This window comes from Felis catus, chromosome E3 (genome assembly GCF_018350175.1).
Source record: "Felis catus isolate Fca126 chromosome E3, F.catus_Fca126_mat1.0, whole genome shotgun sequence".
Lineage (NCBI taxonomy): Eukaryota > Metazoa > Chordata > Mammalia > Carnivora > Felidae > Felis > Felis catus.
In genome coordinates, this window is record NC_058383.1 from 4,145,810 (window position 1) to 4,638,271 (window position 492,462).

General features: G+C 52.4%; 8 protein-coding genes, 3 long non-coding RNA genes and 1 other non-coding gene across 50 annotated transcripts; 5 read left to right on the forward strand and 7 right to left on the reverse strand.

The window, feature by feature from the left end:
- Positions 1–391: 391 nt before the first annotated feature.
- On the reverse strand, positions 392–89,050 carry TNRC18 (trinucleotide repeat containing 18). 7 transcript variants are annotated; one of them, XM_045047420.1, is made up of 30 exons: positions 87,067–87,463; positions 84,677–85,109; positions 64,454–64,609; positions 62,230–62,355; positions 60,052–61,773; positions 54,039–54,141; positions 53,553–53,758; positions 52,986–53,132; positions 52,279–52,469; positions 50,561–50,987; positions 48,336–49,334; positions 43,355–43,530; positions 42,688–42,824; positions 42,323–42,451; positions 40,493–40,664; positions 38,738–39,098; positions 35,314–35,589; positions 30,166–30,414; positions 17,599–18,029; positions 13,252–13,407; positions 12,580–12,721; positions 10,658–10,775; positions 10,131–10,206; positions 9,932–10,040; positions 7,453–7,569; positions 6,593–6,757; positions 4,785–6,115; positions 1,270–1,506; positions 1,057–1,131; positions 392–747 (listed from the first exon to the last, which is right to left on the reverse strand). In XM_045047420.1, the coding sequence occupies exons 2-30, from the start codon at positions 84,861–84,863 to the stop codon at positions 541–543; spliced, it is 8,928 nt and encodes a 2,975-aa protein (XP_044903355.1). In that variant the 5' UTR covers positions 84,864–85,109; positions 87,067–87,463; the 3' UTR covers positions 392–540. The 7 variants fall into 7 exon arrangements, with proteins under 7 accessions (XP_044903355.1, XP_023102585.2, XP_044903360.1 ...); XM_023246817.2 differs by having other exon boundaries at positions 50,561–50,990; XM_045047425.1 differs by lacking the exons at positions 84,677–85,109; positions 87,067–87,463 and adding an exon at positions 88,920–89,050 and having other exon boundaries at positions 50,561–50,990.
- Positions 89,051–89,082: 32 nt separating this feature from the next.
- On the reverse strand, positions 89,083–175,328 carry FBXL18 (F-box and leucine rich repeat protein 18). 5 transcript variants are annotated; one of them, XR_006590944.1, is made up of 6 exons: positions 175,160–175,324; positions 169,394–169,609; positions 164,537–166,080; positions 151,254–151,472; positions 97,846–98,013; positions 89,083–94,657 (listed from the first exon to the last, which is right to left on the reverse strand). XR_006590944.1 is itself a non-coding variant. In XM_045047426.1 (5 exons), exons 1-5 carry the CDS (start codon positions 175,175–175,177, stop codon positions 126,137–126,139), a joined length of 2,040 nt encoding a protein of 679 aa, XP_044903361.1. In that variant the 5' UTR covers positions 175,178–175,323; the 3' UTR covers positions 125,441–126,136. The 5 variants fall into 5 exon arrangements, 4 of the variants coding, with proteins under 4 accessions (XP_044903361.1, XP_011288733.2, XP_019675951.2 ...); XM_045047426.1 differs by lacking the exons at positions 89,083–94,657; positions 97,846–98,013 and adding an exon at positions 125,441–126,179 and having other exon boundaries at positions 175,160–175,323; XM_011290431.4 differs by lacking the exons at positions 89,083–94,657; positions 97,846–98,013 and adding an exon at positions 130,688–135,335 and having other exon boundaries at positions 175,160–175,320.
- On the forward strand, positions 89,968–93,295 carry LOC123382663. The gene is made up of 4 exons (XM_045048272.1): positions 89,968–89,975; positions 90,181–90,400; positions 91,033–92,114; positions 92,730–93,295. Exons 1-4 carry the CDS (start codon positions 89,968–89,970, stop codon positions 93,007–93,009), a joined length of 1,590 nt encoding a protein of 529 aa, XP_044904207.1. The 3' UTR covers positions 93,010–93,295.
- A 6,506-nt stretch (positions 175,329–181,834) lies between the features above and the next one.
- On the reverse strand, positions 181,835–185,367 carry ACTB (actin beta). The gene is made up of 6 exons (XM_006941899.4): positions 185,210–185,367; positions 184,364–184,492; positions 183,937–184,176; positions 183,054–183,492; positions 182,783–182,964; positions 181,835–182,662 (listed from the first exon to the last, which is right to left on the reverse strand). The coding sequence occupies exons 2-6, from the start codon at positions 184,484–184,486 to the stop codon at positions 182,519–182,521; spliced, it is 1,128 nt and encodes a 375-aa protein (XP_006941961.2). The 5' UTR covers positions 184,487–184,492; positions 185,210–185,367; the 3' UTR covers positions 181,835–182,518.
- Positions 185,368–204,197: 18,830 nt separating this feature from the next.
- Positions 204,198–211,776, reverse strand: LOC109495036. Its single transcript, XR_002738919.2, has 3 exons — positions 211,521–211,776; positions 206,473–206,608; positions 204,198–205,941 (listed from the first exon to the last, which is right to left on the reverse strand). It is a non-coding gene; the product is annotated as an uncharacterized LOC109495036 (long non-coding RNA).
- An 18,195-nt stretch (positions 211,777–229,971) lies between these two features.
- FSCN1 (fascin actin-bundling protein 1) lies at positions 229,972–239,606 on the forward strand. The gene is made up of 5 exons (XM_023246455.2): positions 229,972–230,922; positions 237,059–237,215; positions 237,321–237,442; positions 237,696–237,863; positions 238,219–239,606. Exons 1-5 carry the CDS (start codon positions 230,091–230,093, stop codon positions 238,419–238,421), a joined length of 1,482 nt encoding a protein of 493 aa, XP_023102223.1. The 5' UTR covers positions 229,972–230,090; the 3' UTR covers positions 238,422–239,606.
- Positions 239,607–252,099: 12,493 nt separating this feature from the next.
- Positions 252,100–398,480, reverse strand: RNF216 (ring finger protein 216). Of its 6 annotated transcripts, none has more exons than XM_045048239.1 (17): positions 398,323–398,480; positions 385,383–385,514; positions 379,877–380,010; positions 371,110–371,793; positions 369,880–369,956; positions 361,861–361,963; positions 360,077–360,241; positions 352,771–352,885; positions 348,923–349,062; positions 345,403–345,453; positions 344,354–344,491; positions 342,834–342,982; positions 342,249–342,327; positions 278,639–278,736; positions 270,785–271,007; positions 255,641–255,710; positions 252,100–254,998 (listed from the first exon to the last, which is right to left on the reverse strand). In XM_045048239.1, exons 2-17 carry the CDS (start codon positions 385,447–385,449, stop codon positions 254,679–254,681), a joined length of 2,613 nt encoding a protein of 870 aa, XP_044904174.1. In that variant the 5' UTR covers positions 385,450–385,514; positions 398,323–398,480; the 3' UTR covers positions 252,100–254,678. The 6 variants fall into 6 exon arrangements, with proteins under 6 accessions (XP_044904174.1, XP_044904173.1, XP_044904172.1 ...); XM_045048238.1 differs by having other exon boundaries at positions 255,603–255,710; XM_045048237.1 differs by having other exon boundaries at positions 371,110–371,964.
- On the forward strand, positions 263,538–263,610 carry TRNAR-CCU. Its single transcript has one exon. It is a non-coding gene; the product is annotated as a tRNA-Arg (tRNA).
- On the forward strand, positions 319,682–326,546 carry LOC109495097. The gene is made up of 3 exons (XR_002150302.3): positions 319,682–319,780; positions 324,793–324,891; positions 325,133–326,546. It is a non-coding gene; the product is annotated as an uncharacterized LOC109495097 (long non-coding RNA).
- On the forward strand, positions 397,578–466,539 carry LOC105261300 (zinc finger protein 239-like). Of its 23 annotated transcripts, none has more exons than XM_045048253.1 (11): positions 444,770–444,940; positions 445,119–445,191; positions 445,272–445,410; positions 449,354–449,451; positions 450,645–450,769; positions 451,329–451,567; positions 453,531–453,841; positions 454,927–454,968; positions 462,250–462,376; positions 462,625–462,720; positions 465,087–466,539. In XM_045048253.1, the coding sequence occupies exons 7-11, from the start codon at positions 453,728–453,730 to the stop codon at positions 465,977–465,979; spliced, it is 1,272 nt and encodes a 423-aa protein (XP_044904188.1). In that variant the 5' UTR covers positions 444,770–444,940; positions 445,119–445,191; positions 445,272–445,410; positions 449,354–449,451; positions 450,645–450,769; positions 451,329–451,567; positions 453,531–453,727; the 3' UTR covers positions 465,980–466,539. The 23 variants fall into 23 exon arrangements, with proteins under 23 accessions (XP_044904198.1, XP_044904193.1, XP_044904192.1 ...); XM_045048251.1 differs by having other exon boundaries at positions 445,289–445,410; XM_045048250.1 differs by having other exon boundaries at positions 444,770–445,191; positions 445,289–445,410.
- Positions 466,540–472,102: 5,563 nt separating this feature from the next.
- LOC101099262 (olfactory receptor 10AC1-like) lies at positions 472,103–477,396 on the reverse strand. Of its 2 annotated transcripts, XM_045048268.1 has the most exons (3): positions 476,418–477,396; positions 476,208–476,267; positions 472,103–473,420 (listed from the first exon to the last, which is right to left on the reverse strand). In XM_045048268.1, the coding sequence occupies exon 3, from the start codon at positions 473,410–473,412 to the stop codon at positions 472,435–472,437; it is 978 nt and encodes a 325-aa protein (XP_044904203.1). In that variant the 5' UTR covers positions 473,413–473,420; positions 476,208–476,267; positions 476,418–477,396; the 3' UTR covers positions 472,103–472,434. The 2 variants fall into 2 exon arrangements, with proteins under 2 accessions (XP_044904203.1, XP_003998487.1); XM_003998438.4 differs by having other exon boundaries at positions 476,208–477,396.
- Positions 477,397–489,725: 12,329 nt separating this feature from the next.
- Positions 489,726–490,783, reverse strand: LOC111558212. Its single transcript, XR_002738792.2, has 2 exons — positions 490,583–490,783; positions 489,726–490,105 (listed from the first exon to the last, which is right to left on the reverse strand). It is a non-coding gene; the product is annotated as an uncharacterized LOC111558212 (long non-coding RNA).
- Between the last annotated feature and the right edge of the window lie 1,679 nt (positions 490,784–492,462).

A 492,462-nucleotide genomic window follows, 5' to 3' on the forward strand; every position in this document is an offset into this window, starting at 1 on the left:
CAGGCCTGGCCTGATTGTGAGGCTGGCGGGCATCGAGCCCCCCGCCCCCCGTCTCACGGCGGGAGGCTCGGAGTGGGCTCCGTGCCGAGGGAGGGGTCTGGCACGAGGAGCCAGACCCACGAGCAGCGGGAACCCCAGAACGCATGTCAGTTCGGTTCCCTGGAAACCCCCTCCCCGCCGAATCCCCGCTGGGCCTCGGACGAAGGCGCCTGGGGGTGGGGGGAGGGGGCTGGCCTGGCCAAGTGCTTACAAGGTGCTGGAGGGGAGCCCCTGAGGGGGGCCCGGCAGAGCCATACCCTGATAGCTGAGAGGAACCCCGTCTTGGGGGGCACCGAGGGGGTCGTGAAGGGGGCCGGAGACGTGTGCACATGTGCGCACACACGTGCATGCATACGGGCACACACATGTACACACTCACGCACGCCAGGGCATCCCAGGGCACACTTGCATGCACGCAGCCCCCGAGACGTGGCAGTGATGGCGAGGGGCCCCCGACGGGCCGGCCCTCGGGGCCCGAGGCAGCGGGCAGGGCGCGGGCGCTCAGCAGAGCACAGGCACGCCGTCGGTGGAGAAGATCATGCCGGTGGTGGGCTCGTAAGTGCCCGCGAGGTAGTACAGGCCCTCGCTGTCCTGGTACTTCTTGGTCTTGAGCATCTGCTCGTACTGCTCCAGGCCCACCACCAGGCACTTGTGCGACACGGTCTGCACGTCGTTCTCGTCCACGTGCGAGGACTGGTACAGGGCGCGCTGCGGGCGTGGCAGGCGGGCTCAGGGCAGGTGGCCCGGGAAGACAGGGAAGACGCCCTCCCCCCATCCAGGACCCACAGGATCAGGGAAAGCACAGAGGGCCGAGACAGAGAAAGACGCCCCCCCAGGGAGGCGGAGAGACAGAGGCTGGGATTCCGAGACCAAGAGGGAGCCCTGAAGGATTAGGGCCCAGAAGCGACGGGGGAGACCAAGCGCGGCAAACATGGGGTTCAGGGTCGGAGGCCCAGCCCCCACCGGGCTGCGTGCAGAGGGTTTGAGGCGGCCCGCCCTCCAGCCCACACCCCCTACCTCCATGAAGTCCTTCCTCTGGCTGGAGGCCCGCAGCGCCGCGGGGAGGCCGCGGCCGGACTTCTGGTCCCAGTGCTGTGTGTGTGACAGACACGGGGCGGCGGTGAGCCGAGCACCCCGGGCCCCAGGCCCCAGAGCCGAGCACCCCGGCCTCAGCCTCGGGGCCGGTGGGGCCACTGCTCCCCAGCGTGACGCGCACGGCCCCGGCCTCACCTGGCCCTCGTGGAGGCGCTTGCCCGGGCTGGTCTCCTCGGGGTGGTAGAACCACTTGACGCGGACCACCATGTTGCTGCCCCAGGACTCCCACATGCTCTGGATGCGACCGATGTAGGGCAGGTTGGGGCGGCCGGCCGACAGGAACACAGCGCAGTCCCCGATGCGGATCATTTCCTTGCCGCGCACGATGGCCTTGTAGAACAGCTTGCGGGCCTTGCCCTTCATGCCGCGGCGCTGTGGGACACGCGTGTCAGGGAGGCCCGGGCCGGTCCCCAAACCCTGGGGCTCTGCAGAGGGTGGGGTGGGAGGGAGGAGGCCCCTTGCTTGCTCTAACTGGGGGGGACCCCTTCCCCTCTCGGTGCTGGGTGTCCAAGAGGGGCTTTACCGACAGCAAGGACCTCAGCTAAGAGGAACCTCCAGGACCGTCTGGGTGGCTCAGTCAGTTAAGCTCAAGTCACGATCTCCCCCCCCATTAATGGGTTCGAGCCCCGCATCGGGCTCTGTGCTGAGAGCTCAGAACCTGGAGCCTGCTTCGGATTCTGTGACTGTCTCTCTGCCAGCCCCCTCCCTCAAAAAGAAAAGCATTAAAAAAACAAAAAAACTTCGGGACCTGCACCTCCCCGGCCTGGGGTAGTGCGGGCACACGCCTGGCAGACCCGCACCTGCGGTCCACGGGGCTCGCGGTGGCCGTGCCCTGGGCCCAGCAGCCCCCTGTGGACTGGCGGTTTCCAGACAGTGCCGGTGGGGGACAGGACAGGGAAGCCCAGGGGCTCGCAGCTTGGCCTCTGGACAGAGGGCATGGCTCCACCCCCCCACAGCCGGCACACGCCATTCGGGCCCCGGGGCCACAGGGCACTTGCTGCATAGCCTCGTTCTACGTCCCCACAGGCAGCGTGGGGCTGGGAGTCGGCCACCTAAGTGGTCTGAACCAGGGGCGACGGAGTAGGGGACGTGGGCTGAGGGCCGTCACGGGGACGGTGCCAGACCCCAGGGGAAGCCCCTGAAGTCCGTCCGGGGCCCGCAGGAGCCAGCGCCAGACTCGCATCTGCCAGGCCCATCGCGTGCCGGGCTTTTCTTAGTCACTCGACAAACATTTCCTGAAGCCTGCTCAGTGCCCCGGCCTGGGCCAGCATGGGGACAGACACGCGGGTTCCGAGGAGGGAAGAGACCTGCCTGTCATCAGGACCCCAAACCCATCAGGGCCCCGGGCAGCTCTGGGGCCTGTCACTGTCCCTAGGGCCAAACCTCCAGGATCCAGGCCTCTGCAAAGCTCTGCCCTCTGGTGACCCGGCGCATCCTCTCTTCAAACCAAGATCTAAAATCACTTTGCCATTTTCGCATCGGCTGCCAGATGACTCAAAGCCAGTTTGCCCCAACAGGAGAAAACTACGTGCCAATTTCGAACTTTCTCCAACAGGCGCTTTTTCTACTTTTAATTCATTGGATCCCTGGTGGTGATGGATTTTCTGAGGTCCTTGTCACTGATTTCTGCTACGTCCTGTGAACCGCTCAAATGCTTTTCACTTTTCAGCTCAAGGCTGAAAATAAATTTGAGGTGAGGAGGACGGCTAAGGTTTCCACACCAACTCCTCTTCGGCCGCCGTGACGTGCCCGGCACCCGCCGGCTACTCCCTTCTCACAGAGCCGCCTCACCCCATGCGGTCCCCCCGGGGGGCTGATCCCGCCCTTGCAGTGAGCACCGGACTCGGTGTGGACACCCCGAACGCCCCGCCCTCCCGCTGGTATTATGACTGGCTCAGAAGCGGGCTCGGCACACGAGCCAAGAGCGTTCTATCAGCTTTCGCTTGAGCCCTCTGCAAAAAGACACTTCCTCTCTAGTGCCACTTCCGAGCCGGGAGCCACTGAGGCTGCCTGCTGCCAGGAGGGAAGGGCTGTCTGAGCAGGAGACCGGCGCAAAGGCAGGAAGGGGAAACGGAAGGCTGGACTGTGGACCCACAGGGAGGCCTGAAGACGGCCCTTCAGACCCCTGGGCTCCAGCTGTACCTGAGCCTGGAATTTTCTGCTCAAGTGGCCACTAAGCTCCGCCCTGTGCTCCGTCCGCTGCAGCAGTAAGAACCTCGGCATTACTAGTAAATCTGCAAGCGGCAGATGCTAAAATATGGAACGAGTCGGTCACGGTGAAGGCGAGACGGCAAGGATGTGCCGCCTTCAGCTCAGAAGCTGTCACTCCTCAATACATCCCAATAAAGCACCTGCTGGGATCAGAGCTGCAGGGGGCCTGGTCAGGAGAGTCAGGGAAGGTTCTGCCGACCCGGCGGTGGCCCTGCTGAGAGAGGAGCTCTCATCCGGGGCCAGCAATCCAGGTGGGCTTAACGTCAGACGACCTATGCCCCGCAGCGTCAGAGACGCAGGCTGTCTGCCCCAGGTTCAAGTTAGTGCCTCAAAAGCAGGGACGCCCTCAGGAGAGTGGGTGCCGACTGCTTCCAGATGCCCTGCTCTGCACCCCCATTCTGAGGAGCCCTCTGGGGGACTCTTAACTGCCCCTGGTGTCACTGGCACAGGGGGCCCCAAGAAACACGAAGATGGAAACCCCCGAGCTGGGGTCTTCAGAGCTCCCCCCAATTTTTCCGGCCTCGTTGAACCCAGGGAGCTAACACAACACGAATACACCAGCAGCTTCCCGAGGTCCCGAGAGGTGCACGGTCAGACGTCCCCCCCCCCGCCAAGCTCATCACTGTCGACCCCCAATTCCCCACACCTGCCCTGGCGGGAAGCAGCTCTGGAGGGGGAACAGACCCGGGGGCATCACGCCAAGCCCACCTCAGATGTGGCCTCAGGGGCTCTGGGCCAGGGAGACAGGCACCGCAGGCGAACCTGTGAGCCGTACCCGTGGACAAGGGGCACGGGGTGGACAGGTGACCACGGGGCTATTCCCCACCTGCACGCGGGAGCCTCACAGTGCCTGTGTGCGTGCACAGGTACGTGTGTGGTGTGCGGCCGCGGGTGCACACGGGTGAGCTGGCAGGGCTCCTTTTGGAGAACCGTCCTGTCTACAGAGGTGGCCACGGGACCCAACCAGAACCTTCTCCCTTTGGCTAGCTTGTGGGTGAGGGGACACCCGAGCCAGCCAGGCAGGGAGACCGCCCCAGCCCTCCGCTGCCATCAGAGAGGAGCAAGTGCCTCTTGCCGGGGTCGCCACACGGTCAGCCCGAGGCCTGGAGCCCTTGTGCCGCTACACACGACACCCCCACCGAGACAGGCTGTGGGGCCACGGGGTTGAGACCCCCTGCAGGGCGACCGGGCGCCTGCTGGAGGGGACGGCATCCGTCCCCGCGTGTTCTCTCGCTGGGCCTGAGACCGAGGGCAGCGCTGCTCTGCGGAGGAGCCGGCAGAGGGGGCGTGCTCGGGCGCCCCGAGACTCGGGGGACCCGGGTATGAGACGGGGTCCCCCGCCTCACCCCAACCCGCCCTGTGGGGGGCCCAAAGGGGGGGCACATGGGGGGGCCGGCCCGCCGGAGAACACCACGTCCGGACCCTCCGCCCTCCGCTACCTGGGTGGGCTTGCCGAACCACTTCCAGAGCTGCCGCGCGGGCAGGAAGGCGGCGATCTTGGGCCGGTTCTCCACGGACGGCAGGCGCTGCCGCTTGGCCAGCTCCTTGGTGGTGGGGAGGTGGACGCCCTCCCTCTTCTTGGGTCGGCTCTTGGCCGCGGCCTGAGCCTTGGGCTGCAGAGGCTGCGCGGGCTGCGGCGGGGGCGCCTGGGGCGGGGGCGCCGGGGCCTTCTTGCCCGGAGAGGGGGCAGAGGAGCGAGCCTTGCCCGCCTGCTTGGGCGCCTTGCCGGGCAGGGCCGGCGGCGCCGAGGGGCCGGCCGTGGCGGGAGGCGCCGCCTCGTCGTCTGAGCTGCAGGAAGAATCGTCCGTGGTGGAGGAGGAGGAGGACGAGGACGAGGAGGATGAGGAAGACGAGGAGGAGGAGGAGGACGAGGAGGAGGAGGAGGACGAGGAGGAGGAGGAGGACGAGGAGGAGGACGACGAGGACGAGGAGGAGGACGAGGAGGAAGAGGACGAGGACGAGGAGGAGGACGAGGAGGACGAGGAGGAGGAGGACGCCCTGGAGCTGGAGGCGCTACAGTTCCGGCCGCCGCCGCCGCCCTGGCCCTCCTCCTCCCCCTCGGTCTCTGAGCTGCTGCTGCTGCTGCCACTGTCGCTGCTGCTACCGCCGCTCTCCGACTCCTCGGCCCCGTCCTGCTCCGCCTGGCCCTTGTCCGGGCTCTTGGGCTCACCCGAGTCCTCGAACTCGAGCCCGGCCCCGGGCTCCTGGGTCAGGTCGCCGTCCCCGGACTTGGGCCGGGCGGCCTTGGGCTCGCCACTGCCTGTGGCCGGTGGGTAGCCGCCCAGGCCCAGGAGGCCCTTGGGCTCCTGCCAGCCCCCGGCTCCGGGGTCATCCCGTAGAAGCAGGGCCTCTTTGGCCTTCTTGCTTTTGGGCGACGTCACACCCTCGTGGTCCAGCTTGACGAGCGGCTCGGCCTCCTCCCCGGGCCTCCGGGCGCCCTTGGCGGCCGCCTCTTCCGCGGCCCGGGCCTTCTTGGGCTTGGGGCGGGTGGCGGGCATGGCGATGGGCATGGCGACGAGGGGGGTGGGGGCCAGGACCGCAGCGGGGGCCGGCAGCTCCCCAAAGGGCTCAGGAGCCGGGCAGCTGGTGAAGGTGGACGGGGCGGGGCTGGCCTGCGGGGCTGCCGGGCGAGCCTTGGGGGCTTTGGCTCGCTTGTCCGCGGGTTCTGGGGGGCTCTTCTTGGAGCCTGGGGTGCTGATGGGCTCCAGGGCCAACGGGGTACTGGGGACCTCCTCTGTCGGGCCCCCCTCTTCCAGGACGGCGGCTCTGTCTAGAAGAGAGAAGGAACAAGCTTACGTGAGGTCAGGGCTGCAAGGGGCTTCCCGAGCCCAAAAGCCTGGTTTCTGCGCTGGCCCTGCTGCTTCCTCTGCGGTGACCAGGTACTGCGCCTGGACGCTGCCTGCTCTGGGCCCAGGATGAGCGACTCTCACATCGCTGTCATCCCACGTGTGGTGACCCCCAAGCGGTCCGTGGCAGCCTCGGCTCTTAGCACCTGTCTCTGGATTCTGGCGTGAACAACTCGGCTGCCCAGGAGTTAGCTCTGCCCGAGGCAGATGAACGCTGACTCCCTGAGCCTCAGTGTCCCACTCTATCAAAGGGTCCGAGCGGCCCTGCAGCTGAGTTCCCACAGAGGGGGGGGCGCAGTCTCTGCGCACAGACCCCACGGCATCCCGCGTCCGCAGCAAGTCCCCCCCATGCCTGCACCTGCCCCTGTGCCTCGGCCGAGGCAGAGCTGGGGCTAACGTACCACTCTTGGCTTTGGCGCTGGGTTTCCGCCCACGCCCTCGTGCCTTGGTGCCCGGCTCCTCGGACCCTGGCGTGCCCCCGTCTTTGCTGTCCCCGGTGTCTTTGCTGGTCTTCCGGCTGCGGCGCTTGGCACTTGGCACCAGGAGGGCCGGGGACGGCTCCGCACCTGCGGGAGAGGGACACGGTGGCTCAGGCCTGGGTCTCTGCTCTCCCAGCCACCAGAGCATCGGGGGACAGGGACCGGAAGGCCCTGCGGCTGAATCCGCTCGGCCTGCCTGGAGGGGCTGTGCAGCTGGAGAGGGGGAACTCTCTCTGCAGGGACGCAGCTCAGGGGTCTGCAGGCACAAAAAGCTCCACAGGGGTCCCCGAATGAACGGACTGGGTGGGAGTGAGCAAAGTTCCACTCTCGTGGGTTCTATAACCCACTTGGAGGATGCTCAAAACCACAGACCCCCGGAGGTCCAAGTCCTGGCTCTGCCTCTAACTAGATGTAGGACCCCAGGAAGAGTCATTTCCCTTCCTGACGCTGAGCTTCGTATTGGTCAGTCACGGGGAATGGGATCTCTGGATGCGCGGGACGAAGCCAGGAACTCCGTGCTCTCGTGGACACGTGAAGCCTGGAACCATCGGGAACGGTGCCTGACCAGCCTCGACGGCCTGGACTGCTCGGGGACGCAGACCTGGGGAGCCCGGGAGCCCCTCCCCCAAGCCCACTGTGGGAGCCCCACCCGTGGCTCCTGCCATTTCCATTTCACGGGTGCAAACGGTCGGAACGGTGGCCAGAGCCCAGGGCTGGGCCCGCAGGGGAGCCGGTGTGGACGTGGGGGTCACCCCTGCCAGGGCAACAGGACCGCCACTCACACTGGATCTTATAGTCGGGAGGCAGAAGGCGGATGTGGGAGAGGGGGATCCTCCCCGTGTCCCCGTCATCGAACTCCACTGTGATCAGGTCCCCGTCGTCCTCGAGGCCTAGCAAGCCTGTTGGCAGAGGGGCAGGGTCAAGGACGCCAGCGGATCCCCGCTCTCCGGTGCCCACAAGGGCAAAAGGGGAGCCGAAACCAGCCGGTGAGCAGCTCTGGGCCTGCGATGTGTAGCGGCACGTATCCAGTGGTACAGAATGTGAGTCTTAGAGTCTTGTGGTCCAGCAGGAGCACTGGCACCTGCCATTCCACCGAGCGTGTGTCCTGACTCGCTCCCAAGACCCTCCCGAGAGCACAGGGAAGCAAGAGCAGGGGCGGGAAGCCTGCAGGCCGGACCTGGTGGGTCAGTGGCCGACTGCGGGAGCGGGGCATTTCCCAGACCACCACCTGCACGGTGAAGGGCTTCCCCTGCTGCTGGGGGCCTGGGAGGGGGCCTGCTTCACAAGGGAGCCCTGCCAGGCTCGGGCCCAAGCGCCTCTGTAGGCAGGGGTCAGGGGACCCCAACACCGGACAGGCTGAGGGTTTACGCCTGGGGCACAGGAGAGTTAGGTGGGTCCCCAAACCCCAAGGACTGTCTGCCGGCCGGTGGCAGGAAGCCATGGGTAATGGGGACCAGGGGTCGCCACAAAACGTGCCTGTCGATGCACAGGCCTTCCCATCTGCTTAGTACAGACCACCTGACCCGAGAGGCCAGCCTCTCAACGAGACAGACACGGACCAGAGAGGTCAGGGGGCTGAAGAGCACAGAACCCCCGAAGAGATGGCAAGGGCAAGTCAGGAGAAAAGGGAGCTGCAGAAACCCAAACGTGGAAACAGTCCTTTCTCCGCGAAGTTTATGAAAAGAGAACACGGATACCAGCAAATGTGGTAAGAAACAAAATCAGATAAAAACAAGAAGACGGGACACAAAAAGTTGGGGGGGAAGAAAAACATGCAGAGAATAAGAAAAAAGTCTAGGAATTTCTTACACGACAGCAGGAATTTCAAAACTTCAGTAGATGGAAGGGCCAGAAGGTCGGGGTTAGTTGAGGAAATCTCCCGAGAGGTTGAACAAAAAGGTGAAGAAACAGACGATAGGAATAAAGATAACAGGCACCACAGGCCAGCACGCGGTCCCAGGGAGTGCTGCAGGGGACAGGGAGTGGCTCCTGGAGAGCCACACACGGAGTTTCCAGAACAAAGGAAATTTGCTTCACAAAGCCCTCAGGCCCCAAACGCCCAGCAACACACACACAGAGACACTCAGAGACACATACACAGACACACACACACACACACACACACACACACACACACACACATAGACACACACAGCCGTGCATAGAGACATGCACAAAAACAGATATACACAAAGACAGACACACACAAACCCACATGAAATTCCAGATCTAGGAATAATGAGAACACCCTCAAAGTTTCCAGAGAGAAAGCAGGGCTCCTACAAAGATGTAGTTTTAACAATGACCTCAAATTTAGACGTCGACAGCCAGATAAAAATGGAAGGCACGGTGACTTTGAAAATTATTTCCAACCTTGACTTTATCCCCAGCTCAACTATCTTTTAAGAACATGCCAAAATAAAGCCATCTCAAGCATGCGTGTACTAGAGGGATTGACCTCCTAGGATCCTCTCTCAGAAAGCTACAGAAAGATTCTCCACGGAAACGAGGGAACGGAACAAGGAAGAGAAAGACGCGGATGAAACACAGGAGCTGGAGAAAGGGAATTCTGAGTGATCCCCAGGGGATGGACCAAGAGTGACCCTGCCATGGTCTCTCTGGGGCAGGGGGGCGGGGGAGACTTCCTGCCCGGCATCCGTGTTCCACCTCCTGGATGGGTGTGGATGTCGGGCCACAGCGGGTACGCTGTATCTGCCATCTGGCTGTTGGTCTGAAGAACGAACATCCGGAGCTCAGCTCCTGGAAACGTCAGTTTTGCGCCGTGTGAGGATCTGTGGTTTCTGTCCAACGCCTGCAGCTTCTGGGGCACCTGTTATTTATGTCAGCCTTGCTTCCCATCTCTTACTCGGCTAACAACACCCCGGTTTTCCCGGGGTGGCCACCGTCTCCTCTCCCGGGTCACAAGTGGAATCAGAAAGCCAACCTCACTTGCTGGTGTCGGGAACGAGCACGCGACCCAGGCTCGAGGACGAGACTCACAGCGGCCGAAGAAATCCACGTGAGCCGAGCCAGTTTCGGGGGCCCCGTTCTACGTGTCCCCATATGGGAAATGAGAGCAATTCCCCCGACGGCAGGATCTGTTAACCTGGTGCGACACCGTCCCCGAGGAGCTGGGTGTGAAGCCGGCGCAGCCGAGAGCGGACCGAGGGCCGGGCCGGCCCTGCTGGAAGCCACGCGAGGAAATGGGGGGATGAGGGGGAGGATCTGGGTGGGGGTGGGGGGGTGCCGAGGATGCCTCACCTCGGACCACGGTGCCCGGGTAGAGGCAGCGGTACTGCTGGCTCCAGTAGGCCGCGATCCTGGTCCCTTGTGGCAAGAAGCGCGTGGAGGCCGGCCTCACGTCGTTGATCTGCGAGGGCGAAGGATTGAGTGCCAGGGGTGACCGGGAACAGCCCGGCCCCCAACCGCCCGGCGGCCCCGCCTCCCCTGCCCCCCTCACCGCCTCCTGCAGCAGCTGCTCCAGACAGTAGATGTGGGGCCGGTTCCCACGCTCGCCCTCCACCACCACACGGTATCTGCAAGGCCACGGCAGGCGCGGTGTGAGGTGACGGAGACGGCGGCCCCTCCCGGAGGAACCCTGCACCTCAACCACCGGCCCCAGCGGCGCCAGCTCTGCCTCCCAGACCGCTCGGATGGCACGTCAGAGCCTGGGGAGCTGCTGGCGTGCGGTCTGAACCTGGGGCGAGGCTCTCCCCTTCTGCGCCTCGGTTTCCTCATCTGTACAGCTAGGGGGTTCAGATCCAAGAGAGGCCAGCACAGACTGGCTGGCCACGCCCACTGGGGCCTCCCTCAGCGGGCACCGCCCTCCCGGGCACCGTTCACCTGGTTCTAGGGAGAAGCAGTCGCAGCTCAGAGAAGCAAAGCAACCCGCCCATAGAGGCCCAGCAAGGCCCCCTGGACCCTGGACTGGGGGAGGGTCCGCAGGCTCTGAGGCCGGTGCCGCCCCCCGCCCAGGCCCCCACTCACATGTCTGGTGAGTGCACCGTCTGCACGTGCCCGGCATACAGCAGCTTATCATCCATGGGGATAAGCACACGTAAGCCGTCTTTCAGCTCGTCCTTGTCGATGACGCAGGAGCGCGGGGCTGCAGGGGGACACGCAGGGAGGCAGGGCTGGAGCCAGGGGGCAGCCGAGAGACCCTCCTTCCGCGCCTAGTGCCTCCCTTCCCCCAGGCCTGCCGGGTGGCAGGGATGCCCCCCTGCAGGGACATGTGGGGGGGGCCCGTGCGCAGCCCCTCCCCTCCTGGCCCAGGCCCCTGCAGAGATCCCGGGCAGGTGTGAACCAAGTGTGATCACCTACACAAGCCACCCTTCCTCCACCCAAAGACCACCACCCTTGGGGCCTGGGCGTGAGGCCCCAGGTCGTCAGCCCGTCCACCGCTGCCTCTCCCACCAGACCTCCAGGACTTTCCACTGGTGTTTTCTCTTCCTGGAATGCTATGTGTCGTGGTGGAAACCAATCCCCGCCTTGGCCAAACTTCCAGGCCAGGCTTTCCACGTTCCTCACCTGTCCTCAGCTGAAAGCTGCCTCTTCCCCCCCCCCCCCCCCCCGGCTTAGAGGCCACCCCCTCTGGAACCCCCACACCAGATGTTCCCCATTTTCCTTTTCCACACTGACCACACTGCTCTGGATTCCAGGGCTCCCTCCTCCTGCCTTGTGAGACCTTGAATCCGGCCCCACCTTGTCATGACCCACACGGCTCGCTGGCCGGCCCGCTTGTTTCTTCATTCCTGCCTGCACGCACACCCCTGCCACAGCCTCACCATGGGCAGAGTGGACACCCACCCCTTGTCGCTGAGTATGGCCGTGAGACTTCCTCCGGCCAATGGCACAAGGGTGGGAGTGATCAAATACTGATTCTGAATCTGGGCCTCCAGAGGTCTGGTCAGCTCCCACTTGCCCTCGTGAGCCTCTGGCAGTACGGCCCCAGGAAGAGCACGCCCCGGCTCACCCACAGGCCCAGGGGGTGAACGGCCCCGGAGTGGAGCTGACCCTGCGTCTGTGGACCTCCAGCTGTCCTGCTGTTGTGGCAACAAGCCCAGGCGAGGTCAGCCCGGCTGCCTTACAGACCACTGAGACCCATAATGGATACCTACTACCAGCTACCACTGGGTAACTCTTTGTTACACGGCAACAGCTGACTGATACACTCCCAATCAGGTGATTAAGTTCCCCAGCCCTGCACATCCTCTTGTTCCACACCCGCCCTACCCAATTCACATCCTCAGTCTCTCCTCAGAGCTCCACACCCCTGGGTCCAGGTGCCAAGTATATGTCATTTACCCGGATGTTCTCCAGGCACCCCAGACTCCAGCCAGCAAAGTGTGGCATGTGATCTCTCCCTGCTCCCCCTACACGCCCACCCCACCACCACCCACACTCACTCGTTCTGGTCTGCTCACACAGCCCCTCTCCCTCTCGCGACGTGCTCAAACCCACCCCATATCCCTCCGTGCTGCCCCTGCCACCATCGCTCACCGGATCCCCGCAAGGGCCTCCCTACCTGGACTCCTGTCCCCCTCAGGGCCACCCCCAAGTCATTCTATATAAAGCAGTCAGCACTTTCCCAAACCAGTCCGACTGTCCTCATCTACTTCCAGCCGCGGACAGCTTCTTATTTTCATTAGGGCAAACTGTGACCACGGCCCAGAGATGGGGCCGTCTGCCTCTCCCTCCTCCCCCACCCAGCTTACTAAACCAGAGCCAAGCCGGCCTCTCTGGGTTTACCACAGACACCATGCCCCCACCCAACCTCAGGGCCCCTGCACATGCCCACTCCCTGGGGTAGCTCAGCCCCTGCCCACTGCTTCCCCAGGGGGACCTCCAGCCACCCCCACCCCCACCCCCACGCTCTGGGCCTGAGCCGACAGGGCATCGAGGGCACTTACCTGGAGTCAGTGGCCGCTCCGCAGCCCCACCACGTGGCAGGTGCTCATCCTCAGAGAAGCTCGAGTCCTGATTGGGCTCAAAGTCCTCCTCTGCAGCCATGCTCTCCATCAGCTTGCTCACGGCTCCCCCCTTCCCCCGGTTCTGGGGACAGAGCACAGCAGACCCACGGCTCGGGGCACGCCGTGCAAGTCCCGCTGCTTAGGACCCTCCCTGGAAACCCCGGAGTCTCTGTCAGGCCGCAGGGGCATCTGCCACGTGAGTGGTGGGGCCGAGGGGGTGGTGTCCGTGAAATCGGCAAGCAACCCGAGTGGCCAGGGCCTGCCTGCGTGGGCTGAGACAGCACTTCCGGACACACATGGGGGGGGGGGGGCGGAGCCTGGGGTCTCAGTCACTTGCATGTCCAACTTCGCCTTAGGTCATGATCATGGCTTGTGGTTTCTAATCCCGCATGGGGCTCTGTGCTCACAGCTCAGAGCCTGGAGCCTGCTTCAGATGGTCTCCCCTCTCTCTGCCCCTCCCCCTCTCATGCTCTGTTTCTCTCTCTCAAAAATAAACATTAAAAAAAAACCAGCCTGCTGGGGACAAGGTGGTGTGGGGGGTGGGCACGCCCAGCATGCCCCATCTGGGAGGGACCTATGAGGACCTGGCTCCTGGGGCACCGCGAGCCTCACCTCCTTTTTCACCTCCTTCCCTTTGGCCTTGGCCTTGCTCCTCTTGGCAGTGGCCGGAGAGCTGGTGTGGGGCGCCCGGGCCTCTGGGGGCAGGGCGGGAACACGGGGCGGGGGCAGCGCCGCCCCTCCTGAACTGGCCTCCTTCCCCTTCTTCTTCTGGGGGAGGAAGCAACAGAGGTGCCATCACAGGCCGTCCTCGCCATCCCGGGAAAGGAACGAAACCCCTTCCCTCCCCTCCCCCAAATACGTTTGTTTTTCATCTTTTCTTCATTTTAACTGCTTCATTATTACTATATGTTGCTTATTGTAAAAAAAAAAAAAAATCACCAAAGTGCATATAGGTGCAACTTCCTCTCCAATGAATCCTGTCAAGTGCCCAGCGCTAACTAGAGTCACTAGTGGCTGTGTGGTGTACCCTTCCGGAGCTTTCCAAAAGCACATACAACGGAGTAAATACACAGGCTATGAAGATACATTTGTGCGCAAACGGTATTTTTTTTTTTTAACACAAATGGGAATTTGCCAAATGTCCTGCTTTGCAACTTTCCCTCCCAAGTACGTCTGATATAGAGACTGCTTAGCTTTGTTTTTAACAGCTGCTCAATGTGCAGCTGTGGGAGGGGGCGCCATTCATTCAACCGCCCTCCCACAACCCGGTGATGGATGCATCGGCTGCCTCCATTTTAACACGCTTCCAAATGAAGCCACAAAAAACCAGGATGGTGCCGGGTGGTCCCACAGGCACGTTCCTGGAAGAAGGACGAAGACCCTTTCGGCTGCGGCGGGTCACTTGGGGCGTGCCTGAGTAACTCTGAGCTCAGCCACGCCCACCCCAGCTCCAAGCCCCGCCCCCAGGTGGTAAGGGGCGAGGGGCCGCTCGCTGCGTATGGGTCCGCATTCAGCCACGCCCACCCCAGCCTCGCTGCTCCCTGCCCCCACCACAGGGCCGGGTGGAGGCTCCGCGGATTCTCTGCACTCAGCCCCGCCCCCCATGGTGGGGTGAAGGGGCCGCTCCTCGTCCGCAGCCTCGAAACCAGTCCAACCCCACGGGCATGGCTTCGTTGATCAGAGCAAAGCACTGGAAACAACCTGTCTGTCCTGCGGCCTGTCAGGGAAACACTGGGGCATCTACAGATACAGTTACAAGCTTTTGCTACAGCGTCTGAGAGTCCTCCAGGAAGAGGCAGGGGGCGCCGTGGCCAGGACAACAAAGTGGGGATACTTGGCGCCAGAAGGAAGCTCAGACTATAATCTCCGTGACCCAGGGGAGGTGGGCGGCAGGGGGCAAGAGGTAACTTTATGCTTTTTAAAAGACACATTCCTGAAACAAAACAACCAAGTCAAAGGACTGGAGGATGTGGGAAATTAAGAAATATAAAAAAAAACACTGGACAAATGTTACCAAGACCACAGCGGAAGTCACAACTTCCTATCAGACAAGTGACATTCGCAGCAAACAGCATTATAAGGGTCAAAACAGACAGTGTTACAGGGATAGGAGGTATTCAGTCTGGATCCCCATTTGGGAGAGGGAAATACATATACGATTATATTTTCTTGTTTCTGATGCATCATGCCTTAATCCTGTTCACATTTCTGAAATCGAAGGCATCCAGGGGGTCGAAGGAACCACCTTTCTCCACAAACACCTGCTGAAAACGGACAGCTCACTGGATGGCCTCTACCTTCGCAGCTGTGCACATGGGGCCAGCAGAGGACAGCAAGCAAAGCTCTGAGTGGACTTGTATTTGCTTCCTTTTCTGTATCTCCAAGGCAGTGTTATCATCAGGTATCACTGAGACCTCTTTCTTTCCCACTGATGAGAGAGCCCTTTTCTGGGAACCTTATTATTATTATTCGAGTAAGGAAAGAACTCCAACAAGGTCTGTACCCAGAACAGACATGGTCACTGCCATGGTCATTACGGCAGGAAAATACCATCCTCAACCCAATCACCGCATGGTTGATGGCAGCAGAGAATGAAAACCAAGGGGTGGGTGCAGATGGAGGGATGTTATTCAGCCATTTAGAAATATTGATTTAAAAAAAAAAAGTAAAATAAGGCTGATGGCAAGTGAGAATATCCAAGTCTAAAAAAGCGGGATACAAAAGCGGGTCTCAAAACACTATGAACAGTGGTTGCTCCTGTGGTGACTTCACTGGCATCTGATTTCTTTTGTTGACAATTAGTCTCTCCTGTTCTAGTCTCTTACTGTGTCATCAGAAGGCTGGGATTGGGTGAGCCCCCGATCTTCTCCCCAGCAGAAGGTACCATATCTTGGCAAAGGGCCCAGGGGGCAGCATGGCCCGGGGCGGGTGTTCAAAGCTTAGCTGGGACGCTCAGTAGCTGCCGTGACCTTGGGCAAGTTACAAGGCCACCTGTGCAGTTAACATGAGTAACCTACCTCGCAGGGTTTTGTGAGCACTCTGTTGGGACACAGTAAGAAATACCTACTTGGTCTCTGCCCCTGGTTCCTGACAAAGAGCTCCTGAACCCCTTGGAATTTCCTGGATCACAGGAGAGTCTTTTGTCCTAATGAGGCGACTGTGGGTAAGTCCCTAGCTGGCCTCGAAACGGGGGCGGCTCACGAGAAACACCAAGCCAGGAGAAGCCAGGAACTCTGAGTTCCAATGCCCCCCATCCTCCGGGGCAGGGAGAGGGTCCAGAGATGGAGTTAATAACCGATCCTGCCAACGTGATGAAGCCTCCATAAAACCCTGAATGACGGGGTTTGGGGAGCTTCCAGGTCGGTGACGGTGCTGGAGAGGCGGCGCACCGGGAAAGGGCACGGACGCCCACACCCTTGCCCCATCCCTTGCCCTGGGCATGTCTTCTATCCAGCTGTTGCTGAACCGTATCCTTTCTAGTAAACAGTAATATTAAGTGAAGTGCCTCCCAGGGGTTCTGGGAGGCCCCCTGGCGAGTCACAGACCCTGAGAAGCGGGTCCTGGGAACCCCCAGTACACAGCTGGTGTGTCCGCCAGAAGCACAGGTGACACCCTGAACTTGGAACTGGCGCGCAGAGTGGGGGCCGGGCCCTCTGCCTGTGGGGTCTGTGACAAGCCTGGGGAGTCGGGGCCAGAAGTGTCCTGAGTGGAGAAAAGGAGTTGTCCTTCACCAGTCGAAGTAGCAGAGGTGCTCAAGGGGTGGGACCTGGCCTGGGCCCTGCCTCAGACCATCTGGTGTGATCACCATGAGCTGTACATACTATTCCAGCACCTTCCCTCCGAGGCCCGGAGAAACCTGAGAGGGCTTCAGCTGTGGGCAGACAGGTGGGCGCCAATCACCGTGGACGACACCGGAAGACAGCCACTTCCTCACTAGCCCCGTCACCGGGAAATCAGTGCCAACCCTCATCCCTCTTCTCGACTTCCTACATAGAACATCACCGGTATTTGAGAGATCGTCCTCCATCGGGGACGGGGATGGGGAGGTCTGAATGCAACCAACCAAAGGGGGTGGCTTCCTAGCAGCCAGTGCAAGAAGGGTCTGACTGTCCTACGGTTCTTAGAAAGCAAGCATTTTAGGGGCGCCTGGGTGGCTCAGTCGGTTAAGTATCCAACTAAGGCTCAGGTCATGATCTCATGGATCATGGGATTAAGCTCCGTATCAGGGTCCATGCTGATAGCACGGAGCCTGCTTGGGATTCTTTCTCCTCTCTCTACCCCTCCCCAACCTGTGCGCACGCTCTCTCTCAAAACTGAATAGGGGCGCCTGGGTGGCTCGGTCGGTTGAGCGTCCAGCTTTGGCTCAGGTCACGATCTCATGGTTCGTGAGTTCGAGCCTTGCGTCAGGCTCTGTGCTGACTCAGAGCTTGTTTCCTATTCTGTGTCTCCTTCTCTCCTGCCCCTCCTCTGCTCCCACTCTGTCTCTCTCTCTCTCAAAAATAAATAAACATTTAAAAATTTAAGGGGCGCCTGGTTGGCTCAGTCAGTTGAGTGGCCGACTTTGGCTTGGTCATGATCTCAAGGTTCATGGGTTCGAGCCCTGCATCAGGCTCGCTGAGGTCAGCCTGTAAGCGCAGAGCCAGCTTCAGATCCTCCGTTCCTGTCTCTCTGCCCCTCCCCTGCTTGTCACTTGTGTCCTCCCAAAAAATAAACGTTAAAAAAAAAAAGAAACAAATGGAGGTGTCCAGTGTTTTGATAACTGCACTCAGAGGTCCCTGCACCTCACTCGCGCGTGAGGACTGCGCCTGAGACAGGAACTAAGAGCTGCTCTGAGGCCGGGTCTGAACGCGCGCTGCCGGCAGGGCTCCAGGGGCCAGTGGCTGGGAGGAGTCAGGCCCGCCTTCGGGGCCCCCTCCCGCTGCTCCCACCGCCCCCCCCCCCCCGCACTGAGGGCCCTACCTTTCTGGGGTCCTTCCTGTCCTTGGCGCGGCCGGCGTCCTTCCGAGGGCTCAGCGGGCCACCCTTGCTGCAGCGGCTGGGCTTGGTGGCCGCGGGGGCTGCGCTGCTGGGTGCCGGAGCCGCGGCCGAGGCGTCATGCAGGAAGATGCGCTCGCTGCGCCGCCTTGTCCACAGGTCGTCATCGCTGGCCTCGGGCCCCGCCTCGAAGCCAGGCTCCTTGGCGCCCCGTAGCCTGCGGGCCTTGCGCCCTTTCTCTGCCGCCAGCTTGGCCTTGTCGGGGCCAGCGGGGCCGGGGCCCCGGGCGCTGGGTGCGGGCGCGGCCAGGGAGGGGCCCGGCTCCCCCAGTCCCTTCTTGGGCCGCAGCAGCCCGGCAGGCGACCGCTTCCGCACCTTGACCTCACTCTCCGAGTCCGTGTACTCAAACTCCGTGCCTGGATGCGGACAAGGGCAGGGGCTGTGGACGGGGGCTCCTGGGACCCTTGCTTCCCACCCACCCAGATGCCCTGGCCACCAGCAGAAGGCCACCGTCCCACCCTTCCTCCAGGGCACCTCGCTGCCCACGGGAGGCTTCTTGTATCCAGGAGAGGAACAGGGGCCCAGAGGAGGAAGACTCACCTGCCACACACCTGTGAGTGGCAGGTCCTGCTGGCCCTGCTGCTGTCCCAAACCCCCCTCGGCTGCCCAGACTCAACTCCCTGGGAATGTGACAATCCCTGCCCGGGGCCCCCATGAGCTTCCCCACTGCCTCCTCCATGCCCGGTGGGAATCCCAGAAGCCAGGGCAGGCTGGGGAGGGCCCGAGGCCCCGCAGGGGCAGCAGGTCCACGGGAGGCATGCGGAAAGCCCGTGTGAAATCCCCAAGCCGGGTGGGGCCTCTCCTCTACTTCCTGGTGCCTCTTCTCAAGAGCTGGAAGGTCCCTGGCACCCGCTCCTCTTCTAGAGGGCAGCCCTCACCAAACTCAAAGCCCTGGGGCCCAGCTGCCTCCTGTCAGCCGAGGCTCTCCCTTCCGGCAGACACGAGGCCAGCCTTGATCCCAACCCTCGAGCCCCTGGGCTCCCTGAACACAGACCCTCTCCCCAACACCCTGCTGTGCTCTGTCCCTTCCAACCTCCGGGCCTTTGCTGCTGCTGGTCCCTCTACCTGGGGCACCATTTCTCCCCTGACCTCGACCTGGAAATCCACGGCCTCCTAGCGGAGAAGACACACTGAGCACCCGGGAAGATCCTCTGTCCACACCTCCATCACCGCAGGCACACACCCCACCGGAGGGGGCTCCCATCCATGTCTGTCTATCCGGTCCCGCCCTGTGCCCCGGAAGCAGATCCCCAGTTTTACTACTGCAGGCCTGATGACCCCTGGGAAGCCGACAGCCTGCCCACAAGGCCTCCTCGAGGAGGCCGGGTCCCATCGCCCAACAGATGCAGCCAGGCTGGGAGGGGGCACACTCCCTGGGAGGGACCCACTTGCAAAGCTTAATGATCCCATTAATTAAGCTTTTGTTAACGGACTTCCCACCGCACAGGGAGGCAGCTGGGGGCTCTCATGGCTGATCAGGGTGCAGGCCATAAAAGGCTGGGGTTCTGCTGCCGGGTTTGACCCACCTGATAACAGCCCCCTGCAGAAAGCCGGAAGGAAACCCCCAGGCAGCGAAACGCTGCAGGTGAGCCGCGTAGGGAGCAGGGCCAGAGAACGGACAGAGCAGCGACGGGCAGCGGACACTTGCAAGTGTGGAGTAAGGTCGGCCCGGGGGACAAATACTTATGAAGCCAGTGGGGCAGCATGAATGGTGCCTGGGACACAGGAAACGGGCTCTGTGAGGGGACAGGCCTGTCCTCGAGTGGTGACACGCAGGAAGCCCAGAGAGAGGGGAGGACGTGCCGAGCCCTCACCGCCCACAGGGCCACGGCAGGGAGCAGAGTCCGTGTCTGTGATGCCCACCCAGTGTCCTGTGCTCCTGCCTCCGCCCCCAAGAAATACGGTAACAAAGGAGGAACAGACAACAAAAAGCACAAAAAAAATAAAACAGAAGGGTGAGACCCAAAGAGATTGCAAGTCAAAGGATGGAAAAGATAACCCATCCAAACACTAACCAAAAAGAGCTGAATAAGCATAAATATAAACATCAGACAAAACTGACCTTCCTTAAGACAAAACTTGTTACTAGAAACAAAGGATATATTTACATAATAAATGGCCAACTCACTAGGAAGATACAACAATTCACAAACATACATGAGCATAATCCAGAAATAGGTAAAAAAAGATTATACACTATGACCAAGGGGGATTTATTCCAGAATACAAGGTTGGTTCGACGTGTAAGAAAATTAACGTGAGGGTGCCTGGGTGGCTCAGTCAGTTGAGCATTTGACGCTTGGTTACGGCTCACGTCATGCTCTCACGGTTCACAGGTTCAAGCCCCGTGACCAGCTCTGTGCTGACAGTGTGAAGCCTGCTTGGGAATCTGTCTCTCCCTCTATCCCTCTGTCCCCTCCCCTGCTCACTCACCCTCTCGCTCTCTCAAAAATAAATATTTTCAAAAAATCAGTGTAATATACCGTAATAAAGGACAAAAACCACAGGAATACCTCCATAGACGCAGAAGAAGTAACTGACCAAACCTAACACCCTTTCGTGATAAAATCACTCCAACTGGGAAAAGGAGGAAATTCCTTCCACCTGACAAAGACAGCCATAAAAAAGCCACCAGTAACATCATACCTAATGGTGGCAGAATGAATATTATCAACCCCTGTGATCAGAAGACAAAGATCCCCGTTCTCGCCACTTCCGTTCAACATTGTCCAGAATATTGTAGCCAAGGCAATTAGGCTACAAAAAGAAAGAAAAGGTATACCCATCCGCCGCTCTATTTGCAGATGACATGATCTTGTATTATAGAAAACACTAAGGAATCTACTAAAACCCTATTAGAACGAACAAATGAGTTCAGCGAGGTCACAGGATACAAAATCAATATACAAAAACCACTTGCATTTCTATACACTGGCAGTGAACACTCCAAAAATGAAAAGAATCCATTTACAATAGCATCAGAAAAACAAATACTTAAAACTAAGTTTAACAAAAGGAGTCCTAGAGTTGTACAGTGAAAATTATGAAATGTTGTTGACAAAAATTAAAGACACAAGTGGAAAGACATCCCATGTTCCTGGATTAAAAAACTTCCATTGTCAAGATGCCAACACTCCCCGATTTAGCACCATTCCTAATCAGAATCCCAGGTGGCTTTTTTGCAGCAATTCACAAGCTAATCCCCAAATCCCTATGGAATGCAAACGACTCTGAGGCACCAAGGCAATCCTGAAAAAGGAGAACAAATATGGAGGACTCCTACTTCCCAATTTCAAAGCTTCCTACAATAATTCCTCCAGTAATGAAGACAGGATGCTACTGGGCTAAGAACAGACATAGAGATCAATGGACTAGAACTGAGGGTCCAGAAATAATCCTTCATATTTAGGTTCCGCTGATCTTTCACAAGGGCACCAAGAGTGTGCAATGGGAAAAGAACGGACTTCTCAACACATAGGATACTGGGTCAAATGGATCTTCACGTGCAAAGGCCCCTCCATCACTCCATACACAAAAAATCAACTCAAAATGGATCACAGACCTAACTGTAAGTCACAAACCATAAAACTCTTCAGTGAAAACAGGACTAAATCTCTGTGACCTTGGGTTAGGCAATACTTGTTTGCATAAACGCCCGAAGTGCAAGTGATCTCTCTGGACTTCATGTAAATTGGAAACCGTTATTTCAAACAACCCAAGAGAATAAACAGACAACTTACAGAATGGGAGAAAACACTCGCGAAGCACAGTCAGAGTTACAGGCAGAATGTACAAAGAGCTCGTAACAACAAAATGACAACCCAATTAAGAAATAGGGATTTAAATAGGCACCTCTCCAGACATACAGACGGCCGAGCAACATGAAAGGCTGCTCACCATCATCGGGAGAAATACATATCAAAACCACAAAACAACGTAACGACAAGAAGGGGGATGTGAAGAAACTGGAACTCCCACAGGCTGTTGGTGGGAATATAAAATGGTGAGACCACTTTCGAAAACGGTTTGGCAGGTCCTCAAAAGGTTAAACGTTAAGTTACCAAATAACCCAGTGATTTTACCCTTAGATTTGTAGCCAGAACAGGGGCGCCTGGGTGGCTCAGTTGGTTACGCATCCGACTTCAGCTCGGGTCATGATCTCACGGTGTGTGAGTTCGAGCCCCAGGGCGGGCTCTGTGCTGACACCTCGGAGCCTGGAGCCTGCTTCGGGTTCTGTGTCCCCTCTCTCTCTGACCCTCCCTCTCCCCCCCTCTCAGAAATGAATAAACATTGAAAAACAATGCAGCCAGAACTGAAAACATGTCCACACAAAAACGTGTACATAAATATTCAGAGCTGCATTATTCACGATAGCCCCCAAACAGAAACAAAAACAAAAGAGTAGATAAACAAAATGTGGTATACTCATAAAATGGAGTATTATATAGACATAAAAAGGTTTGAAGTCACATAAGAAGAAACAGGTCTTTATGAAGGGTCTTTATCTATTAAAGGAGTTGGATCAACAGTTAATGACCTTCTAAAACAGGAAATGCCAAGCCCGAATGTGGTCACTGTTGAATTCAACTTAACATTTAAGGAAGAAATTATACCAATTCTCTACCATCTCTTCCAGAGGACAGAGGCAGAAGGAATACTTCCTAACTCATTCCACGAGGCCAGAATTATCCTAATACCAAAGCCAGACAAAGAAAACTACACATCAATATCTCCCATAAACGTAAATGCGAAATATCAACAAAATATTAGCAAATCAAATCCAGCAATGTATGAAAAAAATTATACGCCACCATCAAGTGAGATGTATCCCAGGTATGCAGGGCTTGTTCAACGTTCAGAAATCAAAAACAATTAATGGAGTCCATCACATCCACAGGCTAAAGAAAAGTCTCATGATATTAACAGATGCGAGAAAAGCACGCGACAAAATTCAACATGCAGTCATCATAAAAACTCTCAGTAAAGTAAGCACAGAGAACTTCCTCAACATCTACAAAAACCTTACAGCTAGCATCATATTTACGGGTAAGAAACTATAGAGGCTTTTCCACTACGATCAGGAACAAGGCAAGGTTGTCCCCTCTCACCACTCCTTTTCAAGATCATAGAAGTCCTCGTTAATGCAATAAAAAAAAAAAAAAAAAGGTATATTGATTGGCAAAGAAGAAATAGAACTATCTTTGTTCACAGATGCCATGAGTGAGTATCTATGTAGAAAATCTGAAAGAATAAACCCAAAAAATCTCCTGGAATTAATAAGCAATCATAGCAAGGCTGCATTTTACAACCTTCACATACCAAAGTCCATCACTTTCCTACATGCTAGCAAAGAACAAGTGGAACCTGAAATTTAAAACACAATACTGTCTACATTAGCACTCCCCAAAATGAAATACCTAGGTTAAATCTAACAAAAGATGTACAAGAGCTATGGGATGCAAACTACAAAACTCTTATGAAAGAAATCAAAGAAGACTTTCCGTGTTCATGGATAGGAAGACTTGATATTGTCAAGATGCCAGTTCTTCCCATTTTGATCTATAGATTCGATACAATCCCCCCCAGAAGTGGACATCAACATACTAATGCCAAAGTCTATATGGAGAGGCAAGAAACCCAGAATGACCAACTCAATATGGAAGAAGGACAAAGTATGAAGACTGACAGTACATGACTGCGAGACCTAGTATAAAGCCACAGTAATCCTGGGGCGCCTGGGTGGCGCAGTCGGTTAAGCGTCTGACTTCAGCCAGGTCACGATCTCGCGGTCCATGAGTTCGAGCCCCGCGTCAGGCTCTGGGCTGATGGCTCGGAGCCTGGAGCCTGTTTCCGATTCTGTGTCTCCCTCTCTCTCTGCCCCTCCCCCGTTCATGCTCTGTCTCTCTCTGTCCCAAAAATAAATAAACGTTAAAAAAAAAATTAAAAAAAATAAATAAATAAAGCCACAGTAATCCAACGAGATACTGACAAAAGAACAAACAGATCAATGGCACAGAATAGAACCCCAAAACAGACTCCCATAAATTTAATCACCTAATCTTTGACACGGAGTAAAGGCAATACAATGGAGAAAGGAGATGTTCTTTCAACAAATGGTATGGGAACCACTGGAGATCCACACGCAAAAAAGTGAACCTCGACACAGAACTAACATCTTTACAAAAATTAACCCAAAATGGATCACAGGACTAAATGTAAAATGCAAAACTCAAAAGCCCCTAAAACAAAAGGTAAGAGAAATCCAGATGACCCTGGGTTTGGCAGTGAGTTTTCAGACGCGACACCCAAAGGACAATCCACGAAAGCTGGGCTTCCCTAAAAGTAGAAATTTCTGGTTTGTGAAAGACACCATAAAGAGAATGAAAAGACAAGCCAGAGGCTAGGAGAAAATATCTGCCAAAGACACACCGGGTAAAAGTCCGTTCTCCAAAACAGATAAAGAACTCTTAAAATTCAACATTAAGAAAAGACCCCGATTGAAAAAATGGGTCAAAAATTGGAATAGACATGTCACCAAAGATACAGAGATGGCAAAGAAGCATTCGAAAAGATGTTCCGCCTCATGTCACTAGGAATGCAAATTAAAACAACAAAACACCACTACACACCTATTAGAATGTCCAAAATCCAAAACACTAACGCTAAATGCTGGCAAGGGTTGACAAATCCTGTTCACCGCTGCTGGGAAGGCAAAACGGCATAGCCACTTTGCAAGACATTCTGGCAATGTCTTACAAAACCGAACGTGTTCCTGCCATACGATCCAGCAATCACGCTCCTTGGTGTTTACCCAAAGGGGTTAAAAACTTGCGTCCACACACACAAAACTACACACAGATGATTACAGCAGCTTTAGTCAAAAGCGCCAAACCCTGGAGGCCACCAAGATGTCCTTGAACAGGTGAATGAATAAATAAACGGTGGCCCGTCCAGACAATGGAATATTATTCAAAGGTAAAAGCTAAAGAGAAACAAGCTGTCAAGTCATGAAAAGACACGGAGACACCTTTAAGTGCACAGTATGTGACATTCTAGAGAAGGCAAAACTGTGCAGACATTAAGAGTGTCAGGGATTGCGAGGGTGCGAGGGGAGGAGAGGGACGAATCCCGAGGATTTTTAGGCAGTGAAACTACTCTGTATGACACTCTAATGGTGTTTTTACACCATTACACATTTGCCCAAACCCACAGAATGTACAACACCAGGAGTGAATCCTAATGTAAACTATGAATTCTGGGTGACAGTGATGGGTCAGTGTAGGTTCATCAATGGTAACAAATGCACCACTTTGGTGGGGAATGCCGATGACGGGAGGGGGGAGGCTGTGCGTGGGGCGGGGCCACGTGGGGGGGGTGCATAGCACGTATAGAGGATATCTCTGTACCTTCCTCTCAATTTTGCTACAAACTTAAAACTGCTCTAAAAAAAAAAAAAAAAGGGAGTAAATACTGACATATACCATGGATGAACCTTCAGACAATTACAACAACTGAAAGCAGCCAGATACGAAAAGCCACATGTGGTAGGATTTCATTTATATGAAATGTCCAGGATAGAGAAATCCATAGAAGACAGAGAATAGTGGTTCAGGGAATAGGGGGAGTGATATGAACAGGTATGGGGTTTCTTGTCGGGGACGGGGGGATAAAAATGTTCTGAAATTAAACAGTGATAATGGTTGCACTGCTCTGTGAATACAAAAAAAACCATCAAATCGTACACTTTAAAGGATGAATTTTAGGGGCGCCTGGGTGGCTCAGTCGGTTGAGCGTCCGACTTCGGCTCAGGTCATGATCTCGCGGTCCGTGAGTTCGAGCCCCACATCGGGCTCTGTGCTGACAGCTCAGAGCCTGGAGCCTGTTTCAGATTCTGTGTCTCCCTCTCTCTCTGACCCTCCCCGTTCATGCTCTGTCTCTCTCTGTCTCAAAAATAAATAAACGTTAAAAAAAATTATAAAAAAAAAATAAAGGATGAATTTTATGTGATGTGAATTATAGCTCCACAAAGTTGTGATTTAAGGGTAGATTCAAACCTGAGAATGTCAATAATTACATGAGATGTTAAAAAATTAAGCTCTCCAATGAAAAGACAGAGATTACAAAACAGATTGAAAAGGACCCAACTATAAGCTGTCTAAAAGAGACTTTACATATTAAGACAAAGGTAAAATCACTACATGAGTGGAAAAAGACATACCACGCAAAGAAGAAGCATTAACAAAGGGGGAGTGTGGGGCGCCTGGGTGGCTCAGTAGGTTAAGCATCTGACTCTTGATTTCAGCTCAGGTCTTGATCTCATGGTCATGAGATAGAACCAAGCCCCACCCACATCTGGGTCCACGATGGGCGTGCAGCCTGCTTAAGATTCTCCCTCTTTCTCTCCCTCTTCCTCTGCCCTCCCATCGTCTGCACACACTCATGGGTGTGCTCTCTCTCTCTCTCAAAATAAAAAAAAAAAAAAAGGGTAGTGACAGTTTAATATCAGATAAGAGGGATTTCAAAACAAAATATATTAAGAGATAGAACACTTGGTAATAATAAAAGGATCACTTTAAGAGGAAAACAGGAACTCATAAACGTACATGTGCACCCAATAACAGAGCTTCAAATACATGAAGCAAACGTCCAGAGTTAAATTATAAGGAGAAAGAAAATCCTGCAATCCATAGCCGGAGGTTTTATATGTATCTGTAAGCAACTGATAAAACTAGACAACTAGTAAAGACACACAAGATCTTAATACTTTCAATCACATTGACTTGCCTGATAGAACGGAATGACTTACAGAACACTGTGTATAATGACGCCAGAATCACATTCTTTAAGTGCACACAGTACATTTACTAGGAAATACCATATATCCTCAAATTTTAAAAGATTGAAATTATAGGGGCGCCTGGGTGGCTCAGTTGCTTGGGCCTCTGACTTTGGCTCAAGTCATGATCTCACAGTTTGTGAGTTCAAGCCCTGCATCGGGCTCTGTGCTGACAGCTCAGAGCCTGGAGCCTGCTTCGGATTCTGTGTCTCCCTCTCTCTCTGCCCCTCCCCTGCTCGTGCTCACGCACACGCACGTGCGCGCGCGCGCTCTCTCTCTCTCTCAAAAGATAAATAAATAAACAATAAAGATTGAAATTATATAGAGTACTCTTTCTGACCAAGATGGAATTATGTGAGAAACCAGTAACAAGTAAATAACAAGGTAATGCCCACCATATTTGGAAAATAAATAATACTTGTAAATAATCATCGGATAAAAGTAGAAATCACAAGATAAATTAAGAAAAGTGTTGAACTTGGCACAAAAACAGACACTGAGACCAGTGGAACAGAATAGAGAACCCAGAAATGGACCCACAAACGTATGGCCAACTGGTCTTTGACAAAGCAGGAAGGAATATCCAATGGAAGAAAGACAGTCTCTTCAGCAAGTGGTGCTGGGAAAACTGGACAGCGACATGCAGAAGAATGAGCCTGGGCCACTTTCTTACATCAGACACAAAAAATAAACTCAAAATGGGTGAAAGACCTCAATGTAAGACAGGAAGCCATCAGAACCCTCGAGGAGAAAGCAGGCAAAAACCTCTATGACCTTGGCCGCAGCAGCTTCTTACTCAACACGTCTCCGGAGGCAAGGGAAACAAAAGCAAAAATAAACTATTGGGACCTCATCAAAATAAAAAGCTTCTGCACAGCTGAAGAAACAATCAGCAAAACTAAAAGGAGAAGATGTTTGCAAACGACATACCAGATAAAGGGTTAGTATCCAAAATCTATAAAGAACTTACCAAGCTCAACACCCAAAAAACAAATAATCCAGTGAAGAAATGGGCAAAAGACATGAATAGACACTCCTCCAAGGAAGACATCCAGATGGCCAACCGACACGTGAAAAACTGCTCAACATCACTCATCATCAGGGAAATACAAGCCAAAACCACAATGAGATACCACCTCACACCTGTCAGAATGGCTAACATGAACAACTCAGGCAACAACAGACGTTGGTGAGGATATGGAGAGAGAGGATCTCTTTTGACTGCTGGTGGGAATGCAACCTGGAAAAACAGCATGGAGGTTCCTCAAAAGGACTGAAAACAGAACTACCCTATGACCCAGCAATCGTACTACTTGGTGTTTATCCAAGGGATACAGGTGTGCTGTTTCAAAAGGGCACATGCACCCCAGTGTTTATGGCAGCACTATCGACAATAGCCAAAGGATGGAAAGAGCCCAAATGTCCATCGATGGATGAACGGATAAAGAAGATGTGGCATATATATACAGTGGAGTATTACTCGGCCATCAAAAAGAATGAAATCTTGCCATCTGCAACTATGTAGATGGAACCAGAGGGTATTGTTATGCTAAGTGAAATCAGTCAGTCAGAGAAAGACAAAAATCATATGACTTCACTCATATGAAGACTTTAAGACACAGAACAGATGAACATACGGGCAGGGAAGCAAAAATAATATAAAACCAGGGAGGGGACAAAACAGAAGAGACTCATAAATATGGAGAACAAACTGAGGGTTACTGAAGGGGCTGTGGGAGTGGGGATGGGCCAACTGGGTAAGGGGCTTTAAGGAATCTACTCCTGAAATCATTGTTGCGCTCAATGCCAACTAATTTGCATGTAAATTTAAAAAAATAAAATTAACAAAAAAAGAAATGTGTTGAACTGAGTCGTACTAAAAAAAGGACAACATAAAATGCATGAGATGCAGCTAAAACAGTGTTGAGAGAGAGCTTTACAAGTCTCCCCCCCCAAAAAAAAAAGAAGGTCCCAAGTTGATAACCTAAGCTTGCACCTTAAAAAATAGGAAGTGGTTGGCAATTATACCAAGAGTGAACAGGAAGGAAAGAAAGAAAGAGCAGAAATTAACAAAATCGATAACTTCTGGCCACACTGACCAAGAAATAGAGCAGAAATAAGTTATTTGTATCAGCAATGAAGAAGAAAACATCACTACAGACCCCTCAGAGTTTAAAAAAAAAAAAAAAATGGGGTGGGGGCAGCGGGTGGATGATGCGAACTCTGCCAATACATTTGACAACCTGGCTGAAATGCAGAAGCCTGCAGGTTCCAGGATGGCTGGTGCATCTGGGGGTGAGGCTGGGGGCTGTGGACAGGATGATGGGTGTCTGAGCGGCCACAGCCTGAGGGTGGGGGAGCAGATAGGTAGAATGTGACCAGAGGGCAATGGGGGACCAGTGAGAGGTTCTCAGCAGAGGAGTGGTCTGGTCAAGTGCGACCTGTGAGGAAAAGCCCTCCAGCTGCTTCCCCATAAAGAAAACCTGAGCAAGGCAAGCCGGATGGGAGGCCAGCGCCACTGTCCGGGGGGAACCAGGCCCTAAGTTCCCAGGGAACAACGGCAGGACGTGAGGCGAGAGGGAGTGAGGAGGAGGAGGAAGGAGACTGCGAGGCTGGCCCAGAGATGGGGTCCCAGGGGGCAGTACAGGCCGCAGGAACGGGCCTTCGTCCTGGAGCCTGCAAGAAATGAAGCCAGGGGCAGCTGGGGGAGACCTGGGGGGAGAGCAGGGTGGCAGTACTGTGCCCGTGTTCCCTGTCCCGGCCCCTGCCAGGAGGGACTCCCGTGGACCTCCGAGACCCAGGGAGGGGCCGGGAGAGCGGGCTAGGCCCAGGTCAGCGCACACACGTGGGACCATCTCAGTCTCCAACGCCCCGGATGCAGGTAAGCCAGGTCCGTGTGGGGACACTTGGCCTAGTGAGAATGGAGGTGGGCCCAGGAGAAGGTCCCCTGTTTGTCCCAAGACGGCACGGCCACAACCAGACAGGCAGAGAGGAAGAAGGGGGCCCAGGACGAGGCCTCGTCTCCCGCCGGAGCTCCCGGCCGTCTCCATTTGCCCATCTGGGCAGCTGGACGGTGAGCCCGGCTAACAGGCACACGGCGCCCGGCAACCCCCTAGGGATGACCTCCTCCGGGCCCCCACCCCAGGCTGCATGGCCATCTCGCCGACTGAACCGCCTCTAACGCCCAGACAGAAGGGGCCTCCTCTTCCTCCAAACCTCTGCGTGGCCGGCCTGTGCCTCTACCTGTACCTGTGTTTCTCCTATGACACTTAGCCTAGCGCCTCCTCTCTGTCGTGCTTCAGCCTGGGTGTCACCTACCTGGAGTAGCCTCCCCTGGGCTGCTCCGGCCCCCCAGGGCGCAGATCTGAGGCCTCTGAGCTTCCCGGAACGGCCCGTCCCCGGACGCCTGAAGCGCACGGGGCCAGGCTACATACATCCGTCAGGTGCACATACAGTGAAGGTCACCTGCAGAGCTCTGGCGACCCCTCCTGGGGCGGGCCGGGCCCACATCACCAGGACCACTCGCTCAGGATGGGGGCCCACGAGGCAGGGCTCCACTGGCCCCCCAGCTCTGCTTCTAGCCTCCTCCGAGCCTTGGTTTCCTGTCCGAAGGATGGGGCAGCAGCGTCCCTGCAAGTCCACCTGCCAGTACTTACCCATCAGGTTCTGCCGCTCTTCCTTCTTCCGGGCCTTCTGCTTGGCCTCCAGCTGCACCACCGAGAGGGACGGCCCCACTGTGGGGCTGGGGAGGGCACTGGCTGCAAAGCGGGCCAGCAGGCCCAGCCCGCTCTCCTCCAGGCCTGGCGACAGGGCCCGTTCCCGGGGCCCCAGCCTATAGCCGCCGGCAGCCTCGTCCTCCTCCTCCTCCAGCTCATCCTCCTCGTCCTCCTCCTCGGAGCTCTCATCTGGTGCAGAAAACAGGGGGCGAGTCAGAGCCTTGGCCCGGGTGGGTACCACCCCCCACCGCCCCTGCTCAGCCGGGGCACCAGCGAGGGATGCCACAGCTCCAGCCTAGCTCCTCACTCCTCACCGGCCGGGGGTGGTCCAATACCAGCCCACAAGTCCCCCCGATGGCCCAGTGACCCCATCACAGCAAGCCCAAGACATGGGCATCCTGGACAGCCCAGAGGTGGGCAGCGGCCTTGGGAATCAGAGGGTTTCTGTACGGGGAACACCACATGCACCTGTGCTGTGGGGAGGGGGACAGACACACGGACAAGGACTGGAGACAGCTCTCTCCACCGTCTCACGCACGCGCACGCACGCACGCACACACACACACACACACACACGCCCCGACATACAACATGGAGGCTGAGGAAGGAGGCAGGAGAGAAGGAAAGAGGAGGCCAGGGAGGGACAGAAAGGAGGCGGGAGAGGGCCCCGGGGACTCAGGCGCCTGGGGGTCTGGGGCTGGTGGTGAGAACGTGGAGTTTGATCTCCTCTTGGGGGAGTGGAAACTCCCTGGGTTGTAGCCCTGAGCAGACGCTGGGATCCAAACTTGACTTCCAAGGATCCCCCTGAGCCAAGAAGCCTGGAGCAAATCTCAGCCCTCCGTGAGCACCTATTGTCTCATCTGTGGCAAGGGATGGTCTCCCCAGCGGCCCCCCTCCCCAAGGTAAGGGGAGGCTCCCAATATGTAGGAGAAAGCACTTCGCAGGTTCAACAAGCATCAAACAAACAGGACAAGCCTGTTGAGCAGAAAGAAGCCACTGTCCCCAAGGCCAAGGGAGCCACAAGCTGGCTATGCCTCACGACCCATGGGGAGCCGGGAAGGGAGAAGCACCCAGGTCAGCCCACTCTACACCAGGAGACGGAGACTCGGTGTGGCCAAGTGCTCAGGCAGGACTCAAACCCAGGGCTGCCTGGCTGTCTTGCCACCCAGAATCTCCTGGAAAGAACCTAAAGGAGCTTCAGCCTTTGTTTCCAGCTGGTGAACAGAGATGTACTTCTCCATGGGAACCGGCCTCCCGCCTGGGAACCTGCAGCCCTGAGCCCAGCTCGGGCCACGGGAACAAAGGCAGGGCAGGTGGCAGGCTGGCAGGCAGGGCAGGAAAGGCAGTGCTCCCTGCACATGAACCAAGCCCTCCAAGACACTGTAGGCAAGTAACGAGCTTGCTTCCGACCTTCCCCAAGAGACAGCCTAACACCACAAGGGCAGGCAGGCACGAGAGCATCAGAAGCCAACTGCCCACGAGATGCCCAAGGGACATCTGCCCAAGGGCGGGGTCTGCCCAGACTGCTGGGAGTATGAAGGTGGCCCTGGGGGCTGCTGACCAAGGGCAGGGCCAGGCGAGGCCGGAGGTGCCCCTCTGCAGCAGGAAGGGGGAAGGGAAATACGGAGGTGACCCAGATCCCCCCTACTCTACCTTGGGAAGCACCTGGGCTCAGGGGACGGAGAGGGACAGAGACAGCTGGCCAAGTCCACGTTCTCGCACCACGCCCCAAGCCACCTGCCTGCTTGCGTGCAACTAACAGCCCAAAGTGGCGGCCCTGGGTGTGCCAATGGAGGCAGGGGTTCTGTCTAACCCTTTACCGAGGGAGCCTCGGTCTGTGCCGAGCGGACCCCTCAGTGAGGAAGGTGGAGATGAGCTCAAGGAATCCCTGAAGGGAGTTGAGAAAGGCAGGAGGCAGAGACAGAGGTTTGTTAGGAGGAGGAGGAGGAGGAGGGGGAGGAGGGAGAAAGGAGGAGGAGGGGGAGGAGGAGGAGAGGGAGGAGGAGGAGCAGGAGGAGGAGACCCGCCCCCCCGGAGCAATGGATGAAGCAGGATGGAGGCCAGCGGGGCAAGCAGGCAGGCAGTGCGCACTTGCGGTCCATTCACATTGCAGACATCACATGGTTCTGTCTCCGCCCCAGCGGGCCACAGCGGCAAAGCAGGCTAAGTGTAGGCAGACTTTCGACAGCGCCTGGGTCCCCCACAGCGGGCCTCCCTGGGGTGGGCCAATTTGAGCAGGGTGGCGGGCGGGGGGCTGGCTGGGGTGGGGGCGCGGGGTCAGACGTGTGGCCGGTTTTCCCTTGTAGAGAAGGCCTCCCCTGGCGGCTCAGGTGTGGAGACTCCAGAACTCTCTCCCATCCAGGAGTCCCCATCGGCAACGTCCGGTGGGGGAGGGCTGGCTCTGGATTTCCGGATGCCCGGGATGTCTATGTTGGACACCAGTCAGCCAGCAGCAGCCCAATCCCAGCACCCTGAGACGGGAGAGTGCTTGGAAGGGAAAAGTCAAAACCAGGGCGTGCTTCCCCCAAAGCGGAGACACAGATGATCTTGGTCTCCCGAGACGCTCCCCACCTCCGGCTGCTGGGAGCGTGACAAGCCCCCAGTGGCTGTTTCCCATGGTGGCCGGTCTACTCAGGCTGGGGTCTGCGGGGCAGGGGGAGTAGAGGGGGTCTCCGGACCAAGAAAGCCTTTCTAGAGCTGTCCACACCTGAGGTCACAGGGCTTGCCAAGGGCAGAGGGTAGAAAAAGTCCCAACAAAGAAGCCCAAGGAAATAGAGAAAAACTTTTTTTTATAAAAAGAAACAAAAAACACCACCAACAAAAATCTCTTGGCTCAGTACAGTGGGGTTGTCTGTTGTTAACTTGGTTCGGTTTCCAAAACCCGATTGATAAATGCCAAAGCAATCCGCTGCTGCCATAGCCGATGGGGGCAAACCCCGAGGAGGGGGGGTGCAGAGGGGACACAAAGAAAAGGGTTTTGCCTACCTACGGAGCAACGAGCCAGGCTCGCACCCAAGCTCAGTGACCCGCTGCGCCGTCTGCCCTACTCCCAGCCTTCGCTTTGCGTCCAGAGTGCAGCGTGAGAGCAAATGCAAGAGACCAAAACAGACATTCAAAGCATCATGGGTAGGGATCAAGGGTGAAGGTATGGTCAAGCTGCTGGGAGGAGAGAGCAGACACTAGAAAGCCAAGCAGTCAGGTGTTTTAGTACCGGATGTCAGAAGTCCCTATTACCCAAATATCCCTGTCAAGACCTCACCAGCTGGTGTGCGCAGCAAGGCCGCTCCCCTCCCCCTATCTGGGCTCTCTCCACGGCTGCTTCCGGCCTGGTCTGAGGGCCCCTGGCTCCCTCTGCCCACTCTGGGCCAATGGCCCCTTGCGAAGAGATCGGATCGGGAGGGGCTGCCTGCTTCTCTACAGGATCTGAGCTGGGGCAGGAGAGCTTAAAAACATGGAAGCTGGAACTTTGGCTTTAAAGGGGAGGAGCCCGGGGAGGAAAGGAAGGGGTCAGGGAAGGAGGGAGAATGATGAACCAGCCAGACTGGTCTGCAGAGGCCAGGGCTGAGGGAGGCCCTGCAAAGGAGGCAAAGGAGGCCGGCTGATCGGTTAGTGGCCTCCCCCCGAGGCCCAGACTGAGGGCAGCAGCACAGCAGAGTCCCAAGGGCACCTGGCCCCCTGCTGTGCCGTCTCCTGGTCACCCAAAATGGATGTGGGCCAATCAGGACGAGGGGCGTGGGCAGGGAGAAGGCGGACCAGGAAGGAAATCAGGGTAGAGTCCAGCCCCAGGGCCCAAGCCAGTTCCCGTCCAGGTTGGCCTCTACGTGTCTGGGCCTCACTCAGGGAGCGTGGGGTCCGGGCTCTGGGAATCCCTGAAGGGGGGGTCCACCCTGAAGCAAATGCTAAAGTAGGGTGAGGAAACACTTAGGGATCCTCTGGCTCCCCCGCCGCCCCCGGGACGCACCTAACCCGGGCAAAGTCAGAGCCAGGGTGTTCGCAGGGGTCACTGAACCCCACCCTCTCTTCACAAGTGAGGCGAATGAGGTTCCCCGGGCTGGGCCGGGGTGCCAGCAGACCAGGCCTGTGGGCTCCTAGGCCAGTGCTCTCGCCGAAGCCTGTGCCCCGCCGCTCAACACGGCAACGAGGCCCACGCTTTCACATCTCACAACAAAACTCGGGGCAGCAAATGGTCTTGACCCTGCACTGCCTACATGCCCTTTAAAACAGAAATATGTGTTAGCAAACGAGTGCTCGTATTTTTAAACCGCTGTTACGCAGGAACAGAGCTTTAAGAAAATAAAAAAACAAACGAGCAGCTAAAAAAAAAAATAAAATAAAAAAAAGGAAGAAAGATGAAGCTGGAGGTGAACGCAGCTGACTTTCGATCTGAAGAATGAAACGCATGCCAAGAGCTACCGGGGACATCTGAACAATAGAAAAGAGCGGCAGACTGCACACCCCAGCTCTGCCCCTTGGTGGGGGGGGAGGGGCGGGGGGGAGGGGAAGGAGGGACAAAATGGGGGGAGCAGCAACCTAACGGTCTAGTAAGGACACAGCAAGAGAGACAAGGCACACGGGTTTAGTTAAAAATGAACTCGGTATGTTTAATAAAGCTTGGTATTACCAAAATCGCGGTACAAACATCAAGTCACACGCCCACACGACAGAATTCCATTTACAAAATGTCCCTCGGAGGCCTCCTCCGGGTCCGCGCCCGAGAGCGCCCAACCCAGGCCTGCGGTCTAGGGGGCAGAGGAGGCGAGGAGGAGGGCAGAGGGGGAGAATGGACAGGGGTGGAGACTAAAAACAGTCCATATAAGAGCTCAAAAAGAGCCAGGCCGTGGCGTTATCACAATGATACAGGTACAGGTAAGAACAAAAATAAAGACTCAGGCGGATACAGCAGGCTACGCTGCCAAGAACCAAGACGGCCGCCCTTCCCGAGGCGTCCCAGACGGGCCACCTCTGCCCGCCATCTCCTGCCATCTCCTGCGTGCTCGCTCGCTCGCTCGCGCTCGCTCTCTCGCGCTCTCTCTCACTCACTCTCTCGCTAGGAAACACGGAAGGTATTTTGTGTTTGGAGCTAGTAACCTTGGTCAAACGAGTCCTCCGAGGAATCGCTGAAGGAGGATCGGGCCTCGACCTCTCGAAGCAGCAAACAAAAGGGCTGCTTCCTGCCGGCGGCCGGCTTGGGTTTGAGAGTCCGGGCGGCCGCCAGGCCCCGCTCGCTCAGCTTGGGGCCCCCGGCCGGCTTGCCGTTCTTTGCCACCATGCCACACAGGATGGAGGACGTCAGTTTGGAGCTGGACGGGCCTTGGGCAGACCACTCGTCCTTCAGGAATCCTTCGTCTTCCTCTGAGTCCGTATCTGCAGTCAAAGTAGTTTTTGACACAGTAAGTCATGGGGTGCTGGGCGGGGAAGGGCTGGCGTCTCTCGCTACTAGCGGTTTCGAGAAGGCCCTGGCGCGTGCTAGGGCAGAGAGGTCCAAATGCCCACTGGCTGCGGAACAAGCCGTGCCCCACCGCCTGGACCTCTCGCCTCTCGCCCGGGAGGCCTCCAAGCCGCAGGCATCACAGAGCTTGTCCTGTCCGGGCTGGCCGCTGCCGGCCCCGCCCACCAGACAGCCACTTCTGCCAAGGCCTTTCCGGGCCCTGGGGGGGAGGCAGGAGCCCCACACTCGTGAGGGTCTCGCCCGTGGTCATGGAGGTCACTGCACCCAGCTCGTGGGGGCGTGGGGAGGGACAAGGCCCAAGAAAGGAAGGGCCCCGGTAAAGCTCTTCTCCCCCAGAATACCCGTTTGCCCCGGCACAGGGTGGCACAGGCAGGCTCACGACGACAATCACGCACGCGCACCCCAACTCCCCGCCCAGCAGCATCCCAAAGGCGCGTCGAGATGGGCCATCGTGAAAGCGGTTACGCCAAGGAAACTGGCAAATGACGGGACAACTCAAGGCTTCCCCCCAACTTTTTCCTATCGAAGGGCCGGGCTGCCAGCACACTGCTGCTGGCTTCCCTGTCTCCGGCCTCACCGTGCAGGTGAGGTCAGGGTTTCCAAGCTCTCCCGGGAGAGGATCCCCCAGCTTTGGGGAGGGGGGGTGCCACGGTCAAGCAGGCACAGCTCTGGCCCCTTCGAAGCCCATCCCAAGCAAGAATTCGTTGGAAGAAAGGGCTCTGCAGCCAGAAACTATAACCTCTTGATCTGATAAAATCCACCTGGAACAAGAGGAACACTAACAGAGACACAGCTCTGGCAGCACCTGCCGCCTGCAAGTCCACGGGAAAACTATACGCGTCGGGCGCAGGAGGCGAGGGGGACGCAGCGTCCGCTGGCTGCCTCCTCCTCTACCTGGGCTTTCCACGTCAAGACCCCGACGGCAGGATGGCCTCCAAACTCCAGGCAGAGCTAGGACAAAGACAAGCCCCACCAGGCCCCTGCCCATCGTTCCCAAGGCCGCATCCCAGGCCAGAGCCACTCGTGGGTGATGACAACCGAATCGGCTTCCCACCAGGCACGTCCCCGACCCCTACAACCCAAGAGTTGTAAGACCCCAAAGCGAAAAAGAGAAGGACGTTCTGTTCTCTCCTCCCACCTCCTGCCAGCCATCCCTGTGCTAGAAAACACTCTTGTCCTCTTTGTGACCGTGTACTCTCGCTTACCTAGAACCGCGGAAAAGCCAACATAAAAAATACAAACGAGGGCCCTCTCCAGATCCAGCCGCGTATCAGAGCCAGCATCTAGTTGGAGTCAGACCTTTAGACCTGTATGTTGCAACGTTTACTCACTTCTCACCTGGACGATGGAATTTAGGCACAGACCCAACAGCTAGACTAGCAATCCGAACGTCGCTTTGGGCACGCGCACACGTGCGCACAGCAGACTCACTGGCTCAGAGCACGCCAAACATCTCAGCGGCTGAACCGATCTCCGGTCTCTAAATGTACCCCAACCACCTAGAAGTGGGAAGGTACAGGATTCTTACCTGGCAACCAGCCAGGCGACACCCAGCGGCCACTCACCCTTGAAACATAAGAGCCGCAGCAAAGCTCCCCACTCCCTCCGTCGTTCTAAAACCAGCAGAGATACAAACAGCAGAGGAAAACCCTTCTTCCCTCTTCCTCCAGAGCTAGGAGTTTCTGGTATGAGCTCATGGTGGCCATGGGCCTGGGCACTCTTGCTCGGATCATACCCATTACGACCGGAGGGCCATCAAAGCTATCGCAATCAAGCATGTCCTGGGCACATAAGCCACAAAGGCGCTGATTACTTCACACACACGTCTCTGCATCAGCCCTAGAAACCCTTCAGTCCACAGCAACCAAAACCGCGAACATTAAAACATACACACGCACGTATGCACACGCATGCGCGCGCATCAAGCTCTTCACCGACGTGAACCCGCTTAAAGTTCAGGACAGCCGTGGGAAGCAGACGATGATAACCCCATGCCCACAAAACTTTATTTCCTTTCCTTAAGAAAACAAACTTTCTAATAACATTGCAAGTGTCCGCTTTCTTGCACGTGACGTTCAACCGCTGCCCTCCGACGCCTCATGAACCACGCAGAGTCAATCAAGAGCCTAGACGCACACAGCCAGGCAGTCGTCAAGGGGAAAAGCCGCCCACCCCAGTCGGAGCCTGGGGACTCCCAAAACAAACCCCACGGACAACTGCCAGGAGCCACGAAGCCCCGCCTGGCTCTCCTGCGGCGGCCACACGCTTGGTGCGCATCGGTCCTGGGCACTAGGGGCTCGGCCCACCCACGCACCACGCAGCGGCCCCGGGGCCCCTGGAGAGCCGGGCGGGCGGGCCCAAGGCCCAAGGCCCAAGGCCCACCGCCCAGGTAAGGAACTCCGATGCGGCAGGCTCCGGGCCAGTGCGAGACCGCTCAGCCCCTCCGCGGCTGCGCTCCCAGGCTCCACAGCTCCCGTCCTGGGAGCCGAGCCATCCGGGCCCCGCCAACTCCCCACCCCTGGCGGTCAACCTCGCCCGGCCTCGGCCTCCACCCTCGGGAACAACGCGGGGCAGCCACCTGGAGGACTGTCTTTGTCGAAAACAAAGCGAAACACGGCCCGCACGGCCCTCGGTGCGCCGACCAGCACGGCGCCCGCTCCACGGACACCGGACACCGTTCCTCTGAACTTCCGGCCCCAGGACAGAAAGCCGCCTGTGGGCAGGGGAGACGGACTCCTCTCTATGGTCGTCGCGAGCGACCGCTCTAGGCCCGGCGGCCGCCAACTCGGTGGCGCAAAGCCTCCCACACTGACGGCTTCCCCGCGAACAAGCGGAGGGCCGGTACACGAGGGCAGGCGGACTTCCGCTCCCACCCGCCAATCACGGGCGCCCGCCAATCACAGGCACTTCTGCTTTAGGCACCCACCCCCACCCTACGCACGCACTTCCGGCCTGGAGCCCGCGCAAAAGCAGGAGTCGTTCGAGCGCCCACGCCCGCGAGATGCAGAGAGAGGAGACTGAGGAGAGGAAATGCCCCGAGGCGGCGCGGCGTCCGCTACTTACTGTAGGAGTAGCTGCTCACTTCCGAGGCGAACGGGGAGTGGGCCGACTTGGGCTGGCCTCTGGCCTTGAAGCCCACCTCCATCTTCCTGGCTTTGGCGGCCCTTTTGTGTTTACCTTCTCTGGAGGCTTTGAGAGACAGGCTGAGGCCTTTGGCCAGCGCCTTCCGGTCCTTGCCCAGCAGGCTGTCATAGGGCGTCAAGTACCTGCCGCAGCCCCCGCTCGCTTTGGACTTCCCTCCGGAACTGTCCGAGAACTTGAAGGGCGACTTCAACTTGTCCTGCTTCGTGAGGGAGAGGGCCTTGTCCAGCTTGCTTGCCAGCTGCTCCTGGTCACTGGCCATCTTCTTCTTTTTAATCTTTAGCTGGAGAGGGAAGTTGGGGAGTCACGGGTTAAGACGTTTGGCAAAACAGGATCGTGTGTTTCGGTGCCCAGGCTGTTCCGAAGCTGGGCTCCGGTCCTTTCCTCCTGCCCCTGTGGCTTCTAGCAAGCTGCTCACCTCCTCTTAGCCTCAATTCTTCTGCTCTGTAAATCGGCGATAATTATGTATGGGCATCTTGGGGGTTTTTCTGAAGATGAACAAGATCAGGCCCACAAAGCTTTTATCACAGAGCTGTTACTGCGGTTACGGTTCTCATGAACACTGGCATTTCCACTGGCTTTGCCTGGCGCTGTCTGGTGCCTCCTAGGGAAGCCCTTCAAGCAGGCAGCACAGCCCATGAGCAGAAGGCAGCTGGATTAGGTCAGAGGCATGGAACCGAGATGGAAAACCCAGGTCATACCATGGATTCCCACCTAAAGCAGCCCATCCAACTAAATGGGCCTAGCCGACAAGAGAACGCCCTACGAGCGTGCCCCGGATGCCTGAAGCAGAAAGCGCGACTCAAGATTTCACAGATTAAATTCCTGGTTCCAAGTCTGCTGTAGTCACTCATTGTCAAAGGGAAATGTGCAGTTTCAAAGCCGTTAATACCCCTCATTTGAACGTTTTGTCTCTTTTTCTTGAATCAGGTAATCTATTGTAAGGCGGGGGATAGTTGGGATAGGGCCATTTAAACAACAAAAGTATCCTTCACAATTTGTGAGTAAAGGATGCTGATCTACAAACTGGCTCTATTCCCTCCTCCTGGATGCAATCCCCCTTATGTGTGTTATTTCGCTCTGATGGCCGAATCAACATACAGCCCCTTGCGTGGGGCCTTATGGGGAAAGACGACAAGGTACATTAGTATTTAGAGACAAGGGCCTTAAGTGGCCGATTTCAACGCTCTGCAGAAATCAGAAAAATCAAGGAGCTGGCTCTCACCCCATTACCTCTGGAGAGTTCACAAGGAAATTACGATGGGATCGAGCCCTTGCTTCTGAGAACTACAGGATGGTGAAGCTGCTCATTGAACAATTACACTGTTGAACAACAGTAACTGTGTTATCTGGTTAAGAACTTGCAATCTCTCTTCCTGGCTTCAGCAAAGGGTCACGGAGCACGCATGGGGGGTGGGGGGGAGTGGCTTTCCGTCTCCGCTCTACCTGAGGCTGCGCTACTCTGGTTAAGTCTCTGACCTCCTCTGGGCCTGGATTTTCTCCTCTGTGCAATAAGGAAGACTAGAGGACAGCCCTTCTGGCACTAAGACAATCATTTCTACAGTGTCTGTGCAGCAGGTGGGGCCAACAGACCTGCAAAGGGAGCGTGAACTCTGGCACACCCTGCAGACCTTCCACTCTAAGATGGCAGCATCTCTGGAACGCAGGGTTACTGACCTGACTCATGAAGTCCGACGAGGCTTCGTGCTCGTCCCAAGGCTGGTTCCTGCCCCTAGCTTTCCCTGTTCCAACCAGGGCATCGTGTTCCTCCTCAGGTCCCTTGTGTCTCTTCCTCATCCCTGCTCCAAGCTCGTACTCATCCGACGTCAGCAGGGGCTTGCTGCTCAGCCTGAAACCCAGATGCACTGCTGGTCAGCACGCTGGCCAGGAAAGACTCAAGGGTTGGGGGTCCGCCCTCACAGCCCTGAAGGGTGGGCTCTGGATGTCGAAGCACAGACAGTGATGGCAGAGTGACGAATCTGGGGAGACGGATCCTGTAAAACTATGGTGCTGGGATTCTATTTGTGAGTGGGGCAGAATGAGAGTTTAACCGGAAAGAAGAAACACTTCTCCAAGGCAGTATCCTCTGCTGGCCTCTTTCTTGTGCTTCTTCACACATACACTCACACACACACCTTATCAAAACATGCCAAGAGTGAAGATCAGAAATGTCCAAGAAATCCCCCAGGATTGGAAGGGGAGTAAGAGCCACTGGCTGGTCTCCTGCACCCCTGGGATTAAGACAGTCGGGACACGGTCCTAGGTTAAAGGCTTCTCTTGCCTGCTTTACGCTAAACCCTCACAAGTAATAAAAGCAGCTAATTTTTACTTGGTGCTTACTACGTGTTCTGTTCCGGGTTAGTGTTTGATACTTTAGCCACAAAACAACGTTCCACATCCTGTTTTTACACGTGGGGAAACTGAGGCTCCAAAAAGCTAACACCCAGCCCAAGGTCACAACAAACACTGGATGGAGCTGGGACTCACAAGTAGGAACAGACGCCCACCTCCAGAGGCTGTGCTCCTAACCAGTGGCTGTGTGCTGGCGGCCCAGCCCCTGTGGTTTCGGGAACTGCTTCCCTACCCTCCTTTGGCTGGTTTTAGGGGATTTCTTCCTCTTTCCATCCTCTCCTCAAACAGGAACATCCAAAGAGGACAAATCCAAGTCGTGGGGACGCTTGGGGTGATCTGACAAGCCCTGTGGCCGATCCATTGCCTCTCCTGCGCCTTTTAGGGGCACCCTGTGGCCCCTCTGCTTCCTCAAGCCAAGCACCAGGCCACCTACTGTCTGCCCTGCTCCGATGTCCCAGGCTGGGGCACACTCCAACCCCGCTCTTTTGATGGGCCTCATTCAGCTCCTGCTACTCCATGACACCCAGGGAAGACCGCAGCATCATTCCTACCCACGCTCAGCCTGGGGGAAGAGCTCTCATCCCAGCCACCATTCAAGAAAACCTCCAGAGACGCCACGCGTCGCTCCTGCTGCCGCTCAAGGAGTGTGCAAAGGAGCGGCCCCGGGTCACAGGCTCGGGCACGACAAGCCAACAGGTCAGGCCAGGAGGACAAGAGTGACGCTGTCAGTCACGGAGGGAAGTAAGTGACAGCACAAGTCAGAACCCGTCCCAGGGGGCTGGAAGCTCAGCGGATCCCTCTGCAGGGAGGAGGTGTACGGAGAAGAGCAGGAATTCATCCCTAACCGTGGAGAAAGCAGGTGTGGCGGGAAGACGGGCGAGGCACTTAGCTCATGGCACAGAAACCTCTCTCACTGGGGTCACCTGCCCACTCAGTGCCGGGTGGATGAGTCTGCCTGTCCGTTCCGCCACTCGCCCGGCTCGCCCTCCTGGCCCGGGCGGCGCGCACCGTGCTCCCTGAGAGCTACCAAACCAGGTGGGTCGGAGCCCGAGGGACTCGAGGTCCCCGGTGCCCAGACGCAGGCCCTGCGTGGGCCTGTGCTCCTCCCCTCCGAGCTCTGTGCCAGTTCCCGACCCACCGAGGGGCCAGCCTTACTTTCCGCTACTGTTGCGGCTCTTCCCTCTCTTGCGGGGGGGCGACAGGGTGCTCAGGGCGTGGGTCCGTTTCCTCGGCCTGCCAGGGCCTCTGCGTGCCAAGCTTCTATGGGGTTCCTCGCGCCTGTCCCTTAAAAAGAATCACACGCTCGGCTGTGAACCTGGGGGGTGGGGGGGCGCGGAGAAGGACATACGATGCACACACGTCACTCGGGTCCACACACGCCTCTAATGGCCTACCACAGCCAACCTACTGAGCGCCAGCGCCTACGAGAGCCCAACCAGGGCGCCGCCTGCCGCGGCCTTGTCGCCCGGCCGGCCGGGGCCGCGGGGTATGGCTGGGGTGCGGCCGGGGTGCACACTCACTCGGAGTCGCGGCGTCTCTGCAGCTTCACCAGCTCTCGCTGCTTCTCCTTGTACCGCCGCTGGACCTCAGCCAGCCGCATCCGGAAGTCCAGCTCCATGGCATCCATGCTTTCCAAGGAGGACTTCATGGCATACATCTGCGGGGAGAGCGGGATAAGGATGCCAACGCCCACCGGCTCCCACCACCCGGCCAGGCATCCGCTCAGATGGGAGCGGCGAGGCCTGATGGTGACCGGGGCCCAGCTCACGCCTCACCTGCCCCTTCGCTAGCCCTGGCCGTGGGCAGAACGCGGGACGGGGACCAAAACTCAACTCTGCAGGGCCGCGTCAAGGCCGAAGCGGCCCGAGACAGCCGCTCCCAACAGTGTGGGCCATCGTGTTATCCATCGCTTACAGAGACCCACAAGCACCAAGGGGCACAGCCAGGCCTGCTCTTCCTGACCCTCCAGGCAGTCGCCCGTTAACACGTGGATAAACTGAGACCCAGAAAGGGGATACGGCTTGCCCAGGACCGCGCGGCAAGTCAGCGGTGGAACCTGGACTCAGATCAGGCCCTTTCAACTCCAAAGCCAGCCATGTCCCCAGCAAGATGGAGTCTCTGGGGGACCCATCTCTGCTCCCACCCCACGGGCCACAGGCAGGCAAAGACAGGCCCGGGACACCTCACCCGCTCCTCCTTCTTCTGCATCCAGCTATACTTCTTGTTGGGGTTCAGCTCCCGCGGAAGCCGCAAGTTCTTGAGCGGGTCCACGAAGGGACTGTCCAGCACCTCCTTCAGCATGTGGCTGCTGGCTGCCAGCAGGCTCTCCAGCGAGGGCCGCACCACCGGGCCCCGCTCCGCACCTGCACATAGGAGGCAGGTGAGCCCACGCCTCTGTGCCCGCCCCGCCGTGCTCCCTGGGGGCAGCCCACCCCACTCAAACCCCAAACAGGGAGAAGAACGAGCCCAGGACCAGCTCAGGGCTTGCCCGAGGCCACATGGCCCCCACGATGCTGACGGGACCCCGGCCTTGCCGAGAGCCAAGAAATGGTGCTAAGTGAAGAGAACAGGCAGAAGCCGGGGCACACGGCACGGCTCTGTTCCAAACGTCCACTGCCGCACAGAGAAAATGGCCACGAGCGGCCAAGCGCCCACGGAGGTGTGTTCTGGGCTGTGCCTCTTTCTGCTCATCTGTCCTTTAAACTTGCCACAGGGAATATGCATGGTTTTCATATTCAGGAAGAAAAGGGCCCAAATTAAGTTTCATAAACTGCAAAAGCAGTAGGAGAACACAAAAAAGACAAACCGAGCAGAAAGGTGCGAAGAAACGAAAACCTTCCCCGCCCCAGCACAAAGCTGGCCCCGCCACCAGAGGCACCACTCTCGACATTCTGGTAGAGGGCTCCAAAAATACCGACCCCCACTCGAACACACGCAACGTCCGTGGGCATCCTTCGTAAATATGGGAACGGCATCAACGCATACATACGGTATCACACCTTTTTCCACCTACCCTCTTTTCACGGTAGCGCATGACAGCAATCTACCACGTGTCGTTAGCTTGGACCTTATGAGTTATAACTGCCATTTCTACAGGTCAGCAACTTTTATGTGGCCAAACCCAGTAACAACTGCCTAGAGTTCTCTTGTATTGCTCAGTTTTAATTAATCTAAATAATCCCCCATTAAACGGCATTTCTTTTTTTTCTTTTTGTTTTGTGGGGGAGGGGGGGTGGGTAGTGGAGGCATAGGCACACAGCAAGGACACGTGTTTCAGGAAAATTCCTCTCTGTGATTAACACGATTAAGGTATGTGCATTTATCTAATAAATATTCCCACTACCCTTCAGAAAGGGCACGCCACCCATCTCCCCTCCAATCTCTCCCAGAGTAACAGTTTTTTTTTAATTGGCGTTGTCTTTGTGATCTAATATGTGATCAGTTTTTATGAATGTTCCACACATGCCTGAGAAAAAAAAGTATTAAAAAAAAATTTTTTTTTAGTGTTCATTAATTTTCGAGAGAGAAGGATGGAGCATGAACAGGGGGGTGCGTAGAGAAAAGGGACACAGGATCCGAAGCAGGCTTCCGGCTCCGAGATGTCAGCAAAGGGCCCGATGCGGGGCTCGAACTCCCAAACCTCGAGATCATGATCTGAGCTGAAGTCGGATGCTTAACCGACAGAGCCACCCAGGCGCCCTCAAAGCATATTCTTTACTACCGACGCGTGCAGTTCCATAAAACAGACATCACTGATGGTCTCGCATAGATCAGGGCTTCTCGACCTTGGCGCTATTCACGTTTTGGTCAGCTCATCCTCTGCAATGGGGGCAGCCACCCTGGGCATGCGCTGTAGGAGGTTCAACAGCATCCCCTGCCTTTCCCCACTAGATGTCAGCAGTACTCCCCCCAAGCTGTGACAACCAAACGGGTCACTGCCAGTTGAGAAACAGCGGTTTTGCTCTTACGGGCACGGAGGCTGCACAGCAGTGAACCCCATCAGCTCACGAGGGCCCACCCCGAGGTGACGCCTCTGCACCAGACCACCCCTCAAGGTCGTCCGAACCGGGAGATTCTCAGTGGTTGGGTAAGGCAGGAGAGCACCGCTCCATCACAGAGGAGGGGACCGAGGTGCAGCTTCTGTCACCTCCTTCACCTTCGAAACCAGTCTGGCTGAGGCTCTCACAACTGAGGCCAGGGAGCCTGGTGACTCTAGGCCACCTGCTACGGGATGTATCATGTGTCCCCCCCCCACCCCCCACCCCCACCATCCACACGTTTAAGTCCTGACCCTGGTATTTCAGAAAGTGATCTTATTTGCAGTCTCTACAGAGGACACCAAGTTCAAGTGACCAGATAAGCCCTAATCCAGTAGGACTATTTCTCTATAGAAAGGGGAAAGCTGGAGACAAGCACAGAGGCAACCGGGCGAGGACACGGGGAGAAGACGGCGTCCACGCGCCAGGAAAGAGGCCTCAGCAGGACCCAGCCCTGCCCACACATCGGTCTAGAACATCCAGACGCCCCCCAGTCTGTGGTACTTGCGACAGAAGGCCTGGCTGACACACAGCCTCATGGCTGTACCAATGCAGGGGTGACCTGTGGGCCGTGGGAAGCTCGCCGGGCGACCAGGGGCCTCTTCAGCGTTCCATCGGCAGCTGCCTGCTGGGTAGAGAAGAGGGCCGCCAGCCTCTCCCTCACCCTTGCTACGTACACACCCCTGCACACCGGCACCTCCAAGTGTGCTTTCCAGCCCAGGGTCACAGATCCAGCCGCGGGCCACACCTCCAATGCAGAAACCAGCTGTGGGTCCCAAAACCTCCTCCCGCTGCTTCCTGCAAAGTCTGCCCTTCCAGCGGCTCAGGCTAGAAACCTCGGAGTCGCTCTTACACCAGCTGGGAGCTGGCAAAGCCCTCTGGGTGCTCCACCTTAACTTCTACCCAGAATCCTCTTGCTCCTCACCTCTACCCACCACCCCAGGGCCTGGGCTTTCCTGCATCCCCCTTGCCTCTGCGTCAAGTGTCTACACAGCCCCCCAAAATGACACTAAGTCCAATCCTATCACTGTAACTCCAAGCCCTCCTCCAGGGGGTGCCCAGGGCCCCATGCCGGCCCCCTCCCACCAACCCCCCTGGCGGCCACCACTCTCCTCCCCCCACTCCACCCCAGCCCCAGCCTCCTTGCTCTGGTTCCAACGTGCTACACATACTGTTGACCTCAGGCCCTTTGCAGGTGCTGTTCCATCAGCAAATCCTCCAGAAGAGTTCCTCCCTGGCCTTCCTTGGGTCACTTCACCCAGAAGCGCCTCCCTCCGTAAGAGACCACCCTTCCGTCCTCCATCCTGTCCCCCTCCCAGTGTCTCCACCTACCACCTATCACCACCTGACAGGGCCAAGGGCTATGCTCTGTGGCCCTCACGGAAAACCCACCAACTGTTGGTAGGATCAAGAGGGGGTTTGTCTCTTTCCAAAAAGTAATTTTTTGTGCCAAACTATTTAGATGAATGAAAAGAAGTAATGAACCGGAGAACAAGAACCAAACAACAGACAGCTATGGGGTGTGGGGGAGTGGGCATCACTTGTCCAAGCTTCCGGGGGACCATGTGACCATGGCGATGAAAAAGCCTTGAAAATGTGATTTTGTTCGGTCCCAGCAATTCCACCCCTGAGAATATACCCCCAGGAAAATCAGCGGTGGGGACAAAGATCCGTCACATTAGTTACAACAATAAAACAAAACCAAAGGCAAACTCAAATGCCTAACAACCTAGGGCCAGCTAAGGCATTGAAGGCTGGGGCCTCCACTAGGTGGAAAACTCGACTGTCCCCTAAGAAAATGTTTAAAGACCCAGAGCTTTGGGGTGCCTAGGTGGCTCAGTGGTCAAGCATCCAACTTGGGCTCAGGTCATCATCTTGAAGTTTGTGAGTCCGAGCCCCACGATGGGCAGCACAGAGCCTGCTTGGGATTCTCTCTCTCCCCGTGTCTGTCTCTCCTCCCCTGCTCATGCACCGTCTCTCTCAAAACAAACTTAAAAAAAAAGAAGAAAATAAAGACACATAGCTGTAGAAAATATTTAATAAAAAATATGCTAAGTGAAGAGAGCAGCTTACACGGCATTGTTTACAAAATGATCTTAATTTTAGAAGCGTATGTGTGTAGAAAAAGTTCTAGAAAAAATGCACCAAAACACTGGCAACGCTATTATTATCTCTCTGACAGCTGTCGCCTGGGCCCCTCCCTCCTCTGTGCTGATTCTGGGCCGAGCGTGGGGTGGTGAGGCTTGCCTGGCCCACGGCTCCTCCTGTACACATTTCTTGGAGCGCCCTGAGTTTCTGTGTTGAACACCCGTGTTTTTTGTGCCCAGCCCAGAATTCGCTGCCCTTCTGCTGAAAGCACCCATTCCCTGCAGCCCGGTGGTGACGGCCCCATGGTGGGGGGAGGGGAGGGGGGAGTTGGGGAGGATGCACAATCAGCCCGTTGCAACCCATCTCCCAGCCCAGAGAGTTTGCTTCTGCACAAAGCATGAACCCCCAGGGAGCTAACGAGAATGAATCGAATACCTTTGCCGGAGCCACCAGGAAAGAGGTGGCCTCTTTTGGGAGTCTGCTGAATTGGGCAGGCCCGTGGGCCTGCGAGAAGTATTGGGTGACCCCCAAGAGGACAGTGGGCCTGCCGTGAATGAGGACAACAGACAGAAAAGTGGAGCAGGCGGAGAGGGAGAGACGGGGAAGGGGTACACAGGACAAGAAACTCCCGATGACGGAGTGCCCAGATCCAGCCATACCTGAAACTTACTACCTAGTTACCGCTGTACCTGGCTGCCGAGAGCCCATCGATTTCCCTCCCCTTTTTCTAAGCCAGTTCAAATGAGCCTTTCTGTCCCCCGCAACCCCAAGAATCATGCTGATACAAAACGCGGCACTGACAGAACAAGGAGAAACTTCACAGAGAAGCCCGCAGACCGAGCGCGCAGCAACACAAACGCACGTGAACGCTACTAACCTGTCAACGGCAGAGACGACAAATCCTGCCCCGTGTATTTCTGCCTCAACTTTTCAAAAATGGGTACGGGTAAACCCCATCCTGGGGATTTTCAAACTGTTTAAATCCTTAGGAAAATTAAAACCACCAAAAATGCCATAGAAACCGACCGCCCGTGGCGACTCACCTCCCACGTCCTGGCTCCTCTTCTCTAGCTCCAGCCCAGCGATCTCGCTCAGCAGGGTGATGCCGTGCAGGAAACTCTGCTCCAGGACCAGGCTCTGCGCCGCCTCCAGCTTCTCCAGGGCCTGGGCTCCGGCGCCCGGGGAGGGCAGAGGCCTGGCCTGGGGCAGCTCAGCAGCCGCCGCCAGGGCATTCATGCCAGCCAGCGGGTCCTCCGGGCCAGGCAGAAACTGGTCGGAGCCTTCCTCCTCCAGGAAGCAGGTGCCGCCGGGCACAGGCGCGGCCTCCCGGGCCTCCAGACTCAGGTGCTCTCCGTCCCCGGGGGGCACGTCACAGTCTGCCAACTCCAGGCCGGGCCGGGGCTCGCTCGGGGGCGCCTGGGCTAGGCCTTCCTCGGGCACCGCCTCTACCACGGGCACAGCCATGGGCACGTCGACGGGCACCTCCACCGGCTCCTCCTTGGCCTCCACCAGCGTCTCCGGCGTCAGTCGCGCCCCCAGGTCCGGGGCGGCCGCGCACGATTCCGTCCGGCCGGGTGAGTCGACGCGCGCTTCGGCCCCCTCCGCGAAGTCCGGGCACCCGGGGGCCTCCGCGACCCCCTGCCCGCCGGCGCTCAGGGCCTGGGCCTCCAGCAGGCCGCCTCCACAGCCGGCCGCAGGGCTCGGGGCCGCCAGCGCTTCCTCGGGGGGCAGCGCCAGAGGCGACTCCAGCGAGGGCAGCTCGGCAGGACCCTCGTCCATGTCCTCCACCTCCGCCTTCACCTCCCGCTCTGCCAGCGCCTCTCCGTCCGGGCCCTCCCGCAGCGGCTCCGGGATCTTGGAGGGGGACAGGCGGATGGGCTTGTCTTCAGGCGAGAGCGCCAGGCGCTCGGGCCCGTCGGCCGGGAGCGGCACGTCGGGGGCCAGGCCGTCGGCGTCGGCCGCCGCCGTGGGCTGTAGCAGGAACGGGTAGGGCCTCCCGTAGTGCGGCGGCAGGGCCTGAAACGGGTACCTGGGCGGGAGATCTGCCAAAGACACGGACAGTCAGCGGAGGCCCCTTCACCCGTCGCGTCTGACATCCCCCGCGTCCCCCGTCAACACCCACCCACCAGCCGGGACGGAGCCCCGTGGCCACCCTCTGCACCCGGCGGCGGTCCTACACCAGGCGGCATCGGAGGACCCCTGCTGCCTTTCCGCACGTCCAGGCCACAGAGACCCAAGTCAGCCGCCACCCCGTCCCGAGGGGGCCTCAGGACTCAAAGGCAGAAACCACGGTCGGCTCTTTCTTTCTCTGGCCCCCAACGCCTCTGCGCCCGGCACGAGGCTGGCCCAGAAGCAAATGCTCCGTAGGCCACCAACGGTCTTGACCCGGCGGGGCCTCCTTTGGCCTCCGTTGCCGCCTCACCCCATTCAAGTGGAGTCGGGGCGGCCCAACTGTTCAAAAACAACGGCAACACGGTGCTGCCCTCCACGTTTCTACTCTGAACCCCCGCCCCCGAGTGTAGCCGCCCAAGAGCAGGGTGGCGCGTGGCCAGATGTTTGCGGTGCTTCTGCGCAAGCTCCAGGTGCTCCACGGGAGCCAGACCAGGGGGAAGACGGGGGCCTGGAGCAGCCCCCGGGGCCAGGCTTAGTGCCGGCCTTTAGCACGGCATCGAATCTCCCCGGAGAGGAGCAGTCACTTGCCCCAAGATTCTGGTGGTAGCAGAACCTGAATCGGAACTCAAATCCTCCCGAGGACGCCCTCACACTCTTAGCAGCCGCCGGGGCAGAGGGACGCCGTTAAGGCCACCTGCTGCACGTCCTCACTGGCGCAGGGCAGGGGATGAGCACCTGTGCCCGAAGCACACGGCAGAGGGTGGGGTCAGGGTCCAGAAAGGGCGTGATCATCGTGACAACCCTGCGCGTGCCATGTGCCAGGAGCGCTTCCTTTACCGTTCTCGACTCGGTTTGGTTAACCCTCAGAACGAGTCCTTCTGAAGGAGATTCTAACGTCACGCCCATTTCCCTGACTTTACTACCGAGGCGGGGCTGGAGAGAGGCCGTGGCCAACCCACGCACTCATGCGTTCACTCAGAGCCTGGCGGCAGGCCCAGTAACGCAGCCGGTGCCCCGCAGAGACGGAGGAAGGAAGGGCTGGAGAACCGGACGGTCAACGAACTGGCGGCGACCGGTTCGACCAGAGCCAGACCCGACTCCGGTCTGGGCGACACGTGCCCCCGCCCCCACCCCAGGGTCTCAGCCACACTCCTACCCGAGAACAAGGCCTGGAAGGGGCTGGGGGCTTCCTTCTCCAACTCCAAGTCCTTCTTCTCGACGACATTCTCGGGCGCCTCCTCCTTGCGGGTGACACCGGGAGTGGGCGGCGGGGAGGCGGGCGGCGGGCTGCTGGGGTGGGAGCTGGGCGTGGCGGGGTAGGCGTAGGTGGGCGCCTTGGACACATCCTCCAGCTTCTGGATGACCTTGGCCTTCAGGGCAGCCACAGGGGAAGCGCGGGGAGATGGCGGCGGGCTCACGGCCTTGCCGTAGGTGCCCGTGGGGCCGGCGGCCAGGCCGGGGGGCTTCCGGGGCAGCAGCCCAGGGCCCGGGGCGGCCAGGCCGGCCTTGCCTGCAGCCTCCAGGCTCCGCTTGCTCACCTTCTCCTCCATCTCCACCCGATGCTCCTGGGCCTTCAGCCGCTCCTGCTGGGGAGGGGGCCGGCAGGCAGGGTGAGCACAGCACGAGCCATCGCCGGGCACCTGCCCAGGCCCTGGGGTCGCCTCAGGCAGGGCCCAGCATGCAGGCTGCCCGCCCTCCCAGCCTGCTACGGACATTCCGTCGTGGCTCACGTGTAACAAGCACAGCATTCCTTGTGGAACCCCAGACGGGGCTGGGCGGGGTGGGGGGGGGCTGTCTGGGGGGCCACCGGGGCTGGCGGGGGCCTCCAGTCCAGACTCCGGCCCCACCGGGAGCCTCAGTTGGCACAAGGGGGACAGGGCAGAGGCATGAGGCTCCTGACGACGAAGGAGGCGCCCCACTCCCCACACTCATATGGCTTTAGGATAGCTATCTTCACGGAGAGCTCATTACCCGCTGCGTGCTGTCCTAACACCTTTGGGTCTCAAGATGCCTGGGGTGGGGGTGGGGGTGGGGGTGGGGGTGGGGGTCTCTTCCTACATTTCATGGCTTTCGAGGAAATGGCAGGGAGCTGCTCGAGAAGAGCCAGTGCTCGCTGGGGGGCAGGGAGCCAGGGGGACAGGCGGTCAGCACATAGAACACGCTGGCACCAGCTACTCCCACGATTATCGAATCTCACTGAATGGGATCACCGGCATCGCCACTTTCCCAAGGAGGAGATCTGAGGCCCAGAGACGTGAAGTCACTGGCCCAAGGGCACAGAGCCAGGCACGCCAGAGCTAAGGGTCAAACCCAGGCCCCGTCTGCCGCACAAGCCACCACCGTGGCCTCTGCGGTGGCCGCCGCACGAAGGGAAAGCAGCGAGGCCGAGAGGACAGACGTCCCGGAGCACCTGCAAGTAGGCAGGAGCGCCGTTGGCTCCAGGGAGCCCACCCACACGGGGAACCAGCCCCTCGTGGCTCCTCCCGCACGGGACGAGTTAACGTGGGTGTTAGAGGCCAGCCCTGGCCCAGCCCAGCTGCTCGAGGAGGTCAGGCCCGGCTTAGGAATCCGCAGGAGGCCCCGGGGCCTCCTCAGCAGCCAACGCAAACTTGCCCAGTCCAGCAGGCTGCCTCTCCTGCCTCGGTTTCCCCGTTGCTCCCTGCACCCTGCCCCCGCACGGCTCCGCACACCTCTGGGCCTTGCCCGCGGTCAACTCCTCCAGGTCTGGGGGCAGACGCCCGCTCCCCGCTCCGGGCGGCCCTCCCTGACCACCAGCCCCCGCCATCCTTCGTCTCTGCCTGCGGACCCGTCTGCCTCTCCCTCTGCGGGGGGCTCGGAGGGTCATCCCTCGTCCCCCGCCCACCAGCAACTCACCACCAGCTGGGCGCTCCTCTGCAGCTCCAGGGCCTGGGCGGCCTGCTGCTGTAGGTACAGGAGCTCGTGCTGCCGCAGGAGGCGCTGCTGGGAGAAGAGCTGTAGCTGCTGGGCGTGGTGCAGGGCGCCGCGGCCCGGCGGGTACAGGGCGGCCCAGAGGGGGGGCGCCGCGGCCCGCTCCATCAGCTCCGCTGGGGACAGGGCGGACAGTGAGGCCGTGCCCGCCGCCCCCCTCTACACAGGGGGAGGCTGAGGCCCCCAGCAGCGGAGCCTCTGTACCCCCTTCCCTGTCCCCAGCCCAGGGGACACGAGCCCCGTCCCCAGCCCAGGGGACACGGGCCCCGTCCCCAGCCCAGGGGGGACCGCGCCCACACGCGGGGACCCCAAGCTCTTCCTCCCACCGCACCCGATGGTCTACCAAGTGGACTCCCATGGAATGGGAGGCGCCAGGGCAGGGGGGCCAGGCCCCAGCTGGGGGCAGCCTGCTTTGGTTCTGAGTAGGAGCCCATCAAAACAGGGACCACCATAGCGTTATTACCCGGGGAAGCCCCAGACATCAGAACATCCCCTAGGAGCCCTGGTCTAACTCCCACCCCGTTGTTCTGGGCCGACGCCTGTCCCCCAAAAAGGCCCTTGGCATCTGGGTCAGGCTCTCCAGGCAAAGCTACCACAGCCACTGCCCCCCCCACCACAAGGCCACCACTTACCAAAGTGAGGCAGGTGATCGCTGGGAATGACCACGAGCTGGCCTGACTGGGGGTCCCTGACGAACTGGTAGGCCGATGGCAGGGAGCCCCCCAGGCCAGGCGGGAAGGCAGGTGCCATGCCCTGGTGCAGAGGTGGGGGGCCCAAACCTAGGAGAGACCCAGGCCCGAGTCAATGCTAGGGGCTGGGGGCCCAGGACGACCCCAATTCTGTCCAATCCCGAGACGCCCCCTTCCTGGGGTCTCCGTGCAGGAAGCTGAGGGGTGACAGGCCGCAAGCCAACCACCCCTGGGTACCACCTCCAAATGGGCTCAACAGAGGGACCCCCATGAGGCCGGTGTCCTAGCAACTGTCCTCTTCAGACACGTGAGGGAGCCGAAGCGTCTGCAGAGGGGCAAGGCCCGGGCCCCAGCAACAGGAAGACAGGAGCCAGCTCGGGGCGTGGGTCCCACACGAGACTCCCCTCCACCCACAGTCCTGCCCCAGCCCCCTGTTCCAGTAAGAACCACGTCAGGCCCGCTCCGTCCTCAACCGCCAGACAAGGGGGAAGTCGCCCGCCCCACACCTACCGTAGGGGTGTCCGGCGAGCCACATGGACGCGCTGCCCGAGCGGGGCAACCAGGGGGGAGTGGCCAGGTGGGCTGCGGGGTCGGCGGACCAGCGCCCCGAGCCTGCCAGCGACGGGCCCCCGGTCACCATGAGGTTGGGGTTCAGGCCATTAGCGGCACAGCTGGTGGGGTGCAAGCGAGCCAGGTCGGCCAGCTCCTTACTTTCTCTGGAAGGAGAACAGAGGCATTGGCAACCGCCCAGCTGGCCAGGGGGACGTGGGAGAGATGGGGTGTCGCCCCAAGTACCCAGGGGACACCCAGCGTAAAGAGGGGCGGGCTCAGCCTCAGAACAGAAGGGCCCCCGGGGCTTTCCCCCAGGAAGGGGACCCACACTGACTGTACAGAGCGGCTGTGGGGCCATCTGGCCTAGGATCAGGGGCCAGGGCAGCTCAGGCTCTCAGGACAGGGGGCCCCACCCACCTAAGGTCGCCCCCCCCAAGCCCTCACCTAAGCAGCTTCTCCTGGTCTCGGTCCAGCCGCGCCCCCAGCAGCCGCTCCTCCCGGTGCCTGGCCCTTTCGTCCCCACAGTCGTCATCGGCTCGACCGTGTCCTGAGGGGAGCAGGCAGGCAGTGAGCCCCCAGCAAGCACCCCCTGCCGGCGCACCTGCACCCGCCCCCCCCTCCCGCCCCTGAGTGCCGGTGTGGACCTCGCCCTGGCAAGTGCGGGTGCCGCTTCACCACTGCTGTGCCTCGAAGGCGGGTTCTGGGGGCGGGGCGGGGCAGGGCGGGTCAAGACGGAGGGGGAGCCACAGCCCAAGAAAGCAGCACAGCCAGACCCAGGTCCCAGGGAAGCACCTGCCGCGCTCAAGCCCCGCTGCGGTCCCGTCGTGGTCCTGGCCGTTGCAGACACGTGGCCAAGCCTTCCCAAATCAGGACAGTCAAGTAAAACTCGAGAACACGCCCCACGTCAGGGGGGAGGGGGGAGGACGGGAAAACGTGTGAGCTGCCCCTTCGGCCCTACCTTCCATGAGCTGCCCGACCCCCAGAGAGCCCTCAGAGCAGAGAAGGCGGGTCCCCAAGTCCGGCCCGGCACACAGCCGTCCGGTCCGTCCCTCCTCCCCCTGCCGCCTTCCACCAGCTCCAGCTCCTGCCCCGGGCGCTCTCTCGAGGTGTCTTCCGCACAAGCCAGAACCCGGTGCACACGTGGCAGCCCCGGGTAGGCTAGGGCACGGTCGCTGGCCGCAGTGGCCTCACAGAAAGCAGCTGAGACGCTGCTCAAGAGAGGAACGCACTGGGGCTGGCGCCCACCCCGGTGCATCTCGAGAGACCCGGCGGACCTGGGCGGGGCGCGCAGGGAGGAGGCCTCGCCTCGCCGAGGCGCCAGCACAGGTGCTCCGCGCCAGACCAGGGGTCCGGCAGCGGCCCCCGCACTCAGGGAAATGCTGCCATCAGCCATCTCCCCTTCATGTCTCCCCTCTGCCCACCCAAAACGGGGAGCGAGCAAAGAACAGAGCCCCCAGGAGAGGCTCGGCAGGGTGCGCGGTGTTTCCCCCCCAAGCCTTCAGGAAGGCGGGAGCCCGACAGCCCCAGGACAAAGGACAGGAGCCCGGAGAGAGGCACATGCCCGTGGACCAAGCACACGAGGAGACAGACAGCAGTGCTGGGGACGGGCGCACCCCAGAGGCAGGAGGGGACACTGGGCCGGGAGACCACCTGGGAGGACAGCCTGGAAGTCCCAGAGGCGGGCCAGGATGACAGGGAAGTGCAGTGAGCATCTAAGCTGAGACAGGCCAACAACGGGGGCATCCAGAGGCCAGGCAGGAGTGAGGGCGGGCGAGGGAGCACGTGTCTTCACAACCTGGCCCCTGTGGGACACCGAGGTGCCTCCCTGCCACGTCGGCTATCCACGCGGGCTGCAGTCGGCAAAGTCGCTGAGCCAACTTCACTTACACCGGCTCAGAGTTGCTGTGGTCTCGCCCGGCCCGGCCCGGGGCAAGCGGGGGAGGGGCCCTCAGTGGGAGAGCAGTGCCACAGCCAGCCTGGGGGGAGTGTCAGTGTGGTTCCCGTAACCACAGGGATCCTGAGACCACCCACCTGCTACATGACGGAGTAGAGGGTCCCTTTAGGGAATCCCCCGGGGTGGTCAGGTCCGGAAGGGCAGCCCAGGCTTCAGACAAGGCCGAGGTGTGGAGGACCCCCCAGAGTCCCAGGGCCGGGCTGGGAAATTAGAGCATGTGCCCCAGCTCCCTTCTCCAGGCGGAGATGGCCTCCCAAGCCCGTAGAAACCCCAAGGGCCCTCCTGCCCAGCGGCCCACCCTGCATTCGGGGACAGGACTTAGCAGTGACTCCTGGAGTCCCCAAAAGGGACAAGTGCCTAGAAGGTCACCTAGCCCCGAGCCCCCTTGTCCGATGTCTGTTGCCCTGTCACCATTCAGGGTGCCAGTGGCTTCCCATCCCCTGTACACGCCTGTCCCTCCTGCAGAACCCCAGCCCCACAGAACCATGCCCCGGTCACCATAGCTCTCTGTATTCACCACACTCAGGGCCACACACGCTGTTCCCGACACCCAGAGTGCCCTTCCCCTAGACTACTCAGCCTTTCCTGTCGGAGTTTAGCTGAAATGCCACCTCCCCCACGAAGCCCTCCCTGACCACCTCTCCATCAAGCTCTCGTTTCTCTCCCTCCCCGCACTGATCGCAACGGATTGCTGTTCTGCTCGCTGGCTGTTCGCCACCTGTCTTCTCCATCAGATTATGTACTGCTCTGGTTTAAGGAGTCCCACTCCCGCCTGTGTGCCTCCTTCCCTACCCAATACCTGGCCAAAGGGAAGCAACTCGATAAACACGCGAGAACGAATTAACGGATAAATGAACCGACAGAGTCACAAGAAGATATCCAGGAAGAATGAGATAAGCAAAAGCAAGGGCAAAGGCCCTCAGACAGAAGTCTGCCAAAGAACATCAGGGAGGCCATGGGGGCCAGACAGAACAAAAAGAAGGACGCAGGAGGGGAGACCACAGAAGGGGTGAGTATAGGCTGTAGGGCCTTGTAGGCTGTGGAAGGGAATGTGGTTCAGGTTTTGTTCAAAGTGAGAAGGGAAACCACAGGGCCCATCACCTCTCCGTGCTGAGTTCCAGGGTGGTGGGAGGCCAGCTCCTGCACGAGGCAGACGTGCGGGGCAGGCACGGGGCCCCCTCCAATGTCCCAGAGGCACAAGACCCCATCCCGGCCCTCCAGACGTGAGTTGTGGAAACAACCCACACCTCAAGGCCACTTCTACGCGCAGGAGGCCCCCGGATCTTCTCCGGGCATTCACTCCTTCGGGAGTCCTCAACCCAGGAGGTAAGCCCCAGCCGTCTTCCCGCTCTAGGTTAGGGAACTGAGGCACAAGAAGACAGAACCGCCTGCCCAGGTCACAGCACCGACTGACAAGGAGGCCTCCTGGCTGGGATCGGAGTCTGAGCGGGTCTTCCAGATCAGGGAGCCTCCTGCGCTTCCCACGGAGAGCGGGCACGGGATGGGTGCCAGGGAAATGGCAGCCTTGCTCCCGGGGCCCACCGCCATGCGGCGACAGCCTCTCCAAGCGGGGCTGAGGCTGGGACCGAGGCCTGGTGCCCTGGCCTCCGTGAACCTGTCGGCAGATGTGGCTGCCACCGGCTCCGGGGTCTGGGGCCATGGCCGGGGCTTAGGGGCTTACACTCAGGCGACCCCGGCTCTGCCTGGAGCGATGCGGGCGCGTCCTCACGACCCCTCCCCCCAGATCTACCCCTAACGTGACTCCATCACAGAGCTGATGCCAACAGGCGAGACGAAGAGGGAGGAGACGCAGGCCTGGGCCGAGGGTTCAAGCTCAGTCTGCCTCTTCGAGCCCGAGGCCTGGGGCCCTGGCCAAGCCACTTTGCCTCCTCACCCGCTCTCCCCAGGGGTGAAGCTGGGAGGGTACCAGAGCCTGGGCTGGTTCTACCTAACGACCGAGTTCTCCCACGGCTGTGCCGCGCTTCGGGGCAGAGGCCACGGATCGCTGGGACTCACAGGCGTAGGTCACGCCCCTCCTTGGTCCATCTCAGGGCCCCTGAGGGCCCACGGGGACGTTACTCCGGGAGGATCTAGGACTCACAGGCACTGTCAGAAGCTCCCAGACCCCAACACGCTAAATGCAAACCAAGAAAAGGCAGGCCTGTTCGTGAAGCACCTACTATGTGTCCGGCAGCCACGTGGTACACGTGGACACTGGGGCCCAGAAGGCTCAGGCCTCTTGTTCAAGGTCACGGAGCTGACGGACAGACGGGACATGAACCCACCGACAGGCAGAAGGCTCACTCTGAAACTCTGAGATGACAGGGAAGATGGAATGAGACCGGGAGACCTGAGCTGACGGCCACCCACTTGGCCGGGGGCGCCCCCCACTCCTGCCCTCCCACAAGGGCGCCCAGCACTGGGGAAAAGCCACCACGTCCTATGGGAACGGTTTTAAGGAGAAGAACCCGCTGCCTACTTTTCGACGGGCGACGGCACCAGACCAAGCCTGCTCCAGACCGATCCCCGAACATCTCACCCCAAACCCGCCAGGCCCTCCCTCCTCCCCACGTTCTGTCGCAGTGTCACACACACGTGCTCTCACACACGTGCACGTGCATTCCCTCACAGACCTTCTCTCACACACGTATGTTTTCTCTCACGCGTTCTCTCTCTCTCGCTCTCCTAGGACCCCATGGACACAGGGCCCTCGGGCATGAGCAGGTACTCTGCGCTCCGACACGAGCTCAGGGAACTGGGAGCCCCCGAGAGGGGTGCCGTGCCATGTCACGTGAGCATCCTCTCGGGCAAGGACCCAAAGAGCTCTGACCTCGCAGGGGGGTCCCTGGGGGCAAACCTCTGTCCCAGCAAGAGGACCCGTCCAGCACCGAACCAGCCACCCCCTGGCCGAGGGTTGCTGCCCAATCCCCCTCCAATCCCAGAATAAGGCAGGGCCTGGGGCCAGCTCCCCGGGTCGGAGGACGGGCCTTCCTGGCTCAGGGAGGAGGGGGCGAGGGAGGCTCCACAAAGAACCACGGGCTCATTCAACAAACATCCAGGAAGCGTCACTCACTCTGAGTCACTTAAGCCGGATAAAGACCCTCGGCCGCTAGCCTGCATGCCAACGGGTGGGGCGAGGACCGGCAGGAGTCCCAGGGCGGCCCGTGCCTTGCGGGCTTCATCCAGCGCATCCAGGAGAGCAGGGCTGAGCCGTCTAGAGGCATCTGGGACAGGAGAGTGGCCACGGATGGAGGATAAAGCCCAGAAGTCAGCACGGGTGGGCCAGACAAAGGAAGTGATGGGGACCCAGGAGTCAGACACCCAAGACACCCAGGTGGCCTATGGGGTAAAGTCTGAGAGGTGCAGGGAAGGGGGCCATGTGGGTGCCACAGACAGGGGCCCACAATGTGACCAAAGCCTAAGCTCACAGCTGGGATGTACGGGAAGCTGGCTGGACACTGGGGACAGAGACGCAGGGAAAAAAATCCAGACCGACCATTGAGAAGTCACAAGACCAAGGCCAGTGGGAGAAGAGATTCCCGGGCTGTTACCCCAGTCCAACAACCCCACACCACAACACACTTCACACCGTCCAGGCAGAGGGTACGGCCTAGTACCCAACTGTCGAAGGGTCCTTGGCCCAACGATGGGCAGACCAAGGCCAGAGTTCTGATAAAAATGCCGCAAATACCAACCCTCCCCAATCCCATGAAGGATTCCAACGGCACGATATGCAAGGGACACAAAAAACACCATCAACCAAGTTCTGGGAAAATATTCAACTTCACCAATAAGTGAAAGAAACGGACCGTTCTTCCCTACCGAAATCAGCAAGCATTTTTCAGGCACTAAGGCACCGGCTGTCCCACGAGACCACTAGGACCCAGTTTCTGTCCACTGCACTCGGTCATTCATTCATTCATCAAACACCTACTCTAGCACCAGGTCCCACACTAAGCACTGGGATGATGAACGAGGCAAGGCAGTCACCCCCCTCAAGGACTTAGAATTGAAGGCCTCCAGCTGGCCTGTTCCTAGGAACCTATCTTAGGAAATGACTCAAAATATCAGGAAAACGCAATGCACAAAAATATTCAATGCAACATTCTAAACACGAACACATCAGAGAAGGGAAAACGAGAATGCCCGTGAGAGGAACGGTCAGCTGAGCTATGCTGTGTGCTCTAGACACAATAACAAGAGCCATTAAAAGATTACACACAGAGGCGCACCTGAGTGGCTCAGTAGGTTAAGCATCCGACCTGGGCTCAGGTCGTGATCTCACGGTTCGTGGGTTCGAGCCCCGAGTCGGGCTCTGTGCTGACAGCTCAGAACCCAGAGCCTGCTTCACCTTCTGTGTCTCCCTCTCTCTGCCCCTCCCCCACTCTAGCTCCGTCTCTCTCAAAAATTAATAACGTTTACAAAATTTTAATCATACAAAGATCTCACAATCACAATACCAGGAAGGCAGGGAGAAGGTGACAGGTGGGACCCAAGACCCACCTTTAACGTTGCTCAGTGACAGGGAGCGCTCCTGGTCGGCTAGCCCAGGCCCCAGCCGGCCACTGCCGCCACTGTCCTTCTGCCGGGCCACGGCCACCGCAATGCCCACGGGTGGGTGTCGCACTTCTGCCTCCCCCTGGGCACCAGTGCCCTCGCGCCCGAAGGCCTTGGCGCTCTCGGGCCTCTCCGGGTCCCGCTTCAGCTGCCGGCCTCCCCCGGCCGCAGGGCCCGCGGGGTGTGGCAGGCGGGCCTGGGCACGAGGGGCGCCCGTGGAGGTGGGGGCAGGCTCGGGTTTCATGGTGCCCAGGCCTCCGAAGGGGCTCTTCTTGCCGCAGCCTCCGGGGCGCACGGCCACGGCCTCACGCGCAAAGCTGCCGCTGTACTTGATGAGGCTCTGCATGGCCGAGGCCTCCCCGGGCCCGTGGGCCGCGGCGTGCACGTCAGTGCCCGGCCTGGCGCAGGCGGCCGCCGCGCGTGGCAGCGCGCCCCCGGGGTCCAGGTAGGCCTTCTTGGAGGCGGCCGCGGCCTCCTCCTCGGCGCGGCTGGCGTGATGATGCTGCGCGGCCAGCACGGCCATCTGCGTGGTGGCGAAGTTGCCCAGCTCGAAAGGCTTCCACTTGGGCTCAGGGCCGGCGGGCGGGGGCGGCCGCGCGGGCTCCAGGCCGAAGAGCTTGGCGGCCTGCTGGGGGGCGGCGGCCGGCCCGCGGGACGCGCGCTCGCAGGCCCGCGGCTCGGCCTCGGGCTTGAGCAGCTCCTTGGCGGGGAGGTAAGCCCGGGCATCCGGGGAGGCGCGCGCGGCCCGCGTCGGCGGGGCTTCGGCGGGCGGAGGCCGCTTGAGCGAGCGGATGACCGAGTTCTTCTCGCGCAGCGCTTCGGGCCGGTCGGGGGGCGGCCGTGGAGACCCGGGCGGCGCCTGCAGGACGCCGGGCCTGCCCGCCTCGCGCTCCCGGGCCCGGGCGTCGCGCGCCTGCGATGCGATCTGGATGGGCCCCGGGCGCTCGTCGAAGGCCTCCACGGAAGGCACGAAGGTGGGCGCCACCACGCGGTGCTCGCGGCCCGACTCGCGCGCCGCCGCCGCGGCCGCGGCCGCCGCGGCCGCCGCGGGGAAGATGGTGTAGACGCCGGCGGGCGCCGGCTGCGGCGCGGCGAAGGCCCCGGCCGGGGCGGCGGGGGGCGGGGGCGGGCCCTTGGGCGGCGGCGGCGGGAGGGGCGACGGGCAGGGGCAGGGCCCGGGCAGCAGGGCCTCTGCGCGCCGCAGCCGCGCGCTCTCGTCCTGGCGCGCCGCCTCCTTGGCCACCAGCGCGGGGAGCCCCGCGTCGCCCGCGCCGTTGCAGAGGCTCAGCGCCGGCGGCGGGGGTGGGTTCTTGCCCTTGCACTCGGCGGCGGCGGCGCCCGGCGCGCGCGGCGGCCCCAGTTCGGCCAGGAAGGGCGACAGGCGCTCGGCGAGGCGCGGGGGTCCGCGGTCCTGGCGGCCCTCCGCCCGCGCCTCCTGGGTCAGGTCCACCACGCCGCGTGGCCCCGCAGCCTCCTCGCGGGCCCTCGGGTCCTTCTTGCCGAACAGCGGGGGCGGCTCCCCGCCGCGGCCCGCCCGCTCCTTGGCCGCACCTTCCCGCGAAGAGCCTTTGGCCGGGGCGCTGGAGGAGTGGCCTCCCGGGGTCCTGGAGGAGGGCGCGTGAGAGTGCAGGGCGCCCGGAGCCCCTGGGGCGGGCAGGTAGAAGCCGTCTGCGGAGAAGAGAGAGAGTGCAGGCGTGAGCGAGTGCCCCCTCACCCCGCCGACGCAGAAGCCGAGGGCCCCTCAGGGGCGCCCTGCAACCCCAGGGTTAGGAAGGACGGTCTGCACAGCGCAGCCCTTGGAGGGCAGGCTCCGGAAATGGAGGGTCTGGAGGTCATAATCTCGCCTTGGCCACTGACTAACCTCTCTGGGCCTCAGTTTCCTCATCTGGGAAAGGGGTAGAGGCCAGGGTTGTCTTTCGAGCCTACAGAGAGAGAGTCAGGCGAGTACAGCACAACTAGAAGGCACCAGAAGGCTGGGGGGTGGAGGGCTGGGGAGGCCCTCAGGAGCAGGGGTCTTGGAAAACAGAGGGAGTGCTGCCTGGCATACTGGGCAGTGGTGGGGACCCCCCGAGAAGCCCCTCAGAAGGTACCCTCCAACCCATCTCCCCACTCCCACCCCGATACCTTTCTGGGTATCGAAAATGCTGGGCTGGCCCAGCTGGCTGAGGAGGGGGCTCCCGCTGCTGGGGGGCTCCAGGTGGTTCAGGTGGAGGTAGGATGGGTACAGCCCGCTGGGCAGATGGGAGAAGCCTGCAAGAGAGAAAAAGTCGGATTGGCCCAAGGCATGGCCTCCCAACAGGAACTTCCTTCCATCCCGCTCTTTTTCTTGAAAATAAAATCTTTTAGCTGTGGAGGGAGCCCCTGGTTCCGGGAGCCCTGAGATGTACGACCAGTTCCGTAGAGCAGGCTTGCCTCCCTCTAGGCCCAGCCAGCCCCCAGCCGCTTAAGCCCTCAAATCCCCACCGGAAGAGGATCCGAATGGCTCCAACTAAGCAGCGGATGATGATGATGATGATGATGATGGGGGCTCTAATCACAGGCCAAGCGCTGCCAACTGTTTTGCCTTTGTTATTCTCATTTAAACTTCAGCAGCACAAAACTCTGCGAGGCAGATACTCTTATCCTCACTTTACAGATGAGAAAACAGGCTCAGGGAGGACCACTGGCCCAAAGTCACACAGCAGAGGAGCCCGACTGTGAACGGAGGTCACTGGGACAGTTAACCTCAGCCCCACACAGACCACGTCGGGTGGTTTACTGATTTAACGAGTCCCTTCTGCTGTGTGACCCAGAGCAGGTCGATCACCTCTGAACTCAAGCCTGCCCAGCATCTCCAACTGTCAGGTCTCCCAGGAAGGTGCCGCCGGGAAAGAATTCCTCCTGGTGAGGATCCTTCCGGTGAGGTCTTCCCACCAGGGATGCCCAGAATTGGGGCTTTGTGGGACAGAGAAGACAGGAGAGGGTAGCCACAGAGAAACGAAAGGAAACATCTGAGAGGGCACACAACGGAGGCCCAAGAGCCCCTGAGCAGGGCCCAGAAAGCCAGGCCAACTGGCGAGCAGGCGGGTTGCCGAGCACCGGGGGAGGGTCCTGATGCTCTGCCTGGGCTGGGGGGGGGGGGGGGGTCCTACGGGACCAAAGGCCAATCGGAGACACCTGAGACTCGGGTCCCACGTGCTCCCAGTTGTTCCCTCCGAGGCCAGAGATGCAGGACCTGTCCCTGGCCACACCGGACCCACGTTTCTCCCACGGCGGCCACCTGCTAAAGATATTAACTACAACCCCAGAAAAATCAAGAGCACCTGATACACATGATCTCTTTCAAGCACTGAAACATCGCATCGGATCCCTCTGCTTTCTCGGCTGTAGAGTGGACCCGGCGGTCCTTACCTCACAGCTTGCTGGGCGTATAAGATGAGTTCAGATGTGCAACGCAATGTACATAGTAATAAGCACCCTACGTGCTTGGAGCCGTTACTGCGTATGCGTTACTGCATAGCACTTGTGACACGGAAGAAAAGGGAGTCAGGAGGGGCAGAGGAGCAGGCTGGTGGCACGCAGGCACCAGAGGCACAGTCTTAGCTCTTCAGGTCCCTCCAGCCCCACCCTGGCTGACTGAAGAGGGAGGCTCAGGTGGGACCCCAGCCCCAAAAGACTGCCCACCTTCCCAGGCCTAGAGAGGCAGGACCACCCCCTCCTAGTGAGCCCCTGGCACCGAGGAGAAAGTGGGGAGACAGTGCGCTGCGAAAGACCCCAGAAAGCCCTCGGGTCTGCAGTGGACGCTCCCAGAACCCAGCATCCAAAATCCGCCAGAGGGGGGGGAAAGAGCTCAGGGTCCCTCAGGCCCATCCCTTCCCCGGCAGAGGGGACCGTGGCCCTCACTCCAGAACTGCAACAGGAGAACCCGATGACCCTGGTCCCACTGCTCCAACGCTGCTTATCGAGGGTCCCCAGGGAGACCTCGGTGACCGGAACTAGGCCCTGCCCTCAGAGCTCACTCTGGTGGGAAAACAGATGTCTCACAAATAAACAGATAAACCTGTCCTTCGGGTGAGAGGTGGGCCAGGGCAGGGGGGTGGGGATGCGGGTAGCTGAGCCCTAAGGGATGAACAGTGGGTGAGGGCCCACAGCGGCGGGAACAGCTTGTGCAAAGGCCCCGTGACAGAGACCAGAGGAAGCACTGGGTATCTGAGGAACAGCAGGGCAGCTGGATGACCAGGCCTTGTCCCCCCACCCCCCAGCCACGGCAGGAGAGAGGCCCGGAGGTGGAAGGGAGTGGGCAGGATGGAGAGGTGCCAAGGACAGTGGCCCACAGCCCTCAGCCCCGCCCACCTGGCACACTCCTTACCTTCATGGGCATGAGCGGCCCACAGCTGCACCATAGGCAGGTTGCTGGGGGTAGGGGAGCGGAAGGAGAGGTCAGAGGGCAGGGGCACGGGGCTCCCATGGGACGAGGCTGAGGGCCCCATCCCGCTGGCCACAAAGCTGCCCAAGAAGGCCTCGCCTGCAGAGAGAAGGGGGGGTACTGTCAGGCACCCACCAGGCCCCCACTGCCCGGCCCAGCACCCCGGAATCCCCATGTCTCCCCCACTTCTTGGAGCTACCACTGGCAGGGACACCAGAGAAGCCTTTCCGCCCCACCCTTGACCCTCCGGCTCAGGATGGGTCTGGCCACCTCGACCAGATCCCCTGGGACTTGAAAAGGCTGCAAGTGTGGCCCCAGAGGAGCAGCCAGAAGGACGCCCGCCACCAAAGACCCTCACCTCCGGGGCACCCGGCAATTAGCAAGAGGGCTCTCCCAACCCCAGACCCAAGCGGGACGGTCTCCCCACCTGCAGATAAGACCTGAGGTGCGGCAGGGGACAGGGCCGTCCCGAGGCCACAGAGCGAGGGGGTAGGGGGTGGGGGGCCCGTGGCCTAAACCCCTGCTCACGTGGAGCTCCTGGATCAGGGGGGACCCCACGAGTCGGATAGTGACCCCAAGGCAGCCCTGGTCAGACCTGAGGCATTATCGGCCAGCCCGGTGCTGGAAGAACCATGTGCCCATTTAAGGCACCAGGAAGCTGCTGTTCGGAGGTGGTCAGTGCCCGGTCGCACAGCCAAGGAGCCCTTGGAATACAAGGAGCCCAAGGAGCCCTTGCGGAATACACACCCTGCAAGCACCCCACAACTACAGCGGATTAGCGACAGGAAGCAGCGAAAGACCGAGAGCAATGGGCCATCCTTCCAGAGAGCAGAGCATCCCACCCAAGGTCCCTCGGATGGGGATGTGCTGGCCAACTGCTACTTGGTAGAGCGGCGTGCCGGGGCCTGGCTGGACGTCGCCTACCCCAGCCACGCCTCACCTGGCCAGGCCCACGCCAGAAGGGATGCCCCCTCGCTGCCACCAGCCAGGGGCGCTGGCCCTCAGGATCCATACACCCCACCCTTCAGGGGAAGATCCCGGCAGGCCTCCGGGTCACAGGCCAGGGGGAGGCCTGGGAGACTTGGGCGGGGGGGGGGGGGGGCTGCCCTTCCCTGGCCTCAGGTCGCTCATCAGCAAAATGGGAATACTAACGCCTCCCTTAAGAACCACAGTGAAGAGGAAAGCACGCACCGCAGGAGAATAGTAACAACAAACGGCAGCCTCGCCCAGTCACTGACGAGCACCAGTCTGGGGACTGAATCCTCCCGCCAACGCCCCCAGGAGGAGGGGCGGAGGCCTGCACACAGAACCGAGCATGGCGGGGATGGCCAAGCAGCCAGCAGGAGCCAGCTCTGGCCAGCCCGAGCTAAGGGCTGCCCGTGTGCCCCCTCGGGTAACCTCCCCACGTCCCTGTGAGGCGGGCACTGTCTGCAATGACCCAGACGAGACACCATCGGCGGCCCCAGCCCATGGGGGGGGCTCCCAGAGCCCCGTCCCACCTCAGGGTCCCCAGCAGTGCCGTATGCAGTCTGTATACGACAGGTGCTCGCTTACTACCTCCCGGGGGCACAGGATGCCACAAAGTCCACCCGGTCCCTTTGGGGGCACATGCAGGGAAACGGCAGGAGGACACCTTCTGGTCACATGTGCCATCACCAGACCCCGTGTCTGCGGAGTCCCCGTCCTCCAGCCCGGCCTCACCCAGCCCCCTCACCAGACTCCAGCGCCAAGCCTTCGGGACCCAGGGCCATGGCGGCCGGTCAGGACACCCATGTGGCCCGAGCCCGGGCAGCAGGGCCTCTGGGCCCCGCCAGGCCCCAGGCTTCCTCCTTGGCAGGCAGGCGGGTAGAAGGCTCCGGAAGCCAGCAGCCAGAGGTTTGCGCAAGGGCTTACATCAGCCACCAGCTCTTCCTGCCTCGGGCCGCGCGGAAGCCCGGTGGCCCAGGCCTGCCCCTGCCCAGGCTTGTGAAACCCGCCCAGCAGCACCCAAGGCCCGGTGGGGCGTTGGTGCCCGGATGCCACCAACGGCTCCCACCCGCCACAGGGGCTCAACGGCGCCCAAACTCCCTTCCCCCGGTCCGGCGGGAATTCTGGTGCCCTGGCAAGACCACGCGGGCCAACGTGTGCCCCTCCCAGACCAGAGGTGTGCGACTCCGTGGAACGGGCACACCGTCGCCACCCCACCGCCAGTCACAAGGACGGTTACACACGACAGGGGCGTTCATTTGCACGTATACCCTGCCCCCCCCGCTCTCCCAGAACTATTCTCCTGAAGCCGCTGAGCGATGGATCTCGGATGCAAACCAAACACGCTTCCGAATGCCGGTGGCTGCCTCCGTTCCACCCAGCCGCTCGGGCACCAGCCCCCAGGTGTCCTTGTCGACCCCCCCAGACCCAGCCCGTTTCCCCCTTAGGTGGGGCCTTCCCGGCGCCTCACCGAAGCCCCTCTGGCCACTGCATCCAAGCCCCTGCCAAACACACTTGGTAATGCGGATCCCTCCCCACAAGCGGGTCCCCTCCCTGCAGGCGAGAACCGCCAGCCTCACTTCCTGCCACCCAGGACCCGGCACACAGCAGGTGTCAACTCGTGGACTGGCTACGCGAGCGCCATTTCTAATCCTCCGATGGCAAAAGCAGATAGACCCGCGTCAGGATTAGGAGACAGGGTAGTGCTCCCTTCGGCAGCGCAGATACTAAGGGCAGGGGCGGCCCCTGACCCCTGAGGACACCCACCAAGCGCCATCCCAGGCCATCCTGCCGGGTCTCCCTGGCGTGGAGGACAGGCAGCTGACCCCCGCCCCGCATCGCCAGAGCCTCCAGGCTGCCGTCCGAGGCCCCGGCCCGTGCTCCAGCATCCCTGGGGCTCCTCTCAAAGTCTAGGTACACACCCCTGCTCCTCGCACCCACCCCTGGGGACCCGGTGACGGCCTCCTAGCTCCCCAGATTTGGGTCTCAGGGCTCCGGGGGACAGCGACAGTCAGGCCAGAGCCCAATGGTCTCTCCCTAGACTTTGCTAGAAATCCTCCCGCAGGGCCCGAGGTGGGAGGGGCTCTCCCTGCCACCCACCGCAGGCTGAGCGCGAGGCCCGGCCCCCACCCTGGTCCCAGGCTGCCCCCTGGTGGCAAGAGGTGCCGCCTGCTCACTGGCCGCCTTGGAAGCCAACGCCAATGACCTAAAACACACGTGTAACCACAACAAATTACCGTCATCCAGAATAATAACGGCGAACGCTAAACAAACAGGCTGGGCCACCTGGCACCACTCATGCTGAAACCACTTCAGGTTCACACGTGGTCATTTGTGGACTCTTCTCGCCGGCATGAGGACAAGCAACGATCGCAAGTCACAGGGCGCTGGGCAGGGCGCGGAGCTGGGGCTGACCCCAGAGCCCAGCAATCGGCTCTGCAGCCCTGCGGGGCAGTCACCCATAGAAGAGTGTTCCCGCTGCCCCGCTTGCCGTTCCGAGCAGGCCAGGTGAATAAATGACACTTACGGCCCCGTAACCAACGGCGTTGGACACATGCTCTGTATCTGTGCTGAGGCTACCTACAGCAGCCACTTGTGGCTACTGAGCACGTAAATGTGGCCGGTGAGTTAACACACCTTTAATTTTCTGAAATTTTCATGAGTCTAGGGGCACCTGGGTGGCTTAGTTCAGCGTCCAACTCTTGATTTCAGCTCAGGTCACGATCTCGCGGTCCGTGAGTTCGAGCCCCGCGTCGGGCTCTGGGCTGCCCGCTCGGAGCCTGGAGCCTGCTTCCGATTCTGTGTCTCCCTCTCTCTCTGCCCCTCCCCCTGCTCGTGCTCTGTCTCTCTGTCTCAAAAATAAATAAGAACATTAAAAAAAATTTTTTTTTACCGTGTTTTAATTTTAAATTAGTTTATACTTAATTTAGCTTCAGTCTGTGAGGGCCTCTCCTTGCTGGAAACTAGACTGGGGCCAGGGACGAGACCTCTGACAAGCCCGTCCTCCACCACAGGAAGGGAGGTAACAGAAGGGTCCCCAGGGACGACAAAGAGACAAGACCCTGGCTCCAAGGCCCACTTGACTCTGGGCAAGTTTCTCAGTGTCCCCAGGCTGTGTGAAGTGGTCACATGGTAAAACATAACGTGCAAAACGCTTTCGTGAAGTGCCACGGGACGTCAGGTGCCATTTTTACTGTCATTCTCGTGATTTTTCGGTACAAACCCTGGGGCTCGGAGAAGCAGAGCACCTGCTCAAAGTCGGGGTGTGGAAGGGACCCTCTACCCAAATTCCCTCTGTCCTTCCTTAAAACTTTAATTCTGCAAGCAGAGGGCTAGTGATGGCCCCCTACGAAGGCACTAAATACTACTGAATCACATACTTCCGAACGGTTAATTTGAAATTCACTGTATGAATTTCACCTTGAACTGGAAGACAACAACAACAAATGATAAGCTCTCCTCTCTGCTGGCTGGTAGACCAGCCTCTCTGCCCAGAGCGCCCTGATGCCCGGCGCAAGGCAGGCGGTCCCTGGGCTGGCAGCTCCCCATCCTGACTCACCCTCCCACAGGCCTGGGAGCGCAGGAACTTGGTTCTCCTCTTTTTACAGACAAAGAAACTGAGGCTCAGAGCTTGCCTGGGGGGACCAAGTTGCTGGGACACTGCTATAGACACACTGTCACACCAAGCCCTCAGCTTGGGAAGCCCACCATGGCGGACCCCTACCTCTAGTCCAGTCCTGGGCCCTGAGAGAGGGAAAGCGAGGGAAAGTGAAGGAAGCCCCTCCCCCACCCCTCTCCCCCACCGCCACCCTAGGAGGTGCTTGGAAAGTGGTCTTCTCCTTCTCTGGTCCTCAGTGCCCAGGGAGAGGGCAAGGATGCCCCAGGGGGGCCGAGGAAGGAGGCACTGAGGCCCAGCTCTCCGGGGGAAAGATTCAGGGTCCCTCCAGGAGCATAAGCAACAGAGAGCTGGGTAAGGTCGGCCTTAGCTCCCCACTCTGTGCCCCCTCACGCACTGAGTTAACAGGCCTTCCCCGAGCTGGGACCACCACCATCCCAGCCCCTCCCACCCCACACACTGCCAGCCATGGACAAGCACCCCAGGATCACAGCAGTGAGCTATGGATTTGGGGACACTGGCCAGCCTGTTTTCAGCCATCACCACCCCCCTCACCCACACCTGGAACACAGGAAGAGCTTCCGAGGTTTGCCTACTCTGAGGCTGGCCAAGGTCACCAGAAGGCAGACCTTGAATCCAGACAAGGTCCGTGCTTCCGTCTGTCCATCCATCCATCCCTCCTTTCTTCCTTCCCTCCCTCCCTCAGTGCTTATGTCGGCCTACTGTGTGTCAGGAGTTGGGGACTAAGCCCATCCAGATACACTCTGTAATGTGCTACGCTATGCCCATCTGCTGCCAGACACCCCCCGTCCCCCGGCCAGAGTAACAGTCAGGCCACCTCAGCTGGCCAGTGGAATCCTGCCTCTGTAACAGATGGAAGTCACTGGGGACCCTTCTAGTCCTGCTCTGCTGGGAGCAGGGAGGGGTACTCGGCGAGATCATGGCGGGTACAAAGGTTTAGTAAACGATGAAGGATTTTATCACTCCAAATGGGCTGGGCCGGAACATGGAACAGCACAGCCTCACAGGCTGCACCCCAGGGCCTTTGCACCTCAGCCTGGAATCCCTTCCTCCCTCCAGATACGCCAAATGGTCTGGAAACTCCCATCTGTATAGACCTCCCTCCCTTCTCTTATACCCCAAGTGACGCTTGATGAATACGGCCTTCCCTAGCCATGCTATTTTATTTATTTTGCTAACCACGCTATTTTGGACTGCGACCCACCCCACCCTACACCCTTTCCTGAACTATTTTTCTCCATAGCGCTTATCACCATTTATCATACCAAGCACACATTAGTTCCTTCTTTATTGTAGCTCCTTGTTTATTGTCCTTCTCCACCCACTGGAACAGGAGTCGGCAAGCTTTTTCTTGAAAGGGCCAGATAATAAATCATTTAGGCACTGTGGGCCTATCTTGCCTGCTGCAGGGAAAGCAGCCACAGACAACACACAAACTGTTGGGCTCTGTGCCAATAAAACTTTATTTACAAAAAACCGGAGGTACACCTAATTTGGCTAGGGTCCGCACCCTGACGTTACAGTGTGGGTTTGTGCCACCCCAAGTGCCCCCTACGCTGCACACAGAAGGCGCTCAATTATGGAGGAGAGGGATGGGCGAGGTTATGATCAGCCAGAGCCTTTCCTGAGACCCTGCTTCACAGCCAGCATTCGGCGTTCAAGAGGCTTTGCTTCATTCTGTCTCCCCACCCCCCTCAACCCTGGGAGGGGAGGATTCTTAACTCTTCTGCAGATGAAGACATTGAGGCTCTGACTCCAAATTCTACACTTTTCCACTCAGCCACACCACCCAGACGCTAGACCCTATTTGCCTGGTTTCACTCCCAGCAAAGCCTCTCCCTAACCAAAACAGAACAAATCTATCGTCCCTTTCTATTTAAAACGTTCCGGCCTCAAAAGGAGCTGTATCCCTTAAAGTGTCACCAAAGGCTATCGGAGCATCTCATCAGCATGATCAAATCAGGGTTATCACCCAGAAAAGAGCTCATGCCAGCCCAGAGCACCGACATGTGACTCAGGCGTTTCTATGACAGCAGCTGAAAATAGGGTGAGGACCCTCCAGATAAAATGACCTTCACTCCCACTGATCCCGAGACGCACAGACCTCTGTAATATCTAAGCCAGAGAGCGGGTTAATGCCCTCGCCGTATAAAAAAGAGTCTGATCATTCAGTAAGAATCCCAAGCAAATCACCGACAACAGCAAATGGCTGAATCCAGGAAGAAATTTCTCGTTAGGATTTACAAAGAAGTATCAAAAGGGGATGACGCCATTTTCGTCTTTCCAACGAGCACATTTGGGGTTTGGCTGCGGGGAGGGCGGAGGCGGGGTGGGAAGCCACCCAGGGAGGGTGAGTAGAGAGCCAGCCCATCCCCAGCTTTCAGAAAGCAAATCAGCAGAACTCTTCAAGGCCTGGAAAAGGCATGCAGACCCACTTTGGGGGTCCCTCCCAAGGAAATCACCAGATGTACCTCCTAGGATGCTCACATTTGGTCAGACTGAGCCAGAGATTCAATGCAATAATCCCCATCCAAATCCTGGCAGTTGTGTGTGCGTGTTCAGTCTCTAAATGTTACCCCCAAAGAGGAAGCAGACTCCCGAGGAGGTATCTGCACACCCGTATTCGGAGAGGCATCATTTGCGATTATTCCCACCAGCCGAAGGTAGGAGCTACCCAAGGCCCGGGTGGATAACCAGAACTCGGTCCATCCATAAAATGGAACATGATTCAGCCTTAAAAGGAGAGGAGGGGCCCCTGGCTGGTGGCTCAGCCAGTTAAGCATCCGACTCTTGGGTTTCGGCTCAGGCCACGATCTCACGGTCCATGAGTTCAAGCCCGGCATCGGGCTCTGTGTTGGCAGTGTGGAGCCTGCTTGGGATTCTCTCTCTCCCTCTCTCTCTCTGCCCCTCCCCTGCTTGGGTTCTCTCTCTCTCTCTCTCTCTCTCTCTCTCTCTCTCTCTCTCTCTCTCAAAATAAACAAATAAATAGTTTATTTAAAAAAAAAAAAAAAAGGAAACTCTGACGTGCTCCAACATGGATGAATCTTGAGGACATTATGCTCAGGGAGATCAGCCAGACACAGAAAGACAAATGCAGAGATCAAAGTAGGATCCCTCTTTTAGGAAGGTCCCTGGAGTCGCCAAGTTCATAGAGACCGAAAGTAGAAGGGTGGGTGGCAGGGGCTGCGGGGGGAGGGGCAGGGAACAGGGAATTGTTGTTTAATGGGGACAAGGTTTCGAAAATCAATTCCAGGTGGACTGTGGATCTCCACGTGAAAGGCAAAACAGGAAAGCTTCTAGAAGAACATGCCGAAAAAATACCTTCACAGCCCGAGGGCAAACAAAGGTTTCTCAAAGCCCATTTTATAAACGGCACGAACCAAAGAGATAAGAATGATGTACCGGAATTTACGTTCAAATGAGAAATGTCCATTCATCCCAGGACACCATTAGGAGGGAGAAAAGGGAAGCTACCGCATGGAAAAAGATCTGTGCCCTACGTCACCAGGGAAGGGTCTGTATCCGGAATATATAAAGAACTCCTGCAATTCAATGAGAGAAAGTCAGACAAGAGAAGGTAGAAATGGGCACCCGGAGGGTCACAGATAAGATATCCAAATGGCCAGTAAACTGATGACAAGGCACTTATTCTCTTTTCTTTCTTTTTAAGCTTTTTTTTTTTTTTAAAGTATTCTCTACACCCAACGTGGGGCTCGAACTCACAACCCTGAGATGAAGAGCTGCACACTCCTCCGTCTGAGCCAGCCAGACGCCCGGGTACTCAGCCTCTAAAACCAGGGAGGGAACGTGAATTTAAACTACCACATACGGGCCCGCCAGAGGGGCTCATGTCAACAAGGAAAGATGGACAGGATTAAATATTAATACGCGGCTGGAGGAAGCGTAAATTGGTACAACCACTCTCGAGACCGGTTGGGCACAATCTGCCAACCTCTGTGACCCAGCCGTGCCCTCGCAGGTATACATCCGAGGGCAAGGTGTGGAAACGCGCACAGCAAGTCGGCATTTCTACGCCTTCCGCGCGCAGAGTCTAACCACGATAGGAGTCAAAATCGGAAAACGACCCAAATGTACATCAACAGCCGGATAAACAAATCGTGACCTGGCCGCACCACGAACATCTCCAGCGAGGAGAAACTGCCACCACCCAGACCGGGGCCGTGGTGAATCTCACCACCTCACCCAAAAGGCAACACAGCACGTGCTTCCTTGTACTACCTGCGCGGACAGGCGACTCAAGCGACTCCAATCTCGGGTGGTTTGAGAAGGTCACCTCTTGGGAGGGGGAAGAGAGCAGGGGGACCGTTACGCAGTGGGTTCAGTTTGTGAAAAAATAATACAACTGTACGTCTATGATCTATGCCCATTTCTCCGTGCATCTTAAACCCCAATAAAAAATATCCATATGGGGCACCTGGGTGGCTCAGTGGGTGAAGTGTCCAACTCTTGATTTCGGCTCAGGTCATGTTCTCATAGTTGTGGGATGAAGGCCCATATCAGGCTCTGTGCTGAGTGTGGAGCCTGCTTGGGATTCTCTCTCTGCTCTTCCTCCGCCCCTCTCCTGCTTGTGTGTGTGTGTGTGTGTGTGTGTGTGTGTGTGTGTTCGCTTCTCTCTCTCTCTCTCTCTCTCTCTCTCTCTCTCTCTCTCTCTCTCCCAAAAAAAAAAAAAAAATCTGTAGGAAAGGAAAGGTCAGTGGGGGTGGAGAGAGGCCAATCTGAACACTAACATGATAAGTATTACATTTTAAGTAATCTTTATGAGTAATTTTTACAAACTCTCACCTTGACAAAATTTGCAAAAACTGAAGCAAATGAATAAATTAAAATGAGCCAAGAGAGGAAAAAAGGAAAGAGAAGGAAAAATTCCTACCAATGACCAAGCTCTCCCCAGCCCCTGGCTTTCTGGCAGATAGCTCAGGCCTTGCTTCTAGAGGCCCTCACTTCCCAGCTGTGTGGCCTTGGGGAGGTAACACCACCTCTCTGTGCCTTACTTTCCTCTAAAGTAAAGTGAAGGCAGCAGGAAAGGAACGAAGCCGTGACCACAGCACTCCCCTATGCTAGGGGGAAGTCCCACACGACAGATGAGCAAGGCTGAGGGACAGAGCTCCAGGCTGGGTTGGGGGGCGGGGGGGGGGGCATTCTTGGTGCTCTGCACATTCTTGGTGCTCTGGCCGGGCCACGGGACCTGTGGCCACTGCCACTGTCCCCAAGCTCCCATCAGGGCGGCAGAGACAGCGGTGAGTCGAGCTGCAGGGGTTCCTCCAAGGCAAGCAGAGAGGAGCCACCAGGCCAGATCGACCAGCTGCTGCCCTGCCCTGCCCTGCCCAGCCAGGAGGGGAGGAGACCCGCTGGGCGGCCCCAGCCTCCCCTCCCCATCCCGCCTCTCCAGCTACGGCCGCTGGGTTTTGTTCCTCCAGCTCCGCAACTCAGCCTTGTGCTAGCTACCAGGCCTCTCCCCTCCCGCTAGGAGGCAACCCTGGCTCCCCCCAGGGGGTCAGATCCCAAAGCACATCTTTTAGCTGACCCCACCCCCACCACAGAAGGACAATGGGGCTTTAACCCCCGTCCTACTCCCAGCCCCGAATACGGGACCCCTGTGGGCTGGGACTTTGCCTGGCCCCAACCAGGTGCCCAGCACACAAAGTAGGTGCTCAAGTCCAAATAAAGGGAATCCCGCAGCAGCTCGGAGGGTCAAGGCCTCAACCCTGCCAAAGACATGCAAATGCATCCACTCCAGCCTTGCCCCAGGGCTCCAGACGTTCTCAATTCTAAAGCAATTAGAGGACTTGCCCGTGGATTTTCTTTCCTCCCTAACCTAGGTCTAGGTCTAGAGGAGGAAGTAGAGAGGGAGGGAGGAGGGCCTTCTAGAACCCCTGGGCCGAAAGCTAGAAAGCCCATGAGTGGGACAGGCAGGGACCCAGGAACCAGGCCTCCCCTCCCAGGCGCAGGGGCCAGGGGAAGGAGAGTGGGCTGGATCCCAGAAGTGGTGCATAGAATCCGTCCTGCCGAATCTTTTCCCAAACGCCAGAACCCCACGACAACAACAGCAATGCAGCTTAACAGGGAGAGAAACAACAAAATACAGGAATGGAAAGGAAACAACACTCACAACATTCTGGAAGCAGGAAGCAGGGACCAAAGAAGCAGGGTGGGGAGCTGAGAGAATTGCAACTGAACCTCGGAGGTTACCGAGAAACAAGCAATTCCTGAGAGGTGCAGAACCTGGACCCAGCACCTGCAAAGGCCATGGTGCAGAGAGGAGCAGGGGAAGAATGAAGAGCTCCCCACAAGCCCTCTGTTTACTTACTAGGGGCCGATGGAGCCACTGAGGGTCTTTGGCTACATCCTCAGGGCTGGGGTGGGACCGAAATGAAAAATGGATCTCAGTAGAAACCTTCTTCCACTGTTCCAGCTGTTGGAAGGGGAACAGCCAGGCTTTAGCTCCCCTGTGGGCAGGAGACTGGAACTCCTGCCTGGGAGTCTGGCAAACTCAAAAGGGAAAGATCTATAGAGACATTCAGGAGAGTTCCACAAGGGTCAATGGGTCCCCCTAGCTTTGTTGTGCCTCCCATCTTAAATATGAAGAGACACCAGGGGCGCCTGGGTGGCGCAGTTGGTTGGGTGTCCGACTTCAGCCAGGTCACGATCTCGCGGTCCGTGAGTTCGAGCCCCGCGTCGGGCTCTGGGCTGATGGCTCGGAGCCTGGAGCCTGTTTCCGATTCTGTGTCCCCCTCTTTCTCTGCCCCTCCCCCGTTCATGCTCTGTCTCTCTGTCCCAAAAATAAATAAATGTTGAAAAAAAAAAAAGAGAGAGACACCAGAGAATCAACCACCAGACACCCATGGAAGTCTCCAATGTGAAAGACAAGCGAGAAAAAAATATACATATAGATATATATATATATACACATATACACACATTCTCCAAGTAATGAGAATTAATGTATCCATGAAACAAGAACAGGGTGGCTCAGTCACTTACGTGTCCGACTCTTTGATTTGGGTCATGATATCACGGGTTTGTGAGTTTGAGCTCCCCATCAGGCTCTGTGCAGACAGCACAGAGCCTGCTTGGGATTCTCTTCTCTCCCTCTCTGCCCCTCCCCTGCTCATGCACGCACACATGCCCACTCTCTCTCTCTCTCAAAATAAATAAGTAAACCTAAAAATAAAAAAAAGGAAGAATATCGAATTATAAGAGCTCCTAGAAATTACAAACATTACACTGAAAGGTTAGAAGACCGTTAAGAACATGTCCTAGAAAGCTGAATAAAGAGAGATGGAAAATAAAAAATAAAGTATAAAAAAAAGTAGATGATCAGTCTGGGAGATCCAGTATCTAATGAATAGGAGTACTAGAGGGAAGGGGATTACAAAATACTAATAAAATTAATATTAATTCAAAAAAATACTAATAATTCAGCCCGAAGGACCTCAGTTTCCAGATTACTATGGCCTATGGAGCACCCAACACAGGAAATGCAAAAGAATCCACAGGAAGACACATCAGATATGAAATTTCAGACCACAAGTGATGAAAAGAATAGTAACAGTATTAATAGCCATGAGGCTTACTTTGTGCCACACAATGTCCTGGGCATTTATGTACATAAGCTCATTTAGTCTTCATAGAAATGGTAAAAGGTAGGCACTATTATTCAATTCACAAAAAAGAAAGCTGAAGCATGTCCGAGACCACAGGGCTAGAGAGTGGTGAAGCATGTTTGTGCGTGAATTGTGGAGCCAACGCTCTTGATGTAGTTCTAAAACATGTTAAGCATTTGGAAAAGGATAAAAAAAAAAAAAAAAAAAAAAAGGTTCACACATGAAGATCAAGAAACAAAAGAGCATCACACTACTCAAAAGTAACACTGGAATTTGGAAGGTGATGCTACAATTCCTTCAAACACCAGGGGTAAATTATTTCCAAAATGCCTGTCAAGTATCACAGTAGAACAGAGGCATTTTCAGGCACACCAGGCCTCAAAAAAACTTGCCTTCCATGGACGCTTTCACAGAAAACTGCAGCAGGATGTGCTCTACCAAAACAAGGAAGTAAAGCACAAAAAAAAAAAGGAAAGCAAGGGAGTGAGAAAACAGGAAATCCAACACAGCAGAGAGATAAAGGGAGTCTGAAGGATTATGGCTCTAAAACGGGGCCAAGCACCAGGCAAACCAGACTAGACCAGAAAGATGGAACACTCTAGGAAAGAAATATGCAAGAAAAGAGGCAGCTAATCCAGTAGATATGACCAAATAAACAGTAGTCCAAGAGACTGGAAGACAGAGATTGTAAGAAATTCCAGCAGATTAAAGGGGGAAAAAAAGGCAATGAATAACTCCAGGAAATAAAGAAGTGAATTTTATTATACTACTTGGCTCAAATGTAGGCAATATTTACAAAGCCAAACACAAAATAATAAACCTGGCTTAAACAAGACTTTACTTCACATATATTGGGAGGATAGAGGAAAGAAACACGATGGGGGCATGATATAACAACAATAATAAATACTTACTAGAGCTTATTATATTCCAGATGCTGTTCTAAGTGTTTTACATGTATTAACTATTTAATCCTCACAATAATCTCCTGAAGCAGTCGCTATTATTTTCCCCTGTTTTATAGATGACAAACATTTTCAAGGCACAGAGAAAAGTAAAGAAACTTGCCCACGGTCTCACACTAAGAAGTAGCAGAGTCACGATTCAGACCCAGACAGTCCACACAAAATGCTCATCTTCCACAGAAGTCAACAGAGAATCGCAAAGCAGGTTATTACATAGAAATATGGATGAAAAGGCTTCAAGAAATAGCCAAAAGAGTTAACTAAAGGAATCAAGACTAGGGAGACAGGAGGCAGGGGATGGCTGGTTTTCTTCATAGTTCTTCTTCTAACACTAACTGACTTTTAAAATGATGTGTAACTTTTACTCTAACGTTTATATTTAGCATTAAGCAGAACCGCACACTCTTAGAGGGTGAACTTCACAGTGGGCAGAGTATTCCTCAATAAAACTTAAAAAAAAAAAATAAACGAGGGAAAGGATTTTAAGACGCACACACAATTAGATACTAACGCACACTCACCTGCATGAGTAGAATTTAAGGAAACTGACAGTATTCATAGGAATGGCGAAGACGCGGAAGAGGTGGAATGATATTGCCAGGAGGGTACAATGGAACATCCACTGGAGAACGCACAACTGTTGAAGCTTGAACCTCCACATACCCTGTGAGCAAACAGTCTGCTCCTAGGCACTATATCCAAACAACTGTGTACGTATGTATACCAAAAGCCATGTTCCTAACGCCACTATCCATAGCAAACCCTCAGCGTCCGTCGACAGGAGGGGATAAAGTAGTACTATTTTTCTGTATAATACTACACAGCACCAAGAAATAAATTACCGCCTCACACCGCAATACGGATAAATCTCACGTACATACGACTGAGTGAAAGCAAGCAGAAAGAAAAGAGGGCACGCCGTATGATTCCACTTATATATAGAAAGTTCAAAAATAGGCACAACGATTCTAAGGTACCAGAAATAAGAAATGATGTTGGAGGTGGGGTAGAGGGTGGTTGGGAGAGAACAAGATGGCACCCTCTGGACGCTGGCAATGCCCTGATCTCGAGCTGGTTGGTAGTTAGACGGGTGTGTTCGTGTTGTAAATATGCCATGTTCTAAACACTCAGGATTGAAGCATTTTACGGTATATCTGTTACACCAAATTAATTTTAAAAAAATTAAATTAAAAAAAAAATTTTTTTTAATTTTTTTAAATTTAAAAAAAAAAAAGAGAGATTCAACTGACGGGTTCAGGGTGGGACCCTGGAGTCCCAGAAGCCCATGGGCCATTCAGAGGGGCCTAATACACAATTCCAGAAGTCCCCTGGAGAGGACGGGACTAGAACAAGAGATTAGCTTGTTAACTTGATGACTTGTTGAGTCATCGGTTAATGATGACTATAATTCCAGCAATCACTTTTACTCGAACTTTTGCGAGGGCCATCCCTATGCTAGGCATCTGGCTGGCACTTACTTGCTCATTCGAACTTCACAACAGCCGGATGAATTCAGTGTCACTAATGGACTCATTTTATAGATGAGAAAATCAAGGCTTAGAGAAACATCCCACACCCAGTAAGTGGAGGAGCAAGATCCAAAACTCCAGCAGTCTAACCTCAGCTCCGAGGCCAACCTGCCTCCAGATAAAGCAGTTCTTTATCCGGAGATCAAAGGGTAGAATCTTCAGCTGGCTCGTGAAGGCCCAGAACGTGCAAGATTGGGAGAGCGCATGGAGAGGGTTTTTTTGTTCGCTTTCGTTAGCTCACGAAGGAAACTCGGATGCAGGTGATGGCTGCATCTGTGGGCCTGCAAAGGTGGCACAGAGCTTTGGTGTTTCCCACCTAATAGCCTGACCTCCTCCGGAGTCAGATGCCAGGCCTCCGTGGGCAGCTAGTGTGGTCAGGACCCTGACCTTGGGGGCCAAGACTGACTGCTGGCCAGGGCTCCCAGGAGCCCCTGGGGAGCCCCAAGACCTATCCGGACACCAGCTCCCATGGGTCCCCTCAAAAGCTGGGCTGGGACGTAAAGGAGGACAGGGTGGTCACAGTGACGGGGCTGGAGTCTGGGTGGAGGCCAGGGCTGACGATGACCGGGAGGGAGATAAGTCAGCTCAGACCATACTGGTCCACGCTGGAACAAAAGCACCCCAAGCTGCTCCCATCCAAATCAAGAATGCCCAATCACCGCACTCTCCCCAATCTGTTCCTCCCCATTCCTCCACAAGCAGCACCTCCCAAAAATCCAGCCAGCTTCGTCCTCCTTCTCTTCCCCTCCATGCGTCTTCCTTGTAGCCTGACCTCCACCAAAGCCCCAAACCCTGGCCGCCTCCAGCCTCCCTCCCTGGTCACTATCACCTCCCTAACAGCCTCCTTGCCACGGACTACCCACCACACAGTCTCCAGCTGGCAGCCCAGACCAATTTTGCTAAATGCTTATTTTGAAATCATTTCAAACTCGGGGGAAAGTTTGAAATAGTACAATGACCTGCCATACGACCTTCCCCAGGTCCAGCCATTGTGAACTTTCTCACCCTGTATGTAACTCGGGCTCAGCGATTTATGGGTGTCTCCCATACGTCTATAAATTTGTCTCTTCCTGAGCCATTCCTGAGAGTAAGTTGTGGCCATCATGTCCCCTGTCCCTAGATATTTCAGTGTTCTTACTTCCAAAGCACAAGGGCATTCTCTTACATAACCACGGTCCAGTTATCAGCTTCATGAAACCTAATATTGATTTGACACTATCAGCTAATCTACAGCCCATATTCCAATTTCATCAATTGCACCCATGATGTACTTTAGAGCAATTTCTTCCCCAATCCAAGATCCAATCGCGGGCCATACATCGCCTTCTGCGGTCACATTTTTTTAGTCTTTTAATCAGGAACTGTTCTCGGCCTTCCTCTGTCTTGGCACGCCATTGACATTTTTTAAGAGTCCACACCAGTTCCGGGACACCTGGGTGGCTCAGTCCTTTAAGCCTCTGACTTGGGCTCAGGTCATGATCTCGAAGCTCAAGCTCATGAGTTCGAGCCCTGCCTGGAGCTCTGTGCTGACAGCTCAGACCCTGGGGCCTGCTTCAGACTCTGTGTCTCCCTCTGTCTCTGCACCCCCCCCCCCAACTTGTTCTCATTTTCTGTGTCTGTCTCTCTCTCAAAAACAAATAAAAACATTTAAAAGAAGAAAGAAAGAAAAAGAGAGTCCAGACCAGTTCTGTAAAACGTCCCTCACTTTGAATCACCCTCTCCGTTTAAAACCTTCCACTGCCTTCTCATTCCTCAGTGTGAAATTCCAAGACCTCATTACTGGCCTTCAGGGACCTGCAGGGTCCCCCTCTCCCCTCCCCGCAGCTGCAGTCACTCTCCCCTCTCCTAGTCCCTCACTCCTGGGAGCCCCTCACTCCAGCCCAAACAGACCCTGGGCATTCTCTTTCCTTCGCAGCCTGTATCTCTATTTGAAACGATTTCCTTCGACGATCTGTGTGTGTGCGACTACTGCCTGGCCCCCACACTACAATGGGACTCCGATGAGGGCAAAGATTTGCGTCTGGCCATCGCTGGATTCCCAGAGCCAGAGCAGTGCCTGGCGCGCAAGAGACGCTTGGAAATGGCTTGCCGAGTAAATGAACAAGTGAAGAAAGGAAGTGTTTGGGTTGACAGCTAAGGAACCAGTAGGCTCGGAGAGTCAGGGAGCCCAGGAGCCCCCTGCCGCCCCCCATCCAGAGTCCAGAACCTGCCCCAGGCCTCAGAGAGGAGGAAGCACCCAGCAAATCTCCTTTATCTTTGGATCGTATCACTCCACCGGCCAGTCCCACTGATTAATCTCTTTAAATCAATCCCAGTAGGCCGACGGGCTGGATTCCAGAGATAGAGCTGATGGACCCTGGAGAAGGCCCGTGGCCCCCTATTGTCCACTGGCCAGTCCAAAGTGCATGGCCTCCTGGTCCTGATCCTTGGGTTCCACCCCCCATTCATGTATCCTGCGGGGCCCAGCCAGCCCAGGGAGTGGGGGCAGGGAGAATAAACATCCAAGTACAAAATCCTGCTAATAGGTCTTTAATTGCAGCCCGAGGAGGGCTGGGTCCAGGGCTCCCAGCCCCAGAACTGAAGAGGGGAGCCTACCAGATGCTTGTCACTTACTTGTCCATTTCACTGACTGCTGAGAACATTTAAGAGCTCACTCTGTATAACAATACTCAAGGTTACCCGCAAGGTAATGGCCAACCAAACCCCATTTTTTCTTTATTTGCCTCTTTTTCTGCACAGGAAAGAGCCAAAGCCCTCAGCCTAGACCAAGGATGCAGAAAGGCATCCCCCCCACCCCCACCCCGGGGATCCTCACTCACCACAGTGCCCTGTCAACACCTGCCTTGATGGGGTGGCCACAGCCCAGCCCTAGCCAGGGTCCCCCTCCGGCCAGGAGTTCTCCCAGAGTCTCCCAGAGGAGCAGCTCTGGTAGATTCACAGGCTCCCCTACCCACTCTGGAGAGCAGACTAGGAAGGGGTCGGAGGTAATCCGGTCTCACACTGCCTCGCTGTGTGACCCAGGGCAAATGGCTCAGCCTCTCCTGGCTTCCCAGAACAAAAACAAACAAATAAAGATAGGGCTGATAACGCTGGCCAGACCTAAGAAGCTGACAGCCAAGTAGGAGAAGCGCCTGAAAGAGAAAACTTAGCACCTGCACCCAGCAAAGAAAGAGGGGGAGGGGGGCTGGGTTGAGGAATCTGTAATCCACCCCACCCGAGCAGTGAATGGGAAACAGCTCTCTACCTCCTGGCTAATAGGATTAGCACTGGGTTGGGCTCTGGGCGTTGGCCTAGGGTCCAGGGTCTCCCTGAGGCCACTCAAGGTGGAGGCAGCGAGGGACAGCGCCAGCTTGCCCCCCACCGCAACCCTTCCTTCCCAGGTGAGCATGGCCACAGCAGCACTTTCCAAGCCTGCTTCCTATTTCCTCCATGACCTCAGCTACCAAGCATGCAGGAGGCAGACGGCTTCGAAAGCAGGAGGCTCAGAAGACAGGCCTCTGCGGCCACCTCCAGCTGGACTTCCTTGTCCTGCCGGCCGCTGTGAAGGTTCTTCGCCTATCCAGCCTCAGCCTCCCCATCTAGCTAATGGGCGTTAGTCTGCCCGCTGGGCCCTGGCACACTGCAGGCTGCCAGAGGCACCCCCTTGAGTAGTAGCTGTTTTCACTGCTTCTCATTAGGGCACATGGCTCTGTCAGGCAGGAACCAGGCTGGAGATGGGACGCCTTCTCCCTGGCTGGGGGGGGGGGGGGGGGGGACACAGAGACCAGGGAAGGCACCCCCAGCCAGGAAGACCCAGGGTCTGACTCCCAGACCGAGGGATGCCGCCACGACCCTGGGGCGAACTAAGTGAAGGGATGAATTCAAAAGAGAGGCAAACACAAAAATTACCCTGGCCTCAGGGCGGGCAAAAGGTGATGGCCACGCTGCCCTTTGTACCGCGGGCAGCCCCTAACCCCTCCCTGGGATCCTGGCACCACGGTAGAGAAAACCATAGCCCTGGTCACGGCCCCCTGGGCAGAATGCGGCCTCAGCTCCAGGGGGGACATGGGCACGAGCCCCCAAGCCAAGACCCAGTCCTCGCACCCCGGCGGGCAGGGATGCCCGGGTTCGCGGCCCCCGCGTGTGCCCCTCCCCTGCCCGGCGCCTCACAAAGGCCCTTTGTCCCTCTGAGCCCCGGGACTCCGGTTCCTGAAAAGTTCCGTAAAAAAAATCAAAGACACAGGCAAAACCGGCCAGCGCGGCCTCGGTCGAGCGGGCAGGGTCGGTGGGACAGGGCCAAGGCGGCCACTGCGGCCGGAGGAGTCCCTTCCAAGGCCGAGGGGAGAGTGGCGGCTCCCCGAGAAATCGCAAGAGTCCCAGACTACACTCCGGAGTGGGAGAGGTGGCCTTTTTTCAAGTGAAGCGTAGGACGCCAAGCAAAGCAGCTGGAGGCAGCCGGGGAGGAGGGAGCGGGTGTCCTTCGGCGGCCGGCGGCAGGTCTGGAGGTGCCCCTCGCCTCCCTTCCCACCCGGCTGGACTGCAGCGGCCGCGGCCGGCCCAGGACGAGCTTCTCCCGCCCGGGGGCCGTCCCCACCGAGCCTCAGCGGCCCCTCTCGGGAAACGGCAGAGGCCTCCGGGGCCCTCTCGGCCACCTTCTCCCGAGGTTCGATGTCAGGCCCAAGGTTTTCCCTCCGCCGCTCGTGCCCGGCCAGATCCGCTCGCACGCCGCTTCCTTCCCCGAGCTTCGGGATGGCGGCGGCCCAGTCTCTGCGCCCCACCGCGCCGCGCGCCCGCCTTCCCGCCGGAGAACAAGGGGCTCCTGGGGCCGCAGTCGCTGCCCTCCTACCGGGGTGTGAGTCCCGGGGCCGCCGCTCTCCTCCCGGGGGCCGAGAGGTGGCGAGACGGTCCCCGCCGGCCCGAGGCCGTGGTCTCCGTTCTCCCCGCAGCCTCCGACGCCGGGGCGGGACGGAAACCCCGCACGCTGCGAGTGGAGGGACTAGAACGGCCCACGGGCGCCGGGCAAGGGCGTTTGCCAAGAAAAGGATTCGAGCTCGGGGAACGGACGTCTCAAAGGGTGTGGAGCGGGCTTGTTCTTTTCTCGCCCAGGTTTTGAAAACCCCAGGCTGGCCCGGAGCAGCAGGGGCCCGGGAGTCGGAATCGCCCCCGGAGGCTCCGGTTTCGGCAGACGCATATGCTTCGGGAGGGCATGGCTCACGGGGGAAAGCAGCCGAGCCGCGCACCCTCTCCGCCGGGGCCTCGGGAATGGCCTCCGTCCCGGGCCCGGGGGTCTCCCTGCCCTGGGAGCTGAGCCTGCCCGCACCCCCGTGGACCCGCCCAGGGAAAGAGACGTGCCGCGTCCCAAGAACGCCAAGAAACAGGCCGAACAGTTTTCCCGGGCCTCCCTCCCCAAGATCCCGGGGTGGGGGGGGGGGCAGGAGGGGGCAGCCACGGCGCAAGGCACTTACCCGGGTGCGGGTGGAGATTGAGGCCAGCCATGTACTTCCCGGGCGGCAACGGGCCGGGCAAGCCAGAAGCGGGCAGGCGTCCGGCCGCAGTAGTGCCCACGCGGTGGCTGTCCATAGCCAGGCCGGACAGCAGCGGCGGCGGGGGGCCGTGCACGGACCGCGGGGGCCCGAAGTCTCGGCCATCCATCCTCCGCGGGAGTGCCGCAGCCAGCCCCCCACCCGGCCCGCGGGCCTCGCTCAGTGGGACCTAAAAGTTCGGCCTCGGCGTAGTCCCAGAGTCCTCGGGCGGCGGGGGCTCCGCGGCGTGCATGGCGGCGGCGGCCAGCGGGGTTTGCGCTCGGCTGCGGGCCCGCGGCCCGGGGCGCACGGGCGGCCGGCGGTGGGGCCCCTCCGGGCGGCCAGGCGGAGCTGCGCGAGGCGGCGCACACGGCGTCTTGGCGGGGAAAGGACACGGGCCGCGGAAGAAACAGAAGGGGGAAAAAGGAAAAGGGAAGGGGGGGAAAAGACAACAAAGTTTCAGAAAGTCGTCTTGCCGTTCGGGGTCGGGGAATGCGGATCTGGTGGCCAGAAATAAAATCGGGGGTAACCCGTCCTCCATAAAAAGTAAAAATCCACGCTCCCTGCTCCGGCGGCCGCGGTTCCCGGGGACCCGGCTCGGAAAGTGGCCGGTGGCGCGCTGCGCCCCAGCCTAAACTGGCTTGGCGGCTTACGGGTCCTCCCGAAACCGGGGAAGGCCCCTCGGCCGCGCCCGGGCGGCATAAATACAAACCTCCCGAGTGGGACTGATTCCTGGGCGTCACATGCTCCGGGGTTTCAAACCGTGAAACCTTTCCATGAGCAGTTCGAAATGTCTCCCTAAACACTGGGTCACTATCTGATCCGGAAAGTTTAATATTTAACCTTTTTGGCCCCTGGCCTGCCTTTTTGAGTCTGATTTCCCTAAATTCGCCCTGAGCCGCGAATTAGTGTTGTCTTTTGTTTTTTCGGGTTTTTTCGTTTTTTTTTCCAGGAGAGAAGATGCAAAGCTGGTTTATTATTTTTAAAGAGGCTCGTGCCTCCTCCCGCCGCCCCCCTCGGGCGACTGTGAGTCGCAGAGTCTGAGTCTGAGGACCCGAGACGTGGCATTCTCGCCCGAGCACTGGAAAGAATCCTTCAAAACAAGCTTTGGTTTCATTTTCCAGCGCCTTGGCCTGGGAATCCTGCGGCCCTAGGACGTGGCCTGGCGCGGGGGATTTGGGGGGAGGGGGGCGGTCAGAGGGTAAGCAGGGGGCTGAAGGGTCTTGCTCCTACCCTAGCTCCCCCCCCAACCCAAAAATAACCTACAAAGAAAACCTTTGCAGCGCGGGCCGACCAAGGGGCGCCTCCCCCAGCGTTGGGTAAATCCCCCTGTAGTTCCAGTTTAAAGCTGTTTGTTTAAAAGATTTGTCGTTTGCCGATTCCCATGGGGGCGGGAGGGGGTCTTGGAGCCAACCCTGCCCTCGCTCTCCGTCTGCCCGCAGCAGCTCAGATTCCTGATTCCGAGAGGCCCGGGCGTTTCCTAGAGCCACCGATCCACGCCAAAGCCACCGGCTCCCGGGTGCCCGCCCTGCGACCGGCGCCCAGCCCCCCGAACTGCAGACCCCCTCAGCCGCTGACCTCCCGGCCTCCTTCTCCAGCCTCCCTCCCCAACTTTGCTAAGGGTGCTTATTTTAACCCGGTTTTGGTTACAAACACCCTCTTCCCTCCCTCCCTCGCTCACTCCCATCAGGCTCTGGTTACCAGATCCGCGTTTACTTTGGAAAAATCTAAGATCGCCACATCCGAGGATACATGTCTTAAGGAGGCGATGAGCTTTCCGTGATTTTTTTTTAAATGCTCTTTGTGCAGCTTTCTTTTAAAAGCTAGAGCTTCGGAGCATGCCCCAACGCCCCACTTCGGGGAAGTCGAGGTGAAGGCCCCTGGAACACCCTCGCTCTGGTAAAGAAGCTGGCTCGGCCATCTGTGGGCTCCGCTGCGTTCTCTCTACTTTTCTCCCCCACTTAAATGCAGTTAAAATGGCTGAATTCCGGCTTTTAATTAAAAACAGCCTATAATCGAAAACGTCTCGGCGTCCCTGGCTCCCCCGCCGCCTGCCGGGAACCGAGAAGGGAACCGACGCCCCTCAGCCCGGCTGGGCGGGCTGGAACGGGGCTGAGGGCTCAGGTGGGCGCCCGAGGCACAGCGACCCGCCCCCACCCATCCCAGGGCGCCCCCACCTCGCCGATGCGGGTCCCCGATCCCGTAATCGGGGACCGCAGAGCTGCGGGGATCCTCCCGAGCACCCCGAGGGTGAGGCGGGGTGGGGGGTCAGATGAAGAAGTTTGGAGACCTTTGCGCCCGGCCAGGGACGGACGGGCGGCCCGGCAGCGTACCTGGCGCGGCGGGGCTCCCGGCTCTGGGCTCCGGCGACGGCGACTCCGGTGGTGGCCCCGGCTCCCGGCGCGGCTAGGCGCCCGTGCTGCCCGCCATCCCGCGGCTGCTGCTCCCCTTCGCCACCCGCAGCCGCCTCACACTTTTTGCCCGCCTTTCCTTTTTTTGGTAGAAAACCGCTCCCCGGGCCGAGCGCTCGGCGCGCCAACTCCTCCGCCCTCCCGCGGCCCGGCTCCCGCAGCCCCCGGAAAAGCCAGCTTTCCTCCCGCCGAGCTCCCCGCTTTTTAATAAAATCCAGGTAGCGCCGGTTTAAAGAATCCCAAATCTCCATATACAGCCCGGGATTGGAAAAGGTACATTACACAACCCCCCTTTCAAGTTCCTCTCGCTGGATCTAAAAAAAAAAAAAAAAAAAAAAAAAAAAGCCAGAGGGAGGGGGGAGGGGGGAGGGGGCAGCTGGGGGAGGGGAGTACTCTCCAGCGAAGAAACACGCATTGTTCCCGGGCGCCCGCCTCCCCCCCCCAGGCCAGCCCCCGGCCGCCATCCATTGGCCGCGCGTACCGCCAATCACACGCATGTAAACACCTTGGCCCTCAGCCATTCCTATAAAACCAATTACGGACCTAGGGGCTCCAGCAGTTTCCAGGCTCCCCACGGCGGGGCTGAATGATCAAAACTGGTGGTGAGAATTTTTCCCGGCCGTTTCTAGGCAGCCCTCCCCCTCCACCAGCTCGAACCCCCCCCTTCCTCCCTCTCCTCCCTCTTCCTACCCCCTCCCCCGGCGTCTAGGCTGAGTGATCAAAATAGAGGAAGATGGTTGTCGCCGCAATCCAGGGCTTTGCAAGGCGCGGTTTAATGGGCCGCCTGTCAGCTTCCTGCTCGCAGGAGGAGGTGACAAGCCGAGCGAGCCGGGAAGGGTCTGGGGCCCGGCGGGCAGCACCCCGCGCCCGGGCCCCGGCCCCCTACCTCCCCTGGGGCGCGCCTTCTAGAATGCGCGGTGGAGACGCCAAAACAGACAAGGGCTGCTTTTTCCCTTTTTTACTCCCCCTTTTAAAACAAAGCAGCGATTCATTCCTTTTCCCCCAGCAGCGCGGTTGGGTGGGATGGGCAGGCGTGAAGGCCGTTTTCCTAGCCCCGGCCTGCGGGTCCCTCCCTGAAACCCTGTGTCAGATGGTTACTGATTAATATTTTGGAGAGGCCGCGGCGGCGGGTAGCGGGTGAGTCTCTAATCTTCTAAAAGGGGTTCCTATAGAAACGCGGGCCAGGGCGCACCCCCCGCTCGGCCCCGGCCGGGGCTGTGGCGCTTTGCACCGCGCGCCCTTCCCCAAAGCCTTTCTTTGCGTGGGCTCTCCCCACCCCTCCCCCCCAAAAAAAAAATCAGAGCAGAAAAAAGGATTAGATCGGCTGAGCGCGAACTGACTCCCTCTCGATTCTGACATTTCAGCCTATTAGCATTTCTCCACGGGGCCTTCTGAAACCTATTAAAGTGTAATATTAAAAACCTCTTGGCTGGGGGCCTCTCTCGCCTTCCATCCGCCGCGCCCCCTCCAGGGAGGGCGAGACCGGGAAAAAAAAAATCTGTTGAGCTCAGAGGAAGCAGAAGCCAAGCCCAAAAAGTGCTTGGCTGGCCGCGGCGGCCGAAGGGGGAGGGGAGCACCAATCCCCCAGACTTTGTACTTTTATTTTGCGCTTTCAGCAAAATCCTTTCTGAGTGGAGTCGCCGGGAGCTGCCCGCGGCAACCTACTTGGCTGCGGGCGCAAGGACTGCGGACGCGGTCGGAGGGGCCGCTCTGGGGGCCCCGCACCCTCTCTCTGCAGCCCCGCAGGGACCCATGCCCGGCTGGGCATTACGTACCCTCAAATGGAAGCTTGGAGGGGCAGAAATCCTTGCCGATCCTGCCTCGGAGAGCAACCGCGGTGATTAGATTTTAATTAAAACAAGAGAAGCCCGCTCTTTCGCCCTGCGCTGCGGACTCAGCGTTTTCGCATCGCTGGTGTTTTTTTTTTTTTTTTTTTTAAATCCATTTTTAAGCAACTTTTCTGGAGGGGGGAAAATGAGCTAGTTGGCGCCCGTCCGTTCTATTTTCTTTTCTCCACTTTTAGAAGAAAACGGACGGGGAGGGGTAGGCTTGGAGAAAGCGAACTGGGGGTGTCTAATTTAATTCCAGTATAAATTTGAGGAAAAAAGTTCAGCCTCTTGAGGGCAGTTTCAAGTTGCCCTGCAGGAGCCTCTGCGCTGGTTTCGAGGCTGCCCTCTTTTGGAAGCTGGAGCTCCGCAGGGGGAGGAGGGAGGAGTGAGAAGTAAAGAAAGGAACGAAAATAGCCGGAGCCGAGGGGAACAGCGGCGGTGTCCGCGCGAAGGTCTCAGTGGCGGCCGGGGCGGCGGGAGGTTGCCGGTGCGGCCCCGGAACGGCCAGGAGCAAAGACGGAGAGGAGAGGGGGGTTAGAGAAAGGAGGTATTGTGTCTTGTGTGCCTTGGGGGAGGGGGTTGACTGCAGAAATAAATGCAGTTGAGCTGCGCGGGGCTGCTAGAAGCCAAGGCAGGGGGAAGGGGCTGTGCGTGGGGGCGCAGCCCGGGTAGGCGCCTAGCATCCTTGAACCTTATCCGAAAGCCTTTGTGGGTCCCTAATAAGCCCTCCCACGCCTGAGCCCCCATCGTTTCCCCACCCCCCTGGTTGCCCTCCAATATTCGGAGCCCAGACCTTGATCCCCCACCCCATTATCCCCGCCCTTGATCTGGAATGTTTTGTTTTGTTTTAATCTTCGTATAGCTCAAGCAAAATATATCTTGAGAAAGTTGAGGTGGGGAATACAAAGGACTTGAGGGGCGGAAAAAAACAAAGCCGATTTTTATAAATGTTTAATGTTTTCACCCCTGGATGCTCCAAGACGCCGTAATTGTGATGGCGGGGTATGTGTGCCATAAATCATTTAGTTGCTAATAAAAATTCTGCCTGTTTGCCCTGCATTTGCCAATGGCGTTTGCATTTTCCAAGTATGTGCCTTTCTCTGCGTGGCGATCCGAGCCTGCATTTCATTAGGGTCGAGGTTCGGGGCAGGCGAGACCTCCCCCCCCCTCCGCCTGCCCCCTCCTCCTGGGCCTTTGTGGGCCCCAGCCCCCTCGTCGCGCCGCCCTCCCGGCACACACTCACACCCGCGGCCGCGCGGGTCGCCTCCGGAGCCCGGCCGGGCGCCGGGCCTAGGGACACGGAGGCAGCTGCTCCCGGGTCCTGGCCGCGGGGTGCGCAGGACGGCCTGCCAGCGCCGGCTCTCCGAGCGCGGCGTTCGTGGGGGCGCAGCGGGCCCCGCCGAGGAGCCGCCCGCCCCGGCCGATCGGTGCGCGCCCTAGTCCTTGCCGCCCCCTCGCCCCCTCGCCCCCGCCCGCCGGGCCCCGCGCCCCGGCGCCCCCGCAGTCGCTGGGTAAACAGCGGCCGGGAGCCATCTTGGGGCGGGGGGGGGGGTGGGGACGGATCCCAGGCCGAGTGGTGGGCGCAGCCGGGCTCCTTCGCAGACCCCCGCCGCCGGTCGTCGGGCACCTCTGGGGAATCCCTTGCCAAGCTTCGGGGTCTGCGGAAGCACCCTGCCCTCTCCGGCGGACCACACTGAGACGTCAAAGCCCGGCCGGGCGCCCTGCGCGGGGCGGGTAGGAGGCGCCCGGTCCGCGGTCCGCCAGGGTCTGGCCGCCATCTTCCGCCTCCCCCTTCTCCCCCCCCCCCCCCCCCCCGCCACATACTTGTGTTTACCCGGCGGGATCCTTGGCCAAAAAGTGTGTTGACGCAGTGTGTGTGTGTGTGTGTGTGTGTGTGTGTGTGTGTGTGTGTGTGTTTTGTACTGACTGGGCGGAAAATCGGCTGGAGGGGGGACCTCCTCGCAACTTGAACCTCAGTTCCCGGAGAGCCTGCCCAGGCCCGCGCTCTTGTCCACGGCCAGCCTGGGCCGCCGGAGCCGAGGCCTTTTGTGTGTTCTAGGCCTCCGGCTCCGTGCACGAGGCCCCACTGACAAAATTATTCCCCTTTGTTTTAAAACCAAAGGACAGGCCAACTTTGAGTCCGGTTCTCCTCGGCCGCGCCTTTGTCGTGGAGGCACAGCCCCGCGCCTTGGTCAACTCTGTTCTTTTCAAGGCTGAACCCGACTCTTTCTGGAACCCTGGTGTTGCTGGCCGCCTGAATACATTCTCCCCTTACCCTTCCCGGGAAGAAAATGGGCATCCTTTCGTAGGCGAAGACATACGAGCCACCACCACCCGTCTCCCCCAAACCGCCTTCCCGGTGGGGACCTCAGTTCCCTCGCTGTGCCAGCTTCTTGGTGAAAGGGACCTCGAGCGTTCGCCGGCCTCTGCCACCGGCTCGGGAAGCCCTGGCCGGATCTGGGGCTTAAAAGCGCCAGTTTTCCAGGTCCCGGGTCTGGCAACCAGGGAGCTCCCGGGCCCGGGCACCGCGAAAACCCGGAGAGGCTGCGCCCGGGACATCCATTCTCGCCATCCCTCTGGTGCTGCGACTGGCTCAGCCACGATTCGGCGCCGAGCCGAGGTTCAGCCAGCCCAGCCAAGAGGGGTCCCGACCCTCCAGGAAGACCAAGGACGCGGCGCCCAAGCCCGAACGCGGCAGGGACAAGAGCTCTGGGTGGGCAGAGCCAGGGCTGAAGCAGCAGGCTCGGCTCGGAGGATCCCGGCGCGTCTCGGCTCCGCCTCCGGCCCTGGCCGCTTTCCCCGGCCGGGTCGGGTCTTCCATTCCACTGTTTGTCTCGGAGAGGTCGGAGACGTGCTCGGTGCACAGGGGGCCGGATACGGCCATAAATCTTCATGCGAGACCTCCTTCCCGTCGCTCACACGCCGGTGCTCCTGGCCGCCCTGGCGTCCCGGGCTGCATTGGGTGCCCTGCTTTCCCCGCCATGGCCTGGGGTTCCCTGGAGCGGCGCGGGGAGTCAAGGCCGGAGCGTCCCCATTCGCCAAAGAGAGGGAACAGCCTCGCCCCGTTCTGTGCCACCGCCTTCCATCCCCGCGGTTGCTGGACCCTGAGGCTGCCCGGGCCTCACTGGATCTCCGCCTGGGGTAGGGGTACCCGGGGCCAGGCACTTACTCCTAGGAAGGTTCGTTGAGGCTGGAATGGGCACACGGCCACCTGCTTGAGCCCAACTCCCGCACCGTTAAGGGGTGATGCCAGGGTTAGGATCAGAGTGCCTTTTCAGATCTCAGCCAGCTGCTCCTCTCCGAAGACCCTGCTTTAATCCCACGCCATCGTTCTGCCCTCAAGAGTCCTCTGCAGGCGCACGATATAGGGGAGGTGGGCTTGTGTGTGTGTGTGTGTGTGTGTGTGTGTGTGTGTGTGTGTGCATGCGGGATGAGGACCAAGCAGGGTGTCTGCGGTAGCCGGGCCCGGAGAGGGGCTCATGTACCTCCCCACCCCGCGCCAGCCCATTTCTCCCTTTATGCCAGGGATACCCTGGACTTTTTGCCTCCCAGTCAGCACCCCTATCCGCCACCAGCTTTGGCGTTTATAGCCGAACCATCGGGAAAGCAGGAATTGGTGGAGCGCTGGTGGCAGCCTGGTAGGGGTGGTGGTCTTTCTACCTGAGCAGTCACGGAGCACCCGGAGGGCAGACCCAGAGAAGGTGAATTTACGATAATAAGTCTTAATGTCACCAGCATTGTTTGTCTCTTTGCCAGGGAGGCGGGGAACAAGCCTTCTGGCGGGTACCTCGCATCAGCCGAGCAGAGCAGGCCGCGCGCCAGGTCGGGGACAATCACCTCCAAACGGTCTTTGCTCTTTGCTCGGGACTTCGGTGGGGACAGCCGAGAAAGGGGGAGGCCTTCACCCCCTCGTAGGCACCTCCCCCTCACCGTGCCAGTGACACAACTGCAACGGCCCGGGGCAGATGCCGGAGGTGGAAGGTTTGGAAACCTCGGCCCGAAACGATCTTACTGTGGGAGCTTCGCTCCTTCCTAGAATTTCTAGAAGCACATTCGGAAGGATCGCGAGGACTTCGGCAGGGCCCAGAGGAATGCGAGCGCTCGCCCCGCCGCCCGGGAGCGGATGAGGCTGCCCAGCCGCATTCCGGCCGTGCCTCCCCGCCTCGGCCCCGGCCCCCGCTGCGGCGCCCCAGGAAGCGTCTCCGAAAACAAAGCTCTGCGGTTTCAGCCCAAGGTTAAAGTCCACCACGAGCGTGTTTTTTCCCCCCCTCCGGAATCTGAGAGCGATAGCGTTTCTCCAAATAAACCGCCAATAAATCAGCTCCCGGGGCCGCCTGCTGAAGAGCTCTGCTGACCTTGGGGAGTGGTTTTCCTGCTCAGACCCCTCCGAGGACAGCGGTGGGGAGAGGGCCGCGGGGCCAGCCGCGCACCCCCCCCCCTCCAGAGAGAGGCGGAAGAGGGATGGCCAAGGGCATTTGTGGGCGGTTATTGTGGTACTTGTGTGCTCAGAGGGTAGGGGGAAGGTTTGGATTGGGGGGCGGTGGTTATCTGGGGGGGCTGGAAGCGCCTAGTTGGCAGGGGTTATTGTGGGTGCTGGTTGCTTTGGGGGAGGCTGACCGCCTGCCCATTAATTGCGTGGGCGCCCACACTGTTTTAGGCACTGTTCTAGGATGAACAAGGCATCTTTGGGGGCCTCCTTTGTCTGGGTGTGCCTGGGTGTAGTCTGCAGGCAAGTTTGTGCGGGTGTGACTAATGGATTTATGTATGTCAGTGCCAGGGTGACTAATGGAGGGCTTGGCAGCGCGTGTGGAGGGGAGTCAGAGCCCTGGGGGGGGGGGCTGCCTTCTGCCTGGTCTTTAGGGGTTCACTTAGGTTGCCAGTCTCCAGCTGTGTTGGGGCCTCTGAAGCCCGCCCCCGGACACCTCCCCGGCGGGCCTGTGTGCGTCCAGATCTCAGGAGCAAATTTCCACCGCAGCCCTGACCCCAGAGGTACCTCTGTCCCCTCCTGCCACCCTGACCCGCTCTGCCCCTGCAGACCCAGGCCCGCCCATCCCCTTCCGTGGCAGAAAACTCCCAGTTTGCTTCTTTTCCAGTTTGGAGATTTCTTTTGATGCAAACTGGCCCCTGCGTCATGCCAGCTTTGACAGCCCCTCTGACTTTGGTACCGTAGTGCCCATTTAACAGATGAGAACCCCAAGGAGAAGGGACGACTCCCACGGCTAAGAAGTGGCAGCCATCTAAGCCAGGCAAGGAGATGGGATACAAATGGGGGGCCCCAGGCCTGACTGACCAGCTACGAGAACAGAGAACCAAGGGAACCACGCTAAGCCACCCTGCCGCCCCCTTTACAGCCCTTCCTCATCAATCCCCCAGGGGCGGGCGACAGAGGTCAGAGGTCGGTGGGAGTCCTTTTGACCTGGGGTAGGGAGCACATTCCACATTCCAGGGTTGGAGGGGGCCGGGTGGGGAGTTCAGGAGAGCCGGCCTTGGGTGCCCCATACCTGCTGTAGATTCTGGCTCAGGACGCACCTGGAGAATCATTCCCATCTCCCTCAGAGTCTGCTGGTTTCTGACACACCCCCCAATCTCTGAGTGCTCCAATAGGTGTTCTTGCTGCTGCTTGCACACGCCATCTGTCCTCTGCGTCTGTGCCCGGGTCAGAGACACACTAGTCCAAAGGGTCCCTGCAACCCAGAGATATGGGGTGATCTTCCTAAGGTCACACAGTCTGGGTAGCAACAAGCAAGCCAAACAGGTTTCTGCCCAGCTCTCAGCCTTCCGTGCTCCTCACTGGTGCTCCATGACCCTTGGTGGCATCTCCAGGGAGGGGACAGCAGCACCTTCTTCCCAGGTCTCCTGGGAGTGGCTCCCAGGACCTCTATCTCTGTCTCTTTTTTACACGCACTTGCGTGCACACACACACACACACACACACACACACACACACACACTGGGTCTCTCTTCACCTCCCTCCTCCCTTTTTTTTTTTTTTTTATTCTTCTTTGGCATTTTCTTTCAAGCAGAAAATAAAAACATTTCCCATGGCTACAGCTTTGAAAGCTTCCCTCTCCTCTCTGCCTTTCTCTCGCCCCCACCCCCATGTGGATCCATTTCTAGAGTCAGCATAAAGTCGAAAACAAACCCTGAAGATCAAACTTGACAGGCGCCCCCTTCCTGCCTCTCTCCACTTTCTCCGCGTGTGTTGGCCTGTCTCCACCCTGGAGATGAGTGGGAGGCAGCACCCAACACACACGCGTGCACTCCCACACCTTCTGTGGCCACAGGGAGTCTCTTAAGAATCTTCTAGAGCCACCCCTGCCAGAAAGGCGTGCTCACTCAGTTCCTTCTGCCGGAAGTTCCTGGTGCTCCCTCACACTCCCCTTTCCAACCCTGCTCACCTGGCCCGGCTCCATCCAGCCCTCCTGTTGGGGGCCATCTGCTGTGGGTTGATTACCCCCCAAATTCCTATGTTCGGGTCCTAGCCCCAGTACCTCAAAGCGTGACCTTGTTTGGAAACAGTGTCCTTGCAGATATAAGTGGTTAAGGTGAGGTCATCCTAGAGTAGGGTGGGCCCCTAATCCAGTATTCCCCGGGCCCTTATATAAGGAGTCACAGACAGATACAGAGGGAAGGCTAAAAAGACTAGAGACGGCCGGCCATCCGTGAGACAAAGGGAGAGGCCTGAACCAGACGCCCTCACAGTCCCTAAAGGAAGCCACTCTGCCCACACCTTGACCTTGGGCTTCTGGCCTCCAGGACTGAGAGACCGTGAATTTCGGTTGTTTCAGCCACCCACGTTGTGGTCCTTTGTCGCGGCGGCCCCAGCGCACTTATACACCATCCCACGTTTAAGTGCCCACAGGAGTCAGGCACGAAAGAAAGGAGCAAAAGTCAGAAAGCATCTAGAGAGGGCAATTTGTCACAGTCCCGGCCAGTGGTCCCCAAGGGTACCAGATCTTCCGCGGTGCGGGGCAAGCCGGTGTGTCCGTTAGAACGAGGTAGGTTATCCCGCAGTGACAAAAATCCCCACCATCTCAAAGGCTGAGCGCAACGCATACAAATCTATTCTCCCTGACGGGTTGTTTGCTCTGAGCCTAGGCGATGCTCCAGGGCAGCTGACCTCCATGTGGCCCCCAAGCACTTAGATTCAATTCACCTCGATCTGAGACAATCACAGGGAAGGGAGGGTCACCGCACTGGGGTTTTATTGCCAGAGCCCAGAAATGTTACACGCTGCTGCCCACCCACGTGACCACACCCAACTCAATGGTGCTGGAAGGTGGCCGCCCCCACCGTCCCCCGTGCCCAGGAAGGAGAGGAAAACCAAAGACAGGTGAGCACAGGTGATGTCCACCACAGCTGGAACAGGACATCTCCCTATCTGTTAACTTTTTTTTTTAAGATTTTATTTGGGGGGCGCCTGGGTGGCTCCGTTGGTTAGGCGTCCAACTTTGGCTCAGGTCATGATCTCGCAGTCCGTGAGTTCGAGCCCCGCGTCGGGCTCTGTGCTGACAGCTCAGAGCCTGGAGCCTGCTTTGGAGTCTGCATCTCCCTCTCCCTCTGCCCCCTCACTCCTACTCTGTCTCTCTCAAACTAATAAATACACAAAACTTGTGGTAAAATATACATGGCATGAAGTTTGCCACCTTAACGATTTATGAGCGCAGAGCTCGGTGGCATTAAGTCCATTCCCCTTCTCTGCAGCCGCCGCCACCATCCACCGCCGCAACTTTTTCATCTCAAGCCGAAACTCCATCCCCATGAATGAAGCAGTTCCCACCCCCTCCCCCAGCCCCCCTGGCACCCACCCTCCGGCTTTGTGTCTCTGTGAACTTGACTCCCCTGAATGCCCCACGTAAGCGGAATCCTGTGCGTCTGGCTTATTTCACTTAGTATAATGTCTTCGAGGTTCGTCCGTGTTGAAGCAGGTGCCAGAACTGCCTTCCTTTTTAAGGAATAATATCCCCACTGTACGGCTAGGACCACATTTTGTGTATCCGTTCATCTGCGGATGGACACGTGGGTTCCACCTTTTGGCTCCTGCGAGCAGTGCCGCTGCAAACAAATTTCCCTTCGAGTCCCCGCTTCTAGTTCTTTGGGGTGTAAACCCAGAAAAGGAATTACGGATCATGTGGTATGTTTATGTTTGCTATTTGGAGGAACCTCCGTAGCGTTTTCCATAGCGAACGCGCCGTCTTACGTTCCCACCGACAACGCACAGGGTTCCGAGTTCTTCGCGTCCTCTCCAACGCTTGTCGTCGTATATGCAGGTTGTGTTTTTGGTTTTTAACTCGCCATCCTAACGGGTGTGCAGTGGTATCTCACTGTGGTTTGGATTTGCATTTCCCTAATGATTACGGGTGGTGAGCATCGTTTTGTGCGCTCATTAGCCATTTGTAGATCTTCAGAGGAATGTCCGTGCAAGTTTGCCTGTTTTTAATGATTTTTTCTTTTTTAAGTTTATTAATTTCGAGAAAGAGCACGAGCGGGGGAGGAGCGGGGGGGGGGGGAGAGAATCCCAAGCAGGCTCCATGCTGTCAGCACAGAGCCCGACGCAGGGTTCGAACTCAGGAACCTCGAGATCCTGACCTGAGGGGAAGTCATATGCTCAACCGACTGAGCCACCCAGGCGCCACCCCCGCCCCCACCCCCGTTTCAAATGTTTTTAATCGTTGTTTGCTTTGTTTCTGTCCTTGGCACTATTTTTAACACTGTGCTGACCAAAATGAAACACTCTGGTAGGCCGCCCGCTGGTCCCTGGTTTGCCAGCCTCAAGGAGATTGTGCTCTGATTGTCCCAGGCGGTCCCTGCACTTCTAGTGGTTAATGTTTTCCTGGGGCCACACACTCCAGTTTGTTTAACAAGTACTCACCCGGTCAAGTGGGAAACAGGGTGGCCCAGAGTCCTGCCCGCAGGGAGCTCACAGTCCAGGGAGTGGGACAGTTGGTCAGCAAAGAACCGTTAAGTGTGGCGAGCACAGGACAAGGAGGAACAGGGGGCCCCGGAGCAGCACAGGGGCCAGACCAGATAGGGTCTCGGTCTAGAGGAGGAAACAGATGTAAGTACTTGGTACCCAACCTTTTTTTTTTTTTTTTGATGTTTATTTATTTTTGAGAGAGGGAGAGAGACAGAGTGTGAGTGGGGAAAGGGGCAGAGAGAGAGGGAGACACAGAATCCGAAGCAGGCTCCAGGCTCTGAGCTGTCAGCACAGAACCCGACGCGGGGCTCGAACTCACGGACCGTGAGATCATGACCTGAGCCCAAGCCAGACAGATGCTTAACAACTGAACCCCCAGGTGCCCAGTATCCGACCATGTTAAATAAAATACTAGGGTCCACAGCTTGAAAGGCCAGAAATAGAACAGCGGCAGGCACGGATGGACCAGGCGCCCCCCTTTCTCCCTCCCTACCTCTCCCCTCACTCTCCCCCAACGCCTCCATTTTCCTTCCCTTGCCATTGGCCTTACTCTCTCCTTGGAGCACCGGCTTTGTCTGTGGGGTGGGATATGGCCAACCTCAGATCTGCAGCAAGAAAGAGGCAGTTCCCCAAAGGGATGTGGTGAGAGTTGATAGAAACAGGACTAGAGCCGGGCAGAACGCAGACTGTAGTGCGCCCTCTACCCAACGAGCTCTCCTCCAGGGGCAAGGACGAATCAGACCTGAGGGATGGCCGATGCACAGATTTATCCCGAGGCAGAACGTCACCGAAGGTCACCCCAGCGTCCCAACGGCCACCGACCTTGTGCTCCTTCTCCTCCCCTTCCCCTCCCCCTCTCCTGGGTTCTGCCGACTCTGCCGCCTACTTGAGGAGTGACATTTGCAAAGTCACTTCCCTGTCTCAGCCTCAGTTTGCCCGTTGACCCCTCCCCCGCTTTCTCTGTGGCGCCCGACACCCTGCCCGCACCAGCACACCCGGGCCACCGTTCCAGTCCCGGATGATCAAATACCACACTATGGGACACGGGGCCCGGCCTTCCCGAGTGGCCGTTCTGACACGCTATAACCCCTGACAATGGCCACACAGAGTCTTCCTGCTCCAGCGCGACCGTGACATTCCTCCCATTCCAGGTGCGTGGTCCTCTAACAAGATGCGCGCAAGTGACGCCACGTGGCTTCCGAGCGAGGTCAGAAGAGGAGACACCAGGCTCACGTGGAACCCTGAGCCAGCAGGTGAGAAGCTGGACTGCCCGAGGCCACCACGCACTTAGGAAGCTCCACCCACATGCTGAGGCCCCCAGTAGTCTCTCCAGGGGACAGAAGGCTCTGCTCAGGGCACGCCCACAGCCAGCATCCACTGCCGACACGTGTGAGCAGAAAGGAGCCTCCTCAGAGCTATGTGAGCGAGGCCTGGGAGCTCCGTGACGGCCCAGGTCACGCGCGGGGGTGCTGAGCTGGGACTGGAACTCAGTTCTATTCACCCCCCCACCCAGCCGCCCGGCCGCCCTCCTTGGTGGGTGCTTGAATGACCACAGAAGAAAACGGTCTGGACTGTGGAGCCAGCCACCCATTTGCGATGTTGGCAAAGCCGCTTCCCTCTCTGAGCCTCAGTTTGCCTGTCTGTGAAATGGGGCTAATGTACTCCTTTCCCGGGATCAGAGGGGAGGGCGGGTGCATGCCTATGCTGAGTGTGCAGATGGTGACCGATGCCCTCATCTTTCTGAACACCGGCAGGTGTTCTGATAGCCAAGGGGGCCTGGGAGCCCATGCGGCAGGGTGACCGCCACCTCACTCCCTCCGGAGGCTGGTGATGGCGGGGTACCGGGCAGGTGCTCAGGAAAGGATGGCTTCACAGCTGGGCTGTGGCCAGCCCAGTCCCCAAGCCACTGCCCCGACGCTTCTTGAGCAGGACAGGACCGAAGCCAGCTGCACGGCTCTCCTGTCGTTGTCACGACCAATAGCTACTCACTGGGTGGCTTTAGACACCAGACGCTTATTCTCTTACGGTTCAGGAGTTCAAAATCAAGGTGTCAACAAGGTTGATTCTTTCTTGCGGGCTGTGGTGGACAGTCTGCCCCAAGCCTCTCTCCCGCGTCTGGGGGAGACCGGCGCCCCTCGGCCCTCCTGGGCGTGAGTCCGGGTCCCCCCAGCCACTGCTGCCACGGTCACACGGCTGCCTTCCCTCTGGGTCTGTCTTCACGTGGCGTTCTCCTCTTATAAGGACACCAGTCATATTTGATTAAAGGCCTGCCGTGCTCCAGTGGGACCGCATCTAACTGATTACACCTGCAATGACCCTATTTCCAAATAAGGCCACATCCTGAGCTGCCAGAGGTCAGCACTTCCAGATGTCTTCACGGGGCACACGATTCAGCCCGCAGCACCGACCTTGGGCCCTTGGCCCCCTGCCCCATCCCATCACCAGGACACAAGGGGGGCCGCTCCCTCAGAAGGAGCGGGGTCCTCCAGCGCTCCAGGAGGCAGAGGGGGAGACTGGGGCTCGTGCTGGAGGGGCGGCGCTGGCAAACCACCCCATCCCCTCGGCACACATTCCCTTCCGGGTGCCCTGACCTGAGGGGTTGCAACCCAGAGCCGCCGTGACTCCAGGGGCCCCCCCGAGCGAGGCACGGGGGGCCCAGGCAACCCTCAGCCAGGAGGAGCAACCCTCCTCCTGAGTGTCCCACACTCTGCAAGGGCCCTGGCAGAGCAGAGCTGGGCCCCCGTTGCCCACAAGATAGCTGGGCAACTAGACCGGGAGGGTCTCGTCGTGACGCAGACACGGAGGCCCAGGAGGGAGAGGTGACTTGTCCGAGGTTATGTGGCGAAACAGTGATGAGAAGGGTCTTTTTTTTTTTTTTTTAATGTTTATTTATTTTTGAGAGAGAGAGACAGAGCGTAAGTGGGGAGGGGCAAAGAGAGAGGGAGGCACAGAATCCGAAGCAGGCTCCAGGGTCTGAGCTGTCAGCACAGAGCCCGATGCGGGGCTCAAAGCCACGAACCCTGAGATCATGACCTGAGCCGAAGTTGGACGCTCAACCGACTGAGCCACCCAGGCGCCCCGAACCCGGATCCTTCTGACCGTGCTGTTTCCTCCCAAGGACCCCTTCCCCCCTCTTACAACTGTCTCCTACTCGTCAGTCACCCCTTGGAGCCTAGAGGCCCGTGTCAGTCTGCTCGGGCTGCTGTGACAAAAGCCGGGCACTCAAGCAACCAGGCATGTATCTCTCACAGCTCTGGAGGCTGAAAGTCCAAGATCAAGGCCTCAGCAGACTAAGTGTTTGGGGAGAATCAGCTTCATGGTTCACAGACGGCTGTTTTCTCACTGTGTGGTCACACGGCCGAAGGGACAAGAGGCCTCTCTGGGGCCTCTTTTTTGAGGACACTAATCCCACTCCTGAGGGCTCTGCCTTCAGGAATAACACCTCCCCAAAGCCTCCCCTCCCGATATCATCACATTGGGGGTTAGGATCCCAACAGATGAACTTCGGGGGACACATTCAGTCCACAACACAGCCCACACCGGAGGCCCCCTGCCTTGTTATCATTCTCTCCCCCACGTTCAACCCAGCAGAGCTCAGCGAACGTCCACCCAATGAACACATGAAGTGACGCAATGTGGGTAGGGTTTTCAAGGATGAATAGAAGTTCGCTAGGCGGAGAAGGCAGAGACAGACATCCCAGGCCCAAAGAATAGCCTGTGTTGAGGTCTAGAGACTTCTCAGCAGGGCCTGCCTGGCTCCCAGGTGTCGTGCTGGGCCCGGGGGAGGGGGAGAGCCAGGCAAGGTCCCCCCATCCCGGGTGACTGGCCTCCCACTCATGAGCCAAGACCCATCAGCCTCCACAAGGAGCAAGGCCCCAGCACCTCCGCCCACAGGAGCCCAGCCTGGATGAGTTTAGGTATCTCTTTTCCCCTTCACGCCTGGGTAGGTTGAGTAGTACTTATTCAAACTTGTATTTTATTGGTGTTTTTGTTGAAAGCACAGGAATTATTCATGGCTGGTTTCGGTTCTCTTCTGGCAATGACCGCATCTTTGTACACGAGGTACAAATTATGTGTCAGTTCGATTCACCGTCAATGGGAGGCCGCCCCCAAGCATCAGGCAACGGAGGCTCCGGTGTCTAGAAGCCACGCCTGGATGCAGGCAGCAGGGGCCTGAATGGCTCATAGTCCCCAAAGTCACTAAGGACTGGGGATGGGGATACAAGCGGATGACCATGGAAAAAATCCCACCTCCGTCCCTTTCCCCCGGGAACATATCGGCCTCAGTCTTCCCACTTGAAAATGGGTATTGATGTGAGTGTTTGGCACACGGAACCATCCATGTCGCTTTCCACATGTGTTGTCACCCTCGCCTGGCCGATGTGACACGCCAGGGCCCTCTTTGAGGCCTAAGGAAGGGGCAGGGGTGCCGAAGGAAATGAGAAATGGAAACAGAAGCGCCAGCTTCAGCTCCTCTGGCCTCCTGGGGGTGGTGATGTGAGAACATGTCCCTGAGAACCTTTGACACCCTCCTGTTGAAAGGCGGGGTTTCCAGGGCGCCTGGGTGGCTCAGTCTGTTGAGTGTCCGACTTCGGCTCAGGTCATGACCTCACGGTTCATGAGTTCGAGCCCTGCATCGGTCTCTGTGCTGATGACTCAGCCTGGAGCCTGCTTCGGATTCTGTGTCTTCCTCTCTCTCTCTCTGCCCCTCCCCGTCTTGTGCTCTGTCTCTCTTTCTCTCTCTCAAAAATAAACATAAAAAAAAAAAAAAAAAAACCAAGGATGTTCAGCAGCCCTCTTAAAGAGAAAAGAAAGGTGGGGTACCCACCCCTCCCCTCCATGACTGCTCGACAGAATGGGACAGAATCACCAAAGGTCTGAGCCAGACCTTTCCGAACTGGCGTCTTCTGGTTTTGGTCTCTCGGGGTCTTGGGGTGATGCTCCTGGAAGCTAGCTGCCATGCCGTGGAGGAGCCCGTGTGGATGGGGACCCCCAGCCGCGAGCCCACATCTACACGCATGATCGGCCTGCACACGAGCCCCCCGGCGGATGCCACGCGGAGCAGGTGAGGGGTCCTTGCCGAGATCCGCTCAGGTTGCAGATTCACAAGCAAAATAAATGACTGTCATTGTCCTGAGCCACCAGTACCGGGGTGGTTTTTTATGTAGCAACAGAAAAGTGAAACATGGGATGCAGCTGGAAAGAATTTCTTTTTCTTTTTTTTTTTTTTTAGTGTTTATTTTTGAGAGAGAGACAAGGAAGGAAGGAAGGGAGGAAGGGAGGGGGAAAATCCTACAGTTGGGAACCAGATGGGTCGTCTTCCTGGGACCACGAGGCGGAGAGCAACTCAGATCCCTCCTGGGTTGAGTAGTGTCTCCCCAAAATTCACGCCTGCGGAACCTCAGAGTAGGACCTTACTTGGAAATAGGGTCTTTGTAGATGCCATTAAGACGATTCGAACTAAAATGTAGTTCCAACGCGGTCACACTGGGTTTCTCTCCTATTCGATTCTATTCTACTCTACGTTATTCTGTTTTTCCCCCACTGGATTTTTAGAGTGGGCCCTAATCCAGCGACTGCTACTCGTATCAGAACTGGGAGCTTTGGACACAGCTGCCCACACCGAGGAAGGAGGCTGTGTGACCACAGAGACAGACATCAGGGTGGCAGTGCCTGCCAAGGAACGTGGAGACAAGGCACGGGAGGGTTTCTCCCCCGGGGCCTCCAGAGGGAGCATGTCATCGAGGACTTCTGGCTTCCGGAATTAAGAGAAAATAGATTTCTGTGCCCCTCACTGTGTGGTGATGTGTAGGGCACCCCTAGGGAGCTAATGCAGCACCCCGTTCCGGCTGGACCAGCTTCTGCGACCTGTCAGTGTTCTTCCTGGCTTACACATTCCCCCGCTGTTCCTCTTCAGCCACTGGACCATCCACCGGGAGGAGCTTAGAGCCTGGCCGGGAAGGTAAGCAGGGACCAAGCCAATCGAAGAACGTGAGGCCAGTGTAGACGGCCAGTGGACAGTTCTTTCCGGCCACTGACAGCTCCCAAACACGCCTGCACCTTCTCTGCACGTCCCCATCAAGAAGGGCACTCTAGGGGCACCTGGGTGGCTCAGTCGGTTAAGCGTCCGACTTGGGCTCAGGTCATGATCTCAGGGTTCGTGGGTTCGAGCCCCGCGTCGGGCTCTGTGCTGACAGCTCAGGACCTGCAGCCGGCTTCAGGTTCTGTGTCTCCCGCGCTCTCTGCCGCCACCCCCACTCACACTCTTTCTCTCTCTGCCCCTCAAAAATAGAGAAACGTTTAAAAAACATTTTTTACGGACTTCAAGTGGTACTACAAAGCTGTAGTCATCAAGACAGTATGGTACTGGCACAAAAACAGACACTGAGATCAATGGAACAGAATAGAGAGCCCAGGAATGGACCCACAAACGTATGGCCAACTCATCCTGACAAAGCAGGAAAGAATATCCAGTGGAAGAAAGACAGTCTCTGCAGCAAGTGGTGCTGGGAAAACTGGACAGCGACACGCAGAAGAATGAACCTGAACCACTTTCTTACAGCAGACACAAAAATAAACTCAAAATGGATGAAAGACCTCAATGTAAGACAGGAAGCCATCAGAACCCTCGAGGAGAAAGCAGGCAAAAACCTCTATGACCTTGGCCGCAGCAGCTTCTTACTCAACACGTCTCCGGAGGCAAGGGAAACAAAAGCAAAAATAAACTATTAGGACCTCATCAAAATAAAAAGCTTCTGCACAGCGAAGGAAACAATCAGCAAAACTAAACCAATGGAGTGAGAGAAGATATTTGCAAACGACAGAGCCGATAAAGGGTTAGTATCCAAAATCTATAAAGAGCCTCTCAAACTCAACACCCAAATAACAAATAATCCAGTGAAGAAATGGGCAAAAGACATGAATAGACACTTCTCCAAAGAAGACATCCAGATGGCCAACCGACACGTGAAAAACTGCTCAACATCACTCATCATCAGGGAAATACAAATCAAGACCACAAGGAGATACCACCTCACACCTGTCAGAATGGCTAAAGTGAACAACTCCGGCAACAACAGATGTTGGTGAGGATGCGGGGAGAGAGGATCTCTTTTGCACTGCTGGTGGGAATGCAAGCTGGTGCAGCCACTCTGGAGAACAGTATGGAGGTTCCTCAAAAAAACTAAGAATAGAACTACCCTACGACCCAGCAGTGGCACTGCTAGGCATTTATCCACGGGATACAGGTGTGCTGTTTCGAAGGGACACATGCACCCCCATGTTGATAGCAGCACTATCGACAATAGCCAAAGGATGGAAAGACCCCAGATGTCCATCGATGGATGAACGGATAAAGAAGATGTGGCATATATATACAGTGGAGTATTACTCGGCCATCAAAAAGAATGAAATCTTGCCATCTGCGACTATGTGGATGGAACCAGAGGGTATTATTATGCTAAGTGAAATCAGTCAGTCAGAGAAAGACAAAAATCATATGACTTCACTCATATGAGGGCTTTAAGACACAGAACAGATGAACATAAGGGAAGGGAAACAAAAATAATAAAAAACTAGGGAGGGGGACAAAACAGAAGAGACTCTTAAATATGGAGAACAAACTGAGGGTTACAGGAGGGGTTGTGGGAGGGGGGATGGGCTAAATGGGGAAGGGGCACTAAGGAATCTACCCCTGAAATCATTGTTGCACCAGATGCTAACTAACTTGGATGTAAATTTAAAAAATTAAAAATGTCAAAAAAAAAAGAAAGAAGAAAAAATATTTTTCATAAGTAGACATTAAAAGAAAGAGGGGCGCCCTGAGTCCCCTCCCTCCAAACCCAGGCAGGCTTGTGACCACTTTGACCAAAAGCCTAGGGCTGAACGACTGCATACGATATCGGGGCTTGGTTGTGGAAGGCCACACAGCCCAACTTCCAGCCAGTTCCTGGCACCCTCGGGGACAGGCCACCAAGCGAGGAATCCAAGTAGCCTAGGGCCACCGCGTGCAAGGAAGCCCGGGCCACACAAGCAGGCCACACACGGAGGTGCCCCAGCCCACAGCCCTGGCTGAGCGTCCCCACCCCGGAGCGTCACCTGCCGGCCCCACCAGCCTCCCCGCACCCAGGCCCGCCGTGCTCCCAGATGACCGCAGAGTCTGGGGTCATCTGTTCCCACGTAAGGACCGCAGGTGGGAACCGTGCTGGGCATCTTCCTGATTTCCCCACCTGCAAAATCCCGAGCTACACTAAGCTGGTTCTAAGCGGCTACGTCTTGTACCCATTTGTTACACGGCAACGGGCAGCCAGAACAGCTACGGGGGCCCCGTGTGGGATGACGCTGGAAACGGGGGGACGGTCGCCAGTACGGGCCGCACCGGACCCCGTGTACCCACCCCCTGGCTGGGGGAATTCTCTCCGGGCTGACCTGCCAAGGCGTGGAGAGAAAGCCAGCCACAGCGCTGACAACCCTCGAGGGTCTCTCCACCTCGCGGGGGCTGCTGCCCCTGGGAGAGAGAGCCCCCGGCAGGGCCCCGGGGGGAGCCGGGGGCCCTGTGTGCAAGTTGCCCACCTCTGGGCCTGCTCTGGCCTTGGCCTTTATTTCATCTGCTGTGGAGCCAGGCCCACCTGCTCCTCTCAGCCTGCCTCCACGTGGAGCCTCCAGCTCCAGGGCATGCTGGAGGATGCCTCCTCCTCCTCCCCCCTCCTCCTCCTCCTCCCCTCCCCCTCCTCCCCCTCCTCCTCCTCTTCCTCCCCCTCCTCCTCCTCTCCTCCCCCTCCTCCTCCTCTTCCTCCCCCTCCTCCTCCTCTCCTCCCCCTCCTCCTCCTCCTCCTCCTCTTCCTCCCCCTAAAAATGCCTTTCAGCTGCCCTCTTGTGCCTGAAATTCCACCCTCAGCTCCACCCTGGGGCCCAAGGCTCTGTGTGTAAAGAGCGGGGTGTGCAGAGGCCACGGCCACAGAGGCCTTGCGTGGATGGGCTGTGGTAGGTTCATCTCGGGGCCTCAGTGTCCCCTGTAAGTGAAGACAAGAAGGGGACAGCCTGGGGGTAAAGGACATTCTGGGGTCAGTCCCACACTCAGCAAACACGTCAAGCGCCTATTGTGACCCGGGGTGGGGGTGGGGCAGCGGTGGGTACGAGCCACGTGCCCAGGGCTGTGGGCTACAGGAAAGAGCCGCAGGACACAGTCACGGGGCAGGTGTCTATGGAAGTGTGGCCCCTTGCCCCCTGCCCGGAGGGCTTGCCACAAGCCACCCACTGCCCAGGAAGGGGGCAGAGCCTTCCCCCGGAGCAGGCTGGGCTTGAGGAAGAGGTCGTGTCCTTTTCCAAATGAGGCCCAGGGAGGGGAGGCCACTCGAGGTCACAAGGCAGGTGGGCAGCCCCTAGTCCCTGACCTCATGTCCACTCAGGCACCCTCAGGCTCACTGGCCGGTCTCTGGGACTATTTGGCCTTCCGAGTCCCCCTGGCCTGTCACCTGGGGGTCGGTGCTCAGAAGTCCGAGCTGGCCGGGGGTGCAGCGGAAGCCACGGAGGGTTTGAGAGGGATGGTTTCATCTACTCTGTGCTGGGACTTGGCATGCATCACTAAGGGACCGTCCCCGGGGTACTGGCGAGGGGACAGTGGGAGAAACCAAGCTGGGGTGAGCCAGCTGCCCTGAGGCTGGGGGCTGGGGGGGTGCTCTCCAGGGATCTGGCCACACCCACAAAGCAGCCCGGGTGACCCAAGGGCAGGACTCTGAGAAAGGCGGAGGTGTCAAAAGGACTCAGAGTCAGAAAGCCGGATGCAGGTTACCCGGAGCTGAGGGAGGGCGTAGGAAGTGGGGGACAGAGTCTCAGAGCGGGAACATGGAAAGTTCTGGAGTCGGACGGTGGTGACGGCTGCATAGAGGTGCGCACGTGCTCAATGCTCCTGAACTGACCATTTAAAATGGCTGGAACAGTAAATTTTACATGGTGCCTATCTCACCAGAATGTTGTAAAACGTAAAAAGATAAAAATAGGAGAGGTGGTCTCTAAGGGGATCTAGGTGGGCACCGACAATGTCCAGCATTTTGCCTGCCCGCGTCAACAACGGCGCGCCGCCTGGACACCCCAACAGCACCGTAACACCCCCTGCCAAGTACCATCAGCACCCCGGGCCGCCGGCAGGCCATCCGCCGACCCCGTCGACGTCTGTCACCGGGTCTGTCGCCCGCCCCTGCCGGGCGGGATCGGCTGCTCCGTGGGCCCCACGAGGGTGGGGACGGGGGCAGGTTCGGCTCCTGCGGGGATCCAGCCGCCTGGAAAGGGCACCGTGCGGAGCTTAATTTGGTTCTTTTTCCTCCCAGAACCGGGTTGTCCCTGGAGACCTAATCCCTTCTGGGGATTTAAAAGCATCCAACTTGCCAAGGAAGAGGCCAGCTCCTGGCCCGGGGCGATGCCAGCTTCCCATTTTAATTGGAGCATTTTTAGCCCTGAGCAATGGTTCCCAAAGTCCTGAGCATTCCCCGCTGTGCCCACGGGAACAAGGGACATGTGCCCGCTCTGTTCCCTGGGGCTCCCCACCCCCCACCTCCGAGCCCCTACGGCCCCGTTGGCTGCCCGTTCACGTGAGGTGCGGGGTGCCCTCAACCCCGGCAGGTGAGTGGCCACAGCCGGTCCCCCGCGAGGGCTGCCGGGCTGGGCAGGCAGGGGCCCCTCCTCGTGCCTGGGGCCCAGCCCTTTACCCCTGGAGTGGTGCCCCCTACCTACTGTACGAAATCTCACATCCCGACCTCCACTCCGTGCCAGTGTGAGGGAGCATCCAATTGGCCCAAGACTGTCCCACGTTTCTCACTAAATGTCCTGTGTCCAGGCAGCCTCTCGGCCCGGCCAGCTGGTCACCTGCCATCACAAGCAGGTGGTAAATAGAGTGGGTTAAGTGGCGTCCCCCCGCAAAAGACAGGTTCCCCTGGAGCCCTAGGATGCGACCTTATTTGGAAATCATCTCTGTAGATACAGTTAAGGTAAGGATGTCAAGTAAAGACCATCCTGGATGAGGATGGGCCTAAATTCAATGACGAGTGTCCTTATAAGAGACAGAAAAGACACACACAAGGGGCGCGTGTAGGTGGAGGCACCGGAATCTGGAAGGGGCCTGGAGCGCACTCCCCGTCGGAGCCTCCGGAAGGAAGTGTCCCTGCCCCACCTGGATGGCAGACTTGGGGCCCCGCGGGGAGAGGGAACACAGTGCTCTTGTTTTGGGTGACTCTGCTCTGCCGGCCCTGGCGGACCCCCCCCCCCGGACCCCGGGGTGGATGCGGGGAAGGGGCCTCGCTGCCCCTACCCCAGCCCCAGCCCGAAGCCTCCCGAGGGCTAAGCACAGGACCTGTTTTCCATAAACACTCTTTTGAACTGAATTTCATCTTTCTCACCCAAGGAAAGCGTCTGGAAGGGAATGCCCAGACTCCTGTGGAGACTAAAGGGGGAGGAGCATGTTCTGAGTTTTGTGGAGGGTTTTTCCTTTTTTTTCTGGCATTCTCTGCCCTCCCTGATTTTTCTCTAATGCACATGGAGGCCATGGCTTCTGAGGGTGGGTTCCTGTTTCCCAGGGGGGCTCTGAGAGCAGGGAGTGAGTCAGGGCAGGAGAGCAAAGGTGGTGGTGGGGGTGGGGGGTGTTAGCAGCTGCCCTAGGGTGGACAGGATTCAGTGACAGGCTCCTGCCCTGCTCCCGGGACACAGGGTGGGAGGGAGGGGCGCCCCAGGCAGAAAAATCTGGAAGCCTGTGACCCCCAGGCTCTCAGCCATCCCCGTGGGGCCAGGGAGGGGAGGACATCCTCTATCCTCCTCCAAGGCTCCGGCTTGGGATCTACAAGTTGATCGACACAGGCTGGGGCCTCCCACCCCAGAATGGGGGGGGGGGGTTGGCCCATGTGGTCCCCAGAGGCCACAGAGCCCACCAGGCCAGAGGCATCCATGCCGGACAGGTGCAGGGACTCAGCGGCAGCAGCCCCCCCACCCCCACCCAACCTCGGTCCCTTCGCAGCATCTTTAATTTGCTGGTGTCGAAAATACGCTAATGGAGGCAGCGGGGACTTTGTTTAAAAAAGAGCAGGCCTCAGCGTTTCCGGCGGCGCTGGCAGCATGCCTGGGAGGGGGAGGGGAGAGCGAGGGGCGTGTGGATTCATCTCATTCCTGCGTGGAATCGCTCCCTCCATCACCCGCCAGAGGCCCAGCCCGCCTCCCCCGTTCCCGTCCGACCTAGTAGTCACGTGGCCTGGGTCCTGCGGCCTGGCTGAAGGCCCAAGGGCCCCCTCCCCCTCCCCCTCCCCTGCCCCTGCCCCTCCCCCTCCCCAGAGAGCTGGGCCAGTCACCCGCCCGAAGCTCAGAGTGGGGGACAGCAAAGCCGGCACCGCCCAAGGCTCCTGCCTCCCTGGGCCCCACTGACCATCGTGTACAACGGGGTTAGGGGGTCACCGACCGCTGAAGCGAGAGGCGGACTTGTCCACAGGCAGGTGGGAAGGGGTATGTGTGCCCTGCGTGCGAGTCCTGGGACGAGGTGGCTTCTGACGCAGAGAAGCTTCCAGGTTTGAGGGGTGGGCAAGACAAGGTCCAAGCTCCTAAAGGGCCTGCTCCGGCCGGCTGGCCGCGGCCCAGTCCTACAGAAGGGGAAGCCAGGTCGGGGACAGCCGCGCCTGGCCCAAGCGCCCGCCGGGTCGGGCCTATTGAGGGCAGAGCTCCTCCTGGGCACCCCCAACCCAGGCCCGTCGTCCCTGGCCTGCGCCCCACAGGGAAGGCAGGACAGCTGCCCAAGGCTGCTGGCAGAGGTGGCCGTGAGGGCCCCCTGGGGCCTGGTGGGGTTGGGGGGGGGGTCCCTCCTGGGGTGGCCGGAGGAAGCCCCAGGGGAGGGGCGACAGGCGCCCCCCCCCACGCGTCCACGCCCCCTCCTCCAGATTCTGTAGGCTCTGCTGACACCTGCTGGCCATCACCATAGCAACCCTGGCCGTGCCTCCCACACCCCCAGCAGGGGTGAAGGGAGAGGGTAGGCCCAGGGCACACGGGGGTGGACGGGGCCCACCGGGATCGGATGCCAATTCTAGGGGCACCTTCCCACTGTTCCCAGAGTGCTGCGCCCCTGCCCTGCCCGGCCTTGTCTCTCCTCCCCACCCCCACCCCTGCGCTCCCGCCCTCTGCTGCCTGCCGCTCCCCAGAGCCCAGCGTCTGCGCCCAGCCCTCAGTGGGCTCGGATCCTCCTCTCCTCGCAGGCTTCAGGGGTCCTGTCTCTGGCACCCTGACCCCTCCAGCCCCACTTGGACTGACAGAAGGCAGGAGGCGGCGGGGGGGGGGGTGGGGGTGGGGGGAAGGGGGTGCTCCCACTGCTTGTGCTCCCGGGGGTTTCCCTCCTCCGCACTGCTGGCCTGTTCACCTTCCCCCATCTTCTCCACGGCTGGGCTGGGCCCACCACCCCTCATCTGGGCACCTGTCACCCCTCATCTGGACGGTTGTTGCCCTTCACCTGGACGGTTGTCACCCCTCGCATGGGCGACTATCACTGTCCAGCCCCAGGCCCTTGCTCTTCTGCGGCCCCCAAAGCCACATGTGTGTGTGCCCCACAGGGAAAGTCCCAGACCCTCCCTCAGGCCAGCCACTCTGCCTGGTGCTCCCGTCTGGGGGCTCTGAGTGTACTATTCCCGTCCCCAGAATGTTTTTCCCAGTTTCCTTTGTCTCTATTCAGCAAAGCCTTCTGGGACATTCCACCGCCTGTGACCTCTCCAGGTCCTACCATTACCTGGGGACCGTCCCTCCCCTTGCCATGGTGTCCCAGTGGCTCCACCATGATTGTGGGGGCCCCACTGTGCATGGGCTGAGCCCAGGACCAGCACTGGGAAGCATTTGCTGACCTGGTGCCCTCCCAGCCTTTCCCTCTTCACCCCCCTGCCACCTTGCCTGGCCTCTGCTTCCCTTGCCGGCTCTGCCCTATGGGATGACAGGGAGACTCAAGCCAGTCCTGACACAAGCCTGACCCCACAGCCCAGCACAGTCCCGACCAGGGCTCACAGTCCTGGCCTCGGGGCCCTGCACTGGATTTTCATTCACAGACCCTTCTGGAGGCCGCCTGAGATGGCTCCTCAGTGGCGGCGGCTGGGGATAGACATTGGGCCACCTTCTCTATTGGTCCCTCAGGATGGGCTGGTGGGCCAGAAAGACTAAGAGAAAGGGCAGTACTCAGGAGCAGAAGCCTTGGTTTTGCCCCCACGGTGTCCCAGGCTCTTGGGCTGGTCCCCACCTCCAGGGCCTCAGTCTCCCCATCTGTACTTGACAGATCGGGCCCATCTGATCCCGACAACTTGGTGGTGCCTGGGCAGACCCTGGTGGTCGAGGGGAGACCAGCCCTTCCTCTGGTGCACCCCACAGCCCGGTACCCCCGCACCAGTGCCCGGAAATTCCCTGAAAGCCCTGAGCCTTGGCCGGCCCCGAAGGGGAAGCTGGCTCCTCCTCTCTCATCTCCCTCCACTGCGCACTGACGACCACTCAGATGGCAGCACTGAGCGCCTCCCGGTGCTCCTGGCCTTCAGGATGCTCCAGGGCGTCTTGGCCAAGTCTGACCACAGCCATGGGCATGTAACCAGAAGCCACATGTCAGGCCGGGAGAGCTCCGTGCACAGGTCAGCAGCCCAACCTAGCCCCCAGGCACCACTTCTCACCTCTTTCTCTGTTGGCCTCTCTTCTTCCTCTCTCCACCCCTTGTTTTATTTTAAGCTTTTGTTTTTAAGTAATCTCCACACTCAGTGTGGGGCTTGAACTTACAACCCAAAGATCAAGAGCGGCATGCTGTACCAACGGAGCCAGCCCCTGGCCCCTGCTAATCTGTTAATCTGATTTCTCTCTGTTTCTCTGTCTCTGGCACTCCAGGCAGAGGGACAGACTGTGCAAAGGCCTTGTGGTTTACCAAGCACAGAGCAATAGAGGACTTGAAGGGAGACAGGCATGGCAGAGAGTAGAGTATACAGAGGCAAGGCCGTGAGATGGGAAAGGGACAGCACTGGATGCTGAGACTCAGAACAGGGTCATCCCCTTTAAGAACACACAGACTTGCAGGTTGACAGAGAACAACTCGGATCAGATCAGCTCAGCTCAGATCCACAATAGTCATCACACATGTATATCAGAAAAGGTTTTAGCGGATGCCGTGTGTTCCGCAAAATCCCATCTGCCCCACCCCCATTCAGTAGTAGCCCCAAAGTTTGGGTAGACCCTGCCGGTCTAGGCAGATCAGGGTGTTCTCATCTCCCAGGTTAGAGATGAGATGATAGAAATTGGTTCAGGGGTAAGAATAAACAAGGCATCATACAGCTCCGCTGGCCAGTAACCATCCTTAACTGAGTCCTTAGAGACACTACTTAGCTGCTGGATCAATCCTGACCTGAAGTCTACCATACCATTCCTTTATTGAAATTTGTATTCATAATAAATAAAAATTATAATAATAATCTTTATCATTAAGTCATTTTGCACTAGGTTTTCTATTCTTTTGTAGTATTTGCTATCAAACACATCCTGGGAATGTGTTCTCCCAGAGACTCAATGTAGCAATGAGGCCACCTCAGAAGCCAGACAGAACAGTTTCCAGATGGCAATAAAGCCAGGAATGCCTCTCCAGTGTCAGGGAGGGTCAGGCTGTAGTTTAAAAAGCAACAGAAGGTCTGGGAAGTGTAACCCTTGGAGAGCAAAAGCCTGCAAATGCCTCAAGTGGGTGAGGAGATGGAGTCTAGGCCCCCTTGCTCCCCAGGTCTCCAAGTCGTGTCCCAGCGAAATGCCACCCCAGCCACCGCGCCTGGTTGGCCTGTGCCCACAGCCCGTCATCCGATTCTCCCAGCAAGCGTGCCACCAGCTTCCGCAACACCCGAGCCACGCTGGAAAATTGCCCACGAGTTAAAAGAGATTTCTTTCCAGCAGACATCGCTCAGGCGGATCCCAGCCTTATCTTCCCCTTCCAGAATGAGTGTTGTTCATTTCACTTCCTAAAATAAAATAAAAAAACCTAAACCGCAAACTGAAAAACAGGTGGGGCCGTTTCAGGATTTGGCTGGAGCTTGTCTGGGAGCTGATAAGGAGTACCCGGTTGCCGGGCAACTCAGCAGAGAGCTGAAGGGGAGAAGTGCCTGGCGTTTCCTGGGCACCCCTACCGCCCCCCAAAAAGATAGCTGGGCGTGAGCGGGCCCAGAGCTCTGCGAGGCCTTTCTCATTCTAGAGAGGTTTCATCCCTAAGTATTGGGGAGCCCAGAGGGACGGGAAGCAGGAGAGAGGAGGCTCCCTGTGCAGAAACGCTGAAACAATGTATTAATGAAGCACAAGGCCGGGGTCAGGGTCCAGCACTTTGAAAGCAGTCAGTCCTGGGCAAATGCAAGTCTGACTTAGGAACCCAGAAGGGGGGAGCAGGATTTTCCTAGGGCTGCTGACCGACCTCCTGGAGACAGGTCTGCAGAGGGAGGCTATAGGGCTCTGCCTTGGCCCGCCTTTGGTCTGCTAATCCATCAATGATTGGCACAAGGTGTAAAAATCACCTGATGAAATGGACACCTGATCGAAAAAGCCAAGAGAGACAAAAAATAAGATGTATATTTAGTTTTACCACCACCCCCCAAACCACCACCATGAGACCTACAAGGGTGCTCAATGTCGGGGGGGTTGCTCGTAGTTGTGAGCCCAGTGGGCTATGTTACTGAGAAAGCTGGTTGTCCCGCTGGGTAGGAGGGGGGAAGTAATGCCTTCCACCTGATGGTTGTGGGGCTGTATTAAATGAGATCACAGAGGGCTTAAAACGGCACCTGACACAGAGCGCGTAACCCATAAATATAACCTACCACTGCTGTACTTATGATACAAGCTACGTGCATTTGGTATGATCATAAAAGCGCTAAGATGAAAAAGGCCAAGAGCTGTAGACACAGGGGATGACATCTGCCACCACCATGCCTCCCTCCTCCCCTCTCCGTCCCCTCCCACACGCACCCCTCCTCCCACCCCTCCTGCCGATCTTAGCTGTTAGTGCAGTAGTGATGTCTCCTGTCATGAAGCCTGTCCTGACTCCTGCGTGGGGAAAACACCACTCCTCTACCCCATAAGGACTTACCTGTCCGTCTCCAGTGGCCTTCATCACCCCCTACCTGGGGATGGTTATGTCTACAGACACCTGCACGAGTCATTTGTGGCTGCACAATAAATTTAGCACCTTCACACAGGAAACATTTATAGGCGTGTGCTGTTTTGACGGGGGGAGGCATCTAGGAGCCCCTTGACCTTGCGGTTCTGACTCAGGCTCTCTCACAAGATTGCAGGGGGCTGTTGCCTGAGGCTTCTGCTCATCAGAAGGCTCAACTAGACCGGAGGCTCCTCTTCTGAGAGGGGTCCCTCATACAGCAGGGAGTCGGCCAGAGGCCTCAGTTTCTCACTTCTCAGTTTCTGCACGGCTGCGTGAGAACCCTCACAATACGGGAGGGAAGCCCAGGCTGTAATGTCTTTTTTGACCTAGCCTCCCCTGCTCCTGCAATATCCTGCTAATGGCACAGGTCGGGCCCATCTGGGAGGGGAGGGGCCCCCGGGGAGGGAATCCCAGGAGGCAGGGATCATCAGGGGCCCTCCTGGAGGCTGGCTGACACAGCATCCTTTTCTTCCCTCTGGAACGTAAGTTCTAGCCCACAATTAATACCTCAACTCCAGGAGCGCCTGGGTGGCTGTCAGTTGCACGTCGGACTTTGGCTCAGGTCATGATCACATGGTTCGTGAGTTCAAGCCCCTCGTGTGGCCCTCTGCTGTCAGTGTGGAGCCCGTTTGGGATCCTCTGTCTCTCTCTCTCTGCCCCTCTCTCTCTGCCCCTCCCCTGCTCGTGCTCTCTCAAAAATAAACATTAAAACAAAACCAAAAAATAATCTCAACTCCATACCTTACACCTAGTTCATGTTAAATAAACGTGTTGGCTGAAAACAAAATGTAGGTGGAGGACATACTCAATGGCTGACACTACTTTGTTCAGTCAAAGCCCATCTGGCCTCCTTGGGCCCGTAAGGCGAGGTCACCCAGGCCTGCATGAACCAGGGGGAGGGGAGAGGATGATTCCCTGGGAGAGCAAAGCAACTTGGGGAGTGCGGCAGCCTCAGGAGGAAGGAGGGAGGGACCCTGGCGGTGAGGGGCAAGCTCATCAGTGTGGAAGACAGTATGGCGGTTCCTCAAAAATTCAACACGGAGGGGAGCCTGGCTGGCTCAGTCGGTATAGCATGTGACTCTTGATCTCAGGGCTGTGAGTTCAAGCCCCACGTTGGGTATGGAGCATACTTTAAAAAAAATTCAGGGGGGCGCCTGGTGGCTCAGTCGGTTAGGCGACCAACTTTGGCTCAGGTCATGATCTCACAGTCCATGAGTTCGAGTCCTGTGTTGGGCTCTGTGCTAACAGCAGGGAGCCTACTTTGGATCCTCTGTTTTCTCTCTCTGCTCCTCCCCAGCTTGTGCATGCTCGCTCGCTCTCTCTCTCTCTCTCTCTCTCTCTCTCTCAAAAATAAACAAACATTAAAAAAAATTCAGGGGGTGCCTGGGTGGCTCCATTGGTTAAGCATCCAACTTCAGCTCAGGTCATGATCCCACGGTTCACGACTTCAAGTCCCACATAGGGCTCTGTGCTGTCAGCTCAGAGCCTGGATCCTGCTTCAAATACTGTGTCTCCCTCTCTCTCTGCCCTTTCCCCGCTTGTTCTCTGTCTCTCACTCTCTCTCTCTCTTTCTCTCAAAAATAAATAAACCTGAAAAAAAATTGGGGACACCTAGGTGGCTCAATCTGACTGAGCATCTGACTTTTGATTTCGGATCAGGTCATGATCCCAGGGTCATGGGATCAAGCCCCATGCTGGGCTCCACACTAAGCGTGGAGGCTGCTTAAGATTCTCTTCCCATTTAGGGGCGCCTGGGTGGCGCAGTCGGTTAAGCGTCCGACTTCGGCCAGGTCACGATCTCGCGGTTGGTGAGTTCGAGCCCCGCATCGGGCTCTGGGCTGATGGCTCAGAGCCTGGAGCCTGTTTCCGCTTCTGTGTCTCCCTCTCTCTCTGCTCCTCCCCCGTTCATGCTCTGTCTCTCTCTGTCCCGAAAATAAATAAAAAACGTTGAAAAAAAAAATTAAAAAAAAAAAAAGATTCTCTCACCTCCCCACACCCACCCCCACCTCTTTCCCCCACTTGTGTTCTCACTCTAAAAAAAAAAAACAAATAAATAAGAGGGAAAAAACATTCGATATAGAATTACCATATGATCCAGCAAAGAAGATGCCCAGAAGAATTGAAGGAAGGGGCTCAAAGAGATACCTGTGCACCCATTTTCATAGCAGCATAAACAGCAACAGTCAAAAGTTGGAAGCAACGTAAGCGTCCGTGGGCAGAAGAATGGATAAACAACATGATACACACACACACACACACACACACACACACACACACACACACACACACACTAGAATATTACTCAGCCTTTAAAAGGGAAGAAATTCGGGCGGCTCCTGGGGGGCTCATTCGGTTGAGTGTCTGACTCTTGATTTCAGCTCAGGTCAAGATCCCAGGGTTGTGGGATTGAGCCCCACATCAGACTCCAAGCTCAGCATGGAGTCTACTTAGGATGTCTCTCTCTCACTCTCTCTCTCTCTCTCTCTTTCTCTCTCTCTCCCTCCCTGCACCTCTCCCTGGCTCACACCCTCTCACTCTCTAAAATTAAAAAAAGGTGGGGGGGTAGGGTAGGAAATCCCAACACCTCCTACGACATGGATGAACCTGGAGGGCGTCATGCAGAGTGAAAGAAGCCGGACGCAGAAGGGCAAATACTGTGTAATTTCACTTGCACGAGGAGGTATCCAGAGGGGTCAAGTGCACAGAGACAGAAGACACAAGGGGGGGTGCCAGGCTGGGGAGGAGAGAAAGCACTGGGGAGGGAGCGCTGGATGGGGACCAGCTTCAGTTTGAGAAGATGTCAACGTTCTGGAGACAACGGTGGTGTGGGCTGCACAGCACTGTGAATGTGCTTAAAAAGAACGGCGTCTGACTTCAGCCAGGTCACGATCTCGCGGTCCGGGAGTTCGAGCCCCGCGTCAGGCTCTGGGCTGATGGCTCGGAGCCTGGAGCCTGTTTCCGATTCTGTGTCTCCCTCTCTCTCTGCCCCTCCCCCGTTCATGCTCTGTCTCTCTCTGTCCCAAAAATAAATTAAAAAAAACGTTGAAAAAAAAATTTAAAAAGAACAGATCGCAGGCCGAAATGTAGGCACTGAAACGACACAGTTTCCTGAAGGAAAAATAAGGGGGAGAAAAATCTTGGTGACACTGGGTGTGGGAAAGATTTCTGAAAAGCAACACAAAAAGCACAAATTATATAAAAAAAAAAAATCAGCAAATTGAACTTCATCAAAACATTTTTTAAGTTTGCTCTTCAAAAAATGTACCTTGAAAAACCCCAAAAAGGTGGGGCGTCTGGCTGGCTCAGTCAGAAGAGCAAGCGAATCTTGATCTTGGGGTTGTGAGTTCGAGCCCCACGTTGGGTGTAGAGATGACTTAAAAATCAAATCTTAGGGGGCGCTTGGGTGGCTCAGTCGGTTAAGTGTTCGACTTCGGCTCAGGGCACGATCTCACGGTTCACGAGTTCAAGCCCCACATCGGGCTCTGTGCTGACAGCTCAGAGCCTGCAACCTGCTTCGGCTTCTGTGCCTCCCTCTCTCTGCCCCCTCCCCCACTCACGCGCGCACGTGTGCACTCTCTCTCTCGCTCTTTCTCTCCTCTCTCTCTCGAAAATAAGTAAAGACGTTAAAAACTTAAAAAAAAAAAACAAAAAAAGAAAACAAAACCCCAAAACACTCTTACAATTCAATATAGGACAAATGATCCGATTAGAAAAAAAATTAGCAAAAGATTTGAACGGACATTTCGCCAAAGGTGACACTCTGCTCCACCAGGTGACAAGATGTTCCATGTCAACAGTCTCTAGGGAAACAGGATTTTTTTTTTTTTCAACGTTTTTTATTTATTTTTGGGACAGAGAGAGACAGAGCATGAACGGGGGAGGGGCAGAGAGACAGGGAGACACAGAATCGGAAACAGGCTCCAGGCTCCGAGCCATCAGCCCAGAGCCTGACGCGGGGCTCGAACTCCCGGACCGCGAGATCGTGACCTGGCTGAAGTTGGATGCTCAACCGACTGCGCCACCCAGGCGCCCCCCAGGGAAACGGGATTTAAAACCACAGTGAGACATACATACCCCGCCACGGCTAAAAGGAAGGACCGACCATACCAAGTGTTGTCAAGGATGTAGAACACTCTTACTTTACCCCACACGCCACCCAGGAGCCTGAGGACCGGCCACCAACTTTCCCATCAGGGGGTCAGAGGCTATACCGCACCCCCAGAGGCATTTCGAAATGTTTGGGGGCTTTGGTTTTCCCGGTAAAGGGGGAATCCCTGGGACTCAGCAGGAGGGAGCCGGGGAAGCTGACCTCCCACGGCCATAAGACGTTGCCCCACACAGTAAACCATCCTTCCCAAATGCCAAGGTGGAAAATTCACCAGAAAGCTCCATCCAACTAAAGTTCAGCTTTTTTTTTTTTAATTTTTTTTTTAATGTTTATTTATTTTTGAGACAGAGAGAGACAGAGCATGAACAGGGGAGGGGCAGAGAGAGAGGGAGACACAGAATCGGAAACAGGCTCCAGGCTCCGAGCCATCAGCCCAGAGCCTGACGCGGGGCTCGAACTCACGAACCGCGAGATCGTGACCTGAGCCGAAGTCGGACGCTTAACCGACTGAGCCACTCAGGCGCCCCAAAGTTCAGCTTTTTAATTAAAGAGAAAATAATAGAGAGGTGCCTGGGTGGCTCAGTCGGTTAAGTGTCCTACTTCGGCTCAGGTCACGATCTCGCCGTTCCGGAATTCGAGCCCCACGGCGGGCTCTGTGCTGACGGCTCACAGCCTGGAGCCTACTTCGGATTCGGTGTCTCCTTGGTGCCCTGTGCCCCTCCCCCACTCACGCTCTGTCTCTCTGTCTCAAAAACAAATAAACATTTAAAAAAGAGAGAGGGAAAGTAACAGAATGAGGGAATACAAGATAAAAACTCAGCGTGCGTCCCTCGCGCTCAGGACGAGTACTGCCTCCTGACGTTCTAGTTCCGGTTACTATGTCTGTGTTCTCTGTACTGGGTTACGACGTAAAATACAGCCTTCCTGGGGGTCCAGGAAAAAAAAAAAAGGTGACAGACACGAGGTGCCGTCACGGACTCCTGAGCGGGGGAGACACCCACAGTGCTGTCCCCCACGACCCCCACGGCGTTGAGTGAGGCCTGAGGGGACACCCCGGGGACGCCTGGGTGACCGGGAGCTTGGCTGAGGGGCGCACAAGAGCACACATGGGGCCGTGGGGCCTGCGAGCCCCTCATGCGGTGGGCCAGGCAGGCGCTGGCCTGGGACTCGCTGTGGGAACCCGCCCAACCGGAGCAGGGCCTCTCGTGGGCAGCCTAGGGTGGGGGAGACCCTCCCCAGTGTGGGGGACCCGGGGCATGATCCGTGAGGGGGGGCTCGAGGGCCAACAGCCCCCTTCAGCCAGAGCGACGTCCCTCCCCTGCGTGGTCCGGAGGGGGGTGGAGGGGGGGGCAAAGGACTATCTTTGCTACACTGACACGGCTTCTGGGAAGTTTAGGACCCAAGCTGCGGGGCCCCGAGGGCCTGAGTCCACCCCCCCCCCCCCGCAGCTGACGCTCTCTGCCACTTCTCCTCCCTGAGCCTCACCCCAGAGTAGGGGTCATGGGGTAGTCCCGTGAGCCCGCCTCCGGGCAGGTGGTGAAGGCGTGTGGCCCTGCACGGTGAGTCCCGGGTGCCCACGTCTGCCCAGCTGCAAAGGAGACCCCCAAGCTGGGACTTGAAGGATACACCTTCAAAGGGAAGGTGCCATTGAGCTCAGTGGGAGCAGAGTCCCCAGTAGGCTCTCCCAGAGTCCCCCTGCCTGCCTGGAGGAGAGGGCCGTGGGCAGGCAGAGGAGCTAAGGCCCGGGAAATATCAAGGCTGACCAGCAAGATGGCTGAGCCCCAGCGACGGACCCCAGGGAGCTTGCCTGGCAGGCCCGGCGGGCCCCGTCTGCGACGGACGGTGGGCACACGTGGCCGGAGGCGTCCTCTGAGCAGGCAGAGGTCGGGGCCAGGACCCTCAGAGCCTCTGCCCCGGGCTTGCTCTGAGCCCCCTGCCGTCCATCAGACCCCAGGGACCACAAAAAGAAGGCACCTGAGAAGGGAGCCCAGACCCACCCGTGTCTCCTCCTCCCTGGCCCACCACACCCAGCCCAGCATCACCGAGGGCCACTCCCAGGAACCTGTTCCCGGAACGGAGGACGGAGAGCGGGGCAAACTCGAGCCCCTTCACGCTGGTGGCTGTCCTCACGTGCCAGGCACCACGGCCAGCTCAGGGGACACAGCAGACCCCGCCTGCTGTCGCAGAGGGACACATGGGACCGACGGGGGCTGTAGCCCCTGAGAGGCGCCCGGGGTGGGGTTGGGGGGGAGGGGACGGTGCCTGGATGGTGAGTGTGGCCGGCTGGGCACACAGGGCATGTCTGGGGCTCACAGGGGCCTGTGGCACCAAAGCTGACAGGTCAGGGAGGTGACGGGAGGCAGGACCTAGAGGCCACACAAGCACGAGAGGAGGTGGGCTTTTACTCCTGTAGGTGTGACTTCGGACAGCCGTGGACAGAACTGTGTGTGTGTGTGTGTGTGTGTGTGTGTGTGTGTGTAATAGGTTTTTTTGTTGGGGTGTGTGTCTGTTCTTACCTCAGAACAGCCTGTTTAGCCAAGTTGGCAATCGGTGCCCGGGCCCTGGTCCCTGTCAGCAGAAGTGTCTGCAAGGAGTCTGAAGTCCTTGCAGCGGGGCCTGGCCCATCTAATGGTGGAGGCACGGGCCCTGGCCTCCCGTCCCACACCCGCCCTGCCTCTGCCCTCTGCCCTCTGCCCCCACTCCACACAGCCCCCAGCCCAGGGCAACTGTTCGGCTGCCTAAAGCCTGTTTCTTCTCTTTCGCTGTATTTTTTTTTTCTCCTTTCTTTTTTGGAAGCAGCACTGCTCTGAGATAATGGTGCTTCTGGGAAACAGAGCTGAGGGTCCTGTTTGTGCAAAGAAACTGTTTTTACTCCAGACGCAAGTGCCGTGTTTATGTCATAAATCGCCCCCTTCCGCGGCTGTCCTCCGCCCTCCCCTCTCCTGTCCCAGCCAGAGTCTGGCCCCTACAGGGGAAGTGGGGAAGCCGGGCTGGGCTGGGGGTGGCTCCGAGTGCTCACCCGGGCTGCCGAGAGCCCCAGGGACTGGACGCGTGGCCCCACGCCCCCCAGGCTTGGTCTAGGCCTTGGTTTTCCCCAGCTCGAAGGGGGGTTGCAGACTTGGCCGGGGAGTCCTTCCGGGGAGACCACACACGTATGGTTCAGCCCCAACCTCACACCATCACTGATGACGCGCCGAGGGCTGGGCCCTGGGAGCCATAAAAGGGGCTCAGACTGCTTCAGGAGTCACAGGCAAGCAGAGGAGAGGGGTCCAGGTCGGGGGGCTCAGGTCACCATGAGGGTGGGCGCCTGGAGAGCCTGCTGTCCAGCCCTGTGACCACACCTGGCCCTGTACCAGTCCTGCCCTTGCTGGGGGGGATCAGCAGCGCTGGGACTGGCCGCCTTCTTTTCTTGGCCACCCTAGGGGGTCTGTCACTCACAGCTGACCTGGATTTCTCTGCCCAGGATGACCCACAACCGTGTAAAGACAGGCTGCTGTGCATAAGGACAACTACATCCCTGTGTCTGGTGTTTGCTGCTGTTGTTGGCCGTTGGTTTAACACTCAGGACTTTATATACGCATTTGAGGGACAAAAGCCCTGAGCATCAGATTTCTTCTTTTCCCAGACACAAGTGTTCCAAGGAGCCTGACTTGAGCCAAACCAGAGTGAAGAGTCCCCACCTTCTCTCCCTCTTGACCGAATGCACGTCCCCACACATGCAACAACAGCTGGTCCAACCCTGGGCACAGGGTTGGGCGCTTGGACAGAAAACACTGGCGTGGAGGGGACACACGAGCCACAGGACAGGAAGCCATAGTTCGATTCACCACTGGGGGGATGGTGCCTGTTCTCTCTGGGGTGTACTGACACCTCAAATTCTAAACACCTTTGGACCCTGGAATTTTCTTTCTAGGAATGCTTTCTGTTCTAAAGAAAAAAATATGCACACATAATTCTGCTTACAAGAACACTCACTGCAGCTCTGATTATCAAAGCAAAAAACTACGGGAGCCTGGGTAGCTCAGTCGGCTGAGCATCTGACTTCGGTTCAGGTCATGATCTCACCGTTCGTGAGTTCGAGCCTCGCATCGGGCTCACTGCGGTCAGCAAAGAGCCCGCTTCAGATCCTCCGTCCCTCTCTTTCTGCAGCCCCCTCAAAAATATATAAAAATTTAAAATAGGGGCACCTGGGTGGCTCAGTCGGTTAAGCATCAGACTTCAGCTTAGGTCATGATCTCACGGTCCGTGAGTTCGAGCCCCGCGTCGGGCTCCGTGTTGACAGCTTTGAGCCTGGAGCCTGCTTCGGATTCTGTGTCTCCCTCTCTCTCTGCCCCTCCCCCACTCACACTCTGTCTCTCTCTCTCTCTCCCCCTCTCAAAAGTAAACATTAAAATAAATAAATAAGTAAATAAATAAATGCAAAAAACTAGGAGCAACCTAAATGCCCAATCATGAGGGATCAGTTGAATAACTCAGGTAAATACAGCTGTCATAAGTCATGGTGTAGAAGATTATGGGGGGCAGAAACGTGCACCACATACACAAAAAGCAAAAAGAGAGGTGGGCAAAGTCGTCTGTGGAATACAATCCCGTCTGAGTCTTTTCTGATACATACATACACATATAAGTCCAAAGACAAAGGCTGGAAAGATGTACTCTGAAATATTAATGTTGGGATTACATTATTTTTCCTTTGTGTATACAGGCCGTTTTTCAAATGAGCTTTATTTTATTAGGGAAGAAAGACTGGTTGAAAAACTGAATTCGGGAGGATAATGGCAATTAACAGGGAAGTCTGCCCAAGGCACAGACGTAGCGCAGGAAAATGAGGGGTTTGCTCTGTTGGGAAGGGCCAGGACGGGGGGTGGGGGGTAGAACTCCCCTGGAGGCTCACGGCAGAGGCGGCTGGGTTTGGAGAAACACCGCGGACTCTGCCGAAGCCACAGGAAGAGCTGGGTAACTACAGCAGAGGGAGAAGCATATGCGACGAACAGAAGACACCTGCTGTGTCCCTGAGGCTGGCTCGTCAGCCAGCCGAGGCCAAGGAGGACCCAGCACCCCGGACTTGCCCCCGGGGGGTGGGAGCAGCTCACGGCCTCTGCTTCAACGGTCTCCAGGTCCTCTGAGAGCAAGACGTGGGCAGAGCACACACTTAAGGACATAAAAATAAAGGCCCTTGTCTCCCTAATAGATAGAGCGTCTATAAACCAATAAGAAAAACATACCAGAGAAAGAAACGCTCGATGGCCTTTAAAATACATAAAAAGATGCTCCACTTTGCTCATAAAAGAAACGCTCAGTGAAATCACACTTAGATACTATTTTTCACCCACCCGATCGGCAAAATTCAAAAGTTAGAGAACACCCTCTATTGGCAAGACCGTGGGAAGCTCAGATTCTTGTACATTGTTTGTGGGAATGTAAATTGGTTCAACCCACCCCCGTGGAGGCCAATTTGGGCAGTATCTGTCTAATTACAAATGCATACACTCTCTAAGCCATTCCACTCCCAGCAATTTATGTTACAGACACTGGCACACACGTAAAATGATATTCAAGATTCAAGTGATGGTATTAATTTGCAGCATTGTATGTAAGCATAGAAGACTGAATAAACCATCTTAAAAAATGTTTTAATACTTACTTTTGGGAGAGAGAGAGAGAGACAGAGTGTGAGTGGGGGAGGGGCAGAGAGAGAGGGAGACACAGAATCCGAAGCAGGCTCCAGGCTCCTGCCATCAGCACAGAGCCCGACTCCGGGCTCGAACTCATGAACTGTGAGATCACGGCCTGAGCCAAAGCCACGAGTCAGACGCTTAACCAACTGAGCCACCCAGGTGCCCCTTTGGTTGAACATTTAGATGCGTCTCAGTCTTGGGGTGCCTGGGTGGCTCAGTCGGTTAAGCATCTGACTCTTGACTTTGGCTCAGATCATGATCTCACAGTTCGTGGGATTGAGCCCCACATCAGGCTCTGCACTGGGATAGTGCTTGGGATTCTCTCTCTCCTCTCTGCCCCCTCCCTCTCTCAAAATAAATAAACTGTAAGAAAAGGAATTTAAAAAAATGTTCAACCACAGGGGATGGGTTGAATAAGTTGTAATTGCCACCCGGTGGAATATTACCCAGCTGTCAAAAGTGATGCACGAGGGGACAGGAGCGACAGTGGCCACATAGGAGCCTTTGAAAACTCACGCCTTCGTAGAAGCAATGGAAAAAAAAAGGGCAAAAAACGATCAGAATCAATTTTTTCAGAACTCTGGATATTAATCAGAGGCCTGCAGCAACCTGGGGAAATGTTTATTCCAGAAAAATGAAGGACTCTCGGTAGGGACAGCATCCCATGGGGTCTTACCCGCCCCATCCCGTGTCTCACTCTGCAGCGAAGCACCTGCCGAAGGCCCCACCCCCTTACACCCTCACGGTGGGGGTCAGGGCTTCAACACATGAATTTGGGGGTGGACACAAGCATTCAGACCATGGCACTGTATGGTTCCACTTCTAGGAGGTCCCAGGAGTAGTCAAATTACAGAGACGAAGAGTAGAAAACCTGGCTGGGTGTCTCTTAAGGAGTTCCTTGAAGCCCACCAAGGCTTTGTGAACTGTTCCCCACCACCCAGACCCGGCAGGGGGCGGGGGGGGGGGGCTCCTGTCCACTCCGGGTTTGTCTAAACTGCCCACGCTGCCTCTGGCCGGCTCCAGGGACCCTGGATCCGACCTCACATTGGGTAGCCCACTCCCCACCAAGACCCCTCCACTGATGGCCGGTGTGTACTTGGGTTTTGCTCTGCACAAATCTACCCTGATCATTTTATCACAGCTCGTGTAGTATCCGGCAATCTGCCCTTGGGTCCATATACCGTGAACAACCTTCTGTTTTATCGCACAGAGACGCGATCTGTTCTCGTTAAGGGCTCCGTACTACGTTTTTAACAAAATTGTGTCTGTTTGCTTTGTTCTCCTGTGTGTGTTTGGTTTTGTTTACATCTCAGAATTGAGTTCATCCATGACCATTAAAGAAAATCTGGAAAAGGACGGAAAAGAATTAAAAGGAAAAAATAAAGTCACCAGATAATCCTTCCCTTTGGCGGACACGGGGGCGGCGGTTCCTCTCTGCCTTGGCCGGCGGCCCTGCGCGCCAAAGGATGGGTGGGAGGGAGACAGGCGGTGGGGGGGAGGTCCTTGCCGGCTGCTAACACTGTGGTCAAGGCCCACAAACTTAAGGGCTCCCTCAGTCTGACCCAAACCTCACTGGCTAAAATCCAGATGTTGCCAGGGGCTGGCTCCTCCCCGAGGCCCTAGGGGTGAATCCGTGTCCTTGGCTTTCCAGCGTGTGGAGGCCACACGGTTCCCGGTCCCTTCCTCCAGCCACAAGGAAAGTTCTCCCTCCTCTGCTTGCTAGGACCCTTGTGATTATGCGGGGCTAGTCTGTCCGTGTAACCAGTCCGCTGATTTGGGTGAACTTACCTGCCCTTTGCCACGTAACCTAACATGGTCGCGGGACCTGGGGGTGCGGGCATGGACATCTTTGGGGGGGGGGGTGTTAGGCCACCTCTACAGATGGCCTGGCGGGACGCACAGCCAGGCCCCAGGTCCAGGCCTGTGTAGGCGGTCAGTGGGAGAGAGGGACCTGGGGCTCTGGCCGCTCCCCTGGACGCAAAAACAAATTTGGGGGGTGTGGGGAGTCACCATTCGGTAGGATTTACATCATCTGACACCTATCAATTTTTCTTTATCTGCGTTTGCTCCCTTATATGCCTTAATCATCGACATCCTGAGTAACTAGTACATTTGGAATCAGGACACTTGGCAACTGGGAGGTGACCTCCGAGTTCTGAAGCCACGGACTGACATGCGGGCCGGATCGTTCTGTGGAAAGTTGCTCAGCCCAAGCCCGAAATACAGCTCTGCTTCTACAACCCCCTAAGGCTCCTCCCAGCCTTAAAAAATTCATATGTAGACCCAGAAATTTCACTAACGAGAGTCTCTCCTAAGGAAAGAATTCTAAATATAGAAGAACGCTCTAGCACAAGGGTATCAGAGCAGCATTCCCTGGAAAAGTGGCTAATTAGAGACAACCTAATTGTCCAACGACGGGGGACCAGCAGCGTCCACGTGATGGCAAACCGTACCGTTAGACGGATGGGTCTGGAAGGACAGAAGACGCTTTTATCGTCGCAGGTATAAAGCAAAACCCTACATTGGACGATCACAGTCTGAGAACGTTTTTTAAAAGCACAGGACGAGGACTCCAAGGACATGAACTAAAATATCAACAGAGGTTCTCTCTGGCTCCTAAGAATATGGGTCATTTCTTTTCCCCTTCTGCTTCTCTGAATTTTCCGAATCTTCTGGGCTCGATAGACACAAGAGGAAAGTTGAACTGAACTGGTCGTGCTAAGTAATTGGGGTGTGAAACGGATCCGGCCCTCGAGCAGGTGTGTGAGTGTGCGTCCCCGTTACAGTAGGGCGAGGGTGTGAACAGGAGTGTGTAAGAGTGTGGGTGCCGGCATGCACACCATGAAATTCGGCGTGGAGGTGGGAGCGACCGTGGGCGAGCGAGCCGGCGCGAGGTGTGTCGGCGCGGGTGTGTGAGCGGAGGGGTGGACTGGCGCGGGCGCCCGTGTGAACACTTGGGTGTGTGACGGCTGGGGGGTTGTGAAGGCAGGTACGCGAGGCAACGTGTGTGGGAACACGCGTGCGCGCGTGTCAGCGGCTGGGTGTGAGCTACGACGTAGGAGGGTATTTGCGTGTGAGTGGCCACGTGTGGGTGTGAGGGTGGATCCGCGCTCGCGCTTGTAAGGGGGTGTGAAAGGGTGAGAGAGGGTGGGGCCGGGGTGTGTGCGGCGCGAGTGTGAGCGAGGGCAGCAATCCGCGGGTCCGGGGGTTCCAAGCCTGCACCCCTCTTGCGGGCCTTCCACCTCCTTCCTCACCGGGGTGGGTGGTCGTCAGGGCTTCGCCCAGGCCCCGCTCCTGGCTTTGGCCGACTTCCCCAGGCGGTGCTGCGTGTGGCCCCTGCAGCCGGGGGGACGAGGGGCAAAACTCACGATGCGGCAACTTCCCGCGGCTCGGGCCCCAGAGCGGGCGGGCAAGGTCTGAGGGAAAGCACCCTTTCCCTTCCGGTGTGGGCTCCGGGCAGGCCACACGAACTCCCAGAAGACCCTCGGCTCTGGAAGGTCAGGGCTCCGCGACGCCTTCTCCCCCCGCCGGGAGAGGCAAACAGGGCAACCAACAAATCCTGTGCAAAACTCTGGGTAGCAACCAAAGCTTATCATTCTTTTTTTTTTTTTTTAAGGCTTTTATTTATTTATTTGAGAAATAGAGGGAGTAGGGGAGGGGGAGAGAGAGAGAGAGAGAGAGAGAGAGAGAGAGAGAACATCCCAAGCAGGCTCTACGCCATCAGCACGGAGCCCAACACGGGACTCGATCCCACGAACTGTGAGATCGTGACCTGAGCGGAAATCAAGAGTCAGACGCTTCAACGACTGAGCCCCCCGGCCGCCCCCAAAGCTTGTCATTCTCGCCATCCCTCCCTCCTCCAGCCTCGACTCCTGACGCTTCCAGTGCAAACCCCGTTCGCTCACGGCCGTCGGGCTCTTCCATCTCCGCCACAAGAACAGCTTCACTTGAGGTCGTTTGGATGGGTTTTTTCGCGGCTCAGCCTGCGGACAGAGGCCAGGCCGCTTCACACCCCGTCAAGCCCGGGCGCGCCCTGGCCTTTCCGGGCCGTGCAGACCTCTTCACGTCTCACTGCCTCCAGCGGCACAGTGCTCCCCACAAACCAGGGGTATCTGCTGAGGAGGCCCCCGGGAAGCAGGCGTCCTCCCAGGCTCGGCGGGTCCCTCCTCCTCCACGGCAACCCGCGAGACCGGGTGAGGTCGGCCGGGGAAGCCAACGGCCCGGGGGGACAACGGCCCCGCATGCAGGCACCCTCCCCTGACCACGAGGCACTTGCTAAAAACGCCACACTGGGCTCCCGTTCCACACGCTCTGCGAGTGACACCTCCCTCAGCGTGACTCCCACCGGGGGCTGCGACGGCGCGTCCCCTTCCCTTGGATCTGGCGGACCCGTGACCGTCGCAGTGAACGGAGTGTGTGGAGGTGACGCTACGGGATGTCCAAGGCTAAGGCACAGCGTCTGGGTTTCCTGGGGACCCGGCCGCTGTGCTGTGAGGAAACCCAAGCAGCCCACGTGGAGAGACCACATGGAGAGGCCACACGCAGGCAATCCTGCCACAGGCCCAGCTGAGGTCCCGGTCGACAGCCTGCATCAACCACCGTCACCTAAGAGGACTCTGGCAGATTCCAGCCGCCGGAAGAGGCTCCGGGCACCAGGGAACTGGGGCAAGGCACCACGCCACGCCCTGTCCAAACACCTGCCCCACGGAAGCCACGAGCATCCCCCAACTGCTCATCTACACCCAGGGCGTGGTTTCCCGCCCTGGCTCCTCCCTCCACCACTCACCTGTCACCCTAACCACCGGGTCACACGCGTGTCTGAAGCACAGGGCGCTGGATTTCTCGCTCCTACGCCCACCCGCCCTGGCCTCTCCGCCTCGGCTGGCACCTTCCACCCTGTCCACGCTGCAGCCACAGCCCCTTCCCACAGCCCTGGTCTGCTGCCGGATATTTCGGCCTGAAACATGCTGCAAATAAGCCCGTCCCAGAAGCACGAATCCAGTCACTCCTCTGCGGTCCCCAGCGTCCTCAGACTCCCAGAGACGGGGACTGGGGGACACAGTCTCAGTGTGGGAAGATGGAAAGTTCTGGAGCGGGATGGTGGTGACAGCTGCACAGAAGTGTGCATGTGCTCAGTGCCCCTGAACTGGACACTTAGAAATGGTTAAGGTAGTGATTTTGTTATATATATTTTACCACAATTAAAAATACATATACAGGGGTACTTGGGTGGCTCAGTCGGTTAAGCCTCTGACTTCCGCTCTGGTCATGATCTTACCGTTTGTAAGTCTGAGCCCCGCATCAGGCTCTGTGCTGACGGCTCGGAGCCGGGAGCCTGCTTCGGATTCTGTGTCTCCCTACTCTCTCTGCCCCTCCCTCGATCATGCTCTCTCTCTCTCAAAAATAAACACTAAAAAAGCTTTTTAAAAAAGATAAGGAAACGCATTTTTAAAACTTAAAACATACACACACACACACATATATATAATATAAACAAAATGGACACGGTCCCCACGGCCCCTGGGTAACACCTATGGCAGACAGTCACCAGGCACTGCCAGAGCTCAAGCTGCCACTGGGGAGCAGAGAGCGGCTTCAGGCCACGCCGTGTCCCTGCGTCCTGCCTGCCCGGCCACCTCCCTCCCCGGCACACGTGAACTGACCCAGCAGCTTCCTCCGGGGAGCCCCGGACAGCCTCCGGATCCTCCGCCGGGTCTCACGTGTCCGTCCCGGTCACCCCAACGTCAGAACAGCCGTGGGTGATTGGTGCCCCCCGCCCCCCCGGGGGTGGGGAAGGTCGCAGGGGAAAGGTCAGGGAGGGTCCCTCCCGGAAGGACTGCGTGGCCACCTGTCTTTCGAAATCAAGTCCACTTTATTTGAAACTTTTCACATGCCACAAGTTTACATGAAAATACCCATTCAAAATGTCATTTGGACACAAAATTCAGGAGTGGGCATCACCAGACAGATAAGGAGGTCTGTGTGGAAAGGCAGGTGACACATATTTGGTCACTTAGCACCTGGTCACCACATACCGTGAGACCCCCTGCCAGCTCCCCCCACACCCCCTCGGAAACGTGCCGAGCTCAACGGCTCCGGGTCGGCCGCGCGGGGACAGGCAGTGGTCGGCCGGCAGAGGGGCGGCTGGTGGCAGCGCTGGAGACCCCACCTGCGCCACGGTGTCACGTGGCCTCCCCCCACCCGCCCCAGTGAGCAGAGCAGACACGCCTCCAGTTCACACTGTCAGGACTCCACGGGAAACTATTCCCTCGTCGGGTCTGGCAGCTTCTGGCGCAGACTGAGCCTCCCAGGTGGTGAGTTTGGCTCCCTGACCTCACAGCGACAGGCAGCCCCGGGGCCCCCACGTTCCCCATCTGGCTGGCCCGGAGAGGACCCTGTGACGTCAACGCCACGCCCCACACTCCCGTGGTTTCTGGAAGAGTTCCAGAAAGCAGACATTCAGGTGACACCACCCGGCCTGTATCCGAGACCTTAGACATTTACGTGCCCCGTGAGAATTCTGCGCCCCCGACGCGGAGAAGACAGGCGAGCACCGCACGGGCACCGAGCCCCTGCCACGTGATCCCGTCCCCTCCTGCCCAAGCAGGGGAGGAGGTTCAGGGCCAAGGCCACGAGAACTTCGGGCGCCCGTCCTCCTTCCACATCTCCATTGCCTCAGGTTTTCTGGCCGAAACCGCCGAAATCTCCCACCGTTGGCCTCACCGATTTCTCACGTCATAGTATTTCTTCTTACAAAGTCTCAGCAATACTCAAACCTCCAAGGAGCAAATAACAAGGGCAAGAGGAAGCAGGAGGCTGCCCGCTGCCCCAGGGCCACTCAGAGGTCGTGAGGGTGGGTCCACAGGGCAGGGTCCCCGTCCTGCAAGGTGGGGACAGGTCGCGGGGTCACTGCCTTCTTGGCGCAGGATCCGAGAGGGCCGCTGGCATGATCAGGATGGCACGTGCTGGTTTCAGACCCTCGTGGGCCCATAGACATCCGGGTCCTCCGGCTCCTGCGGCCCCGCTCCCCTGGGCCCGCTCTCCTGGCCAGAACCCGCCACGTTCGTCCTCCCGTCCGATGGCCCACAGCCGGGGGCCCCCGTGCAGAGGTGGTTGAGGGGGCAGTGCCCCCAACACCCAGCCTTGCAGAGCCACCCGAGGTGCATGGGGCATCATCCAGGTCCCATCCTGGGCCACAGTCGCCGGCCCGAGCAGAGCACACCCTCCAGCCTGGTGGACACGTGGGCCCAGACCCGTGAATCGTTGGGTCCTCAGAAGGGTAGCTGCCAGGCAGGGATAAGGTCTGCCCCCCAGTCATTTGACAGAGTGAAGAGTCCCCAGTCCAGCCTCCTTGGGCTCGGAAACGAAAATACTCGCACGTGACAATGAAAAGCCAATGGCAGGGAAGGGAGCCTGCGGGCCTCCGCTCTCCTGGCGCTCCGGATGCCTCCCCCCGCCCCCCCACCCCCGGAGCACCTTCAGACGCTCCGGCCAGGGGCTTTGGTGGCGTGGCAGCAAAGTCAGGGCCCGGGGAGCAGCACGGCCGGGCCGGGAGAGGAGTGAGCCGCCGGGTCCAGGGGCGAGCTGGGCCCAGGAGGGAGGAGCGGCCGTGGGAGGGCAGGGGGGCTTCTGTTTCGACAGGGATAAATGCCCCGATCTCTCCTCCCTCATTCCCTGTCATCCCCACCTTGTCCCCGGGCCGCTTTCTCTCTCTCTCACACCCACACACACTCACGCGCACACGTGCACACATGCACACTCGATCACATGCAGAGGCGAGCACACGGCAGGCGACACTCACGCGTGTGCGCACAGATGGACACGTGTGCACATGCACACGCAGCCACCGGTGCTGACCAGGCCCCTCTCAGCAGGCAGCATATGGTCCGCACTTAACAGCCCAGTTCTGCCAAGTGGGGACCATTAGGGTGGGTTCTTTTCCCAGCATAAAATGCTGCAGAATATAAATTGCAATTAACGCTGCTGCCAAAATGGCACTTAGCGCGAACAAGCACATTATTAACATCTGGTGGATCCCGTCTCGGGTGTCGAGGCAGCGGAAATTCTCGCCCTAAGTAGAAGAACGGTTACGGGGGACGCTAACAATACAAGGTCTACTGTCTGGGGGCCGTTTTCCACCGCAGCTCTTGCCCCAGCCTCCGGTGAACGGCCCCTCCCAGCCTGGCGGTGGGCGTAAGCGATGCCGCCGGTTGAAACTGCTTGCTCAGGACAACGGCCGTCCAGGCCGGCGCGTGAACACACGATCGCAGCCTCTGGACAAAGCGCGTTCTCCAGCCTGAGCCCAGGTTGCTCTGAAGGAGACCACCCAGGGCCCTGGGCCACCTCCCTCCCGGGTCACACCTCCCTAGCGGTCAGGCCTCGACCAGACACACTCCTGCACTGAGCACGAGAAGTCACTGCCTGCACTGACCGCGCTCGCCTGGGGGTCTCTAGGCACCGCCTGAAAGAAATGTCCCCAAACCGGGGAGGGGAGGTGCTCCCACCAACTCTCAGACCCTCATCTACGGCCACGTGGCCCCCTAGGGACCTCAGCCCTGTCTCTCCGGGGCCCAGGGCGGTCTGTCCCTCAGCCTGCAAGGCCAGGCATGGCTCTCAGACTGCATCGGGACCTCCAAGGTGAAGGCTGCAGGGCATTCACCTGCAGACAGCCTGCAGACCAGTCCCTCTGGCCAGGCTGCAGAGAACTGCCAGCTGCAGCCTGGGGCAAGGAAAGGGCGTGCAACCCTCCCCCCCCCCCAGCCAGTTTCTCCCAGGGCCCTGACCCCAGGCCTGCTTGATTCCTGCAGCTGCTGTCTGCCCCCTCCAGCCCCTCAGCCCGGCGGGGTCGGAGGCTGCTGAACCGTTTGCCCCTCACGAATCCAGGGAAGGAAAGGCGAATGAAAAGCCCAGGGACCTGGTCTTCTAGTAGATCAACTGTAGGACACACTACACAGAACGGGGGAGTGGGGGAGACCGTCACCACAGAAACCAAGCGGGAAGACGGCCGGGCTGGGGGCCGGAAAGCAGATGACAGCCAGGATGGGCCCCGGCAGCATGAGCAGGGCCCGGTGGGTTCTGTGCCCCTGGCCCAGAGCACAAGGCCGCCTCCACAGACTGGCCTGCCCCTGGCTGGAAGGTGCCCGGCATCCCCCCCAAGTCTCCAGGAGCATCGCCAAGGGCAGTGGGGCCGGACTCTCTGGGTAGAAGGAAACCAACCATAGCCCCTCAGAAGCTCCCGGATGAGGGGCCGACGGCTCCGGGGGAGTCTTGCAGTCGAGAAGGCAGAGGCAGTGGGCTCCACACAGGGAGCGAGGCCCTGGACACTGGGCAGTCGCTCCCCACTTTTGGAATAGCTGCACTGAATTTTTTAAAGTGCTAAATAAAGCTATATGAAACGGGGTAATTTGATCCCTCCTCTGGCCTTAAATGTCCTTCCTAACTTTTAATATTTCAGGTTGCTTTAATGAAGTCAGGTGTATCTGTACTTTCCCAGAAACACGGGGCTTCAAGGGGGCTGCAGGTTTTAAAGCCGAATGTCACGACGGCCGTACGGCGGGCCAGACCCCAGGCAGTACCCCGCAATCCCAGCCCCGGGGGGCCCTGCCCAGCCAGCGGCCCTGAACTTGGCTGACGCTGTCTGCCTGGAAACATACCGGGGACATTACTGGGTTAAAACGTGTCTTACTGGGAAAAAGAAGCCCAAACGTGCAGCCACAAAACCTGTGAGCTCCCAGCCGGCCTGAGGGAAGGAGAGTACGGTTACCGGCAGCGTGGTCGTGTCACAGGGTAAGCCGAGTCACCCTCACAGGCACCCGCGCCGTCACCGCAGCACTGGGCCCCCGCCGCCCCTCCACAGAGCCTGACGGCAGGTGGCCAGGAACACACGCAAAGACGGACACTCTGGAGGGCTGAAGTAGCAGTGGGGGCAGCCCTGGGGGCCTCATCAGGGCCCCCAGGAGCCGGCGCCCCGTGATGGACGCGGGTCTCAGGTCAACACCCACGTGGGGCCCTGCAGGTCGCCCCGACAGCCGGTTCTTCCTTCTCATCCTCCTCACGGATCTGAACCCATGATTCAGCGAGGGCCAAGAGAAAGCGAGAGGAAGCCCCGGGGGGGGGCCCCGGGGGTGGTGGGTGCACAGGACGGCTGGGCGGAGGGGGCTTTCTTCGTCTTGTGACCCAAAAGGCCCTGGCGTCCGGCAGGGGCAGGCGGTGGGCAGGAGCGGCGAGGCCACGTGCCCACTCGGGGCAGTCCCGCTTCCTGGCCCAGGAGACGGACAGAGGCGACAGCGGCAGGCGAGAGGCTTGGCTGACGGAAGCAGCTTCGGCCAGTGCGAGCTGAACCTGTCACCACCACAAGTTCGGTGGCTCCTCGGCCACTCTGCTTTTAAATAAGGTGATCTCATCCAGGTGCACCATGGGGACGTCCCGGATGACATTGGTCAGGCCCTCGTGGAGCAGAGGGAAGATGACGACATTCAGCGCGGGCCGCTCAGCCTGGAAACTGAACCAGAGGCAAGCCGTTAGCGGGGCCCCGTGGAGGTGGGCGCCGCGGGGGCGAGGCGCAGGGCTGCAGGGGGAAGGCGCAGGGCTGAGCCAGCCCGCCCACCAACAGAAATGGGCCTCCGGGAGCAGCGGGGCGGGGGGCAGCCAGAGGGAAAGCCACCGACTTAGGGTGGTGGCATTTCTGTGGGGTTCACAGGAGACACCCAGACACCCATTCTCCTGCCAGGGGAGGGACCAGGAGAGCGGCCTGTCGGAACAGGCCATCGCATTCCTACACAGTGGGGGCTCCTGGGAGCTGCAGAAGCCACGCCTGGCCAGGACAACACCCGCAGGGGGTGGAGAAAGAAACGGCAGCCAAACCTGCCTGCCCACAGGCCACCCTGCGGGCACAGAACCCCCAAGTCAGATGAGGCGGCCCTGTGCCCGGCCCTGCTGCTGGGAGCCACAAGCCCTCACCTGAAGTCATGACTAAGGGGGTCAGATTTCCTCCCCACCCTCCCCACCCCACAGAGGGGGCAGTCTGCCCTGCCCACAGCACACAGGAAGCGTCCAACTGCCACGGAAAGTCTCGGGTCACCCTCCCCGGGGCCCCGCGTGGACAGCCAGCGGGGTGACCGGCCCCCATCACCCTGGCCGTGGGGCCCCTCCCTCCCTGCTTAGAGCAAAGGCCCTGCTGGTACCCGCCCACTCCGCACAGTGGCCAAGAGACAAAACACAAGTGTGGCTGCAGGAGCCCCAGAAAGACAACACGCTGGTCCCTACGGAGCGAGACAAAAGACCTCCGGACCCCGGAGCGACTCTGGTTCTGGAAGAAAGGCCCGTCCCACGGGTCTCAAGGGGCAAGAGATGCAAAGGTGCCCACAGGGCAGGGACCCTGGGCATCTGGCAAAACAAAGGCAGCGCCCCTGCAGCCCCGGGACTGCTGAAAGGGACCAGGAAACCGCGGCCCCGGCCCTCCCTGGGGTCCCCAGTGGACACGGTGATGGATTTACGACACACGGAAAGTAAATGCCAGAGAGGTACTCATAAAGCTGGATGCTTTGGCAATAAAGATGCCAAGAAAATGCCTCCCGGTTCCGCATTCAGTGGCCTGCTCGCGGGCGACGGTGTCTGTGACCGTGAACCTCAAGGCAAGTCCTTGCCTGCAAACCCGCCCTGCAACTGACTTGAAACAAAATATCCTCGGATGTGGGATGTGCCTGCAAAGACTCCCCTCCCGCCAGCCTGCCTTCCCGAGGCAGCGTCACCCCAGGCTCTTCACAGGCTGCTGTCAGGATGCTAACGGGGGATTAATTTCTCACCCAGAGCCAGGACAGGAATGCAGCTGCCTGCCCAGCTTTGCTCCTCGTGCGCAGCCCCGGGGGCGGCTCCGGGTGGCCGCCCAGGTGGCCGGGCCCAGCAGCACTTGGGGCCGCACACAGAAGGTCCCCGGGGCCACGGGCAGACGTGCTACCGCCACAACTGAACCCCACGTCCTTCCCTCTCTCAGTTCACACCTGGATTCACGTGGACTTGGACAGAGCTCCGGGAGCACACCCACAGTCGCGGTCTCCGCAAAGCCCCTCCCTGGGCCTCAAGAAGCCAGTGCTCTCTCAGCCACAGCCTCAGGGCCCCTTCAGGGCATCGCCCCCGCTGGCCAGCCCGGCCTGTGACACCACTGGACATCACACAGCAGGCGGGCCTCGCCCAGAGCGAAGACGTGATGACAAGTGGGAAGACGGCAACCACTCACGTCCAAGTGCAGGGCTGGGGCTGCCTTTGGGGCGGGAAGGGGCCCCACGGGTGAAGGCCAGTCCTCGATAGGGCAGGGGTGGTGGGGGCGGGGGGGGCTTGTGTGATCCGTTCTGCTCCCTGTACCCTGCCACATAACTTACGTACGTGCTACAATGTTCTTTTGCATGATGCAAATATAGTTTGAAATTCAAGTAAACAGATCCAGTGAATTAAAATTTCTGGCTACCCGCGTTCAGAAGCCACACTACGGAGGACAGGTCACCCCTCAGAACCTCTCCCCTGCTCAGGGCCAGTTGCGTTGCTAACCATAAAGACCCAAGGCCGAGCTTCTGGCCCTGAGTCACGGAGGGCGAGAGCCAGCCCCCGGAGGTCAATGGGCTTGCCCCTAGGTGTCACCCTGAGGTACCCCGAGGAGGTCTCCGGTCGCGGTCCTCAGGCCCGGCTACGCCCCGTGCTGTCCTGGGCGGCAACGCCAGCCCGGGACAGGCATCGGGCAGAGCACAAGGCAGGTGCCCTGGCCTTCCCGGAGCTGCACCAGCAGAAACCTCGCCGAGGAACAGAGGGACCCACACGCGGAGGCCTGCTCACCTGTCCTAACGCCGGCACCTGTGAGCTCGGCCGCCGGGCTCCCACCAGGAACAGTGACACGTGACAGCAGAGGCAGGGAGGGGACCCCACAAGAAGCAGGAGAACCAGGGGTCACGGTGGATGGGGCAGAAAGCCTGCCCTTCCTGGAGGGCCAGAGGACGATGCTTAAGAAAAGGTAAACTGTATTTACTCTCCACCATTTAGAATGGCTGGAAGGAAAGAAAAACTCTACCTGAGGCTGTTGCACACACACCAGGAGTATTTAAACGGCGCCTTCGGCCACCCAAAAGTCTCAGGACCCAAAATGCCTTCTCTGCACACTCTCAAAGCAGAAGAAATGTTTCACTTCTTTTTTTTTTTTTTTTTCAACGTTTATTTATTTTTGGGACAGAGAGAGACAGAGCATGAACGGGGGAGGGGCAGAGAGAGAGGGAGACACAGAATCGGAAACAGGCTCCAGGCTCCGAGCCATCAGCCCAGAGCCCGACGCGGGGCTCAAACTCACAGACCGCGAGATCGTGACCTGGCCGAAGTTGGACGCTTAACCGACTGCGCCACCCAGGCACCCCTAGAAATGTTTCACTTCTAAACCACTGCTCTGTTTAAAGAGAAAATACGACAGAAACGGTACAGGAGAGCGCAGAGGCCCGGGCACCGCCTCAGCCGGACCAGCCGCCCGCCTCGCCACCTCACGTGCGTCTTGCTGTCGTACTGAACGCGCTCGTTCTAGACGTGGCTTAGGGGACACAGCAAACGTACATGACATGGGTCAGCTTTGTTGTGCTTGTTCCAGTCCTTGACATCTTTATGTTAAACAAGGACACGGCACGGCCACAGCAGCGGGACCGTGTGCACTCCGGCCTGACGGAGACGGGGCGCCCGGCACGCCGGCGGGCATCGCCCAGGTGCACACACGCAGGGGCCTTTCCTCTTACTACCGTGTTGATAAACGTCAGCTAACGTGGTACAATTATTTCTGCGTTTTGAATTGTTTCCTCAGAATAAATCCCAGAAACAGGGTTACTGGGTCAAAATGTATGAACACTTTTACACCTCGAAGGACAAGGCTGTAACGACCTCAGACAGCAGTGACGGCCACAGTGAGGAGCCCGCGGGCTGACCCACCCACCCTCAGGGGGTCAGGAGAACACTGTTCCAGCACGATCAAGGTGGAGAACAGCTGGGGGCTCCCCCATCAGCAAGGGCACCTTCGTCCTGTGAGCCTACTATGCATCGGCCCGCGGCCCTTTCGGAGAAGCGGACAGAATGGGCCTGGACTCCGTGCTCATCACCAGCAGGAGCAGACAACGCGGGGGCTCTGCACAGTGACCATGCTGGAACCGGCTCTGGGCCCGACTCTAGAGTGAGGGAGGGACCCTGGGACCTCACGGCCTGCACGTGCCACAGAGGCGGGAAGGGCTCCTGGAGGGGCAGGCCGGATGCAGCCTGGAGGCAGAACTGGTTCTATCAGCTTCGAAACACCCACCGGGTGTACTTCTTTGCAGAGAAACTAGAGGCAACATTGAGACTCACAGCCTCTTCCCCCCAAGACAAAGGTCTTCTAGAAAAGCCAAAGTGGGAAGATAAGTCAGAGAAGCCACCCATACGGTAATAACAGTCTTCAAGAAGCACGAAGACAGACGGCAAAACTCAGTGAAACCTGCAACAGGGAGGAGAGAAGGGACTTCTGTCAGAGTCCACAGAACTGAGACGCTGCTCTAGGGAGCAGTACGGGCACACTGCCGAGCTCCTGGACGATCCCACAGATGCCCAGCGCCAACCTCGGAGTGGCCCGGGTTCTGCCTGCGGGTCCTCCCCTCATGGCCAGGGAGTACCCCAGGAGAGACTAGACCTTTCCGGTCTCCTGCCCACCAGCCGGTGCAGCCACAGCCCGCTACGGGCTACTGGACCTCGTCCCGCCACTCGGGGGGCCTGGACAACATGGACCACGGGAGATTTTAATCACTGAACCGTCTTCTACACTGACCAGCAGCGTGGGGCTCCAGTCTGGCCCCTGACGTGGCTCTCCACCCCCCTGTGGTGATGTGTGGCCGGGGGCTACGGCGGGTCCCACGGCACCTGGCCCAAGGCCTGCCCGCTCCCAGATCCAGCCCCTTGGGCCTCCCCCACCAACGGAGCCAGAACTCACCAGCCTCCTGGCTGTGAGGCAAGGCCAAGGGCTCCCCCCGGCTGAGCCCGAGAAGCAAAGCCCTGCTGGCCTGGTCCTTTTCCGGGTCACATGTGGATCAGCAATCCAGGTGGGAATGACGAAATCCTCCCAGAAACCTGCCCGGAAACCGTCGTGAGGCAACGCCATTCACGGTGGAGCTCAACTGCCCCTTTACCAGCAATTAAGGCTGCAAAACAGCGCTAATTCTGAATTTTAAAATCCACTTTCAATTCTAAAGCTCCCAAGGTTCCCCAGACTTGAACAATTGATCGCTCCATCTGTAAACTTTACTCGTTTCTAAACACATTTCCAGAACACAAACGCAGACGGAGCCCCGCGGCACAGGGGCGTGGGCGGCCCGGCCGCCAGGGCCCCGGCACCGGCCGGGAAGGAGCTCACGGGCTCGGGGCAGGGTCGGGGAACGTCCCTCCGGCTCGGGCGGCTAGGAACTTGCAGCGAACCGCCTGCCGACCTCACAGGCCCACATTCCTCGCCAGCACAAGACTCTCCAGGACACCTGGGGGAAGGAATTTCCACACAGGCCTCGCAGGCAGAGACGTGACCCCGTCTCGTGGAATGTCCGACCCGAGGCGCAGAGGCTCAGGGGGGGCGGAGGACATCGCCTGCCCCTGCCCGGGGTCGGGGTTCCCGACATTCCTGAAAAAGGAGGCTGCCCCACTCCGGCTCGAGACCCCTCAGGATGACAAACGACAGAGGTCAGTGACAAGTAAACACGCGCGGCCTGGAAAGACCAGGGATGGGCGTGGCCCCCAGGGCACTGGCGCCTGGAACGCCACCACCTTCTGGAAAGCACCCGGCTGAGTCTCAGAACCAGCACGTCCTCACATCAGACACCTCTAGCAACGGACAGGAGACGCCTGAGGGCACAAGCCTCTTCCGCCCCGCCGTCTTGCTTCCCTGAGTGCCCCTGCCACGGAGACAGAGCACGCGGGGGATCATGGGAGCAGCAGAGGGCCCCTCACTCTCAGGATGACCGGGACAGTCCCCGACCTCACGAAGCCGGGCTGCCCCATCTGCAGAGCAGAAGGTCCGGCCGCCGCCCGTGTAACACTCACCAGGGCGGGCACAGAGTCGGTGAGATGCTATTTTAGACAGGAAACTCAGCTCAGACGGAAGAGTGACTTGAAGTCACAGAGCGAGTAAGTGAAGAGGCCACAGCGTGAGCCCAGCTGATGGGATCTGAGGGCACAAGGTAGGGCTGAGCTCAGCAGGATGCCACACAGACTAAAGCAAGCTGCCGTCACTCTGTGTGGGACACCAAGAACACTGGAGGGCTGACACGGCCCTCGCCCACCCCCCGGGGGCCACGAGGCCTCGCAGGAAGCTTCCAGGAAGGGCAGAGTCAAAGAAAACCAGAAAAGCTGACAGCCCCCTGGAAAGAGCCCTCCCCACCCGGTACTAGGCCAGGGGACAGCGGACAGCAGAGCCGCGGCTTGGTGTGCGGCCCAGACCTGAAAAGTCAAAGGACAGTCCCGCCACAGAGGAAGGGCCGCGCCGCCCGGCTCCTCGCCAGGCTGACCGGGGCCCAGACAGAGGGGCAGCCAGGCGCTACTAACCTGGCGGGGACAGGACTCCGGGTCTCTAGGAGAGACAGCAAACGGAACCGACAGGCAAGGTGTCTGAGGCCAGGAGGGAACTGGGGGCAAACAGCCGACCCCGTGAAGCCGGGTGTGCCCGTGGCGGGAGGAGGGCGGCGGGCGGGAAAGCTTTGTCCCGCTCCCCAGAGGGGCCCTGAGAGCCCCGGGCCCACAGGCGTCGCTGCCCCGCGGCACCGTCCGAGCTCTAAACCCAGACCCGACAGTGGGAACACCAGAGGACCCAAAGTGGGGGAACGTGCAGAAGAAGCCCTCCAAACCCAGAGGGGGGGACGCCACAGAGGTCAGAGAAAGGCCCGAGTGTTCAGCGTTTCAAACTTGAAAGAGCAAAGAACAGAAAGTAAGAAAGAACGGATGCCTGTCAGGACGCTGCGCTTGGTGTGGGACACACATCGCCACCGCCGTTACGACTGTGTCCGGTACGGTCACAAACCCGCCTCCCAACTGAGGAAACTGAGGCAGCCTGAGAGGCAGGGCTGGGCTCCAAGCCCAAGTCCCGATGCCACCCCCACGAAGGGCACCACGACGGGACCTGTGAGACACATGGAGATCAGACACATAAACCAGAGGGAAAGCGCCGACCCCGAAGAGAGGAGCCACTCGCCCAGTGACAGGACCGCAGATGTGACAGCAGCCCTGTGGCTGAGTCACAGCTGAGTCACGGGGAGAAACCGGGCAGGGAGTGGCAGGGCAGCCCAGGGCCAAGTGCGCCCCCCTGCTGGCTCCACAATTCCCTGAGCCTGAGGCAGGGAAGGAGATAAGAGAAAAGAAAGGCAGCAGAAAAGTGACGACGAATCCCAGCCTTTCCCTTTTCCCTGGTGGAACGCAGGCCTGGAGCCCAGAAACCTAGGGCCGGGTCGGGAACCTTCTGGTTACTGTGAGCCACGGCGCCATCTGCTGGCGACATCGCAGAAAAGCAGCTGGCCCCTGCTGTGGCAGCAAGGCCGCAAGGGGCCCCGCAGCCCAGGGTCCTGCGCGACTGGAAAGGCCAGCAGGTCACCCGTGTGCGGCCCGACTGCCGGAGCCTCCCTGTGCTGGCCCAGACCCACAGCAGGGGCCGCGCCACAGACAAGCGCAGAGGCCACCGGGACACCCGCGCAGAGGCGGGCCAGCACCTCTCCCGTCGGGCTGCATCTCGGCCCTGCCCCCTGCAGCACGGCCAGAGAAAGGCTTCCGGTAGAACCTGGACGTGGGTGCAGCTCTGGCAAGCACAGAAGATTCTTCAGACCTGTGAGCCTCCCTCAGGGCTTGCAGGCTCAGGGTGAAATGCCCACGTGGCTCTGGAGAGCCCAAGCAGCACCCGGCAAGGCCCTAACCCTTCTCCCCTCTGGACACAACCTCCCATCCTCCCCATGCTGGGGTCCAGGCTGCACTCCTCACCTGACTCTGAGAGCCCTCAGTTTCCCCATCTGTACACCAGGACTAATGGCCCCTATCTCAGAGGACTTCCGTGAGGCTTGAGTAAGAGGCAACGATACACAGCGCTGGCACAGCCCCCAGCATCGAGGCAGGGGCCCGGAGCAGAGGCTCCGAGGAGGTTCACTGGAGACGCGAGGGCTCCAGGCACCGCAGGCCGGAACGGGCCCTTAATTCCCCCGAGGTGGCACTAGGCACGCGGGGACCCGGCCATGGCCCGGGCCTGTGCCGAGTGCTGGGACGCGGGGACAGAGAGATGGGTGCGGCCTCCGCCCAGGAGGTCCATTTAACCAAGGCCAACCTCAGGTCTGCTCTCGGACGCCGCGCCCCAAGCGTCGGCCGTGATCGGTGCCCGCTGGGGCCATCAGTGAGCCCAGCCCTGCACCCGGCTCGTGACCCGGGCGCGGAAAACAGAGCACACCGGGCCTCAGACCTCATCAACTGCAGGGGCTGCAAAGAACATAACTGGGAGTGCTATGCCCCCTAAGAAAGGGGCAGGTGGGCACGGTCCGAGAGGCCAGGGGAGGGATGCCCTTGACCAGGCCACCAGGAGGCGAGCAGGCCGCAGACAGGGACCTCGAGAAAAGAACCGAGAGTGAGAAAGAGAAGCTGAGAGCAGGGACTGGCATCTTCGTGCCAAGAGCACAGCGGCCCGGAGCACTGTGTTGAGAAGGACTCTGAGGATCCGAATGACAAATTACCTTCGTCGGCCAATGACACCCACATGGGGAGGGAGACGTTCAGACGCTCTCTTGTCACAAGCACGGGCTTCTGAACGGCGTGGTGGCCTCAGATGTTCTCAGCTTCTGAGAAGGCTCCCGTGTGTACCTGGAAAGCTGGTCCCCGTCTCTGTGGGAAGCTACCCTTCAGCGGGGAGAGAGGCAGAACCCCACAGGGTTCTCCGAGCCGCGGCTTTCGGCAACGGGTGGGAGCGGACGGGCCAGTCCCGGCTCCTCTGGCAGAACACGTCTAGCGGGGAGGTGCCAGCTCCCCGAAGCCAGAGCCCCCGGGAGCGCGGTGACCTACAGCAAGTCGGCGAGGGGGACACAGGACTGGCCACTCTTCCCCGTGGCCGAAAGGGCAGAGCCGGCCCAGCAGCGTCTCCATCGTGCGCCAGAGAAAAGCGGCCTTCGCCTGCACGGACAGCAGGTGCGTGGGGAGAGCACAGGGCGGGGCAGCCGCACGACCTGCCGCGCACCCCACTCCCCGGACAGCTGCGGTCCCTCCCAAAGCCCACAGCGCCTGGGCCGCACAGCCTGCACCCGACTCGGCCCCCCGAATCCCGGGCACACCAACAGCATTGACTCCATCCCACCCGACAAGCATACTGAGGTGTGGACACGCGATGGTGAGCTGCCCTCGCCGACACGGGCTCCAGAGCCGGAAGACTCCTGAAGCGGAAGGTGAAGGGGAGTCAGTGGTACACAGAGTGAGCTACGGCCAGACCAGAGACCACGACCCACCCATGTAACGGACACAAAACAGAATGAAAGGTAATCGTGTGCAGAGGGGCACCCGGGTGGCTCAGTCGGTGAAGCGTCCGACTTCAGCTCACGTCATGACCTCACCATTTGCGAGTTCGAGCCCCGCGTCGGGCTCTGTGCTGACGGCTCGGAGCCTGGAGCCTGCCTCGGATTCTGTGTCTCCCTCTCTCTCTGCCCCTCCCCTGCTTGCAATCTGTCTCTCTTGCAAAAGTAAACACTACAAAACATTAAGAAATGATAACAATCATGTGCAGATTTATCGAGGTAAAAACCATCTACAATGTGTTACATTTTTTAAAATCAGAGTGGGGCCCCAGGCTGGCTCAGTCCATAGAGCCTGCGAATCTTGATCTTGTGGTTGTGAGTTCGAGCCCCACGCTGGGTGTAGAGAACACTTAAAAATAAAATCAGAAAAAAAAAAAAAATCAGAGTACACACCATATGATAACTCCACCCCGGGTGGGCCGGCCGTGATGACCTCTGGTTGGTGGAACCGTGGGGAGCTCTCACTGAAAAGCAGCTTGACGCATGGTCCAAATTTTTAGAGGAGTATTAACATATTATTTCCATAACCAGGGAAAGGAAAACCTCAGCTGGGATTTCTCCTGAGCAGTTCAGCAGCAAACTGCAAAGACAGACGTGAAGTCTGTCCGGCAAGGCCACCGGAAATTCTGGAGAGCTCCCGGCTGATGGCTGTCTTTGGCATTTTGTTAACATTGGTGGCCTCCTCCCTGTCAGCTCCCCCCGATCCCCAGGACACAAAACTGGTGGAGGAAGCGACCCTCTCGGCCGTGCTGACCCCAAGCGTCCACACTCAGCTCTCTTTCAGGGACACCGCGCACTTCCTCACGAGAGGACTCTAAATGGCCGCTGCCCAAACAACCTGCTCACTCGGGTCAAGTTCTCTCCAGGAAGCATTCCTCCCGACTTGTTCAAATTCTGGGAGCTTATCTAAGTTCTAGCTCCGCCTCCAGGAATGCCACAGTCTTGAGAGGAAGACGGGGGCCCTGGTCTGCAGGGCACTGAAGGCGAGGGGGTGCACGGCTTCTAAAGACGCCCCAGTGCAGGGCGAGGGGGGCAGAGCGCTGCCCCTCGAGGAGCAGGAAGTGTTTGAACTCTACTGCCTTGACTCACGACTGTCCCAGTACCTACTGCTTCAAAGTCTAAATGAAGTGCAAAGACACAAAAAATTTAAGAGTTGAAAGATCTTAGCATTGGGGCGCCTGGCCAGCTGAGTCAGTGGAAGGTGCGACTCTTGATCTTAGGGTCATGAGTTTGAGCCCCAAGTTGGGTGTAGAGGTTGCTTAAAAATAAAATTAAGGGGGCGTCTGGGTGGCTCAGTCAGTTAAGCGACTGACTCTTGATTTTGACTCAGGTCACCATCTCACGGTGTGTAAGTTCAAGCCCCGCATCAGGTTCTGTCTGTGCTTGACAGTGTGAGCCTGCCTGGGATTCTCTCTCTCCCCCCTTTCTCTGCCCCTTGCTGCACTCTCTCTCTCTCTCTCTCAAGATAAATAAATTAAAAAAAAAAAAAAAAGAAAAAGAAATAGAAAGTCGAACAGAGGTTCCAGGGGAGCTGGGTGAGCGGGTTAGTTTTCACGATCACACGATCACGGGTCACCGTAACAAATTTAATAACAAAGAAAACGTTTGAAATGCTGGGAGAACTACCAAAATGTGACACAGAGACACGCAGTGAGCAAAAGCTGTCGGAAAAACGACACTAACAGACTTGCTTGATGCAGAACTGCCACAAACCTCCCATTTGTAAAACAAAACGAAACACAGGACCGGCGCGCAAAGCACGATAAAGGGAGGTATGCCTCTACACTTACAAGCAGCCAAGATGGTAACGTTTATGGTATGTGTATAAAAAAGGCTTCAAGGGGCGCCTGGGGGGCTCAGTGGGTTGAGCGTCCGACTCTTGATTTCGGCTCAGGTCATGGTCTCATGGTTCAGGAGCTGAGGACCTTTGCATCTCCGAGGACTTCAGCACAGAGGGAAAGGTAAAGACTGCCGATTGAGAATTTCTCCTGGCGCTGGCTGCAGAGACGGTGCCCGTCAGCCCGCACGCTGGTTTCCACCTGATAAGCTGTCCTGGGTCAGCCTAAGACGGAGGCGACTGATCTGATATTGAGCAACTCCGGTCATTAGTCGAGACTTCAACCCCTCACTCAAACTCCCCAGCACGTGCTGGAAGCTCGGAAATCCCCAAGTCTTCACTCGACAGTCACCGTCCTCACACAGCACAGCACAGCACAGCCCAGCCCGGAGGGACCGGGGATCTGCGGAGCACTGCACGGGGAGTGCTCTGGAGTCTGGAGTGGAGCCAGGGAGGCTGTGCAGTGTGGGGCACTCGACCGAAGGGGAGCCTAGGAGCACGGCCTCACTCAACTGCTTGGCCAAGTGTTAGGCTAACCCACGCTCACCATTGCCTGCTGGAGGGGCGTCGACGCTCACTTGGCCGAAGGTATCGGGCCACCTGTTTAGTTAACGCAACACCCCAGTGCGATCAGCGTTTCCGGGAGGTCTTTGAGCCTCCGGCACACGCAGGACTCAGCTTGGCAAGTGCAGTCCCCGGGGAGGCTCCCCGTGACCGCCACTCAAAGCCCATGTGGCTCTACTTTGCAGACAAACCAGCCGGCTTTGATACCTGGGTTCTCCAGAAGGGGAACAGGACGGGCGGCAAGTGTGAGAGGAAGCTCCGGGTGCAGGAGAGGCAGTGGAGGCGGCCGTTAAACGCATGGCAGCAACCTGAAGCGACGACGGACACAGCAGGAACCAGGAGGAGGACCCGATACGGTGGGCCCACGGACTCCGGGCACGGCCCAGCCTCTCACCAGCCAACACACCACCACCCAAAGCCAAGGCCGACAGAGAAGTAAGGCGTCTGCGGAGCTGATCACAGACCAGGAGAGAGCCTGGTGACGAACACGTCAGACGACGCTTGCTGGGAACAGACGAGACACAAGCTTGGACAGCAGGAGGGCCCGCCTCACCCAGGAGACCAGGACAAGCCCAAAGCCCAACGATATCAAGGGGTGGGGCACGGATGCAGGGCAGGAACTCTCTCACACTCCGCCAGGGGAAGCAGGGCTTGGGAGAATCACTTTGGAGAGCATTTTGCCGTTTTCTTTTAAAAAAAATTTTTTTTTAACGTTTATTCATCTTTCAGAGACAGAGAGTGAGTGGGGGAGGGGCAGAGAGAGAGGGAGACACAGAATCCGAAGCAGGCTCCAGGCTCCGAGCTGTCAGCACAGAGCCCGACGTGGGGCTCGAACTCGCACACGCTGCGAGATCATGACCTGAGCCGAAGTCAGATGCTTGACCGACGGAGTCACCCCGGGTGCCCCGATTTTGGTGTCTGATAGTGTCACATCTGGGAATCTGGTAGCTGCACAGGGACATTCACCGGGATAGAGGAAACACAGGAAAACAGCCCGAACATCCATCAGCAGAACAGAAACATAACACGTGACAAATCCATTTGAAGGGTTACTGCACATAGTGCGTGGCAGGAACGAACTAGCACTAATGAACAGCGGCAGACCTCAAATCCGCAGTGGAAAAAACACAGGCTGCATAGCCACGTGCCAGTATCAGACATTTATGGACGTTACAAACACACAGAAACAAAACCCCATGCTTCTCAGGGGATGTACTTGGGGATGTACTCCTGGGACTTGGAAACCAAACTCACACCGGCAGGTGCAACAAGTCAAGGGAGCTTTGTTTCAATCGATGCATGATTATCTTTTATCTCTGTGTTTTATTTCTGTGCATTCCAAAGGGAATGCAGAAAAGGCCAGACCTAAAACGACAAATACTGCGTGGTTCCACTTGGGTGAGGTCGCCGGAGTGGTCAGACTCCAAGACAGGGAGAGGGTGGGAGCCAGGGGCCGGGAGGTTAGTGTTTCTGGAGACAGGGCCTCCGTTTTCGGAAGATGAAAAGTCCGAGGATGGAGGCTGGTGATCACACAACAATGTGGACCCGCTCGACGCCACCGGATGGGACACTTACAACCAGTTAAAACTGTCATCACTTTTGTTTTGTTTTTTTAAAGAGGGAGAGAGAGAATCCTAAGCAGGGTCCACACCCGGTGGGGAAGCCGACACGGGGCTCAGTCCCACAACCCTGGGATCAGGATCACGACCTAAGCCTAAATCAAGAGTTGGACACTCACCCAACTGAGCCACCAGGTGCCCCTTAACTGTTTTTGGTGGGGGGGTGAGGGGTGGTGGCCCTAGGTGGCTCAGTGGGTTGGGCATCTGATTTTTGATTTCAGCTCAGGTCATGATCTCATGGTTTCGTGAGTTCGAGCCCAGCATCTGGCTCGGCAATGGCAGCACGGAGGCTGCCTGGGATTCTCTCTCTCTGTCCCTCCCCGGTTCACCTGTCTCTGTCTCTCTCAAAATAAATAAACTTAAAAAAAAAAAAACAGTTGAAACAGTAAACTGTGCTATGTATATACATCTCACGACGAAAAAGAACGCAGGGCCGTATGACCTGAAATCCAACATACGTGTTATTAAGCAAAAAAGCAAAGCACGTATCAGAAAGCACACAGGAGAAAATACTGTGTTTCTGTTCATTTGTGAAAAAAGAAAACACAGAACGAATCACTGAGAACTGACAAGACCAGTTGTCTAAGGGGGGGGATGGGGTGGTAGCGAGGCGGAGGGAGGGGGCGTGGGGCGGCGCTTCTCCGAGGCCAGGCCGCCGTCTGATAGAGCCCTGACTCTGAGCGCCACAGCAAGGCTTGGCTTCACGTACGGAAACACGGGACAAATACAACCTACCAGGACGCGGTGCGAAGGCAAAATGCTACGTGACACAGCGATAAAGGACCCTGACTGCATGACAAACAAGTGACATGAGCACACTGAAGGGGTGGGGTGCAAAGAACAACCCTGAGTAACTCCGGAAAGCAGGGACCGCGGGGGAGGGGGAGGCCAAGAGCGTGAATACAGATTATCCTCCAGGCTCCAGGCGGTGGGCTGGCGATTCCCAAACTGCCCGAGGGCGGAGCGAACCAGCAAACACCCTGTGGATGGTGACACTCGGACTGTTCAACGACAGGGAGGGAGGTCGTGAGGAAGGAAGAGGAGTCTGCGGGACCGGGAACCCTGGGCTGCTGGGCTGGACGAGATGCGTCAGTATGAACCTGTCTTTGATGTGGATGCAAACGGGCAATGGGGACACACAAATATGGATGTGTGTAAGGACATACACACATCGGGGCGTCTGAGTGGCTCCGTCAGTTGAGTGTCCGAGTCTCGGTTTCGGCTCAGGTCATGATCTTGCGGTTCATGACACCAAGCCCAAGTCAGGTTCTGCACTGACAGTGCGAAGCCTGCTTGAGATTCTCTCTCGCTCTCGGCCCCTCCCCCACGTGCACAGGGGCATACCCACTCTCTCTCCTATAATAAATAAATAAACATTAAAAAAAAGAACACGTAGGGGTGCCTGGGTGGCTCGGTCGGTTAAGCGACCGACTTCGGCTCAGGTCATGATCTCACAGGTCGCGAGTTCGAGCCCCGCATCGGGCTCTGTGCTGACAGCTCAGAGCCCGGAATCTGCTTCAGATTCTGTGTCTCCCTCTCTCTCTGCCCCTCCCCTGCTCTCACGTGTGCAGGCGCTCTCTCTCTCCCTCAAGAATAAACATTTAAAAAAATTAAAACAAAGTAAAACAAAACAAAACAGAACATACACACCTCAATTTCCTACTGCGTCCATAAGGGGGCCTGGAGGTGGTGACACCCCAGCAGCAGTGAGCATACCCCACACCCGGCCTTGGTTTCTAATTCCAGCCTCTAATAAAAGGAGCCAGGCTCCATGAGGAAATGGTGGATTCCAGGGCTGGGCCTGGAATATCTTGTAGTGACAGAAAAGTAAGGAAAAGGAAGAAAGGAAGGAAAAGTTCAGAAAAGGAAGGGGCACGTCGAAGGGGGCACAGGACCCAACCTGAAAGAACAGGCCCACGGCCAAATCTGGAACGATCTGTGCAACCCACGAACGGTGTGAGCGTGACAAAAGCCCGCCGAATGAAACGAGTACCCACGAGTCCATGCTGATACAAGTAGATGCTGAGCAAGTAAGGGAATGCGGAGAGGGGACAGGTTCCTTCTCAGAGCACAGCTCCGTTAACAAATGTGGGAGGAATGAAGGAAACAGACAACCATCACAGCCAGACGTCAAAGTACAGCAACTGTCACTAGAAAGATCCATCGGTGGATGCCAAGATGAGCGGGAAAACTCCGACGAGAACCAGGGTATCTGCAGACTCTGTAAGTATCTCCCCACGAGACGCTTCTTCATTCAAAAGGGAGTAACAAGACTTTACAGCCGAGGGACCCGCAGACACCAATGAGAAGACGTGACAGCACCCTGTGTCCCTGGCACACCACGCCGAGGACACGGTGTCACCGTGGGTGACGACGGACATCCTACCAAACACCTGGCCCGTGCTCTGCACAAAGCGTCAAGGTCATGAGAGACCAGGAGAGACCGAGGGCTGTCACGGGCCGAAGGCTAAGACGACGTGACTACCACTGTGACGAGGGCTCTGAATCAAACCCCGGGACGGGAAAGGACCAGGGCAGGCACTGAGGAAATCCTAAGGGTCACTCCTCATCTGGACGACTGCACCATCGGGACGTGTGCGCTTGGCGGGGGAGGGAGGCGGGGGGGGGGGGGGGCATTCTGCAGTTCGGCTACCTAGAACTCGACCGTGGGGCAGCGGGAGCGCCCGGGAGGTGAGGCGCCGCCGCAAAAGGGAGCTGGCCTTCGTTCTCACGCCACCTCCGCGGGCGCCCTCTCGACCCAGGAAGCGGCCGCCTCTGCGCCAAGCCCTCGGGAGGAGCCGCGTCACCGGCGCGCCCCCCACCCCAGCCCCGCGCCCACTCACCTCCGGAGCAGGGACTGCTGCAGGCTCTTGCAGGTGGCCAGGGACTCCCCGGTGAACATGTGACACACGACGACGTGCAGGCAGCGCGCCATGAAGGCCAGCACGGCCTCGGGCTGGAGGGTGCCGCTGCGGGACACCAGGCAGAGGCGCTGCAGCGCGGAGCACTGGCTCAGCGCCTGGAAGAACTGGGCGTTGGCGCTGAAGTAGGGCTGCTCCAGCCTGCGGGGAGAGAGGGCGGTGTGAGCCCACGCTGCGGCCGGACCCCACGCGGGGCGGGGGGGGGAGAGCCTCTCGCGGGGGGCCAAGCGGGTCTCTGGGAGCCAGACCCAGACCAGATGTCCCCACGCCTGTCTACGCCACAGTCCCCCGGGGCATCGGGAGAAGACACAGACCCCAGGGCCTTCCCAGCTGATCCCGAGTTGGGGGCAGACCCTGGAGGCCTGACACGACGGGCGAGCCACCGTACAGACCCCAGCCGGCCACTGCCCAGAGCCTGGAGACCCGCACGCTGGCTGGGCTGGCCGCTCGGCACCCCACCCACCTCAAACGCTGACCTGTCGGGCAGGGGGCGGGGAGCCGTGCCTACATGGGATCCCAGCCACACACTGCTGCCCGCGCCTGTGACACACAAAGACAGGCTGAGGGCAGTGGAGGGGATCTGGAGGCTGGGGCCACTCCGGCCATGGAAGGGAAGGCGACAGATCCCTAGTCCTTCCGCCACGGAAGGAGAGGCGACACCGGGCAGGTCCCCAGTCCTCCCGCCACGGAAGGGGAGGGGACACCGGGAAGGTCCCCCCATAGATAGGGGCTAAAGGCAAATAAGAGCCAATCTACAAAACCGGGACCTCGGCCACAGACGACCACGACAGATGGGAGGTGCACCAGGTCCCACTTGCTTTAGAAAGACGGACGAACAGAGGGGTGCCAGAGTGGCTCCGTCGGTTGAGCACCCAACTCTTAATTCTGGCTCAGGCAGTGATCTCGCAGTTTGTGAGTTCGAGTCCCACACTGGGCTCTGCCCTGAGCGCAGAGCCCACTTGAGATTCTCGTTCTCTCTCTCTCTCTCTCTCTCTCTCTCTCTTTCAAAATAAATAAAATTTAAAAGAAGTAGGGGCGCCTGGGTGGCTCAGTCAGTTAAGTGTCCGACTTCGGCTCAGGTCGTGATCTCATGGTTCGTGGGTTCGAGCCCCGTGTCGGGCCCTGTGCTGCCGGCTTGCAGCCTGGAGCCTGCTTCCGATTGTTTCTCCCTCTCTCTCTGCCCCTCCCCCGCTCATGCTCTATCTCTTTCTCAAAAAATGAACGTTAAAAAAATTTTTTTAATAAAAATAAACATTAGGAAGTGAAGAAGAGAAAGGAAAGGAAAAGGAAAAGGAAAAGGAAAAGGAAAAGGAAAAGGAAAAGGAAAAGGAAAAGGAAAGGAAAGACAAGACACGAAGAGATGGGAGAGCCACAGTGGCTGTCGGCCAGGGCCTTGGCACAGGCAGGAAGGAGTGCTGGAGCCTCCAGCCACAGGGATGAGAACAGGAAAGTGGTGTGGAGGACAATGTTCCAGAGCCTGCCAGACCCTTCTGCGCACCAGCCGGAAAGCCTAGAGGGCAGACAGAGTGATGTGGTGGGGACACACGGTTGGAGGTGCTGAGGACAACGGACAGGGCAGTTCAGCACCAGCTGGGAACACGGCTGCGGAACCAGCAGATGCCCAGATGTGCGGCAGGACGCCGGGCCGCAGGCCAAGGGAGCCCTCCGAATGCGAGTCGGAGGAAGAGCAGAGGGCCGGGGGGAAGCTAACAGGATTGCGGGGGCTGCCAGGAGGAGGGCCGAGAGCCAGGAGAATGGGAAGAGAGGAGCTGGTGGAGCTGTGTCCCCCCCCCCCCAACAGACAGGTGGCTGTCCTAGCCCCTGGCGCCCGTGAACGCACCTTACTCGGAAACAGGGTCTTTGCAAGGGGGACTTCGTTAGGATGAGGTCGTGCTAGACTGGGGGGGCTGTAATCCAGTGGCCAGTTCCTTACAAGAAGGCCACGCAGAGGCACAGCCACGCAGGGACACCCAGGGAGAGGGCCGTGTGACCGCAGGCGGGGACTGGAGTGACACGGCCACAAGCCAAGGACTGCCAAGCACTGCCAGCGACCGCCTCTAGAAGCCAGGGGACATGCCTGGCACAGGGGCTCCATCAGAGCCTCTAGGAGGAACCAGCCCTGCTGACGCCTGCAGCTCGAACCTCTGGCTCTCAGAACCGTACGTGAATCCAGGGCGCCTGGGTGGCTCAGTCGGTTGGGCGTCCGACTTTGGCTCAGGTCATGATCTCACGGTTCGTGGGTTCGAGCCCCACGTCGGGCTCTGTGCTGACAGCTCAGAGCCTGGCGCCTGCTTCGGATTCAGTGTCTCCCTCTCTCTCTGCCCCTCTCCTGCTCACACTCTGTCTCTCTCTCAAAAGTAAACATTTTTGGGGCGCCTGGGTGGCACAGTCGGTTGAGCGTCCGATTTCAGCCAGGTCACGATCTCGCGGTCTGTGAGTTCGAGCACCGCGTCAGGCTCTGGGCTGATGGCTCGGAGCCTGGAGCCTGTTTCCGATTCTGCGTCTCCCTCTCTCTCTGCCCCTCCCCCGTTCATGCTCTGTCTCTCTCTGTCACAAAAAAATAAATAAAAAGTTGAAAAAAAATTAAAAAAAAAATAAACATTTTTTAAAAATTAAAAAAAAAAACCTGTGTGTGAATCCACTTGTGCTGTGGCGGTTTGTGAGGGGAGCCCTAGGACCCTAACGCAGAGGCCGAGCAGACTCACAGATACCTCCCTGGTCAGTTACACACACGCCCAAGACAACCACATGAGCAGAGACCAACGTGCGTCCCCCTGTGTAAGACCTTCCCAGAGAAAAACGTAAGGATTATCCCTGGAGGGCAGAGCTCGGCTCCAGAAACTTCCTTATGTCACTGCCTTCAGCAGGACTTCCGTCCATCTCAGATACACACGGTCATCACTTGATGCTTTTATTTTTTTTTCCACTTGATGCCCTTAAAAAGCTTGCTCGGAGCCTCTGTCCCCCTCTTTCTGCCCCCCCCCAAAAAATAAATAAACATTTAAAATAGGGACGCCTGGGTGGCTCAGCCGGTTAAGCATCCAACTTCGGCTCAGGTCATGATCTCACGGTCCATGAGTTCAAACCCCGCGTCGGGCTCTGTGCTGACAGCTCAGAGCCTGGAGCCTGTTTCGGATTCTGTCTCCCTCTCTCTTCTGCCATTTTGCCACTCACGCTCTGTCTCTCAAAAATAAACATCAAAAAAATTTTTTTTAATTAAATAAATAAACAGCTTGCTCTGAGGGGCAGGGGAGTAAAAAAGAACAAAAAGCAGCTCGCTCCGGCTGCCGTGGGGGGTGTCGCCGGTCACCTGGCCAGAGCGGCTCCAAGGCTGTGGCAGCACACGGGGAAGAAGCTCGCGGAGGCACCGGCCCGAGCAGCAGGGCGGTGGCCGTGGCCAGCGGGGGGCCTGGATGGATGATGCGGATCTGGGCCCGTGCGTGGGGAACCGCAGCCCACGGAGGGGCCCGGCAGACAGCGGAGGCCCACAGCCAGCCGAAACCCGCTGCCTCCCGAACGCAGGGAGGGGGGTAAAGGGGCAGAGGACAAGATTTGTCAGGAAGGTGCTTCCCCGCCCCTACCAGGCTTCATCGGTCTTTGGGTCGCCTCCGTCTAAACCGGATGACTGACAACAGGACACTGTACAAGGGCGGCCACCCGGCAGCAGGCAAAGTCCTTTCTCCGGGAGCCTCCAAGGCCACCGATGGACTCGAGACAGATGGTGGGAGAGACTCGGCCGGCCCCCGCGGGCAGCCAGGCCCCAGAGACCAAGTGCAGGACCGTGCCCGGCCGGGCTGCAGCCTCCACTGAGAGGACACTGCTGTGCATGCACTGGGGGCCACTGTCCCTCTCCCTAGGACCCCCTAAGTGTCCCCAAGGCCGGCCACGCTAATCCACCTAGCAGCTCCTCCCAGGGCCCGGGCGCCGCACAAAAACTCCTCGCAGAAACCCCAGGTCAGACCCGGGAGAGTCTGTCTCTCTGAGTCATGACCCTGCCTGGGGCAGACGCAGACCCCCCCCCCCCCGTATCCCCCCCTCCGCCAGCGGCTGCAGGCAAGACCTCCATCCTTATGCAGGATCCACAGAGACCTCCCGGCCAGGTTGGTGACCTCCTGGGACACTGCCGACAAGGTGGTAAGCAGTCGTGGACACTCATAATAAAAGGAGACGTTTCCAGGATGAGCAAGAAATGCCCACCCGCATCCCAACAAGGCAGTGGGTCTGCTCTGGGGACAGAGTGTCCCCGTCCAAGCCCCCACGTGGAGGGAGACCCGAAATGCTCTGAATGCAACACCTTCAGAACGGCTGATCCAACCAGGACTGGGTGTAGGGCAGGGGATGGGTGCTCCCCAGTTCTCAAAGCCTAAAAAGACCCAATTGGTCATGCACTAGGTCCCCATCACCCCGACACCTGGGGACACTACCAAGTTCCAGGACAAAAGGAGAGAGGTTTTCAAAAAGGGGTCTTTGAGGAAAAAAAGAGCAATCCCAGCTATTTACAGCAGCCACCCGACAGAATATCCCCCAACAATGGAATGTTCTAACCTGAGCTGTGCAGTAGGGGAGCCACCACTCACTGAAATGTGGTTCATGAGACAGGTTTTTAATTTTATTTTATATTTATGGGTGCCTGCAGAGCTCAGTCGGTTAAGCATCCGACTTCGGCTCAGGTCATGATCTCACCGATGGTGGGTTCGAGCCCCAGGTGGGGCTCTGTGCTCACAGCAAAAAGCCTGGTTGGGATTCCCTGTCTCCCTCTCTCTGACCTTCCCCCACTCTCAAAAATAAACACTGGGGTGCCTGAGTGGCTCAATCAGTTAAGTGTCTGACTTTGGCTCAGGTCATGATCTCACGGCTTGTGGGTTCGAGCCCCGTGTCGGGCTCTGTCCTGACAGCTCAGAGCCTGGATGGAGCCTGCTTTGGATTCTGTGTCTCCCTTTCTCTCTCCTCCTGCCCCACTGGCACGTTGACTCTCTCTCTCTCTCTCAAAAATAAATAAACATCTTATTTTATTTACTTATTTTTTTTGAGAGAGAGAAAAGAGAGAGAGTGCATGCACAAGAGGGGGAGTGGCGGAGAGAGTGAGAAAGGATCCGAAACAGACTCCAGGCTCCAAGCTGTAAGCACAGAGCCCGACATGGGGCTCGAACCCACAAACCGTGACATCATGACCTGAGCCGAAGTCAGATGCTCAACCGACTGAGCCCCCAGGGGCCCCGAGCTTCTGACTCTTGATCTCCAGGTCACAAGTTTGAGCCCCACACTGGGGGTGGAGATTACTTTAAAAAAAAAAAAAAACAATGTATACGAGCAGAAATGCTACTAAGCTCCTGACACTAACACTGTGGGGAGGACAGTGGGTCCTTCTAGAGTACGATCACAAGAAGTCTCACGTTCACTCCCCCATCAACAGTGGAGACTCAGGACGTGTGAGGGAAGAGAAGAGCGGCACTCAATGTGGCAGGAGGAAGCCCCTGGCAGGGCTGTTCTGGGCTCCAGGGCTAGAGAAAGGACCCCCCGGGGCAGCCACAGCCATCAGAGCTCCGATGCCAGCAGGTGCCCCTTGGCAGAGATGTGAACACGGGCCTCCCCCCACCCCCAGACCCACTGAACGAATTTCGTCGGTAAGGAAAGGACTCCAAGAGCCATGAGCAGAGAGCAGTACCTCTCCGAGAAGCAAAGGTGGCTGTGTGCAGTCCTCGTTCACCCAAAGGAAGGCCAAAGTAACAGCCAAAGTCATGCAGGGCCCAGACGGAAAGCGAATGTCATCCCGGTTATAAGTGTGAATTTTCTGAAAAGTTGACTTTCTTGAAAAAAAAGTCTAAATATACTATTTCATTCTATCTTTCAAAGGCAAATTATTCTCTTTTTTAAATATTTAAAATTTTTTTCTTTTCAATTTGAGAGAGAGAGAGAGAGAGATGGAGAGAGAGAGAGGAAGTGTGTGCACACGCAAGCAGGGGAGAGGGAGAGAGAGAGAGAGAGAGAGAGAGAGAGAGAGAGAGAGAGAATCCGAAGCAGGCTCCACACTCAGCTTGGAGCCTGACTCAGGGCTCAATCCCACGACCCTGGGATCATGACCTGAGCCGAAATGGAGAGCAGGACGCTCAACCGACTGAGCCACCCAAGCACCCCTATTCTTCTTCTTTTTTTAATGTGTATTTGTTTTTGAAAGACAGAGTGCAAGCAGGGGAGGGGTGGAGAGAGAGGGAGACGGGGGATCCCAAATGGGCTCTGAGCTGTCAGCACAGGGCCCGACACAGGAGTCGAACCCACAAACCATGAAATCATGCCCTGAGCCAAAGTTGGTTGTTTAACCGGCTGAGCCACCCAGGCACCCCAAAGGCACCCCTACTCTTTTAAAAGTCCTAAGGTAAGCATCCCTTTGCAGACCTGAAAGTGGGAAAACGGGAGGGGCTGAAGTCCAGAACCCTGACCACGGTCTCTGGCTCGTCCCTGAGGAAGAACAGGCCTGTGGCGCTCTGGCCACTAGGTGGCGCTGTGGGTCCATGCTACCCACTGGAGACCCAGCGGATCTTGGTTTCAAACCAAGTAAACAGAGAGTGTTCACACAGCCTTTTAAACAGTTTTCAACCAGCCGGCCACTTCCGGGCTCTCCCACTCTGAAGGAAGCCACCCGTGACAGGTGTCTGGGATGGGGGCAGGCCTGTCCACTCCACCAGCTGCCTGGACGAGGGGGGGTGGCCCGTCCAAACCTCCCCCCGGCTCCCGGCACGGCCTGGTGGCAGAAACGGCCGGGTGTCGGGGCTGCCAGTGCCTGCCCTCTGGTCAGAGGGTGAGGAAAACGATCCACCGGAATCACTTTTGCCTCGGGAGGCAGCCGTCCCCCTCAGCCGTGCCTCAACCTTCCGCTCAGGGAGGATCTGGCCTCCAAAGCCCACTCCCCCAAAGGCAGCCTGGTCTCCTGAAGGTTCTGTGGGCACAGGAAGGCGCTCGGGGAGTGTCCCCTTATCAGCCCACCCACCTCCGGAGGGCCCGGGCCTTGAGGGCGGTCCTGGGACGACCTCCAGGGCCTGGCTCCAAACCAGCCCTCTCACTTCCGCCCAGACGCCGCCCTGGTTCTGAGGTCGCGAGCAGCCCAGGGTGACTCAGGGTGATGCCTTCCCCTCCCTCCCCCAGGAGGCAGGGCTTCATCAGCCCTGGGAAAGAAGGCGTCCTGCTCTGTGCGGCGTGGGCTCCTCTCCCAGCCGAGGTGCGTGCGAAACGCGAGGCGCTGTCAGAACGACGTGTTCCCGCACCACCTCCCCGCGGGACCGGTCCTGGCTGCGTGGAGGCCGCGCCCCGCCAGGAGTCCTGATGGGCCTCGCTGACGGGCACAGTGGTGGCGGCACCGGCCACCTCAGGGACGTTCTGCCGGGAAGTGCGGGAGCTGCCCGGGGAGATGTAGCGTGCCAGTGTCTCCGGAGCACGGGACGCCATCTCCTTTCTGCAGCTCCTGCCCACGGCAGGCGGGTAAGTGCCACCTGCTCCTGTCCCTCAGCCTCCCTGGGCTCGGCTTGCCGCAGAAGGCGAGAATCCAGGGGAACGGGGCCATTTGGCTGTGTTTTAGAAACTGGTGTTTGTTCTGAACAGGCAGTACCCGGCTCTGATCGGACATGGTTCTCGGCAGCCAGCGTGCACAGAGAGTCCATTATGAGCGGCGGTCGAGTTCCCGGGCCGACCTACAAAACCCATCTAGCCCGGGCCCCACAGGCCTCCCCGGCCACCGAACTCCCGCACAGCCTTGCTCCTGAGGAGGACCTGAGCCACAAGGGTCACGTTCCAGCTGCAGAAGCCACTCGGGACCACTAAATGCTGCTGTGTTACCCCGCTCAACGCTCAACAGGCCCTGTGAGGCAGGAAGTGCCACAGACCAGCTGTGTGGCTCAAGCAAGCTCCTTAATCCTCTGGGCCTCACTTTCCTCATCTGCAAAAGGGGACACTAATAGCTCTACTCCCGGGGTCGTTCAAAATGTCAAAGGAGTCAACACCTACGAGTGCGGGAAAAACAGCTGGCAGCCGTCACAAGTACACCAACAGGATCCAACAGCAGTCACTTCCTACAGTCCCTTCCTCTAGCTTCTGGAACACCTTCCCCCTCCATCTGCCGGCTCCCTGCCGCCCTGCCGGCTCCTGCTCCGTCGGCTTTGCTGATACTTCCTCCACCTCCTGACTGGGTGACCCCGGGCCCGGTCTGTGGTCTGCTTAGTCCCACGTGCTGGCTGGAGTCCACCGCCTCTCAAACTCTGGGACACACGTGCACAGCTGTGCCCCACAGCCTCCCCATCGCAGAGGATGACGACCGCATCAGCTCAAATGCTCGGGCCAAAAGCGTCAGCATCATCTGGACCCCTCCTTGACCCCTCCCACCCGCCCCACGTATCTGATCAATCAGCAAATTCTTGGGTCTCTCCCTGAACGTCTGACACGGCCTCCCCGACAGTGACAGCGCCCCTGCTCCTGCCCTGGCCCCAGTCTATTTCAGTACAGCGGTGTGACCTGCCCTTCTGCTCCCCTCCAGTCACACGGGCCCCTGGCTGCTCCCGAAACACCCGACACACCCCATCTCAGGACCCTGGCATTAACTCGGCTCTGTCCAACAAAACCTTGTGTGCAGACGGGAACAATCTCCATGTGTGTTCTGTCCATGGAAGCCACCAGCACATGCGGTTCCTGACCAGCTGAAATGTGGCTAATACCGCTGAGGAACTGTACGCTTGATTTGATTCCATTTTTACTCATTTAAAAGTAAGTGCCCGGCCGGCTCAGTCGGTTAAGCATCCGACTTCGGCTCAGGTCATGATCTCATGGCTCGGGGGTTTGAGCCCCGCGTCGGGCTCTGTGCTGACAGCTCAGAGCCTGGAGCCTGCTTTAGATTCTGTGTCTCCCTCTCTATCTGCCCCTCCCACACTCACACTCTGTCTCTCTCAAAAATAATAAACAAACAAACAAAAAAAAGAAGTAAGTCATGTGTGAGGTGCCTGGCTGGCTTAGTTGGAAGAGCATGCACCTTTTGACCTTCGGGCTTGTGAGTTCATGCCCTAGGTTGGGTGTAAAGATTACTTAAAGTAAACAAAACAAACAAGCAAACTTTAAAAAATAAATAAAGTGATTCGCAGACACTACCAACTGATGCGACTCGTTCTGCCTGGCCGGGGAATGTTCTTCCCAGGTTCTACTTTGCTAATGCAACTTCGTGAATTTTCTCAAATCTCACCTTCCTGGAATCCGCCACCTGCCCTCCAGCATCCCTCACCCTGCTCTCCTTTGTCCTCCCCGTCATCTGTTCTTCTCTAATAAACCACATTCTTCCCTCCGTGCACTGTTGGCCCACTTTCCCCACTGGAATGTAAGCTCCCCACAGACAAGGAGAGAATTCTATGCCTAGAACAGAACCCAGAATAACAGGTGTTCACATATTTGCTAGATGGAAAAAGAATTATCACGGGTCGGGGTGCCTGGGTGGCTCAGTTAAGCGTCTGAGTTTGGCTCAGGTCATGATCTCATGGTTCTTGAGTCTGAGCCCCACATCGGTCTCTGTGCTGACAGCTCAGAGCCTGGAGCCTGCTTTGGATTCTGTGTCTCCCTCTCTCTCTGCCCCTCCCCTGCTCATGCCTGCTCTCTCTCTTTCTCTCAAAAATAAATAAACATTAAAAAAAATTTTTTTTTAATTTTTTTTTCAACATTTATTTATTTTTGGGACAGAGCGAGACAGAGCATGAACGGGGGAGGGGCAGAGAGAGAGGGAGACACAGAATCGGAAACAGGCTCCAGGCTCCGAGCCATCAGCCCAGAGCCTGACGTGGGGCTCGAACTCACGGACCGTGAGATCGTGACCTGGCTGAAGTCGGACGCTTAACCGACTGCGCCACCCAGGCGCCCCAAAAAAATTTTTTTTTAAAGAAAGAATTATCGTATTACAGGTGCTAACCCTGTTCTGTAGGCCTTACAGGTACAAACTGCTTTGCTCTCACCAGCCCCACTTTACAGGTGGAGGATCTAGGAGCAGGGTGAGGCAGGCAGAGCCAATCCAAAGGGGGCCTGTGTTAGGCGTCCAGCAGCCCAGGGAGCCGGCAGCACCTGCCATGTCCAGGTAGCCCCACAGGCAGCAGACATGTAACGCTGTGGACATGAGGTAGGCATTTGAGGGAGAGATTCTGACTACTTTGACTTATTAAATTAGGTGCTGTATTTTACTTAATTTCATTTTCATCAACTTCCGTTTTTATCAAACACTCCCGGACGATGACCAAACACTCCCCAACAGCACGGCCAGAAAAGGCACAATGTTTAATGGGTTGGCAAGAAAGAAAAAAGAAAAAAAAAAAAAAAAAAAAAAAAAAAACCCTGATCACAAAGAGGAGAGATCCAGAAATACCTTGACTCAGAATTTAGTGAAATTAGAACTCAGGTGTTCACCCACCCCCAATTTTAGGGAATGTTCAATTCCTCCTAATCTCAAGACTCCCAACAGGTTAACAGGGTTGCAGACCCGGGGAGTTTTCTGTTTGCTAAATATATATCAGGACCCATCTGCAGCTTTGAGCAAAATGTGGCCCGCTGACCGCACGCCGATCACCGCTCCTTCCAGAAAGGCCAGCGATGTGACGGCAAAGGCCCAAGAAGAAGCAAGGTGGGACAAGGCACTGGACAGAGAAGGACCAGTGGAGGAGGGAGCAGATTCTTGCTGCTGCAGATACAGAGGCCAAAAGACAGGCATCCAAGCCTCTGACGTCAGACAGGCCCGTCCCGTGAGAACAGTGGTGGAGGGGGCCGCCCGCTGCAGCCAGGGCCCCTCCTCCGTCCCCGGCGGCTGATGCCACACCCCAACCCGGCAGGAGAGGTGCCCAAGCCAGAGAAATTAACAGAGAGGATGGAATTTGGGCCACAAGGCAGAGGTGGGCAGGAAGAGGGACGTCAGGGGGTGGCAGGAAGTAAAGAGCAGGCCTGCGGTCCTCGCTCCTCCCAGCCCACCCGGGCACTCCGCACCTGCAGCAGGACAGAGGGTCCCAACGGTCCCTGCAATGGGAACAGCAACGCTGCCCATCGAGCGTCCTTAACCGTTTCGTGACGTCTTGTATCACCTCTGGGCAAGGCCGAACGTGGCTGGGGAGGCCACAGCCAGAGCCAGGCACACACCGCACCTCGAAGTTCCCGGGAAGTTAACTTTGACTCGGGTCTAAACCAGGGGGTTCTAACAACTCAGCATTACGATTCTCGAAGCAAGGGTAACTGGAACGCACGGGACACGGCATGAACAACTGCCCCCTCCCCAAATACGGGGTTCCGTGGACACTCGGGCTAACGACCGAAGCCGCACATCCAGGGTGTGTGGATCCGACACGGCGGGAAAAACACCGAGGCCTACTCACCCCGCTCTGCCGGGTCGGATCCTGGGATTCTCACCCCCGACGGCAGGGCCTCAGGAGCCGCAGTGTGGATCGCGCTTGGAGGGAGAGTGGACAGACGGCAGGCACAGCCTGCAGAGGACCCCTAGAAAGCTCCAGAGCGGGAGCGGCCAAGCCCTCAGCCGGCTCCATTTCCTGTCAGAGGACGCCTTCTGAGGGGAAAGTGGAAGCCTGCAAAGGCACAGTGGTTTCCATTTGGCACGACCCGGGGCCAAGGTCAAGCTCTGGAGTTCGACTGAGCTGGGTGAACCTCAGCTCCTCCTTCAAGCTTCCACTACTTGGTCTGTGAAATGGGAACGATGAAGGGCTGTCACGGGGACTAGACGGTGCCTGACAGCCCCTGGCTTAGCACCTGGCACTCGGCAAAAACACAGAGTGCGCGCTGACCACTGTGGGGACAGTGACACACACACACGCCTCAGTGCTCCTGCTCTCACGCCACCCACCAGCCACCCCACAGCCCCAGCCTGACCGGGAGACCAGCTGAGTGACCGGAGCCCGGCCGCTACATCCTCCCCAACCTGAAGCCCAGCAGAGCTGACATCCGCCCCACCATACCTTCCAGTAGATTCTGGGAAACAGTGTGATTTTTCAAGCTCAGTGCAATTTTTCAAGATCAGATCTGTCAAGATTTTCAAACATGTCTCAGGTCAACAAAGGCTTACCCTGTATTTATTTTTTTAAGTTTATTTTATTTTATTTTTAAAGCTTATTTATTTATTCTGAGGTGGGGGAGAGAAGTGGGGGAGGGAGAGAGAGAGAGAGAGACGGAGAGAGAGAGACAGAGAGACAGAGAGACAGAGAACCTCAAGCAGGCTCCACACTGTCAGCCCAATGCAGGGCTCAAACTCATGAAACTGTGAGATCACGACCTGAACCGAAATCAAGGGCCGACGCTTAACCCGCTGAGCCGCCCGGGCACCCCCAAAGGCTTACCCTTTCAATGCTCACAAGAACCCCCCTCTCTCCACGGCTCAATTCAGCGAGAGTCCGCTGTGTCTGGACTCTTAGGACAGCAGCCTGGGTGGGTCCTGCCCCTCACCCTCTCCTCTCTCAGATCGGCCCGCCACCTCGCTCCGGGCCACTGTCACCTGCCTACAGCAAGCACCGCCCCCTTTCAGGGCCCCTGTCTCCGGCTCCTCCAGTCCAGGCGGATGCCAGGGGGGCCTTTCCCAGCTGGAGACGGGACTGCTCCCTGCGCCGGCTCTAGTGCGTTCACCTCACCTGGCTGCCCGCCCCACCTCACCTGTGCTTTTGAGCACCCGGTGTGTTGGCAAGACCCCGGGGCCCCAGCACATGCCGCCTGCTTTTCCAGAAAGCCTTGGCCTCGAGTCTCCTCCCAGCGCCCTCTGACTCTTGGCTTCAAAAAGCACACAGTCGGACGGAAAGCCCCGAGTTCGGCTCCTGGCAGCACCCCTCACCAGCTCCGCTACGTGGGGCAACAGCCGCCTCCTGGGGTCGTCGCGAGGACTGACCAGGACCGCGCACACAGCGGCATCTTCTAGAGCAACCACTCAAACGACCGCAGCGATGCGGACACGCCTGCCTCCCGCCCCGGCCTCCGCCCCCTGCTGCCTCCCTGAGTCCCGTCACCGCGCACAAGCCCCGGTCGGGCCCCACCGCCCCCCGGGCCCTCAGCCGCTAGAGGACAGCCCGCCTCTCCTCCACCCCGGCAGACGGGCAGCAGGTACGCGAACGTCTGCCACGCGAGGGCCCGAGCCGCTCACGTCCCCCCGCCGCCTCTCAAGCCTCCGAAGGGCCAGCGGCGGCCACGGCGGAGCCGCCAGGCCCCCTCACCTGAGGTCCTTCAGCCGCTTGCAATGCTTCAGCATGTCCGAGAGGGCGGACGTGTAGACCACCTTCCCCATCAGGCCCAGGTTGGCCAGCGACAGGGACTGCAGCTGCTGGCACTGCAGGCCGATGCTGACCAGCCCGGAGCCCGTCAGGATGCCGGGCAGCTGGGCCAGCGTCAGGTGCCTCAGGAAGGCCAGCTGGCCGACGGCGGCCACCTCCGAGTCCCCGACGCTCTGCGCCCGGCTGCAGGGCGGGAGGGAGTTGCGGATGGCGGGCTCGTTGCGCGGCATGGCGGAGGAGAAGCTGGACCCGATGAGCTCGAGGCGTTCCAGAAAGGGCACGTTCTTCAGCAGGGCCCAGAACACGGAGGAGGGCTGGGGGGCCGCCTGCCCCGGGAGGGGGCCGGAATACGACTGCACGCCGATGCGCACCTTCTTGCCGAAGCCGCGGGGCACGGCGTGCGGGGCGGGCTGGGCCGGGGCGCGGTCGGCCCGCGGCGCCGCCTCGGCCACGGAGCACACGGGCAGGGACAGGGAGCGCAGGCGGCGCAGCCGGGCCAGCAGCTGGCAGAGGTGGCGGCCCGGGCCGTCGGCGCTGTGGTGGTGGGCGGCCGACAGGTTGAGGTGCTGCAGGTTGTGGCAGGACGCCACGAGCGTCTCCAGGATGCCGCTGTCGATATCGTCCTCCGCCTTGCGGAGCAGCGAGTCCGGGGACAGGCAGTGCACGCAGCCGCTGAGGTTCAGGCTGGCCAGGCTCCGCAGGTCCCTCCCGCCGTTGATGACCCGCTGGATCAGGTGGCCGCCGGACAGGGCGCAGCGGCTGAAGCTGAAGTAGAAGGGGTTGTTGAACTTCATGTGCTGGAGGAGGGACGAGCCGTTGAGCCAGGACTTGGGCAGCTGCAGGGCGTCCAGCGCGACGTTGCGGGCCATGGAGTCCAGGAGGTTCTTGGTGGCCCCGCTCTCCGCGAAGCTGCCGGGCACGGAGATGAGGAAGGCGTGGAGGTTCTCGGGCGTGCGGTCGCTGAGCACGGCCAGGTAGAGCCGCACCACCTCCTGGTTGATGTAGCCGGGCGCCAGGCGCGCGTAGAACACCCGCAGGTTCTGGTAGTGGGGCACGTTGCTCTGGCCCACCATGAGCTGGCCCGACAGGACGGCGCCCTCCCGCGTGCGGTCGAGGATCTCGAAGTAGAGCAGCAGCTTCTCGAGGCTGGTGCAGCAGGGCACCACGCCGTACGAGGGCGTGTACAGCGTCTGCTTGAGCTCCCGCACGCGGCTCAGCGTGGCCTTGCACTCGCCGCTCAGCTGGCCGGCATCGAAGCCGGGGCTCACGTCGATGGCCAGGGAGCGCAGGTGCTGCAGGGCCGACAGCATCTTGGAGAGGCGCACGGAGGTCAGGTGGCAGCCCGACAGATTGACCTTCACCAGGCCGCGGCAGCGGGCGACGTGCTCGATGGTGGCGCCCGACAGCCAGTAGCAGCCGGCCATGTTGAGCTGCTGGATCTCGCGGCCGATCTCCTTCACCACCTGCTTCACCTTGTCCTCGCTCGCCTGTGGGACGGGACGGGACGGGACGGGACGGGACGGGACGGGGAGGGGCGGGGAGGAAGGAAAGGGGCTGAAGGCACCGGGGCGGCTCCTTCCCCCTCATCCCTCGGCCCACACCCTCCCCCTCAGCAGTGGACAACCCGGAGCCACAAGGGGCCCGGCAGGGGCTCTGTGCTCCAGCAGAGGAGGGACACCGGAGGGGAGAGCCGGCCCCTGCCTCCCCTCCCACCAGGCCTACCGGAAGCCAGCAGTCGAGAACCCCCAGCTGGGCGCGAATGTAAGCCGGTGCAGCGGGTGTGGAAAAGTGTGGCGGTGCCTCCTTAAGCTAAAGCCAGGGTTACCATGAGACCCAGCAACTCCACCAAGGGAACGGAAGACACAGGGACTCAATCCGTGCCCGTCACGCACACGGCAGCACTACCCACAGCAACAACGGGTGGCAACAGCCCAAACGTCCACCAACAGACAAAGGATAAACAAAACGCGGTCTACGCACGCAAAGGAGTACCATTTGGCCACACGGTGACGCTCTGACACGTGCCACAACATGGTGAACCTGGAGGACGTGACGCTAGGTGAAACAGGCCAGTCCGAGAAGATCCCATGGTGTGTGACTCCACTCACAGGAAATACCCACAATAGGCAAATTCACAAACGGAAAGCAGAGCAGAAGTTACTAGGGGCTGGGGAAAGGGGCATGGGGAGTCACCGCTTAACGGATCCAGAGTTTCCGTTCAGGGTGATGGAAAAGTTCCGGAAACACTGACGATGTTTGCACGACACCACAGAGGTAATCCTGCGTACCGGACAGTATGGTGCACTTAAAACCGGTGAAGACGGTAAGTGTTATTATGTGATGCGGGGGGTGGGGTTCGAATCACGTGATGAAGTCGTGGCCTGGAAACCCGACCTGGCTGTCGCTGCCCTTTACATCGTAAGCATTTTCACATCATTAGATATTCCTCAAAAATATTCCTCACCGCTTAGGTGAGCCACATTACGTCTGGTCACGGAAGCCAGCCGCCGACAGCTGCCCGTCCCGGCTGTGCCAGCAAGGCCTTCAGAAACCACACTGCCTCAAGCACCCGCGCACGTCACGTTCGTGCATCCCGATCACTGCTCTAAGCTAAACTCGCACACACACAGCCGCTCAGGGGCAGGACACACGCATCAGAAATGCTCCAGACACACTGTGCCGGGGCAGATGCCCTTCCCTCTACAGGAAAGAACGCTCACAGGCAGGAAGCCTGACCCTGACTCTGGGGAGTGGGCTCAGCTGCCCCCACCCCCACCCCCAGCAGAGAGGGGCACAGTGCATTCTCCCGTAAAGAGCCAAGCTCTGGAGGGGCCTCACTCTGGGTTCAAATGCACAGCTTCACAACAACAGTAAGGAAACCTTCCCACAGTCTCCTAAAACTTGGGTCTAGGTCAAGTCCTCTATTTTTATCTTTAAGATATGTCGTCAGTTGACTTTCAACAAAAGTTGCAAGGCAATCATACAAAAGAATGAAACCTTGCCATTTGTGACAACATGGATGGATCTAGATGGTTTAATGCCGAGGGAAATAAGTCAAATACCGCATGATTTCACTCATATGTGAATTTAAAGAACAAAAAAGCAGGGGTGCCTGGGTGGCTCGGTCAGTTAAGCGTCCAACTCTTGGTTTTGGCTCAGGACATGATCTCGTGGTCGGTGGGTTCGAGCTCCACATCTTTGCTGATAGTGCAGAGCCTGCTTGGGATTCTCTCTCTCCCTCTCTGCCCCTCACCTTCTCACTCTCACACAAAAATAAATAAAACATTTTCTTTTTAATTTTAAAAAATAGGGGTGCCTGGGTGGCTTAGTCAGTTAAGCATCTGACTTTCTGCTCCAGTCATGATCTCATGGCTTGTGGGTTCAAGCCCTGCATCAGGCTCTGTGCTGACAGCTCAGAGCCTAGAGCCTGCTTCAGATTCTGAGTCTCCTTCTCTCTCTCTCTGCCCCTTCCCCCGCTCACATTCTGTCTCTCTCTCTCTCTCTCTCAAAATAAATAAACTTAATAATAATAATAATAGTCAATTTTTTTAATTAAAAAATAAAGAAATAAAAGAAACAAAAGAGCAAAGGCAAAAGAGACAGGCAGACAGACAGACAAACCAAGAAACAGACTCTTAAGTACAGAGAACGAACTGATAACTGATGGTGACCTGAGGGGAGGGGATGGGGAAATGAGAGAAAGAGGTGACGAGGGTTAAGGAGCACACTTGTCATGATGAGCACAGGGTGACGTATGGAAGTGTTGAATCACTAAATCGTACACCTGAAACTAATATAACACTGTATGTTAACTATACTGGAATTGAATATATACAGAATAAAAAAAAATTACAGGGCGATTTAACAAGGAAAGGACGACCCTGTCGATAAGTGATGTTGCAACCGTGAGGAGCCGCATGCAAAAAAAGGAGCCCTCGATCCCTACCTCACACCACATACAGAGATGAACACAACAGGGATTGGACGCATAACAGAAGAGCGAAAGCTGTAAGACTTCTGTAAGACAACAGCAGAAAATCTTCACGACCTCAGGTCTAACAAAATTTTCTTCAACAGAAATGCGAAACACGAACTCAGAAAAAAAAATCAATAAATTGTACTTCAACTTAAATTCAAACACTTACGCTCTCAAAAGATCCTGTTAAAAAAAGAGGAAAAGCAAGCCAGACTGCAAGAGAAAGTACGACACAGGCACCCGACAAGGGACGCAGAGTACGTGAGAACTCCTGTAACTCCACGAGAAGAAGCCCTACACAGCTGCTTCAGCCCCGGACGGAAACAGCACTGCTGCCATCCCAGCGCCCTTCCCCCCCGCGACGCCAGGTGAAAAGGCACAAGGCGATGCCCGCCCTGGCCGTCAGAGAGCGGCCTGGCGGGAAGGTCCTGGCGGGAAGGTCGCGCAGCAGCTGAAACCCGGCACGCGGCTGCTGGGGGGCGAGATGGGGCCTCCCCCGCACCACCGAAGTGCCAGCACCCGCCGCGGACCCGGCAGCGCGCTCCTGGGGTACCTGCCGGGAGGTCGGCCTCCCTCCCAGCACCACATCCACCCAGCCTGCGCCCTCCCCCCGGGGGCCACACTGACCGCGCCTTCCGGTCTCTAGCTTTTATCACCTAACCATGTGTCTCGGAGGTTGAGCAGGTCAGGACTCGGAGCTCCCACCTTCTTTGTCACCAGCCGCACGGCGCCCCCCTGCCAGGCTGTGCCGGTCCTCGGAGGCGCACGTGGGCCGTCCCCATCCCCGCCCGCGGGCCAGCACCACCTCGCGACCCACGCCTCACCTCATAGTCCTTCTGCAGCAGCACCGTGTGGGTAAGGCTCTTGTCCAGGCACAGAACTGCAAGCTTCCGGCAGGTGCGCCGGACGTTCAGGACCAGGTCTGTGCTGGGCACGTGGCTCAGGATGTGCAGGAGGATCTCATCCGAGAAGCCGAGAAGGTGGGCGCCCACCGCCATAGTGGCTGCTGCAGGGGGCGCGTCGCCCTCGTTGGACGTGTCCTGTAGATAAGGGGAGGCGGGGAGAAAGACACCGAATTCCCACGGGATCCCTGAGGCGGCCTTCAGCCTGGCCTCCTCGGCCAAGGACAGATGCCAAGGGAAGCCGTCAGCACAGTCTGTAGGAAAGAAGGTACTTTCACCAAAACCCTTACCTGCGGAGCCAGAGCCCGTGCCATTCAACACCCCCTTTCGCATCTGCACACCAGGGTCTCTCCTCAAAAGAGAGGCAAAATGAAATTGCAATTTTTTTCCAAATGTAAGAGACCGTTCCCACTAAAGGTCTCCCATCAAGCCCGCCATGTTGCGGACTCCACTTCTGACCATCGGCCCACGTTCTCCATTTGGGAAGGAGGCTCTTCTCCCGCTCCCCCCAGCCTCACGCTATATTCTTAACATGCTCGGGTAGCAGGAGTCTATCAAGAAACAATAGAGGTGGGAAAAATAAATAAATAAATAAATAAGAGGCGCGCCTGGCGGGGGGGGCGGGCGGTTCATCCAGTTAAGTGTCCGACTCTCGATTTCGGCTCAGGTCATAATCTCATGGTTCCTGGGTTCGAGCCCCACATCGGGCTCCGTGCTGACAGCACAGAGCCTGCTTGGGATTCTCTCTGTCTCCCTCTCTTTCTGCCCCTCCCCCCCTCAAGCTCTCACTCTCAAAATAAACATTAAAAAAAAAAAGCCAACGAAGACTGGGGATAACAACAGTGTCTTCACCTGTTGGGGTTGCTGGGATGGGCGTCAGGCCCTCAAACAGTGGCAGACAGCAGCTCTTGCCAGCACTGCCATTAAGGAAGGGCAGTATAGTCCTTTTAAAGAAGAAATCGCACCTCCTAGACCGACGTCTTTACATTGCCGAGGCTACTACTAGATGATGGGAACTGCACGATTTACCCCCACTTATCACACCATCTGGCTAGAAACTCGGATCAGTACTTCCCGTAAGATGTCCACACATTTCACTGTGTTTCTGTAAATACCTGCAAAAGGTTTTCTTCCGTGACGGGGGCCTCCCACCTCTCCTGGGCTGATGTGTACAACCCAGGGGGAGAGGGGGCTCACCCTTCATCGGTGTGACAGGAAATTCCCAAGTCAAGGGCAAAGGGACTGGAGGCTCTCAGGGGAGCCCATGGTGGGGAGGGATCCCCGTATCTTCCCGGCACTTCCCAGAAGGGATCCTCTTGCCTCTAAAGCATCCTCACCGAAGGGGTGCCTGTCTGACCGCTCCCAGGAGAGGGCACCCAGGATTATTTCCACCGCCTGTCTCCAAGCCCCCCTCCTCCAACCAGACTTTTCTTCTGTACAGATGTGCACCGATGGAAGCCCTGAGACCTGGAGAGCCCTGCTGCTGCCGTGGCAACCGTGAAGTCTGGGAAGGGAGAGCCTGCCTGCACACCCCACACAGCCTCCAGGGCTCTCCCGGGCTCTGTGACTGGAGCCCCCTTCTCCGTCCCGCCAAGTGTTCCCCAGGCCTGGGAAAGGGTTTCCGCAAACATTTCCCACGGTGGAACAGCACGGGCCCTTCCCATGTGCCTTCACTGCCCCCCTTTCCAACTGAGGTGCCTTCGATCCTGTCCCCCTCCTCCCACGGTTTGTGAGGGTAGACGACAGCCGTCAGACCCAAGTCCGCGGTGCTCTGGGTCGCTGTATTCTGGGGCTAGTGTTCTCAACCATTAGTGACTTTCCGTAGCTCGGCGCGTCCCAGAGCCAATCATAGGGATCACCCAGGCATGTATTACAAGTGATGATTCCCAGGGGCGCCTGGGTGGCTCAGTTGTTTAAGCATCTGTCTTCAGCTCAGGTCATGATCTCATGGTTCGTGGGTTCGAGCCCCACGTCGGGCTCTGTGCTGACAGCTCAGAGCCTGGAGCCTGCTTCACATTCTGTGTCTCCCTCTCTCTCTGACCTTCCCCCATTCATGCTCTGTCTCTCTCTGTCTCAAAAATGAATAAACGTTAAAAAATTTTTTTTAAATAAATAAATAAAAATAAGCAAAAAGACTTAAAAATATTTTTAAAAATAAAATAAAATGTAAGGGGGAAAAAGAGTTTTATGCACTTTTCCGAATGTAACATTTCACACAAAAAAAATTTTAAGCAAAGACAAAACAAAACAAAAAAACAAAACCTTAGGCAGAATTAAGTACTGAAACTTCAGTACCTGCCCCAAAATCATCCCCTCCCAGATGTTCACATTGGGCAGCCCAAGAAATCATAGGTCTCACAAATCAACTGAAGAGGTGTCTGGAATGATCTAAATAAGTCAAGGGGAGAGAGAGATGAAACAAGGATGGTCATGTGTTAACAGCTATTAACTCTGGGCAATGGGAGGGCACCTGGCTGGCTCGGTTGGTGGAACATGTGACTCTTGATCTTGGAGTTGTGAGTTCAAGCCCCACACCGGGCATAAAACTTACTTAAAAAAAACAAACAAAGAGGGGTGCCTGAGTAGCTCAGTCGGTTAAGCGTCTGACTTTGGCTCAGATCGTGATCTTGCAACTCGTGAGTTCGAGCCCCGCACTGCACTCCTCACTGGCAGTACAGAGCCTGCTTGGGATTCTCTCTCTCTCTCTCTCTCTCTCTCTCTCTCTCTCTCAGATAAATAAATAAACTTAAAAAGAAAAAAAGGGGGGCGCCTGGCTGGCGCAGTCGGTTAAGCGTCCGACTTCAGCCAGGTCACGATCTCGCGGTCGGTGAGTTCGAGCCCCGCATCAGGCTCTGGGCTGATGGCTCAGAGCCTGGAGCCTGTTTCCGATTCTGCGTCTCCCTCTCTCTCTGCCCCTCCCCCGTTCATGCTCTGTCTCTCTCTGTCCCAAAAATAAATAAACGTTGAAAAAAAAATAAAAAAAAAAGAAAAGAAAAGAAAAAAAAAGAAAAGAAAAGAAAAGAAAAAAAAAAAGAAAAGAAAAAAAGGAACACTAAATGCAAAAAAAAAACATTTTTTTCAATAACTGGCCAATGGATCTAACAGAAAGGCTCATTATAGCACTCTTTCATGATGTAAAATTGTAAAATGTAGCATATTTTACATCATAAAACCTTTGTTAAACCACAACACCAGTCTCAAGAGGTGCACAATTCTATGGGTTTCCATAAATTTTCTGTCCCACTTCTCAGGTCTCTGTTTCTCTTAGCAATTTCTAGAATGTCCCCTGTCTGCCTCGTGCCTCTAAGCCTTTCCACAAGCTGTTTCCCTCCACCAGACAGGCCACCACACAGGAAAACTGCTCCTGTCAGAACTTTGGCTCAAATGCAACGAAGCCCTCCCAGCATCCGGCACCCCGCTTACCTCACCCTCACCGTGTTCATCCACCGCTGGACCAGGTACCCTCCTCCCCTCACCCCAGCCTCATCGGATGACGCTTATCTCCTCACTAGGCCAGGAATGGCTCCTGAACGGGGATCGTTTTTTAATTTCCAAGAGTTAAAAAAACACCGAACCAGGTGAGGCCACGGACCACGGCTTCAGAATCATGTGAAGCATTACAAAAACCGCAGACCACTACTCCCAGAAACTCTGGAAGCCATCCTGGGCATCTGCATTTTAAAGCCAGTAATGAGGGGCGCCTGGGTGGCTCAGTCGGTTAAGCATCCGACTCTTGATTTCTGCTCTGGTCATGACCTCTCGGTCGGTCGTGAAACTTGAGCCCCACATCAGGCTCTGCACTGACGGCGTGGAGGTTGCATGGGATCTTCTATTTCCCTCTGCCCCTCTCCTCTGTTCGCCTGTGCACATGCGCACTCCCTGTCTCTCTCACACAAAAATAAACTTAAAAAAATAAAAATAAAAACAAACACCTTTCAAAGCCAGTAATGACTTTCGAAATCAGACCACCTCATCTGGAATCCTACAGTGAGGATAGCTGCACAACCATGTGACTATGTTTTTCAAAACCACTCTGGGGCACCTGGTTGGTTCAGTTGGTAGAGCATGCAACTCTTGATCTCAGTGTTGTGAGTTCAAGCCCCACGTTGGGCATAAAGCTTACTTTAAAAAGATAAACAAATTTAAAGCTGTGGAATTTATTTATTTACTTACTTACTTATTTATTTTTGAGAGAGTGCAAGCAGGGGAGGGGCAGACAGAAGGGGACAGAGGATCTGAAGCAGGTTCTGTGCTGACAAGCTGACAGCAGCGGGCCAGATGTAGGGCTCCAACCCACGAACCACCGTGAGATCATGACCTGAGCCCAAGTCTGACGCTCAACCGACTGAGCCACCCAGGCGCCCCCTAACACTGTGAATTTCATGGTATGTGAACTATATATCAACAAATAATCAACAGACCATCCCAGAAGGGACCTTGATTTCCACACCCAGGGTAGAAAGAGACGGCCCTCTCTCCTCTCAAGAGCCGCCCACAAAGCAACGAGAGAGGCCTCACTGGCCAGGTCGCTTCAAGGAACACAGGGGCCTTTGTGCCAGCCCCCCGGGGCCCCGCAAGTACACACAATTACCTGAATCTGTTAACACAGCCAGGCTACCCCACAACTCTTCCTTTTAGAGCTGCAGCTTTCCAGCCCTTCAATCCTCCCACCAGTCTGCAGGTATGTCCCACAGTCCCACACCGTCCTTCTCAATCAAGGGGCCACTTCTAAGCCTAATTCACTTCAAAGGAAGAGGCGCTGTCACCAACACCCAGCCCCGTTCGAAAAACACTTGAACCTCTGACTCCAGTTCCCCAGAGCCTAGGTAAGCCCCTAAGACAGGAAGCGCACTCAAGGGTCCAAGTCCCACGTGCTACATATACACACAGGTGCACACAAATACACATAAAGAAAGGCAGGAAGCAACAATAGGAAAGACACTAGTCAGAGTCCGAACCCCCATACCTCGGTATGCAGATAAAATACCTTGCACCACATTACAGGGACTCAGACCCAGACTTGTGGAGCGCTGGGGAAGGAATTCTGGGCTAAGTCAGAAGTCTCCCAGGTGAAATGGCCCTTCCTCCATTACCCCCCAAGTCACACAAGCAGGCACAGAGCAAAGTGCTGAAAAGGACTGAAACTGAGCATTCAAAGATAGAGGATGGGGTGCACAGCGGGCATGGAAGAGGAAAGTCTCATAGCTCCAAGGGCTGAGCCCAGGTACATGGGAAAAGGGCCTGAGAGGCCTAGAGGAGCCTGGAAACTCTGGGGGCGCAGAGGAGGGGAAGAACTCTGGCGATCACGACTGCGGGGCTGGGAAAGGGCTGGAAAACCCAAGGAGGAGAGAGCTTGTGCCTTCGGAACGGAGTGGTGAGGACCCGGGAGGGATGGGGGCGGGATGAGGCAAGGATGGGGCAGGGGGCAAGGCCAAGACAGGGATGGGAAGGACCCGGCGAGGCCGAGGCCAGGGTCGGGGCAGGAAGGACCAAACAGGGCAGACGCCAGGGCTGGGGTGGAAAGGGCCAAGCGGCACCGAGCTGGGGGTCGAGGTCGGGACGGGAAGGATGGAGCGGGATAGGCGGCTGGATGGAAAGGACGCAAGGGGACCGGGGAGAGATGGGAAGGCCCGAGCGAAGCCAAGGCCGCGCGGCAGGAAGGGGAGCGGAGAGAGGCGCCGGCCGTACCTCTCCGGAGCTGGCCATGTCGAAGGCGGGCGGGGCCGCGGCCGCGGGAGCCGCAGCCCCAAGGCCTCCCCCTGGCCCGCCAGGGATGCTCAAAGCCGGCGCGTCCGCGACTCCACAGAGACCCCGGGAGGGGGCGGGGGCTCCAGCCACTTCCGGCGCCTGCTTACGCACTTCCTCTCGCCAGTCGGCCTGTCCCGCGCGGCCGCCATGTTGGGTGCGGCGCCCGTGCCAGCGGTCCTGCTAGGGCGCGGGGTGAGCCCGAGAGGACCCCGTCAGCTCAGCCGCAGCTGGCTCTCTGGCCTGGCTCCTTTCCCCCTCCTCTGCTCTCTGCAGGCTCCTTTCCAGCCCCACTGGCCTCTTCCTGTCCGGGCAGCACTCTCCTGCCTCCAGGCCTTGGCCTTTGCGTCCCCATGCCTGCAAGAACCACCCGCGGGGAGCGGGGACCCTGCCCACCGAGCACAAAACAGCCTCCCCTCCTCCACGTCCTCACATTCCCACACCTAAATTTGCTCCTTATCCGGTATTTTTTCTTCATAGCTGTTTGCACTGTCTGACCTACTGTGTCTTTCTCTTTTCTTTTTTCTTTGTTGTTCTCTTCCTGTACTCAGGGGCAGGGATTCCAGGTACCTAGGATGCTGCCTGACGCGTAATAGGCACTGAATAAAGACTTGCTGGGTAAATGAACAGGTGGCTGATGTGCCCTCACCCCTTAACGCTTTGTATATAGAAATCATTTACTCATAAAAATCCGTGGGGAAAAACTGGGGTCAGAATTGGTGCTGACTCCTGAGTGACCTTAAGCGTGTGTATGTTTCCTGTGGTTGGTGGAACAAAGGGCCACGATCTGGGGGCGGGGAGGGAGGGTGGGTTAAACCACAGAAATGTATTCTCTCACAGTTGTGGAGGCCAAAAGTAGGAAACAAAGATGGTGATTGGGCCATGTTCCAGTGGCTCTCAGGAAGAATCCCTTCTTGCTCTTCCTAGCTTTGGGTGATGGCCAACAATCCTTTGCTTGCAACTCTATGGCTCCCAAGTTCTTCCTCTGTCTTTGCAGGACCATCTTGTTTTCTTGCTGGGGGCGGGCGGGGGCGTGTTCACACATTTGTATCCTTTCTTTTTTTTTTTTTTTTTTTTTTTCTTTTTTTTGGTATCCTTTCTTATAGGCACCTATCATGTTAGATTTAGAATCCACGTTAATCCAGGGTGACCTTATCTTAACTAATGACATATGCAAAGAGCTTGCTTCCAAATAAGGTCACATTCTCAGGTTCTGGGCGGCGGAGGTCAATCTTTGGGGGACACGTATTCAACCTAGTACATCAGGTTTTGTATCCTACTCTCCTGGGGCCTCATTTTCCTCCCACTTCATTGGGTTGAGCCTTTTGTATCAAGAGGCCTTTGATGAGCTCCTCCTGTGGGTGGACCATCCTGGGGGCAGGCACAGTCCTTGCCTCAAAGAGTTCATGGTTTAGCCAACAGTTAAATACAACTTCAGGCATAACAAGAGTGTTAATGGAGATCCCATTGTTTACTATTGGAGTCTTGACAGTGGAGCCCAACTATGACCTAGACAGGTATCTGGAGTTTCCCAGAGGCCCAAGGTTTCTCCTCCTGTCCTCCTGACTCCCAGACCCATTCCTTCTTTTCCCCTTGTAATCTGTAATCAGGTATGTTTTTTATTGTCATGCAAATGTTTATTTTCTGTCCCTTGTCTAGAGGCCGCTGGCTTTTAGGCAAACAGGCTTGAGCAACGGAATGTAGAAAGGGCCCACAGCAACTACCTGGCTGAATACAGACAGGCCCATCAGGTGACCCACCTCAAAATATCCAGAGGCCCTAAACTGACCAATGGGCTACTTACAACCAGGCACAGTTACCAAAAAAGGGAAAATTCCATGCGTCCCTATACCTCCTCACCTTCCCTCTCTAAAAACAGCCCCCACCCACTCCCTCATTGCAGACGGCCTCCCCTCTGCTGTCCTGCCTGCCGCTCCTTTGCGGAGCCTTCAATAAACTTCTATCTCCTTTGTTCTGCCTCAGGTGAATTCTTTCACCACCTGCCTTCATCTCAGCTTTAGCTGAAGCCCGATTGTGTCCCACATTTGGGGGCTCCCATCCAACTGGGAGAGACACCACATTTAGACACCACAGCCCACTAGAACGGGGCTTGGCAACGACAGGCCCTCGATAAACCACCATCGGCTAGGCACCTGATTAGCGGAGATGATGCACGTAAGTGTCCAGCACAAGGCGCAATTCAAACACTGTAACTATTGCTATTATGGGTCCTGATGAGGACGGAGTCCCACGTTTCCCGGGTGCCCCAATTCTGAGGAGCATCTAGTTGGAAATCACAGAGCGTGGGCTCCAGGTAACCAAAGTGGGGAGTCAGTTCCAACGCCTCGCTGCTCTCACCCCTCGTTTCCAGGTCTGGGCGACACTTCCTCACAGTGCTCTCCGTGGCTCCTGCACTGAGAGCCGGCCCCCCCACCCCACCCCCCTACCCCCCCGCCACTGCAGTGTCTGGCTGGCCGGGGCCAGGTCTGAGCCCCTGGCCCCATGGGTTCACCAAAAACCCCAAGTAGAGGCTGGAAATGATGTAGGCGAAGGTGGTGACCTCTGTTACCTCCCACCCACTCCTGATGTGAGGCCTGAAGGAAAGCTCTTTCCTAATAGAAATGACAATGGCCCCGATCCCCACGCCACTGCTGATTACGCTTTCCACGTGAGATCCGATTGGAACTGTCACGGAACCCTGGTGGGTAGACCCTGTCATTACCCCAGCTTGCAGAAGAGGACACAGGTGCTCGTGAATAGCAAAGCTGGGATTGGAGCCCACGTCGTCTCTACTCCGGAGCTCAGAGGCTTGGAGAGGCAGAGGGAGCCCTCCAATTCCGCCTCCTGAACTGTATTTCAGGGAGCAGAGAACCTCCAGGCACCGGGAGGCTGCAGCGAGGGGCGGATGGAGCCTGCTGAAGGTGGTCGAGGCAGGGAGAGGCCTTGGATGAAACCCACTGGAAGAGCCTGGACACCTGCCCCAGGGGGCTCTTCCTGTGCCGAAGTCCTCACCCTGAGGGTCTCATCCCACCAGAAGAGTTTGTGAAAGAGCCATACCTTCCTTAAGCACCTCTCGCTACAGCCAGAATAACCTCTTTCTCTTAAGATTTTTTTTTTTTTTAGAAGGGGTGGGAGGGGCATAGAGAGAGGGAGAGAGAGACTCTAGCAGGCTACTCACTGACAGCACGGAGCCCGACCCGGGGCTCGAGCCCACGACACCGGGATCGTGACCTGAGCCAAAATCAAGAGACGAACACCCAAGGGGCACCTGGCTGGCTCAGTCAGTAGAGCACACAACTCTTAATCTCTGGGTCGTGAGTTCAAGCCCCATGTTGGGTGTGGAGCCTACTTTAAAAAAAAGAAAGGAAGGAAAAGAGACACTCAACAGACTGAGCCACGCAGGCGCCCCTGCCCCAGCATTCTTAAATTTAAACGGCCGCTTATGGCTAGTGGCCCCCTTGGGACAAGCCCTTAAGCTCCTTGAGGACAGGGGCAATGGGTAACGTCCCCCAGCACTGAGCACTGCACGCCGCTCACATGTAAGTCGTCTGATGAGTGATCGAGTGAATGAAGCATCAACCACTTGGCAGCGGGTTCTGGGAGGTTCCAGCCGCCATGTCCCTGGGGTGACTCCAGGCCACGGCATGTATTCAAACCCTCGGAGAGCTGTGTTACCCTCCGAGCCCCAGTTTCCTCACAAGGAAAATGACTGCCACCAACAGTGTGACCATGAGGTTTCCCTGCGTCCTCACCACCAGGATGAGGGGGAGGGGCTGAACCCCTGTACTTAGCACAACCCCCCTCCTCCCCGAGTGGCCTAGTGGGGCGCAGTTCCGTTCAGGCAGGGCTGTCGCGCAGCAGAGACCCGTCATGTTGGCATGAGCCCCGAGGTGTCCGGCCCGCCGATCTGCCAGGCTTCAGAGGCGTCAGGGTCAAACTCCAGCTTCCTCACGTAAGGTCGGTGTCCCTGGGCCAGCCAGCCGCTGTCCTCTTGGCCTCAGCTTCGTAATGGACGCAGAGAGGAAGACAGGAAGCAACGAAGAGTGCCCTCTCACGGACTGGCCCGGCTTGGGCTTTCCGCTGGGAAGGGTGTGCTCCAAGCCCGGCGGCCGATGGCCAGCTGCGGCCTAGGAAGGAAGGCCTAGGGCGTAAAGGATTTTCAAGGTCAGGTATTTGTTTGAAAGGAAAAGATTCCCGGGGCACCTGCTCACAACCCACTCCAGGTGCTCCCGATATTCCCATTTCTCAGACAGGCACGTGGATGGTGATGTGACTTTCAAAGACCCTTAGATAAGACATATGGCCCCACCACCTTCCCATTCTGCCTTGGGGTTGTGACTCCATTCACTTGGACTTTTTTCCTCGTCAATCCATGCCTCTGTCGGTGACATGCAAGCCCACACCTGCATCTGCCCAGCTGACTCTGCCTCAGGCATGTCAGAGGGCCCTCTCCCCCGGGAAGTCTCCTGCTCCTAGAGGACAGCTCCCCACTACCCTGTCAGACGGCTCTATGATCCTTTATTTCCTTTTTCCTATTTATTTTTATTTTGAGAGAGAGAGGTTAAGCATCCGACTCTTGACTCTTGATTTCGGCTCGGGGCACGGTCTCACGGTTCATGGGTTCAAGCCCAGTGTGTCCGGCCCCACACTGATAGTAAGGAGCTTGCTTCCGATTCTCTGTCTCACTCTGTCTCTTCCTTCCCCCTGCTTGCTATCTCCCTCTCTCTCAAAAATAAACATTTTTAAAAAACAGAGACAAAATAAGTGCTTTTTCCTCCTTTTTAAATCTGTATTTCTTAGTTTCTTTTTTCCAGTTTTACCGAGGTACAATTTGCAGGGTTTTGATGTGTGTGAGCACCCGTGACACCATCCGCCGGTCGATATGAACAAAAGCGTGTGCCCCTGCGGTCCTGCCTCCTTCCTCACATGGAGCCTCTTCTTTTTTCTCCTCCTTGTCACAACCAGTAATCGTACCTTATTTGTTGGCCTGATATCAGGTTTCCCCCTTACACCGGGTGCCTCATGCGGGCAGGAAGCACATCTGGTTTGTTCTCCACTGGTCCCCAGCCCCTGGCACCCTGCCTGGCGCAAACAGTGGCTGGACAGAGGAAGGAAGGAAGAAGGCAAGAAAGAAAGGCGGGCCAGCATACAGTGGGCACTTAATAGATGCTTATGGCATGAAATAAGCGGTCCAAGGTGGAAAGTTGCAGGGCAGGGCCCAGGGCTCATCATCGCCACTGAATGGGACCAGAAGAGCTGGAACTGACCTGGGGGGCGGGCAGTGGGAGGGGGACTTCATGCATGTCAAAGCCTGCTGCCCGGGCCTCTAAGACAGAAACATCCTGGGCACTTTGCTGTCCCACCTCCTGCAGGCAGCTGCATACAGGTCAGAGGTAGCCCAGGAGCCCGGAGGGAACAAGACTGCTTCTGGAGCCCACGCCACCCCGCCCCCCGCCCCGTGGCGTGGCATGTTATGTACAGAACTAGGAAACCTCGCAGAGGTGAGCTGGGGGATCAGTCACAAGGTCCTGCTGGGTGTTGGAAGCCATCAGGTCTTAGAAGAGTCTCCTTCCCACTAACCAAGAGTCACCTTGCACGTAGAGTGGAATTACCTCCAAACCCGCCCCAGTTCCATGGGACTCTGGGCACGTCCTGCCCACCGGAAGGTCTCTGCTCCTCCTAAGATGGGAGGCAGTGGGCCACCACATCCCCAAGGGCCATGACACCGGCACCCCACAAAGGTGGGGCCTTGTGCTGGAGGGAGCTGGGATTCCTGCAAGGGCAGGGCCCCCTCAAGGCCTCAAATCTGGATGGACTTGGGGGCACTCAGTCTCTAGAGATACAAAAGCCAAGCGGCATCCTGCACGAAGGTCCCCACCCACTCTCCCTCCCAGTGGCAGCTTGGAGCTGAGGGAAGCCAGGCTGGCCCTTGGCTTTCACTTGGAGCACTCCATTACCAAGCTGACCTCCAGTGCCAGGCAGACCCTGCCCCTGCAGGGTCTCGGGAGAACTAGGTCAAGCCTGAGCTTGAAGAAAACTGGGCCCGGAGTGCTCAGGAAGGCACGAGGCAGAATCCAGGGCTCTCCCCCAGAGGAACTGGGGCATTCTCGGCCAAGCTGACGTGCCCTCCCCCAACCACGGAGCTGCCCTGCAGAATCCTACAAAATACCTTTGGTTGTGTCCGAAACACCGGTCCAGGTAAGCTGGCAGTAAAGGTGGAACCCCAAGCCCCACCCTCAGTGTCCCAGGCCCCTGAGGAAGGCCAAGGATGAAGAATTGTGCTGCCTAGGAGCCCACTCTTCCCAAAGGACACCAAGTTCAGGGGGCCCTCTCCAAAGAACCGTCCATTGAACGGAGGCTCCATGGACCACTGTCCTCCCCTTCCACACAGTCCAAGACCCCTCTCTTTCCTGAAGCATCTGGACCTCAGAACTCTGAGAAACACGGTGGATAGCTAGAGGGCCAGGCCAGGATCTAACTCCCTCCTACCCATATCCCACCCCAAGACTATTCGATGTCAGGGTTAGATGCACCTCGAACCCCCTTCCCTTCGTGGTAGGCAAGGCTTGGTCCCCGCTGCCCCACCCTTCTCCCCAATACCCAAGAAGCCACATCTTCTCTCTTTAAGGTGTGCACTTTATTGATCTGGTCTCAAGTCAGTGTACAGGGAAGCCCTGGCTGCCTGTGCCTCAACCCCACTCCCAGGGAGACCAAAAGCCTTCATACATCTGAAATTGGGGGGGGGGGGACAAAAAAGGGGGACCACGATGGCAGACCATTCGAAATAAAACAAAAAGAACAAGTATTAAGGCGAAGATTAAAAAAAATTTGGACTACATAATTTACACCAAAGCAAGGTTATCACCCTCGCCTGTGTGGACTTGGGCGAGGACTGGCCCTTCTCCTCAGGGAGAAATGGGGTGGCTTTTGGGAAGGCAAGGGACTTCCTGTAACAATGCATCTCACGGTATTTGGAATGACTATTAAAAAAAAAAAGAACAATGTACAGTCAAGGTCCTCGGCCACACCGTAGAACTGTGGGGGTGCTCGCTCCAACCAGCTGCTGTCACCTTCGCCGTTCCAGTTTTTAAATCCTGAGTCAAGCGCCAAAAAAAAACAAAAAAAAAAAACAAAAAAAAAAAAGAAAAACCAAAAAACAAAATCCAAAAACAAAAAAAATTTAAAAAAAAACCCAAAAAAACAAAACCGAAAAACAAATAAAGCCATGCCAATCTCATCTGTTTTCTGCGCAAGTTAGGTTTTGTCAAGAAAGGGTGTAACGCAACTAAAGTAACAGTCCGCCTAGAAGCATTTGCGGTGGACGATGGAGGGGCCGGACTCGTCGTACTCCTGCTTGCTGATCCACATCTGCTGGAAGGTGGACAGCGAGGCCAGGATGGAGCCACCGATCCACACGGAGTACTTGCGCTCAGGGGGTGCGATGATCTGGAGAGAGAAGGGGGCGGTCAGCAGCCCCGCAGGTGGAGGGGGCGCAGCCGGGAGAGCCCGCCCCCGGCCCACGCCACGCCACGCGCCCAGGCCAGCTCAGGCTGGGCCAGCACCCACCTTGATCTTCATCGTGCTGGGCGCCAGGGCAGTGATCTCCTTCTGCATCCGGTCAGCGATGCCGGGGTACATGGTGGTCCCCCCAGACAGCACCGTGTTGGCGTAGAGGTCCTTGCGGATGTCGACGTCGCACTTCATGATGGAGTTGAAGGTAGTTTCGTGGATACCACAGGATTCCATGCCTGAGAGGAAACCGAAGGCAGACTTAGCTTCCGGGGTGGCCACGAGGGGGACCCCTCTGCGGGAGGGCCGGGAAGGCCGGCTCACTTACCCAGGAAGGAAGGCTGGAAGAGCGCCTCGGGGCAGCGGAACCGCTCGTTGCCGATGGTGATCACCTGCCCGTCGGGCAGCTCGTAGCTCTTCTCCAGGGAGGACGAGGACGCGGCGGTGGCCATCTCCTGCTCGAAGTCCAAGGCCACGTAGCAGAGCTTCTCCTTGATGTCACGCACAATTTCCCGCTCGGCGGTGGTGGTGAAGCTGTAGCCGCGCTCCGTGAGGATCTTCATGAGGTAGTCCGTCAGGTCCCGGCCAGCCAGGTCCAGACGCAGGATGGCGTGGGGCAGGGCGTACCCCTCGTAGATGGGCACAGTGTGGGTGACCCCGTCCCCGGAGTCCATCACGATGCCGGTGGTGCGGCCAGAGGCGTACAGGGACAGCACGGCCTGGATGGCCACGTACATGGCCGGGGTGTTGAAGGTCTCGAACATGATCTGTAAGGAGAGGAGCCCCTGTCACGCTCGGCAAACCACCAGAGGCAGCCAGGCCAGACTGGGGACATGCAGAAAAGTGCAAAAACACAGCTAAATGTGCTGGGGATCCCGGGATGGGGATTCACTTCAGACCTACTGTGCACCTACTAAAATACACACTCCAAGACCGCTTGACAACCAGCCTCATTGGCTTTGTCTCGCGAGCCAGTGTTAGTACCTACACCCACAGCGTTTTATAGCCTCAAACACCTAATCAGAAAGGCAAACACCAGAAAAAGATTCCATCTGGGAAAAAGCAAATAGAACCTGCAGAGTTCCAAAGGAGACTCAGGTCAGAGAAGAAAGTCCTAGGAGAACGGCAGAAGAAAGAACAAGTGAGAAAGGGCACAGAAGAGCAAGGAAGGACGGGGGTGGCCGCCCACGAAAAGCCAGCGGGCCACTGACCTGGGTCATCTTCTCACGGTTGGCCTTGGGGTTCAGGGGGGCCTCGGTCAGCAGCACTGGGTGCTCCTCGGGGGCCACACGCAGCTCATTGTAGAAAGTGTGATGCCAGATCTTCTCCATGTCGTCCCAGTTGGTGACAATACCGTGCTCGATGGGGTACTTCAGGGTCAGGATGCCCCTCTTGCTCTGGGCCTCATCGCCCACGTAGGAGTCCTTCTGGCCCATACCCACCATCACGCCCTACGGAGCGAGAGGAGAGGTCAGCGCGAGCCCGGGGCCATCGACCCCCCCCAACCCCCCCCCCCCCGAGAACCAAGGACAGGGCAGGGCCTCCCCTGCGAAGGGGCCCTCGTGCCTGGTAGCGCCTGTTCCCGGGAGTGGAGGCCCCACCCCCTCTCCAAGTCAAAAGCCCAGGCTGGAGCCCTACCTGGTGCCGGGGGCGCCCCACGATGGAAGGGAAGACGGCCCGTGGGGCATCGTCGCCTGCGAAGCCGGCCTTGCACATGCCGGAGCCGTTGTCGACCACGAGCGCAGCAATATCATCATCCATGGCGAACTGCGGGAAGAGCCTCGCCTGAGTCGGGGGTCGGGTGGGGCCGCCCCCGCCCTGCCCACTTCCGGCGCGCCGCGGCCTCGAGCCGCCAGGGGGCGCCGGTGCGCGCCCACAACGGGGACAAAGGCAGCTCGGCCGGCAGCGTTATTACCATAAAAGGCAAACGCTGGTTGGAGGCGGCCCCGCGGCGCGCGGCAGGAAGCCAGGCCCCCGCCCCCTCCCCACACCCGGGGCAAGCTCCGCCTCCGCCCCGTTTAAAAAACGCCGGCCGGCCAGGCGCGCGGCGGCCACGCCCGCGGGAGCCGGCGGCGCGGGGAGGAAGTGCGCGCAGGCGCTCTAGCGCCGCGGCGACCCCACCCCTTCCGGCCGGCCGCGCCGCCCTCACCCTGGCCGCGGCTCCGGGCCCCGAGCGCGCACGCGCAGCCAGGTCCCCAGCCCCCACCCTGCCGGCGGACCCGCCGCGCCCACCCACCCACCGTGCCGCCAGAGCAAGCAAACCGCCCGCTGCCGGACAAAGACCCGCGGCCGCCCTGGCCTGGGCCGCAAGCACCCCGGGGGCGCGCGACGTGAGCGCAGCCCCGGCCCGATCGAGGGGCGCGAGAGCCCCACTGCCCGCGCCCGGCGGCTCTCCCGGAGCGAGGCCGGTGGCCGAGGGGCTCTTCCACCCCGAGAAGGAAGAGGCGCGGGGCCGCCGTGCTCCCGGCCGGCCCGGGGCCTTACCTGAGAGCGGTGTAAACCGGCGGCGGCGACGGAGGAGCGGCGAGGGCGAGGGGCCTGTGCTCGCGGAGTGGACGCGGTCTCGGCTGTGGCTGTGCGTCGCGTCGCCGGGTTTTATAGGGCGGCGCCGCGGCAGCTCGAGCCATAAAAGGCAACTTTCGGAACGGCGTGCGCTGATTGGCCCCGCGCCGCTCACTCACCGGCCTCGCCGCACAGTGCAGCATTTTTTTTACCCCCACTCCCCTCCTTTTGCAAAAAAAAAAAAAAAAAAAAGAGGGAGAGAGAGAGAGAGAGAGAGAGAACGAGCCGGGCTGGGAGAGAGCGAGAGCGAGATTGAGGAAGAGGAGGAGGGAGAGAGTTTTGGCGTTGGCCGCACTTGGGTGCTGGGCCCATGGGCCGCCGCCCCTCTGGGCAGTGCCTGGGCCGCCCCGCGTGTCCCCCACCCCGGGACCCTCCGGGTGTGGATGTCACATGAGCAGTGAGCGCCCCGGTGGGCAAGGGTCAGCACGGATGCGAGGGTCCCTGGTTGCTGTGGGTGCATGCTTAAAGAGCAGTTGCAGGGGAAGAATTGGTCAACATTAACTCAGCTGCCTAGAAAGCCTGGATTGGGGTGAGGGAGTGGGGGCTCTGGCTGGGGGTGCTCAGCATGCTGAGTTAGGGACATTACTACTCAGAGACCTGGGCTGAGGAGTAGGTATGGCGTGGGGGAGTCAGCGGGCTTGTGGCCACTCACTCGACCAGGCCTCAGAAACAGGACAGGCAGCAAGAGCCAGGGGCTGGAAGTTCCCGGTGAAGAGGGCTCCAAGCCTCCCCTGCCGCAGGCCTGGACGGAGGTGGGCTCTGTAGAGCAGAGACACTGTTCCCATGGAGCCAGGCTGCTTCTAAGAGCTGCCTGGTCACACCCAGCCAAGGCCAGGCCAGAGCCGTTAGCCTGTGACCCAGGCAGCTGCTGGCGAGGGCAGGCAGGGGTGCCCGGCACGGCTCTGGGGCCTGGGGCCCACCATCCATAGTCTGTGTGTCATGTGTAGCCGCAGCTGAACTGCTGTCCTGGACCATCTGGAGGCTGTTGAGCACTGGGGAGGGACCCTTAATGCCCCCAAAGATGAGTTAGGTTGAGGGGGGGCGGGGTGGTAGGGACAGTAGGTGAGGACCAGCTGCCCTCAGACAAGACCCTGTTCGTGTCACCTTTTCCTGCCCCAGGTCCCTCCACCAAACATTGGGCAAGACCTGGGTGCCCAGAGTGTTCTGGATGGTTCCCTGCTCCGAGAGCAGCCAGTCTGGGCAGGCAGAGCCTGTACCCAGATGGTGGCCAACAATGATCGGCGTGTGGCAGACGGAGCCAGCGCCCACGGGACCCCAGAGTGGCATCTGGCTCAGCCTAGAGGACCGCGTACCTCCTTGGAGGTGGTGACAGGAAGCTGACTTTTCACACGGAAAATGGGAACGGTGGTCTGGGCAGGGGTGCTAGCCTGTAGCCACCGGTCTCTCTCTCTGGGCACCCTAGGGCGCACACAGTAGGTGGTCCTGAAGCCTGTGTTGAAACCAGTGAACCATTCGTCCATATATGGATGTGGAATCTGTGGCCAGAGAAGAGGTGGCCTAGTCCTGCCCACTATAGGTGGCTGGTGGCAGGGCACTTTGGAAGTCGTGGAGGCCCCAGCCAGGTGGGAAGGGTGACCGGTACCCAGCATGCAGCAGAACCATCAGGCTCAGAGCTGTGCCCCCGCATCCCCAGAGAACTGCCACGGGGACTGGCTCCCCTATCACCGCTCCGGGCTTGGGGGATGTTCCCAGCCAGTCCACTCCCTGCCTCCCGGGGACTGCCCTGTCCCCGGCCTCATATCTCTCAGTCGTGGGCATCTGGCCAGCCAGTTGCCTTGGGGCCTGCCAGGCCTGCGTTTCAGGGGCTGGGGAGCAACCCTCTTTCTGCCTGTTGGTGAGGGATGCTTGTGGCCATTCGCCGAGCCCCGAGGGATGCTGGGCAGGCTGGGACTGGGGCGACAGGGCAAGGGATGGGCAACTCTAGGGTGGTTTCCGGCAGCTATGTGGGGCAAAGAGCAGGCCTTCTCCATAAGCAGGGCCTGTGCTGTCACCTCACCTCCTCTCCACCAGGGGTGGGCCACGGGGCAGGAACACCAGCCCAACCTGACCTGGGACCGAAACGCTCCCCGCCCCGTGTCTGCAGCAGCCATTTCCTGATGTTCTCCTACACGTCCTTCAAGGCCCATCGCAGAAGGCCCGTCTTCCCTCTATGGGGGAGCCCTTTAGCATCTGCAACCTACACTGTCCCTCCCACTTAAGACCACTGCACTCGGCCTCGTCCACGGACCGTGAGCCCTGGCACCCACCTCTTCCGGCCAGACCCTCCCCACGGCCACTGCTGGAGTATTCTCAGCCTTCCCAAAGGACCCTGGGAAGAAGATGGAGGGTTGAGAGGGGGGCTGGGCCACAAGCCTAGGGGGAGGGGAGGAGAAAAAGAGGAAGTGAAGCAGGCAGGAGGAAGGGGGAGGAGACCTGCGGGAGAGGAAGTGAACAGGTTCTTCGCTTGGGAACTTTGTCCTTGCAGGGAGTTTTCAGAGCTGTCACTGACGGCTGCACAGTCCCCGAGCCTTAGCCTGGCTCAGCCAGTGGGGACGTCACCTGCTTTCTGGTGCTTTTTTTTTTTTTTTCCTCTCTTGTGGTTCCCCCACCTGGCAAGGCGTCCCAGCAGGGGACATTTACAGCCCTCCTAAAGGACCACTCCCTGGCCCTCTCTAGAGAAATGGCCATGCTGCCAGGTGAGGACCCCAACGCCCACTTCTCAGAGGAAGAAAGCAATGTGTAGCTGAGGAGGGATGTGTGGCTTAGGGACTTTGGCTCTGGGAGAGTGGAGACACTGGGCCCAGAAGGTGATCAGTGAGGGCGAACTGGTGGATGAGGGCATGGGACACTCTAGCAAACACACATCCTTTCTACAGATGAGGAAACTGAGGCGGGACTGCAGTCCAGCATGAAGGACACTAGGTGCGGGGCCCCTGGGGAGCCTCACGCTGCCCCTCCCTGGTAGATTGTCCTGTGGAGTGTCCCTAGGGACTGGGTCCAAAGGCTGTTCCAAGGTCTGAATTCTTGGATTCTACCTCCTCCTGGGTGCTTATCTCCTAGGGCCCAAAGAGGACAGCCACCAGCCTTTGGTCACATAACAATTGGTCCTGAGGCCCCTGTCCTGCTGCCCCTTTCTCCTGCCCTCCTCCCCTGCTCCTAGGGTAGTCTCAAAAGGAGACTGTGGACCTTGGGATTCCTGAGGGACTGGGCTTAGGTTTCCTGTGCCCCCTGCCTGACTTTTCCTATGCCTCAGGGCCAGCTCTTTGGGATGCCCCCTCCAGGAAGCCTGCCACGATTGCCTCCTTCCTCTACCCTATCAACCGTAGCTTTCCTGCTCAGGGGAAAGAAACAACCCAGCCAGGGATCACACAGCTAGGGCACAGCCAGGAGCCAAACCTCCTGCATCACAGTGCTCTTGCCTCCAATGCACCAGCACCAACCGGCCAGGCCCTCTTCCAGAGTGGAACAGCACCAGGCACTGTTTTGAGCAACACCCTGAATCAAGCAGGTGTGATCCCTGAGACAGACCTCAAACGAGAGAGCAAAAGAGAACACGCTCCCTCTGCCACCTACGAAGGAAAGCAGCAGGTCTCCTCAGGGAGGGGGGAGCTTCTTAAAGGGCAGTCAAGGAGCACCCCCTCGCCGCGCCTCCCCTCCCCCCCAGGTGAGCAGCCAGCTGATGGGGCTCCCATCAGGAGACAGGAGGGCTGGGCTGGGCCCTGTGTATTCTCCTGGGCAGCAGCCAGGGCCTTGGTCCCCACCCAGGCCTGGCCTCTAGCCAGAGTCTCCTAGGGCCTCAGCCTGCTCAGGGCTATCCCTGCTCCCCGACAATCATCCCGCCCCCCCCAAGGGGGATCCCCGCCCTGGAGCCGCTGGGAACTTCTGACACTTCTTGGGAGAGTTTTAAAAAATCCTTAAAAATCACCGCCTCTCTTCCTGTGCCCCAGGGCGCACGACACCCGACAAAGGCCAGGCCCTCCTGGGAAGTTCCCAGCCTTGCTCACTTGACTGAATTTGCAGAAACAGAAGGCGAGGTTCCCTGGACTCCCCCACTACACGCACCAGCCAAGGCCCTTCTTCTTGCCCCCGACCTGACCCGCTGCTGGGAAGGCTTGCTGTCCCCATCCCACAGATGAGAAACCCAGGCGACCCACACAGACCCTGAGTGTTGACAGGGAGCCGGCCCGTGGGAGCCACAGACCCTTCCAGGCAAACTGGGGAGTGTGGGGAGACTGGGGCGTTCCCACATCCCTCGCAGTTGTCCTGGGAGGGTCTTGAGGCCCACGTGCCCAGAGAGGGAGCTGGTCTGCCCAAAGCCACCTACAGACCAAGGCGGGCAGCTTTCGGATACCCCGGGGGGTGGGCAACACACCCAGTGGGAGTCACAGGGACAGGAGGTGCCACACAGACCTTGCACCTTGGGCCTCTGACCCTGGGCTGTGATAAAAGGCAAGGGGCATCTGACACCCAGGGCGTCCGGAGCAGTCAGTGTGCTGGGGTCAGCCCCGGGGCTGAGCACCCAGGGGTGTGGTCAGTGTTGGGGCTCAACCCCTTCCTGGCCGGGTAGACTTCTCCCTGCTACTCTCCTGTGGGGCCCTGGGGGTGCTAGAATGGCTGAGGAGCTGGGGGCGGGGAGGGAGGGAAGGAGGGAAGGCCGACCCTCCTGGAGGGCCCAAGGAAGTGAAAGGGGAACGGAGAAGGGGGAAGGAGGTGCTGGAAAGTGTGGGTGGGCGGGGCCGCTGACTCAGAGGCCAGGCACACTCACCTCAGAGCCAGGCCTGGCCTCCCCAGTCCGTGAGAGTCCCTGAAGGCCTGCTCTGACCAGAGCGGCACCACACAGAAATCTCGCCTCTCCCCTGCCGGCTGAGCCGGAATCTCCCCATTTCTCAGACTAGCAAACTGAGGCCAGCGACCACAAGACTTGGCTCTGCAGTTAAGAGCACACTGCTGCCGGACCGCCACACCGCCGGTGGGCAGTGGTAAAGCCAGCCAGGCTCTAAGGCTGTGCTCAGCCACCCTGCCTGGCCGTGGGGTACAACACGGGGCTCCACGTGGGGCACTCCCCAGCTGTCGCCGCTTCTCCAGCCTTGGGGCCTGGGGCCCATCCAAGGGGAAACCTGATCAGTCATGGCCACGTAGCTGCATAACTAGGCCCTGCCCAGCCAGAAATCTCGGCTGCTGCTGGGCTCGCCAGCAACCTGAGCCGGCTCTGTGTCTGGGCTTCCTGATGTCTCCCAGTGCCTGGCCCTGTGCCAGCTGCTGGGGACCCAGGGGACCCCCTGGCCTGCACTGTCCCCTGGGGACGCAGTCCTGACACGATGAGATTGGTCCTGTGCTAGCCCAGAGAAGAGGCGTAGGTCTCGGGCTTGGGTTTTGATGGCTCAGGCAGAGAAGGGGTTTCCCCCGCAGAGTGGCCTCCGTTGGGGGCCAGGAACAGCGGCCAGGGCTCCCAGTCCCCTCGTTTCCCGGGTCACTAGGGTATCACTTGGGCTATCTCATTAAGTCAACGCGACTGCTGAGACCCCTGGCGTTGGGGATGACAGTGGAGGGGGTGACACACAGATGTGCCCACAGCGGTGACCCAGAATGCGCAGTGATGGTGCCTTCTTACCATAGCCGGAGTGAAAAGAGCCCAGAGCAGGTGGGGAACCCCAGGAAGGAGTGTAGCCTCCTCCCTGCTCCATGAGGCCCCCCAGAATGGCCGGCTCAGCACAATGTCTTCTGGGGACCCCAGTCTTTCCTTCTTGGAACCACTTTCAGGCTTTGCGGTAAGTAAGATCGTGTTCTGTCGCTCACCCATCGGATGCCCTTGGAAAGTGACTCAGCATCTCTGGGCCCAGGGTCCGCAAGACCACATGTGGATGGCATTGTCTGGGTGGGCCTTTCAGCAGCTTGTCACGGACATCCTTGAAGCCGGCCACCACCCAGCTCCTTAACAAAAGAGAAACCAAGGCCCAAAGACGGACAGAGGCTGGCCCAGCGTCACACAGTGTATGTGGCAAGTCAGAGCCCAGGCCTGGAAGGCTGGAGGTGTGCACTTTGTGTGCCGCTGGGAGGGCTAAGCGGGTCTGTTGTGAAGGCTACAGGACCCTGCTCCCCTTGGCTAAGAGGGATGACAGCTCTGGGGCACCCGGGTGGCTCAGTCAGTTGGGCATCCAACGCTTGATTTGGATTCAGGTCGTGATCTAACGGTTCGTGAGTTCAAACCCCGTGTCGGGCTCTGTGCTGACAGCTCAGAGCCTGGAGCCTGCTTCGGATTCTGTGTGTGTGTGTGTGTGTGTGTGTGTGTGTGTGTGTGTGTGTCTGGTGTGTCTGCCCCTCCCTTGCTTGTACTCTCTCCGTTCTCTGTCTCTCTCTCAAAAATAAATAAATATTAAAAAATCAAAAAGAAAGAAATAAAAAGAAACAAAAAAGAAACAGTGACAAGTGTCCAGTGCTCCTATCGACGTGGCTAAGTCAGTTGTGTGTCGGTGGCCTTGGGCAAGTTGTTCTCATCACATGAGCTGCAGGGAGGGAACAGAAACGCTGGGCCTGCCCAGAGTGAGTACAGGGTGGCCACACCATGGTGACCTTGGGCCGGGCATATTGTGTCTCTGTGGCCTGAAGGCCGTAACACCTCTTCTTCCCAGGCTTGAGGGCTCCAGGCAGGGGAGGGGCCGCCAGCCCTCCCTTGGTTCTCTCCCTGCTGGGCCAGCTCCGGGGAGGTGAGGAAGGGAATTGCTGGGAAAGACCCTTGACCCTGCCCCCTGCCCTGCATGTGTGTGTGTGTGTGTGTGTGTGTGTGTGTGTGTGTGTGTGTGTCCCTATGTCAGCCCACAAGCCAAATCCAGGTCTCTCCCTGGTCCCTAGGCTTGTCACACACAGAGCAGGACCCTGGAGGGCTGGGTGGTGGGGAGGAGGAAGCTGGGGACTACCACCTTCTCCTTGATGTCCTTTTGGATTGTTTTTCCACCAGAGAATACTGGCATGGCCTTCGGGCAAGGAGGGGAGAGGGAAGGGGGTGGGGGAGTGAGCAAAAGACCCTAAAGAACTTGAAACAAGAAGCCAGCCAAATCTCCAAATCACCAGCAAAGATACAAAAACATGCTCAGGGCGCCTGGGTGGTTCCGTGTGTTAAGCACTTGACTTTGGCTCAAGTCAAGATATCAGGGTTCAGAGCCCCCGGCTGGGCTCTGTGCTAATAGCTCAGAGCCTGGAGCCTGCTTCACATTGTGTGTCTCCCCTTCTCTCTCTGCCCCTCCCCTGCTCATGCTCTGTCTCTCTCAAAAATAAATAAGTGTTAAAAAATTGAAAAAAAAAAAAAGATGCTTAACATCATGGGTCGACGGGAAATGCAAATTAAAACCACACGGAGGCAGCCTCCTACCCCCAACGGGGGAAATGAGAAGGACTGGCAATCCAGGGGTTCCTGGGGATGAGCCGCCCTCAGTCCGCGCTGGGATTTCGACAACCGCTTTGGGAAACTTTGAGAATGTGCTTAAAATATCACCCGGCGATTCCTCTCCTAGGTATTTATCCACAAAAAACGAGGTCACGTGTCCAGCAAAAGACACCTGCGGACACGTCCCTACAGACTCACATGTGATGTGTATGCACATAACGTACATTTGTCAAAGTCCCAAATGTACATCGGCAATGGCACAGGAAAACAAGGTGTGGTGCACTCCCGCACTGGCGTAAACTCCTGTCCTGCTCAACACCGGAAACCTCCAGAACGTCCTGATGAACAAAAGAAGCCAGACCCAAGCAAGAGTGGATTCCGTGTGATTTGGTGTTCGCAGAGTTTAAGCACAGGGGTGTGAATCTGTGCTGAAGTCAGGAGGCTGGCTTGCCCTCTGGGGAACTAGTGACTGAAAAGGGCCCGAGGGAGCTTCTGGGAGTCACAAATGTCTAGATCTGGGTGCCGGGCCGGGTATTCGGTTTGTGGCAATTCATGCAGGTGTCCACTAAGAATGTGTGCGCTTTCCTAAGATGGCTCACCCCTGCCAGCTTCATCTCACACTCCGGGCACTCGGAGCACTAAACTCCTGCCTGCCTCAGGGCCTTTGCACGTGATGTTCTGTCTGTCATGGACCCTTCTCCTCCTGCACCCTCTTTTTGCCTCTTTAAATTCTGCTTATCCTTTTTTTTTTTTTTTAAAGTTTCTTTATTTTGAGAGAGACACAGCATGAGTGGGAAAGGGGCAGAGAAAGGGAGAGAGGGAGAATCCCAAGCAGGCCCTGCACTGTCAGTGAAGAGCCCGACATAGGGCTTGAACTCACAACCCGTGAGATTATGACCTGAGCCAAAGTTAAGAGTTGGATGCTTAACCCATTGAGCCACCCAGGTGTCCCTGCTTATCCTTTAAGGCTCAGTGTAAAGATCACCTCTTCTAGGAAGTCCTCCCTGATCTCTAGACAAGGGCAGGGCTCCTGCACCTCCTACATTTCTTTGTCATGCTCATCACCACTGATGATTCAGTGCATCTGTGTGATGACAGGTTTACTTTCTCCTTCCAGGCTCCAAAGGCAGGGACCAGGTCTGTTTTGGTCACTGCAGGATTCTCAGTTCATGATGTGTGGTTAGTGAAGTTTTCAGTTTCCGTCTGCAGATGGAAGGAAGGAAGGAAAAAAGGAAGGAAGGGAGGAAGGGAGGGACCCAGTTGTCTCCAGAAGGGACAGAGGACTGGATGTGTTGTCTCTTGAGGGTGTGAGCATCCTGTCCCAGGAGGGTGTGGGCACAGCCCTGGCAGGCGTGATGTCCCAGGACTGCCAAAGCTGATGAGGAATAGGCTTAGGGAGGAGGGGCTGGGCCACCTTAGGGCTCACACTTTCCAGAGGATGTCGGGCCGGAGGGGGGGTGTCACAGGAAGTCCTCAGGTCTCCGGGCTGTAGCTGACTCACCCAGCCTCTGACAACAGTCAAAAGTCAGACTCCAGCCTTGTTCTCCAGGGATCCCCAGGGGAGACCACCGTCTGACATCCTGAATGTGTGAGGGGCTGACCTGGAGGTGAGTCTGGCAAGGCTGTCTGGCAGAGAGGTCTTTGTGGCTGGGCCTTGAAGTCTGAGTAGGAGACAATCTGGGGAGGTCTTGATACAAGGGTACGTTGGGGGGACTGGAAGCCTCCCATGTGGCTGGCACTTTGGAAACGGAGTCTGTAGAAACCTCAGTGGGGAGATCCCTTCTGGCCGACACCCAGTAGAGCACCTGGAGGCTCCCAACTGAGAAAGAGCCCAGTTGAAGCGGGTGCCGTTAGGCTGGGCATGAGCTGGGGGGGAACCCACGTAGCACCGCCTTCCTCTCTATGCCCTGTTCCTCCCAGAACACGACTTGGGGGAAAGGAGGTCAGAGCAGGCTGTCAGTTCTTACCCCTTGGGAGAAACGTACTGGGCCTTGAATTCAGGTTCCGTTGTACAGATGGGGAAACTGAGGTGGCCATGGACGGAGCCTAAGCTCACATACCTGGGTTAAGCTTGGATTCGGGAGCCCACAAGGGCAAGAGACAGGCTCTCCTGGGGGTTGGGTGACCCACAAACACGAAGACCGGCCACGCTGTAGGGCCCAGCCCTGGCGGGGCGGGAGCGGGGGGGTGCCCCGGGAGACCCGCCAAAGAACTTGTTGGAAACTGGGGAACTAGAACCTGAATCAGGCCTCCCAGGTGACAGCTGCAGGGCCTCTATGCTTCCTCTCCCTCGCGCTGGCCTCATCCGCCCCAGCCCCGGCAAGAAGGAAGGCAAGCGGCAGGGGCCACACAGCCAGAACGTGTAGCATTGGAACTCAGCCAGGAGGTGGGAAAACGCTTCCTAAGCTGGAGATCACTGACACCCGCAACGTGCAGCGACCCCGGCAGGTGTGCTTCAGAGCAGGAGCCTAAACTTGGGCGCCGGGACTTTGTCCTGCAAAGTCCTCCTGGGCGGCTACAGAGGGTGTAGGAGCAGGAGGGGGGCAGGGCCAAACCTGATGCTTCAGCAGAAAGTTCTACATAGTTTGTACTAGAAATACCAGAGTTATCGCTTCTTGGCCTTTTAGCTAAGATCAGGTGTAGCCATGCTGAGGTTATAGGCACAATTGTAACGATAGGAATGACAATGGTGACCTGTGTGTCTCTGATGCTCTTTGACTTTTCTGACGCTCTACATCTTTGTTTCGTCCCCACGGGCAGGGCAGCCATCATTAACTGTTTCATAGTTGCTGGTGAGGAAGCTCACAGTCGAGGTTGGGGGCCTGCCTACAGGATGCACAGGTCCCTCAGGGGTGTGCGAGGCCGTGCTCACCTGGAAGAGGTGCTCCCGGGAATAGGTGCTCCCAGGAATAGGTTGCTCCCCCAGAATAGATGCTCCCCCCCCAGAAGAGGTGCTCCCCTGGATGAAGTGGGGTGATGAGCCCCTAGTTGGGACGACTGTGCCTTCACAACCAGATGCTCTTCCTGAGCCCCTGGCGGCCGGCCCTGTCCTCCTCACTCCCCATCAGATGCTCCTGGAGGCAGAGGCCTTGATGGTTCCCCAAACCCTGGTGAGGCTCAGAGGGGTTGAGGGGACATGCCCAAGGTCACATTCAGTTAGGGAAAGATGGTGAGATGGGCATGTCTTCCTTCTCCATGACCCTGGGCAAGTCACTTTACCTGGAAGGGTCTCAATCTCACTGTCAGAATAGGGGTGAGGGCGCCTGGTGGGGCTCAGTCGGTTGAGCGTCTGACTTCACCTCAGGTCTGTGAGTTCGAGCCCCACATCGGGCTTTGGGCTGACAGCTCAGAGCCTGGAGCCTGCTTCAGATTCTGTGTCTCCCTCTCTCTCTGCCCCTCCCCCACTCATGCTCTGCCTCTCTCTCTCTCTCTCTCTCAAAAATATACAAACAATGGGGCGCCTGGGTGGCGCAGTCGGTTAAGCGTCCGGCTTCAGCCAGGTCACGATCTCGCGGTCCGTGAGTTCGAGCCCCGCGTCAGGCTCTGGGCTGATGGCTCAGAGCCTGGAGCCTGTTTCCGATTCTGTGTCTCCCTCTCTCTCTGCCCCTCCCCCGTTCATGCTCTGTCTCTCTCTGTCCCAAAAATAAATAAACGTTGAAAAAAAATTTTTTAAATAAAAAAAATATACAAACATTAAAAAAATGAAAATGGGGGGGCTGCCAGAGGATGGAACCAGAGGGGGTGTTGAGGGGGGTCGCTGGCTGGCTCAGTCATCAGTAGAGCATGCGACTCTTGATCTCAGGGTTGTGAGGTCAAGCCTCATGTTGGGTATAGAGATTACTTACAAAATCGAAGAAAAGAAAGAAAGAAAAAGAAAAAGAAAGAAAGAAAGAAAAAGAAAGAAGGAAAGAAGGAAAAAAAGAAAAAGAAAGAAAGAAAGAAAGAAGGAAAGAAAGAACAAATGAAAGAAAGAAAGAAAGAAAGAAAGAGAAAGAGAAAAAGAAAGAAAGAGAAAGAAAGAAAGAAAGAAAGAAAGAAAGAAAGAAAGAAAGAAAGAAAGAAAGAAAGAAAGAAAGAAAGAGAAAGAAAAGAAAGGCGGAGGGAGGGGGAGAGAGAGAGAAGGAGGAAGGAAGGGAAGAAGGAAAGGAGGGAGGGAGGGAGGAAGAAAGAAACTACATGAAGGTGCTGGGCTGAAAAGGTTCACTCTTGTTCCCAGGGAAGCACTGGGGGGGGGGCAGTCGCCTGTCTCTAAGGCACCTGCCAGCTTTGGGGAGGGAGCAGGCAGGGTGTAGGGAGGAGGAGAAGGGTGTCCATGGACCAGCTGAAGAACTGAGCTTCTTGGCCTTGACTCTCGCCCACTCCCAGGGGCCCCCTGAGCAGAGGGCAAAGAGCAAAGGGCAGGGGCTAGAGTCTGGCCTCTCCCTGTCCTCCTGGGGCCACTTGTAGACATTATCTAGGCTTAATCATGACAGCTGCCTTTCCCTAAGGGTGCCCTGGGTGTGGTGCCAGCCTTCCAGCTCAGCATCTGTAAGCACCCCCTCACCTGCTCACCCCCCCCCCCATGAAACGTCACCCTGGGCCTGGGGGCAGGTATCAGTCATAGAAAACTAAGGCCTAGAGAAGTTTAGCACCACCCACACTTAGGTCTGGCAGACCCCCAGAGGAGGCAGTGACTGTACAGGTGTCCCAGCTTTGCAAGGAGCCCGACCACAGTCCCCGGGCCCTGCTGCAGCGCTGTTATCTGACCCTCAGCTCCTGAGGCCTCGGAAACTCTCTTCAAGGCCCGGGAATTTCTGGGGGACTCAGGAGAATCACAGCCCGTCACAGGCCACTCACCACTCACAGGACCCCCTAGGGTATATACCTGGACGGCATCCAGGCCCAGGGTCCTATTCAGGGTTCACGTGACCCAGGGCTGAAAAGCAGAACCTTTGCACCAACCTGGGCCTACGGGGCTGTCTCTGGGCCTCGGTGTGCTCATCCCTACTACGGAGGCGGGTGGCCTCAGACCAGCGTCCGGGGCCCCCAGGCGGACCCTGGACCACCCGGACGGGATGGGGCACAACACCGGGTTCTCAGAATCCCACAGCTCATCAGCGACGCTGTCCCGCCCGGCGGCCAGGACAGCAGGAGGCGGAAGCGAGGGTGGAGGAAGGTTCTCTCCGCTGGGAATCTGGGTCCAGACAGCGGGTGTCCAGAGGCCCACTCGCTCCCAGGTTGGGAGGGGGGAGGTGTCTAGGTCTGGGCAAATCAGAGGGTGGAGGGCGCGTCTGAACACCCCAGGGAGGCAGCTGCCTGGGGACCTCCCGAGGCCGGCGCGGTCCAACCCGTTCCCCAAGCCTTCCAGCCCGGGGCGGGGCGGCCAGGGCCCAAGGCCGGCTCAGCCTCGGGGGTCCAGGCCCCGCCTCCGCCCAGGGCCGGGGCGCTGAGGGGTGGGGTGGGGTGCCATTATCTGGCGCGGCCAGGCCCGCAAGGCTCAGGCTCACGTGGCCGCGGCTCCTGGCCTCCCAGGTCTCAGGGCCGCGGCGCGGGCGGGCAGATAAGCCGGGCGCTCCCAGAGCCTGTCCGGCGCGGGCCGGGCCGGGCCGAGCTCCCCGCGGGGCCACCCCCCCCCCCCCCCGGCCGGCCCGGCCCACTTGGCCCAACTTCCTCTCCATAAAAGGCGAGGTTTGGGAGCGCCCGGGGAGGGGGCGTTGGGCTCACACGTGGGGCCCGGAGCTTTGCCGGGGCCGCCCCCCACGTCCTCCGGCCCTCCCCCCCTCGCCCCTCCCCCCTCGCCGCCCCTGCCCCTGGCGTCCCGCGGACCACCATCCCGACCTCGCTGTCCTCCTCCGGCCCGGCCCTGAGCGCCCAGCACTCTGTCCCCACTTGGCCTTGGAACAGCTCGAGGCCCCCCACAGCCGGGCGGGTCCGCGGAGGGCGGGGTCGGGCATCTAGGAGCGTCGGGAAGACCAGCGGGACCGGGGGTCACCCTGTAACTCGGCTCCGTGCGGATGCAGACGAATCGTACTTGCGGCGGACTGTAACGTGCATTTTAATACCTCTAGAGCTTGGGGTGCCTCTTCCCGATTTTACGTGTCGCCCAGCTCGCCTGTGGCCTTGGGCGCACGTTACGTCTGCGCGCAGCCTCAGTTTCCCCGTCTGTTAACCCGGGGAGAGGCTTTTCCTTTGCTGGGTTTGCGCGACTGTAAACCGCAGCGCCCCGCCGGGCCCGGCGCGGGGCTGGAGCAGAAGCGGGCAGGGGGCGGAGCCGTTTCCCGCCCGCACGCCCCCCTCGCTCCTCCGGGGGAGACCCCGCACGGCTGCGTTGAGGAAGAGGGGAAGTGGGCGCCAAGAGACAAACAGTGGGTGCTCAATAAATGCAGCGCTGCCCCACCCCCACCCCGCCCCTCAGGGTGAGTCATCCCTGTCCTGGCCCTTTGCTGTGGGTGGGGGGCGGGTAGGGCCATCGGGTGCCATCTGGCTCCACCCCGCCGGGCTAGGCGACCTCGCCAGGGCTCCGCTCCTCTCCGGGCCTCAGTTTCCCCCTGCTAAAGTTCAGGGGAGGGCCGGCGCAGGCCGGCTGGGGGCCGCGGGCACCCCCGCGCGGCCCCGGCCACGTCCGCTGCCCACGAGGCCGCCATAAAAGGCAAGCGGCCGCAGGTCGAGCAGCCAAACTTAGTCATCCGGCCCGCGGGCCGCCCGGCGCGCTGCGCGCAGCTTCCTCCCCGAACTTCCCGTTTTCCGAGGGGCCCGGGGAGGGGGCCGAGGTGCGGCCTGGTCTTTCGAAATGCCTGGGCTCCGAATGGCTGGGGGCTTGGCCCGGGGGCGTCCCAGGCTGGCGCTTTCATCCCGGAGCTGCGGGTCAGCGCGGCGCCTCCAGAAGACGCCTGCGAGGGAGGCCCAGGCTGCTGCCCGGATAAATCTCAGCCAGCTGCCCCGGGGGTGGGGAGAACAGTGCGGAGCGGCCATGAGCCCGTCGGTGCATCGCCAGAGCGTCTGGGCCGAAACCACCCAGCGAGCGTCGCGGGAGCAGGGCTGGGTCAAGGGATACGGGATGCAATTCAGTGCAACGGAAGGGACAGCTCGAGCTGCAGTCGCTGGTCCGTGCGTGGACCTCGGCGGCCCCCTCATGCCGTCTGGGTCTCGGGTTCCATTTACAGGCCATCAGGACCGTGGCTGTCCAGAGGTGGGGGGCAGGGGCAGGAGGCTTCCTGGAATGGAAGTGTATCCTGGACTAATTAGGGTGGTGGCCTTACGGCTGTACATTCAGGATTGGGCTGTCCTATCAAGGTCGCTGACCTCCACTGTAGGTAAATTATACCTCAACTCAGAACTGTGAAAAAAAAAAAAAAAAAAAAAAGAAATGCACACGCAGGGCACGCCCATACATTGGTTAGGGATGTCCACAAAGGTACAGGGAAGGAGGCGTTGCTGCCGCCTCGGGGTGGGTGGGAAGGAGAAACGTGGAACGCTGGGTGTCTTCTGATTCTGATATCCTGTATTTCTTTCAAAAAACAGAGCTGAAGAAAATACGGTGAAGTAACGCCTGGGTCCGGGAGTACATTATGTTCCTCTCTGTCCTTTCCTGTGTATTTGAAATATTTCACACTTTTCACGAAGAAAGAGCGAAAGCACCGTGGCTGGGAATCGGGACACACGGTGGTCAACCTCTTTGACCCTCGGTTTCTTCTTCTGTACAATGGGGCCATCAATAATCCCTTTGGGGGAAAGCGTATTGGGTGTTAGCTGCAAAGAGCGAGCCCTAGGCATGCAGTAGGTGCTCAGCAAAGGGGTCTGTTTGCGGCTCCCCTTTTCCTAAGCCCACCTTCCCCCCAGCAGGCAGGACTTGCTAGGGTGAAGGGCCAGGGTGGGAAGATCTTCACCTCACAGCTCCATTAGGCCAGTGGCCTGGCCTGGCCTGGCTGGGAAGGCTTGTGTTTCTGACAAATGGGGCCAGCCAGCCCCATGCCCTGCCTGTCCCATCCTGTCCCATCCTGTCCTGACTGTCCTGTCCCTGGGGCCAGGGTCACTCTAGGTGAGGCTCAGGGCCAGTATACTAGCAGGACACAGGCCAGCAGGTCACCTGGCCTCGGATTCCAGGTGGCCGGATCCTCAGGAAGCCACTGGGGGTGGTGAGGGCCCACAGGGATGGTGGGTGCCAGCCAGTCAGCACTGTTAGGGACACAGAGCCCAGAGAGCCCCAGAGGTCTGTGGGCAACCACGGCCAGCAGGAAGGAAGGGAGGAGAGTGCAAGGTTAAGAAAGTACATCCAGGAAAGGAGAGGGAAGAGAAAAGAGAAAGCAAAAGCCTGCATTTCCTCTCACTACTTTTGACCATCTGTACATGGGCACTGCACCCGGCTCTCTGGTGAAAGTCTCCCAGGACCCTGAGGGGGAACGGAGACCCCCTCAAAGCCAGCACGGTTAAATGACGAGGCCACGGTGACCCAGCTAAGAAAGGCAGGGTCTGGGGGAGTGTGAGCAAGAGAGATTGACGGACGTGTGGCCAGGGGACAACAGGGCCCTTGCTAGGAGGTGTGCTGCAGCTCTAGGGAAGGGGAGGCCGAGGGAGTGGGGAAGGAGGGGTAGGGGACTGAGAGCAGTAAATGACAGCTGGCCGGGGCTGGTCTGAAGGCCGGACTGGCTGCAAGAGACGCCTCTCGGGTGCCCTCTAGTGGGGACATTCTCCTCCCTGGCGAGGCGGATCTGTGTGTCCGCATTCCATGCTTCAGGGAGTGACCGCCTTCTCCCCGTGTTACCCAGCCCATCATAGACACCCCCATCCAGAGCACCTCTTTTCTCAACGCTCCCTCACCTCCTCAGGCTCCGCCTCCCTCCAGGCCTTGCTGGACAAGAGGCCGTGGGAAAGCATCAGATGGCAAGAGGACCCAGCCATCACCCACCCACCCACCAAAAAGTCTGGCTGCAGCCTCCCAGCAGCCCTCCCAGGGGAGACATCTCTCTCTCCTCCTTTTTTAGACAAAGGGAAGAAAACCCTGAGGTCTAGAGGGTGCACAGGCACCCCCTGTCTCATGCACATGGTCTCATGCACTGAGTCTGGACATCTGGGACCTGTGCCCCCCCCCTTCCCCCACCTGTGGGCAGAAGAAGCCCCTCCTCTGGTATCTGGGGACTCTAACCTTCCTGGCAGACTCTGTAACACCCTCGGCTGAAGGGACCCTCTCCAAGGCTCCACATCCCCAACCCCCTCTGCAGCCTTCTGCCTTAGAATGAGGGTCAGATTCCAACATGTCCCAGGTGCTTAGAAGTCAAGGTTGACCCTGGAGAAAATATACTCCAAATGAATGACGAATGCTGCTAATTTCCAACAATAGGAACCTAGGGCTCGGAGTGGAGATGTTAGGCCCTCACAGCGGACTGTGACACTGCATTGGGCCAGATTTATGGGTTTGAGCGGCGCCCTAGAGAGTCAGAATATAAGGTGGAAAGGCCCCTGACAGTTTGCTAGGTCTGTAGACTGAAGTTTCAACCGACCCATCAGTGGTCTGCATTCAGTGAGGCAGACTTTTGAGAACTTTCCCAGTGGGGTGGAAGTGGAAAGTCCAAAGACAGTGACTTATCATGTGCTACCCACACGCCTTTAGAAATACGTCGGTAGGGGCACCTGGGTGGCTCAGTGGGTTAAGCAGCCGACCTCGGCTCAGGTCATGATCCCACAGTTCCTGGGTTCTAGCCCCGCATCACGCTCTGTGCTGACAGCTCAGAGCCTGGAGCCCACTTTCAATTCTGTGTCTCCCTCTCTGCCCCTCCCAAGCTCGCGCTCTGTCTCTGTCTCTCAAAAATGAATAAACGTTAAAAAAAATATTTTTTAAAGAAATGTATTGGCGAAGCAGCGGCTTCATCCCTGTGTGGCTACCTTCTGTGGGCTGGCATCAGCCACTGATGTTCCACTGGGCTGGGCTCCTGATCTCAGGGGGCCGGCTGGGGCGCCCCGACTGGCAGAGGCGGAGTGGGAACTCTTAAGCCTTACAGACCAGGTGGGTGGATCACACAGAGATTGAGTGGTTTCTACGAAGTACTGATCTGCAGTTTTGATGGAGGCTAACTGATCCTGACGTTCTTGGGAATGAAGGAGCTGGGTGCCACTGAAGTGCCACTTGAGGGGGACCTGGGTGGCTCTGTCGCTCAAGCGTCTGACTCTTAATTTTTTTTTTTCAACGTTTATTTATTTTTGGGACAGAGAGAGACAGAGCATGAATGGGCGAGGGGCAGAGAGAGAGGGAGACACAGAATAGGAAACAGGCTCCAGGCTCTGAGCCATCAGCCCAGAGCCCGACGCGGGGCTCGAACTCACAGACCGCGAGATCGTGACCTGGCTGAAGTCGGACGCTCAACCGACTGCACCACCCAGGCGCCCCTCAAGCGTCTGACTCTTGATCTTGGTTCAGGTCATGATCTCACGGTTCGTGAGTTCAAGCCCCATGTGGGGCTCCAGGCTGACCGCACCAGCATGGAGTCTGCTTGGGATTCTCTCTTTCTCTCTCTCTCTGCACCCCGCCCCCTGCTCGCTCGCTCTCTCGCTCTCGCTCTCTCTCTCAATAAATAAATAAATAAATAAATAAATAAATAAATAAATAAATGTCACTTGACCGATATAGTGGGGAAACTTGAGGTCTGGTGGACAGAAACCTGACTGGAGTCCCCATAGTCTAGAGTTTCTAGGCTTGAGATATGTTATTTGATGCATTAATAAAGGAATGCATGTATTGGTTACTGTATGACACATTTGTTCTTTCAGCTTGTTGACAACTGTAATTAAATTACAAAGTTTCCTTCGGAATGCAAGCTGGTGCAGCCACTCTGGAAAACAGTATGGCGGGTCCTCAAAAAACTAAGAATAGAACTACCCTACGACCTAGCAGTGGCACTGCTAGGCATTTATCCATGGGATACAGGTGTGCTGTTTCGAAGGGACACATGCACCCCCATGTTTATGGCAGCACTATCGACAATAGCCAAAGGATGGAAAGAGCCCAAATGTCCATCGATGGGTGAACGGATAAAGATGTAGTCTATATATACAATGGAGTATTACTCGGCCATCAAAAAGAATGAAATCCTGCCATCTGCGACTATGTGGATGGAACTGGAGGGTATTCTGCTAAGTGAAATCAGTCAGAGAAAGACAAATATCCTATGACTTCACTCATGAGGACTTTAAGAGACGAAACAGATAAGGGAAGGGAAACAAAAATAATATCAAAACAGGGAGGGGGACAAAACAAGAGACTCATAAATATGGAGAACAAACTGAGGGTTACAGGAGGGGTTGTGGGAGGGGGGATGGGCTAAATGGGGAAGGGGCACGAAGGAATCTACTCCTGAAATCATTGTTGCACTAGATGCTAATTTGGATGTAAATTTAAAAAAATAAAAAATATATATAAATCGCCTCAAAGAGAAAAAAAAATCACAAAGTTTCCTTTGTAATTCTATGCATTTTACTTTGGGCACTGAAAAGTATTCTGCCCAAATGTCTATCTGTGATGAATGGATAAACAACAGTACAAGCAATGAAAGACAATTCCCTTTTTATCTATTTATTTTTAAAGATTTTATTTTGAAGGTCATCTCTACACCCAGTGTAGGGCTAGAACCCGTAACCCCAAGAACAAGAGTCGCTTGCTCCACTGCCTGAACCAGCCGGGCGCCCCTATAGTTCCAGTTTTAAAAGGACGAGAAGGAAACTTTCACTCTGCTACAACATGCATGAACCTTGAGCACATTACGCTGAGTGACTCAGCCAGACACCGAAAAACAAATACTGTATGACTGCAGTTATACGAGCTATCTAAAGGAGTCATACTCAGAAACAGAAAGCACAAAGGTGGTTACCAGGGGCATTGGGGGGGAAAGGGAATTTAACGCGTGTAGGGTTTCCGATTTGCAAGAGGCGAACGTTCTGGGGTGCTGTTTCACAACGGAATTAATGTACTTACTACTAAACTCTAAAGTTAAAATTGTTTGCGATGGGGAAGTTATGTTACTTCGCCACAAGTTTTAAAATGCAGGATGCAGTAAAAACACAAGTTAAAGGCTTAAACGTTTTGTAAAAAGCGTATTTCTGAGAAGACCGTGTGTATCCTTAGGTGCCACAGGCGACCGCAAGGTTCCCGGCACGGGAAAGGTTAAGAGCCCTGACGCCTCCTACTGGCCGAACCTGGCAGGAATTCCGGGGGCGACAAGGATTCTGGGAATTGTAGTTTTCAGAGCCCCAGCCAGAGCCTCGCTGTGAAAGGTGGGCTTGGAGCCGGGAGACCATAGCTCCAAGATGGGCACCTGGGCTGGCGGGGAATTCGTGGGGTGCGCGCTCAGCGCGCGCCTGTGCTCCCGCTGCGCACCTGCAGCCTCGCGCTGAGGCACACACGGTCACGCAGACCGGGCGCGCGCACCTGTCACTTGCACCACGCAGCACGTGGCGCTCCCGGTTTGCAGTCTGCATCTTTTCCAATCTAACTGGCCACCCAAGCATCTGCGGGTCACGGTGGCAGGTGCCCCCTTGCTCCCATCTGACACATCGCCACTGGAGCAGAGGCCTTGGCAGTGACCGTGGGAAGTATGTACAGGCTACAGGTGCGCAGGGAGGGGTGTGCCAGTGAGAGGACACAAGCCAGTGCAAAGGCCCTGAGGTAGCGGCTTGCACGGCCACCAGGGTGGCTGGGGGAGAACGGCAGGGGATGAGGTGGGGTTGCCTTCGCTAGACACGAAGAGCCGTTTAGACAGGACAGTAGTCGGGTCTCCCAGGTGAGCGCTGGGCCGCTGCCTAGGGAATCGAATGGCACTGTTCCCCCTGGGGCTGCAGAGGCAGCCTCGGAAGTGACTCAGCGGAATTCCCGCGAGCTGGGGGGAGGGTGGGAGGGATGCTCCAAAGGGGCTGGGGAGGGGGCGTTGCCCTCGCAGAGGCCCCACCCCCAAACTCTCTAGGCCCTGGAAGCCCACGGTCTCAGTTCTCCACCCACCCGCGGCCCAGCCGGTTAGCGGTGGGGAATACAGCCTGAGGACTGAGGGAAGAAATAGGGAGCTGGAAACCTGATCTGGGGAGGGGGGGGGAGGCAATCAGGGAGGGGGGTGCGAGACTCTTTCCCACCCTCCTGGAACCTCCATCCCAGAGCCTGGCCTCGGCTGTCGGTAGGGCAGACTGGAAGGAAATGGCGTGGGGTGGCAGCTGGCTCTATTTCCAATCCCGGGTGGCCTTTGGAAGGGGGCTGGGCGAACAGAGTCGGCTGGGTCTGGATTCCCTGCTCAGGCTCTCTCGGAGACGAACTCTTCCTCTGCATAAAGGGAATTGTTCAATAAATAGGCCTTCAAGGATGATCATAAATTACCTGGTGGCACACTGGGCCTGTGTGTGTGTGTGTGTGTGTGTGTGTGTGTGTGTGTGTGTGTGTGTGTATGCACGCGTGCAACGCCCACACCCACCTAGGCTGGGGCAGGCTTGAGTGGATTAAGACGGCGGCACCAATATTCCAAGAACTGAGCCTCAGTTTTCCAATGAATAAAATGGGTATAAGGACCCCCAAAACGAGGCTTGCTGGAGTTAGAGGCAAGCGACGCGACGTCGACCTAATTCACCTAATTACGGGCAAGACCACGCTCTGGCACTTGTACCCAGGGACGGCTGGACTGAGAAGGCGAACAAATAAATGTTCTGCACGGCTCGGCTCCAAAGCTCCAATGCGCGCCCTTAGGGAAGCTGTCCACGACTACGAAGACAAAAGATACAGCCTGCTTCCTCCTAGGCGCGAGAGAGGAAAGGACCCCACCCAAGACTGCCGCCCTCAGGGACCCTGCGCTATCCCCACCTCCGGATTGAGCTGCGGAGCTCCTGACGGCCGCCAGGTGGCGCTGCAGACGCTCCTGCTGTGCCAAGCTGGGCGGGGCTGGATTGTTCTGGAGTAGGGCCCCTCCGGAAGCCTCCCTCAGACCTATGTAGAAACCCTGTAGCCAAAAAATAAAAAGCAAAAAAAGGACTGTGTTCAAAAAATGCAAAATAAGACTCAATACAGTATTTACATATTTATGTGGTCAAATTACAACTGAATTTGCTTCATCTGTCCTAGCCTGAGGCCCTGGGGCCCCAGTGTCCCCTGTTTTGGGGGTCCAGAGCAGGGGCCTGAGGGCCTGCTCAGGGTTACAGGAAAGAGGACTAGATGGGGTGGTTCTCAGAGCAAGGAGGCTTAAGCCAGTCTTTAAAAGTGGGTAGAATTATTGTTGCACTATATGCTAACTAACTTGAATGTAGGTTAAAATAATAAATTAAATTAAAAAAAATTATGCATGCAAAAAACAAAAAGGCATATCTTAGAATGACCTTATAATCCAGAAATTCTACTTAGTTTTACATCCAAGATAAATAAACATATGTGTATACATAAAAAAACAAAAAATAAAAATGGGTAGAATTTGGGGGGCCTGGGTGGCTCAGTCTCTTAAGCGTCTGACTTCAGCTCAGGTCATGACCTCAAGGTCTGTGAGTTCCAGCCCCACATCGAGTTCCCTGCTATCAGCACAGAGCGGGCTTCAGCTTCTGTCTCCCTCTGCCCCCCCCCCAAATAAATAAAACATTAAAAAATATATATATACACACATATACATGTGGGTAGAAGTTGGGGGGGAGAGGGACCGGACTGCAGGCTGGGAGGTGGACCTGGTCCCAACAAGTACAGAGCCCATCACCCAAGTAGGTGAGAGGGTGGATTCTGGAAAGCGTGTGGGCGAGCGATGCCCTTGCAAATCCGGGAACTCGGCCTGAACCTGCCTGCTAATGGTGGCTGGACATCCCCTAGCAGATGAGGTCAGCGAGCTGTGTCTGCTGGGAACTGGAACAGGAGTGACCTCCAAGCTCCATGGGTCAGAGTGGGCTGGGGGGGTACCTGGCCTGGGAGCAGTGATGGGGAGGGGTTGAGTATCCAGGGAGACCCAGGTCTTGACCCCCTTCCCGCCCAGCCCTGATCAAGGTGGGGGAGGAAGATAGGTGCCAGGAGATAGGTGTCCAAGTATAATTTCCAAAAAGCTAAATAGGGGCGCCTGGGTGGCGCAGTCGGTTAAGCGTCCGACTTCAGCCAGGTCACGATCTCGCGGTCCATGAGTTCAAGCCCCGCGTCGGGCTCTGGGCTGATGGCTCAGAGCCTGGAGCCTGTTTCCCATTCTGTGTCTCCCTCTCTCTCTGCCCCTCCCCCGTTCATGCTCTGTCTCTCTCTGTCCCAAAAATAAATAAACGTTGAAAAAAAAATTAAAAAAAAAAAACAACGCTAAATAGAGCTGGGGCGCAGGGCTGGGTCAGTCAGCGGAGCACACCTTTATCTCCGGGTCGTGCTTCCAGCCCCACATTCCAGCCCCACATTCGGGGTGGAAGATTACATTAAAAAAATCTTTTTTTTTTTAAATTTTTTTTTTAACGTTTATTTATTTTTGAGACAGAGAGAGACAGAGCATGAACGGGGGAGGGGCAGAGAGAGAGGGAGACACAGAATCCAAAGCAGGCTCTGGGCTCTGAGTTGACAGACTGACAACAGTGAGCCCGATGTGGGGCTCGAACCCACAAACTGAGATTATGACCTGAGCCAAAGTCGGATGCTCAAGCGACTGAGCCACCCAGGCGCCCCTGGAGAGGGAGAGAATGTTAAGCAGGCTCCATGCTCCGCACAGGGCCCCACATGAAGCTTGCTCCCATGACCCTAGGATCCTGACCTGAGCCCAAACCTAGAGTCAGATGCTCAACCGGCTGAGCCACCTTATAAAATCCATTTTAAAATGTTGGGATAAGATTCCCAAATTCAATAAAAAACAAAACCTGACTAATGTCCTTTGGGGCAACGAAGGGTAACCCTTGAACGGCAAATAGCATACAATTTCACTTACAGGTGGAATCTAGAAAACGAATAGATGAACAAACGAGAAAACAGAGACTCTTAAATACACAGAACAAACTCGTGTTTACCAGAGGGGAGGTAGGCGGAAGGATGGGTAAAAGGGGATGAAGGGGATGAAGAGATACAAGTTTCCAGGTATAAAATAAATGAGTCACAGAGATGAAAAGTACAGCATAGGGAGTTTAGTGGGTACTATTGTAACAACATTGTATGGTGACTATGCTTAGTCATGGGGAGGATGTTAGCCGTATTTCAATAACAAGTACAATTTTCAAATTATTTTTGAGAGAGAGAAAGAAAGAGAACAAGTAGGGGAGAGGCAGAGAGAGGGGGACAGAGGATCCGAAGCAGGCTCTGTGCTGACAGCAGAGAGCCCGATGCAGGGCTCGAACTCCAAAACCATGAGATCGGGACCTGAGCTGAGTCAAACACTTAACCAACTGAGTCACCCAGGTGCCTGAATAATAAGTAAATGAATAAGTAAGTAAATAAATAAATAAATTCTTTCTTCCTTTCAATGTCTATTTATTTTTGAGAAAGAAATAGAGTGTGAGGGAGGGAGGGGCAGAGAGAGAGGGAGACACAGAACCCGAAGGAGGCTCCAGGCTCTGAACTGTCAGCACAGAGCCCGATGCGGGGCTCGAACTCATGAACCGCGAGATCACAACCTGAGCCAAAGTCAGACACTTAACAGACTCAGCCACCCAGGTGCCCCAAAGGTACATTTTTTTTTCAACTTTTTTTTTTTAATTTTTGGGACAGAGAGAGACAGAGCATAAACGCAGGAGGGGCAGAGAGAGAGGGAGACACAGAATCGGAAACAGGCTCCAGGCTCTGAGCCATCAGCCCAGAGCCCGACACGGGGCTCGAACTCACGGACCGCGAGATCGTGACCTGGCTGAAGTCGGACGCTTAACCGACTGTGCCACCCAGGCGCCCCACATTTTTTTTTTTTAAAACCAGTAACTGTTGGTGTTATCTTTTATATCAGACACACATCCACAGGTTAACCTGTAACGTCACCAAGTCTGAGCCCTTAACAGAAAGGAAACAGCAAGGCAACAGAGGCCTCCTAGAGCGTTAAGTCTTTAGGTGCACTTGTTAGACAAGGCAGTCCTTCTCTGGGCCTTATTTCGAGGTTTTGGATGACATTTCCTGGCACAGGAGAGATGTGGGTGCCCGGCCAGACCCCGACACATGCTACAGCCACGAATACTTCCCAACCTTTCTGGCCTCCGCTTCCTTAGCCCCGGGGGGCTCGGACCCACATCTTCCAGCTCTGACAGTCTCCACCCTCCAAGACTGATCTTACCACCAAGTGTATACCCAAGGTCCCCATTTCATTTCATCCCTACCCTGCTCTGGCTCAGCCGTCCTAGGGACCTCAGGAAGGTAATGACATTGGGTTCAGAGGGACTCAGAACAGCCACAGTCCCCAGGTCTGCCCTCAGGTACTATGTGATTCCAGGAAAACTCGGCCCCTCTCCAGGCCTCTGCTTCGGGTTGGCCAAAGGGCAAGGTGGAGGGGGTCTGTGGCTGCCCCCGCCTGCTCTTCCACAGGGGCCCCCCAGATTTGAGAATCTGGGAACCCTCCTTGCCCTTGGTGCCACTGAATGCCATTCAATTCAAAAGGAATGAGCCCTGGGGAAGAGAGACCTGATAAGCTCCTAGTGGTCAGGAGCTCAGACACAAGGTCTGGTCTCTTAAGATAGTGGGAAAATCTGAGACGTTTTGTGGATTCAGCAGGAAATAGTTTAGCAGTTGATTGGCAATGTCGGCCATAAATGCAAAAATGAAAATAGGTTGTATCTTGTGTATTTACCCAACCCGGTCAAGTAAATACAGGCTCGCTCTCTCTCCAGTAGAGAGTCAGGAAAGCGCAGATTCTGGTCCCAATTTTGCTACTGCCTTGCTGAGGAAACTGAGGAAACCAGCCCCTCTGAGCCTCAGTTTCCGTAGCTATATAAAATGAGAGTTAGTATCTTCCCAGGGTTGATGTGACAATAAATACTGTCGGTGAATATCTTCATGTTGCAAGAAATGGAAAATACCAATGAATCTTGTTTGGAACAACGAACATTGGTTTCCCTAAACTGTCTAGAGATGAGACTTCAGGTATGGTATGATCAGGGTTCTGGCTCAATTTCTCTGTGACTCTGTTAGTATTGTTGTTTGTTTTTTTTTTCCCCCACAGGTCAGCTCTGTCTTCAAGGACCCGAAGCCTGCTACAGGCCCACACTGACTTGGGGTAGATTGCAATGTTCTGGGCCAGCCCGCTAAGCAACGGCCCTAAAGTTGCTCCTGATTGGGCAATTTCAGTCACGTACCCATCCCTGGAGCACTGCTTGTTGCCAGGCTCGGAAGGAGCCAGGAAGAGAAAGAGGGTCTTCCCCCAGGCTCCGGAGTTAGAGGAAGAGTGAAGAGTGGAAAGGAAACCAGTAAAAAGGAGGGAAGGGAGGGATGCTGGGAAGGAGCCCCCGGGGAGCACGGTGGATGAGGAAAGGAGGGGCTGACAAACTTCTCCAGGCAGCCCGAGGCCATTGCCTCGGGATCAGAGAGCCCGGGAGGCTGGAAAGGGCACAGCAGCTGAGGTGTGCAGGGGGGAAGGGGCCCTGGGTGAGGGTGTGGCGCGGTGTGTGTGTGTGTGTGGGGGGTCCTTTGGGGAAGGCGCCTCCAGCCGGAGATCTCAGAAACCACGCCCTGCAGGAAGCCAGTCGGGGTCCCCTCCGGGAGCCTCCCGGTCCCCCAAGCCTCCTGCTGCGCCCTCCGCGGTCTCCGCCAGCAGGAAGCAGGGGACGGGGTGGGGAGGCGGCGGCTCTCCGCAGGGGGTCGGGGAGCGCACTGGTCCCGGGACGCGGCGGCTGACGGAAGTACCGCGGGACAGGGGTTGCAGAGGGCAGAGGGACCCGGGAGACGCCCCCTTCCCAGCCGAGCCCACAGTTGGGGGCTCGCTCTTCGCGGGCGGAGCCCTTACTCACTCCGACCCCCACTGCTGGATCCAGGGCCCCTCTCTCCGCCGCGGCTCGGCGCTCCGGATCCCTCTCCCCGCCCACAGCCTCGCCATTGGCTTCCCAGGGCTGCGGCCGCCTCGGATTGGTCCAGCTCCGCGAGGCCCCGCCCCCTCGTCGGCACAAAGAGGAGGCCCACCCCGCCTCCCGGCGCTCAGATCCAGCGGAATCTGGGGGCCCGCGTGCCCTGGTTGCGAGCCCCGCCCGGACCCCGCGGCGCGGCTGAATCGTGGCCCCCCCAGCGTGGGGGTTGTGAGCCCCAAAGGGACGGGCTTAGGCCTGCGGTCCCCGCCGGAGTCTCCACACCTACACCCCGCCCCCGGGGCTCTATGACCTTATCGGAACTGACCCCCAAGTCCCCCTTACTTCATTTTCCCCTCCCTGCCTGTAGTGCTGTGGGTGTGGGTGGGTGGACTCATCGGATTATTAGTGCCTTGATTATAAGCTCTTACAGGTGAGAAAACTGAGGCTCAGTGAGGGTAGGTAATCTGCCCCCAAGTCACACAGCAGTCAAGGGTACCCAATTACCAATAATGAGGAGTGGGGAAAAAAAGGAGAAGGGTGGTGTAATCTCCGTGCACCGCCCCGCTCCAGTTTCCCTCCAAACACACTTGAGACCCTCAGCTAAGCGGGCTGGAGGAGGGAATTTCAACAAAATTTGGCAGGGGCGTTTAGAGAGCCAATGTAGGCTTTGTTCCCACCTCCCCCTCTTAGGCAAGTGGGGCCTCCCTGAACTTTACTTTCCTTATCTGTGAAATGGGATGATAACCGCTGTGAAGATTAGACGAGACCTGCCTGGTGTCAGGCACACAGTAGAGGCTAAACATGCGGTGCCTTTGGAGACGCTGTGAAGGGGTCACAGTCCACAGGACATCCTTAGAGCACGGTGGACCTGCTCAGCCGGGGTCTGGAAGGCGGCATTCGCACTAGGTTTCCCAGGGGGACTGACGGGCCTGTGGGTCTTGGATTGTGGGAAGGCCCCAAGCCAGGAGATCAGGGCAGGGTGAGTGTCCAGGCTGCCCCAGCGGGGTGGGAGTGGGGGTGCCATTCAGGGTTTGCCAGACAGGGGCCGTGTGAAGGGGACGATGGGAACAGAGCCTCTCTGTGCCCAGCGAAGATGGGGCTAGGGGGTGTAGGCGGGCTCGAGGGCTCCGGGATTTCCAGAACCACCCCAAAACTTTCAAAGTGGTTGGCACTTGTGAAGCTCTGGGAGAGGGTGACCAGGTGCAGGGAACACTGGCCAGGACTCCTGGGTTCAAGCTTGACACCTGTGGCATATCGCAGGTGTGAGTCCTGAGTGGTCAGGGCTTCCCTTGTGGGAACCGGTCAGTGGCCCTGTGCTCCTGGCCACCTGCAGGGTCCGTGTTTGGTTTCATCCCCAGCCTCTTACAGCATGGACCAGCATCCTTTGTAAGGAGCAGCTGACCCCTTCACCTCTCCAGCACCTGCAGGGCTCCCCTCCGCATCACCTGCTCTCCCCCTCTGCTCTCCCAAAGACCCTCTGCAACCCAAAATGTCTTTTTTCTTTATTTATTTAGAGCGAGAACCAGTGGGGGAGAGGCTGAGGGAGGGGGGGACAGAAGATCTGCACCGGGTCCGTGTTGACAGCACAGAGCCTGGCGTGGGGCTCGAACCCACGAACCTCCAGATCATGACCTGAGCCGAAGTCGGAAGCTTAACCAGCTGAGCCACCCAGGCACCCCGCCCCAAAATGTCTTTTTAATCTCTTTTTAAATTTTGAAATAAACACACACTCAAAGTTGCAAGTACCATACAAAGTAAGGTTTTTTTCTGGAAAAAATTGGAGAGTCATTTCCCAACCTGATGCCCTTTCTCCCCTTATATTCCCTTCAAACAAGTTTGTTCTTCTTCTTTTTTTTTTTTTTTTTTTTTTTTTTTTCCTTAGAAAGAGTGAGCAGGAGCCGGGGAGAGGGGCAGAGGGAAAGAGATAGAATCTTAATCAGGCTCCACACTCAGCACCGAGCCTGACGAGGGACTCGATCTCATGACCCTGGGATCATCACCTGAGCTGAAATCAATGGTCAGATGCTCAACCGATTGAGCCACCCAGGCGCCCCAAGTTTGTTCTGTATACATAGCCACGTTAAGGTTGCCAAAATAGGAATACGTTACTACGCAATGAAACACGACCTCCAGCTGATGTTCAGACCCCATGAGTTTCACTAGTTGTCCCCAAAATGTCCTTTATAGCAAAAAATCCAAGCCGGGTGTTGTGGTTAGGTGGATCCCGTCTTCCACCCATCTTTGGCTTTCCCGACCTCGACATTTTAAAAGGTTACAGAGCAGTTACAGGCCAGGAGTGGTTTGGACTTACCTGACCTCATGATTTCTTTCCGATTTTGCTTTGTGGCAGTAATATCACAGAGCTGATGCTGTGTTCTCGGTTCGCCCCGTTCCTGGTACTGCTTCCTGTAATGATTTGGTGAAGGGCGTGTCTGCCCAGGTTTTCTCCATGGAAAGCGTCTCTCTTTTTTTTCTTGGTCAATCATCAATCTTTTGCAGATGTGCTATTTTGTAAAATACTGCCTTCCTTATCAGAGTTGACTTCCAATTACTTCGTGTATTTATATCTCTACAGAATCACATTTTTGCATCTATTTGACTCAATGGGTTGTAATCTGATACTATAATTTTTTTTTTCTTTTTGGATGCTAAAATTGTCTCCCACTTGGCCTGTGGGAATCCCTCCTATATGGCTCCTGTGTCCTTTGGACATCATGTCATACTTTTTTTTTTTTTAATAGCTTTATTGAGGTCTGATTGACATACACTCAATTGCACATTTTTAAAAAATTTTTTTTAATGTTTATTTATTTTTGAGCAGAGAGAGACAGAGCATGAATGGGTGAGGCTCAGAGAGAGAGGGAACACAGAATCTGAAGCAGGCTCCAGGCTCTGAGCGGTCAGCACAGAGCCCGACGTGGGGCTCGAACCCACAGACCACGAGATCATGACCTGAGCCGCAGTCGGATGCTTAACTGACTGAGCCACCCAGGCGCCCCTCAATTGCACATTTTTGAGGTGTAGGATTTGATAAGTTTTGACATGCGTACACCGATGAAGCCATCAACACAATTAGGGTAATGAATGTATTCATCACTCTCCTTTGTGCCTTTGTAATCCCGTGCCTCCCACCCCACCCATGTCCTCAGGCGACAGCTGACCTTTCTGTCCTAAGATTAGATAACCATTTTCTAGAATTTTATATATGTGAAACCACGCACCCTTTTTGTAAAAGCTTATTTATTTCTTTTGACAGAGAGAGACACTGGGAAGGGACAGAGAATGAGAGGGAGAGAGAGAATCCCAAGCAGGCTCTGCGCTGTCAGCCCACAGTCTGACGTGGGGTTCGAACGCACGAACTGTGAGATCATGATCTGAACCGAAATCAAGAGTCAGACGCTTAACGGACTGAGCCACCAGGTGCCCCTGCTACATCCTTTTTTTTTTTTTCATGATTGAGAGAAATTCACAATGCATAAAATTAACCGAAGTGAACAAGTCATTGGTATTTAGTGTATTCACAGTGTTGTGCCACGACCATCTCTAACTAGGTCCAGAACATTTTTATCACCCCCAAAGGGAACCCCCATACCTGTTAGGCAGTCACTGCCCATTCCCACTAACCCTCTGTCCCTGGTAACCACCCATCAGCTTTCTGTCTCTCTGGTTTGACTTATTCTGGGTATTTCACACAGATGGAATCCTACAATACATGGCCTTTTGTGCCCGCTTTCTTTTTTTTTTTTAATTTTTTTTTTAACGTTTTTATTTATTTTTGAGACAGAGAGAGACAGAGCATGAACGGGGGAGGGGCAGAGAGAGAGGGAGACACAGAATCAGAAGCAGGCTCCAGGCTCTGAGCCATCAGCCCAGAGCCCGACGCAGGGCTCGAACTCACGGACCGGGAGATAGCGACCTGAGCTGAAGTCAGACGCTTAACCGACTGAGCCACGCCCAGGCTCCCCTGTGCCCGCTTCTTTCAATGAACACCCTGTTGCCAAGGTCCATTCGGATTGTAGCGCGGATCAGTTTTTCATGCCTCTTTACGGCTGAATACTATTCCATTGAATGCGTGCAACGCATTTTGTTTATTCTTTTAGCCCGTGACAATACATTTGGATTGTCTCCACCTCCCGGCTATTGTGAATATCAGCGCTGCTATGACCCTCTGTGTACAAGTCGTGTTTGAACACCTGATTTCAATTCTTCCGGGCATATACCGAGGAACGACGTTGCGGGGTCACATGGGCATTCTATATTTAACTTGTGTACCCGCCAAACTTTCCGGCGGGCTCTGCACCATTTTATATTCTCAGCGGCAGCATAGGGGGGTTGCAGTTTCCCCGTGTCTTCAGCAACACTTATTTTCCTCTTAATTTTTTTTATTGTGGTCACTCTAGTGGGTACGAGGTGGTGTCTCCCTGTGGTTTTGACCTGCATTTCCCGGGTGGCTAATGCCATGGAGCATCTCTCCACGTGCTTGCTTTCCATGTGCTTGCTGATCCTCGGAGAATCCTGGATCCCTCTGACAGGTCCTCCCTGTTCTCTGCACCAGCCCTGATCAGACCACACCGGGGGCCCCGTCCCTCCTTTTTGTGGAGCCTAGGGGTGAAGGCACGAGGTATGGCTGCTCCCAGGCCCTCTTGAGGGGATAAGCTGGGAAATGTGTGCGTGTTCACACGCAGGGCGCGTTCACACACGTGTATGATTCCCGTATCTATTGATTTGTATTGAAACTCCTGAGTTCACACTGATGCATCTCGGGGTTCACTCTAGTTTCCTCCCTTTCTGTATTTGTAGCTGCCTTCTCTACCAGTGAGAATCTGGCTGCCGTGATCCTAATGTTCCCAATCCTGCTGTACCCGAGTGTGCCCCCAAACGCACCCCACCTCTCATGGCCACTGTCGCCCCATCGTCCTGCAGACACCCTCCTCTCCTGCTCGGTCACGCTGTTTCCACTGCCTCCTTACCCCGCATGGGCTTGGACACCCTTCGCCTCTCCTGCCTGGAGATGCTCCCCCCTCCACTGAGCTCTTTCCCCCCCACTCTGATCCCCGGAGACGGCCACCCCCCTCCTGGACACCTTCCACGGAAGCCCTCGCCACCTGCTGGCCTCTGGGCCCTGACCTCTGCACAGAGCCGCAGTGTGCCCCGCCCCCAAGTGTGAAGGCCCATTTTGCTCTGCCCCAGCTAATGGGTTTAGGACTCCGTTGTTCCAGAAGGGAAAGGAAAGGAGAAGGGGCAAAGAGAAGAGGGAGAGGTCCCCTCTGTTTCTTGCTTTATCCTGAGAACTCATGGCAGGTGTGCCGTTTATAACCAAAGCGACAAGATGCGACTAGATATTGTACCCCCCTCCCAGCACACCTGCGAGTAGAGTTGATGGGGAGGGGGCTGCAGTTCCAAGGCCAGGGCTTGGGCCTCTGCTGGGGAGGGCTGGAAAGGACCGCCTGGGGACGCAGGCACCCTGGGGGAGGGCTGGGCACGGCAGGCGGCCTCCTATCCTCTTAGCTTCCTCCCCAGACAATGGGCCGCCTTCTGCGGCCTGAGATAAGAGACACGTCCAGGAATCACAGAATCACAGCCTCCTGTCTGCCGCCCAGGAGAGGACTGCTTCCCTGGGGACCGGTCCCCTCATGTAGCAGAGGCCACCCGTCTGGTCCCCATCACCCTGCGCCTTTGAGAAAGGGAGGTGTGAGGCCCTACCCTTTCTCCAGGACTCAGCTGCTCGAGGAGAATATTTTCTTTTCGTTAAAAAAAATTTTTTTTTTTAACGTTGATTCATTTTTGAGAGACAGAGCACGAGGGGGGGGGAGGGGCCGAAAGAGAGGGAGACACAGAATCGGAAGCGGGTTCCAGGCTCTGAGCTGTCAGCACAGGGCCCGACGACGCGGGGCTCGAACTCGTGAAGTGTGTGATCATGACCTGAGCTGAAGTCAGATGCTCAACCAACCGAGCCACCCAGGCGCCCCGATTATGTTAACTTTTTAAATGTGGTTCTAGAACTTTCCAGGTTACCTTTGTGGCTGGCATAGAACGTCTCCAGTCCCGGGAGCCCCCGGAGCCCCACCCAGTCAGCACCTCCCCCGGAGGCCGCTCTCTGCTGTCACCCTACGCTTGCTTTGACTGCTCTTGAACTTCAGGTAAATGGGGTCACACAGCAAGGGCTCGTTCCTGTCTGCGAGGGTCAGCCGTGGCATTCATGTCCTGGCACATTCACGGGAATTTACTAATCCAGGCCCTGGATGGGACAAGGGGACCCAGCGAGCAACCACTCCACTGGGTCCTTGCCTTGAGGAGCTCGCAAACGGCGTCCCCTCCTGGGGACAGGGGACGTCTCCTCCCTCACCTCAGCCACCATTTTCCTGAGGGCGATAACTGGAGCCTGTCACACTCCTGCTCCAGCCTTGCATGGCCCCGGTGCTCTCGGGATAAAGCCCAGAGCACAGGTCTGCAGCTCTGGCCTCTGCCACACCGTCTCCCTTCCTCTGCACCCAGATCTGACTCCAGCCGGCCCCTCAACTCCTGCTCCCCTGCGGGCTCCAGTGGACACGTCCCCGGAACTGTTCTATGCCAACGACCCCGTGGGGGAGGCAGCACTGCGCCCATTTCCTGCCCCCCGGGCCCCCTCGGAGGCTGCTTCCTCGTCTGTATGCTGACCTCTGTTTCTTTGAGCCTCTCTGTTCCATTGCAGCGAACCTCGATGGGAACCAATCACGCGCTGATCACTAACCGAATTTCCCTCCTTTATGCAAAGTGAGGAGCAAACGCCACTAGGGCCATGGCTTTGTCACCAGCAGTGTCACTGATGCCTTCAGACTATATTACATTTATTGCAGGAATTTCACAATATCATTTAGACTCATCTCATGGTAGTTCTTTTTAAAAAAAACTTTTTTTTTCAATGTTTCTTTATTTTTGAGAGATAGAGCACAAGCAGGGGGCAGAGAGAGGGGGAGACACAGAATCCGAAGCGGGCTCCAGGCTCCGAGCCCGACGCGGGGCTAGAACTCACGGACTGTGAAGTCATGACCTGAGCTGAAGTCGGACGCTTAACCGACTGGGCCACCCAGGCGCCCCAAACGATGGTAGCTCTTAAATCCACCACTAGATGTTATTATTTAGTGTATTAATAAGGAACACATATATTAGCATATTACATGTAAACAGTATGTTGAGAACTTCAATGTAACTGATTTCCTTTGTAATCTTATGTATTTTATGTATATAATCTTATGGCTTATGTGTTTAAAAACATGATACTGAGAAAGGGTTCGTAAGTTGTCACAAGTCTAGTTTGGATACTGTTGGGAAGATGTGACGTCTGGAGCCCTGGCAGCCATCTTTTGACCCTGAGGGGCTCAGCCTGAGGGCAAAGCTGACTCAGTAAGAATGGCAGAATGAGGAGTGGGGGAAGTTCCAGGGTCCTTTCCCAGCTATTAGCAGAAATAACCCTGGAAACTCCCCTCTTCAGGACTTCTTCTTTCTTGCTATTTATTAATGACTTTGTTGTTGGGCCAGCTGAGACACAGTTTTCTTTCTTTTACTTTGTTGGTACCATGCCTGAAACAGGTTGTTTCCAAAGAGGTCCAGGAATGGCCTAGGGAGAGGTGGGTGAGGACAGAATCCTGTTGGCCTGTTCAGAGCCTTTACATGAATTAGAAAAAGGTACTCCTGGGGCGCCTGGGTGGCTCAGTCGGTTGAGTGTCTGACTTCCGTTCAGGTCATGATCTCGCAGTTCGTGAGTTTGAGCCCCGCATCGGGCTCTGTGCTGACAGCTCAGAGCCTGGAGCCTGCTTCAGATTCTTTGCCTCCCTCTCTCTGCCCTTTCCCTGCTCATGCTGTCTCTCTCTGTCTCTCAAAAATGAATAAACGTTAAAAAAGAAATTAAAAAGAAAAGAAAAGAAAAGAAAAGAAAAGAAAAGAAAGAAAAAAAGGTATTCCTCTGGGTGGATGAAAGTTACCCTGTCTGGGGGCTGTGACTTCAGGCAAAAATCAAAGTCCTTTTTCTTCCAGGCTAACAGCCCCCAGGTGAGCATGCAGGGCTTGTGTGGGAGGAGCCCGAGTTGGCTCTCACCCCATGCAGCCTTTGTGTAGGGTACAACCTGTGCAACTGTACACGGATGGCCTGGAAGATGACCGCCAGGCTGAAGAGAGTGTGGGTTTTTTGAAGGGACATGTGGCACATGTGGCCGCGTGGCAAGGGTGGGGCCTGCAAACGTCAGTTCTCAAACACAGGCCCTCCGGCCGCACTTGAGGGAGACCCACAAACGGCCGGCACCCATGGTCTGCAACTCCTGTTCCCAGCCCCGTGAGGACCTCACTTTGTCTGCCAGGGACCACCCTGCAGGTGTACCTCTTGTCCATGCCCCAAGGCTGCCCTCGTCCCCATCCGAGGACCCCCACTGATGCCCGGACCCTTGGGAAGTGACATGCACTGGGGGGACGTAGGGGTGCCGTCAGCTCAGGACTCCTGAGCCAGGCAGGTGGTGAAAGACTCCCCCTCCCCCACACGAGCATTTCAGATATCCCGGGCTGCTGTGCCCAGCCAGCTGGCACATCCCGAAATGCCAAGCTGTCCCTGGGAAGCAGCCAGAGTGCCGGGCTGGGGGTCACGTGCTCACTTCTGGAAGTGCGGGGTCTGCAGTCTGGAGGGTCCGCGGGTCAGGGAAGATTGAGCCCAGAGAGGCCTGGGCGGCAGGGAAGGTGAGGGAGGGTCTGGCCTCCCGGCCTGGCTGCCCCTTCCTGCCCCTCTCTGCTGCTGTCTTGCCCGGGGCTGCCCGGCTTCTGGGTGGGCCTGGAAGACGCATCCACGGGGCTTCCTGCAGCCCTGCTCTCAGCTGGGGGGACGTGGGGGCTGCAGCCGGGGCACGAGGCAGACGCAGATCTGCCCAGTGGTGCGGCAGGAGGGACGGAAAGTCGCCAGCGGTTTCCGGGGGACCCCACACCTGTTGGCCATCTGTCAACTCCTCGGCTGTCTCTCCAGTTCCCAGATCCGGCTCCGGCCTCCTGGGGGTGCCCACGCTGTGGCGGGGGCCCCAGGGATGCCCAGACCTGCGCTGCCCAACACGGTCACACGTGGCTTTTTGCATTTAATTTCAGGGGTGCTCGCTCGGTTGCGCACAAGACTTCAGCTCACGTCATGATCTTTGAGCCCCGTGTTGGGCTTTTCAAGGGCAGAGCTCATTTCCGATCCTCTGTCCCCGTCGCTTTCTGCACCCTCCCCAACTCATTCTCTCTCTCTCTCTCTCAAAATTAAACGCTAAAAAAATTTATATTGGGGCACCTGGGTGGCTCCGTCGGTCAAGCATCTGACTTCGGCTCAGGTCATGATCTCTCAGTTTGTGAGTTCGGGGTCAGGTTCTGCGCTGACAGCTCGGGGCCTGGAGCCTGCTCCGGATTCTGTGTCTCCCTCTCTCTCTGCCCCTCCCCCGCTTGCACTCTGTCTCTCTCCCTCAAAATAAATAAACGTTAAAAATTTGAAAAAAAGTTTTAAGTTAATTTCAGTGAAGTAAAATGAAACGTTCCGTTCCTCAGTCACACAGCCACACTGCAAATGTTCAACAGCCACATCTGTGACTGGCGGCTCCCATGCCGGACAGAGCAGATTCTAGAACATTTCCATCATTGCGGAAAGTGCTATTGCTTGGTGCTGAGCCAGATGCCTGTCTTGACCCCAGGGACACCTAGACTTGGGAGGAAAGTGCCACAACCCCCTGGGGCTGGTCAGGGAAGGAGCCAGGTGGCTCCCCAGACAGGGCAGGGAATGTTTAAATGGGGTCTTTTTTTTTTTTTAATAACGTTTAAATTTTTTTTAAAAACGTTTACTCATTTTTGAGAGAGAGAGAGAGAGAGAGAGAAAGAGACAGAGCACGAGCGGAGGAGGGGCAGAGAGAGGGAGACAGAATCCGAAGCAGGCTCCAGGCTCCGAGCTGTCAGCACAGAGCCCGACCTCGAACGCACAAACTGAGAGATCATGACACGAGCTGAAGTCAGACGCTTAACTGACTGAGCCACCCAGGTGCCCCCTATAACTTCTGACTTTCCCCAAATTTAACTACTAATATCCCACAGTTGACTGGAAGCCTAATCTACCACAGGAACAGTCGATTAACACATATTCTGTCTGTTATTTACAAACTGCAATCTTACACTAACGTAAGCCGGAGAAAAGAAAATATGATTAAGAAAATCATTACTTAAAATAAATGTAAGAAAAGAAAGGGGAGTGTGTGCCTGGTTGGTCCAGTTGGTAGAACATGAGACTCCTGATCTTGGGGTCGTGAGTTTGAGCCCATATTGGGTGTAGGGATTCCTAAAAAAAAAAAATTAAATAAATAGATAAAAATAAAAAATAAAAAAATACAAATAAATAGATGAATAAATAAAAATAAATAGGCTTAAAAAAAAAAAAACAAGGGGCACCTTAGTGGTTCAATCGGTTCAGCGTCCAACTCTCGATTTTGGCTCAGGTCATGATCACACAGTCCATGAGTTCGAGCCTCACGTCGGGCTCTGTGTTGACAGCTCGGTGCCTGGAGCCTGCTTCAGGTTCTGTGTCTCCCTCCCTCTCTGCCCCTTCCCCGCTCCACTCCTTCTCTCTCTCTCAGAAATAAATAAACATTAAAAAAATAATAAAATAAATAAACAAATTTACAAAAAAGATTTCTAAAAAAAAAAAAGAGGAAAATCATAAGGAAGAGAGAATACATTTACAAAATCCTCACTTAAGTGGACCCGTGCAGTTCAAACCCGTATCGTTCAAGGGCCAGCTGCATGGGGCAGGACGGAGCAGCGATGGGCACGGTGTGAACGTGGCCGCAGTCCCACCTGGATGGGTGTGAGCGAGTGGAGGAGAGGGAACGGGAGGGGAGGCGGGAGAGAGGAACAGAAGCCAGACCTGCGGGGACCCGACACTGGGTGCTGGGCACTGGGGAGCCATGGGGGAGGTTAGACACCCTGGCTGCTCCCGTGGAGGCATTGCAGGCCGCTGTACTAGGGAGACAGGCTTCTTATTATTCCTCCCCGCGGGTGTTGACCAGACCTCACTGAACCAGGGAAGAGCAGACCCCTTGTTCCTTGCCGAGATGCCCGTGGATTTACGGGCATTTAGCGGAAAGGGTTCCGTGCCGGCTCCGGCGAGAGCGGATGGCCGCTCCACTTGGCAGATGGAGCTGCGGCCCGAGACAGGCCTGTCCCGCTGAGCTTTCACAGCGTGGGTGGGGGTGAGGGGAGCCGCAAAGGGCACAGGCCGTTTGGAGCAGGAGTGGGGTGGTGGCCGGTGCAGGGAGGCTGAGGCTTGCCACCAGCCAGCGGCCTCTCTGTCGCCAAGGAATCCGGTCTCGCTCCTGGCAAGGACATCTTGGCAGGAGCCGGGCTCTGCCCGGGGTGCTAATGCCCTCTTAATTAGCCAGGCTCTTGCCAGGCACCTGCCGTCACAGCCTCACTTTGCAAAACACGCTTGGGCCTCAGAGTCGGACCAGCCACTGCCCTGCTGTAGGTCAGGTGGGCGGCCGGGTGCGGCACCCTGGGACGGCCTCTGAGCAGCCCGCTGAGGCCCATCCAGGCTTCCCTGTCAGGGCATCGACGTTCAGGAGGATGCCAGAAATTAGAATGATTTCTAGGGACATGTTTTCAGTAACAGAGATGGGACAGGCCGGCCTCCACACTTTTGCCCCAGCTGTCCCCGACTCTGCCTTCCTGAACTGGTCACTCGCTTCCCCCTGGACTTCCGGGTTAACTCTAGAGTCCCCCCTGCCCAGGACAGCTCACCACTTGGGCCACCACAGATTTGGTGGTGCCTTCCAGGGGCTATAGTTTAGGGCCGGGGTTGGGTCACGAATCTCTCGCCACGAATCTCTCGGCAAAGCCGACGAGAGCCACAAGCCCGGGACCCTGAAATCTGCCCGTTCCTCCTTTAAAGCTGGGCTACCGCCTTTCTGTTCTGCCCAGGCCTCAGTTGCCCTCTTTGTAACCGGAAGGCACTGAAGCCAGAGACTGGCAGGGATGCTTGTGGAGACGGGGTGATGGCCTCATTCTGCCCTCCTCGGTTCTGTCCGCACAGGGCTGGGGTGCAGCCTATGGCCTTGGCCAGCGCAGCTGGCCTGGAGTCCCTCCCATTTGCAAGACAGCCTGGAGGGACGCAGGCCGTACCAGGCTGCTTCGAGGGGCCTGCAGCCACAGAACAACAGAAGCCATTCACAGGCTCTGGCCTCCAAGGCCCCTCGTTTATGGTGGGCTGGGCCGTGGACATCTGTGCGTCTATACCGTGGAAGCACTTCCGGCCCCTTATGCACGCCTGGGCCGCACTCCCCTCCTTTTGAGAGAAGGGAAACCCAGTCCCCATCACACAGCTCTGAGGGATGCTGGCCTGAAGCTCCCGGGACACTTCATGCCCCGGTGCTTCTGGGGACGAGGAACCAAAGCTTCCAGGGGGCTGTGATCAGCCCCGGGCCACCCGAGGCCCCAGGGCCTGGTCTCCCGGTGAGAGTCCAGAGGAGTGGGCAGAGCCCCGAGCAGGTGGGGTGCGAGGTTTCCAGCATCTCACTGGGGGGGTGTAAACCCACTGAGCCACGGGGGGGGGGGGGGCTCAACTTACCATTTGAAAGCGTGCACTTCTGTGGCTTTTACTGTGTTCGCCACCACCTGTATCTACCTCCAAAGCATTTGTGTCATCCCCAAAGGAACCCCGTGCCCCTCAAGCAGTCCCCCCATCCCCCAGGCGACCACCACTTGCTTTCTGTTGGGCGTGTTCCTTCACCTCCTCTGAGAAATGAGGAAGATCCCAGCTTACTAGAACGTCAGAGCAGATAAGGGAGCAGATAACCGGGAACGTTCAGCACAGTGCCCCGAGCTCCCCACCCCACCAGAGGGACTCGGTGGCCCCTGAGGGCAGAATCCAGCCAGAGGTTCTCCTGGGGACGGTGGGAGCAGGTTCTCCAGCTGGGGAAGATTCCTTTCAGGAGGAGGCAGGGGGAGTCCGAGGCGTAGGAGGCCGTGGGTAGCAGGGCTCAGCCTGGGGATGGGTAGAGGTGAGCACACAGCCGGTGCAGGCAGGCGGTCATTGCCCCGGATGGAGCAGCGTCACCTCACTAGGAATTTCGTGACCCGCCATGTGTCTTGGTGCAGGCAGGGGTGTGGACGGCCCTGGTGACGGGGGGGGGGGGGGGGGGGGGGGGGCTCATTGGGAAGAGTCATCAGGAGACGGAAGCAAGATGCAGAGAAAAAAGCCAAGGCCAAATAAATAAACAAAATCCTCAAATATGAAGCTATACGTTCCTATATCTAAACACCAATCAATATCTCCCAGTGTAGGGGTGCCTGGGGGGCTCGGCCGGTTCAGTTCTCTGACTCTGGCTCAGGTCACCATCGCACGGTTCGTGGTTTCGAGCCCCGCGTCGGGCCCTGTGTGGACAGCTCAGAGCCTGGAGCCTGCTTCTGATTCTGCGTCTCCCTCTCTCTGCCCCTGCCCCTCACTCACACTCTGTCTGTCTCTCTCTCTCTCTCTCAAAAATAAGTCAACGTTAAAAAAATTAGAAAGAAAACATTAAAGCATGGAGAATCTGGGGCGCCCGGGCGGCTCAGCCGGTTAAGCGTCTGACTTTGGCTCAAGTCATGATCTCACGGTTCGTGGGTTCGAACCCCACGTCAAGCTTTCCACTGACAGAACGAGAGCCCGCTGTGGATCCTCTGTCCCCCTGTCTGTCCCTCCCCCGCTCACACACTCTCTCTCTCTCTCTCTCTCTCTCAAAAGTACATAAACAGTAAAATGAATAAACACTAAAAAAACCATTAAAGTAGAGCGAGCCTGCTCTTGCTGTCCTCTGCTGACACAGAAATCAGGCTCCGTCCATCCCCCTCCCCCCACCACTGCTTTTGGAGGGGCGCTGGGTATTTTCTTTCTTATTTTTGTTCTTGCTGTGCTTCTGTAACACCTTTTATTATGGAAATGTCCAAACGTTTATGGAAGTAGAGATGCTCACACAGGAAACCCCACGCATCCACCACCCTCTCGGGAAGATCTTAAAGCAAACCCCAGGCGCCTCTGTCATTTCGCCGGCAGAACTTCTGGGGAGTGCTTCCGGAGGGTGAGGACAGCGCGCTCTGGTTTTTGCCTAAGCCGTGCCACGAACAGCCCCATCTGCGATTTCATGAGACGCTCTGCAGGTTATGATTCCCATTCACAGGTGCGGCACCAGAATAAGTCTTTCATGCAAGGTCCCGTGGCAAGGATGTGTCAAAGCCAGGACCCAGGGGACTCCAGTGTCCCCTCGACTTTTGTGCCAGGTGTCACTTCAGAAAGCCTCTGCTCCTCCGTGGTGGGAGCAGGGAGCCCCGGGGCTGCAGGGCTGGGGACAAGGGGTCTGGGTCTCTGTGGCTCAGGACCCTCACCTGGAGGACCGGGGCCCTCACCTCGGAGCTGGAGAGCTGGGCGGCCCTTCCCGGTGGCCTCATTTCCCTCCCCGGACCAGGCAGGCGGCACGACGTGGCCAGCCCGGGGGCAGCTTGGTCCAGGTCCCGCCAAGCACGCCGTTCACCCCGTGCCGTGCCCTCCTTCCAGGGCAGCTCAGGTGACGCCTGGGCTCCCGTGGGACCCTGGGACACAGTGACCGTGTTCCTGTCCTTCCCCAGAGGGACCCGAGGCGGGGTCTGCAGACAGCACCCTGTGACCATGCTGGACATAGAGGTGCCCAACGTAACTGAGCCCTGGGAAAGGCCAGCGGAGGGAACGCGGGGTGGGTGCAGCACAGCGGACGACTTTTGAAAATGCTAACCGCATCTGAGATTTTGTTCCTATATTGGCTTCCCCGAAATCATTATTAATAATAATATGTATATGTATTTATGTTTAAAGTTTATTTATTTTGAGAGAGAGAGAAAGCGTGAGTGGGGGAGAGGCAGAGAGAGAGGGAGAGAGAGAGAATCCCAAGTGGGCTCCACACTGTCAGCATGGAGCCCGATGTGGGACTAGAACCCACGAACTGTGAGATTATGACCTGAGCTGAAGTCAGATGCTTAACCGACTGAACCACCCAAACCCCCCAATAATATATATATATATATATATATATATATATATATATATTTAAAACCAAGAAGTTTCCGGGGAGCCTGGCTGGCTCAGTCGGAAAAGCATGCGACTCTTGACCCCGGGACCATGAGTTCGAGCCCCATGTTGGGTGCGGAGATTGCGTACTTATAAATAAACAAATTATTTATATAAAAAAGAGGCTTCCCACTCACCCCATCCGGGGATCTATGGTCATGAGATTCACACATGGGGTCGCTTGCTCTGTCCACAGGACACCCTCTTTTCCTGGCAGCTGCCGTGGGCCACGGCTCTCTCACTCCCAATCTCCACCCAAGCCAGTCCAGGGCAAATACATGTCACCCACATTGGCCTTGGACAGAGGACGGAGTGAGCTCCCCACTACCAGAGGCATTCAAGGCAAGACTGGACAGCCTCCATTTTTTCCATGGTGCACGGGCCATGGCCGGGCAGGGAGATGCACAAAAACATGTTGGTTTGTGGTTGAGGGTTTCACTATTGGGAGGGGGTTCTGGCCAAAGCAGGGCATCAACGGCAACAATCCAAATGTCCATCCATATGACACCAGTTAAACAAACATGGCGCATCCTGCCAGGGAATATTATACAACCGTGAAAAAGAACAAGGAAGCCACTTTTGTACTGAAGCGGAAACCGTGTTAAGATACACCAAGCAAGGAGCACCTGGGTGGCTCAGTTAGCAGAGCATGTGGCTTGATCTCAGGGCCCTGAGTTCGAGTCCCATAAAAAAAAGATACATCAAGTAATCAAAGGGTTGAAAATAATGGAGAGAAGAATACAAACTCACGTTCGCTGGTCTTTGTGTAAAGAAAGGAAAACACAAGACACCAATCTCACTGCACTTGTGGAGCTGATGGGGTGGAAACCGGGATGGGAACAAAGCCCGGGTTGCATTTTTGAATATTTGAACCCTGGGAAGGCATCATCTATTCAGACAAAAACTTAAATACTGGTAATTTAGGTCCACATCCTTTGAAATTCTTCGTATGCTGACCGCAGCTGACCTCGCCCCCCAAGTCCTAGGACACAGCCGCTTTTCCACAACACGGCAGGATCGATTGTGTTCACTAGACTGAGACGGTCCTTGTCCTGTGGGGACATCTCAAGTGTCCTTTTCTGGTCCTCCCCCATCCCCCGCCCTTTGCAAAATTGCAGGTTCATTTATTCCACAAATAGGCACGAGCCTCCGTGTTCCTGGCTGATGGATCCTAAAAGGCTCACACAGACTCCACCTTTGCTTGACTACAGGAGTTCTTGGGGGTTCCTGGGGACCCTGGGGGCCCGTCTGTGTCCCCAGGATCCTCCTGCCAATGTCGTTAGGGAAAAATGAAACAGGTGGCGTTTGTTGAACACTGACCACACGCCAGGGAGAGTTTCTCAGCAACTGTCCTGGGGCGGGCACTGTCACCATGCCCCTTACAGGATGGCAAAGCCGAGAGCCAGGGATGTGCGTTTGAACCCAGGCTCCCACCATATCTATCTGGACTCACCAGTCTTTCTAGCCCTCAAGAGCGTCACCTGGGAAGGCCTGGACCCCGCTCCCACCTCTGGCCTGATGAGAGGCAGGAGCCCCCAACCGCCGACCCCCTCCTGGCCTCTGGGCTGCAAAGCTGTGGGAAGGGGCCTTGGGGCCGGAGAGGGGAGCCGCAGACAGGGGGGAGGTGTTGCGGGGCCTGATCCCCGTGGGGGGGGGTCTCAGCACTCCAGCACCACTGCCGGCATGAGGTCGGGCACCCCACAGCCTTCTGTAAATGCTGCAGCTATCTCTCCACCTCTCCTCGGAGCCTTGGAAGTTGGCCAGAGATATGGGGTCTTTCTAGTTAAATGGAGGGCTTCCTGGGGACTGGAATGGGTCCTCAGGGAAGGCCAGGGCCAGTGTCTGAGCTCCATGCCCCCAGGGACTCTCAGACCGGCCTGAGATGGGGGGTCTGTATCTCTTCTACAAGAAGGAAACTGAGGCTCTGAGAGGTTAAGTAACTTGCCTAAAGTCACATAGCCAGCGAGACCCTGGGTTTCGAGCCTAATAGACAGCCTCGCAATGAGAAAGTTTGGATGTTCCGGCTCTTGAGGAATGGGTTTTGTGGGAGGGGAGGCTATGGTCACTGTCAGTAAACCCATTTGAGCCGCAGTGGTGAGAAGGGGACCCCATCTTCCCCTGGAAGATAAAATATCCCCGGAGGAGTTTGCCTGGGTTGGGGCGGGGGGGGGGGGCACAGTGCAGACCAACCAGTAGGAGCTAGTTCAGTGCTCTCTGCCTTTGGCCTCAGGACCTTGTGGGCAGCCTGTGGTCATGCTGGCATTCCAGGGGCTCGCTTGGCATGTGGGGAATGTCCCAGCAAAAGTCCTAGCCTTAGAAAAGGGAAGTGTTCCTAGAAGGGGGAGGAAGTAGGAGGGCGGTGGGTGTCGGCAGGGAATGTCCCCTTTGAGGGAGGAGGGCAGAGAGCTGGGGTCCTGAAGGAGGAGGGCTACTCTACCTTCCAAACCCCTTCCAGGGTGCCCAGCTCAGCCACCTATGAGGTGTGAGCCTGGGGATAGAAAGCAAACGGCCTGGTGGTCCCGGGGGCGCCCACCTGGATTCCACCCCTCAGGCTGCATCCCACCTCTGACCAGCCCGGAAAAGGGTACACTGATCTTGCACTGCTCACCCCACTGCCTGGAAGACCAGCACCCCGAGGCTCCTGCAGCCCCAGAATGGGAACAGCGGTCACTCGTCTCTGCCACCAGCTGAAAGGGCTATTTTGGGCTAGCAGGGCTGGGTGCTTGGGCCACCGGGAGGGTCTGGGCGGCCTTCAGGGCAGAGTCTTGCAAGACCTGAGTTGGGGTTGTTGGGGTGTGCCCCCACCCCTCCTCGGCCCACTGGCCCTCTTGGGGGGATGTGGGGGCGTCTCCCTCCTTTAGAGCTCTGCTCTAAGGCCACCTCCTCCGAGCAGCCTCCAGACCGCCTCCACCCAGTACTGATGTGTTCTGTGGCCTCTGCGGTCTCTGTCACAACCTCAAACCCGGCCCGTCCTTCCTCCCATCTAGGCTTGGGATGGAGGCGGGGTGGGGGTGGGGGTGGGGGCTTCGAGGGGTCCCGACCTCTGGGTAGATCCTCAGGCTGCGGCACTGCGGGGGTGGGACCCTGGCACTGGGGGGAGCGAGCCGAAGCGGGGGCGCAGCAGAGGCCTGCCGTGCAGGAGGAGAGGGGACGCCGAGCCTGCCGACCGCGCCCCTCCGCGCGCTCCCTGCGCCCCCTCCCCGCGCCGAACCCCGGGGCGGGCCGGGGGCGGGGCCTCGCGGCGCTGACGTCACCCCGCCTAGAAAGGGGCTCGCGCGCCGCGGGCCGGCTTTGTGGAGCGCTGCGCAGGGTGCGCGCCGGGCCGCGGCCGTGAACAAAGGAGCAGGGCGCCGCCGCGGGGACCCGCCACCGACCTCCCGGGCCGCGCCAGGGCCCTCCCGCCCGCCGCCACCATGACCGCCAACGGCACTGCCGAGGCGGTGCAGATCCAGTTCGGCCTCATCAACTGCGGCAACAAGTACCTGACGGCCGAGGCGTTCGGGTTCAAGGTGAACGCGTCGGCCAGCAGCCTGAAGAAGAAGCAGATCTGGACGCTGGAGCAGCCGCCCGACGAGGCGGGCAGCGCGGCCGTGTGCCTGCGCAGCCACCTGGGCCGCTACCTGGCGGCGGACAAGGACGGCAATGTGACCTGCGAGCGCGAGGTGCCGGGCCCCGACTGCCGCTTTCTCATCGTGGCTCACGACGACGGCCGCTGGTCGCTGCAGTCCGAGGTGCACCGGCGTTACTTCGGCGGCACCGAGGACCGCCTGTCGTGCTTCGCGCAGACCGTGTCGCCGGCCGAGAAGTGGAGCGTGCACATCGCCATGCACCCGCAGGTCAACATCTACAGCCTGACCCGCAAGCGCTACGCGCACCTGAGCGCGCGGCCGGCCGACGAGATCGCCGTGGACCGCGACGTGCCCTGGGGCGTCGACTCGCTCATCACGCTGGCCTTCCAGGACCAGCGCTACAGCGTGCAGACGGCCGACCACCGCTTCCTGCGCCACGACGGGCGCCTGGTGGCGCGCCCCGAGCCCGCCACCGGCTACACGCTCGAGTTCCGCTCCGGCAAGGTGGCCTTCCGCGACTGCGAAGGCCGCTACCTGGCGCCGTCGGGGCCCAGCGGCACGCTCAAGGCGGGCAAGGCCACCAAGGTGGGCAAGGACGAGCTCTTCGCCCTGGAGCAGAGCTGCGCCCAGGTCGTGCTGCAGGCGGCCAACGAGAGGAACGTGTCCACGCGCCAGGGTGAGTGGGGACGCCGCCCCCCTCCTCTCCCGGTCGGTGCACAAAGCGCACCCCACCCCCGTACCTCCAGCCTCCCGCCCTTTCTCGCCCGCGGCGCTGCTGTAATCCCCAGCGACGTCCGGTGCGCCCCCGCTAGGCGCGCCGGCCACCCCGCCTCGTCGCGGGACGTGCGCTCGGGCCCGGAGGAGGGGGCGAGGGGTGGGGCTTTGCCCATCCTTGCGCGGCGCCGCACACCCCCGCCCCGCGTCGGGGTTGGGGCTCCCCGGGCCCCACGTAGGCGCCGCCCTACGGGCCACCCTCCGACCCCCCACCCCCACCCCCAGGCCTGGAACTCCCCACGCGCGCTGATCCCGCGGGTCGCCCTGCCCAGCCCAGCCCTGGGGGGCAACGCCCATCCCCCCTTTCCTCGTGCCCCTCCCTGGTCAGCTCGAGGGCGAAGACGAGGGTAGCTACACGCTCGGGGCACACCCCCACCCCCCACGGCCCTCGCGGCGCAGGCGGTGTGGGGGAGTCTTTGATCTCCGCAGGGTGCGCCGCCGCCTTCCAGCCCTCCAGGCCTTTCTCCACCCCCACTCGCAGCCTCGAGGGGTCGGCCTCTGCTGGGGGGTGCGCCCCTTGTGTCTGCCCTTCCCCCCCCAGCCCCTCCTCCCGCGTCTGCCCCGCGCTCCAGGCCGCGGCCTTTGTGAGCAGGGGGGCGGGCTCCTCCAGAGGGCCCTCCCTCGCCCCCTTTGTCCTGCTCGGTCTCTGCAGATGGGAAAACCAGATGCGGAGGGGCGGGGGAGGGGATCGGTTTTCTGCGGGTCCCCCCTTGCTGAGGACCCCCCGCGCCGCCCCCGGTTCTAGTGCTCGGGTCCGGAGCCTCTCCTGGAGGCGGCCTCCCTCCTTGCGCCCCGGTCCCGGGACGGCGTGGCGCCGATGGCCCCCTGCCAGGCACCCACCCCGCCCTGCGCCCGCCGCGCGTCTCGGGTCTGGTGCGCTCTGCGCTGCGGGCGTTCGAGGGCGGACTTAACGTGAGCCGAGAGACCCCAGCCTGGCTCCCTCGGGAGGCCCCCTACCCTCGAATGAACCCATTCCCAAGTGTCCCGCCTGGAACAATTGGCTGCAACTCGATGCGTCCTTTCCCGGGCCTCCCGCTGGCCTGGCCATTTCCTACCGGCCTGCGCGCCAGAAATGAGCCCCCCTCTTCCCTTCTTAGATTCTCCCCCTGGGCGGTTTCTCTTCCTTCTGACGCCCTCGTCCCTCCTTTGGCAAGGAAGACAGTTGGTTCTCTGCAGCCAGAGGCCCCACTGGACGGACCTGTCGGAGGCTGGCTCTGCCGAGTGGGAAGTTGGAGCCCAGCCTCTGGAGATGGCTGGATGGGAGCCCGATCGGTGGCCTCCTCCTGGTAGAGTGGCCTTCCGGGACTTTCTCCTGATAGCCAGCCTCCTGACTGTGGGCTGGGACTGGGGAGAGGGGCTTGCAGCCCCTTGTCAGTGGGGTAGAGGCCGGGAAGGGGAAATGGCTGTTTTGTGCCTGAGTTTGCTTGATTTGGGCAGTAATATTTCAAGGGGACAGATGAGCGGGTTTGGCCCAGAGAGGTGAAGCCATTTGCCCAAGGTCACACAGCAAGTTAGCAGCTTGCAGAACTGGGTCGGTCTGACTACAGACTAGGTGCTTTTCGGGACCCCCTGATACCTCCCAGCCTCCAGGGCACACTGGGCCTCCCCTTTCTGGTCTCACACAGGTAGGTAGGGCAGGACTCCTCACCTCTTCAGCAGATCTTGAGGCCCTACCAGGTGAGACATGCTGAGGCCTGAGTGGTGAACAAATGAGTGCGTGTGTCCGGACCCTTCCCTGTTGTGGCTAATGTTCTTGTTGGGACATGAGCAGCATCCCAGAGGTGTCAGGCAAAGGCCTGGGGGTCCAGAAAGTATATCAGGATCCCAGATGAGATGGGGGAGGGCGGGGGTGGTGGTGGTGGTGGTGGTGGTGACTTCTGAAGAGGACAATTGAGCTGACCTGAAACATGAATACAAGGTTGTGTGGATCAGGTGTGTGGAACAGTGGTGCCAGCAGGAGGCACAGCTGGTGCAAAGGCCCTGAGGCAGGAAGGAGCAGAAAGCCCAGTATGTCTGGGAAGGAGTTTGTGAGGTTGGTAGGTGGGACTGAAACAGCTGGTGGGGGCCACCATGAGGAAGACCTGGAGGAGCAGGTGGCCCTGGCCCTTGCCCTTGCCCTTGCCCTCGGGGTCGGGAAGAGCTGAGCGAGCCTGGGCAGATGCCCTCTCCTCTTTATTAAGCTTGCTGGCAGCGTTCGGGTGTGATTCAGGCTGATGGGGCAAGGGGAGCAGGAAATTGGGCCAGTAGAAGTGTTGGCTCATCTGTGAGTTTAAAGGTGCATAGAGTTGGGGGAGGGGTCTTTGGGGGCTGACATTGGGGCTCTTTTGGCCTCAGATCTTGGGGTCCTCCTCTTGTTCTCGTGTTAGCTGACCCCGGGGCTTCCCGGTGGGATAGAGGGTGACCGCAGGACCCGGAGCCGTTTGGGGGTGGGGGGGTGTGTCTGCGGAGGCCATTTTGGACAGGCCTGCGTGGCAAGGAGGCGGTGTCTGTGCTTCTGACACATGCTGGGAAAAGCCAGCCAGGAAGGAGGAGGATCCGGGGCTTAGCCGGCAGGGGGGATGTGAATCATGTCCACAGGCTTGCACGGGCCTGGCCTGGTGGGGGTGGGGTGCCCCCTGCTGAGGCTGCAGCCTGCTCTCTGACCTCAGTTTCCCCACCTGCTTGGGCTGCCCCAGGGTAATCCTTTGAGCCAGGCTTTGTTTCTGGGAGGGGGCCATCTCGCTACCAGGGAGTGGGGTCCTCTGCCTGAGGACCGATGTGACAGGCAGATGGCCTGTGTCCATCCCAGGTGCTCAGAAATGGTGTAGCTGTGACCACGTCCCAGGTGAGGAGCTGGCTTGGGTGGGGCTGGAGGTTGGCAGGGTCTCTGGGGGAGCAGCACGTCACTCCCAGTGGGGTCTCCTGCCGTGGTCCTTAGAAATCTCACCTGCCCCCGACGCCAGCCACACCCTGGGCTGTGCCTCACTGAGGTCCCCCCTTGGTCTCACAGCTCCTTGCCTCTGGCCAGCTGTGCCCTGGGGACGCGTGCTCGGAAGTGCCCTGTCCCAGCCACTCAGGGGCACCCAAAAGGCAAGGCTGGCTGGCTGGCTGGCTGAGAAAGGGCTGGCCAGGTTGGGCTTTGCAGGGTGTGTAAGAGCTCTCCTGAAGAGGCGGGACACGTGAGGTCATTCAGGCCGTTGTTCTTGTGCAAGGATGGACGCAGGATCTGAAGGGGTCAGGTGGTGGTAAGAGTGACCGGGAGGTGGGGCGGGGGGAGTGGAGGCCACAGATGCTTCCCAGTCCCCTCCCCTAACCTGAATGGGGTGCTGGGGAGTGTCCACTTTGGACAGGCCAGGCGAATTTGGGGACCGCTAAGGCTGCGGGGGGTGGGGCGCCCTCTCTGAGCTACCTTAGAGAATGGCTCAGAGGCAGGAGACAGGGAAAGAAAGCCATGAGGCAGAGGGCCGGGCAGGGCCGGGGGAGGCAGGAGATGTGCTTCTTTGAGCCCCCACATCTGCCTCCCGGGGCTCCTGCGGGTCTGTGACTCAGGTTTTCTGTGCTGCTGCTGCTGCTGTTGATGAAAAGAAAAATCCCGAAGAAAACCCTGTTCCCATAGTAACGCAGCTCTAATTAGAGACTCCAAGGCCAAGCGGGGCCTTTCCCGTCTGGGCAGGGCCTCGGAGCCAGGAGGGGCCCCGCTGGATGTTGGGGAGACGAACCCCTCCCCCACCCCTTCCTTTTGGGGTTGGAGGACCTGCTGTCTACCTGGCACCAGGCCCCTGAATTCTTCCAACCTCCTGGCAGGATGGAGAGAGCCTTTTGGTAGACAGAGGGAGACCGAGGCTGAGTGAGGGGAGGGCACTTACCCCAGGGTGCCTGGCCTCCACTTTGGGCGGCTCCCCTGCTGGCCTAGGCCCTTCCAGGACTGCACACAGCCAGCCGATGGGGTCTCAGTAACCCAGTGGCCGGTGGCAGCTGTGTGCCCCTGGGCAGCGACGACCCAGCGGAGCCTCCCGACTTCTGCGTTATCTCCCGAAGGCTGGCGAGTGCCTCGTTTATCTGCAAGGCTGTATTAAGATGAGCCCTTTGAACCAGCAGATTTGACTTCTAACCCAGGTCCCTTCCCTGCTCCCTTCTGCCCCTCTTTCTGGGGATCTCCCTCTGTCTTTCCTGCTGTTGGCTTTTACTCCCCTCTGTTCCCTCCTTCCGGTCAGCCAGCCAGCGCAGGTACCCTGGGCAGGTGGCCCGGGGCGGGCTCACAGGGCCCCTTCTGCAGCAGTGGGGGTGGGGCAGGTCGGCCCGCTTTTGGGGACTGCAGCCCCAAGTGGTGCTCCTCCCCTGAGTGGCCCTAGGATGGTCCCATTCTTGGTGGCCTGGCTACCCAGGGGGCCCAGTCCCTGCTGACCCTTATCCTCACCCAGTGCTTTACTGGGGGTGTGATGGTGGATGGGGCTCATTACCTGCCTCGCGGCCGTCAGCAGATCCCCAGCATCAGGGCTCTGCGGGCCCGGGGGGCCTGGAGGGTGGAGCCCAAGGGGTTCCAAGAGGATCTATTTCAGGGCCCTGGGTCCGCCAGGCCACACAGAGGGCATGGCTGGAGGCCCGTTTGCCCCCTTCCCCTCCTCAGGGTCACCAGGACTCAATATTCTCCCTCTGGGTGACCTTGGGCAAGGACATACCACCTCTGTGCCTCAGTCTCCCTCTTTGGGGAGGTGAAGGTCCCCACCCCCTGGTGCTGATGTGGGTTAAGACAGGCTCACACCCTGGGCACCTGGGGGGTCAGTGGGTTAAGCGTCCGACCGTCCGACCTCGGCTCAGGTCACGACCTCACCATTCCTGGGTTCGAGCCCCGCTTCGGATTCTGTGTTGCCCTCGTTCTCCGCCCCTCCCCCATTCGTGCTCTGTGTCTCTCTCTCTTTCAAAAATAAATAAACATTAAAAAAAGAAAATAGGCTCACACCCTTCAGGCCCTCCACTTGGTGGTGGAGAGCTAAGGGTGGGTCCCGGCCGGGGGGTGGGGGTGGGGGAACCGGGGCTCCGCCAGCCACCAGCCTCCATCTGCCCCTCTGCAGGGACAACTTACCGTCCACCAGTGTGGTCCCGTCTTCCCTAAGGTGTCGGGACCCAAACGGTGACCCACTTGCGAGCTCTGAGTCTGGGCACCAGCAGGTGGGGCAGATGTCTCTGCTGTTGGCGTCGTTCGAACCCAGGCGCTTGGGGAGTGTGAGTTCGTTCTGTTGGGGCCGCATAGCCTGCTTCCGGGCTGCAGGGCTTGGGAGCACTGGAAGCTCCCTCTGGTCACGTCAGGTGCTTTGGGGACAGGGACACGTGTGCAAGGATGCTGCCAGATCACCTGCAGATCGAGATCGGTGGCAGGCGTGCACTGAGGTGGAGAAAATGCCTGTGTCTGCACAGGGGGGACAGGCAAGGAGGGTGAGTCCACCCGCTGTGCTGGTGCGGTCTGGGGCGCGGGGGCGCGGGACCGCGTGCGACTTCGCTTTTACGAGTTCTGTGAGTTCTCTGAAAGGAACGTGAGGTCGCTCCTCTGTTGTCCTGTTAACTTGGACCCATTCGGAGGCACGGGGAGGCTACGATGTATCGGTTTCCCTCAGGTGCCGCAGTCTGCCCTCTAGCTCCATCTGTCCCTTTATTCGTTGTTTTTGGTTGTAGGGAAAGCAAATCCCTGACCTCGGAGCATTTCGTCTCGAGGTGTTTCTGTCTGAAAATCGAGGCCATTTTCCTACATAACCGCATTATGATGAACCGTAATTAATCCTTAATATTTAATCCTGGGCCGCGTTAAGGTTCTCCCGACTGGCTCTAGAATGGCTTTTTGCAGATGGTTTGTCGGAAGGTATTACTTCTAGAATCAGAGGACGTGATGCCTAGACGGACGTGGCCGGCCTTGGGCCCTGCCTGGCCCTGCCTGGGGTCTTGGGTTCTGGCCTCTGCTGTCGAGGCTGAGGGGCTCCGCAGCCCCGCCGTGTTGGTGTGTGAGGGCAGGGCTGTGGGTCAGCCCGAACTGGGGTCCCCGTGCCAGTCGGAAGCTCTCCCCGCAGGTATGGACTTGTCAGCCAATCAGGACGAGGAGACCGACCAGGAGACCTTCCAGCTGGAGATCGACCGCGACACCAAAAAGTGTGCCTTCCGCACCCACACGGGCAAGTACTGGACGCTGACGGCCACCGGGGGCGTGCAGTCCACTGCCTCCACCAAGTGAGTCTCCCCCCCCACCACCCCGCACCCAGACCGGCCCTCTCTGTTGGGACGGGGCCCGGGGACCTGGGGTGGCCTTGCCTGACCCTGCCCTGTCACCCCCAGGAACGCCAGCTGCTATTTTGACATCGAGTGGAATGATCGGCGGATCACACTGCGTGCGTCCAATGGCAAGTTTGTGACGGCCAAGAAGAACGGGCAGCTGGCCGCCTCGGTGGAGACAGCAGGTAGGTAGTCCGTCCCTGGTTCCCCGGAGGGGAACCGCTGTTGGCGGAGACATCCCCGGCACCCCCCCCAGGCCCGCCCCCTGCTGGGTCTCACCCTAGGGCTGATTTGCCCGGTGACCTCAGAGTCCCGCCCTCCCTCTCTGAGCCACACCCGCCCTCCCTCTCTGAGCCACACCCGGATCATCCCAGCGCCCCCCCCCCCCCGCCCCGCCCCCACCATGAGGCTCACCGCCCTTCCCCCTTCCTGGGCCAGGGGACTCGGAGCTCTTCCTCATGAAACTCATCAACCGCCCCATCATTGTGTTCCGCGGGGAGCACGGCTTCATCGGCTGCCGCAAGGTCACGGGCACCCTGGATGCCAACCGCTCGAGCTACGACGTCTTCCAGCTGGAGTTCAGTGACGGGGCCTACAACATCAAAGGTGGGTTCTCCGGAGGCGGGGTGGCTCAGTGATTTGGCTCTGGGGACAGACATCCTGTGGCCGCCAGGCCCTTCCCCTCTTCTCTGTGTAGGAGGGGGGCTCCCCGGCCCACCCCAGAGTGGACTCCCTGGCTCCGCCAGAGCGAGAGGCGGGGTTCTGGGCCGGGAAGGTGTCGCACACCTGAGCTGTGGGACTTAAACCCCGGGTGGGGGGAAGGGGCGCGGACCCCTGTCCAGCAGCGGGGGGAGGGAGGCCTAGACACAGAGGTCACCCCAGTTCCGGAAGTGGTGATTGCCGTGTGGGGAGCTGGCCCAGCATGGGGCCTGATGGGCCTCGCCCCCACCCCCCACCCCAGACTCCACAGGCAAGTACTGGACAGTGGGCAGTGACTCCTCGGTCACCAGCAGCAGCGACACCCCCGTGGATTTCTTCTTCGAGTTCTGTGACTACAACAAGGTGGCCATCAAGGTGGGCGGGCGCTACCTGAAGGGGGACCACGCGGGGGTCCTGAAGGCCTGCGCCGAGACCATCGACCCCGCCACTCTGTGGGAGTACTAGCCTGCCGCCCAGCGCCCTGTCCCCGCCCTGCCCAGACCCTTCTGCTAATAACTCTCTTCTCCAGGCGGGCTCCGGTGTCGTGGCAAGTCCCTTGCCTTTCAAACTGGAAACCCAGAGAAAATGGTGCCCCCACCTGCTGCCCCGTGCCTGGTCCTTGGAGGGGATCTCAGACCCCTCTGCCCTCTCTCCTCTCTGCCATGGGCGAGGCTGGCACCCCTTTCTTCTGACCTCAGAGGACTCTGAGCCTTATTTCCTCAAAGTGGCCAAGGAGGGCGGGGGGGGGGGCGCGGGGGGCGCGCTGGGAGGCCTTCCTGAGCCCCTGGGCCTGGCGGGGTGTGTAACTGGAATCTTCTGCCCCCTCCCAAGAGCCTCTCCCCGCCCGCCCCTTCCCGGGAGCTGGGCGCTTGCCCCAGCTGATCGGAGCCCCTGGTGCACCATCCCTGTGGCGGGGGGAGGCTGTGGGAGGGGGAGAGGGTGAAAGCAGCGTGTGCTGGCTGCGGGCCCCTCTGCACCCGCGGCCTGCCCGCCTGCCCACCGCTGTGGTCTGGGGCCCTGCCGTCTGTCTTTCACCCTGGCCTGACTGGAAGCAGAAAATGACCAAATCAGTATTTTTTTTTTCTTTTTCTTTGAAACGAAACATTATTGCCAGAGGCGCCCAGGCAAGCCTGGTTGGCAGCCACGAGTGATCTTCAAGGGGTCTCGTGGGGGATCTTGAATCCGCATCTCCGGGCCTCGCAGCCCTACTTGCTTGCTAGTCGTGGGGGGCGGGGGGCAGGGTGCTTCCCTGAATCCCAAACCCGCCCCTCCCTCCTCGGGGCCTCTCGCTGGCCCCCTCCCTCCTGCCTGCCCTGGCCTGTGTCCCCATCTGGTGGTGCTGAGTCCCTCACCGCCTCAGCCAGAGCCCCCGGTGTGATCGGTGCTCCCTGTCCGACTGGACTCCTTGGGTCTTGGGGTGGGATGAGGTTGGGCGGCACCCTCCATCGGGAGCCTCCCGGGGAGCCCTGAGGCCCTTGGCTCCCGGCCCTGCCCCCTACCAGCCCCCCACCCCCGGTTCATCTCTGCCATGCATCTCACTCTGGGTGTCCTGGTCTTTTATTTTTTGTAAGTGTCATTTGTATAACTAAACGCCCATGATAGTAGCTTCAGACTGGAAAGCAAAATAAAATAATGCGTGTGCAGCCCTGAGCTGGCCCGTGTGTGCGTGTGTGTGTGTGTGTGTGTGTGTGTGTGTGTGTGTGTGTTGGGGGTGCGGGTGGGTGGGGCGGGCGGGGCCCAGGGTCCGATGGGTGTTCTGAGCAGCCTGGCTGCCTCCAGGAGTGGAGGAGGGGGCCCTGTGAGGGATGGCCTCTTACCCCAGAGATCTGCCTGAGGCCACCAGGGTCCCAAGCAGGTAGCAGGAGCTCCTGGGTGGGGAGGTGGCTCAATCTGGTCCCACAGTTTCCTGCCTCCAGTATTTGTGAGGCCCGTTCCAGGCCTGCACCGTGAGGTGGGCCCGTGGGCTTAGGAGGTCGAGGTCAGGGTAACACGAACCCATAGATCCAGCTTTCTTCTGCCTCTAGAGATGCCCTTGACTACAACTTGGAGGATTGGGGCCCTTGGCCGCCCTCTTCTACTGCATAGGCCTTTTGTGGATGCATCAACACCCCCAAACACTAGGCCTTGCAGAGGCTGGGATTTCGCGGTCCGACGGGCCTTCTGTGGACGGGCACAGATAGGGACAGGTGCAGGTCCTGGGAGCAGGCCGCTGGATGCGCTAAGCTGGGGGGAGGGAGGCGCCAGGTTGGGTCCCTACATCAAAGCAGGCTCAGCCCTGGAAGTTGGGGGACACTTCTCCATCTGGCACACCAGAAGCTGAGGAAGTGTCCAGCCCTGAGCCCACCCTGCGTTCTCGGCCCCTGGCAGACCCCCCCCCCCCCCACCTGGCCAGCCCTGCAGCGACTGCAGTATCTCACTTAACCCAGAGCTTCCCAAGGGTAGCGCTAGTTCCCATCTTACAGAGGAGAAGACTGAGGTCCAGAGCAGCCAAGCACAGCCTTGCGGGTGGAGCACGGCGCCCCGTGGGTGTCCAATGAGCAGAGGATGGATGGGGACATGGGGGCGTGCAGTACCAGGGCCGGGGGACGGCGGGGGTGAGGGGGCTGGAGCCGGCCTCGCCGCCAGAGGGCTCAGCGGAAGCGCTGATTGGCTGCTGGTGACGAAACTGGGAGGCGGGCCGTGATTGGTGGTTCCTGGAGGCGGGAGTCTCGAGATTGACAAGGGCAGATGGCAGCCACAAAGGGATGTTGGGGCCCCAGCGGGGTCCTGGCGACCAGTCCCCCACCCCTGTTGAAGCCAGGCTGGAAGCCAGAAAAGTCTCAGTGACATGCAAGGGACAGATGAATCTTCCGGATCCAAGCTCTTCCAGACCAGGGGGGAGGGGGGGAAGAGGGGCGGCGGGGGGGAGAGGCACACTGAGAGGGGTTGGGGTGGGGTGCAGGGGTTCCAGTTGGGCACAGTTGTAGATCCTGCTGGGTGAGGTGGCTCGAGCCCCGCCCACGGAGCAGGAATGAACTGCCCTGGAATGACACCACGGTCCGCTCCCGGAATCCCAGCCTCGTCCCTAACCAGACAAGCTAGGCACAGATTCCGAATTCCATCCATTCCACAAAAATGGGCACCTGTCACGTGGCTGCGCATTGTGGGGGCTGTGGGTGACTGAGGCACGCAGTCTGACTGGGGTGATGATCACACTTAGGGAAAGAGGACATTATAAGGGACAGGAAGGACAGTCTGGGCAGAGGGAACAGCATATGCAAAGGTCCTGTAGGGGGAAGCTAGGCAGGAGGCAGGGTGGAGCCTCCTAGGGTGGGTGGAGCCTCCTTGGGTCCTCCCTGAAGAGTGGGTTTGAACACGCGAGGGAGGTTGTCTCCGGACCCACCTGGAGGCAATGGGCATCTTCTGAAAGAGATCGATCGTCCTGTGGCCTTGCGTGGAGCATGCTGGGGACCACCAGCCTCACTCCTGCACACCCAGGCTCCTCACTTCTGGGTCTTTCCGGGCCTTCGGTTCCCTTCTGTCAGAACCAGCTCTGGGGCCCAGGCTCGAATGCCAGAGCAGGAGACGCAGCTCTCGATCCTGCCGGAAGAACCTTCCTCAGTGTCTCCCCATTGACAAGGGCCTGGCCCCATCACATGCGATCCCGCATACACGTGGGCTTATGTACATGCATGGGCATGCGTACAGGGTCCTGTGCACACACAAACACACGTGCACTGGAGACATATGTGTGTGCACAGACACAGAAGTGCTCACGGACACACAGATATGAGTACAGATACACATAGGCCAGCTCCCGGGGAACAGGAGCTGTCCTGGTCGGTGGGGCCTCTGAGCTTCCCAAGCGTGTCCGCAGCTCAGGCTTCTCCCCTGTTTGTTTCTTTCTTTTTAATTAAAAAAAAAAAAAAAAGGTTTTTATTTATTTTTGAGAGAAGGAAGATGGAGTGCGAGCGGGGGAGGGGCAGAGCGAGAGGGAGACACAGAATCCGAAGCAGGCTCCAGGCTCTGATCTGTCAGCACAGAGCCCGACGCGGGGCTCGGACCCAGGAACCGTGAGATCATGACCTGAGCCGAAGTCGGACGCTTAACCCACTGAGCCGCCCAGGGCCCCTCCTCTCATTTCTGGGGCGATCTCAGAGGAGGACACTCCAGGGCTGGCTGTGCCCAACTTCCTGCAGGGTCAGAGCAGTCTCTTCCTGAATCAGGAGGGATGATAGGTGACCTCCGGTGACCCCACACTGAATCATAATGTGAGGCCGCAGAAGGATCTGGACTCTCTGGGGACCCTCCGTCCTCAGTTTCCCCCATTTGAGCAGTGGGCGACTGGCTCCCTGGCAAGATTGTCCAGATGGAGGAGGGGTTCTGAGACCCCTGGGGCAGCCAAGAGAGAAGGGAACAGATGTGGTCTCCCCAGGCAGAAGGAGGCGTGGAGAAAGGGCCTGGGCAGCGGGAGGAGGGGCGGGGTAGGGTGGAGCGTTTGGCCCGAAGCCCAAGCCTCTTAGTGGGGCCTCTGGGCTTAACCAGGAGGAGGCTCATCCTCCAGGAGGTGTGAATCAGCAAGACAGAAGCTGCGCAGACTTGGGGGAGGGATATGCACTCCCCTCCCCCTCCCTGGGACCCAGTCCTGACCCCCTGGGAGGGGAGGGGCAGACCCACCTTCCAGGAAGCTCCTGCTGGTGCCAGGCCTTGGCAGGTCCTCTGCACGGGTTACTACTTGATCGTTATTATTATCCTAAGAATCGAGGTGATAAAAGCAAGAGGATGACGTCAAAGGGTGCCTGACCCCAGTCCTTCTCCCCCCCAGCCCCGCCCCCAGCCAGGGTACCACCGTTGGCTACGTCTTTTACTCTTCTGGAAAACCGGCTGTTACATACAGTACCCATAGACAGCCCTTGCTACGTGCCGGCTACTAGCCCCTTATTCACTCACTTAGTCCTGTGACAGGCTGAGTTGCGTCCCCCTTAAATTCTCACGCCGAGGCCCCAACTCCCAATACCTCACCATGGGATTGTGCACGGAGACAGGGTATTTAAGGAGGTGATTATGAGAGGTCGCCGAGGTGAGCCCCACTCCAATCTGTGTCCTTGTAAGAAGAGGAGATTAGGAGACAAATTTGCACAGAGGGAAGACCGTGTGAGGTCTCAGGTAGAGGCCCCAGCCCAGCCGTGCTGACTGACACCTTGATCTTGGACTTCCAGCCTCTGGAGCCAACTGCCACCGTCCCCATCCATCCCAGCCCCGGGTAGTGGTAGTGAGTCCTGCTCCTCCCATTTATTGGTGCAAAGACTGAGGCGCAGGGCGGTTATGAAACTTGCTCCGGGGTGCAGCTGGGATTTATATAGAGAACCATAACCTGTCTGTACAGCACATAGACGCTCGCGGGATGGGTTCTCCCAGAAACGGACACGCACTCAAGGCCAGGGGGCTTATTTGGGAGGTGACCCCGGGAAACAGGGAGGGGGGTACATGAGCCTGAAGGAGGACGGAAATAGTGTGTGAGCGCCGTGGGCGACCCGGGAGACCCGGATTCACCCCGCAGAGCCTCCCCGCGAGCGAGCGTGCGGGCGCTCACCGGCTGGCCACTTCCTCAGTGGTTACCCTCCAGCACTTTGGACTTTGCGGTCAGCTGCAGCCGGGGGTGAGGGGAAGTGAGGGGGAAGCCGGGGTGGGGGACTGTGCGTCCAGGGAGCAGCTGGGGGGGGAGACCGGCGGGTCTGTGGTTCACAGCAGCTCTGTGCTGGGCAGTGAGGGGCTACGTGGCAGGGCTGCTCTGGCCTCTGCCGCTATGCCAAGATGATCAGGACCCCGTTGGGGTTCTTTTGTTGTTATTCAGTAAGGAGATAATTTGGGACGGTGGTAAAATGCACTGACACAGAACTTACCGTCTTCCCTGCTCCGAGTGGCCAGTTCAGGGGCATTAAATACATCCACCACCACCATCCGTCCTCTAGAACTTTCCATCTTGTTGATTATTTACAAAAGTTGTTTTTAAATGCTTATTTAGGGGCGCCTGGGTGGCTCGGTCGGTTAAGCGTCCGACCTCGGCTCAGGTCATGATCTCACAGTTCGTGGGTTCGAGCCCCGCATCGGGCTCTGTGTTGACAGCTCAGAGCCCGGAGCCTGTTTCAGATTCTGTGTCTCCCTCTCTCTCTGCCCCTCCCCTGTTCATGCTCTGTCTGTGTCTCAAGAATAAATCAAAGCAAAACAAAACAAAACAAAACAAATAAATGCTTATTTATTTTTGAGAAAGAGAGAATGTGTGAACAGGGGAGGGGCAGAGAGAGAGAAGGGGACATAGAATCTGAAGCGGGCTCCAGGCTGTCAGCACAGAGCCCAACGCGGGCCTCGAACCCACGAACCACGAGATCGTGACCTGAGCCGGAGTCTGATACCCAACCGACTGAGCCACCCAGGTGTCTGCAGAACTTTCCATCTTGTCACATGGAACTCTTGCCCCCGGTTCAACCCCAACGCCCGCCCCTCCCCTGGCCCCCTGGTAAAGTCCATTCTGTGCCAGGGACCTCGGGTCAGTGGAATCTCACAGTGTCTGCCCTTCTGTGACCGGCTTATTTCCGCACGGTGTCTGCAAGGCTCATCCACTTGGACCGTGTGCCAGAATCTCCTTCCTTTCTGCGGCGGAGTATAGCGTCCGTGGGAGGGACGGGCCGCCCCACCGCCGGCCGCCAGCTCGCCTCCGCTCTGGCTCTTGGGAGCGCTGCCACCGGGAACACGGGGGGAGCCGATCTCTCTCCTCGTCCCCGCTTCCCATTCTGTAGGGTCTTGCTGCGTCCTATGGTCATTCCAGTCTAGTGGGCTTTTTTCCTTTGAGCAGCTCCATACGGTTTCCCCGCAGCGGCTGCACCATCTTACATTCCCGACGGCAGTGCGCCAGGGCCGTATTTTACTTTTTTTGCACACACGGGATCGAGTGCCCCCAGGGCCCCTTCCCTTCAGGGGTCTCCTGACAAACGTGCGGTTTCCTTACCTGCACAGGCCGACCTCGCTCTGGCTTCTCCACGACCCACCTGACCCACCTCGTCTGCCGCTCGCGGACATTCACATCTGTCCCCCTTGTCCTGAGCGGCACACGCTGCTGAATGGAACGACAATAGTAGGCAGGAGTCCCTTTTTTTTGTTGGTTTGCTTGTTTGATTAGAGAGAGAGAAAGAGAGGGAGAGAGCCAGCTGGGGAGGGGCGGAGAGAGAGGGGGGGACAGAGGATCCAAAGCAGGCTTCGAGCTGACAGCAGCGAGCCCCACGTAGGGCTTGAACTCATGAACCATGAGATCACGACCCGAGCCAAAGTCGGACACTCAACTGATTGAGCCACCCAGGCGCCCAGGCAGGAGACTCTGGGGTCACTTGACATTTTGATAGATGTGGCCAGATGGCCTCCCCGCAGCCCCGCCCCACCTGTGGGTGAGTGTATCTTCCCCGACCTCGACGGAATCGCCCTCGAAGCTTCTTGCCAGGCTGAAGCCTGGGTCTCACGGAGGCAGGAAGTACAAACGTCACCCCGTGTGGGTTAGGGGGTTCGTCTCCGCTAACGGGGAGCACCCAGGCTCGGCGGGGCCCCTCCACCTCATCTTCCTGCCCACCGCCTTCCTTCTTCCCACAGCACCACTGGCAGATTTGGGGGGTGTAAATAAAAGCCTCCACAACTCTCAGGGCCCCAGATAGAGTCTCCCCCAAGAGCTGGTCCCTGGTCCCCACAGCGGCAGGTGGTGGCCCGGGCTGTGGTCGGCTGCTCTCCACCTGGCCCGAAGGCCTCCCCGCCGGGCTCCCGTCCGCAGACCCGGGCAGCCCGTCCGGGCGGCTTTCTCCTCCTTCGCTCCTCTGCCCTGCACAGCCTAGGCCTCCCCAAGCTCTCATGTCTGTCTCCTTGACTCAGGGAGGCCACAGTCTCTGCCCGGCTTCCGGGTCCCCTGCTGCGGCCCCGAGGCTCTCCTGGAAGGTGTCGGGGAAATCACGGAGTCCCCTCCTCCCGGGATCACTGACTTTGCTCCTGTTGTCCAGCATCTGAAGGGCACTGTCCAGGGAGAGGTAAGCCCCGCCCATCATCCTTGTTCCTCCATTATGACCAGAAGTGGCGCTTCTGCACCCCAGCCCGCCCCCCTTTCCTAAAACAGCATCACGGAGAGATGACTCACGCACCATATAGTTCGCCCACTTAAAGGGTACAACTCAGTGCTTTTGTACCTCACGGATACATGCAGCCGTCACCACGGTCAATTTTAGAACATCTCATCATCTCAGCAAGAAAGACTGGCGTCTTTTAGCCGCCATCCCCTACCCCTCCAGGGCCCCTTCAGCCCTAAGCAACCACTCATCTACTTTTTGAATCTTTGGGCTGGCTGACTCTGGTGGACATCTCACATAAATGGGATCGAACAATCCGTGGCCGCTTGTGTCTCGCTTCTTTCGCTGAGCACCATGTTTTCAGCCACGTTGTAACACGGGTCAGCCCCTTCTTCCCTTTCTATGACCAAATAACATTGCGTTGTACGGATAGAGTCCTTTTTATCTCTTCATCAGATGATGGACCTTTGGGCTGTTTCCAGTTTTGGGCTACTATGGATAATGCTAAATTGTCACCGTATTAGCAAACATTCTAGGGGAGCATCTCTGTACCCTGAAAACCCCCACTCGGTATCTGGGCCATCAGGACACCTGTAAAATTAGAGCCTGTTGTAGCTGGGAGGGCCATTCGGGTTACCCCTTTCCTTTTACAGATGGGGAAACTGAGGCTAGGAGGTGACTTACCCACCATGACACAGGTGGGAAAACCACTTGGCCACATTTTCCGATTCCAAAAACAATTAAGCTGACATTTATGTGGCTTCTGTATGTCAGACTGTGTCCTCACATGCAATAGCTCACTGAACGTCCCACAAACCCCCTTCTGAGGTGGGTATTAAAAAAATTTTTTTTTAATGTTTGAGAGAGAGAGAGAGAGAGGCAGAGCGTGAGCAGGGGAGGAGTGGAGAGAGAAGGAGACAGAATCCGAAGCAGGCTCCAGGCTCTGAGCTGTCAGCACAGAGCCCAACAAGGGGCTCAAACTCACGAACATTGAGACCGTGACCTGAGCTGAAGTTGGACGCCTCACTGACTGAGCCATCCAGGTGCCTCATGAGGTGGGTATTTATAGCCTCGTTTCAGATTTCTTCTCTCAACAATGATTTCCTGAGCAGCCTGGACCCAGAACCAGTGCGGGAGACGCACCGAATATTTTCCATGGCAGGAACCGTGGAGAATATTCCATGGTAGGGACCGAGTCTGAGATGGCCAGTGTCGCGTGAAAAGAGAGCCCACGGAGGACCGGGCCTCGGCTCAGAGCCGGGAAATGGCGGAGCTGGGCAGGAACGTTTTTTGGCAACATCCAGCCTCCAGGACGTCCTAGGCTTCCTCTTTGGCCTGGTTCCCCATCAGAGGGGAGGGACGGGAGATGTGTGTGTGGGAGGCATCAGAGTCCCCAGAGGTCTGAGGCTAGGCCGGTTAGGACAGCCGTGTGGGTGGGGAGCCATGTGGGTCATCCGCTCTGTGCCCCCGTCCAGGCCTGCCCAGGGCCCCAGCGGGGGCCCTCGAAACCCAACAGGGCCTGGGGCCAGGCTGGATCTGATCCTGGGGGTGGGTTCTGGGGTGCCTGGGACAGGGGGCCGCCACCAGCGGGTCGCAGAGACGTGTGCCGCCTGCAGAGTGTCCTTCCTTTGAGCTCTGGGCACGTGTTCATCTTCTGGACGCGGTGGCCCTCAGGACTCATGTGTCTCTCCACGTGAGCTGCTGGAAAGGTGAAGTTGCCTTTAAGGACCCGGCCGGGCCGCCTGGTGGAGACGCGTTTCGGGAGCCCTAGTTCCCGGCTGTGTTTATTTTAACACTGTAGCTTTGCCTCTGCTCCAGTTTGTTTTTTCTGCTTGTTTTATATCATGTGTTATCTTTTTGGTAAGTGGCCTCAATCTCGATAGAAATGAGAAGAGACAGCGAGAGAGAGAACCAGACGTGGGACAGAGAAAGGAAAGAGAGACTACGAGCTGCCTAAAGGTGGCTGCGGCCATCGTCTCCCTGAAGTGACATCCTGGACACAGGTGCACAGCCCCCCTCTCCCAGGCCGTGCACGCCACTTGTCCGGGACTTGGTTCAGGGCAAGCTGGGAGCGGCAGTTTGTGGTCCCATCTCCGCTCCCTCACCGGGGTGGCTGGGTTTGACCCCTTGACGGGCTGGCAGGGTCCTCCCCTGGCCTCTCGGAGGTCAGTGCCCTGCTGGAGGGAGGCTCGGGCTACGAGGGGTGAGGCCGGCGGGGGCTGTGGTCTCAGCTGAAGCCCAGCAGGGAGCAGAGCTGCCTGGCTGAGCCCTCCACCCGCAGCGCTGTCAGAATCAGCACCTCGGGGGTGTTCCCAGCCGCCACGGTGGCCTGTGGTTTTCCGCGACGGTAGATGAGAGGCCGGAGAAGCAGGGGCCAGCTGCAACCAGCACCCAGAGGAACCGGAGGGCCAGAGAGAAGGCTCCGAGGAAGGTCTGAGAACGCCCGCGGGTGCACCAGCCGTCCCGGGCTGGCAGACACCAGCCCCGCGGTCTCCTCCTGCTTCCCTGGCCTCCGCTCTGTCTGTCCGGAAATCCCGGCGCCCTTGGCGCCCTGGTCTGGCCTGCCGTCATCCCCAGGCCTTCAGGACTGGGTCTGAGGTCGGATGCGCCGTCTGGGCTGAGGACGTGCCCCCCCCACTGCGCCCCACTGCGCCCCGCGCGCCCCGGCCCCTGCTCCCTCAGCTGCTGTTCCGGCGCCTCCTCACTCCACAAGTCCCCACTGGCGTCAGGTCCCCCTGGACTCTCCTGAGCCCCCCGGCACGTGCTCCCACCTGGAAGGAAGCAGCCTCCCTCACAACCCTCCTCCCCCGGGACTCCGCCAAGGCCCTGCGGTGATTCCCAACACTGAGCGGTTGATCGAAAAGGCAGATTCCCCGGGAACCCCCAGAATCACGGGCCCCGCAGCCTGCATGTGGACAAGCCAGGAGGACAAGGAGCTAGGCTGTGGCTCCAGTCTCGGATCCTGCCACCATGATGCCTGCCCCATGCCTGGGCCACCCCCGCTGCGTCCCCCTGTCCCCACCTGCCTGGCCTTTTAGGTGCACGTTTCTTGTTGCCCAGTTGAACGGCAGGCCCAGGCCAGGTGGCCACCGCCCGGGGCACACGTGACACTGCACGGGGCACGCGTGCCTGAGATTCCTGCGTGGGGCTTGGGGCAGCCTCACACGCACCACGGCCGAGGGCAGGTGGGGGGGGTGGGACCTGCGGAGGGGTGAGGGGCAGCGGGAAGGGGGCCGGACGACAGCTCTCTTCAGGATGAGAGCCTCCAAGCTCTTTTCCCACCTCACGCAATCATCTCAGCCTGATGAAGAGGTGCCGTCATTATCCCCCCCTCAGCGGTAGGCTTAAGTGACCTGCTCGGTTCACGGGGTGCCGCCCAGCACCTGCACATCCTACTGGACAGCCTGGGGCCTGTGTACCATCCCCCACTTGGGAAGAGGCAGGCCCAGGTGATCCTGGTGACAGCAGATGCTGTGGAGGGCCAAGCCGAGCCAAGGTGGTGGTGAGTTCTGGGCTGTCTTCACCAAGATGTGCTGATGAAAGGAGAGGAAGCAAGAAGGGCAACCGCTTTCAACGAAATCCTGACCGAGGGAGAAGACACACAGATGGGGCTTTAGGTGAGCGCCACATCCCCCCAGGGGTCATGAAAAGACACAACAGCAGGCCGGACAGGCGCAGCTGTGCACCAGCTTGCAGAAACATGATCACAAGAAGTCCAAAGGGAAGGCTAACGAGCCTGCGGCAAAAGGTTCTAGAAGCAGCAGCTAAAAATCGTCTTTGGGAAGCTCATACCCGGCTAATGTTCGTGGTGGGTCGCCAACTTGTGGTTGACCGGTCCTGGGAGACATTATATACATCACAGGGCGAAACCACCCCAGAAGGAAATGCATCACAATATCCCCAGTGGTCACCTTTGGGTCACAAAGCATGTTTGTCTTCGTCTTCACAGTTTTCTGTGTTTTCAAGTTCTTTTCTATCTCGAAACGTCTGTAATTGGCAAATGTGTATACATCTCTATCACTTCAAGGATGGAAAAGAAAGTTTGGACCTCACAGTTACAAATGCTTCTAACCTAAATAAAAAGCAGTCCGCTTTGCAGAAAGAGGTGTGCATTCAAGGGGTGCCTCCCTGAGGTCAGATTCCAGGAGAGGGTTCAGGGACCCTGGTGACCAAGGTGTGTCAATGAAGGATGAGGACACCGTCCGGGACTGGTGGGTGGGGGCTGCTCGGTCAAGGAACCTGGAGAGCAATCTAGCAAAAGCCACGGCAATACACACACCATCTTACCTTTTCGTTCACAAGGCTACTCCTGGAAAGAGGAGCCACTGAAACATCAAACCTCAGTGAGGTGTTCGGTGGTGGCAGGAAGTTGGAAGTCCCAGAATTTTCCATCAGGGCGGTACAAAGACCCAGTTAGACCTGGAGGGCACTCCATGGTTAGAAAAGGAGAAAATCAAGTCCTGTGAAAGGTATGGAATCACTGAAAAAATTTTTTTTTTTTTTTTTTACAGAGCCCAACGTGGACTTAACCCTGAGATCAAGAGCTGAGCTGACATCGAGTCAGACACCCAACCAAGCCATCCAGGCGGCCCATTTAAAAAAAAAAAAAATTAAGTAGGCTCCATGCCCAACGTGGGGCTCAGACTCACGGCCTTGAGATCAAGAGTCATGTGCTCTACTGACTGAGCCAGCCGGCTGTCCCTTGGGATCAATTTTGTTAACAACCAGGGCGGCAGAGCAAGTGGGTGTGGGAGTGGAATGTGCTGGCAGGAGTGTGGGGAGGAGCAAGAGGACCCTGGTGACGAGGGTGGAGGGTGGAAAAGGTGGCAGAAGACGGGAGAATGGCCATTACCCCTTTCCTTACTGGGGGTGTGGGACAGTTTGTGACTAGGGTGTGGCTGCCAAGTACGAACAATACTGAAAGTGTACTGGCATGATGAATGATGACAGGGTGGCATGCACTTATTTAGAAGCTGGGAATGCAGGTAACTTTTGTCTTGGGTTGATTTCAGTGTACTTTTTTCAGAGATGCAAAACAAAACAAAACAAAACAACAAACAAAACCAAAAAAACAACCCCAGAAGTATCACTCAGTAAAGTTGCAAACGGCAGACAGGACCGACCAGATCATGACCTCAGCCGAAACCGAGTTGGACGCTGAAACGACTGAGCCACCCAGGCGCCCCTAGCCCATGTTTCATTAAAATAATTGTTTTTGATGTTTGTCTTGAGACAGAGTGCAAGTGGGGGAGGGACAGAGAGGAAGACACAGAATCCAAAGCAGGCTCCAGGCTTTGAGCCGTCAGCACAGAGTGCGACGCGGGGCTTGAACTCAACGACCACTAGATCATGACCTGAGCTGAAGTCAGATGCTTAACTGACTGTGCCAACCAGGTGCCCCAGAGCTCACATTTTATTAAATCGCTGAGCACGGTTTGAGCCCGTGTGTGCTGAGGTCTGCTGGCCTGGCACGTGGTGGGTGCAGGGGGGGCGGTGCTAGGACAGGCACGTGGCTGCAGAGGGCTTGTGGGGGAGGTGGCCCCTGGCAACCAGCTTCCCTGCCTCGATGTTCTGTCTCATAACGTCGTGTCCCAGTGCTGGAGGACGAGCTTCCTCCCACCTCACCCAACCTTCGCCTGGTCTCACTTGTGCAGGTGGCTCTCCAGGTCAGTGGGTGGCTTGTCGCCCAGGCCTGGAAGAGGGGCTGAGCATGTCTTCTGGAAGGGGATTCTGGGCCAAGAAACCAACCAACCAACCAACCAACCAACCCCTTTGTGCCCAACTGGGCCTCCACAGCCACTCAAGCAAGGTTAGCATGAGACATCACCCATTGCCTTCTGGGGAGGGGCGGGGGGGCAGGAAGTGGTCCTTCCCCACGTGGGGCCGGGGCCTGGGGCTCGCTACTCTGGGCTCACACCCTGCGGATCTGCAGCGGCAGCTGGAGGTCAGCTCCCAAGGGGCGGGGAGCCGTGTCACCCTAGACTCGGACACTCCCCAGGACCCTGCCACCCGCCCACGCAGCCCCTGTGATTTCACCACGCGAACGGACAAAACCAGAGGGGACATAATGCACAAACATTTATTTACAAAAAGTCGAAGTTACATATGGTACAAGCTTTTTACACACAGTAGTTTAAACAGAATTCTTTTTATGTGTTTTTACTACCGGAAGGTAAAGAAAAGAATTTAATAAACTAATCATTTTTGCTATTTTTATACAAAGTGACAGGTCATGCACATTTTTTTTTTTAAAGTTTTAAAATCTTTTGCTAAGTGCAAATACTAGATTCCTCTCTCCAGTTTAAGGCAAGTAGAACGGGACTGTCGCCGGGCAGTCTCTCGTCTGGGGGAGCAAACACTGTGGCCCAGAGAGGGGAGGTGTCAGGCTGCCTCTGGGATTCCTGCCTGTCCCCGAGACCGGCTGATCTCTGGGGGTTTCCTGTCATCACACCTTGCAGCCACTTGCCGCCCGGTCAGAAGGGCCTGCTTTCCCCCAAACCATCACTAGTGCAGACTGCTTCTCAAGAAACCTGGGGTCCTCTGGGACACAGGCACCTAGAGGGACACTTCGCGGACAGGTGGGGACTCACGCTAGTGTCAGAACTTGTGGCAATGACCTTCCCCCAAACAGCAATCGGGCTCCTGCAGACAGGTGAGCCACTCCACAGTCCAGCTCGAGGAGAAACGTTAGAAACCAGGCACCCTCAGTTCAGAACAGCAGGAATGGATCCCTAACAGCTGCATATGGTGACAAACAGCCAAGAATTCATCTCAAAGCAACGTCCTGCTTGGCCTTGGGAGGAACCAGTTATTCTGGTCTCTCCCCCTCTGTGCCAGCACCTCCCATGCCAGGTTCTGGTGGACTTGCTGGATGGTGGTGTCAGGGGCAGGCCACCCACCCGGAGCCCCCTTCCCTGGGCTAGAGGGCACAGGGGGGCTGGCTCATTCCCTCCTTGGATGAATTGGCTCAGGGGGCCTAGAACATTCTGGTGTGTCCTGGGATCACCCTCCCCATTTGGTGTGATGTCTGCTAGAAGCTCACTGCTCTGAGACCCTCCCTTGGGGATGCACAGAGAACATGTTTTTAAGGTACTTCAATCCTGTCACCTGTCACCCTTGGCGCAGCTCTCTCTCCCAAGGCACGGTCGTTCAGGCTACCAGCAAGGCAGATGCAGCCTGACAGGGGCTCCCAGCGGCGGCGCAGACCTCTCCTCGTGCGCAGCCCTCACCTGGAGGAAGCGCAGGAGGAAGAATGGGCAACTTAGCAGATTTCTCCCCAATTTAACCCTTGAAATACAGGAGACAGTGATGGCGGTAGATGACCCTGGGGCACGGCCTGCACGGAGATGGGGGACCGGCCATTAGGCTCACCCTGCTGAGGTCTGTGCACACACGCCGGGAACCCCAAAGCCACCAGAGATATAGTGACGGCGACAGAGACCAACACTGGGGAGCCAGGCAGGGCCGCCCCCCACAGGGGCCTGTCTCTGCACGCGGGCGGGGTGGGAAGTGGCGCCCAGCGGTGAACAGGCAGGGCCCCCACGCTGGATTCCGCTGGCCTCAGGCGGAGGCAGCTCCGAGGATGGGTGCCGGTGTAGCCTGGGTCGTCTGTCCCCCTGCTGAAACCCACTGCCGCCACCAGACCTCAGGGAGAAGGTGCTCACTGCCGGGCTGGTGGAAAAGGAGGCTTCCTGACAGCTGGGCTGCCCGGGAGGGCCACCAAACCTGTCAGGGCTGCTTCATAAAGATGTTCTGTCTGGCGAGCGTCAGGACCGTCCCGCCCTCACCGGCCGCCTGGTGTGGGTGACTGACTGGACTCTCCAGAGACTGAGCGAGAGAAACTCTAGTAGGCCACAGAAAACCCAGTAAGTTCAAAGCGAGTAAATGGCAAATATTTTAAACTACAAAACAGAACAGACAGCACGAGACAGCTCTCTGTGGTCTCAACTGAGTGGTCCAAGGAGAAAGACCCCTGAACAGTCACGGTGGTGGTGGCCTGGGGTTCTGGATTCGGGGGGACACGGCCCACAGCCTCCCCACCCTGAGCGGTGCTCCCAGGCCCAGGGACTCTGATGGCTCTGCCCCCACTTGATGGGACCAAGTGGCTTGGAGCAGCAGGGCGTACCTCTCTCTGGGTGGGCTGTGGTATTGGGGTGGGGGGTGACGGTGGGGAGGGAGAAGAGAGCCTGGCTTCCGGGACGTGGTCCAGGTGGCCTGGCTCTCTCCAAACTGTAGGAGTTGCTGCGTCAGTTTTACGACGCTTCAGGCTGCACTGTGGTCAGGAAGGCCTACGTGGTTAGGGGAGACACTCCGTAGTCGGCTGGGGGAGGGGCAGAGGCAGACACCACCTTGGCCCCGGCAGGGCCAGGACTAACCGCAGAGATGGGCCGCCTGGTGGGGAGGGTCCCTGCACTGGCCACTGGCACGGTGGGACACTCTGGGGAGGTTTCACTGCCCCCTTCTCTTTGGCCCCGTAAGTGCCAGGCTGGTCCTGTTACAGGTGCCCGGGGGCAGTGGCCCTTCCCAGGAAGGAGCAGGAAAAAACCCGGCCCATCTTTCCGAGAGCCCGGTCCATCATGCCTATTTGACAGGCACGGCCCCGGGAGTGCGGCGGGCTCCCCGGACGAGACAAGGCCGCGGGCGGTCAGAAGCGGCGCCGTGGCTGGGGGCCGAAGTGCATGGGCAGGTTGTGCTCCAGTGGCACGTGGACGGGCGCGAAGTCATAGTTGACGCGCACGTTGGGCAGGGGGGGCACGTAGGGCGCCGGGACGGGGCCCATGTTGAGGGGGAAGTTGTTGAACACGGGCCGGACGGGCGGCAGAGGGAAGGGTGGGTGCACGAAGGCGTAGGGTGGGATCTGTGGCTGGTGCAGGTTCTGCGGGACGGGCCTCGGCAGGGCTTCGATCCGCTGGACTTTCTCTGGAGGCTTCTCCAAGGGGGGCCCGATGCGTTTGAAGGTGTTCTCTGAACAGGAAATGGGATTTAGTAGAGGAGACAACGAAAACCCACGGTGCCTGTGTGCGGGGCGGGGCCGGGCCTGCTCATCTCAACCTCCATCCTGCCTGCCCCAAGCGGGAGGCTGAGGGCCTCGAGAACGAGGCGAGGCCAGGAATAGCTGACCTTCAGCGTCATTCTTACCGTGGACACGGGAGGGTGGCCAGGCCACAGTAAGGCCGATTAACGTGTACATCCACCTCCCGCCCCTGCTGTCTGAGCGAGTGTTGATTCGGTGATCACTCTGGAAGGTGGAGGATCGACTGAGCTCAGAACAAGTGGAGCTTCTGTGAGCGCCTTTCCTTCGGAGCTAGGGCCTGGACGGCCACTCCCAGAAACTCCCTTTCTCTCCTTTGTGACCTCAGAGAGGCCAGGGTGGGCCTACCGTCTTTTTGGTCTGGCGTGGGTTCCTTCTGTCTGCCTCCTAAGCCCAAACCCACCCTTGGCACCCCCTGATCGAGGGCATGCGGGAACCCTCCTACGGTCCCGCAAGCAGCTGGGGGCCCGGGCAGAGCGTGGCCGCGGCCACCCGAGGGCCAGCTGTGGAGGTCCCCCCGCCCCTGTGCACACGGACCGGGCCTGGCGTGGGGCCCGTGCTGGGGGAGCGCTTGCCTCCGTTCTTTCTCTTCTGCTCTTCTTCAGCCTCCTTCTGGATCTCCTCAATTAGCTTCTCATCGTCTTCCTAGAAGAATAACAAGAGGGTGAGCTTGCTCCCAATCGGCTCCTTGCAGCAGCACAGAGACCCCGCTGGGATCCGGGGGAGGCCAGCTCACGGTGAGTCAGCACCACTCACTGCCACACCCCAAGGGTCTCCTTGCTCCATCAGTGGGTGCTGCCGCCACCACGGGGAAGCCCACCTGGAAGGTCTAGGGCGGGGCCGAGAGCCGCTTTTTTGTTCAGTCACCTGTAAGGCAAGCAGACGAAGGACTCTCCGCAGCTCGGAGGCGGGCGGACCGATAACCCAAGGGCTTGGGAAGGGGGCGAGCGTGGGTGGGCCGGGCTCGAGGAGTTTCAGATCCGGTCTATGAACTCCGAGCGCGGCGGCCCTTCTGTACAGAGCCTGACAGTCTTGCCGATTCCCTGACCGCAGGTGGACGAATCCTCGGGCCGGCAGAGCCCTGAAGCTGGCGGGCTGCAGAGGCCGGACTGCTTGCCGCCAGTGGAACGGTGGCTGGGGGTGGGGCTTGCACGTGGGAGGAAGGGCACAGCAGTTTTTGAGCATGATGAACAGAGTGGCGTATCATCAAATGCATGGGTTTGAACGGAATGAACTTGGTTCCTAGTGTCTCCCGGCTGCTTCTCCGTGAGTCAGGTACAGTCAAGTTGGGAAGAAGTGTAAGGAGGGCACTGGTGCCCACTATGGGGGCAGGAAAGCAGAGGAAACCGCAGCACTCGGGAAGCGTTTTCTAGACCAGGCACCGAGCCTCCCCCATGGCCAGGTGTATCCTGGGTTGGAGAGATCTCGGCGATCGCTTTGGATTTTTCATGCTGATCTGAGGCTCTGACCGACTAAACACCGAGTGTTTACTTAGCACATTCATGTCACAGCCAGGACAGCACTCGGTGATTTCACCAGCTACGAACCCTCAAAGATTTGAGAGGCGGGAAGATCACTCCATCAGTGTGTACCAGATACCTCCTAGTGTTAGACATCGTTCTTAGTGCTGAAACTTCTGATCAACAACGAGACTAAAAGTCACACTGCTGAAATGACTAAATAGCTACGTCATATATTCCCTTCAGTAGATAAAACATTTTAGAACAGAGTCACAGGAGTCCGTGTGCTCTGTGGGCAATCGTGAGAGGCCCTATTAAACTCACACTCTCCCACCCTCCGATGCTGAACGGCGGACCGAACTCAACGGTCTCGAGATTCTTTCCAATTCTGACATTTGGGGATTTTTAACATACGACCGAATCTTTTTCAGCCTCATCCTGCCAGGTGTTCTGAGCAAAGCAAGAGAAAGAGGAGAGGTAACAAAGGTTAAGTTCCCATCACGCCCGTCGTCAGAAGCTGCCAGGTGCTCGTGCATATCAGAGAATCGTCCGACCCGGAGGAACCCTCATGGCATCATGTCCGGCTCCCCGGTAACACCCACCCACACACACACACAAATTCTCCACAAAAACCCCAAGACATGGTCATCTAGGCTCTTTGTGAACACTCCAAAGCAGGGAACTTAGTACGCTACAAACTAACCACTGAGCTAACCCACACAGAGGGCTCCGACAACAGAGTTCAGTGGGCACAGTTTGAAGGTTTCTGTGTGACTGTAAAAATAAACTCTACCAATTACCTACATTAGGAGCTGACCCACCTCTTAATTTTGGTGCCAGTGCAAGGCCCATGAAAAAAAGATTTTTAATCTAAGAAAAAAGAAAAAAAAAACAAACAAAAAAACAGAGAGCAAGTGATCCAGAAAACACAAATGGAAGGGCAGCCACCGAGCGGCTGGGAGCAGGTTCTCGAACATCCGAGTCTCCACACCTCATCTGTAAGGTGGGCTGCTGTAAGGACTGAGTGAGCACCAAGTGTGTAAAGGACTTGGCACAAAGCTCTCACTACTAAAGGCAGAGAGGTCATGAAAAATGGCAGAAATAAAGATTTTCAGAAGGATGAAAGGTGTCAAGAGAAAGTGGTAGAGCCTGGGAGATGCCCTCAACACTTCTCTCCGTGGTTTCTTTGTGGTGGCTTCTTCGTGGTACAAGTGACAGGCTTCCTGACTGTATTTACTACGACCACTGAGCAAACTGTCAGTTGCACCCAGAACAGGGGTCAGATGGTTCAGATTTCAACTTCCTCCAACTGGCTGGGAGTCACAGGACACTGTGTTTAGAAACTAAGAACTAAAATGCATTTCAATTAATGTGTTTTTTTTAAACTTAAAAAAATGTTTATTTCTTTATTTTGAGAGAGAGCAAGCAGGGGGAGGAGCAGAGAGGGAGAGAGAAAATCTCAAGCTGGCTCCAATGCTGTCAGCCAGAGCCTAATGCAGGGCTTGATCCCATGAACAGAAATCAAGGGTCGGACACTTCACCGACTGAAGCACTTAGGCGCCCCTCAATAAATGTATTTTTAAAATCACAATTTTTTGGGGTGGGGGAGGTACCGGGGTGGCTCAGTCAGTTAAGTGTCTGACTTCAGCTCAGGTCATGATCTCGTGGTTCATGGGTTTGAGCCCCGCATCGGGCTCTGTGGTGACAGCTCAGAGCCTCGAGCCTGCTTCAGATCCTGTTTCCCTTTCTCTGTGCCCCTCCCCTGCTCACACTGTCTCTCTCTCCGTCTCTCAAAAAAAAAAAAAAAAAAAAAAAAAAAAAAAATTACAAAAAAATTAAAATTTCGTTTTTAGCCAAACATGTTAGATTCTAAGGGGGAGTTCCTTCCCAAGCAGTTTCCCTTAATCATTTAAAGCTCCTCTGGGGCGCCTGAGTGGCTCAGTCGGCTGAGCGTCAAACTTCAGCTCAGGTCATGATCTCACAGTCCATGAGTTCGAGCCCCACGTCAGGCTCTGTGCTGACAGCTTGGAGCCTGGAGCCTCCTTCGGATTCTGTGTCTCCCTCTCTCTCTGCTCCTGACTCACTTGTGCTCTGTCTCTCTCTGTTTCAAAAATAAGTAAGAACATTCAAAAAAAATAATAAAGCTCCTCAGATCAAGGGGCGCCTGCCTGGGTGGCTCAGTCGGTTGAGCGTCCGACTTCAGCTCAGGTCATGATCTCGTGGTTCGTGGGATCGAGCCCCACGTCGGGCTCTGTGCTGACAGCTCAGAGCCTGGAACCTGCTTCAGATTCTGTGTCTCCTTCTCTCTCTGCCCCTTCCCCGGTCATGCTCTCTCTCTCAAAAATAAACATAAAATATGCTCAGGAGGAAAGGCAGACATTATCATATACTCTTAAAAAATGGCAAATCTTACTTTATATGTATTTTACCATAACTTAAAACATGAAGACTGGTCCCCTTGGGTTTGGGCTGAGTGACAGATGGGCTTCTATGAGACCTTTCTGGAGGGAGTTCCCTTGGGACACACTGTAGGCACCCTGAGTGTCATCATTCACGGTGAACCAGGATACTCTCCACTCTGCAAATCTAGGACACGCCTAGGCTGCTGGAAGTGGGGAACAATAGGAGGAAAGAAGATGAGAAGGCCGGGTGCGGGGGCTGGGTCACAGAAGGAACTGACCTCCAGCACCCCCGGAAGGGGCTGAGTCACCCACAGGAAATCCAGGCGTGCCGGAGCGGCCACCACGGCCAATTTTATCTTCCAGCAGCACTGGCTTCCTAACGGACAGGCACCGGGCGTGATAGGAAGAACTCCAGTTCTGGGGCTCCACAGAGCTGGGCTGGGGGACCCCATCAGCCTCCACAACCTGACCTGGAGCCTATCTGCAGCAGGTTTACCGTGAGAAGCAAATGATCTCTTCTTACAAAGTCCCAAGCACAGTGACAGCAAGAATGGAAGTTAACATTTACCGGGGGCCTCACTACGTGCCAGCTCCTACCGCGAGCACCACACAGACCCGGATCTGCGTAACAACTCCACCAGTCAGGTCCGATTAATGAATCCCCACGTTACAGATGAGGCAACTGAGACTCAGTGAGGTTCAAACCCAGGCCTTCCGGCTCCAAGGCTGGAGCTCTTAACCTCCTAAACCACGGGTTTCTGAACTGGAGCTTCTGGAGCAGTGTGACTGCAGGGCCCCTGGAACTCTGCCTGCCCTGCCCCAAGCACTGTCACAGGCGAGTACTTTCAGGCCCTGCTTTGTTCTAGAGAGAGTGCATCTTACCCTCCTTGAAATACAAGAAGGCTTCTTCTCTCTGGGATGGGCAGAACTCCGAAATCTCTTTTTCCACTAAATACAAGAAAATAGGGCAAAACAAAACACCTCCATTCAAGCAGACGAACAGCCAATACAGCAGAGCATCACTTCCCTGGAAATTTTTAGGGAATTCGCATTCTTGGTCAGCTCACCCAAAAGTGCATGTACCATGCCTTAAAAATAGTTCATTTGAGGGGTGCCAGGCCGCATGGCTCAGATGGTTAGGTGTCTGACTCTTGGTTTCGGCACAGGTCATGATCTCATGGTTTGGTTTGTGAGTTTGAGCTCCGCATCAGGATCTGTGCCGTGTGGAGCCTGTTTGGGATTCTCTCTGCCCCTCCCCTCCTCGTGCTCTCTCAAAATAAATAAATAAGCTTAAAAAAGGCCCGTCTGACAGTCTCTGACCGGCTTCCCCAGCACTTGGCCTTTGAGACAAAGCTAGCAGGTCCCTCTCATCCAGACAGGAGCTTGGGGGCCCAAAAACTTCACCTCTTGAGCCAGAAACCCAAGGTGCAGGCCAGGCTCTACCATGGGGCCCAAGAGGACTTACTGGCTCATGGTAGTCGGGTCTCCTGTCGCCTCTGACTGAGCTGTTGTTCTTAGCCCATTTCAAGAGTGGGAACACACACTTCCAAATTTCCCTGACATGCTTTTCTTGTGAGGCTACTAAGTTTCTTGCACATCACAGAGTCCCATGGAATTTTCTCTTTCTGCCACACAAAAAAACAGTGTTTTTGATTCTTATAACACATTAAAGCCATTATGGGAAAAAAAAGTTTAATAAAACACAAATAAAAAAGTCACCAGTAATTTCTCTCCAGAGAGAACTCCTGGGAATATTTGGCCTGCTTCCCATTGGTTGTTTTTGTATCCACATCTCACTCAGAAAAGCCCCGAGGTTCTCTTCTGGAAAGTCGTGCTCTGCACATTCAGGTCCCACCTCCCCGTGCGTACCTGCTCTAGTTCACACCCGCTCCCTAGGTGTCTCTCCCTGCCACCCCAGTCTGCCAGAGACTCTACCCCTCTGAGGATGCAGTCACGTGCCGAAGGTCGCAGGGTCATGAGACGTGAAATCGGGACCAGGCAGAGACCGGCTGCTCCTTCTGGGCTGACAGCCTCCAGGGGTGCCTGGGCAGTTCTGGGCTCTGCAGGTGGCCACAGGCCGCAGACCTCAGGAGCGGGCGGTCAGGGCCCCTTCATCGGCCCCTGAGACCTGAGCTCCTCTCCGCACCCCGCCCGCGCGGGCCTGTCAGGAACTGCGGGAGGAACAGATGGCTCTGTCACAGTCACCGCATCGGACACCCCGACAGGCTTTAGTGAACGGCCACCAAGGGTGACACGTCCCCCAGGACTCCTCCATCTGGCCTCTGGCACGGGCTTTAAGATGGATCCAGCAGGCCTGAATTCCATTCTCTGTATGCTTTCTGGCTCCTCCTAATCGGGGTGAAAATTTTTACACAGATCCACGGAATGTGCATACGAGCGAGGCTAGGCTGAAACAGGAGGGAGTGGACACCAGTCCATGGTCAAGAGGTCCCAGGACGGGCGGGTCTCAAAAGGCCGAGTATAACGAAACACCGGGCTCGGTGGAAGAGAACCATCCAAAAAATTCCTCTGGCTGCCCACGGCCACTCTGGGAGGGGAGCCCACAAAGCACGACCAGACACGCTGAGGACTGTGAAGGGAACAGGCACAGCGCCCACAGTGGTCCGGCACACCCCAAATGCAGTGCCGAGGCTCAAGGAACAAAGCGGAATGAGGCATGGAGTCTCACCGCCCGGCAGATCTGGAAGAATACTTTAAAGGAAGAAACGAGTGGGCTGCATCTTAACAGGAAGGTTTTACTTCCTTTCCCCAAATTCCTTTGAGCTCAGCAGGACACAAAGTGCCGGCCTGACTTGCAGGCCTCGGACACGCCTGTTTCACATGGAGGCAGCGGGGAGCACGGCGAGGGCACGAGGCCGACGGCAGGGGCCCGGTTTCTCCAAACACACACTCGGCCCGGCGGTCGCTGACAGGAAGTGAGGCAGAATTCACCAGAGAGGTTTTAATTAAGAAAGAAAAAGGCGCCCAAATCCCGACTCCTTAAACTGCGCCTCAACAACGAAGCTCCACAGCTCTCCCTGAGCAGCAGAGTCTGGACAGACAGGAGGCAACAGAAAAAGAGGCTGTTTCTGTCAATCAGAGACTGCCGAGATCGCCAGCACAGGCCGGAGGTCCCTAAAATAGACGTGTGAGCGCTTGGCCCCAGGCTGCTCTTGCCAAAGCTTTGAAAAGTCCCTCTGGGCCGGTTTTGTTCAGCGTTTCTGATCACCATGGCCGGCCGCCCGCTTGCCTGCTGTCCAGCCTCCTGTGACCACGGAGGGAGGGTGGGTGACTTTTCTTCTTCATTTAACTTTTCCTCCCCTTAAAAAGGTGACTGGGAATCGCAAGTCAACTGCTGCTTCCCTCCTGCGATTCTGGGGGTGGGGCTGGGGCTGGGATCCAGGTCATGTGTGGCCACAGCTGTTGTTAATAAACTTGCAATGATTTCATAAAAGCCTTCCAAAGGGCTGAGGATTTAGTTTCAAATTGTTCCCAGATCGGCTGCAGATCGCCGAGCAACACCAGTCCCTAACCCCCCGCCCCAGCTGTCCCCCTGCAACAGGAAATTGGGGGGAGGAGGGGGAGGCCCAGCCCGGAGCGGCACATGCTGTGCAGCTGGGGTCTGGAATGGCGGGGCGGGGGGCCGGACGACGTGCTGGGGAGCAGAGACGGCCAGGCTCTCGGCGGGCTCAGGCCGCTATCTTGGGTCAGAGAGGCCCAGCACCCAAACACCTTTCTATCCAGAGCTCCCCACAGGGGCCCGGTGGCAGCATGGAATGTGACGTTTTGACTCTTGTCAGGGTCAAGTGCTCAGCCTGGGCCTGCTGGCATTCGCTGAAGACAACACATATCAGCTGTTTACTGGACTAAGTCATGCTGCTACCCTCCTTGGCAAAGTCTTCCCGTGATACCTAAACTTGATCAGGGACACTTTCAAGGTTTGGGGATGCCTGACCCCCCCCTTCTACCATTGGCAACTCGCTTATGGGGAAGGGGTCCAGTGATGGTCCTACACCTCTGTGGAGTCCCACCTGGTTCACTGGGCTCAGGGACCCCCATGGGCACCTTCTGATGAGCCCCCCAAAATGTGTGACCTCTCGCTCCAGGGTGAGGAGACTTCTGGAGTAAAAGGAGCTGACATCTGGTACAAGACCTGGGCTTGCACCCTGCTGTTACCAAGTGACCCGAATCTCATTCTCCTCACCTGCAGACCAGGTGAGGGGTGGGTCCTGTCCCCATGTTGTAACAGAACGGACAGTGTTTAAAAGGTGACTAAGAATAAAATGCTGAGGCTAGCTGTGGAAGCTGGGCTGAGGGGCAACAAGGGAGCTCACATTTCCACGTCTTTCTCTCTCGTACAAGGCACACTGAAAAAGTTAAGGAAACACTGGGGCGCCTGGGTGGTTCGGTTGGTTGGGCGTCCGACTTCAGCTCAAGTCATGATCTCGCGGCTTGTGGGTTCGAGCCCTGTGTCGGACTCTGTGCTGGCAGCTCAGAGCCTGGAGCCCACTCTCTCTCTGCCCCTCACCCGCTCACACTCTGTCCCTCTCTCAAAAATAAATAAACGTTAAGAAAAGTTTAAATTAAAAAAAAGTTAAGGAAACATGGGTGCCTGGCTGGCTCAGTCGGTAGAGCATGTGACTCCTGATCTCAGGGTCATGAGTTCAAGCCCCACACTGGACGTGGAGCCTACTTTAAAAAAAAAAAAAAAAGGTTGTGCAGTATCCTCCATACACCAGACCCGGCAGGGGTTGGGCACTGGTCTAGTCGGGGTGGTGCTCGAACCACAGACGGGAGAAGCCAGGTGGGCAGCTTTAAGACGCCAAGAGAGAAAACAATGCGGGCTGGAGCCTGTGAGATACCGTTCACTGACCGTCATCTTTGTAAAAATGGGAGGACGCATCTGCCTTAGAGAATTAAATACATTAACACAGGTCAACATCAGGCTCAATTCGACGCAGGCTTGGGAAAAATAAACACGTCTCCTGACCAAATGGCTGGGTGGGAATGGTATCAAATTGTAAACTGGTTGTAAAAGCCCCAGAGTTTTATTTGAATTGAACAATCTTTACTTTCATATTAAAAAAATCAAGGAGGTTGTGAAAAACAATTCTGCGCAGTTTCTGGTAACCAAAATCCAAGATAAACACTGACTTTGTTTTGCGTTTATAGAGAAGAAGAGGGCTGTGAAGAATTTTGCCCCACTTCTGAATCCACACTGCCAGGTGACTGCCCTGCTGAACGCGGCTTCTGAGGAGACACACCTTCTAACTACTACCGCTCACTCAGCTGCACACGGACAGGGAATGGTCAGCGTGTTTGGACGCAGTCAAGCCCCAGGGACCCTCCCTGCTGCAAAATAACGTCTGCTCACTTATGCGTGGCCATGTGGCTTTGCATCCTGCCCCCCAGTTAGAAAACTGTAGTTTGCTTCTCTTTCCTTCCTGAAAAGACATCTTGTTTTTCAAGACTCGCGGTTCAGTGTTGCTGGCTTCTTGTTGATAACGAGCAGAGAAGGAAAGTTACATTCCCCGTTTCAGCTCTCATATGGAGTTCATTCGGGTTCCCAAGCAATCTCTGGTCATTAAGGGAGAAAACCACCAAGGGACATAGAGACTCTTCCCGGCCTCGCTGGTTAATTAAGCTGGAGAAAAGGCTTGGATGACAGGGCACGCTTTGTTTCCCTGGACTTCTCAATGGCTTTGTGTTCTCAGAAGCCCCAACAGATGCTGGCTTGGAATCCAATCAGTCTCCTGGTGAGAATCAAGGAAACGGGGCTGATCCCAGATTTGATGGGAATGGGGCACATGGAACCAAATCTCTGGCTGTAGCTGCCCGAGGAGATCGGAGGAGTTTGTATTTGCCTGACCTTCCTTTTGAACTTTATTCTGAGCAAATACAGAACCTTTCTCAGGGCGGAAGATGACAGTTCAACAAGAAACGAGGGGGCAGTCGCACGCCGTGGCACCCAAACAAGGTAACAGAACACAAGAAACCTTTAACCAATTCCAGGCGTAGGACCAAAAAAGAGGTGGGAGAAGGAACAAGAACAAGCGTGAGGAGAAAGGGAAAACTGTGCAGGCTGAGGACAGGTCAGCCAGCCGAACACCCTCTCGTGTGTGACTCTACTTGGCGCTGTTTCCGGAGAGACGACGCAGAGCAGGGAGCACTTAGTGGGAGTTGTAGCTGAAGAGAAAGAATACTATTTCCTGGGGTGCCTAGTTGGCTCAGTCGGTTTAAGCATCTGACTCTTGGTTTTGGCTCAGGTCATGATCTTACGGTTCGTGGGATTGAGCCCCGTGTCAGGCTCTGTGCTGAGAGCATGGAGCCTGCTTGGGATTCTCTTTCTCCTGCTTTTTCTGCCCCTCCCCCGCTCTCCCTTTCTCTTAAAATAAATAAACTTAAAAGAAAAAATCCTATTTCCTCACATAGTTCCCCCAGTTTGCTAAACTGCATGGCACTGAGGAAGCAGGTCGGCAGAAATGCCAGGTCCCGGGAAGGTTCGTCCCCAGAGGCCCCGCGGATCACCTTAGTGAGCCCGTGTCACTGAGGGCTGCACCTCCCTCCACTCCATCAAACCAACACCAGAAGGATGACCTATTTAAAAAGTCTGCCCTTCCTTTGGCGATGGGGGGGTGGCAGTGGGTGGCGGGGAGGAAGGCTTGCTCAGAGTCTCAGTCACAGAGCTGTGGAGTGAGAGCGATTTCTGGGTCCCTCAGCCCAATTTTCTGCCCAGTGAGGTTGTTCCTGACACGCACACACCTGGTTTCCATATACGACTCCTTGCTTTTCAAAACTGGTCGCTCCGAGGATTATGGGTAGGCCAGGAGAATGCTCTGTTGCGGCCGTCACACAGGGGCCGGCCTGTTACCGACACCTCCTCTTGTCAGGCACATTGGAGATGTTCTGCAGCAGGGGTCAAGTCTGCTGGCTGACAAGGCGTTTCCTTTGGCTTTTAAAGTGCTAGTTTAAACTGTGTTTTAAACATACTTGGATTAAGGGCTAATCTTTAACAATCAGGAGAGATCATATTAAAGTACAGATTTCTACCTTCTCTGGAGAATGTGAAGCCATGGCTAAGTAACTAGGAGTAAAATCTCACTTGGCAACAATCTGTGGGGGGCGAGGGGCAGCCTTAGATGGACGCTTATACCCTCTCCTGTTTGCCACAGTCCCCACCACACCCTACGGCCCCAGACATGGCCCCACTTGACATTCACCAATCATTTATGTTACTATTGCCCCTGCGGTAACCTGGGTCCGTGATCCCAGCTACATGCTGTTGGGTGTCCTATGTGTAGATCTTTCAATGTTTTTCTTCCACCATGTTTTAAAATATAGCTATATAGCATCTTATTAATGCAGTATATATTACCTGGATATTTAAGTTAAAAAAAAATGTATACATATAGCCATCGCTTAAAAAAATTTTTTTTAAGTAAACTCTACCCCCAATGTGGGGCTCGAACTGAGATCAAGAGTCACATGCTCTACCAACTGAGCCAGCCAGGCGCCCCAGCATCACTTTTTATAGCTGTGTACTCTCCTAATACCAGCATCCCACTCTCGGGCTGTTCGCTGCTGTACTTAACATGTGATGAAAAAATAAAATTCTATCTTGTCTAATCCACTGCTGTTTTTGGACTTCCGTGAGTCACAGCCAAATTGATCCTTATTAACAGAGGGATGTTTATTGATTTCTTATTGAGTCGTATTACTCATTACATCTATATTTTTTTAAGGTTTATTCATTTTTCAGAGACAGAGAGACAGAGGGTGAGTGGGGGAGGGGCAGAGAGAGAGGAAGACGCAGAATCCAAAGCAAGTTCCAGGCTCTGAACTCTCAGCACAGAGCCCGACTCGGGGCCTGAATTCACGGACGGTGAGATCATGACCTGAGCTGAAGTCGGACGCTTAACCGACTGAGCCACCCAGGTGCCCGTGTCATTACATTTTACTATTCATCTGTATCATATGTGTGTTACAACGATTTCCCCCAGTTTTTCCTTTAACTTTATCTTTGTTTACGATGTCTTTTGCCAAAGAGGATTTAAGTAATTTTAGTCTGGCCTCGATATACCACTAAGAAGGATCTTCGCACTTAGGGGATGATAGAAGTCATTTTCTCTTGTTTTCTTGAAGTATTTCCAAATAGCCCAGTGCCCCAAAAGAGCTGCTGAAGGTTTCTCTTGCCACATGGTAGCCAGTGTGATCTTGAACACTTACATTAGGCCAAGTCACCCCCCCATGTAAGCCCTGCAGCAGCTCCCACTGTAGCTGGTGAGACACACGGCCTGGCTGTGCCTGCCTCCCTCACTTTCCTCCTCTCAGCCACCACCTGCAAGATACACAGCCTTCTTTCTGGTCCCCAAATAGGCTGAATTCATTTGATTTCCTCCTCCTCAGGCAGGCCTCTCTGCAAATGCTGCCTCCGGGGGAAGCCCGCACAGGTCACTCCACCTAAAGGCGGCCTAGCCTCCCTCTCCTGCGCTAGCCCTCTCTGTGGCATCACTCGTCAGTCCTATGTAACACCAACTACACGAAGGACTCATCTCAGACTGTAAACTCCATGATGACGGGGCTTTTCTGTTCAGACTAGTCCTGGCAACACGGAGTAGTTAAGAAAAAAAGAACGGGTGCATCTATCATTTCTCCAAGTGATCTGAAAGGATATTTTCAGGGTTGTCTGGCTGGCTCACTTGGTACAGCATGATACTCTTGATCTTGGGGTTGTGAGTTCAAGCCCTACGTTGGGGGTAGAGATTACTTTATTTCTTAATGTTTATTTATTTTTGAGAGAGACAGGAAGAAAGAGGAAGGGGAGAGAGGGGGAGAGAGAGGGAGAGAGAGGGAGAGAGAGGGAGAGAGAGGGAGAGAGAGGGAGAGGGAGGGAGAGGGAGGGAGGGGGGAGGGGGGGAGAGAGAGAGAGAGAACGAACACGAGTTGGGGAGGGGCAGAAAGAAAAGGAGACACAGAATCTGAAGCACCATCCAGGCTCTGAGCTGTCAGCACAGAGTCTGACGCAGGGCTTGAACCTATGAACCACGAGATCATGACCTGAGCCGAAGCAGGATGATTCACCCAGGCACCCCAGAGATTACCTTAAATAAGAACTTAAAAAAACCAAAACATAAAAACCAATATTTTTATCACATTAAATTCTCATTCAACGTGTTTCCGGTCTCTGTTTTGTCCTCTGGTCTAGTCTTGAGTCTACATGATTAGCGCAGCTTAGTAAAAATTAGTCTCATCAGAAGCAATTTTTCAAGGGAAAAAAACCATCCTACTGAGTTTAAACGGGAATCACAGCAAACGTCTAGATTCCGGATAGAAGTGCTGTCTTCCCTTAGCGGGGGAGGTGCGTCTCCACTCTCAGGCCGTCCTCATTGGCCGCATGGAGAGCAGAGGAGCGGGCTGGCGCCCCCCCGGGGCTCTGGTGCACCTTCCTCAGGCCTTTTGTTCGCTCCACGCTTGCAGGGTTTTCACTGTTCTGCTCAATCTTTGTGGGAGAACAACTCTTGGCCCAGATCAGCTTATCACTGATTCAGAGTTTCAAACTTAGAACTCACTTTAAGAAGTGATACAGTTTATGTGAAAACTTACTTGAGAAGAAAGCATATTTTTCCATATGTTCAAGTCTCTTCATGTCTTTCAATATAGTTTTATAGTTTTCTTCGTATTTCTTGTTGAACCTAATCTCCTAATCTCTAGGATATTTTATGACTTGTATTGCTATATAATACGAATGACAGTGAATGACATTCTGTGTATTTATTTTGTATCTAGCCATCTTTGTATGGCTATGGCCTCTAATAGCTTTCCAGTTGATTATTTTGTCTTTTCTCAGGCTTAACATGGTAGATTTAACTTTCTTCACTACATTTAAAAGTGCTTAGAACTGTGCCTGAAACACAGTGGATGTCTAGTAAACACCAGCAATTATGTTCTCTAACTTCTGCTCTCTTAGTTAACTGAACTGACGAGCAGTTCCAAAACAAAATAGCGGTGATGGTCTTAGATTTGACGTTTGATAATGCTTCTACGTATTTCACTATTAAAAACATGCTAAAGGACTATTCTGAACTACAGGATTTAAAAAAATCAACCTTCTATACTACTCTTTATTTACTTACTTATTTTTTTTAATTTTTTTTTCTTTTTTTCAACGTTTTATTTTATTTTTGGGACGGAGAGAGACAGAGCATGAACGGGGGAGGGGCAGAGAGAGAGGGAGACACAGAATCGGAAACAGGCTCCAGGCTCTGAGCCATCAGCCCAGAGCCTGACGCGGGGCTCGAACTCACGGACTGCGAGATCGTGACCTGGCTGAAGTCGGACGCTCAACCGACTGCGCCACCCAGGCGCCCCTATACTACTCTTTGAACCTTAAGATAGATATTTGATTTTATTACATGTCTTTTACCATCTAAAGATATCATATGGTGAAGTGTATTAATAAAGCTCTCAGTATTAAACCATCTTTTGGATTTCTGGAACAATCTCACTTGGTTACAGTTTCTATTTGCTGATATTTTACTTAGAGAATTTATTATTTAAAAAAAAATTTTTTTTTTAACGTTTATTTATTTTTGAGACAGAGCATGAACGGGGGAGGGGCAGAGAGAGAGGGAGACACAGAATCTGAAACAGGCTCCAGGCGCTCTGAGCCATCAGCACAGAGCCCGACGCGGGGCTGGAACTCACGGACCATGAGATCATGACCTGAGCCGAAGGCAGACGCTCGACCGACTGAGCCACCCAGGTGCCCCGAGAATTTATTTTTATCTAAAGACAGAGCGAGTAAGCATGAGCAAGGGAGGGGGGAGGGGAGAGAATCTCAAGCAGGCTCCATACTCAGCATGGAGCCTGATGCGGGGCTCGATCCCATGACCCTGGGATCATGACCTGAGCCAAGATCAAGAGTTGGATGCTCAACTGACTGAGCCACCCAGGCGCCCCTTTATTTACAGAGTTTAAAACCTATATTAATGAGTTAGACAGATGTAATTTTCTTTTTTTAGGGTTATCTCTGTCAGGTTTTGGTATCAGCATTATGCTTTATACACAAATACGTAAAACTATCTTTACTTTTCTATGCTCTGGGATTTGTTTAAAAAAATTTTTTTTTCAACGTTTATTTATTTTTGGGACAGAGAGAGACAGAGCATGAACAGGGGAGGGGCAGAGAGAGAGGGAGACACAGAATCGGAAACAGGCTCCAGGCTCTGAGCCATCATCAGCCCAGAGCCCGACGCGGGGCTCGAACTCCCGGACCGCGAGATCGTGACCTGGCCGAAGTCGGATGCTTAACCGACTGCGCCACCCAGGCGCCCCTGGGATTTGTTTTATTTTTTATTTTATTTTTTTTTTTTATTTTTTTTTTAAAAATTTTTTTTTTTCAACGTTTATTTATTTTTGGGACAGAGAGAGAGCATGAACGGGGGAGGGGCAGAGAGAGAGGGAGACACAGAATCAGAAACAGGCTCCAGGCTCCGAGCCATCAGCCCAGAGCCCGACGCGGGGCTCGAACTCACGGACCGCGAGATCGTGACCTGGCTGAAGTCGGACACTTAACCGACTGCGCCACCCAGGCGCCCCTGGGATTTGTTTTAGATGGCACAGAAACATTTTATTCCCTGAAGGATTCTAAGACTCTGCCTACAAACTGGGCATGCTGCTTTCTTGAGGAGTTGCTTTTTAATTACTTTCTCATTTTTTCCCCGTGGTCATTGGTCTATGTAATTTCATATCTTTCCAGAAGTCCCAATGAGTTATGTGTATATAAAATCCCTTTTCAGTATGTCATCTTACCACGATTGCCCCCTACAAAGCAACAGGCAACCGTGCATTCACTTACGGTGGGGTCGGTCCAGAGAGAGCATCTTGAACACTCCTGGCAAGGAGCTCCCGGTGAGCGAGGATGCTGGCAGAAATGGTCATAGCCGTTGATGGACACTCGACAGAGGTAGCACATTTGGGCGCCACAGCGGCAAGACATGCGGTTGCAGCCTTCGGATTTGATGAGGCCGGTCCCACACTTGTGGCATTTCCTGATGCGGGCTGCCGTCATTTTTTCCTCACTGAGAAGAGAACACATGAGAGGAGACAGCAGGGAAGATGACCGGAAGAGAAAAGCGCTGTGGCCACTAAGTCCGTTTTCCCACAGGGGACCGCCTAGCCCTTCTAGTGACACCTGGAGAGTGCAAAGAACCTCTGCTTTGGAGTCGATAACTATGTTCGGTTTATTAGTTATGTGACCCTGGGTAAATCCCACAACCGCTCGGAGACTCAGTTGCTTCATTTTTAAATTAGGAAAGCCCAACTGCCTCCATCACGTTTTGAGGATTATTAGGTATGAATATCAAGTACCCTGGCACAGCACCTGGCACCAGCATTTGGAAACTGCATATTCTGCTTGTTACAGGCCTAAAGCAGAGAAAACGCAAGGTCTTCCTAAATATGTGTTTTCTATAAACAAAGCTGGTTCACGAAGAGCCAGTGGGCCTAAACCTGAGTTGCAGAGACACCTTCGGTTTTGAATACTTAGTGTGGGGTGGGGAGACACAGGTGGGGACAATCCAGCAACCAGTTCATAACCTCTTCCTGTTGACAGGGCCCATCTCCACGTCAAAATCCCACATCCCCAGACTCCCTTGTAGCGAGGGGATCTGCATGCATAGGAGTCGATCCTGGCCAACGGAAGCTACTTCTTTCCAGAAGCACTCTACCTGATCTGGAGAGGCAGGGGACTAGAGCCGAAATGACACATCTTGGCTCTTTGCCAAGAGCTGGCGCTGCTGGACTAGTTTCTTCCGCAGTGCAGTGTTCCTAACTCTGAAATGACACTTGCCACCTTGGCCTGTGACTGTTGATGTGTCTGTCCTCCTCTACTGAGTTGAGTTCTTCAAAGGTATTAAAAGGCACACCTACGGAGACTAGGGAAGGCAGGAAGGACTCCAAGAGTGGACAGCCCTAAAGCTGGACTTGCCCCACTGCTCTGAGCCCTCCTCTTTCTTCCAAGCGGGAACCCAGAATGGTGACCAGGGAACTGCTTCCCTGAAAAGACTCAACAGTCTGGGCAGGAGTTCCGATCTGTAGCCTCTCTCCTAACACTGAGAAAATAGCCATCTTCCTCCCAGGGCTCCCAGTGTATCTGCTAAGTAAGGGAAGCCAGGTGAGTCTGGGGGCAGGCAGGTGTTTTTAATTACTGATATCCAGAAGACTGTCATAGTTTGCTCCTTAGAAGCCAGATCATGTGCTTAAGAATAGAAAAATGAATTAGGAAATTGGCTGCCATTCATTTAGGTCTAATTTTGAAAGGCCCCAAATGCAGGAAAGCTCCGGCTTGAAAAGAATTTAAACCCAGTTCAAGTCACAGAAGAATAAATGATTTCTAAGTGTCGCTGAATAGGAAACATCGTCAAGGAGACAAAGTTTAAATAAAGTGAATTTGTTATTGTCAACTTGATAATACAGCACACATGTTCATGAATTCAGTTACTCGGCAACTGTGAAGACATTTCTCAATGCCCCATGTTAAGACTTACAAGGTTCTGATGCAAATGTTTCCAATATAAAAACCTGTGACCAAAACACAAGTGCAATTCTCTATGCGCAAACTTTTTGTGTAAGACCGCCTCCAAGGCTGCTGTGTGGCTTTGAGCTGTCATGCTCTGGTGGCCTGGGGCTGGCTGGCTTCTTCCCTGGGTAGCTGCTATGGCTATAGTGTGGGAGAGGAGTGGATGAAAGAACCAAGGTTACACGGCCCTTTCCCGAAAGCTTGGGAAGAAGGCGCACATTTATTTGCTTGCTCTGTTCCACCATGCTATCAGTCACCAAAGTAACGGTGGATATGGTAGGGGAGAAAAGGCACTCCCAGACGAATGGAGGAGCACACAGAGTACGCACCGCTCAACATGGCTCTAATGTTCAAACAGCTGTTCCACACGGCAGGAAGGTCCGTTCGAGGCCTTCGTTTTTGCAATCATAAGAACAGTAAGAGGTAGGGCCAGTCCCTGTTAACTTTTCCTACACCAAACAGAGACTGCTTTTATGGCTTGTGGTGACTTGTTCAGTAACACGAAAGTGCAAATTGGGATGAGGAGATATCAGTTGCTTCTTTTGGGATTAGAGCGATTTGGGAACTGGATTCTAAACGAGGCAGGAAACAAACATCCCCACAGGATGTGTTTCTGGGCAGGACAGGAAGAGCAGCCGGAGCTGCAGCCGTGTCTGCTGACCTTGTGCTCAAACAGGAAGGTTCACTGCCGCCTCTACAAAAATGATCTAGACGCCCCTCTACGTAACTGAACTAGACCTTACAGCTCCATGATTGGTTATCTGCGCCACTGTTGAAGTACGTTGGGAATTTGGGAGCTGTCGTCATTTTTGGTGGCACATACCATTCAAAATGTTAGATGGTTTTCCTTTGCGAATGTGTGTATGGATTTCTTTTATTGTGACAAAACGCACATAAAATTTCCATTTTAGCTATTTTAAAATCCAGAGGCATTTAGTATATCCCAATGATGTGCAACCATCACTGCTATCTAGTTCCAGGCCATTTTCATCATCCCCCCAAAAAACTCCGTACGTACGAAGCAGGTCACTCCCCGCACCCTCCTTTCCCTGCACCCCTTCATCTGTCTCTGTCTCCAACTGACTGGTCTATTCTTCACACAGGCAAATACCCACATGTCTAAGGACCGCTCAGACACATGGAACGATGCGAAGATGGCCTTCTGTGCCTGGCTCCTCTCACTGAGGAGGCTTCCGAGGTTGCAGCATGGATTTTCATCCTGTTCTCATGGCTGAGTAAGAATCCCATTCTATGGCGTACTGAACTCCGTTTACTGTTCATCAGTTGAAGGACACCTGGGCTGTTTTCACCTTTGGCTACTGTGGATAGTGCTGCCAGGAACATTCACGTATAAGTTGGAATACCTGTCCCATCTCGTACCACTTATTATGCTGTATTTTATGATTCAGCAACAGTAAACTGCTTATAATTCCCGGTGTGTACCCTGCCGTTGCTTATTTTTGACACTAGGCAACTGGCACAATTCCCTGGCCCTCTGGTCCGTGGAGTAAGGGCTATGCGGTGGGGAAAGGAAGTGGAAGCCCTCGGAGGACCCCCTCTCTACAGAAAGTACCACCAGATTCCTCCGGGCATCTTTGAGACTGGTGCCATCATCAAAGACTTCAAAGGTACAGCGGTACTGATTCTCAACACATCTCCTATTGTTTCGGTTTGGCCTGTACAGATAGTGGGGCTTTGAGAACATTACTGTATTGTAGGTACTTGTATGGAGAATGTGCATTACTGTGACTCATCAGGTGCTGCCTGTAACTGTAGCTGCTGTTCCAGATGTCATTTCTTACCAGAGCAAATACACATAGCCTCTGGCAACCGGTATGTAGCTACTGATCTGAAAAACGCTTTCTCTGTCTGATACGCAGAGAATACCAGAAGCAGTTGGCAAGGACCTCGATCTGTGGTCCAACAGGACAATACAGTGGTCTTCTATTCAAAAGACAGGCAGATAGAACCTGGGTGACCAGGAAGTAGCAGGTACTCTAGGATACATTAATATGGTAGATGAGTGCTAGGAGGCGGGAGATCAATCCCTTCAAACTACAGAGATCTGTAATCTCTACGACATGCTGGCAGTCTGGAGGTCAGGTGTGTGTATTATGCTGTTCCCTCCAAAGTCAAGCACATGGTACCTTATCTTGTATCCCCTACCATGAAGAAAGAAATCGGACATCTGGGAGGTCTTTCTGGATTTTGGAATTAACATATGATCACGTTTGGAATTAACGTATGATCATACTTGGATGTGCCACTCTGATCTATTTATGCTGATAAAAAAGGCTGCCAGGTTTAAGTAGGGCCCAGACCAAGACAGGCTTTCCAGTTGTTACTGGATGCAGTGGTGCTCCAATCTAGGTCAGACCAAGACCTCAAATGGAGCCGGAGGCAGGAACTGACAGGACGTCGGGGTGGAGGTTCTGCTTTGAAAAGTAACCAGCTATTCTCTTGCTAAGAAACACTTCCTGGCCTGTGACCAAGTCCTGGAGCAGTCCCAGGGCCCGGGCCCGGGGCACTGACAGTCGGTTTACGGAGCTGGGCAGTGCTCTGTCACCAACTGCAGGTGGAACACATGACCTGAGAAAGTCCCAATGCAAGAAGTTATCTGTGTAAGTGCTTTGTGTCATGTTTGTGAACTAGGGCCTTCTGCTTACACATTCGCGTGCGCACGCACACACACACACAGGCACAGTGAGCACTTACGGAAGATTTACGGGGCCAGAATCACGCTAGGCACTTGAGCACTTTCATCTCCACGAGAGGCAGACACAAGTATGCTCTGTACCATACAAATGAAGAAACCGAGGCACAGGATGATTAAGAAATTTGTTCAAGGTTCTTAACTACTGCTATCCAGCGAGCACTCAATAAATCTGTACTGACTTCATCAAGAAGACATCCTTCTTAGGGGTAAAAGCCCAGATGGCAACAACAGAAAACTTCGGCTTCTCCCAATCCAAACCAGACGTAACTTGTCCACAGTAATCAGAACAAATTTTGGGGGGAGATGGCTCATCAACTGGCTGAAAGACAACTCCAAAGGAGAAATTTAGAATGTTCTTGGCAATAGCACAACTACTAGACTAAGTATATAGCCTGACAAGATGATTACTTCCAAGAAAGAGTAATTTTTGACATGTTCATCACTTTAAGGCCATGCCACTGGTCAGCTGGTGGCCGCTCTGAATTATAAACGCTGGCAGACAGGATTTGAGGAATCAACGCTAGACTTTTCTAGTTGGAGTGGAATTTGTGGTATCATGTTAGTTTTCTTTCATTGCCATAGACGTAATCACATCTGGGGATAAGGGCCATGCTTCTGCCCACTACAGTCTACCCTCCGGCCTCCAGATTCATAGCCATCCTACACCCTTACAACCACCTCAAACCAAGACCCCAAAGGTCTCATCCACCATAGCATCAGCTCTAAGTCCCAAATCTCACCGTCTAAATCAAGTTCAGGTGAAGACAAGACATGATTTTGGGACACACTTCTGCTGAGATGGCTGAGGGGGGGTGATGCCTGAGTTTCTTGGAAGCTTCTGGGTCTGACTGAAGGGATCCGAAGAGTCCCTCCCTCGAGCCTTTACGTGACTAAAGACTCCGACGTTTGGCACACTTCCTTGGTTTTCTCTCCAGGAGCATGTGTTTTCTGATGATGAACATCTTGATCTTGGGGTCTTTTTAAAAAAAAAAAAAATTTTTTTTTTTAACGTTTATTTATTTTTGAGAGAGAGAGAGACAGAGCATGAACGGGGGAGGGTCAGAGAGAGAGAGAGAGACACAGAATCTGAAACAGGCTCTAGGCTCTGAGCTGTCAGCACAGAGCCTGACACGGGGCTCGAACTCATGGACCGCGAGATCATGACCTGAGCCGAAGTCGGACGCTTAACCGACCGGGCCACCCAGGCACCCCGATTTTGGGGTCTTTTGTCACCTGGACGGGATGGGAATTTCAGAAACAATCAAATCCTGTTTCTGACCCCCAATCTCTCCTGCTTGCACTTTCCGCTCTCCAGGGCTCGCCCTGTGGGTCCTCTCAGCTCCATGTCCAGACGCATGGTCTTCACCCTCTGCTTTCGGCACGACCGCAGGGAAGCTGGCTGAGCCTCTTGCCACTGACACAAGCACACGTTCCGCCCTGACTTCTGAGTCCTCACCAGCAGGCCTTTACGGCCAAAGGGACGCGAGAGGTCTGTTCACTGAAGTTTCAAGTATTCTCCAGGACAATTCTGGTTTTGTCCACAGTGCTCCTCACTTGCTTCTGAGCCCTCAAGGGTGAGGTTTCTGAAGTCCGTATTTCTACCACTTGAAGGCAGTCTAGGCTTTTTTTCTATCGTGCTTTGCAAGATGCCTCCAGCCTGTATCCATTGACCGATTCCAAACCCACTCGCACACTTCTATGTATCTGTTATAGCCGCACTCTACTTCCGGCCCCCAAATCCGCGTCAGTTTTCTACTGCTGCTGTGACAAGGCATGACACGTTATTAGCTCACTGTAACACAACTGCATTATTTTGTAGTTCTGTAGGGCAGAAGTCCAGCACGGGTCTCCTCAGAAGAACACCAAGGTGTCACTGGGCTAGGTCACCTACTCCAGGACAGAATCTGTTTGCTGTTCACGTGGGCTGTCAGCGGATTCCTTCTTTGGGGCGGCAGGGCGGAGCTCCTGTTTTCTTACTGGCTGCACACTGAAGGTTGCTCCCTGCTTCTAGAAACGGCCACGTTCCTTGGCTCAAGGCCACCTTCCTCCATCTCCAAAGTCGGAGGCAGGAGGTGGAGTCTTTTCACATCTCTCCAAGTCTATCACTACACCTCTATCTGACCACAGAAAAGCTTTCTGCTTTCAAGGAGCCCTGGGATTAGACTGGGCTCACCTGGATAATCCACGATTATCTCCCCACCTCAAGGTCCATAACCTTAATCACATCTGGAAAATCCCTTTCGCCATGCCACAGGTTCCAGAGATTAGGGCAGGGCCATCTCTGGGGGTCATCATTCTGTCCACCAAATTTGTGGTAAAGAACACAGTTGGAAAACCATTTGTTTAGATTTAAAACCCTGCTATGCACCACTTACTACCTGAGTGACCATGCGCAAGTTACTTGGGCTCTGTGCCTTAGTTGTATCATTCAGTAAAATGAGGATAATACCACCTACCTGTGGTAGAAACTCAGAGACTGTTAACTGCCCCAAACAGTCATTTCCTACTTCATTTTCTTGGTAACAAAACCCACTCTTCACCCTTCAAATTTAAGTTGGACATAAAATCACCCAGCTAGACATTATATATGGTGTCTGCTGTGAAGCTAGGTGGTGGCCATGTGACTCAGTCTAGACCAATAGGGCAGGAGCAGTCTAGACCAATAGGGCAGGAGCAGAAGTCACACACACACACACGCGTGCATCTTACAACTTAAAAGCTGCCTGCCTGGGAGCTTGTCTCTTTCTCCTTTGCTGTGGACTGGAGTGCAAATGTGGCTGCAACCCCGCCACAACCATGCAGATGAGAATACCACCTTAGGGAATGGTGAAGCAATGTGATCAAGGAACCTGGTCTCTGAATGACCTCATGGGATAGATCTGTGTGGCAAGACTGGACTATTATATGAGAGAGAAATGGACTTCTGTATTAGTTAACTCAATGTATTTAATGAGTTAATATCTGTAAAGTGCTCAGCCACATAGGGAGTGCTAAAGAGTCCCAGTGCTGATTATTAACTGACTGCATTATATCGCATTCTGGAGGCTGTAATTCTGCTTAGTGTCTCAGGCTACCAGTATCCTATAGGAAACATGGATATAAGCAACATTAGTGCAATCTAATCCAGCTAAAATGTGTTACTACTTATTTATTCAGATTATACGGAGAAGAGGAACTAACATTACTGAACTCGCACGTGCTGGGCATTTACTGTGTCACATCTGACTCCAGGACCAGCTCCATGAGGCTCAAGAGGTGAGGAACCGGAGGGAGGTGAGGTCACTTCCTGAGATCGCTCTATACTGGGGTGGCCTGAGAGCCTACTCTTCACACGATCCTCACTGTCCCCTGACAAAGGGCAGGCTGATGGGGGGGTGGAGGGCCCGTCGTAAGCCCCCCGGAACGAGGTCACTCACATAGACGTTCGGTACTTGATGTCATCTTTCTCTGCCAGCTCTTCACAGGTGAGGCCATTGTGCTCCTTCCAGAGTCCCTGGCACTTCCTACAGGTTTCCTGGGGATAAAGGAGAGACACAAAGACAGCTCCTGGTGAGGACACACCACATAAGTTTCTGTTCTACGACAGGAAATGCGAAACGAGCTTCACGTGGCTTGAGTTCTTTCTGAGGATGATTTCTAAAGACATTTCTCAACGGAAAAGGTAAGAACCATTAGGAGAAAACACGGCGGAAATTTCTTTTCCTTAGATTAAAAAAACAAAAAAAGTGTCCCCCCATCACCCAAATTGTGTAAGGCCTTCTACAATGTCAGGAGCCACCTGAAAAACAACAACAACAAACAAAAACCACAGCAGACAGACTTATGTGAAATCGGGTTTTTACAAATAAAATCCTGGCAGCTGCCTCAGCGCAGGGCCTGTTTGGGTCTCAGAGGTTTCCGTAATCCCTACGCCCAGGGTTCCAGTGCTGCTCTGGCAAAGGAATACTTCTGCTGAACTGATGAAAGGTCTGGATTAGGATCACTAGGGATCCTGAATTAAGGGAGATACTCCCTCAGTCATCCCTCACTCACAAATACAAATATCAACCTCCACAGCTTAGCCTCATTGATAAAGGTGAATTTTAAAAAATTACTACTTTTTACTCTAGGAGGCTTTATAGTTTACAAAATACTCATCTGTGTCAGAAACGATCTCACATCTATAACAAGAATTTAAAGAAACATTAATCCAATTACATTTCCATCAAGTGGAAATTACAGCCTTACATGTACAATAGGAGAAGATGGTACTGTCCCCAGCTTTAACTGAGGACCCCATCCAGTTTGGGGGCGGGGCGGGGGCGGTGGTGGTGAAGGCTTGAGGAAATGGAGCCTGACTTCTGACAGATGAGTCAAGGGTAGCAAAGAACACCATTCTATGCAGAGAATAGAAAGAGAATACTCTGGCAGGTGAGGCTGGGCAAGTCTGGTTCCTGTGGTTGGACCGCAGAGAGGAAAAACAGGCTGGGAGAAGCCTGCAGGGACCGGTCTGCGTAGACGCGACCATCAGTTTGACCTCTGTCCTAAGAGTACCAGGAAGGCATCAAAAGGTATCAAGCATGGAAGCAACGTGGTCACGTTTGTGGTTTAAAAGATCTCTGCGTGTGGAAAACACACTGGAGAGAGGAAAGAGTGGACATGTCGAAAGACCCAACACAGAGCCCGAGAAGGCCCAGAACAAGGAGGTAGGTGAGGATGGGAAGGGATGTTGACTGACTGGAGAGAAATTCAGGAAGGTGTCAAGGATGAGGTCTTAGTTTCCGGTTTGTACAACCCAAGACAGAGATGGAGCTTGGCAACAATGGAAAAGGTCTGGCTTGGCCTTTTGTGGGACCCCACCGGCAATGTCAGGCGGTGAGCTGGGTGTAAATGTTCAGCATTTGGGAGTGGCTGGGCTAGAGGTCGCCAGGAGACACACTAGATTTTATCTTTAAAAATTTTTTAAATGTTTATTTATTTTTGAGACAGAGACAGAGTGTGAGCAGGGGAAGGGCAGAGAGAGAGGGAGACACAGAATCGGAAGCAGGCTGCAGGCTCTGAGCTGTCAGCACAGAGCCCGACGCGGGGCTTGAACCCACAAACAGCGGGATCATGACCTGAGCCAAAGTCAGACGCTTAACCGAATGAACCACTCAGGTGCCCTTAGATTATATCTTGATGTCAATTCTAGAAACATCTCCCACTGCTGTACTCCCCACTTACTACTGAATTTTCTCCAACACATACTGCTCAAATGACTCAACAAGGCAGAGAACAGTATGTACAGTACAGACACGGTACATAACAAAGGTGGTGGGGGGAGAATATCGCGACACATCAAGTCAACCTGAAGAGTTACCTAAGAAATTGGTAGCACCGATTGTCCCAAGTGGCTGGAAGGCAGGGGTGAAGACTTCTTACTGCAGGTTCTTTTCACCCTTTTTTTTCAACGTTTTTTTTTTTTTTTTTTTTAATTTATTTTTGGGACAGAGAGAGACAGAGCATGAACGGGGGAGGGGCAGAGACAGAGGGAGACACAGAGTCAGAAACAGGCTCCAGGCTCTGAGCCATCAGCCCAGAGCCCGACGCGGGGCTCGAACTCACGGACCGCGAGATTGTGACCTGGCTGAAGTCGGACGCTTAACCGACTGCGCCACCCAGGCGCCCCTCTTTTCACCTTTTGAATCTTATACCATATAAATGTACTGTCTAATAAAAAATGAGTAGCATTTAAAAAGAGACAGAGAGTGAAATGAAGTGGGCTGCTCGGGGAGCTGAGAACGTGGACGGCCCCTTTGGTAGATGTTGTAAACGGGCTCCAATCAGTGGAAGGGGGTGGGTGGAGGTAGAGAGGAGCTGATCAGAAATTCAGTATTACACGCCACTGCTTCTAAGGGATGCAGTGCTCTCTGTTCTCCTACCTACATTCCCCGCTGGTGAACAAAGGCTAAATCGGTAATGACTTAATTACTAAACACCAAAATGCAAAGCAGCCCCAAACCCATTTTTAAAAGACCTTGTGCCTGACTATTCTGGGAAACTGAAGGATAAACAACAGCTGGAGAATAGATGAGCTGGTATCTGGATCCTAACCTTCAAAACAATACTAACCTAGCCACCCACCAGGAACAACAGCTTGACAACAATGTGCGGCCTTCAGACAGCGCTTTTCAGCATTCTCGGTGATGCAGTTATTAATTCATGGGACCTTCTTTGTAAGGAAGAACCCATTTTCTAGGTGAGACACTGTCCGTGAGAGCAAGATGGCCTGGCCAAATGGAGTCCGTCGTGAACGGTCATACACATGATAGGACACCACCACCACTCACTTCTAAAATCACAGCGGTTCTCCTGCAGCTCCAGAGGCGGATTTCCTGCCACGGTGCTTCTCACTGAAGGGCCCAGGGTTCCCAGAGGATAAAACTGAAATGTCTTTGGAAGAGACTAGCGATGCATTGAAACCCACAATTAAAATAAGGCGAGAGAAAAGCAGTTTGGGTAGATTTAACATTTGGAGCTGTGTTGTTTCTTTAAAATGTATCTTCTCTTCTAAACACAACATGTATTTCACCAAATAGTAATTCTCTCCTCTCAAGCGCGGCTCGGCTTCGTTCTCAGACTCAACAAATGCTTAAACAATATTAGGCAGAAGAAATATTCTCGATCGCTTCTAACACAAGGATAATTATGTTCTTCAAAGTGAGGTTAATGAGAACGTCCCAAGGACCATTGTGGAAAGCAGAGTATTCTGCCATGTTAACTTCAAAACTCGAAGGACAAGCGTATCCTGGCTATCAAATCTAACCGGAGACCATGCTCTCCATCACCTGCGTGCATTTTCGTATCAGGAGGAAAAGGTGACTTCATCATCATCCCAATATAACAAAGAAGGCGGCTCCTTCCTTCTGAACAGAGGAGGGCACCCACACACCGATGCAGTCAGTAAGGACTGCTATTCCATCTGTGTTCTTCACGGCCTCGGAGAGATTTCTGGTTAAGTTTTCTTTTGCCCTTTCGTCCTCAAGATGCATCAACCTGTTCTGACTACTCACTGAGGCCTCAACTCTGCTATACAAAGAAAACACTCCAGAGCCTCCCTTCAACCACTTTCTGCTGCTTCAGTAATGTTTTATGGGCAAGGCAGAAGATTAAGCTTGGTTTCAGATGACCCTGTCAGGGAGCTGAGAGTTCGTCAACACAAACAGCTTCCTCCAAGAGCAGCCAACACTGTCCCTGGTCGTCACCTCGTCTACGCACAGCAAGGCTTCCTGATGCTGGCAAAGAACCCGAGAGAAGATAAGACCAAGAGTCCAAGTCACTAGACCCTGCCTTTGTCACTCGCTGCCCTCCAGGCCTCTTCGGAAGTTGCCCGGCTCTCCGTGTACCTTGCATCTCACTTGTGGGCCTTCCAGCCTGGTCCAGAAAGTGGAATACAGCAGAAACTGCTCACTTATTTTTAAATGGTTGTCCAGTGAAACTTCTAGATCTACCCTCCAGAGTGGAGAAGTTGCTGACCCAGATACGGAGCATTAGGCTGTGGCCAATTCAAACAGAATCCTTGCATCTCAAGCTGCTTTGCTATCTCAGGCACTCCCAAAAATGCTGGGTCTGGAAATTCCCAAACCACACCCCCCTTTTCTTTTTTAAATGTTTGTTTATTTTTGAGAGAGAGAGAGAGAGACAGAGTGTGAGTGGGGGAGGAGCAGGGAGAGAGGGAGACACAGAATCCAAAGCAGGGTCCAGGCTCCGAGCTGTCAGCACAGAGCCTGACGCGGGGCTTGAACCCACAAACTGTGAGATCATGACCTGAGTTGAAGTCAGACGCTCAACCAACTGACCCACCCAGGCGCCCCACTCCCAGACCCCTTAAAGCAGAAGACGAGGCCCGGGTACCTGACTATTCACAAATGCTTAGCAAACAACTCCAGCAGCCAAAGGGCCACTGCGTTCAGGCCACAATGTCTCTCAGCCGTCAAGGTTACCAGTTTTCCCCACCTCCAGGTCCAAATGACACACGGACCAAGTCCAGGCAAGAGCCCGATTTTAAGACAGGAAAACAGACAATGAGACTGATGTTGGAACCCTTGAGAATCGATAATGGCTGGCAAACTCAAAGCTCAGCAGAACTGGGGCCTTTCCTTCCTTTAACTGAGGAAATCCGAGAACTTCTATTTTTCCCAGGGTAAGGATGCACACGGTCTCTCGAGGAAGTCAGATATGTAGCGAGCCAAGCGGAGCAGAGTGGAGTTAAGCGTAATAGGGCGCTCGTGCACACACGAGATGGCAAAGTGGGGGAGGAACTAGGTCAGACAAGGGTTCTTTGAGGAGTGGGCATCTTCACAGGACTGAATAAAACAAGTATCACGAGTTAGGAGAACACCCAGGCAACCAATACAGTACTCCTCCTATTGGGATTGACACCTGTCTGTGAAGTGCCCTTCGCAGCTACAGCAGCCATCAACGCCAAGTATCTAAAGTGCAGAACCAGATCCCCAAACGCTTCAACTATGAAACACACTTCATGTTAATATTTTAATGCACACAAAAGGATTCACATCATTCTATAAAATTATTTGAGTAGGCTTTCATCTCACCGTCTTAAATTTTCTGTATTTAAGCATGCTTTGCAATATATGTCACAACAGTAGCACTCACACACACTTTGTAAACATACATACACCAGGGGGGTTTCTGCTCTACACCATCCTTCTGAGGCAGTGAGCAATCACAATGTTGTACATCTCCTGCTCTATATACTGGAAGGTCACGGAAGGGATCGAGACAGGGCAGCAGCAATCTGTCCGGGGGCTTGTGTTTCAGAAAGCTTTCATGAATGGCAGAAGCTAGACCAGAGGCGGGAGGATGGCTGAGCAACAACTGGAAGAGTCCACGGGAAAGATGAGGGCGAGAGAAACCTGCAGTGGATTCTGGGGTTCTGTGACAACCTATGACAACCCTGGGCCGGTGGAAGCATGAACCTGGTTGGACCAGGTGATGCAGGAGCAGCAGATGTGAGTGAGGGTGGGAGGCAGAGGTGAGAACGTAAGTTTAATTAGAAAAAAAAAATTGTATTTAAGTGTTTATTTTATTTTAACATTTATTGATTTCTGTGAGACAGAGGAGTGGGAGAGGGACAGGGAGAGGGGGAGACACAGAATCCGAAGCAGGCTCCAGGCTCTGAACTGGCAGCGCAGAGTCTGATGCGGGGCTGGAACTTATGGACCACAAGATAGTGACCGGAGCTGAGGTCAGATGCTTAACTGACTGAGCCACCCAGGTGCCCCAATGTAAGTTTAATTTTAAACTAGCTTATTTATTCACTCTTTTTAAAAGTAATTTTTAAGAGATTTTATTAAAATATTTAAATTTATTTTGAGAGACAGAGAGAGAGAGCGAGTGAGCATGGGGTAGGGGCAGAGAGAGAGGGAGAGAGAATCTCCAGCAGGCTTTGCACTCAGAGCCTGATGTGGGGCTCAAATTCACAAACCATGAGATCATGACCTGAGCTGAAGTCGGACGCTTAACCGACTGAGCCACCCAGGCGTCCCAAACATTTTTTTAAAAGCAGGCTTCATGCCCACCATGGAGCCCAACGTGGGGCTTGAACTCACGACCCTGAGATCAAGACCTGAGCTGAGATCAAGAGGACGCATAAGTGACTCAACACTCACTTGTCATATGCTGAGATACTGGGGACAGCAATAGGCAAGTCAGACTCTACCTTTTCTTTCGTTCTTCTTTTTTTTTTTTTTTAAGTAATCTCTACACTCATTGTGGGGTTTGACCTCAGGACCCTGAGATTAAGACTCACAGGCTCCAGTTGGGCACCCCATTACCTTCTTGAAGCATATGTTCTAGTGAAGGAGAGAAATCTGGGGCAAACAGGGATCTGGGGCAACTACGACAGCAATGGGAACATTTCAGAAGAATAGCACTGGGTGCTGTGAGCGTGAAATAGCACTTACATTAGCCTGGAGATCAGGAAAGCCTTTTTGAGGATGTGACACTGAAGCACAGCCCTGAAGTGTGTGCAGATTTAGCCAGGTATGGAGGAAGGGTGTTCCAGGCAGAGGGAAGGGGGTATGTGAAGGCCTGACGAAGGAGAGGACCTGTCTCACTGGAGGAGCACAGTGGAAGCTGGTACGGCTGGAGCTCAAAGGGCAGGGCCGAGTGGCCAGTGAATCCTGCTTCCTGCTGCAGGCATGGAGTCGAGAAGGAAGAGTCTGGAAAGCTGGGGCATGGGTGGGAAATGCAATGATTTGACTTACATTTTCTTAAGTTGATTTATTTATTTTGAGAAACAGAGAGGGGGAGAGAGAATCCCAAGCAGACTCCACAATGACAGTGCAGAGCCAGACATGGGGTTTGAACTCATGGACCTCGAGATCATGACCGGAGCCTAAATCGAGAGTTGGAAGCTCAACTGACTGAGCCACCCAGGGGTCCCTTGACTTACCTTTTCAAAAGCTCATGCTGGCTGCACAGGCAGGGAATGGCTCCTGGGGGTGGGGACGAGGCTGTAGGACCTTGCAGCAGCCTCCTCACTAAAATTAGGGCCAAGTACATAACTTCTAGGGGGACAAGCCCTAGAGTGTGGATTTGATTCTTGGCCAGACTTCCTTCACAGCCCTCTACAAATAAGGCTATGACCTACTTCCTGAAACAGGCTGCCAACAATGAGCCGACCTGGCAGGGGTGAGGCTGGCCTGTGACTGGGGAAATGGCACCAGGCCTATCTTTCCTTGTTAGGAATAAGAGAATCGCTTTTCCAACATCTCTTCAAGAAGAGACTTTAAGAAGTGGATTTTCAGCTTTGTGTCTTTAGATAAGCTTCCCATTGAAATGTCTGTATGGAAGGGGGGAAAAAAAAGGGAGCGTCTTTTTTTTTTTTTTTTTTTTTTTAAAGACTTCATGTTTTGCAAGTATTCTCGTGGCTCAACTGGTTGAGTGTCTGCCTCTGGATTTCGACTCAGGCCACGATCTCATGGTTTGTGAGTTCGAGCGCCATGTTGGGGTCCGCACTGACAGCATGGAGCCTCCTTGGGATTCTCTCTCTCCCTCTCTCTCCTCCCCTCCTATCTCTCTCTTTCTCTAAAAAAAAAAAAAAAAAAGAAAAGAAAAGAAAAGAAAAGAAAAGAAAAGAAAAGAAAAGAAAAGAAAAGAAAAGAAAAGAAAAAAAAGTATTCTTTACACCCAACGTGGGGCTCAAACCCAAAACCCGGACATCAAGAGCCACGTGCTCTACTGACTGAGCCAGCCACGGGAAGGGGGCATCTTTAACATGCGTCCTGAGCTCACACACCCCTCCCGCTGCCCCGCGTCACCGGCTCAAACTCCAAACCAGTACAGGGTGCTTCAGACCCATGTCACTCAGTCTTCACGGCAATAAGGGAAGTATGGACCGTCAGGTCGCCATTCTTTTCCATAGAGTAGGCAAGAAAAGGCAGGCTGAGGGAGGCAATTTCACTTGTTTAAGGTTTTGGAGCCACGGACTCAGTCTGCTTGATTCCAAGTCCACTTGCTCTTTCCACGCCGTTCTCACTGCCTGCCAGCACGGGGCCTGCCAGCAAGAACAGGTCATTGTTTAGTGGAAAACCCGAGGGCACAAGGGTATGAGACAAGCCCTGAGGTTACAATGGGCATCTTGTGTGAGAGCAGATGAAAGGGCGGCCAGGCCCCGAGGGGCAGGCGGTGCGACAGGGCGGATAACCAGCTGCAGCTGCTTCCCCGTGCCTCCCGGAGGCTGGGAATGACCCAGCAGGGGCAGGATGCGCTAGGACTGAACCCGAGGACACCATTTCTTAACGATAATGACAGGAACCTGCTAGTCACAGCGAACTCAGACGGGACACATGCGAGGAAGTAGCTTTTCCTGCGACCTCTGGCCAGCTGCACGGCTGCGGGGGCACAGAAGGAAGCGGGCTGTTAGACTGCCGTTAGACATGCAGACAGGTTTCGTGTGAGCATTCCACAGCAGAACCACGCATCGCTACTTGGTCCTTCCGTCACCCAGTCCCTGGGCCTTTATTTAAAAGAAAAAAATTTTTAATGTTGATTTATTTTTGAGAGAGAGAGAGACCGAGCATGAGTGGGGGAGGGGCGGAGAAGGAGACAGAATCTGAAGCAGGCTCCAAGCTCTGAGCTGTCAGCACAGAGCCCGATGTGGGGCTCGAACCCATGAGCTGTAAGATCATGACCTGAGCCGAAGTGGGACGCTTAACCGATTCGGCCACCCAGGCGCCCCTCCCCTAATGCCCTGGGCCTTTATTTGTAAGTACTTGCCCCTCACTTCCCTGAAGGTGGCCATGATGATGATGTACGAAGACTTGCTAATGACAGCGCCTGAGACCATCATACCGCCGTGTCTGCTCTGGGGGACGTTTTGTTCCCAGTGACACTGGTGAGGGAGACAAGTTCTGTACTGAAAGAAACGATGACATTCCTCCTTCCGTCCCCTGCCCCCTTCAGTAAACACCTCCTGAGACAGCGAGGCTGCCACCTCGACCAGGCTCTATTCTCAGCAAAGGGATCAGTGGACAAATGAGGTCGCTGCTCCTTATGGTCTCCGCTCCGACCAACAAGTAGATAAACATCCACTCTGCAGGAAGACCGTGAAGAACACACAGGGCACGAGCGGGGGCGGGGAGGCTGCCATTTTACACTGGGGTGAAGGACGCCGGCCTGGTGCTCAGGTGGCGATCCAGTCTGAACCCGAAGGGGATCTAGCAGAGTGGAAGCAAGGGAGTGGGATGACCTGGGACAGCAGGAAAGGAGCTCAGAGAAGCAGCCCCCGGGGGCTTCGTGGCTGATCCTGAGCCAGCACCCAGGGCCAGCACAGTTGGCCTCCTGTCAGGACACACACCTGACACCCTTGACCTCGCAATGCACTGCCTGCGTGTCCTTTTTCTTCTGGCAACGCCTACCCATCAGTTCTCATCTCAAACGCTAGGGGCTCTGGGCGACGCAAATGACCTGGGCGAGAGCTGGCACTCTTTCCCTGGACTCCTCGAGCACTTGGCTCCCACTCTATCACAGCTCTTTTAAGTGTCTCGTAATTATCTGATTACATCACATCTCCAAGGAGCCAAGCACTCCTTGCAGGCAAAGACTATGCTCTGCTGATCACTACGGACGGACTTGGAACGGAAGATTCAATTAATCTGTTCAAAAAACAGCACCCTTTGAACGCCTACTTCGTGCCACACGGGGATGTACTGGTGAGTAAGCCAGCAGATTTCTGGATCACAAGGTGCTTACAGCCTACCGCGCTGTCTCAGGTGTCTCTGGATTTCCATGGCCATGCGCTAAGTCTGAGCCACGCGAGGGAGCGAGTGCATGAAAAACCTCAGATGAAGGCTGTCAATACAAAGCACGTTCCTCTTTATGCAGAGTTACAAACACACCTCCCACCCTTACTCCTGGGACTTCTGCATTTTGTATGTGAAAAAGGCATTTGAAATCTCTTAGTAAACGGATTCCCTTCCCCAAAGAATATTATCTCCTCCTTATCAGGCCTTCATATTTATAATCATGCAAAATACAATGATGAGTTTATGAGAAAATCAAGTCATATACAATATACTTTCAGAGGGTGCCTGGCTTGCTCCGCTGGTAGAGTACACAACTCTTGAACTCCGGGTCATGAGTTCAAGGCCCATGCTGGGTACAGAGCTCACTTAACAAGAATCAATGTTATATATATATATATAAAAAAACCTTTCAGGTTGTGTCACCGCAGCTTGTGCCTTAAGGATACAGGTTATGTCTTTCTTACAGAGGCTCCTTTCCTTGCTCCCCCAATTCCCTTTACCAATCCAATGCACAAAACTGTCACGATCAGTTATTCCCAAGGAGCTAATGGCCAAATGCCTGCGGATGGTGCCTGAGAAAGTCCCGAATCTCTGAATTCCAAGGTCCTTCGTTGGCTTTAACCTACAGCCTCAACATGTAGAAACAGATAGCTCTTCATTTCGGACAAGAGGTGCTTCACTAACAGTAGTGCCTACTAACTCGTTGCGCCTTTGAGAACCTCTCCGGTTGAAAGTCAGGACCGAAAAATCAGTCCGCCGCGCTCTCTCCCTCTCCCACCCAGGGCTCTCGTCGGTTACCACCTGAGGTCAGACTGCAGGTTCCTCTGGCCCCCAGCCACCAGAACAAGACGGTCTAGTCTGCCTGGGCCCATTTTTCTTAAAGGGCAAAAGAAATGTGAGCATTAATTCTTTTAATGATGTTCTGTAATTACCTGATTACATCACATCCCCACATGGAGCCAAGCTCACCTTGCAGCCATTTCTCTTCCCCTCAAAGTAACAATCCCTGAGGCAGAAGAACGTTCTTTTCTTTTCTTTCTTTATTTTTTAAAGTTTATTTATTTTGAGAGAGGGAGAGAGAGGGAGAATGAGGGAGAGAGAGAGGAGAGAGAGGAGAGAGAGACAGATGAACAGAGGGAGGGCAGAGAGAATCCCAAGCGGGCTGGCTCCATGCTGACGCGGGGCTCATTCTCACACACTGTGAGATCATGACCTGAACTGAAATCAAGAGTCAGATGCGTCAACAACTTGAGCCACACAGGCGCCCAGAACCTTTTGATTTCTAAACGCAGAAATTCAAATCTGGACATGGCCAGGTGACAGGTCTAGGCAACATTACTGAGGAAGAGACTTCTTCGGGAAAGATTTCACACTGTTCTTACTTTTTGATGGTTATACATACAGACACTAAATTAATTTTCAAAAAAATGTGTGCCCTGGATGCATACCCTCCCATTTCTAGATACAGAAGCAGACTTTGAAAAAAGAAATCACCAGGGGTACCTGGCTGGCTCAGTCGGTGGAGTGTGCAACTCTTGATCTTGGGGTGTGGGTGTTGAGAAAACTTAAAAAATAAAATCTTAAAAAAGGGGGAAAAAAAGGAAAACAAATCTCTAAACCTCTAAACCTCACTCTCGTAGATTGGAAAGAAGCCAAGCATTCCTCTCCTTTAGGTTCATTTAGGATTAGGTGACAAATTGGAATGGGGGACTTCAAATTTGGTTTCTGTACTAATGCTGCCCCCTAGGGATAGAAGTTAAAAAGGCACCAAGACTCACAGAGATGCATGCTGCCGAGGACAGGGGAATGCTTGAGAAATTCACACGAGGAAAACCATCTACATTATGACCACAGCGCCTGCATTTTATTCTACTACGGACACCAGAGTTCTAAGATAAAGTGATATGTAAATGCTGCCTAGAATAAATGTAAGTTTAATTTTACCAGAATAACCATAAACAAAAATACCAATTCCCTTATAGAGTTATTCAAATACTGAGGACTCCTTCTCTCGAATGTCCATTTAACAGAATCACTGGGATGGTATCAGCAACACCCAGGGCAATGTCAGGAGGTGGGCGTTTACGTAGAAATTTGGAGACAAATAGGTGAGCTCCTACTAGGTACTATGACTACTGCTCTGGGTGCTGGGGAACAAAATGAAAAAATATGACCCTCCACCTTCATGGGAGCTACTGGAGACAATGTCACATAAAATACATATAGGACATGATTTTAGGTGCTAAGGAGAAAATTACAGGAAGGAAGAATAGTCTGGGGGTGCTGAGGTGCAGAGATCGTTCCCAATTATAGAGCAGGTGGTTGGGGAAGGCCTCTCTGAGAAGGCGTATTTAAACAAAGATGTGAGAAGGTGAGAAAGTGAGGTCTCCTTGTGACGTCTGGAGAAAGCGTTCCAGGTCACTGGAACAGCAAGGAGTGTGGAGGGAACAACAGAATGAGTGGGGTGTCTGGGGCCTGGGAGGTAATGACACAGACTGTGGCTTACACCCAGAGTAAAGAGAGGTTGAGTTGAGGATTCTCTCTACAAGGACCTGAGCAGGTTAAGTCCCAAAGAACCCTATCTGCCAGCACCCCTTTCATGGAGAGCTCTGCTGCTCTGAGCCACCTCTTTCCCAGGGCCCTGCCTTAGAGAGGGCTGATGGGCAGCAGGGCAGGGGCTGTGACTAAGCCCAGACCAAAGGGGCTTGCTCATAGCACAGTGCAACAATACAAGTTTGTGCAATCGAAGTTACTTATAGCTATGATTTTCATACTATAAATTGCAACCCACTGTTGGGTTATGAAACCATTTTAGTAGATTATGACCAGTGTTTATTTGTTCACTTTTTTTTTTATTTTTTATTAAAAAAATTTTTTTTCATGTTTATTTATTTTTAAGACAGAGACAGACAGAGCATGAACAGGGGAGGGTCAGAGAGAGAGGGAGACACAGAATCCAAAACGGGCACCAGGCTCTGAGCTGTCAGCACAGAGCCTGACGCGGGGCTCGAACTCACGGACCGCCAGATCATGACCTGGGCTGAAGTCAGATGCTCAATCGACTGAGCCACCCAGGTGCCCCTTACTTGTTCACTTTTTTTAAGTTTATTTTATTTTTGAGAGAGAGCACGTGTGTGAGTAGGGGAGAGATGGGGGGAGGATGGACAGAGGATCTGAAGCGGGTTCTGTGCTGACAGCAAGAGCCTGATTCAGGGCTCGAACTCACAGACCATGAAATCATGACCTGAGCCGAAATTGGATGCTTAACCTCCTGAAGCACCCAGGTGCCTTTTTTTTTCTTTTTTAGAAATGTTTTGAATCTTTATTTTTGAGAGAGAGAGAGAGAGAGAGAGAGAGAGAGAGAGAGAGAGAGACAGTGTTAGCACAGAGCCCAATGTGAGGCTTGAACTCACCAAGTGCGAGATCTGAGCCACCCAGGTGCCCCTTTTTCTTAAAAAAAAAAAAAAAAAATGTTTCTTTATTTTGAGAGGGAGTGGGGGGGAGGAGAGAGAGAGAAAAAGAGAAAGAGGGAGGGAATGAGCAGGGGGAGGGGCAGAGAGAGGGAGAGAGAGAATCCCAAGCAGGCTCCACGCGGTCGGCACGGAGCCCGACTGGCGGCTTGATCTCATGAATGGTAAGATCATGACCTGAGCTGAAATCAAGAGTTGGACGCTTCACCAACTGAGCCACCCAGGCACCCCTTGTTTATTTGTCAAACTAGAACAGAAAAGAAGATACTAGAGTTCATACCAAATGTCAGGTACAGGTTTTGTAAAATCACTGTTCTGGTTACATACATGTAAGTTATTTACATACATATTGGTTTTACAGTCAAATATATTCTTACTATAGATCACAGTCAAAACAGATGGAAAGCCATTAACTTATGATTATTACAACTTCTCTAAAAACAGTTTAAGGGTTGAGAGAGGCTCTTTCTCATAATAGAAATTCCTAGGAAACACTGTCAGGAACTTAAAAATGGCCCCATCTCCGCTTTACCTCGCAGATAACGCTTTTATAGAGAGGAACATCGCAGAACAGCAGCCTTCATCAGGGCTCAGAGCAAAGTAATGTATTAGGAAGTGATGGATCTAATAACAGATTATTTCAAACTGTCAAAGATAAACACTGCTAGGACACGGGGGGAAACAAGCCCAATACATCTCCTCTTTGCTCAATGCAAGTGTTACTTCTGGGCTTTCTGGTACTTCTGGGGATCGCGGCCCGGCAGGAGCTGCCAGCAAAGCCGGCTCTTCCCTGCTTGGACTCCAAAGTCACCAAGCCCCGGAAGAGAGGCGCCCGATTTCAGGAAAAGCCAAAGACCCATTTCCTACAATATGCTTTGGACCGCATCTATGTTTTATGTCGTTAGCTAACTGGGCAGGGGTGCTGGGGGAGGCAGGCAATAAAAATAAAGGCCCTCACAGCCCAGCACTCAGAGAGGTCAGCTTTGCCCTCAGCATTAACATGAGAAATGCCACATATTCTCTGGGGAAGACAGACAAGCGGCAGAAGAGCTCAAGGAGCAACACGGCGGATCACACAGGACGGGCGACCAAAAAGAGCGTTCCAGTCTCATGAGCAGCTCCAACTAATCTGAGGAGCGGGAAGATGTGCCTGCGTTACCAGAGGTTAGAGAAAGGGGAAATCAGGAATGTGCCAGCCCGACCCACACTCTGAGGGAGAGGGGACTGCACTGGCCAGCTCAAGTATCTCTGGCCCTGTCACAGCTACCATCCTGCAGCAGTGACAACGGGCCATGGGATAGCTGGACCCCTCCCCTGCCTCGGGCTCCCTCTCACGATGTTCACGTGGGGACAGGAAGGCCAACTTAGGTATCTACGTGACAGTCCCATCTGTGACTGAACTAGCATCCTGGTTTCTCTCGACCTCGCCGTGGCGATCTGCTCTGGACCAGCAGCGCCAAACAAACCCTCGGCCCTGGAGCTCATCTTGTGTGCGCACGAGAGCGACCACGGCTGCTAAGAGAAGATGCAGGTTCTGACACTGGGGCCCCAGGGGGTCCAGGAAGCTGCACGCAGACCAACTTCTTGGGTCACTGTCAGAGCTCGCTTACGGACCGTGTTTTGAGAAGTCTTGACCCGACTGTAGCACTGTCTCCCCGCGAGGCCCTGCCCTGATGGCTTTCCTTGGGGACACTGGGACCACTGCTCCCTTGGTGACTTGGTTTCCCCACAAGGGAAAAGCAAATAAATGCTGATTAATGTCCCTTATCCAAGAACCTGCTCAGTTTCCCTTTATGGGTTCCCTGAACATATACTTTTGCCACTTTTTTTCTTCCCTGCCAAAATCAGAAAGAAAAAAAAAAAGGTCTTCTGTACAGACGGTGCTTTTATTTTAGCCTAGGTCTGAGGACATGCTGTGTCCTCAGTAGAGGAGGACACAGTTAGGAGGACACAAGTAGAGAAACCAAACCCTGCCCCTCAGGCCTGAGAAGCAGAGATGGATGAAGGCCATCCTCGGCATGCCCGGTCTGGCAACAGGCTGGGAGATTTACTCAGCCAGGCTTAAAATATAGTAAAATTGATTTCAAAATATAATGGAACAAGAAACGAGATCTACAGCATACAGTGTTTGTGTAAATGAAAACCATACATGCCCACACTCTTCTATTTTCTCAAGATATACACACATCCAAGGACATACACACAATTCTTAAAGTGGATGTTTAAGGGATGGGGGCTGGAATGGGGACGGGAGACGAAGAAGAAAAAATAGAGAGAAGGTCTTGCACAGCTGATTCTGATAGTGTACACTAAGGCGGTGTGGCTGACTCAGGTTCGTGGACTTGGGGGTTCCAGGCCTCACCCCAAGATCAAACACACTGCCCCATGTGCCCTGGGCTCAGACTGCTATCACTGCCCTCACCCTCTTTAGGTTTAGAAACAGGTGCAGAGGGGTGGTCGGGTGGCTCAGGGTTAAGCGTCTGACTCTTGACTTCGGCTCAGGTCATGATCTCATGCTTTGTGAGTTTGAGCCCTACATCAGGCTCCACACTGTAAAGGCACAGAGCCTGCTTAGGATTCTCTCTCTGCCCTTCCCTATTCCCCATGCGTTCACATGCTCGCTCTCTCTCTCTCAAAAATAAATAAATAAACAAACTTAAAAAAACCCCCAGAAACCCAGGTATAGTATAACTGGATTAATCAAAAGGCAAAGCACTACCAACAGGGCATAAGCACATGAGGGCAGGTGTATTCTGGGGTGTCTTTCACTAATGCTTCTAGTTTGGTTAAGTTTGTGGGTTTACTGCAGTGACCTAGTCTAAAGATGACTCGGCTTTAGAATGTAAAAAACTGTGGATTGCTAAAAATGAGAATTGTAAGAATTAGCATATACTCAGAAAGATGGGTCCCGACAAATGAGAGGACCTCATGGAATCTCTGACCTTGGAGGACACATGGTTCTGTATTTCTTGGACAGCGTTCTAGATACTGGGACTTGGCCTTTTTTTTTTTTTTTTTTTTTTTTTTTAACCATTTGAGATGAAATTCTTACAGTGGAGGGAACAGAATTCAATTTTTTCCTTATTACTCACAGTTACGGTCCTGAGATACACATCCATGACTCTAAGCTGTAACCAGGAAAGCCACTGGAGTCTACCAAGATGTGTGGACAGTCTGTCCCTGTCCTGAATGTCCCCAGGCTGCTGGGCCCTTGGAGTCCCCCTGTTTGTTTTGGCTGGTTTCTTCCCTGCTTTCAGGTGGCCTCTTTTTTGTTGCTGTTTCTGTGCTTACATGACACACTTCCTCTTTGTCCCCATCTATCTGTTCAAGAGATGAAAACCAGACAGCTAAGCATTTTAGAACTGGGTTTCAAGTAAGAATGGACTGATCTAAAGGCAAATCTCTAGGGTTCACCTTGGAGGATGGAACATCAAAGACTGTAACGTTAACTATTTTGGATGCTTCAAAGGCTTTCCAGATTAGCTCCCGCTACCAGTTCAGTGTGGAAGATGAAAAAAAGGCAGCTGTGGAAAATTCTTCACAAAAATGATGACTGTAAAATCTGCTCTGGCTTGACCTTGATGGACCTTTCCCAACCTCATTATATTCACCTACTGGGCCAACACTGTGGGGGAACGGTACTCTCTGTCTTGGCAGACACGTCTGTCGGGGGGAGTCGTGGGGGTACTAGGTCAATACCCTCACCTCCTGCTCAGTTTCTCTGAGGGTGGAACCTCCAGCCTAGGCAGACCACCATTCAGACCAAGGCCAGTCTTTAGTGATGAGGGTGGAGAAAGTGCCTAGGCCTTCCTTCTCATTTTGCCAGATGACAAGCTTCTCCCTGGCTGGGAAGTAGTCCATCAGTTCTCATTAACAGGCTTTCTCACAAAATCCAACCCACGGATTAGCGCAGAGGGAGGCCCAGGTATGTTCCAGGTCTTTTCAGATCTGATGCCCAGGTGTCATTATGTTCACCCTAATTTTTTAGGGTCCATGAACTTTAACGAAGCCCTCTGTCAAGAAAATCAGTAAACACAGCACAGAGCTGCAGTATCTGGGACTGTGATAGCAAATGTGCATTTACCAATGGGATTAATCAAATGGAGCCTGCATTTCCCTGTTTTCCCTCATTTGATAAGATGGAAGAGTGAAGTGGGGATACCTTACCCACCTGCAAGAAAACTATAACAGCCCACAAAGTGACCCTAGATTGTTATGAATTGCGGTGTAACATAACTAACTTAAACAATCTCAAGAGCTCACCTTTTTTTTTTTTTTTTTTAATTTTTTTTTTTAACAATTATTTATTTTTGAGACAGGGAGAGACAGCATGAACGGGGGAGGGTCAGAGAGAGAGGGAGACACAGAATCTGAAACAGGCTCCAGGCTCTGAGCTGTCAGCACAGAGCCTGACGCGGGGCTCGAACTCACGGACCGCGAGATCATGACCTGAGCCGAAGTCGGACGCTTAACCGACTGAGCCACCCAGGCGCCCCTAGAGCTCACCTTTTTAAAATGAAAACATGCTTGTTTTTTCCCCAGGGCTCAAGGAGAATGGAGTTACTCCTGAAGAAAGCATGACAGATTTAGATATCATGTGGGGGATTATTTATTTAATTTTTAAATTTGTTGTTTATTTCCTAAGTAGGCTCCACATCCAGCACAGAGCCCAACACGGGGCTTGAACTCACGACCCTGAAATCAAGACCTGAGCTGAGATCAAGACCTGAGCTGAGATCAAGAGTTGGACACTTAACCAACTGAGCCGCCCATGCACCTCACGTGTGGTGGCTTTTTGAGAACTGCTTGGGAGGAAGGGGGTTGAGCCCAGATGTGGGCAGCTTCAGCATGTACAAAGCACTTAAAGACATGCTTTCGATGAGATCACCCGAAGCGAATGGGGACAGATGCACAGGGTCACAGGTCAGAGCCCCTCGGTGCTCCAGGAGTGGTGTGCAAGGTGGACAAAGGGAGGACCAGGGAGCTTCTCAGTGGAGGGGTTCTTGAAGGTACTGGATTGGGGTTCTACACGGGAAAGACGACAAATGGAAGAGGGTGTGTGGGAGGTGCACGTGCACCAGGGACTGGCAATCTCTGTCTGTTCTGGCTCGTCAGTAGCACCACCTCCGTCTCTCTTGGCCCGAGGACTGAGGCACATTCTACCTGCATTGCTCTCTGGTGATGCCTTGTGAAATTCGAGACAGAATCTGCATCATTTTGTAGTCCTACAGTGATAGAACCCGAAGCCGTTGCAAGTGCTGAGCTTCCTGGAACCGAGAGAGATACAAGTAACTGCTTAACTCTGAGCCCCAATCAGTCCAGAATGCTCAGATAACTCCTGGCTCAAATTCTGTTAATTACTGACGGCTGAGAATTGCCACACTCACGTAACATTAAGACCACAAGTTAGTAGCTTCCCAGAACCACAAACTTTAGCTCTAACTTAGAAAAAAAGGACATTCAGGGTGGACATTCAGGGTGGAATGTATCAATGATCTTTCCAGTATAGTTGGGCTTGTGGCAAGTATTCACGCCTGGGAGTGGATGTAGAGGAAGAATACAGCCTCCACAGAGGTGTTCAAAGTGGGTTACATTAGGACCATTTAGAAAAAAAGTTTACTTTTGGCGGGGGGGGGGGGGGGGGGGGGGGGAGGGGGGAGAATGAGAGAGGATGTGAGCGGGGGAGGGGCAGAGAGCAAAGGAGACAGAGAATCCCAAGCAGGTGCTGTGCTGATGTGGGCCCTGAAGCCATGAACCATGAGATCATGACCTGAGCCAAAACCAAGAGTCGGATGCCTAACTGACTGAGCCACCCAGGTGCCCCAACATAACGACCATTTTCGATACTGACATTAGACGATGACTTCTGGAAAACTTGGAAACAGAATAGGTTCTTAAAGGAGCAGTGGGGGTCAACAGTGGGAAACAACGAAAGAGAACAGCACAGTGGGACAGGGAGGGACAGAGCGCTGCATCCTGTCTCTGCCGTGGCCGATTTCTCCCTGGCACTTCCAGAACGTGCCCTGCATGTCTGCATTTCTCTCTCTTCCTGCTGACCTCTCAATCCTGCTCTTTCTGTAATAATGTCCATTTCCCCTTTCAGAACTGGACTTCATGAGGTACAGGCTACACATGGGCCTTTCCCTTGAATATGGCCCCCCCACTCACTCTTTGTTGGACAGTGCAATCTCTCTAGTTGCCTCTGGTTCCTGTGCCCGCAGAAAGACACAGAGGCATGCTCTGTTGAAAGGATTTTGTGGCTCACCACTCTGGGCAGAGAGAATGGAGGAAAAACTGACATATAGCAAGTTAAGTAAATGACTTTTGGAGAGTGGTTTGAGGTACACTTCTGAGCTGCTAACTGGAAAGTCCCATTGGACTTCCTTCCATTTTTATTTTTAAAGCTCATCTGCCTTCCTCACCTGCTTGTCCCAACTCCTGAAAGGAATAAAGACAACACAATATAGCAGAAGGAGCCCAAGCTTTAGACACTAGACAGTTTGTTGCTATTTATGCTATGGGCAGGCTCCCTGGTCTCGCACCAAGACTTACTCTTCCGATCTCCCTGGACGAGTGTTAAGATAAAATGAGAAAATACGTGGCCTCCGGTATGATGATGCCTGGCTCTCAGAGGCTGTCCCGAATGCTGACTTTACTAGAGGGTTCCCCTTTCCCGAGGTACCTCTGACTACTCTGCCACTTCTGTTTCCAATCCTCTAACATTTAGAACATCACCAACAAGCCTGATGTTCCCCAGGGCTTTTGTCTACGCAAGCAGGTAGGGCAATCTAGGTATGTGTCTTTTTTTTTTTTTCTTGACTCCCATGATTTTCAGGGCAGATTCTATGACGACACCATCCACGTACGGTATTTACTAAGTCCCCACCGGGGACGAAGCAGAGCATGGGTGCCATCAGCAGTGCCTGATGTCATCAAACCACATGCCCTCTTCATGCTTCAAATATGGTAACAGCCTCGCATAAAAGGGCCTGATCCTTCCACTGTGAACCCTGGCAATACTCTGCTCGGACTACATTTGACCAAAGAGCTCTTTGCTTTTGAGTTCAGGGTTTCCTCACTGCCCAGGGAGTGGAAGGCAATTTATAAATCATTCATCTGAGCTCAGCCACGCAGTCAGCTCCTGGAAAAGGGATGGGGATCAAGGGGACCATGCACCTGTGAAGGTTTTTAGGATGATTTTCCTCCAAAGAACTCACAGTTCTCCCTAATTATTTATATCACGAGGAGACTGAATTCTCACTCTTGTCCCAGAAAGAACAAACAAAGGTAAAGTAAACTGCACAGTGTAATCACTTTTGACCCTTTCTGGCCACCTCAAAATTCGCTAATTCTGTTTTGGATTCAACGGAGGAAGTATAATGATGGGCCGCTTAATTCTTGTCGAGCAGGGTAAGAAAACCAAGAGTGACGTGGCTGGCCGATGTGTTGCAGACGACAGTCCCTTTCCTCTGGTGTTGGAAGGACGGTCCCGTCCTCGACCTTAGCTGGAAGCAGAGGCGACACCACACTTCGCGAGTGCCGTTCACGTGGCAGGCTTGCGTGGAGAAAGCCGCTGCCCACGCTGGGAGTTTTTCACGCTCATTAAAAAAACAAAACGAAACCACCGCCCCCCTCGCCCCCTGCAGAAAGTGCACACACAGGCACAGCAGCAGGGACACGGTCTCAACGGAGAAACACTTCACGATAAACGGCAAGGGCAGGCCGCTTTTCTCCCAATCCCTCGTTCCTTTTATTCTCCCAGTTCCGAAGCTTTGGCGACTCCAGTTATGGTATGAGTGTCTTTCCCACATTTTTGTCATGCAAAATAGCACAACACTGTTTGGTTAGCACATCAGCCATCTGAGGTCTCCAGACACTACTGTTCTTACGCTCCTACTCACATGCCCACGTGGCTCTTTCTCCACGTGAAAATGAATCCTCTCCTTCAAATATGGGCTGTTTGTTTCATCAGTGATTTTTAGTTCTGGGGGACACGATACCATAAAGAACACTGGAGGACGCTTAATGCAGGCAGTTGGCTATAGATGGTCCCCTTAGAGGACAGTCACTCGGTCTCTTGCTCCTCAAAGGATGAGCAGGACTCCACCCGGGAGCTTGTCAGGAACGACAACAGCAGGCTCCACTCGAGACCTACCAACGAGAAGTGCCTGCGGACATAATGGGGGCGACTCTGACGCGTAGTCCACTTTAGGAAGCGCCGACTTTTTTTTTATAAAATTTTTTTTTTCAACGTTTATTTATTTTTGGGACAGAGAGAGACAGAGCATGAACGGGGGAGGAGCAGAGAGAGAGGGAGACACAGAATCGGAAACAGGCTCCAGGCTCCGAGCCATCAGCCCAGAGCCCGACGCGGGGCTCGAACTCACAGACCGCGAGATCGTGACCTGGCTGAAGTCGGACGCTTAACCGACTGCGCCACCCAGGCGCCCTGCGCCGACCTTTTTTTTACACAGGTCTCGGTTTTGCTGGTCCTTTTGATACCTCTATTTAGGAAAAAAAAAAATCAGACAACTGGGTTCTTTACAAGAAGAATTTGCTACTGGCAATTACAGGGAAGTTGACAACATTCACTGTCCATTCTTTTCTTCAACGCCCTGAAATCTTCACTCCATCTTGCTTCAAGTGGCAGGTGATCAACAGATTCAACAGTAAGACACCAAAAAGGTATTAGAGAGTGAGGGGACAGGAAGGGCTGGCAGTGAAATCTATGACTGCTCACGTTTGTAAACCAAGGCCTAAACGTAGTATCGAAGTTGGCAAGTGCTGTTGAAAATGAGAGGGTGGGGGCGCCTGGGTGGCTCAGTCGGTTGAGCATCTGACTTCAGCTCAGGTCATGATCTCACGGTCTGTGAGTTTGAGCCCCGCGTCAGGCTCTGTGCTGACAGCTCAGAGCCTGGAGCCTGCTTCAGATTCTGTGTCTCCCTCTCTCTCTGCCCCTCCCCCGTTCATGCTCTGTCTCTCTCTGTCTCAAAAAATAAATAAACGTTAAAAAAAATTAAAAAAAAAAAAAAAAGAAAAGAAAATGAGAGGGTGGACAACGCATTCCAGAAAGCACTCCTGTAAACGATGCCAACACAGCTTCAGGGCTGTGCATAAACTGTTAGGACTGAGCACACACCCGCCGGGGCACAGGGATGCCTTGCTGACGCAAGAAGGACCCGGTTACGCAGGGGGTCGGGGGGGGGGGCAGGCTTGCCTGATGCCGTGTCATGCCGGGGTAGCTGCCGAGGGGAGATATTCAGGCCTGAGGGAGAGTACTGAGCTGACTGTCTGATGAAGACAAACCATCCTTTATTGTCTTACTTGCTGCTTTTTTTTTTTCAAAGTTTATTTATTTATTTTGAGAGAGACAGTACAAGTGGGGAGGGGCAAAGAGAGAGAGAATCCCAAGCAGGCTCTGTGCTGCCAACACAGAGCCTGACGTGGGGCTCGCACTCATGGAACCCCGAGATCGTGACCTGAGCCGAAACCAAGAGTTGGACACTTGACCAACTGAGCCACCCTGGTTTGCTTATTCTTGGATGTAAATTTCTGGTGCTGTCAGCGACAGTGGCTATAAAACAAACCTTAGGATGCTACTACCTCAAACACGGTCATGAGAGCTTGATCAGGGAAAAATGAATCAGTAATGTGTCCCCACCACTCTGTGCCCAGAGAATGCTTAGTCCCCCACTGTTACTTCTTCATTAGCTTCTTCACATTTAAAACCCAAAGGTGACTTCCGGAGGTGGAAGTACAGCTCAGGCGTTGCTGAGTGCGTCTCCTAACACTGTTGCAAATATGACTCCCCCTCCCATGTTTTCCAAGCTGTCTTCAGCCTTCATCTGTAACCCCGGATCTCAGTGCCTGTTACGTGGTCTAGCTAGTGGGGAAAGTGCAGTGGTGACCACATGGGCGGCTCATCTATGGGGTCCTAGAGGGCAAGAGTCCAGTCCAGGAAGGTAGAGCTGAAGGTCTCCCTGGTGGGAGCTGCACCAGTCGCACCCCTAGCCACGTGCCCTCCCCTAGAAGGCTTGCAGTGATTTCTGTCAATAAATCACTACCTGGCCCTGCGGAGAGCTGCCAAAGGGTAGTCTGCTGTGACACTGCTAGTATCTGTTTTCATTCTTAGCGCCTTCCTGACAACAACTGTTCAAAATAACAGATGGACAATAGGATAAAACTTCACTAGATGCCATTTGCCTTTTGCCAGGTTCCCTGAGCTCTGCTCTGTTCAGGCTTAGAATGAACCGCTCTACCTGCCCAGATGAAGGCAGGACAATTTGGAAACACACAGAGAACATATGCTAACACTCTGACTGATTGGTCTTTGGGTTCAATCGTAAGCCCAATCATAACCAGTCCTGCTTTACACTGCTTTCCGAACTGAATATCAGAACCAGTAAAACAAACAAACAAACCCATGTCATTTATTTATGGCTGTTATGGACTGAACTGTACCCCCCCCCCTCCAGTTCAGATGCTTAAGTCCTAGCCCCCAGCACCTCAGAAGGCGGTAGGACTTTTAATCAAAATGGAGATAGGGTTTTTAAAGAGGTGATGAGGTTAAAAAAAGATACTTAGGGTGGACCCTAATATCCATTCTGACCGGTGTCCTTCTAGGAAGAGGAGATTTGGACACATAGACACCAGAGATGTACGTTCACAATGCAAAGGCCATGGAAGGACCCAGGGAGAAGGTGGCCATCTCAAGTCAAGGAGAGAGGTCTCAGAAGAAACCAAACTTGCTAACACCTTGATCTTGGACTTACAGACTCCAGAAAAAGAAAAATTAACTGTGAAATGCTACAAAATAAGTTTCTCTTGTTTAAGCCACCCAGTCTGTGGCATTTGGCTATGCCGGCCCCAGCAAACTAGTAAAGTAGCCTTCAATGTTCATCAAACACTAGATGGTGGTGCATCCAGAGTGGTCGTGATCTCCTCGTGCACATACTGCTGCCTTCTGATCTTCATACATGCTGGAGACTCTAAGTCCGGATTCTTGGGGACACAGATGGGAGACAGGCTGTAGACACTATGACTAAGTCCCAGAACACCAGGAGTGTCACCGATTTACTTCCAATCCAGATGAATACATGGCTTCCTGGAAGTCGCCGCCTCTAAATACATGTTTACTTTGGGGGAACAATAATCTTTTAGTTCTATCAATTACTTACTTAAATTTTTAAAAAGTAATCTCTACACCCAACAGGGGCTCAAACTCATGATTCCAAGATCAAGAGTTGGATATTCCATCAACTGAGCCAGTCAGGTGCCCCTGTATCAGTTACTTTTGTCTTCACTAATGATATCAAATAGTCTCACCCTAAGAAACGATCAAGTTGGAGAGTTATGTTTGCTAAACTTAAAAGGAGAAAAGCAACCAGCCATGGAATAATCACTCCCCACCCCCAACAAGCAATGGAATGAGTGCTTGCAAATGTGAACAGATACTTTATGCTACTGACCAACTCCAGTAGGCAAATATATTCATAGGCATGAATATATTTCCTGGGAATAAAGAGAGATTTCCAAAATTCACAAAATATGTGTTTTTTTTTTAAAGTTTATTTTTATTTATTTTGAGAGAGATAAAGAGCGAGCAGGGGAGGGGCAGAGAGAGAGGGAGAGGGAATCCCAAGCGGGCTCTGTGCTGACAGCTCAAACTCTGTGGGGCTCAAACTCAAACTGTGAGATCATGACCTGAGCCGAAACCAGGAGTCGGATGCTTAACTGACTGAGCCACCCAGCTGCCCCCCAAAATACATGTTGAATTAAATCTGCATCCATCTCCCTGTATCCTCTTGTTGGTACCCACAAGTAGTTAAGGTTTTTAGGTGTGATTAATTATACCTATTTTATTTATTTTTAATTTCTTTTTTAATGTTCATTCATTTTCTGAGAGAGAGAGAGACAGAGAGAGAGAGAGAGAGAGAGAGAGAGAGAAGCAGGGGAAAAGCAGAGACAGAGAGACGGAGACATAGAATCTGAAACAGTCTCCAGGCTCTGAGCTGTCAGCACAGAGCCTGATGTGGGGCTCAAACCCATGAACCATGAGATCGTGACCTGAGCCGAAGTCGGAAGCTCAACCGACTGAGCCACCCAGGCACCCCGAATTATATCTATTTTAACAAATATTTACCAGGCAAGCCAAACACTGTGTTAGGAAGTGGGGAAAAAAAATCATAAATAAAACTCTGTCCTTAACTTTCAGATTATAAGATTCAAGAACAGTTGCCAAGCAGAAGTTAGACTGTTTGCCCAAGGTTTTAAATTCAAGAGAAACCAAAAATCTGGAATTTTATATAAAATCTAATTTTATATATTGGTAGCTAGCTAAAAACTAGTTTATAATGTCAGTGAGGACTAAACAACCATGGCTATGAGCTGGATCTGGGGAGTGTGTGTGTGTGTCCACTTTACAACTCAGGTTTGCATTTTACAGGCCAGGCTGGCCTGGATACACCTGGAGGACAATTACTGGCACCAAGGCAACTTTCATAACGTTGGCTCTAAGTTCAGTTTGTACATTTGGTACATCCATCCACTGAACTGCTATACTCGCCAGCCGGTCCCCTGTTGCCCTCACCACTCTCCTGCCCACTTGGGGAAAGGTACTGTAGTTCTCCTTAACTATCAAGAGAATGTTCTCCTCTCCACCTTTCTCCCCATCACTCCTTACCCCAAAGACAAGTACAAGAGTTCCTGGCTACTGTGTGGAAAAGGTCCCTCTTCTCATAAAACAGATATCACCGAGGAAGCGGTGGTGCCTACTCCTCATGATTAACCCACTCGTTCATTCGAATGCTTACGCCGGGTCCTGAGCAGGTGCCAGTTAAAAGAAATGGATCCTACAGTGTTTCAGCTCAGGGACTGGCTGGTGGAGTGGGGATTAAGGAAGAAAGGGGGTCACACGAGTGCTGCAGGTGCTCAGGAGAGAGGTGGGGTGGGGCATGGGAAGACTGCACAAAGGAGAAGGTCTGCCTGAGGTTCCAAGGTTGAGAAGAGGCATCCGGGAGAGGGTGAGGGTAACAAGTATCAAGTGTGGGGATGTGAGACAGCCGGGCTGGTGCAGAAACTCAAGACATGAGGCTGGAACAAGATGCTGGGGGAAGGAACACATGCAGAGAGGCTGACCAGAGCCAGTGTAAGGCCCCCAGAGGTGCCTCCCGGAGCTGTGGGGAGATACTGGAGGGTTTAATAGAAGGACAACATGGTCAATGCAGTCTGTTCTTCAGGAAGATCACCACAGTGCGGGTCTGGAGCATGGAACTGGAAGGAGCCGAGCGGAAGAGGAAGCCCTATTAGGATGCTGCCATGGTGATCCAGGAGCGCAACAGTGGGGAGGACAGATGTGAGAGAGCCTGGTGACAGACAGAGGTGGGAGAGTGGGGGTGAAGGGAGGGCGGGGGTCTGGAATAGGTGGCGAGAAACCAAGGCCCCATGAAACACGTGGAGCACAGTCTTTGCTGGACATCGCTAAGGTGTTCCCCTGGCCAGAGGTGCTGGAGATTCTCTCTGTGGATTCCATCGTTCGACCTTTGGGGATCTCTTGGTCAGAAAATCTACAGAAGTGCTGAGATTTCCTGGGCCTTAGGCTAAAGGGCTGTAACTTATGGGGTTGTTGCATCTTTTTTAATATACATATGAAGTTTATTTATAGATTTCGAGAGAGAGAGGGCAAGCATAAGCAAGTGAGGGATAGAGAGAGAGAGAAACCCAAGCAAGCTCCGCACTGTCAGCATGGAGCCCGGTGTGGGGCTCAAACTCATGAACCATGAGATCATGACCTGAGCCGAAATCAAGAGTTGGGATGCTTAACCCACTGAGCCAGTCAGATACACTGTAGGTCTGTTGCATCTTAAAAAGCAAGAGACACGACTGGTCTCTTTCCGCTTCTCTGCCCACTCAGGGTGGGACAGGCAGATGTGCAGAGCGTGGTCATCCCCTCCACTCTATCTAGACCCCTGCGATCAGTTTCTTGAACCTGATGCTGCAACAGAAGTACTCTCTTTAATACTAAACCCCATCTGTAGGCAGGGAGGTCCTGTGTCAGGCACAGCACCACCCCAGAGTGAGGGAAGTGGGTTAACTGCTCAGTGGTTACTAGGATTCTTCTATGGAGCCCCAAAGCGTCAGACAGAGCCCCTGCCTGCCTGCCTATGGTAACTGAGATGGACACGCTCAGTGGAGCTATGTGAGCTGGGGAAGACTTCGTGGAAGCAATAGGACCAGTGGCGAAGAGAATGAGGGAACATGTCCAGGAAAAGGCATCTATGCAAACACATGCAGGCAGGCAAGGGACTGGTCTCGTTTGCGAGAAACGGGAGGAAGAGGCCAGACGAGAAAGAGTGTTAGGAACCTGGAGTTCTAGAAGCCACTGCAGGTTCTCCCTAGGTGATGTGAAAGAATAGCGAGCAAGGCTGACTGAGAATTACAGGGCAGCCAGGAAGGAAGAGAGTTGGGATGGAGAGCAGGAGGCCAGGGGTACAGTCCAGAGTGAGACTCTGGACCAGGGGAATGGAAAGACAAAAGATTCTGAAGAACCTCTTCCAAATGGCTAAAGAGAAAAAAAAGAAAAAAAAGAAAAAAAAGAAAAAACCCTAAGAAACCACAGCTTATTAAAAAAATCTGCTGGTCAGGGAATCCTATTCAAAGAGGTGCCAATGCTCAGTCAGTTGTAGGGGCACAAGGAGGGAAGGTTTTGAAATAACGTAGATGTGAAATGGTCAGTGCTTCGTGTGTAACACAGCAGAACTCCCACAATTTAATTGAAAGGTTAGTTTTTCATTTTAAAGTAACAGCATGGAAAGAAGTAATGGGTCTGGAACACTCAGATGAGGCGCGGTTTATTCAGTGCCTGTTACACGCTAGTTACTGACCAGGAGCTCACATCCATCACCTCAGGCAGCAGGTCAGTCTCGGACCCGCAGGTGAGGCTCCTGCTGGGGAGTGACTTCCCTGGGCCGGGTCTCAGTGCACGGGGAGAGGCAGAACTGCACCGAGGCTCACGGCACCACCTCTATCGCGTTCTTGTTCCAAAGAAACTCCGTTTTCTCAAGCCCCAGACCTGAGAAGTTTATGTAAACTAACACAAAACAAAGCTGGCAGTAAAAGTGTTGACAGCAGGTGCAAAGAACAAGACGAGCTCCGTCAGCACCGCTGCTGGAGAAACCTCCCAGCAGCACTTGCAGCAGAGCCAGCGAGCTGCTTCCCGCAGAACAAAATGGTGCAGTCCGCCCCAGCCCCGCTGCTCTGGTCCCGTCTGCCTGGCTGTGTGGTGACCACAGCTTCAGCGGTGCTTCTGGGACACAAACAAAGCCCCTGACGCCCTGAGAGGGCACAGGAGGGGGACAGGAGCAACTGGAGAGATAGCCTTGAGACCTTATTTTTATGGAAGAACAGCACTCCAGGCCTAACCTCCACAAAACGAAGGATTCACAAACACACAGGACGCTATGAGAACAGGGACATGCAGAAAAACCACCGGCCTTCCTTGGGCCTCAAGGCCTCAGGCTCAAAGCGCTTCCCCTCTAGCCATCGTCCCACGCTGCGATTTCAAGGCTGACCTTGGGCCCAGGACCAGGTGTGCGTCCAGCTGGGCTGCTCCCAACGGGACTAGCGAGTGCAAGGCACAGTCTCATCCAAGGCCCCAATTTCCAATGGGCAGGGGTGAATGCTTCTTAAACAAACCAAATGAAACCGTGTTTAATGACCTTGTTAAGAAACCTAACCGGAGGCCCAATTGAAGTAAAATGCCACTACAGGATCTGAACACGCACAGCCTCCCACCCGACATTTTAAGGGCGCTCTGACAGAGCTTACTGGGTGTGGAAAGCTGACAAGCATTTTACTTTGTATTATTTCTAAGTTGTCAGGGTGTTCACTTCAGAGCAAGCGCACGTTACTCAGACACTGCTGAGCATACGATTCTACTGCATCAGTCCACGGGCGGCTGGCGGTGTCCCCTCGCCTCTGAACGCGCTGTGCTCTGCTTGCCGTGTGTGGGGCGCTCATTACTGGTGAGCGAGAGAAGCTGTGCCCACTGCAGAGCGTGACAGCTAATGACATAAACACATTCTTTTGGCTTTCTGCCATTTCCCCAAGCTTTCTACTGTAAGGGAAAAAACAATCTTTAAAAAAAAAAGAAAAAAGAAAAGAAAAATAGGCTCTAGGCCTGATTTAAAGGCTCATCTATATGGGGCATCTGGGTGGCTCAGTTGGTTGAGCATCCAATTTTGGCCCAGGTCATGATCTCACAGTTTGTGAGTTCGAGCCCCGCATCAGGCTCTGTGCTATTAGGGCAGAGTCCACTTGGATCCTCTGTCCTGCCCCTCCCCTGCTGATGCTCACTCTCTCTTAAAAAAAAAAAAAAAAAAAAGGCCCATATACAGTACATAGATTATAATAATAACAAGCCCTTATACAGGCATTGTTCTAAGCACCTACAGTCAGGATCCTCAGATTGGAAAGAAATCATTAAGAACCTGGTTGGAATCTGGCCATTCAATTGCTAATACTGAGGGTTAGGAGCCAAACAACTTAATCTCATTCTGGGTGTGTCTGTCATTACCTCACTAGCATTTACTGTCCATAGTCCTGGGACAGCTGCTCAGAACATTCCAGGAAAGATACTACCGAGGGGGAGGGTCATTGCAGAGGCCATGAGGGTTACTGAATCAGAACCCAGTAAAAATCAGGGCAAGGGGATATTAGAATATGAAGGACTTGGGCAGTTTCTTGTTCCTTTCCTGGTTCCTGCAGAAGCCGGTGGGTTAACTCCTTTACATACGATGGCACACAATCCTGTGCCCTACCCTCAAAGCAAAACCACACGTGACTATCAGGTCACCAGACTCTGCACTATTCTTCTCAAATTAACTGTAATTTCTACCTTCTACTTGACCCCTATCTTGATGTTGGAGGTGCTGGGGTTTCCTCCCAGCTGAGAGAGGAGTACTCCAGTGCAGGCTTGTCTGAATACTTCCCTACTACGCCAAAGGACACTCGCTGGCTTGGTAACTGGCGAGCATCCAGCTAAGGCCGGAATCTAGATTTTTTTGGTGAGGCTCGGGGGCCCTCTGCTGCCTGCCTGCTGCAAATGTTAGCTCCTCACTAGAGTAAAGAAAATCTCCCTCAGGAACCTACCCACCTGCTGCCGTCTACAAGGCTTTCAATTCATTTCAAATATCTACATGCAGAGAAATGTACAACGCAGCTTTCTGTCATTTGAGCTCCTGCAATGTTAATATTTTATTCACATCTCATCAACAGGATCTGCAGAACATTAAAGCTTGTGACCAGTCTCAGGAAGGGAACTAAAAGTCAAGGATCTGCCTAAGAAAATCCCCCGAGTAGCATCACAGCCTAGCCAAGCACGCACTGTTAATCTTGTCACACAGAAAAACAAAAGTGGGATTCAGACAGATGAGTGTGACAGGGCTTCCCCACATAGCCTGTGGTCAGGAACGCTAGGCACATGTGGGCAGTCTGCCTTGGTCACTTACTAAATGGTGAGCACAGGCAGGTGGGTGCCTCAGCTCTCCCAGCTTCGGTTTCTGCAGTCTCATTCTGTAACAGGGGATATAACGGGGCTACGGGATCGGATGAGACCATCTCCAGCACGTACAGGGTGACGGCACACAGCGGTGACCATAAATGTCAGCTGTTGTTCTGCCCTGCTGCCGTCACCACAACTGCTCACGGCCTGGGCCCCTCCAGCGCAGCTGCAGGAACACCAGGCCCCATGGGGGTCTCCAGCAAGAAGACAGGATGGAGAGGCCCTTTACACAGAGGTGACAGAGCCTGTTTCTGGACACCAGCTCACCAAGTGGGAGCTGGCTTCTCTAACTTAAAAAGCAGAGGGAAGGGGCACCTGGGTGGCTCAGTCGGTTAGGTGTCCGACTTCGGCTCACGTCGTGATCTCAAGGTTCCTGAGTTCCAGCCCCGCGTCGGGCTCTGTGCTGACAGCTTGGAGCCTGCAGCCTGCTTCGGATTCTGTCTCTGTGTCTCTGCCCATCCCCTACTTGCTCCGTGTCTCTCTGGCTCTCTCTCAAACATAAAAAATAAAACATACAAAAAAAAATTTAAAAGGCAGAGGGAAATCAAGAGAGCTGACAGAAAATGAGAGCAAAGGGGGCTGAAAAGTAGATCTGCAGAGACAGCCAAGGAAAACGAATATGCTGTGCTAGAGCGGAGGGTGTGGAGACACAGGCAGTGGAGACAGTTTACCGGTTGCTTTCCGCTAACCCTGACCACCCAGGGATTGGAACTGGCCGTGAGCAGAGCAACAAGGAAATTTATGCGAGGCACAAGTACAGAATACTGAAAAGACGGCTGAGTCAAGTTGCCCAGTCTAGGAGTACGAGCTGAGATACGCAGCAGGATGAATGACAACAGGCAGCATCCACTGAGCGCTCATGGACCAAGCATCTTCTTACGTTAAGTCATTCGGTCCCCGATCCCCTAACAGACCTTCCCCCAGGGGTGCTATTTTCCTCCCTGTTCTTCCAGATGAGACTGCGGCACAGGGTGGAGCGGGCAGTGTAATACCACTCAGCTACCGAGGGCAGGGGCTGGGGTCCGAACACGGGCCGCCCCACTGGCAGCACTGGACGCACCGCACCGCCTGCTCTGCCCAAGTCTGGGAACTCTGGGCAGATCCCTCGGCCCAGAGCGGCGCTGTACAGGGAACACCGCTGCCCGGCCAACCTCCCCGGGATACGCTGTGAGGACTGAGGCACGCGGGTGAGGACACTGTGTGGACACACTAGAGACGGACTCACTGCCATGGGCTGTTAGGAAGCCAGGGGGAGATGGGCGGGGCCTTTTGGTAGGAAGAAAGCTGGCCAGAATGACCCACCATAGTCCTCATTGCCTTACATTTCTGGGGGTTGACGTCTGCACCACACAAACAGATATTTGACAAGGCCTGAGCTCCAGGTACTGTGGCAACATATCATAAAATCAAACCACTGAAATCAAGCAAGTGAAAGAACATTCCTGCTGTAGCATCTGCCAGTGGAATGTGCTGCTGCAGGATGCAAGGGGAAAGGAAAAGGACAAGGAAAAGGACAAGGAAAAGGACAAGGAAAAGGAAAGGGAAGGGAAGGGAAAGGAAGGGAAGGGAAGGTAAGGGGAAGGAAAAGGGAAGGAAAAGGGAAGGAAAAGGGAAGGAAAAGGGAAGGAAAAGGGAAGGAAAAGGGAAGGGAAGGACTCAGAGAAGGAGCATATGTGCATGTGTGCACATTTAAAACTGTGGGTCTTGGGTGGCTCAGTAGGTTAAGCGTTCGACTTCAGCTCAGGTCATTCGCCCCTCGTCGGGCCCTGTGCTGACAGCTCGGAGCCTGGAGCCTGCTTCAGATTCTGTGTCTCCCTCTCTCTCTGCCCCTCCCCTGCTCATGCTCTGTCTCACTCTCAAAAATGAATAAGTGTTAAAAACACATTTTTTTTTTTAAAACCGCTGGTCTTAAGGAAACAGCAAGAGGAGTGCCTTTAGAATTGGCCCAGGAGCAGCTAGAAGACCATCACACAGCATCCAGAGCCAGCCACCTTCCCACTTCACAGGCTGGCCCGTCCGTATCTGCTTTCCTGCTGGCCGCAGATGGACCCTGGGTGGGGACAGCAGTGCGGCTGCCCAGGGTGGGGTGCGCAGTCTGTCTTCATGCCTTGAGCTGCCCTCACCTCCAGTCCGTCCTCCACGCTACCGCCAGAACAGCCTTCTGAAACACGCGATGTGATCACATCACTCCCGTTTCCCACCCTGGATGGACTTCCCACAGGGACCTCCCAGCCAGCTCTCAGAAACACTTTGAATAAGCTGTGTCCTTTTCTGGGAGCCTCTCCTACTCCTCTGCCCCAGCTTTCCAGCAGCATTCCAGGTCCGGTCCTGGAGCCGCTTCCCCATGATCTCCAACTCCCCAGGCAAAACCAGTCAGGCCCCTCCTGCCTCACTGGGCCCAGGCTCTGAGGCTCTGACAGCTCCCGAGTGGCAGGCTTGCACCTCCACCTGGCCGCACAACGTTCCCACTGGGACATCTAAAAGGCATTTAGATATGTCTGAAACACGAACTGGGATGCCCCTGCCTCCCCACAAAGCTGTCTACTCTGCCCTCTATCACTAAAGGATGCTATTGCCCACTGGCTAGTACTTCCAGCTCCACCTCAGATCTCTCTACTCCTTTTACTAACAAAAATGTGTATTATTTTGAGAGAGGGAGAGGGAGAGGGAGAGGGAGAGGGAGAGAGAAGTAGAGGGAGGGAGAGGGAGAGGGAGAGGGAGAGGGAGAGGGAGAGAGAATATCCCAAGCAGGCTCCATGCTGTCGGCACAGAGCCTGACATGGGGCTCAATTTCATGAACCGTGAGATCGTGACCGGAGCAGAAACCAAGAGTCGGACGCTTACCTGACTGAGCCACCTAGGCACCACTTTCTTCCACTCCTGTCTGTGTCCAGAGACCACTACCATTTCTGGCTGGGACCATAGAAGGAACTTAGATTTTGGTTCTTACTTTCCCTCCAGGGCCTTCTGCCATGTCTCTAACAGCTTCTAAGCTTCTGGGAGAAAAACCACTAGCCCTGTTTCAGTGCACGTTTCTCTCTAGTTTATTCCAAGGGTTTTCTCAAAGCCTCAGAGGTCAGGCAGGAAGGCAGGAGCATCAGCACCAAGGACAGGCACCCTCTTCCTTCCTAAGCCTACCAACTGTCACAGCATGAACCCTTCTCTGTCCATAGTACTCGGGAGGTGTCAACAAGGAATCCTGTGACTCAACTTGGGACAGCTGTACCTGGTGAGCTGGCCCCAGCGTCACTGGTCACAACTTCCACATGCCACAGACAGCACTGGCCAACTTCTTCAGTACATTATTCACTGGCCTGGGTGTCCAATCAAGTGACACACTCTAGTGCTGATTTTCTAAATGGGAAACAGATCCAGAACGGGAAGGGAAAAGACCAAACTTAAAAAAAGCAAGTTCAGAACTAAGATAGTGCCCTCAAAGGGTGCCCCTAAGGATCTTCTAAAGAATGCTACAAGTGTGACTGAAGGCAACAAACTCCCTGAGCCACCACCAACCTTGAGGGAACAGGTTCACACACCCTCAAGACACAGCTTCACGGGCACATCTGACTGTTTTTGTTCTTTTCCCAGTTTCTTCCCCCCACAGACGCCTGCACTTAACAAGCAAGCGCCCCTGACCTCTCAGGATAACCGAGACCGCAGTAGGTGCTGTGCTGCCAGGACCAAGTGCGCGCACGCTCTCCCTTTTCTAAACGGCCCAGCCGGTGGACTCTGTAGCTAGGTGTCGGCCCACACTTGCTTTTGCTCAAATGTGGACTTGAAAAATTCCTCTTTTGTCTTGAAATCCTCTGGAAACACCTCAAAGGCCACTTCACGGAGTAGCCCTTCACAGCTGTCAGTGTCCCTTTGGAAGGGCAGCCAGTCTCTGAGCTGAAGAATAGACTATGACATTTTTTAAAATAAGCAGCATGTACTGGAGGGAACTATGTAAAACCCTTTTGGAAAGAATTTTGGCAGTCTCGAGAAAATGGATTCTCTTGGACCTAGGAGTCTTCCTCTAGGGATCTATCCTAAGGAATAATTCTAAAACAGAAAAGGCTTTACGTACAAAGCCATGCACTGTGTTACTTGCAGCAGCAAAAGCGGAAAACACCTTTTCCCTCGGACCCAGGGCACATGTAATAAACTAAAGCACATTTGTCTGATGGAATGATAACCACCCATGACACAGGCTTGCAAACTGTTTAAGAATGCAGAAAGGGTTCAGGTCATGCTAAGTAAAAAACAAAACAAAACAAAACAAAAAAACAACAAAACCTGGGCATGATGCTGTACACACGGAATGATTATGATCTTATGGCAAAAAGCAAATGCTAAAAACACAGCATCATGTTAGGAAGAGAGGACAGGGACCAAAGGGATCTGTGTGACACTAAGCAAGTCTTGCTCTCTCTGCTTCCTCATCAATAAAAATGGGGAAAGCAAATACCTGGCAGGATTCCTGTAAAGATCAATGAGAAAACTGTGTGTGCCCAATAAATGACAGCTGCTATCCTCATGCAGGGACAAGAGGAACGGGTGGTGCCTCCCACACTCCTCACCACGCCAACGTAGGTACAACGTTATCTCCTTACTCTCCGTGTGAAGTCACGTCGGCCACAGGCACAGGGGCGTCATAATCTTAACTATGCCACTAGAACCTTCTAAACAGCTGTGCCCTCTATGGGTATGTACTTAACTTCTGAGCCAGGAAGAGGCTGCTTTTAGGCAACCCGCTTGAGCAATGGGAACCTGAGTAAGGTAAAAGGGCCCACAGTGACCACTGGGCTGAATGCAAACAGGCTCATTAAGCAACTGACCTTGAAAAGGGCCCTAGCTGACCAAAGGGCTACTTGTAACTGGGCATGGGTCCCCAAAAGGAAAATTCTATCCATTCCCATCCCTCGTCACTCCCCTCTTAACCAAATCCCCCCACCACTGTCTCCCGGCAGTCTCTCCTTTGCTCTCCCGCCAGCTGCTCCCTTGCGGTGTATTCAATAAACTTTTATCTCCTTTGTTCTGCCTTGGGTGAATCCATTCGCCACCCATGCTGCCGGCTCCCCCCGTGACTGGGTTGCCCCACTGGCCCCAGTGTCCCCATCTGGTAAAATGGGGGTAATGACATCTCTCTCAGGGTTACTCTGAGGACTGGGAATAATTTTTAAAGAGCCTAACACAGCAGCAGATAATAAATTAATCGTAGAATTATTTGGGGAGGATGTGGGGTGCTGGCAGTCCCATCAATATTTTGGGACAAAATCTGCAAAAAGCTTATAATGAGCTGAGCAGAGTTTATATCCTAGTTACGCTGCCCATTCTCACATAGACAAATGAGAGACAGGATTCTCCAGCTTCATTCCAAACGGATGGGGACAGGGCAGGGAAGCTTTTGCTTAAAGGAAGAGTAACATTAGGATATGACAAGTTACATACGGTGAGAAGGTTGGCCATGGCTGAGTTAAGGACTAGATAAAAAAGCAGACGGTGACGTGTGAAGAACAAGTAGAAAAGCAATTCAGCCTAGCCAGTATCTGGCAGTGACTTGTGATAGCTGAACATGGGCTTTCTAAGCCAAGCCTATGCATTAAAACACAACAACAAACAAAACCATCCTGATGTTCAGACTAGTGCCAGATTTCTGTTTTTCCTGACCTGCTCTAGGAAGCACCGGCCATCACTCCTGGAGCATGACGCTCCCTGGGGTTTCTGGAAAGCAAGGCTGGCTTGTGTCAGCGGTAGCGAAGATCGACCCGAGGAGTTGTGTAGTGTCCTCAGTTCTACTCAAGGCCCAGGTGCCTGTGTCCTGGGCAGAGGGGAGCAGAGCCGCCTCTACGGATATCTTAACAGCTATTCCAATGGGCTCCCAAACAGCATCTGTTCAAGGCACAAAACCTTTGCCGTCGTAGGGTCCTCTCCTCCAGCAAGAAGGAAACATGAACTCCGGCCGGGGTGGTCTGCGGCTGCACCCCAAGTCCGGGTTCAGGCTGTGTGGGGAAGGGCCATCATTCAACACCCTGTCCACTCGTGCAGGCTGAGCACAAGTGCCCGGCCACTGCTGAAGGTGGGTTGCGACCGGAGGAAGCCAGCTTCTGCTGGTTAGTCCTCTGCAGCCCCCATAACCTCACCACCTTTGCTACCGGCTGCTCACTCCACACAATGCCTCCCACAGGGAGACAGCCCACAGCAGAAAGGGAGTGAGCCTTCAGCCACTGGACTCGGGCTGTAGAAACCGGGGAGGCTCCCCACAGTCGTCATCCACCGCAGATGTGTGGACACGGGGGTGGCTCTGCTGGCGATGGCGGCCTGAGGTGGAAAGGACACACTCACCTGGAACAAAGTCACCCCCTTCCCTTTGCCCCACAGGCTCTCGGGCCTCTTCGGCCTTCACAACTAGATGGGTAACAGTGATCAGTTAGGAGAGGAGACTCCCCCTGGCCCCTGTCTGGGGTCTGAGCTCTTTTGGGGCCTGTGCGATCCCTCCTTTCCACACAGGCAGGCAGGGCTGAAGGAACCCAGGGTGTGAGAGTATTTTTCAGTCTCTGGAAGGGCAGGGCTGTAGAAATCGTTCTGTGACCTTATTTTCCTGGATGCTAAGAGATGCACACTAAACATAACTACTACGAAAATACAGCAAGCTGGAAGATGAACTCCACAGAGGCAACTTCTGCTACCTTTCTCTTTCTTCCCCAAACTCAAAGGACAAAGTGATAAGCTGACAATATAAGGGGAGGGGCTTGGCAGGCAGGGAAGTACGCTTGAGCCCCTCTCCTCGCACAGACACATCCAAACGGCAAGGCACCAAGCTGCAAACGCTGAGCTCAGGAGTAATTAAATCAAATTAATCTTGGGAAAAGAGCTTTAAATATTCAAAGCCCCATTAATCCTCATGCCTTGTAATTAAATATGTATGTTAAGAAGGCTTGGACAAAAGCAAAACGTTCTCAATATGTGAATTCTTTACATTCGTAGCATTATAATGCATTCTAAGTACTGACCTCGTAGACAACTATGTAAAAAATTCAGTGAAGCGCACGTTGTAAAAACATGGCAGAAAGAATGTAGCTACAATCTCTGGCCATCCTGAGCACCTTTTAGAAAAATGTGCCTTGATAAACATCTTCAGTTTCCAGGCTCCACATAATTTGCCCAGTGATAACCCTCACTTAGTCTGGACTCTCCCTGGTCCTCACTCCTTCGGGTCCCGACGGGGCAGCCCTCACACATGGCTTGAAAAGTTCTTGGCTTCTGTTGCTCTGGGATCCTCTCTTCTATTTTACTTCCTTATTAAAACACACAGATTGTGTCATCTTCCAGGAATAACCTTTCCTTTGCTAATCAACCACTGAGAGAGACTGGTCAGCCCAACCTATCGTGTGTCTTAGAGGGAAGACACCCAATGTTCCAATCCTAAAACACAGCATAATTGCCAAAACCCTCCAGGAACTGCTGCCATGTGGTCTCTGAAGAGCTCTCCCCTTTCATGGGACCCCACTGCCTCACAACCACCCTGGCAAGGGCAACAGGAAGTAGCATGTCCGTTTTTCTGATGAGGAAAATCAGAGTGAATGATAGGCTGATGGTCACACAGCAAGTAGTCTGAACGGCATCAGTTCTCCGATTAAGTGCTACAGGTCCGAACCAGCAGCACCTCCAGGAAAGGCTGTCACAATGCAGGCCCAATCACTCAGTGTGCTCCCGTGATTTGTCTAAATTGCTCGATGGGCTCTGTTAGAACTGTTGTTACCAACTACTTCTTAAAAAATACATGAGCTGGTGCTATGGACTGAATGTTTGTGTCCTTGCAAAATTCTTATGTGAAATCCTAACACCTCTGATGTGATGGTAACAGGAGGTGGGTGGAGCCCTCATGAATGGGATTCCTTAGAAGAGACACTTAGAAGAGACCTGGCTCTCTGCTCTGCCACGACGACACATAGAGAAGTCAGCCATCTGCAAACCAGAAGGTGGGCCCTCACAGGAACTGAATCTGCTGGCACCTTGAACTTGAACTTCCCAGCCTCCAGACTGCAAGAAATGAATGTTTGTTGTTTAAGCCGCCCAGTCTACAGTAATTTGTATAACACCCTGAGCTCAGACAGCTGGGTTTGGAAAGCCTGTCAACAAATCTTTCCAAGGTAGTGGTATTTGTGGTCATGGAAGTTTACTTACAGAAAATCTTAACAAGATAAAAGCAGAAGCATGGATTCATTACCACGGTCAACTGAATGTTAATCTGTCAGGAATACCAGGTTCAAACCCAAAACTAGAAATTAAGGGAACAGGTGGAGTTCTCAGAGTCTTTGTATCTATTTTTGGACCAAGATACTGTAGAAGGATTCTCATACCAATACTGGCGGATCTAAACAGCATCTTAAGTTTCTCTTCTGCCCCTTGCAAGATGCTGACGTAGGCAGATTTCGTTCCAGGGGGAGAAAAACTAGATAAATGCGGAGAAATCAAGAATAAAAAAACCTCGCCTTTCGTTTATTTCCCAAGCCCCATGAGAGGGAGAAGATGAATGAACCCACCTGTATTTCAAGGACCTGAATATTAAAGGGGCCACCTAAGAATCTTACAAACACCCTCCCCTCCATCAATCCTCAGGCCACCCCATGACACAGGTATGTATCATTATACCCGTTGTACAGATGAGGAAACCAAGTTACTGAAAGACTGAAGGACTGAGCTAGACCACATAGGTTATGCCCAAAAGTCTCACTGTCATTTGGCAATGAAACCAGAGAGGCGAGTGGAGCGGTAAATAAGCGTCAGAGGAATGGGTATGTCCGATCAATGAAGTCTTTGCCTCCTGTGTATTGATCTTGTTCCGTAACTGAAAAAACTTAGGACACAGACTTTAACATCAGAAGTTTCTGCCTCGTGAATCTCACTTCTGCGCGACTGCAGATACGGACCCTGACACAACGCTAGGTCTCACAGATGGAGAGGGCGTGCAGGTCAAGTGAGTGAGATGGAACTTCACCATCGAAACTGCAGGAAGCTCTGCCAAGTCTTCTTGGAACAGTCATGAGAATATTAACGGAAGACACTCCTGCTTCAAGTCCTAGATTCCTACTTGCTGGCCTGCGAGGACACCAGGCTTTCATTCTGCTGTTCAAAGCACAGAACTGAAAGTGTAAAAACTGAAAGGCATTTCCAGCAATGATTAGTCTTCCTTCGATTATTTAATGTTGGGAGAATAGAAGAAAAAACTATAAAAAGTAGATAGTAAATGAAGAGGGCTGCATACTGTACATAATATGACACGCTCACATAGCCAAGAGCTGCAAAGAAATGGAAGCAGGAGCTACTGACTGGCTCATTCCAGACAGACTGAATGTCAGGGGGAAAGGGTTTTCTGTCCTGGAGCTGTTGGTTGTTTTGTTTTGTTTTAATCTCAGAGATTACTGGGGAAAGCAAACACACCCATGCACATGCCACTAAGAAACACAAAAGGCACACATGAAGGCAAAGCGCACTCCTGTGGTTTCAAGCCTTTCTTCAGCAGTTTGTGTTTCATTCCAGAAGATACACACACTTAACAGATAAACGCTTTCCATTCACACAGAAGGAGCCAAATGCTCACAGTGCACACACTGCACCTTGCTGTTTTCACTTGATGGTGCATTTCTTACAGAGGTGTCTTGATCAGTACCTATAGGTCTATCTTAGTTTTTTTTTGGAATGAGTTATGTAAAATTTGTTGGTGATTCTAGCACTGGGCCATTCTTAATTTACCTATTTCATACTCTTATGAAAAAGGGTTGCTTTTGGGGTGCCTGGGTGGCTCAGTCAGGCGTCGGACTCTTGATTTCGGCTCAGGTCATGATCTCGCGGTTCATGGGTTCCAGACCCGTGTCAGGCTCAGTGCTGACAGCTCAGAGCCTGCTTGGGATTCTCTCTCTCTGTGCCCCTCCCCTGCTCATGCATGTGCGCACTCTCTCTCTCTCCATAAGTAAATAAGCTTAAAAAAAGAGGGCTGCTTTTGATAAAGTATGACACAGGCTCCTGAATGGTTAACAGCTAATGTTACTGTGACGACTGCTGTGCCCTTTAAAGTAAAATTTAATAGGCTCTGAACTCGAACGCTTACCGAATGAGGAAACAGAGAAAAAATTTCAAAGAACCGAATAAAGGAAATAGCCTTTTTTCATCAAGTGGATCTAGAAAGCTGAGGCTGCCTCTGATTCTGCTGTGGCTCTGTCCCTTGTGGAAGGACGGGAGGGCAGGACGAGGGGACAGGTGAGTTCTGCGCGTGCGCCGTGTAGAGCTGCTGCCTGGGGACGCCTGCCCCTCCCGCACAGCCTGTTTCAAGCATCTGGCTGGTGTGTGCCATACGGGAAAGTGACAGGATTTACTTTCAGTTTTGAACACTGTGACTCACGCCAGCACTCTGTTCAACTGTGGCCGCATTTGTAATATTTAAGAAGAAAAGAGAAAGGCAAGTCACCTCAAGATGACGAGGCAGGGCACCTAGAAACCTACCTTGCCTCTCAGCTCCACGGTCAAGTGACCAAGAATTCCTCACTTTCTGAAGCTATTTTCAAGAAAAATCGAAACTTTGTGTCCTTTCAAAATGGGCTTTCATGCTTTCCAACAATTGAAAAATATGATTTCAAAGTAGTTTTCCTTTTCTCCTGGGCTTTCTACAAGCCAAGGTTGCACAGTGTGAGAAATCTAGGTTCAGGACTGGGATTCCATGCCAGCACGCGAGTAAAAGAATGCAGACGTGCAGAGTTCACGAAAGTGGCACGCTGAAGGGGCGGGTAACCCAAGTTGACAGAGTTTGAGTTTATTTATTTATTTTCTTTTTATTTAAAAAAAGTTTTTATTCTTGAGAGAGAGACAACAAGCGTGAGTGGGGGAGGATCAGAGAGAGAGAGGGAGATACAGAATTGGAAGCAGGCTCCAGGTTCTGAGCTGTCAGCACAGAGCCCAACGCGAGGCTCAAACTCACGAACCACGAGGTCACGACCTGAGCCAAAGTCGGACGCTTACCCGACTGAGCCACCGAGGCGCCCCCCGGGGTTTATTTTCTTTTACTCACATCCTTAAAGTCCCTTTCTGCTCCCCATTCCTCTGGAAGACACAGCTGGTGCTGCTCAGAAGCGGGGTGGATTTGGGCTGAGGTTCGCGAAGCCCACACGGCTCACAGCGTGGGAGGTGGCGCTGCAGCTGGCACTGGGCACGCCGGCCCAAGTGCCTTCCATGCTCATCAGCAAGCACCACACAAGCCCTCCGAACGCACGGGGCTGGTGGGGGCAAGGGCCCTGACGGGCCGACGGCAGAGTTAAGCGCAGGACCCTTCTCTGACGCCACTCCGCCCGTGGCCCCGGATGCCGTGAGTCGGGTGAGTGCACGAGTGTGCTCCACCAAGCTTACATCTCACGGCACAGATGTCCACACCTGAACGCACAAACTCGCCAGATGAGAGACCCGGCCCCGGAGGGGAAGGGCTGATCCAAGCACTGGGCACACAGCACATGGCCACGAGAGGACGGAGCCGGCTCTCTGCGCTCTCCTTTGAAACCCTGCTGTGTTTCCTTTGGGCTCACGCCACCAGTGCAAAGAGCCGGTTTTCAAAAGGTTGTTCGGCCAGGAAAAGAATTCTAGATGTTTTTACGTTCTAAGAGAAATGAGACCAATCCCCTTCTCTAACCCTGTGCCCCGACACGGAGAGCCTGGGGTGACCGATGTGAAGAGCATTTGTCCTCCCACCAGGAGGGTCCCTGCCAGGTCAGCCTGCGGTGGAGGCCCACCTCCACCCCCGACAACAGAGCGCAGACACCAAGCAATTTTGCCCGACAGCAGTATTTTATTGTTATGACAGTGTCTTGTGACCCACTTTACTCCCTGCTCCTTCCTTCTCGGTTATAAGCAGTAATTAGTAATGTCAGCGTTCTGGCTGGGCTGCTCCAGGCCCATTAATAATGCAAGAACAGGAACAGGACGGATGCGTAAGTGTACAACAGAGGTTTCAAGGTTAAAAGCGGTAACGGAGAGAGCTATGGCAGGGGTAGGGGTGTGGTGGTGGTGGCGTGCAGGTGGTTTTGGGAGGAGAGGAGGAGAGTATGTGTGCGAGAGAGAGAGAGATGAAAGGAGTGGGAAGAGAGAGATATGGAGAGAAAGAGAGAGATTTAAATCTATTTTCTGAAACGCTCAGCTTCCCTTTAGGGCAATACGTATGGCAAAGCACAACTTCCTAGTTGTCCTCGCTCAAGCTCGCCCGCTCTTCTGGAGTGGACACACGTCTCTGGCCACCTGGCAGGGAGTGTGTCCGTGCTAAGTCTCTGGCGCTGGAGAGTTACTAGTGTATGAAATTGAGGTCAGAGAAAACTATACCAGTATCTTTCAAACATATTTTCGACGTTCTAAATGACTTCTCTTAGGAAGGCAATGCCTGCTTGTTCAGCAGAACTGGTACCTTCCCACTTACTGCTTTTAAAGGAAAGTCAAGACAAGTGATGCAGAACAGGCCCTGGGTTTGGCAGCCAGCACCCCCCCCCCGCCCCCCCGGAAGACAAGACTGCGTTGTTACAACTGCTCCCGCATCTCTGCAAATCCCCATCACAGGGGTTGCAAGGGGAGGATTTCAAAAGGTACAATATCACACATTCCTGCAGAGCTTCGTAGAAGAACTGAATGACTGCACACAGCCTGCAAATCAGGCCTGGAAAAGGATTAGAACAGCTATTTGAGAAACACTTGCTTGGTAGATGGGGGAGGGACTACAAAGCAAGACTGAGCCCCATCCTGAGCTGTTCCTATCTTCAATGTCTTTTAAGCAGAGAAGGATTTGCTACTAAACCTTTCATTTGTCCCTCACATACCAAAAGTGAGCACTTTTCTGTACTAGGGGAGTAACAACTTTATCTGCTAATTTCACAACCAAGGGCAGACATTTTTAAAACTGGTCGTCGTAATGCTTAGGTGAATCAGAACCCATTCTTACTTGTGAGTCAGAAATAGTCTCTATGGGAAAAGGAAGCAGCTGGAAACAGTCTTGAATCATAACTACTGAAAGCTGTATTTATCCCCACGGGGCTGACTTCAGGGCCAAGGTTTTCTCACTGGCTGTGTACTGTCCAGGAGCCCCTGAGCATGTGCCATAGACGGGGCTCCTGCACAAAAAGCCCGTGAGAAGAAGAAAGGCAGAACAGCCGAGTTCCAGCGCTTTCCACTTGCCATGAAACCCCACCCCCTCACCTAAAACCTAAGGCCACGCACTCTTCTTTGAGGGAGGTGAAGTCAGCCCCCCACAACAATCTAGGAGAAATGGCTATGGGCTTGAAAACACACAAGCGCAGTTTACAAATCACATTTCTACCTTTCCCTGCAAGTTCCCTTAAAGCCAACAAAACAAAATAAAAATCCTTTTGCTTTAAAAGTTCAGGTGACTGGGTTGATGAAAATGGGTGCGTTATTTTTTTTTAATTTTTAAAAATGTTTTTATTCATTTTTGAGACAGAGAGAGACAGAGCATGAGCAGGGATGGGGCAGAGAGAGAGGGAGACACAGAATCCGAAGCAGGCTCCAGGCTCTGAGCTGTCAGCACAGAGCCTGACGCGGGGCTCAAACTCACGGACTGTGAGATGATGGCCTGAGCTGAAGTCGGACGCTTAACCGACTGAGCCACCCAGACGATGGCTATTTTTTAATTGAGAAAGCAAGACACGCATAACTTCCCAACCCCTTGCGCCTTCGTGTGCCTCCCCCAACGCAACTCCTGGGGCCAGTTTAAGAAACTGCCCATCCTCCCAGTTCTTCTGTACGTGTCCACACATACCTCCTGAGACCCGAATATAAACATACCATTCCCACCCGCCATTCTACACCTGGCTCTCTTCACTTAATACATCTCGGGGGCAGCTCAGCGGTGGCACCACCACACCCATGTCATCCTTCTAAATCTTATTGTGCATGCCAGGAGTTGACTGACGGGAGCTCACGGGCCAAATGTGGCCTGCTGCCCATTTTTCTAAACACCATCTTACTGGATCACAGCCACGTTCACTGTTCACATATCATCCAGGGTGACTCGCGAGGTACGAAGGCAGAACTGAGTAGCTGCGACAGAGACTATGCGGTTGGAAAAGCCTCAACTATTTGCTGTCTTGCCCTTCGTGGAAAAAGTCTGCCATCCCCCGGTGTAGCGCTGTATGGATGTGCCAAAACGTACTTGACTTGTTTCCTGCTGGTGAACACGGTCATGGAAAATTCCTTACTCCTTAGAATTCCTCTTATTCCTTAAGAATAAAATTACAACTCTGCAAATGCTGAGGGGCGTGAAGAAGGATGAGGAAAGGAAGAGCAGGAGCTAGCTGGGAAGAGGCCAGCCTGAAGGCGCAGGCTTCAAGAAGGAACTTCAGGGTGAGCTACAACCTCCCGAAGTGTCACTTCCTCTTTTTAGAGGAAACAAGAGGCGAACTGTGGGTCTTTTGATAAGAGGAAATCCCCCTCTGCTGTATCAAAGCTACTCCCTGTGTTTGTGTTTTTCTAAGTCTGGCAAGGCTGCCCGAAGCACACTGTGACCAAATTAGGAAGTGAGCAGGCTGATGTCTCTAAGCTGGTCACCGCACAGCCAGGACGCCTGAGCATGTGTAGACAGTGATGGATGGGGAGGGAGAGGCTCTATCCAAAAAGGAAATGCTATTTGCTTGAGCAATTAGCCTTATAAAAGTTACACTTAATAAGAATTAGTAAGTGTTCTGTAAGACGAAATTCACTTGCTACTGCTGACAAAAAAACAAAGGCTTCAAAGGTTTCTACAAGGAAAGATTGTGGGAGACAGAGAGCGGAGACAAATTTTGAGGGGCATTATCCTGTTTATTTCCAGGGCAGTGAAGATCTGGAGAAGTACCAGGGGAAAATATACCAACGAGCTCTTTAACAGATTCAGAAGTTTTACACTATTGAGAAAAAAAAAAAAAAGAATTCAGGCAGGTCGTGCTAAAAAAGAATTGTGTAAACGCTCCATTTGACCACTACTGCCTCCCCAACTGCTTCATTTGCTGGAACAGTAAGGTTTAAACTCATCTTACAGTTTCCAACAAGGTCTAGGAATGTGTGACACTGAATCATTCATACTGAGCTCCTTTCTGCCATCTCTACTTGGTGATATTCTCTTCCAGGAATGACTTCTGAGTTAACTTCTGATTCTGAGCCAACAAGCTGACAATCTATTCTGACCACCAGTACTATCGGGGTAATAAAGTTTAAACTTGAAAACCCTTGCTTCCCTCCCAAATTTCCAGATCAGCAAGATTCTTGGACATGGTTTTTATTCCCTGAAGAATGTGCTTGGGTCTGTTCCAGCATTCGCTCTGAAATCAGATGTGCAGTTAAGACTTAAGGTAAATTTTATTTAAAAAAAAAAAATTTTTTTTTTAACGTTGATTTATTTTTGAGACAGAGCATGAATGGGGGAGGGTCAGAGAGAGAGGGAGACACAGAATCTGAAGCAGGCTCCGGGCTCGAACTCACAGACTGTGAGATCGTGACCCGAGCTGAAGTCAGATGCTCAACCGACTGAGCCACCCAGGCGCCCCAAGTTAAGGTAAGTTTTAAATGACACATCTCAATTCCTCTTTACAGGAAAACCTTCAAGGGAGCCAGGCCAAAAGATGTGGGCACTGTTTTTGGCTCAATCGGAGAACCTGTCCTCTTCAGCTAGAGAAGGCGGAGGCCCAGGGCAGAGGTCTGTGAGGGCGGTGTGCTGGGGTGTGGGGCTCCCGCTGAAACAGCATGCTGTGTGCTGCCGCTAATGTGTGCTGAGCTGGCATTCTGGTTCCTTCACCAGGCTGCACGGGGCAGGAATTTCGCAGCCCCACTCTCACGTTGTCGAAATAGCTAAACGTTTGCTTCCTACCTACTCCTATACTGATTTCTGAACAACATTTACTTACAATCACCTCAAGGGCCCGTGGATTTTACAGGTAACAAGGCTACAAAGAGATACTTTCTGAAAGACCTTGGCTGACTCACACGCAGACCCACCAGTTGAGAACTGTACTTTTATTAGTCCGGGTTTCTGTGGCCCATCATTAACGGAGGCGATTGGTATACTAACAGACCACTGAGGACACGTACAGATTTGACCTATCCTGGAATCTCTGCAGAGTCCACATGTAACTGAAAGACAGAAGCTGGAGGTCTTCCTCAAGCTACGCAAACCTGGCACTCAGTCTCTTCCCTGCACCTGCACAATGAAGGTGCCGGGGCCCTATGATCTCCCAGGTACCCCTTGCAGATCCAACGCCCGCAATCACAGATTCGGGAAACCAGAGGCCAGGATCACAGAACCGTGCGGGCAGGCCCAGTGCAGCTCCTCCGAACAGGGTCTGAACTACACATTCACGTGTCCCGCTCGGCCAGTGCCGAGGATACCCACACCTGTCCTGACCTCACGCTGCCCATCAGATGGCACGTGTCCCACGCCCCGCTCTCGGACACCCCCCGCCCCGCAGCCGGGCCTAAGCCAGAGGTGTGCTCTTTCCAAGGCTGTCTTCTGCTTTTTCACTGCAGTGCAGAAGGCACCGCGGCTCTACACAAGCTTCGTTGTCCTTTTATGGTAGAAAAATGAATTGCTTGCCCAGCAGTGGAGCTGAGAGAGATGACAGAACGGAAAGCTGTCATTTGTTGTGGTTCTGGCAGCAACAGAAGAGAGCGTTCTCCCCTCAGCCACCCTGGGATGGACAGTGCACGCCAGGCATTCAGCGGGGGAAAAGCAAACCCAGCCAAACTGCTCCCAGAGGCATTCCTCCCTTGCCTGGCCTGTGAACGGATGTGTTTATTTATGAAGAGTGTCGAGATTTATTTTGGGGGAAATGCACTTTTTACAAAACAAGGTATAAAAAGGCCGTTTTGTGTTCTGCTAGAAGCTCTTAACAGAGGTACCCCAGAAAACACGGTTCCAATCAGATCGCATCCAAGGAACGGGCTTCATTTCCTTGCAGGACGAGGCTATGGGACTGGAGCTGGGCGGGGAGGTGACCTCGCTCAGAAGGGGGGGGGGGGGCGCAGCTGTTGCTGAAGGAAGCCCAGCTCAGCCCACTGCCTGTCTGTCTCTGGCTCAGCTCGGAGGGATGGGGGAGTAGCCACCAACTCCAGATAAATACATTCCTGGGAAAAACACACCAATATCCAAGTCCCTGGGGTAATAAACAGCAGTTGGTACCACAGGGCCTTAAATTGTTTGCATTTCTGTCAGGAGGCCCACAGAAAAAAAGCAGGCCTCCCAGCAGCTGGGAAAACATGTTGCAAAAGGAGAATTAGGCAATTCTCTGTATGCACGTTGGAGTTAGGGAAATTAAGCTTATCTGAGTGAGAGAAATTAAGCTTATCCAACATGCTTTCAGCTGGAAAACAAGCCATTTTAAATGGGTGGGGAAAAAACTTTGTGATGGTTACATGGTTTCTTCCATATTTAAAGCACCCAAGGACTAAAAAATCACGCTGGCCACCGAGTGGTAGCTAAGCAGCAGCCACTAAAAGAGGGGCCAAGCGTCCAGTTTTCCTACAGCCAGCAATGCAGACCCTTCCACGCAGCAGGGGGTGTGCTCCAGAGACAGCCGGCCTCTGGACATGTGCGCCCAGGATGTGTCCACCTGGCCTGTGAACGGGTGTGTTTATTTATGAAGAATGTCAAGATTTATTTCCTTGCACTGTCTCTGCCTCTATCATCGCTCGTAACCACTGCTGCCTTTACCTTCCGGCCCCCCCCCCCTCCCCCCGTCAGCCCTCGGAAGACCAGCGTTTCTTCAGGCTAATCCACTCCCACCGAAGTCTTCTGGACAAGGGTCAAAGATTGCTAGTGAACACCCACAACACTGCACTAATGGGCTTTGGGACTGGATGGTTTGTTAACCAAGGACAAAGGAGCACCGTGCATTCCCAGGTCGCGGGTCACTAGGTCACCAGAAGTGACCAGATATTCCAGCCCCCCTAACGCTGTGGATCTAGTCTCTCCCCCCATCATGCCCTCTTTCATGGCTCTACAAGGCCCGCGCTCCCACCAGAACTCTGATCACACCATCCCAGCATTAGGCTCGCGACGGCTCCCTGGGGTGTCTGCAACCAGATTCAGGCCTCTGCTCTGCAAACCCCTTTCTATCTAAGGTCCACTCCTCCTCCCAGTGTGTACTCTTCCTGCTCTGTCACACCCGTCTAACGGCTGACCCTTGTTCAGCTCTGCTTGCATCACTCCCTGGCCAGGAATACTGGTCTACCTGTACCCATCAGGTCCTGTCAGGACTCAGGCCAAGACCCAGCTCTTCCATGAAGTGTTTCCAGACTGCCCAATTAAAGTCCCCCCCGCCCCACCCCCCATCCCCAGCTCCCTCCAGCAGCCCCTGTCACCATCTCACTATTTAGCTGTCTGCATAAGGAGTCGGCTTCTCCGACCCCGATCTCAGGGTACGGTTGTGGCTGCCCCTTCTGTATTTCTTCAGGCATGGCAATACTCAGTCAAAATCTGCTGAATGAACCACCAAATTCCAATCAAAGCCAACCGGCGTGTCTTGGCACAAGCCTATGCCGACGGAGCAGCGAAGCAGTGCGTTCAAAGAGGGAAGAAACGTGAGACAGAAGGGGGGAGACCCTCGTCAGCTTCTTCTACAGGAAGACAGCAAGGCAAAGGGTTTTAAGAAAGAGCGAATCCAAAGGAAGAACTCAGGGGAGAGAGAAGAGCCGTAGGGCAGAAAGGGCCACGGTGACAAAGGGCTCGGGGGCACGGGGCTTGCCTGGACAGAAGACCCACCCTGGGAGAGCTGAGTGGAGGTCAGAGTGGGCACTGGCCTCAGAAGGGAGGAGGAGGCCTTTACAGGAGGAAAGAGCCTGGGAGCTAAGAGGATTGTGACAACAGGAGACGTTTTAAGCAGCAAAATCTCGAAGAGGGGACAGGAAGGGAAAAGGACAAGCAGGAGTCAAAGACAAGAGAAGAAAAAATTGTGACCTATCTCACTCTCTTTGGGCTAGAATCTGGATCAGCTTCTCAGGTATAGGGAGCTTTTGAAATTTAAAATACTTTTCATATGAATTTCTGATGGAAAATAAAACTGACAAGTGCTTTTATGAGACTACAGGGATTTGATCTGAGAAACTCTTAGCCTGTTTCTCTTTGAAAACCAAATGCCAACACCAGTTTCAAAACCCTCAGTATTCTAGAAACCAGGGACTTTGGACTGGAAGGACACTCGAAAGGTCATCTGGTCTCTTTTCTGGCCTTGAAGCTGCACCACTTGCTGGAAGGCATTCCAGAGAAGGGAGTCTGTCCAGAGCTGTCCAGCAGCCTCTGGCAGGGCCTCAGCACAGGGCTCCAGGCTCCTGGAACAGTCTCCCTGTTACAATATGGTCTAGTGACCCATCTTGGATTCCTTCTGGGTACCTCAGGTCTTTTTTCTCAAGGAAGCTGGAAAACACCAGGTCACTACCACTCCTACGGAAGAATCTTGTACAAATAGAGACCCTCTCTCCTGCTCCTCCCTCCTCCTTCCAGGAGGAGGGGCCCTTTCACACCTTCCCACAAAAAGCTTTTGACAGTTTCCTACACATTCTCCTAATCTCTTAAAAAAGTGACAATGCCACAGAACTGGACATCCGATTAAGGGTCTTTCCAGTTCCCAAGACTGAGAGGCCCTCAAAGGAACAAAGTAGGTAAGAGCACAGATACAGAAAAGTCAAGTGAAATCAGATTTTTAAAATGCAGTATTTTTAAAATTAACTTCGTTATGAAAAAATTTAAATATATAAAAACGTAGGCAATAAACATGAGTGATGGATCCCCACATGCCCATCACTCAGGTTTAATACTGATCAGCTCAGGGCCAATCTGCTTTCTGTACCTCATCTACTCTCCCGTCCTCTCTCACCCAGTGTAATTTTAAGGTAAACCCCAGACGACATATCCTTTCATTTGTAAGCATTTCAGTTTGTATCACCAAAAGATAAGGAAGGAGTGTTAAAACTGGCCAACCATACCCAAATCACACCTAAAACCATAGAACAGTGAGGAAGGCAGCCTTGGATTTGACTCCTGATGTTGTCACTTGCTAGCTGTGACTCTGGAGAGACGAGGAGCAGAAAATCCCTGAGAGGCTGTCGGCAGGAGCTCTGCTGGCAGGCTGCTCGGCATCTGCCTGTCGAACTAGGGAGCCGACCCCCATCTCAAAGGGCCCTGAGCACCTGTGCGAACTTTCTGGCAGAATGGCACAACAGCTTGGGGGTATGCTTCTTCCCCAACCGCAGCCGACTGGACCGTTTCTCAGCGCTGATCCTAGTCACCAAGGTCATTCTGTGCCCGTTTTCTCAAGGCGCATCAGTACGTAATGCAGATACAGAGCACACAAGCTGCCCTTCAGTTTCATGGGCTGGCAGGGCTGGCTCTTTAGCCTGTGACAGTGGAGATGAAGGGCAATGGGTTCTGGGTCTGGGCGGTTCATCCCACGCAGAACGGTAAACTGGCCCACAGACAGGCACGCGTTTCTAAACATGGTCTGGGAGAAAGCCATGCGGCCTCTGGGGACTAGAGAGGTGACAGAGGCCCTCCTCATTCTCTGTATGTTTGTCTCAAAGTCAGGGAGGACACCGAAGAGTAAAACGCCATGCTCAATGCTTAGTTACTCCACAGCGACAGGAAAATGACCTTGAGTCCAGCGGCACACATGAGAAATCCCACCCTGTGACGGCTCCGCTCCGCGCTTTAAGCCTTCCTCTTTGCTCCCGCCTCCCGTGCCCCCACGCCTCCTCCCTGACACAAACACCCACGGGGAGATGGGGTGTTTTCACGCTTGTGTTGTCACCATAGCAACCATTTCTCTCCTACCTGCAAGGCTGGAAGCCCTCAGTGCTCTGGGCCGAGAACGCAAAGAGGGCACACGAAGGCTCTGTGCTCCACAACACACACACACAGCACACATGCACACACACGCAAACACGTGTGATGCGTGCACACACTCCTTCAAGGACACTGCAGCCAGAACCACTAAAACAAATTAAAATGCTGACACCGGGTCACACAATTAGCAATTACACAAAAAGGCAGCAAATGACTATAAAACGACATTTTGTAGACATCAATCCTTGAGGGATTTAAAAAAAATTTTTTTTTAATGTTTATTTTTGACAGAGAGACACACATACAGAGCGTGAGCAGGGGACAGGTCAGAGAGAGAGAGAGAGAGAGAGAGAGAGAGAGAGAGAGAGACACACACACACACACACACACACACACACACACACACACACACAGAATCCGAAGCAAGCTCCAGGCTCCAAGCCGTCAGCAAAGAGGCCGATGATGTGGGGCTTGAACCCACAAACCACGCGATCATGACCTGGGCCGAAGTTGGACACTTAACTGACTGAGCCACCCAGGCACCCCAATTCTTGAGGGATTTTTAACGTGAGATTTCTGAAGACTCTGAATCAAAACACATCTCTCCTCTGATGAGGCACACGCAAAAAGCCATTAAGTTATTTTAACAAAACATATGAAGGCTCTAAACAAATAACGTGTAGTTTCCAAAAGGCAGGCACTGAAAACTTACAGTCCCCCTATGGTTTGTGAACAGCGTTAGACTGTGGAGAGCCTGATACGCAATGGCTCATGGTGGCCACAAAAACCGTGAGAAAGGGGTCAGAGTTTCAATTTTAGTAAGTGCCCATACAAATCTGTTAAAAATTCAGTCTCTCTCTTTATATACTACAGATAACGCATCTTAGTAGAAACCAAGACACCAAAGAGAGACAAGGAGGGAGGTCTTTTCACTCCAAGGTCAGTGAAAAGTGAGCAGCCCTGACCTCTAGGCCTGCCTGCTGCACTGGCAGTACGTGCGGCAGTCAACACCCCAAGATCAGTACCTTCCCAGGAAGACAAAAAAACATACCCAATGAGTCATGGAGACAAACCTTGGATTTTTATCTTTACTTTGTGACTAATTCTGACTTCCCTAGCAAAATGTACAATCGTTTTTCTAGGTCCATCCTACACTCATCTCTTTGAATATTATTCCCTGGGATGCCAGTTTTTTCAAATAGGAATACCACCACCACCACCACCACCACCACCACCACCACCACAAGAAACTCAAGAGGAGGGACAAACCAGTGCTGTGGACCAAGCAACTGAGACTGACAGAACAGACCCACAGGTAGCCTTCATTAGGACACAGCTCTCCCCAGGGTAGCACAGGTCCCTCTCTGAACTTGAACAATGTAGGCTCAAGCGACAGCAGTCATTTCTTCCAGAATGTATCAGGACAAAATTTAGCTTAAAAAAACCCATCCCCTTTCCACAGTGGCATGCTAGTAAGAAAAGAGTTTTCTGAGTACATGATTTGAAAAACTAGGTATGCAAGGAGTCATTTGTGGGTCCCCCAAGGGACTTCACATCTACCCATTTCAGGGGAATCCCACCCTCTGGTGGTGGCGGACATTTTACAAACCTGGGAGAAGCTCCTCCTTTCTAGGAACTCCTCACCTGCACACACTCACTGCTGGCATCAGTCTCCCCCTTCCTTGTGCGGCAGCTGTTGTTTCCTGACCTAAGAAGCGCCAGACTCTGGAGCGAGTGCTTCACCTGCATCACGCCGTTTACTCCTGGGCCCCTGCTTTAGGACACACGGCCGTTCTCGTTTCACAGATTAAAGAACCATGGCTTGGGGAGGGGACGTATTTACCCTAAGTCACAAAGTCAAGAAGTGGAAGAGTTGGAATGAAAGCATGAGCCGATTTAACATCAAAATCCCTGGTCTTAACCACCGCGCCAGACTGTCTCCTGAGCCACAGTGCAGGCGACAGCCACGGGCACCTCGGGGTCTACGGCCTCACCACACCCAGCACAGTGCTGGGTCCAGAGCAGCATATCAACGAATGCCTCTCATATAACTGTTTCCGAAAGAATCTCCAAACAGAGAGCTTAGTAATAAAGCCCAGCAAAAGCGCCTGTTCCAAGCTATGCTGACAGAGGAGGAACACAAAGCCCGGGAACAAGAAGCTGTGTGACTGGCCTCCTAGAAGATGGCAACATTTTAACCACCTAGAGCAGTTTCAATGGGCGAGAAAAGAAGCATTGGAATGTTCTCTGGGAGCAAGACATAGTAATGCCCATGCCCACCTCCCGCAGGTCAAGGAGACAGGCAAATACCAAGTCCACATGGACACTTCGGCCTGTCTGGACCGCTGGGCTCTGAAATGCACTCCACTACCTGAGGGAGGGGCTGCAGTCAAGCCTGGCGCTTCAGGGGAGGAGTGTGAGGGTCGCGCCAGCCCTCCCGAGGGGCAGCCATTGCAGCGCTGCCCGTGCCCACTTACCGGCCTCCTCTAAGGCCAAGGGGGAGAAGCTGCTGTTTTCACCATTCGGTGCCCATGATCAAGGGATAAAAAGGATGAACTGTAGGAGTAAAAACTACTCCTGTGGGGCTAAGGGGAAACAAAAACAAATGTTTTATTCATACTGGCCTTTTCATTTAGCCCATGTGTATGTAAATATACATGTACATATCATTACCTTTCCTCCTCTCAGATAGAAATCTACCTCCCTTTCAAGTAAGTGCTGCAAACAACAGCAGATACGGCATTTACAGGACTTTTACTGGGAAGGCAGGGGAGGAAAGAGGTAAGCAATATTTACCTTCTGTGTTTTTATTCTTCTCGGGAACACACAAACACGCACGCACACCCACTGAAAGAACCAAACTCTCTAATCGTTGTTAGATGTGTTAAGATATCAAATAATGAAGTGTAATTATCAACCAAAATTTTTCAAGGATCAAACAGCCTATGACGAACAGATTCACTATGCTGTTTGCTATGAGGAACTTTAAAAAGTGGAAAATGACAAAAATATTAAGTTCCATAGGATTAAATCCTGAAACCTCACTGCCATGATGCCAGCTCTGCTCCGTGCTTGACGGGAGGGCGGCTGACACGGATGCCGCCTGGGATCCCCTCTGGGATCGTGTCTGAGGTGGGGAGGCCTCCCTCTGGGTTCTTGCCACTGGGTGATATTGTCACCCGACTCCACACCTCCGTGGCCGCTTGGTAGGGCAGCTGTGGGGAATGCCGGGAGTCCTGTGAGGCACCTACCCAGCATGCCTGCGCACCACTGCAGCCCGAGGTCTTAAGCTATTCAGCGAGAACCCTCGGAAGGAAGTGACTCACCTTGCGAGCAGGGGCAGGCCACCTCCCCCGAGAGGGAATTCCCACCCCACCCCACTCCCTGTGTGGACTCGCATCATGCAACATGGACTTCCACGCCAGTGAATGAGCCCTCACTCTGGAACTTAAAAAATCCTTTTGTTACCCAAACATTCGGTTCTTGTCAACATAACTTCCTGAATAAAGATCCTCCCTAGTAGTGGGAACAAGAGGATCAAGCTTCATTCACATCTAGATAAATGTAAATGCCTGTGCTCAGCACAGGAGTCAGCTGACTGGCTGGGGCTCAAATTATAGTGCTGCTAATAAGTGCCAACCGTCCACTGTCACAGCTGGAGCCGCCCTGGCACTGACAGCTGGGCCAGGCTCATTGACATGCTCTTCACGCAGCCATTCAGCTACTGTAGGCGGCTGCAGATGCCTGTTTTTTAGCAACAAACTGGCTCACTGCAGATGTGAATTTTGGTTGGATTTCACTGCTACAGAGTCAATCAATAACACTGAAAGCTACAAAGGATAGGACAGGGCCTAGAAAGGGTAGAAAAAGATGTGTAGGGAAGAGAGATGAGAGACATAGGAAAAGAAAGCAAGAAAGAGACAGGGAAACAAAGACATGTGACACTGGGAACAGACGAGTGTTTGCACAGCCACACTCACCCTCTTAGCCTCACTAAGGGACACCAAACCAGGTGTCCTTCACAGTTCTGTGGACTGAAGTCTCATGGCCTGATAGGTCTCCCTTCTTGACCACTTACTTCCTGAATATTCTCAAACCTCCATCTTGTGGCCCTGGCTACCATTCTGGAAAGTTCTACCTACAAACCTCTGAATTTATGGAACAAATCTATGGTTCTGGGAAGGTACAGAAGGACTCAACAGGGAATAAATATTCCAGGAGCATCGCTTTGAAATCTCCTTTTATCTAACACTCAGCAGTCCCACACCAAACATCCAATTCATTCCTAAAAGCAGCATGCTGAAAACAAACTGATGAATCCTTTATCTGAAAACACACAGGGCGCTAAGGGCCTGGACAAAAGCATTCCATCATATCAATGAGACAAAGACTCTCTCTCCATTTCATCAAAGATACAGGATCTCATTCTCTTCAGGGATTTTGGAGGAATGAGTCCAGGCATTCAAGCCCCCGTCTAGATAATGCATTAATATAAACGCCTCATCTCAGAATGACAAGTTCCTGGAAATCTAACCGGAGTTTAGATTACTGGCAAAGATGCCGCAACGAGGAAGCAGATGCCCTTAGTCTCATGTGGGCCAGAATCAGTTTGTGGCTCATTTCTTAAACATTAGCAACCTTCAAGGATGAACGGTTTGTTTAGCCACCTAGTTGAAAAGAAACATCATAAAGATAATTTGTGTAAGTCTAAAGGTCAAAGCGTATGTTCTAAAAACACTGACATCTTTGAGGTTACATTCTGAATGCACATACTGATTTGCTTTGGTACTAAGCCCAAAAGAATACTGTCAATTCTGTTTAGGAGACAGTGTCTTGCTGACTGACATACTTTTGAAATGCTCCAGAGAAAACCCTTCCTCGTGGAGTATCAGTGCCACCTAGTGGTGACTCTCCATAGCGCTTGATAAGAACGGACCAGGTTGGTCAGATTGGTAAGCTCTCCTGGGTGCAGGTTCCCAAGAGACAGTTTTCACTTTATTTTCCATGGTGGGCCAACCTCTGCAGACCTCACCCCAGTGGCAGAGAGCGCGTCTGTAAGGCGAAGGCGCATGCTATCACCTGCAGGGGTGGGTCAAGTTCTGCTGAAGGACACTGTAATTGATAACGCCTGCCTTCTGATGCACTTTCTTTACTGGAAAACATTACCAAGGGACGTGAAAAGATCTGCATAAATGGAAATACCTACTTTGAAGTTAGCAGGACTCACCACTTTAAAGATAATAATTTCCCCAAACTCACCTATGCATCTGAAGAGATCCTAAATCAAATGCTAGCAACATTTCCTAACTCGGTCACCTACTTCCTAAATGCCCCACCGCAGGCCTGCTGTATTCCCAGCTGCGTTCCCTGTCCCGGGGCTCCCTCCTTTCAATGCTTCTTACTCCTGACTCCCCAAATTTTCCTCTAGCTTAGCTCTCACCTCATGTTCCCGACTCTAGCACTTTGCAAGTAATTCCCGAGCACCTACCACGTGCCAGGCATTAGCAAAACATGCACATACTCAATCTCCCCATCCTCAAAACTCCGCCTTCCCAAAACAGAATTAACCTTCTCTCCTGGAATCTCTTTCTCTTCTATTTTCAATTGTGTGTGAATAGCATCATCACCCACTTAGTGGCCTAAACCAGAGAAGTGAGTCATCTGGACTTCTCCCTACCCCCACAGTCAGAATATCTTCTTCTAATCCTATCTCGCCATTATCTTTCAAATCTGTTCTTTTTCCCCATACTCATAGTCTCCATACTCATAGTCATGATCTGTATTGGTCCGGACGTGTTAAGTCATGCTGGTGGGAATAAATTCAAACTCCGGTAGCTCAAGAGAGACACTTATTTCTACACGTCCATCTTGGCAGAAGGAAAAGAGACAACAAACCATTAGATCTCTATTGTGTTTAAAAAAACCAAACAAGTGAAATCCTATTAACAAATCTTACAGTGTACAGTACAGTATCGCTAACTGCGTGTGCACTGTTGCATAGCAGGCCTCTAGAACGTGTGCATCTTGCGTGACTGAAATTTTATACCCACCGCACGGCAGCTTCCTATCCCCCCCCCCCCCCCCCCCCCGCCTCTGGAGCCACCAATCTACTTTCCGCTTCTGCAAGGGACTACACCTCCAGTAGGTGGAATCCTACAGTATTTGTCCTTTTGTGATGGGCTTGTCTCACTAGTATAATATCTTCAAGGTTCACTCATATTGTAGCATGACAGGATTTCTTTGTTTTTTGGAGACAGAGCTCATGTGCACTTGAGGAGCAAAGGGAGGGAGGGAGGGAAGGAATCTTGAGAAGGCTCCACACTCAGTGGGGAGCCCGATGCAGAGCCCCGTGAGGCTTGATCTCACAACTCTGAGATCATGACCTGAGCCGAAATCAAGAGCTGGATGCTCAACTGACTGAGCCACCCAGGCACCCCAGGACTTGTTTTTTCTAAAAAACCTGAATAACATTCCATTGTATGGATAGATATCTCCTTTAGCCATTCATCCATGGATGGACATTTAGGTTGTTTCCGTATCTTGGCTACCGTGAACAATAATGCAATAAACAGGAGTACAAATATCTCTTCAAGATCCTGTTTCTAATTTTTTAGGACAAATACTCAGCAGTAGGATTCCTAGATTATATGGTAGCTTTATTTTTAATTTTGTAAAGACTTTATTAAGTAATCTCCACACACGAGGCTCAAACTTACTACCTCATGATCAAGAGTCACATGCTTCATCAACTGAGCAAGCCAGGCGCCCCTATTTTTAATTTTCTGAGGACACCCCATGCTGTTTTCCACAGGGATGTACTGTTTTACACGCCCATTAACAACGCACAATGGTTTACATTTCTGCACATCTTTGTCAACACTTGTCATTTTCTTTTTCCTTTTTGTGAGAGTGTGCATCCCAGTAGATGTGAAGTGATCTCACTGGGGTTTTGATTTGCATTACCCTGATGATTAGTTATGTTGAGCACCTTTTCATACACCTGTTGGCCATTTGTTTTTTTTTTTTTAATTTTTTTTTCAACGTTTTTTTTATTTATTTTTGGGACAGAGAGAAACATAGCATGAACGGGGGAGGGGCAGAGAGAGAGAGAGAGACAGCATCGGAAACAGGCTCCAGGCTCCGAGCCATCAGCCCAGAGCCTGACGCGGGGCTCAAACTCACGGACCGCGAGATCGTGACCTGGCTGAAGTCGGACGCTTAACCGACTGCACCACCCAGGCGCCCTGTCACCTGTTGGCCATTTGTATGTCTTCTTTGAAAAACTTTTTTTTTTTTTTAACGTTTTTTTTTTTTTTTATTTTTGGGACAGAGAGAGACAGAGCATGAACGGGGGAGGGGCAGAGAGAGAGGGAGACACAGAATCGGAAACAGGCTCCAGGCTCTGAGCCATCAGCACAGGGCCCGACACGGGACTCGAACTCACGGACCGCGAGATCGTGACCTGAGCTGAAGTCGGACGCCTAACCCACTGCGCCACCCAGGCGCCCCGAAAAACTGTCTATTCGAGTCCTTTGTTCATGTTTAAACAATTTTTTAACGTTTATTTTTGAGAGAGAGATAGAGACAAAGCAGGAGTGGGGGAAGGAGAGAGAGAGAGAGGGAGACACAGAATCCAAAGCAGACTCCAGGCTCTGAGCTGTCAGCACAGAGCCTGAAGCGGGGCTCGAACTCACAAACCACGAGATCATGACCTGAGCCAAAGTTAGGCCCTTAGCCAACTGAGCCACCGAGGCACCCCCTGGCCATTATTTTTTCAAATAAGCTTTCTGTCTTTTTCTCCCTTCTCCTTCTGAAACTCTTATAAGATATACACTGTTTCACTTGATGGTGTCCCTCGCATTTGTCTCTTAAGCTTTCCTTGTTCATTTTTTTTCTTTTTGCTCTTCTTAGTAATTTCAAATGACTTGTCTTTGAGTTCACTAATTCTTTCTTCTGTTTAGTCAAATTGGATACTGAATCCCTGTAGTGAAATTGTCCGTCAGTTACTATACTCTTCAGCTCCAAATTTTGTTGGGATTCTTCTCTATATTTTCTCTTTGTTGATACTCCCATTTTGTTCACATATCATTTTCCTGAGCTTGTTTAACAGCTTTATGATTATTTTGAATTGTTTGTCATGTAATTCTCATACCTTCCTTTCTACAGGGTCCTTTCTGGAGATCTACTTTGTCCCTTTGGTTGGACCATGTTTTTCTTGTGCCTTGTTACTGTGTGGTAGGATCTACACATTTTAAGCAACAGTCACCTCTCCCAGTCTTTACACAATGGCTTTGTGCAGGGAAAGACCTTCACCAATCAGCCTAGCTAGAGATTCTGGGAGCTGTTACTGAGGATATGTCTTCTCTGGAATTAAGTGTGAATTCCCAATTTGAGAAGTTTTGCAGTTTCCTTATTCATGAGCCTGCAATTTCTTTCTCCCTCTGGTGTCTGTCTATGGTACTGCAGGTTCTCTGGAGCTGGTGTAAACTGTCCAGCTCCTTCTCGTTCTCCGCGGTTCCTGGGCATCTAGAGTACGGTGGGTCTCATCAATGCTGAGCTCGGCAAGAAAGAAACTAGTCCCTTAAAAAACCTCCTTCCCCAAGAAGCTAGAAACTGGGTACATGCTCCACTCTTCCTTTCCCTGAGGGAGAAGCTGTCAAGCTGTATCAGCCTCTGCCTCCATCTGTGTGAACTGTGGGTCCTCTGGGGTGGTAGCCAGCCTCTCGGCTCTCCTGTGTTCTCAGAAGCATCCAGGCATCTAGATCATGCAGGATCCCGTCAGTGCTCTGAGTCTGGCGAGACAACAACCAGTCCTGTAGACAGTACTCCCAAAAGCCGGAAGACTGGACACACGTTCCAACTCTTTCCCTATTCCCGGGGAGAAGCCAGAAGTTGGGAGTTTTTCTCTAGTTCTTTCCACACTAAGTTGAGGGGGAGGGCAAAGGTACAGGAGCGTATACTAGTTTAAAATACTGCTTTTGGGGGTGCCTGGGTGGTTCATTCGGTAGAGCATGCAATTCTTGATCTAGGGGTCGTGACTTCAAGCCCTATGTTGGGCACAGAGCTACTTAAATTAAAAAAAAATAAAATTAGGGTGCTTGGGTGGCTCAGCTGATGAAGCATCCAACTTCGGCTCAGGTCACGATCTCATGGTTTGTGAGTTCGGAGTCTGTGCTGACATCCCGAAGCCTCCTTAGAATTCTGTGTCTCCCTCCCTCTCTGTCCCTCCCCTGTTCATGCCCTGTCTCTCTCTCTCAAAAACAAAACACTGAAAAACTTAAAAAGTAAATAAATAAATAAAATGTAGTAAGTAAATAAAACGTTGCCTCTGTTCGCAGCAGCCTCCAACCTGGTGCCCCTTCCTGTCAGTGCTTAGATTCAGGAAAGACAGAAGCCAGCCCCTTGGGTAGCTGCCCAAGAAGTCTGGATGCCAGATATATGCTCCAGTCTTTCCTTTCCCCCCTCCAGGGGGGAAGCTAGGATTTAGGGGTTTCCTGGATGTGCAGGTGGGAGTGGCTCTGGCAACAGAGTTCCATGAATGTTCCCATAGGCTTTAATACAGCTGGCTTTGTACTGTTTGGAATGAGGGAACCTCTTAACTGGTTTCTAAGTTTCTCCCAAAGGGAACTGGTCTGTGTACTGCTGATCAGCGTTTCGGGGGCGGGGGGGGGGGGAGCGGGGAGGGGGAGGGTCTGAGGCTGCTGACTGTGCCATCTTCTTGACATTACCCCAAATCATGTTTTGACCACTTTTCCTGCAAGTGACTGACTTCATCCAGACTGACATTTCATTGACCAAAAGAAGTTACAGGACCACCTCCAAGTTCAACAGGGCACGTATATCCCTTCCACAGAAAGGAAGCGGAATATTTGATGTTTCTGCATCAGATCCTTTAAGAGTAGGCTTCATGCCTAGTGTGGAGTCCAACATGGGGCTTGAACTCATGACCCTGAGATTGACACTTGAGCTGAGATCGGGAGCCGGAAGCTTAACTGACTGAGCCACCCAGACGCCCCTCTGCTTCAGATCTTAAAAGCCACTGGGAGACTTTCACTCACATCTCAGGTTGGATGTTCTCAAGACACTCACAGGACACTGTCAGACACATGAGCGTAACTGTCTTTGGAGAATAATAGCTGTACCTTCAGTCTTCCAAATTGTGTATGAACACTTTTATTGGCAGGGTCTAATTTGGAATTCTATCAGGAAGTGCAGTTCCCAGCTCCACCTTAGGCAATTCATGGAGACTCCACAGTTGGTGGCAGTGATGTGCATCTTTCACCTGGACTACACAACAGCCAGAGAGACCTCCCTGTTACCTGTCCCTTTGTCCCCCCTCTCTTACTGGTGCTCCAGGCCTGCATGGCCTGACCCCACCTAGTCTGTAAGCCTTCAGTATGCTACTGTTCCTCAGACCTAGAATATTCCAACATCTTCACTTCCCCCCACACCCCTACCTTTCCTTCCCTTGGCTACTGGGGCCTCCCCAGGCATTCTGGTGCTGGGTGCATGGGAAGCACACAGGGCAGACAGGTACTACGCTTAGTTCCAAAAGCCGGAGACTATTGGGACAACTGTTAGAGCAACAGCCTGCAGTGGGGATAAATTATTACATGGACACATCAGTTCTAAGAACGCATTCAGATTTTACACAGAAATGTGAATGCTGAAAACAAAGGGAATAAAGTTTCGTCCATTAGTTTAGTTTCTTCCTCCTTTTCCAATGACTACTTTCATTTCTCCCCTCTCCCATAAGGCAGAGATATTATAATGTTCAACTCTTGTCATGCTATTTTCTTTTTGAAAGTAGGCTCCATGCCCAGTGCAGAGCCCAATGCAGAGCCCAGTGCAGGGCCTGAACTCACAACCCTGAGAAAAAGACCTGGGTGGACGCTTCTCTGAGCCGCCCAGGTGCCCCTCTGGTCGTGCTATTTTAGAAAAATGGTTTAAAAATACTTGTCTAGGTTGCTGCCCATATTTATCAAAAGCTCTAAGTGGCTTGTAAACAGTTAACACATTTAAATTTTTATTTTATTTTTAAAAATTTTAACGTTTATTTATTATTGAGAGACAGAACATGAGCGTGGGAGGGGCACAGAAGAGGAGGAGACACAACATCTGAAGCAGGCTCCAGGGTCTGAACTGTTAGCACAGAGCCCAACGTGGGGCTCGAACCCACAAACTGCGAGATCATGACCTGAGCCGAAGCCGGATGTTTAACCGACTGAGCCACCCAGGCGCCCCAATAGTTGACACATTTTAAAACGCTTTTAGTTAACAGAGGAGCCTAGTTAAAAAGAAGAAACATTTTCTGCCACGAGGTGCTTAGATGGCTTCGGTGTCACCCGACACAATCAGTTCTCCTGAGAACAGTGAATAATCAGATGCGACAGAGAGGATGCCATGATGCCCAGTCCTTTAATCAAAGAAGTGTCACTTGGACTTCGAAAACCACAGGGAGGGAGGGGAAGAGAGAGGGAGAGGGAGAGAGAGAATGTGTGTGTGTACACGCATATGTGTGCACACAGGGGAAGTATTTGAGCACAGCAGGGTAGTGAAAAGAGCAATCAAGAAAAATGCTGGCCCAGTAGAAGAAACTAGAAACCCTTCACGTTTGACGTGAAGCTATCTGCCCTCCTAGGAAAAGGTATACAGCAGGGTTCCAGAGCTTTGTGACAGGATTCCACATGTGGCCCGTTTCTCTGTAACCAAGTCAAGCATGATTCACAAGTGGTGATCTTCATTTGCTTTCATGAAAAGCAGAGCACACAAATGCTGCTCACAGGTCAGCATGCAACCAGCCACTATCTGGGCCATTAGTGTTGTCCACAATACCATAATTCAAATATGAATACGGAAAAACATGTGCCTCCCTACCTTTCGGCAGCGAGGATTGGGACAGCTGAACCTCTTCACGTCGCTGTCCAACAGGGCCGGAAAGCTACAGGAGGGGCACCTACGATCAAAACGGCAGAAGGAATATTGCTCAGGATATGGAAGCCTGACTTGGCTCCCTGTGACCGTTCCCACGAAGATGGGGTTTTCGGCTGGACAGCTGTATCTCCTGACTTTTAATTAAAACAGGGACTGAGGCTCTCCATCATGCTGGCTCTTATCAGAAATGCAGGCGCCACTCTGAGTCCTGCCTCAGTGTAAACCACTCCGTAAACACAGACCTTCTACCTTTGTGAGAACGCCTCACACCTATGTCATCTCTCCCCCAGCCCCCCAACCCAATGCGTAATGACGGTCCTCTAAACCAAGCGACGAGAGGTGCCAAGGAATGTGGTTACAAACATGAAGGGCAGATCTTCCCTTATTGTTACTGCTCAGGAGAAAACTGCCAGAAGACCTGGAAGATCCAGCTTTGTTACAGAGGTTTCGTCGTCTATGCCAGTGGGTAGGCCGTCTTCCTAACGGGGACTGAGATCACAGATGACAAGCTCCACTCAGAGGACTCACCTGACAAGCTCATCGGCGTAAGCGGCGGCCACTTCTTCTTCCGCTTTCCGCTCGTAGTACTTATACAGGACGGTCTGGGGAAGCACCTTCTCCAGTTCGCTGGCTGGGAATGAACACGTGCAACTGCCCTCCATGCAGCTGAGCTCTGACTACAAGTGGAAGGTCAGGAGACAAAGAAAGAAAAGAAAACTCAACCAAGTTTTCAGAAACACAAAAGCCTCAGTGGTTCAACGTATTCCTCAACGGGAAGCAAATAAATAGTGGATAAGAAGGAGATCACACTCAAAATAAGGAAAGCATGAATAAACCCTACAAAGTCCATCTCTGGCGGCACCAGAGGGCCCGTCACAGTCCAAACCACAGGGACATGGAGAGTGACGAGGAAGGACGCGGCACAGTGTCTGAAAAGGAGAGATTTGTGAGAAGCGAACGGATTCCCTCCACAGGCCCTGAAAAGGTTGGAGGTTGAGACCACATGGGAGGCGGAGGTGAGTGGTACAAGGGACTGACGAGAGTACAGAGTAGAACTCTTCCAGGAGAAAGGACAATGGCCTCCGGGACAGCTGCACCCGAGGGCCCTGGACGTTGTCTTCAAAGCCACCAGCAGCTCACCGAGTCCTTCCCACGTCACGCCACGTCCTCTTCTGCTCTCGCATCCATTTTTAAGGACTCCTGTGATTACACTGGGCCCGCCTGGATAACGCAGGGTAGTCTCCCATTTCAAGGCCACCAGACTAGCAACCTTAGTTCCCCTGTGCCACGGAGGTAACATTCCACAGGCTCTGGGATGAGGACATGGACGTCTCTGGGGAGGCCATCATTCTGCCTGCCACGCCGCTCTGCCCCCGTTACTCAGTTCTTGACTCAAGTACGAGCAACTTTAGAATAACTGAGGCTGAGTGGTTTGATTATTGGTTAGGCATTCACAAAATTTTGGGTTTTAGGTATTTATTAAGACAAAACTCCTTCCCACACCGTGTTATGCTAACGTCAAGAGACACCAACTCTGGACAGAGAAATATGATCTTGTACAGTTGTTCATTTTTTTTTCCAAGCCTACTTACCTATTTTTAAGTAATCTCTACACCCGATGTGGGGCTCAAACTCACGAGCCCAAGATCTAGAGTCACATATTCATCAGACTGAACCAGCCAGGAGCCCAACAGTTATTCATTTTAATGCAACTATCAAATTCTTCAAAAATTTTATTAAAAAAACCCCCAACAACACACTCTCATATATTCACATAGCTGCAAAGACCTCTGAGTTCAGGCTTTTTGTTATGAAAATGAAGATGAGTGAAGGAGGTGCTCCTGGAGCAGGCACAGGGGGACACCGGGCACGGAGAGTGACGCCACTCGCTTACGACACCATCGCTGCAAGCAGGGACCGCCTAGGAATCCCACACACGCCAGCCTGTCTCACCCCCCAAAGGGCCATTCCACGAGGCATGTGCACTGGTAAGTGTGTCGCATCCTCTGTGAACACCTCGCACGCGTGGACATGTCCCATGTTCTCACCTTCCCAGATCCGAAGACGGCCTCTTGGGCGTATCTGATGAGACACTCTTTGCAGAACAAGTGCGCGTCCGCACACTGCGTCAGCTCCTCAAACGGAAACTCCCCGTAGCAGCAGCGGCACTCGATCAGCTGGCCGTCCTGCGGGCCGTCAGAGACACTCGTGAGACGCCCCGCGCGGAAGCAGACGGGCAGCTATGGGCCACGGTCCCCCATCCCCAAACACGTTCTGAGGTAAAAAGCAACCTTCAGACGCCATCAAACAATGATGAATTGTTCTTTCCTCCCTAAGTCTAGCCCGAGATGCTAATACAAATAGTAATCTATAACCGGAGACAGGGAGAACCGTCATGGGTTTTTATTCTTTGGAGGCATCCTTTGTACAAAGTTACCGTATCAGGAATCCCATGTTGCCAGTAGAGCGAGCACACCTATTCTCCGACGCTGACATGATTACACGAGTCAGGGGAAAGTGGCATGAAGGACATTATTGCGAAAAGCTTCAAAAAGTAGGTTTTGCTCTCTTGTAAGAAGGCAGGAGTGTGAGGGGCTGCATCTGAGCCCCAGCTCTATGTGCAGCGGCCCCTGAAACTAGCTAGTGCAGCAACCTCCGGCACCGTGAGGACCGTGAACTTGCTCCTCTCGCTAATGGTAGAGATCGAGCCAGTCACCAGTCCATTCCCTCCGTGCTAGAAAAGGCCGCTACGTGAGGACAGCAGAGAGCGTACAAGTCACCTGGTACTCAGGTCAGACATGGCGCTTTCTTCTAACCCTTTGGCACCAGAACTAAATTTGCCTCTAAGAGCCTAACGGATTCCAGGCAATGTTTTTCAAGACGAACAATTCTGTCATTCTCTCTGCTTCAATTCTGACCCAGTCTGAGATCAAGAGTGCCAACCATGGTTCAAGTACCTGACTGCAAGTTGGTTGAACCACAAAGTCAGTACATCAACAGGTTATACAGGAACCAAAATCTGCCACCGGGAAATGTCGTAAAGAAAACAGGTCACGTAAATACCCAGAAAAAATGAATTCGTGGGATTTCAAACTACCTTTTGATACTGTTCTTCATTCATCTGCAGGGCGAGCAGAAAGTCTTCATGCTGGGGAACAAAAAATAATACGTGCAGATACAATTTAGGAAAGATGCCACAAGCATTTAGCATTTACTTTCATAAACACAAAAGGACTCAATTATGAAAAATCATCTCTTCGCTTACACGGTGTAGTGGTTTAAAAAGTTACCTCAGAGTAAATTTAAAATGCACCAGAAAGCTAAATATAAAAAAGGAAACCGAACAAATACTGGAAAATATGGGGGAAGCTTTCTTACATCGGATTCAAAATGTGGAAGGAATGAGGGAAAATCCGTGTACATAACACTTCTGAACAGCAAAGACTAGCGCAAGCAAACAGTAATGTGAACGGGCCACAACCTAGTCTGACCGGGTGTTTTGTCGGCATGGCTGGAGCGACGCAGGCACTCCGCTCACGTGACCGCGACGGGCACACCTAGCACCACAGGACTAAGTTACGTGAGCAATTACCCTTTGACTCATCACCTGCACTTCCAGGAACGTATCCCCAAGACGCTCTGGGGCAGAAAGAGGAAATGAGGTACACGTGGGGGTTTTTACCACGGAAACACCTTGAACGTCCACCAAGAGGAATCACCGAATCAACACGGGTAATGCAGAAAACTGCACACCAGGCGGTTTTAAAAAGGAAAGGAGAATCTCTGGCTTGCCTAAGAGTGACCAGCAGGGTGCACTATTAAGTTTAAAGGCAAGGGGCAGAAAAGTGGGCTGCCTTCCAGGTAAGAGAGCAAGAACAACAGAAAACAACCTCCTCCCAATAGATCTGCTTTTACATAAAATAAGGACAGACAGACTAAAAACTATTAATAATGGTTACATATAGAGGGACTCAGGGGTCATGGGAAGAAGGGATAGGACAGAAGGTAGGTCTCTCTGTTCCTTGTTTTACAGTTTTGACTTCAGAACTAAAAATATTTTATAAAATCAAATAAAAGCAAATAAAAAACCAACTCCTTACAACTTACAAACTTGTTTATCATTTATCATATCAAAACCCCGCTGTTTATCAAGTTAATGGCATAACCACATAGACTTATTTCAAGTGACTTTGTAATATTTTGATTTCATATTTTTAATGACATAATCAGACAAAAAATTATAAATAAATCTCAGACTATATTTAGTGCCGTTGTTGGCAATTAATATTGAGCTGGTTATTTCAGAAACGTTAAGTATATAGTATAGAGTGAAGAAAATAAGTCATTATAAAATTATTAAAAATCAAGAGTTTTGGGGCACGGAGCCTGCTTGGGATTCTCTCTCTCCCTCTCTCTGCCCCTCCCCAACTCATATGCTTGCACTCTCTCAAAATAAATAAACTTAAAAAAAAAAGAATCAAGATTTTTAGCAAAGAAATGCAAACAGAAAGTGGAGTAAAAAAAAAAAAAACCCTATAAACTAAATTCGAAACCGAAATCTCAGTATGAATTCCCACTAAAATAAAACAAGGTATGTTAGACAAACTGGTGATCCCAGGTCCAGGTCAGGCAAAGCAGGGTGAACCTGGGTCACCCTGTGTGCCAGAAAGGAGGGATGCTGTCAAGAATGACCGAGGCCAGGACAGAGACACTGACCCGAAGGGCGGGGGGGGTGGGGGGAGAGGGAGACGGAGAGGGAGTGGGGGGGGGGAGGGAGGGAGAGGGAGAGGGAGAGGGGGGGAGAGAGAGAGAGAGAGAGAGAGAGAGAGAGAGAGAGAGAGAGAGAGAGAGAGAGAGAGAATTTCAAGCAGGCTCCGCAGTCAGCACAGAGCCTGACATGCGGCTCGATCCCCAGACCATGAGATCATGACCTATACCGAAATCAAGTGCTGGACGCCCGACTAAGCCACCCAGGGGTCCCCTTTTAACACTGTTCTGACGAGAAATTGATGGCTGCCATGCTTTGATGCTGTACCATGAAATGTGCCAGCATCTGCAAGACCCACGGAATGCATGAAATTAGTGCTTTACGTGACAAAACCATCATGTGTGGAAGATCCATTAAAGCACAAGGTGCACTAACAGGTGTTAATGTGACAGATGACAGGTAACTGTGACAGATGGATCAAAAATTCTAATTTCTGCTTGAGGACTAGAATTTTATCACTGGCCACAATCACTTCATTTTTGAGATAATACCTGCCCCGTCCCTACTCCTGAATAAGAAGTTTTTCTGTCAGCATTTTTTCAAATAAAAAGAGTGTTTTGTGGGGGAAGAGGGACTGATTGGGCATCTTGCAACTCGAAGGCACCAGCACCTCTTGAGACCCCACTGACCGGTCAGTGTGCGGCAGAGGCACCGTGCCAACTTCCCGGTGGGTCACACAGAGCATCAAGAGGTAACGTGATCAAAGAAGTAAATCTTACTCTTTCATCAAAGGCATTTTAATAAAAAAAAAATTATTTTATTATTCACTTAAAAGAAGGCTCCAAGCCCAGCGCTGAGCCCAACACGAGGCTTGAACTTACAACCCTGAGATCGAGTCAGATGCTTAACTGAATGAGCCACCCGGGTGCCCCTCAAAGGCACGTTGAGAAACACTGAGTTCTTTTGTAATGTGAGTGCCTAGTGGTGCAGAAAGTGGTTACTAGCACGGTCTGGTGCCACCGACTTGGTTTATGCTGAGCCAGCGCTGCTACTGTTCTGTCAGTACGAAGTCAACGGAACGAAACAGGCAAAGGATGTCTCGTGAGGGTGAAAGATCTGACCTTGCAGACCTCCTGAAGAGTCCTGGGGGGCCCAGAGGTTCACGCGCTGGATCTGAGAGCCACCGATGCAGAAAATACAGAGCAAAAAACCCCCGATACATAAATATTCTGGTTGGCTTGCACACTTGACAGTTTACTCGAAGACCTGAAATGCTAAATGGTACCTCTCTCTGGTTGTTCTCCATCATTAGAGGCCAAGAGAGGTGAAATAGGTATGTTTATCAAGCTCCAATTAAAATTCTTTCACATAAATCTGATCTGTAAGTGGTGAACTTTACTCAGTATTATTACAAAACCCAGTTGTTTTTTTAAAGCTTTATAGTTTATGCAAACCAACTGTTTGAAAGAATATGCAAATCTTAAAAGACTTTTTTTAAACATTTTTAAGTAGGGGCGCCTGGATGGCTCAGTTGGTTCAGTGTCTGACTCTTGATTTTGACTCAGATCATGGTCCCAAGGTCATGGGATTGAGCCCTGTGTCAGGCTCCATGCTGAGCGTGGAGCTTGTTTGGCATTCTCTCTCTCTCTCTCTCTCTCTCTCTCTCTCTCTCTCTCTCTCTCTCTCCCACTGCCCTTCTCCCTAGCTCACACTCTCTCCTGAACAAATAAAAACAACAAAAAAAAGATTTTTAAGTCTGCATACCACAATGTGGGGCTTGAACTCATGAGATCAAGAGTCGCATGCTCTTCCCACTGAGCCAGCCAGGCACCCCTTAAAGGACCATTCTATACTAAGCCCTAAGAGCAAACCAGAACCCCAGAAACACACCCCAAATCCACTCTCCTACCTCTGCCATTTCCTTGATTTTCTGCTCATAGAACTCCTGCTCTTGCTGCACAGCTGGAAGAAGGGCACGCCGGTCATAGGACCTACAATGTCGCCGCTTATTTTCCAGAAAGAACATCCTCTTTTCTATTTTTATGTCACCTGGAAGATATGTGACCACACAAGATCATGCAGACAACTGTTGCTAGGAACACAGGGCGGCCATCCCAGTCTTCTGGGGCCCAGTCCCCCCCCCCCCCCCCACCCTCAGGCAGTGTGTTTGTGACTCTCGAGAACACATTCTATCGTCTGGGAAAACTTGGCCCCTTACCGTTCCCTAACGTATCATGCACTTTTTGACTTCCATGTTTTCTTCCCCCTTGTTATGCTCCAACTGGAAGGGCCCTCCTGTCGTAGCAGTATTGCACCGTGCAAATATACCAGTTTATTAGCCATTCTACCAAGGGCAGTTGGGTGTATAGTTTTGGGTTGTTAGGAACACGTCTGCACTTCAGCTGAGCACACGTGACGGAGTGGACGTGCTGGATCATAGAGCTGCATGTCTGCAGCTTCAGAAAACAGCACCAATTTTCCAAACAGTGGTGCCAAGCAAGGTACACTCTCCCTCCTCCGGCAATGCGTGCGAGCTCCAGTCACACCACGTCCTCACCACCTGTGCCATCGGCCTGTAATTTTAGCCATTCTGGCAGGTGCCCAGGCATCTGATCAACGCTTTTTGAACTTTTTACTTTGAACACCTTCCTACAGAACAGCTCAAATAGTAGTACCTACATTCACGGTAAGCAACATTTAGAATAAAAAACAACAGAATGACAGATGTCAGACCATGTAACTGATCTGTTCAGGTTTTTTACTTTTGTGGATTTCAGAACTTACATTTTCCAGAAAACTGTCTATTCCACCCAAACCTTCTATTCTTTCACTAAAGTCTCTTCTTCATAGTATCTTTTGCTTTATCAATATTTTCTACATCAGGTTCCTGATACCTCTCCCCCACTTCATTCTTTTTAACAATTAAATTAACTATTCCAGTACCTTGCCTTTCCCTGTAAATTTTAGGGTAAGGTTGCCTGTAGCCACCAGAAAGTCTTGCTGGGATTTTGACAGGAATTACATTAAGCTTGTATATCAATTTGGGGAGGATTTACGTCTTTCCTATGTGGAGTCTTCCTGTCCATGAACACAATACACGTCTCCATTGACTTCTTTCTCCTCTGATTTCTTTCTTCAGTGTTCTGTAGTTTTTGTCACACAGGTCTTGTAAGTGTTTTGTTAGATTTACACCTAAATATTTAATTTGGAGGTGTGGGGGAATAATTATAAATAGCATTGTATTTTAAACTTTGATTTCCACATACTCATTCTGGCATACAATTGGTTTTTGTCGGTTGACCTCGTACCCTGCAATGATACTGAACTTATTCAATAATTCTAGTAGTATCCTTGGAGTTTCCTATGTAGACAATCACGTTATCTGCTTATAGGGGCAGTTTATTTCTTCCTTTCTGATCTGTGCGTTTATTTTACTCCACTAGCTATAATTTCCAGTACATGCTGAATAGCAGTAAATAGAAGACATCCTTCCCCTGTTCCCAATTTTAGGGGGCAAGGATTCACCATTAAACAGGACATTAGCTTTAGGTTTTCTTGCAGATGTTACCAAGTTGAAGAAGCTCCTCTCAAATTCCTTTCTGAGTTTTAATCACACGCAGGTGTGAAATATTATTAAACACCTTTTCTGCACCAATTAATATGATGTAATTTTTCTTCTTTAGTCTGTTGATATGGTGGATTATATGGATTGTTTTCCAAAATATTAAACCAGCCTTGCACCCCTGGAATATACTCGACTTGGTCACGGCACACAATTTTTTTGTGTATCGCTATGTCCTATTTGCTAATATTTTATTAGCGATTTTTGCATGTCTATTTACAGATATTGGTCTAGTTTTTGTACTGTCTTTGTCTGCTTTTGTTATTAGAAGATACTGTATAGAATTAATGTTCATTCTTCTAAAAAAGTTTGGAAGAATTTTCTAGTGGATTCAACTGAGGCTGGAGATTTCTTTTTTGGAAGACATGGAAAACAGTGGATTTAGTTTCCTTAATAGCTATAGGGCTATCCAAATGATCTATCTGAACATGGGTAAGTCTTGGTAGTCTGTGTTTTTTGAGGAACTGGTCCATTTCACTTGTAAAATCTTTGTGTGCAAAGCTGTTCACAGTATTCACTTTGGCTATCTGTAGGGTTTACAGCGATATCCTCCATAAAAGGTGCTAACTCCTAATATTGGCAATTTGTGTCTTATTTTCTCGGTCAGCTTTGCAAGAGATGATAGGTTGTATTTTTTATTAATGCTCAGTTTACATCCAAATGCTCCCAAAATCTTCATGAGAAGACTGTGTAGTTATCAACGGATCAAACCATAAACAGTGGAGGGGGAATCCTGTCTCCTCTTTGAGCCAAGCAAGGTACAACCCAAATAGCAGTGCTTGGATGGCAAACGGCTGAAAAGGTGGACGATGAGATTCCTGGAACAGATAGAGGACTCTGAGACTATCTGTACTTATAAGCTGCTATGAAGAAAGGTTAAATGTATCTGTAAGTCATAAATATCAATGCTGTGTGTTGTCTCCACGCAGCAGACTCACGTGGAGTATGTCCACCCAGACTTTCAAAGAGCTTCTGACAAGCAGAGGAGACACACAGAGAAGGGCAGTCAGGAAGATGAAGCAGCAACAGACAGATTCCAAGTCTTCTCAGAGACAAGAACTATACCCATGGCAGGAAATTTCGGGAACATTTTGACCGGATATAAAAGAACTCCGTAAAAGATACAGCTGACCAACAAGGGAGTGGACCATCTTGCAAAGTGGCACTTTCTTTCCTCTACCACTCAAAGTTAGAAACCAATACGGAATGACTATGTACTTGGGATGCCTAGTCTAAACCGTGGATAAACTTAGCTGAACGAAGAACCACCTACACGCTGTCCCCACTTTCTTAGCCTTTGGCAAACATGTGAGAACATCATGGCAGGAGAGCAATGTACCACAGACTAGCTTGGGGACCTCACAACTCAGAGTCTATGGGTTTCCTCAAGAGCTCAGAAACCCAAACCCTTTCCAACTCCCCGGTTGCCTCCCAGAGTTTCCATTTAGTCACACCTGCAATCAAGTTACGTTAACTATGTGCAGATTTGAGAGAAAGACAAATAGAAAACAAAAGGGAAATAATCCTATTTCTGACATAACCTACAGGAAAATTTTATGGCGGGCTCTTTTATTGGACACAAACGACTCGGATCACATCTGATGTAAAATCCAACAAGTTTACTTGGATCAGATCTGATGTAAAGTCCAACCCGAAGTGACCCCTCTGGAAGAGCTTTCAGAAATTATTTCATCAACAACAGAATGTCCAACAAACAAGTGGCTGTTCAGGAGCTGTGTGCTTTTCCCGTGCAGAAGCCACTTTCTCGGGCACACGGATAATCAATCTCTGGTCTAGATAATTTCACCAGAGATAAAGTGAATTCTTGTCACACCTTCAAGACCGGCCCCACCCCCCAAGTTTGAGAGTGTCCCCAAACACTTTCTCACACGTGAACTCTGACACTGCACAGAATGTTCTGGTCATGGTGTTCCCTAGGCAGAAAGAAGGTGGGCGGCAACCACAGCCACTTTCTAAACACATGGATGTGCTCTCAAAGCAGTCCATGCAGTCGGTCCCTGGGCTGGCCCGGCAGGGCGGCCACGCCACGACTGGCCTTTACGGGCTGTGTGGGAAGGAGACGGTCTGCACAGTCACTACACGGGCTGTGAGCAAAACTCAAAGTTGGCCGTTACCTTGTTCAAACTTGAAATCTATGTAAGAATACTGATTCATTTCTTTTCTCTTTTTTCTTTTTCCACTGGTTTCTGGTGATAGCTCCTGCCATTTTTTAATGGCATCAGAAAAGGCCTAGAAATTGAGAAAGGGAAAGGTTACCGCTGTAAATGGGACACAAGAATACACGAAAGCAAGCCAGGCAGTCCCAAACCTCCTCTGACACACAGTTTCAGCTATCTCCCCTGCATGGCTTACCAGAAACGGGCCGGAGCAAAACGAATAGGGAGCATTTCATTATTTTCTCTTCTTTCACAAACTGCCACAAGGGCAGAAGCAAAGGCTAACTGACAAAGGGCGACATAAGGAAACACCAACTGTTCAAGCTGTCCTCGACTGCGTCCAGGGTAGGTCACCTAACAGGTGGCTGACGAGTTCCACTCTACAGGCATACCCTAAATGGTCTACCTCTGGCCAACACTCCCCATCCACTTTCCACGAACATCCCCATGTTGCTCGCGGCTTCCCCTGAGTCCTCTCCCCGTACAGCACACTGCAAGGCGCGAGTCTTAGGCCAGCAGTAATAATCCCTTTTCTTCCATACCCTCAGCTTCTCTCTTTTTCATATCTTTCAAATCGATACTTCAATGTGTTCGAGCCTTTGCCATCTTAAAAAAAAAATCCTTCCTCCCCTTGCCTCTTTCCCCTTTCAGGTACCAGCCACCACACCCCAGCCCAAACCTGTCAAAGGTGCCATCTGTCCACTGTTTCCTCACCTCACCTCCTGGACGTCTTCCAACCCCTTCCCATCGGGCACCGAAGGCCATCTTTCAACTAGCTTACCTACTTGGTAACAGGAGGCAAACTCTAGACCCCGTATTTTAGTCCCCGTGTCACCAGGCCTCTCAGCAGCACGGATGACGCAGACTGCTCTTCCCTCCCGGGGTCCCGCGCCCTCTCTGCCCACTCCTCCTCGCCATCCTCCTCCACTTGGCCTCTACATGCAGGGAGGCCTCCAGGCAGCCTCAGCTCTCTTCCTGTGCCTACTTCATCCAGGCCGGGGAGGTCACCCTGCATGTGCTGATGACGCCCACCAACCCACTTCCTTTGGCCATTCAAGCATCCAGATGAATTCTTTGTACTTGTAGGCCTCACAGACCTCACTCAACATGCTGGCAACCCAACACTTTCCAGATGGAATTCATGATCCTTTCCCTTCCACTTAGCTCTTTTACAGTATTCCTCATCCCAGGGAGGGACATCCCCCCAAATCCCTCTCACTGAACTCCTACTTCTAGAACATTCAAAGTTTGTGCTTAATATCTCTTGCTCAGGGAGGTCCTCCCGGAGCCTCTTGGTCCACCTTAGGTCCTCCTGTTACACTTTTTCCGAGCACCTTACATTTTTCTTTTGAAATGCTGCTAACGGTAATTACACACTTATTTGTCTGATTCTGCTTCCTGTTATTCCCTCTACGGACTATGGGCATCTGGGGGACAAGGATGGCTACCGAGCCCAGGCTGTATCTGCAGCTACCTGCAGAGTTTGCATTTCATACTCATTTGGTGAACAGTAAAAGGTTCAGGGATGTGTACGTGTTACAGGAATGTTGCTAAAAAGTCACATTCTGAATGTCTGAGGGGAGCAGCTAGGTTGGCCCTCCGGTAAAGTGAAAGCAAGAGAAAACGAGCATTCCAGCTCCAATAGAGGGAGCGTCACCCTTTCACCTTCACCTACCTTCCGTCCCTTCCTTTTCAAAATCTGAGGTCTGGGAACCTGAAGGGAATGGCCGTGCGCCTCCGCACTGCTGTGAGCTAAGCCCTTTGTGCGGCATGGATACGGCTCATCTCACAGCACCCCCGAGGGAGGTGTTCTTTCACAGCAGAGGCAAGCGAGGCTTACGGACGAAGGACCTGCGCCCAGTCAAGTTGACTAACACTGGGGTATGAACTCAGGCCAGTTGCACGACTAAACCTCCTTCCTCTCTTTGACACTGCCTGGTCCTCCCAGAGCGGTTCAAGGAGACCCACCAAGAGCCGGCCAACAGCACAGCTAATCTTACTGCCTTTCCATCTCCCCGACCAACGTCCTCCCTTACTCTGTTTCCTCTTTTCGGAGTTCTGACTATCTGAGGTGTTCCCCACCAACACTTAAAGTCACAAGTTTGTGTGGCAAGACCACTAATTCCTACCAAGTTTTACCTAGAAGTAAATGCTCCATACTTGAACCAGGGCTATCTGCAAAAACCCAGGAAAAAAGGCAGGGCAGGCACAATAATCTGAATATTATAAAGGAGGTGATCAGGGGCGCCTGGGTGGCTCAGTCGGTTAAGCCGCCGACTTCGGCTCAGGTCATGATCTCGCGGTCCGAGTTCGAGCCCCGCGTCGGGCTCTGTGCTGACAGCTCAGAGCCTGGAGCCTGTTTCAGATTCTGTGTCTGACCCTCCCCCGTTCATGCTCTGTTTCTCTCTGTCTCAAAAATAAATAAACGTTAAAAAAAAATTAAAAAATTAAAAAAAAAAGGAGGTGATCAAAGGGTAGATGCCATTTGTCAGCAACTAATGAAACCGGAATGTGAACTAAGAGCTTGTAACTGGCAGCCCGCTGGGTTTGCAACTGCACCACCCTCCTGTCTAGAAGTGAAATAGGATCACTACCTTTCTCCCATTTAAATACTATTTCTACTGGGGCGCCTGGGTGGCTCAGTCGGTTAAGCGTCCGACTTCAGCTCAGGTCACGATCTCGCGGTCCGTGAGTTCGAGCCCCGCGTCGGGCTCTGTGCTGACTGCTCAGAGCCTGGAGCCTGTTTCAGATTGTGTCTCCCTCTCTCTCTGACCCTCCCCCGTTCATGCTCTGTCTCTCTCTGTCTCAAAAATAAATAAGCGTTAAATACTATTTCTACTTAGCAGGAAAAGAATCCAAACTGGTTCTTGTCAGGAAACTGTATCTTAAAACAAATTAAGGAGCCTCCGAAATCTTACCTCAGTAGTTATATCAATCAACACTTGTCTTAGTATTAACTAAACGTCTAGTGAAACAGACCAAATAAAATTATAAATCAGAATCCTTTCCTTATAGGAACTGCTAGAGTTCACAGCTACATACCCAAAGGCACCGTGGTTACTTTTTCTTGCCTCTGCACTCAAGATTCCTCTAGTGAAAACACCCTTCCCTTAAGATCTTGTTCAAATGACGCCCTCATTTCTTTCCTAGTGTTCTTGTGTACCTTTACTCACTCTTTTATAACACCACGTTGTTTTAATCTTTTTTCCCCTTTTAATCTTCTCAAATAGACTGAAAGCTCTCTGGAAGGAAGTTAATTTGTGTTCTACAGAAGCCACTGTCCTCAGGGTCTAGGTGCTAACTATCACACAGGAAGTACTCAAAAAACCTACCAGGAGGAACACAGGAATACGAGATATTGAAGATCACTTTTCCTTTTACACTTAGCTGGCATTTCTCCCTCCAGCCTGCTCACATTCACAAATCAAATCCCCACTCAAGGTATTGGTCCTGAGAATCAAGGATACAATCTGGTAAGGATACAAGATTCTTAGGATATCTTGACAATAGCCAAAATTCCTTTAAGAGAGGACCTAAAAATACTACAATGGGCATCTGATGAAATAAAAGTTGAGAAGTGGCCAGAGACTCCTCTATGGAGGCTGGCGGAGGTCAGGTCTAGAAATGGGGACGTGTCGCCTGCATGGAGACAGAGGTGATCATTAAAGTACACAGGGGAGACATCTAGGAAGGCTGGGGAGTGGCGACACCCAGAATGAGCACATGGCAGAGGACTGAAGGGCTGATTAAAAGACGACACCACCCACTAGTATTTTAAGCTCCACAGGGGAAAGGATCTTGCAACTGTTCACTGTGACACTCCTAGTGAATGGTCCGTAGCAAGCACTCAACACGCTGTCTGAATGAAAGAGTTACATCTGTGGCAGAATCACAGAGGAAAAACTTGGAGGAGAAACCCAGTGGTACTATCGGCCACGTGTGAGTGTGTACACCAAGAGAAAGTTGTCAGGTCTAGAACACAGAGGATCAACCTCTGTCCAAAGGCAAAGGGAACGCCTAAGCTGACAGCTATGTTAAGAGGTGCAGAGGAGGAGAGGGAAAAAAATGAACTGAGGACTAATGGATAGGTTTGACAATAGAAGCGTGTTTTAGAGTTGTTGGCCATGAAAAGACAGCCACAGGATCAAAAAATAAAGCAACAACAAAAAAAGCAAATGAAAAAAACAGAGGCAACCAATTTTAACCCCAAGAAAAATAGAAAACTCAATAAAGGAAACATTATTGTAGTATATTATCTTCCCTAGCAGTGAACATTTACATAAATCATAACAAAAACTTTAAAAACAGATTTAACAAAATCACGTATCAAAAAGGTGAGTGTGTATGGGTAAGACGTAGATCCCCATCTACTATAAGAGAAAACTAAAATAATTATTGAAACTAATAACTCAAGCATAAGTATGTGTTAATAAATGTGGAGATAAGTACTAGAAAGAAGACAGAGAGAGAGTCGAGTTGTCTCTGGAGAACAGAGGAAGAAGGTGAAGAAGGGGGCTTCAGACCGCGGTTTAAAGAATTACCCACCCCCCCCCCCAAAAAAAATTACAAATAAGCATTTTGGCACAAATTGATTTTTAAAACTATGGCTGAAAATTCCTTTGATAAGAATTAGCATTCATTTTACTAAGCAGTTCCTGCCGTGAGTTTTAAGGATGACCTGTTCCCTCTAGTCTAGAAGTTACTTATTTTTGAAAGCACCTTTGTCCCTACAGAGGGTAACAGCCGGAAGAAACATTACTGCAGCTGCACTGTGGTGTGCAAGAAACCTACCCACAGGATACGTCCATAAAAAGAGTTGAGCTAAAATATATCTGACCACACACGCACTGGGGATGAGTCTTCCTGAGCCCTTGGCCTCCACAGCACAGGCTGGGAACAAAGCAGAGTAGGCCCTCGGGTCCTAGGCCCCTCCAGGGGGAGCTCAGTGCTGTGAACTTAAGGAGGCCAAATCACAGAAGGCTCTTGTGCTCTTGTAATAGTACTCTGAGAACGGACTCTTAAAATCACACTGTGAGGCAGTTACCAAGTAATTTCTAAATACAGAGGCTTGACAAGTGTCCCACAGCACACAGAAGGAAGTGTGGAGGGTGGGAACTTCTTACTGAAACCTGATAACATGCGAACCACTGTGACGGGCTCGCTGCACACTGTACCCAACCTGATTCTCCCATTAGCCACGTAAGGCATCCACTGTTCACCAAGAAAACTGAAGTTCCACACGTTCAAGACATTTGCTCAAAATCAGAGACCTACCTGGTAGAACTGGAATTAAAACTCAAGGGGTGGGGGAATCAAACCTAAGTTTGATCAAGATTCTAGATCCAACTAGAATCGGTCGGATATGTTAGAACCGGTTAATGATGCCACAGCATACAGTCAGCAAAATCTACATGGTCAAAACCTACAGGATAAATAACCTATTTTTTTCAACAAATGAGCAGCAAGTAAAAGTAAAGGGGGAGGAAGGAGAGAGAAGTTATAGATTGAAAGAGATTTAAGTAACCTATCAACCAGCTGCAATAAACAGATTTTACATGGAACTCAAAACAACTGAAGGTTTTTGACACATCCAGAGAAATTTGAACAATGACTGGATACCTAATAATGTTAATTTTTAAGGTGTGATAATGATATTTTGATTGTGTTTTTCAAAAAAGAGTCTTTATCTTTTAAAGGTAAACACTGAAATAGTTCTGGATTTAAAGAAAGTGAAACTTTCCTTGGAATTTGCTTCATAACAGTCTGGGAGAGAGGGAGTGGGCAGGGTGGGATGAAACAAGACTGGGCGGCACTGACAGTTACTGAAGTGGAGTGATGGGTAAGCATGGGCTCGTTAAAATACAATCGCTAATATTATACGTGTTTGATGTTCATAATAAAAGGGGAAAAAAATCCAGGGAACTGTGATGGGCTCCAGTGAACATGCGTATGTTAGTAAACTAAGCGATCATCATGCGTGCAGGGTGGCACAGGGAAGGCCTACTGTGGCCATAATGAGAAACATCCCTGGGTGTGCTTCCCACACCCTACCCACGTGGGCATCGCTGTCTAGGGCAAAACTCTTACGCACCATTTGCATACAGCAGGGAGAGGTTCTGAACAAAGGGCATCAGGTTTTAGCTTCTGCCAAATAGAACTTCCCCGTGAACACCCCACTTCCATTCGAACAGTCCAACCCACCCCATTTCAAAACCCGGTAAAATTTCAAACTACCCACCCAAACAAGCAGACACCACAAAAAATATGAAGGGCCAAAAAAACCAAGAAAGGGATAAGGAAAGTATAAATAACAGGGGAGCCACAAAGCCCTATCACCTCCCACCCAAGTGATGAGTGGGCTGTGGGATGACCAGGGACAAGCATCTGCTAGCCAAGTTCCTTTTACTGGTCCCAGGACGGTGGCAGGGACACTGCTCCCAGGACCAACCCACCCCCAGGCCACAGGAGCTGTCCTTTTCACTTCTCATCTGGGCTCCCTGGGAGCTCAGCAAAGGTGTCAGGCACCAATGGAGCAGTGAAGATGCTAGAAGAGCTTAAAGATGAAAGACCCTTTCTTTCTTGTGGTCGCTGGTTTTGGGGGGAAGCTCATTCATTTTTCCCTGACAGTACAGCATCCTCTATTTAGCGTGAGGAATGAGATTCAGAAATAGAAAGCACTAACTGTGCGGTCTCCTCAGAGTAATTTTACCTAAGCGTAACCTACAATTAGAGGAGTTTGTGGACAGCTGCATGGATCTTCCTGGCCATCTAAAGGGGGAAGGGGCTAGACTCAGGGTGAGGCCACATTCACCCATGTGACCTGTGCCCAGCTGGAGAGGAAATCAGGGAGGGGCGCTGGAACACACGTTTCACACCTAGCCATCTCGCTCTCCACGTGACATTCGTTACCCTCTATATCCTCACGGGTAAACCAGAACTTCCCTGCTTCTTTTTTGACACATTTTTTTAAAAGTAGGCTCCACACCCAACGTGGGGCTCAAACTCATGACCCCAAGATGGAGTTACATGATCCACTGAATGAAGCAGCCACGAGCCCCTACAACTTCCCTGCTGCTAATCTCTTTCTTTTCATTCAGTTCCTCCTGATCAGCAAATACCTTTGTCTATTTATCTTCACCCTGACAAACTCCTTAGCTCTCTGCCATCATAAACCATCCAATTTCCACAAGCTAAACTCTTCATTCTCTTATCAAGGGAAGAAGTAGTCAGGAGGTGTGACCCCACCAAGAAGACCAATGAGCACCTTTCGGGTGATTGCATAGTGTCCTTTGAGCTCGTGCAGGGCCCACTTGATGTCCTGACTGCTGAGCATTTTGAAGTCGGCCATCAGGAGGTCAGCAGCTTGGATGAAGCAGCGCTGGTCAAGAGGAGCCAATTTAGAATAGTCAAAAAAGTCTAGTTTAGGCAACTGAAACGAGAGAGAGGCATAATGTTAGGAGAACAGAAGTGCATTTCCCATGTGGCACAAATCACTTTAAGAACTGCTTATTACAAGGGGCGCCCGGGTGGCTCGGTCGGTTAAGCATCCAACTTCAGCTCAGGTCATGATCTCGCAGTTCGTGGGTTCGAGCCCCATGTCGGGTTCTGTGCTGACAGCTCAGAGCCTGGAACCTGTTTCGGATTCTGTGTCTCCCTCTTTCTCTGCCCCTCCCCCACTCACGCTCTGTTCCTCTCTGTCTCAAAAATAAACGTTAAAAAGAATTAAAAAAAAAAAAGAACTGTTTATTACAAAATAGAATACTCTCACTTGTACTGATAATCACTCTATGGGGGTTACCAGCCCTGCACAGAGATGAAGAAATTGATGGTTCAGAGATGCTAAATAAGCTGCCTAGAGTCCGGTGACTAGTTTTACCAGCCAGAACTAGTAAAAAAAGTATAGCTATGGATTTGAAACCAATCTGTCAGTCATCTTCTTTCCACAAAATATTCAGAAAAAACTAGTACTTCTGTTACACAATATGTAGAAGAGTCAAAACAAGGTGTGGAGAGTAGGACTGAGCAGCCATGAAGCAGTTCTGTTCTAGACTTTCCTTTCCACCTGACACATTAAATACCAGTTAGGATTACAAATAAAAATGATGATTAAGATTTTAGCAAATCAGACTGTTTATACCATGATACAGGATTTAGTTATATAGGTACATGCACTGTATATAAATCTCACATCAAAAGAAAAACTATAACCAGACAATGAACTCTAGGCAATGAAACGCATGCTTAAGTATGTATGGAGAAGTGGGGCGCCTGGGTGGCTCAGCTGGTTAAGCGTCCGACTTGGGCTCAGGTCACGATCTCACGGCTTGTGAGTTCGAGCCCCGTGTCGGGATCTGTGCTGACAGCTCAGAGCCCGGAGCCTCTTCAGATTCTGTGTCTTTCTCTCTCTCTCTGCCCCTCCCCCACTCATACTCTTTCTCTCAAAAATAAAAAAACATTAAAAAAAATAAAAAAGTGCTTGGATCATTTAAAAAAGTGTGTATGGAGCAGTGTTGATGTTTTTGTGATTTACTTTGAAGTGCATCATAATGAAATGAAATATAAGAGAGATGTACTGACAGACAACTGGATATATCATTCTATGGGGTGGATATTATAAAGTGGATATGATAAAATGTTAACTTTTACTAGTACTGCTGGTACTTGGGTATAGAGGTGATCCATGTAAAATTCATTTGGCTTTACTTACCATATGTTTGAAAATTTTCATAATAAACTATTGAAAGAAAAAAAAGAAATGAAAAATCTTGGCCAATTCTGGTTTCATTTTAAAAACTTGCTTTGTAAGACTAAAGATATGGAGGGTTTAACTTTTGTGGGAAAAAGATGGAGTTACAGTAAAAGAAGTTAAATACAGAAGCCAAAGTGGCTCAGGATAGAAATCCCACTGAAGGAGAAGTATATTCTGAAATCCTGTTTTGCAGGCTGGTCTTTAAGGATGTGTTCTGACCAAGCACTTTCTTCCCACAAAAATGAAAACAGCAGAGCACTTCCAGGTAGAGACTGCAAAACAAAGAGCACGACACTTGCCTTGGTCTCATCTTGGCTGGCAAGCAGGCTGCTACTGGGGTTGATAATGACTCTGTCTTCCCTCTTTGGATAATCTGGATTTTCCAGAAGAAAATTACAAAGTCTGCAAAAATAAATAACATTATTTTCATAGCGCTTCCAAATCCTACACTGCCCATTGATTCAAATACAACGTTCGAAAAATAATGTGCCTTGTCATACACTATGATTGGCTTAAGAAATTAAAATGTTTGTGGATCAGAAAAATGAAACAAAAAAGATACACTTACTTTCTACTTTTTGCTTCTAACTTTAAAAAGCAATAAGCATACTAAAAACGCACACTTCTCTGAAGTTTTCTATTAGTCAATGTAATGAAGCCACCGAAATTCTTACTGGTTGAACTGGATGGAGCTGGAGAATCTAGATGAAGAGGATCTACCGTTTGTCAGAAAACTCTAACAAATAAAGGATGGGAAAACGTATTCACATTCACAATTAAAACCAGTTTGCTGGGAGCCTGGGTGGTTCAGTCGGTTGAGCGTCCGACTCTTGATTTCGGCTCAGGTCATATTCTCAGGGTTGTGGGATCGAGACCTTTGTCAGGTTCTGTACTCAGCGTGGAGCCTGCTTGGGATTCTCTCTCTCTCTCTCTCTCTCTCTCTCTCTCTCTCTCTCTGCCCCTCACTGCTTGCATTCTCTCTCTCTCACTAAAATAAAACAAAGGACAAAAACCAACTTGCTAAGTAAATAAATGGAAAAATTAACCTTCTATTAATATATTTTTTTAACCCTATGGCAATATAAATCCCCATGAGCAATTTGAGTGACATTCAGTTTACACAGCTAACTGCAAGGCTGAAGGAACAGGCCATGTCTGCTTAAGAATGGACTGTCTTTTGGCTAAAATGAACAAATCAGGTGACTATAGATGCTGGCGAGGATGTGGAGAAATGGGAACCCTCTTGCACTGTTGGTGGGAATGCAAACTGGTGCAGCTGCTCTGGAAAACACAATGGAGCTTCCTCAAAAAATTAAAAATGGGTCAGACACAGCACTGCTAGGAATTTATCCAAGGGATCCAGGAGTACTGATGCACAGGGGCACATGTACCACAATGTTTACAGCAGCACTTTCAACAATAGCTAAATTATGGAAAGAGCCTAAATGTCCATCATCTGGTGAATGGATAAATAAGATATGGTTTATAGATACAATGGAGTGCTACTTGGCACTGACAACGAATAAAATCCTGCCATTTGCAGCAACGTGGATGGAACTGGAGAGTATTATGCTAAGTGAAATAAGTCAGTCAGAGAAAGACAGATATATGTGGAAGTTGAGAAACTTAACAGAAGACCAGGGGGGAGGGGAAGGGGCAAAAATTACAGAGGGAGGAAGGCAAACCGTAAGAGACTCTTAAATACAGAGAACAAACTGAGGGTGGATGGGGGGGTGGGGGGGAGGGGAGAGCGGGTGATGGGCACTGAGGAGGGCACCTGTTGGGATGAGCACTGGGTGTTGTATGGAAACCAATTTGACAATAAATTATGTTAAAAAAAAAAAAAAAGGATGGACTCTCTTCATACCAAACCCACAGCCTTGTCCTTTCATCACTCATGAAATGCTTTAAAGGTAAGGAATATAAATAACACACGCTGATGTATCATTGCCCAGATTTAACAAATGTTAACCAGCAAGGTTCTTCACCCCGAAACAACCCAATATGGCAACAAACTGAGCTCCTGGGACGATTCCACAGTGACAGCAACAGCCTGGGCGGCACGCAGCACAAGCCGCTGCAGTAGCAGGGAAGCTTACGGGCCACGTAAGGGCCACGGGGCTTCCCTGCGGGATGGCTCCTCCATCCTTTTCCCCTCCCTTGCTCCTGCAGGTTCTTAGGATGACTCCGCTCCATGATTCTCAACTCTCTTCTTTCCAGGTCTCTCCTGCCCCGTGTTGTCTCCAATACTGGAGCCTTTACTTGTTAAGATAGGTAGCGAGTAGGTAAATAAGACAGGAAGAGGACAGAGGAAAAGCACTCCCCTCCAGCATCTCTTCTCACCCACGGGCCAGTGTTGGGGAACCGAGCAATGGCGAGGCATGCTTCTTCTGCAACCCCGAGGAGCCTCAGTATCGGCCCGATTGCAAAGCCCCCTCCTTAGCCTACTCAAGGACCTGGTCAGCACTGGTCGGCATCCCTCCACATCTTCTTCTTCACCATCACTTCAGGAACCCCATGTGCTTACCATATCCAAGCTCTCTTGGTGATCACCATGCCCAGTCTACTGGAACATAGTGCCAGAGGCCCAGAGAGGGAAAATCCTCTTCCTGCACCACAGCTGTAGCAAGGAGAGGCACCCCAGGTCAAGAACTCTGAGCACATTTTCCTTTGAAAACACAGTCACTAACGGCGATTCTCTTTTCTGGTATGAAGTGATGAGCACTACGGGTTATACAGATCTTGGCAGGCTGACCTGAGGATTAGCCATCACCAAGAATCACTCAGTATCTACGGGGAAAGGCCTCAAGGTCTAAACTCTGTTCACGTGCACATCTGGACATACTAGAACCCAGAAGTGGAACAGCTCCTCCATTTCAAACATGCCTGTTCGTAATGTTTTGGTAAGTGTGGCTACTACAACCCAACAAACTGCCAGGTATCAGGAATTTGGGGAAAGATAAAAAGGTCACACAGTGAAGAAGCTTCTTTGATAGACTAGTTATCCACGAGTGAAGCCAATGGTCTCCAAGTGGGATGCATGAAAGATGATCTGCTAGGGTACTGGAAGAAACTACAACAACTCCTGTTTTTTAAAGTCTCACCCTTAAAAACGTTTTCTATTTTTACGTATTTTCTAAAGTGTGAAATACAGAATTACAGTATAGGACACAGAGGTAGAATGGGAAGTATACTTTCTGGAAAACAAAACAAAAAACCTCCCTACCATAATTTAGGGGGTTCTTCTCTGACCCATTCACCTTGTATTTTTTTTTTTTATTTTTTTTTTCAACATTTATTTATTTTTGGGACAGAGAGAGACAGAGCATGAACGGGGGAGGGGCAGACAGAGAGGGAGACACAGAATCGGAAACAGGCTCCAGGCTCTGAGCCATCAGCCCAGAGCCCAACGCGGGGCTTGAACTCACGGACTGCGAGATCGTGACCTGGCCGAAGTCGGATGCTTAACCGACTGCGCCACCCAGGCGCCCCTCACCTTGTATTTTTTATTATTATTTTTAAACGTTTATTTATTTTTGAGAGAGAAAGAGACAGATTGCGAGCAGGGGAGGGGCAGAGAGAGAGACACACAGAATCTGAAGCAGGCTCCAGGCTCTGAGCTGTCAGCACAGAGCCCAACGTGGGGCTCGAAATCACAAGCCAAGAGATCATGACCTGAGCTGAAGTCACTTAACTAACTGTGCCCACCCAGGCACCTCTCATTTTGTATTTCAACATCTTCAAAAGATCACATACTGAAATGCTGCAAGATACGGAATTCCACAAGGCAGAACTCAAGAGGCTCTCATTGTTACATGTTTATGTTCCCATCTTTTTTTGTAATTTTTTAAAAAGTTTTACTTATTTTTTCAGACAGCATGAGTGGGGGAGGGGCAGAGAGAGAAGGAGATACAGAATCCTAAGCAGGCTCCAGGCTCTGAGCTGTCAGCCTGGAGCCTGACACGGGGCTCGAACCAACAGACTGTGAGATCATGACCTGAGCTGAAGTCGGATGCTCAACTGACTGAGCCACCCAGGCGTCCCAAAAATTTCAGAAACAAAAATTCCTGCTTGAAAATACCAGTAGCCTAGAGGATGGTGAAGAAGGCTAAATCTGGTGAGGAATGGAGCATGGGAGGCATGTAGAAGCAGGTTCAAAGGTGCATTATTTGTGAAAATCAAAAAGTGGAAACAACTCAACCGTCTATCAAAAGAAGAGGGAAGGCGTGCCTGGGTGGCTTAGTCAGCTGAACGTCCGACTTCAGCTCAGGTCATGAGCTCATGGCTTGGGAGTTCGAGCCCCGCATCGGGCTCTGTGCTGACAGTGCAGAGTCTGGAGCCTGCTCGCGTACACTCACTCTCTCTCTCTCTCTCTCAAATATAAACATTTAAAAAAAAGTAGAAGGAAAAATTACAGTATTTTGATACAAATAGATACCACATGGCAATGAAAATGAATGAATTATACTTACACAGGGCACAGAAGAACCCCAGAAACAGAATGCTGAGTGAAAGAAGGCAGTCACAAAAGAACAGAGACAATGTGAAATCTTCACAAAATCTTCAGTGTTCACAGATGGTGGCAACATTCACATTTTTGAGGACTTCTGGGTGGTAGTTACATGCATGCTTGATTTGTGATAAATTAAGCAGCTATCTTTACTTTGTCCATTTTTCCGTATCAGTATTGCAGTCCACAATAAAAAAGGTTTGAAAAATGCTGAATATTAAAAAAGAACTTGCAAAGTACATCAAATTATAGTTAGGAGTTCCTAGGAGTCCAAACCTAAGCGGAAGTAAAACCCCAGAGAAGTGAGCTAAACACAGAGGCAAGACCGCCCAGAGTGCACTCATCGATCCTAAAAGACTCGAGGCCTTAGTTCCCAGGGCGCACAAGGTTAAGAGACAAAGCTCACAAAGCACAAGGAAAAGCAAGCCTGAACACTGACGATGAATGGATGGAGAGGAAAACCAAACTCCCTGTGAGAACTGGTGAAGACCACCCAGTCCTAACCCAGGACTAAATGCTGACTCTCTGGATGATCCTGCAGACAGCCCTGCAGACAACAACCTGAAATATAAAGTGGTACTAGACGAACACCACCCCTGGGCACATGAGGAAAGACACAGCAAATCCTCCCCTGAAGGAAGAGTTTCTATCAAGACCTCAAAAAATGAGCTCACAATCAAAATTTACAAGAAACACAAGGAAACAGGACACCAAGAGAGCCGGCAGAAACAACAGAATGAGATTCATAAGAACTTGACATCAGAATGATCACACTCGGAACACAAGCTACGTTTATTCGCTGTGTTTGAAGAACTAAATGAATTAAAAATACAGGTAAAAAATAACACTAGAAAAATGTTAAGGAGAATTCTAAGGATGCCAGAATGAAAAAAATATAGGAACCGGAACCAGAAACATAGTGTATGAGTGTAAAGGCAGATTACACGCCATTAAAAAGACACTTAGTGAGCTGGAAGACATCCCTGAAGAGATCATCCAGAGTGTATCAATCACAGAGACAAAGAGATGGTGTTAAGAGCCACAGAGCGCGGGGGAGAGCGTTAAAGCAGAGGGGAGAAAGAGAACAGGATCTGAACAGACAACGGCTACCAAATTTCCAGAACCAAGGAACATCATCCATCTATGGCCTACAACAGTCTGCATTCTAACTGTACTGCCTCAATGCATGAAGCACAAAGTAACTATCAAACATTTCTTACTTCACTCAATCAATAGTTTTCATTAATAGTAACATTGGTACTACAATTTTACCTTATTTTATGTATACTGTAGGACAAAGAAAATATATTAATGTTATTAGAAATTGACGTTTTAGTGGAAGAACACATAAATGTAAAATTTAGAAAGACCAAGAAAAAAAAACCTTAAAATGTTAAATCTGGATGGGAAATTATGAATATAAGTCCATGATTTAAAATGCCTTGTCCAGGGGCGCCTGGGTGGCACAGTCGGTTGGGCGTCCGACTTCAGCCAGGTCATGATCTCGCGGTACGGGAGTTCGAGCCCCGCGTCGGGCTCTGGGCTGATGGCTCAGAGCCTGGAGCCTGTTTCCGATTCTGTGTCTCCCTCTCTGTCTGCCCCTCCCCCGTTCATGCTCTGTCTCTCTCTGTCCCAAAAATAAAATAAACGTTGAAAAAAAAATTAAAAAAAAAAAAATAAATAAAATGCCTTGTCTGTCCCCTGAAATAGCCTACAAGTGATGACATGGTAGTGGCAATGAGGAGCAGGTCTAGTCCTCAGATATGAGTTTATAGGATCAACCCTTACTCTATGGAACCTAGGTTTCTTGGAGAAACGACAAGATTCCAGGTTTAGGACAGAAAAGTTCAAGGTAAGCAAAGGCAACTCGGTATTTTAGAAAGTAAGGACGCCAGCTCAGACTAATAAGGACCACGCCAAAAAGACACAGATGCATCTTAAGAGGCTCCTACTGGTCAAACTTAGGATAATTCTGTATCAAACACAAAAAGGTTGTAACTGATTGTAAAACACCACTTCTGTAAAACCTTTAACTCCATAGTAACTCTAAAAAAGAGCAAGAGGAAGTAAAGGGGCAAGATGTTCCTTAAGCAGATAACAATCCATGTGGCAGATGTTATCGATGCTCGCTGTACAGTCTTTTAACCTATGTTAAAAAATACTAGGGGGGCTGGGGCGCCTGGGTGGCGCAGTCGGTTAAGCGTCCGACTTCAGCCAGGTCACGATCTCGCGGTCTGTGAGTTCGAGCTCCACGTCGGGCTCTGGGCTGATGGCTCAGAGCCTGGAGCCTGTTTCCGATTCTGTGTCTCCCTCTCTCTCTGCCCTTCCCCCGTTCATGCTCTGGCTCTCTCTGTCCCAAAAATAAATAAACGTTAAAAAAAAAAAATTAAAAAAAAAAAATACTAGGGGGAAAAGTCAATGTCATTAAAAAAAAGTAAGTGGCGGGACGCCTGGGTGGCTCAGTCGGTTAAGTGGCCAACTTCGGCTCAGGTCATGATCTCGCGGTCCATGAGTTCGAGCCCCGCGTCGGGCTCTGTGCTAACAGCTCGGAGCCTGGAGCCTGTTTCAGATTCTGTGTCTCCCCCTCTCTGACCCTCCCCTGTTCATGCTCTGTCTGTCTCAAAAATAAATAAACGTTAAAAAAAAAATTTTTTTTTAAAAGTAAGTGGGGGACTGTTCTAGATTAAACAGCTAAAGAGATAAATACATGATGAAAACCTTGACTCAATCCTGGTTTAAAAACTGGTCACAGCGCTGCCGCTGGACAGAGGGCAATAGGGTGGCCACTGGCACCAATAGTGTCTTTGTACAAATTAGGAATAAGCATCTCCTCTAGGCTGCTGACCTGGGAAACGGGGCTCTTTCCTCTCGGCCATGGCAGGGAACAGCTCCCAGCTGCACCCTTGCCTGAGTGAGTACCACGGTAGAAGCTATAATCTCTGAGGGCGGAGGTTTTGGTACACTCCCCCTTCTGTGTTAATTAGCTGAAAATTTTATTAGTTTCAATATTCTACCGTTCTTCATTAACTTGTAACTGTTTTACCTCCGCACGCTGTAAGGAGGGGAAAGAATGTGAAAGGAAAGAGACTTACTTTTCATTTTGTATTCTTTGGGACACTGCTATTTTTATTTATTTAAAAAAAATTTTATTCTTCCCCCTCCAACCAGAACATTTATATTTTTACAAAATCACAGTTCACATTTTTATGATAAAGGGACTAAAGAAACACTTCTTTGCATTTTCCCAAATAGAGAAAGTGGTTGCAGAACACTGGTACAACCACAGGGAAGAAAATGTCTTTTAACAACCTGACCAAAATACAACCTCGACCAAAATGAGTTATCAATGCTCAGAATTAATGAAACACCTTCATTCCACAGCCATGCAGGATTCAGTAAAACCCAGAAAACAGTCTGTATGGGACAAAAATGAGAACTCTTCATATAGGATTATTAAAAACGACAAAATGCTAAGTGAAATAAGCCAGTCACAAAAAGACAAATACTGTGTTATGCTCCTAGTATCAAGTCCCTAGGGTAGTCAAATTCAGAGAGACAGAAAGTAGAAGTGTAGGTCCCAGGGCCTGGGGGGCGGAGGAGTGGTGGGAAAAAGAAGTTAATGTTAAAGGGGACAGAGTGTCAGCTTGGGAAAATGAAAATGTCTGGAGATGGTGTTGATGGTTGCGCAAAAATGTGAAGAAACTTAATGCCAATGGTCTATATACCTAAAAAATGATAAAAATGGTAGGTTTTCACATTACGTGTATTTTACCACAATAAGAAAAAAAAGGCATGGTAGTGTACTTACACATTCAAATCATAATAATTCTTCAAATGAATTATCTCCTCAACATACCCATTTGCAACATCTGGAAATCTTGCTTCCTAAAAAGGAATAAAGACATTATTCGTATTTTATCCACTACAACGGTTTCAAATTGCAATAACAGCCAGAGGGCAAAAAGTAAAATGACTGAAGATGACAAAAGGGCTGTAAAGCAGGTCTGTGCCCCGACTTCTCTGTCTACAGAGACTGTGGACTCTAGAGAGGCCCCTAGCAATTATCTGGTCCTCTGCCACTTTGCATAGCCATTCTTCACTCTTTCAAAAAACACTGAACATCTCAGCCCCGGCGAAGGCAATCCAAAGGGGAGTAAAGCACTACCCCTTAAGGTGCACGTGAGCTAGTGTGCCGGATGAAAACACCTGGGGGAAGGAGGGTTAAGGGCTTGTTCAAAGGCAAACAGCAGCTGAGCCAGAACACACAGCCCTGCATTACGTTCTACATCAAGGATATCCAACAGAACTCCATTCAATAATGGAAACGTTCTATTCTGTGCTTGCCACCATGGGAGCTATTCAGCCCCACGTGGCTATCATGCACACCGAATGTGACTAGTACCACTGGAAATGGAATTTCAGGTTCTATTTGTTAAGACATTTAATTTTTTTCTTTAACGTTTATTTATTTTTGAGACAGAGAGAGACAGAGCATGAACGGGAGAGGGTCAGAGAGGGAGGGAGACACAGAATCGGAAACAGGCTCCAGGCTCTGAGCTGTCAGCCCAGAGCCCGACGCGGGGCTCGAACTCACGGACCGCAAGATCATGACCTGAGCCGAAGTCGGATGCTTAACCGACTGGGCCACCCAGGAGCCCCTATTTGTTAAGACGTTTAAACTTAAACAGCCACACGAGGCTACCACATTAGACAGTGCACCTCTAGCCTGTTTTATGGGTCTGAATTAGAGTTAACTGAAAGCCTTTTTAAAACCAGGGGGATTGCTCTTATGACAGCACCACGGTACCCATGATCTGCTGCTAAAATCCCATAGGGCTTGTTGGGGGGGTTAAGGATAGATTAAGGGATCCTAATTTAATTTCTGTATCATCAGAGTTTCTCTTCTTCTGTTCTATATATCTAGCTGTATATCCCTTAAGAAAATGAAGCCCCCCGCCCCAACACAATGATTTTGAAGTAAAAGAAAATGCAGCTCATTTAGGGTCTATAATTATTTACTTAATAAAATAAAACTTACTGTTTCTTTCACTAAAAGTGCAACGAGTTCTTGATCTACCTCAGTAGCTTCATGCCCCCAAAGGTTTTCCAAATTGGGCTCCTGAGATCCTTGTAGTGGAAAGGCTGGCCCGGGCTCCTCATCATCTATTGCTAACTGCTGGTCTTCAAGCTCTCCTAGAGGATGGCCAGGCTGCGGAGAGGAGGGGCCCGGAATCCCATCCTGCTGGGGTTCTGGTCTCGGAAAAGCCGGCCTTGGAAAAGCCAGCCCTGGGGGCTCACGCTGATACAACAATGGGCCTGGTTCTGCTTCGCGCTGCCGCTCCTGAGGAACCACCTGGTTTGTTATCTCCCGGGGCTGCTGGTTTAGGGACTGGAAGTAACGATGGTCTAACCAGCAGCCTTCTTCGATGACCTGATCATCCAGGATACCAGGTGATTCTCCAAAGTTTGATAAAAGCTCTGTTTCTGAATCAGATGACTGGTTCTGAGAGTCCAAAGGATCGCCTTCTGGTAAAAGAAGGCCACGTTCTTCCAAGATAACGATTTTCTGCTCTGATCTGGGGTTGACAATGTCATTTGCTACTTGGTTATGACTTGGTCCAGGTTTGGGTTCTCTTTCTGTTTGGCCACTTGGCTTAATGAATTCAGAAACTCCAGGAGGCCCAAGATCCAGAAATTCACCGTAGTCATCTTCAGAATCATCCTGTGCCCCAGAATCAAACAATGAGCTGTTACACACTGAAAAATAGCCGTTCTTATCTGATTCAAAGGCTGCTCTAGACTTTTTAGGCCTTTCTTCTCCCAATCTTTTGAGATCTTGCCACTGGGCAGCTGGTTTGATGAGATTGGGTCGTGATGTCTGAGGTTTATTTGTCTAAAAAAAATTAAATTTTAATAATAATAATTCAATTTCTTTCCTATGTCTTTGTCTCCTTGTGTACTTATGTTGAGCTTCTGAGACAGGACAGGAAAGAAACAAAACCCCAAACACCCTAACCCACAAAACCTATTTTTCCCAATAGTGATCTTAACACCGAAATTTGATCACATTATAGTAATTCTAAGAATCAAAGTAGCCATTCATAGATTGGAACCTGAGTTATAGTTTGAATTATAATCTCACCTGAAACCACTAAAAAGTAGCTATGAAGTAGAGGAAGTAATGAAGGAATGACAACACAGTAGGAGTGTTCAATAAACATGAAAAGAATCTAAACTTCATTAGTTACTACCAAAATATAAATTAAAAAAGATCCCCCCCCCCATAAGACTGGCAAACTTTTTAGTTAGATAATATCAAGTACTGATAAGGATGTGGGAAAACTCTCGTGCTATTATGGTGAATTTAGGACAGCAATTTGGAATTATTTATTAAATTAAAAAATGTATATAGCCTTAGCAGCTTTAAGTGTAACCTTTTCCTATCTATCCCATGAACCCTTATGTATCTACAGGGGACATATAAAAAGATATTCACTGCCACATTGCTTATAACAAAAAGAAAAAAAAAACAACAAAAGCAGACATTCTAAAGTTTATGCCCAAGAAATTAAGTCAACTATTATCTATTCTACAAAATATTCTCCCAACTCCCCTCCCCCAAAAGAGGTAGCTCTGTATGTACTGAAATGAAAAGCTCACTAAGAAATGTCATTAAGTGAAAAAAGTTGTAAAACAACACAAACACAGAATGATTATTTTAAAAAATCAAAACACAAGACATAAACATAACCACTTCTAAAAGCATATATGTGTCACACACACACACACACACACACACACACACTCAAAGAAAATGATCTGGAAGAAAACATGTCAAACTGATAACAGCAATTCCTCAGGGAAATCTCTGGAGAGGAAGGGGCTGCTGAAAAGAGACTTTAGTTTACCTGGATTGTTTGAATTTCACGTGTTACTTGTAAATGTAAAAAATTGAAAAGGATGTCTATTTTTAAGGGAGCAGAATACAGATGCCTTTGACCCTTCTCTTCTCTGAAATCACCCTGTCCCAGGGAGGAGAATGAGACACAACTGAAAATGTCTGATGAAACCAGCAGACATCTGTAATCCCCAATCATAACATATATGAGGAGCAGAAAAATGCAGTGAGGGAAGCACAACCACAGATTTCAGGCAAAGCAGAGAAAGCATCAGAAAGGCAGAGATTTTTCCAAAAAAGGTGGTGTGCCCTGGAAGGGCAAAACCAATACCTTGTTTGGAACAAAGGGCACCTCTACCCCATTCGGCAGCGAGGAGTTTCTGAGGAGGTTGGACTGTACAAGGACAAACACCTCTGTTGAAAGGTAGGATATCAAAGAGACAGGATGGACAGAACTTTGAAATGGGCGTCTCTGGAATCAGCAATCTCTGCCAGGTGGTAAAAAGTGAAGGGTAAATAAACCTACGTGCATGTGCACAAACACCACCCTGCCTACACACACACACACACCCTCTGTTTTAAGAGGGAGAGCTCTTGCTAGCCAAGAACAGTGCCTGAGCCCCTTCCCAACACAATTGCCTACAAAGAGCTGGTTCTGGAAAACTTCAGCTTCATTCAAAATTGAGTAACAAAAATCAACTAGAAACTATATAAAGATACCCAACTTAAAAAAAAAAGAAATGGCAGATGAAGAACATAATTAGAAAATTAGTACTACATGGGCACCTGGGTGGCTCAGTTGGTTCCAAGTGTCTGACTTCGGCCTGGGTCATGATCTCACGGTTAGTGAGTTCAAGCCCCTGCATCAGGCTCGCTGCTGTCAGCACAGAGCCCACTTTGGATCCTCTTGTCTCCCTCTCTCTGCTCCCGCACGCTCTCCCTCTCTCTCTCGAAAATAAACATTTAAAAAATAAAATAAAGTAGTCAAAGAGAAAACAGTAAATTGAATGAGAAGTCAGAAGAAAACAGCCTAAATAAGGCACAGATACAAAATGATTGAAAATTAGGTAAGAAAACAGTAGAAATAAAGAATATAGCAGAAAAAAAGGTTTTACCATCTATGTAAGTGAGTTCTGAAAGAAAAGAGACATAAGCAGTATTTGGAAACAAAATACAAATATCCAAGGACAGTGCTTGATTTGTTTTAAAGACCTCAGCAGGATGAATTAAAAAACCCCAAACAACAGAAACCTAACAATAGCACCGCAAGACTTCAGAAATCAAATACAAGATAAATTCTTAAAAGCAGCAGCACATATTGCCTTCCAAAGATAAAGACTGACTTTTCAACATAAAAATGAAAGCCAGAAAACAATGGAATGTTATTCCATTGTTTTCTGACTTTCAGCTTTCTAGTGTTAAAGGCAAGTAACTGCCACAAAGAATTTTATATTCAATGAAAATATCAGATTTACTGTAAAGGAAATCCTAAACACTGTTCTTGAGATAGAAGAATAATCTGTTTGTAAGGCCAGAGATGCAGAAAGGAATGAAGAGCAACAAGAAAGGTAAATATTTGGAGAAGATGGAAGTGAATGCCGATTGTATAAAATCAAGAACGCATTGTGTAGGGTTTTAAAAATGTATACACAATTAAAGTATACTTAAAAAATATGTAAGTTGGGAGATGAGTAAGTAGAATTCAAGTGTTCTAAAGTCTTTACATTATCTAGGAAGACTTTAAAGCACTAATCTATATTAGCGCTGAGGCTTCTACCTGCCCTTAAAATAGATCATATGTTAGACGTGACACCAAAAACAATTGACAAAAGAATAAGCTGAATTTCATCAAAGTTTAAAACTGTTATAAAAGCTTCAAAGAAAAAAAAAAAGCTTCAAAGGACACTATCAAATAATAAAAAGACAATTCACAGAATGAGAGAAAATCAGGTATTTGATAAGGGTACAGTACCCAGAATATATAAAAATTCAATAATATAAAGATAACCCTTTTTAAAAATGGGCACGGGGTGGGGGGTGGCGGCACCTGGGTGGCTCAGTCAGTTAAGCGTTGGACTTCGGCTCAGGTCACGAACTCACAGTTGGTGGGTTCAAGCCTGACACTGGGGACTGTGCTGACAGCTCGAAGCCTGGTGCCTCCTTCGGATTCTGTGTCTCCTTCTCTCTCTCTGTCCCTCCCCTGCTTGTGCTCTTCCTCTCTCAAAAATAAATAAACATTAAAAAAATGGGCACAGGATCTGCATAAGCATTTCTCCAAAGTAGATAAACAAATGGCCAATAAGCACATCAAAAGAGGCTAAATATCATTAGCCCCAGGGAAATGCAAATCAAAAGTATGAGATACCACGTATAATGAAAAAGATCTATACTATACTAACAATTGTCTGAGAGAACATGGAGAAACTGGGAACTGTCATACGCCGCCAGAGGAATGTACAACAGTGCAGCTGCTCTGGAAGACAGTCTAGGAGAGCAAAGCACAGTTACCATATGATCCAGCAATTCCATTCCTAGGTGTATGATTTCTATGGTCTGAATGTCTGGGTCTCCCTTCTCCACCCTAACGAACCTGAACAAATGGGATCGGTGCCTTTATGGGAAAGGCTCCAGAGAGATCCCCTGCGTCTTCCACCACATGAAGCCACAGTGAGAAGTGCTACCTATGAACCAGAAAGAAGACCTTCACCAGAACACAACCATGCGGGAACCCTGATCCTGGACTTCCAGCCTCCATAACTGTGAGCATTAAATTTTTGGTGTTTATAAACTACCCAGTCAGTGGTATTTTATTATAGCAGCCAGAATGGACTAAGACAATCAAGAGAAACAAAAAGGTATGTCCACACAAAAACTGCTACGTGAATGTTCATGGCAGCATTATTCATAAGAGCAACAGGTGGAAGCATCCCAAATGTCCATCAATTGATGAATGGATAAACATGTGGTACATCCGCACAATGAAATATTATTCAGCAATAAAAAGGAATAAAGTACTGATTTATGGCAGATGAATCTTGAAGACATTATGCTAAATGAAAGCTGGTCACAAAGGATCACATATTGTACGATTCCATTCATATGAAATGTCCATAAGAAGCACGTATATAGAGACAGGAAATAAATCAGTGATTGCCTAGCGTGGCGGTGGGGAGGGAATTAGGATTCACTGCTAATGGGCACAGGGTTTCCTTTCGGGAGAATGAAAATGTCTTAAAATCGACTGTGTTGATCGGTACAAAACTCTGTAAATAAACTAACAACTACTGAACTGTACCCTTTTTTTTTTATAATGTTTATTCATTTTTTTGAGAGAGAGACACAGAGTGTGAATGGGGGAGGGGCAGAGAGAGAGGGAGACACAGAATCCGAAGCAGGCTCCAGGCTCTAAACTGGCAGCATAGAGCCTGACACAGGGCTCAAACTCACAATCTTTTTTTTTTTTTTAATTTTTTTTTTTAACGTTTATTTATCTTTGAGAGAGAGAGAGAGAGACAGAGCATGAACGGGGGAGGGTCAGAGAGAGGGAGACACAAAATCTGAAACAGGCTCCAGGCTCTGAGCTATCAGCACAGAGCCCGACGCGGGGCTCAAACTCACGGACCGTGAGATCATGACCTGAGCCGAAGTCGGCCGCTTAACTGACTGAGCCACCCAGGCGCCCCTCAAACTCACAATCTTGAGATCATGACCTGAGCCGAAATCGGAGGCTTAACTGACTGAGCTACCCAGGCGCCCCTGAACTGCACGCTTTAAACGGAAGAACTGTATGGTATGTGAGTTAGATCTCAAAAAAGTTGTTTAAAAAAAATTTTTTTTTTAATATTTGAGAGAGACAGAGACAGAGACAGAGCGTGAAGCAAGGGAGGGGCAGAGGGGAAAGAGAGACACAGAATCCGAAGCAGGCTCCAGGCCCTAGACCCTGAACTGTCAGCACAAAGCCCGACGTGGGGCTTGAACTCGCAAACTGTGAGATCGTGACCTGAGCTGAAGTTGGATGCTTAACTGCCTGAGCCACCCAGGCACCCCATCAAAAAACTTGTTGTTGTTGTTTCTTATTACTAAGTTTATTTATTTGAGAGAGAGAGCAAGCTGAGGAGGGGCAGAGAGAGGGAGGGGGAGAGAATCCCAAACAGGCTTCACACTGCTAGCGAGGAGCTCGAAGCGGGGCTCGAACTCACGAACTGTGAGATCATGACCCAAGCGGAAATCTAGAGTTGGATGCTTGACTGACTGAGCCACCCAGGCACCCAAAAAAGTTGTTTTAAAAAAGGAGAGAGAAAGATCCTATGTAGAAGTCCTGAAGAGAGCAATGTCTGCCAGCCTCCAGCTGCTCCAGTCCCCTGCTGCCCAGCTCCAGAACCATCTGACAACAGTCACATGAGCCAGAACCAACCAGCTGAGCCCTTCTCAAATTCCTGATCCACAGAAACAAACGACTGCAGCTGTCTTAAGCCATTAAGTTTTGAGGTGATACATTACATGGCAATAAGTAACCAGAATAATAATTAATATAAAAGGATAAAAGAAGAATGAATAACTCAAGAAGTTAGTAAAAGGACCATAAGATAAATGCTAAGGAAGTATGTTAAATATACTAAAGCAGAAGAAAAGCATTGAAGAGAAAAACAGAAACTGATTAGTAAGAAAACAAATGGTAGCACTATGAAATAAATCTCAAAGCAATTTCTTTGGTAAAAGAGTAAGGGAAGAGGGGAGGAAGGAAGATAATGGTTAGTTCATTAAATCAGGAAAAAGGGGATAAAACACAAGTACACAAAACAGAAAAGGAAAATGGAGATCAGAGGATGTAGAACCATAGATCAGAGGATGTAGAAAGAACAGGTTATTTTGTTTTACTAAATACACTAAAAAACCTTGAAGAAATTATTTTGTAGGAAAATATCCATTATTATACCAAAAAACTGGTATTAAAAGTAACAGAGAATATAGACATGTCAGTGACCACAGAGGAAGCTGAGATAGTTTCAAAGAACTGACCTCTAAGAAAAGCAACAGCCCCAAATGCCTGTATGATAAATTCAGGTAACTCCAATGTTATTTCAAATAGTGTAACAAAGCACAGAAGAACAAAGAAAACTTCTAAATTCTTTTCATGAAGTCAGAATCAATCACGTTTATAAAAAACCTGTCAAGGATAGCACAGGCACACACATACATCCATGGGCCAATCTCACTTATGAGATCTATGAAGAAAACCTTAAGTAAAATCTCATCAAATGGAATTCAAGAGCATACTACCATTACATTACAATACTATTCCGAAGTAGTCTATCCAGAGACAGCAGAATAATTTACCTTAACAGATGAAAGAAAATCCTATGATAATCTGCACAGATGCTGAAACAGAATTTGACAGAATTCTATATTCACTCATAATAAAAACTTAAAGAAGAGGGGCACCTGGGTGGCTCAGTTGGAGGAGCGCCCGACTTCAGCTCAGGTCATGATCTCATGGTTTGAGTTCGAGCCCGACATCGGGCTCTCTGCTGTCAGCACAGGTCCTGCTTAGGATCCTCTGTCACCCTTTCTCTCTGCCCCTCCCCCACTGACATTTTTTCTCTCTCTCTCAAAAATAAATAAGCATTAAAAAAAAAAAACAACCTTAAAATAGATGGCTCCTTCCTTAATGTACTTTAAAAATGGTATCTCAAGCAAAAACCACCATCACAATTAGCGAAGAAACATTGGAAGTATTCCCATTTAGAGGAACCTGGGTGGCTCAGTCAGTTAAGCATCTGCATGATCCCACAGTTCGTGAGTTCGAGCCCTGCATCAGGCTCTGTGCTGACAGCTCAGAGCCTGGAGCCTGCTTGGTATTCTGTGTCTCCCTCTCTCTCTGCCCCATCCGCACTCATGCTCTGTCTCTGTCTTAAAAATAAATAAAACATTAAAAAAAAATTTTTTTTAATGAATAGTAAAAAAAATTTTTGTAAATCAAAAGTAAAAAAAATAATTACTCCCATTTATGTCAGTTGGTATTTTTCTCATTCCTATTACCACTATTAAGGTATAATTTAATTAGGTAAGAGAAAAATATAAAAACTGGAAAGGGAGAAACTGCAAGTATCTTTATTTCCAGCTAGATCAGATGCCATCCCTTGAGAAGTTAATAGGGTCAACTGAAAAACAACTACAGACAATAAAAATAAGGTGACCTGAGTATGAAATTATCATAAAACCCAACAGACTCTTCAACTAAAAAAGAAAAATGGTTAAAAGGAACAGTGGGAAAAAAGATGCCATTTACAAAAGCGACAGAAAAGAGAAAATAACCAGAAAGAAACAACAAAAAATGTTTAAGATTTATAGTAAGAAAAATTCAGAACACTCTGGCTGAGGGATATAAAGGAAGTCCAGACCGAATGGAAGGAGAAAGTTAGAAAGGGTCAGTATTATAAAAATTGTTCTGTAAACTTAACAATAACATGTGTTCTGAATTTATCTACCTTTTGGAATTAGAAAAGCTGACCTCAAGATCTGTATAAAAATAGCACAAAAACATCCAGGATGATTCTGAAAAATGTAGAGTTACAAAGGGGAGATAAACACTACCTGATATTAAGACGCATGATAAGATTTAGTGATTACAACAATGCAGACTCATGCACAAATAGAGCCAATAGTGCAGAAGTCCGGAAACAGACCAAAACATACGGCCTCTAAAGCTATGGGGACACTGGGCGGGGTAAAAAGGTACTGCTCTCAGAGATGCAGGGTGACAGCACACATGCAGCGGCACAGGCTGCACGAGCGAGCGGTGCTCTCAGGTGTCCTACAAGGCCCTACCTCCCACTGCCCTGGGGCTGAAGAATCAGATCACTAACTTGCAATGATGCCTCATCAGGGTAAGTTTAAGAAAACTCACTTCCGTCAGGATGACATCATCATCCAGGTCCTCTTCGTCATGTTGCTGAGGAGCTGGGGTGACCAGCATGGGAACCCCTTCCTCATCAGAGGAGTCAGATATGGTGATGGGTCCATCTCTGAGATTGATCCAGTCTAAAAGGAGGCAGAGAACACGTTTACCAGGAGGCGGGCACAATCACATTCAGTCTTTTAATTCAATTTTGGCATAAAAAGGGTCAAGCCTAAAGCCAAGCTACTGGTATGTTAGCTTATCTCCTCAAGCAGCATGTGCACCCAAATATTAACAGCCAGGTTTCCATGGAGATCTTCGTAATAATACACTTTGGGAATCCAAAGAAATAATCTGACAGTATTATCAACTTTTTCTTATACAAGGTTGGAAAAATCTGTTGATAAAATCCTCACTGCAAATTTTTAAAAAGTGAAATCACGGTCTCCCCCTCATCTCTACTCCTCCCAGGGAATAAACATTGTTTTATTTAACGGATCGGTCTGAAAAAACTTTCACTCAAACACGGTAAAATTTCATTTAATATTTAAAATATCAAAATTTACTCACCTTAGACATAAACCTTAAAAATCATTTATGCAAACACAGTTGAGTGTTTTATTTTTTTAAATTTTTATTAGGAAAAATTTTTTTTTTACATTTTATTTATTTTTGAGAAACAGAGTGAGACAAAGCGTGAGTGGGGGAGGGGCAGAGAGAGAAGGAGACAGAATCTGAAGCAGCCTCCAGGCTCTGAGCAAGCAGTCAGCACAGAGCCTGATGCGGGGCTTGAACCCACAAACTGTGAGATCACGACCTGAACCGAAGTCGGACGCTCAACCGACTGAGCCACCCAGGCGCCCCACAGTTGAGTGTTTTAAACACCATTTAGTATCCATGACGGTAAACAACAGAACTTTCCTAATTTCCTTTTAAATACAACTATCCGGATTACTATATGTTCAAAGTTTCTAACTTTTTTTTTTGTCTGAAGATAGAGCGTGTCCAATTTGAATCACTGAATAACACAAACTGTTAATTTTTTCCTGCCTGACCCAGGGGAATGTTAAAGCTTAAAAGAAGCAACGAAGAGAAAATGCATTCAGTGTCCTAGAGAAAAGGTTAGGGGGGAGAAAAAACAAAACGAGAAAAGAGGCATCATCATTACAAACACTGAAATTTTTCCATTAAAGCTCTAATATCTTTCTCAAGGTTAACGCCTCATTTATTTTTATGGCACCCAACAATTTGAACAGCAATCTGAGGTCAATTATCTCACATGATTCATCCCTGTGACAGAGCTGTGGGGACAGCAGTTTAAAGCAGGTAAGTCTGTAAAATCTAAGCTTCGACCTCCGAGGTCCAAGTCTCTGCTCTACCATATGCCAGCCATATGAGGCTGTTATCGAACTTCAGCAAGCATCCACTTCTTCAACATTAAAAAAGGTTAGTGCAGAAGGCTCAAACCCGCAGCCTGCAGGGGGGACAACCAACCAGAGCTGGCCTAATACATGCTGCAGAATTCTAGATTTTCCTGAATGTTCTCAATCATTATATGCCTTTGGTCATTTCCAGTCATTAAATGGCTGTTTTTGACAATTTTGTCTCATTTTATCACTGGTTTTGGGGAGAGAATTTGCCAAGCTCCTCGGCCACTCCAAAAACCCCACCCTGAGGAGGTCCGTTGTGAAGAGACGTTGAGGCAGAGTACTAGACACCAGGCACGGGGTCAAGAGAGGAAAGAGGTGCCCGTGAAATAGAATAACGAACGAGGCCCTGGATGCTTTCTGTTGCTTAGCTCCCAGAATGCTGGCAGCCAGTCTTAGATTCCATATGCAGGAAACTGTAGACTCCTCTCTGGAAGAACTGGTCCAAGAAAAAAAAAACACTTAGAGACCACCTTGGAAGACCCAATGAAAAAGCTGGCTTGAAGCTTCTCACCTCATAGCGAGGTCCAATGGTTGGCAAAATACTCCCCCAGCACACCATGTATAAACACGTTAGCTTTGAAAAAAAATAGTTTAAAAAACTAAAGTGTAACAAAGTCTACGAATCAAAAATATAACTTCATGAATACAAAAGGCCCACAACTGGATGACCATCACCAAGGTCAGTAAATACAACATTTCGAGTACATTAAAAGCTTCCTGACTCCACAGACTAGTTGTGTCTGTTTCTGAGTATGCATTCATTTCTGGCTTTCTTGCAAATACTGGTTCCACGTATCCATGTGGTGGCATGTGCAGCAGCTCTCTCTGCTATCCGCAGTCCACCACGTGACAACATTACAAGTTATTTATTCTTCTGTCAATGGACTTTTGGGTTGGTGCCAGTCTTGGCAATTTTGGATACTGAACATTCTTACACACGTCTCTTGGTGTGCTCATTTCAGTTGGGTATGTTCTAGGAGAAGAGCTGAATTATATGGGAAGCATATGTTCAATTTTAGTGGACGATGCCAAATAATTTTCCAAATTATGCCAATTTATATTCCCACCAGCAGTGTGGGATGGTACCCGCTACTTCCTGTCCTCACTGGAGCATAGCCATGCTCATTCATTTATATATGATCTACAGCTGCCTTCACTTTTTTTAAAATAATTTTTTAGAATGCTTTTTATTTTTGAGAGAGAAAAATAAAAACAGAGAGAGAGAGAGAGAGCACACGTAGGTGAGGGGCAGCGAGAGGGGGACAGAGGATCCAAAGCAGGCACTGCGCTGACAGCAGAGAGCCCAATGCCCAATGCGGGGCTCGAACTCACGAACCATGTGATTGAGACCTGAGCTGAAGTCAGACACCTAGCTGACTGAGCCACCCAGGTGCCCCTGCCTTCAATTTAACATATAGCTGAGTAGCTGCAACAGAGACCACATGACTTATAAGACAAAAATAGTGACTCGCTGGCTCTTAAAAGTTTGCTGAGCTCTGGTTTAGATTGTTCAGTTAGATGAATCTCATGAGCTTCAAGATTGTATTTTCATTACCATGCAATTAAAAATATTTTCTAATTTCCATTGTGACTTTTTCTTTGAACCATAAATTGTTCTGAAGTGTATTCTTGTTTTCCACGTACAGGGATTTTCTAATTATATTTCTGTAATTGATTTACAACTTAATTCCAGCATGGTTAGAGAACAAAATCTATATGATTTCAATCCTCTGACTCTGTTTGGTGGCTCAAAATATGGTCAATTTCGGTAAATACATTGGGTGCAGTACCATCTATCTATTATGTCAAATTTGTTGATTATGTTCTTCCATGTTCTATGTTCATACAAATGTTTGCGTATGCTTGCATCAGTTGGTGAAAAATACATTTAAAATCTCCCACTCTGATTGTGGATTTATCCATTTCTTCTTTTAGTTCTGTCAATTTTTGCTTTTGACATCCTGTTACTGAGTGTATAGAGGTTAGAAATGTTTTCTTTCCAGTGCAATAACCCTTTTATCATCATGAACTCTATCTTAATATTAATACTTTGGGCTAAAATGTCTATTTTACCTGATAACACATAGACATACCAGCTCTTTTTTTGTGCTACGATTTGCATAACCCATCTTTTTTCATTCTTGTACTTTTAACCTTTATTTTACCTTCATTTTTAAGCCCATTTTCACTGCATATAGAATTCTAGGTACATACTACTCAGCAACTAAAAAGGATTTAATTACTGATACGTGCAACGTGGATGAATCTCAAACCACTCTGCTGGGCAGAAAAATTCAGGCATAAAGAGTACACACTGTCCGGTTCCATTTATATGAAGCAGATCAGCGGTCTCCTTAGGCCAGGAGTGGGGTGAGGACTGACCACAGATGGGGCAGAAACGAACCTTTGTGGTAGGACAGAAATGGGTGGTCTATGGGTACCTTCATTTTTCAAAGCTCACTGAACTATACAATTAAAATGTGTGCATTTATTTAAGTAAATTATACTTCAATAAAGATGATTTAAAAATTAAAAAAGAAAACCTTACAGGGGTTGGCACAATAAAAATTATGGTGAAAACACCACAGCTAATAAAAACAAAACAACTCTGCACGCCTAAAAAAATATCCTCATGCTGGGTGCAAAATACATAAACCTTGTCTCACAGAAAAAAATGCTTCCAAAGTCAGTAATTTCCTCAAAGGAATTAGATGTTCTGAAATTCTGTTCAAGTATATTTAAAACCCAGTTAAAACACTACTACAACATTAATTTGATATACATGTGGAAAAATTATAGAAATGATCACATATACAAATTATAGCTAAGATTTAAAGCTTTCTCAATCACAGTGAATTATGGTTACACTCACTACCAAATTAGAATAAACTATTAATAATAAAATTCTCAAAAAATTAGTACTTCTTTTGCATTCATAATGTGCCTAGTTTAAGCATGTTAATTTATTTTTCTCAATATATTTGCTTAATAAAATCTGTTCAACTTCAAATGTTGTCTGAAAGCCAAATGTATATAATTTACACTCTACTGGGAAAAAAATAATCTTCATAAGCACAAAACATTAATAGGAAAAAAACAGCAACAAAAAATGGTATAATTTCTTCCATGGAATCTATACTTGTAAAATATACTTTTTCCCTACTCATCAGCATGAATTTTTTCCTTTCAGCCGAAGTGTAAATGTGAAGTAGGATTTGACAGAAAATTGCATATAGGAATGTTACATAAATACAGGCTCCTTTCCCTTTAAGAATCAATGAACTTGCCCAAATTTTAAATACTGTAAAATGAATACATGTTCTAAAATTCCCTGTAAGGGGGTGCCTGGGTAGCTCAATTGGTTAAGCGCCCAATTCTTGATCTCAGCTCATGTCACAATCTCACAGTTTGTGGGTTTGAGCCCTGTGCTGATAGCGTAGAGGGATTCTCATTCTCTCTCTCTCTCTCTCCCTCCCCCTCCCTCCCTCCCTCCCTCCCTCCCTCTCTCTCTCTCTCTCTCTCTCTCCCCCCTCCCTCCCTCCCTCCCTCCCCATCCTTTCCCTGGTGTCTCTTTCTCTCTCTCAAAAATAAACATTTAAAAATAAAATAAAATAAAATTCCCTGTAAGGCAACCAGAATCTCCTGGCAAAAAATTAAATTAAGCACCATATGAGGGGGCAAAAACGCTCCAGCATCACTTTCAGTACCTCTAGAGCATACAGGCCTGGAGGAGCCCTCCTTTGAAGACCCCATTTCTTCAAAAACAGAACTGCCACTGTTCCTATATTCCCACTTCACTTCCTAAGATCCAATGACTGCACATTCACAGCTCTTTTTGACTTGCTCATTAATAGCTTATGAATCCAGTTGTGAGGAAACATTTTTAAACTTCATTCATGCCAGCAGGTATTACCATTTGACACAAAGTTTTAGACCGATGAGTCCATTACATCAGATGTTCTGATGTCTAAAAATGAAATGTCTCTGGGATCTACGAGGTGCAAAATAGGTTCATTCCAAAGACTATGTAACTGTAACATAAAAGGAGAAAGCAATGATGAAAGGAAGAAAGTGAGAACACTTACCTTGTCCCCGGTGGCAGTGAAAGTTGTTCAAGTGAATTACCTCTTCATTGTTGTTTCCCTCTGCCATTTTCAAACGCAGACATGTACATACGTGCTTGCTAATATCTGAACATGGTGACTATTCAAAAGGGTCTGAAAAAGAAAAAAAAGAATACTAAGAATGAGGGATTATCGAAACTCTTCCCACATATTTGGTCAAGGTAGCATTCTAAGCTTATGGTGAAAACACCACTAAAGAAAATAATAAAAGAATGCATAACAAAAAAGCTAATGGTGGGGGAAAAGAATAATTAAAAAATAACTAATTATTGCATAAGAACATATAAAATAGGAATAAAGAATTAAAGAACAGATGGAACAAATAAAGAATAAAAAAATACACTTAAAAACTCCATTATAGCAACCTATAGAATGAGAGGAAATATTTCCAACTCATAATATCTGGTAAGGGGTTCAAATACAAAAATATACAAAGAACTCCCGCAACTCAATAGCCAAAACCAAGTAATCCAATTTTAAAATGGGCAAAGGACCTAAATAGACATTTTTCCAGTAAGATATTCAAATGGCCAACAGGTACATGAAAAGGTGCTCAGTATCACTAATCACCAGGGAAATGCAAATCAAAACCACAAGCTATCATCCGAACCCTGTTAGAATGGCTATCATCATGGCCTGAGGTGAAACCAAGAGTCAGACACTTAACCGACTGTGCCATCCTGGTGCCCCCACCAGAGAAATTAAGAATGAAAGGCAAGTCAACAGGAGAAAAAATCTGCAATACACATAACAAAGGGCTCCTATTCAACAAATATGAAGAATGCTTACATGCTGATTGAAAAACAAACCAGACAACTTAAAGGAAAAATGAGCTAAAAGATTTGAACTCCCAATGTTGAGTACCTTGAGGAAACCCAAAAGGCCAGTAAACAAATGAAAAGGTGCCCAACATTATGAGACATCAGAGTAATGTAAACTGAAACCACAAAGGAATTCTGACAAGATGGCAGCACCACAGCTTTTGAACTAAGCTTTTATTTTCATCTAAAAACAAAAAATTCCAGGGCGCCTGAGTGGCTCAGTCGGTTGAACGTCCAACTTCAGCTCAGGTCATCATCTCATGGTTCATGAGTTAAAGCCCCACATTGGGCTCGCTGCTGTCAGAGTGAAGCCTGCTTCAGGTCCTCTGTCCCCCCCACCCTCCACCCCACCCCACCAGCGCGCTCTCTCTCAAAAATAAACATTAAAAAAAGAATTACAAAAATTCCAAGTTAGAAAAAAAAAAAAGCTAAGAATAACTTAAACCCCAAAATATGAGCCCGTGAGGACTCATATCACCAAGAGCCACATGATCTTTGAAGTACCATTTGTGCCTCAGAAAACACACGGAATCATTCAGACGTGAGGATAAGCCCCAGACAACCAACAGGTTATCTACTGAAAAGCACACAGGCTAATCTGAGAAAGCTGTGAACACCAGGAAGGGGTTTGCTCAGCTCAAAAGTGGGTGAATGCAAGGGATGCATGTTAAGGTCTGGGAGGAGTGAAGCAGCCTAGGACCCAGAAAGTTTCAAACCTGATCTAGCAGGGCTCCCTTACAAGATGAAAAGCTGGGAAGAGTGACACTGAGTAAAAAGAGACAACAGAAAGAAAGGAGAGAAGGCAGGTCTACATGAGAACAGAGGACAAAGCCAGGAAATCTCAAAAAGCAAGGTATCGTATTTTGAACACTGCATGAAAAAGGAGTTCGGTGAAGCTAGAAAAGCTATCCCAAACTACTCTCCTGGAAGTCCAAGAAAACCAATTTCATTACAAATGAGCAAAGAAGAGAGCTGATGTCAAAGCTCATATAAAGTTCTAAGAAAAACAAGAAGCAAAACAACATCCCTATAATTAATGAATACACGCCCGGAAGAGGAGACAACCTAAAGGACACTTAAAAAGTACACAAGCCATAAAACAACATAAATCAGAACTAAAAATACTCAAATGGAATGACAGCTCTCAGGAAAGAATTAGAAATAAAAGGAAAAAAAGCTTTAGGAGTGAAGACAAAATTAGAAGGAACACAAGTGTGAATGAACACAACACATACTGCTTAGAAGAACTAAAAGGTGAAAGGAGGAAAGTTTTAAATAGAAAAATAAAGAGACAAAGGAACAAATAATCAAGGCCAAGACTGTCTAACAGAACAAACAGCAGCTCTTGAATAACTCAAAAGGGAAGAGAATACTAAAAACTGAAATGTAAAAAAAAATTTTCCAAACGTGAAAATGTCGAGGGGCGCCCGGGTGGCTCAGTCAGATGAACATCCAACTCAGGTCATGATCTCACAGTTCATGTTATCGAGCCCTGTGTCAGGCTCTGCCCTTACTGTATGAAGCCTGTTTGGGATGCTCTCTGTGGCCCTCCCCTGCTTGTTTACATTCTCTCTTTCTCGCTCTCAAAATAATTAAATAAACTTTAATTATTTAATTATTTAATTAATAAATTAAATAAATAAAAAAAAAGTTAAAAGACCACATTTTGAAACAACCCCGTATATACCTAAAACAAAAAATCCCTCACCCAAAATGACAACCATCAAGACACATTCTAGTGAAATTACAGGACTTTAAAGAAAAGAGGTCCCTTTAGGACCTGAGCTTGAGACATATAAAAGAATGAAAATTAGATTAATAATAGACGTTGACAGTGATGCTTTATGCCATTAGCAAATGGAGTCAAATTCTTTTTTTAAAAAATGGGAGCCAGAGAACACCTGGGTGGCTCAGTCGGTTGAGCATCCAACTCTTGATTTCAGCTCAGGTCATGATCCCAGAGTTGTGGGAGTGAGCCCTGCGTCGGGTTCCACACTAAGTGTGGAGCCTGCTTGGAATTCTCTCTCCCACTCTGCTCCTTCCCCTCTCAGTCTCTCTCAAAAAAAAAATTTTTTTTTAAATGGGAGCCAGATATTTCGTATCCAGCAAAAATAATTTCAAAGAAAAGGGGCACAAATTTATCAACATATAAGAACCTATGGAATACTGATTGCTTCTACAGGTCCTTCCTGAGGAATTGACAGAAAAATAAACTTCAGGCAACCAAAATGACTAAAGACACCACCACGAAGACTGGTAGTGAACATTAAATGTGTAATTACTTGTAGCACAAAGATTAAATGCTAACTAAAATCTAACAATACAATACAATTATAAAAACTATGGGGAGGGGAAGCATATGCAAAATTTTAAAGGAATGTAATCATATTGGTTGTGATGTTCTGAGACTTTCATTCTGATAGCTGTGTGCATATAAGATAAAAAAACTAGGAGTTATGGAATATTCTAGTTCTATTAATCCCTATGTCCTTGAGAATCAAGATTCTCCATGTGGAAAAAAGAAATTTTACTTATAGAAAAGTAAAACCCTAATAGTCTTAAGTTATAAATACTAGTGTGAACGAAAATATTTTAGTTCTGTACAAAAAAAAAAAAAAAAAAAGGCCTGAAAACAACAATTTACTTGTAGCAATCAGCATCTGTAGTGCCTAGATCACGGTCTTGATTTAAAAGTTTATTTATTTGTGGGGGGGGGGGGGAGGGGGAGGGAGAGAAAGACAGTGAGAGAGAGGGAGAATCCCAAGCAGACTCCACACCATCAGCGCACAGCCCGATGTGGGGCTCAAATTCACAAACCGTGAGATCATGACCTGAGCTGAAACCAAGAGTCAGATGCTTAATCAACTAAGCCACCCAGGCGCCCCTAAGTTATGGTCTTGAAATACTATTTCCCACCAAAAGAAACCAGGGATTTTTGGGAGAAATTACTAATTCCATATCTGAAGCAAGAAATGTACAAAATGAGCCTACAACATCTTGTCCCATCACATATCACGGAAACTATCAAAAACTACCTATCAAAGACTGGGTCCTGTCAGAATGACTCAAAGAAAAAAAAGTTCTGAAGAGGTGCCCATTGGCCAAACATAGAACATTCTGAGCACCAATAAACATAATAATATGACATGACTCTCTGAAGAAAATATATACAAGTGTTCGTAATTATTAAAAAAATTTTTTTTTAATGTTTATTTTTGAGAGAGAGAGAGAGAATGCAAGTGGGTTGGGGCAGAGAGAGAGGGAGACACAGAATCAGAAGCAGGCTCCAGGCTCTGAGCTATCAGCACAGAGCCCGACATGGGGCTCAAACCCACGAGCCATGAGATCATGACCTGAGCCGAAGTCGGATACTCAACTGACCGAGCCACCCAGGTGCCCCAATAATTTTTTTTTTAACAGGTCATTTTCAAAGTATGATATCAACCGACACATTATCTTTAAAATTGGTAAAATCAAGGCACAGATTCAGGTATTTTCTTGTCTTTCCTATATAAACTATAAATCACTGGATAACCAAATAGAGGGTAAGAAAATGGTTTCTTTATAAAAGTATTCCAATATCAATTAAAAAATTCAATTAAGATATGATCATTTTGTAATCCTTAATGAATTACTGGATCTTGACTTTGCAAATCACTGGCTGCTAACATCACAGAGACAAGACAAAAGTGCATTCTGAGAAAAGAACACACTAGCTACAGCCTTGTGAAAGAGATTGAACCAGAGTTTGGTGAAGGATCTGGACTCAGCCACATTTTTAGAATAGAAGCTCGAGGAAAAAAATGAAATTTTGAATTGCACCCTAAGTATGCAATCCAGACCATGTATTCTCAATGGGAGTGCTTTTGCAAGAGTGTGAAAAGACCTTAAGGTGTTACAATGGCTTGTGACTCTTCAAAATTCAGTTTCACCCAGCAAAATCTTATTCCTTAGTAATTAATGGGGAGGGTTAGGGGGAAAAATTGTCTAAAAAGGCTCTCTCTATAGGGGAATGATAATTTCTTAGAAGTATGATGAACACATATTTAGGCTCTGTGAAACTACGGGTCAAACAGTTCAGGTTCAACAACAATTAAGTTATAAGGAAAAAAGAAAAGGAATGGAAGAAGAACCTTAGATTTAAAACATACATCAAATCTTTATTTTTTTTAATCTTTTTTTTTAAGTTTATTTATTTTTGAGAGAGAGAGAGAGAGAGAGAGAGAGAGAGAGAGAGAGAGAGTATGTGTGTGTGTGTGTGTGTGTGTGTGTGTGTGTGAGCATGAGCTAGGGAGGGGTAGAGGGAGAGGCAGACACAGAATCAGAAGCAGGCTCCAGGCTGTCAGGACAGAGCCTGATGCGGGGCTTGAACTCACAAGCCGTGAGACCATGACCTGGGCTGAAGTCGGACACTTAACCGACTGAGCCACCCAGGCGTCCCATATGCATCAAATTTTTAAAATGAGTTTATAATACCTAGGGATGTACTCTTGGATGATAAAACCATAGAGAAATACAAGAAAATGACTATAAAAGTCAGACTAATAATTTTAGGGGGAAGGAATGAGTTATGATCAGGACAGGATATGTGGGAGGATGCTGACGGTGGTCTACTTTTTAAACTGGGTGGTGAGTACAAGCATCTTATAATTCATTACGCCATACATTTGTTTTACGTGGTTCTAAATATGGTGTTTTAGGGGCACCTGGGTGGCTCAGTCGGTTGAGCATCCGACTTCGGCTGTCATGATCTCACAGCTCATGAGTTTAAGCCCCGTGTTGGGCTCTGTGCTGACAGCTCGGAGCCTGGAGCCTGCTTAGGATTCTGTGTCTCCCTCTCTCTCTGCCCCCTAACCCACTCACATCCTGTTTCTGTCTCTCTCAAAAATAAACATAAAAAAAATTCATTTAAATATGGGTGTTTCATTTTGAAGGGTAAGAAAACCCTCACAAAATAGTATATACCCACAGAATTGCTAAGGGGCACCTGGGTGGCTCAGTTGGTTAAATGTCTGACTTCAGCTCAGGTCATGATCTCATGGTTCGAGAGTTTGAGCCCCGCACTGGGCTCTGCATTGACAGTGAGGAGCCTGCTTAGGATTCTCTCACCCTCTCTCTCTGCCCCTCCCCTGCTCACTCACTCAAAATAAATAAAAAATAAACTTAAAGAAAAAAAATATGATAAAGTTTGATGTTTTATCATAAATTGTAGTGGAAGATGATATGCTCTGACCCAACAGCCCACCACTAGCAATCCAGATTATAGAACTTTAGCTTATATGCACCAGGTCTATGTATAAGAATGTTCACAGCAGTATTTTTTTCTTTTTTTTTTTAACGTTTATTTATTTTTGAGACAGAGAGAGACAGAGCATGAACGGGGGAAGGTCAGAGAGAGGGAGACACAGAATCTGAAACAGGCTCCAGGCTCTGAGCTGTCAGCACAGAGCCCAACACGGGGCTCGAACTCATGGACCACGAAATCATGACCTGAGTCGAAGTCAGCTGCTTAACCGACTGAGCCACCCAGGCACCCCGGCAGTATTTTTCTAAGAGCCAAAAACTAAAAACGACTCACATCAACGAAGGAATGGACAGATATCCAGTGCTATGTTCACACAATTAAAAACAATACAAAAAAAAAAAAACCCAAACCATTGTGAAGTCACACACACGACATGGATGGACCCCAAGACATAAAGGTTGAGTGAAGGAATCCAGACATAAGAAAGTATGTATTGAATGACTTCATTTAGATAAAGTTTAGTTTAGGCACAGGCCCAAGCTCAGTCTGGGGTGAAACTTCTTTGTGTGTACTGTATTTCACAATAGAAAAGTTAGGCAAACAAAAGCCATTATAAGAAAAAAAAAAAAAAAAAAAGAAGTGGTTGCCTCTGTGAAACAGTAGTTGGGGCGTCATGAGGGGAGAACTACTTTTAAATCTTCCTGCACTTTGATTTTTGAGCCATTTTCTTGCTTTAATTTGATGAAAATTAGGAAAATGAAAATAATTAAGAACGAAAGGAGGACAATTCTAACTGCCATGGGGCCCTTTTAGTCCCAAGATCCCATCTATAACCCACCCACTCAATGTTTTTCCTTCTAAGAAAATCTCAATTTTCTTTGCCTTCCTGGGAGAAACCACGTGCTTTAGAGAAAGTAGGTCCCCAGACCCTGGCTTCTCATTAAATGATGTCTACAAAGACTTAAAAGTCAAATTAACATTAGAATTTTTCCAACTTAGAGAATACTAAGTTGTGTATCAAGACTTTTTAAGTCTTACAACAGAATTCTCTGGTTATCTATACCTGGACAAAGGTAACTCAATTTTTAAAAATTACAAATCTCACTTGAAATAATAATTAGGACATCATTTACAAAGAGCACAGGAGAAAGGTAAGAGCTCTGATGTCAAATTTGAACTGCATCTATTCAAGAACTTTACTTTTCTTCCAAATACAATTTTTTAAAAGTATTCTGAACACTTAATTCTACTAGTCAAGTTTCTTGTTTCACCACAAAATTCCTTCAATTTTACGACAGAAATCCAACAGAAATGTGATTCATTTTACATCTACCTAATTTAGTTAAAATGTCAAACTTGTGGTTGAACAGATTACTCGTGGTGCTTTAAGAGCAAGATTCTGCACAAATGAGTGGTACATAAAAAGACCCCAAGTTGCAGTGAGAAAAGGAGTCTGACGATAGAACTCCTCCTCCTGACTAGCTCCTCTACAAAGGTCATGTCCTCTCATTCAGGCTTCAGATTAAACTACCTAAGCATGAATGCTGGTTTCACCATCTAGTCAATCAGTGACTGCATAAATTGCTTAATTTCTTGGACCTAGTTCATTTGTGAAACGAGAATAGTGGTTTTAAGATGAACTGCATTAAATATATGAAGTGTTTAGCACGGTACCTGGCACACAGCAAGTGTCACATTATGACTGTTATTTCCTATAATGAAAATAGCTATTCTTACCTTGTAAGGCTGTGGTGGAAGATGAAATCAGAGGCCATTTGTAAATGGTAAATGCCAACAAAACAAGAATTTTTTTATCCCAAGTACACACATGTATAGTGTTTATTGATTAGTCAGTGATACATACAAACGTTGGGGGAGGGAAGGGCTTTATTTTCCTTTTCCAGGTTACTTTTTACTAGTTTTATTAGAACTATTCACAGTTAAACTTTTACTTCTTTCTATAAGAAACTTCATTTTTTCTGTGGAAGTAGGTTCTTGATCAAACAGCTGAAGAAAATGGTTAAATAAATGTGGAATCCAGAAATTGGAAATGCTACCTAAGAGAGTATTTTATCTTGCCTCTTCCTCGTATTGTAAAAATTTTCATATGTACGTTTATGACTATATAGTCAATAAGGCAGTTGATGCTTCCAACCCAGAACCAAAAATTAGCATATATTTCATCACTTCATTATTCCGTGGAGAATCTTAGGTAGTACTACTATACTGTAAAAACTTAACAAAATTAGATGACAATTCTGTTTTCTCTTCTGCCTCCTACAACTATTTTTCAAATCCCCTTCTTTTCCTTGGGTGGATGTACCAACATATGAAAAAGTCCACATCTGAATCATGTTCTCCACATGTCCTTGACTATCTTATTCATAGCTGTATTTCCTGCATCTCACACAGTGGCTGAATGAATGAGTGGCTCCAAAAACATCTTCCTCTGTCAAGAGTCCGGAGCTGTTCAACAGAGCCATACAGAACCAGAGTCTGATTAAGAGACCACAATCAGTTCATCAGGATTTTCTTCAACTATAAATAATCTTCTTCTCATTCTTCTATTCATGTTACATCTCCATTTTTCCTTCTACAGGTTCCTAATATAATACTGCATGGTCCTGGGGTTTTGTAGTGTTACCACTTTCCAGAGTAATCTCCATCAATGTGTCGGTCACTTCTGCAACACTGATTTTGGGGTAATAAAAGATGTTTCCCACTTAACGAGTTAATCTCTTTGGCCACTCCAGAGAAAGGTAGGCAAAGCCGAGCCAGGCATAATCTGGGAGAAGCTGACATGCCCATGTCATACCGCTGCACAGCACCTCTTCCCAGAATGGTTTCTCAAGTGTCTATAAGTGATTATTGCTCTTCACTCACATTCTAGCTTCTCATCTTAACCATTATCTGGATACCTATTTATTGGAAGTCTGTACTAACAGTTAATCAGCATTAAATCAACAAAACAAAAAGTTAGTGAGGTTATTACTAAGTATTAAGTTTCAGGCAGTTATACTTTTTTGCTTTCTTATACGTTCTGACTTTTCTAGACGATAAAGAGTTCAGCAAATATTTATTATGTTCTTGCCACATGGTATAAAAAAGTTGTTATGCATCACAGGAAAACCCAACATGGATCTTGCCTCAAAAAACTTGGGGGAGTCCGGACAGTGAGAGAAACTACGCACACAATTAAGTACACTACAAATTAGCACAAAGGAATGAAGTATTTGTGCGATAAAGACACTATCCCAGTTGGGAGAGGGCAGATAGGGAAGCTTAGCCAAGATAGCTGTATTTAAGCTAAACTGAATGCTGTGCTAGTTCCAAACTTTGCTTTTAAGATAACTTTTTTTTTTAACGTTTATTTGTTTTAAGAGAGAAAAAGGGAGAGCAAATGTGTGTGCTCGCAAGCAGGGGAGGGGCAGAGAGATGAAGAGAGAGAATCCCAAGCAGGCTCCCCGCTGTCGGCACAGAGCCCAGTGCAGGGCTGGATCTCAGGAACCACAAGACCATGACCTGGGCCAAAATTCAGAGCTGGACGCTTAACCAACTGACTCCCCCCCCCACCGCCCAGGTGCTCCTAAGAGAACAGCCACTTCCACCTAGGGCTCCTGGAGCCCAGAAACACCATTAAGAATTCTGACTACCCTGCTGGAGAGATCACACGGAAAGCCCTAACTTCACGTGGAGAGAGAAAATGTGGCTGAGCCCAGCCTCCCAGTAGTCCCTGACAAGGCATGGGAGTGAAAAAGCATTTTGGAAGTAGAACCTCCAACCCTACCACCTCTACTAGCAACATGTGGATCAGAAAAAAACAGCCCAGGTTAGCCCTTCCCAATCTCCTGACTCACAAAATTGCCAACAAATAAAACTATATTAAGTTACTAGGTCTGGGGTGGTTTGTTATGTATCTATGGATAACTGAAGCGCGGCTCAAATTTTATTTTCTAACCAATGGAAAGCAATGCACAAAGTTGTACTTTAGGAAAATCAACTTCACTGCAATATGTAAGACTGTACAAATATCTGGTAGCAGGAAACCCAGAAAACAAGAGGCAGAGAAGTATGAACTAGAGGGAACAGTAAGCAGGACGAGGAAAAAAATACGATACCAACCACAGTTAGATTCTAGAGGACTTTTGTATGTAAACAGCCATCGGGAAAGAGGAAGAAAGGAGTCAAAGTTGACCTAGATGTTGGGTGACTGGAGGATGGTGACACTATTAAAAACAAGGAAGGTAGTAAGTTCAGAATAAGAAAACACAATGTGCACAAATTTTAACATGTAGACAAAATGGCTCAGTCAGGTGAGCATCCGACATTTGACTTCAGCTGAGGTTATGATCCCAGCGTCATGGGACCAAGACTTGTGTTGGGCTGCAAGTGAGCATGGAACCCTCTTGAAATTGTCCGTGTCCCTCTCCCCTGCTTACTTGCGCTCTCCCTTAAAACAAAACAAAACAAACCAAACCAAACCCTCTTGTTAGTCTTTCTACAATAGGAAACGTTTTAAACCAAAAATTAAACTCAACGATCTTCCGTGGGTGCACTAAACAGTTTAACATATTAACCTTAAAATTTTCCTCAAATGTCAACTGAAAATTGGTTCAGAAATTAGATTAAGCAAGCACATCCTCATCCACAACAGGGAAAAAAAATCAATCTTTTCAATGATTTTTTTACAGTTCAATCCTCCATGAACTCATGAATACAGTGCCTCTGCTACCCCACAATGCCTCCAGGTTCTACCCTCTGATGTATTTTCCTATACCACTAAGGGTCTTTTTGTTTTCGTTTTTTTTTTAAATCACAAAATCTCATCATGGTAGAACCAAAATCTCATGGCCTGTGAAATGGTGTCTCACATGATCCTTGCTGACCTAGCTAACCTCACCTGACACCTCTCCCCCATTCACCATTCTGCAGGGACAATGGTTCAGTCCTTTGAACATGCCATGCTTCTTCCTCCTCTGATTGACTGATGACTTTTCACTGCCTCCCGGACCAAATTAACTCCATTCATCCTTCAGTTTCTCATTTTAAACGACTTCCTCAGATAAACCTTTCCTGACCATCCCCAATGACAACATATCTCACCCCTTCAAAGTGGCTGCCACAATAACCTACACTTACTTGGGAAGCTATGTTAAATCGCTATCTCCTCTGCTTACATCAGTTCCGAGATTGTAGGACCCTGCAGCTTATTCATTCCATAGCTACAGGACATAGCACGCTGCCTGGCACAAAGCAAATACTCCAGAAGACCTTTTTGAAAAAACATCATTTACAGACATAGCAGAATTATTAGAAATACGAACTATGGAACCAAACTGAGTTCGAGTCCCAGCTCTGACCCAGTCCTGTGACTCAAGAAGTTATTTTTCAGCACCTCATTTTCTTCCTTTTTAAACTAAGGACAATAACAGAACCCCCATCATTGAAGATTAAGAGAGTTTTAAAGAAAATGCTTAAAACGGTGTGGTGTCTAGCACATGGTTAGCATCATGTTTTGTCTCACTGACAATGAAGATAAAATAACATCGCCAGGCAGGAGAATTAGTCCTGAGGTCTGCAAATATCTCAACACAGTCTAGAATATAGTGAACGCTCGTTAAATAGTAGCTATCGGAGTTGGCAAACACAGGCTCACTCAACTACCTTATTTCATAAACTTGCAGTCTCCTTGACTCGTATCTCAACTTCCTTTATCAGATTCCTCCATAGGGGCCGGAAGGCTTCTTTCACTTGCTGCCGCCAGGCTCTATTTAAGAGTTAAGGTGATCCAAAATCTGGTCCCAGGCTCCCTAGCTGTTTCCTCCAGTTCACGCCACTCCCTGCCCCCAGCCCCAATAAATTACCTATAATAATAAACGGAACAAAGCAAGGTTGTTTCTTTGCGGTCTTCAGGCAAGCGTGCAAGACTGAGGTCGGTCCTAAAATCTTCCCTCTCCTCTCCCAGCTCCCAGCAGGGTACAAAAATCTTCTCTTTGCATTAGCAGAGCGCCTAGGACAAGCTGTACCCAGGAACTTATCACATTGTATTGGAGTTATTTACAAGGCCCCCTGGCTGGTTTATATCGGACCCTGCCGGCGCTCAGGGAGCTCTCGCACGAGACTGGAGCGGCCCGAAGTTTCGAGACGAGCGTTCCACACAGCATTCAGCCACATCCCACGCGGGAACAGCGGTCTCGTTCACTGCGCGGCGCTCCAGGTACATTTGACGGGTTCGCGTTCCCCGCGCTGCAGAGGGTTTTGACGCACTTGGATGTCCCCGCAAGGGCTGGGTGGGAGTCGCCGGCTTTCTCGAGAAGAGAGCCCTCCTGAACCGAGTCGGGAGGGTTTGGGACTGAGGCCCGGCGCCCCTAGGCCGGGGGCGCCGGAGTTCAAAGTCATAGGGCATCGCCGCCCGCGCGCTCCAGGCCGCGCTCGGCTCCACGGACGCCGCCTCCCGCGAGGTGCCGCCGGGGAAACTCGGTCTTTCGGCGCTTTCGCCTTCGCGCAGCAGGCCGGGGGCCGGCCCGCGAAACTTCCCGAAGTGGCGGGAGCGGGGGAGGGTCCGCCGGCCGCCTGCGCCTTTGTGGCTCCCGCCTCGCCGCCGGCCCCACTGCTCGCGTCCCTCGGCGGCGCCCCGCGCGTCCCCGGGCCCGCTCGCGTTGGGACGGCCGCCGGGCCAGGCCCGCGCCCCCGACTCCTCGGCCCCGCCGCCCCTCACGGCCGAGGCCCCCGCCCCCGCCCCCACCCCGGGGCTTAATGGAGGCGCCGGGCGGAGACGCCACTCGCCTCACACGGCCTGCCGAGGAGCTGGACGCGCCCCGCGGCCGACACTTACTCGCCACTCAGCTCGCCGGCTCGCCAAGCGGGCTCGGCGGCCTCTGTCGCCACGGCTTTTAGTCACCGGGAGCGGCCGCCGACAGCTTCGTCGCCGCCGCCTCCGAGCCTGCCGCTGCACTCCTTCCGGCCCCGCCGCGGCTTCACCCCGCGCCTGCGCACAGCGCCCCCTCCCGACTAATGACAGGAAGAACCATAGAGGCACGCCGGGTGCTAGGGAGGAGGGACCTGGGGAGTAAGACCATAGAGAGGGACGCCTTTCCGCTCACCACCCAGTGAGTCTTGACTCCCCCACGGGGTGGGAGGATGAAGGAAACTGAGGTACCCTTCCCTCCACCCTAGGAAGTGTCGCCATCTCCCTAGAGATGAATAGGTCGGGGGTGGGGTGGGGGGGGGTGGAGGTGGGCAGAAACAGGTGCCCGTGAAAATCCGCTGGATATGCATTTGTTTGCACCCCTTGTCTTTGGCAAGTCATTCATTCAATACGTATTTTCCGGAGAGGTTCCTGTCAGCCAGGCACTGTTCTAGGAATTGGGGATACAACGGTATGGAGGGTCCCTGTTCTCCTGAAGCTTATGTTTTAGCGGGTGGGTATATAGCTAGGGAACTCGCTAACTAGTAAACTAATGAACTAAAATACTGGTTCGGGCAGAAAGTGTTCAGGGAAAGAAAAAAAAAAACACGCATAGGAAAAATAAAGCAGCGAAACGGATAGAGCGTGATGTGATGAGGATACCGGTGTGGTCAGGGAGTCTTCCGAAGAGGGGACATTTCAGCAGAATACGGAATGACATACGGAGGTGAGAGCGACGGTGACCACCTGGAGGAAACACACTTCAAGCACAAGGGAGATGCCTGGCGTGTTAGAAAAACAGCGAGCCTGCAGTGCGGTGAGTGAGACGAGTGTGGTAGGGAATGGGGGTTGGCCAGGTGGTAGGGGGCCAAATCATAGGTCTTTTTTTTTAAATCTGTATTTATTTATTTTGGGGGGGAGGGGGAGGGACAAAGAGAGGAGAGAGAGAGAATCCCAAGCAGGCTGCACACTGTCAACACAGAACCCCACATGGAGCTCCATCCCACCAACTGTGAGATCATGACCTGAACCCAAATCAAGAGCTGGATGCTTAACCGAATGAGCTACTCAGGTGCCCTCATAGAAAGTCTTGATAAGAAATTTGATTAAAAAAAATTTTTTTTAAATTTTTTTTTCAACGTTTATTTATTTTTGGGACAGAGAGAGACAGAGCATGAACGGGGGAGGGGCAGAGAGAGAGGGAGACACAGAATCGGAAACAGGCTCCAGGCTCCGAGCCATCAGCCCAGAGCCTGACGCGGGGCTCGAACTCACGGAGTGCGAGATCGTGACCTGGCTGAAGTCGGACGCTTAGCCGACTGCGCCACCCAGGCACCCCAGAAAAAAAATTTTTTTTTAAATCTACTTCGAGAGAGACAGCGTGAGCAGGGGAGGGGTAAAGAGAGAACAAGAATCCCAAGCAGGCTCCTGCCTGCCAGCATGTAGCCTGATGCGGGGCTGGAACTCAGGAACTGTAAGATCATGATCTGAGCTGAAACCAAGAGTTGGACGCTTAACCGACTGAGCCACCCAGGCGCCCCAGAATCTGGATTTTCTTCCAACTGTGATGGGAAGCCACTAGAGAATTGGGAATAGAGGTGTGGGCTGATTTTTCCGAGAACGTTTTCCAAAGATGACCCTGGTGGCTATTTGAACAACAGACTCTAGAGAGCTAGAGTAGAAGCAGGAATGTGTTAGGAAGCGATTGCGGGAGTCAAAATAATTATTACGTGATGGTGACTTTAACTAAGATGGTCAGGAAGGAGGTGGGGAGAAATAATCACATTAGGGATTGATTTTTTTTTTTTTTTTTAGGTAGAACAGAGACATTTGCAGGTGGATTGGATGTGAGGTGAGAGAGAAAGGAATCAAGGGTAACCACAAGGTTTTTGGCATGTGCAACTGAGTAAATGGTGGTTCCACTCACAACTAGGGGGGGAAATTGGGAGGGACAGGTTTTGGTCGGCCTAGGAAGAAGTGAAAGTGTTTTGGACACATTAAATTGCCAGCTAGACCTTCAAATAGAGATGTCAATAGGCAGTTGGATATAGGAGTCTGAAGCTTCAGAAAGACAGGATAACTCAGGCTAGGGATTTACAATGGGGGGTCACTGAGATATGGATAATGTATAAAGCCTTGGGACTGGCTATACTCATACCTAGGGAATGAGTAGATAGAGGAGAGAGGACAGAGCTCAGGGTCACTTCAACGTGTGCCAGGTAGAGGAGGGTGCTGAGGAGGAAAGCCCAGTGAAGGGGAAGGAAGACCAGGAGCGTGTGATATCTCAGAGGCCATAGAGACAAAGTGTTCCAAGAAGGAGGAAAATTATCGGTGTTGACAGATGCTGCTCAGAGATGCAATACAATGGAGCTGAATCTCAGGGAAACCAGAAGGAGGGACATTGGCTGAGAGTGAGGCCGGGTACAAGATCTTGCAGTTTTGTAGAGGAGAGAGACAGGATGAGCTGAATGCTGTGGCCTTGCTGGCTCTGGAGTTCTGTGGTCAGAGATTTAAAGTGAAGCCAGGCAGCAAGGATATGGGGCTTTCTCCAGCCACCCACTTAGATGCAGGGGGAAGAAAGGAGCTGGAGACAGTGGGTCAATGAGAGGTATGCTTGACATTGAGATTTTGGAGATGATGCAGTTGTTGGTAATGATGAGCCAAGGGATCGCTGAAGCCCCACGACGAGGGTGCCTGAGGTAGAGAGGAGGCGTAGATCATCGAAGGGCAGGGATTAAGAAACGAAGGGCTGGGTGTAGATAGATTATATAAGAGGATATTAAATCGTCAAGAAAGATGTCAGAAACAGAGGTGGGGCGTGGAATAAGACAGTTCCTAAAATCTTCAATGAATGAGGAGGACTGACCAGCAGCCCAGCAGATAGTTGCCCAGGAAAGAGGGTGGTATGGTCCCACGGCACGTGCTTTGAAGATTCAGTTAATCGTCATTGTTGTTTTTGATTTGCTGGCCCTGCTCCATCTTCTCAAGATGTCACAGAGGAGCCCACACCTGCCCTGTCACTGAACCACAAAACAGCAGAGCAGGAAAGGGAACAGCCTTTAACAAACCTCAGACTTTTGAGCAGTATGGGAATATCACAATTTTTGCCTAAGTGACCTATTGCCTATAAGTAATATTTTGTTCTTTAGACAGATTCATTTTTCATCAAAATATATATTTTTAATTTTTTTATGTTTGTTTATTTTTTAGCGGCGCGCACACACACACACACACACACACACACACACACACACACACACTGTGTGGATGGGGGAGGGGCAGACAGAGAGGGAGACACAGAATCCGAAGCAGGCTCTGGGCTGTCAGCACAGAGCCTGATGCGTGGCTCAAACCCACAAACCGTGAGACATGACCTGAGCCAAAGTCAGACGCTCAACCACCTGAGCCACTCAGGTGCCCCAAAATATATTTATTTTAAAAGGGAAGCCTCATTTCCCTCTATAAATAGAAAACAAGTCTCACTCTCCATAAAGCAGAAAGTGACCATAAAAATAGGTTCCAGGAAATAAAACAATGTTATTGACTTCTTTTTTTTTCTTTTTTTTTTTAAGTTTTTTATTTAATGTTTATTTATTTTTGGAGGAGAGAGAGAGAGACAGAGCGTGAGCAGGGGAGGAGGCTCAGAATCCAAAGTAGGCTCCAGGCTCCGAGCTGTCAGCACAGAGCCCGACGTGGGGCTCGAACTGGGAGATCATGATCTGAGCCAAAGTCAGACCCTCAACCGACTGAGCCACCCAGGCACCCCTGTTACTGACTTCTTAAAAAGTTATAATTAGAGGAAACCAACCAATAAACCAGCCAACCAATAAACTAATAAACCAACCAATAAAATACAAGTAAAAATGAAAATCAAGGATAGATTAATAGAACTGAAAGTAAGCTTCCTTAAGAGAAGGATGGCAACCTGATACTTACATAACGCCATATGTTAACTAATTGGAATTAAAATAAAACTAAAAAAAAAAAGAAATGAGGGTGGCCTGCATGGCTCAGTTGGTACAACGTGTGACTCTTGATCTTGGGGTTGTGAGTTCGAGCCCCACGTTGGGTAGTACTTAAAAAAATAAAATAAAGTAAATTTTAATTTAATTAAAAAAAAGAGAAGGATGGAATAGTTTGTGAGTAGTCAGAAGTATTAAGGGATTTTTGCTCCATATTTTTATTATAAGGAAAAATGTTCTATGTCGATAAGAGGAGTCACTTTTTTTTCTTTTTTTGCTTTTAACGTTAACCAGCACCCAAAATCAGAAAGGGCAGAAGAGATCTGCCCGCAGACAAAACTATTGCCCAGAAGCGATGCTTTGCTACTTTCCTGGGAAGAGTTTTCCCATCTATGGAAACTGGTCCCATGTGTATTGGCTATACTTCCGTGCAGTTATGGTGGAAGGTGTGCAACATAAGAACACTCTGAGCCTTGCAGAAAGCTGGGGTATAATTCATACACCTCTGTGAGTCATTGCAGCACTGCTTCCTGTATTTCATTTTCTGGTTACAATTAGTTTAATGTGCCTGCCACCTGTAAAATCATTTATAATCGTAGAGGACTGCCATTTCCACACTCTGTGTATCATCCTCACTCCCAAGAGCTGTGAGTATTGCCATCAGTTTTATCTCGATGAAGCCGTGCTAGTCTGGCCATGGAGGAAATTATTCCTGAACTCGATCTGCTTTCAGAAGCAGTAATTTCCTGCTATTCTAGCGCATTGCTTTTTTTTTTTAATCAGTGTTATTGCAGAATGATTTATATGCAATACGACGCGCCCACTGTAAGTGTACATTTCTGAGTTTTGACAGATTCATGCGCCCACGCATATAACCTCCGCTGCAATCAAGATAGACATCATTCCCATCACCCCCAAATATTCTCTGGTGCTCCTTCCTCAACCTGTAGTGGTTGATCCGCTACCTCCAGCCCTGGATGCTAGGCAACCACTTATCTGCTTTCTGTCACTTTAGATTAGAATTGCTTTTTCTGTAGTTTCAGATAAAGGAGATCATAAAGCATGCACTCTTGTGTCTGGTTTCTTCTGCTCAACATATGTTTATTCTCTCAATTTTTATTGTGGTAAAATGCACACAACAAAATCTCAAATCTTAACCATCTTTAAGTGTATGCCTCAGTCGTATCAAATGTATTCATAATGGATGTTGTGCAAACATCATCACCATCCATCTCCATAACTGTTTTCATTTTGCAAAACTGAAATTCTATACCCATGGGACAGTAGCTCCCCATTCCCCGCTCCCCACCCCCCCAGCCCCTGACAACCACCTTTCTACTTTCTGTCCCTGTGATTATCACTGCTCTAAGTACTACGTGTAAGTGGAATCATACAGGATTTGTCTGTGACTGGTTTTATGTCACTCAGCAGAACATTCTCGAGGTTCATCCATGTTGTAGCATGTGTCAGAATTTCCTTCCTTTTTAAGGCTGAGTAATATTCCATTGTGTGCCTTACCACATTTTGCTTATCCATTCATCTGTCAATGGACATTTGGGTTGCTTTCATGTTTTAACCCTTGTGAATAATGCTGCTATGGACATGAGTATACAGCGATCTCTTTAAATTCTTCTGGATATATACCCGGAGTGGAATCACTGGCTCATAGGGTAATTCTGTTTTTTTAACTTTTTTTTTTAAGAGAGAGAGAAAGAGCACAAATGGGGGAGAAGGGCAGAGGGAGAGAGAGAGAATCCCAAGCAGGCTGCATATCCAGCATGGAGCCTGACACAGGGCTCGATCTGACCATCCCGGGATCACGACCCAAGCTGAAATCAGGAGCCGGACACTCAACCGACTGAGCTACCCAGGCACCCCTGGTAATTCTATTTTTAATTTTCCAGTAAACATCATATTGTTATCCACTATTTGACATTTCCACCGACTGTGTACGACGGTTCCAATTTCTCCACATCTTTACCAATCTTTACTATTTTCTGTTTTTTGATAATAGCTATCCTAATGAGTATGAAGTAATATTATAGTCCTGATTTACATTTCCCTGATGATTAATGATCTCTAGCATTTTTTCACGTGCTTATTCACAGTTGTATATTTTGTTTGGAGAAATGTCTATTCAATATTTTGGCCATTTTTATGTGGATTTGTTTCATTGCTGTTGAGTTTCAGAAGCTGTCTGTATATTGTGAATATTGATCCTTTATCAGATATATGATTCCCAAATATATTCCCCCATTCTGTGGGTTGCCTTTTTAAAAAAATTTTTTTTAATGTTTATTTATTTTTGAGAGACACGGAGACAGAATGCAAGTGGGTTAGGGGCAGAGAGAGAGGGAGACACAGAATCAGAAGCAGGCTCCAGGCTCTGAGCTGTCAGCACAGCTTGAACTCACGAGCTGTGAGATCATGACCTGAGGTGAAGTCGGACACTCAACCGACTGAGCCACCCAGGTGCCCCATGTGGGTTGCCTTTTTTCACCTTGTTGATATTGTCTTTGATGCACAAAATTTTTAAATATTCACAAAGTCCTGTTGGTCTGTTTTTAAATAGACACCTATACCTTTGGTGTCACGGCCAAGAGATCTCAAGATTTGGCAATCTATAATTGCCAGATCCAATGTCACGAAGCTTTTGCTTATTTTTTTAATTAATTAATTAATTAATTTATTTATTTATTTTTAAGTAGGCTCCACACCCAACGCGGGGCTTGAAATCACGACCTTGTGATTAAGAGTCAGACGCTCTACCAACTGAGCCAGCCAGATGCCCCTAACTTTATAGTTTTAGATTTTCGTTTTAGGTTGATCCATTTTTATATCACTTTTTTTATATGGAATTCTGTAATTCTTTATTTTTTTTTTTTCTTTATGCCAGGACCACACTGTTTTGAGTACTGTAGCTTTGGAGTGAGTTTTGAAATCGGGAAGTGTGACTCCTCCAGCTTTGTTTTCCTTTCTCAAGATTGCTTTGGCTATTTAGGGTCCCTTGAGATTCCATATGTATTTTAGGATGGGTTTTTCTGTTTCTATTGAAAAAAGTGTCACTGGGATTTTGATAGAGATTGCCCTGAATCTGTAAGCTTCTTTGGGTGGTATTGACATCTTCACAATATTAATACTTCCAACCTATGGACATGGGAGGTGTTTTCATTTGGTTACATCTTCTTTCAGCAAAGTTTTGTAGTTTTCATTGTACAAGGCTAGGTCAGCATATGTTTTGGGGGTTCCTCCACTTTGCGTGTGCCAATGGTTTATTCCTTTCGCTGCTGAGTAGAATTCCATTACACAGCTATAGCACAGTTTGTTCTTTTACTCACCAGATGATGGGCGTTGAATTGTGTCCAGTTTGGGGCTATTTTGAATAAAGCTGCTAGGAACATTAATGTACATGTGTGGGGGTGGATATCTGTTCTCATTTTCTGGGTGTGGAATTGCTGAGTCATGTATTAAGTGTCAAACTGTTTTCCAAAGTGGTTGTACCATTTGACTTTTCCCCTGGCAAGGAATGAGAGTTCCGGGTGTTCCTCATGGTCACCCACAGTCTTTAATTCCAGCCATTGTAATGGACGTATAGTGGTGTATTGGTGTGGATTTAATATGCATTTCCCTGATGGCTAATTGTGTTGTGCATCTTTGCTTGTGCCTTTTTACATCTTCTTTTGTGAAGTTTTGGGTTTCTTGTTTGTTTGTATTGGCCCATTATTTTTTTTTCAAAGATTTTATTTTTGGGGGTGCCTGGGTGGCTTAGTTAGCGGCCGACTTCAGCTCAGGTCATGATCTCGCAGCCCATGGGTTCCAGCCCCGTGTCAGGCCCTGTGCTGCCAGCTCAGAGTCTGAGCCTGCTTCAGATTCTGTGTTTCCCTCTCTCTTTCTCTCTCTCTGCCCCATCCCCACTCATAATCTGTCTCTCTCCCTCTCTCAAAAAAATGAATGAACACTACAAAAAATTTTTTTAAAGATTTTTAAAAGTAATCTCTGTACCTAACATGGGTCTTGGACCCACAACCCTGAGATCAAGAGTCACATGCTCTAGTGACTGAGGTGCCCCTCGGCCCATTATTTAAATTGAGTTGTTTGTCTTCTTATAATTGAGTTGTAAGTGTTCTTTTTCTATTTTGGATATGAGTCCCTAAGTAGTGTGTATATTTTCTTTCACTCTCTTGCCTTTTCGTTTTCTTTATATTTTGACAACATAATTAACAAGTTTGATCTAATGAACATATATAGAATATTACACGTATTAGAGGAATACATGTTACCTTCAGATATGTATTTATGAAAATGATTATGTACTAGATCATAAAGCAAGCACCAAAAAATCTGATAAACAGTATTTATAAGAAACATTAATGGTAAAATAAATGGAATGTACCATGTTCAAGAAAAGGATTACCCAATAGTCTAAAGATAATTTTCCCCCAAATTGACCTTTAGATATGATGTAATCCCAAACTAAATTTTGGAGGCATTTGTTAAACGAATTACAAAATTTATACAATAATGCAGAGCGAAAACAAAACAAAACAAAACCCAGTCAAGATACTTCTGATGAAGAATAAGGTAAGAGGACTTACTCCACTGGATTTCAAGACATTTTATAAACACATAGTAAGTAAGACAGTGTGGCAATAATAGAGGAGTAGACCGGTGGAATAGATCAGAGAGCCCAGAAACAAATCCACACATACGTGGAAACCTGACATATGACAGCTGGTATCACAGGGAGAAAAAGGATGCCCTCATCCATATATGATTTTGGTGCACGTGGGTGGCTCAGGCTCAGTTGATTAAGCGTCCGACTCTTGGTTTCAACTCAGGTCATATCTCATGGTTCATGAGTTTGAGCCCTGTGTCCGGCTCTGTGCTGATGGCATGGAAGCTGCTTGGGATTCTCTCTCCCTCCATCTCTCTGTAACCGCCCCCATGGGTGCACACACACACACACACACACACACACAGTCTCAAAATAAATAAATAAACATTAAAAAATAAAATTAATTCTTTAAAATATGTAGATTCTTGAGACAACTGATTATCCGTATGGAAAAAAACAAAGAAAATAGATCCCTCCCTCACACACACACAAAAATCAACCGCAGATAGAAAAAGGGCCTAAGCAAGAAAGGCAAAACTTTGAGAAAAAAAATATATAGGAAAAGAAACAATTCTTCAGCCATCCAGATGAAAAAAGGAAAGCTCCTGGTAGCCAAATTGCACAACCACAAATGCCACCTCTGGTCCACATGACCTGACTTCCCTTGTTCCTGCTGAGGCGTTGAGCCCGATAGGTGACCCTGGTTGCTCTCTGCATTCCCCAGTTCTGCGAGTTATTGCTCAGCTTGACTTTCTTGCAGAGGCTCCTGGGGACCTCTGTAGCTGCAGAGTGTGACAGGATTCTCCACGGAGCCTAGAGGGTAGCAGGAGGAGAGGCTGGCAGGAGTGGGGTGGGACTGCCTTTGCATTTTCTTAAGAGAGTCTTCTGGGGGCACCTGGGTGGTTCAGTCGGTTAAGCTTCAGCTCAGGTCATGGTTTCACGGTTCGTGAGTTCGAGCCCCACATCAGGCTCTGTGCTGACAGATCAGAGCCTGGAGCCTGCTTCAGATTCTGTGTCTCCCTCTCTCTGTGCCCTTCCCCTGTTCATGCTCTGTTTCTGTCTCCCTCTCTCAAAAATAAATATTTTTAAAAAATTTTTAAAAAGTGTGTTCTGAAGGGCAAATTTTAGTTTTGATATATATATTTTAAATTTTTTTAAAAGTTTATGTATTTTTGAGAGAGAGAGTGCAGGGGAAGGGCAGAGAGGGGGAGAGAAAGAATCCTAGGCAGGCTCTGCACCATCAGCATGGAGCCCGATGTGGGGCTCGAACCCATGAACCATGAGACCATGACCTGAACTTAAGAGTTGGACACTTAACCAACTAAGTCACTCTGGTGCCCCAGGTTTGAAACATATATTTTTAAAATTTCCATTCAGTTTAAATATTTTCTTATTTCCCTTGTGATTTCTTTGTTGACCCATGGGTTATTTAGAATTGTGTTTAGGGGTGCCTGGGAGGCTCAGTCAGCTAAACGTCTGACTTTGGCTCAGGGCGTGATCTCTCGGTTTGTGAGTTCGAGCCCTATATTGGGCTCTGCGCTGACAGTGCTGAGCCTGTTTGAGATTCTCTCCCTCTCTCTCTGCCCCTTCCTCACTCTCTCTCTTTCAAAATAAATAAATAAACTTAATTTTTTTTAAATTTTTTTGTTGGGGGAGTTTTTAAGATATTTCTCTGGTTTCTAATTTAATTTCTTTATGGCTAGAAAACATACTGTGTAAGCTGTCCAACTTTAAAAAATTCACTGAGACTTGTTACAGGGCCGGGGAGTTTCTGGCGAATTTTCCATATACATTTGGAAAGAATGTCTATTCTGCCCCTCCTCAGTGGTGTGTTCTGTACATGTCAACTAGGTCAATGTTAAAAGCTACATCCTTCCTGATTTTCCATCCCCTTGTTCTTGTAATTAGAGTCAAGTCTTGAACCGTCCAGCTGTGACTGTAGGTTTGTTGACAACATAGAGTTGAGTCTTGCATTTTTAGCCAATCTCATAATCTCTGTCAATTAAAGTGTTCAGAGTATTTTAATTAAATATAATTCTTGATGTGATTGGGTCTAAATCTATGTAGATTATCTTGTATTTGTTTTCTATTTGACCCTCCTATTTTTTTTTTCCTGTCTTCTTTTGGATTTCACCAAGTAATTTTGAGATTTCTGTTTTTCTCTCTACTATTGGCTTATTAGCTATACTTCCTCGTATTACTATTTTAATGATTTCACGAAGGTTTGTAACATGCATGCTGATCTTATCACAACCCATCTTTAAATAATGTTATTCCACTTTATGTTTAATCTGAGTCACTTACAAGAATATACTTCCATCTCTGCCTTCATCTTTTGTGGTTTTACTTCCACGTATAATATGAACTCCACAACCCTGCCCTTCCCAACATTATGCCTTCCGATTTCTAGCTGCCTGAGTCTCTGAGTTCTGATCTCTATCTCTTCCGCTTGATAAGGCTCCGGGGTTCTGATGAGATTTCCCTTCCTCGCTCCTCTCTGATCCGGAAATTGCTTCCAGGCATAAGCTGGGGTGGTGTTAGGCTCGCTCAGCTCATTTGTTATCTTACTCTTGGGCACCCAGTCCTGGGCTGCATGCCGCCAATGTCTAAAAACTGCTGTTTCATGATATTCCCAGTTTTCTTTTCTTTTCTTTTCTTTTCTTTTCTTTTCTTTTCTTTTCTTTTCTTTTCTTCTTTTCTTTTTTTTTCAATATATGAAATTTATTGTCAAATTGGTTTCCATACAACACCCAGTGCTCAACCCAAAAGGTGCCCTCCTCAATACCCATCACCCACCCTCCCCTCCCTCCCACCCCCCATCAACCCTCAGTTTGTTCTCAGTTTTTAACAGTCTCTTATGTTTTGGCTCTCTCCCACTCTAACCTCTTTTTTTTTTTTTTTCCTTCCCTTCCCCCATGGGTTTCTGTTAAGTTTCTTAGGATCCACATAAGAGTGAAACCATATGGTATCTGTCTTTCTCTGTATGGCTTATTTCACTTAGCATCACACTCTCCAGTTCCATCCACGTTGCTACAAAAGGCCATATTTCATTCTTTCTCATTGCCACGTAGTATTCCATTGTGTATATAAACCACAATTTCTTTATCCATTCATCAGTTGATGGACATTTAGGCTCTTTCCATAATTTGGCTATTGTTGAGAGTGCTGCTATAAACATTGGGGTACAAGTGCCATATGCATCAGTACTCCTGTATCCCTTGGATAAATTCCTAGCAGCGCTATTGCTGGGTCATAGGGTAGGTCTATTTTTAATTTTCTGAGGAACCTCCACACTGCTTTCCAGAGCAGATATGCCCAGTTTTCCAGTTGCTTGCTGTGAGCAGATGACTCACCAACTTAGGGAGTGGAAGTCTTAGCACCATTTTGTCCTTCTCCTGAGCAATAATGTTTTTGAAATCATGGATTTTATATTGTGTTTATATTGCTTGTATTCATATTAAAATAAATAACTGTTGGGGTGCCTTGGGTGGCTCAGTCGGTTAAACGTCCAGCTCTTGATTTCGGCTCAGGTCATGATCTCACTGTTGAGCCCTGCATCAGGCTCCGCACTGTCAGCACAGAGCCTACTTGGCATTCTTTCTCTCTCCTTCTCTCTCTGCCTGTCCTCCCTGCTCAAAGTAGGTAAACAAACTGAAAAAAAAAAAAACCCAACAAAAAACTATTAACATGAAAACACGTATCAATTAAAATGATTTTGCCCAGCAACAGTGGTATGTGTGTCTGCCTTGGAAAATCTTGAGCCAGTCTAATCTCAAAGTATTATAAATAGCTGGAAAGCAGAGGGCCTGTGACTTGCCTGAGGTCACACGGACTGTTAATTTCCAATTCTGATGTGAAACCCAGGCAGTTTACCAATTTCCAGATTCTTTCCATTGCAAACCCCACCCCATGCCCCATTGCTTTCTCTTCTCCTTTGTCTATCTCTTTTCACATCCATGTTTTAAAGGAAGCTTCTGAGGGAAGAATCAGACTCTAAAATGTGTGTTGAATGCCTACACTTAGCCTATTCATCATTCAGTCATCAGATCAAATGCTGTTTTTCTCACAGAAACCTTCTCAGACAATTTGGGGGTAGATCAGCGTCCCTTTTGAAATAGTCCTTTATAGTCCATTTACAATTTTTAATTATGTTTGAATTAGTGATTAGTTATTATTGGAGGAATGCTGTCTCCTCCATTGTGGTATACTGTATGAAGACTAGTGTTTCTTTCTTTCTTTCTTTCTTTCTTTCTTTCTTTCTTTCTTTCTTTCTTTCTTTCTTTCTTCTCTCTACTCTTCCTCTAGTGCATAATGGCTAGCACATAGAACCCACTCAATAAATACGTGTTGAATACATTTGCTAAAAACAGCATCAATAGAGAAGCTGTAAGCCACTCAAAGTCTCAAAGAGATGCCTGAATAAGATCTGATCAGGACTTGCTGGTTGAGCTCTAAAAAGCAAAAAAGCTACAGAGTGTATCCCCAGATCCATCAAAGTGACCCTAGTATGGGAGGTCTGGTCTGCCACTCTGGGGCAGATGATGCCAGCTATCTTTCAGTCACCACGTTGGAAGAATGCCAGGGCACACTCAAACCCCCTGAATTAGCCAACATCACCAGGGGATGTGAGCCTCGGTATTGTCCTGAGATCCAGCCATCACAGACCACCCATCAGAAATCCAAATTCATGACTCTCGTGGGACTCCAGGCCAGGGGGAAAGAAGGATTGAGAACCAAAGAAGCGATATTTACACATACCACCAGATGGAGGGACCATCTCATTAAAGGCCGTGGAGGTTGGCATCCCGACAATGATCCTGGGAATTTTACTGCGCATTGGCCATTGGTACGGAGAAGATGAAGTGGGTACAGAACCTTGAAGGACAAAAGCCTTCTTGCTGGCAAGAAGTACCTTGACAGGAAAATGCCCATGTCAGGGGCTTGCCCACCAAGACACCAAACTGCCTTTTCTAGAGAACAGTTGTACACCTGTGGTCCCCAGTGCTCTACCTGCCTGTGAGAAACTCTGAATAACAATCACCTTATTCACCTTGAGAGCCAGCGAGGTACCCAAGAGGTGCTGAAGGTGATTTCCTTCATGCCCTGGCTTGAATTTAATATAGGTGACAGATGTTCTAAATTAGACTTCCGAAGGTAACACTGTATGTCATCTCTAGTAATAAGCTTAGTGTCAAATTCTTAGTAGGGTGATGTTATGGGCTGAGCTGTGTCCCCCAAATCTTCATGTGTTGATGTCCTAATCGCTAGTACCTCAGACAGTGACTGTATCTGGAGACAGGGTCTTTAAAAAGGTAATTACGTTAAAAAGAGGTCATTAGGGTGGGTCATAATCCAATATGACTGAAGAGACGAGGACACAGACAAACACACAGAGAAGACCAAGTGAAGACTCAGAGAGAAGGTGGCCATCTTGTGCCAAGGACAGAGGCCTCGAAGAAACCAAATCTGCCAACACCTTGATCTTGGACTTCCCAACTTCCAGAACTGTGAGAAAATACATTTCTGTTGTCTAAGCTGCCCAGTCTGTGGTACTTGTTATGGTAGCCCCAGCACACCGATATAGGCAACTAGCTGTAATAATCAAGTAAAGAAGTGATGAGAAGTATTCACACGGGAAAAAGGAAGAAGCTTTGTTAATAAAGATTGTAATGCACGTACTAAAAAAAAAAATGCATCAATATGGAACTGTAGAGACACAGTGAAGGGGGTGATCATTCATTCCTGGGGGGGATGGAGACTAAAGAGGGAGGGTCCGTCAACGGAGGGTGAGGCGGATTCTGGAAGGATGAACAGCCATTTATTGGGTGAAGAGTTTGGGCTGGAGGAGGGGAGGAGAGGGTGAAAGAATGTGAAGGGTGCTCGGGAGCAAAGTCCTGATGGTGGGCAAGAACACAGTGAGCAGAGGATCTAGGAGGTGACGAAGTAAAGCAGGGAGTGGAGAGGGGTGGGGGGGGTGGGAGACAAGGGAAGAGAAAAGCTGGGACCAAATCCCAGAAGACTTGGGGCGCCAGGCTGAGGGATCTGACAGCACCATGGAAAGTTCGGAAGCCAGTGGAGGCGTTGCAGACTTCCTTTAACAAAACAAAACAAAACAAACAAACAAAAAAAAACAACACTTGGGGGTGCCTGACTGGCTCAGTCTGTAGAGCACACAACTCTTTTTTTTTTTTTAATTTTTTTTTCAACGTTTATTTATTTTTGGGACAGAGAGAGACAGAGCATGAACGGGGGAGGGGCAGAGAGAGAGGGAGACACACAATCGGAAACAGGCTCCAGGCTCCGAGCCATCAGCCCAGAGCCCGACGCGGGGCTCGAACTCACGGACCGCGAGATCGTGACCTGGCTGAAGTCGGACGCTTAACCGACTGCGCCACCCAGGCGCCCCGAGCACACAACTCTTAATCTCAGGGTTGTGAGTTCAAGCCCCACATTGGATGTAGAGCCTACTTAAAAAAAAAAGAAAAGAAAAGAAAAGAAAGAAATGACAAGGGCAGCCTGGGTGGCTCAGTCGGTTAAGCTTCTAACTCCTGATCTCACCTCAGGTCTTGATCTCCAGGTCATGAGTTTAAGCCCCATGTTGGGCTCCATGCCAGGCATGAATCCTACTTAAATTAAAAAATAAAATAAAATAAAAATTTAAAAACCCACTTGGAGGATGGCTGTGTCCACTCAAATAAGATCAAAGTCATTGAGACAAGCCTTCCACTGGACACAACAAAAACAATGTGGATGTCGCATAAAACAACTTCTTAAAATAATCACAGAGCCACAAGATCTTGAGTCGTTACTGGGCTGAGAGATCCAAAGAGGATGTTAATCCGGGGGAGTCAATCAGGTGCAGGGCTGCCTGGGCCTGGGGTCACTCACTGGTCCTTTCCTAGGAGAGACTCTGAGGGTTTCATGTGACTAGGGAGAGGGTGAATGTTCTGACTTGGGAAACTTGACAGATGGGGTACAGAAGAACTTCCATTCTGGAGGTCAAGGCCGTGCTTTTCAGCTGGGACTTCCTGAGTTGAGATGCCTGCCCCCATGAACCTCCATTGTCTCTCGCCACACGTGGGCTACTCCCCTGTGGTAGAGGGTCCATAAAGGGAGCTGCTTTTGAAGAGCCTGGCCATCAGCCTTCCCCCAGGTCCATTTTTGCCTTGCCATGTCCATACTCTTTATCTTGAACTTGGAATACTTTGGGTTTTCAACTCTGCTCCTCTCCTTGGTTCAGCACTATGGCCCTTTTGGGAAAGCAGGCCCCTAACAAGAAGCCTCTTCTACCAGAACTGTGCCTTCTCTGCTTTCACAGGAGTCATTTTGAGCCTCAGTTTGTCTCTTTCATGAGGGACCTCCTAGAAAGGTTCCCCGAAGCAGCTGACGTATTCCAACATCCTGAATTTGTCTTGCTAAATTTCTGACCCTAATTCAAGAAGATGTCCCTGCTTAACATGGTGCAAACATTTCCAGATACAGTCCCAAACAGTCATTCCTCTCTGGAGGGCATTTCTGTCCTGCCTGTTTGCCATGTAGGAAATGCTACATACGCAATGAAAGAATGATGGCTGAGATAGCATCGCAAACACATATTGTGCAACTATTTTGTCATGATTATCACTTTTGTTTTCATTTAGGCAAATCTTTCAGAGTTGTTGGCGTTGGTGGGGGGTGGTGGTTTTCAGCAGGGGAGGCTTCTTTTTACTTAGTACTCCTGGAAACCATGTCACAAATACCTCTTAATTCAAGTAGGAAGGTATGTAGGAAGGTGCACGTATCATGAGCTTGATGAATTTTCACGAAGTGAACACACTTGTATAATTGGCCCCAAAACAAGACAAATAACTTGACCAGAACCCCAGAAAACCCCTCCTGCTCTCTTTTGGGCACTGCCCACCTCTCCCTTAGATGACTAAGGGTAGTCATTATCCTGACTTTTAAGGCCATGGATGGGGTTCTCCAGGCTTTTGTGCCCTTTATTTCCTAAATGTGTACAGAATTATATTGGATATACTCTTTTGTGCCTGGCTTCTTTCACTCAGCATTACAACCGGGAGGTTCATTCCTATGTAGGTGTGAGTCATTTTCATTGTTGGAGAGTGGTTCTCAAAGTGTGGTCTGGAGAGCCCTGCGGCTTCCCGAGACTGCCTTCAGGGAGTCTCTGAAGTCAAAACTTTTTTCATAGAGATACTAGGCATTATTTTCTATTTTTGCTAATGTGCAAAACGATGATGGGTAAAAGTGTTGGTGTCTTCACATTAATCGAGACAATGGCACTAACCTATACCCACATGCACTTGCAAGAAAAAAAAATCCAGTTTCACTTAAGAATGTACTTGATTATTGGGTCGCCTGGGTGGCTCAGTCGATCAAGTGCTGGACTTCGGCTCAGGTCATGATCTCATGGTTTGTGGGTTCGAGCGCTGTGTCGGGCTCTGTGCTGACAGCTCGGAGCCCGGAGCCCGCTTCGGTTTCTGTGTGTCTCTCTCTCTGCCCCTCTCCCTCTCTCTCTCTCTCCCTCTCTCTCAAAAATAAAATAAAACATTAAAATTTTTTTAAAAAAATGAATGTACTTCATTAGAAGCAGTGAAAGTATTGATTTCATTGGGACACCTGGTGGCTCAGTTGGATGAGCATCCGACTTCAGCTCAGGTCATGATCTCGTAGCTTGTGGGTTCAAGCCTCACATCAGGCTCTCTGCTCTCAGCACAAAGCCTGCTTTGGATCCTCTGTCCCCCTCTCTCTGCCCCTCCCCTGGTTGCACTCTCTCCAAAATAAATAAACATTTAAAAAAAAGTATTGACTTCATTAGATCTGGACCCTTGAGTACATGTCTTTTTCATACTCTGAATGGAGAGTATGCCCGAAATAGGGGTTGTCTTGAGGAAAAGCCTTTGGGTAATAGCTGAGTCATGAACTAAACTGGCTACCTTTTTTTTTTTTTTTAAATGGAACACCATCTTTTTTTTTTAATATGTATTTATTTAAAAAAATTTTTTTTAACATTTATTTATTTTTGAGACAGAGAGAGACAGAGCATGAATGGAGGAGGGGCTGAGAGAGGGAGACACAGAATCGGAAGCAGGCTCCAGGCTCCGAGCCATCAGCCCAGAGCCCGACGCGGGTCTCAAACTCACAGACTACGAGATCGTGACCTGAGTCGAAGTCGGACGCTTAACCAACTGAGCCACCCAGGTACCCCGTAAATATTTATTTATTTTTGAGAGAGAGAGCACACATGGGGGAGGAGCAGAGAGAGAGGGGGACAGAGGAGCTGAAGCGAGTTCCGTGCTGACAGCAGAGAGCCCGATGCAGGGCTCAAACTCACGAACTGCGAGGTCATGACCTGAGCTGAAGTCAGATACTCAACCGACTGAGCCACCCAGGCAGTCCTGGAACACCATCTTTTAAGAACGACTGGCCAATAAAGTATGATATTTCAGACTCTGGCAGTGGGCAGACACTTTCTTGAAAGCAAATTTAAAAAAGTAACCATGTGTTTACTGCCAGTGATGAAATTGGAGCTTTCAAGAGAAAATTAGAATCTTAGAACATTTATATCTGCCACTGTGAGCTTGGCAGTTTCCCAATACTTAAAAAAAATTTTTGATGAAATGGGTGGTGATATTAACAGATACTTTATGAAAGTATTTATGAAAGTATCTTATACTTTATGAAATGTGTCAACATTTGGAAAAGATGCATAACTCAGTGAATGAGTATTTTCTGAATGAGCAAAGCCTGATGTAACAAAATCATGCGCGTGTAAAAGATCACTATAAAATGCAAGATAGGCCAAGGGCGCCTGGGTAGCTCAGCTGGTTAAGTGTATGACTCTTGGTTTTGGCTCATGTCATGTTCTCCCGGTTTGTGAGTTCAAGTGCCGGATGGAGCTCTGTGCTAACCGCACGGAGCCTGCTTGGGATTCTCTCTCTGCCCCTCCCTCTCTCTCTCTCAAAGTAAATAAATAAACTTAAAAGAATTATAAAATGCAAGATAGACCAAAGGATTTTAGTGAAACAGAGTTTAAAAATGTAGGTTGAGGGGCTCCTGGGTGGCTCATTCAGTAAAGCGGCTGACTCTTGATTTCAGCTCAGGTCGTGATCGCGGGGGTCGTGGGATTGAGTGCTGCACCAGGCTCTGTGCTAGGTGTGGAGCCTGCTTGGGATTCTCTCTCACCCTTTCTCTCTGCCCCTCCTCTGCTTTCTCTCTTTCTCTCTCAAAGTAAATAAATAAAATAAACTTTTTAAAAAATCTTAAAAAAAAAAAAAGAAACTACCACTTGCTGGGGCACCTGGGCAGTTCTTTCGGTTCAGTGTCTGACTCTTGGTCTCAGGATCTTGAGACATCAAGCCCCATGTTGGGCTCTGTGCTGGGTGTGGAGCCTACTTAAAAAAAAAAAAGAAAGGAAAAGTAAAAAGAAACTACCACTTGTCAGGTTTTAGTAAGATATCAAAGAAGAATATACATGATTGTCTGAAAAGACTATTAAAACACTCCTTCTTTTCATCATGTACATACGTGTAAGGCCACAATTGCTTTACACACTTCAACTAAAACAACATATTGCAACAGACTGAATGCAGGAGCAGAAGTGAGAATCCACCTGATTCCTCTGAAATCTGACATTTAAAGAGATTTGAGAAAATGCAAAACAATGCCATTCTTCCCACTCATGCTTTTTTGAGGGGTTGTTTTGGAAAATATAGTTATTTTCCACAGAAATAAAAATTTATGTTACTCCGTAATGAGTTCATTATTATTTTTTGTTACTTTGTAATGAGTTCATTATTTCTAAATGACTTTATAATTAAGTATTTAGAGACCTCTCAATTTTAATTCCTAATACAGTAAACGCGATAACACTTTAGGGTCTCAAAATTTATGTAAAGGGCTTACAAAGCAAGTAAATTTGAGAAATTGTGCTGCACCACATTTTTTTAAACTTTTTTTTTTTAATTTTAAAAACAGAGGGTAAGAGAGAATCTTAAGCAGGCTCCACACTCAGCAGGGAGCCCAACGTGGGGCTTGATCCCACAACCCTGGGATCATGACCTGAGCCAAAATCAAAAGTCAGGTGTTCAACTGGCTGAGCCACCCAGGCGCCCCTGCATCACATTTTATGAAGGTAAAATTTTAACTGCAAAAAAGAATTTATTTGCAGTCATTTTTCCCCCCCTGTTACTTGGGGAAAAAGCCACCATTCAATTCTGGGTCAGCGCTCAGCTTGAGCAGAAGTTTGGGACAACACCAGGTCCTAGGCCATGTCGAGGGTACTGGAAATGGGGAGTTTCTCCTAGAGTGGTGGGCTCAGCTATGGAAATGGAAACCAAGGACTATAGTAGGTCGTTTGAGTAATCACCTCCCCCGCCCCCACCGGCAACCCAGCCCCAGTGAATCATGTGTCCATGAAATATGCAGTGTGACTTTGCCCCGCCACCCAAAAGGTGGAGTCAGGTAGACCCCACCCTCTGGATCTGTGGCCTTGAGACCAGCAGAATGCCACAGAAGGGACACTGTGCAGTGGTCATTTTAAAAGTATCGTCAAGATGGGGAGCTTAAACTCTGGAAGCAAAGATTCCTGGGAGAATGACCGAGTTGATAGCACCGTCCCTGTCTGTCTTGGGGATGCTATGATGACTGGGCTGGGATGCCAGCCCAGGGATAACGGAGACATGTATTCGTCCTCCAGGCCAGAGTGGAAGATTGTTATCAGAGATTGCTCATGGAATCAACCGAGAAGGTGGTGGCTGGTGGGGGTGGGAGGGACCTGGAGTCCCAGTGTCACTTACAGGGTTAAAACTATCAGACCCAAGAAGATTCAGGGTCAGTATCAATGCTGTAGCGGAGGGCTGATTTCTTAAATTTTGTGCATGGCAGGCTTGCGTTGGAGGGATGGGCCGAGTCTGGCGATGCCCGGGGTTGGGTCACACAAGTGGAAGTCGTTCCGAGAGCACTCATTCATTCAAGCCCTTTTTCTCAGTGATCTCAAGTTTCCCCTAGAGGTGGTTCTCTCTGTTGTGTTGAAATGCTTCCTGGATGCTTACTCTTAGCCTCCTTTGGCATGATTTGCTCGATCACGGGAGCTGGTGAGTGCCAGGCATGCCCGTGTGCTCCCACTTTGGGTAGTCACACTGGTTATCATGCTCGCTGTGTTCCGGGCTCTCCGCGGCTGTGATAGGCACGTGAGAGGAGGGGCTTTCTCTAGCGAGGATCAGCTGTAGAACTTTTCCTGGCATGTTCACACTTCCTCTTTTCCCAGGCCAACTTTTTATCAAAGCACAGTGGTTTTCTGGGAAAGGTTTTACAATCTCCTCTCAAAAAAAAAAAAAAAAAAAGCCGTGACTTGCACCATTTGATGATTGCCATGGGTAAATCCTTCCACCTTGACTGATTTCAGCCACCAGCTTGATGTCGACTGACTTGCAAAACTTAAAAATGTAAAAGCCATCGCTTATAAGCCGGCGTGGGCTGGATCCAGCATCCCGCCCGGCCAAGACAGGAGGTATTTTGGAATCTCCTGTGCTACTGGAGTCTTAAACTGTTCCTGCTGTTTTGGGCTGTGTTTCTAACACACCGGGATAGTCCCTGATCACCCCTGTGAACTTCCTCCTCCGACCTCACCTCCTGCGCCCCGCCTCCAGTCCACAGCTGTTCCTCAGTCCTGGAGGGCTGACTCAGTCTCCCCGAGCGCAGCACTTCAGAGGCTCTCTGGAGTCATGAGGTGGCACTGCCTGATGGCACAGCTGCTAACTGAACACATCCGGCCTCTGAGAAGAGCCCGGAACCCCTCTGCTCCTGCCGTGGCTGTAGAGGAAACTCCTCCAACAGTGTGGGCGGAAGCCGCTGCAAATCATGGCATCTCACTCTGCCGGGCGCTCAGGGGCATTCCACAAGCCCTCAGATGTCCTTGGTCCCCACTCTGTCACACTCCTCACACCAGCCTTCCCAGCCGTCCACGTCTGTTCATGCCTGCGCATCGTCTGACTTTGCTTCCTCGCTGCAGAGATCTGGTCTGCGCTCTCATAGACCTAGACTCTTCTCAGACATCACAGCGAACCATCAAGCCAGTGGCGTGTTGGAGCAGGAAGAGCCCGTTGTGTGCAATTCTTCCTGACTCTGCGTTCAGTGACATCGCACCGGTAGCTTGAAATAGGCCACGGGGGAGCATTTACCTCACAGGAATCAACAGCGCTGCGCACCAGAGCTCACTCCCCAGAGAACCAGTCGTGAAGCTTTTAGTAGCCCTTATAGCGTTAGGTCTCCATTGCAAGGCAATGACTGACCTCTCAACCATTTATCTCGTTCCCAGATCTTTCTTTCACTTGCCACTCGATACAGTCTGATCCATTTTGCTATATCTAAGTTTTCCCGTAGCTACTTCAGGTCAGGCTTGCTCTAACCCTGTCAAACCTGCTTGGTCATCATCGTTAGTCAAGTAAAGTTTCTGGGGCCGACATTGTTAAAATAGTCCCCACTTCTGGATCTGAAATTCAAGAATTATGATGGCAACTACGAAAGAAGTCAAGCACATTTAGAACAGTGTGGTGATAAAAGCCACTTCGTGTCAACATTTATGCAACACCACAAAACAATGACATAAAGACGATGATCTAAACACATTTCTGGGGAAACAAAAAAAAGCTAAATAATGAAGTCTGAGGCAAACTTGAAGCAGCAAGAAGAATGATGACAAAGATAGGGTCAACTCAGGAATCAATCAGGCTTTTCCGTCAGGGCCTGCCAGAGACCCCACACACGCCGTGGTTCTCTCTAGCATCATGGCACCTGCCATGGGTACGTGGAGCACCACGGCTGGCACCTGTAATATAGGCAAGGACTCCGGCAGCCTGGCCTTTGGCCCCCAGCCCGAGCCTGCTACAGAGCTCTCTCTTGCTCAGGAAGCACTCAAAAATGTCACCCTTCTGAGTCACCTAAAAAATTGTAGCTCTATTCTCATGTGTGATATGTGTCGTCTCCAAAATCTAGAGAGGCCTATCAAACGCCCAGCCTCTTTCTTGACGGTAGGAGATAAAATGTATAATAACTTGTCTTGGGCACCTGGGTGGCTCAGTCGGTTAAGCATCCAACTTGGGCTCAGGTCATGATCTCACAGTTCGTGGGTTCAAGCTCCATGTCTGGGTCTGTGCTGGCAGCTCGGAGCCTGGAGCCTGCTTCAGTTTCTGTCTCTCTCTCTCTCTCTCTCTCTCTCTCTCTCTCTGCCCCTCCCCTGCTCATACTCTGTGTGTCTCTCTCTCTAAAAAATAAACATTAAAAAAAAACTTTAAGCAACCTTAGCATATGAATCATGGTCCTCTTAGATTCCTAGTCTGATAATTCCAACATCCCTGCTTGTGGGTTTCTGCTGTGGTGAGCTTGATTCTTTCTCTCTGTTCACCTGTCTGTCTAGTTTAGGGGGCAGTGGCTTACCCTACGACCCTTACCCTACGACCTCACCTCTCTGACAGACAAGTTGTTGTTTTCAGTTTGTTGAGTTTCTTACTTGTCGTTGGGATGGAGTGGCACCTTCCCAGACCCTCGCGTGCCAGACTGAGATCAGAGTTCTGTCCATCTGTTCTTAGGCCCTTTGTCTGTCTACCTTTGTGTGAATGTGGAAGTTGGTGGGCACTTGGCTGGGGAGAGGTAGCAGGCTCCGCCACCTCCCTCATTATCCCTGTCGGTTTTGTTCACCTCTTTGGGAGTGAGAAGACTGAAACCAACCTGTCTGCAGGCTCCTGCAGCATTAAAACATTTTATTTTCTCAATGCCTAATATATGCCAGGAATTGGTCTCATCACTGGAGATACAGCAGCTAATAAAACACAGTTCCTACCTCCTGGCACCCGCCTTCCTGCCTGCCTAGAGAGGATGCATTCATCTTTCGAGTGCCAGCCTTCCGTGCTGCTTGTTCTGTAAATGTCAGCTGATAGCGTGCTCCGGGGAGGCGGTGGGGGTGGCCGTTAAGACGTCAACCTCCTCTAAAGTGCCTGGTGCTGAATGCGGCCCAGATGCATGTAAAAGCTAGAGCAGACAGCGGGAACCGGTGTCACTCCTCTCCAGATCCCATGTTTACATTTCATATTGAATTCTCTTCTGACCTGGAGAGCTGCCTGGAGGCCAGGAGTTGAAGGTGTTTTGACTGCAGAGAAATATTTTCCCATTACCATGTGCAACTCCAGCTGATACAAGAGAAGATCATTTCCCTGCATGCCAACCTCAGGGGCAGAAGGATGATGCCATCTTCCTAAAGGAAGACACATGAAGAGATAAGGGAATGAGGAAGTCTTGCCTCAGTGCCGTGGTCTCCGCTATCGGCCTATCTACATTCCTCTCCCGCCAACTTGCTCTGCCTCGTTCAATCAAACAACGCTCCTTTGTTCCTCCGAGTGGAGGACAAAGCTTCAGATTTGAAATCAGCCCCCAAATCAGCAGCCCAAATGGACACTCACAGGCTTATCCTCTCTGAATCAACATTTAATTAAAAACAATCCAAACAAAGAATGCGTACAAGGATATGAAGGCTATCTGAACAGTAAATGACTTTTTTTTTTTTTTTTTTTTGGTTTCGTTTGTGTTTCCGTTTTAATCTAAGGGGTTGGACCGAGTGGGTGTTCTTGCCACTGGGCCCCAAAGGATCGTGATTCTGCGATTCTGTGTTGCCATGGGGATGGGATTACATGATTCAGATGCGCAGCAGGGTCCGCTGCCGAGGGAATTACAGGCCTCTTCACCCTCTCTCAGGGCTTGTTTTCTCACAGATATTAGCCACGGGACGAAATAAGCTCGGGGCCTCAGGTGCTGAGAGAGAAGGGAAAAATCAGCTTTGTGGGAGGTTTTGGAGGAAGTGAAAAATTCCACTTGCTGGTTGACCTGGGTGGTCTCCTGGAGACAGCCGGACACACGGATGGCATGGGTACAAGTGTCTTCAGAAGGCTCATTCCAAGGCACGAGTCAGTGCCTGCCATTCCACAGGGGCCTGCTGGGATCATGGCTAGATGGCGGCGAGGTCCAGAAGGTTTGAGTGCTCCAGAAGGCATCGGAACCTTCCAGACCCAGGGTACCGTGGAGGATGAGCAGTGAGGGAAAGGAGGCATGAGGGAAGTTTCTGAGGCGATAGACAATTGTCTCTCCTGACTGGGTTTTAGTTACATGGGTGTATTTGTTAAAACTCATCAAATGGCACACCTCTGTTCTGGGCATTCGCCTAAAATGTAAATTCTATCTCAATAAAAGCAATACTTCAGATGGGAAGGGGAGACGGCAGCTTTGGGGAACCACAGGAGAATAGCCCTAGGGTGTCTCTAAACTTTTTTTTTACCCCTTATGGAGTAGAGATAGTTTAGTATTTGCTACAGGGTACAGGGCAGGGCGTGATGTTTGCACTCGTGTTTTGTGTGCACATTGACCGCCCCGGTTGTGGTCCCCTGAGGATGATCGTGCCAGTCTCCTCCTCCTCCCTCTCAGCCCAGGACCTCCGAGTGTCATTCTGTGTTGCTGTCCTGTGTTGACTGGGAGGGCATAGCATTGGAGCAGGAGTTGGGGGAGCAGGACTCCAGCCCCCATGTGGTCACTAATCCACTGAACTCTAGTTAAATTCTCTGGGCAGTTTCCCCAGGTGCAAAATGGGGTTAGCGAAGCTCAGGGTCACCACGAGGGGACAAAGCACCCTGGAGGGGTCTGTCCTCACAGCGGAGGAGACCGGAGACTGCCCAACGTGTGAACGGCAGGCGTGATGTAGAACACCGGCAGCTGTCGGGCGCTCGGGGGCCTCGGGGTCTTCTGGTTTTGGGGGAAATCAAGAAACAAATCATGCGTGTGTGGGGGGGGGATGCATTTTAGAACAAGGTGGTCAAGTCAAATTGTAGCTTTGCCACTTCTGATCTTGTATGGCTGGGCCAAGTCATTATTTCATTTCCCCTACATCATAAAGCTCCCTGAGTCTCAGTTTACACAACTGTGAAACAAAAAGCACGATCACAGCAAGTCAAAGGAGAAGAAAGCAGTGGAAAAGGTAACGTGTCAAGAAAGTGTAGAATTTCCCACAGCCTGGATTTTGTGGATTGTCCCACTGTGGTGTCCTTGGATATTTTTCTTCTGCTCCTTGTTTTTCCTGTCCTGTGGGCAGTGAGATCCACAGGCTTAGACGGGTTTTGTTTTGTTTTGTTTTTTTCACCACTACTCCTTGACTGTGTTGCCTACAATCACATCGATGAACAGAATATCTGGCTTTCTCGTTTTTGTTTTTGTTTTTGTTTTAAACGTCAGCAGTTGTTGGCGGTCATTGTTTAAGATCATTAGGGATTGCAAAATGACGAATAGTATAATTCTATCAATTCTTAATTGACAGATTACCCCTTATCAGTTACTGGGTTACCCAAGGTACTATTTATATAGGAAAGACAAGATGTCTGCTCCTATGTATACCTATTTTAAAAATTATGACTTGAGGGGCACGTGGGTGGCTCAGTCGGTTGAGTGTCTCTTGATTTTGGCTCAGGTCATGATCCTGGGGTCATGGGATCAAGCCCTGTGTCGGGCTCTGTGCTGAGCACAGAGCCTGCTTGAGTTTCTCTCTCTCTCTCTCTGTCTCTCTCTCTCTCTCTCTCTCTCTCTGTCTCTGTCTCTCTCTCCCTCTGCCCCTCTTCCCTGCTCATTAGCATGTGCTCTCTTGCACTAAAATAAGAATAAATAAAAATAAATAAAAAGAATGATGACTTGGTCTCCTAGTATCTTCCAAAGGTGATTAATAAATATTTTTTTCAACGTGTCAGCAAACATGTTTTTTTCTAGTCTAATAGGTGAGAAATGGCCTCTCATCTTATCTCTCTTATAATGAATGTGGTTGAGCAATTTTTAATGTTTTAGAGAACTTGCTTTTTTTTTTTTTTTTTCCTGTGAGCTCTCTGTTCATGCCTAGTGTCCATGTTTAGGTAGGGCTTTTGTCTTCTCTAATTTTTAGGATCTCTCTCTCTGTATTAGGCATAGTAACCCTTTGCTTATGACCTACATGACAGGTATTTTCCCCAGTAAGTTCTTTGCCTTTCTACTCTGGTCATGGTATTTTAAGCTTTGTAAATGTTGTTTAAATTTTCATTCAGTCAAATTTACTAATCTTTCCCACTATTGTATCTGGATTTTAAGTCATATTTATAGGGAAGTTTTCTTCATCCCCAGTAATAGAGAAATTTCCTCGTGTTTTCTTCTTTTTCTTTCTTCTTTTTTTTTTTTTTTTAAGCACGGCACCCAATGCGGGGCTTGAACTCGTTTGTGACCCTGAGATCAAGACCTGAGCTGAGATCAAGAGACACCTAACTGAGCCACCCAGGTGCCCTTCCTTGTGTTTTCTTCTAATACTCACATGGTTTCATTTTTTTTATTTTACATTGAAATCTCTGATTCATTTAAAATCTATTGGTTGTATGGTGTGAGGAATGGATCTAATTATATCTAATTCCATTAGGCCAGCCAGCTATCCCAGGATCACACATTAAAAAGTCCTCTATCCCTCTTACTGATTGGAAATGCTATCTTTATCATGCACTTATTTTGCATCTGCAGTTGATTCTTTTTAAAGATTTTTTTAAAAGTGTATTTATTTATTTTGAGAAAGAGAGTGCAGAAGGGGGCGGGGGGGGGGGGGAGAGAATCCCAAGCAGGCTCTGCACCATCAGCGTAGATCCCGATGTGGGGCTCAACTCCCAAACTGTGAGATCATGACCTGCGCTGAAATCAAGAGTTGGATGTTCAACCCACTGAGCCACCCAGGCGCCCCTGCAGTTAGTTCTGATTCTGGATTTTGTCTTCTCCTTCTGTGCCCTTCTGTCCGTGAACAGGCCGGTGTCTCATTTTTCATGACAGAGGCTGCATCTGTGTTCTAATATATTGAAATCTGGCTGTCTTTCAAGCATTATCTGGCTGTTCTTATTTCTTCTTTTCCAGATTATAATCCACTTGTTTTTGTTTTTTTTTTAATTTTTTTTTCAACGTTTACTTATTTTTGGGACAGAGAGAGAGACAGAGCATGAACGAGCGAGGGGCAGAGAGAGAGGGAGACACAGAATCGGAAACAGGCTCCAGGCTCTGCGCCATCAGCCCAGAGCCCGACGCGGGGCTCGAACTCACGGACCGTGAGATCGTGACCTGGCTGAAGTCGGACGCTTAACCGACTGCGCCACCCAGGCGCCCCTAATCCACTTGTTTGTAATTCCAGGGGAAGGAAACTAATAGTATTTTTTCCCCTTGAGATCTTGTTAAATTTATACATCAACTTAGGGAGGGCTGACATCTTCATGATGACCCTATCCAAGAATGTCACATGACTTGTCATTTGCTGCAGTTCCCCCTTTGCCTTTCAAAAGTGTTGTTGTAGCTTCTTATGTGAATTTTTTAGACATTGCTTTTTAATACTTTGCTTAAGTGTTTTATTTTGTGTCACCAATAGGGTCATCTCTTCCATAATACCTTTTTTCTTCCATTATATCTTTTGAACAGCTTTTGTTTATACAGATTTTTGCATGCCGGTTTTACAAACTTCTTTTACAAAATCTCCTCCTATTGCAGTGTTTTTCCATCGACCCTTTTGTGCATTCGAGAATATGATCACACCATCTGAAATTGTAGTTTTATCTCTTTCTTTCTTCTAATTTGTTTTTTCTTATTTCGTTGCAGTGAATAATTCCAACACAGTATTAAAGAGCAGCAAACAAAGTGGCCTTATCTTAGTGAGAGAGATTCTAGTATTTTCTCTTTGGGATGAAGTATATATAATTTTATTATGTTAAGGAAGTATTCATTATCTCCTGTTTTTATATATCTTTTTTTTTTTTTCCAACTAGGCTTCCCACCCAGCACGGAGCCCAATGTAGGGCTTGAACTCATGACCCTGAGATTAAGACCTGAGCTGAGGTCACGAGTCGAACGCTTGACTGACTGAGCCACCCAGGTGCCCCTGTATAACACTTTTATCATGAATGGGTGTTGACTTTTCAAAAATGCCCTCTGCTGCTTCTAATTAAAATGGTCACATAAATTTTCCCTTTAGTCCCATTAATATTATATACTAATGACTTTTCCAACATTGAACCACACTTGCAATCCCATTAGAAACTCAATACAATGTCTTACCTTTATTTTATTTTTTAAAGATTTTACTTTTAAGTAATCTCTGCACCCAATGTGGGGCTCGAGCTCACAACTCTGAGATCAAGAGTTGCAGGAGATCAAGACTGCCTGGCTGACTGAGCTAGCCAGGGGATCCCAGGGTCTTCCTTTTAAAATAGGATTCTGTTTGCTAATATTTTATTTAATATTTTTGCCTATTTCATAAGTAAAGTTGGTCTGAAAGTTTTTTTCTGGTGTGTAATCGCTGTGAGCATTGGACATAAATGACATACTTGCTTTATAGAAATATTTTGGTCCTACTTTTCTTTTTTCTTTAAAAAAATTTTTTTAGTTAGTTAACATACAGTGCAATATTGGTTTCAGAAGTAGAATTCAGTGATTCATCACTTACATATTACACTCAGTGCCCATCACAAGTGCCCTCCTTAATACCCATCACCCATCTAGCCCATCCCCCACCCGCCTCCCTCCATCAACGCTCAGTTTGTTCTCTATCCTTAAGAGTCTCTTGTGGTTTGTTTTTCTCCTCTTTTTTACCCCCTTCCCGTATGTTCATCTGTTTTGTTTCTCAAATACCACATGTGAATGAAATCGTATGGTATGTGTCTTTCTCTGACCGACTGATTTCGCTTAGCCGTAATACATTCTATCTCCATCCACGTCATTGCAAATGGCAAGATTTCATTCTTTTTGATGGCTGAGTAATGGTCCATTGTACATCTATGACATCTTCTTTATCCATTCATCACTCAATGGACATTTGAGCTCTCTCCACAGTTTGGCTATTGTTGATAATGCTGCTATAAACATTGGGGTGCATGTACCCTTTTGGGTCTGTATTTTTGTATCCTTTGGGTAAATACCTAGTAGTGCAATTGCTGGATCATAGAGTAGTTCTATTTTTCATTTTTTTCCTACCTTTATGTTCTGGAAAGGCTTGAGAACAACTGGAATTGTGTAGTCTTTAAAGGTTTGGTATAGGGGCGCCTGGCTGGCTCAGTCTACAGAGCATGTGACTCTTGATCTTGGGGTTCTGAGTTAGAGCCCTACGTAGGGCCTAGAGCCTACTTAAAAATATGTTTTTAATTAAAGCCTTCATATAATTTCTCAATTAAACAATGTGGACCTGGTGCTTTTGTATTACTCTTCTCTGTTTCTTCTATGGTAATTGATCTATGTAGGCTTTCTGTTTCCAGTGGGGTCAATTTTGAAAAGTGGTATTTTTCTAGAAAACTAGAAATTTCACATAGGTTTGCCAATCTTTGGATAGAGCTCCAGGTTTTCTAATTTATTTGCATAGAGTTGTGTGAAATAAACTAGTGTCTTATTATTTTGTAAAGTATCCCTGTTTCGGTACCTATTTCCCCTTTGTCGTTTCTGATGGAGACTCATCAGATTTATCCGAAGGCACCCTGCATTTACCAGGACGGGGAGGTGCTCCTTGATAAAGTCCAATGCAATTCATCGTCATTCTGGTGCAGAGAGTAAAGGTTACAGCGGGAACAGAGACTGAAAGGCCTAGCATATGTGGGAAGATCCATTAAGCAGAAGAAAGTAGGTGCTGTTACATATGTTAATTTTTCAAGGAGCGTTTCTGATAAATACATGTGTGGGTGTGGCCCCCAATCCCTGCTCCTCCCCACACGGTAATGTGAGGAGCCTGGTCACGATTAATCCTTTTTTTTTTTTTTTTTAAACGTTTATTTATTTTTGGGACAGAGAGAGACAGAGCATGAACGGGGGAGGGTCAGAGAGAGAGGGAGACACAGAATCGGAAACAGGCTACAGGCTCTGAGCCATCAGCCCAGAGCCTGATGCGGGGCTCAAACTCACAGACCGCGAGATCATGACCTGGCTGAAGTCGGACGCTTAACCGACTGCGCCACCCAGGCGCCCCACGATTAATCCTTTTTAAAAAATATTTATTTATTTATCTTAGAGAGAGCATGAGCAGGGGAGGGACAGATGAGAGGGAGAGGGAGAATCCCCAGCAGGCTCCTCGCTGTCAGCACACAGCCGGACATGGGGCTCAAACTCACAAACAATGGGATCATGACCCGAATGGAAATCAAGAGTTGGACACTTAACTGACTGAGATGCAGGTGCCCGATGATTAATCTTTTTTTTTTTTAAGTTTATTTATTTTTTAGAGGGAGAGAGAGACAGAGCATGAGCAGGGGAGGGGCAGAGAGAGAAAGGGAGACAGAATCCGAAGCAGGCTCCAGGCTCTGAGCTGTAAGCACAGGCCTCAAACTCTAGAGCTATGAGATCATGACCTGAGTGGAAGTTGGACGCTTAACCGACTGAGCCACCCAGGCGCCCACAGGATTAATCTTTTGAAGGAGTGTTTATCTCAAATGAGTTTTAAATTCATAGGCTAGAAATCCCAGACAACTGGTATCTTGATGAAGAAGAAACCAAGGGGATTCCTGGTTTGTGAGTTCGAGCCCCAAGTCAGGCTTTGCGCTGATAGCATGGAGCCGGCTTTGGATTCTCTCTCTCCCCCTCTCTCTACTCCTTCCCTGCTTGTTCTCTCTCTCTCTCTCTTTCTTTCTTTCTCTCTCTCTCTCAAAAATAAACATTAAAGAAGATGGAAGAGGAGGAGAAGGAGGAAAAGGGGAAGAAGAAGAAACCAAGGAAGTTTTCTGTTCTACTCCTACTCTATCTACTCTCCTCACTTTCTGCTCTGGTTCTCAGCCCAAAGTCCAGGTCTAAACTATAGAGCACCATCCTTTGTGGCTTTGGATTCAGAAATGCTGAATTTTTTAAAGAATTTTTTTTAAGTTTATTTTACTTATTTCGGCTCCTGAGCCGAAATCAAGAGTAGGATGCTTAACCAACTGAGCCACCCAGGTGCCCAAGAGATGCTGAATTTTTAATCTTGGCTTCTAACTATGTGAGTTTACACGCGTCATTTTAGTCCCTCTCAACCTCGGGATCCGCACTTGTCAATTGGAGATCCTAACCTACCTGTCTCACGGGGAACAGTCAGGACAGTGGCCGGCGTTCCGTAAGGAATCAGTTCACGTGAATCAGAAGTGCTGGTGGGGTGGCATGGTGTGATAGGCTCATGGGATGCCCTTTGGCTTAGAAAAGGAATTTGGACGTCAGATTTTTGAACTGCTGTGATGGCGGTAACGTTGCTGGCATTCTCGTGATTGTATGGATGAGGGGCTAGTGCTGTGGTTATGTCTTTCTTAAAGTCATCCCGGACACGCCTTTCTCTCTCACCCCACAGCGGATTTATCAGCAAACTCTGTTGACTCTGATATCAAAATGTAATGCATATTATATCTAGATTATATTATATATATTCAATATTATCTTTAAACATCCAACCTTATCTCAGAACTTCTACTCGTGTGATCATAAAATAATGTACTTGGATTATCGCAATAATAGCATTTGAAGTCAGGGTCAGCCGACTACTGCCTGCGGGCCGAATTATTGGTTCATATCATTTGCACATTTCAGGCGGGTTTTTTATCTTTTGTGGGTTGATATGTAGGCAGCAGTCATAGATTCTGGATACTAGTCATTTGTCTACGGTGTGTTTTACGACTGTCATCTCTGAACCTTTAGCTTACTTTCTAACATTATTTATGATGATATTGTATGTAATCCTTCACATTTTAAATATCAGCTTACTAAATTTTAAGCTCCTGAGGGCATGGGTCTTGATTCGTGCAACTTTTTTTTTTTAATTAATATATATTTTTTAAGAGCAGTTAGGTTCACAGCTTATTGAATGGAAAGTATACGGAGTTCCTGTATAACTCCTGTTCCCATATAGGCACAGGCTCCCCAACTATGGCCACTATGTACAGGGTGCTACATATGTTACAACTGATGAACCCACTTTGATGTACCATAATCACCCAAAGTCCACAGCTTATGTTAGGGTGCACTCTTGCTGTTACACATTCTATGGGTTTGGTGGAATGTATAATGCATATACTCACCACTGTAGTATCGTACAGAATAGTAACATTGCCCGAAAAATCTTCTGTGCCCCACCTATTCACCCCTCCTTCCCTCCTAACCCCTAGCAAGCGCTGATCTTTCACTGTCTCCATAGCTTTGCCTTTTCCAGAATGTCGTATAGTTGGGATCCTACCATATGCAGCCTTTTCAGACTGGCTTCTTTCACTTGAGAAGTATGCATTTACATGGCTTGATAGCTCATTTCTGTTTTAGAATCTAATAATACTCCATTGTCTGGGTTGACCACCGTTTATCTACGCGTTCACCTACTGAAGAACACCTTGGTTGCTTCTAGGCTATAAAAATCAGCCTTTTGTGTGGACGTAAGTTTTCAGCTCCATTGCGCAGATACCAAAGACTGTGGTTGCTGGATCATCTGGGAAGAGTATGTCTGGTTTTATAAGAAACAGCCAAACTGTCTTCCAAAGTGGCTGCACCATTTTGCACTCCCGCCAGCCGTGAATGGGAGTTCACTCACATCTTCACCAGCATTTGGCGATGTCAGTGTTGGATTCTGACCATTCTCAGAGATGAGTTAGTGTATCTCATTGTTGTTTTTAATTTGTGATTATCTGATGGCAGATGCGTTCAGGGCAGGTCTACAAGCGACACATTCCCTTAGTTTTGTTTCTATGAGAAAGTCTTTATTCTTTTCCTTTGAACCATAATTTTGCACGTTACATAATTTTAAGTTAGTGGGTTTTTTTCCTCTTAATTCTTTAAATATTTTACTCTGTCCTCTTCTTGCTTGGGTGATTTCCGAGAAGTCAGGTAATTTTTACCTTTGTTCCTCTATAGGTAAGCTGATTTTTCCTTTGATTTTTCCTTTGATGATGACATGCCTAGGTATATTTTTTGTTTGTTTGTGTTTGGGCATTTGTCCTGTTTGGCGTTTTCATTTTTGTCTGTTTTTTGTTTTGTTGTTTTGTTTTGTTTTGGTGTTCTCTGAGCTTTCTGGATCTGAGGTTTGATGTCTAACATAAATTCTCAGTCATTTCTGTTTAAAATGTTTCTTCTTTTATCTCTCTCTTCTACTGGCATTTCCATGACCTATATGCCATGTCTTTTTTCGTTGTTCTTAGATATTCTGTTCTGGTTTTTCTTTTTCTTTTTCCTGTTTTTCCCCTCCTCCTCCTCCTCCTCCTCCTCCTCCTCCTCCTCCTCCTCCTTTTTTCTTCACTTTTTAGTTTTTGAGGCTTAAGATGAAAAATTTTATTTATTTATTTATTTATTTATTTATTTACTTACTTATTTATTTATTTCAGAGGTGGCGGGGAAGGGGCAAAGGGAGAGAGAGAATCCCAAGCGGGCTCTATGCTCAGCATGGAGCCAGACCTGGGGCTCAATCCCATCACCCTGGGATCATGACCGGAGCTGAAATCAAGAGTTGGACGCTCAACTGACTGAGCCACCCAGGAGCCCCAGTTTTTGAGGGTTTCTACTGAGATGTCCTCAAGCTTAGGAACTCTATCCTCAGATGTGTCCAGTCCCCTGATAAGCCCATCAAAGGCATTCTTTATTTTGGTTACAGTGCTTTTGATTTCTAGCATTTCCTTCTTATTCTTTTTTGGAATTTCCATCTCCCTGCCTACATTATTCACCTGTTTACCTGTTGTCTGCTCTTTCCATTAAAGCCTCAACCATATTAATCACAGTTTTTAAAACTTTTTGGCCTAGGAATCCAACATTTCTGGCATACCCGATTCTCGCTCCCATGGTTGTTCAGTCTCTTCAAACTGTTTTTTGCCTCTTAGTATGCCTTGTAATTTTGTCTTGATTGCTCGACATGACACACTGGGTAAAAACTGCTGTAATGGGCCTTTAGTAAAGTGCTGGTAAGGTGTCAGGGAGGGAGAGCACATCCAATGACTAGGTCTCAGGTTTGTAGTCACCCTGTGCCTCTGGACTGTGAGCCTCACACATGCTGCTCGTTCCGTCTCCCTCATTGGGTGGGATAGTATAGTGACAGCTGGCTGGAGCTGAGAATCTCCCTTCCTCTGGTCAATTAGGCTCTGATAAGACCCCAGTAGGTTAGGCTCTGGTTAACTAGTTTCTCCTGAGGGCGGGCCTTATTAAGAAGAACAGAATGCTCTGGTGTATTTCAAAATGGCTACCGTTCTCTTCTCCCTGCGGGAAACGCGAGGGAGTTTTCCTCGCATGGTCGCTATGAGCACCGGGGGGAACTCCTGAGGTAAGACTCATGAAAGCGTGTCCCCCTCCCAAGGTTTGGACTCTCAGACTTGTTCAAAACACTGAGCCTCCGGCAACTCATCAGCTTCAGTGCAGGTTTTCTTAACCCAGACCGGTTCACGCGGGGGCTTCTGCTCTGGTAAGTGGTGATTCTCTGAATCTTCCTGCCTCCCTCTCCATTTTGGGGCCCCGTGGCTTGCCCATGCCCTCACCTCCCTGATGGATCTAAGTAGAGTTGTTGGTGTTTTAGTTTGCTCAGTTTTTAACTTGTGAGGGTAGAGTGGCAACGTCTAAGCCCCTTAAGCTACTGTGGTATTTATGTACAGTTGATTTGTTGGCATCTTGGAAAAGTGGAAACAGTAGCTTTGGAGGAGAATTGAGCCACCCCAGAGATGCTGAAGGAAGCACGAACTATAATGGAATACGGTCCAGAGTTGAAAGCAGGAAGGCAGATTCTACTTAGGTACCTGCCACCCACATAAGTGGGGCTATGCAGAATTTTTACAGCAAGGAGTAAGAGATTTACTTCATTAACTTTTTCTGGGGCACCTGGGTGGCTTAGTCGGTTAAGTGTCTGACTCTTGATTTCAGCTCAGGTCATGATCTCACGGTTCCTGGTCTGAGCCCTGCATTGGGCTCTGTGCGGGCAGTGTGGAGCCTGCTTGGGGTTGTCTCTCCCCACTCTCTCTACCCCTCCCCTGTTGGTGCTCGCTTGCCTGCTCTCTCTCTCTCTCCCTCTCTCTCTCTCCCTCCCTCCCTCCTTCCCTCTCTCTCTCTGTCTCTCTGTCTCTCTCTCAAAATAAATAAAAAAAATTTTTTTCTAAGGAGGAGAAGATTTCAAATGGGATATTAACTCCTTGGTTGAAACCTGATGATATCAGGAGCTTGTAATACTGAAATCTGGGACTTTTTATAGTGTTGGCGTTGTGTTATTTTAACCGTGACGTCACTGGCTGTTTGTTAGATTGTTACTGGTTGTCTCAGGAAAATATGGGGCTGCTTTCTCACTTATGGGTGTTTCTATATTTGGAAAGAGATTTGATGCTGAATCTGAGATCTGGAGCTGCTGTCTGGGGCGATATTTCCAACAGAAATGAGCGACAAACCCTGTTGCATAGTTGTATTGGGGATTCCAAGTCCAGCTCCCAAATGGAGGTGCTGAAGGAGCCCATCAGTTCCCATGCAAGACGGCCCAGGCTTCAGTCATGGAAGAAGGAAAGCAGATTCTACCTGGCAAGCCACATACTCTGGACTCAGGTTTCTCATGATTTAAATCCCTGGTCTGATGAGGCTGTAACTCCCTGACTTTGCATAAGCTACGTGATTGTCTTAAACAAGTGGTTCTCGATTTGGGGCAATTTTGCTTCCCCTCCACACCCCAGACACACGTGGCAATGTCCGGAGACATTTTCGGTGGCCGTAAATGTGGAGCGTGCTACTGGCATCTGGGTGCCGCTACACGTCCTACAATGCACAGGACAGCACCCCTGCGACGGAATTAATTTGGCCACAAATGTCAGTGGTGGCACGGTTGAGAAACTCGTTCAGCAGGGCGTACCTAAAGGTGAAATTGCCGGGGCTTAGCATACACGCATTCATCTGTCCTGTGGCATGCCCAAATGTCACCCTACGGGGTTGCATTCATCTCCACTCTTCACCAGTAATGAGTGTTGCTGTGGTTTTACTGCTTTGCTCATCCTTGGAGTTGCCTGTGCCGCCTTGGTGGCTTGTAGTTCACGTTTCCTTGATCATTACTAAAGTTGAGCACCTTTCTGTGTCCTTCATTGCCCATTTGGATCTTCTCTTCTGGAAAAATACCTGTCCGTGTTTGGTTTTTTTTTTTTATTTTTTTTTTTAACGTTTATTTATTTTTGAGACAGAGAGAAACAGAGCATGAACAGGGGAGGGGCAGAGAGAGAGGGAGACACAGAATCTGAAACAGGCTCCAGGCTCTGAGCTGTCAGCACAGAGCCTGACGCGAGGCTCAAACCCACGGACTGCGAGATCATGACCTGAGCCGAAGTCGGACGCTCAACCGACCAAGCCACCCAGGCGCCCCCTGTCCGTGTTTTTGATAATTCTTTTTTCCATTGCATCATCTACTTTTTTTTCTTAGTCATTTCTAGGAATTCTTAGTTCTTCAGATGAGTCTTTGTAAATTATGAGTATGATAGGTCTCCCACGCTGTGGCCAGTTCATTCATTCTCTTTAGGGTGTCCTTACTCTTGGTGCGATCTTACCAACCTATTCCTTCATAGTTAATGATTTTTGTGTTTTTCTTAGGAAATCACCTTCCTCATTCTGAAAATCACGAAGATATTCTGTATCTTCTCAAAGTGATATAGTTTTGTCTCTCACAACTAGGTCTTTGGGATTTTTGACCCCCTTTATTTTCATTTATCTTCTATTTTACCAGTTTATTCTCCAAACTTAGGATCATTGTCATGCTCATTTCTTTGGGTTTAGTTTGCTGTTCTTTTTCTGAAATTCTTAATATGGGAGTGTAAAAATATTAAACACAGAAAAAAAGCAGCTTATTTGCAGAAGAATAAATTCCCCAAATCAGAAGAAAATGGAATGACATTTATATATATATACATATATATATACACACACATGTACATGTATATATATATATGTATATGTGTGTGTGTGTGTGTGTGTATATATATATATATATATATATATATTTGGGTGCTTCCGAATTTGGTACATAAACATTTATAATTGTTAGCTCTTTCTGATGGATAGACCCTATAATTATTATATAATGCCCTTCATCATCTCTTGTTACAACCTTTCAACTCCAGTTTGCCTGATATAAGTATGGCTACTCCAGCTTTCTTTTGACTTCTAGTAGCATGATAGATAGTTCTCCATCCTCTCACTTTGAATCTGTAGGTGTCCTCAGGTCTAAAGTGAGTCTCTTGTGGGGTGCCTGGGTGGATCAGTCGGTTAGGTGTCCGACTTTGGCTTGGGTCATGAACTCACGGCTCATGAGTTCGAGCCCCACGTCGGGCTCTGTGCTGACAGCTCAGAGCCTGGAGCCTGCTTTGGATTCTGTGTCTGTCTGTCTCTCTCTGATCCTCCCCCATCATGCTCTGTCTCTGTCTCTCTCTCTCTCAAGAATAAATAAACATTAAAAAATTTTTTTAAAAATAAAGTGAGTCTCTTGTAAATAGCAAATAGATGGGTCTTGTTTTTTTTTATCCATTCTGATACCCTATGTCCTTTGATTGGAGCATTTAGTCCATTTATATTCAATGTTATTATTGAAAGATAGGGGTTTAGAGTCATTGTGTTATCTGTAGGTTTCATGCTTGTAGTGGTGTCTTGGGTAGTTTGTGGTTCTTGCAACATTTTACTCACAGAGTCCCCCTTAAGATCGCCTGTAGGGCTGGTTTAGTGGTGATGAATTCCTTCAGTTTTTCTTTGTTTGGGAAAACCTTTCTCTCTCCTTCTATTCTGAATGGCAGACTTTCTGGGTAGAAGATTCTTGGCTGCATATTTTTCATGTCCATCACATTGAAGGTTTCCTGCCATTCCTTTCTGGCCTGCCAAGTTTCAGTAGATAGATCTGCCAGTACTCTTATGTGTCTACCTTTAGAGCCTGTTTACCCCTAGCTGCTTTCAGAATTCTCTCTTTATCCTTGTATTTTGCCAGTTTCACTAGGATATGTTGTGCAGAAAATCAATTCAAGTTACGTCTGAAGGGAGGTCTCTGTGCCTCTGGGATTTCAGTGCCTGTTGGCTTCCCCAGATTGAGGAAGTTCTCAGCTTCCCCAGATTGGGATTTGTTCAAGTACACCTTCTTTCCCTTTCTCTCTCTCTCTCTTCCTATGATACAGATCTTGTTCTGTTTGATTGAGTCACTTAGTTCTCTAATTCTCCCCTCATGATCCTGGATTTTTTTCTCTTTTTCTCAGCTTCCTCTATTTCCATAATTTTATCTTCTGATTCACCTATTCTCCCCTCTGCCTCTTCAATCCACACTGTGGCCGCCTCCATTTTATTTTACACCTCATTTATAGCATTTTTAAATTTATCATGACTATTTTTTAGTCCCTTGATCTCTGTAGTAATAGATTCTCTGCTGCCTTCTATGCTTTATTCAAGCCCAGTGATTAATTTTATGACTATTATTCTAAATTCTTGTTCACTTCTGTTGCTTAAATCTATTTTGGTCAATTCTTTAGCTGTCACTTCTTCCTGGAATTTCTTTTGAGGGGATTTGTCCCATATCGTCATTTGGGCTACTTTACTCTCCCTTATGAGTTTTAAAAGCTTGTTATGTGCTCTGCACCTGCGAGCACTGCTGTATTAAAGGGGGGTTATACACTGTCTAGTGCCTGGCTCTTCAGGAGGTGTTTTTTGGAGAGTGTTACTCGCTGTCTGTTGTTGTGACTTTGGTTATTTTATTTCCCTACTCGTAGTGATGTTGTGGACCCTCCACCAGGTGTGCTTTGATTTATTCCTTGAAGTAGCCCTATGGTTTCTCAGGTTGTCCCGGTTTCTTCCTGGTAGACTCAGTCTCTTTTCCTCCCAGACTCTTGGGGTTCAAAGTCCTTTGGCTTCAGGCATTCTTTGTTTGGGAGACTTGGGAAGTATGGATCCCCCTACTTCTCTGCCATGTTGGCCATCTTCGATCGGAATGACATTTTTTTAAGTGCTGATAGAAAAAAAAAAAAACCCTCTGTTGACCTGTAATTCTATATCCAGTGAAAATATCTTTCAAAAATGAAGATAAACTTCTGTTTCCAGTGAAGATAGTATAACAGAAACCAGATCTATCCTTCTATCTGAAACAAACAAACAAACAAAATCTAATAAAAATATATGAAACAATTATTTGGGAGACATACTAAGCAGTGAACTGTCAGTCCTAAGGGGGAGGGAATAAATGAAGGAACCCTACAATTGCCCCAGCCTTGGGAGAGTTTTCAGGTTTAGGTACAAAGAGGATAACCCAGGTGAAGCCTGGAGGACTCCCTGATTTGGGGCCCGGACCCGAGAGCCCAGGGAGATCAAAGTAGTTAGAGGCTCTGAGGACAGAGTGCCGGAGAGTGCTAGGTATGATGTCACATATTTTCTAGCACTAGAAGGTAGATTATGAGATGTTAAAATGGCTTCTGTGAATCTAAAGCAACCACTAAAATAATAAAGAGTTAGAGCCAATGAGCCAACAAAAGAGAAAGTGTAATTGCCTTATGTGGGGCATTCCGAATGGGGGGCCAGCGGTGCAAGTGGGGGTAAGAATTCACCCAAGGCAGAACCAAGGAGATGGAAGTTTGTTGAATACACCGCAAAGAGCGGCAGGTGGGACAGCAAAGGAGAGACTGTCTGCCAGGAGGTGGGGGGTGGGCTATAGTCAAGGGGGCAGTGAGGAGGGTTGGGAACAGATGGAATTTTCCTTTTTTGGTACCTGTGCCCAGTTGTATGTAGCCCATTGGTCTAGGCCAGGGTCTATGGCTGTTTCGAGGTGGGTCCCCTAATGGACTGTTTGCATTCAGCCTGGTGGTCACGGTGGGCCCTTTTGCCTTACTCAGGTTCCCATTGCTCTAGCGTGTTGCCTAAAAGCGGCCTCTACACTGTGGACTGAATGCGTGTCCTCTCCCCCGTCCTATGTTGAAGACTAACCCTGAATGTGATTGTATTAGTAGGCGAGGACTTTGGGAAGTCATGAGTAGAGCCCCCCTTAATGGAACTTGTGCCTTTTTTTTTTTTTAATTTTTTTTTTAACGTTTATTTATTTTTGGGACAGAGAGAGACAGAGCATGAACGGGGGAGGGGCAGAGAGAGGGGGAGACAGAATCGGAAACAGGCTCCAGGCTCCGAGCCATCAGCCCAGAGCCCGACGCGGGGCTCGAACTCACGGACCGCGAGATTGTGACCTGGCTGAAGTCGGATGCTTAACCGACTGCGCCACCCAGGCACCCCGGAACTTGTGCCTTCTAAAAGAGACCCCAGAGAGCTCCCTCCTGGCTTCCACCACGTGAGCACACAGTGAGAAGACCTGAGTCTATAAACCTGGAGGGAGGTCCTCACCAGACACTGAATGTGCTGGCACCTTGATCTTGCACTTTGCAGCCTCCAGAACTGTGAGAAATAATTTTCTGTTGTTGATGAGCCACCTGGTCCAAGGTATTCTGTTCTAGCAGCCCAGATGGACTAGGACAGGAATCATAAAAAACATTCAAGTAATCCAGAAGAAGGCAGGGAAATATGAAAAGGAGAATAAAAACCAAATAGGACCAATTAAAAACAGTTAGATGAGAGATTTAGACCCAAACATATTAATGACCATATTAAACGTGAATGGCCTTTGCATTGGTTTTATATGATTACATAGAAGCAGGAGAATTCTATGGAAGAACAGGTACTAGGCTGTTTACATTCGTTATTTGGGAATACGGGGGTGGGCTCTATGTGTATTATTGGGTGTGTTAACCCAAATGTTTCTTGTGCTCTTCAAATACACTGAAAAACTTGAAAATCTACAATCAGAGCAGTTAGATGCCCCGGGCTCCAGCTCTATCCAGCATATCTGGGTAGCTCTTAGTGCTTATCAATTTCACTCCCATCCCTAGGAGATTAAATTTTGTCCTCTGGTGAAATGGAGAAAATGAAATCCAACACTGTCAACCATCGAACTTGGCGAGGTGGGGCGAGGCTCCTGGTTAATATCCCGATCTGCTTCCACTTGTTTGGCGACACCTCTCCCGCTCTCTTACCTCCTATGGCAGACACTGCTCATTATCTCCCAATATCTGTCTCTGCTTCTCAAGTCATAAATCCTTGTTTTTTAGCTGGGAATACTGCCCTCCCAGAATGAAGACTTCATTTCCCAGTCTTCCCTGTAGTTAGGGGTGGTCACTTGATGAGACTCGCCCAATGGGATGTGAGCAGAAGTGACTTGTGCCTCTTTCAGATTATGCTCTAAAAGAAAGGGCCTTCTCCGCACTGCCTTTCCCTCCTCACTCCTAGGTGAGAGACAGAATGTCATGTTGGCCATCTTGGGAGGGTAGAGTAGTAATTCAGAAGGAGCTCAGATTTCTGACTCCCTTGAGGCTGTCCAGATGAGTTTATGAACAGAAAAAATCATCTGTGGTTTTTTTTTAAGGCACTGTTTTTTTTTCTTTTGGCATCTCTATTTATCACAGTTTTACCCACATCCTAAATAATGTAGCTGCATCCTTTTAGTTCTTCTTTTGTGATTAGCATTGGACTGCTCCTAAGTGGAATGCTCCCATTTATTTTAGTTTCCTTGTAATCTTGATATTAAAGGGTAACTGTAAGAGTTTTATTTTCTCTCTCAGAGAAGAAAAGAAAAAACCGAATTAATAAATCTATTCGGGGTCTTTTCTGGTTCCATACAAATTTTAGGATTATTTGTTCTAGCTTTGTGAAGAATGCTGGTGTTATTTTCATAGGGATTGCATTGAATACATGGATTGCTTTGGGTAGTATCGACATTGTAACAATATCTGTTCTTCCTATCCAGGAGCATGGAATCTTTTTCCATTTTTTTGTGCCTTCTTCAATTTCTTTCATAAGCCCTCTATAGTTTTCAGTATATAGATTTTTCACCTATTTGGTTAGATATATCCCTAGATATTTTATGGGTTTTGGTGCAACTGTAAATGGGATCAATTCCTTGATTTCTCTTTCTGTTGCTTCATTGTTGGTGTACAGGAATGCGACCAATTTCTGTGCGTTGATTTTATATCCTGCAACTTTGCTGAAGTCATGAATCAGTTCTAGCAGTTTTTTGATGGAATCTTTAGGGTTTCCCATATAGAGTATCATGTCCTCTGCAAAGAGTGAAAGTTTGACCTCCCCCTGGCCGATTTGGATGCCTTTTATTTCTTGGTGTTGTCTGATTGCAGAGGTTAAGACTTCCAATACTATGTTGAATGACAGTGGCGAGAGTGGACATCCCCTGTCTTGTTCTTGAACTTAGGGGGAAAGCTTTCAGTTTTTCCCCATTGAGGATGAGATTAGTGTTGGGTCGTTCATATATGGCTTTTATGATGACATAATAAACAAATCTAAAGCTCTATGTTTGGGGGAAAAAAATAAGTGATTGCGGTAATCAATACAAAAAGAGATCAATTCCAGGGAAACTCTCTAAAAATAGATCTGGAAATTAAAATTTTTTTAAATGTTTATTTATTTTTGACAGAGAGAGAGAACGCGAGAAGGCGTGTGCGAGCACACAAGTAGGGGAGGGACAGAGAGGGAGTTACAGAATCCAAAGCAGGCTCCAGGCTCTGAGCTGTCAGCACAGAGCCTGACGCGGGGCTCAGACTCAAGAACCATGAGATCATGACCTGAGCCGAAGTCAGACACTCAACCGACTGAGTCACCCAGGCACCCCAGATCTGGAAATTTAAAGTAATTTAAAGTAATAGGCTTAATAAAAAAAAAAAAACTTAGTGAAAACTTGAAAATACTGAATTAAAGAACAATTTGGGGAAAAAATACATTACCAAGACCAGTTTAACAGGAAGAAAAGAACAAAACAAAAGACATAAAACCCTAAAAGAATTATCCTATAAAAAGTTTCTACACTCAGAAGTTTCACGAATGAATCTTCCAAATGTTTTGAAGGGGATAATTTCTACTGTTTGTAACTTTCTCTAGAACAAATGTTATATATAAAGTTATGTAGCTGAATCTGCAAAGGACTCAGATCCCTGATGTCCAAACATGACACAGGAAGTAGAAATAAAAGGAGAAGCAGCCTCATGTTATAAAACAATAGGATTACTTCCCCCCCCCCAAAAAAAAAAAGCATGAACTCGGGCACCTGGATGGCTCAGTTGATTAAGTGACCAACTTCGGCTTGGGGTTTGTGGGTTTCAGCCCTGCCTTGGCTCTGTGTTGACAGCTCAGAGCCTATTTTGGATCCTTTGTCTCCCTCTCTCTCTGCCCCTCCTCTGCTCACATTCTCTCTTTCTCTCTCTCTCTCTCTCTCTCTCTTTCTCTCTCTCTCCCTGTCTCCCTCTCTCCCTCAAAAATAAATAAACATTAAAGAAAAAAAAAGAGCATGTGGGGCACCTAGGTGGCTCAGTCGGTTAAGTGTCCGACTTCAGCTCAGGACAGCTTGGTGCCTGTAGCCTGCTTCAGATTCTGTGTCTCCCCCTCTCTCTGCCCTTCCCCTGCTCTGTCTCTGTCTCTCTCTGTCTCTCTCTCTCTCTCTTTCTCAAAAATAAATACACATTAGGGGCACCTGGGTGGCTCAGTCGGTTAAGCGTCCGACTTCAGATCAGGTCATGATCTCACGGTTTGTGAGTTCGAGCCCCGCATCGGGCTCTGTGCTGACAGCTCAGAGCCCGGAGCCTGCTTCAGATTCTGTGTCTCTGTCTCTCTCTGCACTTCCCCCACTCGTGCTCTGTCTCTATCAAAAATAAAAAAATTGTGAAAAAAAATTTTTTAATAAGTAAACATTAAAAAAAGCATGAACTGAGTCTAATAATATATTCTAAAAGTTCTTATAGGCTCCATCCAAAGATGCAAAATGGATTCATTGATATGAAACTTACTATTTAAATATATTGATAGTTAAAATGATCATTTTAGTAGACTTTTTTTTTTTAAAAATCACATGATAAGGCTGCCCCTAGCCCCTCTCTCATACACAATACATGATGGCATAAAGAATATCTATTTAGACCAATATCCTACTTGGTTGTTCAAACTCTGCCAGTAATTCCAGAAACAGTATAGAATAAGTACAATTTATTGGCACTGTTTAGTAGCATGGGTGATCCCAAAGAACTAAATTTTAATAAATCCAGCGGTATAAATGCTATGAGCAAAGAAAAAGCATAATTTTAAACTTTAAATTTCTTTTACCTTCCCTTAATTTGTGAATTTTGAATAATACATTTATAATGGCAAATGATGAGGGGAAAACCACACAAAAGAGTAGGTAGCCAGAATGAACCGAATCTAGGGGCACCTGGGTGGCTCAGTCGGTTAAGCGTCCGACTTCAGCTCAGGTCATGATCTCTCAGTTGGTGGGTTCGAGCCCTGCTTTGGGGCTCTGTGCTGATGGCTGAGCCTGGAGCCTGCTTCAGATTCTGTGTCTCCCTCTTTCTCTGCCCCTGCCCGCTCACATTCTGTCTGTCTCTCTCCAAAATAAACATTAAAAAAGAATGAACAGAACCTACAGAAAAATATTGACAATTATATCTCTGAAAATAAACACCGACAAACAGGCCAAGTTTATTTTTTCAGAGCTTGCTGTCTCAAAGCACTCAGTCGTGGGGCGCCTGGGTGGCTCGGTCGGTTAAGCGTCCGACTTCGGCTCAGGTCATGATCTCAGGGTCGTGAGTTTGAGCCCGACATCGGGCTCTGTGCTGACCGCTCAGAGCCTGGAGCCTGTTTCAGATTCTGTGTCTCCCTCTCTCTCTGCCCCTCCCCTGTTCATGCTCTGTCTCTCTCTGTCTCAAAAATAAATAAATGTTAAAAAAAAACAAATTAAAAAAAAAAAAGCAGTCGCTGTTAACTTGAGTTTTGGCAGAGACTCAAAGGCAGGCAGGGCAACGGGGAAGTTTTACTATGGGGAGAAAAGGGAAGGTTTCCAAATGCCCTCATTGGCGGCTGATGGCAGGACGAAGCTGGAAGCAAGCTAGCTTGGGAGTGGGGCATCCCATGTGATGGGTTAGCGGGTGTATATTCAATGTTTTCTCTGGTTACTCCTGAGTTAGAAGTGAGGACAAACATTAAGAAAGCTGCCAGTCATTGACGAAGTCCTGGCCATTTGGGACTGTGACAGAAGTTATTGTTCAGCTGCCTGGATTGTTACTAAAGATAGCAATCTGGCTTTCTGCGCTGTTTATTGTAGACAGGGGAGTTGGTTTCTGCGCAGGTGGCAGTGGTGATAGGTCAGCGTCCTATCTCGGTACATGGTCTGGCCGTTGTCCATTTGTATACTGATTATATTGTGAGTGTAACTTGATGATTGTCTTACTCAACCATGAGCTGCAACAATATTTGGGCAAGGGTTTGCTGAGACCTGAGACTATTTCAAGGGCTCTTCCAGAGTAAAAATACTGAGAAAGACTGCCTCTGATTCTGTGAAATGGGGATAATGATACCTACGCTGGGGACTGTCATGAGGACTAAAGGATTTGAGTTTGTTTGTTTTACAAAACCAGGTGCCCGACATGGAGCCCCTCAGGTAATGGGCTTCTGGGTAGAGACATACAGACGGACCCAGGCTGGGCGCCCAAATTGGCGGGGGGGGGGGGGGGAACGGGGGCCATGACCGGTCCCTCAACACGGCGCAGGACTGGGGGCGACCCAGTCCGATCCGGTGGAAAGCCCCCGGGGCGACCGCTGGCTGGCAACAACGCGGGAGAAGGTGCGTTTTCCCACAACCCACCGGTCCACACGGCGCCCGCGGCGCGGCGCCTGCTGGCCCACACCTGCCGCCCCGTGGCCGGAAACGGCTGGGCCGCCGGCCGGAAGTACCTCACCGCGGAGTCTCCCGGGAGTTGTAGTTCCGCCCAGTCCAGGGGCATCTCGGCTGTGTCCCGAGGTCTCCCACAGCAATCTGCGCACTTCCGGACCCTTGGCGGGGTTCGCGTGGCCGGCACCTGGGACTTAGCCAGTCCTGAGGCTCCCGCTGCATCTGGGACTGACGATTCCCTCTGCCCCCGCGGTAGAGAGGGCACGTGTGGCAGAGCCACGGCTGCAGAGCTGGCGGGCCCTGGGAGGGGTGCTCTGCTAGGGGGGTCTGGTGGGCGGCTCTGTCTGACGTCTACTGGGGAGGGTCAGGGTTCCTGTCTGGTTTGGGGCGGGAGCTGTGGGCAGGCTGGTCTCATTGCTTTGCTTTACAGCCCAGCGTCGTCGGAGCCCACCGTCCGTCCACAGAGGGCTTAGCGCGGTGGACCCGTGACAGCCTTGGCCCCGGTGAGCTGGGGGCCAGCTCTTTCCCGAATGGTCACCCTTCTTTCCAGATACTGGATTTGTTTCTGTCCCTTGACCCGGAGCTTTTCTGCCCGTCCAGGTCCCTGAACTCCGCCTGGGTGGCCGGGCCTCCCGTGGGTGAGGAGGGACTGCTGAGGAAGCCCCCCCCCCCCTTCTGTCCGACCCTCTGTCACTCCTTCGGACCCCACATCACAGCCAACGGTAGGCTCTGAGCTATGAGGGCAAGGAAGGAGGGAGTGAAATGATTGGTATTTCAGGGATTTATGGTGTCGGTGTTCCTATGACCAATGTTTATTGAGTGTCTGGGTCAGGCAACTGGTGTAGCACCGGGTTCTATTCTTGGCTAGAGACCTAGGGCGGTGTCGGTCCCCTGAACAGATAAGGGCCACCAAGGTGTGGGTGCTCTGATAATGACGCCTATCTATGGATGAATGGACACCAAGGAGGGAGGTCAGTTCCTGCTGGGGGAGGTACAACCGAAGATCAGATTTGAAATAAGGTCTCCATAGGTAAAAAGGGGCAAAAGCGTTGGGGTTAGGGAACAGCCTGTGCAAAAGCATGAAACCCGTGGGTACTGCTGGATTTGGCACCATGGAAGAGCCTGGAAGGGGTGTGTGTGGTGAGACTGGAGGTGGTTCCAAGAGCGTATCAACCCAGCGGCTGGGTTAGGGGGTAGGGACTGGGTCCTGTTAGTGCCTGAAGTGTTTTAGGCAAGGCTGTAAGTGTGGTTACATTGGTCTTTGGTGTTACTATACCGGCAGTGAGTGGAGTCGATGGAGACCAGGCTAAGGTAGTGAGAAAAGTAAGTAGGGGAATGTATCTTGGGTTTGTGAAGCCGCCAGCACGGGCAGGGGTGGGTGACGGTGGGGCTGTGTGAGTGCCTCTGTCTGAATGCTGATCAAGCAGGGAGGAGATGATCAAGCAGGGCGTCTACAGTTCAGTGTAGACTCTTCTTTCCCCGCACTCGATTAGGAGAGAGAGCCACAGTGAGGGGACCACAGTGATGCAGAGATGAGGGAGAATTTGTCTGTCTTTGAGGCTTTTTTGGTCAAGGTAGGACGGACAAGCTGGGGCAGGGAGTGGGGGAAACGAAACCTGGTCCTGTAATTGTAAGTCTTAATGGTTTTTTCCATTATAACTTGAATTTGGGTCTTCTTGAAGGAGGTTTTTTTTTCTATTACAACCCATAACTGTTTCTTACTGTGTTCAATTAGTAACATTAGAAAAGATCTCAAATGTATATAGCAAAGTAACAAAAGGAAACTTTCGTAGTTATCGTTTAGATTGAGCAAATGTTAAAAGTTTATTTGCTTCAGATCTTCTAAAGAACAAAAACCTTATACGTACCACTGGATCCCTTTTAATATCACCCTTCATTCCGTTTCCCTTCCTCTCAGGGTGACAACTCCCGAGATGACTTTATTCTTACATGTTCTTTACTTCCTAGATAGGAATGTGGTCATAAACAATATATTATTTTTTCGTTCGTTACCTTTGCCTGTATTTCTTCTGCTTTGCCTTTTTCTTATTGATTTTTAGTAATTGTTTTCATCTATTCTAGATACAAAACCATTTATAGCTTATGCACATTGTGAAAATCTTAAGTAGTTTGATAGGGCCTGGTGTTTTCTTGATGGGTATAATTCTGAGTACATTTTATTTAATGTTTAGTGGGGTTCTTTTTCTGCCTTCTGTTGCTTTGTCAATTTTAGTACTTTGTATTTTTCTAGGAAATTGCCCAGTTTAATTTCAGATTTATGGCATTAAATTGTCTATAGTGATCTCATAATTTAAAAACATCTCTACTACATCTGAAATGGTTTCTTTTTTCCCTGTTTAAACATTGCATTTTTTTGCCTTCTCTTGTTTTCTCCATCGGTCATACCTGAACTTAGTGTGTTTTATTAGCTTTAAATACCAACCAATTATGCTATTAGTTTTAATCTTTTACAAGAGCTGATTTTAGTTTTTTCTTTGTAATTTTTTATTTGGGTACAACTTCAGACTTCAGAGAAAACTCACAAGGGTAGAATAGTACAGAGAATTCCAGAACACCTTTCATCTAAATTTCTCAAGTATGAACATTTTGCCACATTTGTATGGAGGGAGGTCGAGGGATTTGCGAGCCGATTAAAGAAAAGATGTCACCGTATGACCAGAAGTGCACGCAAGCTTTACTGAAGCATGCACGTTGGGGAGAGGTCCCTCGCAGCATGAGGCCATCCAGAATTTGGGGCCCAGGGCCCACTTCCCAGGAGGGAGGTGGAAAGGATACCCCTGGGTGTCTCTGGGTCAGAGGCACTTGGGGTCTTGGTAGCCACATGGTGTATTTTATCTATGGCTACCAGATGCTAGCGTATGGTTTCTTGGGGCGGGGAAAGCAGGCAGGTTCCAGACGACTAAAAATCTGTTCGTATTTGGGCTATCTTTAAAATGAATGCATGTGTTAACATCTGAGTTTGGTGCTGCTGGTCTTTTGAGCCAATGGTCTCAGCCTGCCAGGGGCCACTCTGCAGAGGCCATCGCTGGGTCATTTATACACAACTTGCTCTCTCTCTCTCTCTCTCTTCTCTCTCTTCCTCTCCCCTTGACAGATATATGTGTGTGTGCAAATACTTGGTGTGCATTTCCCAGAGACAAGGCTATTCTGTCACACAGCCGCAGGATAATGATCAAAACCAGGAAATTAGCGTTGAGACAATACTGTTGTCTAACCCACGTCTCGTACTCAGCTATCACCTGTTGTCTCCGTAAGACCCTTTCTAGCTAAAGGAGATCTCGGATCATGCATCTGTTCTCCCATTTTCCTTTGTCGTCTTTTCTCTGGAACAGTACCCCAATCATTCGTTGTCTTTGCTAGCATTGACATTTTTGAGGAGTACAGGCGGTTATTTTGTGGAACGTTTATCAATGTAGGTCTGACTAATGTTTCACCATGATTAGATTCAGGTAATACATTTGTGGCAGGCTTTTTCTTTTTTTCACCTGTTCTATTATTTCTTTGGTTTTTCCTTTTTAAAATCTCTGCTCCTACTTGCTTCTTTTGTGTTGCTTGGGTTTACTCTTTGCTGTGTTAGCCTCCTGCGATGAATGTTGTTAATTTTCAGATTTTGTCTAATCTGTATCTTAGGGCTGTGATTTGTTTTAAGTCTGTGTTTGTAACTGTGCACCAGGTTTGATATGTAACATTTTTTGCAGCCATTGTTCTAAATAATTTTGCATTCTTCTTCTTTTCTAGTTGTGTTGCTTTTGTGTTGAGAGAGCAGCATCTATGCAATACTGATTTAAGTAACTTGTTGAAGTTTATTTTTAGCTTTTTCGGGTCAATTTTTAGCTCCCAGGTGTGCTTAAAAGAAGAATGTATGTTCTCTAATCAAGTACTTTCTTGTGTCTGATCCAGTAGGTCAGGCTTTTAAATTTTTTCTTAATGTTTGATTTTGAGAGAAAGAGAAAAAAAGATGAGTGGGGGAGGGGCAGAGAGAGAGAGGGAGACACAGAATCCGAAGCAGGCTCCAGGCTCTGAGCTATCAGCACAGAGCCCGACGTGGGGCTCAAACTCACGGAGCGTGAGATCATAACCTGAGCCGAAGTCGGATGCTCTACCGACTGAGCCACCCAGGAGCCCCAAATGTTTATTTTTGAGAGAGAGAGAGAGAAAGAGAGTACATGTGCAAATGGGAGAGGGGCAAAGAGAGAAGGAGACACAGAATCCACAGCAGGCTCCAGGTTCTGAGCTGTCAGCACAGAGCCCGACGTGGGGCTCCAACCCACAAATCGTGAGATAGGACCTGAGCTGAAGTCGGACGCTTAACCGACTGAGCCACCCAGGCGCCCCAATAGGTCAGGCTTTTCAATTGTTATTCAGATGTTGCACACTCTTGGGGCGCCTGGGTGGCTCAGTAGGTTAAGGGTCTGACTTGATTTCGCCTCAGGTCACGAGCTCATAGTTTGGCTCAGGTCATGATCTCATAGTTTGTGGGTTGGAGCCCCACGTCGGGCTCCTTGCTGACAGGATTCTGTCTCCTCTCTCTGCCCCTCCCCTGCTCACTCTCTATTTCTCTCTCAAAATAAATAAATAGTTTTTTTTTTTTTTTTTAATGTTGTATACTCTTACTATTTATTTTTTGTATCCCGAATCCTCTAGGTTCTGTTCATGGCGATGTGGAGTTGTCTGTTTCCCCTCATGGCGTGTGTGTTCCATGTGTTTGAGCTGCACACTCATCACATCACGCTCGTGTGTTGGTACGCACAGACCTAAGATCGAGTGGGCCTCAGCTCCTTGCTTTGTCTCTGCAGTGGGTTGTTGTTTCTGGCTTTTTGTACGTCTCGAAGTTTGATTGTTTAAATGAACACCGGGCCGTGTGTGTGGGAGTAGAGACCCTCTTGCTGTGCGCGGGGCTGGGAGGCAGGATGTCGGTGCAGTGAGCCTGGTCGGGCATTGCCGGCGCTGGCATTTGCTGTTGCTGTGGTTACGGTCAGGCCCCCGCTGGCTTCAAGTGTCTCTGCTCTGTGCTTAGGGTGGGCCGGTTCCTGTCCCCCGCTCTGGGACCCGCCTACCCCCTTCGACCTTCTCCTCGTGCTCGTGCCCCCGCTGGCTCCTCAGTGCTGCCCAGCCTGGTGGTGGAGGGCCCTGGTCCCCGAGTCTGCCCCTCCCGCTGTGGTAGGAGGCTGTGAGTCTGAGTCGAGGACATATACCTGTCCCCTTCCCCTGGGACAGGGTGTTCTTCTCCTTCTCCCTGCCAGGTGCCATGGGTCTTAGCTGTGCTCTGGGAGCAGTGGGTTGTGCTGCCCTTCCCTCAGCTGCACAGGGCTTTGTTCCTCCACAGGGGAATTTCTAGGAGGATGGGGCTTCCCCGGGTTTCCCTGCATGGCAGCCACTGCCCTCCTCCAGACCTCACCACCCAGGGGGTCTCTCTGTGGTCTCCCAGCCGTCTTCTTTCTCCTGAGCGCCCAGTGGAGAGCCACGGACCAGATTACCACAAATTCAGTGATTGAAAGCTGGGCTGGCTCAGTCGGAAGAGCGCACAACTCTTGATCTTGGGGTCGTGAGTTCGAGCCCCACGTTGGGTGTAGAGATCACTTAAATAAAACTTTAAAATAAAGTAACACCCGCTGTCACCTCACAGCTCTGCAGGCCACAGTCCAGGGCCTCCCAAGGCCAGAGTCAATGTGGTGGATGGTGGGCCTCTTCCCCGAGCGGCTGGAGGTAGAGTCTGTTCTGGGCTTATTGGTGGAAGTCAGTATCTGGTGGTGTTAGGCCCGAGGCCCCCGATTCCTCGCTTGCTGCCAGCAGAGGTTTTGCTCAGCTTTCGCACGGGATGGTGAAGGATCCTTCTTGTGTTTCGCTCTCTCTGGCTTCCCCTGTGCCCCCATCAGAGGCAAATGTGCTGCTAATGTTTTCACGTGAGTCTCACAGTGCCGTCTATTGTTTACAGGTGTTCTTAGTGTCTGTTGCAAAGGCTGAGAGACAGGCGGTGACCAGGCAGCTCAGTCCTGCTGTGGATTCCAGCTCCTTCTAACTCCCAGACGGCCTCCAGGCGGGAGCTGAGCCTCTGGCCACGTAAGTTCTCAGCAGGAGAGCAGAGCTTTGCCAGTTGGAGTTGACCCCAGTCCTCAAGCCCCAGGCACCCCACCGATAGAATAATTCTTGGAAAGAAGGTGACCCGACAGCAGCAATCTACTTTGGAAGCGGGGCTCCCTCTCTGAGCTCCCTCTCGTAGCTTAGGGATAAAGTTGGAGGTCACAGAACGGGGTGGCTTCCAGAAAGTGTCCCTAAAACAGCTGAGGATGAGCTTGCTGACCGTGAATTTGGGTGATGCCATCGCATTAGGGGATCTGTCTAGGATTTGGTCGAGGGGAAGGTTTGCTAGGAGGAGAGGGGGTCCCCCGCTTTAAGGTTAGGGAAGCACAAACGAGGGAAGGGATCCCCGCAACACTCAGGCGACCCCCGTGCGGATTTCTCTACACTCGGTGCCTTCACTGTCCTTCTCTACTGCCCCCTGGCCCCCCACTGCCCCTCACTCCACTGCTTGTGAGATGCAGACCGTCCTCATGTAGTCGAGGCACAAAAGTTGCTTTCTTAACCTAAGAGTATTTCATTTTTCCTTCTCATGTTAAAGACGAAAGAAAATGGGCGTGAGAGAGGTGTTCAGAGCCACCCAGCTTACTAGAGGCCGAGCCAGCACTAGCGCCCAGGGCTCCCGTCCGCCAGGGCCCGCCAGGCGGGGGCTTCCTCCTGGGCGCCTCAGTTCATCGCTAAAACCCGCCCCTTCCCACCTTCCACCCCTTCAGACCCTCTCACGGATCTCCTCTCCTCCAGGGGAAGGACTCTGGTAGGAGGTCATGGAGAGAAAACCCAGTAAGATGATATATGTATATTTTTATGAGATACTTAAACAGTGAGCATATGTTTATTGTCTAAAATAAATTAGAAAATGCCACTATTGTAAAAACAAACAAACACATCCTACCATGCAAAGGTCACCATTGTTAACATTTTGTGTGTTTTGTCCAGAATTTTTTCTTCTTTTTTTTTTTTTTTTTTTTTTACAAAAACCCATTCCATGTGCTGAAATTGATGTAGACAAACAGGCAACAGAGCAAAATGTCCCAGTGTCCCCTTTGAGCACTGTTTTGGACCCACTCTATTGGGTCTGCCTTCCTGCACTTGTTCCCTGGGGTTCCTACAAGGTACCACAAACTGAGCTGCCTAAACAACAGACACGTGATCTCTCTTGACTCTCTTGACGTTAGAAGTGAAGGCGCGGGTGTGGCCCGTTCCTTCTGAGGCCCTGATTGGGGGGCCCGTTCCCGGCCTCTTCCCCGCCTTCTGGGGCTTTGGCGGCAATCTGTGCCCATTCTTGGTTTCTGCTGCATCACTCCGAGCTCTGCCGTCATCCTCCCTGACGTTCTCCCTGTGTGAGTCCCTGGCCCCAGTTTCCCCCTTTTGTAAGGACGCTAGTCCTTCCTCCTGGACTGGGGCCCGTCCTCATGACCACACCGTCACCTGATCATTGACAAAGGCTCTGTTTCTAAAGAAGGTCACATTCTGAGATATTGACGGCTAGGATCCCCAGCAGATCTTTCTGGGGCACAGAGTTCAGCCCAGAACACTCTGCTGCCAGGATGACATCTCTGGTAACCCAGAGGGGTCCTGTTACTTGAGGCTGTAATAAGGAACAGTCTCTCCTGGCTTGCTGGCGGGCTAGTGAACATCTCACTGCCACATCCGGGTTCTCTCTCTCCCTGTGGATCTGCAGCTCTCCACTTCCCCCCACCCCCCATGGAGGGCCTGTGATCTCTTCTGTCTCTGCTTCTCCTTAACCCTTCCTTCTCATTGGACCACTTCTTTCTCCACCGGGGGCAGGGTGGAGAAGGGGAAATGGAAGGGAAGTGACACAAACATTTCCTTGCTTGTCGGTTCCGGTAGCTCTCCCCCTGCCCAGCCATCTGTCCTTTATCACACGGGAGGCCGCGTGATGGCTTTGTAGGGGTGCAGAGCCTGTGACACGAGCAGGGGCTCTCTGGCAGACCTCTGTGCCCGCTCCTGGCTCAGTGCTCTTGCTTCCCAGGGCTGGCTCTCTGTGTCCCGCAGGCAGCCTGCTCTCTCCCCATGTTGTTCAGGCTCCCCTAGCTTCCTGCCCCCCACGTGGCCCCGAGGAATGCTGCATCCTTGTTCTAACACAGGCAGGCCGTGCAGGTGTCTCCCATTCCTGCCCCCACCCCCCACCTGGCCACCACGGTGGCCTCTGCCGGCTTCTCACTTCCAAGAGCTCCCTCCTGCCGTTGGGCTCCCGCATCTGCAAAGCTTCCCCCAGAACGCTTGCGCGCCCCCCCCCCCCCTTGTTGAACCACCACATGCCCAGGTGTTTCTGTAGCTGGGCACGCGTCCAGCCTGGGGAGCCAGGTTACTCCCCCACTTTTGCCGGCTCAACCGTCCCTCTTGTCTTGGGAGGGGGGTAAAACACCATGTATCTACGTCTTCAGTAGTGCCCCTCCCTGCTCCTTCGCTCTTCCTTATCCGAAGGAAGGTGTCTGTTAGGTTGGGTCTGCCAGCTCCTCCAGAGAATTTGGGGTGTCTTGGAATTGAGCTAAAACTTCAGGTACCCGGGGAAAATACCACCCACCTCTGCCTGTTACCCATCTGTGAGTCATGTGTTTGTGAATTTCATAGCTTCCTTTTTATTTATTAATTTTTTCCCCACTTACTGGTGTTGCCAGAAGCTAGTTCTTATCAGATATTCTGTAACAGTTTAGGTTGATTCATAGCATGGCATGCTTTGATTATGTCATAATTGATTAACCAATCTGTTATTTTTAAGCACTTAGGTAGTCTCCAATTTAAAAACCAAAACCAAAACTCCCTCGGAATTCTTTATGGAGTTTCTGAAATTCTAGAGTTTGAGCGTCTCTGCAGACTTCTTGGACCCAACTCCAGTGTGTGTCTGTCCTGAGTAGGAACATTCCTAAGACCAACCTCGTGTCTGTTCAGGAGAGAGATAGGTGTGGGGTCCCGTTGATGATTCCAGCCACAGTAAACTTGCTCCTGAACCTTCGTGTTCCTGTCCCCTGGCCAAATGAGGAAAGGAGGAGGAGGGCTCAGGAGAAGCCATCAGATCTTGTCCCATGTTTGGTAAGTGGCAGAGCCAGACCGGGACTGCTTCCCGGGCAGAGGCCAGCACAGCCGAGCCAGGGCGGTTCTTCCTGACTGTGAACGTGGACAGGCTGCAGGTGGAACAGAAGCACAGGGGACCCAGTGGGTCCGGGATGGGATTGAGGGCCCTGCCAAGTAGCCCTCAGCTTGTCTCAGCTGAACTCCATTCATTGGACTCTGCCCTTCCAGATCCCATTGTTAGATTTTCCTGTGAGTTGACCCCAGCGTCTACCAGGGGCAGGAGAGGTGACAGAGGTTCGGGTTCGAAGCTTCATAGGCTACAGATATTTTAAAAATAACTTCGGTACACATAGTACCAGTTGGTCCTAGAAGAGATTAGGAAATTCATCTAAGTACAAAAAAAAAATGTTCAGTGGTCATTACCTACCTAGGGCTAACTGCTGCTACCTTTTTGCCTTGCATCATCTCAGAGATCTATGTGAGTGTGTGTGTGTGTGTGTGTGTGTGTGTGTGTCTGTGTGCATGTGTGTGTCTGTGTGCATGGGATCAAATAGTCTTCGGCCACCTTTTTTAATTATCCGTATGCTATCCAATAAAACCGTTTTTTCCATGATTTTGTTTTCATTAGCTACATAACGTTTATTTCCCTTTGGAGTAGTGTTTTATTTAACGGGTCCTGTGTAGATGGATATTGCGTTATTTTCTGGGTTTTTTTTTTTTTTTCAGAGTTTTAACGAACTATAATAAACACCTTGGCGACTAACTCTTCGCCTGAACTCATGATTGTTTCTTCAGAATAAATTTCTATTCAATTTCTGAGTAACGAGGGGAGGGGTTAGTAAATTGCACATTGACTATGGAGACAGACATGAGTGCATTAAGTAGACAAGGAGAATCCAGGTTGAACCCTCGCCAGGTTGGGTCCCCGTCTCTCTGCAAGGCGTGGGCATTATGTGATGTCCTCGGTGGGGAGAGGGGGGGAGGGGAGCCTGTCCTCCCCCAGGCCTGGTGGGGGGTGGCAGCAGTTGATCCAGAGGCCCGGGGCAAGCTTGACCTCTCACGTCCTCTCCCCTGCCCTCCCCTCCCCATCTCTGCTTACACAGGTGTCTGCTTTCCCCCGCCCAGCAGGGAAGACCATGTCCCAGGTGAGTGTGGCATTTCTTTCTACCGCACTGTGCTTTCCCGGGGACTTAGGGATGCTTCTAAGAATGCAGCCAATAAAATACTGCAAGCAGGACCCAAGATCACTGAGGATGCAAGGCAAGTGGAAAATGGAGGCCACGGGGAGGGCGGGGCGGATGCGCTGCTGAGGCCGCCACAGTTCTGAGGTGCCCGGTGTCTGCCATTTCTGGCACTTAAAAAAAATACATAGTTTTTTAATGTTTATTTTTGAGAGAGAAACAGAGTGTGAGTGGGGAAGGGGCAGAGAGAGAGGGAGACACAGAATCCGAAGCAGGCTCTGGGCTGTCAGCACAGAGCCTGATGCAGGGCTCAAACCCACGAACCCTGAGATCCTGACCTGAGCCGAAGTCAGACGCTTAACTGACTGAGACACCCAGGCGCCCCTCTGGCACTTTTATTTATTTTATTAAAATTTTTTTTAATATTTGTTTAAGAGAGAGAGAAAGCCATCGGGGAGGGCAGAGAGAGGGAGAGACAGACAAGCCAAGCATGCTCTGCACTGTCAGCACTTAGCCCCACGGGGCTCGAACCTACGAACCATGAGATCATGAGCTGAACTGAAATCAAGAGTCGGACACAACCGACTGAGCCACACAGGCGCCCCAGACGTTTCCGGCACTTTAAAAAGGTTCCATCCAACATAGGATTTGTGTTGTCTGCTTGGGACAAGCACGTGCACGTCCTAGGAGAACTAAAGCTGTTTCCAGTATTAAGGTTCCAGGGTCGGCCTTGGGGTGTGAGTTGTCACAGGCAGGGTCCTGTCTAGTGATGACAGTGAAGTGGACACAACAGCGAGTCTGGACTCTCCGTTGGGTGGAAGCAGTGGGTCTTACGGCCGTGCAGAATCTGTGATGCTAGTTGTTTCAGGGATCAAAATACTCCGTTCTGCATAAACTGCCTTGTTCTGTCACACTGACCCAGATGAAACCCTGCATTGTCCAGAAGAACAGACGAGTAGCGTGTTCTTCAAATTATCTTCTGTAGTAGTTTTTTGACACAGATGGAGAGCAAACAGCCCCGTTTCAGACTGTGGTGGGGGCGGGGAAGGAAGATGGTCAGCGCGCTCTTGGCCTTTTGTCCTGGAGTCTGAGCGTCTTTTCGCCACTCGGACCTCACGCATCTGCCCTTGCCCTGGGCCATCGTTCTCTTTGGACGTCAGTGACGTCATTTGCTGCCGGCCTGTCTGCATTCTCAAATTGGACCTACACGGCCCCTCTCTCTACCGTGAGCATGAACGTGAAGTGTGCTGGCCAGAATCCTTCAAGTGACAAGAGCCAGAAATCCAGCTAGAGCTAGTTTAGGGCCAACCCCAAATCTAGGCCACACCTGGCCTGGTACTCAGGGACAGTCACACCTAAGAATGCAGGCGTCTCCCAGAGTCCCTCTTGCCCCTTGTCTGTGACTTCCTTCTCTCATACCGACTGCATCCGTGTGGCCAGAGATAGGCATGGCCCACACCTCTCTTGCGAGGTCTGCCGTAGAAAGGGACCAGGTTCTGTATCGTGGAGCCAGTTTGCACAGTCTTTGGGAGAGATGCAGATTTGGGCCAGCTTAGTTCGCGGTTAGGGCTGAGAGGCTGTGTCGGTGGTGGGGCGCTCCCAGGAGCTTGGGGTGCCGGAGGGAGAGAGCTAGCCCCAGAGGAAGATGGGCCTCGTGGACAGACATTACAGCTCTCCACTCCAGGAAGAAAAACATATTCACAGGGTCGTGGTTTCTGGCTTGGGGACCTGTCTTGATGAGAGTGTCTGTGCCTAAAAAGCTGGATGTTTGGTACCAGAAACATCTGGGAATAGGACCAGTATGAGAGGTCCGAGACAAGATGGCAGCTCCGTGGCCTCAGAGGAGAGACGTGGGCCGTGACGCGAAGCTGTGAGACCCATATTCAGGGCCCGGGTTTCCTCTGTGCCTCTTAGGGAAATTTGTTCTTTTATAGGAAACCAGTCTTCACCGGGAACTTCTTAGGGTCATCCACAACAAAGATAGTGACAATAAAAGGTCTAAGCTCCACCTGTTGAGCACTTAACATGTCGCCATTTCATGAGTACCTGTGAGATGGGCATTATTAACCCCTCTCCCATCTTACAGATGAACACACACAGGCTGGAGGTATTAAGCAAGCTGCCTGGGATCTTGCATCTGTTAGGTGATGGAGTTGGGATGTGAATGCAGACAGACCTAGAACTGGGCCCTCAGTGATGGAGCCACACTGTAGTTTTCTCTGGCCAAAACACAGCCCCTGCAGAGAAATTCAGTTGTACCCTCACAGTACAGGCTTGCGCTGTCCAATATGGTAGCCACCAGCCACGAGTGAATACTGAACCCTGGTGGCTAGTGTGGCTGGAGAACTGAGTTTCTCATTCACACTTAAATTTTAAAAGGGAATCAGAGGAAAATACTTTCCCATTAAACGCAACTTTATGGGGGCACCTGGGTAGCTTAGTCGGTTAAGCATCGCACTCTTGATTTCATCTCAGGTCATGATCTCACGAGTTGTGAGTTTAAGCCCCGCATCTGGCTCTGTGCTGACTGTGGAGCCTGCTTGGGATTCTCTGTCTCCCTCTCTGCCCCTCCACCCCCCTCAAAATAAATATCAAAATATTAAACACAACTATATTTTTACAGGACTATATTTCATGAGAGTGAAATTGAAAACATAGTGTCTGAGTTGAGATGTACTGTAAGTGGAAAATACCCACCAGGTTTTGAACATATGGTATGAAAAAGAAGAATGAAAAGTATATCAGCAATTTTAAAATAATTATATATTGAAATGATAATACTCTAGATATATTTGGCTAAAAGATCTTATCTAAATTGTCTCCTTTTTTACTTAAATGTGACTACTAGAAAATTTTATCTAAGCCACTTTATTGAGGTGTGATTGACCTGCAAAACTGTGTGCTCACAACTCGAGAGGAGTTTAGATAAGTGCACACCCGTGAAACCACCACCACTGACTTAATCCATCACCTCCAAAAGTTTCCTCCAGCCCCCTTTTTAAATATCTGTATTTTTTTTTCTTTTGTGGTGGGAGCATTTAACGTAAGATATGCCCTCTTAGCAGATTTCTAAGGGTGCAGCGCAACGTGGCTCATTGTGACACTGCTGTGCATCTTCAGAACTTACTCCGCTTCCGAAACGAACACTGAACCTCTGACTAGCGCCTCCCCCTTTCCCTGCCCCTCCCAGTGCTTGGTAACCACCGGTTCTAGGAGTTGACCACTTGAGAATCCTCATAAAAGTGGGGTCACACGGTATTTGTCCTCCCATGGCTGGCATATTTCACTCAGCATACGTCAGGTTCACCTGCTTGTCGCAAATGAAGGGGTTTCCTTCTCTCTCCTGGCTGAGTAATGTTCCGTGGTGTGTGCCCACCCCACGATCCGTTCGCCCACGGCTGGACACTTCGGTTGTTTCCATCTCTTGGCTCCCGTGGATAATGCTGCGAGGAGCACGAGAATGCACATATCCCGTTGAGACCCGCGTTCAGTAAGATCACGTCGTCTTCGAACAGAGATACGTTTATTTCTTCCTTCCTGATTCCAATGTGTTTTATTTCTTTTTCTCGCCGGATTGCTCTGGCCGGACTTCCAGTACTGTGTTGAATAGGAGAGGCAAGAATGGGCCTCCTTGCCTTGTTCCAGATCAAGGAAAGCTTTAGAGGGAAAGCTTTCACCCCTGAGTATGATGTTAGCTGTGGGCTTTTCATAAATGGCCTTTATTGTGTTGAGGTAAGTTCCTTCCATTCTTGGTTTGTTGTGAGCTTTTAATCTTTAAAGGGCACTGAAGTTTGTCAAATTTTTTGTGTGTGTGTGCAGCTGTTGAGCGGATTATGTCATTTTTATCCTTTATTCCGTTAACGTGGTGTCTCGTATGGATTATCATGTGTTGAACCATCCTTGCATCCCAGGGATAAGTCTTACTTGGTCGTGGTGTCTGATGCTTCTCATGTGCTGTTGGGTTTGATGCGCTAAGACTACCCTGAGGATTTTTGCACCTGTGTTTACCAGGGATCCTGGCCTTTAGTTTCCTATCTGTGTGGTGTCTTTAGTTTTGGTATCATGGTGATGCTGGTCTTGTAGAATGAATTTGGAAGTATTCCCTCTTTTTCTGTTTTTTTTGGGGGGGGGAGTATTTAAGAAGGATTGGTAGTAATCTTTAAATTTTTGGTAGAATTTGCCCATAAAGGTCCTGGGCTTTTCTTTATTTGGAGCTTTTTGGTAACTTCTTCATTCTCTTTGTTAGTGCTGTGCTCAGGCTTTCTATCAATTCAGTATCGGTAGGCTGTTTTTTTTATATTTTATTGTATTTAAAAAATTTTTTTTTCTTTAACATTTATTTGTTATTGAGAGACAGACACAGAGCGTGGGCAGGGGCGGGGTAGAGAGAGAGGGAGACACAGAATCTGAAGTAGGCTCCAAGCTCTGAGCTGTCAGCACAGAGCTCCACACGGGGCTCAAACTCAAAAACTGCGAGATCATGACCTGAGCTGAAGTCAGTCACTTAACCAACGGAGCCACCCAGGCGCCCCATATTTTTTAATTTTTTAAAAGTGTTTTATTTATTCTTGAGAGAGAGAGAGAGGCAGACACAATCCCAAGCAGGCTCCAGGCTCTGGGCTGTCGGCACAGGGCCCAACATAGGGCTTGAACTCACAAGCTGTGAGATCATGACCTGAGCCAAAGTCAGACGCCCAACCAACTGAGCCACCCAGGCGCCCCAGGTTTTTTTGTTTTGTTTTTTTTAGAATTGTGTTTTATTCTAGGTTGTCCAACGAGTTGGCATTGAACTGTCTATAATAGCTATTATCCTTTTTATTTCTGTGGCATCCGCTATAATGTCTCCTCTTGCATTTCTGATTTTATTTATTCTAGTCTTTTTTTTCTTAGTCTAGCTAAGGGTTTTTCAATTTTATTTCAAAAAACCAGCTCTTAGTTTCATTTTTTCTGTTGTTTTTCTATTCTGTTTCATTTATTTCTGTTCTAATTTTTATTATTCCCCTCTGCCAACTTGGGGTTTAGCTTTTCTTTTTCTAGAGGTGCAAAGTTAGGTTGTTTGAGATCTTTCCTTTTTGAATGTAGATGTTCCTTTCTATAAACGTCCTTCTTAGTGCTGCTGTTGTGGTATCCTGTAAATTTCAATCTGTTGTGTTTTCATCTGTCTTAAGATATTTTATAGTTTCCCTTTTTGATTTCTGTGACCCAGTAGTGTTTAAGAATGTGTTAATTTCCAATATTTAAAAATTTTCCCCTTTTCTGTTGATTTCTTGTTTCATTTCATTGTGATTGGAAAAGATACTTAGAATGATTTCAGTCTTAATGTTAAGACTTGTTTTGTTAGCTAGCCTATGATCCACCCTGGAGAACGTTGTGTGTGCTCTTGACAAGAATGAGTATTCTGTTGCTAGTGGGTAGAATGTTCTGTAAATACCTTCAAGGCCTATTTGATCTGTAGTGTTGTTCACTTCTGAAGTCTTTGTTTTTACTGATTTTCTGTCTGGATGACTATTGAGAGTGGGTATATAAGTCTCTTACTGTTATTTCATTGCTGTTTCTCCCTTCTGATTGGTCAATGTGTGCTTTATATATTTAGGTCCTTTTGATGTTGGGTGCATGTGTATTTAAAACTGTTACATCTTGTTGAAGGGACCATTCTGAAGTTACAGAAGGACTTTGTCTCTCATGACAGTATGTGATTTAAAGGCTGTTTTGTCTTTTTAAGTATTGCCAGACCAGCTCTCTTCTGATTACCATTGTATGGCATGGGATATCTTTACCTTGTTGCTTTCACCTACTGTATGTCCTGAAATCTAAAGTGAATGTCTTGTAGACAGAAGTTGGTTGGGTCTTTTTGTTAGGGAAGTTGAGTTCATTTACATCTAAAGTAATTATTGCTAGGTAAAGACTTATATTGCCACTTGGTTAATGGTTTTCTCTTTGGTAGTTTCTTTGTTCCTTTCTCTTACTCTTTTGTCTTTATTGTGGTTTGAGGATTTCTTATAGTGATAGGTTTTGATTCTTTCCTCTTTATTTTTGTGCGTTATAGATTTTTTTTTTGTCGCTACCATGAGGCTTACATTGAATATTTTTACAGTTCTAGAAGTCTCTCCTAACCTGATAACTTCAGTCGTATGTGGAAACTCTATACTTTCTCACACACTCATACTTTGATATTTATGTCAGATTTTATTTCCTTTTATATTGCTTTTCCATTAGTAAATCTGTGATTATAGTTGTACTTTTGCCTTTTAACTTCCATACTTCTGTGAAAAATGATTTACACAGTATTACAGTATTCAGTGTAAATTAATTGGTTGTTTTGGTCCTTAGTTCATCCAGAGAGAAGATGAAGGAGAAGGGGAAGGAGAGCCAAGCCCTGTTCTGTATTTGTGGAATCCTTTCTGTCCTTTCCTCTTGGTGCTCCCTTAATTTTGACCATGTCTTTGCTTATAATTGTGCCCTCATTTTATTTATTCATTCCCTCCTGGTGATTTCCCACCTTTTTCTACATCGGTCATCTTTTGTCCCTCCCCTCCCTAAAATACCATCATAGGCATCCCCATTGCCTATAGGAAAAAAAAAAAAACACCTTGCCCTGTGATTTGTGCATTTGTGCACATGTGCTGTCTCTCTCTCTCTCACACATACACACACATCCATGCAGTAGATTCTGTATTGTCGCTCCCAAGAATTTGCAGTGTCTACCAGATATTTCTGTGACTCCTTGCCCTTGCTAATGCCGTGCCTCTTGGACACATGGTTTATCTTTCAAGATTATTCTCCAGGGCAGCCTCCAGTGAGGCTTCACTTGACGTCAGGACCTTGAACATGACTGCTGTCTTTGTGTCTGCTCCTTCTGTAATATACTTCCATTGCAGCCTGAGGTGTGATCACACCACACGGAAGTCTCCTGTCCATCTCGATCCACCAGGGCTCCAGGTGCCTGCTTCCCGCCCCACCCCCCCCGCAGCCCCAGGCGGAATACCGTCAACATACCAAATAGTCTGTAGATGCTTGCACGCCGGATGAATGGATGAATGACTGAATGCAGATCCAGGAGTGAGATCTTTTCTTAGGATCTTTTCTTTTCTGTCCCTGGAAATGTAGCACAGAGTTAGGGGCATGCCAAGCTCCCTAAATAACTTACCGTGGGGCAGTCTGAAGGCGCTAAGAGCCCTCGCCTCTGAGCCTTGGCCGCAGGACTCTGCCAGGTATTTCAGGTTCATCGGGCACGTGTCATTCCAGGGCTCACTGTCCTTCCGAGACGTGGCTGTGGGGTTCACCCACAAGGAATGGCAGCACCTGGACGCCGCTCAGAGGACGCTGTACCGGGATGTGATGCTCGAGAATTACAGCCACCTGGTCTCAGTAGGTGAGGAAGGCTTCCTGCGTTTCCCGATGAATGGCTCTTCTCAGTTATGTAAAACCTCTGAAATGTTTGGCCTTGGGTGTCCGTTGTCTGCAAGCCTTGCTGTCATCCCACTTGCGTTATTCGTGAATTTACCTCCTGTGTGAAATAATCCATTCTCTGGCTGACATGTAAAAGTGCGTCATGCCCCCTGCTTCCTTGGATGGCCCAGGAGGCTCAGCCTAAGTCCTGTGACTCGTTCTCACAAACAGGCTGTCAGGTCACCAAACCGGCTGTGATCTCCAGGTTGGAGCGAGGCCAAGAACCGTGGATGGAGGAGGAAGAACTCGTCAGATGGAGCTTTCCAGGTGAGAGGGGGGCAACGGACACACACTGGGCTGCAGAGCAAAATCTCCCGTGTTTGTTTCAGACAATTGTTCTCAAAAGCCTTGGATCTTTGCAAGTAGCTGTGGATATTCGGTCCAAGACCTTGAGATGCCCACATGACTCCTGCTGCCTCCACACATCCCACCGCCCGACAGGATTCCTCCTCTTTCCCTGGCCTTTAGAGAGAGGCATATTCTGCTTTCATTCTTTCATTCCACCCTGCCGTCCCCATCTGAGACCTTGCTTGCTCAGTTTTTCTCTAGAATCTTCAGTCTTAATTAACACTTACCCCATGGTTATGAAACAGGCTTTCTCATGTTTTCAGGGATTTGTAGATTCCCGCTATTAAAATTTTTTTTTTTATTTTTGAGAGATACAGAGACAGCACGGATGGGGGAGGGGCAGAGAGAGAGAGAGGGATTCATAGAATCCGAAGCAGGCTCCAGGCTCCGAGCTGTCAGCACAGAGCCCGACGCGGGGCTCAAACTCATGAACTACGAGATCGTGACCTGAGTTGAAGGTGGATGCTTAACTGACTGAGCTGCCCAGGTGCCCCTCCCCCTATTTTAAAATAACTTATTTTGTGCCCCTCATTTTTGTCTTTTCTTTTACTGTGAAATGCCTCAGAAACTTTCTTGCTCCCTTTTATATGACTTTAGATTCCTCTTCTTTCCTAACTACGAAATATGGCCCCCTTTTGCTTAATGGGATATGAATGGCACTCCCCCCACACGCATCCTAGTATAATCCCACGGTGGATACTGACTCCCTCTTTCTTTCAGGACAGGGGCCTTTTATCAAGCTTTTGTTCAGGGCACACCAGAAATCAGCTGGGGGCTTGAGAAATACCACCTGCCTGGGTCTCAGCCCAGAAAATCCTCATGGGGAAGATTAGTAGGCATTGATTCTGTCCCTTAGGAATTCAGCACTGGGGCTCAAGGAATTTCCACATTTCTAAATCAAGAAGCTCTGTGGTTGCACTGGGTGTGGGTTTCATGGAGGTGAAACCACGGATAGTTGGTGATTTAAAATGTAAGGGAACCGGGGCACCTGGGTGGCTCAGTGGGTTAACTGTCCAACTTTGACTCAGGTCATGATCTCATGGCTCAGGAGTTCAAGCCCCGCATCGGACTCTGTACTGACAGGTTGGAGCCTGGAACCTGCTTCAGATTCTGTGTCTCCCTCTCTCTCTCTGCCCCTCGCCCCACTTGCACTATCTCTCTCTCAAAAAAAAACATAAAAAAATAAAATGTAGGGAAGGGGCACCTGGGTGGCTCAAAGAATGGAACTCTTGATATTAGCTCAGGTCTTAATCTCAGGGCCATGAGTTCAAGCCCCACGTTGGGCTCCCCTCTGGGCCTGAAGCCTGCTTAAAAAGAAAAAAGAAAAAAGAAAAAACCTAAATGAAGACAAAACCAAATGAGGATCTAAGCACAGGATTCAGAACCCAACATTTAAGAATCTCCGAGGAGGGGCCACAGTGATGTGGATACCAACATGCCCAAGGAATGGTGCTGTGGGGAGGCTGGTCTGTGGCCAAGTCCATCAGACATCTGGGAAGTATCTCATTTTTTCCTTTCAAAAGCCAATGGATGAGGGTATGTTTATAGATTTATAACTGTGGTGATTGAATCTGGGCACTTAGGTCTGAAATTTATTCTTCCTCCTGTTTCTGATATAATTTTATTTTTTTGCTGGGGGGGCCTGGGTGGCTTAGTCTGTTAAGCATCCAGCTTCGGCTCAGGTCCTGATCTTGCAGCTTGTGGGTTCAAGCCCCGCAGCAGGCTCTCTCCTGTCAGCCTCGAGCCTGGTTTTGATCTGTTTTCCTCTCTTTTTGCCTCTCCCACAGTTCTCTCTCTCAGAATAAAATTCAAAGTAAATAACATTAGGGACACCTGGGTGGCTTAGTCGGTTAAGTGTCCAACTTCGGTCAGGTCATGATCGCACAGTTCACAGGTTCAAGCCCCATGTCAGTCTCTGTGCTGGCTGCTCAGAGCCCGGAGCCTGCTTCAAATTCTATGTCTTCCTCTCTCCCCACCCCTGCCCACTTGTACTCGGGCTCTCAAAAATAAACACTAATAAGATTATTTTTAAAATTTTATTGGGGGGGGTGTAGGCAGAGAGAGAGAGAGAGAGAGAGAGAGAGAACACGCGAATCCCAAGCAGAAAAGTGCAGAGCCCGATGCGGAGCTTGAACTCACCAACCCCTGAGATCACAACCTGAGTGGAAACCAAGAACCAGACGCTTTACCCACTGGGCCACCCAGCTGCTCCCTGATATCATTCCATTCTGTGGCACGATTCTAGACACAAACCCATTCAGGTCATGGTATCTTTTTGCCCCTAGAAGCAATTTTGCAAGTCGACGGCCACGCAGGCAGACCACGGGAGCACCGAGCCACACTTCTGCGGAGCGGCGCCTTCCTGGACGGCCAGGAACCGACCGAGAGAGGGCCCCGGGCCTCCATCCGCCAGAAGGCAGACCTTGATCCCTCACAACGGCAGGGATGCGCCTGTGACTCGTGTGGCGCGAGTCTGCCGCGTCACGGAGACGGTAGTCCCACCGCCTACCTGGCCCGGAGGCGCTTCGAGTGCGACGGGCAGGGGAACGTGTTCCTCTACTCCAGGCCCGACGGCCCGGCTCCGGGCGCACGGCCGCGGCAGTGTGAGCGGTGCGGGTGGCCGGGAGGCCGGGCCCGCCGCGGGGAGCCCTTCCCCGAGGCCGGCCTCTCCAGCCGCCTGGGCTGCCAAGAGCCGCCCCCGGGGTCCGGCCCATCGCTGCCCACCGCCCTTCTGGCCGGGGGGAAGCCCTACAAGTGCTCCGAGTGCGACAAGACCTTCTCGCACAAGTCCCGCCTCGTCGAGCACCACCGCTCGCACACGGGCGAGAAGCCGTACGGCTGCGGCCAGTGCGGCAAGGCCTTCTCCCGCAAGTCGTGCCTCCTGATCCACCACCGCATCCACACTGGGGAGAAGCCGTTCGGCTGCGGCGAGTGCGGCAAGGCCTTCTTCCAGAAGTCGCACCTCATCCTGCACCGGCGGACCCACACGGGTGAGAGGCCCTATGAGTGCGGCGAGTGCGGGAAGGCCTTCTCGCAGAACTCCTGCCTCATCATCCACAGGAGGACCCACATGGGCAAGAAGCCGTACGAGTGCTCCGAGTGCGGCAAGACCTTCTCCCAGAAGGCCAACCTCATCCGCCACCACAGGATCCACACCCGGGAGAAACTGCACGGCTGACGGGCACAGCCGCCGTGGGCCTCCCTCCCGCGTCCCCGCACGTCTGGGAACCAAGGACAAACCTCCGCGTGTCCCCCGCGCGCACCACCCTTCAGTGGGAAATCCGGTGCCCCCCCCCCCCCCGGGAAGAGAGCGCGACCGAGGGGAAGCCCCTCCCTGGACCGTAGCGAGGGGAGGGTGAGGACACTCTAGAGCCACCTGTTTTTACAGGAGCTGCCTCACGACAGAGGGGATCGCTGTGAATTCACTCTGGTCGTTGAGCTTTCGAGTCTGTAAATAAATATAATCATTTAAGACAACAGCTGTGAGCAACATGGGAGCAGTCCCTGGGACGGGGGCATTTAGGGGTTATGTTCCCAACGATGCTGCATAGGAGGAATTTTATTTGTCAACCGCAGTGGTAATCCAACAGAATTGTGAGCCTGGAGGCACAGCCACCAGACTGTAGAGAATGACCTCTATGGAGCCCCCGCACTAAATCCTACCCTTTGGTCGCTGTAGGGTATGTTATACCCGGAACGGTACGAACTTATTATTAAACCAGGAGTCCGTGCACCGTACCACTTACCATTTGTCCCTTTGTTTGCTGGCAACTGTTATAGAGCCCCCAACCCCGCCACCCTCAGATCTGGAAACTGGCGCTTTTGTGACCTCTTCTCCTAGCTCTCCACCAGTTCCTAAGTAGGTTTCATGTTAAATGTGTCAAGTTAGGACTCCCTTTTCTGGCAACATGACAGACTGTGTAAGGTGAAAGCCCTTCCACTGTGAACGGCCAGAAATGATGACCAATGATAGATTACGTGCTTTTACATGCATAATTCAGCTGGCGACCAGGGAAGTTTCCAGGCGCCAGCGAGGGATGCCGAGCTGAGAGCCAAAGATTAAGTTCGAGAGCCGACCGTGGGTTTAACTTGGTTGACCCAGAAGCCTGGGTTGTTGAAGACTGAAGGAGGGTGCGAAGCAAGGCCTCGGGCACATGAGGCAGAGAGCTGGTAATGAAGTAACTCACAAATTCAGAAATTTCAGAAGCCTGGACATACAGGGAAGGGGTGGACTGGCAAAGAATCTCATTGGCACAGGGAGCTTGTCCGTATCTCTGTGGGCTCCGATGGGGGAGGATTTGCCCTGACCAGCATCCCACGTGAGACAGAATTTGCAATTTGCCCTATTCCTGTCCCAGTTCAAAAACCGAACCGTTGGGGCGCCTGGGTGGCGCAGTCGGTTAAGCATCTGACTTCAGCCAGGTCACGATCTCGCGGTCTGGGAGTTCGAGCCCCGCGTCAGGCTCTGGGCTGATGGCTCAGAGCCTGGAGCCTGTTTCTGATTCTGTGTCTCCCTCTCTCTCTGCCCCTCCCCCGTTCATGCTCTGTCTCTCTCTGTCCCAAAAATAAAATAAAAACGTTGAAAAAAAAAAAAAAACGAACCGTTAATATAGAAAATTTGTCCTGGCCTTGGAGACAAATCATGGAAGCAAACAAAACACGTTGTGGAGGAAGGCGCCCTCAACCCATGTTTGCCAGGATTCTGACCTACAAACCCAAGATGAGTTCATAATCCCAAACTACAGAACACAAGGAACCAACCCACAGTGAAAGGCAACAGGCAACTTGAACTAAATACGAACGTCCCGGATTTTAAGGGTCATAGAAACCTACAAAACTCCATGAGCTCCATTGTATGGAAACCAATTTGACAAATTATATTTCATATGAAAAAACACCTGTCTTCACAAGCCATTAAAAACGAAAACACCACATGAAAGCGAGACACAAAGAGCGAGCACTGGCTTCTTTCGAAAGGGACCACCCTGAGTGTCTAGAGTTGACAGATACAGGCACTGAAACGTGAAGCTACACCAAACTAATGAGCCAACAACCCAGCCGGTGCTAACTCGGCTGCCGAGAAGGCGAGCAGAAAGTAGAGTGAAGCAGATTCTTAGGATTCAGTCTACAGAGAGGCGGGAAATGTACATGAAAGGGTGAGACATCTGGGTGAAAATAAGAGCAAGTAGGAGTTCCTAAAAGAGAAAATAGTGGAAGAAAAGGACATTCCAAGAGAAAAGGCGGCTCGGATTTGACAAGACCGGAGATCACCGATTCGGGCAGCACAGTGGACAGGTAGGAAATTCGCATCTTAGAGCTGGCTAAGCTGTTTCAAGGTGTCCCTGCTCCACACCCGCTTGGTGTGGCCGAGGGATCTGCAGGGACAGGACGCTGACACCCGCCTCGATTGCAGCCGTGGAGCCACAAGCGACTGCGCGGGCCCGTCGTGGCTTCTCCTGCGTCCTTGCGGGCCGCCGTCTCCCCTGCTTGCCTGTCTGCCTTCCGCTCTCCTCGGCTGAGACCCTGTGGAGGTTACCTAACCCCCTCTTTGCTGCTTTGAATTAACCAGTGTGGTCGCAGCCCACCATCTCTATTATAAAGTCACGTGCCCCGGGTTCAATCTCTGTCTGCCTTCTACCTCGACACCCCATGTGGCCCCTCGAGGCCTGCTGTGGACTTCCCGCGGGTCCCGCAAATAATAAACTCCGCCATTTCAGTTTCCCTCCTGGCCTGTTGTCGCACCCGCTGACCACCGGTACCTGTGGTCCTTCTTAGCAAACATTAGTTTAGCAGAGTCCTGACGGTCAGCCGCAGGATCAGGACGGTAGAGTCGTGCTGGCAGCCGGCTGCCGGGGAGCCTTGGAGCTGCGAAGGGCAGGCTAACCGGCTCTCCCCGGTGGGCAGTTAGTTGGTGGGCGCAGCTTCGACCTTGGCCACTGCCCGTCCCAAAGTGCAAGCTGGGGAAGAAGCGACCCGAGTCCTCCAGGGCCTCGGGGCATTGCCCTGGGAGCTGGTTTGCGGTGCACCTGTTCACGCCCCAAGGAGGATGCCTGCCCCCGCTTCCCCACCTGGCCGTGGCTCTCAGGTCCTGTTGCATTGGTTAACGGCCAGGACATGGGTGGCCACCCCGCCCAAGTGCAGGCTATGATAGGGGGACGGAGAGACACCCCGTCCCTGACGGCTGTGCTTGCGGGTGGCACGGGGAGGCGGACTCCTAGTCCCGTGTGGTGACAAACGGCACCCTCACTCGGGGAAGGCACGGCTCCCGGCAAAGGTCGGTGTGGCCGGGGCCTGCGGTCCCTCTGTGGCTGCACACCTTTCTGCTGTCACACGACCCTGTGGGATATTACGGGTCCCACCCCTGGCACATGGTGGCACAGGATCTAGTGGTCTGATGCAAACGGTCCGAGCGCCACCTGTAAGGCCGGAGGAAGTTAGCAAGTTCATCGCGAAAGTGAAAGCCCACAGAAGTGGCCGCGGGCCGGTCAGCCTGCAGAGCAGTAACCTGCCAGAGCGCTGGGTCCAGCCCTCGAGGGCTAGGGGTCAGCCCGTGACCTGCCACCGTCACTGTTTTGGAGGGGCCGGGCAGGACACCCCCGAGATGGACCTGGCCCTGGGGGACGGCCACTGCAGATCTTTCCAGTAACAGTCTTTAAGGTCAGATCAGTGGCAGATAATAGAGCATCTGAAACTGCCAACTATGGCGCATTTGGAAGCTGCCAAGAGAGTAAATCTTGAAAGTTCTCATCACAAGGAAGAAAATGCAACCGGGAGTTGCTGATGCTAACTAAAAGGGGTGATCATTTTACAACATACGCATCTATCAAATCGTTGTGTTGTGCACCTGCAACTAACGTCGGCTGCCAATTACACCTCAATAAATAAATGAAAAAAAGAAACCCAAACTCAGTTTCACGCATCTCAAGATTCACAATATTCTCAAAGACTTTGTGCAGCAGGAGGGATTAGGAGGAGCGGCCGGCTGAGAAGCTGTTCACACGGGCTCTGAGCTGCTGCCCACCCCACACGTGGGGCAGAGGCCCGCGGCACGTGACCTTTCACCGGGACCCGGGGACCGGCAGCAGACGCAGGTGCCTTGAGGGAAGGGTAACCACCTCAGGCTCCCGATCAACCACAAGCGATTTTGCCCGAGGGAGGCCCGGCATCTAATCAGATGGTTGTGGTTCCCACTCGATCCGCGCAGCCTGAGTAACAGGATGGCTGGTGGACCCCCGGGGCCTAACCCCAGCTCCAGAGGGGTACCGGGGCAAAACCAGCCCGGCACAGGACCACAGGTGGCTGAGCACCGGGTGTCGGCAGACCCCACCTGCGGGCGCCTGGGTGGCTCCGTTGCTTAAACGTCCAACTGTTAATTTCAGATCACGTCATGACCTCACGGTTTGTGGGGTGGAGCCCTGCGTCGAGCTCTGTGCCGGTGGGGGTGGAACTGCTTGGGATTCTCGCTCTTTCTCCCTCTCAAAATAAATAATTAACTTACATCAAAATAAATTTAAAAAAAGAAAAGCCATCTGCAAGCATCTCTGAGGATCCAGGGCCTTTTCCCTGCCCAATCAGGACGGTCGAGTTTTCCGGACGCAGCTAGTGTGCTCAGTTACAAGCCTGCTGCTCCCGAGGCTACTTGGGTTGGTAAACTGGGCCCAAGAATTGCCAGCTGAGGTTTACAGCCAGCTCTGACAGACCCCAGACCAGACCCCAGAAGACGCGGTCCTACCGCTTCCTGCCCTTGGACTCCAGAGCTATGCCCCTGGGCCTGTAGCCCTTAAGCGAGACGCCCACACAGCCCAGAGCTTGTCTATGGTTTATTCCTCCATCCGGTATTTACTAAGAACCGCCAAGTTCATAGGGTCTGAGACCTGGCTTTAAAGAGCTCACAGTATAATTGAGTGGTAAGTGAAGGAGATATTTATATTTTAGACTGCCAGTTTATTTTTAATTTTTTTTTTTTTTTTTAATTAGAGAGGGTATGAGCAGGGGAGAGACAGAGAGAGAGCTCCCGAGCAGGCTCCTTGCTGTCCGTGAAGAGCCTTGACTTGGGGCTCGAACTCACAAACCGGGAGATCACGACCTGAGACGAAATCAAGAGTTGGACACTCAACTGACTGACCTGCCCAGGCGCCCCTAGAGTGACAGCAGTTGTGATTGAGGGGGGGACGGAGAGGGGGGCTGTCTTAGCGTGCTGCACAGACTAGGGGGCTTCTGAACAACAGACATTGCTCACCAGACTGGAGGCCGGGAACTCCAAGATCGAGGTGCTGGCAGATCTCGTGTCTGTTGAGCACCCACCTCTTGTTTGCAAACAGCTGCTTCCTCGCCGTGGCCTCACCCGGTGGAAGGGGAGAGGGAACGTTCTGGAGCCTCCTTTATAAAGGCACTAATCCTGTTAACAAGGGCTCCACCCTCATCACCTAATTACCTCTAGAGGCCCCACCCCTAAGCCCGGCTCCCGGTGATTAGGTTTCCACGTGATGCATTTAGAGGGGGAGGGGGAGGACAAAAACATTCTCGCTACAGCAGTATTTGGGTTGATCACTGAGCAACACGAGGCATTTTCACACGTGGAATGCGGAACGAGAGGAAGTGTGCACCGGGGGCATAAGGCAGCGTGAGCAAAGGCGACGCTGAAGGCGTGGCTCGCTGCGCAAACAGAACAGCTGTAGCTCATTTTAAATACAAGGAGATGCACAGATCTGATGAAGTTTTGAACACCTACCTACCCATGTAATTACCACGCAGATCGAGATCTAGAACACCTCCAGTGCCCAGACCATCCCCCTGTGCCTGTGCCAACCCAGATCCTTCTCCCAGGGAACCACTATTATATCAACCAGCACAGATTAGTCTGTCATTGGCCTTTTACGTACAGGGAGGCATTCGGTTTGCACTCTCTGTGGCTTGCTGCTTTTTTTTTTTCTTCCCAAATGTTTATTTTTGAGAGAGACAGAGCATGAGCGGGGGAGGGGCAGAGAGTGAGGGAGACACAGAATCCAAAGCAGGTTCCAGGCTCTGAGCTGTCAGGGCAGAGCCCCATGTGGGGCTTGAACCTACGAACCTCGAGATCGTGACCTGAGCCAAAGTCGGACCAACTGAGCCCCCCAGGCGTCCCCATCCCATGACTCTGCCACAAGTCGTTTGCGTCTATTCCATGTTTGTGAACATTTGCATTATTTTCAGTTGTGTATTATAAATTAAGAACCATAAACTTGTACCTTTTAGCACTCGTTTCTCTTCAAAAGGTACCGTGTGGTCAGGATTTAGAGCAGTTGTTCTCAACCGAGGCTGATTGAGCCCTCCCCCCAGGTGACATTTGGCAATGTCTAATGACATTGTTTATGATCTCAACTGGGGGGGGGGGTGTGTGCAAGTGGCATCTACTGGGTAGAGACAAGGGGTGGCTGCTGAATATTCTCCAGTGCACGGCCACCAGCGAGAACCGTTCAGCTTGCGACGTCCGCAGCAGCCAAAGAACTAGACTCAAGTCCGATTTTGGAGTCCTTATGACGCTGGGCTCGGGTTTGTGTCCAGCAGGTCTTGGGGAGCCACAGACGGCTCTGGGATGGTGAGGTTCCCCTCGATGGGGGAGATCTCAGGCCAGACGCCGTCTGGCACGCAGCATTAGCTGACCTCGGCCCGGACGACGTTCCCTGACGTCCTGCCGCCGACCACCCGCCACAGGGCACCCTGCACGTCCCGGTTGCGCAGCGTGTAGATGGCAGGGTAGAGCAACGGCGTGAGGTTGATGTAGACGAGCGACACCAGCTTGTCCTCCTCGAGGGAGCGGCTGCTCAGGGGTCGGGCGTACATGGCCGTGGCACAGCCATAGTGGAGCACGGCCACGGTGAGATGCGATGCCACCGTGTTGAAGGCCTTGCGGCGGCCCGCCACCCCCCCGACTCCCAGGATGACCGCCAGCACCCTGGTGTAGGACAGCAGGATCAGGACCAGAGGCAGCACCAGCAGCAGCAGGCAGGCGGCCAGCAGGACCCTCTCCTGCAGGTCCCGGTCCCCACAGGCCAGCACCAACACGGCCGGGAGGTCACAGAAGACGTGGTTGACGAGGCCCCCCCGGCAGAAGGGCAGCTGGAAGATGGCCACGGTGAGGCCCAAGGCCAGGAGAGAGCCCCCAACGCAGCAGGAGGCGAGAAGGCACCGGCAGCGCCCCGCGGTCATGAGCCGGGGGTAGCAGAGAGGGCGGCAGATGGCCAGGTAGCGGTCCAGCGCCATGGCGGCCAGCAGCAGGCACTCGGAGCCTCCCAGCGCCACGAAGAGGCCCATCTGGGCAGCACAGGTGGAGCGGGCCACCGCCTGGCCCCCCGGGGGCAGCAGGAAGCCCGCGAGCATGCGCGGAGTCAGCACCAGCGTGTAGGCCACCTCCACGGCCGACAGCGCCCCCAGAAAGAAGTACATGGGGGTGTGCAGGGCGGGGTCCCCGACGGCCAGGCCCAGGATGAGCAGGTTTCCCACCAGCGTGGCCAGGTAGAGTGGCAGCAGGAAGGCAAAGAGCAGCAGCCGCAGCCCCCGGGGCCACCCGGAGAAACCCAGGATCACGAACTCCCGCGGAGCCGTCCGGTTTGACCCAGGCCAGGGGCTCATGTCGGGACCTGAGGGAGGACAGGGGTGCAGGCCAGAGAGGAGGGTCGCGGTGACACACCCCTCCCAGAAACACAGGGCCCTCGCCTCTCCGGGGTTCAGCCCCCACACCCCCTCCACCAGGGACGCGGGGCGTTCTCCCCAAGCCGGCACCTGCCGCCCCCGCGAGTCCTCCAGGAATGCAGGTGTCTGCAGCCACCGTCCGCTCTCCCTCTGGCTTCCGCGGCCCGTGCTCTTCCAGGCCCCCCCACCCCCGTGCCTTCTGCACACCTCTCCACCCCCCCACCCCCCCACCCCCCCGTCCCGGGCCACCATCCAGCTGACCTCCCCGGAGGGGCCTCAGCTGCCTGGGGGAGTCACCGCCTCCAGGCCTCACGGGTACACCCGCAGGTGGATGTCCGCCAACCCCGTCGAACCGCCGGCTCAGGCCGATGCGGCCGCTCCTGTGCACATCCCACCGGCACGCGAGCCGCCCTTCCCGTTTAACCAGCGCGTCCTCTGCTGGGGGTGGGGGCGCTGCTAGCGCATCGAGGGCGTTTCTCCGGAGCACCGCGCCCGCCACCGCACTGTGAACCGCGGCCCTGTCCCTGACCGTCTCCTGTGTGACAGAATATCTAAAGATATTTTGATGTGGGGGCACCTGGGCGGCTCAGTCGTTAGAGCGTCCGACTCTTGGTTGCAGCTCAGAACATGATCTCGTGAGTTTGGGCCCAGCATCAAGCTCCTCGATGACGGTACGTACGGAGCCTGCTTGGGCTTCTCTCTCCCTCTCTCTCTGTCCCTTCCGCACTCACTCTGTCTCTCAAAACAAATAAACTTCAAAAACAATCAATAAAGATATCTTGATGTTTCAAGAGCCCAGAAAGAATTTGGAGGGGCATCGCGTTGATCTAGAATACTAGGTCAGTAAGGGAGCATTACACTGGGCCTGTCGGCACTAACTTAGGGGTCTTTGAAGAGCCTCAGACCAGTGCACATCTCAAAACAGCTCTTTCTAGCCAAGCCAGTGTGTGTGTGTGTGTGTGTATGTGTGTGTCTATTTGCACACGCGTGTGCAGGGCACAGTGGGTGCCTTCTGCCTCATCACCCAGCCCTGGGGTGGCCTCAGATCACAGAGACGCCTGGGGCTGAGTAAGGAGCTTTGCTTTCTGGTCCCGTCTGTGATGCTGCCCAAGCCCCACCTTCTCCGTGGGGCTCAGATTCCTCGTCTGTCGCCCTTGATGCGACACAGGCCCTGACGCCCCAGGATGTCATTCTGCAATCCTCCCCCCCGCCCCGCCCCGGGCACGAGCCCATCCCGGAGCCCGGACGGCTCAGCGGCACAACCGGGGCCTCTGGGCTCACGTGCACCTGCACCGTCTCCGCTGTTTCACTGACCAGCTGACACGGCTTGAAGTCTTTACCCTGTGAAGCCCCAGCAGCCTCTTCAGCCCCACAGAACTGTCGTGACGACTAAGTGACATCACGGCCAGCACAAAGCGCCCAGCACAGCGGGCCCGGCGTGCGGGAGCTGTTATGGAAGGAATCGCCACCCTATCCTGTCGTGTGCTTCCTGCTGCCTGTGTGCCGGGCACGCCCTGCCCTGGCTGAAGATCTCTGGAGGGAAGCGTCGTCTGGAGACAGCAGAGAGGGAGGTGTGGGGACCGAGGCAGCAGACCCGCGTCACCTGGCCTATCTGCCCTGATTCCGAGACCCCGGAGCCTTCAGGTGTCCCGCCCCTCTGTTTCTCTTCCCCAAGGGTTCCCCCCCCCCCCGCCCATGCCCCACAGCTCTTCCCCCGAAGCCTCCCGGAAAGTCGTCCAGGGACACTGGCATCACCTCCAGTGACCCTTCGTTGGCAACGCCCCCATATTCCCTCCAAATGCCGATGGGAGGGAGGGGGCGGGATCACAATCGCTGCCGTGTGTCCAGCCCTCACGGTGTGCAGGCGAGCCGTAAACGCCCTGCGTGCACAGTATTCCTGAACATTCTCGAGACCGCTGTGAGGAGTCACGCCACCATTACAACTGATTTACAGATGGGGAGGCTGAGATCTGGGGGAGACCCACAGCATCTCCCTTAGCCAGAGGCCCCCAGGTCTGTCTGATTTCACAGTCTCTGCCCTTAAGTAAGGGGAGAGCCCGCTCTTCTCTGTGTCTGCCTTGTCTGTCGGTCCTTCCCCACCCAGACAAGGGGAAAATGGCAAGGGGACCGGAGGAGAGAGAAGGAAGCAGATGCAGAGGTGCAGAAACAGAATGAGGCCTGCGACCAGGGACAGGCAGAGGCGAGCCCGCTGAGGGCAGTGGCAGGGAGGGTGCCTCCACTCCAAGTGGTTTGCCAGACTCTGGGCCGACAGAGATAGAAATGGAGAGGGAGAGGGGGAGAGACAGAAAGGGAAAGATGAAAGGAGAGGAAAGAGAGAGAAACAGAGAGAGACGGGGTGGGGGCGGGGAGATAAAGAGAAAGGGAGAGAGAGAAGAGAAACAGAGGAAGAGTTGGAAGAGACAAAGAGAGACAGAAAAACAGAGATGGAGAGAGAGACAGGCAGAGAGAAGAGGAAAATCTCCTGTGTCCCCCCGGGCCTTCTGGACCCGAGACCCCCTCCTTGAAGGGTTTCCTCTCTCCCGCAAACATGGGCTTCACCTGGGGCTTTGCCCTCAGTCCCTGGCACCCACACCCCACCTCCCACAGCATCGCTGGAGAATTCGAAAATTCCTTTAAAGGAGACAGCCAGACTTGGGGCCCCCCGACCCCGAATCGCAGCCTGAATTAAATTCTCAGCTCCTCGGCTGGCCGGGCGCCTTGCTCACCCCGCTAACCTGGCAGACGTGGTTCCCAGCGGTGACGCCGGAGTTTGGGCTGAGCAGGGGACCAGCGTCCTGGGTGGGAGAGGTGCCAGTTCTGACCATCACGACATAGAGCCCGCAAGCCTTATGGGCGCCCTCATCCCTCTATCTCCCGCGCACGCCTTCCCCACAAGCCTCGCGGCGGCCTGCTGCCGTCTCCCACTTGTCCCTGACCTTGCGCACCTGTTCCGTATCAGAAAGTCCTTCCCCACCTGGAAAGCTACTCGCTCTTCACAGCCCAGCTCAAATAGCAGTTCCTCTGTGGATACAAATTACAAAGTAGCGGCGGACTGTGGAAGGATTCTGCGGAGAATGGGGAGCAGACCTCCTGCACCACATCAATCCCCCACTTCTCCCGTGATCTCCACCTCTGTTCCCAGGGACTCTCTCAGTAAGAAAAGACAGGAGTTACTTAATAGGTTTCCCAGGGCCCACTTAGGGGTCTGGCTTCCTCCAAAGCCCCGGGGCCTCATTAGTGCTCTTCTCCGTGCAGTGTGGTGCCTGAGGACCACGGTGGTCTCAGAAGGCTGGGGGCTGAGGGATGAGTGGGGGGAAGACTTGGGAAATCTGAACTGGGGCGTCCCGGGAGAGTCTGAGACTTCTGGGCCAAGGGGACAGAGGCCGCCTCTCTGCAGGGATGGAGGTAAACTGGGACGGGGGAGGGAGGGAGTAGCCCAAAGTAGCATGGTGGACAGCTCATTGGAGAGAGGGGAGGAAAGCGCCAGCTCTCCCGGCATTTTCCCAAAGTTTGCAATAAGGGGTGGCCAGCAGGCTGGAGATCTCGGAATGGGGTGACTGGTGTAGTGGACGCGGGTGGGCATCTTCACCACCACCACCACCAGAAAGTACCCCAAGGTGCTGAGCAACAAAACCCAACGACACAGATGTCTTCTGTTCTCATTGCCCGTTTACAGGGAAACTCACAGCATTGCAAAACGTACGGTTTTGTATCCCACGATTCCCACTTAACATTACACACATTTTCCATTTACTACATTACACATTACACACGTTTTCCATTTACTACATAGTCTTCTTAACTATTTTAAGCATTAATTTTATTTTGTATTCATTTTTTAAATGTATATATATTTTGAGAGAAACAGAGAGAGCAGGGTAGGGGCAGAGAGAGAGGGCGAGAGAGAGAATCCCAAGCAGGCTCTGTGCTGTCAGCACAGAGCCCAATGGGGGGCTTGATGTCACAAACTGTACGATGATGACCTGAGTCGAAGTCAAGGGTTGGACACTGAAGCAACTGAGCCATCTAGGTGCCCCTAATTTTTTTTTCAATATTTTTTTTTAATGTTTATTCACCCTTGAGAGACCAAGCACAAGCAGAGGAGGGGCAGAGAGAGAGGGACAGACAGAATCCGAAGCGGGCTCCAGGCTCTGAGCTGTCAGCACAGAGCCTGACACGGGGCTCGAACTCATAGACCGTGACATCGTGACCTGAGCTGAAGTTGGACGCTTCACCAACTGAGCCACCAGGTGCCCCTTTTATTATTTTTTTCAATCTGAAATACTTGTTTCAGATTTCAAAGGGTGTAAAAGAAGAGCCTGTCCCAAGAACCCTGCCTCTAAACTCATCCAGAGGCAACAGCTGTTACCCAGTCCCTGTTTCCCCTTACAGAGAGAGTCTAGGGACATGGGCCAGCATGCACGTGTGTGCGCTATTTGCGGCTTTGAAGTGACAAAATGTTAGCAGTGTCCCAAACTGTTGTGCATATGCCCTCTCTCGGTGGGCAGATCTTGAAATCATTCACTATCAGTGTATTTTTAGTGTATTTAACAAACACTTATGTCGTGCTTACTGTCTACCAGACACTGTTCTACGGTGACACAGAAATACTGATCCGTTCAGTCCTCACAAAACCCTATGGTGCGGGTGCCACCGTCACCCACTAAGGCCTAGAGAGGTGGAGGGACGTGCCCGCGGCCACATCTCCGGGACGGGGAGGCAGCACGCGGACGTGGCCAGCGTTTCCGGCTACTCTGCTGTGCGATCTCTGACCATCCTGCGCCACTTCCGAACGATGAACAGCGCCCTCGCTCCCCACCGCGCCACCGCGTAGATGCCGTCATTCGTTTAACAAGACCCTGCTGACGGGTACTCGGGTGGTTGCTCGTTGTTGGCCGGTACAACCAAAACTGAGATAAACATCCTGGTCCACGTGGTATGTGGCTTGTGTGCAAGTAATTAGATCGGTGGGTTTGCGCATCTTAAACCGTCTTGGCTGTCGCGCTGGTTACTGACATGGTCTCTCCATCGTTAGGACGGCGCTAAGCGCCTCTGCCTGGAATACGCACAAGCACCCGCCCCTCCACATCTGCACGACAGGCTGCTGTCAGATCGTTCGTCACGGATCATGCAGAAATGCGTGGTCTCCCTATCATTTTAATTTGTTCTCCATGAGTGAAGCTGACCCTCTTTTCCCATTTGTAAATGACGTTTGAATTGTTGGCACTCTTCATTCATATTCTTTCCCATTTTTTTCCTATTTGCACTATTTTTGGCACTCATATTCATATTTCCCATGTTTTTCCTATTTGCTCGTGGCTCTTAGGTTCTTATTGGCTAATAAGAACCTAAGGTTCTTACTGGCTTACAGTCAATAAGAAATCAACTTTGAGGGGCGCCTGCGTGGCTCAGTCGGTTAAGCGTCCGACTTCAGCTCATGTCACGATCTCGCGGTCCGTGACTTCGAGCCCCGCGATGCTCAGAGCCTAGAGCCTGCTTCCGATTCTGTGTCTCCATCTCTCTCTGCCCCTCCCCTGTTCATGCTGTGTCTCTCTCTGTCTCAAAAATAAATAAACGTCAAAAAAAATTAAAAAAAAAAAGAAATCAACTTTGACTGTAGGAGGAAATGTAAATCATTTTCCTGGTTTGCTGTGTCTTCTGATATTGTTTGTGATGGGTTCTGCCGTAGAGAACTGTTTTATTTCAGTGTAGTCAGGTTTATCAGTATTTTCTTTTTTAGCTTCTAGGTTGCACATCATGCTTGAAACACTTAGAAGAGAAATTATTTCTCAAATATTGGTGGTTTCTTTTTTTTTTTTTTTTAACAATTAAGTGCTTAATCGATACACAATTTACCCTGTAAGATGTCGGGGAGGAATCCAATGTTATTTTTACCAGATGTTGGTCATCATTAAAAAAATAAACAAACATTATATGGGGCACCTGGGTGGCTCAGTCGGTTGAGCATCTGACTCTTGGTTGGCTCAGGTAATGGTCTCTCGATTCGTGGGATCAAGCCATGCGTTCGGCTCCCTGATGCCAGTTTGGAGCCTGCTTGCAATTCTCTCTGTCTCTCCCTCTGTCTCTGCCTCTCCCCTGCTCACGCTCTCCCTCTCTCAAAACAAATGAGTAAACTTAAAAAACAAGCACTATAATAGACATATGATAGACTTACAGAAAACCACACAGAATAATGGTACAATTGAATTTTCACAGAGTGAAAAAATAGAATATTGCCAGAATTCCAGAAATCCTCCCTACCCCTACCCCACTACTGTCCTCTTTCTTCCCTAAGGGAAAATAATATATTTTTTAGCACCTTATATTAGTTTTGCTTCTTTTTCAACCCGAAAGCACATATTCTTTTGTGTCTGGTGTCAACGAAAAACGTGCAGACATATAATTAACCATCAGCGTGCTGTTACTTGTATACAGTGAAGATCAAACCATGCACTGAGTCCTAAACAAGTAAAAAAAAAAAAAAAGGAGGGGGGAGAATGAGGATTTAATTTTAAAAAGAGGAAAAGGAAAAAGCAAACACTGCAGAGAGTCTGGGAACAGTGAACCTTGTTTGAACATTTTTGGGGGGCACACTGATTAGCTATGAACTAGCAAGGAGGTCAGAACAATCTGTCCTTACACAGGCTGATGAGTGGTATTGGGAAAAACGATTTCAGTTGTTCAAAGATTCACCAGGAAACCCTGAGATTAGCTATGGAGAATAAGTGACAAACTATCTTTCTGTAACGTCTGATCTGTAATTTAAAAAAACCAACAACCTGGAATACACAGAAGCAGGAAAATATGACCTGTAATGACTGATACAGATGACAGATTTAGCAGACAAGGACACTGGGAGGGTTATTACAACTGTATTCCGTATATTCCAGAAGCTAGAAGAAAGATCAGTCATGCCATGGAGACACACAGAGTATATAAAAAAGGGCAACAGCCAAACTTCTGAAGGAGAAAACAGACATGTCCAAATGAAAACTGCACTGGGTGGGGTTAACAGTGTGAGACAATGCAGGAGAGATCAGTGAACTTGAAGACATTGCAGTGGGAACTGTCCAAAGTTAAATACAGAGAGGAGGTGGGGGGAAACGACTAAATAAAAATGAATCAGCAAGATGTGGGACAGAGTGAAGCCACGTAACAAGCGTGTACTTGGAATCTGAAGGAGAGGAGAGGGAAGAAAAATATTTAGGGAAACTCCCAAATTTAATGAAAACCAAATCCACACATCCAAGAATCTCCACATATTCTGAGCCCGAGGAACATGAAGCAAACAATGAGAGAGCTTAAAATCGGTGACAGAAAATATAGAAAAATATAAATTAAGGAAAAACATTCTGTACAGAAGAATAAATGTAGGAGTGATCACTGACTTATCAGTAAGCCTGAAGTCCCCATCTTTAAAGGACTAAAAGGAAAAAAAGAAAAAAGTCTGTACCCAGTGAAAATATCTTTCAATAAAGTAGGCTCTTAAAAATTTCTGGCTGTACAAAAGCTGAGAGAATTCATCAAGAAGTGAATCTTCTACAATGCATGGCTATCGACATTGGCAAAAATATCTGTAGAGCAGAAACAGACTTCGTTTGACAAGTGTACAAAGCTTTTGAAAATCTACGGTAGAGTCTATGGTTATTAACTGCCTTATTTACCAGCAGGTGCTTTTTGAAAGCCATTTCAACCTATCATGTGTTATGAATCAGGAGCATCAACTGTGAGCTTCATTTGCTCTCCTGAACTTGGTCTTTGAAAATATTCTCACCCCTAGTTGTTCCTTCATATCTGTGGGGGCTAATTCTTCAATCGCTTCAAACTCGGCATTGGCTTTTCAAATGAATGCACAACCTGAATGGTACTCGTAAGAGCTGTCAACTCTCTGAGAGGTGAGGAAAACCACTCAAAGTCACTTGCCTTGTTTTGAAATTGACTGTTGATGTTGCTCTCCATGTCCTTGACCCTTCTCACCAAAAGGCTAAACGTCTCAGACTATGTTTGTCTTCTCTGTACACGTTTCTTTTTTTCCAGCTGTCTCCGTCATGATTTAATCAACCTGCCATTAGGTGGGTGGCTCTCCTTGCTTGACTAGAAACTTAGTTTAGTTGCAGCCTCAGTTTTATTTTTATTTTTGTGAAGACATTCTGATGCGATGAGATCATCCCTTTTAAGCTTTCTCATGTTTCTGGCTGTTGCCCTTCTATGAACTGTGTCTAGCCTGGTGAAGTCAATGTTTATTGTACTCTCTAGCAGAGCTATGGTTTGCTATGGCAAACACAATGCTTGGCCACCTAAATCAGTAGCAAAACAATCTCTACTCCACTGGATCTTAAAAGTACAGTGTTTGAAGTTCACTTTTCTTCTTTTATATATGTGTGGATGTACATGGTTTCTGTTGCAGCTGATTTTCGTTGAACCTGCCTGACTCTGCCAATGCAGTCACATGGGGGTGAGTGGTCGTGGTCACGTTCCAGTAACGATTTATGGACGCTGAAATTTGAACTTGGCATAATTTTCACGCGCCACAAAATATTTTTCTTTTGGTTTTTTTCAACCATTTAAAAACGTAAAGCCATTCTTATGTCGGGGCGGTACAAAACCATGTGGTGGGCTGGATTTGTCAAATGGGCCGAAGTTTGCCAACTGTTGGTTTAAACAGAACATTAGAGTGCTAAGTTCTTCATTAGAAAAAGACCCCCAATCACACTCAGTTTCCACCTTAAGAAATTAGAAAAGGAATGATAGATTAAAAACAAAGTAAGCACAAGAAAGGAAAAAATAAAGATCAGAGCAGAAATCACCAAAATGGGAAAACTAAAACAATAGAGAAAATGAATAAAACCAAGATTGTATTTTTTTGCTAAGAGCAGTTAAGATTGATAAACCTCAGGGAAACTGGGTGGCTGAGTCAGTTAAGTGTCCAACTCTTGATTTCAACTCAGATCATGATCTCATGGCTTGTGGGGACTGAGCCCCACGTCAGGCTCTGCGGTGTCAGTGTGGGATGGATAGGCCACACTTTTCTGTTTCTTTGCATCTCTCTCTCTTTTTATGTAAAACTGGAAATATTTTTTAATTTTGTAAATGTTTATTTATTTTTGAGATGGTGGTGCAGAGAGAGAGAGAGAAAGACACAGAATCCAAAACAGGCTTCAGGCTCTGAGCTGTCAGCACAGAGCCCAACACAGGGCTCAAACCCACAAACTGTGAGATCATGATGGGAGCCGAAGACAGACACTTAACTGCCTGAGCCACACAGGCGCTCCTAAAACTGGAAATTTTATTTTATTTATTTATTTTTTTTTTTTAAATTTTTTTTTCAACGTTTTTTATTTATTTTTGGGACAGAGAGAGACAGAGCATGAATGGGGGAGGGGCAGAGAGAGAGGGAGACACAGAATCGGAAGCAGGCTCCAGGCTCCGAGCCATCAGCCCAGAGCCTGATGCGGGGCTTGAACTCACAGACCGTGAGATCGTGACCTGGCTGAAGTCGGACGCTTAACCGACTGCGCCACCCAGGCGCCCCAAAACTGGAAATTTTAAATAACATAATGTGGCAATAATATCCCCTTCCCCCTCCTCAGAGGTTTAGCTCAGTTGTTCTGTTTATTTGGTGATTTTCTTTTCCTAATTCTGTTAAGTCTGTATTCTTTGTTGTGAGAAGCCTCTGCTCAGTTATCCCAGTTTTCTGCTAATGGCTGGGCAGTCCCTTAAAACAGTAAGTCTTTGCCAAGTGGCCCCTCATGTGTTGGGGCCCCCTCACTGCCCTGGCAATCAAGAACTCTGCCCTAGCCCTTACTTCCTGTTTGCTCAGTCTCCAGACCAAGCACATGGGAGAGAGAAACGCTGTCCATGGTATTTCCTGGGCGTGTGCACAGCCTCCTCTTTTTTTTTTTTTTGGGACACAGACAGAGCATGAATGGGGGAGGGGCAGAGAGAGAGGGAGACACAGAATCGGAAACAGGCTCCAGGCTCCGAGCCATCAGCCCAGAGCCTGACGCGGGGCTCAAACTCACGGACCGCGAGATCGTGACCTGGCTGAAGTCGGACGCTTAACCGACTGCGCCACCCAGGCGCCCCAACACAGCCTCCTCTTTAAGGGGCAGTGAGTCACAGCTTCTCATTCTCAAAATGTTCCTTTTAAGTTCTCGACCAGCCTCTTGTTTGCCTCAGCTGATATCATCTCCCCAGACAGCTATGATGTGACTGAAATGCCACTAACTGGTTTTGACAAATGTCCTGGGGATTGGGCTTTACTCCCACAGTGAGCTCTTAATCAGCAAAAATAAAGACCATTCCTGTAGATGGGGCTTCTGGGGAGCTTCAAGCCCACTCGGTCCCTCCAATGGCTGATAGCTAGGCTGCTGCTGTTTCTCACTGCTGTGTTTCTGAGGCTGTTGGTTTTCGAGGATTCAGCCATTTTTCTGGAATGAACTCTCCCCAAATTGCTGCAAGCCTTTGGTCACTTTCCAAAGTTCTGGGAAAGTTTCTTGTGACAATTTTTTTTTTTTTTGTAAATGCTTTGATGGAACAGAAGATGTTCAGATGTCCTTATTCTTCCATAATGGAAGTGCTCGTCTCCTCAGATTTACTCCTGATTCAGTAATAAGGGGGGGGGGGGGGAGATGCACATGCGGAATTTTGCTTTTGCAAAAATACTGGCCAAAAAGTTTCTGAATCCAGGGCTGACAAAGCTGAGAGGAAATAGGCTTTTTCTCACACACAGTTGGTGGGAGTGTAGCTTTTCTGGAAGGGAGAAGTGGTACTTGTCCTTATAAATTGGAATTTCAGAAAAACCTGTTTTTCTGCTGGAACTTCTTGGGCCAGAGACCCCAGCAGGTTGGAGAGGGGCCACCAGCCTCCACCGCCTGAGGGCAGAAGGCCATTTGCTGAGAGGAAGAGGGTGAACAGAGGCAGAACAGAGGCACGTTGCGCCATGCAGGGCTGGCCATACAAAGCCTCAACATGCGCAGGAACAGGCAGAGAGGGAGCGAGAACGGGGGCCAAGCCTTCCTTCCCAGCGTGGTGGGGAGATGGCAGGAGAGCTTTCTGACTGCAAGAAGGGAAATGCAGGTGTCGGGGCATGTGGATAGAGAGTTGGCAGCATGATTCTTGTGCACCTTCGAGAGCCAGACCATAGGCGAGATGTAAACACCTTAAGCCAGTTGATCATGTTGGTCCTGTGATCAACAGAGGCCAAACTATCGATGACAAAAGTTGGTTAGACCATGCCTCCTTTTTCACAGGCCCGAACTCCACACCCCAGAAGAAAAGGGGCAGCCTAAGAGGATGGGAACGCCCCCTCTCGTGGGAGGTGCCCCTTCTGTTTTCATTTACAGCTGGGGAAATGGGGCTCCAGATTTTGAGGGGGCACAGTCACATCTCAGCAGACTCTCCTGGGTGAGGACAGAAGCTGGGTATCTGTGCCTGTCGGGTATCTCTGGTTCTGGGATTTCACACACCGCCCCCACGCTGGACCTTACCCTGATTCTCTAGAGTAGCTCCATGCTCTGGCGGGGAGGGGGAACAAGGTCAGTCTGCTTTACTCCTGAGCTGTGAATATTCTCCAGCTGGAGGGGCCTCCTTGGGCTCCCAATTCCTCCCCATGCTTCCCAGAGCCCTATTTGGGTACAGTGGGAGGCACCAGCCACTCCCCCTCAGTCCCTAGCTCAGTCTATATTCCCCCTAGAGGCTCTGAAATTCTCTACAGGGCAGACTGATCTGGGGGTATCACAGGGGTCTCCCTGACATAGTCCTGTGTCTGAAACTCTGTCTCCATCTCTGTCTTGGGGCTGGCCCATGGTGTCAATGAGAAGGGGGTCCCCTCCTTTCCCCAAGACTCCCATCTCAGCTCCTGCTTTTCCCAGACCCAAGGATCCTGGGGGCAGATCCTGAAGAGGAAGAGCCCTTTGAGAGCTCTCCCCGTGTGGCTTCAGGGACCCCTCACCCTTCACTACCCGTCGAATTTGCAGACATGGGTCTGGATGTGAATGGGAGTTGCCAACAGAAGAACTGGTTGTTGCAGCAGGTAGCCTGCTGCCGCACAGAATGTGCTAGCTGTTCCCAGAACCCCTGCATTCTGGCCCCCAAGCTTCCATTTTTGGGTCACAGGGAACCTGAGCCTGGAGCCCACTCCTATCCCAGGTCAGAATGGAAGCATTCAAAACTGAAAACTATAGAGAGCTAATGAAAGAAATTGAAGAAGACACACAAAAAAGGAAAAATATTCCATGCTCCTGGATATGAAGAAGAAATATTGTTAAAATGTCAATACTACCCAAAGCAATCTAAATATTCAATACAATCCTTATCAAAATAACACCAGCATTCTTCACAGAGCTAGAACAAACAATCCTGAAATTTGTATGGAACCAGAAAGACCCTGAATAGCCAAAGCAATCTTGAAAAAGAAAACCAAAACAGGAGGCATCACAATCCCAGACTTCAAGCTGTATTACAAAGCTGTAACCATTAAGACAGTATGGTACTGGCACACACACAAAAAGACACTCAGATCAATGGAACAGAATAGAGAACCCAGAAATGGACCCACAAATGTATGGCTAACTAATCTTTGACAAAGCAGGAAAGAATATCCAATGGAAGAAAGTCTCTTCAGCAAGTGGTCCTGGGAAAACCGGACAGCGACATGCAGAAGAATGAGCCTGGAACACTTTCTTACAGCAGACACAAAAATAAACTCAAAATGGATAAAAGACCTCAATGTAAGACAGGAAGCCATCAGAATCCTCGAGGAGAAAGCAGGCAAAAACCTCTTTGACCTTGGCTGCAGCAACTTCTTACTCAACACGTCTCCGGAGGCAAGGGAAACAAAAGCAAAAATAAACTATTAGGACCTCATCAAAATAAAAAGCTTCTGCACAGCAAAGGAAACAATCAGCAAAACTAAAAGGCAACCGACGGAATGGGAGAAGATATTTGCAAGCAACACATCCGATGAAGGGTTAGTATCCAAAATCTATAAAGAACTTATCAAACTCAACACCCAAAAAACAATCCAGTGAAGAAATGGGCAAAAGACAAGAATAGACACTTCTCCAAAGAAGACATCCAGATGGCCAACCGACACATGAAAAAATGCTCAACATCATTCATCATCAGGGAAATACAAGTCAAAACCACAATGAGATACCATCTTACACCTGTCAGAATGGCTCACATTAACAACTCAGGCAACAACAGATGTTAATGAGGATGCAGAGAAAGAGGATCTCTTTTGCACTGTTGGTGGGAATGCAAACTGGTACAGCCACTCTGGAAAACAGTATGGAGGTTCCTCAAAAAATTAAAAATAGAACTACCCTACAACCCAGCAATTACACTACCAGGTATTTATCCAAGGGATTACAGGTATGCTGTTTTGAAGGGGCACATGCACCCCAATGTTTACAGAAGCACTATGGACAATAGCCAAAGCATGGAAAGAGCCTAAATGTCCACCGATGGATGAATGGATAAAGAAGATGTGGTATACCACACACACACACACACACACACACACACACACACACACACACACACACTGGAGTATTACTCCATTAGTACTACTCCAAAAAGAATGAAATTTTGCCATCTGCAACTACGTGGATGGAACTAGAGGGTATTATTTTAAGTGAAATTAGAGAAAGACATCATATGACTTCACTCATAGGAGGACTTTAACATACCAACAGATGAACATAGGGAAGGGAGGCAAAAATAACATGAAAACAGGGAGGGAGACAAAACGTAATGGACTCTTGAATAGGAGAACAAACAGAGGGTTGCTGGAGAGGTGGGAGGGGGGATGGGCTAAATGGGTAAGGGGCATTAAGGAATCTACTCCTGAAATAATTGTTGCATTATATGCTAACGTGGATGTAAATTAAACAAACAAACAAACAAACAAACAAACAAACAAAAAGAATGGAAGTGCTCAGAGCCCAGGACTCTAAGGAGTGATGAACCCAGGCCATGGGCAACAGCCAGCCCAGAGACCCTGATACCACGGGAGGGCCTGGGTACCTCCTCCCCTCACAGAAAGCCATTTCTCCACTTCTGACCAAACCCCAAACCTGCTTCTCCTCTCTCTTGAGAGCACGTGTGTGCACACACAGGCACAGACACAGACACAGACACGGACAACTCTTGGCCAGCAACTTATGGCAGAGCTTTTCTACCTAATTAAGTCACCATTCCCACACTTCTGTCTTAGGAGGGTGATTCATTCTGCTAATACCTTAGGATCTTTTTACCTGTGTTTTTGAGAGATATTGAACTGAAATTGTTCCTTTCTCAAAATTTACTTTTCAGGAGCACCTGGGTGGCTCAGTTGGTTAAGCATCTGACTTTGGCTCAAGTCATGATCTCCCGGTTGGTGACTTAGAGCCCTGCATCAGGCTTGCTGCTGTCTGCACAGAGCCTGTTTCGGATCCTCTGTGCCCTTCTCTCTCTGCCCCTCCCCTGCTCATGCTCTCTCTCTCACAAATAAATAAACAAACATTAATTTTTTTTTTTACTTTTCAGGTTTTGCAACCAGGCTATTCTGGTTTCCTAACACATTTTCTATTCTCTGGAGGAGTTTATGTAAGATTGTCATTAATATTTTTCTAAAGTGTTTAGAAGGATTTGCTAATGAGGTGAGCTGAGCCTATAGATTTTTTGATGGGAAGATTTTAAACCATAGATTCTATTTCTTGTGTCAGTTTCAGTAAGTTGTGTTTTCTAAAAAGTTGTCCATTTTATCCAGATTTTCAAACTCACTGGCGCAGAGTGTTCATATCTATGGGCTCTGTAATGATGTCTCACTCTTTTCCATCCTAATGGCTGAGGTGGGGAGAACAAAGATGGACTTCCAGGCAATGGAACAGCATGAGCAAAACCCTAGCACAGCGATTCAATCAGCAGCTGGACCCCCACCCCCGTCTGTTTGGAGATATGAGGCATATGCCCCAAGGATATAGGGGGACCCAGTACCAGGTCCTGCTGATACTGGATAGGCATTTGTGGGCAGAAGCGGCTGCCATTTGATTGGATGGTTCCATCTGGGGTCCCAGAGACAGCCTGAAGAGCAACCTGAGTTATGCTGTGGCCTGAAAACAAGGCCATGCCAACCATCCTGCAGGCTCCCTCTGCACCATTAGGGTGCCATCTCTTGCTGGCTGGTATCTCCATCAGGTATGCTCACTTGGATGCTCACTTGCTCCTCTACCAGCAGGACCCAGCACTGCTTGAGAGCCCAGTTTATAATTACCACCTGGCCCACCATCCAACCTTATGCCAAGCTTGCTCTGTCAGTACAGTCCTGACCGCTCTGGCCTCCAGCTCAGACCCCTGCCCCTTTTCTCGATGCCCCCACATCCACCTGGCTCTGCAGTATGCTAAAAACAGATGTCATTGTGGGCCAGCTCCTCTGGCTTGGATCAAGCAAGGACCTATCCAGACAATGGCTGGGACTCTCCATAGGCTGAAGCATAGCTGGCCATGCTCATGCTGCCATAGGACCCAGACACACCCACGGGCACCATAACACAGAACCAAAGAGGAATGTGTCATCACTTTAAACTCAAAACTTAGGGGCACCTGGGTGGCCCACTCAGTTATCATCTGACTTCAGCTCATGTCATGATCTCATGGTTCGTGGGTTCAAGCCCCACATCGGGCTCTGTGCTGACCGCTCAGAGCCTGGAGCCTGCTTCAGATTCTGCCTCTCTCTCTCTCTCTCTCTCTCTCTCTCTCTCTCTCTCTCTGTCTCTGCCCCTCCCCTGCTTGCACTTCATCTCTGCCTCTCAAAAATGAATAGACATTATAAAAAAATTTAAACTCAAAACTTAAATCAACAAATAGTGCTTCTTCACCTCTGAACAGAAGTAGGAGTTCCCCACTAGGAATGACTCATTTCTTTTCACTGACCCTTCTCTGTGTGTGTTATCTTCAATTTCAACTTTATGAAATAGGACTCTGGTGTTTTTTAAACTGTCCAATGTGACTGCCACTTTGGGCAATATTGAAATGGGAGCTTGGGGCTGGAGCCTCAGGGAGGGGGTCCCTCCGGACAGCACCCAGTGGACTCAATCATGTACGTCTATTCTTGACAACAAAATGTTTTTGAGAACTAAATGCGAGCACGCTCTGTGGTACTCATCATGCAACACGTTGCTGCTGCAGGAGCTCATAAATTAGGTACAAGAAATAATTTTTATCTGGCCAGGCATTGGGGACCAGCCCTGAACGGAAAACAGCACAGCTGGCTGTAAGACAGAACTTTATTTCTAAATGGAGCTGGGAATGGGTCTGGTAAGGGTACGTCTGTCCCCTGAAGTGCTCTGGTGCCCACCCCCGGCCCGAACAGCTGCTGATGAGCCTGGGAAAGGACAAAAAGTGGGTCTTGGGGGTGGGCTGTTTGAAGTGAGGGAGGCCCCAGGTCTCCTTTCCAGGCAGGCCTCCTTTAAGAAGCTGGCTGCGGATGGCCCGGAGCCGTGGAGGCTTCTCACAGAGCCGCAGGCCAGCCGCCTGGGTTTTGGGGCTGCAGCACCACGGTGGCCACCTCATAACCCAGGAGGACAGTCAGAGTGAGGAACTCGATTTGGGAACACCCTCGGCCCTCTGTCTCCTCCAGCTTGAGCACCTGGTGAAGGAGAACAGGTTGGGCTCCAGGAAGGGGCTTTCTGGTGCTGGCTGGAAAGGGTGTTGCTCCCCGGCCAGGGACCCTGCTCCTCTGTGCGGTGGCAGTTCCTGGGGAGGCACTTAGAACATGGGGTAGAAGGGCAGCTGTCCCTGTCCCACAGCAAGGGCCCTCCAGGCTGGGTCCCTTGTTCCTCCCTCCCTTCCCTGTCCACCCTTGGACCCTGAGGGCAGAACAGCCCAAGCCCACCCCCTTTTTGTCCCCCGTTTTTATCTCGGCCCCTGTCTCTATGCTGTCCCACTTCCTCCCTATTCCTGCCCATCATCTGTCGTTTAACTCCCTGTCTGTCCTTCAGGCACCCACATTTTATCTGTCTTTCCCTTTCTCTGTGTCCCTCCGACTTCTCTTGATGTCTGCCCCCACCCTCTTCCCTTTCCTCCTCCACTCTCCCCACAAACTCCAACAAGAGGCGGTTGCAACCTTGGAGCATGCTCTCCAGGCTGTCCTGGCTTTTGGCATTGGCATCCGGGATGGGAGCGGCAGTGGCACTGGGGACGGGGACGACAGGGAGCAGCAGCAGCAGCAACCAGCGAGAGCCACATGGCTTGGCAGGTAGGACTGGCGAGGCAGTGAGGGCTGGGTGGTCCGAGCCCCTGCCCTTTGTCCAGGCACCGCCTCCCACCCCGCCCACCTCCCTCTCCCCGACCCCCCCCAACCCCGAGTCCTGGCCCTCAAGCCTAAGCCTCAATCACGCCTGACCTGCCCGCGGACCTGCCGGACTTCCCACCACCCTCGTGTCCGCCCGCAGCCCGGTCAGTGACCTCTGGGAGCTGCCCTTGGAACTACCTACCCCTTCTCCAGCCGGAGCCACGCCCCCTGCCGATCACGCCCAGAACCACTCCCCACTTTTGACCACGCCCCATTCATTGTTACACACACCCAACGATTCGCAGTGACCACGCCCCCAAGACAACCACGCCCACACCCCTGGAATCAAGGCAAACTTCCACCCGTTGGCCACCCCCTGATCACAGCAGGCCACGCCCCAGGCCAGAGCCACGCCTCTACTTGTAGAGCAAGGACCCTGGAGTGTGGGGGCCCTCCTGTGTTCCGCTCACAAAGCCCTGTGCCTTCTAGGTCCTTGGCCTTCCAGTTTGTCAGCTTGGGGAGCCCTCCCCCCACTGTGGCCTGGAAGGTCTGTCCAGGCAGCACGCTGGGCACCCACGGGGACCACTTCCTGTGCCCACTGTCCCCATGGCATGACTTTCTTTTGTCCAAGCTTTCAGTTGAATCAGGAAAGTAAATCTGGTTCCTGCTTCCTCACAATGCCTAATAATGGAGGATGACAAATCATTACCATTTGAGGGACGGCCTCTTTATAGAAACAGAAAATTTTATCTTCAGTATTCTTACATTTCACTTTAATGAAGTAAGGATATTTCCATATCTTTCCTGTTTGGAGCACCAGATGTTCTTTTGAGGTCATTTTGGTTTCTTCCCCCACCCCCCCCCGCCTCCGAATACATGAAATTAAGTAGTCCTCGCCCCAAGTAGTTCCTTCTCTGCATCTGTAGTTGCCACCACTTCGGAGATTCCTGTGATCTTGCCCATGCCTCCACGTTTGTACCCCTTTCCTGGCACACATTATTCTTGCCGAGGTCTCCTGCACACAGTCCTTGCCACACAGTATCTCCCAGCTCATTAACCACCGGCTCATCGGAACCACTGAATACTGTTCACACTCAACATCTCACTTCTTTACTTACTCCTACTTCATGTTACCAATACCCTCTAGTTTCCTTGAGGATGTTTATTTAGCATAGGTGCGTCAGTTTGCCTTTTTCTTTTCTTTTTTTCATGTTTATTTACTTAGGGCACACATGCGAGCGGAGAAGGGGCAGAGAGAGGCAGAGAGAGAGAATTCCAAGTAGGCTCTGCCCTGTCAGCACAGAGCCCAACACGGGGCTCAATCCCATGAACCGTGAGATCATAACCTGAGCCAAAAACAAGAGTTAGATGCTTAACCGACTGAGCCACCCAGGCGCCCCCAGTCTGCTTTTTAGTGGCTGAAGTCTCAGATGTCTCTCTGCCAGAGCTCCTTTTCTCCCAGGAGCCCCTGCAATCCTGCCTGCAGGAAAAGCCAGTCACTCCCGCTTCCCAGAGAAGGTTTCTGGAGAACCCATACGTCACGAAGCTGGCAAAGCTGGCGTTGGCTTTCCCGTCTGTCCACCCCACCCAGACAACCATGATACAAAAGGATTCCCCTTCCTGACTTTTAAACTAAACTACCTTAAATTTCTTCTGTTGTCATGCAAGCTTAGCTGGGGGGGGGGGGGGGGGGGGGCTCCTGCCAGGCTGGA

Bases quoted from the DNA above. Each gene is read 5' to 3' on its own strand.
- FBXL18 (XM_023246819.2), bottom strand. The intron at 166,081-169,393 runs GTGAGGCGTGGG...CCCGTCCCACAG, and splicing joins TGCTGCAGAAGGACTATGAG to GCGAGCGAGGACAAGGTGAA. The intron at 145,092-151,251 runs GAGTGGGCGCGG...GTCCTGGGGATC, and splicing joins GCAGTCCCTGCTCCGGAGGT to GGGGGGAGCTGACAGGGAGG.
- LOC101099262 (XM_045048268.1), bottom strand. From the start codon at position 473,412: ATGAGCCCCTGGCCTGGGTCAAACCGGACGGCTCCGCGGGAGTTCGTG.
- LOC105261300 (XM_023246240.2), top strand. From the start codon at position 461,761: ATGGTTTATCTTTCAAGATTATTCTCCAGGGCAGCCTCCAGTGAGGCT. The intron at 461,944-462,249 runs GTGCCTGCTTCC...GTGTCATTCCAG, and splicing joins TCGATCCACCAGGGCTCCAG to GGCTCACTGTCCTTCCGAGA. The intron at 462,721-465,086 runs GTGAGAGGGGGG...TTTTGCCCCTAG, and splicing joins CGTCAGATGGAGCTTTCCAG to AAGCAATTTTGCAAGTCGAC.
- LOC123382663 (XM_045048272.1), top strand. The intron at 90,401-91,032 runs GTGCGCGCCCTA...TGTGTGTTCTAG, and splicing joins CCGCCCGCCCCGGCCGATCG to GCCTCCGGCTCCGTGCACGA. The intron at 92,115-92,729 runs GTAGGGGTACCC...TCTCTTTGCCAG, and splicing joins TCACTGGATCTCCGCCTGGG to GGAGGCGGGGAACAAGCCTT.
- TNRC18 (XM_023246817.2), bottom strand. From the start codon at position 84,863: ATGGATGGCCGAGACTTCGGGCCCCCGCGGTCCGTGCACGGCCCCCCG. The intron at 61,774-62,229 runs GTATCGGGGTGG...TCTTCTCCGCAG, and splicing joins CATTTTCGATACCCAGAAAG to ACGGCTTCTACCTGCCCGCC. The intron at 39,099-40,492 runs GTCAGTAACCCT...TTCCCTCTCCAG, and splicing joins CGTCGGACTTCATGAGTCAG to CTAAAGATTAAAAAGAAGAA.
- FSCN1 (XM_023246455.2), top strand. From the start codon at position 230,091: ATGACCGCCAACGGCACTGCCGAGGCGGTGCAGATCCAGTTCGGCCTC. The intron at 237,216-237,320 runs GTGAGTCTCCCC...TGTCACCCCCAG, and splicing joins CAGTCCACTGCCTCCACCAA to GAACGCCAGCTGCTATTTTG. The intron at 237,864-238,218 runs GTGGGTTCTCCG...CCCCCACCCCAG, and splicing joins CGGGGCCTACAACATCAAAG to ACTCCACAGGCAAGTACTGG.
- RNF216 (XM_045048235.1), bottom strand. From the start codon at position 385,449: ATGGCAGAGGGAAACAACAATGAAGAGGTAATTCACTTGAACAACTTT. The intron at 360,242-361,860 runs GCAAGTGTCGTG...CTCTCGTTTCAG, and splicing joins CCAGCCAAGATGAGACCAAG to TTGCCTAAACTAGACTTTTT. The intron at 349,063-352,770 runs GTAACGGCCAAC...CATATCTTCCAG, and splicing joins AGATTTCAAGTTTGAACAAG to GTGACATAAAAATAGAAAAG.
- ACTB (XM_006941899.4), bottom strand. From the start codon at position 184,486: ATGGATGATGATATTGCTGCGCTCGTGGTCGACAACGGCTCCGGCATG. The intron at 184,177-184,363 runs GTAGGGCTCCAG...CTCGCTCCGTAG, and splicing joins TGGGGCGCCCCCGGCACCAG to GGCGTGATGGTGGGTATGGG. The intron at 182,965-183,053 runs GTAAGTGAGCCG...GTTTCCTCTCAG, and splicing joins CTTCCAGCCTTCCTTCCTGG to GCATGGAATCCTGTGGTATC.